At 40.3% G+C, this 576,716-nt stretch overlaps 4 protein-coding genes, 1 long non-coding RNA gene, 2 other non-coding genes and 1 pseudogene across 24 annotated transcripts; 2 read left to right on the top strand and 6 right to left on the bottom strand.

Moving 5' to 3' along the window:
- Positions 1-95,372: 95,372 nt before the first annotated feature.
- LOC136386109 (uncharacterized) lies at positions 95,373-104,130 on the bottom strand. Its single transcript, XR_010747892.1, has 3 exons — positions 102,634-104,130; positions 101,382-101,478; positions 95,373-96,877 (listed from the first exon to the last, which is right to left on the bottom strand). It is a non-coding gene; the product is annotated as an uncharacterized lncRNA (long non-coding RNA).
- A 47,659-nt stretch (positions 104,131-151,789) lies between these two features.
- ZC4H2 (zinc finger C4H2-type containing) lies at positions 151,790-186,419 on the bottom strand. 4 transcript variants are annotated; one of them, XM_066357468.1, is made up of 5 exons: positions 186,238-186,416; positions 158,213-158,384; positions 155,594-155,766; positions 154,589-154,751; positions 151,790-153,033 (listed from the first exon to the last, which is right to left on the bottom strand). In XM_066357468.1, exons 1-5 carry the CDS (start codon positions 186,288-186,290, stop codon positions 152,920-152,922), a joined length of 675 nt encoding a protein of 224 aa, XP_066213565.1. In that variant the 5' UTR covers positions 186,291-186,416; the 3' UTR covers positions 151,790-152,919. The 4 variants fall into 4 exon arrangements, with proteins under 4 accessions (XP_066213565.1, XP_066213566.1, XP_066213564.1 ...); XM_066357469.1 differs by having other exon boundaries at positions 158,213-158,394; positions 186,238-186,414; XM_066357467.1 differs by lacking the exon at positions 186,238-186,416 and adding an exon at positions 176,465-176,598.
- A 1,020-nt stretch (positions 186,420-187,439) lies between these two features.
- On the bottom strand, positions 187,440-187,515 carry TRNAS-GGA (transfer RNA serine (anticodon GGA)). Its single transcript has one exon. It is a non-coding gene; the product is annotated as a tRNA-Ser (tRNA).
- An 8,309-nt stretch (positions 187,516-195,824) lies between these two features.
- LOC136386367 (transcription factor BTF3 pseudogene) lies at positions 195,825-196,121 on the bottom strand (annotated as a pseudogene).
- Positions 196,122-198,858: 2,737 nt separating this feature from the next.
- On the top strand, positions 198,859-406,972 carry ZC3H12B (zinc finger CCCH-type containing 12B). Of its 7 annotated transcripts, XR_010747891.1 has the most exons (10): positions 198,859-199,333; positions 287,457-287,591; positions 290,077-290,240; positions 321,207-321,289; positions 381,656-382,412; positions 386,095-386,234; positions 388,490-388,724; positions 389,710-389,816; positions 391,006-392,572; positions 406,920-406,972. XR_010747891.1 is itself a non-coding variant. In XM_066357449.1 (9 exons), exons 5-9 carry the CDS (start codon positions 381,805-381,807, stop codon positions 392,424-392,426), a joined length of 2,511 nt encoding a protein of 836 aa, XP_066213546.1. In that variant the 5' UTR covers positions 198,859-199,333; positions 287,457-287,591; positions 290,077-290,240; positions 321,207-321,289; positions 381,656-381,804; the 3' UTR covers positions 392,427-392,949. The 7 variants fall into 7 exon arrangements, 6 of the variants coding, with proteins under 6 accessions (XP_066213546.1, XP_066213548.1, XP_066213551.1 ...); XM_066357449.1 differs by lacking the exon at positions 406,920-406,972 and having other exon boundaries at positions 391,006-392,949; XM_066357450.1 differs by lacking the exons at positions 198,859-199,333; positions 406,920-406,972 and adding an exon at positions 224,865-225,023 and having other exon boundaries at positions 391,006-392,949.
- Positions 300,814-300,889, bottom strand: TRNAS-GGA (transfer RNA serine (anticodon GGA)). Its single transcript has one exon. It is a non-coding gene; the product is annotated as a tRNA-Ser (tRNA).
- LAS1L (LAS1 like ribosome biogenesis factor) lies at positions 401,761-422,088 on the bottom strand. Of its 9 annotated transcripts, none has more exons than XM_066357456.1 (16): positions 421,786-422,088; positions 420,791-420,916; positions 419,617-419,686; positions 418,725-418,806; positions 416,869-417,150; positions 416,538-416,584; positions 415,585-415,694; positions 414,005-414,090; positions 413,553-413,603; positions 413,033-413,242; positions 412,531-412,678; positions 409,663-409,774; positions 408,611-408,792; positions 406,994-407,502; positions 404,189-404,339; positions 401,761-402,068 (listed from the first exon to the last, which is right to left on the bottom strand). In XM_066357456.1, exons 1-16 carry the CDS (start codon positions 421,974-421,976, stop codon positions 401,945-401,947), a joined length of 2,481 nt encoding a protein of 826 aa, XP_066213553.1. In that variant the 5' UTR covers positions 421,977-422,088; the 3' UTR covers positions 401,761-401,944. The 9 variants fall into 9 exon arrangements, with proteins under 9 accessions (XP_066213553.1, XP_066213556.1, XP_066213555.1 ...); XM_066357459.1 differs by having other exon boundaries at positions 404,189-404,336; XM_066357458.1 differs by having other exon boundaries at positions 413,033-413,239.
- Positions 422,089-513,915: 91,827 nt separating this feature from the next.
- On the top strand, positions 513,916-518,567 carry LOC136386106 (potassium voltage-gated channel subfamily C member 1-like). The gene is made up of 4 exons (XM_066357466.1): positions 513,916-514,392; positions 514,633-514,841; positions 515,456-515,989; positions 516,226-518,567. Exons 1-4 carry the CDS (start codon positions 514,257-514,259, stop codon positions 517,045-517,047), a joined length of 1,701 nt encoding a protein of 566 aa, XP_066213563.1. The 5' UTR covers positions 513,916-514,256; the 3' UTR covers positions 517,048-518,567.
- Positions 518,568-576,716: the final 58,149 nt, after the last annotated feature.

The following is a 576,716-nucleotide window of genomic DNA, read 5'->3' as shown; positions in this document are numbered from 1 at the left end:
GTATCTGTTCAGATTCTGGGTCAATTTTTTTTTTTTTTTCATTTTTCTGAAGCTGGAAACGGGAAGAGACAGTCAGACAGACTCCCGCATGCGCCTGACCGGGATCCACCCGGCACGCCCACCATGGGGCGACGCTCTGCCCACCAGGGGGCGATGCTCTGCCCATCCTGGGCATCGCCATATTGCGACCAGAGCCACTCTAGCGCCTGGGGCAGAGGCCACAGAGCCATCCCCAGCGCCCGGGCCATCTTTGCTCCAATGGAGCCTTGGCTGCGGGAGGGGAAGAGAGAGACAGAGAGGAAAGTGCGGCGGAGGGGTGGAGAAGCAAATGGGCGCTTCTCCTGTGTGCCCTGGCCGGGAATCGAACCCGGGTCCTCCGCACGCTAGGCCGACGCTCTACCGCTGAGCCAACCAGCCAGGGCCCTGGGTCAATTTTTTTTATTGCATTGATTTTTTGTTGTTGTAGTTGAGTTGTATGAGTTCCTTGTCAGGGATGTTGTTTGCAAATATTTTCTCCCATTTGGTTGGTTGCTTTTTTGTTTTGTTGGTGATTTCTCTTGTTGTGCAGAAGCTTTTTAGTTTTATATACTCCCATTAATTTATTTTTACTTTCCTTCCCTTGTATTTGATGCGAATCATCTCTAAAACTGAAGTTTTTTAGTTCAGTTTTCTTTTATGTAATTTATTTTTTCAGACCTTATATTTAGGTTTTTTGATCCATGCTGAGGTAATTTTTATATAGGGACAAACAGTAGCCTACTTTCATTTTTTTTGCTTGTTGTTTTCCAATTTTCCCAGTACCACTTATTAAAAAAGACTTTTTTTTTCCCATTGTAAGTTTTTGGCTCATTTGAAAAAAAATTGTCCATACACATGTGGGTTTATTTCTGGGCTTTCAATGCTCTTGCACTGATCTATGTGTTTGTCTGCCAATATTATGCTGTTTTGATTATTTTTGCTGTGTAGAGTAATTTGAAAGTAGGAAGTATGATACCCTTGGCTTTGTTCTTTTTTCTCAGGATTGTTTTGGCTATTCAAGGTCTTTTGTTATTCCATACCAATCTAATGATTACTTTTTTTAAAATTTTATTTTATTTATTCATTTTAGAAAGGAGGGAGGGAGGGAGGGAGAGAGAGAGAGAGAAGAGAGAGAGAGAGACAGAGAGAGAGAAGGGGGGAGGAGCAGGAAGCATCAACTCCCATATGTGCCTTGACCAGGCAAGCCCAGGGTTTTGAACCGGTGATTTCTTGTTCTATTTCTTTAAAAGGGGCCATTGGGATTTTGGTGGGGATTGAATTAAATATAGTGTATTTCTTTAAGTAATATGGCTTTTTTTTAAATTTTTTTTCTGAAGCTGGAAACGGGGAGGCAGTCAGACAGACTCCCGCATGTGCCCAACCAGGATCCACCCGGCATACCGACCAGGGGACGATGCTCTGCCCATCCGGGGCATCGCTCTGTTGCGACCAGAGCCACTCTAGTGCCTGAGGCAGAGGCCACGGAGCCATCCCCAGCGCCCAGGCCAACTTTGCTCCAGTGGAGCCTTGACTGCAGGAGGGAAAGAGAGAGACAGAGAGGAAGGAGACGGGGAGGGGTGGAGAAGCAGATGGGCGCTTCTCCTGTGTGCCCTGGCAGGGAATCGAACCTGGGACTTATGCATGCCAGGCCGACGCTCTACCACTGAGCAAACCGGCCAGGGCCAATATGGCCTTTTATTTATTTTTTGTTTTGTTTTGTTTTGTTTTGTTTTTCTTCTTCTTCTTCTTCTTTTTTTTCTGAAGCTGGAAACGGGGAGAGACAGTCAGACAGACTCCCGCATGCGCCCGACCGGATCCACCCAGCACGCCCACCAGGGGTGATGCTCTGCCCACCAGGGGGAGATGCTCTGCCCCTCTGGGGTGTCGCTCTGCCGCGACCAGAGCCACTCTAGCGCCTGGGGCAGAGGTCAAGGAGCCATCCCCAGCGCCCGGGCCATCTTTGCTCCAATGGAGCCTCGGCTGCGGGAGGGGAAGAGAGAGACAGAGAGGAAGGAGGGGGTGGGGTGGAGAAGCAAATGGGCGCTTCTCCTGTGTGCCCTGGCAGGGAATCGAACCTGGGACTTATGCATGCCAGGCCGACGCTCTACCACTGAGCAAACCGGCCAGGGCCAATATGGCCTTTTATTTATTTTTTGTTTTGTTTTGTTTTGTTTTGTTTTTCTTCTTCTTCTTCTTCTTTTTTTTCTGAAGCTGGAAACGGGGAGAGACAGTCAGACAGACTCCCGCATGCGCCCGACCGGATCCACCCAGCACGCCCACCAGGGGTGATGCTCTGCCCACCAGGGGGAGATGCTCTGCCCCTCTGGGGTGTCGCTCTGCCGCGACCAGAGCCACTCTAGCGCCTGGGGCAGAGGTCAAGGAGCCATCCCCAGCGCCCGGGCCATCTTTGCTCCAATGGAGCCTCGGCTGCGGGAGGGGAAGAGAGAGACAGAGAGGAAGGAGGGGGTGGGGTGGAGAAGCAAATGGGCGCTTCTCCTATGTGCCCTGGCCGGGAATCGAACCAGGGTCCCCTGCACTCCAGGCCGACGCTCTACCACTGGGCCAACCGGCCAGGGCAATATGGCCTTTTAAACTGGTGATTCTTCCAATCTGTGAACATGAAGTATCTTTCCATTTTTTTGTATCTTCTTCCATATCTGTTAACAATGTCTTGTAATTTTCAGTGTATAGGTCTTTCATATCCTTGTTAACTTTATTTCTAGGTATTGTAGTCTTTGTTGAAATTGACATTAAAGAACACTTTGGTTGTTTCCATATCTTGGGCACCGTGAACAATGCTGCAATGAACATAGGGGTACATGTATCTTTACAAATAAACGTTATTTTAATTATTCAGTGGCATACAATATTATACTAGTTTCAGGTGTACAACATAAAAATTAGATATTTACATAACTTACAAAGTAATAAACATAATACATGTAACTATGACATCATACATACTCACTTATTATTATTGACTATATTCCCTGTGCTATACTCTATACCTCCATGACTATTTTGTAACTAACGATCTGTACTCCTTAATCCCTTTCCCTTTTTCACCCTACCCCTCAACACCCCTCCCATTTGGCATCCATCAAAATGTTCTTTGCATCTGTGAGTTTGTTTCTGTTTTCCTTATTCATATTTTTACATTTCACATATAAGTGAAATCATATTGCATTTGTCTTTCTCTGTCTGACTTTTCTCACTCAGTACAATAGCCTCTAGGTCCATCCATGTTGTTGCTAATGGCAAGATTTCCTTCTTTTTTATGGCTGAGTCACATTCCATTGTATTTATGCACCACTTCATCCATTAATCTACTGATGGACAGAAGTCCATCAATACAATAGTTTGGCTATTGTAAATTATATAGCACCTGACCTGTGGTGGTGCAGTGGATAAAGTATTGACCTGGAATGCTGAGGTCACTGATTCAAAACCTTGGCCTTGCCCCGTCAAGGCACATATGGAAGTTGATGCTTCCTGCTCCCCAAACTTTCTCTCTCTCTCCTCTCTAAAATGAAAAAACAAAACAAAAACTAAACTAAACAATTTTATGTAAATAATATAGCAATGAACATTGGGATGTACTAGTATATGTCATTTTGAATTACTGTTTTGGGTTTCTTCAGATAAATACCCAGAAGTGGAATTGCTGAATCCTTTTTTTTCTTTTTTCTTTATCTCCTGTTATAGTCTTTGTTTTAAAGTCTGTTGTGTCTGGCATAAGGTCTGGTATAAGTATTGCTATCCCAGCTTATTTTTTGTTTTCATTTTCATGAAATATATTTTTCCATCTCATTCTTTTTCATCTGTATGTCTGAAGGAACTCTCTTGTAGTCAGCATATGTAAAGCTCTCATTTTCCTATCTTTTCAGCCACCCTGTGTCTTTTGATTGAAGCATTTATTCAGTTACATTTAAGGTAATTTTTGATAAACATGTAGTTATTGTCATTTTATTATTCATAATTTATTTATTTAGCCAGAGAGAGAGATAGGGATAGACAGGGACAGGGAGACAGGAAGGGAGAGAGATGAGAAGCATCAATTCTTTGTTGCAGCACCTTAGTTGTTCATTGATTGCTTTCTCATATGTGCCTTGACTGGAGGACTCCAGCTGAGCCAATGACCCCTTGCTCAAGCCAGCAACCTTGGGCTGAAACCAGAGACCTTGGGCTTCAAGCCAGCAACCATGGAGTCATGTCTATGATCTCATGCTATGCCAAGGTTTTGAACCTTGGTCCTCTGCGTCCCAAGCTGATGCTCTATCCACTGCGCAACCGCCTAGTCAGGCTATTATTCATAATTTTTAAAAATATTTTCTTCTTAAAGAAGCCTTTAACATTTCTTATATTACTGATTTGACGGTGATGAACTCCTGTATCTTTTTTCTTGTCTTGGAAATTCTTTTTTTTTTTTTTTTGGTATTTTTCAGAAGTGAGAAGTGGAGAGGCACAGACAGACTCCTGCATGTGCCCTACCAGGATCCACCTGGCATGCCCATCAGGGGGCGATGCTCTGCCCATCTGGGGCATTGCTCCACTGCAACCGGAGCCATTCTAGTGCCTGAGGTGGAGCCATGGAGCCTTCCTCAACGCCTGAGTCAACTTTGCTCCGATGGAGCCTTGGCTGTGGGAGGGGAAGAGAGAAATAGAGAGAAAGGAGAGGGGGAAGGGTGGAGAAGCATATGGGCGCTTCTCCTGTGTGCCCTGGCCAGGAATCAAACCTGGGACTTCCACACACTGGACCGACATTATACTGCTGAGCCAACTGGCCAGGACCTATTTTTAAACATGTATCAAAAAGCAGATCTAGATTTGGCACTTAGAAGAAAGCAACCAGGTGTGGGTGGAATCATATTTTCCTACATTATACATAGAATTATGGAAGGGAGAGGTCTGAGAGTGGGGAAAAGATTAGATATAACAGCTATTACTAAAATATATGCATTGGAAATTAAGAGAAAAATTGAGAAGAATAATCTTCCTTAAGTATACATCAATCTCAAGTATAGAATACTCCTTTTGAGAGAAATATGATATTTATTTTTTAATATTTTTTTAATTTTTTTACAGAAATAGAGAGTGAGTCAGAGAGAGGGATAGATAGGGACAGACAGACAGGAACGGAGAGAGATGAGAAGCATCAATCATCAGTTTTTCGTTGCGACACCTTAGTTGTTCACTGATTGCTTTCTCATATGTGCCATGACCACGGGCCTTCAGCAGATTGAGTAACCCCCCACTCGAGCCAGTGACCTTGGGTCCATGCTAGTGAGCTTTTTTGCTCAAACCAGATGAGCCCATGCTCAAGCTGGCTATCCTGGAGTCTCGAACCTGGGTCCTTCAGCATCCCAGTCTGACGCTCTATCCACTGCGCCACCACCTGGTCAGGCGAAGTATGATATTTCTTAAAGATAATTTATATTCCCCTATGCACTGTTTTTAAAAAGGCCATTTTATAAAATGCTATCATAGAAAGACATGGAAAAAACTGCTCAACATCACTAATCATCAGATAAATGCAAATTAAAACCACAATGAGATATCATCTCACACCTGTCAGAATGGTTATCATTAATAAATCAACAAACAACAAATTTGGTGAAGATGTTGAGAAAAGGGAACCTTAGTGTACTGGTGCTGAGAATGCAGATTGGTGCAGCCACTGAAGGAAACAGTAAGGAATTGTCTCAAAATTTAAAAATGGAACTGCCTTTTTTACCTAGCAATTCCACTTCTGAGATTATATATGAAGAATTCCAAAACACTGATTTGAAAGAATACATGCACCCCTATGTTCACTGCAGTGTTATTTACAATAGCCAAGATCTGGAAACAACCCAAGTGCCCATCAGTAAATGAGTGGATAAAAAAGCTGTGGAATATTAACACAGTGAATACTACTTGACCCTAAAAAAGAAGAAACTCTTACCTTTTGTGACAGCATAGATGGACCTGGAGAGCATTATGGTTTGAAATAAGCCAATCAGGGAAAGACAAGTACAATATGATTTTGCTTATATGTGAAATCTAATGAACAAAATGAACTAACAAACAAAACAGAAACAGCATCATAGGCACAGTGAACAGACTGACACCTGTGAGAGAGTGACAAAGGGGAAGGAAATAAGGAAAAATAAATAAATAAAAAGATTTCCCAGCGGTATATCAAAAGCTTAATAGCATCAAGAAAGGTGTCATATGTTTCATAAAAGCCAGTACTTACCAAAAATTTGACACAGTTATTAAACTTCTCTTTCTGCTAAATTCAGGCCAATCTTAAAATATTTACCAATTTGGTTTGTAAAGCATCTCTTAAAAAGATTCTATTTCTTCTGGTTGGAAGTATTCAAGGAAAGATCTTACGTTCAGTGAAGCAGTGTCCATGCATACTGACAGCCAATGACAATGGACTTGGTAGTAATTGAACTAAATTTCTAGGGTGGCTTTCCAAAGATACTCATGTCCAAAATAATGCACTGCCTTGTTAGTTCCAAATAAAGTTTGATTTTCTTTCATACAGAAAACCCTACTCCTGAATTTCTTCTTTGAAAAATTAGACTAATAGCTATTACTTAGCATTTTTATAATTACTTTATTTATTATTACCATGAGGAATCTGTCATTCTATAAAATTAATTAATTAGTAAAAAGGTGTCCATGCATAATTTCTCCCACGCTCACAGCCACAAGCACAAACACAGTGCCTGCCTCATGCTTGGAAAAGATAAGCAGTGATCTGAGGCCTGTGAAACTTGCATAAGGAACAGGGGAGGTCAGGTTAGTCGATGAGAAAGTGGCAGGTGGTTAAATACCTTCCTATGTAAGCGACACAATCAAATTAGAATGAAATTTCTGCTCAAGGAACTGTAAGGGTAGCTTACATATTATGAGTGGCAGAGGGAGTCACATTTCTTTCATATCATAGGTGCTATATGAGGGTATGAAATGAATGCCATTAATATATCATTTTTTTTCTAGCATACCCAGACACCTTCCTTCAGTAGTTTCCTCTGTTACCAGGCTCCTGACTATAGAGAGCTAATGGGTTTTTGCAAATGTGCAAATATTTGGATCCCATTAAACTTTTCTTCTCTCTTATATTTTAAAATCCAACTGTAAAACAGGGACGTGTTAATGGAACATGTTCAGAAATAAAATAAAAAATGTCTGAACAAAGTATACTTACAAATCTTTAGACCAAAATTGATTCCATGGCATTAGATTGTCAACAAAATAAGATCGTCTTTAATTATTTTTTTTCTTTTGGTAATACCAGTGTTGCTCTTTACCACTTCTTAGTTTAGAACTATATTGAATAGGCTATTTCACAACTGATGAATTTTGTTTTAGAAGTAAGAAATAAATAAGGTTTGATACTATGAACTGTCCTTTTTCAGGTCTGTAGAAATACATCTGAGACTCTTAAACTAATTTTTAATAGGGTTTGCAAAATAACTACATCTTGACATTTGCCTTTTTTTTCCCCTGAAAAAAGCTTTAACACATTGTATTTGAAATATCATGCTAGGTAATGAAGTGTAAAATTCAGATTAGGATAAAGGGCAAGGCCCTGGTATAAGCAAGACCCAGAACAAACTCATTTGTGGCAGATGCTTGGTACTGCCATCCTCTTTGACATCTTTCTTCACAAAGCCAGGTTAGGTGGAGCCTCCAGGTCATAATGATTTGCACAAATCACATTTTCCCCCAGAAGTAAGAAGTCAAATGATAACTGAAAACATATGATGGTTTAGATTATATAACTAATGACTAAATTGTGGAAAGAGAAGGACCAGAGAAGGTACAATAAAAAATAACTTTATTGCTTTAAAATGACAGGAACAAGGCAACTACCAAGAAGAGGTAAATTAAAAAAAAAAAAGGTACCTACTTATAAGTGGAAAAGACTCAAACTAGTTCTTTAAAAACACAGATTCAAGGCCCTGGCCGGTTGGCTCAGCGGTAGAGTGTCGGCCTGGAGTGCGGGGGACCTGGGTTCGATTCCCTCCCGGCCAGGGCACATAGGAGAAGCGCCCATTTGCTTCTCCACCCCCCCCCACTCCTTCCTCTCTGTCTCTCTCTTCACCTCCCGCAGCCAAGGCTCCATTGGAGCAAAGATGGCCCGGGCGCTGGGGATGGCTCCTTGGCCTCTGCCCCAGGCGCTAGAGTGGCTCTGGTCGCAGCAGAGCGACCCCCCAGAGGGGCAGAGCATCGCCCCCTGGTGGGCAGAGCTTCGCCCCTGGTGGGCGTGCCGGGTGGATCCCGGTCGGGGTCATGCGGGAGTCTGTCTGACTGTCTCTCCCCGTTTCCAGCTTCAGAAAAAAAAACAAAACACACACACACACACAGATTCAAAACAGCTACCAAGAGGAGGTAAGTAAAAGACATATTTACATAATTTTTTAAAAGATAGGCAAATATCTAATTTTCATGTTTTGGGACTATACTGGCATTTCTTTCCTGATTCTAATACTTAAATTAGAAAGCACCTCTTTTTATGTTTTACAGACAAAAGGAACTAATAAGGTGAGCATTTGGAAATGTCTGTGTTTATAATTGTATCTAGTATTAACAGAGATGGCTCTTTTACTAAGATACCTCATAATTGAGCTTAAACCAGACAAACAGTATTTGTGATAGACATCTTGGGTGAAGACCTGGATTCTGTTGGCAATGAGCGTTCTGAAAATGGTGATTATATTGCATGATCCAAACTGCTGGAGGCCTACCCTACCTCAATCACTTTAGAGTGTAGTGGATTCAAGTTTACCTACAGACTATATGTAAAGAGGCATTGGCGAAGTGAGTATTGTAAAACCTAGCTAGAGTATAGGTTGGGGAGAGCAAGTATAACTTAAGAAAACTATTCCCTCATATGGTCTAAACCACCAAGCACCCATGCACCCACGCTAAGAGTTTAAGATCATTTTGATTTATTTCTCAGGCAAATATGAGGGTTTCTATTGACAATAATGTTAGCTTACATCCTATGAGTAAACATACCTGAAAGTAAAAGTTTCTTTAAACTTTTCGGCAATTCAGGTACCTGTTGCACACTATCTCTCCATCCCTTCAAAAGGGTCTTAATTCTTCAGTGTGAGCATATTTCCACTTTGTTCTCATGCTACAGAAGTGAGGGTGAAAAAGTGGGGAAGGAAAATGGAATAATGAAGGCAGTCTAACATCTCACCCAAAAGGCAACATTTCTAAAATTAAATCCCATTCTAGAATAACATATTTTTTCTCTTACATTCCAGGCTGCTTGATATGCATATACTGGTTACTTAATTAGTAAAGACCCTAAGTCCCCTTCAAGACTCAAATGGGAGGAAGGGTGCCCTTGCCATACCCATTTAAACAAATTAGAAAAGCAGCATAACTTTCTTTGGGACAAGGATCATTGTGGGTGTTACAGGTGCACCTACATGGAAGCATAGGAGTAGCTCATTGTTACCTGGAGCAGTCTCTTTTTGGTGCCAGCCTTGGAGATGCCCATGTTCTCTGAGCTGTCCACTTCCCCAGTGATGGCCATGAACTCAGAGAAGCCCATGTCTCCATAGAAGCCTGAGGCCTCAGAGATGCTGTTGTCTCCAGAGAATCCCATAGCCTCAGAGTTTCTTGTATTGCCAAAGATGTCTGTGGTCCCAAAGATGCCCATGGCCCCAAAGACACCCCTGGCCTTAGAGATGCCTGGGTTTCCAGAGAAGCCCAAATCCCCAGTAATGTTTATGTTACAGGTGCACCTAATAACCTGTAATCCCACAACACTCATGGTAGCAGTCTGTACAGTGGCTTTTTACTTAATTCAGCTGAGCTTGGAAGCTTTCATCCCTGGACAAGGTGTCATTCTCCATCAAGGCATTCAGCTCTTCATCAATACTCATAAAGTTAGAATTTTTGTGGTAACAGGATTTCCTACATTCCCTAATTGCAAGCAGGTACAGACTTCTTCTGGTGGCTCATCATGGGCTTTCAATTTCTGTTATGAGAGCAAAAAAATGATTGAAAATAATTATAAGCAGGAGAAAAAAAACTAAGCAAATAGGACACAGACTTGTAGGGATCCTGCCTACTGTCACTTATATAGTAGCAAATGATGCTTTGTCCCCTCCCCCACCCACCTTACCCCCAAACATATTTTCTTCATCACTTGACATAGCATTTTAAAAGTCCTACCATTTAAGATCCTCAATGGTCTTGTGTCTATAGAAGTTTCTTTTCTGATAAATGCAATTTTATTTCTGGGAACAGAATGGCACGGAAGAAGCTCACTAACATTTATGAATACCTCTATGTGTTGGACACTTCACATACAGTATTTCCTTATATAGTCATAAGAATCCTATAGGAATTTTATTAGTTAAGTATTAGCTGTATTTTGCAAATGAGGAAACTGAGGCTTAGAAAATTTAAGTTAGTCACCCAAATTTACACATTTAGTAAGTGGTAAAGCTGATATCTGACCCTGCCTCTTTTTAATACCAAAGCTTATAACCTGTCTACTACTTCATGCTACCTCCAATGCATATTTTTACTTTCAGGGAACACAGTGATTCACTGTTACTTTACAACAGTGATTCCTAACTCTCTAGGATCATAGACCCTTTTGAAAATCTGAAGAAAATGAAGGACCTTCTTCTCAGAAAATGGCATGCATACATATATGTGTGCATGAGACAGCATATATGTTTTAGGTAAAATTTCAGGGGCTTCACAGCTATCCCAAAGGGCATTTATGGACACCTATGAGTTCATGGACTCTAGTTAATAGCTCCTGCCTTAGAGAATAGGCATATAATTTTTATTTTTTCAATAAACCACAAGATCACACACACATACAGAACGATAACCCCTGGAGAGAAGAAATAAATGGGTAGATATTGGGGAAGTCTTTTAAACTTTTCTTCACCTTGTTTGCTTTTGTATTCTGCATACTCTAACTTTAGACTTAAACTGCCTTTTTATAATGTCAACAGAGTTATTTAAGTGATAATAATACAGGCCGTTTTGTTTTTCTTCTCTGAATTAAAATAGAATGTTAATAATTACATACCGGTATGTGTTTTTTAAAGCCTCACTTTTTTTTTTTTACTTTATAATCAGAGAATGATCTGATCCTATCTAGAATTAATCTGATTTTCTCTCAAGAATCATCCAGGAATAAGTGAAACAGCTGAGTCTAAAATAAGCAACTTGCTCTGGGAGCCTTGTTGCTAACAGCTAAATGAAAAGGCAGAAGACCATAAGAAAGTTTTTACTTCTCAGTTTTGCCTAGGGCTTGGTCTTCCTAAGACTCCTTGCTTCCCTTGTTGGTAAATCGTGTAGCTAGGGGAAACTCAGGAGTTAAAATTTTAGCTTGAGCAATAGTAGCTTTACTTTTAATCAATAGGCTTAATGGTTAATGCAAGTAAAAGCTTTGTTCCAGGAGCTGCAATGCCTGAATAGGCCTACATGACTTCATGAGATTTGCTACCAACAGCTTTTTGCCCCAGGAAAAGTACAAGCAATTCACTCTTGTTTTCCAGGGATCTGCAAGCAAAGCCTTTGTGCTCCAGAGACTGAATTGGACACTTGCTGACTATGATCTAATTAATTTTCCTCTTGAGTTCCAAACCCCCTTCCTACCCCTTTCTTTCACTTACAAAAAGATTGGCTGAGATGAGATGTTAAGATGGCTTTGAGTAAATTACCCTTATCTTCTCAGATCACCCGTCATCTGAATACAGCACTCATTAAGATCCAATTCCTAGTCCCTGGCCGGTTAGCTCAGTGGATAGAGTGTCGGCCTGGTGAATGGACTTCTTGGGTTTGATTCCTGGTTAGGGCACACAAAAGAAGTAACTAACCATCTGCTTCTCTCTCCCTCCCTTTTCTCCTTTTCTTCCTCTTCCTTTCCCACAGCGAGTGGCTCAATTGGTTCATCAGTTGGTGCACTGAGAATAGCTCAGTTGGTCTGAACTCAGCCTCAGGCACTAAAAATAGCTCAGTTGATTCAAGCACTGGCCCTAGATGGTGTGTTGCCAGGTGGATCCTGGCCAGGGCACATGTGAGAGTCTTTCTATCTCCCTTCCTCTCACTTAAAATAGTTCTTTATGCAAGATTAAAAATTATGCTAGCTCTAAAATTAAAATAATCGCATTCTTGTTTTTAAGTACTCTGTATTGCCTTAAAATTGGAATATTTAGAGTGCTCGTTTAAATTTAAATAGAATGGAATTTTGGATCCTAAACTTCTTTCTTTGCTGTGTATTCTGAAATGTTTGGTGATGCTGACTGTTATGCTCTATGTTTGTTCTCTTCAGTGTTTGGGGCAGATTAGCTACTCTGATCTTTAGGCTTGATTAGGTTTTATTTGTGTCAAGTTTGTGTCCCTATATTGTATTTGTCTTGTTTGTATGTGAAATTGTACTCATTTCTGTGAAATAGGAGGAGTCAGTTTTGGTTTGAGAGCTCTCATCTGTCTTATAATTCTATCTGAAATTCTTGCTATTCTATGCACACTGGGACTCCTCTGCCCCTGCCATTTGGGCTTTGTGCCAACTGGACCTTATAAAGGTCATTTGTGGTATCTGTTGGTGTGTGAGAAAATTCTAGTGTCTTAGATTTGATTTGTAAATACTTGCTTGTTTGAAGTTTGTCTTTGTTTTGGATTTGTTTACATTTTAAAATAAGCAGCTTGATCTCAGTTCCACCAAAGAGTGCTTTAGGCCAGGGGTCCCCAAACTTTTTACACAGGGGGCCAGTTCACTGTCCCTCAGACCGTTGGAGGGCCGGACTATAAAAAAAAACTATGAACAAATTCCTATGCACACTGCACATATCTTATTTTAAAGTAAAAAAACAAAACGGGAACAAATACAATATTTAAAATAAAGAACAAGTAAATTTAAATCAACAAACTGACCAATATTTCAGTGGGAACTATGCTCCTCTCACTGACCACCAATGAAAGAGGTGCCCTTCCAGAAGTGCGGCAGGGGCCAGATAAATGGCCTCAGGGGGCCGCATGTGGCCCGCAGGCCGTAGTTTGGGGACCCCTGCTTTAGGCTGTACTTTAGCTGACTGGTCAACTTGCAGCTAGATATGTTTTGCCAGTCTCAGGAAATGGATGGAAGTTCCACATATTCAAGCTGTAAAGCCAGAAGGCACGGCCAGGGCCACCGTCACAGCAGCCTTCCGGCCCATGCAGGTTCGCATTGGATTCGGACAGTTGGTAAAGAAACCATGGAGCCAAAAACTGGTGGGCCATAACCTTTAATCCTACCTTGCACCCGGCGGGCAAGTAAACCCAGTCACACTCAGTGCTCACAAAGCCACTGACTTATCCGAGTTTCCTAGAATCAAAGGTTTCTAGCTCACCAACCTTATTCTCCTCAGTTCCCCATCTCCTTCCTTATCCCAGATATAAACTATACAAACTGGCATCTCACTCAGCACTCCGCCATCTTGGCTGCTTCTCCTGGCCTCCTCCACGTGGCCTCCTTTAGCTGCTGGCTCTACTCTCTCCGCTCTCTCATGCTAACCTCAGGAACCAAGCGCCAAGTCCCGTTCTGCCTCCATTTTATAGTGTAGAAATCCAAAACCTTAATCCAATATACATAATAGGGAAGTCTCTTAATACAAAGTCACTTCTCTGAGGCATGATAGGATTGTACCACCTTACACCAAAAAGGGTAGGAAAGGCTTAATTCCAAAACCAAGCCCCAGGCTACAAGGATTCTGCCTGCCTTTAGCCCACCCCAACACACATTAATATCACCTGGGCAACGGCCTCTTTAACAAAGTGAGCATAATACATTTTATCTGCCCAACACAAGCCTTTATGACTTTCAAGGACAACACTAAAAACTATGTATATCTTTCTGTAATTGCTAGAGAGCCTGAAAAGAAAATACATACCCAGATGAAAAAAATTCCCTAAATAGGTAAATGAATTTGTCAGTCTTTTGTCAACATTTTGGTGGCAACCCAATTCCTGAGATATTAGACAACTGTTTTTTTGTTTTACAAATAATGTCTTTACAGGGTCAGAGGTGTGGCTCCAGAAATAATTCAAAAGCCACCAAATTGTTTACCTTCCCCAAACCTCCCCTATTCCTCAAAAAAGGCTCATAGATCATTCATTGGCTTTGTGAAACCAAAGTCTTTCTAGGAGGAGCTTGTGTTTCTTTCCCTGAGATGGAAATACTTGGTTTCCTTCAAGAAATCTTATCTGGATCATCCTGTAAAATGTAGTAAGGTACCAAAAAGCTGAAAAATTAATATTAATATTCTAGGAGGAAAGGTCATCCTTTCTTGTCCCTTCCTTCCTTTGGGGAGGGGAGGGAGAAGAATGTAGAAGTTTCTGGATTGCAAGGACAATGAGTCATTTTGTTTTAAATCTAAATAAAATAAAGGTTAACTGAAAAACTTCTCTTTCAATAAGGACAGAATTTACATAACACCCTACATTGATTGTGATTCCTCCTCCCTCCTTGAATCCTGAGAGTAACATACCTCTAGGCAAAGGAGGAGAGATAGACATTAAAAGATTTGTAAATATCTTTGATTATTTTACCTTGAAAGTTTCAATGTCTCTATGGATCCCCTAAACAAATGTTATAAGCTTGCTAATAATTGTGTCATGATGTCATGCTTCCCCCCTAACCTGTGTGTGATCAAGGGTAATAACTGGCCTCTGAAATGTATTTGATGCACATGATTTGGGTCTGCAAATGCCCCCTGTCAGCCATATGCAGCCAGCATATTAAATAAATCTCCTCCTTTAATAAAATCCTTCAAAATTCATCTGGACTTGGTGTCTCTACATAAACCTGCAAAAGTGAGGTACAGTACTTTACAGCATCTGGGGTACAGTACTTTACAACATATAGGGGCTTGTCCAAGATCCGGTGTTTTGCGTCACTGGGTATAGACACCCTGTTGGGCAGATAAAATGTATTATGCTCACTTTGTTAAAGATTACGCTGCCCACGAGGAGGTCGTCGCCCAGGTGATATTAATGTGTGTTGGGGTGGGCTAAAGGCAGGCAGAATCCTTGTAGCCTGGTACTTGGTTTTGGGATTAAGCCTTTCCCACCTGTTTTGATATGGGGCTGTACAATCCAATCATGCCTCAGAGAAGTGAATTTGTATTAGAGACTTCCCTGTTTTGTATGTTGGATTAAGGGTTTGGATTTCTACACTGTAAAATGGGGACGGAGCGGGAGCTTGCGCTCTTGGTTCCTGGGATGATTAGAGGAGAGAGCAGAGCAGAAGGAGGCCACGTGGAGTAGGCCAGGAGAAGCAGCCAAGATGGCGGAGTGCTGAGTGAGATGCCAGTTTGTACAGAGTTTGTATCTGGGATAAGGAAGGAGATGGGGAACTGAGGAGAATAAGGCTGATGAGCTAGAAACCTTTGATTCTAGGAAACTCGGATAAGTCAGTGGCTTTGTGAGCACTGAATGTGAATGGGTTTTGGAGCCCAGTGTGTATTTTTACTTGCCCGCCGGGTGCAAGCTAGGATTAAAGACTATGGCCCATCAGTTTTTGGCTCCACTGTTTCTTTACCGACTGTCCGAATCCAATGCGAACCTGCAAGGGCTGGGCTGCTCTGATGGTGGCCCTGGCCATGACTCCTGGCTTTACACACCCCAAATTGGCTGGTCTCTCCAGGGAGCTGCCCGACCCTGCTGGAATTTCAAAGAGAGGTGCAACACCTGAGACGTTTTCAGGGCTCCTCATTTTCCTGTGAGTTCGGACAGTTCTTTGGCAGACGCTCCCAGTTCCCAAATTTGACTATTTGGACAATTCGGCAGAGAAATCAAGGAGGTAGGTAGGTAAAGCAACACTTTTGCTTTACTGAATTCTAGCTTTTCATCTGTTCTGAATTCTGGCTTTGCTGATTTGTGACTCTGGAGATATGTAGGTAATGCAGACCTTCTGCTTTACTGATTTGGGACTCCAGAGGTATATAGGTAAAGCAACTCTTTTTCCTCTGAATTCTTGCTTTTCTGTTCTGTTTAGGACTAGTACTGGTCAATCTGTTTGGGACTAGAATATAGGTAGAGCAGATCTTTGGTGTTGCTGATTTATGACTCCGAAGATATGTGGGTGAGGTAGATCTTTTTTTTTTTTTTTTTTTTGCTGATTTGTGACTCTGGAGATATGTAGGTAAAGCAAATCTTTTGCTTTACTGATTTGGGACTCCAGAGATGTGTAGGTAGAACGAATCTTCTGCTTCACTGATTTGGGACTCCAGAAGTGTGTGGGTGGGGCCAATTTTCTGCTTTACTGATTTGGGACTAGTCTGTCTGTCTGGATCTACTGTGTAGAGGACCGGATGCGGTCACACTCTCACAGTGGGCTCTCCAAGACTGAGACATTGGTGGAGAGTTTTGGGTCCTGCCTTAGGATTTCTGGGATGCATCTGGTTGTACTCTGGAAAGCAGGCTTCCAGAAATGTCTATTTTTGTTTGCACATTTGTTCATGCTCTAGGAAGACAATTAATGAAGACTGAGTTGAGAACCCGAACTTCCGGAGACATCTAGTTGTGCTCTCAGAGAAAGACTTGAGTGGGGACATTTGGTGGTGCTCTTGGGAAGAGATCTGAATAGGGACTGAGTTAATACTGAGCTGATCAGTTCCATCTCAGGACTTCCAGGGACACCTTTGTGTTTGTTGAGATCTCATTCTTTGTTTTCAATGTTTCTGTCTAAAACCCCTAAGTGAGTGTTGGTCAAATAAGTTTGTAAATAATGATATACAATATATGTTTGCTCGCTTATAGTTTGCATTGGATGTAGGGGTACAGGCTGTAAGCAGGCAGGATTCTTAAAGCCTAATGCTTAGTTTTAAGACTAAGCCTTTTCACCCTTTTTGATGTAGGGTGGTGCACTCTTATGAGGAATCCCATTATGCCTCAGTTAAGTAACTTTGTATCAGAGACTTCCTTGTTTGTATATTGGATTAAAAGGTTTTGATTTCTATACTATAAAGTGGGGCAGACTGGGAGCTTGTTCTCTCTCGGTTCCTGAGATTAGCATTAGAGAGAAGAGCAGAGAAGGCCATGTGGAGGAGGCCAGGAGAAGCATCCAAGATGGTGGAGTGCTGAGGGAGAAGCCAGTTTGTGCAGAGAGAAGGAGATGGGTAACAGAGGTGAATAAGGCTGGTGAGATAGACACCTTTGATCCTAGGAAAACTTGGATAACTCAGTACTTTGTAAGCACTGAATGAGTGGGTTTTGGAGCCCAGTGTGTGTTTTTACTTGCCCACCGGGTGCAAGCTAGGATTAAAGATAATGGCCCACCAGTTCTTGGCTCCATTGATTCATTACTAACTGTCTGAATCAAATGCAAATCTGCGTGGGCCAGGAAGCTGTGGTGGTGGCCGAGGATACTGGCTTTATAGTAAGTTAGTATGTAAGTAACATGGCCTGCGAGCATGTGAGAGGCCACTAGGCGAACCCTTCCCTTGTCTATTGTACTTTGTCTTTGTCAGGAAAAAATCTCTGGTATAATTTTAATTGGAATATATAAAGCACACTCATTTAAATTTCTTAATTGTGATCTGTGTATGTGAAGTCTTTGTTTAATGTTTAAATGTGTCTGATTTTAAAGCCTGGTTTAAGTTCTTGTGTCAAATATTGGAAGTTTCTGGCTTAAAACTAGAAGGCAATCTTAAATGGTGAATTGTTTGTACTATAAATTTTCTTTGTTCTTGGACCCCAGACCTTTGGCTTCAGGGTACTCTGATTTCTCCCCTGAAGAAATTATTCTCTTCTGCTAGCTTCTTCCCCTTGTCTTGTGTAATAATTAATACCTCTACAGTCAAACATTCTTTATTCTGAGTGTTAGTTAATTATCTGTCTTATCTTTTTGCTTTTATTAAAGTGTGCTAATCCCTGGATTTTCCCAGAGATTAAATATGGGGGGTAAAAGTTGGTAAGGTAAACACCTTTGATTCTAGGTGTTGGGCAGATAAAATATATTATGCTCACTTTGTTAAAGATGGCATTGTCCACGTGAAAGCCCATTGCTCAGGTGATATTAATGTGTGTTGGGGGCAGGCTGTAGGCAGGCAGGATCTTTGCAGCCTGAGGCTTGGTTTTAGGACTAAGTCTTTCCCACCCTTTTTGATGTGGGGTGGTGCAATCGCATTATGCCTCACATAAGTGACTTTGTATTAGAGACTTCCTATTTTGTATATTGGATTAAAGGTTTTGTTTTCTGCACTATAAAGTGGGGCAGACCAGGACCTTGCTCTCTCGGTTCCTGAGATTAGCATTAGAGGAGAGAGCAGAGAGGAGAGCAGAGAGAGGCCACATGGAGGAGAGGTGGAGCAGCTGAGATGACAGAGTGTTGAAGAAGAAGCTAGCTTGTGCAGAGTTTGTGCAGAGAGAAGGAGATGGGGAACAGAGGTGACTAAGGCTGGTGATCTAGAAACCTTTGATTCTAGAAAACTTGGATAAGTCAGTAGCTTTGTAAGCACTGAATAAGTGGGTTCTGGAGCCCAGTGTGTGTTTTTACTTGCCCGCAGAGTGCAAGCTAGGATTAAAGCTAATGGCCCACCAGTCCTTGACTCCATTGTTTCATTACTGTCTGTCCAAATCTAATGTGAACCTGCATGGGCCAGGCGGCTGTGATGGTGGCCATGGATACTGGCTTTACAGTAGGAAAATCAAATGAGTCAGTGGTTTTGGGAGCCCTGAATGAAAAGGGAAGTATTTCTCCAGCCTCTGGGTGCAAAGGGCTAGCAAGTAAGCAGTTTGAATGAGTGTAAAGCCAATGGACACGTCTACCATCACAGCTGCCTGGCCCATGCAGGTTCGTATTGGATTCGGACAGTCGTAAAGAAACAACGAAGCCAAAAACTGGTGGGCCATTATCTTTAATCCTAGCTTGCACTCAGCGGGCAAGTAAAACACACAATGGGCTGCAAAAACCACTCATTCAGTGCTCAAAAAGCTATTGACTTATCCGAGTTTCCTAGAATCAAAGGTTTCTAGCTCACCAAACTTATTCACCTCTGTTCCCCATCTCCTTCCTTCTCCCTGCACAAACTCTGCACAAACTGGCTTCTCACTCAACACTCCACCATCTTGGCTGCTTTTCCTCGCCTCTTCCACATGGCCTTTCTCTGCTCTCTGCTGTCTGCTCTAATGATAATCTCAGGAACTAAAAGAGCAAGCTCCTGTTCTGCCCCCATTTTATAGTGTAGATTCATAACCTTTAATCCAATATAGGGAAGTTTCTAATACAAAGTCACTTATCTGGGGGCATGATGGGATTGTACCACCCCACATCAAAATGGGTGGGAAAGGCTTAATCCTAAAACCAAGCCCCAGGCTACAAGGATCCTGCCTGCCCACAGCCCACAGAGACACACATTAATATCACCTGGGCAACAGCCTCCACGTGGGCAGTGACATCTTTAACAAATTGAGCATAATACATTTTATCTGCCCAACAGTGAGAGAAGTGCAGAAAGCAGGGCTGGGACATGCTGTGGACAGAGCAGCAGGAGAAGGGCGCTAGAATAAGGTGGCAGGGACAACTAAGGGTGAGGTGATGGGAAGAAGTATAGAATAGAAACTAATTTCAGGTATTCAGATATCCACCTACTGACCAGAAAAGGTTTTGCCCATTTGGAAAATACAGGGTAGGAATAGTATTAAAAATTAGAACTTTGCTTTAGAAAAATATTTTTTAAAAAAAACAGGGCCAGGTAAAAGGTTTAAAAATTAACAAACCATGGGTATTGACCTTGCTAGTTATCAGTTCCTTGAAATAAATTGCAACTCTAGATTGAATAACATGATTATAGGGGATGGGATTATCAGAGACAGGCCCTCTGGCTCCTTTTCCCCTTCCCCTCCCTAGGACATAGGGGTAGTATGGTCCCTCCATGGGTTGGAGTGATGGCTTAGTACCCTCCACTAGTGTAAAAACTTATAGAAGGGAAAATAAGTGTAAAATGTACAAAACTAGCACAGGGAGAAGGGTTTCAACTCTCTCCCTCAAGGCCGAGGTGGGTGTTGGGTCCCCTCCAGGTCTCCCAGTTCCTTCATACAGCATGATTGTTCTCTAACATGTGAGGCATGGGATTCACAGGGGAGACCCACTGCTGTAGCCATAATAATAAAAAATTGTAAAAAGGATTTTCAGGGAATTGTGGGGAAATTGGAAACCTCATGTAGGCTAAAGCACCCCACTGTTAGGAAGGTAAATTTGTAAAATTTATATTTTTTAATTTGCTGCTTTTTTTAAGAAGTAAAGCTAGACAGCTGCTGGGGGGGCAGGGGAGGTGAAAGTCGGCTTAGTTCTTGGAAATGCCATTTTGCAAGAAGGGACAGGGCTGCTGGATACCTCTGCCTCTTCCCCCTTTCCTAAGAACCCTGGTCAGCAAGCTGCTGCTCCCAAATAGCACACGGACCACATGGGACTTTTTGCTCCCTTGGGTGTAGCTCTCCAACAAAGCACCATATGTGGGCACTGCCTTGGTGAGGAGTATGCCTACCTATATAATTTAGGTTTAAAATTTGGCTCTGAAAAGAAATTTCAGTTATTGTACTGTTAATATTTGGCTATATTGACTAATAAGTTTTCTGACCACTAGGTTAAAAATATATGTGTTATTTCAAAAGTCTTCTGTTAATTCTTTTTATTTGTTATTTAATAACCCTGTGGTATTAAAATCTTGATTTAAGGCCCTGGCCAGTTGGCTCAGCAGTAGAGCATCGGCCTGGAGTGCGGAGGACCCGGGTTTGATTCCTGGCCAGGGCACATAGGAGAAGCGCCCATTTGCTTCCCCACCCCCCCTCCTTCCCCTCTGTCTCTCTCTTCCCCTCCCGCAGCCAAGGCTCCATTGGAGCAAAGATGGCCCGGGCGCTGGGGATGGCTCCTTGGCCTCTGCCCTAGGCGCTAGAGTGGCTCTGGTCGTGGCAGAGCAATGCCCCAGAGTGGCAGAGCATCGCCCCCTGGTGGGCAGAGCGTCGCCCCTGGTGGGCGTGCCGGGTGGGTCCCGGTCGGGCGCATGTGGGAGTCTGTCTGACTGTCTCTCCCCGTTTCCAGCTTCAGAAAAATACAAAAAAAAATATTGATTTAGATATTAGGGATTATGTAATAATTGTTAATAATAACTTTTAATGTAATATTTAGTTTATTATCATTTTGAAACAGTATCATTCAATGTTAGGTCACCAAAACCCAGAGTAACAGATATTACTATTAATTAGCCTAACAGTAAAATTATAGCATAAATAAAGTATGCTCAACAAATGCTTAAAGGTCAATTGTAAATAATATAAAGAGAGGGAAGGGCAAGATGGCGATGGAGTAGGCGGGCATACCAACTTCCACCTCCCAGAACCAAAGCAGATTACAACTTAATTTTAAGAACCATCATCTGGAAAAAGCAACTTTGGACTAAACTAAAGGGATTCTTCAACCAAAGATCACTTAAGAAGCCACACTGAAATCGGTAGGAAAAGTGGAAATGCAGAGAGGGCTGCCCAGCTCCCCAGAGCAAATGGCAGCCCAGAGAGACTTGCGTGGAAGGAAGCAAGTTTAGTGGATAGGGGAGAATCCTGAGCCCCAGGAACAAAGACCCAGCCTGCAGCCCCAGAGCCTAGAAGAGGCATATGGGCAGTATTTAGCTGATAACAAGTCAGGATACTGTTTATGAGAAAAGGACAGATTTCTCAGACCCAGGATTCTTCTTAAAGGGACCACACAGAAAACCTCTTTCAAAATCCCTGTCCCAGGGCTCCAGAGGAAGAGGAGAGAGAAGAGTAGCAGGAAGAGAGTGTAATCTATGAGGCACAGGGAGAAACACTTTGAGAGACAGCCACCCCAACCCCTGGGCTTAGTCACTCCCGAAATCTAAAGTGAATATTTCCCCTTGAACCAGCAATACCAGCAAAGGGAAGCAGGGGAAACCAGCCAAACAAGCTCTCCCATGGCACTCAGAGCAGAGTTGCTTAGAAAGAGGGAGCCTATAGGAAAACAGTATTGAGTACTAGGGTCTGAGGTGCAGTGCCCCCACCCACACTGCTGAAGGCTCCCTGGAGGTTGGGAAGCAGTGGGACACAGAAGCATGGCCTGTTAGCGGGGGCAAAAGCTGGGCCAACCATGCTTGAGGCCCATTGTGAGCTCAGACTTGCCCGGTGGGGGCGAGGGAACACACAAAATCTGTCCATCCTAGCTGTGGGCCTGCCTGCAATCCCACCCACAGGGGAAGGCTAAAGCCCGGAAACAGGGCAGAGAAACGTGACTGAGCACAGGCATGCAGGCACTCCCAGCCCATGAGCTGAGACATGCAGCCCAACACACAAGCTGGCTCCAACCATGGGTGTGAGATGTATGCCTGGGAACAGGTGAAGACCCATGACAGTGCACAGTTGCGCACCCCGCCCGGCCCGCGGAGCCAAGGCTTGCGGCCCAACGCACGAGACAGCTCCACCCAAGAAGGCGGGACGTAAGCTCGGGAACAGGCGGAGACCTGCAGCTGAGCAAAGGTGCTCACACCTGCCCTCTGTGATTGTGGCCCCAGTCATGGCACACAACCTCACGGTGGGACAAAGGCCGAGGTCTGCCGAGGCTTGTAGACCCAGGCACGTGCACACAGCCCCTCCTGTGGAGGAGCGGTAGAAACTGCAGCCACAACCGCAGCAATCCAGTGCCGGCAACTCCCAAAACCAACCACTGGAGGCAGCGGCAGAGTGGGTGGCAGGCTTGCAGACAGACCATACCTAGGGATCACAGAGGCAACACACAATTGACTCCAGTGGCAACACCCTTCTTATACACAGACAAAATGGGAAGACAGAGAAATGCAAGCCAAATGAATCAAGATAAATCCCCAGAAAAGAACCTGAATCAGTCAGATATAACCAAATTACTGAATGGAGAGTATAAACTGATTGTTACAATGCTTAAAAATCTTTGAACAACAATAGATGGTCATTATAAACACCTAAATAAAGACATAGCAAGTATAAAAAAGGACATTGAAATATTAAAAAATAATTAGTCAGAAATGACAAATATCAAAATGAAGACCACAATGGAAGGAATTAAAGGCAGGATGGATGAAGCTGAGGATCGAATCAGCGAATTAGAGGACAAGATAAATGAAAACATGGAAGCACAGCAGAAAAAAGAAAAGAGACTCAAAAAGTCTGAGGAAACTCTAAGAGAGTTCTGTGAAAACATGAAGAGAAATAACATCCACATCATAGGAGTTCCTGAAGAAGAAGAGAAAAAATAAGGGATAGAAACTTTATTCAATCAAATCATAGCTGAAAATTTCCCTAAATTGAGGAAGGAAAAAGTCACACACGTTCTAGAAGCACAGAGAACTCCATTAAAGAGATACCCAAAGAAACCTACACCAAGACACATCATAATTAAAATACCAAAGCTAAGTGGTAAAGAGAAAATATTAAAAGTTGCTAGAAAAAAAAAGGCTATAACCTACAAAGGAGCCCCCATAAGGATGACATCCGACTTCTCCACAGAAACAATAGAGGCCAGAAGAGAATGGCAAGAAATATTCAAAGTATTGCAGTACACAAGCCTACAACCAAGACTACTTAATCCAGCAAGGCTATCGTTTAAAATTGAAGGAGAAATAAAAAGCTTCTCAAACAAACAAACAAAAATCAAGGAATTAATTACAACCAAACCAATGTTGCAAGAAATGTTAAGGGGCCTGCTGTAAACAGATCAAAGTGGGAAAAGAATATAGCAAAAGAGGAATACAGCTTTGACGAATAAAATGGCAATAAACAACTACATATCAAATATAAATGGATTAAATGATCCAATCAAAAGACATAGGGTAGCTGCATGGATAAGGAAACAGGACCTGTACATATGTTGTCTACAAGAGACACACCTTAAAACAAAATATGCACATAGACTGAAGGTAAAAGGATGGAAAAAATATTTCATGCAAATGGTAAAAGCTGGGATAGCAACACTTAAATCAGACAAAATGGACTTTAAACAAAGGCTATAGTTTAAACAAAGAGATAAAGAAGGCCACTACATAATGATAAAGGTAGCAATCCAACAGGAAGATATAACCATTATAAATATCTACGCACCTAATATAGAAGCACCTAAATATATAAAGCAGACCTTGATGGATATAAAGGGCGAGATCAACAGTAATACTATAATAGTAGGGGATTTTAATACCCCACTAACATCACTAGATAGATCCTCAAGAAAGAAAATTAATAGCCTGACCAGGCAGTGGCATCGTGGATAGAGCAATGAACTAGGATGCAGAGGACCCAGGTTCGAGACCCCAAGGTCGCCAACTTGAGCATGGCCTCATCTGGTTTGAGCAAAGCTCATCAGCTTGGACCCAAGGTTGCTGGCTTGAGCAAGGGATTACTCATTCAGCTGTAGCTGCATGGTCAAGGCACATATGAGAAAGCAATCAATGAACAATGAAGGTGTCGCAATGAAAAACTAATGATTGATGCCTCTCATCTCTCTTTGTTCCTGTTTGTCTGTCCCTATATATCCCTCTCTCTGATTCTCTCTCTGTCTCTGTAAAAAAATTTAACAAAGAAATAGCAGACTTAAAGGACACACTAGATCAACTGGATTTAATAGATATCTTCAGAACCTTTCCCCCTAAAGCAGCAGAATATACATTCTTTTTAAGTGCTCACAGTACATTCTCAAAAATAGACCACATGTTAGGGCACAAAAGTGGTCTCAAAAAATTCAAGAAGATTAAAATCATATTGAGCATTTTCTCTGATCACAACGGCATGAAACTAGAAGTCAACCACAACAGAAAAACTGAAAAATACTCGAACACTTGGAAAATAAATAGCATGTTATTAAATAATGAATGGGTTAACAATGAGATCAAATAGAAAAAAAAATTCCTAGAAACAAGTTATAATGAGCATACAGCAACTCAAAATTTATGGTACACAGCAAAAGCTTTTTTTATTTTTCCTTCCATTTAAAATGATAGCCTTGCTGGATAAAGTAGTCTTGGTTGTAGGTTCTTGCTCTGCATTACTTTAAATATTTCTTGCCATTCCCTCTGGCCTCAAGTGTTTCTGTTGTGAAGTTGAATGTCATCCATTCACCACTCTTATTCAACATAGTCCTGGAAGTTCTAGCCAAGCGATCAGACAAAAAGAAGAAATAAAAGGCATTCAAATTGAAAAAGAGGTAAAACTATCATTATTTACAGATAATATAATATTGTACATAGAAAACCCTAAAGTCTCAGTCAAAAAACTACTGGACCTGATTAGTGAATTCAGCAAGGTGGCAGGATATAAAATTAATGTTCAGAAATCAGAGGCATTTTTATACACCAACAATGAACTGTCAGAAAGATAAATTAAGGAAAAAATCCCCTTCACTATATTGCAACCAAAAAAATAAAGTACCTAGGAGTAAATTTAACCAAGGAGATTAAAGACTTGTACTTGGAAAATTATAAAATATTGATAAAAGAAATCAAAGAAGGCCCTGGCCGGTTGGCTCAGCGGTAGAGCGTCGGCCTGGCGTGCAGGGGACCCGGGTTCGATTCCCGGCCAGGGCACATAGGAGAAGCGCCCATTTGCTTCTCCACCCCCACCCCCCTCCTTCCTCTCTGTCTCTCTCTTCCCCTCCCGCAGCCAAGGCTCCACTGGAGCAAAGATGGCCCCGGGCGCTAGGGATGGCTCCTTGGCCTCTGCCCCAGGCGCTAGAGTGGCTCTGGTCGCGGCAAAGCGACGCCCCAGAGGGGCAGAGCATCGCCCCCTGGTGGTCGCCCCCTGGTGGGCAGAGCGTTGCCCCTGGTGGGCGTGCCAGGTGGATCCCGGTCGGGCGCATGCGGGAGTCTGTCTGACTGTCTCTCCCCGTTTCCAGCTTCAGAAAAATGCAAAAAAAAAAAAAAAAAAGAAATCAAAGAAGATACAAACAAGTGGAAGTATATACCATGCTCATGGTTAGGAAAAATAAATATCATTAAATTATCTATATTACACAAAGTAATTCATAAATTCAATGCAATACCAATTAAAATACCAATGACGGCCCTGGCCGGTTGGCTCAGCGATAGAGCGTCGGCCTGGCATGTGGCGGACCCGGGTTCGATTCCTGGCCAGGGCACATAGGAGAAGCGCCCATTTGCTTCTCCACCCCCGTCCCCTACTTCCTTTCTGTCTCTCTCTTCCCCTCCCGCAGCTGAGGCTCCATTGGAGCAAAGATGGCCAGGGCGCTGGGGATGGCTCCTTGGCCTCTGCCCCAGGCGCTAGAGTGGCTCTGGTCGTGGCAGAGCGATGCCCCGGAGGGGCAGAGCATCGCCCCCTGGTGGGCAGAGCGTCGCCCCTGGTGGGCGTGCTGGGTGGATCCCGGTCGGGTGCATGCGGGAGTCTGTCTGACTGTCTCTCCCCGTTACCAGCTTCAGGAAAAAATAAAAATAAAATAAATAAATAAATAAATAAGTAAATAAAATACCAATGACATACTTTAAAGATATAGAACACATACTCCAAAAATGTATATGGAACCAAAAATGAATACGAATACCCTCAGCAATCTTGAAAAGGAAGAATAAAGCAGGAGGTATCACACTTCCCAATATCAAGTTATATATACTACAAGTCCATTGTACTCAAAACAGCCTGGTACTGGCATAAGAACAAGCATATCGATCAATGGAACAGAACAGAGAACCCAGAAATAAACCCACACCTTTACGGACAACTGATATTGGACAAAGGGAGTAAGAACATACAATGGAGTAAAGACAGCCTCTTTAACAAAAGGTGTTGGCAAAATTGGACAGCTACCTGCAAAAAAATGGAACTAGACCACTAACTTACACCATTTATCAAAAAAGCTCAAAATGGATAAAAGACTTAATTATAAGCTGTGAAACCATAAGCATCTTAGAAGAAAACATAGGCAGTAAGCTCTCTGACATCTCTCGCAGCAATGTATTTGCTGATTTATCTCCACAGGCAAGGGAAATAAAAGACAGGATAAACAAATGGGACTTTATCAAACTAAAAAGCTTTTGCACAGCTAAAGACAATAAGAACAGAATAAAAAGACAAACTACACAATGGGAGAACATATTTGACAGTACCTCTGATAAGGGGTGAATAACCAAAATTTACAATGAACTTGTATAACTCAGCAGGAAAACAATCCAATCAAAAATGGGCAAAAGAAATGAATAGACACTTCTCCAAAGAGGAAATACAGATGGCCAATAGGCATATAAAAAAATGCTCAACATCAATAATCATAAGAGAAATGCAAAGTAAAACCACAATGAGATATCACCTCACACCAGTCAGAATGGCACTCATCAACAAAATAACAAAGAATAAGTGCTGACGAGGATGTGGGAAAAGGGAACCCTCCTGCACTGCTGGTGGGAATGCAGACTGGTGTAACCACTGTGGAAAACAGTATGGAGATTCCTCAAAACATTAAAAATCGAACTTCCTTTTGACCCAGCTATATCACTTTTAGGAATTTACCCCAAGAACACCATAGCACTGTTTCAAAAGGAGAAATGCACCCCCATGTTTATGGCAACATTGTTCACAATAGCAAAGATCTGGAAACAGCCCAAGTGTCCATCAATGGATGAGTGGATTAAAAAGCAGTGGTAGATATTATATATACAATGGAATACTATGGGGCCATGAAAAAGAAGGAAATCTTACCTTTTGTGACAACATGGATGCGCCTGGAAACTATTATGTTAAGTGAAATAAGCCAGGCAGAAAAAGAAAAATATCATATGACCTCACTCATTTGAGGAATCCAATGAACAATGTGAACTGAGGAACGGAATTGAGACAGAGGAGAGATCAAAGGGACCAGAGGAAAAGAGGACAGAGGGAAAGGGGATGATAGGATGTGATAAACCTGAAGGGAAGGGGGGAGAGGGTTATGGGGTAGGGAGCAAGGGAGATGTTGAGGGGAATACAGGGGAGCGGGGTTGCATTTGGGGCAACACTAGAATCTATGTAAACATAAATTAAAATCAATATAAAAGAATATAATTAAAATAATAATAATATAAAAAAGAGAGTTATATCCTAGAACTCCTGCAAATCTATTTTTTATCATGCTCTTTACTTTAAAATTTCTTTTAAATGCTAATGTACAAAGTTATTCAGCAGGAGAGCGACTCTGGAATCCTAATTAGATGCCAGACCTGTTTCTCCTGCAAGCTTTTATCATCTTTTATTTGATCCAGCTAATAATGCTGTTTTTGTTTTTTCCCAATCATTTCCAGATATATGGAAAAAGTTTATATATGCGGATGGGGACCCTCAAGCCTCTCAGCAAGATCTTTTGGGCATGGCTTTTAAGGTCTATAATGACCAAGAGAAACAGAAAAGGCAAATAAAGCCCAAGAGATCAGGAAAAAATACCAGCTCTTGGCCTACGCCGTTAAAGTCTCCTGCACCCCGAAGGGACTTTATAGGATTCCATCAGGGCCCTGCTTCAAGAATGGAAAGAAAGGTCATTAAGCTAAAGCCTAGCAGGCTTCTTGGCCCCCACCAGGGCCATCCCTTTGCTGTGGGAAGAAGGGACACTGGAAGGTAAGCTGCCCCCTCACTCCTCTTCCAGCCCTGCTCCAGCCACCTGTGACCTAACCTTGCCTAGCCTGCTGGGACTTACCACTGAAGGCTAAAGCTGCCCATTGCCGTTGGCCCCATCTCACATCACTGTGAACGCGTCTGGGGCATTTCTTCCAAGTAGCAGGTAAACTGATCTCATTTCTTGTAAACACAAGGGCCACTTCTTATGCCTTGCCTAAATATTCGGGTTTTATTTATCCCTCAAAGATATCTATTGTGGGTATTAATAGTCTCATTTTCTGCTGCTTTGTTTAATGAATAGTGTCTCCCTTATTCTTTTTGTCTCAATGCCCCATGCCTATTTTATGCTGGGACCTGCTCCTAATTTAAACAAGTCTACCTCTGCCACCCAGCATAATGTATCCCAGGGTTCTCTTCATCATGCCACAGTTGTAGAGCCACAGGGAAAGCCCCCCGTGTTCATTTTTCCAGTTTAAAGAAAATGAAAGCTCTGTCTCCATGCATGCTGCAGACGGCTTTTCCAGTTTACCAGAATCATTGCCAGCTAGAAGCATTGGTCATTGGGACTTGGACTCTAACTGTAAAATATAGAAATATGATCACAACTCCAGTGCCTTGTGGACTTTTTCTGAATATGTGTGACTCCAGCTCCTTGGGACAGTTCTCAGACTGAAGTGGGGATTAGGTTACATTTGCAAAAAATATGAAGCAGTGATAGTGTCAACATGGACTTAGGAAAATTACATTAACATATTAAGGAAATTTAAGACTGTAAAATTTTTATTTTGAATCCTGTTATATTGGTTAGGACTTTGTTTAATAATCTAGTGGGTCACTTTATTAGGACACTTTTTATAGTATTTGTTAGCATTAGCTGTTTTAATTTTGTTATTTATTTATTTATTTATTTTGTATTTTTTCTGAAGCTGGAAACGGGGAGAGACAGTCAGACAGACTCCTGCATGTGCCCAACCGGGATCCACCCGGCACGCCCACCAGGGGCGACGCTCTGCCCACCAGGGGGCGATGCTCTGCCCCTCTGGGGCGTCGCTCTGCCGTGACCAGAGCCACTCTAGCACCTGGGGCAGAGGCCAAGGAGCCATCCCCAGCGCCCGGGCCATCTTTGCTCCAATGGAGCCTTGGCTGCGGGAGGGGAAGAGAGAGACAGAGAGGAAGGAGGGGGGGTGGATAAGCAAATGGGCGCTTCTCCTATGTGCCCTGGCCAGGAATTGAACCCGGGTCCCCCGCACGCCAGGCCGACGCTCTACCGCTGAGCCAACCGGCCAGGGCAATTTTGTTATTTATTTTATATTTTTTCAGTCTGCCTCAAAATTGAAACATGAGGATTCAAATGAGTATGAAAATGCTACCCAAAACCAGTGGGGTTTTTAGGAACTTCACTAAAACCTTTGTTACTAAAGGTTTATTCAAAACCAATTAGAAAAAGATTTTGCCAACAGGAAAGGAATAGTTAGAGAAGCCGGACTTAGAATCTATTACAGAAGGCATAATATCTGAGTATTTAGTTTGTGTCCAAGTGAACACTAAGCAAAATAAGGAAATTATTTAAAAAGCGGGGAGAAAAAAGCTTTCCCAGGTAAACATTTAGAAATAGACTTTAATAAAATAACTGACAAATAGGTAGAAGCTTTTCCTACTGGAAGTAGGGCCACAGTGACAGTTGTTAGGAAATTGCTGTGTTGAATTCTTCCCAGGTTTAGCTTGCCCATTCTATTGTTGGGCCTGCGTTTGTGTCCAAAGTCTCACAGATAGTAGGAAAGTAAACCAATATTAATTAGAAACTAATTTGCAGTTACACTGTGCCCACAGGCCCCAAAGGTTCAGGACATGTAGAGCATATGAATTGGACCTTAAAAGAAACTCTAACTAAATTGTTCTTGAAACTGGTGAAAACTGGCCAACCTTACTCCCACTAGCCCTCCTTAGGGCAAGGTGTACCCCCTATAAAGAAGGATTTATGGCTTTTGAAATAATGTTTGAAACACCCTCCTTACTACCAAATCTCAGAGAAGAAATAAAAGGTAAGTTAAGTAATCACTCCTTCCCTAAGTACTTGCAGGGTCTGCAGGTTACTCAACAGACTGTTCAAAAGACTGTCCAAAAGGCACTTCCAGCACTGCCAGGAGATCCAATACATCCTTTGCAGCCTGGGGACTCAGTTTGGGTAAAGAAGTACATCACTCAAGGACTGACTCCCACGTGGATGGGTATCCTGACCACTCCCACTGCTGCCAAGGTAGAAGGCATGCCCGCCTGGGTCCACCATAGCTGGTTGTCTGTAGTCCCAGCAGAGACACCCTTGTGGACAGCAGAGACTGACCCCACCAACCCTTGTAAGTTAACCCTGAGAAGGACAGCATGCCCTACTCCAACCACAAACCGGAAGCTGTTTGTTCTACATATGGCTAATGTATGAAGAAACTCACTAAGGACTCCCTTTTAATCAGACTTTGGGGAAAAAGGGAAACTAGGGTAAAAAGAAAGCCAGTTTAATTGTCATCGAAGGTTAAAGGTTTTAAAATTAAAAGTTCTGACTAAAAGTAAATTGTTATAAAAGCCAGTTAATTTTATATAAATTGCAAAAGGTTTGTACAGTTTATAGGAAATTAATCAGTAACATTTGTTTCTTTAATGAACTGTATTGCTATTAATGCTATCTGTTAAATATCTCCTACATGTTATAAGCTAATATTCCTACTCAACAGCCTCAGGATCTATCATTAAATTAAGTCAAAGATTTGACTTAAAATATAAAACCAGTGGGAAATGTAATAAAATACCAAAAAGCTGCAAAATTAATATTAATATTCTAAGAGGAAAGGTCAGGCTTTCCTGTCCCTTCCTTCCTTTGGGGAGGGGAGGGGAGGGAGAAGAATGTAGAAGTTTCTGGCTTGCAAGGACAATGGGTCATTTTGTTTTAAATCTAAAATAAAGGTTAACTGAGAAACTTCTTCTCTTTTAATAAGAGACAGAATTTACATACCACCCTATATTGATTGTGGTTCCTTCTCCCTTCCTAAAATCCTGACAGTAACATACCTCTAGGCAAAGAAGGAGGGATAGACACTGAAAGATGTGTAAATATCTTTGATTGTATTACCTTGAAAGTTTCAATGTCTCTATGGATCCCCTAAACAAATGTTATAAGCTTGCTAATAATTGTGTCATGATGTCATGCTCTCCCCCTCAACCTGTGTGTGATCAAGGGTATATAACCAGCCTCTGAAATGTATTTGATGCACACAATTTGTGTCTGCAAATGCCCCGTGTCAGCCATATGTGGCCGGCATATTCAATAAATCTCCTCCTTTAATAAAATCCTTCAAAATTCATCTGGACTTGGTGTCTCTATGTAAACCTGCAAAAGTGAGGTATGGTACTTTACAGCATCTGGGGTATGGTACTTTACAACAAAATGGGAGTTTCCGAGTGGTAAATCTCAGTAAAAGGGAAAACCTTAGCCATCTGAGCAGATTAAGTTAACTTGTATCTATTGTTCATTTAGAATCTGGATATTTTAAAATAACATGTAATACTTGTAAGGTATTTTTCCACACCAAGAAAGAAGGAAGGGGCCGGAGCCAAGAAGTGTGGAATAACAAAAGGCTTTATTGAGTACAGAGTGTGCATCCCACCCAGAGAGGTTCCCTGGCCCAGAGGAAAGATGGAGGCCAGGGAAGTCGCAAGTGGTGACCCATGTGGGAGATATTTAAAGGGTCCCTAGGGTGGTCAAGCTAATATGATGTGGTGAAATCTCACTGGCTGGCAGACGGTCGCTGTTTTCCAAAGGGTCCTGGGAAGTTTCTTTTGGCCCGCTTGGTTGTGGGCGGTCCTAGCCAAAGTTCCTGTGCTTGACTTTTCCCCATTATCCACCGACCTTACATTCTGACCTTTTGTGTTAAATAGAAAAGGGGTGCCGTTTATTCATCTGGCTACTTCCTGCTGGTTAGGGGCCTCGTGGGGAGGGGGAGATCAGAAGTTGGTGGCTTGGAGCGGGGTCAGGAGAAACATCTGTTTGGCTGTGACTGGAGAAACTTCATGGATGCGGTCCTGTAAGGATTAAAAAAAAAAGAGGAGTAATAGGGGAATTTGCAGGGTTCAGCCTTTTGGCAAACTGGAGATGGATGGAGTCCAGTGGTTCCAACTGCCAGTGGTCCTGTAAGGAGGCAAGCTTGGGGCAAAACTGCATGTCAGGAGTGGCATAAAAAGGAGAAAGGAAGGGGTCCCATCCACTCCCATAACAGAGACCTGTGAGGGAATTAGAGGTCCAGAGTGTGATGGCAAAACAGAGAAGGTAGCCCCCATGTCCACAAGAAATAAGATGGCCTTACCCACTACCTGTAGCATCACCCTTGGCTCAGAGAGAGTAATGGGGGTCTCCGAGTCCGGGCCACATCAGTCGTCTGCGAGGCCTAGGAATTCAAATGATGGCCCCACCTGGCTGGCTTGGCCTCCCATCTGAGCAGCCTGTCCTCCACGTAGAGACGTCGAGGATGAGCCTACTGCCAAAAGGGGACAATCGCTCCGCCAGTGAGTGGGCTGCTTGCACTTAGGGCAGGGCTTGGTGGGCAGCCTTGGGCAGGGGTCTGCCGGGACCAGTGAACCTGCTTTCCACACTTAAGCTGCTGGTGGCTCTGCTGGCCTCAGGGTTGCTACAAGAATTTGGGTTTGGAGCATTACCTTCTGCTGCATGCAGGCCTGACGAAGAGCCTTGGCCTGTTTTTACTAGTTGGGACCATTAAAAACTTTAAATGCCATGTTCACAGGTTTGGGATAAGGGTTTGGGGGTTGAGAATAAGAGGATTGGGGCTTGTGGGGAGCCCGGCACCCAGATCCCACAGGAAACGCTGGAGCCAAAGGCAGGACGGTGTCAGAACTTCCTGCAAGAAAATTCGGGTTGGACGTCCTGAAAACCGGTGTAAGAGCCAATGCCAGGCTGAGAATGGCCTGATGGAGGAGGGGTTTAAGACCATAGTGGAGAAGAGAAGAGCCCCTGGCCAGAAGGGGAGGAGAAAGAGAGATGGTAATGGTAAATAAGAAACAGGTTTTTGCGAAGGGAAGGGGCTTTTGGAGCAAAAGAGGTCCGCAGAGGGACCAGAGAGAAGTCCCAAGAGAGGGAGAGGCACCCCTGGGGGTCAGGCAGGAGGGAGAGAGAGTTGGGAGTCCTCAGAGAAGGAAAAATTGGAATGGAGGTTTTAGGTGAGGTTTCTTTGGCCAGAAAAAGGCCTGCGCAGTGGAACAGGTGGCACAGAGATTAAGGATGGGTATGCAAATAATTAGAAGCCGTTTATGTAAGAGATCTCCAATCAGTTCCCAGCTTTTTTGCCAATAGTTAAATTGGTGAGGGAGTTAACACCGAAAGTCCCTTCAGGAGGCTAATTCAGTGGGTTCTGTGGCCTGGCCACAGCGGAGAAGAAGAACAATTTCTTCTTCTTTAAGGAGGGAGATTCCTGTGCCCCCACAGCTGCCCTCAGTCCTCAGAGTGGTCAGATTTGAGTATCAGCGTCCCATAACTCAAGCTCTGGCCATGGAAGAATAAGGTAAAGTGGATGTGCTCTGGACGTCTCCACAAGCACACTCACTCAGAACGGAAAGACTTCCCTGCACTAGCTACGGTTTTGGACAGGGAGTCTCGGTGGAAAGAACTGAGGGGAAGGCTGGAGGCAGGGGACTTACTGCACCATGTGCCAAAGTGGGTGGAAGGTCGGAGATCCTGGTTCTTTCTCGGAGGGGATGGGGAAGAGGAGCAGTCCTTGTGGACTTCAACCCCTCCTGGATTTTTGGCACCAAAATGTAAGGTATTTTTCTCCGCCAAGAAAGAAGGAAGGGGTCGGAGCCACAAAGTGTGGTTTTATTGAGTACAGAGCACACATCCCACCCAGCGAGGTTCCCTGGCCCCGAGGAAAGATGGAGGCCAGGGAAGTCACAAGGATTAAACCACGTGGGAGATATTTAAAGGGTCCCTAGGGTGATCAAGCTAATATGACATGGTGAAATCTCACTGGCTGGCAGACGGTCGCTGTTTTCCAAAGGGTTCCTGGGAAGTTTCTTTTGGTGCACTTGGTTGTGGGCGGTTCTAGCCAAAGTTCCCGGGCCTGAGCTTTCCCCATTATCCACCGACCTTACAATACTGAAACATTGTTAGACAAGTCTTACATTCACCTAATTTTGGATTTTTATTACAGAGTAGTTGTAAAATAAAGCTGTTAATGAATGTCTTATACTTTAGAGATACAGTATCTCTCTTAAACAATGTGTGCTTGACAATGGAAGACCTTATGTTTCTAAAAGCTATAAAGTGTATTTATCAACCTAAATAATATCATTCACTTACTTTTAGTGGTCAGTGAAAAATATCAAGGTTTCTAAGAGTTAAGAATTATAATTAATTTGAAGAATATTGTATGGTGTTGATGATAGAAAGTATAAAGAATGGAGATACTGTTTGAGGGAAAAGTACTCCAAAGTTGGAGAACTCGAAAGTCATGCTGGAGAAAAGAAACAGCTCTGAGGATGAATGATGGGGTTCAGAAGTTTGATCATTACAACTTATTAAGTTTGTGAATGAGAAAGGGGCCACATGCAGACCATGACAAGCTCAGAGAAAGCCTGCATGGGGGCCTTGCAGACTTGGAAACCTAAAGTAACCACACAGGATGGTCCAAAATTAAAACTTTCTAACTAAAAGCAGTTCATGGTGGGTTGTCATATCCTAGGGAGGTATTTTTCTCTAACAAAGTTCAATGCTTATCTTAATCTATCCTGTCTGTTGCCTTCTGCATCTATAATAATGTACCTGATAACATGTGAGCAGGCATCCCACCAGAGCAGGAACCAACAAATCTCCTCATTGTTGTTATTATCATGATAATTAACTATTAACTATCTTGTTCTTGCCTGTGTAAAAGAAATTTCAGTATACAGTATACCATATTTCTCCAAATATAAGATGAACCTTAATTTTGGGGCTGGAAATTTGAAAAAATAAAATGTATTACATAAAGTTACTGAACTCAAGTTTTATTCATTATAAAATTTATACAACTCCTCATCACTGTCAAAACTCCCATCCATTAGTTTGTCCTCATCCATGCCTGATGACGAATCACTGTCTTCATATATTGCCTCATCCTCAGTTCCATCTATGGCATTTGAAATTCCACAACCACTGTATAAAATGCACCCAGTTTTAGGGTTGTCCACTCTCTCCACTCTTATTTAATGTGGTACTAGAAGTTCTAGCCAGAGCAATCAGACAAGACAAAGAAATAAAAGGCATCCATATCGGAAAAGAAGAAGTAAAGGTATCACTTTTTGCAGATGATATGATCCTATACATCGAAAACCCCAAAGAATCCACAAAAAGACTACTAGAAACAATAAGCCAATACAGTAAGGTCGCAGGATACAAAATTAACATACAGAAGTCAATAGCCTTTCTATATGCCAACAATGAAACAACTGAGAAGGAACTCAAAAGAATAATCCCCTTCACGATTGCAACAAAAAAAATGAAATATTTAGGAATAAACATAACAAAGAATGTAAAGGACTTATATAATGAAAACTATAAACCATTGTTAAGGGAAATTGAAAAAGATATAATGAGATGGAAGAATATACCTTGTTCTTGGTTAGGAAGAATAAATATAATCAAGATGGCTATATTACCCAAAGCAATATACAAACTTAATGCAATTCCCATCAAACTTCCAATGACGTTTTTTAAAGAAATAGAGCAAAAAATCATCAGATTTATATGGAACTATAAAAAACCCCGAATAGCCAAAGCAATCCTAAAGAAAAAGAATGAAGCTGGGGGCATTTCAATACCTGACTTCAAACTCTATTATAGGGCCACGACAATCAAAACAGCATGGTATTGGCAGAAAAATAGACAACCAGACCAATGGAACAGAATAGAAAGTCCAGAAATAAAACCACATATATATAGTCAAATAATTTTTGATAAAGGGGCCAACAACACACAATGGAGAAAAGAAAGCCTCTTCAATAAATGGTGCTGGGAAAACTGGAAAGCCACATGCAAAAGAATGAAACTGGACTACAGTCTCTCCCCCTGTACAAAAATTAACTCAAAATGGATCAAAGATCTAAACATAAGACCTGAAACAATTAAGTACATAGAAGAAGACATAGGTACTCAACTCATGGACCTGGGTTTTAAAGAGCATTTTATGAATTTGACTCCACAGGCAAGAGAAGTGAAGGCAAAAATTAATGAATGGGACTACATCAGACTAAGAAGTTTTTGCTCAGCAAGAGAAACTGATAACAAAATAAACAGAAAGCCAACTAAATGGGAAATGATATTTTCAAACAACAGCTCAGATAAGGGCCTAATATCCAAAATATACAAAGAACTCATAAAACTCAACAACAAACAAACAAACAATCCAATAAAAAAATGGGAAGAGGACATGAACAGACACTTCTCCCAGGAAGAAATACAAATGGCCAACAGATATATGAAAAGATGCTCATCTTCTTTAGCTATTAGAGAAATGCAAATCAAAACGGCAATGAGATACCACCTCACACCTGTTCGATTAGCTGTTATTAGCAAGACAGGTAATAGCAAATGTTGGAGAGGCTGTGGAGAAAAAGGAACCCTCATTCACTGTTGGTGGGAATGTAAAGTAGTACAACCATTATGGAAGAAAGTATGGTGGTTCCTCAAAAAACTGAAAATAGAACTACCTTATGACCCAGCAATCCCTCTACTGGGTATATATCCCAAAAACTCAGAAACATTGATACGTAAAGACACATGCAGCCCCATGTTTATTGCAGCATTGTTCACAGTGGCCAGGACATGGAAACAACCAAAAAGCCCATCAATAGATGACTGGATAAAGAAGATGTGGCACATATACACTATGGAATACTACTCAGCCATAAGAAATGATGACATCGGAACATTTACAGCAAAATGGTGGGATCTTGATAACATGATACGAAGCGAAATAAGTAAATCAGAAAAAACCAGGAACTGTATTATTCCATACGTAGGTGGGACATAATAGTGAAACTAAGAGACATTGATAAGAGTGTGGTGGTTACGGGGGGGAGGGGGGAATGGGAGAGGGAAAGGGGGTGGGGAGGGGCACAAAGAAAACAAGATAGAAGGTGACAGAGGACAATCTGACTTTGGGTGGTGGGTATGCAACATAATTGAACGACAAGATAACCTGGACTTGTTATCTTTGAATATATGTATCCTGATTTATTGATGTCACCCCATTAAAAAAATAAAATTATTATAAAAAAAAATGCACCCAGTTTTGAGACCCCAATTTTTTCAAAAAATGGTGTTTTTTATGGGGAACTATGGTACATTTTTACTTTTTATCCAATTCCAGAGATTTCCCCCCAGCCCTTTGCCTTTTCCCGCTTCCCTAATCTATCACAAATCAATTTCATGTAACCCCCTTACTTCTTTCCCTCTGATACTGATGTATATAGTAAGTGGTAAAATCACCATTTTCCAGACTACTTTCTCAAACCATTGAGACTGCTTCCTGGCAATTGTTGACAGTTTAGCTCAAATAAATCCATTTAAAATTCTTACAGGTTTGGAAGTTCTGTTACATTGACAAGGTCAACTCCCAGGAACGTAACAGTGGAAAAATCAATTTGTAGACTTTTTGATTGATTCTGAACTGACATACTCTGTGGTCAATAGACCTCTGAGTCCTTGAGGAAGGTAGTAACTGGAATTTCTGGGAGCCCTCAAAGCTAATTTTTATTAAAACCAATGGAATGCACTGTGGGAGATACAGTTTTAATTCACAACTTCTTATGTATTTCTGAATGTCCAATTCCTCTTCTGGGAAAGGACTTGCTGTCAAAGCTCAGAGAACAACAGCTCCATCTACAAGATCCTTTAGAGCATGCCTGGCACTTCCTTATGAACCCAGGGAAAAAAGAAGAAGAGTGACCCAGGCCAAAAGAGATTGAAAAATAGGTAAACCCGATCATGTGCTAGAATACCCAGGAGAGCCAAGTGAACCTCCACCAATAAAGCTGACCTGAAACCAGGGGTGGGGGACTCCCAATAAGTGGTAATTTTCCTCACCAAAAAAAAAAAAATGCCTTAGAAGGAATATGCCCAATAATTCAGAACTTTCAGGAATATGGACTTATTTGGCCTTGCTGTTCCCCATACAATAAAAGTATACCCAGAGACAGACTCTGGTATTTAGTATTGGATTGGAAAGATGCTTTCTTCTGCATTCTAGTTGACTTAGACCAGTGGTCGACAAACTCATTAGTCAACAGAGACAAATATCAGAGCCAAACAGTACAATGATTGAAATTTCATTTGAAAGCCAAGATTTTTTAACTTAAACTATATAGGTAGGTACATTGTTATTTAACTTAATTAGGATATTCCTAAGCTGGTCCTTGTGCCTACATGTGGTATTTTGTGGAAGAGCCACACTCAAGGGGCCAAAGAGCCACATGTGGCTCACAACCATTGATAGATTCTCAAATGTTGTTGATAGGATGGAATAAAGCTGAAGGGAAGGGGGGAGGGTGCTATGGGGAGGGAGTCAAAGCAGATGTTGAGGGGAATATGGGGGAGTGGGGATGCATTCGGGGCAACACTAGAATCTATGTAAACACAATAAATTAAAATCAATTAAAAAATGTTGTTTGCTTTTGTGTGGAAGGACCTGTAACCTTGATTCAAGATTCAGTACTGCTAGACAGTCTTACCACAAGGGTTCAAGAACTCCCCCATGATACCTGGGGAGACTCTGAGCCAGGACTTAGAAGATCTAAAACTAGAAGGAAGAACTCTGTTACAGTATGTAAATGACCTCTTAATTCGACCACACTAATGCATGCCTGTGCTGAAATGATGAAATTTATTCTAGCAAAATCAATTTACAAGACCATCGTCTGGAAGAGGCAGACTAGGCTCTACAGGAAGGTGGAAGTAGTTATGTGGGTGTGACTCTTGAAGGAATAGTAGAAGCCAAGGCCTTACTGCCAGGAACCTGTGCTCAGAAAGTTGAACTGATCGCATTGACAAGGGCACTAGAAATGTCACACAAAAAGAAGGTGAATGTGTATACCAACTCAAGATATGCTTTCCTAGTTTTGCATGCACATGGTCCAATCTGGAAGAAAAGATAACTATTAACCTCAGATAAAAAGGACATTAAGCATGCAACAGAAATTTTAAAATGACTGGAAGCTGTTCAGGTACCCTTACAGGTGGCAGTTACGTACTGCCCCGGCCATCAGAAAGAGGACCGTGAAGTAGTTAAAGGAAACAATCTTGTTGATCAAGCAGTGAAAGAAGTTGCTAAAGGAACATTTATAATGTCTTTGGTACTTGTTCCAGACTTGTCATAATTCGACCTTTAATATTTCACTGCAAACTTAGAGAAAGCTAAGAATGGGGGTTTGATGAAGAATGCCCTGATAGTAGATAAAGAATAAGAAAGAAGTTATATGGCTTTCTGAATATTAAGTGGAGCCAGTCATAAAGCATTTGAATGAGACCATTCACTATGGAAGGGATTCATTAACCACCTATATTAAACCATGGCTCACAGGTCCTGAGGTTTCCAAAGCCATACAGAAAATAATAGCTAGATGTGTTGTGTGCCAGAGGAGCAACATATTCATTTTGAAATATCCCCTAATTTTTGTGAGCAGTACAATTCCTTGTTTTGACCTACCTAGCAGCAACTAGGATAATAACTTTCTTTTGTTTTAGAAATTACACAGAAAGATAGTAAAGTTATAAGAATAAAATGAAGATCCCATATGGCATGGAGACCTTAGGCTTTCAGGAAAGGAGAGAAAATGAATCACACTTTGAAGAAAAATATAGGCAAACTCTGCCAAGAAACTCATCTCCATTGGGATCAAAACTTCCCTACTGCCCTGTTCAGGATAAGAGTGGTTCCTTGAAGTAAGATTTAATTGAATACTTACGAAATTGTGTAAGAGCGGCCATTTCAGGCTACAATTAGGGCAGAAGACATGTATGTAGACCAAGAAATAAAGGTACAGAGCTATGTACAACACTCAAGTCAGACTTTAGATGTAATTAGTGACCTTGCTTGTGTTAGAGATCTGTCCCCTACAGGTTCACTACATTCCTTTGAGCCTGGAGATAAAGTGCCACTCAGCACTTGAAAGACAGGGTCCCCAGAGAGCCAGTTAGAAGAAAAGTAGACTAGACCTTTGGAAGTACTCCTCACCACCCCAACTATGATGAAATTGGCAGGAATAAAACCTTGGAATCATCACACTGAAAAAAGAAAGCACTGGAAGAACAACAGACCACCAAACTATGAGGAGACCTGAATGTCCTCTTTTGAAAACAATGACTTAATCATTTTTGTTTGTTTGTTTAACCCCATGTTGTGGAGAACTTATTCCTTTCAAATGGGATGAAAATATTTGATCTAAATATTTCTCACTTCTGTCTTGCTGGAGGAACCTATGTTGAGCAAACTTTCACTTAATGTCTTACAGGTGTTTGTATTCTCCTGGAAGGGCTTCAAAATTATACTTTGTTTCAGCATGTCAGTTTAGATCATCACCTATGCTGATATTTACCAGTGCTAGCTCTAAAGGACAAGGAAATGTTCTCTTTAAACACACTTAGCAGCAAAATGATTACTTTCATATGAAACTAATCTCATGGAAATGAGATAGTTAAAACCAACACTGGGAAATGAGAGGGAAAACTCAAGAGTTAAAATTTTAGCTTGAATAGTAGTTTTAGTTATGATCAATAGGCTTAATGGTCAATGTAAGTAAAAATGTTGTTCCAGGAAATGGGCTATTTGAATGAGCCTATGTGATTTTATGCAATTTGAAGGTAATTCACCTTTGTGTCACAGGGGTCTGCAAGCAAAGCCTCTGTGCTCCAGAGATGGAATGTCCACTGACTATAATCCAATTAACTTTCCCTTGAGTGCCAAACCTTCTTATAAAAAGGTTGGCTGAGATGAGATGTTAAGATAAGTTTGGGTACACGACTACTATCTTCTCAGATCACCAGCCACCTGAGTAAAGCATTCATAAAGATTCAATATCTGTGTCTACTTATTTGGCTTAGTGGTGACCGGCAGCATGAATGCTGACATGTCCAGGTTAAATGCTTCAGTTTTCCTTTTTATCTTTTTTAATGAAAGAGTAACTGACTATTGCCTCTCAAGAGGACATTCAAAAGTTTGAAATCTGATGTAATCACAATACATTTATTTTCACAATAAAAGGTATTTGTTCACTTATAGGGGAAAGATAAACTATGCCTTATGCAGCCTAAAATGGTCTATATTCAGTTCCTAAATAGCACACCCTTCCTGAGAATTATTTTTAAGAAGTACCCCACTGCTCTCCTACAAATACATCTTTAAGGACCTCCAAATTCCAGAAGCAGCTCCGCATTTTTAATATTTTAAGAGAAAATACTCATTGACTTGTTTAATCTGTAATTAAAAACAAGTGTCTGACTTTGGTTTTTCTGGTATTATATAGTAAAATCAATACACATAGCATGAACACTCAGTGAACAGTTTGCAATCTAGAATGGAAAAAAATGAGAATTTTATAATGTTTTCCTAATTGAACATATAACAATTTCATTGCTTTTATTAGTAAATCCAAGATGTTATACTTACTCCTGACAGATAACAAATGCTATTGTGCCTTCTCTGTTTTTCCCTCTTGATTCTCCTAATAATTACATCCAAATCAAAAAAGGGAACCAATTCACTTGCTTAACTAGTTCAGTGTAATATTTTCTACGTTCTGTGGGAATTAAAAAAGAGTTGGCCTCAGAGCTCTGTAGACACAGGACATCTGGAAGCCAGAAAGTATAACAAGCAAACCAGGCAGTTTCTCACAAGTACCAGTTCAATTCCAACAGGGCTGGGCCTATCTAGAAGGGGAAAGATAATCTAATTTTGCGGCTTTCCTCTGTACCTTTTTTGTATACACCTGTCTCCAGCATTGTTCTCTGCTTCATAATTTCCAGGAGACTCTCTAGCATTCTCTGTTTGAGATGCAACCATTTGTCAAAACAGTTATACATCCCATACCAGAACCTTGAATAAACAAAAACAAGTGAGTTAGTTTAGTTTGAAGAATAGATTACTTACTTTTTATTATGTTAAGAAAATATACCCTGGTAAGTGGGCAGATCTCAAGGTAATTTTAATCACATTAAAATGACTGGACATGCTCATAATTGAAGAGTAAAGTTCTAAGCTGAAATATCTCTGATGAAAGAGACACTATGAATGTGAGCAAATTTGGGCTTCTTTTTAAAAATTAAGTGAAACTTTTTATTTTGAAAAAAAAATAGATTCACATCCAGTTTTAACAACAGGGAGTGACCTCAGCAAAATCACAAACTTGGAAGATTCAGGTCATTGTTCACCCATAGAAACAATAAATAAACAAAAATTAAATAGATAGACCAAAGTAACTTTGTGAAAACTCCAGAAACTATGTAAAAAGCTAGAAAACTAAGTGACTAGCTAACCAAAGCAGACTATATCCAAAATTGTAGAAAATTCATAGCTCTTTTGCTCATCCTTATCTCACCCTCTCCCCTGTGTAGCACAGTGCAATTGCAAGGATGATGCTCAATTCCCAGTTCTTCCACCAGGACAGGAGGAAAATAAGTGGACTTGATTGCAATGTTCTGTCTTATCTAAGGGCAGCCCGAAGAATTAATTTCTGTCCCACCTGCCATGAAGCAGTAATTGGAATGGTCAAAGCAGTGGCAGGTGAGAGGTGCAGACACATGGTGCCTTGGGGAAAGAGATTCCTTTGTCTATACAGGAGAATACAAGACAACTTCCAAGCCTTCTGAGAAGCAAGATAAAGCTCTTTGGGAAACTAGTACATTTAAAAACAGCTCAGTGTATAGGAAATGGGAACAAAAGCATATGCACAGACCTTTGAAGACACATATCCAGAAAAGGTTTGAATTGATCTCGAGTCTTTAAATGGGGTTATTATAGGTCTTCCACGAAATGAAGAGTAGTCCTCAAAGACTGGGAGATGTATTTAATTTTTAATTCCCAAATTTCAACAAAAGACAATGAGTCATACAGAGAAACAAAGAAACATAGTCCATTCAAAGGAACAGAATAAATATCCAGAAACTTACCCTAAACGATCACAGGCCTCTGGCTTACCTGACAGAAATTTTTAAATTGCTTTAAATATGCTCAGTTAACTCAAAGAGAATGAAGACAAATAAACAAAATAAGAAAATTGATTTAGAAACAAAACAAAAATATTGTTAAAGAAGTGAAAATGATAAAGAATCAAACAAGAATTCTGATGTAAAAAAAACAACAACCCACAAACACTACATTGAAATATTCACTAGATGGGTCCAACACAAATGTAATCAGGCAGAAGAGAGAATTAGCAAACTTGAAGATAGATCATTTAAAATTATTCTGTATGAGGAACAAAAAAGTGAACAGAGCCTGAGGCAGTGGTGTGATTCAGCAGGTTTGTGTCGGTTCATACCAGTTCGGCAGAACCAATAGCTAATTTTTTGTTGAGTTTGGTGAACCAATTGTTAAAATGACACTTGTAATCAGGGTTTTCTCTTGTGGGCACCTGGCAGCCACCCAATGTGAAAATCACAAATTTACATTCCTTACTCTTTTTTAACGTTCATCTGTGGGACAGCATATTCCAAGGGCCTGTAGTAATGTTCATTCCATCCATAGGTGAAAAAATTGCAAGTGAGGATGCCAATCAAAAAGCAATAATGGAAATATCTTAAATAACAGTTTTATTTGGTCAGGTATTATTTAAAACATTTATTAATATTTTAAAACTCTTCCTTATAACATAATCTAGTTTTGTGTACTTCTTTCATCATTCTTATTTAAGTATTAAATGCATGATATAATAAATTATCTTTTGGTATATCTTTTTTTATATACTTAAAATGGTCATTAGGGCAGAGAACCAGTTGTTAAATTACTTGAATCCCACCACTGGCCTAAGGGACTCATGGAACAATATGAACCATACCTATATACAAGCATAATGGGAGTCTCAGAAGGGGAAGTGAATGAAGAAGGGGCGGATAGGTTATTCGAAGGAATAGTGGCTGAAAACTTCAAATTTGAAGATGGAAATGAATATACAATAAAAGAAGTTCAGCAATTTTCAAGTAAGATAAATCCAAAGAGAGCCACACTGAAACACATTAAAATGAAACAATCAAAGAAAGTTTCTCAAAAACAAAGAGAAAAATCTTGACAGTAGCAAAAGAAAAGAAACACTTTATATACAAGAGAACCATTATAAGATTAACAGTGAATTTATCAGCAGTAATCTTGCATGCCAGAGGCAGTGAGATTATACATTTAAAGGGCTGAAAGAAAAATACTGTCATCTTTGAATACTTTATCTACCAAAAACTGTCCTTCTAAAAAGAAAAATTAAGACATTCCAAAGTAAACAAAAGTTAATTGCCACTGATCTGCCCTGTGAGAAATGTTAAAGTACCTTAAATTGAAAAAAAACAAAACAAAACAGGACACAAGACAGTAGTTTGAAACTACACAAAAATATAAAGTTCTCTGGCAAAGTAAACATATGGACAATTACAAAAAATTTAATTACTGCAATCTTGGTTAGTAAGTCCACTTTCAATTCTTACATGATTTCAGAGATCAATGTATAAAGAATAAATATAAATCTATGTTAATGGGTACACAATACATAAAGATATTTTTTTAATTATAATCATTTATTTTATTTCTATTGTAATTCCAATATTTATTTGGCGGACAAGCATTTTACTGTGGTGGGTGGCTTTTAAAAAATGGGTACAATGTTTCCTCACATCCCTGTATACATGCCCCCTTAAAAATTGAGCTTAGAATTACTTCCTTAAAGGTATGGCCTCATTTTCTCACTCTGGGACCTAGGCTGTTCAAATGGCTTGCTTTGTACAATGAGACTTTAGCAAACATGTTCCTAGCACAGGATTCAAAACTTTTTGAGCATTTGAACTTGTCCTTTCCTGCTGCTGCAAACCCTGAGATATCACTCTGTGAACAAATCCAGTTAGCTGTTTTAAAGTACACAATTCAGTGGTATTTATTATATTCATAATATTGTACAATCACCACCTCTATCTAGTTCCAAAACATTTTCATTATCTCTAAAGTAAACCCATACCCATTAAACAGTCACACCCTATTCCCTCTCTGGCAACAAGTCCTCAGCTTTTTTTTATTTTAAAATAATTTTTCATTTTTTAAAGATTCATTGATTTTACAGAAAGAAGAGGGGAGAGGTGAACAAGAAATATCAACTCATAGTTGCTTCATTGATTGCTTGTCATATGTGCCTTGACCGGGCAAGCCTAAGGTTTCTAAGCGGTGACTTCAGCATTCCAGGTTGATGCTTTACCCACTGCGCTACCACAGGCCAGGCAACTTTTCATTTTTTAATTACAGTTAATATACAATATTATATTGGTTTCAAGTGTGTAACCCAGTGATTAGACATTCATATAACTCATGAAGAGATCACCCTAATAAATCTAGTATCCATCTGACTCCATACATTGTTTTTAAAGTATTGATTATATTCCCTATGCTGTACTTCACCTTCCCATACCAAGTCTGTAACTACTCATTTGTATTTCTTAAACTCTTTACTCTTTTCATTCAGTCCCCTAACTTCCCTCCCATCTGGCAAATGTCAAAATGTTCTCTGTATCTATGAGTCTACTTCTGTTCTGCTTGTTTATTTTGTTTGTTTAGATTCCACATATAAGAGAAGTCATTTGGTATTTTTCTTCATCTGACTGATTTTACTCAACACAATTCCTCTAGGTGCATCCATGTTGTTGCAGATGCAAAGATTTCATACTTTTTATGATATTCTTAAGATCAATAACAGAACATTAGGGGAAGGTTCTGTAAATGACTGGAGTTTTTGTATGTGATTGTAGTTAAGATTTAAGTTTTATAGGGATACCAAACCCAAATACCACAGACTGGGTGTCTTAAACAACGTTTTTTTTTCTTACTGTCCCAGATAAATGTCAAAAGGGTTCATTTCTTCAGAGACTGTTTTCCTTGGCTTCTCCCTTTCTTCACATAGTCTTTCTTCTGTGTGTGTCTGTATCCTAATAATCTCTTCTCATAAGGACACCAGCCATAATGGATTAATAATTCTCTTTATCACCTTAGTTTATTTTAACTACTTCTTTAAAGCTCTAGATTCAGGCCCTGGCTGTGGACTCAATAGATAGAGCATTGGCCCGGCATATGGATGTCCTGAGTTGGATTCCCAGTTGTTTCAAGCATGGCCCCAGGTGCTGAGGATAAGTGCTTGGTTGATCTGAATTTGTCAGCCTCAGGCACTAAAAATAGTTCAATACTTAACCATTGGCCCCATATGGGGTTGTCAGGTGGATCCCAGTTGGGGTGAATGCGGGAGTGTTCCTCACTATATCCCCTCCTCTCACCTAAAAAAAATGCTAGGGAGGTTAAGATATCAACATATCAATGTTTGGGAGTATACATAAAGACAATAAGACATGGTATCAATTTAAAATATACTGTTATACTTTTATAATGTATCATGTAATCCCCATGGTAATCACAAAGAAAATATCTATAAATTATAGACAAAAGAAAATGAGAAGGGAATCAAAGTATGTCACGAAAAAAAAGTATGATAGAAATGAAGGACAAAAACACTAAAAGACACACAAAAAATGGACAAAATGACCAGGAGGATATAACAATTATAAAAATATATGCACCAAACATAAGAGATCTAAAATGTATAAAGTGCCTGACCAGGTGGTGGTGCAGTGGATAGAGTGACAGACTGGGATGCGGAGGACCCAGGTTCGAGACCCCAAGGTCGCCAGCTTGAGCTCAGGCTCATCTGGTTTGAGCAAAGCTCACCAGCTTGGACCCAGGGTCACTGGCTTGAGCAAGAGGTTACTAAGTCTGCTGAAGGCCCACGGTCAAGGCACATATGAGAAAGCAATCAATGAACAACTAAGGTGTCTCAACGAAAAACTCATCTCTCTCCATTCTTGTCTGTCTATCCCTATCTATCCCTCTCTCTGACTCCCTGTCTCTGTAAAAAAAAGAAAAAAAAATGTATAAAACAAACTGACAAAATTGAAAGGAGAAATAGTTCTACAATAATAGTAAGAGACTTCAAAACCCTACATTTAATAATGGATACAACAGACAGGAAATAGAGGGTGTGAACTATAGTATAATTAATTGGACCTAGCAGACATATACAAAACACTCCAATGCAAAATAGTGAATACATATTTTTCATAAATTCACAAGGAACATTTTCCAGCAAAGATCATATGTTAGTCCACAAAAAATATGTCTTAATACATTTTTTAAAAAGAAATAATAATCATACAAAAATATTTTCCAATAACAGTGAAGTAAAAATAGAAATAAATGACAACGGTAGAGCATCGGCCTAGCGTGCGGAGGACCCGGGTTCGATTCCAGCCAGGGCACATAGGAGAACCGCCCATTTGCTTCTCCACCCCTCCGCTGCGCCTTCCTCTCTGTCTCTCTCTTCCCCTCCCGCAGCCAAAGCTCCATTGGAGCAAAGATGGCCCGGGTGCTGGGGATGGCTCTGTGGCCTCTGCCCCAGGCGCTAGAGTGGCTCTGGTTGCAACATGGTGACGCCCAGGATGGGCAGAGCATTGCCCCCTGGTGGGCAGAGCGTCGCCCCATGGTGGGCGTGCCAGGTGGATCCCGGTCGGGCGCATGCGGGAGTCTGTCTGACTGTCTCTCCCTGTTTCCAGCTTCAGAAAAATGCAAAAAAAAAAAAAAAAAAAATGCAAAAAAAAAAAAGAAATAAATGACAAGAAAAATCTATAAATATATAAACACATATTTTTAAACAATCAATGGGTCAAAGAAGAAATCAAAAGGGAAATTAGAAAACATCTAGACACAAGTTAAAAGAGAGACACAATATATCAAAAAATAAAATGCAGCAAAAGTGGTGCTTAGAGGAAAATTTTTAGCTGTAAAGACCAAAAATAAAATCTCTCCCATGTAGTTGGCTGACTTTTTGTTTTGTCATCAATTTCTTTTGCTGTGCAGAAGCTTTTTAGTTTTATATACTCCAATTCATTTATTTTTTGCTTTTACTTCCCCTGCTTTTGGGGTCAAATTCATAAATTGTTCTCTACAGCCAAGGTCCATGAGTTTTGTACCTATTTTTTCTATGTAATATATTGTTCCAAATCTTATATATATATTTAGGTCTTTGATTCATTTTGAAATAATTTTTGTGTAGGGGGACAAACTGTGGTCAAGTTTTGCTCTTTTTGCATCTGGCTTTCCAATTTTCCCAGCACGGTTTATTGAAGAGGTTTTCTTTTATCCATTGTTTTTGGCTCTTTGTCAAAGATTATTTATCCACATATGTGTGGTTTTGTTTCCAGTCTCTTGATTCTGTTCCATTGATGTATGTGTCTGTTTTTCTGCCAATAACATGCTGTTTTGATCATCGTGGCTCTGAGGTACAATTTGAAGTCAGGTAGTGTGATACCTCTGGCTTCATTCTTTTCCCTCAGGATTGCCTTTGGCTATTTGGGTTTTTTGGTGGGGGGTTGCTTCCATACAAACCTGGTAGTTTTTTTTGTTGTTGTTGTTCTATTTATTTAAAAAAGGACATTGGCATTTTGATGGGGATGGCATTAAATTTGCATATTGTTTTGGGTAACATGACCATTTTAACTATGTTGATTCTTCCAATCCATGAGATGCTAAAGAGAGAAGGAGAAAGAGACTCACAAATTTTTTTAAAAAATGAGAGTGCTTTACAAGAACTGTCTGTCTCCAAGATACTCTGCTACCTCAAGAGATCTTATAATGTCAGTGCAAGTACTAACAAGTCCTGATTATTCCCTTTGCAATGAAAGTTCCAGCGTCCATAATAGCTTTAATGGGTTTCAACCACCCTAAGCTCTCCAGACCACTAAGAAATTCACTCATTGTTGAAGTTTCAATTCACAAACTAAGGTAGAAAAGGAAACAGAAATTTCAACTTATAATAACCTCACTGTATTTACCAAGAAAGGGAAAAAAGTGGATCGTAATTTTGTAAATGAGGACACTGAGACAGAGAAAGGTTAAATGATGAGTTAGAAACCACACAGTGAGTCAGCGACAGGATTAGGGCTAGAGCCTACCGTATCTTCTAGATCCAGTCTCTGCTTCCTTGAGTTGTAGAACCCACCCCCAAGCCCACAGAAATCTCCGAAGAGACGAGCCAGAAGAATGAGTCAGTATCCACAGGAAAACACTCACATCCCCTCTGATTTGAAAACACATTTAATCCTTATTCCACCCACTCATCCTAACTCTGCAGCTCCTTAACATCTGTCTATCCTCCCATACCCTCACCTACTCCCTGCAGCCCTGTGCATTCCCAGCAAATTGTGAGGGGGTGGTTAATTGTTATGAACTTTGTGCTGGTTATCCAGCAGAGGGAAATCTTTTGCATCAACAATCTGTAAAAAGTCCTGTTCTCTACACTTATAGAATATTCTGATACAAAAAAGGAGGAAGAGATCCAAAGAAGAGGAACACTAACTAATATATTAAAAAAGATGCAGACTGCTGAAACAGGATCTGATAAGGGTCATGTAAAGGAAAGGTCTTGGCCTATAACATAAGTACAAAATTGAAGAAAAGAGAGGAAGAACAGGGAGTTTATTAGAGGCAGAATTTTCACTCTCTGAGTTGACGTGTTTCATCATGGAATCCTGGGCAGTAAAACTGAGAAATGTTTGAGGCTCAAGAGTCCTATAAAGTATTAATATCATTTTACCCCAACTTTGACCCCAATTGTTTTGCAGTGAGGACAGATGACCCATTTTATCTGACATCAGCTTCATTATTTTGAAGTTGAAATTCACCCCCTTCATCAGCACAGTAATGAAATCAGACTGAGTCCTTAAAGTAGATTAAATAAGGTCATTTCTTACCTTGAGGATGATGTAATGAATCCCAAATTCATTTATTCTTTTGTTGACCTACTCACCCTTAGACACTATCCTCTGTAATTCTATATAGAGAAATGATTTCCACAGCAACTGAACCCAGATAGAGTCTACCAAGTTATGATACAGAACATCTTAGGTTCCTTTGCCAGAACAAGCCTGCTATAAATCTGTACTACATACGCTGGATTCATCCTATAGAAACAAACAATATCACTTACTGACCCTGCTCACCTGGTTGCTTGTATGGTCTACCCCAAATCAGGTAAGCTTTTTGTATATGTATTAATGCAACACTATGGCCTCTGGTCTATCCAAGGTGAAATCCTATCTTCCACAAGTTTCTGCAGATTTCTCTGCCTCCCATGAATATTCTCAATGCCCATGAACCTGAAGTGAATGTTGGCATAGTTGTCTGAATTTTCATACCCCTTCCAGCTGCTTAATTGGCTATGGCATTTCAGCTGAAATTAGTGGAGGAATAGTTAAATCAGACAGGGTACATTCTGGAATTGAGATAATTTCACTCTTGTTTAGTTCAGATTATCTCAAGTAACAGAATAGTATAAAGGAAGCTTTAGTGTTTTTTGTTTGTTTGTTTATTTTTGACAGAGGCAGAGAGAGAGTCAGAGAAAGGGACAGATAAGAACAGACAGACAGGAAGGGAAAGAGATAAGAAGCATCAGTTCTTGGTTGTGGTACCTTAGTTGTTCATTGATTGCTTTCTCATATGTGCCTTGACCGGGGGTCTACGGCAGAGTCAGTGACCCCTTGCTTAAACCAGCAACCTTTGGGGGCCCAAGCTGGTGAGCCTGTGCTCAAGCCAGATGAGCCCACGCTCAAGCTGGTGACCTTGTAATTTTGAACCTGGGTCCTCTGTGTCCCAGGCTAACACTCTATCCCCTGTGCCACCACCTGGTCAGGCGTGACTTTTTTGTTGTTACTAAAGCCTTGCTTAAGAGACTGAAGGCTATGGCAGCTATGAGGCTCTCTGGTCTGACAAACAAATAATTTTGAGCTTCCTATCAAAAACAAATGCTTTCTCAGCTAAAAAGCCTTTATACTTAAAAACATGTGAAAGTGTTCAAAAATCTTTACATCTGAGAGGTTCTAGGAAGAAGTCTAATAATTTCAGGGACAATGGATTTTAAATAGCTATTCTAGAAAAATGTCTAAAACATGCATGGTAAGTGACTTTCATTCACTGTTAAAATTGAAATGGAGATACCATATTCTGTTCTAACATTATGCTCAGTTGTGGTAATCAGAATATTTCTAGGTCATAAGAAAAATGATTGGGTAGGGTAGGGAGTAAATGAGATGTAGTCTAGAGATATTAACACAATAACTAGAAAAAAACACCCCAAATACCTTCTATGATGATAAGAATTTTACTAATCAAAGTTTTCTGTTGCCTGGGCCTGTTTTCTCACATTCCAGTATTGTGCATTTCAAAAGACAGGGAGAGCATGTATGTAGATTATGTAGTTTTTGAATTAATAGAAAAGAATGTCATTAAAACCTCAAAAGCACAAGTTATTCATGTTAACACATTTAGGAAAAATAGTCTATGTGTCAACATAGTATGTTTAGAATGCAAGATCATTTTAAAGGGAAAAATGTGATGGTAATTTTTATTACTTATGACACAGGTAATGCCACTGAGATTTCATCATATAATGGTGAATGTCAAAGGAACACTTATGGATGTACAAGCAATAGCCACCTAGTAGCAAGAAGTTTGTTATGACTGATAAATATTTTATCAAACAGAACAATAATTATGGCAGTCCTTATCCAGGTCTGGGCAACACCAAAAGGTCAGATACCGCAGGCAGCTATCTATATGCTAGCCAGCACTATAAAATCTTGGGGAATATGTTTGGCAGATTTGAGGAGTGGCTACATATTAGCAGCCTGATTTTCAAGTAGGGACAAAATACAATAGTTATTGAGCTCCTAGTATGTACTAGAAACTATGCTAGATCCTTTACCTATATTATTTCATTTAATCTTAACCCCAACCCCTCAAGATAGGTACTATTGTTATTCCCATAAGAAAACAATCTCAGACAGATTAACCAATTTCAATCAGAAACACATGGACAAGAGCTGAAGGCTTTATCTGATCCTAAGTTTGTCTGATTCCTAAAAATGTAAAGATGTACAACTACAATAATTTGTATAAGGTCTACCGGAAAGTTCTGTCCTTTCTATCACAAGTTTTGACACGTAAGCACATGTTTATTTGGCGCATGTGTGCCTCTCTATTTTTATCACTTAATGTATACATACTGACATAGCAAATTAACTAAAACAAAGTTGATTCACGTTAGTCTTATGTGTGAAGTGATAGTGTACCCATGGCTACTGATAAAGTTCATTTACACCACTGTATTTTTACAAATTTCAACAAGGAAGAAATGCTACAGAAGCATGTAGAAATTTATTGAAAGTGTTTGGTGAAGATACAGTTTCTGATAGGACATGCAGAAGATGGTTCGAAAAATTCAAAACAAGTGATTTCGACCTTTCTGATAAGCCACGTTCTGGGCGACCATCTTTGATGGATGATGATATTGTTAAGACCACGTTGGAGCAAGATCCTTTTCTGACAACACTGGAGATCACAGAAAGGCTTAATTCAACTCAGCAAACCATTTCAGACCATATTCGGAAGATAGGATTGGTGTGGAAATATTCAAGATGGGTGCCACATGAATTAAGTCAGAAGAATTTGTATTTTGTTTTATTCCAAAAACAGAACTTTCCAGTAGACCTTATACTAAAAGTACAGATATAGCCATCTAGAAGAGGAGGACCTGCTATGTATTTCTAGGCCTCCTGGCAGAGGGAAAAGGGATTTGTTAAAAAGGCTTTTTGGTCTTGGGTTTAGACAAAAGCCACCAATCCTTAGTTTTTTAAAAAGGTTGGTATGTTTCCCTTTACCATTTTAAGATTCTTTAATCTTGATGAAAGATATAAATTTGATTAAACTCTTTCTAATCTGGAATGGCAGATGAAGTTACAGTTGAAGCAAGACAGCAAACTTTGGAGAAACTCAGATAGGACCTGAGCAGAAAGGGAAATGATTTTCTTTCCTGAACCCAGTCCAAGTCTTAGGTAGCTCTGGAGAATGGCCATTGAGAGATCCCCAAACTGGAGCAGGTGCCTTCTAAGTCCATTAGCTGATTTCATGCACAGCCAATTGCTCAAATGTGATGCCACAACTACCTGGCTTAGGGTTAGATCTAAATCACGAACTTAGCAATCATTAGTTAGCAATGAAACCTCCTAGTCAGTCACACTCCATGAATCAAATTACAAGGAAAATTATTTCTTTCTGGGACTGTGTGTATAAAGGACATCCTTTAAGAAAAATGGAATCTATCTTTTACTTGCGTCATGGGGCATACGTAATTCTGCAAGAATCCCTTACAGAGTTAGACAAAATGTGGAAGGTCAAAGAATTAATGCAGAGAGTTTAGGCTGTTACTTAGGTTGATCTAAGAACCTCCTCCTTTCTGTGATATTCAAATTTGTAAAGTACAAAAACTGGGGAAAAAACATTGTAACAAATCACATAGTATTGACTCTTGGAAAGATTAAAAGATTTCACTAGACCCATGCCCACTGCCAAAATCCATGGCAAACTTATATTCTTGATCTTTTTTTCCCCTCTGAAACCAAGATTAAACTTTGCTTCATTGAACTTGGAAAAACATAATCAGTAAATAGTGTTGGGTACTAAAAATTACTGCTATATAAGCTAAAGAATTTTTGTTAATCATATAATAGTCACATTTGTGAAACTGACTTCAGGAGACATCAAAGTATTATTATTAATCCACTGTAGTTTAATACATTACTTACAAAAATATATGTTGGTATTAATGTTTCCAGTGTTAAGTTAAAGTCCTTTATCTGGTAGTAAATTTGTAACACAGAAGAGGAATAATGAAAATTCTGATTGATGAACAGATTTAATAAAAAAAAAAGATGAGGGAACATTGAAGAGTCATAGGCATTCCATTCAGAATTCAGATGTTACAAATTCAGAAGGTGGCAAAGCCATGTTGATCGAAGTACCTTTGAAAGAATCAAGGACATCTCGCAGTCTTTTCTGACAGTGAGTGATAAGCTACAAATGATTGCTCAAAAGATTTTACACAATGTCTGACAAAATAAATCCATATACACAAACTTAACTTTCCCGATAGCACTGCAAAGCTCAACATATAGGGATGGGGATTACAAAATGAGTGAGGTAGGAATATCCAAGATGTCACCGATAGATACTTTTGGTCTTGTGTTCACAACATACATAAACTAGCTCCCTGGGTTTGTTTGGCTACTAGCCTCTAGCAAGAGCTTGTCATCTACACAGCGAGTGTAAAATCCAGAGAGAGGCTGGCTACAACAGCAAATGGCAGCCTGTAAGGAAAAAATGTGGCATTTGGGGGATCATATGCACAGGTGTTCAAAAATCCTTCTTGATCCCAGGTTTGGTTAACAGACAGAAGATGAGCCAACTCAGAATAGTGAAGCAAAGAAGATGGAGCTTTGAAGCCCAGCTGTTCCACTGACATTGGACTCAGCCTCCTGCCTCCCCCAAGCATGTGGGCTGTGTTACCACAAAGTGTTGCTCAAAATAGTTTTTCCCCCTCCTATGTGGCGAGAATCCTCGAATTAGCCTCAGCAAATCCAGACTATAAGAATATCACATTCTGAGTACTTCCTTAACAAAATTCTATTCTCAATACGTATTAGGGTAGCATTTTTCTGAAATTTCCCTACTTTTTAGATTTCCAGTAATATCACCTGTATAAACCAGAGACTTGCAGTAGCAAGACAGAGCAGAGTAAGAGAGCAGGGTTCATTCATTAATGTCAAAATAGAAGGGCAGTAAAAAAAACCAACACATTTCAATATAAAAACAATATAACTATTTAGCAGGTATATTTGGTAATGATTAGTTAATGAACAAATTGCACTTCAGTGTGGTTTTTAGAGTCTGCTCACTTTTACAGTTTGACACAAAAATACCCACTTGTATCACTAAACTCTTTAGTGCATGTATATAGTTTACCTACTTGAGAAACTAATTATTGTCTAACTGTAGATCTCAGAATGACCAAAGAGGCAAGAACTATTATCCCTTCCTAGGGAAGGGGACTCAAATGGAGGAGTTCGGAGTTTTTTCCTACTACTCTAAATTATATTAAAAGTAGTGAGATTGGCTTAGCGGTAGAGCATTGGCCTGGCGTGCGAGGGACCCAGGTTCAATTCCTGGCCAGGGCACATAGGAGAAGCGCCCATTTGCTTCTCCACCCCCCTCCTTCCTCTCTGTCTCTCTCTTCCCCTCCTGCAGCCGAGGCTCCATTGGAGCAAGGATGGCCCGGGCGCTGGGGATGGCTCCTTGGCCTCTGCCCCAGGCGCTAGAGTGGCTCTGGTCACGGCAGAGCGATGCCCCAGAGGGGCAGAGCATCGCCCCCTGGTGGGCAGAGCGTCGCCCCTGGTGGGTGTGCCAGGTGGATCCCGGTCGGGCACATGCGGGAGTCTGTCTGACTGTCTCTCCCCGTTTCCAGCTTCAGAAAAAATACAAAAAAAAAAAAAAAGTAGTGAGAAAGAATAAGGGACATCTCTGTTTTAGTGGGAGGCCACAGTCGCCAAATATCCTTTCATTCAACAACTTCCCATGAAGCTGGAGCTCACAGAGGAGGAAAGAAAGGACGAACACATTCAAATGCCACTTAATATTTGCACAACACTTCAGAATTTATAAAGTATTCATATATCTTTCCCTTGTGTGTCCCACTTAAAAACCCTAGAAGTACTACAGTTCAGAGAAGTAACTTGCTTGAGGTCACAAAGCCAGTAAGAGGTAGGTAGTGGTGGCACTTAAACTCAGGTCTTCTGGAGCCAAGTTTAATTCTCATGATATAAGTATGCTCAACTCATGCTGTTCTCTTTGTAGAGGTAGGAGAGCATAGGTACCGAATCTTTACTTCTGAACTTTGAACTTCCAAGTACTGTTCCCCAAGTAATAGATTTAGGAACTACTATTTCAAGAGAGTAAGTACTGCATATCTAAAAGAAAACTCAATTTTTTGAACTCAATATATTTGTATTTACATTTTTCACTTGCTACCAACAGGTTGGAATAGCAATCACTCAAGCAGTAGCAGTCTGCTATTTATCATCTAGAATCTTCCAGTCTTCAGAAGTAAGAACAAAAATATCCTTGGAGTAATAGTTTTGCCAAGTATGCCATTATTTTGTAGAAAGGAAGAGACTGAGCCATATAAGAAGAAAATGTACCAACACTATAACTAAAAAATGTATGTTAGAGGTAGAAACACATATATAACCTTACCCTGAAATTTCTACACTTGCCTATCAAGGCAAACAATGTATATTGTAAATAAGTAAATTAAAACAAATATATTCAAATATAAAGCAGATAGATGTAAAAGGAGAAAACACAATTTACTCTTTCTTAAAATGTATACTGAACCCTGGCCGGTTGGCTCAGTGGTAGAGCGTCAGCCTGGTGTGCGGAAGTCCCGGGTTCGATTCCCGGCCAGGGCACACAGGAGAGGTGCCCATCTGCCTCTCCACCCCGCCCCCTCTCCTTCCTCTCTGTCTCTCTCTTCCCCTCCCGCGGCGAGGCTCCATTGGAGCAAAAATGGCCTGGGCGCTGGGGATGGCTCCTTGGCCTCTGCCCCAGGCGCTAGAGTGGCTCTGGTCGCAGCAGAGCGACGCCCCGGAGGGGCAGAGCCTCGCCCCCTGGTGGGCAGAGCATCGCCCCCTGGTGGGCGTGCCAGGTGGATCCCAGTCGGGCACATGCAGGAGTCTGTCTGACTGTCTCTCCCCGTTTCCAGCTTCAGAAAAATACAAAAAAAAAAAAAAAAAAAAGGTTTATTTCATTAAGTCCCCAAGCTCTCCTGAAAATGCTCAGCCTGACAATCCCCCAAATATGTAAAAATACCTGAAAATTCTTGACTTGTGGTGGTGCAGCAGATAAAGCATTGACCTGGAACACTGAGGTTGCCGGTTCAAAACCCTGGGCTTGTCTATTCAAGGCACATATGGGAGTTAATGCTTCCTGCTCCTCCCCCTTCTCTCTCTCTTGCTTTGTCTCTCTTTAAAAAAATAGTAAAAAAAAAGAAAATGTATAGTGGGTTCCTCATATACACATCTTGAGGGCCTTTAAAACAGTACTCTAGGGGTGGAAGTGTTGATATTTTAGGTGTGACATTTACTCTATAAAAAGACTGATACGGCCCTGGCCAGTTGGCTCAGTGGTAGAGCGTCAGCCTGGCGTGCAGGAGTCCTGGGTTTGATTCCCGGCCAGGGCACACAGGAGAAGCACCCATCTGCTTCTCCACACCTCCCCCTCTCCTTTCTTTCTGTCTCTCTCTTCTCCTCCTGCAGCCAAGGCTCCATTGGAGCAAAGATGGCCCCGGCGCTGAGGATGGCTCTGTGGCCTCTGTCTCAGGTGCTAGAATGGCTCTGGATGCAACAGAGCGATGCCCCAGAGGGGCAGAGCATTGCCCCCTGGTGGGCATGCCGGGTGGATCCCGGTTGGGCGCATGCGGGAGTCTGTCTGACTGCCTCCCCGTTTCCAGCTTTGGAAAAATGCAAAAAAAAAAAGACTGATACATTTCCTCAAATTCATCAGTGGTTACCAAAATTATCTTTCTAAAGAGATAGTGACAAAATATTATAATAGTATAGACCTGACATTGCCAAGTTAATTCTAATCACTTCTGTAAGTAAATAACCCCCTTAAACATTTGACATGGTTCAAACATAAAAATATGCCCTGGCTGGTAGCTCTGTGGATAGAGCATCAGCCTGGTATATGGATGTCCCAGGTTTGATTTCCGGTCAGGGCACACAGGAGAAGTGACCATCTGCTTCTCCACCCCCCTCCCACTCCTCCTTCTCTCCCTTTTCCCCTCCTTCAGGCAGTGGCTTGATTGGTTTAAGCATGGCCCCCAGGTGGTGAGGATAGCTCCATCAGAGCACAACAGCCTTGGGTGCTAAAAATAGCTAGGTACTGGAGCATTGGCCCCAGATGGAATTGCCAGGTGGATCCCAGTCAGGGCACATGTGTGAGTCTGCCTCACTATCTCCCCTCCTCTCACCTGAAAACAAAACAAAACGAACAAAAACAAAAACAAAAGACAAAAATATAAATAGACAAAAAAGTTTGATGTAGATCAGATTGAATACTCTATGTAATTAATTAAAGACAATATCCTCAGAATGCCGAACTTAGAAAGAAAAGTTCTATACCCATTCTCTTACCTGGCTTTAAAGTTTGAAGAGAGTCATAAAAAGAGAAATAAATGGAGCTTCCCTTTCAACTCCTAAGGTCACATGCATCCAAGGTGCCAACACAAATATTTCAAAGCTCATTTGGGGGACTTAGACACATATTTGAACTGGAAAAAATTCACCTCATCTCTACTCATTCCTGTCAAGTATGACCCTAACATGCCATATCACAAATGGCCTGTTAAGTCATAGCTCATCAATCTTCTTATCTAGCAAATATTCAAAACTGTTATCAGAAAACCATTACAATTGCTATATTTTTATGATAGTGAAAAGCTATAAAGATCCAACAATTTAGAGAAATGACTTAAACACCAAAGACTCCCTATGCTGGAAAGTTATCATAAGAAACTTAAATGATATCCTGTTGCAGGTCTGGCCCTTGGATGATGCCTAGGAACTTGAATTTTGGAAGGGTTCCCACCATCCCTAAACTGAAACGAGTGGCTAATTCTGCCCAAACTGTTTGTACAAACAATGTGGTTTATGCCAACACTTTTTTTCTTTTGTACCTCTGAAGCTTTAATATTGTATATATGAGGTAGAGAATGCATATGTGACCAGCTGCCAATACAAATCCTGGGCACTGATTCTCCAATTAACTTCCCTAGAGACAACACTGTCCACATGTTATCACAATTTGTTGTTTAAGGAATTACTTAAATGTCCTATGTAATTCCACTTGGAGAGAACTCTCAAGCTTGTGCCTGGCTGCTGGGCAAAGTTTGTAACATGTTTGCTCCCTTATATGTTGCCTAATTGTTGCATTGGCACAGGGAGCTCCATGTGTGTGTAGTCTGTGAAAGGCTGCAGGTGCTTGCCCTCAGAGCAGCAGGTTGCAAATTGTGGGTTGCTGGCCTCCATGGGGAGGGGCAATTGTTTTTGCTATTGTTTGCTGGAGAAGGGGCTTTCCCCCAGCCGATTTTGGCTGGTGAGTCTAGAGAGGGAAATGAAATGCTGAGGGGCTTGAGAGCCCTGTCTGCCTGGCCTGTTGGCTGGGGAGCCTTGCTGAGGCTGGTGGGGAGCCTATGAGTCCGGGTGAGTCCAGAGGGAGAAAGAAAAGAGGTGTTGCTTGTCCACCATTATGAGACTTTAATAAACAGAATGGCCCACCACTTTCTGGCTCCACTGTTCCTTTACTGTCTGACTAAATCCAATATGAACCTGCATGGCCATGGCGGGGGCCACTGGCCCTACATTGGCTTTTCTGAACTTTGTCCCTTTTCCCTTTGTTAATTTGTTTGATATCTCTTCACTTTAATCAAAGCCACAAGTAAGATTATAGGCTGAGTCCCGTGAGTTGTCCTATTGAATCACTAAACCTAAGGGATGGTCTTGGGAACCACAAACACATTCCCAGACCTCTTTCTCAAGATCCAGACTTAAATAATTGATATCTTTTGAGTCACTGTGAACTGAGGCTAATACTGAAGACACTGCCCTCATCTCTGGTTCCTTATCTTGATGAACATATCCATTACCCACTTGGTCAACTAAGCCAGAAACCAGGAAACCTAGGATACATGCTAAAATTCTCCCTCCTCCCAGACACATTAATCAGTCACCAGGTTCTTTCAGCTGTGCCACTTAAATATTTCTTAAAACCAACTTATCTTCCCCATCCATAGTCATTACCTTAGTTCAGTTCCTCTCATAGCATTTTTCTGCATTCTTAGTAAATCAATTTTCCACACCACTACCAAACTTATCTTGCTGAAATACAAATATGCTCACATTACTTCCCAGCTTAAAATACTTTAGTGACTCCTGTCTTTCAGGATAATGTTCAAATTCTTTAATTTGGCCAGGAAGCCCTTCATGAACACTGTACTTCCTGACCTCTTTTCTTTTCTCCCTATATAAATTAAGACTGATTTCCTCCTCTAGGATATTCCCCAAAGCATCAGGCTGTTTTTGGCTTCCCAGTCTTAATTCCATATCCTTCGTCTATGTTCCCACAGCACTCTCTGCTTTAGACTATGAGAACTCTTAGTGTCTTGACTGCAATAGGTACTTAATAAATTCTTGTCGCATGGCTACATGTTGAATGAAAAGGAGAGATGATAATTGATTTTTTTTTCATTTTCAAAACCATGTTTGCAAACATTCTTCTGTTTTAATTAAATAAAACTAAAGGAAAACAACAATGACAAAATTACCTCATAATTTTTGTTGGCATCTGTTATTATCCAGTACCTGTTGTGTATTCCCATACGCACAAGTTTGATATTGGGTCAGTTTCCATCCATTTTCCCTCATTTCTTTTGAGGACTTGAGAATATAAGAACAATTATACAGATCATTAGGTAATGCTGGAGAAGGGAGATAAACATGAAAACAAGAAATAATAAGTGAAACGTAAAGAACAACAAATATGCCTGGCCTGTGGTGGTGCAGTGGATAAAGCACTGACCTGGAACACTAAGGTTGCCAGTTCAAAACCCTAGGCTTGTCTGATCAAGGCCCGCATGGCAAGCAACCAATGAACAACTAAAATGAAGCAACTGTGAGTTAATAATTATCACTTCCCTCACTCCTCTCTCTGTAAAATCAATAAATTAAATCTTTAAAAATATAAAAGAACATCAAATTATACTAAAAAAGGCTAAACTTCCTTCCTCCCAAATGAAATGTTTGTCAAACAGCCCCACAAAAGGACAATGATCTGTCACAGAGATGACTCCTGGGAGACCACATGAAGTACACCAAGGCAGTGGTCCCCAACCCCCAGGCCATGGACCAGTACTGGTCCATGGGCCATTTGGTACCGGTCCACAGAGAAAGAATAAACAACTTATATTATTTTCGTTTTATTTATATTTAAGTCTGAATGATGTTTTATTTTTTTAAAATGACCAGATTCCCTCTGTTACATCCTGTGAAGCCAGTAGCCAGGGCCACCATCGCAGCCACCTGGCCCATGCAGGTTTGCATTGGATTCGGACAGTCGGTAAAGAAACAACGGAGCCAAGAACTGGTGGGCCATTAGCTTTCATCCTAGCTTGCACCCGGCGGGCAAGTAAAAACACACACTGGGCTCCAAAACCCACTCATTCAGTGCTCACAAAGCTACTGACTTATCCGAGATTCCTAGAATCAAAGGTTTCTAGCTCACCGGCCTTATTCACCTCTGTTCCCCATCTCCTTTCTTCTCCCTGCACAAACTCTGCACAAACTGGCTTTTCCTTCAGCACTCCACCATCTTGGCTGCTTTTCCTGGCCTCCTCCACATGGCCTTTCTCTGCTCTCTTCTCTGCTCTGTCCTCTAATTAATCTCCTCTATTAATCTCAGGAACCAAGAGTGCAAGCTCCCATTCTGCCCCCATTTTATAGTGTAGAAGTCAAAACCTTTAATCCAATATACAAAATAGGGAAGTCTCTAATACAAAGTCACTTATCTGGGGCATGATGGGATTGCACCACCCCACATCAAAAAGGGTGGGAAAGGCTTAGTCCTAAAACCAAGCCCCAGGCTATAAGGATCCTGCCTGTCCCCAACACACATTAATATCACCTGGGTGACAGGGTTCCATGTGGGCAGCGCCATCTTTAACAAAGTGAGCATAATATATTTTATCTGCCCAACACATCCGTCTAAGACTTACTCTTGACACTTGTCTCGGTCACGTGATACATTTATCTGTCCCATCCTAAAGGTCGGTCCATGAAAATATTTTCTGACATTAAACCAGTCCATGGTCCAAAAAAGGTTGGGGACCACTGCACCAAGTGCAGACTAGGGGAGACTGTCTCACAATCCCCATACAGGTTTCATGAGACAACCCTGACCCTCAGTCCTTAGGGGTACTTACTTATTTTTTTTGAGAAAGTGTAGGCCCAATAGTCACAGCCATCACAGTTGCCACTGTCACAGCCAGGCAGATGCAGATACACATTAGATTCAGATACTATAGACCAGTGGTAGTCAACCTGGTCTATACCGCCCACTAGTGGGTGTTCCAGTTTTCATGGTGGGTAGTAGTGGAGCAACCAAAGTATAAATAAAAAGATAGATTTAACTATAGTAAGTTGTTTCATAAAGATTTATTCTGCCAAACTTAGCGAAAATCCGACATAAAGTACTTGGTAAGTAATTATTATTATATGCTTTAACTTGCTGTAACTCTGCTTTATAAATTTTATAAAGTAAAGTTACTTCCCTACTTTATAAATTACCATTACTGTGGAACCGGTGGGCGGTTAGAAAATTTTACTACTAACGGAGATACAAAAGTGGGCGGTAGGTATAAAAAGGTTGATTACCCCTACTGTAGACGGTAGAGAAACAATGAAGCCAAGCAATGGTGGGCCATTCTTTTATTCTAGCCTCACAACTGGCTGGCGAGTAAAAGCAAACACATAGGGCACTGTTGGTCAAATAAGTTTGTAAATATGATATATATATATGTTTGCTCGCTTATAGTTTGCATTGGGTGTGGGGGACAGGCAATAAGCAGGCCAGGTCATTATAGCCTAAGGCTTAGTTTTAAGACTAAGCTTTTCCCCACACCCTTGACTGATTGCATGATGTGGGGTGGTGCACTCTCATGAGGAATCCCATGATGCCTCAGATAAGTGACTTTGTATCACAGACTTCCTTATTTGTATATTGGATTAAAGGTTTTGATTTCTACACTATAAAAATGGGGCAGACCGGGAGCTTGCTCTCTCTCAGTTCCTGAGATTAGCATTAGAGAGGAGAGCAAAGTGAGGCCACGTGGAAGAGCGGAGAAACAGCCAAGATGGTGGAGTGCTGAGGGAGAAACCAGTTTTTGCAGAGTTTGTGCAGAGAGAAGGAGACAGGGAACAGAGATGAATAAGACTGGGGAGGTTAGAAACCTTTTATTCTAGGAAACTCGGATAAGTCAGTAGCTTTGTGAGCACTGAATGAGTGGGTTTTGGAGCCCAGTGTGTGTTTTTACTTGCCCGCCGAGTACAAGCTAGGATTAAAGCTAATGGCCCACCAGTTCTTGGCTCTGTTGTTTCATTACCATCTGTCCGAATCTAATGCGAACCTGCATGGGCCAGGCGGCTGTGATGGTGGCTGCAGCTACTGGCTTTACAGGCACCCAAACCCACTCACATGTTCTATGTTCTACAACCAGGAGAATCTTTCCGGATTTTCCTAAAATCAAAGGTCCCCACCAGTTCAGCAGAGCTCTCAAAGCCCCTCACCTATGATCCCCTTCAACTCTCCACCATCTTGGCTGCTTCTCCTCAACAGCGTGGCCTCTACAAAAATGGTGTTGTAGGTCCTCCTTCTTCACAAACTTTTCTTGATGTGAAAACCCCTCCTCCAGTACACATTGGCATAACCAAGCCCCTTCCCAAGCAGAAAGGTAATTAGCCATATCACCTGGACAGTGGCCATTTTTAATAATAAAAGTGAGAAAAATCAAATAACACAAATTTTACACTTATTTACCCAACAGACAGTGACAGAGAGAGGGACAGATAGGGACAGACAGACAGAAAGGGAGAGAGATGAGAAACATCAATTCTTTGTTGCAGCACCTTAGCTGTTCATTGATTGCTTTCTCATATGTGCCTTGTCGGGGGGCTACAGCAGAGTGAGTAACCCCTTGCTCAAGCCAGTGACCTTGGGCTCAAACTAGTGAGCATGGCTCAAACCAGGTGACCCTGTGTTCAAGCTGGCAACCTCACGGTTTTGAACCTGTGTCTTCTGCGTCCCAGTCTAATGCTCCATCCACTGCACCACTGCCTCATCAGTCCTTAGGAATATTTATTGATACACATAAATAGAAGCAAGGACAAGAATGAGGAAGTCAGTCAGGAAGGAGAACTTCTTTAGAACAGACAAAAGGGCAAGGGGAGTAGCTCAAATATCCCCACCTATTGACTAATCAGAATTGCTAATTCCATCCCTATTGTGCTGCCTGCAGCACAGTACTGCATTCAGTACTTTCTGTCAGTAAAGCCACTGTGGTTTTTACCTCAAAGTACTGAATTCTGTCTTGTTCTTTGTTCCTATTCAGTGAGAAAAAGAAAAGAAAAATACTGTCTTTATGTAAGGAATAAGAATTGGAACATTGCTTCAGAGTCTTCTTTTTAAAATGATTGAATTTTTTCTGATACCAGTACAAAGCAGGAATATACTGTCTGGGTTCCTGTGACTTGCTGGATAGTGGGTTGAAATGAAGCTTTGGAGTTTTACATGTTTGGGAAGTGGTCCATAAAAAAGTTACTTGATTTCCTTTTCTTTTATTTAGAAAATTAAATTTAATGGGATGACACTGATCAATAAGAGTACATAGGTGCCAGATAAATATTTCTATAGTATTTAAATTGTTGATTGTGTCGTATACCATCACCCAAAGTCAAATCATTTTCCATCACCTTATATTTGTACATCTATACATCCTCTCCTCCTTGATATAAGCCTGTAACAACTTCAGTTTTATCTATGTCCAGGAGTCTCAATTTTATATCCCAGCTATGTGTGAAATCATATAGTTCTTAGTTTTTTTCTGATTTACTTATTTCACTTAGTATGTTCTAAGTAAATGTTCTCAAGGTCCATCCATGTTGTCGTAAATGTCACTATGTCATCATTTTTCATGGCTGATGTTGGGCAGATAAAATATATTATGCTCACTTTGTTAAAAATGGCGCTGCCCACGTGGAAGCCTGTCGCCCAAGTGATGGTATTTGTTGCTCTTCTTGCTTGGGATGGGTGTGATTATATTAATGTGTGTTGGGGGAGGGCTGTGGGTAGGCAGGATCCTTGTAGCCTGGGGGTTGGTTTTGGGACTAAGCCTTTCCCACCCTTTTTGATGTGGGGTGGTGCACTCTCATGAGGAATCCCATTATGCCTCAGATAAGTGACTTTGTATCAGAGACTTCCTTGTTTGTATATTGGATTAAAGGTTTTGGTTTCTACACTATAAAATGGGGCAGACCAGGAGCTTGCCCTCTCTTGGTTCCTGAGATTAGCATTGGAGAGCAGAGTAAGGCCACGTGAAATAGAAGAGAGGCAGCCAAGATGGAGGAATGCTGAAGAAGCCAGTTTGTGCAGAGTGTGCAGAGAGAATGAGATGGGGGAACAAAGGAGAATGGGCTGGTGAGGTAGACAACTTTGATTCTAGGAAACTCAGATAAGTCAGTAGCTTTGTGAGCACTGAATGAGTGAATTTTGGAGCCCAGTGTGTGCTTTTACTTGCCTGCCGGGTGCAAGCTAGGATTAAAATAATGGCCCAGGCCCTGGCCGGTTGGCTCAGTGGTAGAGCGTCGGCCTGGTGTGTGGAAGTCCCGGGTTTGATTCCCGGCCAGGGCACACAGGAGAAGCACCCATCTGCTTCTCCACCCCTCCCCCTCTCCTTCCTCTCTCTCTCTCTCTTCCCCTCCCGCAGCCGAGGCTCCATTGGAGCAAAAAGATGGCCCGGGCGCTGGGGATGGCTCCTTGGCCTCTGCCCCAGGTGCTAGAGTGGCTCGGGTTGCGACAGAGCGACGCCCTGGATGGGCAGAGCATCGCCCCCTGGTGGGCGTGCTGGGTGGATCCCGGTCAGGCACATGCGGGAGTCTGTCTGACTGCCTCTCTGTTTCCAGCTTCAGGAAAAAAAAAAAAAACCCTAAAGCTAATGGCCCAACAGTTCGTTGCTCTGTTGTTTCATTACCATCTGTCCGAATCCAATGCGAACCTGCATGAGCCAGGCAGCTGTGATGGTGCCCATGGCCGAACAGCTGAATACTATTTTATTGTATATGTGTACCACATCTTCCTTATCAAATCCTCTATCAAGGAACACTTTAGTTGTTTCCATGTCTTGGCCACTGTGAATAATGCTGCAGTGAACAAGGAAATGCAAGTGTCTTTACATACCAAAATTTTCGAGTTTTTTTGGTACCCAGTAGAAGAATTACTGGATCATATGGTAGTTCTATTCTTAATTTTTTGAGAAACCACCATACTTTCTTCCATAATGGTTGTACTACTTTACATTCCCACCACCAGTGAATGAGGGTTCCTTTTTCTCCACAGCCTCTCCAACACTAGTTATTACCTGTCTTGTTGATGATAGCTAAGCTAACAGGTGTGAGTTGGTATCTCATTGTAGTTTTGATTTGCATTTCTCTAATAGGTACTGAGAATGAGCATTTTTATATACCTGTTGGCCATTTGTATGTCCTCTTGGGAGAAGTGTCTGTTCAGATCCTCTCCCACATTTTAATTGAATTGTTTTCTTGTTTGTGATGAGCTTTGTGATTTCTTTATATATTTTGGATATTAACCCCTTATTGGAGCTATTGTTTGTAAATATCATCTCTCATTTGGTTGGCTGCCTTTCGCTTTGTTGTCTTTTTTTTTTCTATGCACATGCTTTTTAGTTTGATATAGTCCCATTCATTTATTTTTGCTTTTATAATACTTTCCTTGCCTTTAGGGTCAAATTCATAAAATGTTCCTATGTCCAAGGTCCGTAAGTTCAGTTTTTTTTTTCTATGTAATTTATTGTTTCAGATCTTATATTTAGCTCTTTGATCCATTTTGAATTAATTTTTTGTGCATGGGCACAAACTGTCATCAACTTTCACTCCTTTGAATGTGGCTTTCTAATTTTCCCAGCATCATTTGGTGGAATAAATAAGTAAAACAACAAATCAGTCTCTCTCTCTTTCTCTCTCTCTAAAATCAATTTTAAAATAATCATTGTTGCCCTGGCCGGTTGGCTCAGCGGTAGAGCGTCGGCCTGGCGTGCGGGGGACCCAGGTTCGATTCCTGGCCAGGGCACATAGGAGAAGCGCCCATTTGCTTCTCCACCCCCCCTCCTTCCTCTCCGTCTCTCTCTTCCCCTCCCGCAGCCAAGGCTCCATTGGAGCAAAGATGGCCCGGGCGCTGGGGATGGCTCCTTGGCCTCTGCCCCAGGCACTAGAGTGGCTCTGGTCTCGGCAGAGCGACGCCCCAGGGGGCAGAGCATCGCCCCCTGGTGGGCAGAGCGCCATCCCTGGTGGGCGTGCCGGGTGGATCCCGGTCGGGCGCGCCGGGTGGATCCCGGTCGGGCGCATGTGGGAGTCTGTCTGACTGTCTCTCTCTGTTTCCAGCTTCAGAAAAATACAAAAAAAAAAAAAGTAAAAAAAATAATAATAATCATTGTTAAACTGTAAGGTTATAATTTAAACATTCTCTATAGGTTGTGAGAGTGAAAAATTGGTAGTATGTACTCTATCTAGTATCTCATTCCTATTCTAGATAGAGACCATTTTAATCTCTAGCTATTGCTGCCTGTTTAATCCTTCCCAGAAACTTATAATAATGATAAAATAACCAAATACATAGACTTGTGGCTGCATACTACCTGTGCAAACTAACAGCCCTGCTGGCACCAAAAGTAATGGCAATTTTTTTTTAAGAATTAAGTTTTCATTTGGAGTTTCAGTTTGTACTCCAAGACTAATGATACATGCTGTACAAATGGAGTCTAGCCATGATGCCAGTTAAAATTTTCTTGAGCACTAACCCATTCTCCACATCAGTTTGAAATTGAGAACACTTATCTTTTTTAGCCAATTCACTTCACTTCCATGGACCTCAGCTTCTTTTTCTGTAACATGGGAATAATATAATAATAATACCTACATTATAGGCTGTCATAAGGATTGAGAACTATTTAATGTAAAGCATAATGCCTACCACATAGTTAAATATTCAATGTGTTAACAGCTAATATTATTTGGATAGAAGCAAGACAATGGCATCTTATGCCTTATCACATAGCTAGCCCTGTTTGTTTTTGTTTTTTTGTGGTTTGTTTTCTTTGTTTTTTGTTTTTGTTTTGTGTTTTGTGTTTCTTTTTTTTTACAAAGACAGAGAGAGGGATACATAGGGACAGACATACAGGAAGGGAGAGAGATGAGAAGCATCAATTCTTTGCTGTGGCATCTTAGTTTCTCATTGACTGCTTTCTCATATGTGCCTTGACCAGGGGGCTACAGCAGACCAAGTGAGCCCTTGCTCGAGCCAGCAACTTGGGCTCAAGCTGGTGAGCCTTGCTCAAACCAAATGAGCCCACGCTCAAGCCAGTAACCTCAGGGTTTTGAACCTGGGTCCTCCGCATCCCAGTCCAATGCTCTATCCAGTGCGCCACCACCTGATCAGGCAGCTACCCCTGTTTATAGCTTTAATCTACCAACAGGGCGGTTTTGATATTTTAATATAATAACACTCAAGCAAAAGGGGAACTTTGCCTCTCCCTTTTCCCCAGGTTGAGAGAAAAACAAAGGCAGTGGCCTGACCTGTGGTGGCACAGTGGATAAAGCGTCGACCTGGAAATGCTGAGGTCGCTGGTTCGAAACCCTGGGCTTGCCTGGTCAAGGCACATATGGGAGTTGATGCTTCCTGCTCCTCCCCCTTCTCCCTCTCTGTTTCTCTCTCTCTTTCCTCTCTAAAAATGAATAAATAAAATTTAAAAAAAACAAAGGCAGTATTCAGATGAGCTCATTTTGAACTGAATAATGTGTCCCAGGGTTAGGTGGGTGGGAGAAGAGAGTGGCTGGACAGCAGAAGCACCTTTTCTTTGATGGTGCCACTTTCCTGTGCGATTCCAGGAAAACTGGTACAAATGACATGACCTGGAAAGGAAGGGACCAAGAAAAAGCTAAGGATGGAGGCTATAAGGGATATGGTTATCTTTGACAGAGAATGAGCTTGAAGAAGGAGGAATTAGGAAAGAAGAGGTTTGAAGGTTGGATTTCCTGCTTTCCCCATTAGGCACCATCATGAAATTGAGTCGATATTCCCTTTAAAACAAAAACAAGAAAACTTTACCTATTTTTTTAGTTAGTCATCACAACCACCCTCTGAAGTGAGCAAAGCAAATTCCAGTATTTACATTTGGTAGAGGAGGAAAGGTTCAAATAGGTTAAATAGGTTAAATAATTTGTTCAAAGTCATCAGCTACTAGTGGGGGGGGGCGGACAGCATTCTAATTCAAGTGTTCTGGTTTCAAGTTTCATGCTCTTCCAATTACAACATACTAGGCCTGGGCTTTTTTTTTTTTTTTTTTTTTTTTTTTTTTTTTTAAGTCAGACTTTACATAGCCTGGGCAATGTCTTTATGATGCAGGGGAAAAATCAACCAAAGACTAGTTGTGAACTCTTCCCTTATCCTCAGCCTCAGCAAAAAGGAAAGTGAGGACAGAAGCCAGGTAGATTTGGAAAGAGGCTGATGTTGGGGAGGTGGAAAATAGAGTCTGGAAAGAAAAGAAAAGTAGAAGTAGCTCTAACTGTGAGTCGCTGTGAACAGGCACCAACTGGCCTGGCAATGCTAACTTCTGGGTTTTTCCTCCTGGGTGGGCAGGTTCAGGTCCACTCGTAATGTCACACCTCCTTTTCTTCCCAGACTTAGGCTTGGGCTGGAGAGATCCAGTCCCTGCCCCCAAACCCACACATGGAAGCCAGGGAGCTGGCCTGAGGCAGGGACCATGGTGATGGTTTGGGCAGCCCTCCAAACACATTAGGGGCAGGGGGAGCCGAGAAGAGTGTAGGGAAACTCTGGATAAGGGAAGTAACTCTCCGGGAGATGATGCCATGTAGGGTATTTGAGAAAGGCAGTTACAAGTTTGCCGAGTGCATGTAAAAGGTTGTGTATGAAGCAATGTTTGGGACTGCCAAGAGAAGGTAGGGTCGGAGGCACTGAGCAGGGAGGTAGTTACCTGGTAGGTGTGCACCAGGCGCGGGGGGCAGCATCGCATGAGGGGACGATGGGCGTAGATCACCTCTGCTTGGTGTTCCCCTTGTCCGCAGGCGGTTCTGAAAATTTGAAAGGGGATGTGAAGCAATAAGGGAAGGCGAGTAGGGGACAGGGAAGGGGGTGTGAAAGAGCACCCTGAGAAGGCTTCAGGAGGTGTACCTGGATTCCTAGCTGAGTACCAAAGGGGCGCTCTTGGCTTCCACCCTTTCCTAACTCTTCTCCTTACCGTGGGCACCGTGATATGGCCCATGACCGCGGTTTCAGTTGCCTGAAGCCCTCAGTGCTCCCATTGCTGCCACTGCCACCGGCTTGGCCTTTGTCGCCTCCCCTCCTTGCCCAACCTGGGCCTGCCACCGCCTTCCCAGTCCTGGCTGGAGCTTTGTCACCTGTTCCTCACGGAGATCCTTATCGCCACACTGCGCCATGGTCGCTCCCGCCATTTTACTTTATGCAGATGCCCTTTTCTTTGAGGTAGTTGACTGTTTTTGGTTCAAAATCCAAGTTTTGTCCCGGAGTTCTTATGTCCCAAACTATAATACTGTTGCCCTTCTCACATCCCTTGATGCCGTAAGGATTCTGAGCACCAACATCATTCTACTACTCTCTAATGTTAACAGTGGACTGTCCTTTGGTGGCAACTGGGTTTCAAAAGAGTGTCTAAGATGTAAGACCATGGACAAGTGTAATGCCGGTGGCCACCGTCATGGCCAGGCAGGACCACACTGGATTCAGCCAGACGGTAGAGAAACTGCAGAGCTGGAAAGGGTTGGGCCATTTGGTTTAATAAAGTCTCACAAGCACACAAGCAGGAGAAACCACCTCTCAGGCAAACAAACAGCAAAATGACCGCTCACACTGGCAGGCAGGCAATCCACCACCCGCAATTCCCCTCAGCTCAAGTGCCCATAGCCTTATATAGGCCATACACACGTGACACAGCCACATGCTCAAGCACTAATCAGGCAAAGTGCTTGCACCGTGTAAGCCTGCGAGCAGCCTTAACACAGCTACCCCACAGCAAGTCATCATAGAATCTTTTTTTTTCATTGTTTATCGGCATATCCTCCTCTCATTTATTTACTTTACAAGCCTACTGCCATTAACCTAGTTAAGGCTCGGACAATTGCGGCAGTAGCCTCATAAGTTTTGTCATCACAGATATTGGAAAAGAACTGAGACCCCACTGGAACACATATTAGAGGAAGTGTAGGTAGGTGCAGTCACTCAGTGGTATTCTCTAAATCAGACATGATGGAAAAAAAATAACAGGGAGCTGAAAAACCTGAGTTGTACTCCCAGGACTGCCAATAACTTGCTGTGCAACTTTACGCAAATCATGTCACCTCTCTAGGTTGTAAATTAACCAAGGTTGCTATGAAGGTATTAACCACTGTCACTAAGGTAATTTGTAGCTCTACTATTGTGGTGTTAGGGTTTGCAACCTCACCTCTCCTACAAAGTTATTTCTTTCTTCCTTGAGTGCCCATAATACTTGCTAGTTAAACGACTCATTCATCATATTCTACTGTCTTCCTAGCCTAAAATCCCTTCCTTCAGTCTATGGGTCAATTATCCCTTGAACTGGTTTTTTTTTAAAAAATTGATTTTAATTTATTGTGTTTACATAGATTCTAGTGTTGCCCCGAATGTATCACCCCTTCCCTGTATTCCCCTCAACATCTCCCTTGTCCCCTTCCCCACTGTGCCGTCCCCCATTCCCTTCAGGTTTATCCCATCTTATCATCCCCTTTCCCTCTGTCCTCTTTTCCTCTGGTCCCTTTGATCTCTCCTCTGTCTCAATTCCGTCCCTCAGTTCACATTGTTCATTGGATTCCTCAAATGACTGAGGTCATATGATATTTTTCTTTTTCTGCCTGGCTTATTTCACTTAACATAATAGTTTCCAGATCCATCCATGTTGTCGCAAAAGGTAAGATTTCCTTTTTCATGGCCCCATAGTATTCCATTGTATATATGTACCACTGCTTTTTAATCCACTCGTCCACTGACGGACACTTGGGATGTTTCCAGATCTTCACTATTGTGAACAATGCTGCCATAAACATAGGGTGCATTTCTCCTTTTGGAACAGTGCTATAGTGTTCTTAGGGTATATTCCTAAAAGTGGGATGGCTGGGTCAAAAGGCAGTTCGATTTTTAATTTTTTGAAGAATCTCCATACTGTTTTCTACAGTGGCTGCACCAGTCTGCATTCCCACCAGCAGTGCAGGAGGGTTCCCTTTTCTCCACATCCTCGCCAGCACTTATTCTGTGTTGTTTTGTTGATGATCCCAATTCTGACTGGTATGAGGTGATATCTCATTGTGGTTTTAATTTGCATTTCACTAATGATTAGTGATGTTGACCATTTTTTCATATGCCTATTGGCCATCAGTAATTCCTCTTTGGGGAAGTGTCTATTCATATCTTTTGCCCATTTTTTGTTTGGATTGTTTATCTTCCTGATGTTGAGTTTTATAAGTTCTTTATAAATTTTAGTTATTAATCCCTTATCAGACGTATTGTCAAATATGTTCTCCCATTGTGTAGTTAGTCTTTTTATTCTGTTCTTGTTGTCTTTAGCTGCGCAAAAGCTTTTTAGTTTGATATAGTCCCATGTGTTTATCCTGTCCTTTATTTCACTTGCCCATGGAGATAAATCAGCAAATATATTGCTGCAAAAGATGTCGGAGAGCTTACTGCCTCTGTTTTCTTCTAAGATGTTTATGGTTTCACAGCTTACATTTAAGTCTTTTATCCGTTTTGAGTTTATTTTTGTGAATGGTGTAAGTTGGTGGTCTAGTTTCATTTTTTTGCAGGTAGCTGTCCAATTTTCCCAACACCATTTGTTAAAGAGGCTGTCTTTCCTCCATTGTATGCTCTTACCTCCTTTGTCCAATATCAGTTGTCCGTAAAGGTGTGGGTTTATTCCTAGGTTCTCTGTTCTGTTCTATTGATCTATATGCCTGTTCTTATGCCAGTACCAAGTTGTTTTGAGTACAATTGTCTTGTAGTATAACTTGATGTCAGGAAGTGTGATACCTCCCACTTTACTCTTCCTTTTCAAGATTGCTGAGGGTATTCTTAATCTTTTTTGGTTTCATATACATTGTTGGAATATGTGTTCTATATTTTAAAGTATGTCATTGGTATTTCAATTGGTATTGCATTGAATTTATAAATTGCTTTGGGTAATATAGACATTTCAATATTTATTCTTCCTAACCGTGAGCATGGTATATGCTTCTACTTGTTTGTATCTTCCTTGATTTCTTTTATCAATGTTTTATAATTTTTTTTGTATTTTTCTGAAGCTGGAAATGGGGAGAGACAGTCAGACAGACTCCCGCATGCGCCCGACCAGGATCCACCCGGCATGCCCACCAGGGGGCAACGCTCTGCCCACCAGGGGGCGATGCTCTGCCCCTCCGGGGCGTCGCTCTGTTGCGACCAGAGCCACTCTAGCGCCTGGGGCAGAGGCCAAGGAGCCATCCCCAGCGCCCGGGCCATCTTTGCTCCAATGGAGCCTTGGCTGTGGGAGGGGAAGAGAGAGACAGAGAGGAAGGAGAGGAGGAGGGGTGGAGAAGCAAATGGGCGCTTCTCCTGTGTGCCCTGGCCAGGAATCGAACCCAGGACTTCTGCATGCCAGGCCGACGCTCTACCACTGAGCCAACTGGCCAGGGCTGTTTTATAATTTTCTAAGTAAAAGTCTTTAATCTCCTTGGATAAATTTACTCATAGGTACTTTATTTTTTTGGTTGCAATAGTGAATGGGATTGTTTCCTTTATTTCTCGTTCTGACAGTTCATTGTTGGTGTATAAAAATGCCTCTGATTTCTGAGTATTAATTTTATATCCTGCCACCTTGCTGAATTTATTTTTCAGGTCTAGTAGTGTTTTGACTGAGACTTTAGGGTTTTCTATATACAATATCATATCATCTACAAATAATGATAGTATTACTTCTTTTTCAATTTGGATGCCTTTTATTTCTTCTTGTCTGATTGCTGTGGCTAGGACTTCCAGAACTATGTTGAATAAGAGTGGTGAAAGGGGACACCCCTGCCTTGTTCCTGATCTTAAGGGGATTGCTTTTAATTTTTTCCCATTGAGTATAATGTTGGCTGTGGGTTTGTCGTAGATGGCCTTTATCATGTTGAGGTATGTTCCCTGTATTCCCACTTTGCTGAGTGTTTTGATCATGAATGGGTGCAGATTTTATCAAATGCTTTTTCTGCATCTATTGAAATTATCATGTGGTTTTTCTTTTTCCTTTGGTTATATGATGAAGAACATTAATTGGTTTGTGAATATTGTACCAGCCTTGCCTTCCAGAATAAATCCCACTATATCGTGGTGTATGATTTCTTTATATATATTGCTGGATCTGGTTTGCTAATATTTTGTTGAGGATTTTAGCCTCCAAATTGATCAGAAATATTGGCCTATAATTTTCTTTCTTTGTGTTTTCTTTACCTGGTTTTGGAGTCAGAATTGTGCTCACCTCATAAAAGGAGCTTGGAAGTCTTCCTTCCTCTTGAATTTTTTGAAATAGCTTGAGAAAGATAGGAGTTAGCTCTTCTTTGAATATTTGGTAAAATTCACTTGTGAAGCCATCAGGCCCAGGACTTTTCTTTGTTGGGAGTTTTTTGATAACTGTTTTGCCTCATTTGTTGTAATCAGTCTGTTTAGGTTTTCTGATTCTTCCAGATTGATTTTTAAAGATTATATTTTTCAAGGAATTTGTCCATTTCATCTAGGTTGTCTAATTTTTTGGCATACAATTCTTCATAGTATTTTCTTACAATCCTTTGTATTTCTGTTGTGTCAGTTGTTATTTCTCCACTCTCATTTTTAATTTTATTTATTTGAGTCCTCTCTCTTTTTTTCTTGGTGACTCTGGTTAAAGGTTCATTGATCTTGTTTACCTTTTCAAAGAACCAGCTCCTGGTTTCATTGACCCTCTGTATTGTTTCTTTAGCCTCTATATCATTTATTTCCACTCTGATCATTATTGTTTCCTTCCTTCTACTACTTTTGGGCTTTACTTGCCATTCTTTTTCTAGTTCTTTTATATGCAGGGTTAAGTTGTTTATTTGAGCTTTTTCCAGCTTCTTAAGGTATGCCTGTAATGCTATGAACTTCCCTCTCAGGACTGCTTTTGCTGTGTCCCATAAATTTTGAGTTGTTGTATGCTCATTATCATTTGTTTCTAGGAATTTTTTTATTTCTTCTTTGATCTCATTGTTAATCCATTTGTTATTTAACAACCTGCTATTTAGTTTCCAGAAGATTGATATGATTTCAATCTTCTTAAATTTGTTGAGACTGCTTTTATACCCTAACATATGGTCTATCCTAGAGAATGCACCATGACCATTTGAAAAGAATGTATATTCTGCTGCTTTAGGGAGAAAGGTTCTGAAGATATCTATTAAATCGAGTTGATCTAGTGTGTCCTTTAAGTCTGCTGTTTCTTTGTTAATTTTCTTTCTTGAGGATCTATCTAGTCATGTTAGTGGGGTATTGAAATCCCCTACTATTATAGTATTGCTGTTGATCTCGCCCTTTATATTCATCAAGGTCTGCTCTATATACTTAGGTGCTCCTATATTAGGTGTATAGATATTTATAATGGTTATATCTTCCTGTTGGAGTGCTCCCTTTATCATTATGTAGTGACCTTCTTTATCTCTTACTATTGCCTTTGCTTTAAAGTCCATTTTGTCTAATATACACTTTGCTACCCCAGCTTTTTTTTTCATTTCTATTTGCATCAAATATTTTCCCATCCTTTTATCTTCAGTCTATGTGCATCTTTTGTTTTAAGGTGTGTCTCTTGTAGACAGCATATGTATGGGTCCTGCTTTCTTATCCATGCAGCTACCCTGTCTTTTGATTGGATTATTTAATCCATTTACATTTAAGGTTATTATTATTATTTTTTTTTTTACATTTTTTTTTTGCATATTTCTGAAGCTGGAAACAGGGAGAGACAGTCAGACAGACTCCCGCATGCGCCCGACCGGGATCCATCCGGCACGCCCACCATGGGGCGACGCTCTGCCCACCAGGGGGCGATGCTCTGCCCATCCTGGGCGTCGCCATGTTGCAACCAGAGCCACTCTAGCGCCTGGGCAGAGGCCACAGAGCCATCCCCAGTGCCCGGGCCATCTTTGCTCCAATGGAGCCTTGGCTGCGGGAGGGGAAGAGAGAGACAGAGAGGAAAGCGCGGTGGAGGGGTGGAGAAGCAAATGGGCGCTGCTCTTGTGTGCCCTGGCCGGGAATCGAACCCGGGTCCTCCGCACGCTAGGCCGACGCTCTACCGCTGAGCCAACCGGCCAGGGCCAAGGTTATTATTGATATGTAGTTGTTTATTGCCATTTTATTCTTTAAAGCTGTATTCCTCTTTTGCTATATTCTTTCCTCCCTTTGATTTGTTTACAACAGGCTCCTTAACATTTCTTGCAGCACTGGTTTGGTTGTAATGAATTCCTTGTTTTTTGTTTTCTTTTATTTTTTTGTTGTTTTTTGTTTTGTTTGGGAAGCTTTTTATTTCTCCTTCAATTTTAAATGATAGCCTTGCTGGATAAAGAAGTCTTGGTTGTAGGTTCTTGTTCTGCATTACTTTGATTATTTCTTGCCATTCCCTTCTGGCCTCAATTGTTTCTGTTGAGAAATCAGATGTCATTCTTATGGGGGCGCTTTTGTAGGTGATAGCCTTTTGTTCTCTAGCAGCTTTTAATATTTTCTCTTTATCTCTTAGCTTTGGAATTTTAATTATGATGTGTCTCGGTGTAGATTTCTTTGGGTTTCTCTTTAATGGAATTCTCTGTGCTTCTTGAACTTGTGTGACTTTTCCCTGCATTAATTTAGGGAAGTTTTTAGCTAGGATTTGATTGAACAAAGTCCCTTTCCCTTGTTCATTCTCTGCTTCTTCAGGAACCCCTATGATGTAGACGTTATTTCTCTTCATGTTGTCACAGAGCTTTCTTAGAGTTTCATCAGACTTTTTGAGTCTCTTCTTTTTGCTGCTCTGCTTCTGTGCCTTTGTTTATCTTGTCCTCTACCTCGCTGATTCAATCCTCAGCTCCATCCATCCTGCTTTTAATTCCTTCCAATGTGGTCTTCATTTTTGATATTGTATTTGTCATTTCTGACTGATTCTTTTTTTATTATTTCAATGTCCTTTATTTTTTACTTGCTACCTCTTTATTTAGGTGTTTCTTATTGCCATCTAGTTGTTCAAAGATCTTTGAGAATTCTAATAATCATTATTTTAAACTCTGCATCTGGTAATTTGGTTATATCTGACTCATTCAAGTCCTTTTTTAAGGATTTCTCTTGATTCATTTGGGTTGCATTTCTCTGCCTTCCTATTTTGTCTGTGTATAAGAAAGATGTAGCCTCTGGAGTCCAATGGGTGTGGCCTCTGTTTTCCCTAGGTGTGGTCTGTCTCTAGGCACACCACCCCTCTGCTGCTGCCTCTATCACTTGAGCTGTTATTCCACAAATTTCAGTCTTTTTACTGCCAAACCTCTCAAAAGTATAGTCTAAACTTATCATTACCTCCATTTCTTTATAACAGACTCTTTTTTTTCTAACTACTCCAATCAATTATCTCTTTAATATTATCCTGAACTTTAGTTCGTCTTTTCTATACTCACTCTCCACTTGCTTTGCAGCATTTTATGCTGTTAATTCATTTTTAATACTTGGACTTTGTTACAAAGCATATTCACTGCCTGCATCCATAACTGTTCCTTCTTTGCCTCCCTCTCAGGTTTTCTTTGTCCTTCTTTAGCTATTTCCCTGGCTTCTCTCCTCATTCCTCTTGTATTTTCATTCCATTGTTAATCTTGATCTCTTCCTCAATTTCAGTTCTTACCCTCTGGTAGGTGACTCCCAAATTTACATCTCAAGTCCTGTGAACTTTCTTGTGAGTTCAAATTTGAAACTTCTAACTAATTCCCAAAAGTTCAACTTTGGTGCCCTGAAGCATATTAACAACATAATGGCCCAAAACAAACTCATATTTCACACCATCCTCCTGACCCTTGAACTCTCTCACCTCTGCCATCTGCTATTTCTCAAATTTCCCCTATCCCTATTAATGCCACCACCATATACCCAGTTTCTCTGAAGAAAATAATAATAATTTCCATGATGTTTGGGATAGTGAAAAGGGGTGTACACTCTGAGTTCAAATTTTGGCTTTGATATTTGCTAATGGTAAGTGACCTTAGGCAAGTTACACAGCCTCTCTGGGTCCAAGTTTTCTCATCTGTAAACCCATTCTAATAAGGTGATTCTGAGGATTCATACAGGTAACATATATATGGTGTCAGAAACATTACAAGAATGCAATAAATATTGATGGTTATCATTTTTTTCTCAACTCAATTATAAAACATGTCCATTTATCTATCTTTTAGATGATTGCCTTGTACTTGTTTGTTGATAAAATAGAAGCCATCAAAAAAGAACTTTCACATTCACAACCAAATCTGCTTGCTGCCCTGCATGTGGACCCATATAATCTGCCTTCAATGAATCAACTGTTCTTGAAGCTTCTTAAGGCAACTCCACTACTTGTCCCCTCAATTTCATCTTCCTTCACCTACTCAGTTTTCCCTTCTTTCCTTTATTGTGAAACATTCCCAATTACCAGATCATTTCCATCAGCACAAAACCTGCTATATATTTATCATCCTCTCATTTCTCTGTTGCATTGTATAGCAAAACTCCTCCAAAGTTTTTTTCCCTAAATTCACTCCTCCCTTTCATTTTTCTTTCTTTCCTTTTATGCTCTTTTGAAATAGCTCTAATCAGGTTTTGCACCCACCACTCCACCAAACTGCCCTTGTCAAGGTTAGAAGTAATCTCCATATTGCAGAACCTGTTTGTCAATTCTCTCCTCTTCTTGTCCTCTCAGCAGTATCAAATCACTCCTTTCTCCTTGATATAATTTTTGCACTTTATTTCAGGGGCATTACTCTCTTACTTCTCAAACTTATCTTTCCCACCATATCGTGCTGTTTATCCCACATCTTACTTATCTCTACATGCTGCAGTGCTGCCAAGGTTCAGACCTTACTTCTCTTCTCATTTACTCTTACTCCCTGAATGCTGCCATTGAGTCTCATGCTTTTAAATATTCTTATTTCTAGAAAACTTTCAAAATTTTATCTCTAGTCCTGATTTGTCCTCTGAACTCTTAAACTTATATAATATCCAACAGCTTACTGTGCATGTCTATTTGAATGTCTTAGTGGCATCTCAAGTTTACCATATCCCAAACCAAAGTTTTGATTTCTACCTACATCTTTAAGTCTGCCTTCCCATAGTATTTATCTCAGGGAATGCCAACTTATCTTTTCAGTTGCTCGGGCAAAAATTTGAGAAAGCATTCTCTTTCTTTGATATCCAAAGTCTGAGACATAATCAAATCCTAGCAGCTCATCTTTCAAAATAATCTCCAAATCCAATGTCTTCTCACCCTTGTACCCTCACCCAAGCCCTTATTTCTTTATCCCAGGTTATTGTTCCAGTCTGGTCTCCTTGTTTTGTCCCTGTTCTCTCTATAATCTATTCTCTACATAGCATCTTCTAGACTCTAGAATCTACGGTGATGTCACTGCTTTGCTTAAAACATTCCAGTGGCTCCCCATTTCAGAGTAAAAGCCAAACACTTAATCACAGACTACAATATGATCTAATCCCAGTATCCCTGTGACTTCTATTACCCTGTTCTGCCTCTGCTTATGCCATATGGATCTCCTTGCTTTTTCTTCAATATTCCAGCCATGTTCCTGCCTCAGGGTAAAATGTAATTAAGGACCAAATGACCCAGAAAGTTACTCTCAGAGTTCAAACAGGGTTAGCCCCAAATATTGAGGTAAGTAGAGAAAGATTCTTTGAGGAGGTATTTATTTGAGTTAGACCATAAAGAATATGGTGAGGTAACAAAAGTCGAGATACCCAAAGCTTGATGGGCCCTTAGAGACCTAATGTACTCCTCATTGAACATATAAAGAAATTGAGGCTCAGAGAGAGAGAGAAAGGTCTCAGAGTAAGTCAGGAAAAATGTATTAGAACCAAGATTTTCTAATTCTTTGTCCACTACTTCCACTTCTCTCTTCTCAAGGTGCTGATAAGGATAGTGTTCTAGGTACAAAAAAGGCCCAGAACCCTAAATGCCTTACCCCACCCTAACACACACACACAAATATATATATAAACACATGCACACACAAATATATATATAAACACATGCACACACATGCATGCATGCACACACATGTATGCATGTACCCTCATGCACACCTCCAAACCTGATGAGATCTCCTTTTCTTTTTTCCTCAGTACAATGTTAATATAGCAGATGAAACATAACACTGAACTCAAATTCCAGGTCAAACTCCATCAACTTTTTATTTAGTTAGAAATGGACCATGCATTGATGAATGGCCTCTCTGATGTAACCTGCCGTCTCAAAAGCATTGAGGTTGAGAGGCCCTCCTTCTGTTCCTTTTTGTCCTGTCAACACAAAGTACACAAACTCGATCTGAACTACCATCACAGCCTGGCTGACCTCTTAGATGATATCCCTTAAGCACTGCGTGATTCAGATAAGGTGTTTCTAAACAATGAATGAAATGCTTTCTATCAAGTTTATTTTTAAAAGATGTTTGTTGGCAACTGGCTCAAGGTGACTGATAAGCAGAGACTGAAATAAGCTAAAAATGCAGTTTGTTTCTGCTGACTTTGGTGGAGAAAGGTCTTTGTGACTTGAATGAAGTAATGCCCTCTACTGTGATTTATCAAGCCACCTCTAGAGAGGAGTAAGGTCACAAAGGTTCTGTGACTTTTTAAATAGTCATTATCCACCACATCATGTGTGACTTTTGGCAGTAGCTTTCTGAGGCTGTATCTCTAGCTAGTGAATAAAGAGAAATACACCTACCTACTTTTCTATGATACCATAGGAAGAACACCAACTTCGAATAGTGAAAAGGCCCTCAAAGTAGAACATTAGTGGGAAATAAATGAGTTGGAAGCTTGAATATAAAGCAGGGCAGGTGACATTTACTACAGCAACTAGTATCTCAGATGTTGGCCGAGATCTGAGCTCTAGGTACAAAGTCAAAAAGCCCACAGGCTTACTGGTTCATGATTTATTTTTGGATGACCAAAATAGCTTCCAAATTTGTTTCCCTGTCCCCAGATTCTTTCCCTCTAGTTTATCTTTTGCCTCATATCAATTGTGAATCTAGAGTCATTCATCCTCATCTGGTCACTCATCAAGTATTTATCAAGCATTCACCTTGTGGCAAAGACTTTTTATAGGCACTGGGTTACAGTAGTGAAGAGAAAAACATCTTGGAGCTGATATCATAATGGAAGGAGACAAATAATATATGGAATATAATAGTATCTCTTTCACTGAAAGTTTGTATTTTCAAATATTATTGAGCTCACACTATGTGTCAGATACTGTTCTAGACACAGCATTGGACAAAATACACAAAAATCTGTTACTCAAGAAGCTTACATTCAAATGATAGAAACAGATAACATATGTCAGGAGATGGTGTCATGAAGACAAACAATGTAGTACAGAGGGTGATAAAGAGTGATGGAAGGGACTACTGTAAATAGGGAGGTCAGGGCAGCCACTCTGGAGTGAGAGTATCTGTGCAGATGCCAAATGAGGTAAGAGAGTGAGCCATGTCAAGAATTGGAGAATGTGTTGCAGGCAGAGAGAAGAGCCATTCAAAGGTGCCAAGGCAGAAGTGTGCCTGATCTGTTGAGGAAAAATCAGGAGGCCATTGTGGTTGTAGCCTCCTAGATCAATGTCCCCTTGTCCTCCTTACCTGCAGCATCCTCAAATATGGTGGTGATGCTGCCTCACGGGGGGAAGTTGCAACGCAGAGCAACAGTTCTCATCGCCCTCCTTCTGGATCCTTTTTAATAAAATTGTCTTAACTATTTTTTTGGCAGCCACATCATATTTCTGACTCACATTGAGTTTCTGATTAACTAAAACCCCTAAGGCTTTTCTACTCTGGCTACTGTTAAGAAAAGAGTTTGAAATATGTCAGGGCAATAAGCTTGGGTAAAAATTACATGTGGATGTGGCATCAGTAGAGCCTTTCACATTGCACATAGCCTCACTGTGACATAATACTTATCCCTAAAGGAAAAGAGAGGGATATATTCATCATCACCAGATGAATGATGATGAAGGTGAATCCTGAAGATAACTGAGCCTTCTGTGTTAATTCTTTACAGCCTAGATCTTCCATGCAGAGACATGTTCAGAAAATAGGGCTATTGAAGTAAAATGGTCTTGCCAGTTAGAGTGGCACAAGCAAATTCTTTATTTGAAGTTTGGCTAAAGTACCCAGATGCCCCACTGAGCAAGAAACTCCAGTAGCCCTATGGCTTACTGCGGCGCTGGGTGATGGTAAACTGGGAAGGAGAAGGAAGCCCAAATGGTGACCATCCAGCAGAGATCCTGCCCTTTCCAGTCAGAGAGAAGTATGGGACGTGGCCATAGCCCCAAGCTGTCCTTAAGCTGGAACCTGTCCCATAAGCTGGAACTGAATGTGGAGAAAAATTCATTCAGACTGTTCTATTCCCAGAAGGCATTAAAGGGAGCTAGGTGATCATAGGAGTACTCAGAGAAGCTTGTTTGAACCTTATTAGGAAGACCCATCTCCTCTTATCCACCCTGTGTGCTCCTGGTGTTTTGGGTGCCCACGGTGTCTTTGGTTTTTTTAATTAAATTTTATTAGGGTGACACTGGTCCACCCACACAGTTGAAACAATCTCTTGACTGGTCTCTCCACTTTCAATACATCTCCCACAATGCAGTCAAAATTGTCTTTCTAAAGTGCAGGTAAAATCATGTCACTCTGCTTTTAAACTTTCCATAGTCCTTCACTGTTTAAAGGATAAAGTTCAAATCTTTCATATTTTATTTATCAATGTTTTTATACTCTTACTTTTCCAACAGATGAATGGCAGCAACTTATAACACTATCTCAAATAATATTATAGTACATGAAGCCATAGCATAAATAATAACAGAAAATGAGGACAAAGAGAAATAAAAATATAAAATAAAAATTATAGGCCTCATTGAGTTTTACATTTGGCTCTGAGCTAATAGTGAAAACACAAACAGGTTATGATCAATTATTTATATTGATCTTATTATCAGAAAGGAGGAATTAAATCTTTGATTAGATCCAGGTGATGAAATATGTTTTGTCGCAACATTTTTATAGTAAAGATGCCAATTGATTTCTTTTTTAAAATTTTATTTGTGAGGCTTATTTTTTTAATTTTTATTAATTTTAGAGAAGAGAGAGAGAAGGGGGGAGAAGCAGGAAGCATCAACTCCTATATGTGCCTTGACTGGGCAGGCCCAGGGTTTTAAATCGGCAACCTCAGCATTCCAGGTCGACGCTTTATCCACTGTGCCACCACAGGTCAGGCCTAGAAGGCTTATTGATCAATAAGCATACACGGGTTGCAGGTAAACACCTCTATAGCATTTGAACTGCTCATTTTGTTGTGTACCCATCACTTCAAGTCAAATAATTTTCCATCACCATATATTTCTCCCTCTTTACTCCCTTCCCCCAACCCCTTCCCCCTGGTAACCACTTCACTTTTATCTATGCCCATGGGTCTCAGTTTTATATCCCACCTATGTGTGAAATCATACAGTTCTTAGCTTTTTATGATTTACCTATTTCCCTTAGTGTAATGTTTTCAAGGTCCATCCATGTTGTTATAAATGGCACTATGTCATCATTTCTTATAGTTGAGTAGTATTCCATTGTATATATGTACCACATCTTCTTTATCCAATCCTGTATCGAGAGAGAATATCTTAGCTTTGAAGATTTTCCCTGAGGACCAAAGGGTACCAGCCCAATACTGGGCTCCCCAGCTCAGGTCTCCAGTGCTGGGAAGAAAAGTCTTAATAACATTTGTCTGTGAAAATCAGTGGGATTAGTGTATGAGAAAGACAATGGGCTGCTAGAGACTTAGGTGCTGTGGGTCTTAAAGGGCAGGTGCACAGACTCACTCACTCACAAACTTTCTGGCTCTTAGCTCCACCACAGAGGCAGCAGCTCCAAAAGCTCCAGAGACATATAGAGAGGAACTGTTTAACTGGCATAAGGATGAAGACTGAAGGGGCAGAGGTCAGGGCAGCTATCTCCAGGACAGAATTACTGGCAAAGCTCCATTGTTCCTTTGTTGAGCCTCCCCCCAACTCAGCCTGCAGGTAAAGCTGTACACCAAATCCAAATGTTCCATTAACATGGCAAACATAGTTAGCTCTGTAATGGGGATTCCCTGAGACCCCTCTCCACCCAATTAACACGTCCACCCAGCCCCAACCTCTTCCGGAAACTTTTCCATACAATGACATCCCTTGGCTCAAACTACAAAATTTCCTAAACTCTCTGAAAGGTCACAAACCCAAACAATCAGCAGCTGGCCTCTGCATGCCCTGTACCTCTTGTTAAATGATGTAAGCCCGGAACTAGCGGCAGCTGGCTTTGATTAGCTGCCTAGACTCTCTGATGTCTCCAAGCCCATAACAGGACACAACCAACTACAGATCACTTCATCACTCCTAACAGGTGTTCCTGGGCCAGGCTGAGTTAGCAGCTAATATTGGCCTGCACCAGAGCCCCTCTTAAGAGGACCTACAATCAATACACCCAATGTCAGGCTTCAGACCACACCAGAGCACCATCCAACTAGCTCCACAAAATAAACATCTAAGGGGCAACATTGGCAGGCATCAGAGACCCACTGATCCCCCTTCATCAGGTCAGCCCCCAAACAATAGCTTGTTCACTGTACTCACAACCATTCTTTACAGCCTGCGGATCCTGCTCACTAAAGTATCATCAGCAATTAAAGCTCACTTACAACAGGAAGGCAAAACAACCCACTCAAGGAACTCCCCTTGAGCACATGGCGTCTGTTACTAGGGAGACTATAGAATGTTAGTACAAGTGTATTACAATATGCAGGAAAGAATTGACACAGCAGGCCTTATATTGATTTATTCTTACATAACTTTTAGAGGCCTTGTTTGGTGAACTGGCCATTGATTGACATCTTGGAGCTTATCTTTTTAAATGTTCTCTACATTGTTCATGGAAAGGCTGATTTGTATATATGGAACACTGAACACTGTTGTGCCAGCCTGCCAGACTGTGTAAAAAATAAAAATGTGATATTTGGTGAACACTTGATTTCTTTCTAAGAGTAAAAGTTTTTGGAATTTGTGGCTGGTTGTGCAGGCAGAATGCCGGCCTGATGAGCCCCCAGATAAACACACACACACAGACACACACACACACACACACACACACACACCTCTGGACACTAAATCTTAAGTGGGCTACTCTTGGCAGAAAACTATAAACATGTTGCTGTGATACATTACTGGAAAAACAAGTTTGTTCTGTTCAACTCCTTGCCTTGTCCCCTTCCGTTTTTTTCCCCTCACTGATCCCAATAGCTATAATCGTTATCCTACGCATAGCCCACTGTTGTATGTTGGGCATACAAAGGCAGATAACTTGTTTCCTTAATTTTATAGGACTGCAAATTTTAAATAACTATTATTTAAGAATAATAAGTTATTATTTAAATAACTATTATTTAAGAACTCATTCAGGAGCCTTAAATACAGTATCCAGGAGCCTCATTCACCCCTGGATCTGATTTAGATGAGATTCCAGATTTTGAGCCAATTATCCCCATTACAATGGGCTGTGTAACCTTAAGGGAGCTTAGGAATGAGTGAGTGAGAATGAGTGAGTGTATTTACATGTAAGAGGGACATCAGTCAAGGGGGCCAGTGGGCAGGTTGTTCAAGGCATCCTCTCAGATACCTTGCAACAACCCCTACTTTTTGGTATTCACACTTTTTGTGATATCTTCCCTTTGAATGTGGGTTGGATTTAGTGATTCATTTCCAATGAATAAAATTGATAGTGGTTATTGATGCCATTTCCAAATTTAGGTTATAAAGACTGTGGTTTCCATGTTTGTAATTCCACTCTTTCATTCATTTATTCATTAATTAATTCATGGCTAGTGAAGAATTGAGGTACTTAGTCAATGAGCCCTCAAGAAACTGAATCTTGCATTCACATGAATGAATTCGGAAGAACTTTTTGAAGTCTTCGTATCAGATGACATTGCAGCTCTGGCCTTCAGACTGACTGCAATTTAGTGTGAGACCTTGAGTTGGATACACCTAGCTAGGCTGCACCTGGATTCTTGACCCACAACAATAACAGTAGATAAAAAATACATATGGCTTCCATTTTCTATGTGAAGTAGGGGTATATATATACCTCTCACTTTACTTTCTGTAAATTTTCATCCTTCCTTCTATTTTCTAGCCATACCAGACATCCATCAATTCTTCCAACATGTTGAGCTTTTCTTGCCTTGGGACCTTCACATCTCCAGGGTCTTCTATCTGGAATGCCTTTCTTCCTGCTCCCAAACTCATATCATTTGATAATTTGCTTGACTAGATTCAGTCCCTCATGATTTATTATAATTCCCTTTAATAATATACATTGCATTTATAACTTCTTGTTCAATATATTCCTTCTCTGAAAGACTTTAACCTCCATTAAGGTAGGCACCATATTAGTCTTGTTCACGGCTCTATCTCTGGCTTCTAACACGATGCTCAGTAGATAATAAGCTTGTAATACATATTTATTAAATGGAACTAAATTAATTCCTCTTCACATAGCTGGAAATTATTACCAGTGGAAATATAGTTATTTTCTGAAGTCACAGAAAAGGAATTTTAGAGCAGCGGTTTTCAACCTCTAGTCCACAGACTGGTGTCAGTCTGCCAGAAATTGTGTGCCTGTCTGCAAATGAATTAACCACCCTAGTATTGTATGAAGATTATAGTCTATTATCATTGGGTCTATAATCTCCCTAAAACATAAGGACCCACATTTGAAGATTAGGCTTTTACAGTCAGATTTATTCCGTATTGTAATAGGAGGCTGCCAATAGATTTTCAGAGTCTCATCTTCATCCATCCCACCCAGGAAAAAGTAGTCTAATCTTCATAGGGCCCAGGAAAAATATTTGAGTTCAGACATTCTTTACAATGGTTCAGTCCAATTAGTCCTCATCCAACCAGCATAGTCTGTGTTTCTGGCTATGCCTTGGTTGGCACTTTGTCTAGGCTTGAAGTGCACCAGCAGCTGGCCAGCCTATGTGTGTGTGTGTTTTTTTAAAGACCACATAGCTGCTTGAAAAAACTCATGAACAAATAGGGTAAGTATATGTTTCCAAGCAGGAAGAGAGTTTTGCTAGTCCTGTGTTTTTATTTGTGGACTGGGAAGGACTAGCTTTTCCTTAAGCCACCAATCATTTTTTGTTTGTTTTGTTTTTGTTTTTTTAATCACACGGGCTTACATTGGTCCCTCCCACTAACAAATTGGATCTTTCTAGTCTAGACTGAGAGGTCTTTATGGCTGCCACCTTGGTTTCCACTGCACATGCTTTAAAGTGGATGCACAAAAGGACCCCCCCATAGTCTGGGTATGAATAGGATGTACCTTGGGGAGCTGGAAAAACTGGTTCTCCCTAACCAGCTAAGGGATTAAGTCCCAAGGGCACAATGGCTTAATGAGCCTGTAAATGCTAAAGCTTTCTAGTAAATGGAATGCTAAAGCTTATTACTGAAGCAGGCTTTCCAGTTTTATAAAATATAATATCTAACCTCTTTTGCTTCCTTTTCCCATTAATATCTAGCTACCTACCTATGTTAACAAATAACTCACTTTTCCCCATTTATCCAAATTATATCCTTCAAAGCCAAGCCCCAGTACTCACATCTCCATTCAGAAAAGTCTTTTGCTTCAGCTGACAGTTTCATATACATTGATTTTCTAAATCCAGCTAAAGACTGTAATCTTCCTAAAGATTAGGGTCACATTTTAAATTTTCTGTGTGGCCTGCCTGCCACTCATACCTAGGCAGTGTTTCTTAATTACTTATGTTTCTGTTAATTGCCATCTTTCACTGTCTATTTCAGTACTTATCCAAGTGTTGCTGATTCTTTTTATAGTGTCTCTTCCAGATTTCATCCTATTTCCTATCCCCATGGCCATTATTCATGTATAGCTAAACCCTGAAGTATCTACAACAGCTTTGCAGACAGTTTAACTGTTCCCAGTCTTATTCTTTCAGTCAGTAATTTGTAAACTGGTTTGTATTTTGATTTATAATAAAAAGTGTCTTGTCTTTTGTAACTCATCCAAAAACTGCTTAAAATTATGTGTGGGTATAAATATGTGGATAAATCCTATAATTATTTATTGAAACTCTTAAACATCATTTTACCATTATGCTTTTGCTCAAGAAGGTACAGTGATTTCCTGTTGAATCAAATTTTAAAACTGTACCTAGTTCTATCACTTTCTTTGTCATTATTTTCTCGAAAGGAAACTCTTCCTTGCCCCCACTAAAAAAACCAACCCATTACTGTTTTGTATTTTACTTCCAGCAATAGTGTGTTTTTTAGAAATAATTACAGCAAGCCCTGGCTGGTTAGCTTAGTTAGTTAGGGCATTGTCCTGATATGCCAAGGTTGTGGGTTTGATCCCTGATTCGGGCACATAAAAGAATCAATCAATGAATGCATAAATAAGTAAAGCAATAAATCTCTTTCTCTCTCTATCCCTTATTCTCTCTCTAAAATCAATAAAGTTTAAAAAACAAAAACAAAAAATATATATAAAGAACTATAGCCTTTGCCTCCAAGCCACTGTGTAATGGGACATTGTAGTAGGTCATTTTATGGTTGTCCTCTAAAGTGCCTTCTCCCCATGTAACATAGTGAGCTTGATGTTGCTGCCTAGCTATACTACCAGCTTCCCTGTGGTTAGGTTGTCTACGTGTGTAAGGTTTGGGTTCAGGGTGCCTTTAAGTTTAGGCCTCTTTTTTTTTTTTTTGTATTTTCTGAAGTTGGAAATGGGGAGGCAGTCAGACAGACTCTGCATGCACCCAACCGGGATCCACCCAGCATGCCCACCAGGGGGGTGATGCTCTGCCCATCTGAGGTGTTGCTCTGTTGCAACCAGAGCCATTCTAGCGCCTGAGGCAGAGGTCATGGAGCCATCCTCAGTGCCCAGGCCAACTTTGCTCCAATGGAGCCTTGGCTGCGGGAGGGTAAGAGAGAGACAGAGAGGAAGGAGAGAGGGAGGGGTGGAGAAGCAGATGGGCACTTCTCCTATGTGCCCTGCTGGGAATCAAACCCAGGACTCCTGCATACCAGGCCGACGCTCTACCACTGAGCCAACCAGCCAGGGCTAAGTTTAGGCCTCTTTAAAACTCAAATTCACTTGATTGGCTTGCTATTCTCTTTCTTAATGGCTTCCTGTCCTCCACTCTGAAATGTAGCAAAAAGCTTATCTTTACAGAAATGTCAGGGAAAGCTTACATTGGAAAGGGACTTGACAATTAGGGGAGTTTAAATAGCAATAGTTGTTTTTAAAAGCCTGGCCATGGGCCCAGAGATGCTGTCTTCTGATAGATCAGCCACCAGGGCAAACTCATGAGAGGAGAGGGGTCTGGCTTGCTTGAAGTTTCAGCCAGCCCAGCCAGCCCTGCTGGGCCAGGACCTTTTGAACTAGCCCAGGACTCCTTTAGACAGTTCAGCCGGGACATAAACAATTTGAAGAAACTGTGGTGCCACTCCAATCCATATACAAAAAAGTATTTCTTTGTACCTATAGAGGCAGTGACATCAGCCGCTTTTTCCAAGACCCCTGACTAAACTATAAATACTCTACTCCAACCCTCCCAGTGCCCACACGGCTTTGGTCTGTCTCAGCATGCTTGCAACTAGTTGTATTAAATAAATTTTCCTTTTGGAACACACCAGCCTTGTGTTTTTGGTTTGGCTCTCCTAGTTCCCACCCATAGACTCAGGAAGGGATTTAGTCTGTCAGCTATCTCATATGGGACAAAGCACTCCGCTGGAGTTCTCTCCAGGTCTGACCTAGTCAGGGGTTTATACTGCCCTACCAGTTGCCAGCAGAGACTATCAATAGGGTTTCCCCACTCTGGACACTCCAGCTTCAACATTTCAATTTGACAAAATTCCTACCAATGGAATTTTGGCGGAAATGATATGTGCTTGCTCACAAAACCTACTGTGTGCACTCTCCTTTACTGTTTTCTACTTTTGTGTACTGAAATTGTTACCAGTGGAAATGTAGTTCTATAAAGTCATAGAAAAGAATTTTACAGTACTCACATTTGGTAAAGACTAGACTTTCACAGTAAGATTTATTTGAGGTTGAAAAAAAAAATGTTGCCCATAAATTTCCAGTGTCTCATTTCCATTTGTCCTGCTCAAGAAAAAGTACAGTCTCATCTTCATTATAAAGTATAAAGGCCCAGTATAAAGACCAAAGTCCAGATATTTCGCACCATGGATTGGCCCATGTCAAAGCTTAGTCCACTCCAGGCACTACTCAGTCCATACTTGGGAAACCACACAGCTCCCAGCCCACAGGCAGCTGCCATGCAAGCCCATGCAGCATAGGACAAATGAGGCAAGTGCGTATTTTCAACCAAAGGCAAAGAGAAGGGCCAGATTTTTCTTAGGTCTATGTTTATATTTTAAGGCTGGGAAGGGATAGCTTTTCTTTAAGCCAACCAATCAGTTTCTTTAAAATTTCACAAGTTTGCATTAGTTCCTCCCACTAATCAATCAGATCCTTTTTCTAGGGTAGACTGACACAACTCGATTGCTGCCATCTTTGTTTCCAATATGCAAGCAGATAAGCATCTCCCCCCACAATCTGGGTATGAATTGCTTTTGCCTTAAGAAGTTGGAGAAACCAGTTTTTCCTCCCTATATGGGGGAGGGAGGGAATGCTAATCCCTTTAGCAGGGCAATCTCTTGGAGTCCTAGTACATGGAATGCTGAAACTTCCCACTGAAACAGGCTTTGCAGTTTTGTAAAATTTAATGTCTAATTATCTTTGTTCCCTTTATTAATATCTAGCTTAGTTATATTAACTGAATTGCCACTGTGAAAACCATGTGTTGAAGACAGCAGTTCAATCATTAGCTTTGATCTCTGAATGTATCACAGAGCAAGCCCTCATCCTACTACCACCAGCCTGCTTGGAACTCTTGCATTGGACAGTTATATGAAAAAGAAAAAAAAAACAACCTCTTATTCTTAGACAGGCTAAACCTCTTTTAAATGGGTGGATGTGCTCTTCAATTATTTTTAAGGCTCTCCTAGATAAGTTTAAAGTTTCTCTTCAGGCACTCCCAAAGAGTTCTGCTTTGTGCATGCACTGGCTGACACCTGCCCACAAAAGCAAAGAGTTCTGGAAAGCAAAGAGCTCTGCTCTGCACTTGTCTCAGTCGACCAGCTCACTGTGGAAACCTGGAAAGCAAAGAATTTTACTCTGCACCTGCATGAAAAACCACGCCCTCTATAAACCAGACCCCAGCAGGAGTTCAGGGAGCCATATCCTTCATTTGTGTGTACTCCCTTGATGCATCAAACTCCCTCTCTTTCTCGTTTCTTGTCGCGTCCCACACTACAAGTCTATTCTAGGGTCTTGAGCGGGAAATGGTACGAAATTGAATGGAAGATAGACAGAGACTTAAAGATATATACAGGATGGGTTCAGGAGGATGCCACAGCTCCTTGCCAACAGTCACTACTGTTCGAGCTGCAAAAACATGGCCACCCCTAGAAAACATCATTCTTTATTCTTTTGGGTAAGGTGGGCCATTAGCAATTCAATGATGTTTCAAAGGCAACCCAAGAAAACCACCAGGTGCAGAAAAACACCCACTAATACTTAACATACACAATCTTAGTAACTTCCTTCCAGTCCCTTCAGGGAAACATGGGCATGCAGGAAGAGTACTGGAGCACAGCCCTTTGTTAACTTAATTAGGCAGGTGAGGTGGGGGATTGGGCCTAATACCACTGTCCTCTAAATATACGAAGAGGACAAAATACCCTGTTGGCTTATTTTTTGGTCTCCAACACTTTCCTTCTATTTAGTTTTCAGTAAACCCCTTCTTTTGAATCTGACGTCTATCTTGAAGGGTGGGCAAGAACCCTTTTGCCAGTGACATTCTAGTAAGTAAACTTTAATTCTATTTGTTACATATATGGCAAGCATGCAAAAAAACTGCTGAAGGCCTGACCTGTGGTGGCGCAGTGGATAAAGCGTCAACCTGGAAACGCTGAGGTTGCCGGTTCAAAACCCTGGGCTTGACTGGTCAAGGCACATATGGGAGTTGATGCTTTCTGCTCCTCCCCCTTCTCTCTCTCTCTCTCTCTCTCTCTCTCTCTCTCCCTCTCTATAATGAATAAATAAAATCTTTAAAAAAAAAAAAAGAAAAAAAAACTGCTGAAGGTAACATCACATAGCCTGAAGATTAGCTTAGTACGGATTTCCTATATGTTGTACTCACTCATTTTCCTCAGATCTCTACTAATTCCCAGGCTGTTTTGTCTACTTAAGCCCCCCCCTACCCCCACCCTGCCTTGGGTGGCTTATTTTGATGCCTTCTCTGGCTTACAGACCTAGGCTCTCCCTTGATCCTCAACTATACTTGCCCATCTTCAGCTTCACCTGCCATTTTGGATAAGCCAAATCCATAACAAACCCCTTATGCCCCTTAGAAGCCTCAGGAAAAGGGAGGAAGTGGAGCAAATACTTAAAACTTTGCCAATGTTATTATCCCAATAAGTGTTCTAATCCTCTTTTTTCCCCACTTTTCTTGTAATCACCTTCTCCCTTTCCTTCAAAATTCTTCTATGGTAATTCAAACCCTATAAATCCATACCACCCCTTAGATTACTCTTACTACACATACTCTTCTGCATCTTGAGCTACAATAACAGCTTGTTTTGGGGGAGGCTGGTAGGGAAGGGGGATATAGATAGTATGGCTAGTACTCCACCTTTCTTCTATTGTCCATTTGGTATTTATTGATATCAGAAGAATAGAAGAATTTACTTTGTAACCCTAGGAGGGCGATAGTTCTGAGGAGAGAAGGAAAGCCAGATTCAAGGTGTTTTTTCTTAACCTGTATCTTGGATGGGTTTGAGCAGGGGTCCCCAAACTTTTTACATAGGGGGCCAGTTCACTGTACCTCAGACCATTGGAGGGCCAGACTATAAAAAAAACTATGAACAAATCCCTATGCACACTGCACATATTTTAAAGTAAAAAACAAAACAAAACAAAACGGGAACAAATACAATATTTAAAATAAAGAACAAGTAAATTTAAACTGACAAACTGACCAGTATTTCAATGGGAACTATGCTCCTCTCACTGACCACCAATGAAAGAGGTGCCCCTTTGGGGAAGTGCGGCAAGGGCTAGATAAATGGCCTCAGGGGGCCACATGTGACTGTAGGCTGTAGTTTGGGGACCCCTGGGTTTGAGCTCAGGTGTTTTGCAGGGGGTGAACACAATCATTTTAAGATGGGGAATACAAATGCTCTTTTAGAATCTGGGTGACAAAGACTGGTATGAAATTGCGTTAATATAATTCTATATGGAACCTCCCACTACTCTGGAACCCCAAGAAATGGTGGTGGATTGTAAGAATTAAGAGATAGCATTGCCTGACCTGTGGTGGCGCAGTGGATAAAGTGTTGACCTGGAAATGCTGAGGTCGCCGGTTCAAAACCCTGGGCTTGCCTGGTCAAGGCACATATGGGAGTTGATGCTTCCAGCTCCTCCCCCCTTCTCTCTGTCTCTCTCTCTTCTCTCTCCCTCTCTCTCTCTCCTCTCTAAAAATGAATAAATAAATTTAAAAAAAGACAACAGCCAATACAAAAATATAATAATAAAATAAAATATTTAAAAAAAAGAGATAGCATCAATGGCACAGACTTAGATTCCACATGATGGACATCATGTTCAAGGGTTAACAGTGAAAGCCCCTTGGAACAGCTTTGCAGATAGCAGATATGGCTAAATGAGAAACAGGGTATGAGAGAGAAAACATGGCAATCACTATGTAGTGACTGTTGTAAAAATATTAATTGCAAACACCATTGCCCCCTTCCCTGTATCTCCCCCTCACACTTTGGAGACTTGCAGTAAAGTTGGAAGAGATATTGGAGGTCCCTGTTAGTGAGTGGGGGTGGGAATGAGAACTACAGGTTTTTTATGTTAATAGATTGTGTATCCACAGACTGGTGAAGCCTAGAGGCAATTTGATTAACTATATGAATTTGAATTCCCTTATATGTGCTTTGTAAATGTTCCTAGTTTTTTCTTATGTGTCTATTTTGAGTCTAAACTCAAGTTCATTGAGAACAGAGACAATGTATTTTATCTCTATGTTTTTGTTCTCTGAGACTTTAAAACTATGCTCTGTAGAAATACTTTTGTTTCAATTTTACTCCTTTTCTTTTCTTTCTCAGACATCCTCTGATGGGCAGAAATTTTCTACTGACCTTAACACCCAGCCCTTCTCTACCTTAAGTATTTAATAAAGATAATTTTATCCAAAGACAATAGCTTTTTTAGCATCCAAATATTAACATTTTATTTTTAATGTATATATTTATTGAGTCACAAAGTATGACTGCTTGCTTACTTGCTTTCATATCCAATAACTGGTATGCTCCACAATACATTCTATACTGAATCTGTATCACTTAGTATATTTCATTTACAACATCCAAGAAATTTTCATTTTCATTGTGAGCACTACTTAAATAACACATACTCTTTAAAATAATCTCATTCATATTATAATGACTACTTTGTCTTATCAAAACAAGTATACACACAGCAAGTATCACCAGATAATAGTTCTGTTTCAAACATAGACAACATTAATTGATATTAACTTCAGGCAAGCCATAACTTAAGCAAAACTTCAGGAGGTAGGGGTAATCGTTGTTTTGAAGTTGGTTTTTTGCTCCCCCTCTTTAAAATAATAAAAAAGCAACAACACTGCTTATAATTCAGCCCGTTTACTTATGTTCTAATAGTCAGTACTTAAAAATCTCAGCTACATGTGCCATGTCTTTCTTTTTCTCATCTTCATGACAAATATTACAAGCCAAGAAATAAGCTACCATATTATAAGTCAGATACTAAACAAAGTTCCTGTCTGTATATTCAGCTGCTCACCACTGGTAAGTAAATGAGCATTACAGAACTTCTATTTTCTCACACCTACCACTAAATCAAAGGTTAAGAGTAAATAAAATATAGATGTAAAATATGTGATAGCTTTGCTTTCACTATACAATGAACAACAACAAACAAACAAAAAGAAACCTACCACCAAGTTGCTTATAACCTATAATAAAACTGTAGGCAACTTTCAAACAATAAGTAGGTTAATCAACAGATCAGCTACAACATTAACTCTTGCTTTTATAATTAATTGTACAATTGTCTTTTTTTCCCCTCTCCTTTCACTTCATGTTGTTTTGCAGTATATCATTTTGTTGCCCAAGGTTTTACTTCATATTATTTTACTTTTTATTTTTCATGTATAATTTCTTTATCTCGTCTAATTTCATGAAGTTTTTTTTATTTTCTTGTCATATTATGTTACATTGCAAATGGTGCACTTCACATGTCAGTTTACTGCATTTTTAGGAAATAAGATCAGGAAAGCTATGAAATATATTTTTCTCCTGATCTCTTTGATATTCTTCTTGGGCTGTCTGGAGCTTGCGACCCTTCAGCCTCCACTTGTGGAAACAGTATGTCACAAAAGAAGTCATTACCAATGAGAAAATAATTACCAACACTATTATCAAGGCCACTGTGGAGGAGAGTGGAGCCTCCATTTGGGTGGCTTCTGCCTGTATGGTTGCATTCAGCTTATCAACATTCACATAGTCCTCAGAAGTCCAGAAGGTAGGCATGAATCCTAAATTGAAGGGTGATCTCATTGGAAGAAAAAGCAACAAGGAAACTGCTCCCCTCACAGCTTCCTAGTTTGAAGATAGCTGAAGAAGAGAGGACTTGGGTTCTCTGTTCAGGAAAACAGCAGCGATTTCCACTAGGTGGCCTCAGGAGCTGGTTTTGAAGAGAGTGGAGTCAATTTTCCATTATATACAGCTACTGAAGTTAAATTTTAAGAAGTTTTAAAACCCCAAGAGTGTATGCAGCATATACAAGACACGGGCAGTTCACTGATTGAGTAGAGTATATTCATGATATTTGAATAGAGATTACCAGCAGAACCTTGTCTCCTTTTTCTTTGATGTTAGTGCTTACATCCTTTGGCAACAAGCACTTTCTTTAAAATCCAGTTAATGAAGAATTAAGCATTTGCTAGAATTATTGAAAATTGGGAACCTAGAAAAATAACCTAGGCCAGAATTGCATGTATTTGGTAAGTATTTTAACTCTAGTTAAAGAACCATATTATCTGAAACCAAGGTAAAATAGTCATTTTTGGAAACACACCAACCCATGTAACCTGTGGCATACAATAGCACTGTACTGTTTTCAACCTCCAAAATAATTATATATACTAAAATTGTTATTAATTTCTTAACAGGAGTCTGTCGCATGGCCCTTCTTGCAACAGGGAACGGACTGCCTGATCACAAATTAACTGTGCTATTAAGCACTTTACAGTTAAAACACACTCCTGTTTACTATAAATTGGCATACTGTTATTATTAAAAGAAGTAAATTAGCACTTTTCCCTAATCAGAAGCACATAGGCTCCCACAATATGTTAATTCCCAGAAGAGGCTGGATTTTAGAGAAGCTTTAGGGCAGGAAATATGGTGCACTGTGCTAAAAAGAGAAGATAGCATATTTAAGGGTACAAACCTGGGAAATAAAATAATGTTTCAAAATAAAAAAAAATAAAAATGCAGCTTCTGATAGTATCTTTATGAGTATATAAGGGTTATATTTTACTCACATCCAAAGATTTGAATGACCACACCATTATGTAAATCTCTTTGAATAAAATGGCAGAAAATTGAACACACAAATGAGAAGGTAAGTTCATCTTTTGAGAGGGAAGCTGGGGTTCTATTTCATTGCATTTCAACAGCCCCTACATTGTAGCTCCTGCTTTTAAAGTGACCCATGTATTATGTTAAAACAAGCCAGACAAAATGGAAAGTTTGCATTTCTCTTCCCTTGGCTTTGCAATACTAGAGGGCAGAGACGTATTAAGGCACTCTGCATGTTCTTCCCCCCAAAAGGCCGGATTATTGCTTAGAGAACATCACCCCCCTTCCAGATCTGTTTTCTGGCTTCAATAAAGAAACCTGTACAGTTGGAGATATATTTTCAATGCCAATCAAGTCATGGATTAAAGCTTCAGGGTGAAGTACTTGTCTGAATCAGAGAGCTGCTGTTGAGCAACCAAAGAAAGTAGTGTGCTTTGACAAACTCCTTTTCAAAACCTTTGAAATCTATCCCCATTCATTAATCAGAGCAGCCTTGGCATTGATGGAAGCAGATCTATTGACTGTGCAGTCTAGATTGTGTCCAAGAGCCAGTCTCATCTTTGCTGTTCAATAGACCATGGAAATCATCTCATGGCAACGGACTTTGGCTCCATCAGGACACTACAACTCACAAAAGAATTTCTGTCATTGATTGTTCTGTGCTGAGGCCAAACTTATGGGATAGAGGTTTCTAAAACAAGGCCAACTCTTCTTCATGTATAATATCTTCACATAAAATAATAAACTTATTAAGAAGAATACATATTTTTCTCAGGAAAAAAAAACTCCCCCCATTCACCTTTGTTCTCTAAAACTGGAATATTATTAATGTAATGGGAATAGTCCACAGAAGGAAAATAAACCCAGAATGCCCCTTCTCTTCCATGCCACTTTTAAATCACATGAATGAACAATTATTTACATCAGAAGGGGCTTTCACAATTAGGTATACAAATCATTCACTAAAAGTACAGATTTGGTTTGAATAACAGGACATACAATGAAGGTTTAAATGAGGTAATTAATCATTTCATTATATCTATGCAATGTCCTGTCCCATTTCCTCTGTTTAGCTAAATTTAAGCTCTAAGGAGAAATTCCAGGGGACAAGGAATGAGGGGGTGGGGTGGAGTAATTGAAGGTCTCAGATAAAATCATTCTTATGTCAATTCTAGGCACTTATTGAGTTCAAGTAATTTCAACAAAAATTCATCAAACTAAAGTGTGTGTGAGAGAGAGAGAGAGAGAGAGAGAGAAAGAGTGTGTGTGTGTGTGTGTGTGTGTGTGTGTGTGTGTGTGTGTGTGTGTGGTGCATACAGAGGATACAGAGGGGAAAGATAAGTTACAGATACATGGAAGGCCTCCAGCCTCCTTCCTTCAGAACCCTGCCTCAAGTACCATCATGAAAATGAATCCTATAGTGTCATATTCATATGTTCAAGTCTATTAGCTTGTTCTTTTCTCATTTGTGAAATCTATCATCTGAAGTTTCCAGGAACTTTGTAAAAAACAACTCAAATTGATCACTTATCACTGACTCTAAGGATATATTGTGGTCTTCACTTTCTTCTGTCATACCCTTATTCTATTTCTTATGACCAGTCCCCAAAGAAAAATCTCTCCCATACTGTTCATGGATTTTACTTCAGTAAACATGCAAGAAAAAAAAAAGAACAGAAATCGAGACTCTATGACAGGGGTTGGGAACCTTTTTGGCTGAGATAGCCATGAACACCACATATTCTAAAATGTAATTCCATGAGAACCATACAACGACCTGTGTACGTTACACATTATCCAATAAACATTTGGTGTTGTCCCGGAGGACAGCTGTGATTGGCCCCAGCCACCTGCAACCATGAACATGAGCGGTAGGAAATAAATGGATTGTAATACATTAGAATGTTTTATATTTTTAACGTTATTATTTTTTTATTAAAGATTGGTCTGCGAGCCAGATGCAGCCATCAAAAGAGCCACATCTGGCTCGCGAGCCATAGGTTCCCAACCCCTGCTCTATGACCTCAAACTTTCACTTTGATATAAGAGTAATTAGTGGTTATTGTATGTGTATGTTTTACTTTAGTATGTGTATGTTATACTTTAGTATAAGTATACTTTAGTATAAGTATACTTTAGTATAAGTATTCTTTAGTATAAGTATACTTTAGTATAAGTGGTAATAAAAAAAGTCTTGCATCGAACCTGAATCTAAAAAATTTTCAAATGGCAACAGTATGTAAACAAAACATAAAATACAGCTACTCTTAAAGCAGCTTAGCAATAAAGCAGTAAGTCCCAGTCAAATATTCTAGGACCACAGTTCCCAAAACAGTGTTGCTAAGGAGGGGTTGGCACCAGCACACTACTTACTTTGGTAGTCTGATGCTGAGCTATTCTCCACTTAAAACCACTAGAAAGGAAGATGAGGCAGCCATGGTTGCATTGCAGATGTAGACATGCATAGGGACCATCTTTGAAAGCCGCACATTGAAAATTACTGTCGGCCCTGGCCGGTTGGCTCAGTGGTAGAGCGTCGGCCTGGCGTGCGGGAGTCCTGAGTTCGATTCCCAGCCGGGGCACACAGGAGAAGCGCCCATCTGCTTCTCCACCCCTCCCCCTTTCCTTCCCTTCTGTCTCTCTCTTCCCCTCCCGCAGCCGGGGCTCCATTGGAGCAAAGATGGCCCGGGCTCTGGGGATGGCTCTGTGGCCTCTGCCTCAGGCGCTGGAATGGCTCTGGATGCAACAGAGCGAGGCCCCAGAGGGGCAGAGCATCGCCCCCTCGTGGGCATGCCGGGTGGATCCCGGTCGGGCGCATGCGGGAGTCTGTCTGACTGCCTCCCCGTTTCCAGCTTCGGAAAAATGAAAAAAAAAAAATTACTGTCATCTCTTTATTTTCCCACAACAATCTGTACATCTATTTCCTTGGCTGAGCCTAGATATATGGCTTTAACAGATTAATTCCCTCCCACCACCCACAATTAGGGTTGCTGGCTGGTATACATTGACTTTCATTTTAATCTGTCTGGTGGAAGGAATCAAATGAAAAATTAATCTATTAAGTGACATAGACAATATGAAGTCATGGCTGACACCTTAAGCTCTACCACACAATTTAGCTTCTGGTTGAATCGTGTGTATGTGTGTGGTGTGTGTGTGTGTGTGTGTGTGTCTTATGAACACAGAGCCTTGCATCTCTGACTAACATAAACCTTACTTTATACAGTAGAAACTGAGGTGGGATAGTGAGTCTATCATCATAATGGTTCTCTATCTGCCCCATCAGACCATGTTGCTGAATTGTCATTTCCTGTTTGAATCCCATCTTAGGTCCTGCTAATGGTTGGGGTCTTAATATTTACTTGTTGATGGAAATGGAGGTGGTGGTACTGTGAGAGGGAAATTATTACCACTCCCAAATCAGGGCAGTTGACAGTGCATTGCTAGCAGGGATAGAATAAGATATTTGCTTTCAAGATAGAAGCACTACCTAGCCCTAGCCCAGTGAAGGTAATGGGGAGGGGGAAACAGTCTAGGTAGGACTCAAAAGGAGCGAAGAGCTGGGGGCTTATACTCTTCCCAGGATCCACCCTTCCCCAGGATACCTGAGATCCAATGCAGAAGGCCCAGCCTCAGGGCGTTATTCTCCCCTTCAGGCTTCCATCTTCCAGGCCATTCAGCTGGTTGGTGCAGCTGTTACTGCTGTCAGAGGGAGATGTCAGATAAACAACTGGAATGAATAGGGGCTATCCTCTGCCTAGGCCAGTACTAGGGCCTGCTCTACCCCACCTACTCTTTCCTTCCCTCCCCAACTCCTCCCTCAATGTGGTATGAAACCTTTGTGTTTCAAAAGCATTTTCAGCTTTGGGCTGAGGGATCATTGCCCCTAGGCTCCTGGAGGGTAAGCTTCCAGCTTGCTTTCCTTTCCAGACAGGGGTTGGTCTTTCAGCTGTTGCCTTAAAGACTGTGTTGAGGTAGAGGGCCCTCGTGAATTGAGATTGGAGGCTTGGCACCAGCGTCCTTGGCACCGGTTTGATGACTGAGAATTCCAGGCGGTATCCCCGCCCACCACCACACACACAGCCACTCCTTCCCTCCCAATTCGTTCCCACTCTCTCGTCCCTTCTCCCTCCCTCTCCCTTTCTCCCAGTGATCCCAGAGCAGATACTTCTTGGGGAGGGGTGGCCAGGGAGGGCCCAGGAATCCGATTGGACGTCTTCCCAATTAGAAGGAGCCAGCAGCACCAGGGTAGGGCCCTTGGACCCCAGCTCTGTCCACAGCTGCTGCTGGAAACGCACACGGATGCCAAGGGGTGAGTGCCCAGGGGTGAGCGCCCCATCCCGCCCCTATAGGTCCGTCCCATCCCCGTTCTCCAGGAGGCCTCTGCCCCACAGAGTGGGCTCCGTCACGGTGCCTCAAGTCTGTAGCTCTCCGCACAGGTGCGCCACGCTTTCTGCCATTGTCTCTTCCACGACTCCAGCTGCATTACTAGATGCAATCGGCGGGAGCCTGAGCCTGGTTCTTACAAATGGGGAAACTGAAGTTAAGCGAGGTTAAGAAAGCCTCCCTGCTCAAGGTTATGCTTCAAGGTTAAAGCTGGGCTGGAGAGAAACCCTCGGTTTTTGGACCCCCGTACACCGCACTTTTCCCATCTGGAGTCCAACGCTGCCTTCCCAAAGCCTCGCGCTCAGCAGTACCCACACGTACAAACCTCGTCAGTCCTTACAAGTGTTTCTTCACGCATAGCGCTTGCTCTTTACCTCCGGAGCCCCTCCCCCCAGCCCAGCTCTGTTTGTCAGTGCCAGAGCTCCACCACCCACCCACCTTTTCAGCTAATGGAGGAGCGGACCTTCCTACCTGTGTGGTTGGAGTATTAGGCACGAAACTGGTCCCTTGATGATGACTCTAATCCAATGGTGTGGGGGAGGGGAGGGTGCTAGCGGGGGACTGCTGCAGCTAGAAGAGAAGCTCACTGTTGGTGCTGTCGCCCTCAGCAACTGAGCGCAGCCTAGAACTGTTCAACTTTATTTAGGAGAAGGTGGTCACGTGAGCGCACCCAAGAAAAGAGAAACGTGGCGAATGAAATGAGGTCACGGCGTCCCAGCCTCCGCCCTGCCCCTCCCTTCTCACCACTGTTAGCCTGGAAGCCGCGCAACGACTTAAAGTGGGACAGAGGCTACAGATTCATTACAGGTTTTAGCCCATTAGTTGGTGGAGAGACCAGTGGAGATTCGGACAACAACCGACTGACCACCTCTAAGCTCTGGAGAGATGTGCTCCATCGGGGTGGCCTTAACAACGGGAACCCTGATGTAATTCATTGCTTTATTCCTGTGTCTAAAACGGTGCCTGACAGGGAGGGGACGCTGGATAACCGCTGCTTGGATTGGAGAGCATTTACAGTATAGGTGCCCACTGGCTGGGAGCTCTAGACAATATCCTTTGTGGTTCTTTAAGTCAACTACCTACATCTTTATTATCCTGTACTTCTCAGAACTTAACCAAGCCTCACCTAGTAGCTACTTTTTCTCTTCCTATTCCTCTCAACAGTGTACAATTCCTAGGGATTCTGTGCTAGAATGCTGAGATAAACATGATTGGTTAAATAAGGCACCAGGTAATTTCTTAATGGTCCTAAACACTCTGTGTCCTCCTTTTTGTCCATCAGGCTAAGGGCTGAGACAGAGGCAGACCATCAAAATCAGAGCAGAGCTAGTATTCAAGGTCTTCAACATTTTCATCTTACAAGGGCACATCCACAACCCAAACCTCGTTTCTTACCCACCCAGCAGGTTTCACTAATGCTTATGTTGTAAGGAGGCTCCTAATTCATTTATCTAGATAGTCTCAAACTATTGTTCCTACAAAAGTGTAAGAAGAAGCCTCTAATTTAAGGAAAGAGATAGCTTTAGCAGATGAGCTTCCTCAATATAAAGGGTGAAAGATCTCCTTGTCAAAGAGTAGGAGATCCTCGGCTCTTTGATTGAGTGGTAATGAGGAGAATCTTAGCTCTTCTGTGTGAAATTGAGAAAATGCAGATTTGAGAGAGTAAAGAATTCCAAACTTAATTTTAATATCTATTACTGCCAAGGTCTAGCTCAGTGGTCCCCAACCTTTTTTTGGGCCACGGACCAGTTTCATGTCAGAATATATTTTCACAGACTGGCCTTTAGGGTGGGATGGATAAATGCACAAAATAAAATTATGCGACTGGCATAAAAACTGGTATTTTTAAATATAATTGTCAAACTTACAATATTCATTGGGCTAAGTTAAAGGAGGAACGAGCATGTCCTCATTATTCAGGCTGTATTTAAACTTGTTGTTCTGACAATGTTTCATGTCTGACATCAATATGTAATATGATAGGTTCAGGCTCACTACCAATCATGAACCTACGACAATAAAAATAAACATGAATCCACTGTGTACTCGTATGCAACTTTATTAGACGCGTCCTCTTAACATCGCACCAACAACATAACATGAGTAACATTCTCTCTGCCTCCAAACACTTTCCAGTCGCTATGGTAACGATTAAACATGCCTTAAAAATAAGATACAACACAAAAACAAATATAAAGTGCATGAAAAATACAACTCACCATTGTTAGGAATATTGTAAGTTAAGGGTTATTTATTATAATGTTTATATAGAATGAGAGATAGTAGCCTATCTCTCAACAACCATAACACTAAATCAGTGGGAGCCCTGAGCTTGTTTCTCTGCAATGAGACGGTCCCATCTAGGGGTATTGGGAGACAATGACACCCAAAGTGTGTTGCTTATGTCCAGTCTATTCCATAATTTTGTTTTGGTTGCTGTCACTGCAGAAAATCCTGCTTCACACAAATAGGACGTCGGAAATGGCAACAGGGTTTTTACTGCTTTTCTGGCGATCTCGGGGTATTCTGCTATGACTTTAATCCAGAACACCAGCAGAGTTGTAGTCTCAAACATTTTTAAGGCCGCTGTCATTTGCGATCTCCAGTAGTTGATCCTCTTCTTGCATAGTCACTCTGGATTCACCTGGTTTGTTGACAAATGGATCGCAGATCCATTCCTTGGCAATTCATGGGTCTTCTGTGGTTGTGAAGTAGCGTTCAAACCCTTTTAAAAGCAAATACAGGTGGTCATGCACCAGCTGGGACAATGAAGGCTTGGGCACAGTCTCTTCCAAAATTCCCGCGAATGTTTGAAACATGTCAAATATACCCCTGTTCACGCGTCGTCCCCACAAATCCAGTTTGGCTTTAAATGCAGCTACTTTATCTGCCAACTTGAAGACAGTTGTCATTTTCCCCTGAAGTGACCAATTGAGTTCATTGAGGAGGTTAAATATGTCACACAAGTAAGCGAGTTTTGCGACCCATTCCTCATCACTGAAATATGCTACTAGCGGTGACATTTTTTCTAAGAAAAATCTCTGCAGTGGCTCTCGTAATTTAAACACTCTGGCCAGGAACCTCCCTCGGGATAACCATCTTATTTCTGTGTATAAGAGAAGGTGTCTGTGCTCTGCGTTCATTTCCTCACAAAGCTGCTCGAACAGGTGCGAGTGAAGGGCGTGTGCTTTGATGTGGTTAATAACTTTAACAACATCATTCAATATGCTGGTAAATTCCAGTGGTATATTTCGGCTAGCCAGCATTTCCCTGTGAATGACACAATGCGTAGGCTCGCATTCAGGTGCAACCTCCTTAATCCGAGTAGTTAAACCAGACATCCTTCTGGTCATGGCAGCAGCTCCATCTGTGCATATGCCGACACAAAAAGACCATTTCAGTTTTCCTGATATACAGTCATCCAGCGATTTAAATAGTTCTGCGGCTGTGGTTTTGGTTGGCAATGATAGTGCACATAACATATTCTCATGCACATCCTCTTGATAAAGATAACGCACGTAAACAAGTAGCATTGCTTTGTTGTCAATATCTGTAGATTCATCAACCTGGAGAGCATACCATGGTGATTTATTAATCCTTTCCAATAATTGTGATTCAATGTCCTCTGCTATTTCCTCAATGTGCCGTGTGATGGTGGTAGCCGAAAGAGGCATCTGTGCTATCTTTTTAACCGCAGCCTCTCCTAGAAGTTCACGACAAATGTCTTTAGTGGCTGGAAGAATCAATTCTTCACCGATGGTGAATGGCTTCTTAGCCTTAGCAATACGATTAGCCACCAAGTATGATGCTCTCGGTGCACTCACATTCATTGATGTAGTGGCCACCAGTAATTGTTTCTGTCCTTGTTCATGCTTTTTTTCTTTCGAAATACTCAGAAGGCTTGTCTTTTAAAGTAGGGTGCTTGGTCTCCAAGTGGCGAAGCAGTTTTAAAGGCTTCATTGCCTCATTACTTAGCCGGTCGCCACATATTATGCAGAGCGGCCTTGGTGCATGAGAATCACCAGTTGCGGTAAATCCATACTTCAAGTAGGACTCCTGGTACTGCCTGTTAAATGAAGCCTTCTTTTTCTTCAAGGTCGTAGGTTCTTCTTCTGTCTCCTCACTGGCCCTCTTCCACTTCACAAAAAAACTTTCGATGGAATTTTGTTTTTCACTCATTTTGCTAGTTTATGGGTTTAATTTTAGCAGCAATGTATCAAGTGACCGAGACAAGCATCAGGAGTGAGTCTTAGACGGATGTAACAGAGGGAATCTGGTCATTTTTAAAAAATAAAACATCATTCAGAGTTAAATATAAATAAAATGGAAATGATGTAAGTTATTTATTCTTTCTCTGTGGACCAGTACCAAATGGCCCACGGACCAGTACTAGTCCATGGCCCGGGGGTTGGGGACCACTGGTCTAGCTGATGAGAATGCAGATATCCATAGCATTCCAAAGGTCATTTGATTTCACATATTTATAGCTTTTTGTCTGAAAGCCACCGTGGGTTCCTGACACTTATTCTTCAAACAAACATAAGTTTTCTGAGACTGCTGGAGGACCTCAGGTTTCACAAGACATCCTATAAGAGACCCTAAAGTCCCTGGAGACATTGATGCAGTACTTAATGAACTTCACTTATGGAAAATTATTCTTGTTTCTTTGTTTCTATGAATCTGACGAAAGTGGATTGCATAGCTTCTGCAATAGCCACTGGTAATGAACAGTAATGTTAAGAGAGGCAGAGGCCAGAGACCTTGTCTTAAATAAATTTCATGCTTCCAATAAAAGGTATGACTATGACCTTTAGAAATTGACTTTAGAAGTAATTATACATGAAAAAATAACATGAATTAAAATCATGAGCCACAAAATGATATTCTGCAAAACAACTTGAAGTGAAAAAAGAGAAGAATGACTATTGTGCAATTAATTCTAAAATCAAGAGTTAATGTTGAAGCTGATTTGTTAATCAACCTGTTCATTGTTTGAAAGTTGCCTATAGTTTTATTATAGGTTATAAGCAACTTGGTGGTAGGTTTCTTTCTATCTTTTTTTTTTTTTTTTGGTTGTTGTACAGCAGCAGTTCTTAACCTGTGGGTTGCGACCCCAGCGGGGTCGCCTAAAGCCATCGGAAAATACATAATGCATATCAGGTATTTACATTCCGAATCATAACTGCAGCAAAATTACAGTTATGAAGTAGCCACCAAAATTATTTTTTGGTTTGGAGTCACCACAACATGAGGAACTGTATTGTGGGGTCACGGCATTAGAAAGGTTGAGAACCACTGGTGTACAGTGAAAGCAAAGCTATAACATATTTTACATCTACATTTTGTTTACTATGTTTTTATTCTTATAGAATTTATTGAAGTGACATTGATTAATAAAATTTTATAGGTTTCTGGTGTATAATTCTATTATATAGTGAGTCCACCTGTGGGAATATATTTGAAGAAACTTGAAACACTGATTCAAAAAAATATATGCACCCATATGTTTATTGCAACATTATTTACATTAGTCAAAATTTCAAGCAGCCCAAGTGTCCATCAGTAGATGAGTGTATAAAAAAGATGTGGTGCATTTACAGAATAGAAAACTACACAGCTATAAAAAATATCTTGTTTTATAAAACAGCATGGATGGGTGGACCTGAAGAGTATTATGCTAAGTGAAATAAGCCAGTTAGAAAATGAAATATATATTTTATTTACTCTTAACCTTTGATTTGGTGGTGGGTGTGAGTAAATAGAAATTCTGCACTGCTTGTTTACTTACTAATGGTGGGCAGCTAACTACACAGACAGGAATTTTGTTTGGTATCAGACTTATAATGTGGTAGCTTATTTCTTGGCTTGTAATATTTGTCATGAAGATGAGAAAAAGAAAGACTGTAATCTTGGCACATGTAGCTGATATTTTAAGTACTGACTACAACAAAATAAGTAAATGTTTTGACTTGTAAGCAATGTGTTTTTTATTTGAAAGTGAGCGAAAAGAAGAAAACCAACTCTCAAACAACCAATTACCCCATCCCCCTAAATATTTGCTTAAGTTATGCTTGTCTGAAGTTAATATTAATTAATATTGTCTATATTTGAAACAGAATTACCATATGGTAGTAGTGCTGTATATATTCATATTTTGATAAGACAAAGTTATTGTTATAATATGAATGAGATTTATTTATTTATATATTTTTTTAAGCTTATTTTTTTTAACTTTTTTTTTATTTATTCGTTTTTTCAGAGAGGAGAGGGAGAGACAGAGAGAGAGAAAGGAGAGACAGAGAGAGAAGGGGAGGAGGAGCTAGAAGCATCAACTCCCATATGTGCCTTGACCAGGCAAGTCCAGGGTTTCAAACTGGCAACCTCAGCATTTCCAGGTCGACGCTTTATCCACTGCGCCACCACAGGTCAGGCAGATTTATTTATTTTTTAATTTAAAAATTAAATTTAAGGGAATGACATTCGTCAGTAATAATACATAAGTTTCAGTTAAACATTTTTTTTCTTTCTTTCTTTTTTTTTATAGAGACAGAGGGAGAGTCAGAGAGAGGGATAGATAGGGACACACAGACAGGAAGGGAGAGAGATGAGAAGCATCAAACATCAGTTTTTCATTATGACACCTTAGTTGTTCTTTGATTGCTTTCTCGTATGTGCCTTGACCGTGGGCCTTCAGCAGACTGAGTAACCCCTTGCTCGAGCCAGTGACCTTGGGTCCAAGCTGGTGAGCTTTTGCTCAACCAAATGAGCCCGTGCTCAAGCTGGCGACCTCGGGGTCTCGAACCTGGGTCCTCCACATCCCAGTCTGACACTCTACCCACTGCGTTACCGCCTAGTCAGGCTCAGGTAAACATTTCTATAGCATTTGAACTGTTGTTTGCATTATTTGCCCATCACCCAAAGTCAAATCATTTTCCATCTCCATATATTTGTCCCTCTTTACTCCCCTTCCCCCAATCCTCTCCTTCTGGTAACCACTGCACTATGATCTATTTCCATGAGTCTCAGTTTTATATTCCACCTATGTGTGTAGCTTTTCCTGATTTACTTATTTCACTTAGCATAATGTTTTCAAGGTCTATCCATGTTGTTATAAATGGCAATATATCCTCATTTCTATTTATTTTATTTTATTATATATATATATATATATATATTTTTATTATTATTATTTTTTTTAGTGAGAGGAAAGGAGGCAGAGAGCAACTCCTGCATGTGATCTGATGGGGATTCACCTGGCAAGCTCACTAGGGGACGATGCTCTGCCCATCTGGAGCCCTTGCTCTGTTGCAACAAGAGCCATTTTTTAGTGCCTAAGGCAAAGGCCACGAAGCCATCCTCAGCGCCCAGGGCCAACTTGATCTATTCTAGCCTTGGCTGCAGGAGAGGAGGAGAAAAGAGAGAGGGAGAGAGAGAAGTGAGAGAGGAAGGGGTGGAGAAACAGGTGGGCACTTCCCTTGTGTGCTCTGACTGAGAATCAAACCCAGGACATCCACATGCCAGGCCAACGCTCTACCACAGAGCCAATCAGCCAGGGTCTGTCATCATTTCTTATGGCTGAGTAGTATTCCATTATATATATATATATATATATATATATATATATATATATATATATATATATATATATACACACACACACACACACACACACACACACACACACCACATCTTCTTTATATAATCCTCTATAAAGGGACACTTTGGTTGTTTCCATGTCTTGGCCACCATGAATAATGCTGTGATGAACATGTGGGTACATGTGTCTTTGAGTACCAATGTTTTTAACTTTCTTGGATAGATACCTAGTAGAGGGATTTCTGGGTCATATGGTAGCTCTATTTTTAATATGTTGATGAACTGTCATACTATCTTCCATAAGGCTGTACCAGTTTACACATTTTAAAGAGTATGTGCTATTTAAGTAGGGTTTTAAACTTTAAGAGGGCTTACAGCTTCTGTCTTGGTCTATATAAGCCCTGAAGAATATAGCCAGGTAAAATGAGAATATCCAGTTAAAAATGAATTTCAGAAAAACAGCATATAAATATTAGCATAAAGAGTTACAAAACTTGTCTGGACCTTCTAATACTAAAAAATATTTGTTGGCTTTTGCTGATCAGCTCAGTAGTAGAGCATCAACCTAGTGTGTGGATATCCTGGGTTCAATTCCCAGTCAGAGCACACAGGAGAAGCAACCATCTGCTTCTCTGCTCCTCCCCCTCCCCTTCTCTCTCCCTCTCTCTTCCTCTCCTGCAGCTGTGGCTCAATTGGTTCAAGTGTATTGGCCCCAGTGCTAAGGATGGCTCCATGGAGCTTCCACGTCAGGTGGTAAAAATAGTTCAGTTCTGAGCATAGCCCAAAATGGGCAGAGCATTGGCCCCAGACAGGGTCACTCTGTGGATCCCTGGCAGGGCACAAGTGGGAATCTGTCTCTCTATCTCCCCTCTTCTCACTTAGAAAAGAAGAAAAAAAAATACAGTGTGTCCATAAAGTCATGGTGCACTTTTGACTGGTCACAGGAAAGCAACAAAAGACAGTAGAAATGTGAAATCTGCACCAAATAAAAGGAAAACCCTCCCAGTTTCTGTAGGATGATGTGGCAGCATGTGCACATATGCAGATGATGACGTAACACCGTGTATATAGTGGAGCAACCCACGGCCATGCCAGTTGAGATGTGGACGGTACAGAGGAAAGTTCAGTGTGTTCTGTGGCTCGCTAAATTTGAATCCATGACCAAAGTGCAACGTGAATATCGGCGCGTTTATAATGAAGCGCCACCACATAGGAATAACATTACTCAGTGGGATAAGCAGTTGAAGGAAACCGGCAATTTGGTGGAGAAACCCATTTCTGGTAGGCCATCAGTCAGTGACGAGTCTATAGAGGCTATACGGGATAGCTACCTAAGGAGCCCTAAAAAATCTGTGTGTGAGCCCACATTGAACTGCACTGAATAAGTATAAAACTGGGAGAGTTTTTCTTTTATTTGGTGCAGATTTCACATTTCTATCATCTTTTCTTGCTTTCCTGTGACCGGTCAAAAGTGCACCATAACTTTACGGACACACTGTATTTGTTGTTTATGTGAAAAGCAATTATTTTTCTGGAAATACCCCATTTTTATTTGCTATATCTGTCAACTCTTACCCTGAGCCACCAAGTAACAAATATGAATATCTTCTGGATAGACCCGTGAGTTGGTCCTGAGACTGCATGGATAGAGATAGGGACTCAGTTGATTTCAGCCTTCCACAGGTCTTTCTCAAGGTAACAGACATATGATTGAAGCTATCTTGGACCTTCCATTGCAGCCTTGCTCTTAAAAGAATATCACTGACTGACCCAGTGACAACTCAGTTGGCCACTTGAGCCCTCCCTAAATGACTCACACACTAGGTAATTAGATATAATAAAATCTGTGTTTTAAGCCACTACGTTTTGGGGTGCTTATTCTACAGCAAGAGATCATCCTCATAAAGAAGAAGATCAGCCTGACCAGGTGGTGGCGCAGTGGATAGAGCATTGGACTGGGATGCCGAGGACCCAGGTTCAAGACCCCGAGGTCGCCAGCTTGAGCGCAGGCTCATCTGGTTTGAGCAAAAGCTCACCAGCTTGGACCCAAGGTCACTGGCTCGAGCAAGGGGTTATTCAGTCTGCTGAAGGCCTGTGGTCAAGGCACATATGAGAAAGCAATCAATGAACAACTAAGGTGTTGCAATGCACAACGAAAAACTAATGATTGCTGCTTCTCATCTCTCTCTGTTCCTGTCTGTCTGTCCCTGTCTATCTCTCTCTCTGACTCTGTCTCTGAAAAAAAAAAGATCAAAGTTGGAGGACTTGTATCAGCATTCTAGTTTAAACATATAATAACTAAGGCAGTGGAATGTTGGTGTAGGAGTAGACAGAAAGAATTTTGGATCAGAATATAGATCCCAGAAACAAAACAGTGCATATGTGGGCTATTAATATATGACATAAGTGGCATTTCATATCAATGGAGAAGTAATAGTCCCCAATAAATGATGTTAAGATGCCTGACCTGTGATGGTGCAGTGGATAGAGCATCAACCTGGAAATGCTGAGGTCGCTGGTTTGAAACCCTGGGCTTGCCTGGTCAAGGCACATATGGGAGTTGATGCTTGCAGCTCCTCCCCCCTTCTCGCTGTCTCTCTCTCCTCCCTCTCTCCCTCCCTCTCTCTCTCTCTCTCTCTCTCTCTCTCTCTCTCTCTCTCTCCTCTCTAGAAATGAATAAATAAAAAAAATAAAAATAAAAAAAGATTAAAAAAAATGATGTTAAGACTATTTCCATTTGAAGTGTGTGTGTGTGGTGCACACACACCAAGTACAAATCTAAAAGAGAAAGATAAACTTTAGCTATTTTAGAAAAATATATAGGTAACTACTTTTCTGATCTTTAAGAAATGGAAGAATTACTTAAAACCCCAAAATTACAAGGCATATAAAAGAGTAGTGATAAATTCAACAACTTTAAAATTAAACCCTTCTGTGCTGACAGACAAGCAAAGTACAATGGAAATTGATGAACTGAAAGAAGATATTTTCAACACATATAGTCAACAAAAGATTAGTATACAGAATAGTAAATATTCATACTAATCAATAAAAATACAATGCAGTAGATAAATGAACAATGACATAGATAGATGCCATGGACCAGCACGACTAGTAATTGTCCAGATCCTGAGTGAGCACACTGCAGAATGAAAAAATAAACTCAGAGAGAAAAAGGGTGGGATTGGGAGGTTTCTGTACAGTCGATAGCTTGCAAGAGCATGTCTCCACCCCAAAACTGTTTTATTTATAGAGAAGAGCAAAGTCATTTGCAAATCAAAAAGATCTCTGATACAAAGTCACATTTCCAAAGCAACCCAAGAATTCTCCCAAGTGCAGAAAACCCTCCATACTGCATAGCATCTTAACTTCACAAAACAAAGGAGAAAAAGAAAACTGCCTCCAGTCTCTTGGAAGGACATGGGGGATGGGACGAGTGGAAACTCAGCTAACATGGAGGTGTGGAGAAGATACTTAGCCTTTAGCAACTTAATCAAGTAAGTGAGGTGAGGGGATGGGCAGCAAGGATCCTGTCAGCTTACTACCAGTCCCCCACACCTCTGTCCCCCAAAAACCTAAACCACAAGGACCCTGTCAGCTTGCAATCTCCAACAGATAAGGAGTTAAAAGAGAAAAAAAATGAATGTCCAATAAATATAAGAAATGATAACCAAATTCAGTAGTAATCAGGGAAAGGGAAGTTAAAACCACAGTGCATTAACCTTGCACCCCATTGAATTGACAAGCATTAAAAAGTTCTGGAGTATTGAATATGATGAGGCTGTTTGGAAGATGAGTATTTGCAGATACAGCTGGTTGGGGTACATTATTGTAAGCCAATTTGGAGAGAATCCTGGAATCATCTGTTAAAGCTGTTAATGCCCTAGAAAACCTCTTGCACACATATACAAGAAAATATGTGCAAGGATGTTCAGAAGAACATTGTTTGAAATAGTGAAATAATTGTAAACACTGTACATATTTATCAACAGAGAAACTAAATTAAAAATATAAATTGCTGTATATTGATTTGATGGGTTATAATACAACAATAAAAATGAACGAATTAGAGCTATTTTAAAAACAGACAGCCCTGGCTCAGATAGCTTATAGTAGACATTTGGTTAAAGCATCATAGAGTATCATCTGGATATGTAGAGGGGACCACTCAATTGATTTCAGGTCAGGGTACATACAGAAAGAGATTTTAGTTTCTGTCCCTCTCTATCTCCCTTCTCTAAAATCAATAATTTTTTATAATTTAAAAAAAAACAGAGAAAGATATCACAGCATAATATTGAGTAAAGAAAGCAAGTCCTAATATTATTTTAAATTGTACAATTTATATAAAAATTTAAACATGCAACAAGCCCTGGCTGTGTAGCTCAGTTGGTTAGAGCGACATCCTGATATGCTCAGGTTGCAGGTTTGATCCATGGTAGGGCACATGCAAGAATCAATCAATGAAGGCACAAATAAGTGGAACAACAAACTGATGTTTCTCTCTCTCTCTCTCTCTCTCTCTCTCTCTCTCCTTCTCTCCCTCCTTCTCTTCTTCTCTCTGTAAAATTAATTTTGAAAAGTAAAATAAACAATTTAAAAATTAATTAAATATGCAGGCACTGAATAATATTTTAAATTAAGTAATTTTTAAATTAAAAATAAATACATAAACATGCACTGAAAAAATGAACAAGATAGAGACACATACAATATAAATATCAATAAATGTTACAAAGTGTTGAATGAAAGAAAAAATACAGAAGAATATAGATCATATAACTTCATTTACAATATGTATAATAACAGGCATAACTATGTTACTTAGGGATTATTTAGGGTTTCAGAAGAGTGATTGAAACCTCAAATAAGATGTGGTGATGAGAAAAGGACACATAGAAGGCCTGTGGGAATGGAAGAAGGCAGCTGATAATGTTCTATTTCCTGACCTTGATAGTTGTTACATTTTGTACTCAGCCATAAAAAATGATGACATATTGCCATTTTCAAGAACATGGATGGACCTTGAGAACATTATACTGAGTGAAATAAGTAAATTAGAAGAAGCTAAGAACTGTATGATTTCACACATATGTGGGATATAAAACTGAGACTTATGGATACAGATAAAAGTGAAGTACTGTAGTTACCAGGGGAAGGGTGTGAGAAGGGGAGTAATAAAGGACAAATGCACAGTGATGTGACAGAAAATGATCTGACTTTGGGTGATGGGTACACAACATAATCAACAGTTCAAAAGCTATAGAAATGTTTACCTGAAACTTATATACTCTTATTAATCAATGTCACCCCATTAAATATAATTTTCTAAATAAAATTTAAAAAATAATTGTTCAGTAAACTGTAAACTTGTGTTGCATGGACCTTTTTGTGTGTATATTTATTTCACAATGTAAAATGCTATACAAACTAAATGTGCAAAACGAGTTGGTGAGGATATTTGAAAAAAAGTATTATTGCCCTGGTTGGGGAGCTCAGTTGATTAGAGTATTGTCCCTATATGCCAGGGTTGTGGGTTTGATCCCCGGACAGGGCACATATGAGATTTTATAAATAGCCTGACCAGGTGGTGGCGCAGTGGATAGAGCATCGGACTGGGATGTGGAGGACCCAGGTTCAAGACCCTGAGGTCGCCAGCTTGAGCACGGGCTCATCTGGTTTGAGCAAAGCTCACCAGCTTGAGCCCAAGGTCACTGGCTCGAGCAAGGGGTTACTCGGTCTGCTGAAAGCCCACAGTCAAGGCACATATGAGAAAGCAATCAATGAAAAACTAAGGTGTTGCAAAGAAAAACTGATGATTGATATTTCTCATCTGTCCCCATTCCTGTCTGTGTGTCCCTATCTATCTCTCTCTCTCTCTGACTCTCTCTCTGTCTCTGTAAAAAACAAAAAAAAAGATCTCATAAATAAGTGCAACAACAAATCGATGTTTCTTTCTCTTCAATCAATCAATAAATATTTTCTTCACAAAAACATATTGTTACATTTCTATCTATATGTATATAACTATATGTTACTTAAGGATATGTGCATACACACTGAAAGTATAAAAACATGCGTAGGAATGACAAAAATCAAATTCAGGATAGCAGTTATTTCTGGGAAAGATAGTAGGGTAATCTCTTAAAGAAAAGGCCTTTGACTCTATGTGTAATGCAGGAATAAGTACCTGGAAGTTTGTAATACTTTTCAGTATTTCTTTTGCCTTCCTGAAATTTTGCTTAAAGTATGAAAGGCTCTTCTTATAGTAGACATCCAAACTATTATAAAGCTATAGTAATTTTAAAAATGTGATCTCAGTGTATGAGTAGAGACTTGAAACAATAAAAAGAAGCAATCTATCAGAGGAACAGAACAGAAAGTCCAGCATCAGACCCATGTGTGTAAGGATTTAATATGTGATAAATTATATTTCAATTCAATAGAATAAAGAGAACATTTAGTATCAGGACTCTCAGTCAAGTTTCCCTGAACTCTCTTGGCTTAGGTACAGGCAAAAGATTCAAACTACAGCTATCAGTCTCTTCACCTAAGAATTTGAAAATTGAGCAGTGTGACAAAGGTGGGGGAAAGGTTGGCACTGATTAAACCCAATGGTCTTGTCCTGAATAGTTTGCACATTAGCTTCTGCAGCTTAGTTTACCTGTCCTCCCTGACGCTTGATGGATATTCAGCCTTTTCCGGGAAACTAGTAGCTCAAAGTACAGAAATGGTGAAATAGTTAATTATGCCATTGCTTCTGGTCATTTGTATCCTTGTGCCTACAGAAGGAGAGGTTCTGGGTAGTTGTTACATTGCAACAATGTTAAGGATATGAGAAATTTCGGAACTGAAGGGGAGCATGTTTGACAAATAGATCATTATAAATAAGTAAGTAAGTAAATAAATAAATAAATAAATAAATACCAAAAATTTTCCTACAAGGTATGAATTTTAACTTGGGCTTTCTCTGAGTATATAGAAAGATCTCATATCTATAGTATAGCTTTGAGATTGTTGGAAACAAACTCAGGGACTAATTCTGTGGGTTGCTGAGTTACAATGTTAATAACTGTCTTCACAGTTCCAACAAGACTGGCATTTTATGTAGGGAAGTTAAGTGAATTAATTGGGAAACACTGGGATTCCAATAAATAAAATGGGGGAGGGCATTCAGAGAACTGATAGTATCCTGAATTAACAAAGACTACCAACACACTGAGCAGGAAATCGAGTTTTATGATGAGATCTCTTGCCTAAGTAAATTACTGGACTTTCCCTGTGAATGGAATCAACAAAAAATTCAATACCTTATTTTGTTTATTTAACAACAAAAACAGTAACAACAAAGAAAACAACAGTCATTTTTGATGTGGTTAAATGGAATCTAGATTAAGTCACTATGTTTGAAATGCATGGGTTACTGCATTTTCAGAGCACTGTTACTGAAGGAGTTGATACTTTTGAATAAATACTGTGCTGAAACATCACAAGCACATCCTGATCATTTTGCTTCTGTTTTTTTTCTCTGAAGAAAGATGGAGTCATTGACACAGGTAACTGAACTCCGGCAAAAGAAAAATACCCAAACGTGTGGACATAAAATACCATGTGGCCAGAAAGGAGACTCAAGAGGAGCAGGTGATAAATGGAGTTTTAATTGCAGTCTTCCTTATGGCAGTCCCTTGAGACTGCAAACTCAACCCATGTTTTTGAGTATTTTTTTTCAGAAATAGGTATGCTTCCTTAGTTCTTTGACATATTGAATGATGTGGCAGGAAAAGAAAATGGAACTTGCAACACATACCTGAGGAATTGGTGACCATAGTTCTATCATCAAAGGCTTAAAAGTTGTAGGAGAGCTGTGTGTCCATCATGGAACAGATGCTCCGTGATCTACTTAGGCATAAAGTTGAGAAGCCTTGCACCACACTACCCCACAAAACAAATGAGCACTGCTTAGATGAAATAAAAATATATATTACTTGTGCCCCAGAATTCCCACTCCTGAGATACATCTCCCTAAATTTATTCAGAAAGGTGAAAGAGTAATCACTGAAGTGTTGTTTGTGGAAGGTGCAGATCGAAGCAAAGTGAGAGTATGTCCTTGGAAGAATGGATCTTAACATCAGAGTGCCATGTGAAAAGTACACATTAAATGAAATACATACCCAATACAAAAAATAAAATGCATGTTTTTATAAATGTATTGAACACAAAAGATAAATTACATTTCACAAGAACACATACAACAGAATGATAAACATTAAATGTTTAGGATGTTTCCCTATAATGAACATATAAATGAAGAAGAGAATGGGGATAAAAGGGAAGAAAGGAAGTAGGGATGGAAGGAAGGAAGGAAGGAAGGAAGGAAGGAAGGAAGGAAGGAAGGAAAGAAAGAAGCAACAGAAGGGCCTTGTCTGAAAAAATGGTGTGCCATAAATTGTCAAGAATGACTACTTCAACCCTTTGTAATTAAGATAAAAGACAAAAACAAAGCCAGAAACAAATAACTAAACATACTGAAGAATGTGTATAATGTTTTATCTTAGATATTTTCCTCCAAAACACCACCACTTTATTGACCAATAATATAAATAGGAAGGGTCTGACCTGTGGTGGCGCAGTGGATAAAGCATGGACCCAGAACGCTGGCCAGTTCAAAACCCTGGGCTTATCTGGTCAAGGCGCATCTGGAAGTTGATGCTTCCTGTTCTTCTTCTTCTTCTTCTTCTTCTTCTTCTTCTTCTTCTTCTTCTTCTTCTTCTTCTTATTTCTCTCTCTCTCTCTCTCTCTCTCTCTCTCTCTCTCTCTCTCCTCTCTAAAATGAATAAATAAAATCTTTAAAAAACAAACAAAAAAACTTTTAAAAATATTATATAAATAGAAAGAAGTCGTGTTAGGAGAAAGTGAGCACTTCATCACCGAAAGTTTGCAGACAGAGGTCAGAAGCCTTCCTGTCATGTATTTATAAAGCAAATTTGAGAATGTAGTGGTAGTGGAGATTGGACATGATCAGACTGTGAATCTGAGACACTGCAACTCTAGGATGCTCCTGTAACCATCTGCCTGTGGTCTGTGTCAGTTTTCCATTATGAGCATTTTCCAATATGCATAATTTGCTTTAAATGTCATTTTCCCCTCATCTTCCATTATTGAAATCTGCCTTTTCTTTTCAAATACCATTAGAGTCTATTCTTTTTATTTTTTTAATTAAACACATTGGGGTGATATTGGTCAATATCATAGGACATAGGTTTCAGGTGTACCATCACACAATACATCATCTATACCCTGTACCATTAATTCACCACCCCAAGTCAAGTCTCCTTCCATCACCGTTTACCCCCCCTTTAACCTCTTTTACTTCCTCCACTCCACCTTCCCTCCCATAATCACCATACTGTTGTCTGTGTTGATGAGCTTTTTTTTTTAACTTGCAAATCCCTTCACCTTTTCACCAGGCCCCCAAACCCTTTTCCCCTCTGACAGCTGTCAGTCTGTTCTCTGTATCTATGATTCTGTTTCTATCTTTGTTACTTTATTGTGTTCATCAGATTCTACATACAAGTAAGATCATATGGTATTTGTCTTTCTCTGATAGCCTTATTTCAAATAGCATATGAATCTCCATGTTTATCCATGGTATCGCAATAGGAAAGATTCCCTTCTTTTTAAAGCTAAGTAATATTACATTGTATAAATGTACCAAAGATTTTTGTTTGTTTTTTGTTTTTATTCACTCATCTACTAATGGGCACTTGGGCTGCTTCCAAAGCTCCCAACCAGCTTCAGAACCTGGTCTACTAAGAAGGGTTTAAGCTGGAAATGCAAGTCTGGAGACTTGCTTCCCACTGCAGAAATGTTACTGAGATATCAGCAAAAGCCACCAGAGAGTAAATGCTCTCTTCCTTCCAACCAGCTTTCATTCTTTCCTCCATTCTTCTTCACCACTCAATTCTTACACAGAACTTGTCTCCTGTTCTCAGCCTAGCCCTTCTATTAATTCCCTCTTTGCTTTAGTAATTTTATTTATATTGGTAAATATAAAGATTACCAATGTTATATTGGCTTTGAAGAGAACAAAGACTATTTATACATTCAAACTGTAAATTTCACATTTAAAAAAATCTCTTTAATGCTCAAGAAAGCTTTCTGAAACAAGACAATGGTCATTATTGCTTCTCTGTCCTTTCCTGAGACTCTGTGAGTGTGAAAGCATTTTTCTATGAGGTGATGGAAGAAGAAAGAGAGAGGGAGGGAGGGAGGGAGGGATGGAAGAAATATGAGAGGAAGAGAATGAGAGAGAAAGAGTGAAAGAAAGAAAATTTTTGTTTATGCTTTACTCGCTGAATTTTATGCAGGTCACAGTAACAATCAAGCTCTGTTGCTTTGCAAACACCTTACAGCTTTTCTAAGGATTTGGGGTTTACTTGCTTTTATGTTATCCACTCACATTTATCTTTATTGTTTTTATCATTCTTTGTTAATTATGCCATATAATATATATGAAACAGCTTTTCTTCTATACCCCATGTTACTCTCATTATTTTGTAATCTTCCAACTCCTGATCACCCACAGGTTTTTTGTGTCAAACTATGTAATTGTAACCATATCTGTGGTTCCCATTAAAAATCATCATTTTATTAAAATCAAAACAGAACTAACTATCCTAAACCAAGTGCTGTAAAGAAAAGTAGAGCTGGATGAGGTGATAGAGTGACTGAGAGAGTATTTTAGACAGGAAATTCTGAAAAGGCCTCTATGAAGAGGTGACATTTGAGTAGAGACTTGAATTAATTCAGTGAGGAAGAGAGTCATGCAGAGTTTATAGAAAAACATCCCTGGCAGAGTGCAAAAGCACTAGGAGGGGAATGTGCCCATTTTGCTCAGGAAACTACAAATAGGCCAGTTTAGTTGGAGTGCAGTAAGTGAGGAGCAAAGTAGTAAGAGATGTCAGAGAAGAAACAAGAGATCTTTTCAAGCCACTGAAATTTTTTTTTTGCTTTTGTTTATTTTCACCGTAAAATGAGAGTCATTGTAAGTTTTTGAGCAAGGGTGTAGCATGATATGACAACATTTAAATAGAATAAATCAAATTGTTATTCTGAGAACAGACTGTAAGGACCAACAACAGAAGCAAGAAGGAAGTTGCTGCAGAAATTAGAACTAGTGGAATTATTTTCTCCCACTACATTCATAGATAGAGTTGTTTCGGCAATCCACAAATATGGGCATATTGCATGTGTAATTACACTCAGACAGTCATAATATACACAAAGCCCCCAAAAAGGCATATTCAAGCAAGCACATGTACATGTAGGTATAAAATATGCCAACATAAGTACCAAGATCCATATATACATATATACAAATACCCAACACATAGCATTATACATCCAGACACAAACACATGTATACAGAAGTACACACAAATTCACATATATATTCACAGACACAAAAGAACACAAATTTACTTACATACATACATACATACATGCATATATATATATATATATATATATATATATATATATAGGCTGTTATCTGTCTGGTTTATGCTGGTACTACCAGACAAATTGCTGTCTAGTTCTTAAATATTGTAAGTATCACCCCATCACGGACATACACACATTCAGATCCTCCTCATGCCCTGACACTAGAAAAAAAGTATTAAAATTGTCACATCCCACTTGCAGAAGATTTTTTACCATTATGTCCCAGAAGTCAGTGGTCTTGTGAAGGAGGATTCCCATCACCTTTGTTGCCAAGAGAGCTGCATAATCAAATAACCTCTAGTGATTCTACAATATATCTGAAGACTCTGCAAGGAAACAGGGAAAATGGAATCCTCTGAAGTCATTAAAAGCCCTGGGGAAGCTTCATACCTCCTGATACTGGAGTGATCTGCAAGATGTATTGCTAATGGAAAAGAAAAAAGTGTATAATAGTATTATGGTATGCTCTCATTTGGGTAAAAATATTATACACACACATACATACATACATGTGTGTATGTTCCAGAAAATAAGCTTTTTTTATTATAATATAAGTGCCTAAAATTAAGCTTTTGATTGGCAAGGTATTCATTTCAAAGACATCTATTTCAAATATACATATTGCCAGTGGCATGACACAGTTACTAGCTGTACCAGTAGTTAAGGAGCCAAGCCCTCCAACTGCCATTCATGAAATTTCCCTTTTAGAAAACCCCGAGTAACCTATATGATTCAATGACCCCACTTTTTTCTTTCCATATCTTAATTCCCACTCTTATGTTTAAATTTTCCAGTAAAGAACAAACTCATGAAATGTTAGCCATTCTAGGCCCTGGCTCAGTGGTAGAGCATCGGCATGGAGTATGGATGTTCGGTTCAATTCTGGTAAAGGCACACAGGAGAAGGAACCATGTGCTTCTCCATCCATCCCCCTCTCTCCATCTCTCTCTCTCTCTCTCTCTCTCTCTCTCTCTCTCTCTCTTTCCCTTCTGCAGCTATGGCTTGAATGATTTGAGTAAAGTTGGCCCCGGGTGCTGAGGATACCTCCATGGCCTCACCTCAGGTGCTAAAATAGCTCAGTTGCTTAGCAACTGAGTAGCGGCTTAGATGGTCAGAGCATTGCCTGGTAAGGGGCTTGCAGCATGGATTCCTGTTGGGACACATGTGGGAGACTGTCTCTGCCTCCCTGCCTCTCACTTAATAAATGAAAGAAAGAAAGAAAGAAAGAAAGAAAGAAAGAAAGAAAGAAAGAAAGAAAGAAAGAAAGAAAGAAAGAAAGAAGGAAGGAAGGAAGGAAGGAAGGAAGGAAGGAAAGAAAGAAAGAAAGAAAGAAAGAAAGAAAGAAAGAAAGAAAGAAAGAAAGAAAGAAAGAAAGAAAGAAAGAAAGAAAGAAAGAGAAAGGAATTTTAGCCACTCTGTCCTTGGACTTCGATAAAGGTAGAGCCAACCACAATGCACAGAGTCTATACTTGCAACCTCTCTGTGTGACCCTGGGCATACAGTATATTCTCTGTGACCTGTGAGTAATAAACTTTATTTTTCAAAGTTCTCTGATGGTTGTTGCTAAGTTGTATCTTGTAATCATAGGAACCATGAGGGCTGGTCCAGCCACAACATTGGCTCCTGTGGAGGAAATATCTGTGGGTCCGGCCACAAGGTATATGGCTCAGTTGTGTCCCAGGCATTCCTAGCTGATAGGAACTATCAATGGCCTCAGACCTACATGAAACAACACACATTGGTAAACTTTATGTTTAAGAAACATGAAATTTTTTTTTATAAATTTTTATTAATGTTAATGGGATGACATTAATAATTCAGGGTACATATATTCAAAGAAAACATGTCTAGGTTATCTTGTCATTAAATTATGTTGCATACCCCTCACTCAGAGTCAGATTGTCATCCGTCACCCTCTATCTAGTTTTCTCTGTGCCCCTCCCCCTCCCCCTAACTCTCTCCCTCCTTCCCTCCTGCGTCCTCCCTCCCCCCACCCCTGGTAACCACCGCTCTCTTGTCCATGTCTCTTAGTCTCGTTTTTATGTTCCACCAATGTATGAAATCATGTAGTTCTTGTTTTTTTCTGATTTACTTATTTCACTCCATATAATGTTATCAAGATCCCACCATTTTGCTGTAAATGATCTGATGTCATCATTTCTTATGGCTGAGTAGTATTCCATAGTGTATATGTGCCACATCTTCTTTATCCAGTCTTCTATTGAAGGGCTTTTTGGTTGTTTCCATGTCTTGGCCACTGTGAACAGTGCTGCAATGAACATGGGGCTACATGTGTCTTTACGTATCAATGATTCTGAGGTTTTGGGGTATATACCCAGTAGAGGGATTGCTGGGTCATAAGGTAGTTCTATTTGGAGTTTTTTGAGGAACCACCATACTTTCCTCCATAATGGTTGTACTACTTTACATTCCCACCAACAGTGTATGAGGGTTCCTTTTTCTCCACAGCCTCTCCAACATTTGCTATTACCCGTCTTGTTGATAATAGCTAATCTAACAGGGGTGAGGTGGTATCTCATTGTAGTTTTGATTTGCATTTCTCTAATAACTAATGAAGCTGAGCATCTTTTCATATATCTGTTGGCCATTTGTATTTCTTCCTGGGAGAAGTATCTGTTGACCTGTGGTGGCGCAGTGGATAAAGCGTTGACCTGGAAATGCTGAGGTCGCCAGTTCAAAACCCTGGGCCTGCCTGGTCAAGGCACATATGGGAGTTGATGCTTCCAGCTCCTCCCCCCTTCTCTCTCTCTGTCTCTCTCTCCTCTGTCTCTCTCCTCTCTAAAAATGAATAAATAAAATTAAAAAAAATTAAAAAAAACCATGAAATTTAAAAAAAGATGAATAATTCTTGCAATATTTGCCCTTATAACTTCATTCCTCTTGATTGTTTCAATGACTGATTCATTCACCTCTGAAAACTACCATCACAATGTTGCAGTCTCCTCAGATGTAAATATAATCAACATGTTAATATACTCTTCCACTGCCATAATTTTCCTCACTCTTTTTATATATTCCTTGTAGCATTATAAAAATATTTAGATGCCATTATAAAGGCTTCAAATCATACATTTATAATGGGACAATTAACAAAGATTTATAAAAACAACAAGGATAAATATAAGTCTACAAAGCAACAGAGCTTGATTGTTAGTTACTATGGCCTGCATAAAATTCAGAAAGTTAAGCATAAACTGTAATTCTCTCTCTCTTTCACTCTTTTTCTCTCTCATTCTCTCCCTCTCATATTCCTTTTCTCCTTCCCTCTCTCTCTCTTTCTCTTTCTCTCTCCACCACCTCCTAGAACAATGCCCATGCATTCACACTCACGCAGTCTCAGGAAGGGATGGAGAAGCAATAATTGCCATTGTCTTCTTACAGAAAGCTTTCTTGAGCACTAAAGGGATTTTTAAATGTCAAATTGACAGTCTGAATGTGTAAATAGTCTTTGTTCTCTCTAAAGCAAAAATAGCATCAGTAATATTTATATTTCCCAATGTAAATAAAATTACCAAGCAAAGAGGGAAGTAATAGAAGGGCTAGGCTGAGAACAGGAGACAAATTCTGTGGAAGAACTTAGTGGTAAGGAAGAATGGATAAAAGAATGAAAGTTGGGGCCCTGGCTGGTTGGCTCAGTGGTAGAGCATCGGCCTGGTGTGCAGAAGTCCTGGGTTCGATTACCAGCCAAGGCATGCAGGAGAAGCGCCCATCTGCTTCTCCACCCCTCCCCCTCTCCTTCCTCTCTGACTCTCTCTTCCCCTCCTGCAGCCGAGGCTCCATTGGAGCAAAGATGGCCCGGGTGCTGGGGATGGCTTTATGGCCTCTGCCTCAGGCGCTAGAGTGGCTCTGGTCGCAACAGAGCGACGCCCCAGATGGGCAGAGCATCGCCCCCTGGTGGGCAGAGCGTCGCCCCCTGGTGGGCGTGCCAGGTGGATCCCGGTCGGGTGCATGCGGGAGTCTGTCTGACTGTCTCCCCGTTTCCAGCTTCGGAAAAATACAAAAAAAAAAAAAAAAAAATAGAATGAAAGTTGGGTTGGAAAGAAGAGAGTATTTACTCTCTGGTGGCTTTTTCTGACATCTCAGTAACATTTCTGCAGTAGGAAGCAGGTCTCCAGACTTGCATTTCCAGCCTAAACCCTTCCTAGTGGATCAGGTTCTGAATTTGGCTGGGAGGTGATATCACTGAATATCTACCAGCTGTTAAATTCATTCATTTTCCCTATCATGGGTCAGCTGAAGTGACACTTGCCACATGGTACCTCTGTGAATATTAGAAAGATTGTAAAGATTAAAAGATTGCTCTTTGGGAAAGATAAAGCTCTAAGTAAGAGCATATAGGTTGGCCCTGGCCAGTTGGCTCCATGGTAGAGTGTTGGCCTGGTGTGTGGAAGTTCCAAGTTCGATTACCAGCCAGGGGACACAGGAGAAGCACCCATTTGCTTCTCTACTCTTTCCCCCTCTCCCTTCTCTTTCTCTATCTCTCTCTCTTCCCCTCCCACAACCAAATCTTTATTTGAGCAAAGTTGGCCTGGGCGCTGAGGATGGCTCCATGGCCTCCGCCTCACGCACCAGAATGGCTCCGGTTGCAACCGAGCAATGTCCCAGATGGGCAGAACATTACTCCCTGGTGGGCATGCTGGGTGGATCCCAGTTGGACACATGCAGGAATCTGTCTCTCTGCCTCCCCACTTCTCACTTCAGAAAAATACCAAAAAAAAAAAAAAAAAAGCATATAGCTTGGCCAATAAAGTGTGAATATCTGTGTGTGTGTTTTGAATTTCCTCCTACCTCTTTCTTATAAGTACACTTGTTTGATGGCATATAAGGCCCATCAGGATACTCTTTTTATGTCCAAGACTTTTAACTTAATCACATTTGCAAAGACCCATTATCCAGATAAAGTAAGAGTTATAGGTTCCAATTACTAGAATATGGGCATATCTTTGGACTCCATTATTTGCCATATGCATCTATCTATAAGTTCACTGATTCTTTTTTCTTCCAGTTCAAGTCTGTTATTAAAAACCTTTATTGAATTTTTAATTTTAGTTATTGTACCTTTCAGCTCCAGAATATTTATTCAGTGCTTTTAAAGAACTGTCCTTTTTTTATTAAATGTATTGGGGTAAAATTGGTTAATAACATTATATAAGTTACAAGTGTAAATTCTGTAGTCTGTTATCTGTATATTGCATTCTATGCTCACCACTGAATGAGTCTAATCTCCTTCCATCACCATATATTTAACAACATTTACCCTTCTCATGCTTCCACTACATGCTTCCCCTCTGGTAATCATCTTATTCTTACCTGTGTCTATGAGATTTTTTGTTTGTTTTTATTATTAATTTGTTGCTTTCTGTTTTATATCCCACATATGAATTAAATCATATGGTACTTGTTCTTTTCCATCTGATTTATTTCACTTACATAATACTCCCAAGGTTCATCCATGTTGTTGCAAATAACAATATTCATTTCTTATATCTTTTCATTTCTTTTATTACATCCTTTCTTATATCTAGCAGTGGTTCATTGTATGTGTGCCACATCTTCTTTATTCGATTATCTTAGGTTGTCTCCACATCTTGGTTGCTGTGAATAATGCTGCATTGAAACTAAGGGTACATATATCTTTACAAATAAAATGGGTATAGAAGGAAAGTACCTCAACATAAAAAGGTTCTATATGACAAACCCTCGGGTGTCATCGTACTCAATGCTAAAAAAAACTGGGAGATTTTTCAAAATGAGAACAAGACAAAGTTACCCAGTCTCAATACTGTTGTTCAACATACTGTTGAAAGTCCCAGCCAAATCAGGAAAGAGAAAAAAATAAAAGATATCCAAATTAGGAAAGAAGAAGTATAATTGTCGCTTTTTGCAGATGACATGTTTCTTTATATGGAAACCCATAAAGACCCCATCAAAAACTATTAAAAATAATAAACAAATACAATAAAATTGAAGAATACAAAATCAATGTACAAAATTCCATGTGTTACTAAGTACAAACAATGAAATATTTTTTAAAAATGGATAAAAGTCAATTTGCAATGGCAGAAAAACAATAAAATACCTAGGGATAAACTTAACAAAGGAAATTAAGGACATATACACTAAAAACTACAAGATATTGTTGAAAAAAATTGAAATAGACACAAAGAAATGGGAAAACATTCCAGGTTCATGAATTGTAAGAATCAACATAATTTAAATGACTATATTACCTAAAGAATAAACACAAGTAATTCAATTCCCATCAAAATTCCAAAGATATTTTTCAAAGAAAAAAACAAAAAAAATCTTCAAATTGGTACGAAATCAAAAAATGCCCTGAAAACTAAAGTAATCTTAAGAAAAAAGAACAAAGCCATAGGTGTCATATTACCTAATTAAAAATTATACTTACAAAGCTAAAATAATTAGAACAGAATTGACAGAAAATAGACACAACGACACATGAAACAGAATTGAGACTCCAACAAAAAATGTATACATATATGGAAACTATTTTTTAATAAATGAGCCAAAAACAAACACAAGTCCCCTGCCTCAGTTTCCAGCCAAAGAATAAGAAAGAAACACAATGATAGCCCAGAGGACCATAGCTAAAACACCAAAGAAACAGTATTTTTTATTATTATTATTACAAAGACTAGAGAATTCTAAGGATTTCATGATTCTTCTATATGTCCTAATTCTAATTGAATTTGTACCAATTGATGTAAAGCTGCAAGTTTTTCTCCCTTGTCTCCAACTCCAGTGATTTGCATCTAGGCTTTAAGACAAGCAGATCTAATCTGAGCTATAACAGCATCAGTATAACCTTGTTTGTTGTCCCACAGCTGCATAAGCGCCCATGCCTATGAGCACTTCAAAAGTAGATCACGAGGGATTGTTTCTGGCATTTATGCGAGATATTGGAAGAGTCTCCTCTTGCCACCAAGATTTGAATTGTAAATATTGTCCTGGTTCCAAAACTGTACTAGCAAGTAAATGCCAATCCAAAGGAATCATTAAATGATCATTACAATAGGAAGAGATAAGATCTTGAACATATGGGGACTGAGGTCCATATGTAGCAACAGATTGTTTGACTAGCTTTAAGAAAGTAAATTTAATTCAGTCGAATTGGACATTATGCCCTCCCCCAGGATATTGAGCATTAGAAGGGAAAGGCTGTCAAATAATTGGAAAAATAGATGCAGAAAAATTACTAGAATTAGATTCTAAATCATCATGATGCATAAGCACCTGTTGCATTTCAGAGATTTCAGGGAATTGAAAAATCCTTCCCCTGCCAGTACCAATTAATAGACCTTGAATTGGAGGAGCTGTAGGCTGACATATACTTTGCTTTTGAATAGGATAAGCAGTATACTGATTTCCAATCTCCTGTTGTTCAGTGTAAGTTGTAATTTATTTAATAAATGTTTTAGACAGGCAACATCATCTATAGGGGCTCCCTCATTTTTTAGGAAAGAGGGATGAAAGCCTGTGGATGACTGAATTTCATTAAAATTATCAGTAACTTCAGAAGCAGAGACAGTATTGTACAAATCATCATTCTGTTTATTCTGTGCTGAATCAAGTCCTTCAGACTCACTATAACCTCACTCAAGTCTTTGATAGAATTTCCATCCAATTGCAAAGGGCCAAAGGCTGTAGCAATAAGATTATAAGCAGTCCACATTTCAGCTTCAAGCGGATCTCTGTGCTGATGAGCACAGTGTAAAGATTTTCCTACTTGTTGCCAAACATTCAAATTCAATTGATTACGATATTCAGAAGTATACCAATAACAATGCTTCTGAATAGTATTTAGAAGATGTAACAAAACCTTGTCTTTTATCTGAATTCCAGATCCCTTTAAAAGAGATTTTAAAACTTGTACATAGTCATCTAATAATAAGTGGGAATTCCCCATGACTTTGCTACTTATTCTCGAAAGTTTTGCGTACACAGCACGTCCAACTTACCCTTTCGGTTTCACCCATTACTAACCTTCCCTTAAGGCCCCATGGTAGGCCTCAAATGTTGCTGTGAGTTGGGGGTGCAGAGAGAGGGAGATCAGCAGACAAAATCTTCGTGAACTAGCAAAGGACCACCGCTCGCTCAGGCAAATGGCGTTGAGTTCGCTCTGTGTCCTATTTTTATTCACAAGATTTTAAAAAGCTTGTTTACTTAGAAATTGGCATAGCATCAAGCATAACCTTTACTTAAAGATACACGGAATATATCTGCATGATAGCTTAATAACAATACAATATCAAAAGGCATTAACTGCTATTGCTTCTATGGTTCTCACCAACACTTGACCTCAAAGGCAAATGAATTAAAAATATACATAAATGAATGGTGCTGCATCAAATTAAATTTTGCACACAAAATAAGCCATCAACAAAACAAAAAGGCAACACACTGAAAGGCAGAAGTTATTTGCAAATAATACCTCTGGTAAGGTGCTAATATCCAAAATATATAAAGAACTCATACAACTCAAAATAAAAAATTGACAAAGAATCTGAACATTTTTACAAGAAGAGATACAAATGACCAACAGATATATGAAAGGATGTTAAACTTGACTAGCTGTAATAGAAATACAAATCAAAGCCACAATGAGGTAACACCTCATACTTGTTATAATGGCCCTTATCAGTAAAACAACAAATAGCAAGTTTGGAGAGAATGTAAAAAAAAAAACCTCATATACAATGCTGTGGGAATGCAAACTGATATGGTCACTATGTTAAACAGTATGGAGGCGCCTCACAAAATTGGAAAACAGAGCCACCATATAATGCTACAAACCCTCTTATAGGAATCTACCTGAAAAATGTTAATTTGTCTCTTTATTGGTATTCTTTATTTGGTGAGACATTGATTTCATAATTTCCTTTAATTATTTAGAACTGGTCTCCTGTAGTATCTAAACATTTAAAACAGCCAAATTAAAGTCTTTTTCCATTACCTCCAATACCTGAACTTCTTCAAGAACAATATATATATATTTTGCTCTATAAGATGCACCTGATTATAAGACACACCTAGGGTTTTAAGGAGGAAAATAAGAAAAAAATATTCTGAACCAAGTGGTGTGTTAAAATATTTAATAAAATACCATATTTTTTGCTCCATAAGACACATGGGCATTTTCCCCTCCACTTTTTTTTTGGGGGGGTGCATCTTATGGGGCAAAAAATACAGTAAGTTGATTAAATTTTTTTCATTTTATTTTTAATTAGAATTTACATTCAATACTGTTTTGTATCAGTTTCAGGTATAGAGCATAATGCTTAGATAATCATAAACTTACAAAATATTTCCCTCAATATATTCAGTGCTTACCTGTCACCATACAGAGTTGTAAAAATGTTATTTATTCCTTATGATGTATTTTATTTACATCCTCATCACTATTTTGTAACTACCAAATCATTCTTCTTAACTGCTTAGCCTTTTTCACCTAGCCCCCCGAAAGTTCTGACATCTGTCAGTCTGTTCTCTGTATCTATGAATCTGTTTCTATTTTGTTTATTAGATTCCACATATAAGTGACATCACGTGATACTTTTCATTCTTTGACTAACCTATTTCATTGAGCAAACTAACCTCTAGATCAGGGGTAATCAACCATTTTATACCTACCACCCACTTTTGTATCTCTATTAGTAGTAAAATTTTCTAACCGCCCACCGGTTCCACAGTAATGATGATTTATAAAATAGGGAAGTAACTTTACTTTATAAAGCAGAGTTACAGAAAGTTAAAGCATATAATAATAATTACTTACCAAGTACTTCATGTCAGATTTTCGCTAAGTTTGGCAGAATAAATCTTTATAAAACAATTTACTATAGTTAAATCTATCTTTTTATTTATACTTTGATTGCTCTACTACCACCCACCATGAAAGCTGAAATGCCCACTAGTAGGCAGTAGGGACCAGGCGTCCCCAAACTACGGCCCGCGGGCCGCAATGCGGCCCCCTGAGGCCATTTATCCAGCCCCCACTGCACTTCTGGAAGGGGCACCTCTTTCATTGGTGGTCAGTGAGAGGACCACTGTATTTGGCAGCCCTCCAATGGTCTGAGGGACAGTGAACTGGCCCCCTGTGTAAAAAGTTTGGAGACCCCTGATACTTTTACAAATGGTAAGATTTCATTTTGTTTTATGGCTGAGTAATACTCTATTGTATATATGTACCAACATTTTTTTTTATCTACTGGTCTATTGATGGGCATTTGGTTTGTTTATATATCTTGAGTATTGCAAATAATGCTCTAATAAAATAAGGGTGTATTTACTTATTTGAATTAGAGTTTTAGGTTTCTTTGGATATATACCCAGAAGTTAAACCATTGGGTCATAAGACAATTCAATTTTTAATTTTCTGATAATTTGCCATACTGTTTTTCTTAGTAGCTCCAACAGTCAACATTTCGACCAACAGAGCAAGATCATTCTTCTTTCTTCACATATTTGCTACTGTTTAGTTTTTGCTGATTTATTGATAATAGCCATTCTGACAGGCGTGAGGTGATATCTCATTGTGATTTTAATTTAAATTTCCTTGATAATAATGTTGAGCGTCTTTTCATTTGTCTATAGGCTATTTGTAGGTCCTCTTTGGAGAAATGTCTATTCAGGTCTTCTGCATTTGTGTGTGTGTAAGAGAGAGATACAGAGAGAGACTGACAGAAAGACAGGAAGGAAGAGAGATGAGAAGCCTCAACTCTTAGTTGCAGCACTTTAGTTTTCATTGATTGCTTCTCATATGTGCCTTGATAGAGAGGCTCCAACTGAGCCAGTGACCCCTTGCTCAAGTCAGCGACCTTGGACTCAAGCCAGCAACTGTCGGACTCACACTGGTGAGCCCACACTCAAGCCAGCAACCTCAGGATTTCAAACCTGGGACCTCCCCTCCACATCCCAGGCTGATGCTCAATCCACTGCATCCCACCAGCCAGGTAAGTCCTTTGCATTTTTTTTTACAGAGACAGAGTCAGAGAGAGGAATAGATAAGGACAGACTGACAGGAACGGAGAGAGATGAGAAGCATCAATCATTAGTTTTTTGTTGTGACACCTTAATTGTTCATTGATTGCTTTCTTATTTGTGCCTTGACTGTGGGGCTACAGCAGACCAAGTAACCCCTTGCTCAAGCCAGCAACCTTGGGTCCAAGCTGGTGAGCTTTGCTCAAACCAGATGAGCCTGCACTTAAGCTAGCGACATCAGGGTCTTGAACCTGGGTCCTCGGCATCCCAGTCCAACACTCTATCCACTGCGCCACTGCCTGGTCAGGCAGTCCTTTGCATTTTTAAATTGGATTGTTTAATATTTTGCTGTTGAGTTGTCTTGAGTTCTTTATAAATTTTGAATGTTAACCCTTTATCAGATGTATCATCTGTGAATATGTTCTCTCATCCAGTAAGTAGACTTATCATTTGTTGGTGATTTCATCTGCTGTGCAAAAGCTTTTAGTTTAATGTATTCCCTTTGCTTATTTACATTTTGTTTTCATTGCCCAAGGAAATGTATTGGAAAAAAATATTCCTAAGAAAATTGACTGAGCCTTTACTGCCTATATTTCTTTTCCATATATTTATGATTTGGAGTTTTACATTGTCTTTAAAATTTTTTATTGAACTTATTTGGTTGACCTTGGTTTTGAAAGATTATAGATTTCAGGTGTACCATTCTACCATACAACAGCTTTATATTATGTTGTGTGTTCAACACCACAAGTAAAGTCTCCTTCCATTCATGAATATCCCCTCTTTTACTGTTTTCTACCTCTTGCCACAATGCGTTCTCTCTGGCAGACATTATATGGTTGCCTGTATCTATGAATTTTTTCCTAGCTAATCCCTTCATTTTTTTTCACCCAGGCCTCCAAACTCCTTTCCCTCTGAAAGCTATCAGTCTGGTCTCTGTATCTATGAGTCTGTTTCTATTTTGTTTGTTAGTTTATTAGTTTCCACATATAAGAGAAATCATATGGTACTTGTCTTTCTCTGACTTGCTTATTTCACTTAGCATGATACTCTCAAGATCCATCCATGCTGTCACAAAAGGTACAATTTTCTTCTATGGTGAAGTAGTATTTCATTGTGTGAATGTACTGCATTTTCCCCCATATACTCATCTACTGGTGGACACATAGGCTGTTTCCAAATCTAGGCTATTGTAAGTAACGCTGCAATGAATATAAGGGTCCATATATTCTTTCAATTTAGTGTTTAGAAAATCTTCAGAAATATTCCCCAAAGTGGAATCATTGGGTTGTAAGACAGTTCCATTTTTAATTTTTGGAAGTAACTCCATATTGCTTTTCACAGTGGCTGCATCAATGTGCATTCCCACCAACAGAGCACTAGGGACTCTTTTTCTCCACATCCTGACCAACATTTTTTTTCTTTGTTGATTTATTGATTATAGCCATTCTGACAGATTGAGGTTGTAATTTGTGATTTTAATTTACGTTTTTCTGATGAATAGTGACTTTGGGCATCTTTTCATGTGGCTATTGACCATATGTACATCTTCTTTGGAAAACGTGTCTATTCAGGTCCTTTCCTTATTTACTTTTAATTGGATTGGGGGTTTTTTAGTTTGTTTTGTTGAGTTCAATAAGTTCTTTATAAATTATGAATATTAATCCCTTGTAAGATGCATCATTAGCAAATATATATATTTCCCTATGAAGTAGATTACTTTTTATTTTGTTGATGGTTTCCTTTGCTTTGAAAAAAACCTTTTTAGTTTGATGTTGTCCTATTTGTTTATTTTTAGTTTGTTTCCCTGCTTGAGGAAATATATCTGACAAAATATTGCTAAGAGAAATGTCTGATATTTTAATATCTATGTTTTCATCTAGGATTTTTATGGTTTTAATTCTAACATTTTAGTATATGAACTATTTTGAGTTTATTCCAGTGTATGGTGTAAGAAGATGGTATAGTTTTATATTTTTTACATATATTTGTCCAATTTTCTTTTTTTTTCTTTTTTTCTTTATTCATTTTTAGAGAGGAGAGAGAGAGGGAGAGAGAGAGACAGAGAGAGAGAAGGGGGAGGAGCTGGAAGCATCAACTCCCATATGTGCCTTGACTAGGCAAGCCCAGGGTTTTGAACCGGCGACCTCAGCATTTCCAGGTCGACGCGTTATCCACTGCGCCACTACAGGTCAGGCGTATTTGTCCAATTTTCTCAGAACCATTTATTGAATAGACTATCTTTATCTCATTTTGTGTTTTTACATCTTTTGTCAAATAACAATTGACCATAAAGGCAAGAGTTTAGTTCTAGGTTTTCTATTGTGTGCCATAAATCTATATATCTGTCTCAATTTCAGTACCATGTTGCTTTGATAACAATGGCCTTGCAGTATAGTTTGGTATCAGGTAGTGTGATTCCTCTCAATTTGTTCTTCTTTCTCGAGATTGCAGTGGTTATTCAGGGTCTTTTTTGGTTCCATATAAAGTTTTGGAATATTTGTTTTATATCAGTGAAATACACCATTGCTATCTCGATAAGAATTACATGGAAACTAGATTGCTTTAGGCAGTATGAACATTTTATTACATTTTTTTTACCATTTTATTTCTTATATTTTAATTTGTATTGGGGTAAATTGGTTAAGATAAATTATGAGTTTCAGTTGTACATTTCTATAACATCATCTTTATATTTCAGTGTGTGTTTACCACCCTAAATCAAGTCTCCTTCTATCACCATTTATCCTCCCTTTAACCTCTTCTACATCCCCCAACCCCCTTTTCCTCTGTTAATCATCATATTGTTGTCTATGTCTATGAGGTTTTTTCTAAATCCCTTCATTATTTTTTTCCCAAGGCCCCCAACCCCTCCCCTCTGACAGCTGTCAGTCTGTTCTCTATTTTTATGAGTCTTTCTATTTTGTCTGTTAGATTATTTTGGTCATTAGATTCCACATACAGTATAAGTAAAATCATATTGTACTTTTCTTTCACTAACTGGCTAATTTCACTTAGCATAATACTCTCCAGTACCATCTATCTGTCGCAAAGGGTAAGATTTCCTTCTTTTTACAGCTGAGTAGTATTCCACTGTGTAAATGTACCATAGCTTTGTTAATCCACTTGTCTATTGATGGGCACTTGGGTTGCTTCAAAATATTGGCTATTGTAAATAACACCACAATGAATATAGGGGTATATATATTCTTTTGAATTAGTGCTTTGGGTTTTTTCAGATATATTCCCAGCAGTGGAATTGCTAGGTCATAAAGCAGTTCCGTTCTTAATTTTTGAGGAAACTCCATACTGCTTTCTACAGTGGCTGTACCAATCTGCATACTCAGCAACAATATAAAAGGTTTTTGTTTGTTTGTTTTTGTCTGCATCCTCACCAACATTTGTTGTTTGTTCTCTTTAGTGGTTTCATATAAATTTTTGGATATTCTGATAATAATTGTGTTGAATCTATAGATTGCTTTTGGTAGTATTAAAATTTTAATGATGTTAATTCTTCCTATTCATGAACATGGTATATGATTCCATTTATTTGTATTTTATTCAATTTATTATTTTTTTTTTGGTGTCTTATAATTTTGAGTATAAGTCTTTTACATCCTTGGTTAAATTTATTCCTAGGTATTTTATTCATTTTGAGATTGTTTTTCTAATTTCCCTTTTTGGCAGTTCATTATTGGTATATAAAAATTAAACTGATTTCTGGATATTTATATTGTTTCTTGCTGCTTTACTGAATTCATCAATTTTACTACTTTTTTGGTGGATTCTTTAGGGTTCTCTATGTATGGTATCATGTCATCTGCAAAAAATTACCATTTTACTTCTTCTATTCTAATTTGGATGTCTTTCATTCCTTTTTCTTGTCTGATTGTTGTGGCTAGGACTTCTACTATTACATTAAATAAAAGTAGTGAAAGCAGACATCCCTGCCATTGCCCAATATGAAAGTAATCACTTTTAGTTTTTGCCCATTGAGTATGATATTTGATGTGGATTTATTATATATCATTTTAATTACACTGAGATATGTTCCCTTTATTCGTGCTTTGCTGAGAGATTTTATTATAAATAGGTGCTGGATTTTATCAAATTATTTTTCTGCACCTATTGACATGGTAATGTTTTTATCCTTTATTTTATTTGTGTGGTGTATCACATTTATTGATTTGTGGATGTTGTACCAACTTTGTATCCCTGGAATAAATCCCACTTGATTGTGGTGTATAATTTTTTAATGTTTTGCTAAATCTGGTTTGTTAATATTTTGTTGAGGATTTTAGCACCTGTATTTACCAAGGATTTTGTCCTGTAATTTTCTTATTCTGTAGTGTCCTTACTTGGTTTTGAAATTAAGATAATTCTGGCCTCATAATATTAGCATGGGAGTCTTTCTTCATCTTGAACTTTTTGGACTAGTTTGAGAAGGATAGGTGTTAGCTCTTCTTGAATGTAAGGAAAAATTTATTGTTAAGCCATCCAGTTCAAGTGTTTTCTTTGTAGGGATTGTGTTAATTATTGCTTCAATTTCATTAGTTATAATCAGTCTATTCATGTTTTCTGATTTTTCCTGATTCATTTTTGGAAGATTGTACATTTCTAAGAATTTATCCATTTCATCCAGATTGTCCTTTTTGTTGGCATATAGTTGTTTATAATATTTTCTTACAGTCCTTTTCATTTTTTTTTTTTTTTTTTTTTTTTACAGAGGAGAGGGAGAGACAGAGAGAGAGAAGGGGGGAGGAGCTGGAAGCATCAACTCCCATATGTGCCCTGACCAGGCAAGCCCAGGGTTTTGAACCGGCGACCTCAGCATTTCCAGGTCGACGCTTTATCCACTGCGCCACCACAGGTTAGGCCCTTTTCATTTCTTTAGTGTCAATTATGTCTCCTCTTTCATTTCCCATTTTATTTATTTAGGTCTTCTTTTTTTCTTTATGAGTCTCATTAAAGGTTTGTCAATCTTGGTTACCTTTCAAAAACACCAATTCTTTGTTTAATTGATATTTGTATTGATTTTTTAGACTCTATTTTATTTATTTCTGCTCAGATATTTATTATTTCCTTTCTTCTATTCACCTTTGGCTTTGTTTGTTTTTTCTTTTCAAGTTCTTTTAAGTATGAAATTAGGTTGTTTATTTGATATTTTTATTATTTGTTAGATAGGCTTCTAGTGCTACAAGTTTATTTTTTAGGACTGCTTTCACTGTGTCCCATGGATTCAGGGTGGTTGTGTTCTCATTTTCATTTGTTTCAAGGTATCTTGATTTGTTCCTTGATCTCATTGTTAACCCATTCATTGTTTAGTAACATGTTATTTTGCCTCCGCATCTTTGTGTGTTTTTCAGTTTTGTTCTTGTGATTGATTTCTAGTTTCATACCATTATGATCAGAGAAGATGCTTGGAATAATCTCAATCTTCTTAAATTTATTGAGACTTGTTTTGTGTCCTAATATGTCATCTATTGTATACAATGTACCATGTACACTTAAAAAGAATGTATATTCTGGAGTTTTTTTGGACACATATCTATCTCATCTAATGTGTCATTTAAGGCCTCTGTTTTCTTACAGATTTTCTGTCTAAAACATTTAACCATTGATATGAATGGTGTATTAAAATCCCCTATTATTAATGTATTACTGTCAAATTCTTCCATTATGTCCATCAAGATTTGCTTAATATGTTTAGGAGCTCCTATGCTGGGTACATAAATGTATACATGGCTTATATCTTCTTATTGGATTGTTCCCTTGATTATTCTGTACTCTCCTTGTCTCATACTATAGCCTTTGTTTTAAAGTCTATTTTGTCAGCTATAAGTATTACTTCCACATCATTTTTTATTTCCATTTGCTTGACATACATTTTTCACCCCTTTATTTCATTCTTCTTGTACTTTTTTTTCTGTTGTGGGTCTCTAGTAGACAGCATATATACAGGTCATTTTTTCTTATTCATTCTGCTACCTTATGCCTCTTGATTGGAGCATAAATGTTATGTACATTTTAAATGATTATTGATAGGTCCATATTTATTGCCATTTCATTTTTTTATCTATGTTCCTCTGTTTTTTCTCTTTGTTTTCTCCTTCACATTTTTCTCTCTTCCTCATCTTAATTTTTCTTCACAAAGGCTTCTTAACATTTTTTTAATTTAGCAATTAAATTTTATGGGGTGACATTGGTTCACAAGAACACATAAATTTCAGGTAAATTACTTTGCAGGAGTCCCCAAACTTTTTACACAGGGGGCCAGTTCACTGCCCCTCAGACCGTTGGAGGGCCGCCACATACAGTGCTCCTCTCACTGACCACCAATGAAAGAGGTGCCCTTTCCGGAATTGTGGTGGGGGTTGGGTAAATGGCCTCAGGGTGCCACATGCAGCCTGCGGGGCGTAATTTGGGGACACCTGCAGTTTATAGCATTGTTGGTTGCATTGTATGCTCATCACCCAAAGTCAAAGCATTTTCCATCACCATATATTTGTCCCTTTTTACTCCCCTTTCCCCACCTCTTCTCTCTGGTAACCATTTCACTTTTGTCTATGTCCAGGAGTCTCAGTTTTATATCTCACTTATGTGTGAAATCATATAGTTCTTAGCTTTTTCTGATTTACTTATTTCACTTAGTATAATGTTCTCAAGGTCCATCCATGTTGTAATAAATGTCACTATGTCATCATTTCTTATGGTATATATATATACCACAGATTTTTTATTGAACCCTCTTGAGGACTACTTTGGTTGTTTCCATGTTTTGGCCACTGTGAGTAATGCTTACGATGAACATGGGGGTACATATGTCTTTGTGTACAAATGTTTTTGAATTTTTTTGGTAGCTACCCAATAAAGGCATTGCTGGGTCATATGGTAATTCTATCCTTAATTTTATGAGGAACTACCATACTGTCTTCCATAATGGCTGTACCAGTTTACATTCCCACCAGTAGTGAATGAGGGTTCCTTTTTCTCCACAACCTCTCCAAAACTTACCATTACCTATCTTGTTGATAATAGCCCATCTAACAGGTGTGAGGCGGCATCTCATTGTAGTTTTGATTTGCATTTCTCTAATAGCTAGCAAGAATGAGCATCTTTTCATATATCTATTTGTTGTTTGTATGTCTTCATGAAAGAAGTGTCTGTTCAGGTCTTCCCATTTTTTAATTGGATTGTTTGCTTGCTTGTTGTTGAGCTTTATGAGTTCTTTATATATTTTAGATATTAAACCACCATCAGACAGTTGTTGGTGACTGTCAACTCCCATTTGATTGGTGGTCATTTTGTTTCCTTCTCAGTTTCTTTTTCTGTGCAAAGCCTTTTTAGTTTAATAAAGTCCCATTCATTTATTTTTGCCTTTACTTCCCTTGTCTTTGGGTTCAAATTCATAAATTATTCTCTATGCCCAAGGTCCATGAGTTTAATACCTATGTTTTCTTCTATTTAATTTATTGTTTCAGATCCTATATTTAGCTCTTTGATCCACTTTGAATAATTTTTGTGCATGGAGGCAAATTATAGTCAAGTTTCATTCTTTTACATGTAGCTTTCCAATTTTCCCAGCATCATTTATTGAAGAGACTTTCTTTTCTCCATTGTGGGTTTTTTACTTCTTTTTCAAGGATTATTTGCCCATATATATATAGTGTGATTTCTGGGCTTTGATGTTAATTGTTACTTCTCCTCTTTCATGTTTGATTTTATTTATTTGAGTCTTTTTTTCTTTTTTCTTGATGAGTCTGGTTAAAGTTTTGTCAATCTTGTTTATCTTTTCAAAGAACCATCTCTTGGTTTCACTGATCATTTGTATAGTTTTTCTAGACTTTATTTTCTTTATTTCTTCTTTGATCTTTATTATTTTCTTTTTTCTACTCAGGGCTTTTTTTGCTGTTTTATTTTTGAGTTCTTTTTAATTGTAAAGTTAGATTATTTTGTTTGTTTGTTTCTTGAGATTTTTATTTGTCTTCTATGTATTAGAGAGATCTGCTGTGGCTCTGTCTTTGTGTGGTGACCTTATTTTGTAGGTGTCCTGTGGGGCACAGTTACACTTTCTTCTTGGTTTCCTGAACTGAGCACTCCAGGAATACCCCTTGTGTGTGTTATGTGGTTTCTTCTGTTGTAATTGGGTCTTGATTGCTATTTGCCTGGTTGTGCTTGGGATCAACCCTCAGGCTAGCTGACTGTAAAGTTCAACCCTCACCATAGTGTGTGAACTGCTGTGCAAGTGCTGACCTCACAAAGAAAATTCACCTCAGCAGATTTTGCTGCCTGTTGATATTACCCTTTGGATATACTGCTTGTGAAGCTTATTGGATCCTTCTCTGATGTTGGCTATGTTTATTCTGGATTTCTTGGAAGGGACTCTGGTGCAGGCCAATGTCAGATGCTGTTTCTGTTTTACTCTTGGGACCCTATTTGGAGCTACAAGTGATCCACAGTTTGTTTCTATCTTTGTTGGGCTTGGGTGCATGGGAGAAGGCCAAGATGTGCATCAGAGCTGGGTTTTATCAGCACTGAGTACCGGCGTAGGTCAACAAAATTCCCAAAGCACCACTGGATCCCCCTTCCACTGCCTCTCCCTGACAACTTCCCATTAGGCTCAGTCACTGAAAGAGCCTCTGACAGAGTTGGAAGGATGTGGCTAGTAGATTTCCCATGAAGGAGAGGTGTGGGTTAAGCTTCAGGGAAGGTGGTGGATGTGGCCCCCAGCCCAGAGCCACATGACTTACTTTGACCCAGATTTTGACCTGACCTCAGCAGAATGGAGCCATTAGGAGTCAGGCAGTTGGGGGCTCCAGAGCCAGGAATATGGGTCGGCCAAAAGCTGGGAGAGTGGTTCTGTCAGATATCCTGTGAAGGGAAAAGTGACAGTCACGTTTACAAGAAAGTAAAAGAATGGCTTCCACCCCAAAGTTAGACAACTGTGTCTCTGCCACCTCCTGAGTCTTTCTAGACCTCTACACACTGGCCTAGGTTGCTGACTTCTCAGTAGGGCCTAACTTTTCACAATAAGGTGATAGAAAGCTCCAAGGGTGGGCACTTGCTTTCCCCCAGACTGATGTCAAAGGCAGTTGAGTGCCCTACCTAAGAAAGATGGTGTCTGCATTACTGGAGAATGACTCAGCACTGCGATCCTAGCAGCTGTTCATTCATATCTCTCCTCACACAGCACTAGTCCACTCTGTTCTCCTTCTGACTAAGCCCAGGATAAGTGACTGCAAATTAATTTTGTGTTTTGGCCCTTTATGGGAGTAGTTGTATCTCTAGTCATCTCTCTCTGGCAGACAGAAACCCTGCTACTTTTCACAGCTGAATGTTATGTGGGTACCTCTTCCAGGCTCTGGTGCTCTGAGCTTGAGATTCCTGCTTGGAGTGTAGGCCCTACACTTCTCAGGGTGAACCACCTCACAGCTGAGATATCTCTTGGGAACCTCAGCAGCTGCCCATAGGAGCAGGTCCAGCCCTTCTTTTGTCTCAACACTTCTTACTAGTCCCAATGTGTCTTCTCCTGTGAATCCTGGTTATATGACTTCTTATCAGCTGATCTTCACTTGGATATTCAAGATGATTGATTTTTGATTTAGTTGTAATTCCAGTTTGGTTCTGGGAAGACGTGAGTGTAGCTTTCACCTATTCTGCTGCCATCTTGATTCCTTAGATGAAGTTGAAATAACTACCCTGTCTTTTGATTGGAACATTAACATTTAAAGTGATTATTGCTAACTATGTACCTATTGTATTTTTGTTATTCATTTTTATTTTCTTCTTTTCTTTTTCTTAAAGAAGTTCTTTTAATGCTTCTTATTATATTAGTTTGGTGGTAATTAAATTCTTTAGCTTTTTCTTCTCTAGGAAGCCTTTCATTTCTGTTTCAATTTTAAATGATAGTCTTGCTGGGTAGAGTCTTTTGGTTGTAGGTCCTTGTTTTTTTATCACTTCGAATATATTGTGCCAATTCGTTCTCACCTGAACAGTTTCTGTTTAAAAATCAATTGCAAGTCTTATGGAAGCTCCCTTGTAGGGAACTCTTTCTTTTTCAGCTTTTATTATTCTCTCTTTGTCTTTAACCTTTGGCATTTTAATTATGATATGTATTGGTGTAGGCCTCTTGGGTTTCATTTTGTTCGGGATTCTCTGTGCTTCCTGGACTTGTGTGTCTTTTTCCTTCACCAGGTTCAGGAAGTTTTCAGTCATTTTTTCTTCAAATAGGTTCTTAATTCTTTTTTTTCTCCCTTATTCTTCTGGTAGTTCAGTAATGACAACGTTGTTATACTTGATGTTGTCCCAGAGGTTGTTTAAACCATCCTCTTTCTAAAAACCTTTTCATTTTGCTTCTCTTCTTGGATGTTTTCTGCTACCTTGTCTTCCAAATTGCTGATTGGATTTTCTACTTTATCTAAGCTACACTTTATTCATTCTACTGTATTCTCTATTTCAAATATTGCATTTTCCATTTCTGATTGATTCTTTTCATGGTTTCTATGTCCTTTTTAAGCTTACTATGCCTTTGTTGACGTTTTCTCTGTGTTCATCCATTCTTTCCCTAAGTCCTCGAGCATCCTTGTGACTATTGGTTTTTGTTTTCTGGTTATCAGTTTATCGTTTTTAAAAATTAATTTTAATGGGATGATATTGATCAATCAGGGTACATAAGTTCAGAAAAAACATCTACAGGTTATTTTGACATTTGATTATTTGCATACCCATCACCCAAAGTCAAATTGTCTTCTGTCACCTTCTATCTGGTTTTCTTTGTGCCCCTCCCCTCCCCCCCACCCTTTCTCTTTTCCATCTCCCTCCATCCCCCCCGTAACCACTACACTCTTCTCCATGTCCCTGAGTCTTGTTTTTATGTCCCACCTATGTATGAAATCATATAATTCTTAGTTTTTTCTGATTTACTTATTTCACTCAGTATAATGTTATCAACGTCCATCCATGTTGTAAATGATCCAATGTCATCATTTCTTTTTTTCTTTTCTTTTTTTTTTTTTTTTTTTTTTTTGTATTTTTCTGAAGTTGGAAACCGGAGGCAGTCAGACAGACTCCTGCATGTGCCGGACTGGGATCCACCCAGCATGCCCACCAGGGGGTGATGCTCTGCCCATCTGGGGCGTCGCTCTGCTGCAACCAGAGCCATTCTAGTGCCTCAGCACCTGGGCCAACTTTGCTCCAATGGAGCCTTGGATGCGGGAGGGGAAGAGAGAGGCAGAGAGGAAGGAGAGGGGGAGGGGTGGAGAAGCAGATAGGCGCTTCTCCTGTGTGCCCTGGCTGGGAATCGAACCCGGGACTCCTGCACGCCAGGCTGACGCTCTACCACTGAGCCAACCGGCCAGGGCCCATACCAGTGTTTTTGAGTTATGGGGGTATATTCCCAGTAGAGGGATGGCTGGGTCATATGGTAGTTCTATTTTTAATTTTTTGAGAAACCACCATACTTTCTTCCATAAAGGTTGTACTAGCTTACATTCCCACCAACAGTGGATGAGGGTTCCTTTTACTCCACAGCCTCTCCAACACTTGTTATTACCTGTCTTGTTGATGATAGCTAATCTAACAGGTGTGAGGTGGTATCTCATTGTAGTTTTGATTTGCATTTCTATAATAGCTAATGAAGATGAACATCTTTTCATGTATCTGTTGGCCATTTGTTTTTCTTCCTGGGAGAAGTGTGTGTTCATGTCCTCTTCTCATTTTTTTTATTAGATTGTTTGCTTGTTTGTTGTTGAGTATTATGAGTTCTTGTATATTTTGGATATTATGCCCTTATCTGTGCTGTTGTTTGAAAATATCATCTCCCATTTAGTTGGCTGTCTGTTTGTTTTGTTGTCAGTTTCTCTTGATGTGCAAGTGCTTCTTAGTCTAATGTAGTCCCATTCATTTATCTTTGCCTTCACTTCCCTTGCCTTTGGAGTCAAATTCATAAAGTGCTCTTTATAACCAAGGTCCATAAGTTTAGTACCTATGTTTTCTTCTATGTACTTTATTACTTTAGGTCTTATATTTAGGTCTTTGATCTATTTTGAATTAATTTTAATACAAGGGGACAAACTGTAATCGAGTTTCATTCTTTAGCATGTGGTTTTCCAGTTTTCCCAGCAACATTTGTTGAAGAGGCTTTCTTTTCTCCATTGTGTATTGTTGGCCCCTTTATCAAAAATTATTTGATCATATACATGTGGTTTTATTTCTGGGCTTTCTATTCTGTTCCATTGGTCTAAGTGTCTATTTTTCTGACAATACCATGCTGTTTTGATTATCGTGGCTCTATAATATAATTTGAAGACAGGTATTGTAATGCCCCCAGCTTTGTTCTTTTTCCTTAGGATTGCTTTGGCTATTCAGGATATTTTTGGGGTTCCATATAAACCTGGTGATTTTTTGTTCTATTTCTTTAAAAAAAGACATTGGAATTTTGTTGGGAATTGCATTAAATTTGTATATCACTTTGGGTAATATAGTCATTTTGACTATATTTATTCTTTCTATCCAAGAACAAGGAATATTTTTCCATTTAACTATATCCTTTTTTTTTAAAAAGATGGTTCTAATTTCTTTTTTTATTTATTCATTTTAGAGAGGAGAGGGAGAGACAGAGAGAGAGAGAGGAGAGACAGAGAGAGAGACAGGGGGGAGGAGCTGGAAGCATCAACTCCCATATGTGCCTTGACCAGGTAAGCCCAGGGTTTTGAACCGGCGACCTCAGCATTTCCAGGTTGACGCTTTATCCACTGCGCCACCACAGGTCAGGCCTAACTATATCCTTTTTGATTTCCCTTAACAATGCTTTGTAGTTTTCATTATATAGGTCCTTTACATTTTTTGTTATGTTTATTCCTAGGTATTTTATTTTTCTTATCGCAACCATGAAGGGGATTATTCTTTTGAGCTCATTTTCTGATGTTTCATTGTTGGCCTATAGGAAGGTAATAGACTTTTGTATATTAATTTTGTACCCTGTGACCTTACTGTATTGGTTTATTGTTTCTTGAAGTCTTTTTATTGTTTCTAGAAGTGATTTCTGTGAAGTCTTTGGAATTTTTGATGTATATAGGATTGTATCATCTGCAAAATGTGAAACCTTTACTTCTTCTTTCCCAATGTGAATGCCTTTTATTTCTTTCTCTTGTCTGATTGCTCTGGCTAATACTTCCAGCACTATATTGAATAAGAGTGGAGCGAGTGTACAACCTTTTCTTTTTCCTCTTTTTAGGGGAAAAGTCCTCAGTTTTATGCCATTTAATATGATGTTAGCTGATGATTTATCATAGATGGCCTTTATTATGTTGAGATTTGTTTTCTATTCCCATTTTAAGAGTTTTAAACATAAAATGATGTTGTATTTTATTAAATGCCTTTTCTGCATTTATTGATTAGATTATATGGTTTTTGTTCTTTGTTTTGTTGATATGGTGTATTATGCTAATACACCATTTTATGTATGTTGACCCATCTTTTTGATTCTGGGATGAATCCCACTTGATCGTGATGAATTATTTTTTTAATGTGTTGTTGTATTTGATTTGCTAGTATTTTGTTTAGTATTTAGCATCTATATTCAGTAGAGATATTGTTCTGTACTTTTTTGTGTGTGTGTTGTCCTTGCCAGGTTTTGGTATGAGGGTTATGTTGGCCTCATAAAATGTGTTTGGCAGTATTGCTTCTTCTTCAATTTTTTGGAAGACTTTTAGTAGAATAGGAACCAAGTCTTCTTTGAATGTTTGATAGAATTTACTAGTATAGCCATCTGGCTCTGGACTTTTATTTTTGGGGAGGTTTTTGATAGTTGTTTTTATTTCCTACCTGCTTATGGGTGTGTTTAGGTTTTCTGCTTCTTCATGACACAGTCTAGGAAGATTGTATTGTTCTAGGAATTTGTCCATTTCTTCTAGATTGTTACATTTGGTGGCATATAGTTTTTCATAGTATTCTACAATAATTCTTTGTATATCTATGGTATCTGTGGTGATTTCTCCTCTTTCATTTTGGATTTTGTTTATATGAGTCCTTTCTCTTTTTTCCTTGCTGAGTCTTTCCAAGGGTTTGTCAATTTTGTTGATCTTTTCAAAGAACCAATGCCTTGTTTTATTAACTTTTTCTACAGTTTTTCTGTTCTCTATTTTGTTTATTTCTACTCTGATTTTTATTATTTCCTTTTTTCTGCTGGTTTTGGGTTGTCTTTGTTCTTCTTTTTCTAGTTCCTTAAGATGTGAAGTTAAGTGGTTTACTTGGGCTCTCTCTTGTTTGTTCATATAGGCCTGTAGTGATATGAACTTCTCTCTTATCACTGCTTTTGCTGCATCCCAGAGATTCTGATATGTTGTATTGTCATTTCTTTTGTCTGTATGTATCTTTTGATCTCTGCTTTTATTTCTTCTTTGACCCAGTCATTTTTTTAAAGTATGTTGTTTAGTTTCCACATTTTTGTGGGTTTTACCTATTTTTTGCAGTTGAATTCTGGTTTCAAGGCTTTATGATCAGAAAATATGTTTGGTATAATTTCAATCTTTCTGAATTTGTTGATGTTATTTTTGTGGCCCAACATATGGTCAGTTCTTAAGAATGTTTCATGTACACTATAGAAAAATGTATACACTGTCACTTTGGGTGAAATGTCCTATAGATGTCTAGCATATCCAATTGTTCTTGTGTTTCATTTAAGGCCAATATTTCTTAATTGATTTTCTGTTTGGATGAATGATCTAGAGCCATCAGTGGTATATTGAGGTCTCCAAGTAGGATTGTATTTTTGTTGGTTTTTGTTTTTAGGTTAGTCAGTAGCTGTCTTATATATTTTGGTGCTCCTTGGTTTGGTGCATATATATTAAGAAGTGTTATATCTTCTTGATTCAATGTCCCCTTTATCATTATAAAATGACAATTTTTGTCTTTGATTACCTTTGCTATCTTGTATTCAGCATTGTTGTAATCACTGTTTTGAACTCTGTATCTGGGTTGATTGCTTGACTTTATTTCATTTTATTCTTTTTCTGGGGATTTTTTTCTCCTCTTTTATTTGGTGCATGTTTGTTTTCCGTTTTGGCTGACTCTGAATTTTTTTTCTGTGTATTAGGTGGATCTGCTATGTCTCCTAGTCTTGGCAGGATGGCCTTGTGTAATAGGTGTCATGTGGGGCTCAATAACACAGTCTCCCTTATCACTCAAGGAAGGTCCTGCAGGAATGTCTCTTGTGAGGGTTATGTGAGCCTTCCTATTGTAATTGAGTCTTTTTTTTAATTTTTTAACAGAGACAGAGAGAGAGTCAGAGAGAGGATAGACAGAGACAGACAGACAGAAATGGAGAGATGAGAAGCATCAATCATTAGTTTTTCGTTGCGCATTGTGACACATAGTTGTTCATTGATTGCTTTCTCGTATGTGCCTTGACCATGGGCCTTCAGCAGACCGAGTAACCCCTTGCTTGAGCCAGCAACCTTGGGTCCAAGTTGGTGAGCTTTTACTTAAACCAGATGAGCCCATGTTCAAGCTGGCACCTCGGGGTCTTGAACCTGGGTCCTCGGCATCCCAGTTTGACGCTCTATCCACTGCGCCTCCGCCTGGTCAGGCTGTAATTGAGTCTAGATTGTTGCTGACACATCCGTGGATGGGTTTGACCTTGAGTCTGTACCAGCCTCAATTTTATTATCTCTAAGTTTATATCAACAGTGTGGCTAGGAGGATTTGATTTGTTTACTTTGTTTATCAAACACTCAAAAAATGCTTTCTATGTACACTTTGTAAATGTTATGTCATTTAGTCCTCATAGAAATACAATGTGGTAAATTATTTTATAACTGTCATTGAGCAGATGAGGTTCAAGAAGTTACTGAGTTCACCAAAGTTTACAATTAGCACATGGTATTGCTGAGAGATAAACTGAGACTCTCTGATTTTAGTATCTATGCTCTTAGCCACTACTCTATGTTGTCTCCTATATGTGATAAAGTATGTGAAAGCACTGAACACAGTGTCCTCTAAATTATGGGCATCCATTAAATGATGATATTTCATCATTTTAAAATTTTCTACTAAAACACCACACAGCAGGTATTCTTTCCAATTCTCAGATGAGTAACACTGAAGGCAAAGAAGTTTGATAACTTTCCCAAGAATGCACTGCTTATAAATAAAGGATTTGAAATTTGAACCCAGGAAGAGCTGGCTCATTGTCATTTTCCTGTGTTCTGCAGTACTAAAACCACTGAAGTTCACACCTTATGGGGAATTCTTGTTTGAGGATGCTCTTTATTTCCCAGCCACACACAAAAAAAGGAAAAAAATGTATAAAAGGGGGTTTCTGTCTGGTTTCCAGGAGCAGCTTATGTCATTTCCAAACATTAAAACAGACTCAATTTCAGGTGGAAGCAGAGCCTGAGAGTCTTGCCAAGCTCTTGAAAAGAAAATATATCAGCTATTAGTTTCCCCTCTTTGGGAGGCCCTATATGGGGGGGCAATTACTTTCCTATTGTACCCTTCTCCTCCCTGCTTTCCCTCTCCCCTCTCTCTCTGTCCTCTTTTCTCCTCCTCCTTCTCTTCCTCACCCCTCCTTTTCCTTATCATTATCATCATATTTGACATCCCAGGAAGCCAGACATAATCATTATTGGGTTTTTTCTCTTAATTTCCATTACTGAATGCTTTTAAGTTGCTGTTCTAAGAACTTCCATGTATTGGTTTAGTTAATCTTCACAACAGTGATACGAAGAGAGAGCTACAACAATTTCTGCCTCACATATGAGGAAATAGAAACCCAGAGAGGCACCTGGTTAATAGCCTTCTCAGAGGTGACCTTGGAAGATGTGAAGACGTTGATCATTGTAAAAATGCTGGAAGTTGCTATGGGAAAGCTGAGGGTATAATAGTAATTAGGAACTGGACTTTAAAAGCATAACTGCTAAAATTACCTGGCCTTCCCTTGTGGAGTGAGCCATCCTCAATATTAAAGCAACTTTTGGAACAAAATATGTATACAAAATTCATTGCCATTGTGTCAAATATGTAAATAGCACCCCAGATTGAGTTGTTCTGATTGGAAGGCCTGGGTTTTAGTTGTACCTTTGCTCTTAACTTGCCAGTTAGCTCTCTCTCTGGTTCTCATCTGTAAAATGTCGGTAATAATAATGCTTGCTCTACTAACAGTACGGGGTTATTAATGCGAACATCAAACAAAAATATTGAAGAAGGTGCTTTAAGTGTAAAGCACTTTACCAATCTAACAACTTCACTTACTATCCATCTTCTCTCTCTCTCTTTCATCCTATTTATCTTCTTTCACTCTATTTTTGTTATTTCTTTTCTCTTCTTTATTCTCCCTAAACCAGGTCTGAGACTTAATTAACTGCAGCACTGTACTTAGGTAGAAGAGACAGAGGTTACAGGGGCAAACTTGGGTCTAACTCCTGGCTTTGCCCCTTTCTAGTTATTGTTGGGCAATTACTATACCCTTTTTAAGCCCTAATTTTACCATCTGTAAAAATGGACACACATAACACTTTCCTTACAAAGATGTTGGAAGATGTGGTAGATTGTCTGCACATATGGCCAACAATTCTTTCCATCTTTAACATGCAGATAGCTCCTTCCATCAAGAGATGGAGTCTATCTGCCTCACACCTTTAATCGGGGCTGTCTCTGTGACTTGCTTTGACCAAAAGAGTAGAGCAACAGTGTTGCTGTATAATTTCTGATCTTACATCACAAAAAGCCTTGCAGCTTTGATTTTCACCCTCTTGCAGGCCTGCTACCAGGTTTTAAAAAATGTCTGATTACTGTACTTGGAAAGAGAGGACAAATGGAGAAAAAAAGCACAATGTACTATAAAGTGAGGCTGAGGTTTCAGCCACCACTGCTAAGTTGCCACATATTTGCATGCATAAATCCTGGATCTTTGGGCCCCAGCCAAGCTGTCTGAAGAAAAAACCTCATGGGGTAATAAGCCATTCCCAGCAAGCCCTGCTTAAATTGCAGTGTCATGAACAAATAGTGATGGTATGAAGTCACTAAGTTTTGGGGTGCTTTGTTTCACAATAGATAAATGAACTGAAAGAAACTGAATGAGATAGTATACCTTACCCAGTGCCTGTCAGTTATAGGTGCTTAAGACATGACTGTTCCCTTGCCAGTCACAAGTGCTGCTGGGAAATGACTGACCTGGCTAGTGCTGCTGCAACCAAATTGCCATATCTGACCTCCATTGTGCCACAGGTACACAGCAATGACTGCTTCATACTTTACAGGGACTTACACCTTTCCAGGGTAAGGTGCCCTCCCAAGTCGAATATCCTCCCTTTGCCCAGAGTGAGTCTGAGCCATCTCCAAAGCAGGCTTGGAACTAAACAAAACCTGAGATGATAGAGTAATATAAGATAACACAAATAGAATTTTTTTTTTACTTGTCATCCAATCTAAATTTTTCCAGAGGCAGAAAGGGAATAAGAAAACTCACACTTATGAGTGCTTACTATGTGCCTGGTATTGCTCATAGTAACCCCAGAAGCAGGTATTATTATTTTCTCCATTTTCCAGATGAGGACATGAAGGCAATGAAATTTTTATCAGCTGTTGGGTTTCTGGGGAGCACTAGGACAGTCTGATGCTTGGGATATTAATTAGAGTCAGCACTTATGGAAGAGAAGGGAAGAGGATAAGGCAAGATGGGACAGAGGGAGATACTGAATTGCAGCACAGTCTTATTGGAAACCTATCTTCCCTATGGGGATCTCTGAAGCTGGGCAGGCCCTTCAGAGTTTTCCCCTATTGTATTCCATGCCTTTATGTTCTTGCATCAGTCACTAGATTTCTAGTCCCTGGTTTCTAGTTCCGTTATTTCAACAACTTCTATCATCATGGCATTCCAAAGGGGAGAAGAAATGACCATGAAGAAAAAGTAGGAAAAAAATGGTCTCTGAAACCAGACAAATCTTGGTATAAATCCTAAAACTTCTCTTACTAGCTGTTTGTTCACTATGGACAAGTTATTCAATTTCTCTCAACTTCAGTTTACCTTTTTGAGAAATGGTCATAAGAATACTTAGCTTGAAAGGCTGTTCTGAATATCGAATGCAGTCATTTGTATAAAGCATATTGTATAGAGATATGGCATAGATTAAGTACTAAATAAATGAAAATTATTACAAATGCAAGATAAATTATTGTGCACTGGTGTATGCAGTTTCCTCATTTGTATGATGAAGTAAATAAGAATGGAGAAGAACTACCCAGAAGGGGAAAGGGCATTACATCTTTTTATTACCTGGTACTTACAAGCACTCAGTCAACATTTACTCCAATGAACAAATGTTTATTTAAAAGGATTTGTATAGACGTAACACTCTTCCTTTCAAAGAGCAGAAGAATCTCTTATATTTTGAACACACAGACAGTGTGAAAACTTAAAACTGCAGTTAAAGGAGTAAGGAAAAATATCTTTCCTTCTCCAGATAGGGACTGAGACCTGGAACTAAAGCTTTTTTCAGTCAGCCAGCCCCCATCCCTGTCCCTTAAGTCTGAGAGTGACTTTATTAGAGATCTGGCTTTGGTGGAATGAAGAACTGTAGGGCTTGGGGACCCTGCTGCCTTTTTTGAGAGGGGGAGGAAAGGCCACCTACACAATCCACAGGAAAGGGGGTGGCCAGCAGCTGACCTGAGCTGAGGCTTCCTTACAGAATAGGGAAGACTCAAGAGAAGGCAGGATGAATGGAGAAGTCACACCCACTCACATGGGTAAAGTAATTGCCACTCACTTGAATTTCAGCCCACTCCTGTGACCCCTAAGATATACAACTGATTAAGTGCCAGATTAATGGTTTTGAACAAAAGGCAACACAATTGTCAGCCCTAGACCAATAGCTTAAACAGGCGAGTTAGGAAGGGCTTAAGAAGTTGGTTTAGCTCCAGCTCTCTGATTTCATAGTGGGGAACTTCTACTTCTAATTTTCAAAAACTAGGACTATGGAGGAAAGTCCCATGAATCTCAAAATCCCCAGACACACAGCCTGGTAACTGAGAACTTTTGTTTATCTGGGAAACTGGGGTTGGATGGGATGGTGAATTCTGTAATAACAGCCAAACCTCCAAAATGAATAGAAAAAGGAGGGCTTGTCCAATTTACCTCTGGCCTTGAAGATGAGATGAGTGTAGGGAAGACATATGTACCAAGCCTATTGGAAAATCTGGAAAGAAGACTGTTGTCCCTTCCAAGTCTCAGGAGAAAGGGACAGGGAAAGGGCACACTGGAACCTTGACAAAAAGCAAGACATGGGCCTCCCTCAACCCTCAGACCTTAGGTCTCAGTCCTTAGTCATAAGGGACAGAGAATCACATGGGTGCCTTCTGCCTTGTCCTTAGGTCCAAACAAGGGTGGAAATTGAAATGTGAGTGAGAGAGAAGGTATTATTGGACATACTGTCATTAGCACCTGAACCACATCTCTTCCTAAACCAGAAACTCCAAGAACAGAAAGAAATACGAGCAAAATGAGAGAGGGGTTGTGCTTCCATCACATTAAATAGGAGACTTGGTAGAGGTGGGGAAGGGATGTTTCACATCAGGACATCAATCACTGGCCAAAGGGAGTGGTTATGAGCAGCAGAGCTCTATGTCTTCTCTCTGTCTTCATTCATCCTGCTTCCGTTTTGGCTTTTTGGGGTTCCGAGACCGACTCTTGGCTTTGCACAGAGGGCATATAGGTGCGTTCCGGTGAATTTGCTGATGACATGACAAGCAGGCCTGGTGGGGTATACAGGACAAAGAAAGTCAGTGGTCAGATTCTTCTAGCCTGTGGTTCAGCCTTCTGATCCCCAGAGGTCCAGAAAACAATTGTGATTTTATCCCAACAGGAAGGAGCAGTAATTAGTGAGTAAACCCAAGAAGACAGATCAGTGCTCGATGTAAGGGATGCAAAGTATATCAGGGAGTGAGGATCAAAAATGGGTATTGAGGAAAAACATCCAAAACTTGGAAATAAAGCAATGCGAGCATCCATTCAGCATTACACTGGAGCTGGGTTTCACAGGCCCCCTCAAAAATCAGTTCTCTAAGACAGGTATCAGTAAACATTTTCTGTACAGGCCAAAATAATAAATATTTTAGATTTTTCAGATCAAATGGTCTTCATTGTAATTTCTCAATACTATCTGTTTTGCATGAAAGAATCCATAGACAATAGATACATCAGCAGGCATGCATGTGGAACAACAAGACTTTACTTACAAAAAACAAGCAGTTCAGACTTGGCTTGTGGGCTCTAGTTTGCTACCACCTGCTCTAGGATGATGACCCTTGTTTTGACTATTTACTTTTTAAAAAAATATTTACTATTGATCAGGGTCTGGACTCCATGACATATGCTGATAAACTACAAATGATTTTTGCCGAGTAAAGATGCAGAGTATTTCTGTTCCGAAGACAAGATAATCACAAATGTTATAGTGTTATTGTCCTTTATGACATTAACCAGTTCTGTATTTCACTTTGCAAATTTATTTCAGTATTTCTTTCTTGACTATACAATTATCTGTTCCTCAAATGCTCTTGGGACTAGCTTTGTAATCCTGTAGACTCTGTCATTAAAGATACATACTTACTCTATATTTCTACCAGTCATTTTTCTAACTTTTTTTTTTTTTTTTTTTTAGTGAGAGAGACACACAGAGAGAGGGATGGATAGGGACAGACAGGAAGGGAGAGAGATGAGAAGCATCAGTTCTTTGTTGTGGCACCTTAGTTGTTCATTGATTGCTTTCTCATATGTGCCTTGAGGGCTAAAGCAGACCGAGTGACCCCTTGCTCAAGCCAGCGACCTTGGGTTCAAGCTGGCAACCTTGGGCTTCAAGCCAGAGACGTTTGGGCTCAATGTCTATGATCCCATGCTCAAGCCAGCAACCCTGTGCTCAAGCTGGTAAACTGTCACTCAAGCTGGTGAGCCCATGATCATACTGGATGAGCCTGCTCTCAACCTGAGACCTCGGGATTTTGAACCTGGATCCTCAGCATCCCAAGTCAAAGCTCTATGCCACCACCTGGTCAAGCTCTAACTTTTTGAAAATTATACTTTAGCAGAGCCTTCCAAACTTCCTGCATTCTAACACTTCTGGGTATGTGAGGTAACAAAACAAGTGGGTCTACTCCAGCACACACATCACACACCCTTTCCTCTGTGTTTCAAACAAAGAATGTTTAAGAAAGGACTCAAATAAGTAAAGCCAATATCCCCAAACCAGACTTCCACAGGGCTGCTTAAGGATAACTAGTTTCTTCCACGGCCTCTCCCCTGCACACTCACCTTCATAGGTGGGGGCTGCTGCCTGAAGGTGGCTGTCTGCCTGGTGTCCTGCTTCCTAGCCACTTGAAGTTGTTGGGCGGCAGCAGCTGCAGCAGCCAGGGACTCAGGGATGGGGGGCTCCTGAGGCTCCGTCTGCCACTCTGCTTTCTGCTTCTCAAAGTAACTTTGAAGATGAGAGACATTAGCTGGATCATTCTGAAAACAAGGAGAACCTTACCTCTCTTAAAGACTTCTGGCACAGAACTCAGGGGGTTGGGCTGTGGTTCACTATAGAAAGTTCCTCACCCTCCCCGGCAAAAGGTTGTTCTCCCTGGATACCAGACCCACTGTCTGCTGGTAAGAATAATACTTTTGCTCCTTGCTCTGACAGATTCAGCATAAAAAGAAATCCCAGGCTTAGCAAAGTCTTCAAAGGGCATTCACCTATCCTCCGTCTCATGTTATTTTGCAGTATTTCTGTTGTATCCTCAGGTCTCTAGTGGCATATCTCTAGGAATAAGAAACTGACCACTTCCACAGAAAACCTGCTCTATCTTATGAAAGTGTTTCCTTCTACTGAACTGAATTCTATCTCCCTGTAAGTTTAACCTCTGTGTCTTAAAATAAAGTTTCAGGCTAGCCTCTGGAGACCACAAAAGCTCAGCCTTCTATATTTTCAAAGGTTTCTGTGTACCCATTCTTGACCTTGACGTGGGCAGTAACTTCTTAAGAGTCATACACACACATACACACATGCATATGCACACACACACCCACGAGTCACAGACACACACGTCTAGTATTGTTAAAATTGCACAAAGAATTTTAAAAGTCATCTAGTAATTTTAGTGTAGTCATCCTTCATTTGGTGTAACAGCTGACACATGGGCATGCCCAACGTCATGCAATGAATGAGTCAGCTATTGACAGGCCTGGTGCCGGGACTGATTTTCAGACCAAGTTCTTCTATATGTATCTGTGTGTGTGTGTGTGTGTGTGTTTTGTGGAAAGGGGGAAGCTACTTACTCCAAGGAGAGTTTCTCCTCCTCTTCACATAGGTCAGGCAGCCTCTGCAGGCCCAGAGTCATGCGCAAGGCATCTACATGCTCCTTCAATGGCTTATACTCATCATGTAGCCGGCGGGTAGACTCTAGAAGCTTATTTAGGTCACTTTCAGACTGTTTTATGGTATTTTCCATCTAGAACACAAAGTGAAGTAGGCACAGAGAAAAGACCCCAACATTTCTGTATGAGGCTGTACAGGTGAATGGATAATAGCACAGGCTCCATTGCCACACCAATATACGGTCAAATCCTTAATCTACTGTTTTTTCTATGTGACTCTTGTCAAGCCTCAGTTTCTTCATCTGTATAATAGTGATAATAATAGACCACTTCATATCACCTTGGTAAGGACTCAATGACTGAATTTTTATAAAGCTTTCAGTACAGGGGCTAACATAAAGTAAAGACTCAAAAAATGGTATTATTACTCAAATACAGCATCTTAAAGCTGGAATGGCTTTTAGAACTCATTTTGTGTACGTTCCCACCATTTTACAGATCAGGGAATTGACTCAGAGAGAAGAAACTTCCTCAGAGAAATAGTTAGGGGGAAATCCTAGATAAAAATTCAGGGCTGCCTGACCAGGCGGTGGCGCAGTGGATGGAGCGTCAGACTAGGATGCAGAGGACCCAGGTTTGAGACTCTGAGGTCACCAGCTTGAGTGCAGGCTGATCTGGTTTGAGCAAAAGCTCACCAGCTTGGACCCAAGGTCACTGGCTCAAGCAAGGGGTTACTCCATCTGCTGAGGGCCCGCGGTCAGGGCACATACGAGAGAGCAATCAATGAACAACTAAAGTCTTGCAACGAAAAACTGATGATTGATGCTTCTCATCTCTCTCCATTCCTGTCTGTCTGTCCCTGTCTATCCCTCTCTCTGACTCTCTCTCTGTCCTTGTAAAAAAAAATTCAGGGCTTCTGCCTCCCAGGCCAAGGACTTTTCTCCTGAATGGTTCTCAAAATGTAGTTACTGGATTTGTAGCATTAGCATCAGCTGGGAACTCATTAGGAATGCAAATTTTCAGGCACCACCCCAGACATACAGAATCAGAAATTCTAGGGTAGAGCCCAACAATCTGTTTTAATAGGCCCACCAGGTGACTGATGAGCATTTGAGGTTGAGATCCATCATTTAGAGCAGGGGTAGTTAACCTTTTTATACCTACTGCCCACTTTTGTATCTCTGTTAGTAAAATTTTCTAACCACCCACCGGTTCCACAGTATGGTGATTTATAAAGTAGAGAAGTAACTTTACTTTATAAAATTTATAAAGCAGAGTTACAGCAAGTTAAAGCATATAATAATAATTAGTTAACAAGTACTTTATGTCAGATTTTTGCTAAGTTTAGCAGAATAAATCTTTATGAAACAACTTATTATAGTTAAATCTATCTTTTTATTTATAGTTTGGTTGCTCTGCTACCACCCACCATGAAAGCTGGAATGCCCACTAGTGGGCGGTAGGGACCAGGTTGACTACCACTGATCTAAAGTATCAGCCCTTTTGTGGCTAATATCTTATTCATTCATTGGCTCTTTATCCTGGAGTTAGCTGGCAGCAGAACTGCCAACTCCTCATGAGACCCTGGAACCCTGTGATCTTGTCACACAGAAAATCCCAAATACCTACTGTTCAAATTGCATTCATATTTACTTTAAAATCCTATGTTTATAAAAATCAGGAGTAAGCATTGCCACAGAAATTAGTTCTCAAGAATAGACAGTCTTTTTTTATTTATTTATTTTTTATTTATTCATTTTTTAGAGAGGAGAAGGAGAGACAGAGAGAGAGAAGTGGGGAGGAGCTGGAAGCATCAACTCCCATATGTGCCTTGACCAGGCAAGCCCAGGGCTTCGAACCGGTGACCTCAGCATCTCCAGGTCGACGCTTTATCCACTGCACCACCACAGGTCAGGCAAGAATAGACAGTCTTTTAAATGTAATTTTTAAAAAATTTTCTTTTTGCCATAGGCTTTAAGACTTGGAAAGAACCTTATAGATCAATATCTCCAATATCTCTCCTGGAGAAGGGATCATCAATACTGCAGCCCAGACAGGTGGTTACTCAGACTCTGCTTGAGTAACTTCAAAAAGTTGGGAACTTATTAGCACAGTTCATTTGCATGCTCCAAGAATCTCCAAAAGAGAGACTCTAATGAGGGGCCCCACTTTGGCAGGCCAGCAGAGATTTTTTTTAAATTAGTTACAGATGCTTTGGCGCCATTTAGGCTGGACCTCAGAGTCAACTGCTTGTTCTGCTTTTTATCAAGTCTAGCTCCTAACTTTCAGACTCCAATCATAAGCACATCAGAGCTGAAAGAGGCCTTAGATGTGACTGAATCCCTCTCCGTACAGAGAGGAAAAATAAGGCCCACAGAGAAAAAGGAACTTGTCCAGTGACATACAGTCGATCGGTGACAGCCAGGCTGAATCTCAGAACTCTTGCATTCTTTCACTCCACCACAGCCTGATGCCTACTCCAAGTTGGTCACACCCATATCTTAAGGAGAGGCTATAGTACTCACTATTACCTAGTCCTCAAAGGGCCCAGAAGTAGGCTTTAGGCAGCCAGTCACATACCACATTGATGTCTGCATGGATCAGTCGGAGTTCTTCCACATGGGCCATTTTCTCTTGCAGCAGGAGGTCCATCTCCTGCTTGTATTCCTTCAGATGTCTTTCCTCTGATTCAAGAGCCTCAAATTCAGCCTTCAAACGGGCCTTGATTTTCTCCATCTGTAGGGTTTTATTCCTGCAATTCCCTCAAACCAGAAAGCAGACCAGAAGAGGGAGGAAATGGGAATGGAGTACAGAGTTAGGCTCTGAGACAGGTCTCTTTTTCTAAGCTTCCCCTCTTCAAGCAGAGACAACTTGAAGCCACCCAAAATAGTTAGGAAATTCTTTCTTCTATGATAAAAGCTTAGTGGGTCTCAAGTGGATATAATTTTGTTACATTATGAAGCATTTGCAAACATGGGAGAGGTATTAGCTCCCACCCAAGATGCAACCACAACTTCTTGAAAAATTTGGAGTACCACTGTCCAATAAATTTTCTACAATGATGGAAATGTTCTGTATCTATATTTTTCAATACAGTAGCCATTAGATATGTAGTTAGTTTTTCAGCACTAGAAATGTAGCTAGTGCAACTGAGGAACTAAAGTTTGAATTTTATTTAATTTTAATTAATCAATCTTTAAATTTAAACAGCCACATGTCATTAATGGCTCTTATATTGGACAGCATAGCTCAATAAGTCCACTCATTGGTTCCAGAATAGGAAGAAAAAAAGAACTGTTGCTCATTTCTTTCCTTAGAAAAAGAAAACCTGTTTCTGATTATTATATTCCAATTGCATACCTTCTGACTATTCTAAGAAAATAACTAAAAGAAGAAAAAAAGGTAATACACAAGAACGTGCTTTCTAGCTTACGGGTAAAATTGGAATATTTAGCAGCCATTAAAAGAAATAATTATGAAAACTTGTGATTTGAAAAATATTGAAGATATGCTACTCAGTGAAAAAGTATTTACAGTAAGATTGCAATTTCAAAATATACATGCATGTGACTAAACAAAAATGGGACTGGCAGAGGCACAGTTTTGGCTGACAGCTGTAGGGGGGTAGGGGATGGGTGAGTGGAGGTGGTAGAATTCAGGATATTTAAAATAATTTGAAGCATGCCTAAGTAAAAGGGCCACAAAACTTTGAAAGGAGGCCATATCTAGGGCACATTGTTGTCCTCTTACTGGCTCTGTACTCTCTGCTTGTCAGGTCTTAATTAGCCATTATCCATGAATCAAATTTGGCATCTCCTCTTTTTTGTCCCCGTAGCTAGCTTTCTCCTCTTCTCCAACCCATCCCATGGGGGTTCTTGCTCCAAACCCTAGACTATGGTCTTTGACCTAAGCCTACTTCTGTCTTCAGTCTTTCTCTCCTTTCTCAATATTGACTATGGCTCCTGCCTCAAGAGGTAGCCCTCAATGGCACAAAATCACAGAAACAATTGTGTGGGTAGGATCACAGAAGAATTTTTCTATATTCAAAAATTTCTCTTCATGTTATTATATTGTTTTTACCTTAGGAAAGGGTAAATCCACAAATGTTATTGTCCCATTTGTAAAGAAGAAAATGAGGCTCAGGTACAGGCAGTTCTTGGGTTACAAACAACATAGGTTATAGGTTTATTCTTTTTTTCCTCCAAAGATTTTATTTATTGATTTTAGAGAGAAGGGGAGAAAGACAGGGAGAGAGAGAGAGAGAAGAGGGGATGAGCAGGAAGCATTAATTCATAGTACCTGCTTCTCAAATGGCCCAGGGCTTTGAACCAGCGACCTCAGCATACCAGGTCAAAGCTCTATCCACTGTGCCACCATAGGTCAGGCTGTAGGCTTGTTCCTAAGTTAAATTTGTATGTATGTTGGAACAGGTACATTTACCTATTAAATGCAGGTTAGACAGATGCTTGTCTTAACACAGTATTTATTTTTACCTTTTTGTGAGCATAAATAAATACCGGTACTTAAACATTTTCAAACCTACAGAAACTATCTCATTTGTAACTCAGGGACTGCTTGTATTAACTTGCCCCAGACCATGGAGGTAGTACTAAAGTGGAGCTCTCTAACACCACCTGTTACTCCACACTGCCTGAGTGGTGTTAACTAGGCTAAAGAGCATAAACATATTGAGAGTTCTTGGTATACCTGTTTAACTGTCTCGCAGAGGGATGATAATGATTTTGTAATGGTCAATTAATTGTTTATACTCTGTCCTATATAGACTTCTATTCTCTTCTAGATTACATGAAGAGCAATCCGAACTTTGCCTATCCCTACCCCAGCTTACAGATGAGAAAACTGAGATTCACAGTGATGTAATGTTTCATTCGAAATCATACAGCCAGGTTGTGTCAGTGCTTATAACTCATATCTGCAGGCATAGCTACATTGTGAAAGAAACATGGGCTTTAATTTCAGATTTAGGTATAAATCCTGGATCTGTCCCTGACTAGATATTTGTTCTTGGACAATATTAATAACAACTATATTTATAGTTTAACTAGATTTACTGAGTACTTATTATGTACCAATTATAGAGAATTTAAGTATACATTAATTCAGCAAATATTCTGGACATCAATCACATGTCAAGCACCGTAATAGGTGCTCAGGAAAGAGCAGGAAACAGGATAGTCTGTAAACAGAAAGTTTTATCCAATTAGTAAAATAGATACTGAATACACTGTTACATGTAAAAACTATGTGATGAATAGTAGAAAGGAAATGCAGAATGCAACAGGACACAACAAAGGGATCTAACGCAGCCATAGAGAAAAGGGGGCAGTCTGTGTAAGTTTTCCTGAGAACCTGAGAATCTGACATTATGCTAAGACCTGGAGAATGAGTCATAGGAAGCTGGTGAATGCAAGTAGACACAGAGAAGAGTGGTACAGGCAGAGAGAATAACATAAACAATGACCCTAGAATAGAAAAAATATGACAAATTAGAGGAACTAAACAGAGGTCAGTGTAGCTGGAGCATATACTGCAAGAGGGATGGGGCCTGAAATCAATCTAGGGAGATTTCCAGAACCACAACTGGATATTGGACTGAGTAATTAGATTTTTTTATCTTCTGGATAAAGGGTAACTTTGTAGAATTTTAAGCAGCAGAAGCATGACATAATCCAATTATCTCCACTTCTGCAAGCATTCTCGCTTCACTAACTCATCAGTAACAAAAGAATAATAATAGTACATGCTTTACAGGTTATGTGGTGAGGGTTAAAATTATCCAAGACATGTAATGTCACCAAGCAGAGTATGTGGCAGATGGTGGGCAGTCAAGAAATGATAGTAACCTTCCCTCCACACTGTGCCCAACTCTTCTGTTGTGGTTACCTCCTTTACCACAGTGGTTTGAACTTTATTATAAAGAGCCTACAGACAGTCCAGCATGTAGGTGTGCATGCACACGTATATATGTATATATACTAGCATGAGTGGCAAGGTACATTGGCAGTTACTAAGATTATAATAAAATTATTATCATTAACCTCATAATAAGGTCAATATAAATTATGACAATGTGTAAGGCTGGGCCAATCGTTCCTAATTTGTAACTAATAAATTAAGATGTCAGCAAGTAGTATTACTAAATGAAATCTGGGGTGAGAAATCTCTCTCATTGACACTTCATAGAGATCAGCATAGTCTTAGTATATCTTTCCCTGCTTAGATGAGGGCTCTTTATTAAATCTTCCCTCCATGTCCATGAAGTTAGGAGACAATGAAATCCCAGATTTAGTCAAAATAAACCAAAGGCGTTTCACCTGGTGGTGTCATGTCACTTGCTACCTGGAATGAAAAATCAAAGGCACAAAGCCTTTCTCAAAGCACTACTGGTATTTTCTTTTCCTGGATAGGATGGCTATGACCAAGTCAGGCTACAGCCTATGTGTTTTGCATCCTTTTCCAACTGTGTCCACTGTGGCAAGAAATAACAAGGAAGAAGGGCCAAGACTCCTATTTAGGGAAGGGAAAGACAGTTATGAAGATGGGTTTCAGAAATAGCATCTATTTGCTATTTCTAAAGTCAGCTTTGCTGGGTAAATCCTGGCCCATGCTTTACCAGGACAGCAGTATCAGTGAAGGCTTTGATAGGACTACTGTTATCTCTCAGCAGTATTGTGCCAAGTGCAGGGAAGTGAGAAAAGCCCTTCCTGAGTGAAGACAATAAGGAGGTTCATTGTGTGTGGAAATTTTTAAAAAATAAATAAAAATAATAATAGAACTGTAGGAAAATGGCTGAGAGATTAAACTGCAGTCCTGAGACAAGTCTTGGGTGTGGACTTTGGAACTTCAAGTCCTGCGGGGGCAGAGTGCTGCCCTGGCAAGCACTACTACAATTGTTTATAGGAAGCAGCTGATCCCTGTAGCCATTTCCCTACATGGGGGGGGGCATTGGTTGGTCATCTTTCTCTGCACCTGAATCCATTGTAAGCTAATTGACCCACGCTCTGCTAATTTTCTTGATGAGCAAAGATACCAATAAATACGATGAGGCTGCAGAAATCTGGGCTCTCAGTCCCAGAGGCTGGGAGTCCCCTGTACCCATCTTTTCTCCATGTTGTGTCTTGTATGTGTTTTTTCTTAAGTCCTGCTGTGCCTTCCTTTTGTGCACACCCATTGCTGAGGTAGTTGTGGCAAGAACCGACTAAAATAGGTCTTATTTTCATTATGATGATACAGTAATTCTAATCAATGTCCACTGAAGGACATCTGATTGCAGTTTTTGACATTTCTAAATAAAACCGTTGTGAATATCCATGTACATTTTAGTTTGACCATGAGTTTTCATTTCTCTAAGATAAATGATGAAGACTGCAGTTGCTGGGTCGTATGGGAATTGTATGTTTAGTTTTTCAGGGAACTGCCAAACTGTCTTCCCCGAGTGGCTGTATCATACCACATGCTCACCAAAGATGTATGAGAGGTCCAGTTCCTCTACCTGGACAGATATTTTACTTGAAATGTTTTAATAGGTGTGTTGTAATACCTCAAAATGATCTTGAATTGCACTTCCTTATTGGCTAGTGATATTGAATAATATCTTCATGTACTTATTAGCCACCTTGTATATCATTTTCCACAAAATACCTGTGCATGTCTTTGGCCCGCTTTCTAATTAGAATGTTTGCTCATAGTTGAGTTTTGAGAGTTCTTTATATATCCTAGATATGAGTCCTTTGTCAGATATGTAGTTTACAAATATTTTCTCCCAGTCATTAGCTTGCTTTTTCATCCTTTTAACCAAGCCTTTAGCAGAATATTTACATTTTATTAAGTCTAATTTATCAAATTTTTCGTTTAAGAATCATGCTTTGTTGTCATGTCTAAGACCCTTTACCAAACTCTAGGTTCAGCAGATTTTCTCCTGTTATCTTATAAAAATTTGATAGTTACATTTACAACCTATTTTGCATTAATTTTTGTGTCAAGTGTGAGGTTTAGGCTGAGATTCAGCTTTTTGCTTATGGATATCGAATTGTTCCCTCACTATTTGTTGTAAAGCTATCCTTCCCTCACTGTATTACTTTCGCTCCTCTGTCAAAAATCAGGTGGCCATACTTGTGTGGGTCAGTTTCTGGGTTCTCAGTGTTCCACTTATCTTTGTGTCTATTCCTTTGCCAATACAACACAATATTGATTACTGTAGCTATAGAAGTTTTGAAATCAGGAAGACTGATTCCTCCCACTTATTTTTTCCACTTATTTTTTATATTTCAAAATTTTTTTAGCTATTCTAGTTCTTTTGCTTTATTAAATTTTACAATAATTCTATCTATCAAAAATATTTTGATGGGAATTTCATTAAATATGCCTATCAATTTGGGAGGATTGGCATCTTTACCATTTTGAGTCCCCCAAACCATGAATATAGTACATCTATTTATTTAGATCTCCTTTGATTTCTTTTATTAGCATTTTGTAGTTTTCAGCACAAAAGTCCTGTACATGTTTTGTTACATCTTTGTTACACTTAGGTATTTCAGGGTTTTGTGGGATTGTAAATGCTTTTGTATTTTAATTGTAGTTTCCACATGCTTACTACTATTTTTAAAAAGATTCATATTTATTTCAAGCACAGCTGGCTGAATCTCTTTGATCTAGATATTGACACACTGACACTATGTTTGTTGCAGATTTACTGCTTTGGCCATAAGGCTAATGACAAGTGTATTTGTACTCATATCCAGATGGCCTTTCAAATAGAAAAAAAAAAGAACAATTTTTTTCTTTCTCATTTTAGGAAGAAAAATCATCTCTCCCAGCAACTTTATTGCTATTTTTTAAATGTGCATGAATGTGTATATGTATATGTGTATGTGTTGATCTTATATCCTGCAACCTTACTGTCTCACTTATTAGATCTAGGAGTTTTTTTAGTTTAGTTTTGTTTGGAATTTATTGAAATTTTCTACATGGAGTATCACGTTATCTGCACTGACAGTTTTATTTCTTCCCTTTCATCTGTATCTCTTCTATTTACTTTCTTACCTAACTGTCCTGTCTAGAATATTTAGTTCTATATGAGCTAGAAGTCCTGAGAGTAAGTACCCTTGCTTTGTTCCTGATCTTACATGAATAACATTCATTTTTTCACAATTAAGTGTAATATTAGCTACTGGAGGGTTTTTTGTAGGTGTACTTCATCAAGCTGAGAAAGATCCCCCCATTTTTAGTTTTAGATTTTCTTTTTATTGATCTTTAGAGATAAGAGAGAGGGAGAAAGGGGAGGAGGAGCAAGAAGCATCAACTCCCATATGTGCTTTGACCAGACAAAACCCAGGGCTTTGAACCGGTGACCTCAGCGTTCCAGCTCGTTTTATTCAGTGTGCCACCCCCCCCCATTTCTAGTTTTAAAAGAGATTTTATCATAAACAGATGTTGAACTTTGTCAAATACTCTATCTATATAAATTGACACGATAATATAACTTTTGTGTATAGCCTGACAATATGTTATGTAATATCAATGTATTTTTGAAATATAAACCAGGCCTGCATGTGTGGAATAAATCCTACTTGGTCATGATGTATAATTTTATATATATATTGCTGAATTCAATTTGCTAATATTATGATAAAGAATTTTATGCTTATATTCAGGAGGGATGTTAGTTGTAGTTTTCTTGTACTGTCCTTGCCAGCAATTGGTATCAAGGTATTAAGGCTTCATAAATGAACTTGGGAGTATTCTATCCCCTTCTACTTTCTGGAGAGATTGCTAAGAATTAAAGCTAATTCTTTTTTTAACCACTTGGTAGAATTTTCCAGTAAAGATTCTGGTTTTGGGAGTTGTTAAATTTTAAATTTAATTTTCTAAACAGTTACAGGATTATTCAATTACCAATTTTGTGCTGGGTGAGTTGTGGTAGTTTAAGTTTTTTGAGAATCAGTCTATTTCATAAAACTTGTCCAATTTACATGAATAAAGTTGTTCATAGAACTCCCTTGCTATCCTTTGGAACTATGTGAGGTCTATAGTGATTATCTGCTGTATCACTCCTGATGTCAGTAATCTCTATCTTTTTTAAATTTATTTTTTGTTAATGTTACCAGAGGTTTGCAAATTTAAATAATTTTCAAATAGTCAGCTTTTTATTTTATTATTTCCCTATTGTTTTCCTGTTTTTAATTTCATGGATTTCTGCTCTTATCTGTAGTATTTCCTGTTTTCTACTTGTTTTGGGTCTTTTTTGTTTATTGAGATATGAGCTTAGATTATGAATCTGAGGCACTTCCTGTGTTCTAACATAAGCATTTAGCACTAAAAAATACCCTTCTTACTACTGTTTTTATGGTATCCCACAAATTTTGAATATATTGTATTTTTACTCTCACTCATTTTCAGGTATTTTTATTCCCTTTGAGACTTTATCTCTGAAACATACATTGTTTTAGAAATATGTTGTCCAAATGTTTGTAGATTTGTCCTGGTATTTTTTTTTCTGATTTCCTAATTTCAAGTTTGATTTTATTAATGTCAGAGAAGACACCCTTGTATTTCCATTATTTTAAATATGTTGAGGATTATTTTGTATCTCAGAATATGGTCTATCTGTTTTGGTATATGTTACTTGAAAAGAATATGAATCCTGCTATTGGGTGGAGTGTTCTATAAATGTTAATGAGATCTGGTCATTGATGATAATATGAAAATCTTTACCCTTACTGATTTTCTGTCTAGTTCTATCAAATAATAGAAATATGTTTATGGCTCCAACTATAATTGTGAATTTGCATACTTCTTCCTTCAGTTCTAGCAGATTGTCTTCACACTTTGCATTTCTATTGTTTGGTGTATCTACCTTTAGGATTACTAGGTCTTTGTGGATTGATGCTCTTGTCATAATGAAATGTGCCTCTCCATACCTAGTAATTTTCTTTGTTCTAAAGTCTACTTTCTCTGGTATTAATTTATCTATTCCTGGTTTCCTTTGATTAATGTTTCCATGGTACCACCTTTTCTATTCTTGTACTTACTCTTTTTTTCCTTTTTATTGAATTTATTGGGGTGACACTGATTAACAAAATTATACAGGTTTCAGTTGCACAATTCCACAACACATTAGCTGTATAATGTATTGTGTTTACCATCCCAACTCAAGTCTCCTTCCATCACTATTTATCCCCTCTATTCCCTCCTTCATCTAACCCCTCTGCTCTCTCTCTCCCTGGCAGTCACCACACTGTTGTCTGTGTCTGTGAGTTTTTTCTCTTTTTTTTTCCTTTTTAAACCTTCCCTGACAACTCTAAGCCTGCTGAGTCTGCCTCCATTTTTCTTGTTAGTTCCTTTTGTTCCTAATGTCCACATGAGTGAAATTGTATTGTACTTGTCTTTCTCTGATGGGCTTATTTCACTTAAAATAATGCTCTCCAGGTCCACCTATTGCTGTCATAAAGGGTAAGATTTTCTTCATTTTTTACAGCCAAGTAGTATTCTACAGTATTGTGTAAAGGTAGCACAGCTGGCCTGACCAGGTGGTGGTGCAGTGGATAGGGCGTTGGACTGGGATGCAGAGGACCCAGGTTCGAAACCCCGAGGTCACCAGCCTGAGTGTGGACTCATCTGGTTTGGGCAAAGCTCACCAGTTTGGACCCAAGGTCGCTGACTTGAGCAAGGGGTTACTCGGTCTGCTGAAGGTCCACAGTCAAGGCACATATGAGAAGGCAATCAATGAACAACTAAGGTGTCGCAACGAAAAACTGATGATTGATGCTTCTCATCTCTCTCTGTTCCTGTCTGTCCCTATCTATCTCTGTCTCTGTAAAAATAAATAAAATAAATAATAATTAAAAAGGTAGCACAGCTGTTTATCCATTCATCTACTGATAGGCCCTTGGGCTGCTTTCAAATCTTAGTTATTGGAAATGATGCTGCAATGAACATAAGGTAGCAAATATTCTTTTGAATTAGTGCTTTGGTTTTCTTTGGCTAAATTCCCATAAGTTGAATCACTGGGTAATAAGACAGTTCCATTTTGAATTTTTTGAGGTAACTTCACACTGCTTTTCACAGTGACTGCATCAATCTGCATTCCCAACATATCTTTATATTTGAAGAGAGTTTCTTGTTGAAAGTACATAGATGGGTCATGTTTCTTTAATCCTCTTGGGTAGTCAATATTTGCATGTCAGTATTTAGACCATTTATATTTAGTGTATGTGTTAGTATGTTAGAGAGAGCTTAAGTGTTATTTTATTTGTTTACTATTTAATCTATTTAATTCCATTTTTCGGTTGTGCTGACTTCCTATGATTTACTCAATTTTTTTTCCAGAATTACATTCTATCTACAATGTTTTAATTGTATCTCTATACATTTTAGTGGTTGCTCTAGGTATTACCTTTCACAATTTATCCATCTACTATGTCATCATTAATATTTACTAGTTTGAGTAAAGAGTAGAAACATTACTGTGCACCCTTACCCTCCACCATTAATATCTATTTAAAATATTTCTTCTGCATTCTTTGAAAACTAAGCTGAACAGTGCTATATTGTTGCTACCATCAGAAATGTTTTAGAAAACTAAACAGAAAGAAATATATTTTAATATTTTTACTTTTTCTGTTGGTTTTCTTCCTGCCTTATATCCGAGGCTTTCTTCTTTTATTGCTTCCTTTCTTTTGAGAGAAATTCCCTTAGCTATTATTATAGAGCAAATCTGCTTGTGACAAATTATCTTAGTTTTCCTGCATCTAAAAATGTCTTTTTTTAATTTGTAAAAAATTTTCCATTGATCAGAGAGAGGTGGGGGGTTGGGAAAGGGAAATGGAGACAGAGAGAAGCATCAACTAATTGTTTCATTTAGTTGTTCCATTCAGTTGTGAACTCTTTGATTGCTTCCAATAAGAGCCCTGACTGGGGGTTGAACATGTGACCTCTGGGACACTGAGTTTATACTTTACCCACTGAACCACCGGCCCAGGGTGAGAATGTCTTAATTTCTGCCTCATTTTTCATGGATACTTTTGTTACACCTAGTTCTTTTCTTTCAGGACTTGAAAAATCATGTCACTTCTATTGGTTACGTTTTCTGATGAGAAAAGTACTTTTATTTAAGTTGTTTTCACCTATATATAGTGTTATTTTTCTTTGACTGGTTTAAGAAAGTTGTCAGAGGGGAGAGAGGAAAGAGGACTGGATAAAATAAAGGGATTAGTGGAAAAATCATATCTACGTAATACATAGACATAGAGAACAGTGTGGTGCTAGCCAGAGGGAAAGGGGGTTGGGCTAAGTGGAGGAAGGCAAAGGAGGGAGGAAATGGAGATGAAAGGAGACTTTGCTTTGGGCTAAAGGTGCACAATGCAGTGCACAAATGATGTTTTGCTGAGTTGTACACTTGAAACCTCTATGATTTTGTGAATCAATGTCACCCTGATCAATTCAATAAAAAATTTTTTAAAGGAATTATTTGTCTCTAGTTTTCAGACAGTAGGTTTAATGTGTTATGGTATGGATTTCTATAGGTTTACCCTATTTACATTTCATAAAAATACTTGAATCAGTGGGTGCATATCTTTTGGCAGATTTGGGGAGTTTTCATTATTGGTTTTTTTTTTCAATTAAATTTTACATTCAATATTATTTTGTAGTAGATTTAGATGTACAACATAGTGGTTAGACAATCATGTACTTCACAAAGTGATCCTTGATATTTCTTTTTTATATAAATTTTTAATAATTTTAATGGGGTGACATCAATAAATCAGGGTACATATGTTCAAAGAAAACATCTCCAGGTTGTCATTCAATTATGTTGCATACCCATCACCCAAAGTCAGATTGCCCTCCGTTACCTTCTATCTGGTTTTCTTTGTGCCACTCTCTCTCCCCCTTCCCCCTCTTTCCCTCTCCCCCCCATAACCACCACACTCTTGTCCATTACATTGATGCATAAAGGCACATGTAGCCCCATGTTCATTGCAGCATTGTTCACAGTAGCCAAGACATGGAAACAACCAAAAAACCCTTCAATAGATGACTGGATAAAGAAGATGTGGCATATATACACTATGGAATACTACTCAGCCATAAGAAATGATGACATCGGATCATTTACAACAAAATGGTTGGATCTTGATAACATTATACGGAGTGAAATAAGTAAATCAGAAAAAACTAAGAACTGCATGATTCCATACATAGGTGGGACATAAAAACGAGACTAAGAGATCATTGATATTTCAAGTGCCCAACTGGCACCATGCATAGTTATTATAATATACTTCTCACAAAAATTAGGGGATATTTCAAAATAAATATGAAGCAATAAAAAAAGAAGCATTTGATTTATTAAACAAGAAAAGCAAACAAGTCAAAGAAAGTTGTTCAATTATGCAAATGAGGTACAAAACCAACTTTTATTTCATTGGCAAAAATGCACTATACAAAAGGCTGAAAGTACTGGAGTATCAGCCCATTCCCTGATCCCTTAAGTTTTTATGAGCAGTGTTCTATTGACTTGATTCCCTATGTTGTACTTTACAACCCTGTGACTATTTTTTTTTTCCAAGGTGAGAAGCAGGGGAGGCAGACAGACAGACTCTTGCATGTGCCTGACCAGGATCCACCTGGAATGCCCACCAGGAGGTGATGCTCAGCCCATCTAGGGCGTTGCTCCCCTGTAACTGGAGCCATTCTAGTGCCTGAGGCAGAGGCCATGGAGCCGTACTCAGCGCCTGGGCCAACTTTGCTCCACTGGAGCCTTGGCTGCAGGAGGGGAACAGAGAGTTAGAAAGTAGAGGGAGAAGGGTGGAGAAACAGATGGGCACTCCTCCTGTGTGCCCTGGCCGGGAATTGAACCTGGGATTTCCACACAGCAGGCCGAAGCTCTAACACTGAGCCAACCAGCCAGGGACCCCGTGACTATTTTGTAACTACCAATTTGTACTTCTTAATCCCTTCACCCTTTTTAACCCAGCTCCCCAACCCATTTCCCATCTGTCAACTATCAATTTGTTTTCTGTATCTATAAGTTTGTTTCTTTTGTTTGTTCATTTATTTTGTTTTCAAATTACATATACTATATGTGAAATTATATCATATTTGTCTTTCTCTATCTGACTTATTTTATTTAGCATAATGCTCTCTAGGAACATCCATATTGTCCCAAATATAAGGTTTCATTCACTTTTATTAGTGAGTAATATTAATTATAATAATGTACCAAATATTCTTTATCCATTGGTCTATCAATGGGCTTTTAGGTTGTTTCCATATTTGGCTACTGTAAATAATGCTGCAATAAATATAGGGGTATATATGTCTTTGTGAACTAGTGTTTTCGATTTCTTCAAATAAATACCCAGCAGTAGAATTGCTGGGTCATATGATAGTTCTCTTTTTAACTGTTTTGAGGAATCTCCATGCTGTTTTCCATAGTGGCTGCACACCAATTTACAATCCCACCAACAACAGTGCATGAAGGTCCCCTTCTTTACACATCCTCACCAACACTTGTTTGTTAGTTTATTAATGATAGCCATTTTGACAGGTGTGAAGTAGTTTTACTTAATGATTACAATTTGCAGTTTCCTGATTATTAGTGATGGTGAACATCTTTTCATATGTCCATTGGCCATCAATATGTCCTCTCTGGAGAAATGTCTATTCAGTTCCTATGCATTTTTAACCTGACTTTTTGGGGGTCTTAAGTTGTAAGATTTCCTTATACATTTTGGATATTAACCCCTTATCAGATGGATCATTGGTGAGCATCTTCTCCCACTAAGTAGGCTATCTTTTTGTTCTGATGGTTTCCTTCAGTCTGCAAAAACTTTTTAGTTTGATGTAGTCACATTTTTTCACTTTTTCTTTTGTTTCCCTTGCCGAGGAGAAGTATACAAAGGAATACTGCTAGAAGCAATGTCAAAGAGCTTTTAATGCCTATGTTTTCTTGTAGAAATTTTATGGTTTTAGGTCTTACATTTAAGTTTTATTACATTTGAGGGGGGTTTTTTTATATGTTGTAAGAAAGTTTTCTAGTTTCATTTTTTTTTTTCCATGTACCTCTTAAGTTTTCCCTTGGCTATTCATTCAAGAGACTGTATACCATTACCTCCTTTGTCTCACATTAATTGACCATGTGGATGTGGGTTGATTTCTGGGCTATTTATTCTGTTCTATTAATCTGTGCATGTCTTTCTGATTATATGCTGTTTTGTTTACTGTACCCTTGTAGGATTGTTTGATATAAGTTATTGTGATACCTTCTACTTTGTTCTTCTTTCTCAAGATTGTTTTTTCTATTTGAGGACTTTTTTTATTCTATATATTTTTTAATTTTTTATTTTAATTTTATTTAAAAATTAAAATTTTATTTAAAAATGGGGTAACATTGATCAATAAGAGTACATAAGTTTCAGGTAAATATTTCTATAGCATTTGAACTGTTGATTGTGTTGTGTTTTACAATTTCCTTTCTTGTGCTACTTTGAGTTGCCTTTGTTCTTTCTTTCTTTTTTTTTGTATTTTTCTGAAGTGAGAAGCAGGGAGGCAGAGAGACAGTCTCCTGCCTGTGCCTGACCTGGATCCACTCAGCAAGCCCACTAGGGGGTTATGCTTCGCCCATCTGGGGCATTGCTCTGTTGCAACCAGAGCCATTCTAGCACCTGAGGTGGAGGCCATGGAGCCATCCTCAGCACCCAGGCCAATTTTGCTCCAATGTAGCCTTGGCTGCTGGAGGGGAAGAGAGAGATAGAGAGAAAGAAGAGGAGGAAGGGTGGAGAAGCAGATGGGCACTTCTCCTGTGTGCCCTGGCCAGGAATCAAGCCCAGGACTTCCACATGCTGGACTGACAATCTACCACTAAGCCAACCAGCCAGGATCTGTTCTTTTTTTTCTAGTTCTTTAATATGTAATGTTAGGTTGTTTCCTTGCGATCTTGTTTCTTGATATAAGCCTGTAATGATATAAACTTCTCTCTTATTACTGCTTTCTTTGCACCCCAGAAGTTTTGATATGTCGTGTTGTCATATATTTTAAGATTATTTGTCCTAGTTATGTGAAAAATGTCATTGGCATTTTGATAGGCATTGCATTGAATCTGTAGATTGTTTTTGTGTTGTATGGACATTTTAATAATGTTAATACTTCCTATTCATGAGCACAGTATATTCTTCCATTTATTTGTGTTTTCAGTTTATTCTGGGACCTGTCATCCTTGTCTTCTTTCTGATTTCATTTTAAAAATGGAATGTCTATCCTATGCCTGTTGTACCATTATACTTAGGAAGCATGTAATTTTTCTGGTTTCACAATTGGAAAGAAATTTTGCCTGTGAATGAGTCATTCCTCAAATCTCACCCCAATCTAATTAGATGATACTAAGATGAGACTTTGAACTGAACACATGATGAAATGGTTAAGATTTTGGGGGCTTTTGAGTGGTGAATGAATTTTGTATGTGAAGACATGCATGGGTGGGGAATAGGGTGGAATGTTATGGAATGCACTGTGTTCCCTTAAAATATATATGTCCAAACCCTAATCTTCAACATGACTATATTTAAAATGAGGACATTTAGAAAGGTATAAAGATAAAATGAGTTATCTTAGTTGGATCCTGTATGATAATATTGGTATACTTATAAGAAAGGGAGAGATGTGGTATACTTAGAATTCACATCTCTCCCTTTCTTATATCTCCACATTAGAAAAGAAGAAAAGCCATGCGAGGACAAAGGATAAAGGGAGCCTCTACAAGATAGGAATATCCTTTTCCAGAAAACAAAATTACTTGCACCAATAACATGGACTTCTAGTCTCCAAGATTATGAGAAAATAAATGTCTGTTGTTAAAGCCACATGAGGTATTTCATTTGGCACCCTAATTTTACACACATACACAAACACAGTATAAAGCAGCATTATGTTAACATTCAGGATTCCTTACCTCTAAGTATGGCTATCCACCATATTTTATTTGTTCACTCTTCCAAGTATAGACTCTCACTTCGTTTTAATTTCTCCCCTTCACAAACAACACTTCAAAGTATATCCTTGTCTCTTTCTGAGTAAATTTAGGGAGATGTATCCCAAGAATGGAAATTCTGGGACACAGATAATGTATATTTTTATTTCATTTAAGTAGTGCCAATTTGCTCTGCAGGATGGCTACACTCCTACCAATAGTGCATGTGGGCTCCTGTATCTGTGTTTGTACTGAGAAAAGCAGAAGCAATGGAGAAGCTTGGGGGATCCACCCAATTGGACACCTGTGACAGAATGCACCCTGAGCTCATCTCATTTGTATCTAAGAAAACCTCTGCCCAATTCACTTAGTAGCTCTACCCCACCACCATCAAGCTCTGATTAAGAGCTTTACCTCATGACTGCAACTCCAGCCCCAGTGCCCTATCTTTGATCTCTGGGGGTTAAATAAGAATTTTATCTAAAGATTTGTATTTTTGTGAGTATTTGCAGTAAAGTCAAACATGGAACAATGCTAGGCACTGACAGCAGTCAAGTGATTATATGCAGTAAGTTGTTCCAAGGACTCCCAGATGAATGTAGGTAGGACCTGAGCACATGCAAATCTCTAGGCTGGGAAGACCTTCAAAGGCATCTACTGTACCTTCCACAACTTATGTGTAAGTGCCTTCTACAACATCACTGCCAAGTGTTCAGTTAGGCCTTCTTGGAACAATTTAGTCATGGACCTCTCACTAGTTTCTTAGACAATTTATTCCATCTATAGGTAGCTCAGCAATTTGAAAATCCTAGGGTCACATAGAACACAAATGCCTCCTGTTTCCCAAATTAATTCATCCCTCTTCAACAGTAATAGGAACACAGCTTTTCATCTGGGCCTGGAATAAGAACTATATTTCTCTATCAACTTTGCAGCTATTTGTAGCCATGTGACAATGTTTTGGCCAATGGAATGAAAACACATGTGGTATGTGCAACTGGTAGGCTGTGACTCTAAAGGGAAGAAGAATGCCATTTATTCCCCTTTGCCTTCTTCCTACCGCTTAATATGTTGTTACATAACATTGTGCCATTTTGAACCATGTAGTTGCAGGCTGTACATGGTGAAGTGACAAGATAAAAAGAGCCTGAGTCTCTAGCACTGAGTAACCACACAAATCATGAGAAGCTTTTTCCAGACTGATAATGTGAGAAAAAATTATCTTCTTTGTGTTTTAAACATTGTGATTTTAGCATCTAGTTGAATTAGCTTTACTAGTAACCTGGCTAATTGGTTATTGTATCAAATTGAATTTAAGATGCCACTAAACATAAGATACACATTATTTTATGCACTACTAGGAAAATATGCTACCAATTATATTATGACAAAATGTTTTCTTATTTAACTGTCAACTTAATACTTGTTAAAAGAGCTCTTGTGGACTTGAGACACTATTTTTACTTTATTTGTAGTCTGATTAATTCCTCTTCCAAAATAACTTTTCATTTCAAGGGAGAAAATCATGATGACATCTTTTTGAATATATTTGAAATGACAATTAAACTAAACACATACAGTAACAATCATGCACCTAAGTCAGTTAAAAGGATGGTGATATAAATAGCCCTGGCCAAGTTTGCATGTGTTTATGCATTGACAAAAATACAATTACCCCTAGGCCAACAGTGGTAGAAATGTAGCATTGTATTTAAGATACATCATTACTTTATAATTATAAAATATAAGATATGTGTGTCTTAAATGTTGAAATCTGATAGTTTAAAACCAAATTATGGGTATAATCTTGACTCCCACTTCTGGTCAAGACAAAGTAACAGGGAGGAGACATACCCTCTCAAACCAATAACTGAAACAAAACAAATACAAAAAACACCAGATAAAATATATGAAACAGTAATACTTGAGTCATTGGACATTTGGCCAGTAAAGTCAGTGATTTCTGAAAGATGAAAAAACTTAAATCAACCCAACAATAACCCTATCTTTCTGCCTAGAGAAACTTTTATTTGCAGGGCAGGGACAGGAAACTCAGATCCTGGTAGCCTACCTCAACTGAGGAAATGGAGCTATGAGACTGGGGAAGCCAAGGCATCTGGAGTTTGCTGGAACAAGTCTCAGAGAGGGAGAGCTGTGGAGAAAGATGCTAAAAGCTTCAGAGGATCCTGCACAAATAGTTAAGTATTGATCAACATATGTGTATAAGGAAATGACCTAAGCCAAGGAAAGAACCATCTAAAAGGATTAGAGGGAACAGTGCTCAGAGCCTATGCAGGGCTAACAGTGACTGTTCTAAACAGCCAAGGTGGAAACACTTCACCATTCACAAATCAATAAAGTACAAAGAAAAAGTTTTGTATTACAACTAAAGAAAATGAGTCCTACACTAAATGCTGCTATGATCCCATTAGGTTGAAAAGCAAGACTCAGAAGGATAGAATGAATTCCAAGTGTTTTAATGACATGCCAGAAGAAAGCTCAAGATACTTAAAAGAATTAAAAAATATGAAGAATCAATAAAGTGAAATTCAGTGTTTGACATCCAATCAAACCAGGTCAGGTATGCAATTAAGCAGGAAAAATGCAACTCACAACCTGAAAAATAATGCAAGTGGTCAAGAGATGACATGATTAATAGAATTAAAAGCCAAGGACACTATTAGTAATTATGAATTCATTTCATATGTTCACAAAGCTTGAGGAAATACTGGCCACATCAAGTAGAGACATGGGAAAGATGAAAAAGACCCATACAGCCTCTGTCAAAAGAGCAGGTTTCTTAAGCAGTTCACCTTGAAGACTTTTTTTATATAGCTCATTACCAAATGCCAACACCTCTCCATTCCTCTTCTGTGGTCATCACTGTTTGCCTTGAACTGCCCATCCCTAGGTCCCAGAGGTCTCAGTTATCCTTTGATTTGCTGTTGAGTGAGCACTCAGGCCAGATGACAGAGGAGCCTGCTGAAGCTGCTACAGCAATGACAGGAGGAAGGGAGGGAGGAAGGAAGGAAGGAAGGAAGGAAGGAAGGAAGGGAGGAAGGAAGGAAGGAAGAGGGAAGGAGGAAAGGAAAGGAAAGGAAAGGAAAGGAAAGGAAAGGAAAGGAAAGGAAAGGAAAGGAAAGGAAAGGAAAGGAAAGGAAAGGAAAGGAAAGGAAAGGAAAGGAAAGGAAGGGGAGGGGAGGGGAGGGGAGAGGAGGGGAGGGGACAAGAGGGAAAGGGAGGGGAGGGAAGGGAAAGGAAGGGAAGGGAAGGGAAGGGAAGGGAAGGGAAGGGAAGGGAAGGGAAGGGAAGGGAAGGAGGAAAAAAGGAAGTAAACACATGTCAATATAAAACTTTATCATAAGGTAAAATAACTTGAGTGTTATAGTAAATCTCCCTGTAGGGCTCCAAAGAGGTAATGATTCATTTGGACTGTTGAATTTGAGGTCTTAAACAAGAAGTGGTGTTTGTTCTGGGTCTTTCTTGAAGAACGAGTAGGATTTCACAGCAGTGGAATGATGGAAGGGTGTTAAAGAATGAAGAATCAGCATTGGCAAAGGCCTGAAAGAATGGAAATTTGTGAAACAGAAAATTCCATGTGGACAAAGGATAGGGTATGTAGAGGTCCTGAATAGAAACGTAATGGTTCAGGAACATAGAATAAGACAGAATTCAGTGCCCTGAGGCAAAAGCCACAGTGGCATCACTGACAGAAAGTACTGAATGCAATATGGTGCTGAATGCAGCAAAGAAGGGATAGAATTAGCAATTCTGATTAATCAATAGGTGGGGATATTTGAGCTACTTTACCTGCTCTAAGGAAGTTCCCCTTCCTGACTTTCTCATTCTCTTCTCTGTTTCCTGGCCTCCTCATTCTTGTCCATGCTTCTATTTGTGTGGTATCAATATATACCCTTAAGGACTGGGGTCAGGGCTGTCTCATAAAACTTGTATAGAGAATTGTAAGGTGGTCTCCCCTAGGTCCCTCAGAGCACTCCATGTGGTCTCTGAATAGTCAGAGTGTCCACGACATGGGTAACTGAAAATTAGTAGCAGCAGATAAGATTGGAAAGGTTCATCTGGAATAGACTTATGGGGGAGATAGGTATGAATACCATGGCAACAATTATAGGCAAATGGCTGTTCAACAGACATATAGCAAGAAATGATCTACAGTGAGAAATGAATTTTACATTGTGACCCAATACACACATACACAGATAAAAAACAGAAACAAGTGTCCACTAAGAATACCTACCATTTCCTATGCAATGTTTGCTGATATTTTCTATCCTGTTCTTTTATTTTTATATTAAATTTATTTGGATGTTGTTGCTTAATAAAACCATATAGGTTTCAAGTGTACATTTCTATATCTGTATATTGTTTTGTGTGTCCATCAACCAAAGTCAAATCATCTTCTGTCACCATATATTTGGCCCTCTTTACCCTTTACTAACCCCACCTCCATTCCCTCTGGTAATCACCATACTGTTGTCTGTGTCTATGAATTTCAGTTTTATATCCCACATGTTAGTGATGGTTCTTAGCTTTTTCTGAGTGATTATTTCACTTAGCATAATAATCTCAAGGTCTATCCATGTTGTTGCAAATGGCAGTATTTCATCTTTTTTTATGGCTAAGTATAGTAATATTTCATTGTATCTACCACATATTCTTTATCCAGTCTTCTACTGAAGGACACTTGGGTTGTGTCCACATCTTGGTCACCATAAATAATGCTGCAATGAACATAAGGGTGCATATATCTTTGCAAATAAATGTTTTTTGAGTTTTTCAGGTAGATACCCAGAAGAAGAATTGCTGAATCATATCATAACTCTATTCTTTTTTGTTTGTTTGTTTTTTGAGGAATCACAAAATACCCTTTTCACAAATGCTACTAGCAATTAATTCATAGTAATGGTTCATGACCTGTGTTTTGAAAAGTACTGTTATATACAATGGGAAGTCAGTGAATGTGTTTGGGGAATAATATAACAGCAATGTTTTAGGAAAGTTGCTCTCACAACAGTGTGGATGGCATGGAATATGGTGAGAGGGAGAATGGAAAACAAAAAAATAATTCTATTGGTGGAAATGTATACATTACAAATATCCAGGACAGTTATGATGAAGTCCTAAAATGGGGCAGTGGGTATGAAGGTGGAGAGTGGAGAAGGAATTTGAGTCATATGTTGAAGGTAGAAACAGTAGGACTTGCTAAGCGACCAAGAGGTGAGTTATAAAAAATAAAGGGTAATCAACATTGATATCCAGGTTTCAATCTGAAGGAACTGTGCAGAGAATGATAGCATTAAATCAGAGGTTGAGGTAGAGGAGATGGATTGGGGCAAGGAGAGAGAAACTCTGAAGGGTTAGCCAATTTGAGCTGTGTCTGTGGAACAAGGTAGACAAACCCAAAAGGCTGTGAGATGCGTTTTCTGAAGCTTGGAAGGAAGGGAGTAGAGATTAGGGACCTGGGGCATAATATCTGAAGCCATGAGAGTAGAAGAGGTCACCCAAGAGAATGTGTAGAGAGAAAAAGAGAGCATTCAGGACAGAAATTTATAGTTAAGAGGATCTACTTAAGTCCTGGCTGGGTAGCTCAGTTGGTGAGAGCATTGTCCTGCTACATCAAGGTTGTGGGTTCAATCCCTGGTCACGGAACATATAAGAACCAATCAGCTTGACCAGGCGGTGGCGCAGTGGATAAAGCATTGGACTGGGATGCCGAGGACCCAGGTTCGAGACCCCGAGGCTGCCAGTTTGAGCACGGGCTCATCTGGCTTGAGCAAAATAAAAAAATGCTCACCAGCTTAGACCCAAGGTCGCTGGCTCAAGCAAAAAAAAAAAAGTTACTTGGTCTGCTGAAGGCCCACAGTCAAGGCACATATGAGAAAGCAAACAATGAACTAAGCTGTCGCAATGAAAAACTGATGATTGATGCTTCTCCTCTCTCTCCGTTCCTGTCTGTCTGTCCCTCTCTATCCCTCTCTCTGGCTCTCTCTCTCTATCCCTGTAAAGAAAAAAAAATTAAATAAATAAAAATTAAAATTAAAAAAAAAGAATCAATCAATGCATGCATAAAAAAGTGGAACAACAAATCAATGTTTCTCTCTCTCAAATCAATCAGTTAATAAAACTTTAAAAATGCTATAAAGAAGAGAATCTACTTAACACCACAGTATTAATTTCCAAAATGAGTTTTTCCTCTCTTAAGTGAGGGGAGCTTGGCCTGACCTGTGGTGGTGCAGTGGATAAAGCGTCGACCTGGAAATGCTGAGGTCACCGGTTCGAAACCCTGGGCTTGCCTGGTCAAGGCACATATGGGAGTTGATGCTTCCAGCTCCTCCCCCCTTCTCTCTCTCTCTATCTCTCTCTCCTCTCTATCACTCTCTGTCTCTCTCTCTCTCTCCTCTCTAAAAATGAATAAATAAAAAAAATAATTAAAAAAAAGTGAGGGGAGCTTGTTGTGTATGGATGTATGTGCATAGGGACATGGGTGTGTACAGTGTGTGTGTATGGACGGCACGTGCATGTTAAAGATATATTAGTATGAATTTGGGGAGCTAGTGAAGGGCTCTGGTCTATCTAGTGGTAGCTACACTTACATTCTCTGATTCATGGCTTCTTCTTTCTTTTCATTTCCCCCTTTTTTGTTCCATTCTTCTTTTCCCCTTTCCATATCCATATGCTCCTTTATTACCACTTGAAATCTTAAGGAATGGATAGGCAAAATATACCACTGTGGAATTTTAGGGATAAGGTCTGGAGCATAGTGTTGGAATGTGGTTGGGATTGGGAGAAAAGACAGGGCAAAGCATGTGGTCAGTCAGGAGTAGGGAATGGTCTGTGGTAGGAGAATCCATTCCTGAGACATTTCCCACTTCAAATTCTACCATTGGTGGATGTGAGAATTGTATATGAATGTGTATATTTCAGGGACTGTGCTTGGGGGTGTGTTTGGCTCGAGGTTTGACTTAGATACTTAGGTGATACTGTCATCATCCCAGCTACTAATGCCCCAAAACAATATTACTATTATTTTTTAGCAGAAATAGGTGGCTCTGTTTATACCTTTAAGGGATTTAGCAGTAGAGCAGTTGAAAAACTGTGAATAATGGTTAATCAGATTATCAGCACTTCTTGCCTGACCTGTGGTGGTGCAGTGGATAAAGCGTCGACCTGGAAATGCTGAGGTCGCTGGTTCGAAACCCTGGGCTTGCCTGGTCAAGGCACATATGGGAGTTGATGCTTCCTGCTCCTCCCCCCTTCTCTCTCTATCTCTCTCCTTTCTCTCTCTCTCTCCTTTCTAAAATGAATAAATAAAAATTTAAAAAAAAAGATTATCAGCACTTCTTGAAAAGCATATGCCATGTGAATAGGATATATTCTTTCTTTCTTTTATGTGTTTCTATAGATAAGTTACTTGACTTTTCTGAGCCTCAGTATATTTATCTATAAAATGAGAATTCCTACCACAGATTTCCATAAGAAAAATTAAGTAGAGCTTTGAAGTTAGTAAGTGGCCAACAAGTATTAGTTCCTTTCTCCAGTTCCTTCTACCTTTCCTTTGCTTTCTTTCCACCTCCTATGAATGTTTACCTGTCCATATGTGGACATCAAATTCCTATATGTAGTACTTTCCTCATTTCAAATTCTTAAATCAAGTGATATTTACCTTTGTATTACTGTAAAATTGTCAAAATCAGGATAATGTAAATCACTTTCAGTGCATACACATCTAGAATTTTTATGTCTTCTTGGTGGATTGACCCTTTCTCATTATGTAATGTCTGATTTTGTCTCTGAGTATTTTCTACGCCCTGAAATCAGCTTTGCTGCTCCTGCTTTCTTTTAATTAATGTTCACATGACATCTTTTTCTATCCTTATTTACTCTCAACTTACTTGATTATTATATTTGAAGTAAATTAATTATAGATAGCATATAGGTGAATCATGTATTTTTAAAACTCCACTGTCTTATAATTGGTGTATTTAGACCATTTATAGCCAATATAATTATCAATATGTTAAATATAATTCTTTTTTGTTGTTGTTACCTGCTTGTTCTGTTTTTAATTTTTCTTTCTTCTTTGTTCTGCTTTCCTGTGGATGACTTAAACATTTTTTTAATCAAATCCCACTTTGGTTTCTCTATGCTTTTTAGTGCATCTCTCTGTATAGCTTTTTTAGTATTTTCTGTCAGTATTACATTATATATACAAAATTTATTATAGTCTTCCGACATCATTATTTTAGCAGTTTAAGTGAAATATAAAAAGCTTATCTCCCTTTTACATCCCTTTACACTCCCATTTATAATATAAATGTCCTAAGTATCTCCTCCACACACATTGAGAACATGAAACTGATATATTTTGATATAATCATCAAACATAATTCAAACAACTTGGAGGAAAAGACATTCCATTGCATTTACTCATGTTTTCACCTACTGTGTTCTTTCATCCAAGGTTCCTTCTCTTATTGTTTCTTTTCTGTTTTAAGAATTTACTTTAGTCATTGTTATTGGGTAAACCTCTTACTGATAAAGCCTTTGTTTCCTTTCCTCTAAGAATGTTTTAATTATCTCCATTTTTGAAAGATATTATCACTGGACATAAGTTTCTAGGTTGATGATTGATTCTTTTTCTTCAGCACATGAAAAATGTCATGTCACTTCTGGCTGGGCTTCATCAGTTTCTGATGAAAAACCTGCCAATATATATATTATAATATATATCTACTGGAAAGTTCTGTCCATTTCTATCACAACAAGTTTTGACACGTAAGCACATGTTTATTTGGCGCATGTGTGACTCTCTATTTTTATAACTTAATGTATACATACTGATGTAGGAAATTAACTAAAACAAAGTTTAGAAAAGAGGCCGGCGATGTTCAATAGGAAGAACATCATACTGCATCATGATAATGCCAGGCCACATGCTGCTTTGGGGACTCGTCAAAAAATTGCAGAACTAGGCTGGGAAATTCTGTCACATCCACCATTTTCCCCAAACTTAGCACCCTCCGACTATCACTTGTTTTTGTCCTTACAAAATTTTTTGAAGGGCAAAATATTCAAAAATGAAGAAGATATCAAACAAGCACTGGTTCAATTTTTCCCATCAAAAGATAAAACATTTTTCAAAAATGGGATATACAAATTGCCTCACACTGGTAAGAAATCATTAATAATAATGGCAATTATATTATTTAATAAAGTTTATTGACGACAAGAAAAATTTGTATTTTGTTTTATTCCAAAAACAGACAGAACTTTCCGGTAGACCATATATATATAAATTTTTTTTTTCTTTCCACTGAAGGTATAGGTAAGGTGCTGATTCTCTTTGGCTACTTTCTAGATATTTTCTCTCCTTTTGTTTTGTTGACTATGATGTGTCTTGGTGTGAATTTCTTTGGCTTAATCCTGATAGTGTTTGCTTAGCTTCTTGAATCTGGAGGTTTATGTCGTTTGCTCAATTTGGGGAGTTTTTAATCCACTATTTGTTCAAGTACTTTTCCAGTCCTGTCCTCTTTCTTCTCTCTTTCTGAGATTCTTTTGACATAAATGTAACTATTAGCATGAATGTAAACAGATCCACAGGTCTGGAGGCTCCATTTTCTTCTTCCTTCTTTCTCTTCCTCGTCCTCCTTTTTATTCTTTTTAAATCTAATTTCCATCTTGTTTGGTTTGGATGTTTTTTTGTTGTTGTTGTTGTTTTCTATTTAGGTTGTCTGATTCTTTTCTCTGTCTCACCCATCTTTCTGTTGAGCAAGATTTTAGACAATGGAATACTACTCAGCCATAAGAAAAGATAAAATAATGCCATGTGTTGTCACATGAATGGACTTTTAGAATATCATGCTAAGTGAAATAGTTAGATGGGAAAAGAACCATAAGATTTAACTGATATGTAGGATATAAAACTGAAAGCAATAAATGAACAAACAAGAAAAACAAACAAAACAAACAGATAACAGTATGGTAGTTACCAGAGGGAAGAGAGGTAGGGGAGAGTAAAGGATAAAGGGGGTCAAATATATAGTGGTAGAAGAAGATTTGACTTTGGGTGATAGGTGCACAATGAAATATACAGATCATATATCATAGAAATGTACACTTGAAATGTAGATAATCTTATTCACAAATATCACCTCAATAAATGTAATAGAAAAAAAGATTTTTAGAGGTTTTTTTAATTCATTTTTAGAGAGGAGAAAGAGACAGAGAGGGAGAGAGAGGAGAGAGAGACAGAGAGAGAGAAGGGGGGAGGAGCTGGAAGCATCAACTCCCATATGTGCCTTGACCAGGCAAGCCCAGGGTTCGAACCGGCGACCTCAGCATTTCCAGGTTGACACTTTATCCACTGCGCCACCACAGGACAGGCAGATTTTTAGAGTTTTTAAAGGCTTTTTGGCTATTGTATATCTTCAGTTCTCAAAATGCCATATGATTCTTATGTTTTATAGTTCTTTATTGAGGCTTTGTACTTATATCATGAGATATTTCTCTTTTTTCATTTGTTTCAACTGTATTACAATTTCTCACGGGAGCTTTATTAATGATGGCTGCTTTAAAATCCTTGCCAAATAATTCTAACATCTGTGTCATCTCAATGCTGGCATGTTTATTTTCTCTTATCATTTAAGTTGATAACTTTGGTATGGCAAGTGATCTTTTTTTATTACATTTGAACACTCTATGTCTCTTTTAAATATTCTGTTTTTGTAGTCCTCCTCTTACTTTGCCCTTTTGCAGGGAAGGGAGTCAGTACAAGTCTAGGATCTCCACTGGGTCTCTGGTTGACATCCAGGTTGGAAAGGGGTTTCTTGTTCCTGCTTGTTGTGGATGGGAATCCAGCCCTTTCTCTAGGCCTCTAACAATCCCATCACACGTAGTAGTGGTAGGGATGCCTGGTTTCAAACTGCTGAGGGTAGAAGTCACATACCCTATTTGATCTTCACTGGGAGAGATCACATTTCCTTGCTCCCAACTGTTCTTCCTCTTGGCGTTGGCCGGGGGCTTCTTTCAAGTCCAGTAAAAGTTTAGGCTCTCCACTTTACTTGCATACCTAAACATCTTATTGGCTACATTGTTATGACTGCTGGCCTTCCCCTCTGCCACCACCAAGTTATTTTACTCCTTATCTCCTGATGCTTTTTCTGAAAAAATTGAAACATGTACCTTCTTTCCACCTTTTTAAGGGATAAAGTGGGAATGCCAGAGCCTTTGCATGCAGGTCGTCTGGGTTCCTGTAAAAATCTGGTATTTCCAAGCTGTTTGGCTCTGGCAAAGTTACTTAAATTTTCTGAGCCTCTATTTCCCCAGCTGTAAAGGAGGTGTAGTGAGCTCTCAGGTCTCTTGCTAAAATGAGCTATATATAGTAGGTCAAAGGGCTTGGCACACCAGGGGTTCAATAAATAATAGTTCCCTTCTTTTTACTCCCTTGAAGAAATGAAGATACAACCCTCCAAAAGACAAAAACAAAACAAAACACAAAACATCAGGGTGCATCCCCACTTACCACCATAAAGTGTGAGTCTTACACCTGACATTCTCTCCTCTTTTCTCTTTCTCTCTAGGTTCCTGGACAACACTACGTGGAGACAGCTGGACACACGCCAACCTCAAAATGAGGGCGGAAACTGGGGCAGGGGGTGGGAGGTGCTCTGGCAAAGGAGAGCAGGTGAAGGAAGCTTGGTGCCGGCCCAGGAGGTTCACAAGCCAGCCACTGTTGTGTTCTGAGCAAAGCCAACATCATCTCCTCGCCAAAGTCACTCTCAGAGGGAAGGAGGGGTCAGGGACCCAGGCAATTCCCACTTGGCCTGCCTGCACTTCACCTCTGGTGCCTCAGAACAGTTGTGATCTTACCAACTGATGCGGGACCTCCTACCCAGTCTCCATCGCTCCCATCCCCCTTCCAGAGCACGGGATAGGAGGGAAAGAAAGTGGTGAATGAGTGAAAGCAAATAACACACGCACGAGCTCCCGCCATCCTCCGGATCCCACCCTGCTGGGATTCCTCAGCAACCCCACTCAGCAGTCTCTGGCAGCCGCCAGCAGCCCCAGTGCACTACACTGTGCTCTCAAGACGGGTACTTGAGCTCCAGGTCCTAAAGTTGAAAGGGAGGCTGAAAAAATTCTGTATATCTAAAGAACAAGGAGCCAAATACACCTTGGAGCCAACAAACACTGAAATAAAAATGGATCCAATAATGTTATCCCCCAACTACCACTCCAAGAAAAATAAAACTGTTGGGATCAACACCCCCACCTCTCCCTGCCGTGGCTTTTCAGCCACATCTGGCGAGGTGTCTCCTGTTTCTCTCTCTCTCTCTCTCTCTCTCTCTCTCTCTCTCTCTCTCTCTCTCTATATATATATATATATATATATATATATATATATATATATATATATATATTCTCTCTAGCCTCCTTTCCATCCTTGAAATTCGTGGTGTATGAACTCCTTTCCCACTCCCCTCAGCAAGTAGCCCAACAATAGATACTTTACAAGGTAACTCAGCCTTCTCTCTCAGCAAGGGATTGGAGGGGGGTGGCTTCGAGGGGGCCTGGGGCGCTGCAACGTTTCACTTACCTGATCTCTTTAATGCTTTCCAATTTGCACATTATTTCTTGTTCATCTGCCATGCTTTTCACTTTCAATTTCACGTCCCGAGAAATGTACAAACACACAAATCCAGGGATACAATAGACACAATGTAACCACCTCCTCCCGGCATAGGGCTATGAGTCTGTGCGGTAGGGACTCGAAGAAGGCCTGGGAGCTGTAGTCGCAGCTCCAGGACCAGCCAGGCAGCCCGGGAGGCTGCAGGACTACAAATCCCAGAAGCCAAGCAAGACACGCCTGTTTCTCTTCCTGCAGCTGCACTTTAAGTCAATTTGTCACAGATAATTATGTCAAAGGTTATGAAGAGTGCAAAGGAATGGTGCTATTTGTCTGTCCGGTGCGCGGTGGGTTGGGGTGGGGGGAATACCCCAGAAGACAGCTGGAAAGATGAGAGAAAAAAACTCCTCCCGGGGCCCTCACGCCTACTCACCCAGGAAAGGTTACCAGGAGTTGCTAATTAGTGAACCCTCCAGGGGAATTCGCGTTGAGTTGTGTTCAGGCTGCTGCCTAGGAATAAGCAGCTTTGGCATTCAGATGGAGATAAGGTGGGGTGGAGTAAAGGCCAGAGAGAATAGGGAGTGGCAACTAAAGCTGGGTGTTGGAGGGGTGACTTTGTTTCTTCTGGCCCTACCTCCATTTGACAGTTACTAAGCTCAGACTTCCACACACCTGGTGGACACACTACCGCTGAGCTAACTGGCCAGGGCCCCATTCTTTCATTTTATTCTTAAAGAAGTTATTATTTCAACTCCCATTTTACAGATAAAGAATCTCAGGTGCAGATAGGTAAAATAAATGTACACAAAGCCACTTAATAAATGGCAAAGCCAGAATCCTACCCATATTTAATTTTATGTTTCTAAGGTTTTTTTTTTTTGGGGGGGGGGTATTTTTCTGAAGTTGGAAACGGGGAGGCAGTCAGACAGACTCCAGCATGCACGCAACCGGGATCCACCCGGCACGCCCACCAGGGGGCGATGCTCTGCCCATCTGGGGGTCGCTCTGTTGCAACCAGAGCCATTTTAGCACCTGAGGCAGAGGCCACAGAGCCATCCTCAGCGCCCAGGCCAACCTTGTTCCAATGGAGTCTTGGCTGCGGGAGGGGAAGAGAGAGACAGAGAGGAAGGAGAGGGGGAGGGGTGGAGAAGCAGATGGGCGCTTCTCCTGTGTGCCCTGGCTGGGAATCGAACCCAGGACTCCTGCACTCCAGGCCGACGCTCTACCACTGAGCCAACTGGCCAGGGCCGGTATTTTTTTTACTAAAAAGGGGATCTCTACCCTGTCCGGTTAGCTCAGTGGATGGAGTGTCGGCCCAGCGTGCAGACATCCGAGGTTCAATCCCTGGCCAGGACACATATGAGAAGCAACCATCTAATTCTCTTTCTCTCCCTCTCCCTCTTCTCTCTCTCATCCCCTCTAGCAGCCAGGGCTTGATTGGTTTGAGTGTTGGCCCAGGGCACTGAGGATAGCTCGCTTGATCTGAGCATGGCCCCAGATGGAGGTTGCCAGGTGGAATCCAGTTGGGGTGCATGTGGGAGTCTGTCTCTTGACCTCCCCTCCTCTCACTTAAAAAAGGGGGGGGGTTTGTATCAGGGTTTTAAAATATTAGTGTTTCCATTTTAAAAAATTAACTGAAATTTTTATGTTGTCAGTTATAGAAACACAATTTCAATTTTTTGCATAATTCACCATTAAATAACAAATATTTATTGAGTATTTACTATATCCTAGACACTATATTAACCCATTATGTGAATTAATTAGTTTGATTCTCATGAGAGCTTTATGAATTAGGCATTACTGCTATTCTCATTTTTAGCTGCAGAAACAGAGTCAGGGAGAGTTGATATAACTAGCCCAAGATCACCTACTTAATAAAGTAGCATTGCTAGGATAAAACCTGGACAACCTGGCTGGAGAGCTCTGCAATACTCTATAGCAGTGGTAGTCAACCTGGTCCCTACCGCCCACTAATGGGCATTCCAGCTTTCATGGTGGGCGGTAGCAGAGCAACCAAAGTATAAATAAAAAAATAGATTTAACTACAGTAAGTTGTTTCATAAAGATTTATTCTGCCAAACTTAGCGAAAATCTGACGTAAAGTACTTGGTAAGTAATTATTATTATATGCTTTAACTTGCTGTAACTCTGCTTTATAAATTTTATAAAGTAAAGTTACTTCCCTACTTTATAAATCACCATTACTGTGGAACTGGTGGGCGGTTAGAAAATTTTAATACTAACAGAGATACAAAAGTGGGTGGTAGGTATAAAAAGGTTGACTACCCCTGCTCTATATAAATAAGTTAAATGTAACTGTAGTTTTTTAGAACTGTGTTGTTCAAATCAGCATATTCTTCAGTAGCAAAACAAATTTCCCTTTATATTAGTCAACTTGAAGAAAATTTGCACTCTGTACTGCAGAGTTTTTACATCTACCTTGATCTTTTCTCAGCTAAGCCAAAGTGCTTTTTACAAACATTGCTAATTTTAATTCTCACTGTTATTCCATGGCAGATATTATTATCCTTCTATTTTGGTTGAGGAATAGGAAGCTCCAAGTTGCTGAGCCTGGATTTAAGTCTAACTCTAATGCCCATTGTGTTACAGTTTGCTCCTCTTTGCTCAATCTTTTCTTAGCTCAGTTTTTCTGATCTGATTCCTGGCACAGTGGTCTGTGAAACATTCAGCTGAATTTAGTGAGGCCCTGGGACAGGGAGAGATCTGAGACCTAGCCCTGTTATTTATATGGGGTGTGAAGCAATGAAGGTATTCTCCCAGAATTCAGCTTATGGTCTTTGTCTGATGTTCAGACTAGGGGTAGTACAAAAATGTGGCAATCCTACAGATCAGGGACACAAATTGAGATCTACATATGGACATCAAGGATCTGGGGGTTTTGTGGAGGCTGAAGAATTTCCTGTTACAGGGCATAAAATATGCCATTTTGAGAGGCTTGTAGTGATATTATGGGTCTTTGGTGGAGTCCAGTCACAGGTGGCCCTAGAGCTGTAAAAAGCCATTGATAAATTAAGTACATTAGATTAATTGCAATCTTTCAGTATCCTGCTTTTAAAAATTTACTCAAGTGTTCATGCAAGGTATACTTCATTGGCAGTTACAGAAATTAACTCAAGTAAAACAGAGGTTATTGTAAAGAGGTAGTAAAGAATCTTGTGGAACCCAATTAGAGGAACTCGGTCATGCTTCAGGGAATTGGAAACCTTTTCTATCTTTGGCCCTTACTCTTTCTTGGACTGTATAATCTTTTACCATTTCTCTCTAAATATGTTCAACAATCCTACTTTTTGAAGACCTGCTTCCTCTTTTTATTTATCATGGTCAATCATCAATTAATCATAGCCAATTATGGCTATAAAAAATGGAAGTTTCAGTCCTCCAATCTATATTACTGTATCAGGAGTAAATAGAAAATACAATTACAGCTCCTTAAAACAAATAAGGTTTGTTTTTTTTCTCCTTTAACAACTCTAGATGTAGGAGGTAATGGTGTTCATAGAATAATTCAATGGTGGCAGAGCCAATATTTCAGTGACCTTCCTCACATGGTTGCAAGATGATTGATTGAACTCCATCCATCATAGCCATGATCATAACAGAATAAAAAGAAGAATGAGATATAGGGAAGTATTAACTGTTTTGTCCCATTTTCCAAGAAAGCAAAACATTCCAGAAATTCTTACCAAAATCTCCCTTACATTTCATTAGCCAAAACTAAGTGTTATAGCTACCTCTAGCTACAAAGTGGGCAGGCAAAGTGAGCTAGGCACATTGTTGTCCTAAATGAATATCAGTTCTGTTAGCAAGAAAGAATATGAAAATGGATACTATATTGGTATCTAACGGTCTCTAAGAATTTGCTAGCTCAGCTCCCTGCAGCAAACAACCCAGCCTCTGTTTAGCCTAATAAATCATTACCCAATCCAGGGAAAAGAGGGAACATAATGTGAAATGCTACCTTATTGGGACTGTGGCTAGGATAGCTTCTCTAAGAAGGAATGTAGAAGGGTCTTTACAGAAGGTAGACTTCTGAGAGGATGCCACTGATCCCTGCTTCTCTTCTTCTCTTCTCTTCTCTCCTTCCCTCTCACACTGCTCCCATAGTTTCACTTACCTCCTCATAAAAGATATATGGACAAATAAAGAACCTCCTTTTTATTTTTTTTCCATTGACGAGAGGGAGGAAGGGAGAGAGAAAGAGAGGGGAAAGGGAGAAAAGGGAAGGGAGAGAGAGAGAAGCATCATCTTGTTTCACTTAATTGCTCCATCTAGTTGTGTACTCATTGATTGTTTCTCACATGTGCCCTGATGGGGGTTAGGGGTGTCAAACCCATGAACCCTGGCACAATGCTTTATCTACTGAGCCACCTGGTCAAGGTCATGAACCCCCTTTTATTTTATTTTTTTTTCTTTCCTGCATTTTTCTGAAGTTGGAAACGGGGAGGCAGTCAGACAGACTCCAGCATGAGCCCAACCTGGATCCACCCAGCATGCCCACCAGGGGGCTATGCCCTGCCCATCTGGGGTGTTGCTCTATTGCAACCAGAGCCATTCTAGCGCCTGAGGAAGAGGCCACAGAGCCATCCTCAGCGCCCGGACCAACCCTGCTCCAATGGAGCCTTGGCTGCGGGAGGGGAGAAGAGAGACAGAGAGGAAGGAGAGGGGGAGGGGTGGAGAAGCAGATGGGCGCCTCTCCTGTGTGCCCTGGCCGGGAATCGAATCTGGGACCTTCTGCACGGCAGGCCAATGCTCTACCACTGAGCCAACCGGCCAGGGCATGAACCCCTTTTAAACGGATCATTTTTCTTGCAAAGAACTTAAGTTAATACTTAGTAAATTTGTGTTTTTAATATATATATTTATAAATAAATGAATTAGTGTTCCTTGTTAACTGCTTTCCCAATACTTATTCCCCCTTGTTTTCTTGCTAACAGAACCCTAAATTTGTTTTGGGAAGCAATGTTACTAAACTCACGCAAGATACTCACTTTCCAGCTTCCTTAAAATCAAGGTGGCCATGCACAGTTTTGACCAATAACAGTAAAGGAGAAATGGTTTCAGGGAGCTCTCAGGAAAGCTTTTGCTTTCCTAACAAAGGGATCAGATGTAGCTGGTGCTGCTTTCTTGCCCCAGAGAAAAGGTCCATCTGAAATAATGAGCTCCCCCCTCGTCCAACCAGCTATACTTAAGGGTTATGACTAAGTTGTAATAATATGACACCTCTTGTTGCAACCTTATAGATGGTGGGGTGGAGGAACAGGATAAGGGGAACAGAGTTCTTAGAGATTTTCTGGGTATATAATCCCATGGGTACTTGATATAATAAAGTTAAAAGATAAATAGTACTGGAGGTACGAAGAAATTTTGTTGCTAGAATATCCAAGAATACCCAATTCTGCATTACTTTTCTTCTCAACTGTTCCCTGAGAGAAGAACAATAAAAATGGTAAACAGAGCACTATATTTTTATTAGTTATACCTGGGCTCAATATATCCAAGATGGAATTCTGGAAAACCTCATTTGAAGTACATGGCATATACTTGATGCCTAAGAGAAGCTGCTACCTCCCCAACTCAGCGTTAATAAATATATTACCAACATTTTATCACCTGCAGGGCACAGGAATCTTAGGTGAAGAGAAAGGACTTTGGTAATCTGAGCAGAATAAAAGGAGGAACAGCCAAGAACAAGGCCATACCCTGCTGCCTGGTCTTTAGTCTGGTAAACCCATTTGTCTGCTCACCAGTAAATGTGATCCAGACAATGTCTTTCCATCTGATCTATGAGTTTGGTGTTCCATCCTGTTTAGGAAGAGGGAAGAAAAGAACAGGAAAAGGTGCAGGAACCATCTGTTAGAGATTTTTCTCATGTGAGTAAAGGAACTGGGAACACTTCTCTCTTACCTCTTTGGTCTCAGCTGCACAGCAAACCAAAAATGTACCCACTATTTTATTTTTTATCTCTGATTATGTTTATCTACAATTGTTAAACTTTGTTTAATAAGTACAATGTGGTAGCATAGTCTAGGTAGTGCAATATTAGATCAGCAATAGATCTTCCAGTTGAACAATATGAAAACCCTTTTAGATTTTTATGCAAAGATAAAGATCCCATACAGAAACCAGCTTCTTTTGTAGAAGTTAAAGGCAAACAGGATCTTCTCTCCAATATCTTAAGTTTCTTTATCTTGATCAGAGGAGGTATTGCCCAGATGCCTAGGTGAAGTATGGTTTCCTTCAGAAGCTACAGATTTGGCTCTACTGCAGTGGGATTGTAACACTTTTAAAAGTTTTGTGGTTGGATTCACATAACTTCAAGTCTCCCCTGGGTCTTACATTTCTCAAGTTTCAGTCTCACACTCAAAGTGCAGGACTAAGTGCTTATGACAATCCCAAGCAAATATAATGTTCCCATATCACTGTTAGCAGCCCTATTGTTTGGGGAACAAGGTTAGAGGGTGAACAGAAAAAAAGAGCCAAAATCTGGTTTTCAACTTTATATGCATGCCTGTCAATTTGGATTAATAGTGCACTGTCTATAATTTATTAAATAAAAATCAACTGAAAAATTGTCAAGAGATCAAGTGAGCTTCCATATTTATTTTCTAAAAGCCTGTAGAATCTCAAATATTTATTAGATCTGTGCTGCTACTATCAGCACTTACCAAACATAGATTCATGGCAGTATTGATTTCCATTGGCTTTTGAATTTCCCAGGCTTTGGTTATAAATTGCAACACATATTTTTTTCTACTATCTAATTTTTTTCCTGTCACAGCAAGATGTAACCTGTCTTGGAGAACTATACCATTATTCAGGTCCAAGTGAGAAACAAAGTAGCTTGGTGGGTGTGAGAGAGCAGGATACTCTCCTGCCAATCAATGCTTAAAAGTATGTGCACTTGGGCCTGACCTGTGGTGGCGCAGTGGATAAAGCGTCAACCTGGAAACGCTGAGGTTACTGGTTCAAAACACTGGGCTTGCCTGGTCAAGGCACATATGGGAGTTGATGCTTCCTGCTCCTCCACCCTTCTCTCTCTCTCTCTCTCTCCCCTCTCTATAATGAATAAATAAAATCTTAAAAAAGTATGTGCACTACATTTTTTTTTTCTATCTACAGGGTCCTTTCCTTGCTGGCCATAAAGGAGAAATTTCCTTTCTCCATGTGGGACTCTGCCTTCTAATCTAGCTTCACTAGAAGTGCAGCTATCTTTTCAGTTTACCTTTACCACAGTATCTCCTATTTCAGGACAGACTCTTTTCCTCTTATAAGTAGCTGTAACTGTGATTACTAAATATATGAGGATATATAAACTATTTCTTCATGTAGAGTCATGGGAAAACGTGGTCGTGCTGTGGGTTACTTAAAACCTAAGTGAAGTTCCCTAATGGCACTTTTTTTTCCAAGTTCAAATCCAAATACCGTTCTCTGGCTAGCCACAAGGCACAGGAATCTGAATTAATGCCAGTATTTATAGGGAAATAGGGAGAGGAAAGGAGGGAGGGTGAGAAGGGAGAAAAGGAAGGAAGAGTGGGGAAGGGAGAGAAGAGTTGAGAAATATTGTAGATAGAGAGAGAGATAAATACATGGAAAGAGAGAGTGAAAGAGAGAAGCATAGCACTCCCAGAATTGTTGTAAGATAGGCTCTGGCTCTCTTACAATATCCACAACAGAGATGGGAGGAATAGGATAGGAAAGGTCATGCATGGGCATGGGACTCTTTTGTAGACAATGATTTCACCTGCTATTAAATTTGACCCAAACACAGTCATATCTTCTGACCTATGTCAACTGATGATCATTGGAACCAATTCAATGCCAACAGGAATCCCTAATTTGGGGAGTGGTGAAGAAGAAAACGTTTTTCACTGAATATATACCATGAACTTTCATATTTTCTAAACTTTTGAATATACATTTACTTTGCATGAAATATTATTATCCCTTTCTGGAAAACTCTTACTCATCTGTCAATTCCCAGAGTAATGCCAAAGTCTTCTACGTCTTTTTTTTAAAAAATTTATTTAAGAAAGACATCTTCATGACCCACAAGGTGCCATCCTCTGTGCCTCCACAGAGCACTGTTTTTTTTTTTTTTTTTTTTTTTTGTTGTTGTTGTTTTGAATTTTTCTGAAGCTAGAAACGGGGAGAGACAGTCAGACAGACTCCCGTATGAGCCCGACCGGGATTCACCCGGCACGCCCACCAGGGGGCGACGCTCTGCCCACCAGGGGGTTGCTCTGCCGCAACCAGAGCCACTCTAGCGCCTGGGGGGCAGAGGCCAAGGAGCCATCCCCAGCGCCCGGGCCATCTTTGCTCCAATGGAACCTCGGCTGTGGGAGGGGAAGAGAGAGACAAAGAGGAAGGAGAAGGGGAGGGGTGGAGAAGCAAATGGGCGCTTCTCCTGTGTGCCCTGGCCGGGAATCGAACCCGGGACTTCTACACACCAGGCCAACGCTCTGCCACTGAGCCAACCAGCCAGGGCCACAGAGCACTGTTTTTTTTTGTTTGTTTGTTTTGTTTTTTGTATTTTTCTGAAGCTGGAAATGGGGAGAGACAGTCAGACAGACTCCCGCATGCGCCCGATCAGGATCCACCCCGCACGCCCACCAGGGGCAACGCTCTGCCCACCAGGGGGCGATGCTCTGCCCCTCCAGGGCATTGCTCTGCCGTGACCAGAGCCACTCTAGCGCCTGGGGCAGAGGCCAAGGAGCCATCCCCAGCGCCCGGGCCATCTTTGCTCCAATGGAGCCTTGGCTGCGGGAGGGGAAGAGAGAGACAGAGAGGAAGGAGGGGGGGTGCAGAAGCAAATGGGCGCTTCTCCTATGTGCCCTGGCCGGGAATCGAACCCGGCTCCCCTGCACGCCAGGCCGATGCTCTACCGCTGAGCCAACCGGCCAGGGCCCAGAGCACTGTTTTTGAAGAACTTAACTGAGCTATGAAAGTAAAGGTGAATAAGAAGAAACTATTTTCCTCTCTTACACTTCTTAGAGTGTCTTTTTGGGGGACATAGTAGGCCCTCATCTTTCATTAAATTTTTAAATGTAGATAAATCTCTCCAGAGACTAGAAGAGTTCAGTATCCAGTTTTATAATGTTGTCATGTTTCCAATGTTACGAGCCATATTTCCCTTTGAAATGTAAAGATACATCTCCAGAGTTAATGTGGGAGCCCATCTCCAGGTGTAACTATTTGTCTTTCAGGAAGATTCAAGGTGTTTTTTTGCAGAGAAACAGAAGAATTTCATTATTTATTTATTAATTAATTTATTTATTTTCAGTAGGCAAATAACTTTACTAATCTTTGTTTCAACATTCATTCCCAGGCTTCTTCAGCTTAATTAGCTGCAAAGAATGATTTGTGTATAAGCAAAAACTAAAAAGAGCTGCAGTGTCCAAGGGGCTCAAGTTTAAAAATATTAGAGATCTAGATTTTATCAGATCCATAAACAAAATTTGAAAAAGCAGTCATAATATAAAATAGCAGCTCCCAGTAACTTTTTCAAGTTTATCTTCTTTAGAAGTTGACTCCATTCAGTTTGCTTCTTTCTTGGAAGACTCATCAAAATTCTCCATAAGATCTGGAACTTCATCATCATCCTCTTCCTCTCCATTAGCAAGTGGTGCTCTTCCATCCACAGATGGTTTGGGCAGAGCTTCAGCTTGTTTCCTTAAACTGGTTAGACTGTCTGCACCAAGCTGGTTTGAGATGCTGGGTAGCGTTTCTGTCAGCTGCTCTGTCTCAGCGTGGCGGTGATGGGGAAAGTGCTGCCAGAGATGCCTGAACGTCAGGGTGTTAAAGTGGATCACTGTTCCTTGGGCTGTGAACATATTTACTTCTTCAATACCAGAGAAATTGTTTACCCCCAACTTCTTTTAGGACTGCAGGTTTGTTTTGTTTTTTTTTTTTTAATCACCTGCTGTGTTTGAAGTGTGGCAAGTTTCTCTTGATTCATGATAGTTTCTTTACTCTTGTTGGAGAGGAAATAGGGCCTTATAGGGGACCACGGTTGGCAATCAGGGGGTCTTGGGCAGACCAGCGGAGAATAAGTACACACACACACACACATGCATGCATGCGCGTGCGCGCACACAGGGATGCAAGATAGCAACTAGACAGGGTTTTAGCCTTTTGGAAGAAGTTAATTAACTAAAAAAAATAGCCACCTCAATTCCCAAGTGAACGTTGAATTTGCTTTACTGTGTAAGTTGTGTGGAATTTGATCCTGACTTTGCAGTCTCTTGAGGATTCCTTATATGCATGTACTGCATTGTGCTTACTCCATAATAAATGTTTTATTTCGTTCCATATTGATGTGAATAAGACTCTCTTTGCTGACTGGAGTATTTATTTCACCAACATAGAAGCAGATAGGCTGATGTGTGCAAAGGAGCTCATAGTTTATACTGAAACCCCAGGAAAAATGTTGAAAGAGTTTAAATGCAGCAGTGACACAATTCTGCATCTAGATAGATATATAGAAGAATTAAAGGTGACTAGCAATATTTAAATACTTATTTCTTTGTTTCACTGTAGACATAATACAAATCTGCTATAGAATATAATGAATTCAATCAATGTAGAGTATAGATTTTATATAACTACATGCAGACTTATAAGACCTAAGCAAATTCTGTTAGAAGTTTGTCCTTGTGAGACCTTGATGGTCCTTGAAAAGGATCAACACCAAGGAATTGTCTTCCTTTGAACCTGAAAGGTATGTCTGTATCATATGGAAGAAAAAGTATAACCTGTGTGAGAACTCTATTGAAGCTCACTGCCTTATTCATAGTTGTAATACATATTCCCTAGGTTCTGATCCTCCCTGTTGATTACAGTTTGTTGATTATTTCCATCTGGTATTTCTTTCTTTTTAAATTTATTCATTTTAGAGAGGTGGGAGGGAGAGAGAGTGTGAGAGAAAGTGAGAGAAGGGGTGGGAGGGGAGAAGTAACAGGAAGCATCAACTCCCATATGTGCCTTGACCTGGCAAATCGAGGCTTTAGAACTGGTGACCTCAGCATTCCAGGTTGAGGCTTTATCCACTGCACCACCACAGGTCAGACTCCATATGGCATTTCTATTTAATTAGTCTTAGATTATTTTTTATCCTTTCAATTGTTCTTCTCTTTCTTCAATATTTTCTGACTGTCTAGTCTTTATAGAATTTTATTTTTGTCTTATATTCCATTTGAGCTCTCCTTTAATGTTTCATTAGCAATTCTTGGGCCTCTCAGACATCTAACACAGAGTATAGGTATTTTTACACTCCCTAAACTGTTTAAACCTTTTTTTATTTAATGAACATCTAGCAGGGCATGTGATGTTTGTAAATATGTTTATGCACTGTATTAAGTTCAAAATTTGTTGCCATATTTTTATCATTATACATTAAAGTAACTCTAAGCCTAATTTCAAAAAAAAAAAAGATCAAGTAAAGAAGTCCTCAAAAAGCCACAAAATTTGTGTAAATAGTCACTACCCACATGTCATTTCTCAGTGTCAATATTTTGAAAATGAACCTGTGTAGTTTGGAAAGGATCATTGGATACTTACATGTTCATTAACTGGAGAGTTTACATAGATTTCTTCCTCGGATGAAGTTTGAGGAAATATATCTAAGTACTTTATAGATATAGCTATATTTGAAAAACTGCAAGGACTGGTCTGTGGCTGCGTGCCCAAGGGGGAGTGGAAAGGAGCTGGGGCTAGATATATAGAGGAAAGATCTTGAGGACCTCTAACGCTAAGCTAAGGACTTCATACTTTATCCTTTATTATAAGCAATAAGATCTACTGAAAAATAGCTCTAATTTTTACTAAATTATGTACGTTAAGTGCATTCTCTCATTTGATCCTCATAACTATTCTATAGGTACTATAATTATTCCCATTTTACAGATGAAACAGAATTATAGAGGTTAGCATCTTAGCTTAAGGAAACATAGCTACCAGGTGGGGGAGGCAGAAATTCATATTGGCTCTAACTCAGAAGTCCATACTCTAAACTAGAGGGGAAGTGAGAGTAAGAGATTTATGTTTCACAAAGATCATTCCGGTAAGTGCAAGAACAGATTGCACAGACAAGTCTAAAGGTAGGGAGACCATTGAGGATGCAACTGTAGTAGTCAAGAACTGTTAGTTCCTTTACCATAGGAGTTATGCAGTTGAGTAACATGATCAGATAAGTTATTTAGAACATTCCTCTGGAAGTCCTTGTGAAGGATGGATTGAAGTGTAGGAGGAGAGACTAAACAATATTTTGAGATTGTTGGGACTGTCACTCCCTACCACTGAGAAGCCTGTCGAGGGACCAGGAGAGGGTCCTATCTAAGTCCCACAGTTTCTTTTGATCTACAATACATCCTGTACCTCTCCCCATTTCACCCACACCTTGACTACATTCCATCCAGACTCTAAGAAGGAAGGCGGCTTTTGCTCATGTTCATAAGGTGAAGGATTGAGCTCCAACAGCAGCACGGGTGGCCGCGACGGTCGCCGGCGGGGGTGGGGCGCATGCGCGCGGTTGCTAGGCGACCGCAGTCAGGGCGCCGCGGCTGTAAAGGCGCCGGGGCTGTGTGTGTAGGCAGCGGCGCCAGAGGAGGAGGAGCACGAGGTTGCAGCTGCGACCACGGCCCGAGAGGGATCCGCCGGTGCTCTGTGGCGGCGGGGGCTGAGGGACTGGAATCAGCCCTGGGGGTCGCTTCGCTGTGGGGATCGGGGGCGGCGCTCCCGCCCGCGGTCAGGCCTAGTACTCCGGGAGGGTCCGAGCCGCTGGGCGAGGGCCTCCTCTCCTTTGCCGCCTCTCGCCCTTCCACGTCGATGGTGGTGAAGTTGGAGGCGCCAGGGAGAGCTAGGCACCAGACTGCATCCCTTGCACCCAGCTTCTGTAGGGGCGCTTCTCTGGCCCGCGCTCACGGACACCTGCGCCGCCACCTCCGCTCGCCCGCTGAGACCACCCCTGGCGGCGGGCGGGGGGGTGGTCTCCCCCTGCAGGAGCTGAGCCGCAGAGGGCCACGACGGGGACCGTAGGAGAGTAGGGGTGAGTAGTGGCACCGCACTCACCCGGTGCTGGAGCGCGTTTCTGACCTCCGGGGCCCTGGGAGGCAACCCAAGCGCAGCTCTGTCTTGCAGATGCCTCTACTACATCTGTTCACGGCTCCCTATTTCCTTTGAGGTACCTTTCCTTCTCAGAACCATCGCGATCTGGTCTCAACCCCTGCGCCCAGGAATGCGGGGTCGGTGCTGAAGGCCTGTTTCTTAAATGCCATAGATGCTGATAATTCTACGTACAGTCCTATAGCCTGGTCCCTGATTCGGGGAGACTTTCCCAGTGCCGAGCTCGCCCCTTTTCCCTCGCTCTTGCTCTGAGGAGGCTTAGTTTGACCACAGGCTTCTCAAATGTGGATTTTCAGGCTGCTGTTGCTCCAAGCCTCAAGGCTTGAACCGGCAACTAGCATGGCCCCTTACTTTCAGTTTTCTTGCTCTTATTTTCCGAGAGGTTCTGCAAGTCGTGTGCCTGGCTTCTGACTCCTGACATATAACAGTTAGGAAGACAGTACTTATATTAATAACAATAAAACAAACTAGGAAACACTCCACTTTACTTCCAAAGTGGCATCAAACTTGAAGTAGACAAAGAATGTCTGATTGGTAACAGGGCAAACAGATTTTACAAATTAACCACTCTTCCTCCAGAATGACACCTCTTTTTAAATAAATATGGTGAAACCTAAAATGTTCTTAATAAAAGCGAGAATGTGTTATGATCTATCTGTTCTTCCTGGGGTAGTCGGAAGGTGAGAATAGTTGCTTCCAAAAGTCATTGGTTTAGGGGACCTGAAGTGATGTTTTGGACAGGGTGATTAGATGAGGATCTAAAGTTGTAAGGTGCTTTTTGAAAATTAGCAACATTATCTTGGAGGAGTGAAGTGTTACTGAAAGCAAATGGTTGAAAAACTTAATATTCACAGTTGACTCCTTTCAAAAGTAGATAATTTTAGATTAGTGATTTTGAAAGATGGGTTCCTTTTATTGGACTTTAATACCTTCATACTGGTTTTAAAACCATTTCAGTTTCATTTTATTCAGAAGAAAAAAAGTAAAAGGAAAGAAGTGGAAAAGAAGTGAAATAATGGAAAAGCTAAATTTAGTTTTGGATAAATGCTTTTAAGCTAAAGATTTTTAAAAAGGATATAGCTGACACTTGTGATTAGATAACTTGACAGAATAAGTCAAGACTGACAAGTCCCTGATTGTTTTGGGTAAAATGCTTTGCTTTGGCAGTTTTCATGATGTTTGAGCTTCTCTTGGGTATGATTTAAATCACAATGTAATTCTGGTATTACTGCAAAATAATCTTGTTTTAAGTGGCCAACTGACATGCTTCTAGTTGCTAGAGTTTCAAATTTAAAGATTTTTGTTTTGTTTCATTTTGGAAAAGTTCTTGGTGAGTTAAGTCTGAATTATTTGAAATAATAATGTACCAATTAGGTACTTGCTGTTCATCTTTACATACTTGTAGAATGAGGAAGTAACTGGGGTCCAATTTAGAATTCTGTTGTAATGAATATGGCTATGAAGGTGTTACATCAGGGGTCCCCAAACTTTTTACACAGGGGGCCAGTTCACTGTCCCTCAGACCGTTGGAGGGCCGGACTATAAAAAAAAACTATGAACAAATCCCTATGCACACTGCACATATCTTTTTTTTTTTTTTTCACATATCTTATTTTAAAGTAAAAAAACAAAACGGGAACAAATACAATATTTAAAATAAAAAACAAGTAAATTTAAATCAAGAAACTGACCAATATTTCAATGGGAACTATGGGCCTGCTTTTGGCTAATGAGATGGTCAGTGTGCTCCTTTCATTGACCACCAATGAAAGAGGTGCCCCTTCTGGAAGTGCAGCGGGGGCTGGATAAATGGCCTCAGGTGGCTGCATGTGGCCCGCGGGCCGTAGTTTGGGGACCCCTGTGTTACATACTTGAGAGCAGCATTTGCCTGACCTGTGGTGGTGCAGTGGATAAAGCGTTGACCTGGAATGCTGAGGTCGCTGGTTCGAAACCCTGGGCTTACCTGGTCAAGGCACATATGGGAGTTGATGCTTCCTGCTCCTCCCCTCTTCTCTCTCTCTCTCTCTCTCTCTCTCTCTCTCTCTCCTCCTCCTCCTCTTCCTCTCCTCTCTAAAATGAATAAATAAAGTCTTTAAAAAAAAATAAAACAGCGGTTCTCAACCTGTGAGTCGCGACCCCGGCGGCGGGGGGGTGGGGGTGTCAAACAACCAAAACACAGGGGTCGCCTAAAGCCATCGGAAATGAGAACCGCTGTTAAAAAAAAAAAAAAAAAAGAGCAGCATTTACATAGTGTCATAACCACATTATAAGATAATATTAATAGTTAATTTTGCAAGCAAGTGCAATCAAGGCACTTCATCAGTAAACTCTGGGATGAGTTATTTTTTTACTTGAATTCAGTATACTTTTTTTTTATATATACAGAGTCAGAGAGAGGGACAGATAGGGACAGACCAAACCGGAAGGAAGAGAGATGAGAAGCATCAATTCTTTGTTGCATCACCTTAGGTTGTCCACTGATTACTCTCTCATATGTGCCTTGATGGGGGGAGCTGCAGCAGAGTGAATGACCCCTTGCTTGAGCCAGTGACCTTAGGCTCAAGGCATTGACCATGGCATCATGTATTTGATCCCACACTCAATCCAGCGACCCTGTGCTCAAGCTGGTGAGCCTGTGCTCAACCAGGATGAGCCCATGCTCAAGCTATTGACCATGGGGTTTCTTTTTCTTTCTTTCTTTCTTTTTTTTTTTTTTTTTTTTGTATTTTTCTGAAGCTGGAAACGGGGAGGCAGTCAGACAGACTCCAGCATGCACCCGACTGGGATCCACCCGGCATGCCCACCAGGGGGTGATGCTCTGCCCATATGGGGCGTCACTCTGTTGCTACCAGAGCCACTCTAGCGTGTGAGGCAGAGGCCATCTTTGCTCCAATGGAGCCTTGGCTGCGGGAGGGGAAGAGAGAGACAGAGAGGAAGTAGAGGGGGATGGAGAAGCAGATGGGCGCTTCTCCTGTGTGCCATGGCCGGGAATCAAACCCGCGACTTCCGCACACCAGGCTGATGCTCTACCACTGAGCCAATCAGCCAGGGCTAGACCATGGGGTTTCAAACCTCAGTCCTCCGCATCCTAGTTTGATGCTCTATCCACTGTGCCACCGCCTGATCAGGTGAATTCAACATACTTTTATATTCTCTATTCTCCAAGTGCCCATTAGTATACTAGGTACTGTGGAGAAAAGAACAGAGACAGGCCCCAGGAGTTAAATTGATTATCCATTAGAGAAAAAAAAATGCATACATGAGACATCATGGCCAACGATAGAAACATACAGTAGTACAGAATTAGAGATAAAATAATTAAGAGTAAAAAAGCTTTGAAGGTTGGTGTTCATCTGATATGTCTTTATAAAGTCAGACTTGAGGCCTTGGCTAGTTGGCTCAGTGGTAGAGTGTCGGCCTGGCGTGAGGAAGTCCCGGGTTTGATTCCTGGCCAGGGCACACAGGAGAGGTGCCCATCTGCTTCTCCACCCCTTCCCCTCTCCTTCCTCTCTGTCTCTTCCTCTCCTGCAGCCGAGGCTCCATTGGAGCAAAAGATGGCCCGGGCGCTGGGGATGGCTCCTTGGCCTCTGCCTCAGGTGCTAGAGTGGCTCTGGTTGCGACAGAGCAACGCCCCAGATGGGCAGAGCATCGCCCCCTGGTGGGCGTGCCGGGTGGATCCTGGTTGGGCGCATGCTGGAGTCTGTCTGACTGCCTCCCCGTTTCCAGCTTCAGAAAAATACAAAAATAAAATAAAATAAAATAAAGTCAGACTTGATTCAGTTTTTGATAGAACTATAAAATTTGCTAGAAGAGGGGAGGTCAGTATGACATAAACAAAGGCACTTTCTAATCTCTGTAAATATTACACTCTTGGATAAACCTAAGAGGAGATGCTTCTGTCAGTGGCAATGAACTTCTTTGTAATGAATATACTTTCTTATGACAAATTACATATTAAATTAAATATTAGATAAATGGAAATCAAAACTTCGATGAGATGCCACCTCACACCTGTTAGATTGGCTGTTATCAACAAGACAGGTAAAAAGAAGTGTTGGAGAGGCTGTGGAGGAAAAGGAACCCTCATTCACTCCTGGTGGGAATGTAAACTGGTACAATCATTTTGGAAGACGGTATGGTGGTTCCTCAAAAAATTAAGAATAGAACTACCATATGACCCAGCAATCCCTCTACTGGGTATCTATCCTCCAAAACTCACAAACATTGGTACACAAAGACACTTGCACCTCCATGTTCATCACAGCATTATTCACATGGCCAAGGGATGGAAACAACCAAAGTGTCCCTTGATAGAAGATTGGATAAGAAAGTGGTAGTACATATATACAATGGAATACTACTCAGCCATGAGAAATGACATAATGACATGTACGACAATATGAATGGACTTGAGAACATTTACTTAGAATATACTAAGTGAAATAAGTAAATCAGAAAAAGCTAAGAATTAGGGGATTCCATACATATATGGGATATGAAACTGAGACTCATGGACAGAGATAAAAGTGAAGTGGTTACCAGGGGGAGGGGAATAAGGACAGATAAACATATAGTGATGGAACATTTGACTTTGAGTGATGGGTACACAACACAATCAACAGTTCAAATGCTATAAAGATATTACCTGAAACATAAGTATTCTTATTGATCAATGTCACCCCATTAAATTTAATTTATAAAAATAATTAAATATGTTTTAAAATGTACATATTTAAAAGTCATATTTAAAATAATCACCCTATTTTTTGAAGCAAGTGAGAATATTTTCTAGGCAGATATAAAATATTAAATACACATATTTTTATAACCTGTTCATTTTCCACTGTCTCCTGAGATAATTATGTGTTTTGTATGAGACCAATCTCATTGGTACAACTTTAGATTATTAATATGCTTCAAAGACTATTTCTTGATAAAGAAAAGTAAGGAAATTCTTTAAACAACATGAATTTTGGTCCATAAAAGTTTATTACGTAGTTTTAGTACTGCTATATTTTTAGTTTTTTGACAGGGACAGAGAGACAGAGAGAGGGACAGATAGGGACAGACAGGAAGGGAGAGAGATGAGAAGCATCAGTTCTTCTTTGTGGCACCTTAGTTGTTCATTGATTGCTTTCTGATATGTGCCTTGTCCAGGGTGGGGGCTATAGCAGAGCAAGTGACTCCTGGCTCAAACCAGCAACCTTGGGCTTCAAGCCAGTGACCTTTGGGCTCAATCCAGCAACGATGGGGTCATGTCTGGGATCCCATGCTCAAGCCAGTGACCCCGTGCTCAAGCCCAATTAGCCCTTGCTGAAGCTGGTGACCTCGGATTTTCAAACCTGGGTCCTCTGCGTCCCAGTCCAGCGCTCTATCCACTGTGCCACTGCTTGGTCAGGCAGTACTACTATTTCTATTATTTTCTAAAAACAAAGGGGGGTATGTCAAATTCCTGCAAATTGATGTCTGTCAAAGTTTTAGTAATGTTATGAGTAATGCATGTGTTAATAGTTGGCATCTGCCCTGGCCGGTTGGCTCAGCGGTAGAGCGTCGGCCTGGCGTGCGGGGGACCCGGGTTCGATTCCCGGCCAGGGCACATAGGAGAAGCACCCATTTGCTTCTCCAACCCCACCCCCTCCTTCCTCTCTGTCTCTATCTTCCCCTCCCGCAGCCAAGGCTCCATTGGAGCAAAGATGGCCCGGGCGCTGGGGATGGCTCCTTGGCCTCTGCCCCAGGCACTAGAGTGGCTCTGGTCGTGGCAGAGCGATGCCCCGGAGGGGCAGAGCATCGCCCCCTGGTGGGCAGAGCTTCGCCCCTGGTGGGCGTGCCGGGTGGATCCCGGTAGGGCACATGCGGGAGTCTGTCTGACTGTCTCTCCCCGTTTCCAGCTTCAGAAAAATACAAAAAAAAAAAAAAATAATTGGCATCTAACATTAGAGTTGAATCTATAATTACAAACCTCTACAAAAGTAATTTTACTGCTTTTCTAATAACTTTGCTGTGTTGAGAATTAGTTATATGACCAATAGTCTCCTGGGGTTTAGTCAACCATTATAAATTGATGTTTATATGTAGGAAAAGAACAATAAGAAAATATACTATAATTATTACATCAATAGAGGGGTGTGTCTTCCAACATAAATTTACATATCAGATTTTTTTTTTATTTAGTGAGAGGAGGGGAGGCAGAGAGACAGACTCCTGCATGTGCCCGACTGGGATCCACCCAGCAAGCCCACTAGGGGCGATACTCTGCCTATCTGGAGCTTTGCTAAGTTGCTCAGCAACTGAGCTCTTCTTATCACTTGAGGTGGAGGCCCTGGAGCCATCCTCAGTGCACAGGGCCAACTTGTTCCAACTGAGCCATGGCTGCTGCGGGGAGGGGAGAACGAGAGAGAGAAGCAAGCTGAGGAGGGGTGGAGAAGCAGATGGGCACTTCTCTTGTGTATCCAGACTGGGAATCAAACCCAGGACATCCATATTCCAGGCCAACATTCTACCACTGAGTCAGCCAGGCAGGGCCCACATATTAAAATGTAAAAGGGAAAAAAAAATCTTGATTTAATACACAGATTTACTCTAAGGAGCAATATGCCAAAATTTGACATTTTTTGAGGGTTCTATATGCCATCTTATACCTTTCATTTAGTATCATTTGATGCCAGTCATATTCTTCTCTGAGTATAGTTATTATTAATAAACATGAATTCACAGTAGCTAATAGTTTCAACAAATATAATTGTTTTGAGCATTCTCTACCTAAAGCATAAGTTATGAGTTAAATAAAGAAGTTACTAGTTAGAGAACCAAATGGTCCACACAGATACTGTCAATGAATATTTGATCATTGTTAGGCATTAACCAGCTAACGGAAAGCAAAATATATTCAAAAGGCATTGGGATCAGTCTCCTTAACTAAGCAAGTATTACACATTTCTGTTCTTACTTAGCTGCTTATGCTAGTATCAAAAGGGAAGATTGTTGGGAAGAGCATTGGTGAATTAAAATAATGGTCAAGGCCTGACCAGGCGGTGGCGCAGTGGATAGAGCGTCGGACTGGGATGCGGAAGACCTAGGTTTGAGACCCCGAGGTCGTCAGCTTGAGTGCAGGCTCATCTGGTTTGAGCAAAAAAGCTCACCAGCTTGGACCCAAGGTCGCTGGCTTGAGCAAGGGGTTACTCAGTCTGCTGAGGCCACCGGTCAAGGCACATATGAGAAAGCAATCAATGAACAACAAAGGTGTCACAAGGAAAAACTAATGATTGATGCTTCTCATCTCTCTCCATTCCTGTCTGTCTGTCCCTATCTATCCCTCTCTCTGACTCTCTCTCTGTCTCTGTAAAGAAAAATAAAAAAAAATAAAAAAAAGAAAGAAAAATAAAATAATGGGCAAACTGCTGAGAAAATTAAAATTACCTTATATCAACTTCTAAGTACTGTGGTGGTTTAAGGCAGGTACACATCTTAGGTAAATTGATAAATTTTAGTGGTGACAGCATGTGAAATAAGGTAAGGGATTGTCAGTTTCTATTACTGTATAATAGCTATTTTTACAGTATTACTGAATGTGTTGGTAGAGCAGCATACACTGAGTATCACTGATGTATCCATAAGTTATAAGTTTTTTTTTTTTAATGTGAGAGGAGGGGAGGTAGTGAGACAGACTCCCACATACGCCCTGACTGGGATCCACGTGGCAACCCTGTCTGGGGCCAATGCTCATGCACTGAGCTATTGTTAGTGCCTGACGTTGTCACAGTCAGACCAACCGAACTATCCCCAGGCCATGCTCAAACTATCAATAATTGAGTCACTGCCTGAAGGAGGGGAAGAGAGAGTGAAGGGGAAGAGGGTGGGGAGAGAAGCAGATGGTTACTTCTCCTGTGTGCCCTGACTGGGATTCCAACCCTAGACTTCCGTACCCAGGGCTAACAGTCTATCCATTGAGCCACCAGCCAGGGCCATAATTTTCTTTAAATATGTAGTTTTAAATATGTTGTCATATTCTTAATTATTATCTTTATTATGTCAATGTATTGAAAACTTTCCCAGCTGAGTACAACTCTAAATTTTATTATGGAAGTTTATGGGGATAATGGCTTTGATCACACAGTTCTTTTTGGGCTGTAGTTTTGGGAACATAACCTTTTTTTTTTTTTTTTTTTTTTTTTTATTTTTCTTAAGTTGGAAATGGGGAGGCAGTCCGACCGGGATCCACCCGGCATGCCCACCAGGGTGCAATGCTCTGCCCATCTGGGGCATTGCTCTGCCGCAATCAGAGCCATTTTAGCACCTGAGGGTGTGGAGAAGCAGATGGGCACTTCTCCTGTGTGCCCTGGCCGGGAATCGAACCCGGGACTCCCACACGCCAGGCTGACACTCTACCACTGAGCCAACCAGCCAGGGCCATAGTCTTTTTTATTAAGTGAAAAATACCCACAACCAATTCAATGCAGGAATAAAAGTGGAGAGGATAATTCCTTAATGTTTAGTACCTACAAACAAAACAAAACATTCATATATAAGTTATAAACTAATATTCATAAGAACAGTCTCATACACAATTATCATTCTTTTAATATCATATTATGAATTGTTAACTCTCATTGGACTGTTGGCACCCAAAAGTTTCCCTGCAATCTCATTCATTCCTCTTTTCTTAATAAGAAATGCACTTCAGAGATTTGATGGTGAGATTTTATTCCTGAAATAGAAGCTTTTGGTAGCAATTTTTAAAATGCAGTAAATATTGAATGAAAACTTGAAATTGAATTTTGACAGCATTAATAATGAGGAAAAATTTCTGACAACTATCATAAAATCACTTATATGTGGAATCTAATGAACAAAATAACCTTATGAACAATATAGAAAGGCATGGATACATGGAACAGACTGCTGTCAGAGGGGAGGGGTTGGGGGACTGAATGGAAGCATGTGACAGGATTAGCTAAAAAATATAACTACATAGCAAGTAGTCACAGACAACATTGTGGCGATAGCCAGAGGGTGGGAGATTGGTTGGAGGATGTAAAGGGGGGGGAGTGGGGACAGAAAATGACTTTGCTTGGGGTAATGGATGCAGAATGCAGTGTGCAGATGACATTATGTTGAGTTATACACTTGAAACCTGTGTGGTTTTGTAAACCAATGTCACCCCAATAAATTCTATTACAAAACATTGTACATTACGTCTCCATGATCATTCACAGCCCTAAATCACATAGCTCCCTGTTATGGTCACTTTCTGCACCTCATTTCTACTTTCGTTAAACACTGTGGCTATTGGTTTGTTCTTACTGTCACTTCTGAGCTACGTTTTGGGGCCCTGAATGAGTTTTACAAATAGACTTATATTTTTAAAAAGTTACTCAGGAAAGGTTTTCTGTCATAGTCTGAAAAGCTGGATTCATATAAGATGAACTGCATTTGAAACTGGGTGTTTTAACAGGAAGGAGCAATAAGAAGACTAATCCAAGTTCTGTGTCTAACTCAGTCAGTTTTTTTGTGTGTGACAGACAGAAAGACAGATAGAGGGACAGATAGGGACAGACAGGCAGGGGGAGAGATGAGAAGCATCAATTCTTCATTGCAGCTCCTTAGTTGTTCATTGATTGCTTTCTCATATGTGCCTTGACCGGGGGGCTACAACAGAGCAAGTAACCCCTTGCTCAAGCCAGAGACCATGGGCTCAAGCCAGCGACTTTTGGACTCAAGCCAGCCACCATGGGGTCATGTCTATGATCCCACACTCAAGCCAGTGACTCCACACTCAAGCTGGTGAGCCCACACTCAAGCTGGTGACCTTGGGGTTTCAAACCTTTGGGGTCCTTTGTTTCCCGGTCTGATGCTCTATCCACTGCAACTCAGGCAATTTCTGAATTGCTAGATTTTTAATTTAAAAACAATTATTTATTGTAGGTAATATAACATCAGGAGTTATAGGTACTTTTAAAATAAAAGTAGTGATTTTTTCAGAGTGATTTAGAGCAGTGGTCCGCAACCATTTTTGGGCCATGGACCGGTTTAATGTCAGAAAATATTTTAACTGACCGGCCTTTAGGGTGGGACGGATAAATGTATCACGTGACCGAGACAAGTGTCAAGAGTGAGTCTTAGATGGATGTAACAGAGGGAATCTGGTCATTTTTTAAAAATAAAACATCGTTCAGACTTAAATATAAATAAAACGGAAATAATGTAAGTTATTTATTCTTTCTCTGCGGACCGGTACCAAATGGCCCATGGACCGGTACTGGTCTGTGGCCTGGGGGTTGGGGACCACTGAGTTAGAGTCCTTCATTACTTTTTACCATATAATTTTATATAGTTGCACTTAATTTTTTTTCATTTTCGAATAAAAGTTTATATCTTTTCCATTTTGCTATATTGCTGTACTACTTTATGTTTATGCAACATCTTTCAACTGAGGAATTTAAAGCATTCTTTTTTACCTTTTGTGACTTTACTTATCATCCACCTAGGACTACATTTATTTATCTTTCAAATTGAAAACTAGTTGACATATGAGGTGTGATGTATGTAATAAATTTGATTCTACAGGTCATACATAAGCCCGTCTTATTCATTACTGTTTCTTGCCCTTTGCAGGTCCAGGCATATATCATATACTAATTCATTTTATTGTTCTTACTGAGTTTTTTTTTTTGTTTTTTTTTTACAGAGACAGAGAGTGAGTCAGAGAGAGGGATAGACAGGGACAGACAGACAGGAACGGAGAGAGATGAGAAGCATCAATCATTAGTTTTTCATTGCGCGTTGTGACACATTAATTGTTCATTGATTGCTTTCTCATATGTGCCTTGACCGCGGGCCTTCAGCAGACTGAGTAGCCCCTTGTTGGAGCCAGCGACCTTGGGTTGAAGCTGGTGAGCTTTTGCTCAAACCAGATGAGCCTGTGCTCAAGCTGGCGACCTCGGGGTCTCGAACCTGGGTCCTCCACATCCCAGTCCGATGCTCTATCCACTGCGCCACCGCCTGGTCAGGTTTTTGCTGAGTTTTAATTTAATCTCTAGATGTTCACACGGATGCTTATCTTGTTTCTCTTCCTGTGTATTTTTGAGGCTATCATTAACTGGGTTGTTCTTACTCATCATCAATAGATTTACTGGATTGTATTATTACCAGATTGATTAAAAATACCTGTGATTCCATAGAAGAGAAAAGAGTATGTGTTAGATCAGGGGTCCCCAAACTACGGCCCGCGGGCCAATGCGGCTCCCTGAGGCCATTTATCCGGCCCCCGCTGCACTTCCGGAAGGGGTACCTCTTTCATTGGTGGTCAGTGACAGGAGCATAGTTCCCATTGAAATACTGGTCAGCTTGTTGATTTAAATTTACTTGTTCTTTATTTTAAATATTGTATTTGTTCCCATTTTGTTTTCTTACTTTAAAATAAGGTATGTGCAGTGTGCATAAGGATTTGTTCATGAGCCCTGGCCGGGTGGCTCAGCGGTAGAGCGTCGGCCTAGCGTGCGGAGGACCCGAGTTCGATTCCCGGCCAGGGCACACAGGAGAAGCGCCCATTTGCTTCTCCACCCCTCCGCCGCGCTTTCCTCTCTGTCTCTCTCTTCCCCTCCCGCAGCCAAGGCTCCATTGGAGCAAAGATGGCCCGGGCGCTGGGGATGGCTCTGTGGCCTCTGCCTCAGGCGCTAGAGTGGCTCTGGTCGCAATATGGCGACGCCCAGGATGGGCAGAGCATCGCCCCCTGGTGGGCAGAGCGTCGCCCCTGGTGGGCGTGCCGGGTGGATCCCGGTCGGGCGCATGCGGGAGTCTGTCTGACTGTCTCTCCCCGTTTCCAGCTTGAGAAAAATGAAGAAAAAAAAAAAAAAAAAAAAAAGGATTTGTTCATAGTTTTTTTATAGTCTGGCCCTCCAATGGTCTGAGGGACAGTGAACTGGCCCCCTGTGTAAAAGGTTTGGGGACCCCTGTGTTAGATTTTGTTTCAGTTTTTCTTAATTTACAATGACTTTGGTAGAATAATTCTAAAATGGTTGAAGTTTTCAATTTTAGAATATTTTTTATGAACTGTAGTTTTTATGGCTTCCTTGTACACACAGTAACCAGAACTAGGATAACAAAGTGTTACCCCTAGGGCTCTTGGTTTAATAAATACATCAGAATGATTTGTAATTAGTATGTAAATGAGTTATATGTAAAAAGTTATTTCTAAAGTATTTAAAGGTGCTTGAAAGCATTTTTTCTTTTAAGTATTTTTAATATCTTCTCTAGTATCTTGCTTACACTATTAATTTGCTTAGCAAACTGTTTGTTCTTAAATAATACTAAAGTCAATTTAATTTCAACCCTTATCTGAATTATCATCAATTCTGAATCAGTGGTGTCCAAATTACAACACAATAAAATTTCTTTAATTCAAACCGTGCTAATAAAAAATTTGTTGTAGTCTGGATATAGTATTTATGCTAAAAATCCCTTCAGGAGGTTGTCTACCCCATGCTGCTGATGGATTACACTCCATGAAAGGAGTGCTAGGGTATATGAAGATAGGAACTATCTAGGTTTTAAAAGTGTCTTCTAAGTGCTCTTTCGAATATATGAGAATTAGAATATTAATTGCATTGGGCTGTTTACAAGAAAAGATATTTGAACATCAATTAATAGTTTAAGCAAAATTGAGGTAAATAGTTATGGTCTGCAGCTTACAGATGTTTTAAAAACTGCAGTAGCAATATTATTTGTAAGTTAATTCTGTGCAATTACAAATTCATATTATCAATTAAGTAGAGAGAGAAGGTAAAATGTGCATTAAAAGTTGTATATAATGTTCTTTTTTAAGTCATTTTTAAAATTTTTCAATTATAGTTTACATACAATATTACATTAGTCTTAGGTGTACACCGTGTGAACAGGCATTATATGACTTACTAAGTGATAATCCTTGTAAGTCTCATACCCATCTGTAACCATACATAGGTATTAGAATCTGTATTGTTGACTATATTCTCTATGGTGTAATTTTCATCCCATGACTATTCTGTAACTGCCAATCTGTACTTTTGAATCCTTTCACCCTTTCACACATTCCCCCTACCCCCCTTCCCATCTGGCAACCGTTAAAATATTCTCTGTATCTATGAGTCTGTTTCTGTTGTGCTTGTTCATTTATTTTGTCTTTTTAGATGTAATTGTCGATAAATATGTGTTTATTACCATTCTATTGTTCTTATTTTTATCTTTTTTTTCTCTTTCTTTTTAAAAATACCCTTTAGTATTTCATGTAGTACTGGTTTGATGGTGATGAACTCCTTTAGCTTTTTCTTGTCTGGGAAGCTCTTTATATGTCCTTCAATTCTAAATGACAGCTTTGCTGGGTAGAGTAATCTTCTTTGAAGGTCCTTGCTTTTCATCACTTTGAATATTTCTTGCCACTCCATTCTGGCCTGCAAGGTTTCTGTTAAGAAATCAGCTGACAGTCTATGAGAGTTCTCCTCTAGATAACAGATTTTCTCTTGCTGCTTTTAAGATTCTCTCCTTGTCTTTAACCTTTTTTTGTTTTAATTATGATGTGTTTTGGTGTGGGCCTCTTTGGGTTCATCTTGCTGGGACTCTCTGCACTTCCTAGACATGTCTGTCTATTCCTTCAACAGGTTGGAGAAGTTTTCTGTCATTAGTTTTTTCAAATAAGTTTTCAATTTCATGATCTCTTTCTTCTCCTTCGGGGACCACCTTAATGCGAATGTTGGTATGCTTGTAGTTGTCGCAGAGGCTCTTTACACTATCGTCATTTTTTAAGATTCTTTTTACTTTCTGATATTCTGATTGGATGTTTTTTGCTTCTTTATATTCCAAGTCACTATCTGATTCTCAGCATCATCTACTATACTGTTGATGCTCTGTAAAGTATTCTTTATTTCAGTTACGGTAGCCTTCATTTCTCACTCATTCTTTTTTATGGTTTCTATGTACTCACTAAGTTTTTTGAGCATCCTTATAACCATTGTTTTGAACCCTGTATCTGTTAGTTTGCTTACCTCCATTTTATTTAATTATTTTTCCTGGAAATTTCTTCTGTTCTTCATTTGGGACATGTTTCTTTGTATTCATACTTTGCCTGCTTCTCTACGTTTGTTTCTATGTATTAGGTAGAGATGCTATGATTCCCAGGCTTGGTAGAGTGACCTTGTATGTTAATGATGTTGCAACAGTTCTGAAACCAGTAAAAGTTCAGGATGTCCCTCTTCTCCAGTTCTGAATTAATAATTGTATAATGAATTCATACATATTGATACAGATTTATTCTATATATGATTCAATAAGCTCTTAAAACCAACAATTCTGGCACTGTGGAATGAAATTCTTCAGACAAGAAACTGGAATGAATGTCAAAGTAGACCAGTGTAGCAGACTACACCTAATTATAGGGTTGCTAGAAGCTTGTTATTTTCTATTGATGCTCCTTTGAGAGGGGAGAAAAGGTAGTTATTTGCTTCCTGTCTTTTACAGTAATGATAAAATGTTTCTACTGTGTAACTCATTGCTCTTTACTTATAGAACTTAAATCTTAGGAGTAAGAGCATAGGTCATTGAATTAACTAGTATAAAATTTTAGCCTGCTGAATTTTTTTAACTAATTAGAATTCTCCACCTCCCACCTTTACCTTTATGGATGAGAGGAATAGAGACTGAATATTGTGTAACAATTTTCTCACAGCTAAACATCCAATGCAGAATAAGAATTAGTGAAATCTACCATATTTCCCCAAGTATAAGACATACCTTAATTTTGGGTTTCGAAATTTGAAAAAAAATGTATTACATAAAGTTATTGACCTCAAATTTTATTCATCATAAAATTCATACAACTCCTAATCACTATCAAAACTCCCATCCATTAGCTTGTCCTCATCTGTGTCTGATGACAAATCACTATTTTCATATATTGCCTCATCCTCAGTTCCATCTATGGCATTTGAATGTGGGAGACAGGCTGTAAATTGAAAAAACCTTTATAGCCTAGGGCTTAGTTTAAGACTAAGATCTTCCCCACATCCTTTTTAAGGCTAAGCTCTTCCTCACATCTTTAGCTGTTGCATGGTGGGGGTTTTCTGCACTTGTGAGAATTCTTTGTTTTCCTCAGAAATGTGACTTTGTATCTAAGCTTTCTTTGTTTTGCTAATGACTTTGTTCTGCCCTATAAATAAAGAGGTTTGAGGGTGGAGACTTGCTCTTGCAAGCCATCAGCTGTGCAATGGGTCCTCCCAATTCCATTCTTTTTTTTTTTTCTGTGTTTATTTTCTAATCCTCCACCATTTCCACCTGAGACCTGCTAAATTATTTGTTGTGCTGGCTCGCGACATTTGAAATACCACACTTCTTAAATAACTTGACAATGATCTCAATCTTGATATTATCCCAGGATCTTTTCACCCAGGTACATACTTCTCCTATGGTTGGTTTCTTCACTCTTCCTGCTGGTGTCAAATTGTCTCCAGAAGACTTCATCCATTGGTTCCATTCATCTCTCATGGCAGTGTTGAAGGGTTTGTTAATGCTGACATCAAGTGGTTGGAGCTGGGATGTCAAGCCTCCAAGTATGATGGCAACTTTTGTTTTTTGCTTTGCAACCATCTTCTTTGTGTTTTTTGTTATGTGTGCCCTGAACTGATCAAGCACCAATTGGGCAGGTTTGCATAAGAGCCCACCTGGTCTCCTTCTCCAGATTTTCTCAAACCAGATCTTCATCCTATCCTGACCCATCCAACCCTTGTCATGAACATGGACAATCACTCCTCGAAGAATATCTTCTTTTGGCATTGTTTTGTGTTTGAAAATCAGCATAGGAGGCAGTTTGGTTCTGTCAGCATAGCAAGCTGGAACAACTGTATATGGCTCTTTTCATGTCCACTTGTCTTCATAGTTACAGTTTTCACCCCATTCTTATCAACAGTTTTGTTACTTGGGCCATCAAATTGAAGGGGGACTTCGTTCGTATTTGTGATCTGTCCCAACTCAAACTGCTGTGTCTTCTGACATTGAATGACAAAACAATGAAATTCAAGGACCTTCTGCTCATAGCTTTCAGGCATCTTTTGGGCAAGTCTGGTGCATGTGTGCATGCTTAGTCCATTCCACTTCATGAACCTGAAGCAATAATTGTGTCCTCCTTTGAAACCAGTAACTTCTTTTTAGTTAGCAATTCTTCTTGCCTCATGCTGAACCATCTTTGTGGACACAGGAATTCCAACTGCCCTTTGCTCTTCAATCCATATCTTCAATTCTCTCTCTAAATCAGGCCATTTTGCTGACTTGCCTCTCATGGCCTTCTTCTGCCAAGGCATTTTCAGTAGGGTTTCTTCTTCCCGTAGCCAGTCTTGGATTGATTTCTCAGTTGGAGGAGGACCAAACTTACGTTCAACAGCACGATTTCCATTCACTTTTGCCAACTGGATCATTTCTAATTTGGATTCAGCACTGTATGAAAATCTTTTCTGAGCCATTTCTGGGCAAAATGTGGCAAAACATAACCTACTGTAATATACTGGTAACAAATTCGAAATAATGAGCGCAAAGATAACAAGCGTAAAAAAGCAAGAAATCCAAGTAAAAAAATCTACAACCACTGTATATGGTGTACCAAGTTATTAGACCCCAAAGTTTTTGAAAAAGGGTGCATCTTATACATGGGGGAATACGGTATTTCATTCTTAGCATTCTACTCTTAACAGAAAGGGGCAGAAGCATAGGAAAGAAGTTTTAACCATTTGATTTTGGAAGGAAATTGTTATATTTACATTTGAAAATGAATGTTTCTAATTTAGGTAGTCTCAGAGACTCTGTTAACTAAAGGCTATTGAATAAAATATCTTAGTTAATGTATTTTCTAATTAACTATATATTTGTGTGAGTAGCTTTATGTAGTCACCACATCAATATACCCTAACTCCATCAATCACAAGCCTCTTTCATTCTGTTTATTATGCCATACTCATCTTCTTTGTCTCCTTCCCCAACCCCTGACCTCTAATCTGTTCTCTATCTTTATAATTATATGATTTCATAAATGTTGTATAATGTTTCTCTTTATCCTTAGTCATTTTCTTTTCTCTGAAGTCTACTTTACGTGAAAGTGCTTTTTTTTAAACATTTATGTTTCAATGTTGTATATTTTTTCCATACATTTACTTTCAATCTACAATGTTTTTATCTTTGAAGTGAATTTCTTGTAGACCACATATACCAGACTACGTTTCTTAAGTGATAATGGCAAGGTTTATTAGAGTGAAAAAGAGATAGTATGCCCTCAGAAAAGCAGAGAAAAGTCAGGCTATAGTAGCAACTGCATGGATTCAAGAAAGGAAGTTACAGACTCAAAAAAAGAGACTCCTTTGCTGCTAGTCCCAGCTCCTCTGGTTGCAAGTTTGGTGAGGACCCTTAGACTTTAGGAGAAAAGAAGGTGGAAATTACTTGCCCTGGGGAAGGGCACAGGTGTGCTCCAATTAGGAAGACCTAGACCATGTTTTTTAAATCACTTTGCCAACCTGTCTTTTATTTGGTGCATTTAGATTATTTATTTATTTATTTTTAAAGATTTTGTTTATTGATTTTAGAGAGAGAAGAGAAAGAGAGAGAGAGAGAGAGAGAAAGAATGAGGGAGAGGAGGAGTAGGAAGCATCAACTTATAGTTGCTTCCCATATATGCCTTGACAAGGGAAGCCTGGGCTTTTGAATTGGTGACCTCAGCATTCAGGTTGATGCTTTGTCCACTGTGCCACCACAGGTCAGGCATATTTATATATTAAAACAATTATTGATATGTTAAGGCTATGTCTACCATTTTTATTGTGATAACAAAAACATACTACATGAGATCTATTCCTTTAACAAAATTTTAAGTGCTCAGTAAAATATTGTACAGCGGATCTCTAGAACATTTTCATCTTGCATGACTGAAACTGACCATTGAACGGTAACTCCTCGTCCCTCCTCCCCCCAGGCCTTGGCAACCACCATTCTATTATACTTTCTGCTTCTATGATTCTGACTACATTTAGATGCCACATATAAGTGAATCACACAGTAGCTGTCATTCTGTGACTGGCTTATTTTACTTGGAATAATGTCTTCAAGATTTATCTATGTTGTAGCATGTAACAGAATTTCCTTCTTTTTTAAGGCTCAATAATAGTCTATTGTATGTATTTACCACATTTTCTTTATCTAGTCATCTGTTGATGGGCATTTAGGTTGTTTCTACCTCTTGGCTATTGTAAATAATACTGCAATATACAGTTAAGTGTAAATATCTCTTAGAGATTCTATTTTCAATACTTTTGGATAAATACCCAGAAGTGTAATTGTTGGTATGTTTTTTCTTAATGATAGTTAAAATTGTTTTTAGAGGAACCTCCATTCTGTTTTCCATGGCAGTTTTACATTCACCAAACATGGCACAAGATTTCTAGTTTCTGAGTATTCTCACTGATACTTATTTTGTTCCTTCTCCTCCTCCTCCTTTTTTCTTTTTTTGTAAAGGCCATCCTAACAGGTGTGAAGTAATATCTCCTTGTGGTTTTGGTTTATATTTCCTTGATAAATTAGCTATGTTGAACATCCTTTTGTGTTTATATTTATTTTATTATTTTTTTAAAATTAATTTTAATGGGGTGACTAATCAATCAGGTTACAAGGGTTCAGAGAAAACATCTCGAAGTTATTTTGACATTTGATTATGTTGCATACCTATCACCCAAAGTCACATAGTCTTCTGTCACCTTCTATCTGGTTTTCTTTGTGCCCCTCCTCTCCTTCCACCCCCTCCTTTCCCTTCCCCACCCCCGGTAACCACCACACTCTTGTCCATGTCCCTGAGTCTCATTTTTATGTCCCACCTATGTATGGAATCATATAGTTCTTGGTTTTTTCTGATTTACTTATTTCACTCAATATAATATCATCAAGGCCCATCCATGTTGTTGTAAATGATCCAATGTCATCATTTCTTATGGCTGAGTAGTATTCCATAGTATGTATGTGCCACATCTTCTTTATCTAGTCATCTATTGAAGGACTTTTTGGTTGTTTCCATGTCTTGGCCACTGTGAACAATGCTGCAATGAACATAGGGCTGTATGTGTCTTCATGTACCAGTGTTTTTGAGTTATGGGGGTATATTCCCAGTAGAGGGATTGCTGGGTCATATGGTAGTTCTATTTTTAATTTTTTGAGAAACCACCATACTTTCTTCCATAATGGTTGTACTACTTTACATTCCCACCAACAGTGAATGAGGGTTCCTTTTTCTCCACAGCCTCTCCAGCATTTGCTATTACCTGTCTTGTTGATAATAGCTAATCTAACAGGTGTGTGGTGTTATTTCATTGTAGTTTTGATTTGCATTTCTCTAATAGCTAATGAAGATGAGCATCTTTTCATAATATATCTGTTGGCCATTTGTATTTCTTCCTGGGAGAAGTGTCTGTTCATGTCCTCTTCCCATTTTTTTATTGGATTGTTTGCTTGTTTGTTGTTGAGTTTTATGAGTTCTTTGTATATTTTGGATATTAGGCCCTTATCTGAGCTGTTGTTTGAAAATATCATCTCCCATTTAGTTGGCTGTCTGTTTGTTTTGTTGTCAGTTTCTCTTGCTGAGCAAAAGCTTCTTAGTCTGATGTAGTCCCATTCATTTATCTTTGCCTTCACTTCCCTTGCCTTTGGAGTCAAATTCATAAAGTGCTCTGTGTAACCAAGGTCCATGAGTTTAGTACCTATGTTTTCTTCTATGTAATTTATTGTTTCAGGTCTTATATTAAGGTCTTTGATCCATTTTGAATTAATTTTAGTACAAGGGGCCAAACTGTAGTTGAGTTTCATTCTTTTGCATGTGGTTTTCCAATTTTCCCAGCACCATTTGTTGAAGAGGCTTTCTTTTCTCCATTGTGTGTTGTTGGCCCCTTTATTGAAAATATACATGTGGTTTTATGTCTGGGCTTTCTATTCTGTTCCATTGGTCTGACGGTCTACTTTTCTGCCAATACCATGCTGTTTTGATTATCGTGCCTCTATAATATAATTTGAAGTCAGGTATTATAATGCCCCCAGCTTTATTCTTTTTCCTTAGAATTGCTTTGGCTATTCGGGGTTTTTTATAGTTCCATATAAACCTGATAATTTTTTGTTCCATTTCTTTAAAAAATGACATTGGAATTTTGGTGGGAATTGCATTAAATTTATATATCGCTTTGGGTAATACAGTCATTTTAACTATATTTATTCTTCCTATCCAAGAACAAGGAATATTTTTCCATTTCATTGTATCTTTTTTGATTTCCTTTAACAATGCTTTGTAGTTTTCATTATACAGGTCCTTTACATTTTTGTTATGTTTATTTCCAGGTATTTTTTATTGCAACCATGAAGGGGATTGTTTTCTTGAGCTTGTTTTCTAGTGTTTCATTGTTGGCATATAGGAAGGCAATGGACTTTTGTATATTAATTTTGTATCCTGTGACCTTACTGTATTGGTTTATTGTTTCTAGTAGTCTTTTTGTGGAGTCTTTGGAGTTTTCGATGTACAGGATCATATCACCGGCAAAAAGTGAAACCTTTACTTCTTCTTTCCCAATATGAATGCCTTTTATTTCTTTCTCTTGTCTGATTGCGCTGGCTAGAACTTCTAGGACTACGTTGAATAAGATTGGAGAAAGTATACAACCTTGTCTTGTTCCTGATTTTAGGGGATAAGGCCTCAGTTTTATGCCATTTAATATGATGTTAGCTGATGGTTAATCATAGATGTCCTTTATTATGTTGAGATTTTTTTTTTCTATACCCATTTTGTTAAGTATTTTAAACATAAAATGATGTTGTATTTTATCGAATGCCTTTTCTGCATCTACTGATAAGATCATGTGGTTTTTGTTCTTTGTTGATATGGTGTATTATGTTAACCATTTTACATATGTTGAACCATCCTTGTGATTCTAGGATGAATCCCACTGGGTCATGATGAATTATTTTTTTAATGTGTTGTTGTATTCGATTTGCTAATATTTTGTTTAGTATTTTAGCATCTGTATTCATTAGAGATATTGGTCTGTAGTTTTCTTTTTTTGTGTTGTCTAAACATCTTTTCATATACTTGTTAGCCATTTGTATATCTTCTTTGGAAAACTTTAAATTATTTTCTTGTTTTTTAAAATCAGGCTATTATTTATTTATGTATCTATTTATGCATCAATTTATTTCTGTGACAGAGAGAGGGACAGATAGGGACAGACAGATAGAAAGGGAGAGAGATGAGAAGCATCAATTCTTTGTTGTGGCTCTTTTGTTTCCTTAGTTGTTCATTGATTGCTTTCTCATTTGTGCCTTGACCGGGGCAGGCAGGGGCTACAGCAGAACAAGTGACCCCTTGCTCATGCCAGCAACCTTGAGCTCAAGCCAGCAACCTTGGACTTCAAGACAGTGACTTTTGGGCTCAAGGCAGCAACCACGCACTCAAGCTGGTGAGCCTGTGCTCAAACCAGCAACCTCAGGGCTTTGAACATAGGTCTTCTGCATCCCAGTCCAATGCTCTATCTACTGCACCACCACCTAGTCAGGCAAATTGGCTATTATTATTATTTATCAGTGTTGAGTTGTAAGAATTCCTTAGATCTTTTGGAAATCAATTAGTTTCTAATAACCCAAAGACAGTTTTTAGTGTTTCTATGTAAAGTCAAGTGTTTGAGGGCAACTATTTTTAGTACCATTTAGAAACCTTTAAATATGACATTTAATTCCTTGGTATGAATTGTTAATGTCATAAGTATGAAAGGTGTGGAATTACAAATTTTTCACAATTTTAATCTTAAATGTAACTGAAAAAGGGTTATTGAGGTGTTGGTTAAGTTTTAAATGCATTTTATTATCTTTTCAGATTGTTCTGATGTTTTTAAGTTTTTAAAAATATATTTTATCTGTGATCTCCCACTCTAAAACTGTTCAAACAAATATACCTAGTATTTATTATTAATTCATTTTTTCTTAAAATGGTTCCCCCAAATTATAAAAATGTCAGTTCCCCCAAATTTTGAATCCATTCCTGCCAAAAACCTGATAATAAAATGTTAAAGCTGATGATATTTTGAAAAAAAAATACTATTTATTTATTTATTTATTTATTTATTTATTTATTTATCTTGACCCTTTGTACATGTCACTTAGTGTTTTTTCTTTGTGACCAAATTAAGAAGTACATGTAAAACATTTCTGCTGCTTAGAAGACTATGGTGATTGCCTTGAAGAAAAGCACTTGTATGGTTGAATTGTAAGCCAAACTATCAGTTTTTCTTACGAAATACCATTTTCACCTTAAAGAACAACAGACAAAAACAACCTATAATTATTCAGACTTAGATATTTTGCAAAAATTTTCTCAAAAATGAAAGAAGTCAGCCTGTTATTTTAAGGCAAAAAACAGAATATTTGTTACAAATGATAAAATATGAACTTTCAGGTAGAAATTAGAACTTTGAAAAAAAATGTGTTCATGGCCCTGGCCAGTTGGCTCAGTGGATAGAACATCAGCTCAGTGTATGGACGTCCTGGGTTTGATTTCCAATCAGGGCACATAGTACAGGTGACCATCTTCTTTTCTCTCCCCCTCTATCCCCCTTTTCTCCCTCTTCACTTCCCTCAGCCAGAGGCTAGATTGGTTTGAGTGTTGGCCCAGGCACTGAGGATAGTTCACTTGGTCTGAGCATCTCAGCCTCAGGCACAAAGGAACAAAGGATAGCTCTGTTAATTCAAGCATTGGCCCTAGACAGGGATAGCCAGGTGGATCCTGGTCAGGGTGTGTGTGTGATTCTGTCTCACTATCTCCCTTCCTCATAAAGAGAAAAATAAAGTGTTCATAACCATTGATGTGATGACAGATTTGCAATATTTAAAGATTTTTCTGATGAAATCATTGGTGATATTAAATGAAGTTTTTTTAATGTTTTGTAATGAAATGAATCAGCATTTGGAAGATTTTCATAACTCATAGAATCAACACAAGTGACTAAAACTTGATGTTACAAAATCATGGATAGGTAGAAAAAAATGCATTCTCAGTTTAAGACAGGGACTTCTAGTTTCTAGTCTGGTATCCAAAGAGTATGGGAGTTGTCATTCCATCCTAACAACAAGTAAAAACTTGAACTGAAAATCCACAAACTTTCTTAGCTTCATCATAGAATTGAGATTACAGGGCATATTGCTACCCCACCCCCTAATTGGAGAGACTAACAAGGCTGATACTGATATTACATGACACCAGAGTGGAAATTCTCAAGTTTAAATCTCTATAATTAGGAAAATGTGAACTGCAATTGACAGATAGCTGAGAGCATAGTTTGGACAAGTATAGAAGTTAAAAATTCCAAGGGGACCCAGTTTTAGGAGGCTCACCAACATTTTTATGAGCTTTACTTCCAGGAGTTCTTATAGGTTCTCACAGTGAAAGTTGGAGAAAAATTCTGTTTCCAGTAGTGGGAGGTGAAAAGAAGCCATTTTGAAATATGCTGAAGCATTTTGTTTTTCTGTTGTTGTTCTTTTTTTATGCACATGCCATTTTATTTATTTTTTAATTGAATATATTAAGAGAAATTATTTTAATAGAGCCTATTCTGCTGCAATTTTATTAGATCCTAACTGACCTGAAGGAAAGGAAATACCCAACTCGACTGTTCTTGCTATCATGTCCCAGTTAAGGAGAGGATAAAACTGAAAAGCATTTGTGAAGTTTATAGTCCAGGTACACAAGCTCACTAAAAGCCTGAGACTGAATCATAGTACTATAAAACATTTCCATTTTCATCCCCCACATTTTCATTATATTACTAAAGACATACTTACCACTGTTCCTTTTACCAAGTACATTATGCCCAGCTCTCAACAAAAAATGATGAGACATACTAAAAGGCAAAAAACACAAGTTGAAAGTCAGAGCAAGCATCAAAATTAGAGTTGGACATGACAGATTGCTAGAATTATTAGACCAGCAATTTAAAATCACTATGATTAATATGCTGAGGTTTCCAATGGAAAAAGTAGACAGCAACAAGAATAGATGGGTAATATAAGCAGAGAGAATAAAAATCTAAAAAGAATAAAGAAATGCTAAAGATTAAAAAAAAAACCCACTGTAACAGAAACTGAAATGCCTTTAACAGGTTCATGAGAAGAATGGACACAACTGAAGAAAGAATCTTGGAATTTGAAGATATATCAATAGAAACTTCCAAACCTGAACAGCAAATAATAAAACAAACAAAAACACCAGAACAGAATATCTAAGAAATATAAGACAGTTACAAGAAGCATAACAGAAGGAGATCCAAGAAGGTGGCAGACTAGGTTGATGTTACACTCACCTCCTCCCAAGACCAAAATGCAATTACAACTGAAACACAGAGCCAGCAACATGAATAACCAACTGAAGACTAACTGAAGAGAAGTCTTATAACCAAGGATTTACAGAAGTAGCCACATTGATCCTGGTAAGAAGGGCGGAGACCTTAAGATGGGCTACCCAACTCAGAGCACCAAAGACAGGAAGAAATGCCCACATAATATCTGGCTGTGAAAATCAGTGGAGATTCTGTTCACCAAGGAGAAATGGGAGTCTGATGCAGACAAAGGGCTAGTGCACAAAATCTTGTTTGCAGTCACTTAACCTGAGCTCTATTGGAGCAAGGGTGGAGCAGACTAGAATCTCATCAGGAGAGAATGGGGTTTATGGCCCTAGTGAAAGAGCTGAAAGGACAGCCATGAAGATTCCTGAGCTGCGTTCTTTATCTACAAGGCAGATTTCACCTTCTTTGGGGGGAGCATTCCCTCCATATGATATCAGCCTAGGGGAATTCATTAGCCCTAACCTCTTGACTCCCTGTTGTACCACCTTGCAGAGCTTGTGCCCTGATGAAGAGTCAGTTATTGAGCCAAGATCTAGAAGTCTGGGAAGATTCAGGAGTTATGAGTAAGGCATTGGGATGGGGATTATTTCCCCCTTTTTCACATGAAACTGACTAGTGCCTCCCTCTTATGGGCATTCCACTAGCCACAATCTCCAGGTTCCCAGCAACTCTACCCTCTTGACTTCTGGTGGCTTCACCCTGCCAAGGTCTGGCAAAATCAGATACAGACTGAGTTGTTTGGCTCTGGTGCAAGGGCTATTCATACCTTCCCCAAAGCCTGATGGGCAACTCTCCATCATAGTAGATTCACTATCTGCAACTTCCTGAGTCCCAGTGGCTCTGCTCTGCTGAGAGCAAGCTCCTAGCAAAATCTGGGACAGACTAAATTGTGTGGCTCCATAGGAAGGGATTATTTCCCAGTGCAGAAAACTCCCTTCATGTAGCCAAACGTTGGTATGTTTGGGCCTGAGATACTCTGCTGACCATACCCAGATGACTTCTAGACTCTGCCCCACCACAAAAGTGTGACACAAAAACTTGTACCCTGGGACATTTTTATATCAATCTGGGGAACATCACTTTCCCCTACTTGTTGACTCACTGAGAACCTACCTTATGTAACTCGAATACCACCAGAGGTGCTTTCAGTGACTGGATCAAACAGGCAGCTGGCAAGAAGAGGAGGTGAAGGTAAAGAAAGTGGGGAAATTAAGAACAGAAAGACACTCTTCTTGAGGTGATGTAAGCATGATGCAGTGTGCAGAGGATGTTTTATAGAGTTGTACAGTTGAAGCCTGTACTGTAATCAATTCAACTTAATTTTTTAAAGATTGTTTTAACTATTTTAGTTACTTTGCTTTTCCATACAAATTTTAGAATAGTCTTGTGTATATTTACTAAACATCTTGCTAGGCTTTTTATTAGGAATTATGCCATATATATATAAATTTTGGGGAAATTGAAATATTTACTATGTTAAATATCCCAGTCTTTGAACTTACGTCTTATAAATTCAGACAGACAACTGTCAGAAGGGAGGGGGTTTAGTGGGCTGGGTCAAAAAATTTAAGGTTTTAAATAAATTTTTAAAAATCTCGTATCTCATAGACAAAGGCAACAGTATGGTGATTACCAGGGAAAAGAATGTAGGAGGAGGTAAATGAAGGTAAAAGGGGGATAATGAGTGTTGGAAAGAGACTTGACTTGGGGTGATGAACACACAATACAATATACAGATGATATATAGAATTGTACATGTTAAACCTATACAATTTTATTGACTAATGTCACCCCACTAAATGCAATTAAAAAATAAGGAAAACATGAAAAATGGAGACAAATTAGCCTTAAAGAAAAGAAAACCAGAGGAAATTACTATATACTTTTAGTATTAGTGATAATAATGATCATCTGTTATTGAGCAGCTACTATATACCAGGAGCTGCACTAAGTATATTATACACATTTTCTAGAATCTTTATAACTGCCTTGTAAGTCAGGTTTTATAATCACCATTTCACAGAATAGGAGACCTCAAGTCAGAAATAGGACCTATCTGCCCACAAATCTTACTCTACCCACAGCCTGCCTTCTGAGAGATAAATGGGTGTCATAGAACGAAAATGAGGCCTGATTCTTTCTGGGTCTGAGACCTATAATGAGAAACAATAGAAATTACAGGAGGACAGATTTAAGTTTGATAGCAGGGAGAATTCTGTAACACTGGGGCTGTCTGTAGATGGAAGGCTCCGCCTTTAGAGACTAAATTTCTCATCTCTGGGGATATTTGAGCACTGTTTGAAAGGGGGATTAAAATATAAAAAGTATGATTTGATAAGTTTTAACACACACACACACAAACACACACATATATATACTGGTGAAACCATCATCACTATTAAGTGTCATTTACTGCAGTGGAGCAGTAAGCCTCCCATCCTCTTATGTTCCAGGAAAATCATAAGATGCTTTTTAAAAACAAAGGATAGCTAGTTCAAGCCTTTATTTGCATGACTTGTGTAGGTATAGGGTGGGGCAAAAGTACGTTTACAATTGTTCATATGTAAAGTAATACAATAATAAATAGTAATAGAAGAATAAACTCTGTGTTTTACATACTCACAACTATAAACCTACTTATGCCCCAGTCAGTATATGGGACCTTTGAGAGCTGAGGTGATTAGATCATGAGACTGGATGCTATTAGTGCTTCTATAAGAAAAGATACCAGAAAGTTCTCTCTCTCTCTCTCTCTCTCTCTCCCCCTCCCTCCCCCTCCCTCCCCCCTTCTCCCCCTCCCTCCCCCCTTCTCCCCCTCCCTCCCCCCTTCTCCCCCTCCCTCCCCCCTTCTCCCCCTCCCTCCCCCCTTCTCCCCCCACCCCCCATCTTTCCCCACTTCCCCTCTCTCCTTCATGAGAGGATACAGTGAGAAAGCAGCCGCTTACAAGCTAGGAAGCAGACCTTCACTGCACACAAGGTCTTCTGACACAAGCTTCCAGAACTGTGCGAAATAAATTTGTCTCTTAAGTCACTCAGTCTGTGGTATTTTTGTATTAGTAGCCCAACCTGACTAAGACGGAAATTGGTACTGAAAAGTGGGGTGCTGATGTAAAAAAAAAATATCTAAAACTCTGAAAGCAGCTTTGAAACTAAATAATTGACTGGGGCTGGAAAAATTTTGAAGTACATGCTAGAAAAAGCCAATATTGCCATGAAGGGAATGCTAAAAGCAATTCTGGTGAGCGCTCAGAAAGAAAAAAGAGAGAAAGCTTCCATCTCCTTAAGAATATATAAATAATCATTTACAGAATGTTGGTACAAATATGGAGAGTGAAGGACATTTTGTTGAGGCCTCAGATAGAAATGAGGAATATGTTCCTGGACAAAGGAGAAAAGGTCATTTTTTTATAAAGTGTCAAATAACGTGGATGAACTTTGTTCATGTTTATAGGGTTTTGTGGAAAGCAAACTTTGTGAGCAGTGAATTAGATATTTAACTGAAATTTCTAAGCAGAATTTTGAAGGAACAGTTCAGTTTTCCCTGACTTCTTATAGTTGAATATAAGAAGAGAAACTAATTGAAGAAGATATTACTAAACAATCATGAACCAGAATTTAAAGATTAGGAAAATTCTCAGCCTGTCCACATTACAAAAAATAAAAATAAAAATAAATAAATAAAATAACAAGGGTGTGGCTGACATAACATTTGAGAAAGAGATTAATATGGCTATGAATCAGGAACCTTATCAGCCACACCAGCAGAAACACTGGCATTTTGAACTGAAAGAGACAGACAGGATAAAATGAAGGAAAACTGTTGAATTTTTTAGACTTCACAGTACTGGACCATAAAGCTATTCAGCTGGGAACAGGCACTGTTCTTCAAGATAAGAGCAGAATGACTCTGAAGGTGATTCAGAGATCATCACTTCCATCCATAACCTTAATTTCAGTAGGCCGGCCAGCCCCCAAATAAAACCATGAAAGTGAGACTCCCTTTTAGCAGAGTCCTGTGGGCATTACTTCTGCCTGGAAGAGTTATGGCAATGGCAGGACCACTGCAGAGAGTCATGGTGTGGGTGGTGCCTATGAGGGTCATAGTGGAACCCAAGTTTATATGCCCAATGCACAGTAAGACCAATCACTAAAGCAACAAGTATGCAACAAGTTTATTCTTGAGAGGCAGCCACATTAGAACATGGGAAAAAAAGCCCAAATTTTTCTCCCCAAGAGGGGAAAGATGAGGGCTTTTAAAGGGTTTGGAAAGGGACTTTATGTGCAAGGGAGAGGAACTAAGTGATTCTAAATCTGTTAAAAGAAGTTAATGGTTTGGGGAAGAGAGCAGTTTTGCAGGACTCTTATTTCAATTCTTTTGTGTTGTTGTGGTATCTAAGGAGTCTTCTCTTGTTATTGTAGACTTGGTGTAGCCCTAGGTGTTTACCTCACACTAAATCTAGACTTAGTGAGTCTCCCTATTTCCTGAAAAACAACGAGGTCACCATGTTTAGCCTCTAGTGTTATTAAAGTCACTATCTTTAAATCACTCTAGTATAGCATTATTATCTATCTTTACATTTTTGGGAACTGGCTGTTGTTCAAAAAAAAAAAAAAGCAGATTGTTGACTGAAGCTTCATTTCAAAAAACCATAAAACTTTCTTTAATTTAGTTTTTTTCTTTTTAAAAAAATTATTTAGGAAATTAAATTTAACGGTGACATTGATCAATGAGAGTACATAAGTTTCAGGTAAAGGTTTTTTTTGTTTGTTTTTTGTTTTTGTTTTTTTTATAAAGGTTTATTCTGCCAAAATTAGCAAAAATCTGACATAAAGTACTTGGTAAGTAATTATTATTATTTTTTAAAATTAATTTTAATGGGGTGACATTGATAAATCAGGGTACACATGTTCAGAGAAAACATCTCCAGGTTATTTTGACATTTGATTATGCTGCATTCCCATCACCCAAAGTCCAATTGTCTTTCGTCACCGTCTAACTGGTTTTCTTTGTGCCCTTCCCCTCCCCAACACGCTCCCTCTCCTCCCCCCCACCCTGTAGCCCCCACACTCTTGTCCATGTCTCTGAGTCTTATTTTTATGTCCCACCTATGTATGGAATCATATAGTTCTTAGTTTTTTATGATTTACTTATTTCACGCAGTATAATGTTATCAAGGTCCATCCATGTTGTTGTAAATGATCCGATGTCATCATTTCTTATGGCTGAGTAGTATTCCATAGTATATATGTACCAAAGCTTTTTAATCCACTCATGCACTGACGGACACTTGGGCTGTTTCCAAATCTTTGCTATTGTGAACAATGCTGCCATAATCATGAGGGTGCATTTCTTTAGTAAAGGTTTTTTATAGCATTTAAATTGTTGATTATGTTGTGTATCCATCACCCAAAGTCAAATCATTTTCTATCACCATGTATTTGTCCAAAATATATAAAGACTTTACAAAGCTCAGTAACAAACAAGCAAGCAATCCAATTAAAAAAATGGGGAGAACTGAACAGACACTTCTCCCAAGAAGACATGCAAATGGCCAACAGATATATGAAAAGATGCTCTTTACTCCCTTCCCCTACCCCCTACTTTATATCCCCCTCCCCCTGGTAACCACTGCACTATGATCTATGTCCATGAGTCTCAGTTTTATATCCCATCTATGTGTGAAATCATACCGTTCTTAGCTCTTTTTGATTTGCTTATTTCACTCAGTATAATATTCTCAAGGTCCATTCATATTGTTGTAAATGACACTATGTCATCATTTCTTATGGCTGAGTAGTATCCATTGTATATATGTACCACATCTTCTTTATCCACTCCTCTATAGAGGGACACTTTGGTTGTTTTAATGTCTTGGCCACTGAATAATGCTGCAATGAACATAGGGATGCATGTGCACCAATGTTTTTAAGTTTTGGGGGGAGATACCCAGTAGAGGGATTGCTGGGTCATGTGGTAGTTTTATTCTTAACTTTTTGTGAAACCACCATACATTCTTTCATAGTTGTTGTACTACTTTACATTCCCACCAATAGTGAATGAAGATTCCTTTTTCTCCGCAGCCTCTCCAACACTTGTTATTATCTGTCTTGTTGATAACAGCCTACCTAACAGGCTGAGGTGTTATCTCATTGTAGTTTTGATTTGCATTTCTCAAATAACTAGTGAAGATGAGCATCTTTTCATATATCTGTTGGCCATTTGTATGTGTTCTTGGGGAAGTGTCTGTCCAGGTCCTCTCCCCATTTTTCAATTGGATTGCTTGCTTGTTTGTTACTGAGCTATGTGAAGTCTTTATATATTTTGGATATTAAACTACAATTAATACTCATGTTCCTACATTTATATCTATAACTTTAAATATTATTCTTTACTTAAGCTGTGGTTTTAATCTCTACTGTCTTGTTTATCCATTTTTCTTGAAGGATAATGGTTGATGATCATTCTAGCTAAAATTCTGCTTTAAAGGGTGAAGATCATGATTAGAGGAATGAAACTGCTTAGCTTTTATTTGAAAATATTTCTTGGTTCTTGGTTTAATGTGGCGATTCTACATTACCACATGGTTATTCATTCCTTGACAGTCCTGTTTTTATTCCCAGAGATGAAATATACAGCCTTTAAATATTAGGAGACAGAATATAATAAAGACTATTATTAAGTTGCCTTCTTGTATTAAACAAAAAAAATTCACCTATTCCAGATGGTAACCAGGAAGAGATCATGTAATGAGTCGTCTTTGTCTTACATCTTATAACCACTTAGCCTTCTGGATAAGTCTGTCTAATTTGAGTTTCAACTTCTCTAGAAGTATTAATGTAAGTGCAGTGTGTTCTATTAGCCTCTGCACATACTCCTTTTTGTTTTGCCAGTTAGTAAGTAATCAAGGTTTATTCTATTTTCAAGAACCACTTGCCTTGGCCGGATGGGTTGGTTGTTTAGAGTGTTGCCCTGAAGCACAGAAGTTGCCAGTTCAATCCCTGGTCAGGTCACATACAGGAACAGATCAATGTTCCTATCACTCTCTCTCTCTTTCCCTTACTCTTTCTCTAAAACCAATAAATAAAAATCTCAAAAACAAAAACAAAAACAAAAACCACCCAGGCTAGCGAGTTCAAGGAAGTTTGTTGGCCAGCAAGACTCTCAGCAGTATCCACAGCAATTAACTTAACAGTGGCAGAAAGGTTACAAATCATGTCTATATTGACATAGACTCCTGTATTTGGTATGAGTATGCCAGAGATACATTTCTCTATGCTGTACTCACATCCAGCTAACATTTCTTTTTTAAATGGAATGGGAGGGAGATGATGCCTTCTGTCCTGTGCAGGGAAAGAAGTATTATAAAGTGTCCTAGTAAATATGACCTTTAATTTGCCAGCTATCCAAACAATGATGTACCCAACCCATATCTGGGGTCATTCCCTATACCATAAATGAAGATATAACCTGGGGGAGCATCAGTCATTTCCCTAAAGTAGTTTCATTGATTTTTTTAGGGAGCTTAGAAATAACAGTGTCAAACCGAAGATGAAAATCATTGCAAGACTAAGGAAAGAAGGAAGGAAGGAAGGAAGGGAGGGAGGGAGGGAGGGAGGGAAGGAAGGAAGGAAGGAAGGAAGGAAGGAAGGAAGGAAGGAAGGAAAGAAGGAAGGAAGGAGCGAGGGAGGATATTAGAAAATTGAAAGCAAAAGAAGGTATAAAAACCCATAACAATCATACATTGGGCTCTGTTGAACTCTGAATTCCTTTAGTTTAGTCTTCTGAAAGAGTAGTTTTAAGTTTGTTAGAGGCTCACTGGTTCAGTTGGAGTCTTTCTGGTGTTTATTTTCTATTGGAGAGTCTGATGATATTCACTTAGGTGTGGTGGACCCACAACTTGACTTTCACTGGACTCAAGTTGTATAAAATCAGGTCTGTTGGGTACAGTAACCTGCTGGAAACAAGTTTATGAATAGTAGTTAAAGTGTTTCCTAATGATTGAACTTATCTAATAATATCCAACTCTTTAATGTGTACAGCTTTAGTGTCTCTGAGGAATATGGGAAGGGCCTCCCACACAACATTTCATATAGGAGTAAACTAAGCCTACTTCCAGGGGCACACTTATTCTCAGAAGGTAACAGATGATGCTGTATCCCAAGCTAAATTTTCCTCTTGGCAAATTTTAGCTAAGTATATTTTTAATTTATTTTTATTAAAATTTTTTTTATTTATTCATTTTTAGAGGAGAGAGAGAGAGGGGAGAGAGAGAGAGAGAGAGAGAGAGAGAGAGAGGAGAGAGAGACAAAGAGAGAGAAGGGGGGAGGAGCTGGAAGCATCAACTCCCATATGTGCCTTGACCAGGCAAGCCCAGGGTTTCGAACCGGCGACCTCAGCATTTCCAGGTCGACATTTTATCCACTGCGCCACCACAGGTCAGGCTTTAGCTAAGTATTTTTTAAAATATGATTCATGGCCCTGGCCGGTTGGCTCAGCGGTAGAGCGTCGGCATGGCGTGCGGGGGACCCAGGTTCGATTCCTGGCCAGGGCACATAGGAGAAGCGCCCATTTGCTTCTCCACCCCCCCCTCCTTCCTCTCTTCCTTCCTCTCTGTCTCTCTCTTCCCCTCCCGCAGCCAAGGCTCTATTGGAGCAAAGATGGCCCGGGCACTGGGGATGGCTCCTTGGCCTCTGCCCCAGGCGCTGGAGTGGCTCTGGTCACGGCAGAGCATCGCCCCCTGGTGGGCAGAGCGTCGCCCCTGGTGGGCGTGCCGGGTGGATCCCGGTCGGGCGCATGCGGGAGTCTGTCTGATGACTGTCTCTCCCCGTTTCCAGCTTCGGAAAAAAGAGAAAAAATATATATATATATGATTCATGTTTTTCAGTTTTTCCATTTGATGCCATTTCCATGAAACATGTACTTTCTAGTAGATATTTAAACTTTTAGATATATTCTGAGCTACTTCTGCTATGAAAGCTGCTCCATTATCACTTAGAATGAACATTAAAGGCAATCCAAATTGAAGTGTAATTTTCTTGAAAAGGGCTTTAGTTACATTGGAGACTTTCTTTTTTTTTTTTTGTATTTTTCTGCAGCTAGAAACGGGGAGAGACAGTCAGACAGACTCCCGCATGCACCCGACCGGGATCCACCCGGCATTCCCACCAGGGGCGACGCTCTGCCCACCAGGGGGCGATGGTCTGCCCCTCCGGGGCGTCGCTCTGCCGCGACCAGAGCCACTCCAGTGCCTGGGGCAGAGGCCAAGGAGCCATCCCCAGCGCCGGGGCCATCTTTGCTCCAATGGAGCCTCGGCTGTGGGAGAGGAAGAGAGAGACAGAGAGGAAGGAGGGGGGGGTGGAGAAACAAATGGGCGCCTCTCCTATGTGCCCTGGCCGGGAATCGAACCCGGGTCCCCCGCAGGCCAGGCTGATGCTCTACCGCTGAGCCAACTGGCCAGGGCCCATTGGAGACTTTCTTGATCAATAAGGGAAAGCTTCAACCCAGCCTGTGAAGGTATTTAAAAATACAAGCAAGTATCCAAAATTACCTGTTGCTTTAGGCATTATGGTAAAATCAATCTGCCAATCTTCTCCTGGTTCTATTCCTCTTAGTTGAAATCTTGTTGGAGGTGATTTCAAACACAAATAGTACAACACAATTATTTTCTGTATGGTTCTTTGCATATTTGTCATTATTATGAACTCTTGGATTCATTCAAGTGTGGTACCTCTTCCATAATATGTACTTTGATGGGTGTGACTAATAATATCTTCCATGAAGTGTTCAAGGATGAAAACTATTTTCAGCTCATTCGATATACACCCAGTTTCAGTATCAGGCTTTTGGTTAAATCTTTGTTCTTTGGCTCTCTTTAAATCCTAAAGGAAATACTGTGGTTGATATTTTGTTGAGTGTACTTTTGGGATTAGAGTCCTTCTTTGAGACTTCGAGGTTTTAGTCCTAGCTGCTAATTTGGCAGCCTGATGAACCAGATTGATATTCTAGGAGTTTGTACATTCTGACATCTGATACTCTGGGCAGTGAATTATTGCCAGTTTAATTTTTTTTTGGTTTAATTACAACTTCTAATACATTTAATATTCCTTGGGCATGTTTAACCTATTTATTACCTGCAATTATAAGTCCTCTTTCTTTCCAAATGGCTCCATGGGCATGGACCAGAGAAAAAGCATATTTAGAATCAGTATATATGCTTATTTTTTATCCTTCTCTAAGTGAAGGACTCTACTAAGAACAATAAATTCAACCTGACTAGGCAGTGGCACAGTGGATAGAGCATCAGACTGGGATGCAGAGGACCCAGGTTTGAACCCCAAGGTCGCCGGCTTGAGCACAAGCTCATCTGGCTTGAACATGGGCTCACCAGCTTGAGCATGGAGTCGCTGGTTTGAGCGTGGGATCATAGATATGACTTCGTGGTTGCTGGCTTGAGCCCAAAGGTCACTGGCTTGAAGCCGAAGGTTGCTGGCTTGAGCCTAAGGTTGCTGGCTTGAGCAAGAGGTCACTGGCTCTGCTGTAACCCCTGGTCAAGGCACATATGAGAAAGCAATCAATGAACAATGAAGGTGCCACAACGAAAAATAGATGCTTCTCATCTCTATCCCCTCCTGTTTGTCCCTCTCTCTGTCTCTGTCACAAAAAACGAACAAACGAAAAAAACAATAACCCTCACCCCTTTGATCTGTATCAGATAACAGGTTTTTCAGAATTCCCTGTCTCTTGAAGTAAAATTTTACATCTTTTCTGAGCTGACTCATTTTAGTATAGCAACATAAAAGATTGTACATAAAGTATTTCATCCTACTTTCATTTTTATAAAATAAATCCAAGTGTAAAATGGTGTCATAATTTATAGATCCATTAGTAGACCATTGTTTCCCAAAACCCAAATAATATTGTGGCCCTATAGAATTATATCATCCTTTTCATGGGCTTATTACTAAATAATGCCTAATTTTGAAGTATACAGCTCAAAGGCCTGCACACTGGAATTGAATCAGAATTTTCCATTATTGCCAATCCATAAGTCAGCCAACTTCAAGTAACCAGAAGCAACGGCAAAATCCTAAACAAATGAAGCTTAAGAGTGCCTTTGTGAACAAAAAATCCCAATTTCTCCCTTCCAAATTGTGGCTTCATCTATTGGAACAAATGGCCTTTAGAGGCTGTTACCCTCAAAAGCAGAGAAGACAGAGCATATAAGGGCTAACCAAATGCTGTTTTTTGAGAGACAACCAAGTGAGAGAAAGTAATTTGAATTTGATCACTTGTACTGAGGCAGTCACCTAGAAGGATGTTTATTCAAACTAAATGTCAAAAGCATAAGAAAGCATTTCTTTGTTAAAAATAAAAACAATTACTGAAGATAGGCTATCCCTCACCAGGGGACAGTCCTGGAAAAGGTCTCTAGGATGAGAAATCTAGGCAGCTGATTGGACACAATCTCAAACTTCCAAGGACAGCCAGGGGCTGACAAGCAACAGATGAAGACCTAGGCTGACTTGCCAAATTTTGTAGTCAAACCCAAATTTGCATGTCTGATGTGCATTAAGACCAATCATTAAAGCATCGAATATGCCGCAAAAGTTTATTTTGTAGAGGTAGCATGATGGAAAGATGAAGCCAAAGCCCAATCCATCTCCTTAAGAGGGAAAATAGGAGATATTTTAAGGGGATTTAAAAGGGCTTTATATATAAAGAGAGAGGAACTTTTGGTGGCAAAATAGTACCAGGTGTTAGACTGTTGGACTCAGACCATACCTTGGTTTAGCAACCTTGGTACTTGAGTTGTAGGTAAGAAATAATTCAGAGGCAAGGGTCAAACTAATAAGATAAAGTTTATTTAGAAAGTTACAGAGGTACCTTCCCTGGCCAGATAGCTCAGTTGATAGAATGTCAGCCTGAGTACAAAGATTACCAGTTTGATCCCTGGTCAGGGCACATACAGGAACAGACCAATGTTCCTGCTTCTCTCTCTCTCTCTCTCTCTCTCTCTCTCTCTCTTCCCTTCCTCTCTTTAAAATCAATAAATTTAAACAAATTTTAAAAATAGTCACAGAGGTAGAAGAAGTGAGCCATGGAAGAAATGGACTCAGAAAACAAGTTATAAAGGCAAAAAAAGAGCCCTTGTAGCTTAAGAGAAAGAGAGAGACAAGAAAAATACACCTAGTGGGAGAGAATGGGAAAAGGTACCAGAGTCCTCCATAGAGAGAACCCCACTGGGCCAACCATCTTCAGGATATTTATCTGGAAGTCTCACAGGAGGATTCCAATAGAATATTCATCAGATTTTCAGAGTTGTAGTCTCTACTGATTGATTGGTGCCAAGGCAGAGAGCCTTTAGTCAATGCAGTAGGTTCTGATGTCAACTGTGGCATTGCTTGTCTGATTTTGCTTCTTTTCCCGGCCTGGAACTGAAACACAACTGAGGCCTAGGGGCTTAATGCTTAAGAGGTCTTCTCCAGTCCCCTTGTTTGTTCCCTCTCTAAGTAAGTCTAACCCACATGACTAGCAACATGCCAGGGGAGGAAAGATCAGAGGACAGTTTGAACTCATGACCAGTAGTATGAAATGTCAAGGTATCTAAACTGCATGACCAGCAGTATGCTAGGATAGGAAGGATTACCCTGGGGGTGAGGTCTTCATCTCCCAGTTCTGCCCATTGCTAAGCATCTGGAGCTTTTCACTCTGGTGACATTCTATAGTTGGCCCATCATTCTTGCTCTACTCATGTTTGTCTAACTTCCTCTACATAAGTGATTCTAAATCTGATAAATGAAATTAATGATTTGGGTTGGAGGGCAGTCTTGCAATGCTCTTGCCTCAGTTCTTCTGTATTGCCATTTTATCTAAGGAGCCTTCTCCTGTTATTGTAGACTTCCAGTAGCCTGAGGTCTTTTTCTCATGCTATTTCTATGTCAATGTAAGAAATGCTTAAAACTGTAGGGAATTTTTATTCGTTTATTTCAGCCAAACTGGTCATAATTGCCAAGAGGGAAAAATCTCAACAGATTGAAAAAATACTCCAGAGAATGGTAGTTTTGCACCTTATTTTATACATTACAGTCAAAGAAGAGGTGTAAGGGTTTACATGAAATGCATTGGTGATAGATTAGGGAGGCAGGAGAGAGCAAAGTGGAGAAATCTCTGGGATTAGATGAAAAGTAAAAAGAAAACATACTTCTTTTACATTTATGGGTATAGAATAATTAGCAGTTGACAACACAATAATAATAACAATGAAATGTTTTGTGGTTTCTGCTCTGGTCCAGTGAGGGGTCTTGAAAAAAAAAAAGAAATTACCCTAATATTCCAAAAGTATGTTATCATAGATGCGAAAAGAAAATAGACAGGTTCAGTTTAGATAAAAATTGACCTTTGTCAGGGAAGATATTGGCTCAGGATATGACTACTGTCATGACTCACTTTTAATTAGAAAGTTTTAGTTTCTGGCTATCCTACATGGTTATTTTAGGTCTCTGAGTTTGTAAGGCCTGCCATGCTCACCTCCCCTGAGTTTGTCAGGTTAAGTATGCGGCCTCTTTTTTAGCCACATGTAACCAAACAAGTTGGTTCAACTGCCTGCCACAACAACAACAGAAAAACTAACTAGTGAAAGAGGTACTGGTGCAAAAGGAAAGAGGTTTATTTAGGTGTTGCAACATGGGAGAATGATGGACTCCCATTTCAAAGACCATCTCCCTTTCCTGCTCAAGCCTGCAGTTCTTATAGGGATAGGAAGAGGAGGGGTTCTCCTTCTATCCAATTATCTTGCTAGCTTTTTCTGTGCCCAGGCCCTATCTATTGATCCCACTAGCCTTTGTTGAGCTCAATGTAAGAATATACCCCTGTGTCATCTTGGCCAACGAGGGAGACTCCCCAGCACTCCCTGAGTAACACCCATCTAGATTCAGTCAGTCTCAATGTAACTAGTGGAAGTTGAGTCACTTCATGGGGTTTCAAGAAAAGTATATTGGAATACCCATGCATGGGAGTTGTGGTGTAGCAATAAGGTATATTAGGATAAAAAGATAAGGCTGCCCCCAGGTTCTCAGTATCTCATCTCCATCTCACTATAGAAAAAGTCCAGCCTTGTTTTTATTAAGCCCAAATGAAAGACCAAGGTGATATTCCTAGGCCCCTGGCTGGAGGAACCTCTGTGGTCTTCCGTGGGACCCAGGCTATTGTTAGGGCCATGTGGCTGCTTTGGAGACAGGACATGCAAGCACATGGGGCATGTATGTGTTGCCAGGTGAAATAAAGAATAGGGGTCCTTGCCTTTTTAAGATCTGATTACATTATCTTGGGCTTGGGAAGGAACAAATGCTTCTTCATGCTAACCAATCAATTTTTCACAGGCTTGCACTGGATTCTCCCCCTAACTGATCCGTTTTTTAGATTTTCTAAGATTCTGTAACCCTTAACCAATCTGATTCTTTTTTCAGGCTAGATTGGTCTTTCTGGTCACCATATTGGCTTCTACTATGTATACCTCAAGAAGAAGCACCTCCTTCTGTACCATCTTGACTTCTACTGCACATAGGCTTACCTCTCCCTGCACTGTGTCGAGTTGTACTCAGCATGCTCCCAGAAGAGGAATTTTTCCTACTGTTTTTATTCCTCCCACAATAATGAGCTGTAAGGATTTTTCCTGCCCCCTTTCTGCCTGCTTGGAGGATCAGGTCACAATGCAGCAGTCACCTGGGGATTTTATGTATGCTGTAGTTTCCTAGTGAAACAATTCTGCTCCTTAGTTGGTTATACTTAATGTTTGATTCTCTTTACTCCCTTCCTTTATTAACATCTAGCTACCTATGCTAACATTCTGATTCCTGCAAAACAACTAAATTAAAAGCTCCAGGCTCTAATGTTAGAACAATTACTATCTTTAAATCACTCTATCACAGCGTTGTTATCTATTCTTACCGTTTGGGGGAACTGGCTCTTGTTCTGGAAAGTAGATTGTTAACTGAGATTTTATTTCTAAAAACCATAAAACTTAACTGCAGTTAATACTCAATCTTCTATATTTCTATTCTTAACTTTAAATTTTATCCCTTTAGGTAAGCTGTGACTACAGGGTGACATTATCACCTCAATTGGCCTGGAAGACAGAACATTGAACAAAAGAAATATTCTTATGCCTTAAGATTTAAAAATCGTTTCCATGTTTTGTCCACTGTGAACAATGATGCAATGAACATGGGGCTGCATGTGTCTTTATGTACCAGTTTTTTGAGTTTTGGGGGTATATACACAGTAGAAGGATTGCTGGGTTAGATGGTAGTTCTATTTTTAGTTCTTTGAGGTACCACCATACTTTCTTCCATAATGGTTGTACTACTTTACATTCCTACCAACAGTGGATGAGGGTTCCTTTTTCTCCACAGCCTCTCCAACACTTGCTATTACCTGCCTTGTTGATAATAGCTAATCTAACAGGTGTGAGGTGATATCTCATTGTAGTTTTGATTTGCATTTCTCTAATAGCTAATGAAGATGAGTATCTTTTCATAATATATCTGTTGGCCATTTGTATTTCTTCCTGGGAGAAGTGTCTGTTTATGTCCTCTTCCCATATTTTTATTGGATTGTTTGTTTGTTGTTGAGTTTTATGAGTTCTTTGTATATTTTGGATATTAGGCCCTTATCTGAGCTGTTGTTTGAAAATATCATCTCCCATTTAGTTGGCTGTCTGTTTTGGTGTCAGTTTCTCTTGCTGTGCAAAAGCTTCTTAGTCTGATGTAGTCCCATTCATTTATCTTTGCCTCACTTCCCTTTGGATAAAGATGTGGTACATATATACTATGGAATACTACTCAGCCATAAGAAATGATGACATCGGATCATTTACAACAACATGAATGGACCTTGATAAAATTATACTGAGTGAAATAAGTAAATCAGAAAAAACTAAGAACTATATGATTCCATACATAGGTGGGACATAAAAAGGAGACTCATAAACATGGACAAGAGTGTGGTGGTTATGGGGTGGGGGCGAGGAGAGGGAGAGGGTGGGGGAGGGGAGGGGCACAGATTAAAGCAGATAGAAGATGACGGAGGACAATTTCACTTTGGGTGATGGGTATGCAACATAACCGAATGTCAAAATAACCTGGAGATGTTTTCTCTGAACATATGTACCCTGATTTATCAATGTCACCCCATTGAAATTAATTAAAAAAGATTTAAAGATCTAAAATGATTTGACTTGCTAAGTTTTAGACTTGCTTTGAATTTATCACCTCTTTTTTCTCTTTACTGTGTCTTAGAGTAGAAATGTCTATCCTATGCCTGTTCTACAACTGTATTTTAGGAGCACATAATTTGTTGGGTTTCACATTATCATGGCTTGGGAGGAGTTTTGCCTCAGGGTGCATTCATGTCTAGTTTATATGAGAATTTGGAATTTAAACTTTTGAGTAGATGCTGGAGTGAGTTACAACATTGAGGAATGCTGAGATGGAATGAATGCTTTTTTTCACATGAGAAGGTGTGAGAAGGAGCCAGGAATGAAATATTCTGGACTCTATGATTGTGTTCTCTAAAAATTCATATGTTGAAGCTACATTTCTTAATGTGATGGGTGTTGGGCCTCCAAAAGGTTCACAAAAGTGAAACCTTCATGAATATGACTGGTGTCCTTACTAAAAGAGACATGAAGACCTGAAGATGGGAGCGGAGTAGGCAGACGCACAGACTCCTAGCTCACACCACCGAACTGGATTACAAATTAATTTACAAACAATCAGCATGAAAAACCAACTCTGGACTACAAGAACAGCTCTCAAAAACCAAGGAGCAAAGAAGAAGCCACAAAAAACCTGGCAGGGAGTGCCTGAATCTCCCCTGCTTACAGGAACGGGGAGGGGGTGAGGCTGAGAGTCTAGAAGGGCTCTCACTCCAAGGAAAAGAGGAGAAAATACTGCTCACAGCCTCTTACCTGGCAACCAGGGAATGAGGTATGTTTAAAGGGCCAGCTTGTCTTTCAAAAAGAAAGGGGAGTGAGAGAGACAGATGGTGAGGGGCAGAGGAATGCAGGGGACGACCTGAGAAGCTGACTCATCCAGTGCTGGAGGCCCAAAAGTGGAATACAAATAATAGCTGATGCCAACCCAAGAAGACCTAGAAATAACACAATTGAAAACTGGAGGTAGACAATACCAAGCATAGATTCAACCAGCTTTACTAACAAAACACCCAAACACACAGATATAATGAGAAGACAGAGAAGTGCAATCTAAATGAAACCATAAGAGAAACCTCCACGAAATGAACTGAGTGATATGGAAATAAACAAACTTTCAAATGTGGAGATCAAAATAATGATTATACAGATGCTTAGGGATCTTAGAAAAACAATGGATGGTCATTATGAACACCTAAATAAAGAAATAGCAAGTATAAAAAAGGATATTGAAATATTAAAAAAGAATCAGTCGGAGATGACAAATACAATGTCAGAAATGAAGACCACAATGGAAGAAATTAAAAACAGGATGGATGGAGCTGAGGATTGAATCAGTGAGTTGGAGGACAAGTTGATTGAAGGCATCAAAGCAGATAAAAAAAAAGAGACTCAAAAAGTCCGAGGAAACTCTAAGAGAGCTCTCTGACAACATGAAGAAACTAACATCCTCATCATAGGGGTTCCTGAAGAAGAAGAGAAAGAACAAGGGATAGAGACTTTGTTCAATCATATCATAGCTGAAAACTTCCCTAAATTAATGTAGGAGAAACTCTCACAATTCAAGAAGCACAGATAACTCCATTTAAGAGAGACCCAAAGAAACCTACACCAAGACACATCATAATTAAAATACCAAAGCTAAGTGATAAAGAGAAAATATTAAAAGCTGCTAGAGAAAAAATGGCTATCACCTACAAAGGAGCCCCCATAAGGATGACATCAGACCTCCCAACAGAAAAACTTGAGGCCAGAAGGGAATGGCAAGAAATATTCAAAGCAATGAAGAACAAGAACCTACAACCAAGACTACTTTATCCAGCATGGCTATCATTTAAAATTGAAGGAGAAATAAAAAGCTTCCCAGACAAAAACAAACAAACAAAAAAAAACTGGAGGAATTCATTACAACCAATCCAATGGCGCAGGAAATGTTAAGGGGCATATTGTAAACAGATAAAAGTGGGAAAAGAATATAGCAAAAGAGGAATATAGTTTTAAAGAACAAAATGGCAATAAACAACTACATATCAATAATAACCTTAAATGTAAGTGGATTAAATGATCCAATCAAAATACATAGGGTAGCTGCTTGGATAAGAGAACAGGACCTGTACATATGTTGTCTAAAAGAGACACACCTTAAAACAAAAGATGCACATAGACTGAAGATAAAAGGATGGGAAAAAAAATTTCATGCAAATGGAGATGAAAAAAAAGCTGGGGTAGCAATACTTATATCAGACAAAATGGACTTTAAAACAAAGGCTATAGTAAGAAATAAAGAAGGCCATTACATAATGATATAGAGAGCAATCCAACAGGAAGATATAAATATTATAAATATCTATGCACCTAATATAGGAGCACCTAAGTATATAAAGCAGACTTTGATGGATATAAAGGGCGAGATCAACAGCAATACTATAATAGTAGGGGATTTCAATACCCCACTAACATCATTAGGTAGATCCTCAAGAAAGAAAATTAAAAAAAGAAACAGCACATTTAGAGGACACACTAGATCAGGGGTCTCAAACTTGCGGCCCGCCCACCAATTTTGTGTGGCCTGCAGACTAATCAAACTTCATGGATTAGTCTGCGGCCCAGTCTGCGGGCTGCAAAAAATTGGTGGGCGGGTCGCATGCGGCCCGCGGGCCCGAGTTTGAGACCCCTGCACTAGATCAACTCGATTTAATAGACATCTTCAGAACCTTTAACCCTAAAGCAGGAGAATATACATTCTTATCAAGTATTCATGGTACATTCTCTAGGATAGACCACATGTTAGGGCACAAAAGTGGTCTCAACAAATTTAAGAAGATTGAAATCATATCAAGCACTTTCTCTGATCACAATGGCATGAAACGAGAAATCAACCAAAACAGAAAAACTCAAAAATTCCCAAACACATGGAAACTAAGTAGCAGGTTGTTAAATAATGAATGGATTAAAAATGAGATAAAAAAAGAAATAAAGAAATTCCTAGAAATGAATAATAATGAGCATACAACAACTCAAAATTGATGGGACACAACAAAAGCAGTACTGAGAAGGAAGTTCATAGCACTACCGGCACACTTTAACAAGCTAGAAAAAGCTCAAATAAATCACTTAACCCTGCATGTAAAACAACTAGAAAAAGAACAGCAAGTAAAGCCCAAATGTAATAGAAGGAAAGAAATAATAAAGATCAGAGCAGAAATAAATGACATGGAGGCTAAAGAAACAATACAGAGGATCAATAAAACTAGGAGCTGGTTCTTTGAAAAGGTAAACAAGATCGATGAACCTTTAACTAGACTCACCAAGAAAAAAACAGAGAGGACTCAAATAAATAAAATTAGAAATGAGAGTGGAGAAATAACAACTGACAGAACAGAAATACAAAATATTGTAAGAAAATACTATGAAGAACTGTATGCCAAAAAAAACTAGACAACCTAGATGAAACGGACAAATTCCTTGAAACATACAATCTTCCAAAAATCAATCTGGAAGAATCAGAAAACCTAAACAGACCAGTTACACCAAATGAGATCAAAAGAGTTATCAAAAAACTCTCAACATTGAAAAGTCCTGGTGAATTCTACCAAATATTCAAAGAAGAACTAACTCCTATCCTTCTCAAGCTATTTCAAAAAATTGAAGAGAATGGAAGACTTCCAAGCTCCTTTTTTGAGGCGAGCATAATTCTGATTCCAAAACCAGGCAAAGACAACACAAAGAAAGAAAATTATAGGCCAATATCCCTGATGAATATAGATGCTAAAATCCTCAACAAAATATTAGCAAACAGGATGCAACATTATATGGAAAAAATCATACACCAAGATCAAGTGGGATTTATTCTGGGGAGGCAAGGCTGGTACAATATTCACAAATCAATCAATGTGATTCGTCACATAAACAAAAGGAAGGAGAAAAACCACATGATAATTTCAATAGATGCAGAAAAAGCATTGGATAAAATCCAGCACTCATTCATGATCAAAACTCTTAGCAAAGTGGGTATACAGGGAACATACCTCAACATGATAAAAACCATCTATGACATACCCACAGCCAACATCATACTCAATGGGCAAAAATTAAAAGCAATCCCCTTAAGATCAGGAACAAGGCAGGGGAACCCCCTTATACCACTCTTATTCAACATAGTCCTGGAAGTCCTAGTCACAGTAATCAGACAAGAAGAAGAAATAAAAGGCATTCAAGTTGGAAAAGAAGAAGTAAACCTATCATTATTTGCAAATGATATGATATTATATATTAAAAACCCTAAAGTCTCCGTCAAAAAGTACTGGACCTGATAAATGAATTCAGCAAAGTGGCAGGATATAAAAATAATTCTCAGAAATCAGAGGCATTTTTATACACAAGCAATGAACAGTCAGAAAGAGAAATTAAGGAAACAATCCCTTTCACTATTACAACCAAAAAAAATAAAGTGCCTAGGAGTACATTTAACCAAGGAGACTAAACACTTGTACTCGGAAAATTATAAAACATTGATAAAAGAAATCAAGGAAGATACAAACAAGTAGAAACATATACCGTGCTCAAGATTAGGAAGAAAAACATCATTAAAATGTCTGTATTACCCAAAGCGATTTATAAATTCAATGCAATACCAATTAAAGTACCAATGGCATACTTTAAAGATATAGATCACATATTCCAAAAATTTATATGGAACCAAAAGAGAACATGAATAGCCTCAGCAATCTTTTTTTTTTTTTTTTTTTTCGGAAGTTGGAAACGGGGAGGCAGTCAGACAGATCCGCATGGATCCACCTGGCATGCCCACCAGGGGGCAATGCTCTGCCCATTTGGGGCATCGCTCTGTTGCAACCAGAGCCATTCTAGTGCCTGAGGCAGAGGCCATAGAGCCATCCCCAGTGCCCAGGCCAACTTTGCTCCAATGGAGCCCTGGCTGCAGGAGGGGAAGAGAGAGACAGAGAGGAAGGAGAGGGGGTGGGGTGGAGAAGCAGATGGGCACTTGTCCTGTGTGCCCTGGTTGGGAATCGAACCCAGGACTCCTGAACGCCAGGCCGATGCTCTACACCTCAGCAGTCTTAATTCTTTTTTTTTTCTTTTTTGTATTTTTCTGAAGCTGGAAACGGGGAGAGACAGTCAGACAGACTCCTGCATGCACCCGACCGGGATCCACCTGGCACGCCCACCAGGGGCGGATGCTCTGCCCACCAGGGGGCAATGCTCTGCCCCTCCGGGGCGTCGCTCTGCTGCGACCAGAGCCACTCTAGCGCCTGGGGCAGAGGCCAAGGAGCCATCCCCAGCGCCCGGGCCATCTTTGCTCCAATGGAGCCTTGGCTGTGGGAGGGGAAGAGAGAGACAGAGAGGAAGGAGGGGGGGTGGAGAAGCAAATGGGTGCTTCTCCTATGTGCCCTGGCCGGGAATCGAACCTGGGTCCCCCGCACGCCAGGCCGACGCTCTACCGCTGAGCCAACCGGCCAGGGCCTACACCTCAGCAGTCTTAAAAAGGAAGAATAAAGAGGGAGGTATCACACTTCCTGATATCAAGTTAAACTATAAGGCCATTGTACTCAAAAGAACCTGGTACTGGCATAAGAACAGGCATACAGAAAACCCAGAAATAAACCCACAGCTCTATGGACAACTGATATTTGACCAATTCTTTCTTTGTTTTGTTGTGTGGGGGTTTTTTGTTTTGTTTTTTGTTTTTTGTTGTTTTTTTTTTTTTACAGAGACAGAGGCAGAGAGAGGTATAGATAGGGATAGACAGACAGGAATGGAGAGTGATGAGAAGTAAAAATCATTAGTTTTTTGTTACGACACCTTAGTTGTTCATTGATTGCTTTCTCATATGTGCCTTGACCATGGGCCTTCAGCAGATTGAGCGACCCCTTACTCAAGACAGCAACCTTGGATCCAAGCTGGTGAGCTTTGCTCAAACCAGATGAGCCCGTGCTTAAGCTGGTGACCTTGGGGTCTCGAACCTGGGTCCTCCACATCCCAGTCTGGCGCTCTATCCACTGCGCCACCGCCTGGTCAGGCATGGACAACTGATAATTTGACAAAGGAATAAGGGCATACAATGGAGTAAAGACAGCCTCTTTAATAAATGGTGTTGGGAAAATTGGACAACTATTTGCAAAAAAATAAAACTAGACCACCAACTTACACCATTCACAAAAATAAACTCAAGACGGATAAAAGAATTAAATGTAAAGCGTGAAATCTTAAGCATCTTAGAAGAAAACATAGGCAGTAAGCTCTCCGATATCTCTCGCAGCGATATATTTGCTAATTTATCTCCACGAGCAAGTGAAATAAACGACAGGATAAACAAATGGGACTATATCAAACTAAAAAGCTTTTGCACAGCCAAAGACAATAAGAACACAATAAAAAGACAAACTACACAATGGGAGAACATATTTGACGTACATCTGATAAGGGGATAATAACCAAAATTTATAAAGAACTTGTAAGTCTCAACACCAGAAAGACAAGCAATCCAATCAAAAAATGAGCAAAAGAAATGAATAGACACTTCTCCAAAGACGACATACAGATGGCCAATAGGCATATAAAAAGATGCTCAACATCACTAATCATTAGACAAATGCAAATTAAAACCACAATGAGATATCACCTCACACCAGTCAGAATGGCGCTTATCAACAAAACAACACAGAATAAGAGCTGGTGAGGATGTGGAGAAAAGGGAACCCTCCTGCACTCCTGGTAGGAATGCAGACTGGTGCAACCTCTGTGGAAAACAGTATGGAGATTCCTCAAAAAATTGAAAATAGAATGGCCTTTTGACCCAGCTATTCCACTTTTAGGAATATATCCAAGAACACCATAGAACTGTTCCAGAAGGAGAAATGCACTCCCATGTTTATGGGAGCATTGTTCACAACAGCAAAGATCTGGAAACAGCCCACATGTCTGTCAGAGGACGAGTGGATTAAAAAACTTTGGTACATATATACTACAGAATACTACTCAACCATAAGAAATGATGACATCGGATCATTTACAATAACATGGATGGACCTTGATAACATTATACAGAGTGAAATAAGTAAATCAGAAAAAACTTAAGAACTATATGAACCCGTACATAAATGGGACATAAAAATGAGACTCAGACATGTATAAGAATGTGATGGTAACAGGAGGTGGGGTGAGTGGTGGGGCGAGGGAGGAGAGAGAGGGGGTGGGGGGAAAGGGAGGGGCACAAAGAAAACCAGATAGAAGGTGACAGAAGACAATTTGACTTTGGGTGAGGGGTATGCAACATAATCAAATGTCAAAATAATCTGGAGATGTTTTCTCGGAACATATGTACCCTGATTTATCAATGTCTCTGCGTTAAAATTAGTAAAAATAAGAAAAAAAAAACCTCCCGTTATCTTCTCTTGGCCTGAGTTCCCATGAAGGAGCTCCCACTCCAAGGAAAGGCTTTGTCCCCACCGCCCGTCTGCCACTCTGCCTAGTTAGAGATGGGAAGAGTCAGGGGTCAGGAGTTAAGGAGCTGCTGGGGCTGTGACCTTCAGTCAAGTGACAAGAAGCAGCCTGCTCTGGCTTCCCTGCCCGAAGATGATTCATTTCTGGTCTCTGAGAAAGAAAGGAAAGTGGGACAGAACAGACCCCAGGATCAGAAGAGGGAGAAGGATGACTCCTATAACTTAACAGTTACTGTCCTAATTCCTTCTGGCTTCCTGGAAAAGGCTTTTACAATTGGATGATCCAACCTCTTGTATGACAGAGAGAAGAGTGAGGCCCAAGAAGGGGAAGGATTGGTGAGGAAGTAGCTAAGCCCAGACTGAAATCTTACCCTTTGGTTTCTGTACCCTGTTGTTCAGAGGTGGATTTAACAGTGGGCACACTGGGCATGCACTCTGGGCCCCGATTTCTGAAGGGCCCCACAAAACCCCAACTTGACACTTTTTCTAATGTAAGGGGCCCAGTATCTTTTTCTGTGCCTGGGGCCTCAACCAACCTTATTCTACCTCTGCTGTTGGTATAGAAATAAAATACTCCTTCCAGGGCATATAGATGGGTGTCTTCCTCAGGGTCCCCAGAGAACATGCAACAAATAGCCATCAGGTACCTTGTCTTGGTGAATTCCATGTTATAATTAAGAGAAAAACTTTTCAGCCTTAGAGTGGCAGGGTTTTTAAGACGATACAAAGTTCAGAGAGGTGTAATAACCTGGCCAAGGTCACACACTAGTGTTATGGGCTGAATTGTGTACCCCAAAAAACTCATGTTGAAATTTATTTTTTATGCAAGTTTTTAAAAAAATTTTTAAAGACTATTCATTTTAGAGAGAAGTGAGAAAGAGAAGAGGTAAGGAGAAGAAGCATCCACTCTCATATATTTCTTGACCAGGGAAAACCAGGGTTTTGAACTGTTGACCTCATCATTCCCAGTCAATGCTTTATCCACTGTGCCACCACAGGCCAGGCTCATGTTGAAATTTAAATCCCCAGGATCCCAGAATATGAGAGCATTTTGAGAGATGATTAAGTTAAAATGAGACAATTAGGGTTGGCCATAATCCAATCTAATTGATGTCTGTATAAGAGGAAATTTGAACACACAGATACCAGGGATATACTGTTGGAATCCATGGGAGTCCAAAAAGACCAGAGTAACAGGCTTTATTGAAAGGAAGAAAGGAACCTTGCTGTGCACTTCTCCTGGGAGATGGGCACTGGTTACAGACTATAAGGTAAATTTTATAGAGTTTAGGAGAGCCTGAGGAGATACTGAGTCAGAAGTTCTGGTATGTTTCCTTTTACGGTTTTATGGTTTTGGCTTCCTGGAATGCTCCTCCTTGGGGCAGATTGACCAGCTTCCTGGTACTCTTCTGCCTCAGGGGCGATTGTCCAGTAAGTAACAGTAAAGTCAGGCAGGCAGGCGGAACAACCAAAGGGCGGTTGGAAGTTATGGTAAATTTATATATTTATTTATCAACTCTTGGTATGATAAAAAAGGAAAAGAGGTGGGGGAAGAAAAGGGTATGGGTTCAGGAGGGAGGCTTTTCTCAGACCGGCTTTCTTCTGGAGCTACTTCCTGCTGTTATCCCTATTAGGGGCCTCCTTCGTGAACCCCTCCCTGGGGCAGTTGGAGTAGGGGTTGTAAAAGCATTTGATTGTAGGTAATCCTGGAGATTTCTCTCATTTGAGCCTGCAGGAACTTGATAAAGAAAGGAGAAAGCATTAAAATTAGGCAAAAAATTAGGATTGGTCCTATAATTGGTGCTAGGATCGAGAACAAGGGATTTTCCCACCATTGTTCAGAGTAGGGGTGTATTTATAGGGTTCCAGACTTTTCTGTTTTGTGAGGGCAGGTTTCAGGATTGGTGTGTAGGGTTAGGTAGATTTTTCCAATTTTCTGATTGGTGAAGGTCTGCATGTGGTTCTGTAAGGAACTAGTGAACAAATGTAAGAGGTGGGGTCCAAAAGTTAGAAAAATAAATAGGAGAGTGAGTTGACCAATGAAAGGCAATAGTCAAGACACCCAGTTTGTGTGAAACCACTGATTCCATGTTTATGAATTTGCTGGGCTGAGAGAGAGAGAGAGAGAGAGAGAGAGAGAGAGAGAGAGAGAGAGAGAGAAAGAGAAAGAGAAAGAGAAAGACAGGGCAGTGGCCAGTCCCCCTGCCCCTAGATCTATTTTTATAGAAATTCTTAAAACAACAAGGAGAGGAATTACCTGTATAGCTCGTTTGGTCCTTAGATAGATGGGTAGTGTACTAGGAACTGAAAGAGGCTAATGGGATGGGATTAGGTTAATATCTGGGTTGAGATAGATTAGGATACAGATTTCTGTTCAATTAGTAGGGAGACACATATAGGTGTTGGTACCACACAAGTAGAAAGCCTTTGATTGTGTGAGGTAGGTTGAGAGGTGGATAGAGAATAGAAGGACAAGGGGTTGGTTTTGTTTCTCTGTTTTTGAGCTCCAGATGGTCAGGGTGGAGGAAAGAGTTGCCCTAAGTAGTGGGGAGAGTAGAGAATTGTTAGCTAGGGTGACTAATTTAACATTCTTTGAAAACCAGTTTTCTGACTGTTCAAATAATTTTTTCTCTGTACAAATCTCCTACAACCTGCACAAACCCTCTACAACTTACATAAACCTTCAACTTTCATGCACTATCTTATCCAGAAATAACTGGCCTTCATAACAACTTGCTTTTTCCTTTTTCTTTCAAAAGTATTTTCATACCTTATACCTTCTATTATCAAAACCATACAATTCCTTTCTAGTCAGAACTCTTGATTTAAAAATCTTTAACCTTTAGTGACAATTAAGTTGACTTTCTTTTTACCCCAGTTTCCCTTTTCCCAAAGTTTGATTAAAAGAGTCCTTAGTTTCTTCATATATTTGCCATATGTAGACCAGCCAGCTTCTGGTTTGTGGTTGGAGTAAGGCATGCTGTTTTTCTACTTTAGCAGCAGTGGGAGTTGTCAGGATCACGGTGTGTGGACCTGTCCACGTGAAAGTCAGTCCTTGGGTGATATAATGCTGGAAGCGCCTCTTGGACAGTCTTTGAACAGTTTGCAGAGTAACCTTTAAATCCTGCAAGTACTTAGGGAAAGGGTGGTTACATTTCTACACTTTGCAGTTAGAGTTTAAGTCCTAGTGACCACTTATTCTAGTTGGAATTAGCAGCAGGTCCCAGCTTACAATAGGCATGATGCATTGAGACAAGAGGAATAATGGAGACACTATACATTAAATAAAGCAACAAAATCAGACTGTCAATACCCACAGTAGAGATCTTTGAGGGATCCCAAACAGGTGTGGGCTGTTTTTGATCCCCTTGGGTAAGACAGTCCATGTAAGTTGCTGGACTGCATTAGTGTCCAGGTAGAGGCAAACAGAAAGAGTCAGGGTGTAGAGGAATGATAAAGAAGGCATTCTTGAGGTCTAGGACCGTGAAGTGAGTGGTGTTTGAGGAAATGTGTAGTAATCTGTAGAGATTAGGGATTACTGGATGGAGGGGAATTACCTTCTCATTGATTAGGCATAAATCTTGTACGAGGTGATAAGCCCCAGAAGGTTTTTGAATAGGAAGGATGGGAGTATTGCATGAGATTCCGTGGGGATGAGTAAGCCTGATTTAAGAGGCGGGCAATTATTGGTTTAATGCCTTAGAAACAGACACAGTTAAACATTAAACAAAGACTTCACATACAAATTATAAATTAAAAAATTTAAATGAGCATGCTTTACTTGTTTCAATTAAAATTATACTAGAGATATTTTCTGACAAACAGAGACAAAACAGATTACTTACTCACACAGCTCAATAGACAACTCTGTTTTTTTAAGCTTTTTGAGATGGCAGGGAGTTGTTAGCATAGAGGGGAGGAAGCAGATGGATGGATAGTGTGATGGAAAAGAAGGAGGGTCAGAATCCACAGGAGAAGGAGGAGGAGGAGATTAAAGTGCTGGTGGTGGTGCCACGTGGTCAGAGGAGTCAAAATATTTAGAGCTTTGAGGAGAGGGGAGAAGACGAGGGGTAGTGGAAGGCACAGTCAGTCTCTGAGGAGGGGGAAGGATGTGTCAAAGAAGAAAAAGAGACAGCTGAAGCTGGTGGGGTGGGGGGATGGGTCAAAGAAGAAAAAGAGACAGAGCCGCCCATCTGTAAGGAGGGAGGAGGGGTTTAAGAACACAGTGGAGAAGGAAGGGGCCCCTGGCCAGCAGGGGAGGAGAAAGAGAGACTGGTATTTGCAGGTGAATGAGAAACAGGATTCTGCGAAGGGAGGGAAGGAGGCTCTTGGAAGGAAGAGACTCAAGTGGAAGAGGTCCTCAAAGGGACCAGAGAGGGGTCCCGAGAGATGGGTGCCCTCGAAGTTCAGGCAGGAAGGGGAAGAGAGTAGGCAGTTCGAGCAGAGAAGGAAAGATTAGGAGTGAAGGTTTTAGGTGAGGTTTCCTTGGCCAAAAATGGCCTGCGTGTAGAACAAGCAGTACAGAAATTAAGTACAGGAGCAAAAGTAAAAGGAAGCCTGCATGTAAGGAATTTCTGAAGCCTTTCCCGTCCAGTGGCAAAGATTATCTAGATCTCTCAGTATGTTGAAATCAAAGGTCCTGTTTTCAGGCCAATGGGAGTCATTGTCGGGACTATATTGAGGCCAGGCTGTGTTGCAAAGGAAAATGAGTTTCTTTGGCTTGAGGTCAGAGAGACCTAATTTAGTAAGATTTTTTAGAAGACAGCCCAACGGGGTTTGGTCAGACAGCTTTGACTCTGAAGAGCCCATTTTGGAAATTAGTGATATAGAGAGGGCTTCCGCACCTCCAATCACAATCTTAAAGGAGAAAGCTCTCCTGGGAATGTGGAGTCGTCCTACTTAGGGGTTATCACTGCCCAAGAAGAAGCTCAAAGAGAATGTGGAGGGATTTGGCTAAGCGCTTAGACTTTTGGAATGTGCTGTCTCCTGAGACAGAAAAATGGCAAACCCCTCAAAATGTGAGGCTGACCGGAGAAACCCGTCCGACGATGGATTAGGGACTTATGGGTCGAATTAAAGCCAACTGGGAGAGGGAAGGGAGAAACTCCTTACCTTTCTGGTCCAGCAGGGGTTCAGGATGGACAGATTGCCGGCCAATCAACCTACAATTACACGTCCAAACAGAATCAGGGAGTAAGCCTGGATGAGCTGCTGCTGCCCATTGCTTCCCTGGTTGTAAGTTTGGATGGCAAAGAGGGATCGTCCAGGCAGTTAGCACTCTGTCCTGGGTTTTGGCACCAAATGTTGGATTCCATGGGAGTCTGAAAAGACCAGAGTAACAGGCTTTATTGAAAGGAAGAAAGGAACCCTGCCGCCACTTCTCCGGGGAGAAGGGCACCAATTACAGACTGAGGTGAATTTTATAGGGTTTGGGAGAGCCTAAGAAGATACTGAGTCAGAAGTTCTGGTATGTTTTCTTTTTTGGTTTTATGGTTTTGGCTGCCTGGAATGCTCCTCCTTGGGGCAGGTTGACCATCTTCCTAGAACTCTTCTGCATCAGGGGCGATTGTCCAGTAAGTAAGGGTGAGGTCAGGAAGCCAGGCAGAACAACCAAAGGGCAGTTGGAAGTTCTGGTAAATTCATATATCTATCATATACATGCACAGAGAAAAGGCCATGTGAGCACCCATAGAGAAGGTGGTTATCTGCAAGTCAAGGAGAGGGGCTTCAGAAGAAACCAAACCTGAGGACACCTCGATCTTAGACTTCTTGCCCTCAGAACTGTGAAAAAATAAATGTCTTGTGCGAACCAGTAAGCCTGAATATTTTGTTATGGAAGCACTACCAAGCTAATATAACCAGGAAATAGCAGAGACAGGAATTTACCTCCAGGCTATTTGCCTCCATGGCCCATGCTCATTTAACATATCAGTTGCTTAAAGGTGAAGGACAAAAAGAATCTGGCAGAGATTAAAGCCCTGAGCCTTCCAGTGTTTTAGACCCTGGTCAGGCCTAGGTAAACACATCAGGCCTGCTTGCTATCCCTACAGTACCTGGAGCCAAGAGGTAGCTAGCAAAGGGGTAAAGGGACATTTAACCCAATGTTGGTCAAATAAGTTTTTAAATATGATATCTGTTTGCTTGCTTATAGTTTGCATTGGGTGTAGGGGACAGGCTGTAAACGGGCAGGGTGGTTATAGCCTAAGGCTTAGTTTTAAGACTAAGCTTTTCCCCACACCCTTCACTGATTGCATGATGTGGGGTGGTGCTCTCTCATGAGGAATCCCATTATGCCTCAGATAAGAGACTTTGTATCAGAGACTTCCTTGTTTGTATATTAGATTAAAGGTTTGGATTTCTACACTATAAAGTGGGGCAGACCGGGAGCTTGCTCTCTCTTGTTTCCTGAGATTAGCATTAGAGGAGAGAGCAGAGAAAGGAGAGCAGACAAAGGCCATGTGGACAAGAGGAGAAGCAGCCAAGATTGCAGAATGCTAAAGGAAAAGCCAGTTAGTGCAGAGTTTGTGCAGGGAGAAGGAAGGAGATGGGGAACAGAGGTGAATAAGTCTGGTGACATAGAAACCTTTGATTCTAGGAAACTCGGATAAGGCAGTAGCTTTGTGAGCACTGAATTAGTGGGTTTTGGAGTCCAGTGTGTGTTTTTACTTCCGCGCCAGGTGCAAGCTAGAATTAAAGGTGATGGCTTACCAGGTTTTGGCTCTGTTGTTTCATTACCGACTGTCCAAATCTAATGCGAAGCTGCACTGGCCAGGTGGCTGTGATGGAGGACATGGCTACTGGCTTTACACGCAAATAATGAAAGTCTTGAAACAGTGTTGTGCACATAAAATATATTATGGTCACTTTGTTAAAGATGGCGCTGCCCACGTGGAAGTCCTTCACCCAAGTGATGGTATTGGTTGCTCTACTTGCTTGGGATGGGCGTGATTATATTAATGTGTTTTGAGGGCGGGCTGTGGGCAGGCAGGATCCTTGTAGCGTGGGGATTGGTTTTGGGACTAAGCCTTTCCCACCTTTTTTTGATGTGGGGTAGTGCACTCTCATGAGGAATCCCATTATGCCTCAAGTAAGTGACTTTGTTTCAGCGACTTCCTTGTTTGTATATTGGATTAAAGGCTTTAGTGTCTACACTATAAAGTGGGGCAGACCAGGAGCTTGCTCTCTCTCAGTTCCTGAGATTAGCATTAGAGAGGAGAGCAGAGAAAGGCCATGTGGAGGAGGCCAGGAGCAGAAGCCAAGATTGTGGAGTGCTGAAAAAGAAGCCAGTCTGTGCAGAGTTTGTGCAGGGAGAAGGAAGGAGATGGGGAACAGAGGTGAATAAGTCTGATGAGCTAGAAACCTGTGATTCTAGCAAACTCGGATAAGTCATTAGCTTTGTGAGCACTGAATGAGTGGGTTTTGGAGCTCAGTGTGTGTTTTTACTTGCCTGCCGGGTGCAAGCTAGTATTAAAGGTGATGGCCCACCAGTTCTTGGCTCTGTTGTTTCATTACCGACTGTCCAAATCCAATGTAAAACTAAATGGGCCAGACGGCTGTGATAATGGCTGTAGCTGCTGGCCATACAAAAAGGCTAAGAGGACATGGTCAACTCTCAATTATTCATGTATTAATAACTAGATGATAAGTCATAATGTATTTTATTTGTTTTTAATGAAAACTTATTTGAACCTCTTGTACACACCAGCTCCTTCCTCCTTCTACCACCTCTTGTAGGCAGCATATATCCTATTGTCGTGAAACAAACAACAAAAAAAATACTCACATTGTAGCTGCCGGTCACAAGTCAGCCAAATAAGTAGAGGCAAGGATTGAATCTTTATGGGTGCTTGTTAGTCAGATAAGTTTGTAAATATGATATATATATATATATATATATATATATATATATATATATATATATGTTTGCTCACTTATACTTTGTATTGGGTGTGGGAGACAGGCTGTAAGCAGGCAAGTCTTTATAGCCTAAGGCTTAGTTTTAAGACTGTGTTTTTTTCTCTACACCCTTGACTGTTGCATGATAGGGGGTTGTATGGCCAGGAGACGCCATTATGGCCATTCACATGCAGGTCCCCATTGGATTCAGGCAGACTGTAAAGAAATGGCAGAGTCGGAGGATGGTGGGCCATTCTTTTTATTGGTGTCTCATCAAGACAGGTATAAATCCAGTATCCACACCCACTATCCCAGCTACCTGGCCCATGCAGGTTCGCATTAGATTCAGACAGACAGTAATGAAACAGTGGAGCCAAGAATTGGTGGGCCATTACCTTTAATCCTAGCTTGCACTCTGTGGGCAAGTAAAAACACACACTGGGCTCCAAAACCCACTCATAAAGTACTCACAAAGCTAATGACTTATCGAAATTTCCTAAAATCAAAGGTTTCTAGCTCACCAGACTTACTCATCTCTGTTCCCCATCTCCTTCCTTCTCCCTGCACAAACTGCACAAACTGGCTTCTCACTCAGCACTCCACCATCTTGTCTGCTTCTCCTGGCCTCCTCCATGTGGCCTTTCCCTGCTCTCCTTTCTAATGCTAATCTCAGAAACTGAGAGAACAACCTCCCAGTCTGCCCCATTTTATAGTATAGAAATCAAAACTTTTTATCCAATATAAAAAATAGGGAAGTATCTATACAAAGTCACTTATCTGGGGCATGATGGGATTACACCACCCCACATCAAAAAGGATGAGAAAGGCTTAGTCCTAAAACCAAGCTTCAGGCTACAAGGATTCTGCCTGCCCACAGCCTGCCCCCAACACATTAATATTACCTGAGCAATGGGCATCCATGTGGGCAGCACCATCTTTAACAAAGTGAGCATGATATATTTTATCTGTCCAACAACAGGCAAGCCACAGGAGAAGCCAAAGGAAAATCAGAAAGCCTGCTTTTTCCATGAAGGGCAAGGGATCAGGGAGGCCCCTGCAATGGTGATAGCAGGAACCAAGAGAGCGAGCCCCCGGTCTGTCCCCATTTTATAGTGTAGAAATCAAAACCTTTAATCCAATATACAAATAAGGAAGTCTCTGATACAAAGTCACTTATCTGAGGCATAAACGGGATTCCTCATAAGAATGCACCACCCCCTATCATGCAACAGGCAGAGGTTTGGGCAAAAACTTAGTCTTAAAACTAAGCCTTAGGCTAAAATAACCCTGCCAGCCCACAGCCTGTCTCCCACACCCAAAGCAAGGAAACATATATGTCATATTTAAAAACCCACTTGACCAACATTCCACTCCTTCTGCTAGCTTTACAATCTAAACCAGAGGTATCTTCCAGGATGGTCACTGTGCAAGGAGTAGGGTACATTGCATAAACAGAAATAGTACCAACTACAGCAATAGGATTAACAAATCAAAAGGTATGGGTGAAATGAGAGAGCTGTCAATGGCACCAAGAGAGGCAAATCTTTTCTCTCTGACAGAATACAGACCAGAGTTTTGTCTGCAGACAGCACCGTAGCAGGTACCAGAGGCCACCCCGAGCAGGCATACCAAACATTATTGGCCAATGCAACAGCATCTGCTGGTTCTATGTGTAGTAAAATAAGAGAACTCATTATTGACCATAAAGAAATTACAAAGGTGCCCTTCATAATTCTGTCCCCCTGAGCACTCAAGGGATAATACACTTCTACCTTAGGTAGCCAGGTGCTGGTTGCCCAAGGAGTTATCTGGAGGTCCACCTCTAACTCTCTTCCCCATGGTGCCAACAAGGCCACCCATCTCAGATGGGGGACCTTTATGGTCCAGGTCCAAATCCATTGAAGCTGTTGGCTTTAAGAAGAGTAGTTGGGGCAGGCAAGATCAGGTTGCCCTGCTGTCCAAAACCTGGCTTGAGTAAAATGTCCTTGGTGTATATCTGCAACTGAAGGGGAACAGCTGCCCAGTGCAGGAGGACCTCTACTGGAGCTGGGCTCCCCCGTCAAGGTCTCTCATTCAAAATCCGGAGTACTGTCCATAAGCTGCGTGTCCATCCAGTAAAGGAGCTGGTGCCCTCCTCCTGTCGCAGTCCCTGCTTTAAGAGTCCATTATACCACTCAATGATACCAGCAGCCTGGGGTGGTAGGGAACATAGTACTTCCAGTCCACCCCCAGCTCTTGAGCCCACTGTCTCACCATTGAACCAGTGAAGTGGGTACCATTTACACTTTCAAGGACTAGCAGTCGCCCATATGCAGCACTCAGGTGGTCCAGAGCCTGTATGACTGCCCTCTGGTCAGGGATATGGGTGGAGTAAGCAGCAAGCAGACCAGTGGCAGTATCTACACAAGTGACTGCATACTGATACCCTTCTGACTTTAGTAAGGGTCCAATGATGTCTATCTGCCATCGTGTCAGTGGAACATGACCCCTCTGGATCTGTCTAGGTGACACCAGTGGTCTCCGAGGGTGCTCCTTGGAACACACTGCACATTGCTCACAGGCTATAAGTACCTCTGCATAGGACACAAGCAAGTACCAAGCCTTAACCATAGCCCACATAGTTTTCTGTCCCGCATGGAGCAGGCGCCGGTGGAGCCACTGCACCATATTACCTGCAGGTGCAGTCTCCAACCATCGCACCCTTGCCAACATATCTGCCTCATCATTCCCAGGATGGGCATGCCCCGTGACATGATATACTGTCACCTGCTGCTGGTGTCCTATTTCCTATAAGTCCTGCCACATGGCCTGACCCCATAGTGGGTAGTGCATTACCATCCACGGGTTAATGTGCCAAGTAGCAATCCAAAGGGTCAATCCACGATAGACAGCCCAGCTATCACTACAAATCACCAGAGGTAAAGGTTCATTATGGGCAACTAGCCAAACAGCTCTTAATTCTGCCCATTGGCTGCTTTGGCCTGTACCCATCCAAATAGTCTCAGTGGTGAGATGGAAGGCTATAGCTGTCCATTTGGCAGGTTGGCCCCTACTGGAACCATCAGTATACCAGACATCCTTGGGGGATGGGCACCTGCCCCTCCTGGTAGTGACTGACTTCAGATTTTGCCTCCTGAGCCCCAGCTGCACCCGACTCTAAGGTCACATAGGTGACTGGACCCAAGTCTTCCTGCAGTTCTGCCCTCAATGAGCTGGTGCTAAGAGCACAGCATTGTTGCAGGTAGGCACCTCACTTGGCCAGGGTGGACATTTGGGCCATACCACTATGTGGTTTGGTTGCCCAATCTCTCACCCACCCTGCAATAGGGTATGTTGTCTTGACTGTACTGGTGTTGTGGTTGTAATACTCTCAGTGTCCAGAAGGGCAGCATACACAGCTGTCAGCTGCTTCTCCACTAATGAGTAATGGACTTCAGCACCTTTCCACAATTGAGACCAAAACCCAATAGGTTGCCATAAGCACTCTGTCCATTGCCACAAGCCTCATCCAAACCCCTCCGAGGTTACACGAACATCCAGCTCACAGTGCCTGGCAGGATCAAACACATTCAAGGCCTGGGCCACCTTGACAGCCCTCTTAGCTGCTGCAAATGAACCTTGTGCCTGCTCAGTCTAATCCCAAAGAACCACCTTCCATATAAGGTTGTACAAGGGTCGTAGTAACTGAGCCAAATGGGGTATAAATGCTTGCCAATACCCCAACAAACCTAAGAATTTCTGTTACTGTTTTTCTGTAGTGGGCACGGGGTATGCTTGAATCTTATCTATAACTGCACCAGGGATAACTTTGGTCTTACCCGACCAGACAACTCCCAAGAATTTAACAGATAACCCAGGTCCTTGTAATTTGTTCTCGTTGACTGCCTAGCCACATGCTTTCCAATGGGATAGAAGGGTAGGGACTGCTTGCTCCAATTCTGGAAGAGAATCACTAGTTAGCATAATATCATCAATGTAATGGTACATGCGAACTGCCTCTGGCTGTTTCCATTTAGCCAGGTCAGCAGCAACCAGACCATGGCACAAGGTGGGGCTATGCAAATAGCCCTGGGGTAATACTGTAAAGGTCCGTTGTCTCCCTTCCCAACTGAAGGCAAATTGGTCTTGACTCTCTGAAGCTATATCAGTAGAGAAAAAAGCATTGGCCAAGTCTGCCACAAAGTGGTATGTCCCCAACTCATGGCTTAGCCGATCCATCATGTTAGCTATCGAGGGAACAGCAGCGTGCAAAGGAGGAACAACTTTATCAAGTTCTCTGTAATCTACTGTCATTCTCCAGGTCTGTCTGGTTTGCTCACAGGCCATACTGGGGAGTTGTAAGGTCTGTGTGCTGGCCGGATGATCCCTACCTTTTCTAGTTTGAGGATTGTCCTGTGACTTCTTCATAACCACCTGGCAAGTGATACTGCTTGGTGTTAGTCACATGCCGAGGGATGGGTAATTACAAAGGGAAATGTGATGCGTGTCCCCACAACACTGCCTTCACAACAACCCTGATCCGCAGCTGGAACTCCCCGGCTGTAGTTTCCAACCACAGTCTTTGCAAGAATTCTACCCCCAAAATATATTCAGGAATAGGAGATACATACAGTTTATATGGCTTAAGAGGCAGTCTTCCTTTCCCCAGTGGAATAGTTATTGGCTTCTGTAAAGCCAGCAGGCAAGGCCAGGGCCACCATCACAGCCGCCCGGCCCATGCAGGTTCGCATTGGATTCGGACAGTCGGTAAAGAAACAGCGGAGCCAAAAACTGATGGGCCATAGCCTTTAATCCTACCTTGCACCCGGCGGGCAAGTAAAAACACACACTGGGCTCCAAAACCCAGTCACATTCAGTGCTCATAAAGCCACTGACTTATCCGAGTTTCCTAGAATCAAAGGTTTCTAGCTCACCAGCCTTCTTCTCCTCAGTTCCCCATCTGCTTCCTTATCCCAGATACAAACTCTACACAAACTGGCATCTCACTCAGCACTCCACCATCTTGGCTGCTTTTCCTGGCCTCCTCCACGTGGCCGCCTTCCGCTGCTGGCTCTACTTTCTCAGGAACCAAGAGCCGAGTCCTGTTCTGCCTCCCTTTTATAGTGTAGAAATCCAAACCCTTAATCCAATATGCATAATAGGGAAGTCTCTAATACAAAGTCACTTCTCTGAGGCATGATAGGATTGTACCACCTCACACCAAAAAGGGTGGGACAGGCTTAATCCCAAAACCAAGCCTCAGGCTACAACAATTCTCAACACACATTAATATCACCTGGGCAACGGCCTCACGTGGGCAGCGCCTATTTTTAACAAAGTGAGCATAATACATTTTATCTGCCCAACAGCTTCCCTTGAACAGTTTGACCCCTATAACCGTCAATGGCCACTGGTGTCCCAGTAAACCACTCTGGGTTCCCATAGAGGAGGGAACATTCTGCACCTGTATCCACCAAGGCCAACACCTGTTGTACATTGGAAGGGGAACAGTGGATACCCAGTTCCACATGTGGCCTCCAGTCCCTACCCATTCTCATTGGAGAGGTCCCTCAGCCCTTTTCCTATTCAAACTGGTACAATGGGTCTTGGGAGTTCTCCTCTATCTCGGTTTTTCTCCATCATATAATCTTGTAACTGAGCTGTCTGTGCACCAAACGTTTTATTGGTAGCTCCTGGGGCCTTTTGTCTTAGTGTCTGGAACTTCTGTTCTGGTTTAAGCTGCCGCCAAAGCTCCAAAATAATTTTATTAGACTGGCCATCCAATTTTTTCTTATCTGCTCCAGCTGCAATCAAATCTACCCACATCTGTGTTCCGGTAACCTTTATAGGCTCGTTTCCCTTGTTAGTTGGGGGGGGGGCAACATAGGCAGCAGCCCTCACTGCTTTATGATTCTGAGCAGCCTCCAGCTCTCCCAAATCTGCTACCATCTGTGTAACTGCATTGATGGGCTGCCCCACATAGGGGCCCAAAATAGACACAAGTGATCCAAAAAGGGCTGATGGGGTGCTAGCAAGGACAAATTCCCTCATTTTTGCCATAAACACTTCCTAGTCTGGCCCACGGGACCCAGGGTTGAAAACAGCATTCTTCATACCTAGTTCCTGAAGGACCTTTACTAATTCACTGTAGCACTGCCACCGATTCACTGCCCCTGGCAGTTCTCCAGCATTCTGCCAGACCGTACGAATGGCGGCCATCACCCCTTCTAATAGGGTATGGTCTCCTGGGTTGCCATGACAGTTCTGAAGATGGTGCCTCAAAGAGGAGTGTTTGGTAATGTTGACCAATTTCTCCATCTCTGTTCTGGAGAGCATGATGCCATCCACCCCTATGTCCCATAATTTTGGTAACCAGGTTACCAGGGATTCAGTAGGCTTCTGCTTAAATTGTGCCCCCAACTCCATCAGCTCTGCCTGGGGATAGGGCTGGACCACAGAGTGTTCCATAACCTGGGCAGGAGGCTTTGGCTGCCCCTGAGGGACTCTTCGCTGCTGGGTTTTTACCTTCCTGGTGGCCACTGGTCGGGCTCTCAGTGTGCATATGGCAGCTTCAGCCTGAGCCTTCTCATCCTCGGAAGAGGAGTTGTAAGCGCCTGCTCCCGCTGACTCAGAGCCAATACACTGGCACAGATGCTGATGCTCCTTTGGTGACTGTTGAGGCTCCTCTGGCTGCTGGCTTTTGGCCAGAGGCTGAGACTCGAGCTCTTGAATCTGCAGTTGTTTCTCCAACAACTACTGGTGCAAACGTTCAGCTTCCAGGGCAAACTGCAATTCACAAACCTGTAATTCTTTCTTCAGTGCTCGCTTCAATTCCAGCCTTTTCTGCTGTTTGATTTGCAATTCATACTGAAGTTTCCGACCTTGGGCAGCTTCTCAAACAGAACTCCTGGTTTCCTCTTGAGTAAAAATCATGCAGCCCATGGCCCCTAGAAGGACAGTGATGGGATGGCCAGAACAGCAACCAGTCCTCTACCCCACCCCTCAAGGTTGTCGGCCCTATACCAATCTCCAAATCAGCCAACTATGCCAGTTGTATGGCCAGAGGCCGCCATCATGGCCATTCACATGCAGGTTCCCATTGGATTCGGACAGACGGTAAAGAAATGCTGAAGTCAAAGGATGGTGGACCATTCTGTTTATTGGTGTCTCACCAAGATAGGCAAGCCACAAGGGAAGCCAAGGGAAAAGCAGAAAACCTGTTGCTTTTCCCATGAAGGGCAAGGGGTCAGGGAGGCCCCTGCAATGTTGATAGCAGGAACTGAGAGAGCGAGCCCCCGGTCCTTCCCCATTTTATAGTGTTGAAATCAAAACCTTTAATCCATTATACAAATAAGAAAGTCTCCGATACAAAGTCACTTATCTGAGGCATAAATGGGATTCCTCATAAGAGTGCACCACCCCCTATCATGCAACAGTCAAGAGTGTGGGCAATAGCTTAGTTTTAAAACTAAGCCTTAGGTTATAATAACCGTGCAGGCCCACAACCTGTCTCCCACACCAAAAGTGAGCAAACATATATGTCATATTTAAAAACCCACTTGACTAACAAGGGTGGTGCACTCTTATGAGGAACCCCATTATGCCTCAGATAAGTGTCTTTGTATCAGAGACTTCCTTGTTTGTATCATATATTGGATTAAAGGTTTTGATTTCTACACTATAAAATGGGGCAGAGGAGCCCATGCTGGAAAGCAAGCCAGAAAAAAGCCACGTGGAGGAGAGGAGAGGCGAGGCAGCCAAAATGGCAGAGTGCTGAGAAAGAAGCCACTTTGTGCAGAGTTTATGGAGAGAGAAGGAGATGGGGAACAGAGGTGAATAAGGCTGGTGAGGTAGAAATCTTTGATTCTAGGAAACTCGAATAAGTCAGTGGCTTTGGCAGCCCTGAATGGAAAGGGAAGTGTTTTCCCACTGTGTGTATTTCTTGCCCGCCAGGTGCGAGCTAGAATTAGAGCTAATGGCCCACCAGTTCTTGGCTCTGTTGTTTCATTACCGTCTGTCCAAATCTAATGCAAACCTGCATGGCCAGGTGGCTGTGGCAACTGTCTTTACACTGATGAAGCCTATATTTAAGTATAAGACTGAGTGTGAAACGATTTCACTATAAAATGGAACTGAAAATGGAGAATCTCTCACATGTGCCCTCAGAAGACTAGAATTTAGCTGAGAGACTGATTTCCTGTATTTGTTGGAATTACAGACAAGTGAAAGTGAAACTTATCCCCTGACCAGTAAACATCCACCAAGAATCTATTCTCATCAAACCAATGAACTTACTACCTGGTCTCAGGTTGGACTTCTCCCTGTCTGTACTCCTTGCCCATAAATACAAACCACCCCAAATCGTGAAAGGACTTACTACAACATGCATTTTTCAAATTACAATTCCTCTTCTATTCCCAAATAAACTCAATTTGAAGAAACTGGAGCTTGCTTTGGTTCACTTATTTATTTTGGTTGATGGAAGCATCCCCTAAGATCTTATCCATTTCTTTGACAAGGAGAAAATTCTGATATGTCCTATATTAAATTACAGCAGGCAGAGTGTACAAGAAGAGACAAAAAGGGGTTCAACAGTTAACAACTGCAATGCAAAACCAACAGAAGACTCCTCACAGTCTTTAGTGTATGTTGGAATTAAATTAACTTCTAGGTGACTATTTCCAATATATTTTTTTTTATTTTTATTTTTTTCTGTATTTTTCTGAAGCCGGAAACGGGGAGAGACAGTCAGACAGACTCCGGCATGCGCCTGACCGGGATCCACCCGGCACGCCCACCAGGGGGCGACGCTCTGCCCACCAGGGGGTGATGCTCCTCCCCTCCGGGGCATCGCTCTGTTGAGACCAGAGCCACTCTAGCGCCTGGGGCAGAGGCTGAGGAGCCATCCCCAGCGCCCGGGCCATCTTTGCTTCAGTGGAGCCTCGGCTGCGGGAGGGGAAGAGAGAGACAGAGAGGAAGGAGAGGGGGAGGGGTGGAGAAGCAGATGGGCGCTTCTCCTGTGTGCCCTGGCCGGGAATCGAACCCCGGACTTCTGCACGCCAGGCCGACGCTCTACCACTGAGCCAACCGGCCAGGGCCATTTCCAATATTATTTAAAAAGACGGAATAACCAAATGCCATGGAAGTCCATGAGGCTCCACTTCTTGTTTACACAGCAGCTTTAAGAAAGCTGCTGTGGAATTCTGCTGATTCTATCCCACAACTAGTCTTACTTCAGCTTCTCCCACTCCCATTGTCTGTAGCTAATGTAAATCCTTCCAGAATGGCTTGCATCTTTCTCCTCCCTACTTGATGTATAGAAATGCTTGCCAAGACTCTGAGATGATGGACATGTTGTCTTTCCAACCTAGCCATGCTGCTGGTGGTTAAGACTCCGTGCCTCCAAGACTGGTCTTTTTCTTTCTGATTTATTTATTTATTTTTTTGTTTGTTTTTTTATTTATTTTTGTGCTAGCAATGACTAATAAACACTTTCTTTGGAAAATATTTTTGGCCATAAACTTTTTTTTTTCTTTTTCTTTTTTTTTTTTTTTTAAATTATAATTTTATTTTTTTAATGGAGCGACATCAATAAATCAGGTTACATATATTCAAAGATCAACAAGTCCAGGTTATCTTTTCTTTCAATTATGTTGCATACCCATCACCCAAAGTCAGATTGTCCTCTGTCACCTTCTATCTAGTTTTCTTTGTGCCCCTCCCCCTCCCCCTTTCCCTCTCCCCCCCCCCCCCGTAACCACCACATTCTTATCAATGTCTCTTAGTTTCACTTTTATGTCCCACCTACGTATGGAATAATGCAGTTCCTGGTTTTTTAGAAGATGTGGCACATATACACTATGGAATAAACTTTTTTTGTTGTTGTCAAACATTCTCTTCTACCTCACTCTCACCCCACAGGAAAGACCTTAGAATATCCTAAAGTCACATTCTATGAAATTTGGCCTTGCAGAGCCTCAGACATGTAGGATGGGAGAAAAATATGTCTAGTGTTTTTTTTTTTTGTTTTGTTTATTTTAGTTTATTCCACAGACAGCCAGGGCAAGGCTCTAAACTCCAGACAGTCTGAGTCTGAAAAAGAGCTGGCTAGCCATTTACCCAGTCAACCTTCCACCACTTTGTCTCCTTTAGTTATGCAGTAGTTTTAATAAGTCTTTTCTACCCTTGGTCAGGTCAGTCCACTAATTAAAGAGTTGTTTTATTTGAAGAAGTCGTTAGATCATTAGTCAAGCTAGCTCATATCAGTTGCTCAGTTTATCAGTGAATTAGGCCCAATGAATCAGGCTTTAGTAAGTGGGCATAGCCAGTTAACTGAACAATACATTCCAACTCATAGCAAATGAGAAAGGTAGCAGAATGTCCCCCTAAAATGCCTCTTTAGCATAAAAATTCTTTTGAAAAACTGAAGACATAGGAGAAGCTTTAAAAACAGAGTAGAAATTTCCATTTTGAAAGAAATGTATTTATTGATTTTACAGAGAGAGGAAGGGAAAGAGAGAAAGACAGAAACATTGATCTGTTTCTGTATGTGCCCTGACCAGGGATTAAACTGACAACCTTTGCACATTGGGACAATATTCTAACTAACTAAACTATCTGGCCAAGGCTGAAGTTTTCCTGTTATAAGGAAAATTTACATTAGAAAGGGAGACTGGCCCTGGTCAAATGGCTCCCTTGGTTACAGCATTATTCTTCAGTAAAGAGTTTGCTGGTTCAGACCCCAGTCAGGACACATACAGGAATAGATGGATGTTCCTCTCTCTCTTCCTTTCTCTCTCTCTCAAAAATTAATAATAAAAAGTGTTAAAAAAAAGAAAGGAGGACTCTACCAAGATGAGAGCTATTATTATTACTGTTACCATGGAAAGACTGTGACAAAGGCCAGTCTGCCCCAGCAGTCTGGAAATAAGATTCTTCTACACTGTTGCAAGAAAGTAATTTCAGAGACTTTTTCATAGGAGGATTTTAAATGATAGTGGTGAGAATTATTAGAGTGGAAAGAGATAGTACATTCTTTTTTATTTTTTTATTTTTTTTATAGAGACAGAGAGTCAGAGAGAGGGATAGATAGGGACAGACAGACAGGAACAGAGAGAGATGAGAAGCATCAATCATCAGTTTTTAGTTGCACGTTGCAACACCTTAGTTGTTCATTGATTGCTTTCTCATATGTGCCTTGACCGTGGGCCTTCAGCAGACCGAATAACTCCTTGCTCGAGCCAGTTACCTTGGGTCCAAGCTGGTGAGCTTTGCTCAAACCAGATGAGCCCGCACTCAAGCTGGCGACCTCGGGGTCTCAAACCTGGGTCTTCTGCATCCCAGTCCGACGCTCTATCCACAGCGCCACCGCCTGGTCAGGCAAGATAGTACGTTCTTGAAGAGACAGAGAACCAGTAGGCTATAGTAGCAGCTGCTTCTTGGTGCTTGCTAATCCTCCATACATTTTCTTGGGTTTGGAGAAGAGTAGGCTTTCTTTCAAACTATCCAATCTCTTTTCTTGCTCTTCCTGGGGCTATGCTTGTGCTCTCCCCCTAACCAGTCCCTTTACCTATCTGATATTTCCCCCAGATTTTCCCAGGATAGTCTCTTCTCCCTTCATGGTCACCATTTTGGCTTCTACTACACATGCACTTAATAAAAGGAATCCCTCTTTGCCATTTTCCCCCCTATTAATCTTGCTGGACAGTGCTGATTAACAAACCCTGGGGTGGCTTTAAAACTATCTTTCCTGCCCAATGAACAGGATGTTGAGAACAATGCCAGTTACTCTCTGAAGTGACTGAAACTGCTGTTTTCTGATTTAATCAGGCTTAACCAGATGTTTGGATCCCTTCTCTTTTGTTAATAACTAACTAACTAACTAACTAACTAACTGACTACTGTAACAATACCAAGATAACATTTTCATCTGAGACACTTAGCTGCGTGGCATGGCACCCTAGGTGTATCACATATTTACTCCTTTCATCTTCCTGTGAATTACCTATTCTCTTTGAAGTCCAGGTCCCATATCCTTTTTCTTAGCACAGGATGGTAAATAAACCTAAATTGCCTTGCTGCTTTTTTTTATAAAATCAAGTCATAGAGTAAATGGCTCAAGAAAAAAGTTACAGAGGCAAAAGAAGGACCCTTGCAGCTTAATAGAAAGAGAGAGGCAAGAAAAACCCACCTCAGGGAATGGGGTTGTGGACTGTCAAGCCAGTAGCCATGGCAACATCACAGCTGCCTGGCCCATGCATGTTCCCATTAGATTTGGACAGATGGTAATGAAACAACAGAGCCAAGAACTTGTGGGCCATCCCCTTTACTCCTAGCTTGCACCTGGCGGGCAAGTAAAAACAGACACTGTGCTCCAAAACCCACTCATTCAGTGCTCACAAAGCTACTGACTTATCCGAGTTTCCTAGAATCAAAGGTTTCTACCTCACCAGCCTTATTCACCTCTGTTCCCCATCTCCTTCCTTCTCCCTGCACAAACTCTGCACAAACTGGCTTCTCACTCAGCACTCTACCATCTTGTCTGCTTCTCCTCTCCTCCACATGGCCTAAAGTCTCAGTCAAGAACTACTGGGCCTGATAAATGAATTCAGCAAGGTGGCAGGATATAAAATTAATACTCAGAAATCAGAAGCATTTTTATACACTAACAATGAACTTTCAGAAGGAGAAATTAAGGAAGCAGTCCCCTTCACCATTGCAACCAAAAAAATTAAGTACCTAGGAATAAATTTAACCAGGGAGATTAAACACTTGTACTCGGAAAATTATAAAACATTAATATAAGAAATCAGGGAAGATACTAACAAGTGCAAGCATATACCATGCTCATGGTTAGGAAGAATAAACATCATTAAAATGTCTGTATTACCCAAAGCAATTTATAAATTCAATGCAATACTGATTAAAATACGAATGACTTACTTCAAAGATATAGAACACATATTCCAAAAATTTATATGGAGCCAAAAAAGAACACGAATAGCCTCAGCAATCTTGAAAAGGAAGAATAAAGTGGGTGGTATCACACTTCTTGATATCAAGTTATACTACAAGGCCATTGTACTCAAAACAGCCTGGTAATGGCATAAGAACAGGCATATAGATCAATGGAACAGAACCGAGAACCCAGAAATAAACCTACACCTTTATGAACAACTGATATTTGACAAAGGAGGTAAGAGCATACAATGAAGTAAAGACAGCCACTTCGATAAATGGTGTTGGGAAAATTTGACAGCTACCTGCAAAAAAATGAAACTAGACCACCAACTTACACCATTCACAAAAATAAACTCAAAATGGATAAAAGACTTTAATGTAAGCCATGAAACCATAAACATCTTAGAAGAAAACATAAGCAGTAAGCTCTCTGACATCTCTCGCAGCAATATAGTTGCCAATTTATCTCCACAGGCAAGTGAAATAAAAGACAGGATAAACAAATGGGACTATATCAAACTAAAAAGCTTTTGCTCAGCTAAAGACAATAAGAACAGAATAAAAAGACAAAGTACGTAATGGGAGAATATATTTGACAATATGTCTGAAAAGGGGTTAATAAGCAAAATATATAAAGAACTTGTAAAACTCAACACCAGAAAGACAAACAATCCAATCAACAAATGGGCGAAAGAGATGAATAGACACTTGTCCAAAGAGGACATACTGATGACCAATAGGCATATGAAAAAATGCCCAACATCACTAATCATTAGAGAAATGCAAATTAAAACCACAATGAGATATCACCTCACACCAGTCAGAATGGCACTCATCAACAAAACAACACAGAATAAGCGCTGGTGAGGATGTGGAGAAAAAGGAACCCTCCTGCATTGCTGGTGGGAATGCAGACTGGTGCAGCCACTGTGTTAAACAGTATGGAGATTCCTCAAAATATTAAAAATTGAACTGCCTGTTGACCCAGCTATCCCACTTTTAGGAATATACCCCAAGAGCACCATAGCACTGTTTCAAAAGGAGAAATGCACTTTCATGTTTACATCAGCATTGTTCACAATAGCGAAGATGTGGAAACAGCCCAAGTGTCCGTCAGTGGACAAATGGATTAAGAAGCTTTGGTACATATATACTATGGAATACTACTCAGCCATAGGAAATGATGACATCAGATCATTTATAACAACATGGATGTACCTTGATAACATTATACAGAGCGAAATAAGTAAATCAGAAAAAACTAAGAACTATATTATTCCATACATAGGTGGGACACCAAAATGAGACTTGGAGACATGGACAAGAGTGTGGTGGTTACGGGGAGAGGGTGGAGTAGAGGGAGGGGGTTTGGGGGACACAACGAAAACCAGTTAGAAGGTGACGGAAGACAATTGGACTTTGGGTGATGGGAATGCAGCATAATCAAATGTCAGAATAACCTAGAGATGTTTTCTCTGAACATATGTACCCTGATTTATCAATGTCACCCCATTAAAATTAATAAGGAAAATAAAATAAAAACATTAAAAAAGAAATTGAAATGTAAGAAGTAGGAATTAGCAAAGCAGTCAGAGCCATTTATTTCCAGCAGACCATGAAACTCATTTCACTACATTACCTACAAAGTCCAAGTGAAGAAACGGAGGCCCAAAGGCATTCTAAGACAGGGAGCCCTTGGCAAAGCAGGTTGAGTTGGACACCCTATTTTTTCAATATGGCACTGTACTCTATGAATGCAAAAAAGAAGATATTTTCCAAAGAATATTAAACCCCCCAAAATGCACTTGAACTGTGATGCTATATGACAAATACAGAACCACATTTTCATAGAACATTCCTCTGCAGAGATTGGCAAATTCCAAATGTCCAACCGGTTTCCCCTACACATGAGGCTTATTAGAGGCCCCGTGGTTTCCTTGGCAAGGGAGAAAAGTTGCTTTAAATACTGACTGGAGCTGCTTTCCATAATGTACGCAGAGTGGGCTTCGACCATGTGTTGGAATGACATCAGCAACCCTCAGACCAGCTACAGACGTTCAGAATCATTGCATGCCAGAAAAATGGAAAGAGTGGGAGTGTTGTGTGTCAGGGAAACTGACAAACCCATTCACTCCAGTGAACAGGACTCCCAAATGTGTTGCAAAGGGAGTGGGATCTTGAAGAACTTCTGATCTTAGCTGGAGTATTTATCTATATACATTATTCAATAGACAAGAAGATGAAGTGCTGGGAAACATGTCCTTCATTTCCATTATTAAACAAGGTCCACAGCAAAGCCATCTGAAAGCCCCGATACCTGGCGGATCTACTCTGGGACCCCAAAATATGCACCACATGGGAAACAGACTAGAATGAGACATCATCCTCCAGGCTGTTCCCAGACATAATACCTTCTTCCCACAACTCAAATCTTCTAGCTAATAAGTAGAGACCTGTTTTTATTTAAAAGAACGGACTAACACTGTATCATCTTAACACTTAAAAAAACCACAACTGATTGTTCAAGTTTTCACAAAATAAAACGCTTCACAGTTAAAAAATTAAATAAAATGACAAACTAATAGAAAAAAAGTAATAAAAATCAAAAGCTTCTGTGTAGCCAAAAAACCGTCAAGAAAACAAACACAACCAACAAAATGGGAGAAGATATTTGCAAACAACTACTCCAACAAGGGGTTAATATCCAAAATGTATAAAGGACTTATAACTCTCAAACCAGTCAACCAACAATCCCATTGAAAAATAGGCAGAGAACCTGAACATCTATTTCTCTCATGAAAACATACAAACGAAAAACAGGTATAAAAAATACTTTACTTTATTAACTATTAGGGAAAGGCAAATCAAAACTACAATGAGATACCACCTCCCATGTTAGAATGGCTATTATCAACAAGACATTACAAAGTGTTGAAGAGATTGTGGAGAAAAAGAAACCTTCATTCACTGTTAATGGAAATATAAACTGGTACAACCATTGTGAAAAAGTAGTATGGATGCTTTTCAAAAAATTAAGAATAGGCCCTGGCAGGTTGGCTCAGCGGTAGAGCATCGGCCTGGCGTGCGGGGGACCCGGGTTCGATTCCCGGCCAGGGCACATAGGAGAAGCGCCCATTTGCTTCTCCACCCCTGCCCCCTCCTTCCTCTCTGTCTCTCTCTTCCCCTCCCGCAGCCAAGGCTCCATTGGAGCAAAGATGGCCCGGGTGCTGGGGATGGCTCCTTGGCCTCTGCCCCAGGCGCTAGAGTGGCTCTGGTCTCGGCAGAGCGACGCCCCGAGGGGCAGAGCATCGCCCCCTGGTGGGCAGAGTGTCACCCCTGGTGGGCGTGCCGGGTGGATCCCAGTCGGGCACATGCGGGAGTCTGTCTGACTGTCTCTCCCCGTTTCCAGCTTCAGAAAAAAAAAATTAAGAATAGAGTTATCATAGGACCCTAAAACCCCTCTTCTAGGTATTTACCTTAAGATTTTGAAAGCATATATTTGCGAAGGTATATGCCCTTCTGTGTTCATTGCAACATTATTCATGTTGGCCATGACATAGAAACAATTGAAGTGTCCTTTGATAGGTGATTAGATAAAGAAGTTGCTCATATATACAATGGAAACTAGTCAGCCATAAAAGATCAAATAGTGTCATTTGTGACAACATAGATGGATCTTGAGAATATTTTGGTAAGTAAAATATGTCAGACTGAAAATGTTAAGAACCATATGATTTTACTCATCTGTAGGTTATAAAAATGAAAGCAATAAGTGAATAAACAAGAAAAACAAAATAACAAATACAAATAGACCAACAACAACAGTATGGTGGTTACCAGAGGGAGGCAGATGGTGGGTAGTAAAGGGTGAAGGGGGTCAAATATACGGTTGACAGAAGAAGATACGACTTTAGGTGGTGTGCACACAATGAAAAATGCAGATGATAAAATCTTTGCAATTTCATTAACCAATGTCACCCCAATAAATGTAATTTAAAAACTTTTTAAATAAAGCAGGAAAATAGTGCAACAAATCGGTTTGAGTTTAATGGAGTTATTTAGTGATTTCTAGTGAAATAATTGGTAGTTTAATATATGTTGCAGATCCTATGGATTGCTTCCTTAGCTGCCTTCTTATTCCTATAAAATATGTGAGATAGTTTAATGCCCATGCATTAAAATGGCAAAAATGCAATAATCCTCAAAACATCTGTATTATAATGCAGGAGACTGGTCTATATCTATATTATCTTGGGCAAATTTTGTTTTCTCTTAACCTCACTTTTTTCCATTGCAACATGAAGTGGTTATACTACACCAATAGTTTCAACCTTGGCTGCTTATTACACATTAGAATCACTTCGGGTAACATTAAAAAATTCCAAGCACACCCCACTACAGTTAAGTCATAATCTTTGAGGATAAGGTCCAGATACCTGATATTTTCTTAAATGTTCCTCTGGCGCTTCTAATGTGCAGCCAAGATAGATAAAACCGCTGTGGTTCAAGATCTCTAAGTTCCTCTGATTTGTGTGTGCATATGTGTAGGTGTGGGGTGTGTGTGTGTGTGTGTGTGTGATGAAGCCAAAGTCTTTTGTGTGAAGTCCTTCTAGAAGTCAATTGACAATAAGACTCTATTCAAATACTGTTTTATATGCCATGCTCCAAGAACATGACTAAGAAACAAAGTATGATAAAGTGATACAGAGTTTGTATTATGTTATTATGTACTTGGTTCCACATGTTTTTATAATTATTTTTGTTATAATAAATATATATGTTTCTCCTTCAGCTAAATTATAAACTATATGAAAGCAAGCTTGTTTTTTGGGGGGAAGGGGAATTCTTCATAGCAATTACATTAGTTCTCTAAATAAAATAAGTTTTCCATAGCCAGTTGTTGAATGAATAAATTGAATAATGCAGTATTTAATGATTGACCCTATAATCTTGACTTCCTTACTGAGTATTATGCTCTAAATAGTTAAGTTAAATTAACCATATTTATCATAACTACATTTAATTCTTTAATTTTTATAGGAACCTGTGGTTTTGGTAGCCTAAAGAAACATCATCTACTGTGTAAAACTGAGATTTTGTACATGTCTTTGGTAGAGCTTATCCTACTTTCCTCTCTGCCAGAACAGTGTATATTGGATGCACATATTTAATTAGAGTACTCCATTCCTCTGGTCAAAGTGATTGGTTTAATATTGATCTTATAATGTTATGTGGGCCAAGCATGGGGTGGGGATAGAAAATATGAAGTAAGAGCAAACAACCTGGGGGTTAATTAAACACCATTTAAACTTACTGATTAACCTAAAATGTCATTTAATGTTGAGAAATATCTTGTGGCAAACAGAGTAAAATGGAAAATCATGTTATATTGAGGGCCAAGTAGAGTATGCTGTAAAATAAAGATTTGCCTTGGATTAACTTTTCTCATTGTACAGCTTGTGAAGAAGTTAAATAAGATTGTTACAAACAGCAGCAAAATACTTGATGCTAATTGTTACTTTTAAAAATAGAATTTTTTCACAGCCATTTCACTGGGAAATTTTGAGCTCACAGATGATCCAAGTAGAGCTTTATTTTTAGGTTTGGGATAAACATTAGATACTTTCCTAGTTTTACATATTTATTTTAAATGTAAAGCTGTGTGTAGGTCTTTTTTTTTTTTTTTTTTTTTTTTTTTTTTTTTTTTTTTTAATTTTTCTGAAGCTGGAAACAGGGAGAGACAGTCTGACAGACTCCCGCATGCGCCCGACCGGGATCCACCCGGCACGCCCACCATGGGCGACGCTCTGCCCACCAGGGGGCGATGCTCTGCCCATCCTGGGCGTCACCATGTTGCGACCAGAGCCACTCTAGCGCCTGAGGCAGAGGCCACAGAGCCATCCCCAGCGCCCGGGCCATCTTTGCTCCAATGGAGCTTTGGCTGCGGGAGGGAAGAGAGAGACAGAGAGGAAAGCGCGGCGGAGGGGTGGAGAAGCAAATGGGCGCTTCTCCTGTGTGCCCTGGCCGGGAATCGAACCCGGGTCCTCCGCACGCTAGGCCGACGCTCTACCGCTGAGCCAACCGGCCAGGGCCTGTGTGTAGGTCTTTTATCAATCCATTTGATATTGTTTGAAGAAAATTGTCTGAGTTAAAGAATTTAGGATTTCAAAAAGAAAATAACCTCAGAGAAGAAAAAAAATTTAATTGAATTCACTGGTGTAACAAAGGAAGTTTTAGTCACAAATTATTCTTTATAAAACTCTAATATCTACAAAATAATGCTTAAGTTCCCTTTTTTAAGTATTAGATTTCTTATACAATCTGCCCCAAACATCCTTTCTAATCTGTCTCATTATTGCTTTGATCTATAAGAACCCTTCAGTCCCCAGAATGCACATTGTACACTTTTGTTTACTATTCTCCTTGTCTTGAATGCCAACTTCACTTTACTTGGCTTATTTTCTTTTGTTCCAGAAAGTGCTTCTATTTCCTATCCTACTTGCCCACAGCATTCTTATTCTTATATATTGCATTAGTGTAGTGCATTAGTTACATTTGATGAATCAACAATATGTTATTTTTAACTCAACTTCATAGAATACATTACGGTTCACTTTTGTGTTGTACATTCTATGGGTTTTGAGACATGTATAACTATAAATATCCACCATTAAAGTACCATTTAGATGAAATAGGTTCACTGCCCTAAAAATTCTGTGCTTCACCTATTCATCCTTCTTTCCCTCTTCCCATTGAATTTCTGGCAACCACTGATATTTTTACTGTCTCCATAATTATTTTTCTTTTTTCAGAATATAATACATATAATTGGAATCATATGGTATATAGCCTTCTCAAGTCAGCTTCTTTTATTTAGCAATATGCATTTAAGTTGCCTCCATGTATTTTTATGGTTTGATAGCTCATTTATTTTAATTTTTAGCTTATTTATTTTTAGTGAGAAAAAATAATTCACTGTACATATGTACCACAATTTCTTCTCTATTCAACCCATTAAAAAACATCTCAGTTGCTTACAAATTTGGCAATTATGAATAAAGCTACTAGAAATATGTGCAGGTTTTTGTGTTGAAGTAAGTTTTCAGCTATTTTGGTTAAATGCAAGGAAGTGTGGTTGCTAGATCATTTGTAAGACTATTTTTAATTTTTAAAAGAAACTGTCTTCTAAAGTGGTTGTACCATTTTGCATCCCTACCAGCAATAAATGTGAGAGCCTTTGCTTCACATTCTCACCAGGATTTGGTGTTTGAAATTATACTAGTCTTTTAGATGTGTAGAAGGATCTCATTGTTTAAATTTACAATTCCTTAATGATATATAGTGTTGAACTTTGTTTTTCATATATATATTTGTCATCTGTATAGCTTCATTGATGAGGGGTCTATGCAAATATTACAGCCATTTTGTAATTGTTTTTCTTTATTGTTGAGTTTTAGAGTTATTAGTATGATTAGTTACCAGTCCTTTTATTGGACATGTGTTTTGCAAAGATTTCTATCAGTCTGGTACCTGTGCTTTTATTCTGTTAACAGAGGCTTTCACACAGCAAAAATTTTAATTTTAATGAAGTTCAATTTATCAATTTTGTTTCACAGATTATGCTTTGGGTATTTTGCATCTAAAAGATTACCACTAGACCAAAGGTCACCTATGTTATTGCCTGTTAGGAATTTTCTAGTTTGCATTTCAAATCCAGGATTTACAATATATTTTGAGTTTAATTTGTAAAATGTATAAGGTCTGTGTCTAGATTGTCTTTCCTTTTTCCTGCATGTGGATGTCCAGTTTTTCTAGCACCGTTTAATGAAGACTATAGTCCCTCCATTGAAATACCTTTATTTTTAAAATTTATTTTGTTGACATGGTTTCAAGCGTTCCATTCACTATAACACCTCCTACATACTGCATTGTGCCCCTTATTCCCCATGCAAAGTCTCTTTCCAATGCTATTTCACCCCCCTATCCCCACTTCTCCTAACTCTGTATTCCCCCTTTCCCTTTTGCTATTGCTACCCTTTTATTTGTATATACATGTATGTATATGTGGTTTTGGCTAATCCCTTCACCTTCTTTGATCCCATCCCTTCTTCCCCTTTCCCTCTAACAACTGTGCATCTGTTCCCTATGACCCTGCCACTGTTTCTGTTTTGTTCCTCAGATTATTGTGTTCACTAGATTCCACATATAAGTGATAACATATGGCATTTGTCTTTCTCTGCCTGGCTTATTTCTTTTAGCATAATAAACTCCAAGTCCATCCAAGCTGTTACAAAAGGTAAGATTTCCATCTTTTTCTATAGCCTCATAGTATTCCATTGTGTAAATGTACCATAGCTTTTTTATCCACTCGTCCACTAATGTACACTTGAGCTGTTTCCAGATTTTGACTATTGTAAACAATGCTGCAATGAACATGGAGGTGCATATCTTCTTTTAAATGAGTGTTTTGGGATTTTAGCATAGATTCTTAGAAGTGGGATAGCTGGATAATAAAGCAGTTCCATTTTTAATTTTTTGAGTAATCTCCATACTGTTCTCCACTGTGGTTGCACAAGTCTGCATTCCCACCAGCAGTGCAGGAGGGTTCCCTCTTCTCCACACCCTTGCCAGTACTTGTTTGTTGATTTGTTAATTAGCGCCATTCTGGAAGCCATGAGCTGATATCTCATTGTAGTTTTAATTTGCATTTCTCTGATGATTAGTGACATTGAGCATTTTTTACATGCTTTTTGGCCATCTGTATGTCCTCTTTGAAGAAGAGTCTATTCAGGTCCTTTGTCTATTTTTTTTTAATTAGATTGTTGTCTTGGTGTTGAGTTTTACAAATTCTTTATAAATTTTGGTTATCAACCCCTTATCAGATATACCATGTGTCCGTAATGTCATGGTGCACTTTTGACTGGTCACAGGAAAGGAACAAAAGATGATAGAAATGTGAAATCACCAAATAAAAGGAAAACTCTTTGTTTCATACCTATTCAGTGCAGTTCAATGTGGGCTCCATTTGTTGCCCTACACACATCCAAATGATAGTGAAGTTCTTGCCACACACGGGTAAGGACTCCTGGTGTAACAGAATGAATAATGTCTGTGATTCTCTGTTTTAAGTGATTAATGTCATTGATACATTCAATGTACACATGTTGCTTCACATAACCCCAAAAGTAAAAGTCTAAGGGCGTCAGATCCGGGGATCGTGGTGGCCATGGCTTGACAGAACCTCTGACTATCCACTGCTGGGGGAATGTTCTATCCAGAAACTCATGAACAATGGTGGCGTAGTGTGGAGGGGCACCGTCCTGTTGAAAGATGACACCTCTGGAAATTGTGGCACTGCACACAATTCCAACATGTCAAGATAGGACTTTGCTGTCACAGACTGCTCTGTGAAAAAAAATGGGCCTATCACTTTACCATGCATCAGGTCACACCACACATTCACTTTAGGGGTGTTATGTTCATAATCAACGTAGGCATGAGGATGTTCAGCAGCCCATATTCAGATGTTATGGCAATGAACATGTCCACAGATATGGAAGGTCGCCTCATCGCTAAACACAATCTTCTGCAAAAACCTTGCATCATTGTTGATCTCATGAAGCATATCTGTAGCAAACGCGCATCGTGTGGGTCTATCTGCTGGTTTGATAGCGTGCAACAGCCGCAATTTATACCTCATAAAACAGAGACATTTCTTTAACACCTTATGAACTGTAGTGTTGCTTAGGTGTAATTGTCCAGCACACGCACACATAGACTTTTTAGGGCTCCTTAGGTAGCTATCCCATATAGCCTCTACAGACTCGTCACTGACTGATGGCCTACCAGAACAGGGTTTCTCCACCAAACTGCTGGTTTCCTTCAATTGCTTATCCCACCGAGTAATGTTATTCCTATTTGGTGGCGCTTCGTTATAAACGCGCCGATATTCACGTTGCACTTTGGTCACGGATTCGAATTTAGCGAGCCACAGAACACACTGAACTTTCCTCTGTACCATCCACATCTCCACTGGCATGGCCATGGGCTGCTCCACTGTATACACGGTGTTACATCATCATCTGTGTACGCACACATGCTGCCATGTCATCCTACAAAAACTGGGAGGGTTTTCCTTTTATTTGGTGCAGATTTCACATTTCTATCATCTTTTGTTGCTTTCCTGTGACCAGTCAAAAGTGCACCATGACTTTACGGATGCACTTTATTGGCAAATATGTTCTCCCATGGAGTGGATTGTTTTTTATTTTGTTAATGGTGTTGTTTGCTGTGCAAAAACTTTATAGTTTTATAAAGTCCTATTTGTTTACTTTATCCTTTATTTCACTTGCATGAGAAGATATATTGGCAAAAATATTGCTACAGGAGATGTCTGAGAGTCTACTGCTTATGTTTTCTTCTAGGATTTTTATGATTTTGTGACTTACACTTAAGTCTTTTAAACATTTTGAGTTTATTTCTGTGGATGGTGTAAGTTGGTAGTCTAGTTTCATTTTTTTTTTTTTTTTGCATATACCTGTTCAGTTTTCCCAACTTTATTGTGTACTCTTACCTACTTTGTCAAATACTAACTGACCATAAAGGTGTGGATTTATTTCTAGGTTCTCTGTTCTGTTCTATTGATCTATATGTCTGTTCTTATGCCAGTACCAGACTGTTTTGATTACAGCAGCCTTGTAGTATAGCTTGATATCAGGAATTGTGATACCTCCCACTTTGTTTTTCTTTTTCAAGATTGCTGAGGCTATTCGGGTTCTTTTTGGGTTCCATATAAATTTTTGGAATATTTGTTCTAGATCTGTGAAATATGCCATTGGTATTTTAATAGGAATTTCATTGAATCTATAGATTGCTTTGGGGAGTATGGACATTTTAATGATGTTAATTCTTCCTATCCATAAACATGGTATATGCTTCCACTTATTTGTATCTTCCATGATTTTTTTTCCAAAATTTTATAAGTTTTGAGTACAAGTCTTTTACCTTCTTAAATATATTCCTACATACTTAAATTTTGTTGCAATAGTAAATGGTATTGTTTCCTTAATTTCCCTTTTTTATAGTTCTTTATTGGCATATAAAAATGCCACTGATTTCTGAATATTAATTTTATATCCTGCCACTTTGCCAAATTTATTTATCATGTCTAGTACCTTTTTTTGTGAAGATGTTAGGGTTTCCAACGTACAGTATTATGTCATCAGAAAATAATGACAGTTTTATTTCTTCCTTTCCAATTTGGATGCCTTTTATTTCTTCTTGTCTGATTGCTGTGACTAGGACTTCCATAACTATGTTGAATAAGTGTAATGAAAGGGGATATGCCTTTCTTTTTCCTGATCTTAAGAGGATTGCTTTTAGTTTTTTCCCATTGAGTATGATGTTGGCTGTCATTTTACCATATATGGCCTTTTTATGTTGATGTATGTTTCCTCTATTCCCAGTTTGCTGAGAGTTTTTATTATAAATCCATGCTGGATTTTATCAAATGCTTTTTCTCCATCTATTAATTTGATCATGTAATTTTTATTTTTCATTTTGTTTATGTGATGAATCATGTTTATTGATTTGCAAATATTATATCATCCTCGCCTCCCTGGAATAAATCCCACTTGATCATGCTATATGATCATTTTAATGTATAACTGGATCTAGTTTGCTAATATTTTGTTAAGAATTTTAACATCTGTGCTCATCAAGAATATAGGCTTAGGCCCTGGCGGTTGGCTCAGCGGTAGAGTGTCGGCCTGGCGTGCAGGGGACCCGGGTTCGGTTCCTGGCCAGGGCACATAGGAGAAGCGCCCATTTGCTTCTCCACCCCCCTCCCCTCCTTCCTCTCTGTCTCTCTCTTCTCCTCCATTGGAGCAGGGATGGCCCGGGTGCTGGGGATGGCTCCTTGGCCTCTGCCCCAGGCGCTAGAGTGGCTCTGGTTGAGGCAGAGCGATGCCCCGGAGAGGCAGAGCATCGCCCCCTGGTGGGCAGAGCATCGCCCCTGGTGGGCGTGCCGGGTGGATCCTGGTCGGGCGCATGCGGAGTCTGTCTGACTGTCTCTCCCCATTTCCAGCTTCAGAAAAATACAAAAAAAAAAAAAAAAAAAAAAAAAAGAATATAGGCTTATAGTTTTTGTTTTTATTGTAGTGTCTTTACCTAATTTTAGAATTAGGATAATGCATGGCTTGTAAAATGATCTTGGAAGTCTTCCCTCCTCTAGAATTTTTTAGGCTAGATTGGAAAGGATAGGTGTTAGTTCTTTGAATGTTTGGTAAAATTTGCCTGTGAAGCCATCCAGTCCAGGTCTTTGTTTCCTGGAATTTTTTGATAACTGTTTCAATTTCATTTGTTGTAATCAGTCTGCTTAAGTTTTATGATTTTTCCAGATTAAGTTTTTGGAAGAATGTATGTTTCCAGCAATTTATCCATTTTGCCACAGTTGTCCAAATTTTTTGGCATATAGTTCTTCATAGTATTTCCTTACTATCTTTTGTATGTCTGTGATGTCAGTTGTTACTTCTCTTTTATTTCTAACTTTATTTGAGTCATCTCTCTTTTTTTCTTGATGAATCTGGTTAAAGCTTTGTCTATCTTGTTTAACTTTTCAAAGACAGCTCTTGGCTCTATTGATCTTTTGCATTGTTTTTTGTTTTTGTTTTTGTTTTTTGCCTCTACGTCATTTATTTCTGCACTGATTTTCATTATTTCCCTCCTTGTACTTCCTCTGTGCTTTGTTTATTTTTCTCGTTCTCTTTTGGGGGGAGATAATGAGACCGACTCCTGCATGCACCCTGACCAGGATCAACCTGGAAACGCCATCTGGAGCCAATGTTCAAATCAACCAAGCTATTTTTAGCACTGAGGCTGATGTGTTGGGACCAACCAAATTATTCTCAACATCTGGGATCTATCCTTGAACTAATTGAGCCACTGCTGTAGAAAGGGAAGAGGGAGAGGAGGGGAAGAGGGAGGGAGAGAGAATCAGATGCTCCCTTTTCCTGTATGCCTTGACTGGGAATTAAAAAGTTGGGATGTCCATATGCCAGGCCAACACTCCATCTACTGAGCCACCAACCAGGGCCTCTAGTTCTTTTAAATGCAGGGTTAGATTGTTTATTTCAGATTTTTCTTGTTTCTTGATGTATGCCTATAATGCTAAGAACTTTCCTCTCAAGATTGCTTTTGCTCAGTCCCATAGATTATTGACTGTTGTATGTTCATTTGTTTCAAAAAAAATATTTACTTCTTGCTTGATCTCATCATTAAGCCATTCATTATTTAATACATGCTATTTACTCTCCAAGTATTTGAATGTTTTTCAGTTTTTCTATTGTAGTTGATTTCTAGTTTCATGCCATTGTGGTCACAGAAAATGCTGATATGATTTCAGTCTTTTTAAATTTATTGAAACATTTTTTGTTTCCTAATGTGGTCTTAGAAAATGTACCATATGAACTTGAAAAGAATGTATATTTTCTTGCTTTCGAATGAAATGTTTTGAGGAGATAAATTAAATCCAGTTGATCTAGTGTGTCATTCAAGGCTGCTATTTTTTTGTTAATTTTCTGTCTGGAGGATCTATTCATTGTTGTCAGTGGGGTGTTACAATCCTTTGTTATTGCTGTTGATATCTCCTATATCCATCAAAATCTTCTTTATGCTCCTATATTAGGTGCATAAGTATTTACAATGGTTATATCCTCTTGTTGGATTGCTTCCTTTATCATCCTATAGTGAACTTCTTTGTCCCTTACTATAGCCTTTTTTTTATAGACTATTTTGTCAGATATAAGTATTGCTACCCCAGCTTTTTTTAAAATTTTCATTTGCATAGAATATTTTTTTCTATCCCTTCACTTTCATTCCATGAGTATCTTTTGTTTTGAGGTGGGTCTCTTGTTGACAGCATATACATGGGTCTTGTTTTCTTATCCATTTAGCTACCCTATGTGTTGTTATTGGAGCATTTAATCCATTTACATTTAATGTTATTATTGATATATACTTGTTTATTACCATTTTATACTTTAAACTTATAATCCTCTTTCTCTCGATTTCTTTTTTCCTTTCCTCTTCTGGTAGCAGGCCCTTTAAACATTTCTTGTAATACTGGTTTGGTGGTAATAAACTATTTGAACCTTTTTTTTTTTTTGGTCTGGGAAGCTCTTTATTTTTCTTTAAATTTTAAATGATAGCTTTGCGGATAGAGTTGTCTTGGTTGTAGGTTCATATTTTGCGTTATTTTTTATATTTCTTGCCAATCCCTTCTGGCCTGAAGAGTTTCTGTTTAGAAGTCAGATGTCAGCCTTATGGGGGCTCCGCTGTAGGTAATTAACTGCTTTTCTCTTGCAGCTTTCAGTATTCTTTCTTTATCTCTTATTTTTGGCATTTTAACTTAATTATGATTTGTCTTGGTGTGGGCCTTTTTGGGTTCATCTTTAATGAGATTCTCTGTGCTTCTTGAATCTGTGTGATTTTTTTCCCTTTATCAAATTAAGGAAGTTTTCAGCTATTATTTCCTCAAACAGGTTCTCTATCCCTTGTTCCTTCTCTTCTCCTTCAGGAATCTCTATGATGTGGATGTTATTTCACTTTATGCTGTCACAGAGGTCTCACAGAGTTTCCCCCACCTTCTTGAGCCCCTTTTATATTTGTTCTTCTGCTTCCGTGGTTACATTTATCTTATTCTTAAGTCACTGTTCGGACCCTTCACTTCATTTAACCTGCTGTTGATTTCCTTCTAATGAAGTCTTCCTTTCAGATACCTGTATTGTATTCTCCATTTTTGATTGGTTCTTTTGTATGATTTCAATGTCATTTTTAATGCTTACTTTCTCTTTGTTTAAGTTCTCACTGAGATCTTTCATTCTTACTCTAAGATCTTTGAGCATCTTAATAACCATTATTTTAAACTCTGTGTCTGGTAGTTTGGTTGCTTCCATTTTATTTAATTATTTTTCTGGGGATTTCTCTTGTTGATTCACCTGGCATACATTTCATTGTTGGCCTATTTTGTCTGTGTATTAGGTAGCTCTGCTCTGACTTCTAACTTTGTTGTGATGTCTTCATGAGATAGGTGGGTTCAGTGGTACTAACCTCCAGGCCACCTGAACTCTTTTGCTTTAGGAATGTGTTTTTAAACGTTGTATTTATCATCCTGTTGTATGTGAATCTTGAGTGCTGTTGGCCCTTTCATAGGTGGAGTTAACCCTTCAGGCTGGCTGGCTGTAATGGTCAGCTTTGATCATGTGTATTACACACTGTGCAGTTCCTTTCCTCTGGGGAGTAGTTATTCTCAGCAGGGTCTGGTGTTTGCTGGACTGCCCCTCTGGGCATGCTGTTTGTGTGGCTACTGGAGTCTAGCATGGTGTAGTCTGCAACTCACTACTGGTTGTGTTGGTTCTGGGTCCTCTTGGGAAGTGTTCAGGTATGAGTTGATGTCAGATGTTGTTTGTAACCAACCGTGGGTTCCCTGTCTGGTGTTACTGTTCTGTTTGCTGTTTGTGTCTGCATTTTTTGTACCTGGTTGTGGGAGGGGCTGACCTGTGTATAAGGACTGAGTGTCTCCTGCTTAGAGCTGACAGCAACTATGTAAAAGGGTCCAGGCCCTTTAATATTTGCCTCTACTCTTCACCTCCTCTTGCAACTCTCTGGTCTTCCCACAGAGTCTTTTGTCGAAACACTATAGAGTGGGCTCAGACTGGCTTCACCACACCAACCCCTCCACAGATGCAAGCGTGGTGGGTTAGGTTAACTGATATCAGGAGGACCCCCCCCCCTACTTGAGGGATCTCTTGGTAAGAAGCTTGGTATGAGGAAAGTGGCCCCTACTCCAGAGCCTAATTGCTCAGCCACTGCTGGATACTCCAATTCTATTTCTCACCAGAGAGGTGAGCAGCAAGTTCAGGTTCAGGGGGGGCAACAGTCACCTCTTCAGAAGTTCTTTCAGCTGAGGAGCTCCTGACCTCAGGGAAGAAGACTGAGAGAGTCTTCCACTGGCGTTCATTGGGACCATTCCCAAACAATTCCAGCAATAGGCTCTAAGGGACTCACACTTTAATTGTTTGATCTCTAAGCCTCTCTGATTTCCCTGTGAAACTTAGCCCAATAGGCAGGGTATCCAGGAGTTGGGCTGGCTGACTATGAGGCTCTACCTCATCCAATGTATGTGAGCTGTTGTGCAGGTGTTGACCACAGAAATCAGAATTTGTCTCAGCTGGGTTTGGTGCCTGATGAGCTGTCACTTTGGATATGCTGCTAGTAATGCTAGTTTGTTCCTTCTCTGATGTCATCTGTAGTTGGCCACTGGATGTGTTGGTTCTAGGCCTATTAGGAGGGAACCTGATGCAGACCAGTGTAAGACACTGCCCATTACTGGCCCTCAGCAACCTTTTTGGAGCTATAAGCGATCCAGAATTTGCGGCTGCCTCTGCTGGGGTTAGGTGCACTTGGAAGGACCATGCTGCACATCTAGGCTGGCTTTTACTAGCACCAGGCCTGGGGCAAGTCAGCAAAAAACTCAAGGTTCCCCGTGGGCTTACTTCTGCTGCCTCTGTCTGCTGGCTGCTTTTTTTGGCCCCTGAAACAACCTCTGGTAGAGTACAGAAGCTGGGGCTGATCAGGCATCAGAAAAGGTGGTGGATGCGGCTCCAAGCCCAGGCCTCCAAGTGTTGCTTTGTCTTGAAATTTTTACAGATCTCAGTAGGATGTGACCACTTGGAATCTAGTGGTTGTGGCTTCTGAAACCTAGAAAGTGGTCTGCTCACAGTACAGACAGTTTCTACTGAATCTCCTGTGAAGGGAAGCACCAGTAATGTCATATTCTCAGGAAAGCGGAGTAGGGGGACTCATCCTCAACACCGAACAACTGAGTCAGTGTTACCACTTCAGCCTTTTAAGCCCTCTGCTTTCTGGCAAAGTCTGCCTACTTCTCAGCAGGGCCCAATCTCCATAGAGTGGGGCAAGAGACATTCCTGAGGGTGGCACAATTGCTTTCCCCCAGGCTAATACCACATGGCGGGGATTTCTCCACCCAAGAAAGGTGGCAACTGCAGTATGGAAAATGATTCAGCCCAAAGATTCCAGTCACTGTCCCCCACTGGGCATCTCTCGAGGGCCACCAATCTCTCACTCTACTCATGTGATTCTAGTCTTCTCAGCCCTCCCTCTGCTGTAGCCCAGAGTAAGTAGCTGTGAATGAAATTTTCTACATTGGCCCTTTGAGAGGTTCCTGCATCATTCAGATCTCCTATCTCTTTCTCACAGACAGAAGCCTCAGCTCTTTTCACCACCAGATGCTATGTGAACACCTCTTCTAGGGTCTGGTACTCTAGGCTGGGGTGCCCAGCCTGGGGCTTTGAACCAACACCTCTCAGGACTAACCTCCCCTGCAACTGAGATGTCCCTTAGGGCTCTCAGCTGGCCTCTTGCTTCTGAGAGTGGGGTAGCACTTTTAGGGTCTCTGCCCTTCCTACTAGTCTCAATGTAGTTTTTTCTGTGAACCTTTGGTTATAGACTCCTCTTCATTTACTCCTGAGTTGGTTTTGCGGAATGATTGTTCTTAAATTTAGTTATAACTCCAGTTTAGTCCTGGAGTGAGTGTAACATCCATCTTCCTATTTTATCATCATGCCCCTCCACAAATTTTTTATAAAGACAAAATATTTGTATATTTGCTTCCACCATAGAACAGATAGTAATTGCAAATAAGCACAGGAAAAGATGTTCAAAATCATTAATTATTGGAGAGATGCAAATTAAAAGCACAATGGCTTACTATTGTATACCTATTAGAATGACTAAAATTTAAAAAGAACCAAGTCCTACTGATAAATTAATTCTTTAATTTCTAAAATAATTTTATTTTTCTGCCTGAATTGTGGTGGCTCTGGATAGAGCATCGACCTGGAACACTAAGGTCATGGGCTTAAAACCCCAGGCTTGCCTGGTCAAGGTACATATGGGAATTGATGCTTCCTGCTCCTCCCCCCCTTCCTCTCTCACGCCCTCTCTAAAATGAATAAAAAAACATAAAAAATTCTTATTTTTCCAATTGAATCTATAAAAATATATTTTCTGAAATTTGAGTATTTTTTGTTTTAATGTTTTCTCATATTAAAGAAGGCTATAGCCTCAGAGTTCCTTTAAGTCCTAATAATTTTTTATTTAGAAATTAAATTTAATGGGGTGACATTTATCAATAAGAGTACATAAGTTTCAGGTAAACCTTTCTATATCGTTTGAACTGTTTATTTTGTTGTGTGCCTATCAGTCAAAGTTAAGTCATTATTCATCACTGTATATTTGTCCCTTTTTATTCCCCTCCATCCCACCTCTTGCCCCTGATAACCACTTCACTTTTATCAATGTCCATGAATTCCATTTTTATATCCCACTTATGTATGAAATCATATAGTTCTTAGTTTTTTCTGATTTACTTATTGCACTTAGTATAATTTTGTCAAGGTCCACCCATGTTGTCATAAATGGCAATATATCATCATTTGTTATGGCTGAGTAATATTCCATTGTATATATGTACCACACCTTCTTTATCCAGTTCTCTATCGAGGGATACTTTGATTGTTTCCAAATCTTAGCCACTGTGAATAATGCTGTAATGAATATGGGGGATGCACATGTCTTTGCATACCAATGTTTTTTTGGGGGTAGATACCCAGTAAAAGGTTTACTGGGTCATATGGTAATGCTATTCTTAATTTTTTGAGGAAAAAGTAACCCTCATTTACTCCTGGTGGGAATGTAAACTGGGTTTGTTTTCTTGTAATAGACTTGTTTCTTTCTTGTGATGGTCATCTGTCCTGGTAGGTCACCCTTTAACATGCTCATGAAATTTAGAAAATTCTTGGGATCCTGTTGTGTATATATTTGTTCTTTGCTATTGCTAGGTCATGTTTATTTTAATTTACATTTTCTCTCTCTTTTCTTTCCCATAAGACCATTGTGAAGATTAGATGTCTGAAAAGTTAAAGAAGACTAATACACTTTCATAACCCTCTTCACAATCTTCTGTATTCCAGTGAGATTTCACTCTGGGGGGTACATACAGTAAACAGTCACCAATTGTGCTTCTCTTATCCATTAAGAATGAAGTAGACTAAATAGCCAACTTGCAAGATACTACTGCTTCTTTGAGGATCATGAATTTCATAATTGACACTTGGAAAGAGAGATAATAACCACGTATCTTCTTAATCTTGGGCATACAAGGAAGTACATAGGTGAGTAACACCTCTTTCAAGCCATATGTTCATATTTACACCATTGTTTAAATAATTTTATCTGCTTCTTCAAAACATTGTTTCCTACCTTGCTTGCCTATAAGATGACACTCAAACCAAAGACATAGCTGTTACTCACTGATAAAGACAAGAAGAACAATTTGGAAAGCCAGGAAAATTCTCCCTTCCCTGAGGATCTTATAAGCTATTTAACATATATTAGTGGAGAATCTACTATATGTGGCACTTAGCATAGGGAACTTAGGAATGAATAAGACTCACTTTGTCTTCAAAAAGCTTAGTTTATTGGAATAAAAGTTATTGAGAACATTCTCCTTAGTCTCCTTCTAGACTTCAGAGACACGTTGTGAGCCTTTTCTTGGCTGCCCACAAATGTTGTATTATTACATCTATAAATCAGTAAAATGGTAGAATCAGAATGTGATATGGGTAAACAAGTTTGACCTTTCATCATGATACCTATGGCAACAAGGAGTTACAGTTAACAATATATTTGTTGTTATGACCACCTCAGATCACTGCCTCATGGGAATATATTTTCTCACAGATGACAGCTTGAGGAATAACCTTAATATTCTGATAATATATACATGAGATATCAACTCCAGAATAGCAATCTCACTCTTGAACTTGTTTCACATCTAATAGAAGGTCTTAGGTGTATTTGTATAAAGCTATATGCCATTTTCTTAAAATTTATATATACTTAAATGAACTATAAATTATAGTGTCTAATGATTTCAAGTTAAATACTATTTCCAGTTTTTCCTGCTTTGACTTTTTAAAAATTTAATTAGAAAATTAAGTGTATTGGGGTGACATTGATCAATAAGAGTCATAGCTTTCATCCTTGACTTCTAATGGATTTTGTTCACCTGTACAGTATCATTGACTCACTGCCCTACTCATACAGCAACCAAATCTTAAAGACATTCTTCATTTCAAACATTCTTTTCTATTGTCCTTCCAAAGCATCAGTGTTCCAGAAGTTTCATTTTGTTTTTGTTTGTTTGTTTCAATAGCCAGGGTACATGTCCTGAATTGTGTCTGGCTTCAAAAAGCATCACAAGAGTCTAATTTATCAGAACTTATTTCCTAATTTTGATTTTGAAAAGTATAGTCAACACACTACTAAAAGTAATATTCAGGGAATGGGAAAATACCCAAAGCTAGGTAGTGAGGATAATGATAAAGACCTCCACAAAATTTTGTTAGGCCATACTTTGTTCCTAGACCATGATTTAAAGCTCTGACTTCTAAGTGGGAAACATGTTTTGAAACACTTCAAAATTCAAAATGGTAATTGTTTATTAGTTAATGGTTTAGCATTTTAAATTTTCCTGAAAGATCATTCCTTCATTTATTTTGGAGTGATGTAGAAGGGAATGGGTAAAATGTCAAATGTAATCTAAGTTTTTTTTTTTCTTGTTTCTGTCAACTTTGTAAACCGCATGTGTGACTTTTTAGTTAATTAGACCATGAAGGAACTGAAGCATAGAAAAGACTCCTCAAGGTGAATTTAATACATTTGAAGTCATTAGGAAATTAATATTTATTCTGAATTGTGGTCCTTTAAGTAAGATTATGATCTTATTTTGTTTTGCATAGAAGATCAACAAGAAGAAATAGCCATAAATATTCTGAAAATTTTACATAAGATCTATCTGTACATCTTTTGTTACTTAATGAAAAGACTAATATAGAGTAGTTCTTAAATTCACTGTTATCTGTTTTTCTTTTCTTTTCTTTTTTTTTTTTTGTATTTTTCTGAAGCTGGAAACGGGGAGAGACAGTCAGAAAGACTCCCGCATGCGGCCGACTGGGATCCACCTGGCACGCCCACCAGGGGGCAACGCTCTGTCCACTAGGGGGTGATGCTCTGCCCCTCCGGGGAGTCGCTCTGCCACGACCAGAGCCACTCTAGTGCCTGGGGCAGAGGCCAAGGAGCCATCCCCAGCGCCCGGGCCATCTTTGCTCCAATGGAGCCGCGCTGCGGGAGGGGAAGAGAGAGATAGAGAGGAAGGAGAGGGGGAGGGGTGGAGAGGCAGATGGGCGCCTCTCCTGTGTGCCCTGGCCGGGAATCGAACCCGGGATCTCTGCACGCCAGGCCGATGCTCTACCACTGAGCCAACCGGCCAGGGCCTTTTCTTTTTTTTTTAATGTATTATGAGTGCACACACATAGACACATACATAATTCAATTACTCTTCTTTTAGACTGTTTTTTCATAGTTACAACATAAGTTCCTTGGGTCTGTGGAAGATTCTGATTGTCAGTATACATAGAAAATTAGAAAGGTGCTACACCTCAGATTAGCAGAATTATTGAAAGGAAGTATCAAACTTGGAAATCTAAATCTCTTGCTATCCTGACTTTAGTACAGAACATTAAAAGGGTAAAATGTGTTTGAGAGGAAGGTTGGCCTTCTGCTCACATAACTGTATTGGAATTTCCCTTTCCAAAGGCTTAAGATTCTTGGATATTCTTCAACAACAGAAGATAAAAGTCATGATATGATGGATAAGCTACACATATAAGAAGTACAGATGTTGACTATAGGTCTCCAAAAAATAATTGAGCTTGTTGAGAATCTGTTCCAGAAGTTGCAAATCTCTGAGATGTTAAGATGTGAGTACTTTGGTGTTTTGTTTTTATTAATGGGTATGTGTGTTCCTGAAAGAGAGAGAGAGAGAGAAACAGAGACAGAGAGAATATTTCAGTGAGAAATTATTATAATACATATAATATAAAAAGTTGAGGTTACATTTATAAGAAAAGCTTTCAGAAAAGTTGAGTTATCAAAGCAATTGTAAAAATCTTAAGTATGCAGCTAGTAAGAATTTCTTTTTAGTTGAAAAATATGTAGACTTTTGTAGTTGTAGTACATTTACACAATGGAATACTACGTGGCTGTAAAAAGGAAGGAATCTTACCTGTTGCAACAGAATGGATGGACTTGTAGATTATTATGCAAACTGAAATAAGCCAGGCAGAGAAAGATAAGTACCATATGATCCCACTTATATGTGTAATCTAATGAACAAAATTAACAAGCAAAATAGAAACAGACTCATAGATACAGAAAACAGACTGACAGCTGTCAGAGAGAAGGGGATTGGGTGGCTGAGTGAAAAACATGAAGGGATTAATAAAAATAAACTCATAGATACAGACAACAATATGATGACCACCTGAGGAAAAAGGGGAGTGGGGGTAGTAGAAACTATTAAGGGAGGATAAATGGTGATGGAAGAATACTTGACTTCATGTGGTGACCACGCAGTACAGTGTACTGATTGTGTATTATAGAATAGTACACTTGAAACCTATATAATTTTATTAAGCAATGTCACCCTAACAAACTCAATTACAATTTTTAAAAGTACATGTAGGCTTTTGTAACAGGAAATTATTTTAGGAAGGAGTGAGAGAAAAGGAAATATTATTTACTAAGCTTTATTAATCAAGTTCCAAGTGCTTAACATGCTATTGTGTTTAATCCTCATAAGAATCCTATGAAGTATGTTCTATTATCATCTCCATTTTGCACAGTGAAAATAGTTTTGAAAAACTTTCTTTACTTGCCTAAGGTTATGTAATTATTAAGGTCAGGGTTGCGTTTTAAACCCAGGTCTCTCATACATGTAACACTGTACTTAGCACTAAATATCTAAGAGAAAACTATGAAAAAAATATATATATGGTCATAGAGAAAGAGAGACAGAAACTTTGAAAGGCAGACAGGAAGAGAGAGAGATGAGAACATAGTTGCAGCACCTTAGTTGTTCATTGATTGCTTTCTCATATGTGCCTTGACCTGGGGGCTCCAACTGAGCCAGTGACCACTTGCTCAAACCAGCAACCTTGGGCTTCAAGCCAGTGACCTTTGGGCTCAAGTCAGTGACCATGGGGTCATGTCTATGATCCTACACTCAAGCCAGCGACCCTGCACTCAAGCTGGTGAGCCTGCCCTCAAGCCGGAGGAGCCTGCGCTCAAACCAGCAACCTCAGGGTTTTGAACCTGGGTCTTCAGTATCCTAGGCCTGTGCTATATCCACTGCGCCACTGCCTAGTCAGACATATTTTTACATATTCTATCCAGAAAATGCTCTGAGAACCCAATATGTACAACTTAAGAAAAGTCATCACTAGAGAAAGAAGCAACCATTCTCAAGCAGTTAAATAGCTGTGGTTATGGCTTTTTTCTTTTTTATTCTTTATTTTTCCATATACTACGTAAATGAAAATCAAATTTTCCTGAATAAGTTATACTTTTGAAAGTGTAGAAACAAAGTCTTACATTTTGATTATATTTAATTAATTTAGCTAAAGCAGAATGCAAAGTTCATTCTGACTGATTCTAGACTCATGTCACATACTTTGGGATGCTTGATCAGCCTAAGGAATTTTGGCCCCTTTTATTTTTAGAAGTTAGAAATGTTTAGGTAGTTTTAAAGGTGGAAATATGTCTATTTTTATTAAGTTACAGCCTTAAAACTTATTCTGTATAATAGTTAATATGCAGAATATTAGTTATTCTGCAAGTTATTATGCATAATAGTTAATAACTTTTAATTACGTATTCACTAATATTTTTCAGAATTCATTAAGTATATCAAAATTATAGGCAACTGTGGGGGCTGGGTGAAAAAGGTGAATGGATTTAGTAAATTAAAAAACTTACAAACAACTGTGTCATGTTTTGCAGGAAGGAAGAGATTGGGGGAAGTGGAGGGATGTAAAAGTGTAAAAGGGGGATAGATGGTGATGGAAGGAGACGTGACTTAGGGTGGAGAACACACAATACAATATACAGATGATGTATTGTGTACCTGAAACCTGTATAATTTTATTAACCAATGTTATCTCAATAAATTCAATTATTATTTTTTTCTTTTTTGTATTTTTCTGAAGCTAGAAACTGGGAGAGACAGTCAGACAGACTCCCGCATGCACCCGACGGGGATCCACCCGGCATGCCCACCAGGGGACGACGCTCTGCCCACCAGGGGGCGATGCTCTGCCCCTCCGGGGCGTCGCTCTGCCGCAACCAGAGCCACTCTAGCGCTTGGGGCAGAGGCCAAGGAGCCATCCCCAGCGCCCAGGGCCATCTTTGCTCCAATGGAGCCTCGACTGCGGGAGGGGAAGAGAGAGATAGAGAGGAAGGAGAGGGGGAGGGGTGGAGAAGCAAATGGGCGCTTCTCTTGTGTGCCCTGTCCGGGAATAGAACCTGGGACTTCTACACGCCAGGCCGACACTCCACCACTGAGCCAACCGGCCAGGGCCTCAATTAATTTTTTTAATTATAGGGAACTCTGGTATAGTAGCAAGATCTTTTGATTTGAACTTAGAGGATTTGAATTGAAATTCAACTCTGCCTCTTATTTACTATGTAAATTTGGATAATTAATCTCTGATCCTCAGTTTTCTCATCTGTAATATAAGAATAATTATCCCTGCTTCATATAGTTTCTATAAGAATAAGTTTATATAATAAATATGAATTTACTTTGTAGACAGTAAAATTTTATCACAATATATGAGAACAGAACAACCCAAAATCTATGAGACACAGCGGGAGCAATTCTAAGGGGGAAATTCATGGCATTACAGACCTACTTCAAGAAACAAGAAAACCCTCAAATAAACAATCTATCCTTACACTTAAAGGAACTTGAAAAGGAATAACAAAGCCCAAAGTGAATAGAAGAAAGAAAATTATAAAGAGCAGAACAGAAATAAATAAAATAGAGTCTGATAAAAAAATATAGAAGATCAATAAAAGCAAGAGTTGGTTCTCTGAAAAAATAAACAAGATAAAAAAAATACTTTTTACTAGACTCATCAAGGAAAAAAGAGAGTGGACCCAAATAAATAAAATCAGAAATGAAAGATGAGAAGTAAAAATTGACACCAAAGAAATACAAAGGATTACAAGCAAATATCATGAACAACTATATGCCAACAAATTGGACAAGCTAGATGAAATAGATAAATTACTAGATATATACAACTCCCAAAACTGGATCTAGAAGAATCAGAGAATCTAAATAGACAGATCACAACTATAAAATTGTGGTAGTAATCAAAAAACTTCCAAGAAACAAAAGTTCTGGACCAGATGGTCCACAGTTGAATTCTACCAAACATTCAAAAAAACACATAACATTCCAAAACCACATAAATAAACCATGAAAACAGAAAATTACAAGCTAATATTCCTCATGAACATAGAAACTAAAATCCTCAACAAAGTATTAGCAAACATTAAAAAGATTATGCACCAGGATCAAATGGAATTTATTCCAGGGATGCAAGATTGATACAATATCTGCAAATCAATTAACATGATACAACACATACAGATAAAATACAGCACCCATTTATGATTAAAAAGAACACCTCTCACCAAAGTGGGAATAGAGAGAACATCCATCAATATAATAAAGGCCATATGTGACAAACCCACAGCTAACATTATACTCAGTGGGCCAAAACTATAAGTGTTTCCTTTAAGATTGGGAACAAGACAGGATGTCCACTCTCATAAGTCTTATTTAATATACCTCTGGAAGTCCCGGCCACAGCAATAAGACAAGAAGAAATAAAAGGCATCCACATTGGAAAGGAAGATGTAAAGCTGTCATTATTTGTAGACTATATGATACTATATGTAGAGAACCCTATAGATTCCACCAAAAAATTACTAGAACTAATAAATGCATTGTTAAGTAAAAGGATATAAAATAAACTATCACAAAGTAAGAGGAAAGGGAATCAAAAGAACACTGTGAAAATTGGTAACTTATTTTCTCTTTGTTATTCCCAGCAAGACAGAAGCTAAATATTTATAAAAATGAGTAACATGACCCCCCACTGAGTTACTTTTTCTGAGTCTCCTACCTGTTGCCCCAGGAGTCATGCAGTTGACAAGATACTGGCAGAAAGGTAAAAATGTATGGAAGAACTACCTGCTAGGTTATTCTCTGTGTGTATAGTGTTCTTTCCTCAAGGAGAAAGCTGCTTACCAAGGCATATCAACATCTTAGTACAGGGAAATTCGAGGAAAGTTGGGGATAGATAGTAGTTTCATAACAAAACCAAAAAGGACCATTGAGATGAGATATTGTGGTAAAGTAAGAAACACACTGGACTGGAAGAAAAGGGACCAAAGCACCAGTCCTGATGTCATGATTGATTGCATAATCTAGCACAAGTACTTTTTTCCTCTTGGCCTCATGGTTCTCCTCCATACAGTTGTGTGGTATAGACTATAATTTTCAAGGTCCATTTCAGTATTGATAATCTCTGATTCTAGTTTAATTATAATAAAAATATTCAAATTGGATAGATTTTAGGATGCCATTTACACACACCTAAAAGGATATATATACAAATAATTTTTTCATTGTGTCATAATAAGCATTCACTTGCATTAATAGTTTTATTGGGTTCTAATTAACATAATTATTTACCTTTTCAAAGTATTTTAAGACATAGCATCTCATTTCATTTGCAACATAGTGGCATTTCATCATTTATTCTTACATAATAAATTAAGAAACTGAAGTTGAAAGTTTTACACAGTCCTATAGTATGTGGTAGAGCCAGAAATCCAACTCTGGTCTGTTTCTAAGCCCAGTGTTTTTTCCCTATACCAGGCTTCTTTGGTGATATTATCCAGGCTTAGAATAAGTAGAATTCATCTTGAAAATGAATTTAAAATAAAAGTTACTATTTTTTCTTATGTTAAAAGTAAAGAATAAGGACAATTTTTATATTCCTTAAAAATATTCACATTTCAAACTCAAGTTGCCAAACACATTCAAGCAAATGCACTGATAAAATATAAATTCATCTTTCAGAGTGCTATGGATTATGAAAGATTTAAAAAATAGTATTTGTAACAGCTTTAGTATCAGTGAAACAAGTGGCTATTTAAATGTAATATTTAGAAGAAGCATACTGCCTGACCAGGCGGTGGCGCAGTGGATAGAGCATCAGACTGGGATGCGGAAGACCCAGGTTCGAGACCCCGAGGTCGCCAGCTTGAGCGAGGGCTCATTTGGTTTGAACAAAGCTCACCAGTTTGGACCCAAGGTCACTGGCTTGAGCAAGGGGTTACTCGGTCTGCTGAAGGCCCACGATCAAGGCACATATGAGAAAGCAATCAATGAACAACTAAGGTGTTGCAACGTGCAACTAAAAACTGATGATTGATGCTTCTCATCTCTCCGTTCCTGTCTGTCTCTGTCTATCCCTCACTCTGACTCTCTCTCTCTGTCTCTGTAAAAAAATAAAATTAAATTAAAATTAAAAAAAGAATTTAAAAAAAAAGAATCATACTCAGGCATGAAACAGAAAGGGAAAGATTATAAGGTGCTATATAAAAAGATATCCAGGCCCTGGCCGGTTGGCTCAGTGGTAGAGCGTCGGCCTGACGTGTGGGGAACCCGGGTTCGATTCCCGGCCAGGGCACATAAGAGAAGCGCCCATTTGCTTCTCCACCCCCGTCCCCTCCTCCCTCTCTGTCTCTCTCTTCCCCTCCCGCAGCCAAGGCTCCATTGGAGCAAAGATGGCCCGGGCGCTGGGGATGGCTCCTTGGCCTCTGCCTCAGGCGCTAGAGTGGCTCTGGTCGTGGCAGAGCTACGCCCCCTGGTGGGCAGAGCGTCGCCCCTGGTGGGCGTGCCGGGTGGATCCCGGTCGGGCGCATGCGGGAGTCTGTCTGACTGTCTCTCCCCATTTCCAGCTTCAGAAAAATGAAAAAAAAAAAAAAAGAATAAAGATATCCAATTATTTAGGAATAATTTATAACACTCACTGTGTTAATATAAACTTTTATAATTTCTGTTCTTCCTACTTTTCCTTTCCCATGTTTCTTTATTATTATTACTATTTTATTTTTTTAGCAAGAGAGAGAAAGAGGAAGGGAGAGATGAAAAGCATCAACTCATAGTTGTATCGCTTTAGTTCATTGATTGCTTTTCATACATACCTTGACAGAGGGGGTACTCCAGCTGAGCCAGTGACCCCTTGTTCAAGCCAATGACCTTTGGGTTCAAGCCACCGACTATGGGATCATGTTCATAATTCTACACTCAAGCCAGTGACCCCGTGCTCAACCTGTTGAGTCTATGATCAAGCCTGATGAGCCCACACTCAACCTGGTGACCTTGGGGTTTCAAACCTGAGACTTCAGCATACCAAGTTGATGCTCTATGCACTGTGCCTCCACCATCAGGCACTTTTCCCATGCTTCATGCACCACCCACCCCACGATAAATGTAATTCCAGTCTTTAATAAGTTTAAAGTGAGCTATCTGTGGGGAGTTTACACAATTAAAATGAAAGAAACTCAATTTCTCTGATGAGTGAATGATTTGTGAATGTGGAAGCCATTAACTTTTTTTAGCATGTTAAAGTAGTAATCAGATCTAGCAAAAGGTATTTAGGTATATTAGAGTCAAAGGCTCTTGTATAAGCATTATTAAGAACTCTATTTTTTTCCAAAAACATGCATTCTAAGCCTTTCTAGTCCATGGAAAAGTAGGTATCAAATATATACTATAACCCAAGTTTGTTGGAAAGGCAACAGAAGTTTAAGGTATGGTCATTGCCCTCCTAGGGCTTACATCCTGATGGGGAACATGTAAAGATGTCTTACATCCATTATCTTATTTGATAAGCAAAACTAGCTTGTGAGGTAAGAAACACAGGTTCAGAGAACTTAGGTAACTAGTCCAAAGTCACTCGCTAGAATGTGGCAAGGTCAGGATTCAAACCCATTGATTGCAAAATCTGTAAATTTCTTTGTACAACACATGGGACAAAATAGATAAAGAAAAATAACAGTTAATAATAAAAATATAAAACATACTGTAAGTGCAAGAAGAATTCAGAGACAGATGATCTGAATCCAAGTTGGTTCTTAATCAGAGGGCTGTAATACCTTAGCTGTGTCTTATAGGTTGTCTAATTAAGGAAAAGGGGGGAGATAATAAACTTCTTTCTGTGTCTTTCTTAATTTGTAAAACTGGAATGATGCCATCCATGCCACAGTACCATTGTTAGGGCTGAATAAGATAGCATATATAAAAGCATTTAGAAAATTTAAAAGCATTTAACAATTTAAACTATTATTACTTGATAAAGTATAAAAATGTGAATGCATGTCATATGTGTACATAGGCCTGACAGTAAGAATACTGTCAGCTAGGATGGACAGCTCTCCCATTACCAACTCAAAGGATTATAAAAATCTCTGAATCGGGAGGAAGTCTCAAAGGTCATCTGATCTAACTTCCATCTGTTGTTTGTTGGAAAGGAACCTGGAGTAGGAAAAGGCCTGATGTCTCTTAAGGAAATTTGTCTGGTCCTTAGTGTAGTAATTTTCCTCCCAAATTCTATTAATTTTAGATGATAGTGCTTCAGATTTTGTCATCAATTTTATAAATTAAATTAACTTGAATTTACCTTTTATTTAAAAGATTTAATAATTTTGATTGAATTAAAAGTGTTGCAGTTATTTCGATGCAGACTCTTTGCTGTTCTTCTAATTACCATCTTCCAAAAATACAGAAACTAGAAGGTAGGAAGACAGTCTGATTAGTTATACTTGATGTTTCTGAATTGTGCTCCTAAAAGCTAATCTTAAAAAAAAACAACAACCAAAAAACCTGATTTATTGGGGATGATTTGCTAACCCAAAGCATAGAAAAGGGTTGGAAGAACCTACGATTTTATCTTTCAGTTCACTTAATATGAATGTGAATTTCTATCTAAATTCTAATTCATTTCAGGGAAGACCTTGCCACTAATTTTAATCAGGTTGGACCGTTAGAGTAGGTAATCATTTCAAAGCAGTCTTCAGTACATTTGAGTTAATTCCAAAGGTAATATTCGTCATTTTCTGTAACTCTAAACATACTTTCTAATGAAACAACAATACTGTAATGGTAATTAACCAAAACATTAAAAGTTATTACCTTTAGATAGGGAAAACAGGTGACATTTATTATCTTTTTTCCAACGTTTCTACAGTAAACATAATTCATTTTGAAATTCATCCACGTTGTAGCATGTATTAGTACTTCATTCCTTTTTGTGGCTGAACAATGTCCATTTGTTTATCCATTCATCCTTTGAGGACCACTTTGTCTGTTTCCACCTTTTGGGTTATTGTGAATAATGTTGCAACAAAGATTTTTTACATGCACTTGTTTGATTATGTGTTTTAAGTTCTTTTTGGATTATATACCTAGGACTGGAACTGAAAAGTCATAAATTGTTTTCCACATTGAGCTATTTCATTTTATGTTCCCACCAGCAAAGCATGAGGATTCCAGTTTTTTCACATCCTCTTCAACAGATGTTATTTTCATTTTTTAAAATGGGTTATTTGCCTTCTTGTTGTCAAGTTGTAAAAGGTCTTCATAAATTCTAGATGCTATACCCTTATCAGATATATGCTTTATAAACATTTTCTTTCATTTTGTAGGTCATCTTTCACTTTTTGATTCTGTCCATTCATGCACAAAATGATTTTTGTTGTTGTTTGTGCTCTTGGGGTCACACCTAAGCATCTGTTGCCAAATCCAAGATCGTGAAGATTAACCTTATGTTTTATTTGAAGAATTTTCTGGGGCTTACTCTTATATTTAGGATATTGAACCAGTTTGGTTAATTTTTATATATGGTATGAATTATAGGTCAATCTTCATTCTCTTCTATGTTGATATCCAGTTGTCCCAGCAGCATTTATTGAAGATACTATTTTTCCCCATTGAATAGTCTTGGCTCCTTTGTCAAAAATCAATTGACCACAGATGTGTGGGCTTACTTCTGGATTCTCATTTCCATTCTGCGATCAAGATGTTTAAACTGAAGCCATTACCACATTGTTTTTATAACTTTATATTAAAGTTTGAAATCAGGAAGTGTTTTTCTGTGTTTGTCTTCTTTTTCTAGCTTAACTATGGTATATTTGATATACAAAAAATTGAACACATTTAATATTTGCATCTTGATGAATTTAGATAGAAACATATTACTACATACTAAGGTACTAAACATATCCATTACCTCCCAAAATTTCCTTGTGTTGTTCTTTTTTATAAGAACACTTAAAATGAGATTTATGTTCTTAACATATTTTAAAGGGGATAGTATTGTTAATTATAGGTCTATGTTATACAGTAGATTTCTAGAACTTATTTTTCTTGCATATCAGAAAGTTTATCCCATTGAAAAACAATGCCCTACTTCCCCTCTTCCTTTAGCCATTAGCAACTAGTATTATATTTTCTGTTTGTGAGTTTAAATATTTTAGATACCTCATATAAATATCATGCAGTATTTTGCTTAGCATAATGTCTTCTATGTTCATTCTTGTTGTTGTAAATGGCAGACTTTTCTTCTTTTTCTAATTTTTTATTTTATTTATTCATTTTTTAGAGAGGAGAGAGAGAGGGAGAGAAAGAGAGAGAGAGGGAGAGAGAGAGAGAGAGAGAGAGAGAGGAGAGAGACAGGGGGGAGGAGCTGGAAGCATCAACTCCCATATGTGCCTTGACCAGGCAAGCCCAGGGTTTCAAACCAGCGACCTCAGCATTTCCAGGTCAACGCTTTATCCACTGCGCCACCACAGGTCGGGCCTTTTCTTCTTTTTGAAGGCTGAATAATATTGCATTGTATTTATATACACCTCATTTTCTTTACCCATTCATCTATTGGTGGAAAGTTGTTTTTTCAGAATGTTGGGGCTCTTTGGATCCTTTTGAATTTCCATATAAATTTGATAATCAGCTTTTTCACATCTTTAAAAATAACCTTTGGAATTTTGATACACATTTTATTAAATCTGTAGATCACTTTGAGTAGTTTTGCTATCTTTTTTTTTTTTTTTCCGAAGCTGGAAACGGGGAGAGACAGTCAGACAGACTCCCGCATGCGCCCGACCGGGATCCACCCGGCACGCCCACCAGGGGGGCGACACTCTGCCCACCAGGGGGCGATGCTCTGCCCCTCCGGGGCGTCGCTCTGCCATGACCAGAGCCACTCCAGCGCCTGGGGCAGAGGCCAAGGAGCCATCCCCAGCGCCCAGGCCATCTTTGCTCCAATGGAGCCTTGCTGCGGGAGGGGAAGAGAGAGATAAAGAGGAAGGAAAGGGGGAGGGGTGGAGAAGCAGATGGGCGCCTCTCCTGTGTGCCCTGTCCGGGAATCGAACCCGGGACTTCCGCACTCCAGGCCGACGCTCTACCACTGAGCCAACCAGCCAGGGCAGTTTTGCTATCTTAACAATATTGTTTTCGATTCCATGAATACCATATGTTGTTCTCTTTATTTAGATCTTTTTAAATTACTTTCAGCTATGTTGTGTAGTTTTCAGCGTACAAGTATTCCACCTTCTTCGTTAAATTTATTCCTAGGTATATTTGGCTACTATTGTAAATGCAAGTGTGTTATTAATTTCTTTTTTTTCAGACTGTTCATTGTTGCTATATAATTCCTTTATTATGCTATTGGATTTGATGTATTAGAATTTTATTAAGGGTCTTTGCATGTATATCAGTAAAGGATATTGGTGTGTAATTTTCTCTGTTTTGATACATTTTATCATACTTGGGTAGCAGGGTAATATGGTCTCATAAGATACATTAGGAGGTGTTCCCTCCTGTCCTATTTTTGGAAGATTGACAAAAATTAGTGTTATTTCTTTGAGTATTTGGTACATTTTACCAGTAAATCCATCTGGTTGTAAATTTTTCTTCACTGTGAGTGATATACATTAGCTCTAGTTGGCTAATAGTGTTGTTCAAGTCACCTATTTCCTTATTGATTTTCTGTCAAGTTGTTCTATCCATTATTAAAGGGTTAAGTATTGAAATCTTAACTATTATTATATAACTATTTCTCCCTTCAATTCTGTCAATTTGTGATTTATATATTATATGTTTCTGTTACTTTGTGCATGTTTAAAATTATTATATCTTCTTGAATAATTTACTTTTTTATTATTATTTAATATCTTTCTTTATCTCTTATAATAGGTTTTGACTTAAACTCTATTTTGTTTGATATTAGAATAGCCAACCCAGCTATATTTTAGTTACTATTTGCATTACATATCTTCTTCCATCCCTTCACTTTCAATGTATAACATATAGCTAGCTGGATTATGTTTTTTATTCAACATGCAGTCTCTGACTTTTAATTAGATAGTTTATCCATTTATTTTTAAAAGTAATTATTGATAAGGTATGACTTACTTTTGCCATTTTACTTTTATTTCTTTCTGTGAATCTTATAACTTTTTGTCCTACAATTACTCCACTACTGCTTTCTTTAGTTAAGTTTTTGTATTGCATTATTAATGATTCCTTTCTCATTTCTTTTCTCTCTCTCTCTCTCTTTTAGATATTTTCTTAATAGTGGCCATGGAGATTGCAATTAATTTTCTAAATTTATAATAATTAATGTTAATTTAGCTTTAATAGCATACAAAATTTCTGTTCCTATACAGCTCTGTCCCCTTTTTATATGGTTGTTGACAAAATTAGATCTTTATACACTGTGTGCCAAATAATTTAGTCTTATAAATATTTTTATGCATTTGTCTTTTTTATTAATAATTTATTGGGATGATATTGGTTCGCAAAATCACACAGATTTTAAGTGTACAGCAAAACGCCAAATGCACACCGCATTATGCCCCCTCTGCTCCAAGCAAAGTTATTTTTCATTCCCATTTTCCCCCCTTGCTAACCCCCATCTACCCCCCAACTCTCTATTTCCTCTGGCTATCACCATACTGTTTTCTTTGTCTGTGAGTTATATATATATGATTTTGAGCTAATACCTTCACCTTTTTTCATCCAGTCCCCTCAACCCCTCTATGCATGTGTCTTTCAAATTTGTAAGAAATAGTAGCATTACAGTCTAAAATTAATATAATTCTAGATTTTATGTTTAACTATGTGGTTACCTTTACTGGGTTTCATTGTTTCTTCATATGTATTCAACTTTCTATCTACTGTACTTTTATTTCAGGATGCAGAACTATCTGTATTATTTCTTGTACATCACTCCACTAATAATAAACTTTTTCAGAGTTTCTTTATAAATAATGTCTTAATTTTGCCTTCATTTTTGAAAGATAGTGTTGCCAGATATAGAATTTTTTCTTGAAAGGTTTTTTTCTCTCAGCACTTTATTTTTATTTTATTTATTTATTTGTTTGGATTTTTTTGAAGCTGGAATCGGGGAGGCAGTCAGACAGATTCCCGCATGCACCCGTCTGGGATCCACCCGGCACTCCCACCAGGGGGCGATGCTCTGCCCATCCGGAGCGTCACTCTGTCATGACCAGAGAAACTCTAGCACCTGGGGCAGAGGCCAAGAGCCATCCCCAGCGCCCGGGCCATCTTTTGCTCCAATGGAGCCTCGGCTGCAGGAGGGGAAGAGAGAGACAGAGAGGAAGGAGAGGGAGAGGGGTGGAGAAGCAGATGGGCGCCTCTCCTGTGTTTCCTGTCCGGGAATCGAACCTGGGACTTCCGCACGCCAGGCCGACGCTCTACCACTGAGCCAACCGACCAGGGCCTTCTCTCAGCGCTTTAAATAAGTATGTCATCTCACTATCTTCTACTTATATGATTTATGATGAGAATTTGGCTGTAAATCTTACTATGAAACTTGTATATGACAAGTTACATCTCACTGTTTCCAAGATTCTCATTAACTGTGTTTTTCACAGTGTGATTATAATGTGTTTCAGTGTGGGTCTCTTTGAGTTCATCCTCTTAGAGTTTGTTGAGCTTTTGGGACATGTAGATTCATGTATTTTAAACAATTTGAAAAAAAAAAAAACTTTGGCCAGTATTTGTGCACACATTCTTTCTTTCTTTGTCCACTTCTTTTCTCATTTTGGGATTCCCATATTTTGTATGTTAGCATGGTTTAAGGTGTCACACAGGTACCTTAGGTTCTGTTCAGATTTTTTTTTTTTAATTTTTATTCCAGGTCTTCATAATCTATAACTTTAATTTCCTACTGCAAGTTCACTATTGTTTTTTATGCTTGTTCAAATGTGCTGATGAACAACTCCTCCAGTGAATTTCTTTTTCTTTCAGCTGTAATTTTTAGCTCCAGAACTTGTACTTTGTTGCTTTTTATAATTTCTTTCTCTTTATGGTTATTCTTTTTTTTTTTTTTTTTTTTTTTTTTAGAAATTAAATTTAATGGGGTGATGTTGATCAATAGGAGTACATAGGTTTCTGGTGAACACCTCTTATAGCATTTGAACTGCTCATTGCATTGTGTGTCCATCATCCAAAATCCAGTGATTTTTTATCACCATATATTTGTCCTTCTCTACTGATTATTTTCATATCTAATTTTTTTTGTATTTTTCTGAAGCTGGAAACGGGGAGAGACAGTCAGACAGACTCTCGCATGTGCCCATCCGGGATCCACCCGGCACGCCCACCAGGGGCAATACAATGCCCACCAGGGGGCGATGCTCTGCCCCTCCGTGGTGTCGCTCTGCCGCGACCAGAGCCACTCTAGCGCCTGGGGCAGAGGCCAAGGAGCCATCCCCAGCGCCCGGGCCATCTTTGCTCCAATGGAACCTTGGCTGTGGGAGGGGAAGAGAGAGACAGAGAGGAAGGAGGGGGGGTGGAAAAGCAAATGGGCGCTTCTCCTATGTGCCCTGGCCGGGAATCAAACCCGGGTCCCCCGCACGCCAGGCCGATGCTCTACCGCTGAGCCGACCGGCCAGGGCCTTTCATATCTAATTTTATGGCACCCTTTAGTTATTTGTTCATAGTTTCCCTTTATCATTTTCAGTATACTTAAAAGAGTTAAGTCCTATCTCTAGGAATCCTTAAAGATAATTTTTACTTTTTTTTCTCAGTGAATACATTATAATTTTCTGTTATAATATGCTTACTTCGGAAATCAGATTTCCCCGCTTACCCATGGTTTACTGATTTTAATTATTGAATGCAATTGTCTATTTATTGAATTTTTGAAACTGTTTTTTTTTTGTAAAGACTGTATTCCTTGTCATTTGTGGTTACCGAAGTCTCTGCTACATTAGTTTATGTTCAGCTTGAATTTTGTCAGAGAATTCACTAAATTTGAGAAGCTAAAAACAAAAAAAATAAAATATCTCTTTCATTGTTTGTAAGTTGAACTCCTTCAGCAATTAGCCAGAATATATATTGTAGAACTCTGCTTTATACTTTTTTTTCTCCTGACACTGAGTACAGAGACCAACAAAGGTAAAGATTTTGGACCTTCTAGAGTCTTATGATAATTTATCATGCCCTAGGAAGCCATGAGGATTTCAAACTTTCACAGAGTATGCAGACACTTTTAGTAGCTTGAATTTTCCAAAGAAACTTTTTCCTATCTTTTTTCCCTAGCTTTATACAGTCAATTTTATGTCTCAATGGAAATCCTATTTTCATCACGATATAATTAACTTACATTATTGTATTAGTTTCAGATATATAATATAATGATTCAATATTCGTATAGAGTGCAAAATGGAAACCACAGTAAATCTAGTTAACATCCATCACCATACATAGTTGCAGAATTTTTATTCTTGTGGGGAGAATATTTATAATTTACTCTTAGCAAGTTTCAAATATGCAAAACAGTATTGTTAACTATAATCACCATGTTGAACATTACATTTCATAACTTACTTATTTTATAACTAGAAGTTTATACATTTTGACCTCTTTCACTCATTTCTCTAATGGCCCACACTCAATCTTTGGCAAGTACTATTCTGTTCGCTATGACTATGAGCTTTGGTTTTGTTTTGTGATTTCACATATGGTGTATGTTTTTCTCTTTCTTAATTATTTCACTTAGGATAATGCCTTCAAGATCCAATCATATTGTTGCAAATGGCAAGATTTTCCTTTTTATATAACAAAATTGTGCATATATATAATATTTTTATATTTATTCATCCATGGACATTTAGTTTTTCTTTTCTATATCTTGGCTACTATAAATAATTCTGAAATGAACATGGAGTGCACATATGTTTTTGAGATACAGTTTTCATTTTTATTGAATAAATACAAATCCCACATAGGTGGGATACAAAACTGAGACTCATGGACATCAGTAAAAGTAAAATGGTTACCAGGGTGTTGGGGAAAAAAGAGGGACAAATATATGGTGATAGAAAATGATTTGACTTTGGGTGATGGGCACACAATGCAATCAACAGTTCAAATGCTATGAAGATGTTTACCTGAAACCTATGTACTCTTATTGATCAAGGTCACCCCATTATATTTAATTTCAAAATAAAAAGAAGGAACTCAGAAGTGAAAAACTAGGTGATATGGTAGCTCTGTTTTTAATTTTTTGAGGAAACTCCATAATGTTTTCAATAGTGGCCATGCCAATTCACATTTCCACCAACTGTGCAAAGGGTTCCCTTTTTTCCACATCGTTGCCAACATTTGTTATTTATTGTCTCTTTGATAATAGCCCTCATTACAGGTGTAAACTGATATCTCATTGTGGTTTTGATTTGTATTTCTCTAATGAGTTGTGTTGAATATCTTTTATATAATTTTATTTAGAAAATTAAATGTAATGGGGTGACATTGACCAATAAGAGTACATAGGTTTCAAATAAACATTACTCTAGTATTTGAACTATTGATTATGTTGTGTGTTCTTCACCCAAAGTCAAATCATTTTTCATTACAACATATTTGTCTCTCTTTACTCCCTCCACGTACCTCCTGCACCCCCTCATAATGACTTCACTTGTATCTATGTCCATCAGTCTCAGTTTTATATCCCATGTGTGGAATCATCTAGTTTTCAGCATTTTCTGATTTACTTATTTCACTTAGTATGTTCTAATTGAATGTTCTCAATGTCCATTCATGTTGTCATAAATGGCAATATGTTATCACCTCTTATGGCTGAGTAGTATTCCATTGTATATATATACCACTTCTTTTTTAAATATAATTTTATTAGCCTGGCCTGTGGTGGCGCAGTGGATAAAGCATCGACCTGGAACGCTGAGGTCGCCGGTTCAAAACCCTGGGCTTGCCTGGTCAAGGCACATATGGGAGTTGATGCTTCCTACTCCTCCCTCCCCCTTCTCTCTCTCCCACTCTCTCCTCTCTAAAATATATATATTTTATATTTTAATATAAATATATATTAAATTATATATATATATAATTTTATTAATTTCATTGGGGTGACATTAATAAATCAGGGTACATATGTTCAAAGAAAACATCTCCAGGTTATCTTGTCATTCAATTATGTTGCATACCCATCACCCAAAGTCAAATTGTCCTCCATCACCTTTTATCTGGTTTTCTTTGTGCTCCCCCCTCTCCCTCCCTCTCATCGCCCCCCCCCCCCGTAACCACCACACTCTTGTCCATGTCTCTTAGTCTCATTTTTATGTCCCACCTGTGTATGGAATAATGCAGTTCTTAGTTTGTTCTGATTTACTTATTTCACTCCGTATTATGTTATCAAGATCCATCCATGTTGTTAAAAATGATCCTATGTCATCATTTCTTATGGCTGAGTAGTATTGTATTCCATACTATATATGTACCACATCTTCTTTATCCAGTCATCTATTGAAGGGCTTTTTGGTTGTTTCCATGTTTTGGCCACTGTGAACAATTCTGCAGTGAACATGGGGCTGCATGTGTCTTTACGTACCAATGTTTTTGAGTTTTGGGGGTATATTCCCAGTAGAGGGATTGCTGGGTCATATGGTAGTTCTAGTTTTAGTTTTTTGAGAAACCACCATACTTTCTTCCATAATGGTTGTACTTACTATTTTACATTCCCACCAACAGTGTATGAGGGTTCCTTTTTCTCCACAGCTTCTCCAACACTTGCTATTACCTGTCTTATTGATAATAGCTAATCTAACAGGTAAGAGGTGGTATCTTATTATAGTTTTGATTTGTATTTCTCTAATAACTAATGAAGATGAGCATCTTTTCATATATCTGTTGGCCATTTGTATTTCTTCCTGGGAGAAGTGTCTGTTCATGTCCTCTTCCCATTTTTTTATTGGATTGTTTGTTTGTTGTTGAGTCTTATGAGTTCTTTGTATATTTTGGATATTAGGCCATTATCTGTGCTGTTATTTGAAAATATCATCTCCCATTTAGTTGACTGTCTGTTTATTTTGTTGTCAGTTTCTCTTGCTGTGCAAAAACTTCTTAGTCTGATGTGGTCCCATTCATTTATCTTTGCCTTTGGAGTCAAATTTATAAAATGCTCTTTAAAACCAAGGTCCATGAGTTTAGTACCTATGTTATTTTCTATGTACTTTATTGTTTCACGTCTTATATTAAGGTCTTTGATACATTTTGAATTAATTTTAGTACAAGGAGACAAACTGTAGTGGAGTTTCATTCTTTTGCATGTGGCCTTCCAGTTTTCCCAGCACCATTTGTTGAAGAAGCTTTCTTTTCTCCATTGTGTGTTGTTGGCCCCTTTATCGAAAATTCTTTGACCATATATATGTGGTTTTATGTCTGGGCTTTCTATTCTGTTCCATTGGTCTGAGTGTCTATTTTTCTGCCAATGCCATGCTGTTTTGATTGATGTGGCTCTATAATAAAATTTGAAGTCAGGTATTGTAATGCCCCCAGCTTCATTCTTTTTCTTTAGGATTGCTTTGGCTATTCAGGTTTTTTTATAGTTCCATATAAATCTGATGATTTTTTATTTCATTTCTTTAAAAAATGTCATTGGAATTTTGATGGGAATTGCATTAAATTTGTATATTGCTTTGGGTAATATGGTCGTTTTGATTATATTTATTCTTCCTATCCAAGAACAAGGAATATTTTTCCATTTCATTGTATCTTTTTTTATTTCCTTTAACAATGCTTTGTAGTTTTCATTATATAGGTCCTTTACATTCTTTGTTATGTTTATTTCTAGGTATTTTGTTGTTGCTGTTGCAACCGTGAAGGGGATTATTTTTTTGAGTTTGTTTTCTAATATTTCGTTGTTGTCATATAGAAAGGCTATGGACTTTTGTATATTAATTTTGTATCCTGTGACCTTACTGTATTGGTTTATTGTTTCTAGTAATCTTTTTGTGGAGTCTTTGGGGTTTTCGATGTATAGGATCATATCATCTACAAAAACTGAAACCTTTACTTCTTCTTTTCTCATATGAATGCCTTTTATTTCTTTCTCTTGTCTGATTGCTCTGGCTAGAACTCCTAGCACCACATTAAATAAGAGTGGAGAGAGTGGATAACCCTGTCTTGTTCCTGATTTAAGGGTAAAGTCCTCAGTTTATGCCATTTCATATGATGTTAGCTGATGGTTTATCATAAATGGCTTTTATCATGTTGAGATATTTTCCTTCTATACCCATTTTGTTGAGTGTTTTAAACATAAAATTGTGTTGTATTTTATCAAATGCCTTTTCTGCATCTATTGATAAGACCATGTGGTTTTGTTCTTTGTTTTGTTGATATGGTGTATTATGTTAACTGTTTTTCGTATGTTGAACCATCCTTAAAATTCTGGAATTAATCCCGCTTGATCATGATGTATTATTTTTTTAATATGTTGTTGTATTCGAGTTGCTAGTATTTTCTTTAGTATTTTAGCTTCTGTATTCATTAGAGATATTGGTCTGTAGTTTTTATGTGTGTGTGTGTGTGCCATCCTTACTAGGTTTTGGTTTGAGGGTTATGTTAGCCTCATAAAATGTGTTTGGAAGTATTGCTCCTTCTTCAGTTTTTTGGAAGACTTTGAGTAGAATAGGAATCAAATCTTCTTTGAATGTTTGATAGAATTCACTACTATAGCCATCTGGGCCTGGACTCTTATTTTTGGGAAGGTTTTTAATGGTTTTTTCTATTTTCTCCCTGCTTATGGGTCTGTTTAGGCTTTCTGCTTCTTCATGACTCAGTCTAGGAAGATTGTATTGTTTTAGGAATTTATCCATTTCTTCTAGATTGTTAAATTTGGTGGCATATAGTTTTTCATAGTATTCTACAATAATTCTTTGTATATCTATGATATCTGTGGTGATTTCTCCTCTTTCATTTTGGATTTTGTTTATATGAGTACTTTCTCTTTTTCCCTTGCTGAGTCTTGCCAAGGGTTTGTCAATTTTGTTGATCTTTTCAAAGAACCAGCTCCTTGTCTTATTAATTTTTTCTATAGTTTTTCTGTTCTCTCTTTCATTTATTTCTGCTCTGATTTTTATTATTTCCTTTCTTCGGCTGGTTTTGGGTTGTCTTTGTTCTTCTTTTTCTAGTTCCTTAAGATGTGAAGTTAAGTGGTTAACTTGGGCTCTCTCTTGTTTGTTCATATATGCCTGAAGTGATATGAACTTCCCTCTTATTACTGCTTTTGCTCCATCCCAGAGGTTCTGTTATGTCATATTGTTATTTTTATTTGTCTGTATGTATCTTTTGATCTCTGCGCTTATTTCTTCTTTGACCCACTCATTTTTAAAAAGTATGTTGTTTAGTTTCCACATTTTTATGGGCTTTCTTTTACCGCTTTTTTGCAGTTGAATTCTAGTTTCAAGGCTTTATGATCAGAAAATATGCTTGGTACAATTTTAGTTTTTCTGAATTTGCTGATGTTATTTTTGTGCCCCAACATATGGTCAGTTCTTGAGAATGTTCCGTGTACACTGGAGAAAAATGTGTACTCTGTCACTTTGGGATGAAATGTCCTGTAGATATCTATCATGTCCAATTGCTCTAGTGTTTCGTTTAAGGCCAATATTTCTTTATTGATTTTCTGTCTGGATGAACGATCTAGAGCTGTCAGCGGTATATTGAGGTCTCCAAGTATGATTATATTTTAGTCGGTTTTTTTTTTTAGGTCAGTCAGTAGCTGTCTTATATATATTGGTGCTCCTTGGTTTGGTGCATATATATTAAGAACTGTTATATCTTCTTGGTTTAATGTCCCCTTTGTTATTATAAAATGACCATTTTTGTCTCTAATTATCTATACTATCTTGTAGTCAGCATTGTTAGATATGAGTATTGCTACACCTGCTTTTTCTTGGATGTTATTTGCTTGGAGTATTGTTTTCCAGCCTTTCACTTTGAATTGTTTTTTTGTTTTTGTTTTTGTTTTTTTTTTCTTTTTGCATTTTTCTGAAGCTGGAAACAGGGAGAGACAGTCAGACAGACTCCCGCATGCGCCCGACCGGGATCCACCCGGCACACCCACCATGGGGCGACGCTCTGCCCACCAGGGGCGATGCTCTGCCCATCCTGGGCGTCGCCATGTTGTGACCAGAGCCACTCTAGTGCCTGGGGCAGAGGCCACAGAGCCATCCCCAGCGCCCGGGCCATCTTTGCTCCAATGGAGCCTTGGCTGCGGGAGGGGAAGAGAGAGACAGAGAGGAAGGCGCAGCGGAGGGGTGGAGAAGCAAATGGGCGCTTCTCCTGTGTGCCCTGGTCGGGAATGAAACCCGGGTCCTCCGCACACTAGGCCGACGCTCTACCGCTGAGCCAACCGGCTAGGGCCTGAATTTTTTTTTATCCTTGTTGCTTAGATGTGTTTCTTTTAGGCAGCATACAGTTCGATTTTCTTTCTTTTTTTTATTTTTATTTAATTTTATTTTTTTAATGGGGTGACATCAATAAATCAGGATACATATATTCAAAGATAACAAGTCCAGGTTATCTTGTCGTTCAATTATGTTGCATACCCATCACCCAAAGTCAGATTGTCCTCTGTCACCTTCTATCTTGTTTTCTTTGTGCCCCTCCCCCTCCCCCTTTCCCTCTCCCATTCCCCCCTTCCCCCCGTAACCACCACAATCTTATCAGTGTCTCTTAGTTTCACTTTTATGTCCCACCTACGTATGGAATAATGCAGTTCCTGGTTTTTTCTGATTTACTTATTTCGCTTCGTATCATGTTATCAAGATCCCACCATTTTGCTGTAAATGTTCCGATGTCATCATTTCTTATGGCTGAGTAGTATTCCATAGTGTATATGTGCCACATCTTCTTTATCCAGTCATCTATTGACGGGCTTTTTGGTTGTTTCCATGTCCTGGCCACTGTGAACAATTCTGCAATAAACATGGGGCTGCATGTGTCTTTACGTATCAATGTTTCTGAGTTTTTGGGTTATATACCCAGTAGAGGGATTGCTGGGTCATAAGGTAGTTCTATTTTCAGTTTTTTGAGGAACCACCATACTTTCTTCCATAATGGTTGTACTACTTTATATTCCCACCAACAGTGTAGGAGGGTTCCTTTTTCTCCACAGCCTCTCCAACATTTGCTATTACCTGTCTTGCTAATAATAGCTAATCTAACAGGTGTGAGGTGGTATCTCATTGCAGTTTTGATTTGCATTTCTCTAATAGCTAAAGAAGATGAGCATCTTTTCATATATCTGTTGGCCATTTGTATTTCTTCCTGGGAGAAGTGTCTGTTCATATCCTCTTCCCATTTTTTTATTGGATTGTTTGTTTGTTTGTTGTTGAGTTTTATGAGTTCTTTGAACATTTTGGATAGTAGGCCCTTATCTGAGCTGTTGTTTGAAAATATCATTTCCCATTTAGTTGGCTTTCTGTTTATTTTTTTATCTGTTTCTCTTGCTGAGCAAAAACTTCTTAGTCTGATGTAGTCCCATTCATTAATTTTTGCCTTCACTTCTCTTGCCTGTGGAGTCAAATTTATAAAATGCTCTTTAAAACCCAGGTCCATGAGTTGAGTACCTATGTCTTCTTCTATGTACTTAATTGTTTCAGGTCTTATGTTTAGATCTTTGATCCATTTTGAGTTAATTTTTGTACAGGGGGAGAGACTGTAGTCCAGTTTCATTCTTTTGCATGTGGCTTTCCAGTTTTCCCAGCACCATTTATTGAAGAGGCTTTCTTTTCTCCATTGTGTATTGTTGGCCCCTTTATCAAAAATTATTTGACTATATATATGTGGTTTTATTTCTGGGTTTTCTATTCAGTTACATTGGTCTGAGTGTCTATTTTTCTGCCAATACCATGCTGTTTTGATTGTCGTGGCCCTATTATATAGTTTGAAGTCAGGTATTGAAATGCCCCCAGCTTCATTCTTTTTCTTTAGGATTGCTTTGGCTATTCGGGGTTTTTTATAGTTCCATATAAATCTGATGATTTTTGCACTATTTCTTTAAAAAACGTCATTGGAAGTTTGATGGGAATTGCATTAAATTTGTATATTGCTTTGGGTAATATAGCCATCTTGATTATATTTATTCTTCCTAGCCAAGAACAAGGTATATTCTTCCATCTCATTATATCTTTTTCGATTTCCCTTAACAATGGTTTATAGTTTTCATTATATAAGTCCTTTACATTCTTTGTTATGTTTATTCCTAAGTATTTTATTTTTTTTGTTGCAATCGTGAAAGGGATTATTCTTTTGAGTTCGTTCTCAATTGTTTCATTGTTGGCATATAGAAAGGCTATTGACTTCTGTATGTTAATTTTGTATCCTGTGACCTTACTGTATTGGCTTATTGTTTCTAGTAGTCTTTTAGTGGATTCTTTGGGGTTTTCGATGTATAGGATCATATCATCTACAAAAAGTGATACCTTTACTTCTTTTTTTCCGATATGGATGCCTTTTATTTCTTTGTCTTGTCTGATTGCTCTGGCTAGAACCTCTAGTACCACATTAAATAAGAGTGGAGAGAGTTGACAACCCTGTCTTGTTCCTGATTTAAGGGGGAAAGCCTTCAGTTTAGTGCCATTTAATATGATGTTAGCTGATGGTTTATCATATATGGCCTTTATCATGTTGAGATATTTTCCTTCTATACCCATTTTGTTGAGAGTCTTAAACATAAAATTGTGTTGTATTTTATCGAAAGCCTTTTCTGCGTCTATTGATAAGATCATGTGGTTTTTGTTCTTTGTTTTGTTGATATGGTGTATTACGTTAACCATTTTACGTATGTTGAACCATCCTTGAGATTCTGGGATGAATCCCACTTGATCATGATGTATTATTTTTTTAATATGTTGTTGTATTCGATTTGCTAGTATTTTTTTTAGTATTTTAGCATCTGTATTCATTAGAGATATTGGTCTGTAGTTTTCTTTTTTTGTGCCATCCTTGCCTGGTTTTGGTATGAGGGTTATGTTGGTCTCATAAAATGTGTTCGGAAGTATTGCTTCTTCTTCAATTTTTTGGAAGACTTTGAGTAGAATAGGAACCAAGTCTTCTTTGAGTGTTTGATAAAAGTCGCTGGTATAGCTGTCAGGGCCTGGACTTTTATTTTTGGGAAGGTTTTTAATGTTTTTTTCTATTTCTTCTCTACTGATAGGTCTGTTTAGGCTTTCTGCTTCTTCTTGACTCAGTCTAGGAAGGTTGTATTGTTCTAGGAATTTATCCATTTCTTCTAGGTTGTTGAATTTAGTGGCATAAAGTTTTTCATAGTATTCTACAATAATTCTTTGTATATCTACGGTGTCCGTGGTGATTTCTCCTCTTTCATTTTGGATTTTGTTTATATGAGTCCTTTCTCTTTTTTCCTTGGTAAGTCTTGCCAAGGGTTTGTCAATTTTGTTGATCTTTTCAAAGAACCAGCTCCTTGTTCTATTAATTTTTTCTATATTTTTTCTGTTCTCTAATTCATTTATTTCTGCTCTGATTTTTATTATCTCCTTTCTTCTGCTGGTTTTGGGTTGTCTTTGTTCTTCTTTTTCTAGTTCCTTAAGGAGTGAAGTTAAGTGGTTCACTTGGGCTCTCTCTTGTTTGTTCATATATGCCTGAAGTGATATGAACTTCCCTCTTATCACTGCTTTTGCTGCATCCCATAGATTCTGATATGTTGTATTGTCATTTTCATTAGTCTGTATATATCTTTTGATTTCTGCACTTATTTCTTCTTTGACCCATTCATTTTTTAAAAGTATATTGTTTAGTTTCCACATTTTTGTGGGATATTTTCCTCTTTTTTGCAGTTGAATTCTAGTTTCAAGGCTTTATGATCAGAAAATATGCTTGGTACAACTTCAATTTTTCTGAATTTGCTGATGTTGTTTTAGTGACCCAACATATGGTCAATTCTTGAGAATGATCCATGTACACTGGAGAAAAATGTATACTCAGTCACTTTGGGATGAAATGTCCTGTAGATGTCTATCATTTCCAGGTGCTCTAGTGTTTTTTTTAAGGCCACTATGTCTTTGTTGATTCTCTGTTTGGATGACCGATCTAGAGCCGACAGCGGTGTATTGAGGTCTCCAAGTATGATTGTATTTTTGTCAGTTTTTGTTTTAAGATCAATAAGTAGCTGTCATATATTTTGGTGCTCCTTGGTTTGGTGCATATATATTAAGAATTGTTATGTCTTCTTGATTCATTGTCTCCTTAGCCATTATGAAATGGCCATTTTTGTCTCTGAGTACTTTTGCTGTCTTGTAGTCAGCATTATCAGATATGAGTATTGCTACGCCTGTTTTTTTTTTTTTTGGATGTTATTTGCTTGGAGTATTGTTTTCCAGCCTTTCACTTTGAATTTGTTTTTATCCTTGTTATTTAGATGAGTTTCCTGTAGGCAGCATACAGTTGGATTTTCTTTTTTAATCCATTCCGCTACTCTGTGTCTTTTTATTGATGAGTTCAGTCCATTTACATTTAGTGTAATTATTGACACTTGAGGGTTTCCTATTGCCATTTTATATATTGCTTTCTGTTAGTTTTGTATCTTGTTTGATTCTTCTCTTTTGTTTTTCTGTAATTTGTTTTTGTTTGGTTGTAATCCATACTTCTTTCCTCTGTTAGTTCCTTTTTCAAGTCATGTGCTTCTGTGGTGGTTTTTTTGGGTGGTTACCATTAAATAATAAAAAGGAGTACCACATCTTCTTTATCCAATCCTCTACCAAAGGACACTTTGGTTGTTTCTATGTCTTGGCCACTGTGAATAATGCTGTGATGAACACAGTGGTATATATGTCTTTGTGTACCCATGGTTTTGAGTTTTTTTGGTAGATACTCAGTAAAGGGATAACTAGGTCATATGATAGTTCTATTCTTAATTTTTTGAACAGTGAATGACAGTTTCTTTTTCTCCTTAGTCTCTCCAACACTTGTTATTACTTATCTTGTTGACAGCAGCCAATCTTAACAGGTGTGAAGTGATATCTCATTTTGCTTTGATTTGCATTTCTCTAAGAGCTATGAAAGATGAGCATATTTTCATATATCTGTTAGCTATTTTCTATGTCTTCTTAGGAGAAATATCTGTTAGGTCCTGTCCTCATTTTTTAATTGTACTGTTTGCTATTTTGTTGCTGAGCTTTGAGACTTTTTATATATTTTGCATAATAACCCCTTGTTAGGACTACTGTTTGTGAATATCATCTCACATTTGGTTGGCTGTCTTTTTGTTTTCTTATTGGATTCTTTTGCTGTGTAAAAGCTTTTAAGTTTGATTTGGTCTCATTCCTTTATTTTTGCCTTTACTTTCCTTGACTTTGTGGTCAAATTTATAAAATATTCTCTATGGTCAAGGTCCATAAATTTATTACCTATCTTTTCTTCTATGTAATTTATTGTTTCAGATCTTATATTTAGGTCTTTGATTAATTTTGAATCATTTATTGTGCTGTGGTACAAGGTGTTGTTTCAGTCTTCTACAAGTGGCTATCCAATTTTCCCAGAACCATTTCTTAAAGAGGCTTTCTTTTCTCCATTTTGTGTTGTTGGCAACTTTGTCAAAGTTATTTGTTTATATGGATGTATTTTTAATTCTGGGCTCTGAATTTTGTTTCGTTGGTCTGTATGTCTGTTTTTCTGCCAATATCATGCTGTTTTGATTAATGTAGCTCTGTAATATAATTTGAAATCAGTACTGTGATTACTCTGGCTTAATTTTTTTCCCTCAGAATTGCATGGCTATTCGGGGATTTTAATGGTTCCTTACAAGCCAGGTAATTTTTTGTTATATTTCTTTTTAAAATAACGTTGAGATTCTTGTGGCAATTGCATTAAATTTGTATATTGCTTTGGGTAATGTGGCCATTTCAACTATATTAATTCTTCCATTTCATGAACATGGAATATTGTTCTATTTTATTGTGTGTTTCTCAATTTCTTTCAATAATGCTTTGTAGTGTTCAGTGTATAGGTCCTTCGCATGCTTTGTTAAGTTTATTAGTAGGCATTTTTTGTTGTTGTTGCAATTCTAAATAGAATTGTTATTTGAGTTCATTTTCTGAAATTTCATTGTTGGCATATAAGGAAGCTGTCAACTTTTGTATATTGATTTTATATCCTGCGACTTTACTCTATTGGTTTATTTTTTCTGGTAATTTTTCAGTGGGATTTTTGTGTATTTTATGTACAGGATCATGTCATCTGCAAAAAGTGATACCTTTGCTTCTTTTTTTCCCGTATTGCTTTTACTTCTTCCTCTTGCCTGATTGCTCTGGCTAAGATTTTCATTACTATGTTGATTAAGAGTAGAGAGAGTCGGCAACCTTGTCTTCTTCCTGATGTTAGAGGAAAAGCCTTCAGTTTTTCAACATTTAGTATATATATATTGACTGATGGTTAGTTGCATATGGCCTTTATTACGTTAAGGTACTTTTCATCTATAACTATTTTATAGAATGTTTTAAAAATAAATGGATGTACCTTATTGAAAGCTTTTTCTGCATCTATTGAATCATGTGATTTTTGTCCTTTGTTTTGTTGATGTGGTGTATTGTTGATCAATTTATGCATATTGAATCATCCTTGTACTCCTGGAATGAATCTCAATTGATTGTGTTGTATTATTTTTTTAATGTGGTGTTGTATTCAATTTGCTGGTATTTTGTTTTGGAATTTTGCATCTGTATTCATTAGAGATAATGGTCTAAAGTTTTCTTTTTTTGTATTGTCTTCGCCTGGTTTTGGTATCAGGTTATGTTGGCATCATAAAATGTGTTAGGGAGTATTGCTTCTTCTATTTTTTGGAAGACTTTGAGAAGGATTGGTACCAAATCTTTGAATGTTTGGTAGAACTCCCTATTGTAGCCATCTATTCCTGGACTTTTATTTTGGTGGATTTTTTTGTTTGGTTTTTTTTTTTTTTTTCATTTTTCTGAAGCTGGAAACGGGGAGGCAGTCAGACAGACTCCCGCATGCGCCCAACTGGGATCCACCCGGCATGCTCACCAGGGGGCGATGCTCTGCCCCTCTGGGGCGTTGCTCTGCTGCGTCCAGAGCTGTTGTAGCACCTGAGGCAGAGGCCACAGAGCCATCCCCAGCGCCTGGGCCATCTTTGCTCCAATGGAGCCTCGCTGCGGGAGGGGAAGAGAGAGATAGAGAGGAAGGAGAGGGGGAGGGGTGGAGAAGCAAATTGGTGCCTCTCCTGTGTGCCCTGGCCGGGAATCAAACCTGGAACTCCTGCACGCCAGGCCGACGCTGTACAGCTGAGCCAACCGGCCAGGGCCTTTGGTGGATGTTTTTGATAGTTATTTTTATTTCCTCCCTGCTTGTGTGTCTATTTAGGTTTTCCTCTTTTTCATGACTCAGTCTAGGAAGATTGTATAGCTCTAGGAACTTATCTATTTCTTCGAGGTTGTTGAATTTGGTGGCATATAATCTTTCATAGTATTCTAGCCTGATCTTTTATATATCTATGATATCTGTGGTAATTTCTCCTATTTTATTTTGCATTTTGTTTATATGAGTCATTTTTCTTTTTGTCTTTGTCTAGACAGAGGCTTTTCAATTTTATTTATCTTTTCAAAGAACTGGCTCTTTGTTGTATTAATTTTTTCTATAGTTTCTTTTTCTGTATTTCATTTAGTTCTGTTCTAGTTTTTACTATTTCCACTTGACCTGTGGCAGCGCAGTGGATGGGGTGTCGACCTGGAATGCTGAGGTCACCAGTTTGGGGCCTTAGGCTTGCCTGGTCAAGGCACATATGGGAGTTGATGCTTTCTGTTCCTCCCTCCTTCTCTCTTTCTCTGTTTCTCTAAAATGAATACATAAAAAAATCTTATTTTTACTATTTCTTTTTTTCTACTGATTTTGGGTTGCCTTTTTTCTTCTTTTTTTAGTTAATATGTGATGTTAGGTTGTTTACTTGGGATCTCTCTTGTTTCTCGATATAAACCTGTAATGATATAAACTTATCTCTTATTACTGCTTTTGCTGCATCACAGTTTTGGAATGTTATGTTGTCATGCTCATTTGTTTATATATATCTTTTGATCTCTGCTTTTATTTCTTCTTTGACCTAGTCATTTTTTACAATTCTTAGTTTAATTTCCACATTTTTGAGGGTTTCTTTACTTTTTTTGCAGTTGAATTCTGATTTCAAAGTCTCATGTCTAGAGAATATGATTATTATAATTTCAATCTTTATAAAATTGTTAAGGTTAGTTTTGTGGGTGAGCATATGGTCTCTCTTTGAGAATGTTTCATGCACACTGGAAAAAAATGTTTAATCTTATATTTTGGAATGAAAAGTTTGTATGTGTCTACTATGTGTATTTGATCTAGGATGTCATTTAAGGCCAATATTTTTTAAATTGATTTTCTGTTTGGATAGTCTATCTAAAGTCATCAATGGTGTGTTAAAACTCCAAGTATGATTGTGTCTTTAGCTGTTTTTATTTTTAGATCAGTTAATAGATGTCTTATATATTTTGTTGCTTCTTGATTCAGTGCATATAGATTAAGAAGTGTCATGTCTTTCTGATATAATGTCCCCTTTATCATTATGAAATGTCTATTTTTGTCTCTTGTTATCTTTGATGTCTTGAATTTAGCATTTTCAGATATCAGTATGGCTACATATGCTTTTCTTTGGGTATTATTTGCTTGGACAATCATTTTTCAACCTTTCACTTTTAGTCTACTCTTGTCCTTGCAGCTTAGGTGTAACACTTGGAAGCAGCATATGTTTGAGTCTTGCTTTTTGATCCAATCTGCTACTCTGTGCCTCTTTATTAGTAAATTCAGTCCATTTACATTTAGCATAATTATTGACACTTGAGGAATTTCTATAGCCATTTTATGTTTTGTTTTCTGATAGCTCTGTGTCTCCCTTGGTTCTCCTCTTTTATGTTTCTATCAATTGTTTTTGTTTGGTTGTATTACATACTTCTTTACCCCATTTCTTCTTTTTTTAGCTATGTGTTTCAGTATTGGCTTTTTTGTGGGTGGTTACTATTAGATTGTTAAGAGAAAAATTTTCATACATACAAAAGTACTTTGTCTTATGAGTGCTTCTGCATTCCATCTTCCTTTGCTACTGCAAATCCTTATCCTCTCCCCTTTTCTGTTATTGTTGTCATAGATTATTCTAATTTTTATTGTCTCTTTGTTAGAGCTTTTACTTGTAGTTTTGATTTGTTGTTTTTTTTTTTTAATCTGATCAAATAACACCCTTGATTTTTTCCTGCAGTGGAGATATTCTGATGATCAATTCCCTCAGCTTCTATATGTCTTCAAAAGATTTATTTCTCCTTCATATCTGAAAGATAACTTTGATGGATATAGTATTCTTAGCTGGTAAGTCCTCTCTTTCAGTACTTTGAATCTTTGAGTCCACTCTCTTCTGGCTTTGTAGAGTTTCTACTGAGAAGTCTGATGATAACCCAATGGGCCTTCCTTTATATGTTATGTTCTTCTTTTCTCTAGCTGCCTTAAGGATTCTTTCCTTATCATTGACTTATGACAGCGTTATTACAGTGTGCTTTGGAGAAGGCCTATTTGGGTTGAGGTATCTTGGTGTTCTGTTTACTTCTTAGATTAGAGGCTCTGACTCTTTCCATAGTTTTGGGAATTTCTCATCAATTATTTGTTTGAATAGGCTCTCCATTCTCTTCTTCCTCTTCTTTTTATGAAATACTCATTATTCTTATATTGCTCTTTCTGATGGAGTCAGACAATTCTCTATCTTTTTTTTTTTTTACTTTATGAGTCTCTCTCTTGTTTTCTCTGTATCATGTCTATTTGTCTGTCTTCAATGTCACTGATCCTTTCCTCTAACTGGCCTTTTCTGTTACCTAACTTTCTACATCATTTTTCAATTCATGTATTAAGTTCATCTCTGGTTCTTTTTTAAAGTTTCAGTCTCCATGGTATAATATTCATCTTGTTCATGAATCTGTTTTTTGAGCTCATTAAATTGCCTGTCAATGTTTTCTCACATCTAGCTGAGTATTTTTAGAATTTCAATTTTGAATTTTTTATCATTTAACTCCAAGGTTTCCATGGGATTGGGATTGTTTTCTGGAGATTTTTCATATTTTATTTCTGAGCTATGCTCTTGGGTAGCCATGGTATTTGTTTTCTTCTTCCTTGATGGCATTTGAGAGTGGCATTGTTAAGAAATCTAATTAAAAAAACTAAAAAATGAAAAAAATTAATATTATTTTTAAAATACAATAAAAATAGATTTTTTAAATAATGAAAAGTAAAAGAGAGCCACCAAAAAACAAAGATCCAAAACCAAAAGAAATCAAAACAAACTAAACACCCACAAAAAAATTTAAAAATATATGAAAATTTAAAAAATTCAAAAGAAAAAGAAGAAATTTCAGTTTTAAGAGGTTTTTCTGTTTTCTTCCAGTTGGTTGCACTGGATAACAAGTCTTAGCTCTGTGAAATTTCTGGGCTGATCTCTGCTGATGTGTTGCTGACGCAATGATGGAGGTAGGGCTGCAGTTTTGATTGTTCGGGGGGCCATGTTGTGAGGGCTTTATGGCTTTAGCAGTGGTGATCTCAAGTCTTTGGGTGCTCCTTCTCATGTCCCAATAGACAAAGGGGCCAGACAAAGAGCACTTCTATTCTTCAGGGGTGAGAATGTCTCTGGAGAATTAAGTGTGGTGTATATCTCTGCCACTCTCCATACCCACAAGTAGAGAGAGGTGGGATCTGAGAGGTTGGGGTCTGTATCTTGTTATTCTCTGTCCCTGTGTGGAGTGTGGGCTGCCAGCAGATCATAGGAACACTGTCCATGACCCCTTGTTCTGTTGCTGCTTTGGTTTAGTATCTCCTCCACTGCTACTTAATTTCACCACTCCACTCGATTGAAAAAGACCTAGTCACTCCAGGTTTCTCCCCTCCCCAGAGCCCTGGAAGACAAAAACCCAGATGGTCCAGGACCCTCTCCTTTACAGAGCTGACCATATCGAGTGCATCTTATCTTCTGCCCCCCTTCTCAACTCTCCCCACCTTTAGCCAATTCCATGCATGAATCTTTTCAGGAAAGCCTGCAAGTCCAGCTGGATTTCTTTCACTGTTATAACTATTTAATTTGTTGAAATTTTGAGGGGAGAGAACAAGGGTATCTCTCACTCCACTATTACTCTGACCTCATCATTGCATATCTTTTAATGTCCCTGTTAAACATTTGTATGTCTTCTTTGGAGAAATATCTAGTCATATTCTTTGCTAATTTTTATGAGGTGTTGATTTTTGTTCTTCAATTTTATGATTTCTTTTCTATGTATTTTTATATTAACTCCTAATTTTATGTATTACTTGAAAATATTTTCTCCTATTCAGTAGGATGACTTTTTATTTTGATGTTTTACTTCAAATTACAGAAGTCTTTTAATATGATATGGTCTCACATATTTATTTTTTCTTTTATTTCTCTTGCCTTTGCAGTGATGTCCACAAAAATATTGATATCAGAGAACTTGCTGCTTAAGTTTTCTTCTATAATTTTTTGAAAAAAAATTAGTTCTTACATTCAAGTCTTTAGTCCATTTTAAGGTAAATTTTATGCATAGCTTAAGATAGTAGTCTATTTTCAATATTTTGGATGTGATTTTTCAGTTTTCCACACACAATTTATTGTAGAGACTGTCGTTTCTCCATTATACGTTTGACTCCTTTGTCATACATTAATTGTGCCCATACAGGGTTAGGCAAAAGTAGGTTTATAGTTATTTATATAAAAAATAATACAAATCCATAATCAAGACTACAAGAATAGCCTGACCTGTGGTGGCGCAGTAGATAAAGCGTCAACCTGGAAATGCTGAGGTCGCCAGTTCGAAACCCTGGGCTTGCCTGGTCAAGGCACATATGGGAGTTGATGCTTCCAGCTCCTCCCCACCTTCTCTCTCTGTCTCTCTCTCCTCTCTCTCTCCCTCTCTGTCTCTCTCTCTCCCTTTCTCCTCTCTAAATGAATAAAATTAAAAAAAATAAGAATACAAGAATAAACTTTGTGTTTCACATACCCACAATTGTAAATCTACTTTTACCATCACTTTATACGTGTGGGTTTATTTGTACGTCCTCAGTTTTGTTCCACTGATCTGTGTGTCTCTTTGTGTGCCAAGACCATACTGTTCTTATTACTATAACTTTGATTAAAATCAAAGAACACTATACTTCCAGCTTTGTTACTCTTTCTCAAGTTTGCTTGGAACTTGGGATCATTTGTCATTTCGTACATACTTTAGAATTATTTATTTTAGTTTTGTGAAATATGCCATTAGATTTTTCATGTTGATTGCATTGAATTTGTAGATTGTTTTGGTTAGTAGGGACATCTTAACAAAATTAATTATCCCAGTGCATGAGCATGGAACATCATTCCATTAATATGTGTCTTCTTCAATTTATCTCATCAATTTTTTATTGCTTTTGTTGTAGAGGTCTCTGGTTACAGTGTTACTATTTATTTTATTCTTTTGAGTGCAATTATAAATAAGATTGGTTTCTTAATTTTTCTTTTTAATAGTTTATTATTAGTATATAAAAACACCACAGATTTCTGTGTATTTTTGTGACTTTTGTGTTTTATAACATTATTGGATTCATTTATTAGTTCTAACAGGTTTTTAGTGGAGTCCTCTGGGATTTTCTATATATAGTATTATGTCATCTTTATATAATGACAGTTTTACCTCTTTTCATTTTTTATGTCTTTTGTTTTGTTTTCTTGCCAAAATGTTCTTGTTAGGGCTCCCAATACTATGTTGAATAAAGGTGACAAGAGTGGGTATCATTGCCTTGTTTTTGATCTTAGAGGAAAGGCTTTCATTTTTCCACTATTGAGTATGATGTTAGCTGGATTTGTCAAACATGGCCTTTAATATGTTGTGGTATGTTCCCTCTAGAACCACTTTGTTAAAAGTTTTTATCATAAATGGATGTTTAATTTTATCAAATGCTTTTTCTGCATATACTGCAATGAACATATGATTTTTATACTTTATCAATATGGTTTATCATGTTGGTTGATTTGCAAATGTTGAATCATCTGTCCATCACTGGAATAAATCTCAATTGATCATGGTATATAATCCTTTTCACATATTACTGAAATTTTTCTAAAATTTCATTGAGTATATATGCATCCATGTTCATCAAAGATATTGACCTGTTATTCTTTCTTTCTTTCTTTCTTTCTTTCTTTCTTTCTTTCTTTCTTTCTTTCTTTCTTTCTTTCTTTCTTTCTTTCTTTCTTTCTTTTCTTTCTTCCTTTCTTTTCTTCTCTTTTTTTATTTTTGTGCTGTACTTGTCTGGTTTGGGTATCAGGGTAAGTCTGGACTTCTAAAATGTGTTTGGTAGCATTCCTTACTCTACAATTTTTGGAAGTTTTTGAGAAGTATAGGTATTAAATTTATTTTGAATAAAATAAATCACCAGTGAAGCTGTCTGGTCCCAGATTTTTGTTTGTTAGGAGGTTTTTTAGTACTAATTTAGTAGCCTTATTAGTGATCAGTCAATTCAGGTATTCTTTTTCTTCATGATTCAGTTTTAGATTATATGTGTCTGAGAGTTTACCTATTTCTTTTAGATTATCCAGTTCCTTGATGTATAGTTATTTGTAGTATTCACTAATGATTCTTTGTATTTTTAAAAATACTTACTGTATTAATTTTAGAGAGAGAAAGAGAGACAGGAACATTGATCTGCTTCTGTATGTGCTCTGACTGGGGATCAAACCAGCAACCTCTGAGCTTCAGGACAACTCTAACCAACCAAGCTATCCAGCCAGGGCAATCTTTGTATTTCTGTGGTATGAGTTGTAACATTGTTTTTCATTTCTAATTTTGTTGTTTGATCCCTCTCTCTTTTAACTTTGATAGTCAAACTAAAGGTTTGCCTATTTTTTTAAATCTTTTTAAAGAACCATTTCTTAGTTTCATTGTTCTTTCATTTATATCATCTTATTAAACTTTATTTATTTCCTATGTGATTATTATTATATCATTCTTTTTATTGCCTTTGGGGTTTGTTTATTCTTCTTTTTCCAGTTATTTTAGGTATGAAGGTAAATTGTTCAATTGAAAATTGTTTCTTGATGTAGGCCTATATTGACATGAATGTCTCTGTTAGAACTGTTTTTGCTACATACCATAGATTTTATATGTCTTATTTCTGGTTTCATTTGTCTCTGAGTATTTTTTGATACCTCATTTGATTTCTTTGAGGTTCCTTTGCTTGTTGAGTAGAATTTTGTTTAATCTTCACTTTTTTGAGATTTTTTAAAAAAGTTTTCCCCTTGTAATTTATTTCTAGTTTCATACCACTGTTTTGGAAAAAATGCATCATTTGTATATTGCATTGTGTGCTCACCACCCAAAGTGTAGTCTTTTTTTGTCACCGTATTTTTTTATTCCATTTACCCTCGTCAACCTCCCCTCGACTTTTTCTTTTCTGTAACCCCTACACTGTTATCTGTGTTTTTTTGTTGTTGGTTCTTTTGCTCGTTTCTTTGTTTGTTCTTTATTTTACATCTCACATATGAGTGAATCCATATGGTATTTTTATTTTTCGATCAGAATTATTTCACCTAGTATAATGTTCTCAAAGTCGATCCATGTTGTCAAAAAAGGCAATACTTCATTCTTATGGTTGAGTATTCCATTGCATATATAGACCCCATCTTCTTTATCCAATCATTCATCAAATGCCACTCAAGTTGTTTCCATGTCTTAGCCACCATGAATAATGCTGCAATGATCATCAGAGTACATATACCTTAATAAACAATTTTTTTTTCAATTTTTTCAGATAGTTAGCCAGAAATGTGATTTCTGAGTTATATGGTAGCTCTACTCATACATTTTTGTGGAAATTCTATACTTTATCCTTAGTGGTTATACCAATTTACATTCTCACTAGCCGTATATGAAGTTTCCCTTTTCTCCACATGCTCTTTAAAACTTATTTCTTGTCTTACTGATAATAGCCATTGTAATAGATGTGAGTTGGTATCTCATTATGGTGTTGGTTTGTATTTTCCTAATAGCCAGTAAAACTTAACATCTGTTCATATATCTGTTGGCCATTGTATTTCTCCTTGTAAAACATTTCTTTCAAAACTAGATAGAAGGTGACAGAGGACAATCTGACTTTGGGTGATGGGTAAGCAACATAATTGATTGACAAGACAACCTGGACATGTTTTCTTTGAACATATGTACCCTGATTTATTGATGTCACCCTAGTAAAATTAATAAAAAAAAATTAAAATTTCTTTCTCAGTTCTCTGACCATTTTTAATGAAATATTTTTTCTTGTTGAGTTGTATGACTTCTTTATATATTTTGGGCATTAGCCTCTTATCATAAGTATTATTTGTAAATATCTTCTCCCATTTGGTTGGGTGCCCTTTCATTTTGTTAATAGTTTATTTTGTTGTAAAGAAGCTTTTTAGTTTGCTATAGTCTCATTCATTTATTTTTGTTTTTACTACCCTCACATTTGGAGTCAAATTCATAAAATTCTCTCTGAGACTAAGATCTTAAAATTTAGTACCTATGTTTTCTTCTATGTACTTAATTGTTTTATGCTTATATTTAAGTTTTTATCAATTTTGAGTTATTTTGTGTATGGTGTCAAATAACAGTCTAGTGTTATTGTTTTGCATGTAGCTTTTCAATTTTTTTCAACACTATTTATTGAAAAATTTTTCTTTTTCTCCATTGTGTGTTTATGGCTCCTTTGTCAAAAATTTGTTGCCCATGTACATGTGAGTTTCTTTCCAGTCTTTCAGTTCTGTTCCATTACCCTGTATGTCTATTTTTAATCTAATACCATACTGTCTTGATCATTGTAGCTTTTTTATATAATTTCAAGTTAGTGAGTGTGATACTTCCAGCTTAATTTTTGTTGTCCTTTTTTTTTTCAGTATTGCTTTGGTTATTTGGGGTTTTTTTGTGGTTCCATATGGATTTGATGATTGCTTGTGTTGTATTTTTGAAAAATGCCATTGGGATATTCATAGGATTGCATTAGATATACATATTGCCTTGGGTAATATGGCCATTTTAACTATGTTGATTGCTCTAATCCATGAACAGAGAATATCTTTTTATTGCTTTGTGTTTTCTTCTGTTTTTTTTTTTTTTTTTTCAACAATGTCTTGCAGTTTTCATTGTATAGGTCCTTCACTTCTTTTGTTAAGTTTATTTTTAGGTATTTTATCCTTTTTGTTGCAATTATAAATGGGATTGCTTTTTTCATTTTTCTGATATTTCATTGTTAGTAGGTAAGAGTGTAATGGATTTTTGTACATTAATTTTGTATTCTACAACTTCACTATACTTGTTTATAGTTTCTCGTAGATTCTTTAAAATTTTCTATATAAAGAATCATCTCATCTGTGAAAAGTGACACTATTACTTCTTCATTCTTACTTTACATGCCTTTTATTTCTTTCTATCACCTGATTTCTCTGGTTAAGACTTACAATACTATGCTGAATAACAGTGGAAAAAGTGACTATTCCTATTTTCTTTCTGACCTTAGAGGAAAAGCTTTCAGTATTTTTGGCATAGAGTATATCAGCCAGAGGTTTGTCATATTTGGCCTTTATTATGTGAAAGTACTATTATACCAATTTTGTTTTAGTTAGTGTTTTAATCATAAATGGATGCTGTATCTTGTCAAATGTTTTTTACTGCATCTATTGATATGATCATATAATTTTTTCTTTTGTTTATATGATGTACTACATTGATTAATTTGTATATATTGAATAATCCTTGTACCGCTAGAATGAACCCCATTGATCACAATTAATTATATTTTTAAATATTGTTGTATTCAATTTGCTAGTACATATTTTTAGGATTTTTACATCTGTAATCAACAGAGATATTTGGTCTGTAATTTCATTCTGTGTGTGTGCTGTTCTTGCCAGGTTTTGGTATCAGGTTAATGTGACCTCATAAAATAAGAAATATTGCCTCTTCTTCTATTTTAAGTAAGAATTTAAGAAAGATAGGGAATAAGTCTTTTTTTTGAATGTTTGGTAGAATTTACTAGTGAACTCATCTGGTCCTGAACTTTTACTTTTTTGATAACTGCTTCAATTTCCTTATTGTTGATCAGTTTCTTTAAAATTTCAAATTCTTCATGATTCAGTTTAGAAAGGTTATGTATTTTTAAGAACTTATCTATGTCTTCTACGTCATCAAATTTGGTGGAGTGTAGCCTTTCTCACTATTTTTTATATGTTCCTTTGTATTTTTGTGATGTTTCCTGTAACTTCTCTTCTTTCATTTCTGATTTTGTTTATTTATATTTTTTCTACTTTTTTCTTAGTCCAGCCAGAGGTTTGTTGATTTAATTAACATTTCTAAAGAACAGCTCTTTCTTTAAGTTCATATACATTTATATCAGTTCTCAAATTGAAAATAGAAAAGTTACATTCCAGCTTTGGTTTGATTACTTTTAAATCTATTCATAGAATTTAAGTGAAATTTAAAAGTTCATTATATTCAAAGTGAGACATCTGACATTATTTTGAACATGTGTTAATTCATTTGTAAAAGCAAACACTAAAGATGCATGTGTTTTTATGGTGACAATATGACTACAAATTTTGCTTTAGTATATAATGTATGGTAAAACATGGTTTCCTCATAATTAAGAAACTCATGAAGCTGACATGTATAAGATATTTGATATGGTACATGCATAATTTATAATCTAAACTAGCTATTTTTTAAAGATATATTTTATTTTTTTAAATGTTATTCAGTTTTTTTAGAGAAAAAAAAAAGAGAGAGAGAGACAGAGACAGAGACAGAGAGAGGCAGAGAAGGGGAGGAGCAGAAAGCATCAACTCCCATATATGGCTTGACCAGGCAAGCCCAGGATTTTGAACCAGTGACCTCAGCGTTCTGAGGTCAATGCTTTATCTACTGTGCTACCACAGGTCAGGCCATCTATTTTTTTTAATATAAGCTATAATTATCCAAATTTACAGATATCCTCAACATACATGGGAACTAAACTAAGAACCAGCTCTTTTTGCATTCATTTTTGTTGTCTTTTCTCTTTTTTGTTTAATTCTCCTCTAATTTTTATTATTTTATTCTGTCTACTGACGTTAGCCTTAGTTTGTTCTAGTTCTTTAAGACAAAATATTAGGATGCTTATTTAACATTTTTCTTGTTTCTTGAGGTAAGACTTTAATGCTATTAACTTTTTTCTTATTACCGCTTTTGCTGCATCCCCCCAATTTTTTTTTTTTTTTGTATTTTTCTGAAGCTGGAAACGGGGAGAGACAGTCAGACAAACTCCCGCATGCACCCGACCGGGATCCACCCGGCACGCCCACCAGAGGTGACGCTCTGCCCACCAGGGGGCGATGCTCTGCCCCTCCGGGGCGTCGCTCTGTTGCGACCAGAGCCACTCTAGTGCCTGGGGCAGAGGCCAAGGAGCCATCCCCAGCGCCCGGGCCATCTTTGCTCCAATAGAGCCTTGGCTGCGGGAGGGGAAAAGAGAGACAGAGGAAGGAGAGGGGGAGGGATGGAGAAGCAGATGGGTGCTGCTCCTGTGTGCCCTGGCCGGGAATCGAACCTGGGACTTCTGCACGCCAGGCCGACGCTCTACCACTGAGCCAACCGGCCAGGGCCTTCATCCCCCAAATTTTAATGTTTTTTATTGTCATTCTTGTTTGTACGTGTCTGCTGTGACTCTTTATACCGATGCTCTGCTTCTGACCCTAGTCTCAGACTCAGTGTATGCCAGTCAACCAGGCCTAATTGCTATCTCTGCCTCTTTGGTTTGCCCTGTAGAATTGCACCCTTATCCTTCACTGCTGTCACATCTTGGGCCATGCTGAATGCTGGACTGTGCATGGTTTCTGTCCTTGTACTTTACCCTCCTGACCCATCTCCAGTATTTGATCAAATACACCCACCTTCAGATATATTGATATGTGGATATCTCAGACATATTTGTGTGTTGACTAGGGAATCCTTTGTTGAATTATAGCTGTCCAACTTGTAACTTCAAAAGGAGAGACCTGGAGGACCTTTCACACTACCATGCTGCTAACATCACCAACTCACATCTTTTAACCTTCATATTTGCTTTATAAATGATTGTTTCACTGCCTTTATTATATATTACCTTAACCAGTGTGATTTATTATCTTTATATATTTTCTTATTATTAATAGTGCTGTTTCTTTTCAGCTTAAAAGGGCTCTTAAAACATTATTTTAAGGCTCTATGAGTGGTGATGCACTCTTTTAATTTTTGCTTATCTGGAAAACTCTTAATATCTCTTATTTTGAATGATACCTTGCCGCGTAGAAAATTCTTTGTTATAATTTTTTTTCATCACTTTGAATATGTCATGCCATCGCCTTCTGGCCAACAAACTTTCTCTTAAAAATCTGCTTATAAATTTATGGGGTTTCCCTTGAACATGACAAATTATTTATCTCTTGCTGCTTTAAGATTCCCTCTTTATCTTCAACTTTTACCATTTTAATCATGATGTATCTCAACAAAGATCTTTTTTAGTTTATCTATTTGGAACACTCTGGGCTTCCTGGATGTGGATTACCATAACTTTCTCCATGTTAAAAAAGTTTTCAGCCATTATTTCTTCAAATAAATTTCTGTTTTTTTCTTTCACCTGGGACCTTTAAAATGTGATTATTATTCCACTTGATGTTGTCCCAGGAGTTATTTAATGTATTTTCACTTAAATTTTCTTTCGTTTTGCTTTGCTGCTCTGTGTGGGTGAGCTTCATTGCTTTGTCTTACAGTGTGGTAATTTGTTCTTTTATTTCCTCTATTGTGCTTTTGGACGCCATTAGTGTATTTTTCAGCTCAATTCTAACTTCTGTTTGGTACTTTCTTATGTTTCCTGGTTTGTTTGTTTTTTTTTTGAAGTTCTCACTGTATTCATTCATTTTCCCCCCAAGTTTGTGGAACATCTTTATGACCATTACTTTGGATTCTTTATCAATTAGATTATTTATTTCTGTATCCTTATTCTTTTCCTGGAGTTTTGTTTTGATCTGTTCTCTTGTTTGAAACATATTCTTCTTTCTCCTCATTGTGCTTTGAACCTCTGTTTTTGTTTCTACATATTAGGCAAAATAGTTACCTTTTTTAGTCTTGAGGAATAGCCTTATGCAAGTGATGGTTTTTCTCATTTGCTCTTGCTCTAGTTCATAAGTTTTCTCTTGAACCTTTGTGATTGTCTAGTGAGTTGACCTGAGTTATTCTTTTTATTTATTTATTTATTTTTAAATGTTTATTTTATTATTACTTTTTAAAATAATTTTATTTTCTTAATGGGGTGACATCAATAAATCAGGATACATATATTCAAAGATAACAAGTCCAGGTTATCTTGTCGTTCAATTATGTTGCATACCCATCACCCAAAGTCAGATTGTCCTCTGTCACCTTCTATCTAGTTTTCTTTGTGCCCCTCCCCCTCCCCCTTTCCCTCTCCCTTTCGACCCTCCCCCTGTAACAACCACACCCTTATCAATGTCTCTTAGTTTCACTTTTATGTCCCACCTACGTATGGAATAATGCAGTTCCTGTTTTTTTCTGATTTACTTATTTCATTTCGTATAATGTTATCAAGATCCCACCATTTTGCTGTAAATGTTCCGATGTCATCATTTCTTATGGCTGAGTAGTATTCCATAGTGTATATGTGCCACATCTTCTTTATCCAGTCATCTATTGACGGGCTTTTTGGTTGTTTCCATGTCCTGGCCACTGTGAACAATGCTGCAATGAACATGGGGCTGCATGTGTGTTTACGTATCAATGTTTCTGAGTTTGGGGGTTATATACCCAGTAGAGGGATTGCTGGGTCATAAGATAGTTCTATTTTCAGTTTTTTGAGGAACCACCATACTTTCTTCCATAATGATTGTACTACTTTACATTCCCACCAACAGTGTAGGAGGGTTCCTTTTTCTCCACAGCCTCTCCAACATTTGCTATTACCTGTCTTGTTAATAATAGCTAATCTAACAGGTATGAGATGGTATCTCATTGCAGTTTTGATTTGCATTTCTCTAATAACTAAAGAAGATGAGCATCTTTTCATATATCTGTTGGCCATTTGTATTTCTTCCTGGGAGAAGTGTCTGTTCATGTCCTCTTCCCATTTTTTTTATTGGATTGTTTGTTTGTTTGTTTTTGAGTTTTATGAGTTCTTTGTACATTTTGGATAGTAGGCCCTTATCTGAGCTGTTGTTTGAAAATATCATTTCCCATTTAGTTGGCTTTCTGTTTATTTTGTTATCAGTTTCTCTTGCTGAGCAAAAACTTCTTAGTCTGATGTAGTCCCATTCATTAATTTTTGCCTTCACTTCTCTTTCCTTTGGAGTCAAATTCATAAAATGCTCTTTAAAACCAAGGTCCATGAGTTGAGTACCTATGTCTTCTTCTATGTACTTGTTTCAGGTCTTATGTTTAGATCTTGGATCCATTTTGAGTTAATTTTAGTACAGGGGGACAAACTGTAATCCCGTTTCATTCTTTTGCATGTGGCTTTCCAGTTTTCCCAGCACCATTTATTGAAGAGGCTTTCTTTTCTCCATTGTGTGTTGTTGGCCCCTTTATCAAAAATTATTTGACTATATATATGTGGTTTTATTTCTGGACTTTCTATTCTGTTCCATTGGTCTGAGTGTCTGTTTTTCTGCCAATACCATCCTGTTTTGATTGTCGTGGCCCTATAATAGAGTTTGAAGTCAGGTATTGAAATGCCCCCAGCTTCATTCTTTTTCTTTAGGATTGCTTTGGCTATTTGGGGTTTTTTATAGTTCCATATAAATCCGATGATTTTTTTCTCTATTTCTTTAAAAAACGTCATTGGAAGTTTGATGGGAATTGCATTAAATTTGTATATTGCTTTGGGTAATATGACCATCTTGATTATATTTATTCTTCCTAACCAAGAACAAGGAATATTCTTCCATCTCATTATATCTTTTTCGATTTCCCTTAACAATGGTTTATAGTTTTCATTATATAAGTCCTTCACATTCTTTGTTATGTTTATTCCTAAGTATTTTATTTTTTTTTGTTGCAATCGTGAAGGGGATTATTCTTTTGAGTTCGTTCTCAATTATTTCATTGATGGCATATAGAAAGGCTATTGACTTCTGTATGTTAATTTTGTATCCTGCGACCTTACTGTATTGGTTTATTGTTTCTAGTAGTCTTTTAGTGGATTCTTTGGGGTTTTCGATGTATAGGATCATATCATCTGCAAAAAGTGATACCTTTACTTCTTCTTTTCCGATATGAATGCCTTTTATTTCTTTGTCTTGTCTGATTGCTCTGGCTAGAACCTCTAGTACCACATTAAATAAGAGTGGAGAGAGTGGACAACCCTGTCTTGTTCCTGATTTAAGGGGGAAAGCCTTCAGTTTAGTGCCATTTAATATGACGTTAGCTGATGGTTTATCATATATGGACTTTATCATGTTGAGATATTTTCCTTCTATACCCATTTTGTTGAGAGTCTTAAACATAAAATTGTGTTGTATTTTATCGAAAGCCTTTTCTGCATCTATTGATTAGATCATGTGGTTTTTGTTCTTTGTTTTGTTGATATGGTGTATTTCATTAACTGTTTTATGTATGTTGAACCATCCTTGAGATTCTGGGATGAATCCCACTTGATCATGATGTATTATTTTTTTAATATGTTGTTGTATTCGATTTGCTTGTATTTTGTTTAGTATTTTAGCATCTGTATTCATTAGAGATATTGGTCTGTAGTTTTCTTTTTTTGTGCCATCCTTGCCTGGTTTTGGTATGAGGGTTATGTTGGCCTCATAAAATGTGTTTGGAAGTATTGCTTCTTCTTCAATTTTTTGGAAGACTTTGAGTAGAATAGGAACCAAGTCTTCTTTGAATGTTTGATAAAAGTCGCTGGTATAGCTGTCAGGGCCTGGACTTTTATTTTTGGGGAGGTTTTTAATGGTTTTTTCTATTTCTTCTCTACTGATAGGTCTGTTTAGGCTTTCTGCTTCTTCTTGACTCAGTCTAGGGAGGTTGTATTGTTCTAGGAATTTATCCATTTCTTCTAGGTTATTGAATTTAGTGGCATAAAGGTTTTCATAGTATTCTACAATAATTCTTTGTATATCTACGGTGTCCGTGGTGATTTCTCCTCTTTCATTTTGGATTTTGTTTATATGAGTCCTTTCTCTTTTTTCCTTGGTAAGTCTTGCCAAGGGTTTGTCAATTTTGTTGATCTTTTCAAAGAACCAGCTCCTTGTTCTATTAATTTTTTCTATAGTTTTTCTGTTCTCTATTTCATTTATTTCTGCTCTGATTTTTATTATCTCCTTTCTTTGGCTGGTTTTGGGTTGTCTTTGTTCTTTTCTAGTTCCTTAAGGTGTGAAGTTAAGTGGTTCACTTGGGCTCTCTCTTGTTTGTTCATATATGCCTGAAGTGATATGAACTTCCCTCTTATCACTGCTTTTGCTGCATCCCATAGATTCTGATATGCCGTATTGTCATTTTCATTAGTCTGTATATATCTTTTGATCTCTGCACTTATTTCTTCTTTGACCCATTCATTTTTTAAAAGTATGTTGTTTAGTTTCCACAGTTTTGTGGGATTTTATTCCTCTTTTTTGCAGTTGAATTCTAGTTTCAAGGCTTTATGATCAGAAAATATGCTTGGTACAACTTCGATTTTTCTGAATTTGCTGATTTTGTTTTTGTGGCCCAACATATGGTCAATTCTTGAGAATGATCCATGTACACTGGAGAAAAAAGTATACTCAGTCACTTTGGGATGAAATGTCCTGTAGATGTCTATCATATCCAGGTGTCTAGTGTTTTGTTTAAGGTCACTATATCTTTGTTGATTCTCTGTTTGGATGACCGATCTTGAGCTATCAGCGGTGTATTGAGATCTCCAAGTATGATTGTATTTTTGTCAGTTTTTGTTTTAAGGTCAATAAGTAGCTGTCTTATATATTTTGGTGCTCCTTGGTTTGGTGCATATATATTAAGAATTGTTATTTCTTCTTGATTCAGTGTCCCCTTAGCCATTATTAAATAGCCATTTTTGTCTCTGAGTACTTTTGCTGTCTTCTAGTCAGCATAATCAGTTATGAGTATTGCTACGCCTGTTTTTTTTTTTTTTTTGGATGTTATTTGCTTGGAGTATGGTTTTCCAGCCTTTCACTTTGAATTTGTTTTTATCCTTGTTACTTAGATGAGTTTCCTGTAGGCAGCATGCAGTTGAATTTTCTTTTTTAATCCATTCTGCTACTCTGTGACTTTTTATTGGTGAGTTTAATCCATTTACATTTAGTGTAATTATTGAAACTTGAGGGTTTCCTATTGCCATTTTATATATTGCTTTCTGTTAGTTTTGTGTCTTGTTTGATTCTTCTCTTTCGTTTTTCTATCTTTTGTTTTTATTTGGTTGTATTCCATACATCTTTCCTCTGTTGCTATCTTTTTTATCTCATGTGCTTCTGTGGTGGTTTGTTCAATGGTGGTTACCTTTAAGTAATGAAAAGCGTTTTTACCCTGTTCATTGTAGGGCACTATTTTGTGAGTACTTTTGCACTCCATCGTCCTTTGCTACTGTTAATTTCCATCCTCTCCCCCCCTTTCTTTTTGTTGTTGTCACAGTTTAAATTTGGTTTTATTGTGTTCTTCTTGGAGCTTTTACTTGTGGCTTTTTTTTTGTTGTTGTTCTTTGTATCTGACTGGAGAACCCCTTTAGTAATTCCTGGAGTGGGGGTTTTCTGATGATAAATTCCCTCATCTTTTCTGTATCTGTGAATGTTTTTATTTCTCCTTTATACTTGAAGGATAGCTTTGATGGGTGGCTGAAAGTTCCTCTCTTTCAGGACTTTAAATATTGGGGTCCACTCTCTTCTAGCTTGTAGAGTTTCTGCTGAAAAATCTGATGATAATCTAATAGGCCTTCCTTTATATGTTGTATTCTTCTTTTCCCTGGCTGCCTTGAGAATTTTTTCTTTGCTGTTGGTTTGTGCCAATTTCATTATGATGTGCCTTGGATTAGGTTTGTTGCGGTTAAGAAAACTCGGAGTTCTGTTTGCTTCATGAATTTGAGGCTTTAGTTCTTTCCACTGGCTTGGGAAGTTCTCATCTGTTTTTGTTTGAGTATGTTCTCCATTCCATTTTCTCTCCTCCCTCTGATTTACCTATTATTCTTATGTTATTCTTTTTGATGGAGTCAGATAATTCTTGTAAAGCTATCTCATTTTTTTAAATTTTTGAGTCTCTTTCTTCTTCTCTCTGTTGTGCCTCAAGTTGCTTATCTTATATTTCACTAATCCTCTCTTCTATCTGGCCTGTTGTATTAGCTAAGCTTGTTACCTCGTTTTTCAGCCGTGAATTAAGTTTTTCATCTCTGTTTGATTTGTTTTTATAGTTTCAATTTTCTTGGAAATATATACTTTGTGTTCATTGAGTTGTTTTCTGAGCTCCCTAAATTGCTTTTCTGTGTTTTCTTGTATATCTCGGAGGGTTTTTAGGATTTCTATCTTGAATTCTCTGTCATTTAGCTCCAAGGTTTCCAATATATTAAATTTTTTCTCCATAGATTTTTCCTCATCTAGCTGTGTTACCTCTCTTTCTTTTGTATCCATGATATTCAATTTTCTCTTCCTTAATGGCATCTGAGGGTGGTTTTTGATAGTATTAATGAGATTTAATAAAGAATAAAAAGTTTAAAAAATAAAAAATTGAAGAGTTGTTTTTTTTAAAAAAAATTAATAATGAAATAAAGAAAAATAAAATAAAATAAAAATTAAAAAAAGGAAATTATTCCCCTCCCTCCTTTTTTCCTCTCCTCTCCTCTCCCCTCTTTCTTGAGAAAATCTTGTGGTGAACTGTGAATTATATTGTATTAAATAGAACAAAGAATGCCTGTAATGGAGGGCCTGAATTGGGAAAAGTAATAAAGGGGCAAAAAAAAAAAAAAAAAAGAAGGGGGTACGGACCCACAAAGAGCAAATAAGGAAAATATTTGGGTCAAGAATAAAATGATTTGCTTTTAGGTATTGGTTAACTAAGAGTTATGATGAGAGGAATAAGAGGGAAACAGGAAAATGGGGGGACAAATTAAAAAATTACTATTGTGTTTAGTTGAACAAGAACTAGATAAAATGGAGAGCCAGAGATGGGAGCACTGGTAGTGAGTTAAAAAGGTGAAGTAAACCCCCCTCCAAATGCCACAAATATAAGTTTGAGTCCCAGATAAGATAATTTGTTCGTTATTGAGGTTTGAATGAGAGACAACGTAAAGGAGAAAGGAAGAAACTAATATAGAGGGAGAGAAGAAAGAGAGAGAGAGAGAAAAAAAGAGGGAACCACTAAAAGAAGAAAAAAGAAAAAAGAGGAGAGAGAGAGAGAGAGTTAAGGGTTTTGGAGTGCAACCCTCATAGAGAGAAAGGAAGAAGAAAGAAAAGATAATGGGAGATGTAACACTTATGGGTAGTGTAGTTCAAGGAGAGGAGAGAGTAAGACCACAGAGAGTTAATCAACCAAATTGGAGGAGGAAAAAAAATATCAAGAATGAAGATAAGAGAAACAAACAAACAAATATAATAAAATGGGATAGGTTATAAAGTCTGCGGATTATTCTTGATTTTGAGAGGTTATCTTCTTGCTTTTTCTTTTCTCTCCCTCTTCCTGGCCGGTGACTCTGTACCCCGGGTTCTGCCCCTTTGGCACGCTCAGGTAGGGGTTTGCAGTTGATAAGTCTCTATGGTGATGTCATGTATTGTGCTTTAGTCTCGTTGGCAGTCGAGGCTCATTAGCATTTATAGGCTCCACCAGTGAGAGAGTCCGTGTTCCTGGAGCCTTTCTCCTAGTCTTTCCTTCCTCAATTAATAGCCTGATAATCCAGCTATGGGGTTGCTGCTGCCTTTGCCTGGATAGTAAGAGGCTTAAAGAGCTGGCAACTCCCCACTCTATTTCCACTCAGCACAGGGCTCTGGGTAAGGCTCAGTCATTCAGAGCTGCTAGCATAATCAGGCAGGGCTTCTGCCCACTCAAAGACCTCTTGCTCTGCCACTCTGTCCGGTATCACGGGTGGGCGCCCACTCCCGGGGCGCTTGGAGGAAACTCTCGCTCACTATCTGCGCGCGCAGACCAGGATATCAGGCCGGCAGTCTCACACTCTGAGTGAAACCCCCACCCACATGGAAAAGTTCCAGCGTTGGAATTGGCTCTTGCTCCATCCTCGTGCGTGGCTTTTGCAAGGCGCTGGGGCGGCTCGAGATTCTGCTTTTGGCCCACAGAAAGGCCCCTTACTCTGCTCCTCTGTGGGATAACACGGGCACACACTGCCAAGGCACTTGGAGGAATCTCTTGCTCACTATCTGCGCACGTAGACCAGGATATCAGGCCGGAAGTCTCACCCTATGAGTGAAACCCCCACCCGCACGAAAAAGTTCCAGCGTTGGAATTAGTTCTCGCTCCATCCCCGTGCGCTGCTTTTTCAGGGTGCTGAGGCAGTCCAGAGATTCCACTTTCGGCCACACAAAGGCCTCTGACTCTGCCTCTCTGTGGGATAGCACGAGCGCCCACTCCCGGGGCTTTGGAAGGAATCTCTCGCCCACTATCTGCGCGCGCCAACCAGGGGATCTGGGAAAATGGCTGCCCCACTTGTCTTTCTTTGTCTGGGTTTGGCGCAAGTGTTAGCTTGTATTGCCCAGGTTGCCACAGGAACAGTTTTTCCTCGGCTTGGATCTCCGTGCCAAAGCCTGGTTCGGCCGTTTGTGCCGTGGCCTGGATCTATTCACCCCCTTTGCTCGCCTTAGTTTCTATATTCTCAGTTCCCAGTGAAAGCCACCCTGTTTAGGATAGTGAGGAAGGTGGAGCATTTCTTACTCCCTATTTCCTTCGGGGTTTGGTTATATATTTAGCCAATTTTTCGCTCGACCATACCTTCGGGTGTATTGCGAAACATCTGGAGGCTCCAAGGATAGGTTTTTCTGTTTCTGGTTGAAGATCTTGTTGAGTTTTGGGGGAGATTTATTGGTATCACTTCCTACCCCGCCATTACTCTGACATCGAGTTATTTTTGATATGCCCCATTTCTGAGAATGCACCAAGACTGGTCAGTATTCCAAGGAGGAAAATATAATATAACATCTACTGTTAGGCTCCTTGGAAACCCAACCCTCAAGCATCAGTTTCTTTAGTATGTAAATTTATACAGTGTTATGGGGTCCAGGGTTGTTATTCCTGCTGGCTTCCATACCAGGAGCTCTGGAAGCCTTTCCTGGACAAGAGTTGCCAAAATTGGGACTCTAAATGAGTGTTTAGGTTCCTTTCTAGGAAATATTGTTGAGCTGTAGTGAGACTGAGGGTGTGCATAAAGATAGTGTTTCCTTGTTTTTGTTCCCTGGGAGTGTCTAATTAGCCTCTAGGTATGTGGGAAACCCAAAGCCTGTCCCTCAGGCTGTAGCTCCAGGATAAGCAAATAAGCCCTTTTCACAGGAAAATCTGAATTGTATTTCAGTCTATTGTTTGTGCCTTGGGTTTGGCAGCCTTCCCAGAACTGTTTTTGAATTGTCACATTCCCATGGAGTACAGTTATAAATGAAGATAAATATAAATAAACCCTTGGGTGGGTTGTGTGCACCCACTACCTTTAGCAAAGAAGCTGTAAACTACAGAGGATAGGGATTACTTTCTTAAAAAATGCTACAGAATGTCTTGATTGCAAGTGCCCATGGGCATCAGCAGTACAAGAGAGTGTCTTTGTGTTCATGCTCTAGCTTGAGGCTGACAGAAAAATGGCACGAATCCTCTTGCTCTCTAGCCAAGGAGTTTCACAAAAACTTTCACTTACAGACTTTATCTAGGGAGCAGGAGAATGCCACAACCCATTCACACTCATCTGCTCATCTAGGAAATAGGAGAGTGTTGGGCAGATAAAATATATATATTATGCTCACTTTGTTAAAGATGGCGCTGCCCACGTGGAAGCCTTCACCCAGGTGATATTAATGTGTGTTGGAGGCGGGCTGTGGGCAAGCAGGATCCTTGTAGCCTGGGGCTTGGTTTTAGGACTAAGTCTTTTCCATCCTTTTTGATGTAGAGTGGTGCAATCCAATTATGCCTCAGATAAGTGACTTTGTATTAGAGACTTCCCTATTTTGTATATTGGATTAAAGGTTTGGATTTCTACACTATAAAATGGGAGCAAAACGGGAGCTTGCTCTCCCTGTTCCTGAGATTAGCATTAGAGAGCAGAGAGCAGAGAAAGGCCACGTGGAGGAGGCCAAGAGAAGCAGCCAAGATGATGGAGTGTTGAGTGAGAAGCCAGTTTGTGCAGAGTTTGTGCAGGGAGAAGGAAGGAAATGGAGAACAGAGGTGAATAAGTCTGGTGAGCTAGAAACCTTTGATTCTAGGAAACTCGGATTAAGTCAGTAGCTTTGTGAGCACTGAATGAGTGTGTTTTGGAGCCCAGTGTGTGTTTTTACTTTCCCGCCTGGTGCAAGCTAGAATTATAGATGATGGCCCACCAGCTTTTGGCTCTGTTGTTTCTTTGCCGACTGTCTGAATCCAATGCGAACCTGCATGGGCCAGGCTGCTGTGGTGGTGGCCTTGGCTGTTGGCTTTACAGAGAGTGTTACAGCTGCCCACATCTTTGGTTTCAGCAAAGCAGTGGGATACTGCCATTACTGTTATCACCTCCTTGCATTAGCTGGTTAGATAGAAACTGCAATAATGGTGTCTCCACGGAGAATTTCAACTGTCTCCTACTCCTCCAGCTGGTGGTTTTAGGTTTTAGTTTAGCAAATTAATCTCTTTCCCATTTATTTTGGGCATTTTTAGAACTGGGCCTCCAGGCAAATGAGACCACATGCAAGCCTTTTAAGAGAGGAGTTTCAGTTTCCTATAGCACATTGTGTCCCTTAAATGTCAGTTCCATTGGGGTTTCTTTCTTCTTTTTTCTTTTAGAGAGAGGAGGGGAGGCAGGGAAAGACTCCCACATGCGCCCTGACCAGGATCCACCTGGTAAGCTCACTAGGGGGCAATGCTCTGCCCATCTGGGGCTGTTCCTCCATTGTTCAGAAGCAGAGACATTTCTTTTTAGCATCTGAAGCAGAGGCCATGGAGCCATCCTCATTGCCCAAGGCCAAATGAGAGATGGCTGCGGGATAAGAAGGAGAGGAGGAGGAAGGGTAGAGAAGCAGATGGTCACTTCTCCTGTGTGCCCTGACTGGGAATCAAATCCAGGACATCCACATGCCAGGCTGATGCTCTACCACTGAGCCAACCAGCCAGGGCCTAGGGAAGGGATTTTTTACAAGGCTGTGTCTCTACCTTTTTTACTCATCTCAAATTAGTCACTATATCTTTCATTGTGGAGAATAGTTTATCTAGTTTTCAGATCATTTTCAAAGAGGAATAATCCATATGTAGCTGTTAATTTGGTGTGCTTATGGGAAGAGGTGAATTCAGAATCATTTACCACTGCCATCTTGGACTCTACCCTCTCCCAAACAGCCTATTTTATTTATAACAGTCTCAGTAGTTGAGGGTGCACCAAGACCTGTCATTTTCCCAAAGGGGATGATAACAACCAGCATCTATATATAGGCTGATTGGAACCAAGACCCTCAGGCATTTTCTTTTTACAAATGCAAATATATATAGTCCCATAAGACTGAAAATGTAAGCCTTACTGGCCGCCAGAGCCAGGTAATATGGAGATGTTCCCTAGGCAGCAGTCACAAAAATCAGGGCTCCAGATGAGTGTATAAGCTCCTTTGTGGGATAAATCAATGAACCGTAGTGATGGAAAGCGTGAGTGCAAAGATGGCATTCCCGGCCTACATTTTTTGAAAGTACCACTGTGACCTATAGATGTATACCAATCTCAAAGCTTTCCCCTAAGACTGGTGCTATGAAGTGCAGCAGAAATAGTGCCTCAAGATAATGCCTTTCCTCCAAGGTCTCAAGAAAGGTTTACAATCAGCCCTTTACATGTGTGTTTAATTAAAAACTTGCCCCTTAGCCTATAGCTATGATACAAGCTAATAAGCCTTTTTCACAGGGAGATTGAGCTCCTGCATCTGTTGCCTCTTGATATGCCCTGGGAATGGTGGCTGTTTAAGAACTTTTTCTCTGGCCCTGGCCAGTTGGCTCAGTGGTAGAGTGTCGGCCTGGTGTGCAGGAGTCCTGGGTTCGATTCCTGGCCAGGGCACACAGGAGAAGCGCCCATCTGCTTCTCCACCCCTCTCCCTCTCCTTCCTCTCTGTCTCTCTCTTCCCCTCCCGCAGCCAGGGCTCCATTGGAGCAAACGTGGCCCAGGCACTGGGGATGGCTCTGTGGCCTCTGCCTCAGGCACTAGAATGGCTCTGGTTGCAACAGAGCAACGCCCCAGATGGGCAGAGCATCGCCCCCTGGTGGGCATGCCAAGTGGATCCCGGTTGGGCTCATGTAGGACTGCCTCTCCGTTTCCAACTTCAGAAAAATACAAAAAAAAAAAAAAAAAAGAACTTTTTCTCCATTGGTTATAGTCCTGTGGGACCCACAATTATAAGTGCTGCCAACAACCAGACCCAGGTGATATAGAGGTTTCCCCATAAGGCAAGCATAAGTGTCAGGACACCAGACAGAAGTGTATGCCCTCTTTTCTGAAATATACCAGCAAGTTGGAATGAGACAGAGGTAAAGCAAAAGGGTTGTATCTACTGGCTTCTGTTCCCTGAAAGCACCTTCACAAGACCCTGTAAGTATGTCACACCAGAAACCTGCCCCTAAGGCCCTAAAGCCAAAGCTTCTGGATAAGCAAGTAAGTTTATTTCAAAGAAAGGTCAGGTGGGGGTGTTTAAGTCTGTTGTGTGTATGTAGTGCACTGGGAGTGTTAACCAGCCAAGAACTGTCTCTCTGTTTGTTACTTCCCATGGAACCCACGAATGGAAGCCTCCTTAGTCTCCAGAGCCAGGTGATCAAGGGATGTTCCTTGGATGGCAACCATAAAACCTTGGTTACCAGACATGTGTAGAAGCTTTTCTTTGATTCTGGTACTTTGGAGCACAGCAGAGGGAGTATGAAGATGGTATCCATTGGTTGGAGTAAGGCAAAGGGGAGTGCAAAGTTAGCAACTTCTAAAAGAGAATAAAGAAAGAAGAAAAAACAATAAAACAAAATGAAAAGACCCTGGCTGGTTGGCTCAGCAGTAGAGCATTGGCCCAGCGTGTGGAAGTCTCGGGTTCGATTCACGGCCAGGCCACACAGGAGAAGCGACCACCTGCTTCTCCACCCTACCCTTTTTCCTTTCTCTCTATCTCTTTCTCTTCCCCTCTGCAACCAAGGCTCCACTGAAGCAAAGTTGGACCAGGGAATGAGGATGGCTCCATGGCCTTTGCCTCAGGCACTAGAATGGCTCCAGTTGCCACAAAGCAATGACCCAGATAGGCAGAGAATCACCCCCTGGTGGACGTACTGGCTGCATCCCAGTCGGGCGCATGCAGGAGTCTGTCTCTCTGCCTCCCCGCTTCTCATTTTAGAAAAATACAAAAAAATAAAATGAAAAGAAAAAAGATACTACCTGGTGGTTTTTAGCAAGGCAGAGGGAGAACAGTAAGATGGTATCCACTAACCACTATCCCCAGAGAGTATCTCAGCATGCTTGTGCTCCTTAGAATAATGCTTTTAAAATTAGCAAATAAGTCTCTTTCATATAAAGTCTGCACACTTTTCAAAAGGCAGTTTGTGTACTAGACCTTGGAGCATGTGAGACTGAATGGGAGCCATTTAAGTGCTGTTTCTCAGTATGCCACAGCCCTGCAGGTCTTGTGAGCATGAATGCAATTAAGTTTCAAAGTTAAATGTTCTGGGGACTGTTCTTTCAGGTGCCAGTGTTAAAAGTTTGGGTGTTCTAGGTAGATATGAACCCTTTACTCAAGAGATGCTCCAAGTTTCAAATTTCCTCCTGATTATAGATTGCTCTGCTAGGGGTTGATTTTTATGGAGAGATTGTGCTGCCTTTCCTCTCCATTTTGATGTGTATTATTTCTCATTATCTCAATATGAGCGAGTTGCTGCACTAATTTTTATGTGTTTCTTCAGAGGAAATTTTTCCACAAAAAGCTATAGATTCAGCATATCCATGCGAAGTGGTGAGTTCAGGATCTTTTTATGTCTTCATCCTGAACTGGATATTTCAGCTATAATCTTTTGACCCTGGAGATTTTTCATTCACCCTTACAATTTTTTCAAACTATGTCTTCCACTTTTCCTCTCTGAGTTCCAAGTTAGGTGAAACATAGGAGTAACATGCATCAGCCTTTCATGTAGCCCTCAGACAAGTTAGAACAGACTGAGAGATCCAATATGTAGGTGGAAGCTGCATTCACCTTCTCCCAGAACCAACTTGAAATTATAATTAAAATATAGAATAATTATCTTGAAAAATCAACTAAAGACTAGCTGATGAGAAGTCTTATAACCAAGGATTTATTGAAGAAGCCACATTGACAGTGTTAGGAAGGGTGGAGATTCAAAAAAGGTTGGCCTCATTCCAAAGAGCAGTGACTGAAGTTCCAGAGGAATAACTCATCTGCAAAGGTCCCCCTAACAAGTGTGGGATCTCAACCCCAAGCTGGGCTCCAGATGCCAGAGCACCACAAGCAAGAAGAAGCATTCACATAACAAATGCCTGTGAAAATCAATGGAAATTCTTTCCTCCAGAGAGAGATGGGAATCTGCTACAGAAACAGGTGCCCTCTTAAAGGGCCAATGCCCTGGCCTCCAGTGAAGAGAATGGTGAGCAGACTACATTCATGTGAGGAGAATCTGAGGTTTTAGGATTTGGGGAAAGAGCAAAAAGTATAGTTACCAGGCTCCCTGTGCTAAGTCATTCTTCCACATCACAGATGCCATCTTTCTTGGGTGGATCTCTCCCCTCCTTGCACCATCAGCCTGGGAAAAATACAACAGCCCTACCCTTTGCAATCCCTGATACCCCACCTTACAGAGCTCATGCCCTGCTGAGGAGTTACTGCTTAGACAGGTCAAAGCAACCTCAGGGAGTATCAGTGACTGAGTTGTGTATCTTTAGGATGAGTGCCATTTTACTCACTTTCTTGTGAACCTGACTGGTACTTCTACCTCACAGAAGATTCACTGGTACTTCTCCCTCACAAGAGATTCACTAACCCCACCCTCTGGGCTTCTAACCATCCCACTCTCTTAACTCTGGGTAACTCTGCCCTGCCAAGGTCTGGGCAGAATCCAGGACAGACTTGAGTGGTTCTGAAGCAGTGTCCACACTACCTGCCTTTTCCAGCCCTATCAGCACCTCCCCCTCTCCTGATTCCCAGAAGACCTACCTTGCTGAGATCAGCCGCCTGAAAGACTTCAGGACAAACTGAATTGTGTGACACTAAGAATGAACAAAATTTTCCCTTGCATGCTCAGACTAGTGGCATATTTTGATCTATTAAGCCAAATTCATATAGCCAAATTTTGATCTATTAAGGCCTGATGAACTCTGTTGGCTTCACCCCAATGACCCCCTGAGACCCACTTCACCACAAAGGTATGCAGGCACCCAGCAGGTAGCAGCTAGACTTGACATACCCAGGGATATTTGCTAATTCATCATAGACTCATCACTGCACTGAGATTGAACTTGTATCAATATGGTGAATAACACTCCCCCTTTCCTTGTGACTCACTGGAAACTTATCTCATGCAACTTGAATACTGTCAGTGGCTCTTTCAATGATGGAACCTAATAGGTAGCTGGCAGGGGAAGGCAGGCAGAGACAGACCTTGGGATTTTGGGGGATGTTTGCTGACTTGCCCCCAGGCCGAGTGCTGATAAAAGCTAACCTTCCTGAACAGCTTGATCATTCTGGAACACACTCAGGCCCAGCAGAGACAGCCACAAATTGTGGGTCAATTTCTAGCTACATAAAGGTTATCCAGGGCCATTCCCAGGTAGCATCTGACATTGGCCTGCAACATAGTTCCTCCCCAAAGGCCCAGAACGAACACACACAGTTGCCAACTTCAGACAACATCAGAGCAGGATCCAATTAACTTCATAAACAGTATATACAAAGGGAGGTCTCAGCAGGCATCAAGCCTCACTAAGGCAAATTCCCCTCTGTGATCAGCACCTACACAGCAGCTCAGACACTAATCAGGGTTGATTCTCGTAGACAGCCATCCTGAGGGTCGACCTCGCACACAAATGGGCCAAAAGAAACCAAGACTCAATTAGAAAAATAGGGCCTAAATAATTCACACAAGGGTCATTCCAAGAGTATCCAGCACAAGTGATCAAGAAAAATATGCCCTGGGTTCCCACAGGACACCTACTCTATAATGTCACCTTGCTAAGACTAGCAGTAATAGAAAATCTATCTATTACATAGAAACAAAAAAAAAAAGAGGTGGCCAAAATGGGGAGACAATGAAACATGTCCCAAATGAATGAACAGGAGAAATCTCCAGAAAAAGAGGTAAATAAAATGGAGGCAAGCAATTTACCAGACATAGAGTTCAAAAATAATCATTATAAAGATGCTCAAGGAATTTAGAACTATAAGAAACATAGTGACAACTATAAGGAACTTAGTGAGACCTACAACAACATGAAGGAGGACATAGAAACCATAAAAAAGGAACCAATCAAAAATGAAGAATACATAATCTCAAACCCTGGCCAGTTGGCTCAGCAGTAGATCATTGGCCCGGCATGTGGAAGTCCCAGGTTCGATCCCCAGTCAGGGCACACAGGAGAAACACCCATCTGCTTCTCCACCCTTACCCTCTCCTTCCTCTCTACCTCTCTTTTCCCCTCCTGCAGCCATGGCTCTATTGGAGCAAAGTTGGCCTGGGTGCTGAGGATGGCTCCATGGCCTCTGCCTCAGGCGCTAGAATGGCTCCAGTTGCAGGGGAGCAATGCCCCAGATGGGCAGAGCATCGCCCCCTAGTGGGCATGCAGGGTGGATTCCAGTTGGGTGCATGCATGAGTCTGTCTGACTGCCTCCCTACTTCTAACTTCGGAAAAATACAAAAAAAAAATAAAGGAATACATAATCTGAAATAGAAAATATACCTGAAAGTATAAACAGAAGGATGGATGAAGCAGAGGACTGAATCAATGATTTGGAAGACAAAGTAGCAGAACATACCCAATCAGACCAACAAAAAGAAATAAAAAAGAATTAAAAAACTCTTAAATTGTGAGGATAGTTTAAAGGATCTTTTGGCACAATATCAAGTGGAACAACACCCACTTCATAGTGGTACCAGAGGAGAAAACTTGAGCAAGGGATTGAGGATTGATTTTGAAGAAATGATAACTGAAAACTTCTCCAACCTGGTTAATGAAAAAGACACACAGATCCAGAAAGCACAGAGTCCCAAACCAGATGGAACCAAAGAAGCTCACACCAAGACACATTATAATTAAATGACCAACCTTAAAGACAAAGAGAGAATCTTAAATGCAGAAAAAGAAACACAGTTATTTACAAAGGAGCTCCCATAAAATTGTCAGGTGATTTCTCAACAGAAACATTTCAGGCCATAAGGGATTGGCATGAAATAATCAAAGTGATAAAAGTTAAGTACAGTGGTACCTTGACACAGCGTTTAATTCGTTTCATGGCCATGCTCTTGACTCAATTTGCTCATGTGTCAAATTGAATTTCCTTATTTAAATCAATGGGAATGCAATTAATTCGTTCCGACCCAAAAAAACCACAGGGATTTTTTTTTAATTTTATATGCTTTTAAATAAGATAATGTACTTTATAAATAACAAATACATACATATATATGTATAATAAGAGAGAATGTAAAGAAATAAACTGGTTTATGAAGTGTATTTACCTTCAAGGTCAGGCGAAGATGCTGGTGGAGGGAGAGGAGACTGGCAGAGGATAAGTTTTCATTTTGTGCGCTATTGCTTAATATAACTTACTCTCTACACTCATAACATACATTTAATTGCAAATTTTGACTTATACACTAGGTATGATATGTAACTTTACGCTAAACTTAATTGCTATTTTTTTACTTTGCTTAATCATCATCATTTTCTTCACTGACTTTTGGCTTTTTTCCACACTTCCCTTGCTTTCACTTGGAGGCCATTTCAACAAAAACCTTTCCATGGAAATTTGTTTCTTCCTCCCTTTCAGAATGTTCGGCAGGCCATCTAGTGGAGGGTGGCAGAAGCTCGTTGATTCAAATATCCACTCATGACTTAAAGCAAAAAATCTCACGAGTGACTGCTCGTCTCTCAAATTGCTCATGATTTAAAGTGCTTGTGTGTCAAGGTATCTCTGTACCTACAATCAAGACTAATTTACCCAGTAAGGCTATCATTTAAAATTGAAGTTGAGCCTGACCTGTGGTGGTGCAGTGGATAAAGCATTGACCTAGAACACTGAAGTTGCCAATTCAAAACCCCAGGCTTGCCTGGTCAAGGCACATATGGGAGTTGATGCTTCCTGCTCCTCCTCCCTTCTCTCTCTCCTTCTATCTCTCCTCTCTCTATAAAAATGAATAAATAAAATCTAAAAAAATAAAATCAAGTTGAAGTTGAAATAAAGATCTTCTAAGACAAGTAAAAGATAAACTAGTTTGTTATTATGAAATCAGTATTTAAAAAAATGTTAAAAGGCCCTCTGAAAGAAAAACAAGAAGAGGAGAATAGTTAAAAGAAGAAAATAGCAATAAATATGTACCTGTCAATAGCTACTTTAAAAGTAAGGTGAAGAGATTAGCCAAATTATATATATACACAATACACAGATACAGACAACAGGGTAGCAAGTCATAGAGGTAAAGTGGGTGAAATGAAAATGGAAAGAGACTTTACATGGGACATGGGAGGTATGATGCAGGTTCTAGAGGATGTTATATTGAGTGGGACACTTAAAAGTATGTCCACACAATAATTTTTTATAAAAAAAGTAAATGGCTTAAATGATATTGTAAACAGAAAACCCTAAAAACTCCACAAAAAAACTATTAGATCTAATAAATGAATTCAGCAAAGTTGCAATATACAAAATTAATATTCAGAAATTGGTGGCATTTTTATATATCAATAATGAATTCTATCAGAAATAGAATTTTAAAAAAAAATCTCATTTACTATGGCAACAACAATGACCAAAAAAATAAGGTCCCTAGGAATAAATAAAACCAGAGGTAAAGGACCTGTACTCAGGAAATAAAGAAAGAAATTGAAGATACAAATAAGTGGAAGCATATATTGTTTTTATGAATAGAAAGAATTAACATCATTAAAATGGCCATACTACCTAAACCAATTTATAGATTTAATGCATTTCCTATTAAAATAGCAATAGCATATTTCGCAGATTTAGAACAAGTATTCCAAAAATTTATATGGAACTGAAAAAGACCCCAAATACTTTCAGCAATCTGGAGAAAGAATAACAAAGTTGGAAGTTGAACATTACCTGATATCAAACTACACTACAAGGCCATGGTAATCAAAACAACCTGGTACTGGTATAAAAACAGACATACAGATCAATGGAACAGAATAAAGAGCCCAGAAATAAACCCACACCTTTATTGTCAATTAAGATTTGACAAAGGAGGAAAAACACAGTGAAATAAAGAGTGTGTATTCAATAAAGGGACTTGGGAAAATTGGGTAGGTACATGCAAAAAGAAAAGAAAGAAAAGAAAAAGAAACTAGATCACCAACTTACACCATACACAAGAATAAACTCAAAATGGATAAAAAATTTAAATGTAAGTGATTTCATAAAAGTCCTAGAAGAAAACATAGGCAGTAAAGTCTAAGACATCTCTCATAGTTATATTTTTGCCAATATATCTCCTTGGTCACAGTAAAAAAAGGAAAATATAAAGAAATAGGATTAAAACAAAAGCTTTTGAACAGCAAAAGAAACCATCCATAAAAAGAAAAGAGAACCCACTGAATGGGAAAACATATTTGTCATTGATATACATCTGATAAGGGATTAATTTCCAAAATATATAAAGAACTTATGCCCTGGCTGGTTGGCTCAGTGGTAGAGTGCCAGCCCAGTGTGTGGATGTTCCAGGTTAGAGTCCCTGTCAGGGCACACAGGAGAAGCCACCATCTGCTTTTCCATCCCTCCCTCTCCCCTTTCTCTCTTTCAAACCCCCAGCAACCGTGGCTAATTAATTCGAGTGTATCGGCCCCAGGTGCTGACGATGACTTCATGGAGCTTCTGCCTTAGGTGCTAAAAATAGCTCCGTTGTGAGCATGGCTCCAGATGGGCAGAGCATTGGCCTCAGACAGGGGTTGCCAGGTGCATACTGGTTGGGGCACATGTGCGATTCTGTGTTTCTATCTCCCCTCCTCACTTGGAAAAGAAGAAAAAAAGAACTTATACAAGTCAACAGCAGGAAGACAAAACAGTCCAATTAACACATGGGCAAAGGTCCTGAATAGACACTTCTTCAAAGAGGACATAAAGGTGGCCAATAGATGTATGTAAGATGCTCAACGTCACTAATCATCAGAGAGATGCATATTAAAACCACAATGAGATGTCACCTCAAACCTGCCAGAATGACTGTCATCAACAAATAAACAAACAGCAAGTGCTGGTGAGGATGAGGGGAAGAGGGAACCCTCCTGCACTGCTGGTGGGAATGCAGACTCATGCAGTCACTGTGGAAAACACTATGGTGTTACCTCAAAAAATTAAAAATTGAATTGCCATTTGACCCAGTGATCCCACTTCTAGGAATATATTCTAGAATCTTAGAACACTAATTCAAAAGAATATTTGCACCCCTATGTTCATTGCGATGTTATTTACCATAGCCAAATTCTGGAAACAGCTCAAGTGCCCATCAGTGGACTAGTGGATTAAAAAAAAAACTGTGGTACATATACACAATGGAATCCTATGTGCCTTTAAAAAAGAAGGAAAATTTTGCTTCTGCAACAGCATGGGTGAACCTGAAGATTATTATCCTAGGTAAAATAAGCCAGAGAAAGACAAATATCATATGGTCTCACATGTGGAATCTAATGAATAAAATAAACGGATGAACATCATAGAAACAGAAACGTGGATCCACAGAACAGATTGACAGTTTTTAGAGCATAGGAGGTGGAAGGACTTGATGACAAAAGGTGAAAAAATTATTTTAAAAACATATAATATATACATAACATATGGACACAGACAACAGTGACACCAGTGTGGAAATAGCCAGAAGTAAAGGGGAGTTGGAGGCTAGTTGGAGGTCTTCAAAGCAGTAGGGTGGGAGGAAAAGGGAACAGAAAGAGAGTTTATTGGGGTAATAAGCACCTGATACAGTGTGAAGATGATGTGTTACTGAGTTTACACTTTAAACCTGTATGGTTTTGTGAACCAATGTCACCTCTAAAAGTTTAATTTTAAAAAAGAACAGTTTAACACAATAATATGCAAATGAGGTTTTGTCTGCTCCCTCTGCACCCAGAAACCAGAGTCACACACTGGGAGTAGGGGCTGCCATCTTCAAGGTTGCACCTCAATTGGGAGGGGTGGGCCAAGGGTCAATAAAATTATCATAAAGCTTTCTTGAAACTTTTAAATTGACTTTCTCTTTGTTCCATGGTTGCTTGGTTTCTATAGATACTACACCATTTTTCCAGAGTTCTGACAAAGTAGGCTTTGACAGTTTCTGCTTGTCTTTCAATTTGTCTGTAAGGGGATAAGAATTTGGAGCTGCACACTCCAACATTTTACTGATATGACTCCATACATATACAGCACAACAAAGTTAATTTTAATTAAATATAGTTGTGTGACACTGGTCAACAAATTATACAGGTTTCAATTGCATAACTCAACAACACATCCTCTGTATACCACATTGTGTATTTACACCTCCAAGTTAAGTCCCTATCCATCACCATTTAGGAGAGAAGGTGTACAAGGGTATAGAGGGAAAAAAGTTAATTTCTAAATTACTGATATAAAAGTACTAGTTCAATTCCCAAGCCAGCCACCAGTTGGATTTCTCTCCCTGAACCACTATAACCTAGTTAATTTATAAATCTACCTGAATTGACTCATTCACCAAGAAATATAATTGTGTCTGGTATATTTCTGTACTCCCAAATCCTAGTATAGTGCCTATAATAAAGCAAGTGCTCAATAAATGTATCTTCAATAAATAAATAGTACTATAAAATCTAACCATGATTACATAGAAAGATGTATATTAGCAATCAAAATTTATATCCATACATTTATACTTTTCAGAGCACGTTCATATTTATTGTCCCATCAGAGCTTCATAACCATTCTGTGAGGTACGAATGATAGGGATTATGAGCCTATAATAATTCATATAAATCAGGTAGATTAAATGATGTTCCAAGTCACCTAACTATAGGTGACAATGGTAGGAATTTTACGAGATCTGCTGTACACAAAACCTCTGCTCTTTTCATTTTTTCCAGTTTCTTTCTTTTGAGATCCACTATAGAATAAAAAAAACAACACTCCTACTTAATTGCCCATCCTGAATGAAGCAAGCATTTTGCTCTTTTGGAGGTTTTGAGGAATACCAACTAGCTGCCAACAACTACAAAAAAAGCGATAGGGAGAATGAGTTTCTCCCCCAAAGCATCCTATTTACTTAACCCTCCCAAAACAACCTAATGTGTGCATATGTGTGAATGGTGGGGCTGGATTCTTGGAAGGATAAGTGAGCTTTATCTTTATTCCAGAGAATCAACCAACTTTAGTGTTTGAAGAACTTATCATAGGAACAGAATGAGACTGTGAGAGGGATGTGGAGATCAGCCCAGGCACTGGGGAAGTATCTTTATCTGCTTATCTCTCTATTTCTGATTGCTTCTTATATCCCCACTAGACTTCTGTACTGTCACCAGACTATTGGAATGTAGGGTGAGAGGGACTGGTGGAGTAAGAGATAGGAGTAGTTCCATACAACAGTGAAATCTACAAGTGAAGAAGGAAAGAAGAAGCATATTGTAAGCTAGGGCACACAGAAGAATTAAGGCAGTTCTTGTGGTTGCTGTAAGACAGGGGTTGGTAAACCTATGGCTCACGAGCCAGATGTGGCTCTTTTGATGGCTGCATCTGGCTCACAGACAAATCTTTAATAAAAAAATAATAACGTTAAAAATATAAAACATTCTCATGTATTACAATCCATTCATTTCCTACTGCTCATGTTCATGGTTGTGGATGGCTGGAGCCAATCACAGCTGTCCTCTGGGACAACACCAAACTTTTATTGGACAATGCATCATGTACACGGGTCGTTGTATGGCTCTCATGGAATTACATTTTAGAATATGTGGCGTTCATGGCTCTCTCAGCCAAAAAGGTTCCCAACCCCTGCTGTAAGAGAAAGAAACTGCTAGTGCTAACGAAGTTTGGATGCCCATCTTACAGAAAGCTCTACAAGAAGTATGGCCTGCAGAACCCCAGGAGAACTGTCTACCTATCCAGCTTCTTAGCCTGAGCTTTTTTACTTCCTGAAAAGAAAGCAGAAAGATATAGAAAAATGGAGTCAGACAGACCTAAGCTAAAATCTAGCTCCACTACCAGTTAACTAATTTAATTCAACTCTCTAAACCTTAGTTTTAGATAGTCATCCTTTAAGAAATTATGTTACAGCTAGTGCTCGATTTGTGACCACGATTGGTTCCGACAGACCGGTCATAACATGATTTGGTCATAAGTTGAGTAGGCTATATGTACAAGTACTGTGAAATGATGTTATAAAAATCTTTAAGTCATATTTTATCATAATTTTCTTTCATTATTTTTATATATCATAATATTTTGTTCATTTTGTGCCATTTCTATCATCTCTACACCATTTTGTTTCTTATTTTTACATTCGTCAGGTTTAAGTAAAACACTGCATTACCAGTACAACTGGTTTAATATTTGCAAAGACAATTTCGTCTTGGTAGACATCTTTGGAGGGATTTGATGAAAAATATCCAAGACACAAAACACAAATTGCTGTACCGTGTCTGGGATAACAGTTGAAATGGTGCACATGGAGATGGCAGTGCTGCTGGAAGCTGGTCCGCACTGTTGTATGCCCAGCTGGGCAATGCTTGCGCTGCCAGATGTGGAGCCGCCGTCGTGGTTAGCAATTGTGGTCATAAAGTCAAATGGTGGTTGTAAGTTGCATAGGTCGTAAGCTGATCAATATTTGTATATATGTCTCAAAGAATTATTGTGAGCATTCCATGAAAAAATAAACTTGCTTTTTAAATGTTAGATATCATAACCATCTTTAGATAATTTTCATTTATTCTGAATTATTTGGAATAAATAGAGTGGTTTTCAAAGGTGAATTTGTCAGAAAATTTAAGCACCAGTGTTATTTATTTAGTTAGTTTTTGAGAGAGACAGTAAGGGAGAGCAATAGGGAAGAGAGAGATGAGAATCATCAACTCATAGTTGCATCACTTTAGTTGTTCATTGATTGCTTCTCATGCATGCCTTGACCAGGAGGCTTAAGCCGAGCCAGTGACCCCTTGCTCAAGCAAGCGACATTGAGTTCAAGCCAGCAATTTTGGCTTAAGCCAGCAGCTTTGGGATCATGTCTATGATCCTATGCTCAAACCAGCAACTGCACAGTCAAGCTAACAACCCTGCACTTAAGCTGGAGATCCCGCATTCAAGCTAATGAGCCTGTGTTTAAGCTGGCAACCTTGGGGTTCTGAACCAGGAACCTCAGCCTTCTGGGTCGATGCTCTATCACTGCTCCACCACTGGTCAGGTTTAAACATTACTGCTTAAAAGTTGACCCTCAATGGAAATATTTCTAAAATATATTTTATAATTCTATGCTGCTTAAACAGTAAACTAAAGAGAATTAAACCTCTTCTTGATTACTGGGTGTTATTATTAATGAGCATCCGTTATCTTACATACCTAACATATAAGTCACAATGATTATTACCCTTAAAGACTAGGAGACTGGTAGTCATGGGAGAGGGGCAGGAGTGAGACACGTAAGGTTCTAGTCATATATACACAATAGTTTCAAAAAATGTATATATATATATTAATTCAGTTTATTGCAGTGACATTGGTAAATAAGATTATACAGGTTTCAAATATATATTTCTATGACACAGGATCTGTGTATTGCATTGTGTGCCCACAAACCAAAGTAAAGACATCACCATATACTTGATCCCCTTTACCCTTTGCTACTCACCACCACCTTCTTTCTGATAACCATCATTCTGATGTTCATGTCTATGAGTTTTTATTTATTTGTCTTGTTTGTTCATTTGTTGCTTTCAGTTTTATATCCCACATACGAGTGAAATCATATGGTTCTTATATTTTTTTCTGATTTATTTCACTTAGCATAATATTCTCAGTGTCCATCCCTGCTGTCATGGATGGCAGTATTTCATCTTATGGCTGAGTAGAATTCCATTGTATATATATACCACATCTTTATCTGATCATCTAGTGAAAGACACTTTGTTTACATTTCTTGGTCACCATAAATAATGCTGCAAGGAATAAGGGTTCATATATCTTTGCAAATAATTCATTTCAAATTTTGGGGGGTAGATACCCAGAATAGGAACTGCTAGGTTATATGGTAACTCTATTCTTATTTTTTTCCAGTCAACTTTCATTTATATTTAATACACAAAATGACAGATGGATAAATAGATGAAATAAAATTTTTAAGTGCTCTCAAAATCAGCATAAAAAAGATATTATGTAAATACAAATAGCAAACTTAATCTTATTTGTATTTAACAGAAGAAAAATAAGTGAAGTGAAATTGAAGGAATATTAGTATTTCCTTTAGGAGCTTGCATACTGTTTTCCATAGTGCCTGTACCACCTCACATTCCCACTGGCAGTGAATAAGGGTTCTTTTTTCTCCACAGCCTCTCCAACACTTGCTATTACCTATCTTGTTGATAATAGCTAATCTAACAGGTGTGAGGTGGTATCTCATTGTGGTTTTGATTTGCATTTCCCTAGAGTGAAATTGAACATCTTTTCATATACCTTTTGGCAATTTGTATGCACTTAGTTCTTATGTCTCTTTTTTAATAGAATTAATTAGGGTGACTTTCATTAATAAAACCATACAAGTTTTGAGTGTACAATTCAATAAAACATCATCTGCACACTGCTTCCTGCACTCATCTCCCAAAATAAAATCTTTTTCCTTTCCCATCTGTCCTCCCTTTGCCTACTTTCACCTTCTCCCACCTTTCCTTTTCCTTCTGTCTATTACCATATTGTTGTTCTTGTCTGTGTTATATATATATGATATTTTTTCTTTAATTCCTTCACCTTTTTTCACCTAATCCCTCAGTCCCTTTCCCCTGTGATAGTGGTCAGTCTGTTATATGTATCTATGGTTCTGTTTTATATTTTGTTCATATATTATTCTGTTTGTTAGATTCCACATATAAGTGATTTTCTTTTTTTAATGCTGGCTAATATTTCATTGTGTACCTGTACCACAGATTTTTTATCCATTCATCTACTGTTGGGCACTTGGGCTACTTCCAAATCTTGACTATTGTAAATAATGCTGCAATGAACTTTGGAGTGCATATATTCTCCTGAGTTAGTGTTTTGGAATTCTTCAAATATATTCCAAAAAGTGGTATCACTGGGTTAAAAGATAGTTCCATTTTTAACTTTTTGAGGAAACCCCATGCTGCTTTCCACAGTGGCTGCACAAATCTGCATTCTCACCAACAGGAAAGGATGCTTTCTTTTTCTATACATCCTTACCAGCACTTGTTATTTGTTGATTCATTCTGACAAGCATGATACCATCTGTTTTCCCTCCATTCCCAGCCTATCAGATGTTGCTTCTTGCTGCTTTTGGTGTGCCTGTTTCTGATTATACCCTTTCTAATCATTACCTGATAATCTAGACTTGAAAACCATGTAACTTTAAAATTATGTCTGTGCATTTTTCCTATTGTGGTCCTTGGACCAATAGCATCAGCACCACCAAGAAATGTGTTAGAAATGCAAATCAAGCTGCTGGAGCACTGGTGAATCCCAGGGTGAATGGTAGGCATTTAAAAAGCAGGAATTCTTCCTTTTTGCAACAGCATGATAAACCTGGAGATTATTGTGCTAAGTGAAATAAGTCACGCAGAGAAAGACAAGTGCCATATGATCTCACTTATATCTGGAATCTAATGAATGCAGTAAAATGAGGAACAAAACAGAAACAGAGGCATGGATATGTGGAACAGACTGACAGCTATCAGAGGAGGGGGGAGGAGGGGGCTGGATCTAAGAAAGTGAAAGGCTTTACAGGAAAACATGTACATAACACTATTCACAGACAACAGGATGGCAATAGCCAGAAGGGAAGGTGGGGTGGAGGTAGGAAAAAGAGAGCAAAGGTGGGAGGATTTGGGGATAGAAAGAGACTGTACATGGGCAGGGGGCATGATGTGGTATGTAGATGGTGTTATATTGAGTTGCACACTTGAAACCTGTATAGTTTAGTGAACCATGTCAACCCAATAAATTTTTTAAAATTAATTTATTAAAAATAATACTTAGAAGTAAACTTTTTAAAATAGGTCTTGGCAATGGTTTTGGGGTTATTTTTTGGATTTGATAACAAAAACAATGCAATATAAATAAAAATAAACAATTAGGATTATAACAAACTAAGAAGATTTTGCACAGCAAAAGATATAATTAACAAAATGAAAAGGTAACCTACAGAATGGGAGAAAATATTTTCAAATCTCATATCTGATAAAGAGTTAATATCAAAATATATAAAGAATACATACAATTCAATTGAAAACAAAATCTGATCAAGAAGTGTGTAGAAGATCTGAAAACATTTTTCTGTGAAAACAAAAAATAGACAAGAGGCATATAAAAAGATTCTCAACATCATTAATCATCAGGAAAATACAGATCAAAACCATGAGATATCACCTCATAATTGTTAGAATGGCTATTATTATTATTATTTTAAATAATATGAGTTGGTGAGGATATGGAAAAAAGGAATACTTGTTCACTGAGTGAATGTAAATTGCTGTAGCCACTGTAAAAAATGTTATGGAAGTTCCTCAAAATATTAAAAAATAAAACTCTGCCATATGATCCAGGAATTGTACTTCTGGGTATTCTTCTAAAGGAAACAGAGACAATTGCTTAAATATATATCTGAACTTTCATGTACATTGCAGCATTATTACAATAACCAAGACATGAAAACAAACTAACTGTTCATCAATGAACAAATGAATAAAGAAAATGTGTTGTGAGTATACAAACAAATAACTAAAGGATCACAAGAGTAAATTGTAATAGTAGAAGAAAGGATTAGCAAACTTGTAATTGGATCAATAGAAGTTAAGCAAGCAATAAACAAAGACACAAAAAAATTAATAAAAATGAACATATCATCCAAAAATATGTATGATACCATTAAAGACACCATTATAAGTATAATGGTGATATCATAAAGAGAAATAACAGAAAGGAGAAGAAAAGTATCCAAAGAAATGGCTGAAAACTCACCTAAATTATTGAAAGACAGTAAGCTTCAAACCCAAGAAACTCAATAAGGACCAAGAAGAATAAACACAAAGATACCCACAAACTAAAAATCTTACTAAAATTGTTGAATGTCAAAGACAGGGAGAAAATGTTGAAAACAACAAAAGAAAAATGACATGCCGTCCTGGCCAGTTGGCTCAGTGAATAGAAAATCAGCCCAGCATGTGGCCGTCTGGGATTTAATCCCCAGTCAGGGCAAACATGAAAAGTGACCATCTGCTGCTTCTCTTACCCTTCCCTCTCCCCCTTCTCCTGCAGCCAGTGGCGTGGTTGGTCTGAGTGTCGGCCCCAGATGGGGGTTGCTGGGTGGATCCTGTTTGGGGTGCATGTGAGATTCTGTCTATCTCTCCTCCTCTCGCTTAAAAAAATGACATGTCATGAAAAAGAATCCCAACAAGATTTATGATAGACTTCTTAGCATAAACACTGAAGACTAGAAGGCAATATTATTACATTTTTGAAATTGGATAAAGAAAATACTATCTGACCTGTGGTGGCGCAGTAGATAAAGCGTCGACCTGGAAATGCTGAGGTCGCCTGTTCAAAACCCTGGGCTTGCCTGGTCAAGGCACATATGGGAGTTGATGCTTCCAGCTCCTCCCCCCTTCTCTCTATCTCTCCTCTCTCTCTCTCTGTCTCTCCCTCTCCTCTCTAAAATGAATAAATAAATTAAAAAATACAATAAAAATACTAAGTTAAAACATCTAGTTTTAGAAAAAAAAAAAAAAAAAAAAAAAAAAAAAAAATACTATCAACCAAGAATCTTATATCTAACAAAGCTATCATTTAAAAATGGAGGCAAAATAAAAACTTTCTCAGATAAAGATTTAGAGAAATTTTTTTTAGAAAACAAACCTTACAAAAAATACTAAAGAAAATTCTTCAGGATGAAAACAAGTGATTCCAAAAGGTAATTGGAATTCATATAAACAAAGAGCACAAGTAAAACTAATACTATACTACAAACTGTTCTCCTTTATTTAGCAAATTTAAAATATAAAATATAAATAATATGCATAGACTGTATTGTTTGGCCTGTAACAAGTACAAATGTAGTATATTTGCCAATAATAGTACAAAGGAGATGAAGAGTAAAAGGAAATAAATATAGCTGGTAAAATAATAATTATAGTAATGTATTGTTGAGTTTGTAACATTTGTAAATATAATATATATAAGACAATACCAAAAATGGAGGAAAAGAGAATAGAATTATACAGAAGTAAAGTTTTTATATATCACAGGAATTAAGGTAGTTTAAATCTGAAGCTTATCCTGATAAAATATATATTTTAAGTCCTAATACAAAGATTAAATATTTAAAATTAACAATGGTGAAAGTTATTAATTGTATTTATTTTTATTAATTATATTAAAATCCTACATTTTAAAATATTCTAGAAAGCAGTAAAGGAGAAACAAAAAAAATTAAAAAGCCATGAGATGTACAGGAAACAAAAAGTAAAATGGCAGATGTAAATACAACTATATTAATAATAACATTAAATATGTATGAATTAAACAATTCCATAAAAAACCAGAGATGGTCAGACTAGATTTAAAAAAATAATAGTCCACCTATATGTTGACAATAGGAAACACATTAAGTTCAATTCACAAATACTTTGGAGGTAAAAGGTTAGAAAATAGTATTTTATGTAAACATTACCACAGAAAAATTAGAGTGGCCATAATAATATCAGACAAAATAAACTTTTGAAAAGAAGTTATCAGACATAAAGAGAGACATTTTATAATGACTAAAGGGTAAATATATTAGGAATGTATAACAACTATAAGCATGTATGCATCTAACAACATAGCACGTGAAGCAGTAACAGAGAAAAAGGAAAAATAGAAAAGTCTATATTGCTTTCAGTAAGGATAAGACAACTAGATAAAGATCAATAAGGCAATAGAAGAAAAACAATCCAATAAATGAACTAGATCTAACAGACATTTATAAAAACTTTGACCCACCAACAACATAATGTACATTCTTTTCATGTGCACATGGTACACTCTTTAGGACAGGATATATGTAAGTACATAAGCCAATAATACAAAGTATGTTCTCTGACCACAATGGAATAAAATTAGAAACTAATATCAAGTAATGTACAAGTATGAAGAAATTAAGCAACACTTTCTTAAACAACCAACTGATAAAAGAAGAAATCAAAAGGGAAATCATAAAATACTTTGAAATGAATGAAAATAAAGGAATACTATGACAATTTTATTTCAAAAAATTAGATAACTTAGATGAAATGGACAAATGCTTACAAAAACACCAACTACCAAAACTGGCTCAAGAAGAAATATATCATTTAAATAGACCTGTAAGTGAAGAGAATTAGTCAGTAATACTAATAATGCTATTAATACTACTTTAGAAGTATAACCCAAACCCAGATGGCTTCATGACTAAATTTCATCAAACATTTAAAGAAAAATTAATGTCAATTCTCACATACTCTTCCAAAAAGTAGAAGATGATGGAAAACTTTCCAACTCATTTTATAAGGCCAATATTATCCTGATAACAAAATTGAACAACTACATCACAGGAAATAAAAACTACAGACCAATATATCTCACAAATATGGGCACAAAAAGTACTCAACAAAATACTAGCAAACAAAATCCAGAACATTTGAAAATAATTATATATAATGATGAATTAGGGTTGATCCCCCCAAAACAAGGTTGGTTTGACATCCCAAATCGATTAATGTTATACATTATACAATAAAATAAAAAGTAAAAGCCCATGATTATCTTAACAGACAAATAAAAAGCATTTGATAAAGTAAAATATTCTTTCTTTCTTTAAAATTTTATTCATTTTGAGAGAGAGAGAGAAAGAGAAGGGGAGAGTAGCAAGAAGCATCAACTCCTATATATTTCTTGACCAGACAATCCCGGGTGACCTCAGTGTTCCAGGTTGATGCTTTATCCACTGCACCATCACAGGTCAGGCCAAAATATTCTTTTTTGATAAAAAAAATCAACAAATTTTGAACATAAAACTTTCTCAATCTGGTACAGATCATCAAAAAAACAAGACAAAACTAGCTAACATTGTACTTAATGGTGAAATATTGGATGTTTTTCCTCTAAAGTTTGGAACAGATTCAATGCAATCTCTATCAGTATTCCAACTAGCTCCTTTTTAGAAACAGAATAATTAATTCCATAGTTCATAATGGACTGCAAGAGACTTAGAATAGCTAAAACAATCTTTAAAATGACTAAACTAGGAGAGTTCACTCTTCCTGTTTTCAGAACTTAAAATACTCCAATTGTAACAATAATCAAGACAATATGTTAGTGCCAAAAGGTTAGACATATAGATAACTATAATAGAATTGAGTGTCCAAAAATAAGCCCATATGTTTTATGGCCAACTGATTTGTGATAAGGGTGCCAAGACAATTTAGTGAAGAAAATTATAGTCTTTAAAAAAACTAGTAGTGATACAGCTTGATAATCATGTACAAGAGAATTAAATTGGACCCTTGCCTCACAGTATATACAAATATTTACTCAAAATGGATTAAAAATAAAGTAAGTATAAAATATTAGAAAACCTTGGAAGAAAACATAAATTTTCTGACAAATTATTTTGACAATGGTAACTAAGATATAACACAAAAGCACAAGGAACAAAAGACAATAGCTTAATTAGACTGCATCAACATTAAAAAATTTTTACTTCAAAATATTCCATCAATAAAATGAAAAGGTAACCAATCCATGTAATGGGAGAAAATAATTTGAAAATTGTGTATCTGACAAAGAACTTTTATGTAAAATATATAAGAACTCTTATAGCTCAATAATAAAAAATATGTAAAAATGGACAATGGATCTGAATAGACATTTCTCAAAAAAAAAAAGACATACAAATGGCCCCAAACACATGAAAAAATGCTCAGCAACATTAGTCATCAGGGAAATGAAACTCAGAAGCACAATAGATATCACTTTACTCCCACAAAGATTGTCTAATTTTTTAAGAAATCAGATCATAAGCAAATGTTAGTGAAGATGTGGAGTAATAAGAATAACCCTCATACACTGATGGTGTGCAGCCACTTTGTAAGACAGTAAGGCTGTTTCTAATGTGATTAAACATAGATTTACCACAAAACTATGCAATTCCGCATTTATACCCAAAAGAAATGAAAACATGTTCACACTGGAACTTAGAGATGAATATTTATAGAAATATTATTTTTAATAACCAATAGGTAGTAACAACCCATGTACATCAGCAGATAAATGCATAAGCAAAAAGGGTTATGCCTGACCAGACGTTGGTGCAGCGGATAGAGCATCGGACTGGGATGCAGAAGACCCAGGTTGGAGACTCTGAGGTCGCCAGCTTGAGCACGAGCTCATCTGGCTTGAGCAAAAAAAAAAAAAAAAAAAATCTCACCAACTTGGACCCAAGGCCCCTGGCTCGAGCAAGGAGTCACTCGGTCTGCTGAAGGCACATATGAGAAAGCAATCAATGAACAACAAAGGTGTCGCAACAAGAAACTGATGCTTGATGCTTCTCATCTCTCTCCGTTCCTGTCTGTCTGTCCCTGTCTATCCCTCTCTCTGACTCTCTCTCTGTCCCTGTAAAAAAAAAAAAAAGAATTGATGCTTCTCATCTCTCTTCCTTCCTGCCTGTCTGTCCCTATCTGTCCATCTCTCTGTCTCTGTCACAAAAAAAGGGTTACATTCATAAAATGAAATATGATTTCACCATAAAAGGAATGAAGCATTGATACATGCTACAGCATGGATGAATCTTGAAAACATTATATGAAGTAAAAGAAGTCAGTCATTACCTGACCAGGCAGTGGTGCAGTAGATAAGATTGTCGACCTGGGATGCAGAGGACCCAGGTTTGAAACCCCGAGAAGTCGCTGGCTTGAGTGCAACTCATCTGGCTTAAGCATGGACTCATGCTACTTGAGCATGGGCTCACCTGCTTGAGCCTGGGAATCATAGATATGACCCTATGGTCACTGCTTTGAGCCCAAGGGTCGCTGGCTTGAAGCCCAAGGTCACTGGCTTGAGCAAGGGGTCACTGGCTTGGCTGTAACCCATACAGTCATGGCACATATGAGAAAGTAATCAATGAACAACTAAGGTGCCACAACAAAGAATTGATCCTTCATATCTCTCTCTGTTCCTGTCTGTTTGTCCATACCTGTCTCTCTTCCTAACTGTCTCTCTCACAAAAAAAAAAAAAAGAGGAAGAAGAAGTCAGTCACAAATTACCACATACTGCAATTCCATTTATTTGAAAATCCAGACTAGGAGACAGAAAGTAAATTAGTGATTGCTTAGGGTCTAGGTTAGGAATGTGATGATAGGTATGTGAATCATTTAAAAAATGTTTAAGGGTAGGGACCCTTTTCATTACTCAAAGGTAACCACCATTGAAAAAACCACCACAGAAGCACATGAGATAAAAAAGATAGCAACAGTGGAAAGATGTATGGAATACAACCAAAAAAAACAAAAGATAGAAAAACAAAAGAGAAGGATCAAACAAGACACAAAACTAACAGAAAGCAAGATATAAAATGGCAATAGGGAACCCACAAGTATCAATAATTACACTAAATGTAAACGGATTAAACTCACCAATAAAAAGGCACAGAGTAGCAGAATGGATTAAAAAAGAAAATCCAACTGTATGCTGCCTACAGGAAACTCATCTAAGTAACAAGGATAAAAACAAATTCAAAGTGAAAGGCTGGAAAACAATACTCCAAGCAAATAACATCCAAAAAAAAGCAGGTGTAGCAATACTCATATCGGATAATGCTGACTACAAGACAGGAAAAGTACTCAGAGACAAAAATGGCCATTTCATAATGGCTAAGGGGACACTGAATCAAGAAGACATAACAATTCTTAATATACATGCACCAAACCAAGGAGCACCAAAATATATAAGACAGCTACTTATTGATCTTAAAACAAAAACTGACAAAAACACAATCATACTTGGAGACCTCAATACACCGCTGATGGCTCTAGATCGGTCATCCAAACAGAGAATCAACAAAGACATAGTGGCCTTAAACAAAACACTAGAGCACCTGGATATGATAGACATCCACAGGACATTTCATCCCAAAGTGACTGAGTATACATTTTTCTCCAGTGTACATGGATCATTCTCAAAAATTGACCATATGTTGGGCCACAAAAACAACATCAGCAAATTCAGAAAAATTGAAGTTGTACCAAGCATATTTTCTGATCATAAAGCCTTGAAACTAGAATTCAACTGCAAAAAAGAGGAAAAAAATCCCACAAAAATGTGGAAACTAAACAACATACTTTTAAAAAATGAATGGGTCAAAGAAGAAATAAGTGCAGAGATCAAAAGATATATACAGACTAATGAAAATGACAATACGACATATCAGAATCTATGGGATGCAGCAAAAGCAGTGATAAGAGGGAAGTTCATATCACTTCAGGCATATATGAACAAACAAGAGAGAGCCCAAGTGAACCACTTAACTTCCCACCTTAAAGAACTAGAAAAAGAAGAACAAAGACAACCCAAAACAAGCCAAAGAAAGGAGATAATAAAAATCAGAGCAGAAATAAATGAATTAGAGAACAGAAAAAATATAGAAAAAATTAATAGAACAAGGAGCTGGTTCTTTGAAAAGATCAACAAAATTGACAAACCCTTGGCAAGACTTACCAAGGAAAAAAGAGAAAGAACTCATATAAACAAAATCCAAAATGAAAGAGGAGAAATCACCACGGACACCGTAGATATACAAAGAATTATTGTAGAATACTATGAAAAACTTTATGCCACTAAATTCAACAACCTAGAAGAAATGGATAAATTCCTAGAAAAATACAACCTTCCTAGACTGAGTCAAGAAGAAGCAGAAAGCCTAAACAGACCTATCAGTAGAGAAGAAATAGAAAAAACCATTAAAAACCTCCCCAAAAATAAAAGTCCAGGCCCTGACGGCTATACCAGCGAATTTTATCAAACATTCAAAGAAGACTTGGTTCCTATTCTACTCAAAGTCTTCCAAAAAATTGAAGAAGAAGCAATACTTCCAAACACATTTTACGAAGCCAACATAATCCTCATACCAAAACCAGGCAAGGATGGCACAAAAAAAGAAAACTACAGACCAATATCTCTAATGAATACAGATGCTAAAATACTAAACAAAATACTAGCAAATCGAATACAACAACATATTAAAAAAATAATACATCATGATCAAGTGGGATTCATCCCAGAATCTCAAGGATGGTTCAACATACGTAAAACGGTTAACGTAATACACCATATCAACAAAACAAAGAACAAAAACCACATGATCTTATCAATAGACGCAGAAAAGGCTTTCGATAAAATACAACACAATTTTATGTTTAAGACTCTCAACAAAATGGGTATAGAAGGAAAATATCTCAACATGATAAAGGCCATATATGATAAACCATCAGCTAACATCATATTAAATGGCACTAAACTGAAGGCTTTCCCCCTTAAATCAGGAACAAGACAGGGTTGTCCACTCTCTCCACTCTTATTTAATGTGGTACTAGAGGTTCTAGCCAGAGCAATCAGACAAGACAAAGAAATAAAAGGCATCCATATCGGAAAAGAAGAAGTAAAGGTATCACTTTTTGCAGATGATATGATACTATACATCGAAAACCCCAAAGAATCCACAAAAAGACTACTAGAAACAATAAGCCAATACAGTAAGGTCGCAGGATACAAAATTAACATACAGAAGTCAATAGCCTTTCTATATGCCAACAATGAAACAACTGAGAAGGAACTCAAAAGAACAATCCCCTTCACGATTGCAACAAAAAAAATAAAATACTTAGGAATAAACATAACAAAGAATGTAAAGGACTTATATAATGAAAACTATAAACCATTGTTAAGGGAAATCGAAAAAGATATAATGAGATGGAAGAATATACCTTGTTCTTGGCTAGGAAGAATAAATATAATCAAGATGGCTATATTACCCAAAGCAATATACAAATTTAATGCAATTCCCATCAAACTTCCAATGACATTTTTTAAAGAAATAGAACAAAAAATCATCAGATTTATATGGAACTATAAAAAACCCCGAATAGCCAAAGCAATCCTAAGAAAAAGAATGAAGCTGGGGGCATTTCAATACCTGACTTCAAACTCTATTATAGGGCCACAACAATCAAAACAGCATGGTATTGGCAGAAAAATAGACACTCAGACCAATGGAACAGAATAGAAAGTCCAGAAATAAAACCACATATATATAGTCAAATAATTTTTGATAAAGGGGCCAACAACACACAATGGAGAAAAGAAAGCCTCTTCAATAAATGGTGCTGGGAAAACTGGAAAGCCACATGCAAAAGAATGAAACTGGACTACAGTCTCTCCCCCTGTACAAAAATTAACTCAAAATGGATCAAAGATCTAAACATAAGACCTGAAACAATTAAGTACATAGAAGAAGACATAGGTACTCAACTCAGGGACCTGGGTTTTAAAGAGCATTTTATGAATTTGACTCCAATGGCAAGAGAAGTGAAGGCAAAAATTAATGAATGGGACTACATCAGACTAAGAAGTTTTTGCTCAGCAAGAGAAACTGATAACAAAATAAACAGAAAGCCAACTAAATGGGAAATGATTTTTTCAAACGACAGCTCAGATAAGGGCCTAATATCCAAAATATACAAAGAACTCATAAAACTCAACAACAAACAAACAAACAATCCAATAAAAAATGGGAAGAGGATATGAATAGACACTTCTCCCAGGAAGAAATACAAATGGCCAACAGATATATGAAAAGATGCTCATCTTCTTTAGCTATTAGAGAAATGCAAATCAAAACGGCAATGAGATACCACCTCACACCTGTTCGATTAGCTGTTATTAGCAAGTCAGGTAACAGCAAATGTTGGAGAGGCTGTGGAGAAAAAGGAACCCTCATACACTGTTGGTGGGAATGTAAAGTAGTACAACCATTATGGAAGAAAGTATGGTGGTTCCTCAAAAAACTGAAAATAGAACTACCTTATGACCCAGCAATCCCTCTACTGGGTATATATCCCAAAAACTCAGAAACATTGATACGTAAAGACACATGCAGCCCCATGTTTATTGCAGCATTGTTCACAGTGGCCAGGACATGGAAACAACCAAAAAGCCCATCAATAGATGACTGGATAAAGAAGATGTGGCACATATACACTATGGAATACTACTCAGCCATAAGAAATGATGACATCGGAACATTTACAGCAAAATGGTGGGATCTTGATAACATGATACGAAGCGAAATAAGTAAATCAGAAAAAAACAGGAACTGTATTATTCCATACGTAGGTGGGACATAATAGTGAAACTAAGAGACATTTATAAGTGTGGTGGTTACGGGGGGGGAGGGGGGAATGGGAGAGGGATAGGGGGTGGGGAGGGGCACAAAGAAAACAAGATAGAAGGTGACAGAGGACAATCTGACTTTGGGTGGTGGATATGCAACATAATTGAACGACAAGATAACCTGGACTTGTTATCTTTGAATATATGTATCCTGATTTATTGATGTCACCCCATTAAAAAAATAAAATTATATAAAAAAAAAAAAAAAAAGTTTAATTGTGGTTAAATTCAGATAACATAAAATTTACCATCTTAATAATTCCTTAATTTGAACAGACTATTTCCTCATTCTGTCCTAATAAGCCATATGCATTGGAAATTTTTATTTATTTGGTTATTTATAAAACATATAACATAAAGTTTGTCATCCTACCTAATTTAGATATACAGTACAGCATGGTTACCTATATGCACATTGTTGTTCAATAGCTCTCCAGAAGGTTTGTATCTTGTAAACCTGAAACTCTATACCAGGTGTGGCCAACAGTTTTTGCCCCCAGGCCATATTAGAAAGAAAACTTTTTTCATGGGCCAGACAAAATATTAAAATTAAAAAATGTTAAATACAAAAATAATTCGTTTAAGTAAACAAAATTTTATTATGTAATTTGTTTATGAATAAATGTAAGTAAGTAAAAACATTTTTAATATACAATATTATTTTAAAAATATATTTTAATAAAAATATAATTATATGCTGTATAAATATTCAAACTGTATCACAATCAATTGAAACAATATTTAATTAATAGAATGAGTTTGAAGGGGTTATAGCGCAAATAAAACAATTGTTTTGTTTTACAAACAGCCTGGACATGTTTTCAGCTATCAACTGCAGCTATTGTCTGTGCTACAATGCCACTTGATTCAGCACACTTGACCACAAAAACAACGAATTCTTTGACCTTGGGTGCACACTGGCAAACTCCGCATAAAAGATTGTGGGTTTCACATTGCCACTAAACGACAAACAGTTCATGTCGAGTAGAGACAAGTACAAAAGTTGTAAATCTTTATAATAGAATTTTTTTAAAAAAATAAAGAAGCATCGTGGATCCATTTGACCAATTATTGGAAGTTAACCCTAGATTAGTCACATGTGGAATTCTTTTCTGCGTATCACTATCTTCTTAAATATCTCGATTTCCAATAATCAAAGACACTTCCACTTCTGAGTAGCTGAGATTTTAAAGTAGTGGAGAATATTAAAAATTTAATCACAGGCCGCATAAACTCATTACGTGGGCCGGATTTGGCCTGCGGGCCGTATGTTGGTCATGCCTGCTCTATACCCATGGGACAATACTTACCCCTTTCACCCTTCCCCCAGTTTCTGGTAACCACCATTCTACTTTTTGATTCTTGAGTTTGTTTCTGTTAGAAAGTTTATGTAAGTGGAATTAGTATATTTTGTGTGTGACTGGCTTATTTAACTTAGCATGATGTCCTTAATATCATCCATGTTGTAGAAAATGTCAGAATTTTCTTCCTTGTTAAGGCTGAATATTCCATCATATATATATTAGTGATTGCTTAGGCTCTAGTTTTGGGATGTGAAGATAGGTGTGTGAATGCCATAGATACAATTGTTTTATTTATTTATCCACTGATGGACACTTGGGTTGCTTCCACCTCTTGGCTATTGTGGGTATGCTGTAATAAACATAGATGTACAAATAAGTGTTTGAGACCCTGCTTTTAATTCTTTTGAGTAAATACCCAGAAGTGAAATTGATGGAACATATAGTAATTCTATTTTTTTTATTTTTAGGAGACTTTTGTACTGTTTTCCATGGTGGCTACACCATTTTATAGTCCAAGAAACAGTGCACAAGGGTTCTAATTTTTCCACATCCCTGCCAATGCTTATATTCTTGTTTTAAATAAGATCAATAAACATTTTAATCTATAAGAAATACATTTTATTGCAAACTCAACAGAGCTATCTCAATGATGGTAAATGAATATCAAAGTACAAAGCAAATAATTATCCATGTCATTTCCCTAAATTTTTGTAGTTTCCTGTGCTTTAATAATAAGCATATATATTTAACATAACATAATATGCATATTAGAAATTAATGGAATCACTGAAAACAAATTTGAAATCAGATAAAAATCCTAAGGTAGTCAAAGAAAATAAAGAATGATATAAACTAACAGAAGTTATTTTCTTTGAATGTATAATTTAAAAATGTTATCTGCATACTTTTTATTTTAATAAAATAGATTACATGTATTTTTGAAGTAGTATTTCATTTAAATGTGGTTTGTTGTTGTTGTTTTAGATTTTTAGTAGCTGTCTTAATGAGTTTGAGGTGATATGTCATTAAGGATTTAACTTGTGTTTCCTTAATGATTAGTGATGTTGAGCAGTGGTCCCCAACCTTTTTGGGGCCATGGTTTGATGTCAGAAAATATTTTCACAGACCAGCCTTTAGGGTGGGACGGATAAATGTATCACGTGACCAAGACAAGCGTCAAGAATGAGTCTTAGACAGATGTAACAGAGGGAATCTGGTCATTTTTTAAAAATAAAACATCGTTCAGACTTAAATATAAATAAAACAGAAATAATGTAAGTTATTTATTCTTTCTCTGTGGACCGGTACCAAATGGCCCACGGACCGGTACCGGTCCGCAGTCCAGGGGTTGGAGACCACTGATGTTGAGCATCTTTTCATGTGCTTATGATCACCTATGTAACTTTTACAGAAAATGTTTATTCACATCCTTTGTCCATTTTTAACTCCTGTGTGTGTGTGTGTATGTGTGAAGTTTCAAGAATTCTTTACATATTCTGGCTATTAAAACATTTTCAGATAAATGTTTTGCAAATATTTTCTGATTCCATAGGTTGCCTTTTCACTCTGTTGATTTTGTCCTCTAATGCTCAGAAGTTTTAAAGTTTGATGTAATTTATTTTTCACTTTTGTTGTCTGTTATTTTGGTGTCTTGTCCAAGAAATTACCACAATTCTAATGTCATGAAGCTTTCCCCCAATGTTTTCTTCTAAGAATTTATATTATAGTGTTAGCTCTTACATCTAAGTCCATTTTGACTCATATTTGTATATGGTATAAAGTGTACAAATTCATTGGTTTCTGGGTCGATATCCAGTTTTATCAATACCACTTAATGAAAAGACTGTCTTTCCCCATTGAATGGTCTTGGCAACCTTGTAGAAAATAATTTGATTATATATGTGAGAGTTCATTTATGGGTTTTCTATTGCTTTCTATTGGTCTATATGTCTGTCTTTATGCCAGTACTACATTGTTTTCATTGCTGTAACTTTGAAATAAGTTTTGAAATCTACAAGTGTGAGACCTCTGACTTTGCTTTTTGTCAAGATTGTTTTGGCTATTCTGAGTACCTTGAGATTCCACATGAATTTTAATGTGTATTTTTGTTTTGCAAAATTGCCATTAGGGTTTTAATTGGGATTTAATTAAATCTGTAGATCATTCCAAACAGTAGTGACATCTTCACAATATTAAGTCTTTCCAACTGCGCATATATGGGGTTTCCTTTTGAAGTGATAAAATGTTCTAAAATTGACTGATGATGGTTGCACATATCTGTAAATATAGCAAAAACCATTGGATTGAACACTTTAAATGGAGTAATTGTATGATGTGTTAATTATGTCTCAATACATCTTTTTGTAAAAAATAAATAAAATATACAGTATCCATACCAATCTGTACTCACTGCTTTTATGTATGTAAATACATAGTGACACCTATTAGATTGGCTATTATTAACAAGATAGGTAATAAGTGTTGGAGAGGCTGTGGAGGAAAAGGAACCCTCATTCGCTGCTGGTAGGAATGTAAACTGGTAGAGCCACTATGGAATAAAGTATAATGGTTCCTCAAAAATTTAAGAATAAAACCACCATATGACCCAGCAATTCCTTTACTGGGTATCTATCCCAAAAAACTTGAAAACGTTGGTGCACAAAGACACATGCACCCTCGTGTTCATCACAGCATTATTCACAGTGGCCAAGACATGGAAACAACCAAAGTGTCCTTCAATAGAGAATTGAATAAAGAAGATGTGGTACATATATACAATGGAATACTACTTAGCCATAAGAAATGATGACATAGTGACATTTACAACAACATGGATAGACCTTGAGAACATTATACTGCGTGAAATAAGTAAATCAGAAAAAGCTAAGAACTGTATGATTTCACACATAGGTGGGCTATAAAACAGACTCATGGACATAGATAAAAGTGAAGGGGAATGAAGAGAGACAATTATACAGTGACAGAAAATTATTTGACTTTGGGTGAAGGGCACACAATACAATCAACAGTTCAAATGCTGTGGAGATGTTCACCTGAAACCTATGCACTCTCTTATTGATCAATGGCACCCTAATAAATTTAATTTTATAAATAATAAAAAATATGACATAGTGACAGATTGTTGTGCTATAGATGACCTCAGAATATCCCATATGCTGCCTAACTTTCATAGTAAAGATGGTTTTATTATTATAGTTTATATAGCCTATCCTCACAGAAAGCATTTTGTAATATAAAGCAATTATCATTATTCCCACCTGACATCAGGAAAATAAAATGCAAAAAAATGTGAGATTTTTAAAAATAAATGTCTTTGAGAAATAACAGAGCTAAGACTTGAACAGAAGTATTTGACTACAGTGTCTGTGCTCTTTCTACTCTGTTATACCCCATAGAATGACTTGTTAATTTTATAAACTCTTTGAGGTCAGGTACTATTTATATATCACTGTATCACAATTAATGCCTGGCCTAAAGCAAATATTTCATAAATATTTATTGGACTTTTGAACTGATCTGTAACTTATAAAAGACATTACATTTACTGTCTTATTTAATCTTTATCATGAACAGAAAGTGTTATCCCCACTTTACAGATGTTAAAATTGAAGCTCAGAATGATGTCACCAAGGTGGCAACCTAGGTCATTCCTGACTTCTCTCCCCCTCACAAGAACAACTAACATCTATTCAAGAATAAAACTCCACTGAGAAAACCCTAGCATGGGGTTGATGCTGAAGCACTCAGTTGCACCTCAGAGACCAAGACAGACTGCATCAAAAGGTTAAGAAGCATCTACAATTTCACTTCATTGCTCCTCTCCCAGAACAGAGTAGCACCAAACAGAGAAGTCTGAGTTATGAGCCTCTGGTTGCTCCAGTGGGATGGGGGGGAGATGGGTATGGGGGAGCAAGCAGCTTCCCCCAGCATTGTGGTTTGCTGTGTGGGAACTTCCACTTTAACCTTGTCTCAGCCGAGATTAGGGATTGCAGGGGCTCAGCCACTGAGAACCTTAATGAGAAAGAGTTTGCAACAACTTAGTACACGGATCTTGGCAAACCTTAAATAACAATTCCACCAGCAGCTCTGCTCATCTACACAACCAAGACGGGAGCATACTCTAACCACAGAATTTGGTAGGGTGCAGATATGTCTGAATTTCCATCTTTAGAGACTGATCTGGTCATGCACAGGCTATGAAAAGTACCTTTTAGGCTCATTTGACAAGAAGGCTCCTAGAAGCTGTTGGGCCTACTTGCATTGAAGCCAAAAGGTATGTGGACAGAACTGATTACATAGAACAAAGCCATTATCAGGCATGGGAGTTTCCTAGCAATGTAAAAAAGGGGGATTAATTCATAGCCAAGGCTGAGGGTAGCTCTTAGCCCCTTGCAACTGGAAAGTATATTTGGGAAAATGAAAGTTATGTGGAGTGCCCCTTCTCCCCTTCCAGACAAAGGGACTGAGCTGTAGCCTTACCTGCTATGGAAAGAGTCTTCTAGCCCCATATGATAAGTGCTGGAGAGAACTCTTATGCAGCTCAGTGGCACTTAAGCCAAGAGAAAGGCAGATAGAGCTGATAGTTTGCAGAGCAAAACCAAAAGTCCTGTTCTGTTTTGCCAAGGGCCAAGGAACTTGGTGTGCGAGTCAACTTGATTTAAAATAACGGAAAAAGAGCTTTACTGGTTTTAGAGCTTCTCCTGCTATGCCCACACAGGAATCTAAATTGCTCATGGCTAAATACAGTCTTTAGCCTGTCCTATCCGAAAACCTATTTAGAGCACATGGTAAGCTGTGAAGCCCACTCAACAGTCAGATGAACAGTGGCACTTGAACTGAAAGCAGAGCCAAATGTTGCCCCCAACTGGAGAGTTAAATCAGTGGTCTCATCTTACCAGGGAATTCAATGCACACTTAGGCCTGACGCAGGCCCACAAACAACAAGCTATCCCAGTCTCTGGGCCCTGGCCTGCTGCCCTGCTAGGGCAGGAAAATTAATAAATAGCTCCATCCATGACTAAATATAATGCCCAGTTTTGACCATCTAGCATGCCTGACCAGAGAATTCAGGCAACCTCAGAACCCATCTTCTAGCCTCTGTTGGTCAGGTAACCAAGCTGGCAGCTCTATCCAACTATTTTCATGCAGTGGTACACCCCCATTGTTGTTCTCAGAGCTCAGAAAGTTGCCTCACTCAAATATAGATCATAATAACAGGTTCCACCTGCCCAAAGACATTATTAGTAGGCACATCCAGAAACCCAGGCTGAGCTGACTGGTGAAGATCCAGCTGTAACAAAAGCAACCTGTAGGGTATGGAAAAGGAAACCCCTTACTGAAATGTGCAGATGCCAACCTAAGGAATCAAGGATCAAAAAATCAGGTATATATTATACCACCAAAGGAAACTAATACAGCTTCAATAACTTACCCTAAAGAAATGGAGATCTCTGAACTTTCAAGACAAATAATTTAGAATAATCCTCTTCAGAAAGTTTATTGAACTATAAGAAAACACATATTAACAACTAAACAAAATTAGGAAAACAGTGCATGAACAAAATGAGAAGTCTGATTACAAAATAGCAACCATAAAAAAACAACAACCAAAAATCCTAGAGTGGAAAAATACAATACTAAACTAAAGAATTAAATAGAGAGTTTCAAAAGAATATTCAATCCTGCAGAAGAAATAATCAGCACCCTGGAGAAGAGGACATTGGAAATTACCCAAAGGAGCAATAAATAAATAAATAAATAAATAATAAAAAAAATTTAAAAAGGAGTGAAGAAAACCTGTGGGAATTATGAATCACAATGATAAGAACCAATATTTGCATTTTAAGAATTTCAGAAAGGCAAGAAAAAGACAAAGGAACAGAAAGCATATTTAAGGCGATAATGGCTGAAAAAAAAATCCTGAACCTGGAGAAAAAAATGGACATTCAGATCCATCATACCCAAAGGACTCCAAATTGATTGAGTCCAAATAAGGTTACACCAAGACACACTGTAATTAAATTTTCAAAAGTCAAAGCAGAGAAAGAATTTTAAAAGCAGCAAGACAAATGAGAAAAGTCACTTAAAAGAGAACCGACACAAGACTAAGACATAAAACAAACCTGTAAGACATAAAGCAGATCTCTCAATTCGGAACTTTCAGGCCAGGAAAGAATGAGGTGAGACATTCAAACTATCAAAGAAAAGAACTGTCAACCAGAAATACTATATACCACAAAGCTGTCCTTCAGAGACAAAGGAAGATTAAAGACTTGCTGGAATGAACAAAAGCTGAGGCTGTTCATTACAACCAGATCTGCCTTACAAGAAATGCTAAGGGGAGTTCATTGAGGGGAGGAAAGGAATGCTAATTAGCATTATAAACACACATAAAGGTAGCAGAAATATCACTGATGATATCACTGGAGAAGACCCAAGCCCAAAGGGGGCGGGGGTGTGTGTGTGTTCTCCCTCCTAGTTTCTTGTCACAGAAAAATGAATTCAAGTGAGAGACAGGTTGTGAGATTCAAGCAAAGCAAGCAATTTATTAAGCAAAGCTATACGGTACTGCACAAAAGGCACAAGTTGGCAAACTCAGCTAGTCTGAGTGCCCCGCCTGTTGGGCTATATACTTTTTAGCTGTAAATTTCAAGGCTCACCCTGGCAAGGTGGCTCAGTGGATAAAACATTGTCCCAGCACACCAAGGTCGCTGATTCAATCCCCAGTCAGAGAATGTACAAGAGGAAATCAATGGATGCACAACTAAAAATGGAACTATTAAGTGGAGCTAAAAGTTGATGTTCTCTCTTTCTCTCTCATCATCATCATCAATGGAAAAATTAATTTAAAAAAAATTTAGCCTGGCCTGTGGTGGCGCAGTGGTTAAAGCTCAACCTAGAATGCTGAGGTCACCGGTTAAAAACCATGCACTTGCCTGGTCAAGGCACATGTGGGAGTTGATGCTTCCTACTGCTTCTCTCTCTCTCTCTCTCTCTCTCTCTCTCTCTCTCTCTCTCTCTCTCTCTCTCCCTCCCTCCCTCCCTCCCTCCCTCTTTCTCTCCTCACTAAAATATATATGTTTTTAGTTTCAAAGCTCCCCTTTCCTGATATCTGGACTAACATATAGGGTTTCAAGACTCCCCTTCCCTGACATTGAGATTAACATTCAGGATTTTAAGGCCATTTGAAGATCTGGTGGTTTTGTTTCAGCAGATCTTAAGACTGCTGACTATCTCCTTCAATAGGTGAGATAAACCCCCTTTGTTTCCCCCTCCCCTTTTCTATCTGATAACTGTCTATCTTGCCTAACAATAATTGTAAATATATAGTCATTTTTTTGCAATATGGTAATAGAAGTGCAAAACTCACAACTCTAGTTTAAATGTTTAAAAAAATGAGCATAGAAAAAACCCCCATAAAATTAAATCTCAGAGAAGTAAATTTTTCAGTTTCATAGCTAGTTCATATAAGAGTATAGCTTTGGACTGACCAGGCAGTGGTGCAGTGGATAGAGCATTGGACTGGGATGTGGAGGACCCAGGTTTGAAACCCCGAGGTCGCCAACATGTGCACGGGCTCATCTGGTATGAGCAAGGCTCACCAGCTTGGACCCAAGGTCGCTGGCTTGAGCAAGGGGTTACTCGGTCTGCTGTAGCTTCCTGGTCAAGGCACATATGAGAAAGCAATCAATGAACAACTAAGGAGCCACAACAAAGAATTGATGTTTCTCATCTCCCTTCCTGTCTGTCTGTCCCTATCTGTCCCTCTCTCTGACTCTGTCTCTGCCACAAAAAAAAAAAAAAAAAAGACTATAGCTTTGTAGTAATCATTCTCCAATTTTGTTCTTTTTAAGATTATTTTGGCTGTTCAGGCTTGCATTTCTATGTAAATTTTAAGATCAGCTGGTCAGTTTCTGCAAAATAATACTCTCTGAGATTTTGATAGGAATTGCATTGAATTTATAGATCATTTGAGGGTAGTATTGTCTAACAATATCAAGTCTTCCAATCCATGAACTTTAGGGTATCTTTTTATTTATTTAGGTCTTTAATTTTTTTTCTATGAGGTTCCATTGCTTTTAGTGCTCAAGACACACTTGTTAAATTTATTTCTGAAAAATTTTAAATTTTTATTTAGAAAATTAAATTTAAAGGGTGACATTGATCAATAAGAGTACACAGGTTTCAGGTAAGTATTTCTATAGCATTTGAACTGTTGATTATGTTGTGTACCCATCGCCCGAAGTTAAATAATTTTTTATCACTGTATATTTGTCTCTATACCTTTTCCCTTACCCTCTCCCCCCACAACCCCCTCCCCCTGGTAACCACTTCACTTTTGTCTATGTCCATGAGTCTCAGTTTTATATTCCACCTATGTGTGAAATCATATAGTTCTTAGCTTTTTCTGATTTACTAATTTCACTCAGTGTAATGTTCTCAAGTTTCATCCATATTGTCATAAATGTCACTATGTCATCATTTCTTACGGCTGAGTAGTATTCCATTGTATATATGTACCACATCTTCTTTATCCAGTTCTCTATCGAGGGACACTTTGGTTGTTTCCATGTCTTGACCACTGTGAATAATGCTGCAATGAACATGGGGGTGCATATGTCTTTATTTATCAATGTTTGTGAGTTTTGGGGGTAAATACCCAGTAGAGGGATTGCTGGGTCATATGGTAGTTCTAGTCTTAATTTTTTGAGGAACAACCATACTCTTTTCCATAATGGCTGTACCAGTATACATTCCCATCAACAGTGAATGAGGGTTACTTTTTCTCCACAGCCTCTCCAGCACTTGTTACAACCTGTCTTGTTGATAATAGCTGATCTAACAGGCGTGAGCTGGTATATCATTGTAGTTTTGATTTGCATTTCTCTAATAGCTAGTGAAGATGAACATCTTTTTATATATCTGTTGGCCATTTGTATGTCTTCTTGGGAGAGGTGTCTGTTCAAGTTCTCTCCCTATTTTTTAATTGGATTGTTTGCTTGTTTGTTGCTGAGATTTGTGAGTTCTTTATATATTTTGAATATTAACATCCAGGCTGTTGTTTGTAAATACCATCTTCCATTTTGTTGGCTGCCTTTTTGTTTTGTTGTTGGTTTCTTTTGCTGTGAAGAAGCTTTTTAGTTTAATATAGTCTCATTCATTTATTGTTGCCTTTGCTTCCCTTACCTTTGGAGTCCAATTCATAAATTGTTCTCTAAAGCCATGGTCCATGGGTTTAGGACCTATGTTTTCTTTTATGTAATTTATTGTTTCAGACATTATGTGTAGGACTTTGATCCATTTTGAATTAATTTTTGTGCAGGGGGACAAACTGTAGTCATGTTTCATTCTTTTACATGAGGTTTTGCAATTTTTTCAGCACCATTTATTTAAGAGGCTTTCTTAGCCTCCATATTTTTGTGTGTTTTTGTTTTGTTGTGTTTGTTTGCTTGTTTTTGTGTTTGTTTTGTGATTGATTTTTATCTTCACACCATTATGGTCAGAGAAGATGCTTGATATGATTTCAATATTCTTAGATTTATTGAGATTTCTTTTGTGTCTTAACATGTGGTCTTAGAAAATGTTCCATGTGCACTTGAAAAGAGTGTATATTCTGTTGCTTCCTGGTAAAACATTCTGAAGTTATGAATTAAATCCAGCTAATCTAGTGTTTCTTTCAAGACTGCCATTCTTTGTTGATTTTCTGTGTGAAAGGTATATCCATTCATGTCAAAGGGGTGTTAAAATCCCCTACTATGACTATTTTGCTGTTGCTCTTTCACTTTATATCCATCAAGATTTGCTTTACATATTTAGGTTTCCTGTGTTGGGTGCATAAATGTTGACAAGTGTTATATCCTCTTATTGGATTGTTCCCTTTAACATTATGTACAAACCTCTCTTGATGCCTGTGTTGTGGGATTATCTCTGAGTTGTTGTATGTCTCTGTGAAAATGGTAAAAGTACTAATACCAATGTCAATTTGGACAGGGAGTAGAGAAGAACTGAAACATCTTATGCTCCACTAGTTAAGAGCAGTCAAACATGTCTTTTACAGGTACCCCTCATTTGCCAAGAATATATACTTTAGTTTTATAAACAGCTGGTTTTAAGTCACTTTGGAGCTTTGAATAATGCAGGGGCAGAAATCTCAGTGTCCTAGAAATTATTATGAAGAGAATAAAATGTAAATCAGATAGTAAGTATGGAACTTATAAAAGGAATAGTCTTTAAAATTTGAATAACAAAGGTTAGTGAAGAAGTAAAAGTGAAATCCATGTCTATGTGTTGGCTAATTTATTAAGGAAAAATATTGAAGTCACAAATGGTAGTATAATCATTAGAGGATTATTATATGCTGTCTGAATTCCAGCACACAGATGTCAGGTCTGTGTGTGTATGATGTTTACAAGTGTGACTCTTCTATGTAAACATTAAGTTTTCCATATTATTCTTAGAGCTATTGGGAGTTTTTCATCTTATTCATATAAATAGGATTGAACTATAATTGCAAAACCCTAGTACAATGATTACATAGATAGTCTGGTTTTAGATTATTTAGCAGAGCTGCTAAAGAGCTTGTCAGTGCTCACAGGTGTACACAACCTGCCCTCATGGTCTTTTTCTTTTCTTTTCTCTTTTCTTTTTTCTTTTCTTTTCTTTTCTTTTCTTTTCTTTTCTTTTCTTTTCTTTTCTTTTCTTTTCTTTTCTTTTCTTTTCTTTTCTTTTCTTTTCTTTTCTTTCTTTCTTTCTTTCTTTCTTTCTTTCTTTCTTTCTTTCTTTCTTTTTCTTTCTTTCTACCTCTCTGTCTCTCGCTCTCTTCCTTTCCTTTTTTCTATTTTCCTTCTCCCTCCCTCTCTCCCTCCCTTCCTCCCTTCCTCTCTTCCTCCCTCCCTCCTTCCCCTCCCTCCTTCCCTCCCTCCCACTCTTCCTTCTTTCTTTCTTTCTTTTCTTTCTTTCTTTCAACTGAACCTCTACTGGTGTCTTATCTACCCTTTGCACATATTGAAAACTTACATGTTCTGTTCACTTTCCTAAGTACTTTTCTTTTTTCATTGAATGTGGTACTTACCGTGCAAGGTAACTATAAATATCCTCATTTTACATATGAGGAAACTGAGGCTCGAATTAAAGGAAACACTTTGGCCAGGTTAGAACTCAAATATGCCAGGACAGATGAGGTAGATGAGAGAGTTTAGAAATAAAATTGTCTCTGATTCTCTTCTGTAATTTATATATTTTTAAATGTTCTGGTTTTACCTGCAATTCAAGTCGGTTTTCGATCTTTCACAATACAATAAGTATTATTATAATAAATAAAAGAGGCTAAAGATACAGTTCATGAGTGTGCACAAACCTTCCTTATCTGGAGCACACCTCTCTATTTGTTACCCTTCTAGCCTGCTGCAGTTGCTTGAAAGCAATTTTGATGGTTTCCCAATTTCCCCAGTAGATGGATTGAGCTCTTCAGCAGTGATGGTCAGCTCTAGCAAGGAAGATCTTGTGTGGGATCTGGGCAACTTACCTGGCATAGAGAGACAGTTCTCTCAAGAATGTCTATATTTTTATACCTTCTTCAAATGCCATGTTTCTCTTTCTCAAAGTTGTGATAAGCATTTAACTTTAGCTCTGATTTTTATGAATGGGAATTACAACATTATTGTAATTCAACCTATGTATAGAATTATTAGAGAATTAAAAACTCTCTATTTTTTATTTTATTTACAGAGACAGAGGGAGAGTCAGAGAGAGGGATAGATAGGGACAGACAGACAGGAACAGAGAGAGATGAGAAGCATCAATCATCAGTTTTTCATTGCGACACCTTAGTTGTTCATTGATTGCTTTCTCATATGTGCCTTGACCATGGGCCTTCAGCAGACTGAGTAACTCCTTGCTTGAGCCAGCAACCTTGGGTCCAAGCTGGTGAGCTCTGCTTGAACCAGGTGAGCCCTCGCTCAAGATGGCGACCTTGGAGTCTCGAACCTGGATCCTCCTCATACCAGTGTGATGCTTTATCCACTGTGCCACCGCCTGGTCAGGCAAAAAAAATCTCTATATTTTGAATGTCAGGTGAATCCAATTATTTTAAACAGAAAAATAAAATGTCAGAGAAACTGTAGCTTCTATTTTTTTGAAGATTTTATTTATTGATTTTAGAAAGAGGAGAGTGAGAGAAGAGGGGAAGGAGAAAGGAGAAGCAGGAAGCATCAACTCATTGTAGTTGCTTCATACATGTGCCTTGACTGGGCAAACCTGGCATTTCAAACCGGTGACCTCAGCATTCCAAGTCGATGCTTTCTCCTCTGTGCCACCACGGGTCAAAGCAGACAACCTGTTGTTTCTTAGGAAGAAACCACTATATTCTAAAATGCTTTTCCAGAAATATTGCTAAATATGATTGTGGTATGTGTGTTCATTTGTAGGGACTGGTAACATCTGAACATACCAAAGCAAACAAACTCTTGCACCATCACTATCACAGCATTGTACCACAAAGAAATGCCACTGTACATGGATTCCAAGCAGGCTAAAAAGAAAAAGAGTTGATTAGATTTCAGATCCACTGAACGGGATGACGGCCACAGCTGCAGTGGAGACACCAAAGATGAAGAAGAGTGCCTCCAAGGAAAAGAAGCAGCAGCCTAAGCAAGACCACACGGAGCAAGGTAATGCAGATTCTGAAGAGTGGATGAGCTCCGAGAATGACCTTGAACAGATGAGCCTTAAGAATGGCAACAATGACAATAGCTGCCAACCTGGCATTGTTCAGTTGAAGAAAAAAGAGATTCCCTCCAAACCATACCGTCAGCTTTGTAGATCACCCTGCTTAGATCATCCAAGCTTTTCCCAGAGCAGCATTCTACAGGAGGGGAAGCTTGATTTGGAAAAGGAATACCAAGCCAAGATGGATTTTGCACTAAAGCTGGGCTATGCAGAGGAACAGATTCAATCAGTGCTGAACAAGCTGGGCCCAGAATCACTTATTAATGATGTATTGGCAGAGCTTGTCAGACTTGGGAACAAAGGTGATTCAGAAGGGCAGGTCAACTTAAGTCTGTTAGTGCCTCAGGGGCCCAGCTCCAAAGAGATTGCAAACCCTGAACTATCTCTTGAAGATGAGCTAGACTGCAGTGACAATTTGAGGCCAGTTGTCATTGACGGAAGTAATGTGGCAATGAGGTAAGATTGGTAGATTTTCTCTTTCTTTTTTTTCTTTTTCTTACAGAGACAGGGAGGGGCAGATAGGGATAGGCAGATAGGAAGGGAGACAGATGAGAAGCATCAATTCTTTGTTGTGGCGCCTTAGTTGTTCATTGGTTGCTTGTTCATATGTGCCTTGACTGAAGGGCTACAATAAAGTGAGTAACCCATTGCTCAAGCCAGTGACCTTGGGCTTCAAGCCAGCAACCTTTGGGCTCAAGCCTGCAACTCTTCACTCAGGCCGGATGATCCCATACTCAAGCCAGCAACCCTGCACTCAAGCCAGATGAGCTCATGCTTATGCTTAAGCCAGCTGGGGGTTTCAAACCTGGGTCCTCTGCATCCCAGTCTGACACTCTATTCACTGCACCAACATCTGGTCATGCTCTTTCTCTTTCTTTAAAAGTGCCCTGAAGTCATAGAAATTGTTTTCTTTGTCAAGCACTATGAGAGGCCCTTGGCTGTTGTCTGTATCTTGTGTTCCTCTAGGTGCACAGAGTCTAAATTGATTCTGTCTTGGCTTTTTCTGTCCTTTGAAAATGTTGTTTTCAGGTGTTCTTTCTTTAAAATTTTATTTAGAAAATTTAATTTAACAGGTTGACATTGATCAGTAAGAGTACATAGGTTTCAGGTAAACATTTCTATAGCATTTGAACTGTTGATTATGTTGTATACCCATCACCCAAAGTCAAATAATTTTCTGTCGCTGTATATTTGTCCTGCTTTACACCTTTCTTCCACCCCTCCCCCATACCCTCTCCCCCTGGTAACCACTTCATTTTTATCTATGTCCATGAGTCTCAGTTTTATATCCCAGCTATGTGTGAAATCATACAGTACTTAGCTTTTTCTGATTTACTTATTTCACTCAGTATAATGTTCTCAAGGTCCATCCATTTTGTCATAAATGGCAATAGGTCATCATTTCTTATGGCTGAGAAGTGTCCCATTGTATTTTCAAAAGAATGCTATAAGTATTTTACATTTTTTAGCATCTTAATCTCAGGATCATAAAAAGTTGATATTAGAATACAGATACATCAAAATATTGAGAAGTGCTTGCCCAACTTACCCATAGTTCAACTTTTTTTTTTTGTATTTTTCCAAAGCTGGAAACGGGGAGAGACAGTCAGACAGACTCCCGCATGCGCCCGACCGGGATCCACCCGGCACGCCCACCAGGGGCGATGCTCTGCCCACCAGGGCAATGCTCTGCCCACCAGGGGGCAATGCTCTGCCCCTCCGGGGCGTCGCTCTGCCACGACCAGAGCCACTCCAGCGCCTGGGGCAGAGGCCGAGGAGCCATCCCCAGCGCCTGGGCCATCTTTGCTCCAATGGAGCCTTGGCTGCGGGAGGGGAAGAGAGAGACAGAGAGGAAGGAGGGGAAGGAGGGGGGGTGGAGAAGCAAATGGGCGCTTCTCCTATGTGCCCTGGCCGGGAATCGAACCCGGGTCCCCTGCACGCCAGGCCCATAGTTCAACTTTTTAGAAGCAATCAGTGGTAGGTGTCTCTAAAACTACCTTGGACTATATTGGCAGTTAAATACATTCTCCTTTCTTTTTTCTTAAGTGTTTCAACTTTTAGTAGAGCAGTATAATTGTTTCCTAGTACTCACTGGAGACTTTTAAACATGACTAACATGTTTGGATATTTTAGCAAGGGTATTTAATAAAATTTTGTCATGTGCCTCAGGTATGATAGGACTGTGAGAAGTCTTGCAGTGCATGTCTTAATGGGGTCCCTAGGATTATGTATAAATTCACCCAAAGGGAACAACATAATTGAATCTAATATCTCTTAGAGTTGAGTGATTGTCAGTGAGAAAGTGAGGAATCTAAAGAGAGAGCCCCCCATCACGTCATCTTAATTAGCCTTGTTCTTTTCTTCTGATCAGTCTTGTTTGACAATATCCAGTTATTGCAATAGAGTGCTACATGTAAGCGAATTTGTTTCACCATCCAAGCTGTTTAAATTTATTGTAATTCAGTGTGGTTTATGTATATATCAGAGCACCAAATTCAATTATAAGAGATCAGAATTTTCAGTCAAACTAGTATACCATTAGTGAGTTTTTTAAGATAACAATAAATCTTTTAAATTCCAATCAAATAAATTAATTTTAACACTGTTTTTTCTTACAAGTAATTGTGATGGAATGTGTTCTCTTTTTATATAATGTCTTAATTATAAAAGAAATATTGATTTTTGAAGGAATTTTGGAATTAGAGAAAGAAAATAAATCACTTATAACCCTTTCACACAGAATAACAATATTATTATTATTATTATTATTATTATTATTATTGTATTTTTCTGAAGTTAGAAGCAGGTAGGCAGTCAGATTCCTGCATGCGTCCAACCGGGATTCACCTTGCATGCCCACCAGAGGGCGATGTTCTGCCCATCTGGGGTGTTGCTCCCCTGCAATGGGAGCCATTCTAGTGCCTGAGGCAGAGGCCATGGAGCCATCCTCAACCCCCGGAGCCAACTTTGCTCCAATGGAACCTTGGCTGTGGGAGGGAAAGAGATACAGAGAGAAAGGAGAGGGGGAAGGGTAGAAAAGCAGATGAGCGCTTCTCCTGTGTGCCCTGTCCGGGAATCAAACCTGGGACTTCCACATGCCAGGCTGACATTCTACCACTGAGCCAACCAGCCAGGGCCATTATTAATATTTTGATGTATCTATTTTCTTGTATTTTATAGGCTTATATATAGATTGCTTTCTACAAAATTGAGATTTTATTATATATACTAGTCTGTATCCTTTCTTTTTTCTTTTAATATTACATTGTAAGCATTTCTCATATATCAAAATTGTCAATAATGTGATTTTTGTTGGTGTATTATATTTAATTAAATGAATTTATGGCTCTGGCCAGTTGGCTTAGTGGATAGAGCATTGACCCAGCATATGGATGTCTTGGGCTCGATTCCTGGTCAGGGCACACAGGAGAAGAGACTATCTGCTGCTCTCCTCCTCCCTCTCCCCTTTCTCTTTCTCTTCCCTTCTCACAGCCAGTGGCTTGACTGGTTCAACCATCAGCCCCAGGCGCTGAGGATAACTCTGGATAGCTCCACTGGTCTAAGAGATGGCCTCAGGCACTGCAGATAGCTCTGTTGATTCAAACATCAGCCCTAGACAGGGGTTGCCAGGTGGATCCCAGTTGGGGCACAAGCGGGAGTCTGTCTCACTATGTCCCTGCCTCTCACTTAAAAAATAAATGCATTTATTTGTTTGTGTGTGTGTGTTTCTGTCAATGTTCTTTTTTAAGCTTATGTACTTAAGACTCATCTCCAACTAATCCTCCATATAAACTCTGTCTAAACCTCTGGTGACACCTCTTTTTTTCATCTGTTGAGAATATTTGAGTCTCTGAAAAGAAAAGGGTAGTAGAGACAAAAAGGGAAGAGAGAAAATAGAAGTAGTTATAGGATATAACCTAGGATTTTTTTTAACCATTTATGACCTTGAATAGAGGTACAATAATGGCAATATTTGTAATGATTGGATTTAGACATTTGATTTGCTTTTTTCAAAAATACATCTTTGGCATTATCAAGAAAGAAAATGCGTTTTAATGTCTTGCTACTAATACCTGTTTAGAGTATTTCTTTGCCACCTGCTATCAGCCCTCTCCTTTCACTCTCTGTCTTTCTAAAGCCATGGGAATAAAGAAGAGTTTTCCTGCAGAGGAATACAACTTGCTGTGGATTGGTTTCTTGATAAAGGCCATAAAGATATTACTGTATTTGTGCCTGCATGGAGAAAGGAACAATCCAGACCTGACGCACTAATCACAGGTATGATTTTAAATATGATTTTTTTCTCATCTAGAGGCAAAGCTAGAAAGATAGTTTGGGGAGAGGTTGATAGCCCCAATTTAGATAATTATATTTCTAAGTTTATGAAGTATACTTAAAATGTATTTTAAAAAGTACATTCAAAGCATTTTTTCCAAATAAAATCATCATGCTTTTGTGGCATATGACACTTAAATAGAGACAACTTCAATTCAGCAAAGAATCAAGCACACAGTTTAAAAAGAGGTGTGCTTTTCTATTTTGTCATCTAGACTTAAGACTAAAGGGGGATGAACCTGGTTATAAACATGACTCTTTTCCAAAAGACTAAAGAAGCTATGGTAGATAATAAATGTCATTCTGTACCAGAAAAGTTATTGTAGGATTTGAAATTAGGGGACAGAATATATATATATAGAGAGAAGCCCCATGGCAGTCAGAGCCAACTTATCCATGAGACATAGTAGTCCCAGGGCCCAGGGCCCAGAATACTTTTAAGGTCCTACAGAAGTGTTTTAATTTAATTTTTTGTGTGTGACAGAGACAGAGAGAGACACACACAGGGACAGATAAGGACAGACAGACAGGAAGGGAGAAAGAAGAGAAGCATCAATTCTTCATTGTAGCTCCTCAGCTGTTCATTGATTGCTTTCTCATATGTGCCTTGACTGAGGGGCTATAGCAGACTGAGTGACCCCTTGCTCAAGCCAGCGACTTTGGGCTCAAGGTGGTGAGCCTTGCTCAAACTGGATGAGCCCGCTCTCAAGTGGGTGACCTCGGGGTTTCAAACCTGGGTCCTCCACGTCCCAGTCCGATGATTTGCACCACTGCCTGGTCAGGCAATTTAATTTAATTTCTTAACAGGAGGAGGAAAAATGAAATATAATGAATATATAATAATGTGCCTAACTATATTATTTGTCTCTATACCAATGCAGTTGCATAATTTTTAATATTTCTTTATGGAAGAAGGTGTCCATGAAGGCAAAAATGTGTAAGGTCCACAAAAATCATATATGACCCTAATAGTAGCAGGATCATTACATTCAATAACAATAAATGTGAAGCCAGTATTTTACGTTTGAGAACAATAGACCCAGTCCTCTGAGTATCAGCTGTTGCTTGATGTGGCAAATGAGAAAGTCCAGTGAATGGCTGTTGGATCTGTGCCATGGAGCCGTCTGTCAGGGGCTGAACAGGCTCCCAGCCTCAGTCTGAGAGTTGATTTCGGCCCTGCTTGATCCCAGCCTTTCTTTCCTAGGCAATTAAGAGGCCAAAAGGAAAGTGGGTCAGGTCAGTATTGACATGCTATAGTTTGATGTTTTTCCTTAGCTGTGGCCTTCCTTCAGGCGGAAGGCAAAACTATAAGTCCTGCCCTGGCTGGTTGTGCAGTGGATAGAGCATCATCCTGGAGCACCAAGGTCACCAGTTCGATTCTGGGGTTACCAGATTGATCCCAAATGAGCCCGTTCGAGCCCTGGTCAGGGCACGTATGAGGAGCAATCAGTGGAAGCACAACTAAGTGGAACAACAAGTTGATGCTTCTTTCTCTCTCAAAAATCAATGGAAATAGCCTGACCTATGGTGGCGCAGTGGATCAGGCTTCGACCTGGAACTCTGAGGTCGCTGGTTTGAAACCCTGGGCTTGCCTGGTTAAGGCACATATGGGAGTTGATGCTTCCTGCTCCTCCCCCCTTTTCTCTCTCTGTCTCTCTCTCTCTTCTCTAAAATGAATAAATAAATAAAAATAATTTAAAAAAATCAATGGAAATATATATATGTATATATATTGTGTATATATGTGTGTGTGTGTGTGTGTGTGTGTGTGTGTGTGTATATATATATATATATATGTCCCTAGGAGTGACATTAGACTCTCCTAGTGTCAGACACATCCTCGGCATACTGCCCTAGTTTCTTCAGCAGTCAAAGCTGGTGCTTCCACTGAAGAGGAAAATAAGCATGAAGAATTCTAGAATATCAGTGTTATTTCTAAGTCTTCATGGTAGATTTACAACTTAGTTGTCATTGAATCCAGTTCCCTCATTTTATCAAAAAGAAAACTGAAGTCCAAAAGGGAAGATGACTTGTCTAAGGTCACAATTCAAATTGGTGCCATTGCCAGGAATAAAGGCCACTTTCTAAGTGCAAATAAAATATTTATCTAGTACCAACTTATTTATCGTAGTGTGGGGATAATGTTGTTAATCCAAACATAATTTCTACTTTGTGTCATATAATCCATACTTTCGCAGATCAAGATATCCTACGAAAACTGGAGAAGGAAAAGATTCTTGTGTTCACACCATCCCGAAGGGTCCAAGGCAGGCGAGTTGTGTGCTATGATGACCGATTCATAGTCAAACTGGCTTTTGACTCCGATGGCATCATTGTATCCAACGATAACTATCGAGACCTTCAAGTCGAAAAACCAGAATGGAAGAAGTTTATAGAAGAGAGATTGCTGATGTATTCTTTTGTGAATAACAAGTATGTTTCTTTCCAATAGACTCTGAAGAGTTTATTTCTAAGTTACCACTAAGAACAGATTTCATTTTGTGTCAATAAACATTTACTGAACACTTTCTGTGTGCTGTGCATTAGGCTGGCTGCCATATGGATAACACGCTGCATGAGAAGCAAGACTTAACTTTAAGAAGAGACAACCACAATGTGTTGTGATATGTGCTATGGTTACAATTTTTAAAATTGCTTTATCTATGTGAAACAATAAAAAATGTCCTCACAGAGGAGGTGATATTTGAAATGAAGTTTACAGGTAGAGGAAAGGGAACTGCTGGGCACTACAGGTAAAGGGGACGTCATGAATAAAGTTATAAAGGTGGGAAAGTGTGTTGTGGCTCTGGCCAGTTGGCTCAGTAGTAGACCATGGACCTGGAGTGTGTATGTCCTGGGTTCAATTCCCAATCAGGGCACATAGGAGGGGTGCCCATCTGCTTCTCCACCTCTCCCTCTCTTGCTTCTCTCTCTCTCTCCCACTCCCACTCCTGCAGCCATGGCTCAATTGGAGCCAGTTGGGCTTGGGCACTGAAGATGGCTCCATGGCATCTGCCTCAGGCACTAGGAAGAGCTTGGTTGCTGAGCAATGGTCCAAATGAGCAGAGCATCACCTCTAGTGGGCTTGCATGGGAGTCTGTCTCTCTGCCTCCCCTCCTCTCACTGAATAATAATAAAAAAAAGTAATGTGTTCCATGTTGGGGAAACCAGTAGGCATGCCAGTATGGCTGGAACATATACTCCATGGAAGAATTATGCACAGGAAAAAAATCATCCTTTTTTGTGATCAAGTGGAAATAGAAAAATTGTTGGCTTAGTAAAAGATAAACTTGAGACAGGAGGGCTATTACAAGGCTTTGACAACAGTATAGGTGAGAGTCAATGATGGTCTGAACCCCTGGTAAGAGGTAGTGGGAACAGAAGGGAAGACATTTACCTTTTGTTTGCTTGCTTTCAGATTTATGCCTCCAGATGATCCTTTAGGACGTCATGGCCCAAGCCTTGAAAATTTCTTAAGAAAGAGACCTGTTGTTCCTGAGCACAAAAAGCAACCATGCCCTTACGGTGAGTACCTATGTGCAAAATTGAGTTATGTACTATGGGAAACATAAAGACTGTGTAAATAGTTTTCTCTTCAAGATTTTTTTTACAAATGGAAAATTGTGGCTTGTCCACTTTCTGTGAGTTTAAGTCGGTGTCTTCCTGTATTCTCATTTAAGCATTTAAAGAAACATCCTAGAAACTGCATGAGAAAAAAGGTAACTAGAATTGATTAGTAGTCACTTGTTAAGCACGTATTTTAGCTGCCTCTGTCCTGAGCAATGTCTCTGGGGGTGGGAAGTGCAGAACCCCACAGGGCCTACAGAAGCAATAAAGAACAATGACAGATTGCGTTTGGCCCCAAGAAAGACATGTCTTTTAGGCAGGTGATTATACCCTCTGTCAACTAACAAACACCTTTTTCTTCAGAACTGTACTTTCTAGTTTGCTTCTAAAGTTCTATTTCATTTACTTTTTTAAAAAAAAGAAAATACAGTTTTATAGAGTACTGCTGTGATCCTACTCAAGTCCCTCTTTTACGAAGTTTGTGAACATGACAGTGCAAGATGGATTATCAGATCTGAGGTTACTTTGGAAAGAGTGTTCATATTTTGGGGGTAACCATTTGTTTCTGGGACGTGTTGGTTTTCTCAATTAACATTTATTTAAATCATAGAGTATTTCATGTTTATTACCTTCAATTAGTCTTCACAGTGACCCTATAATATAGGTATAATTGCACACCTTGTTTACAGAAGAGGAAAATGAGGCTCAAGAAGTAAAGTCACTTCCCAAGGTCACACGGCTAGTAAATGGCCTAGATGGAATTGAAACTTAGGTCTGACTGGCCTCCCAAGCCTGTGCTCTTTGCATGGCACCATGTTGCCTGCTGCTGCTCTACACCACCTCAGCATGCAGGTTATGCCCAGACACAGTGAATTATAGGAAAATGAAGGCTATTCAACTGCTTAGCTTGTAGCTTTCACACAGCAGTTTCCTCCCCAGCTTCTTTTTTCTTCTCTTTTCACTCACAATGTATGATGCCTCTTTGGTGTTGTCTGTACCCCATCTTTATGGAAAGTTACTTTTTTTTTTTTGCCTTAACCCCAAACAGTAAAATTGTAATCAGAGTGACCAGATTGTTACGACAGTTTCTGGCATAGAGAGTTGTGCCACTATGAGAGAGGTCTTACCCGAAGGCATTATTTTTCAGGCAAAAAATGCACCTACGGCCACAAGTGCAAATACTACCATCCGGAGCGGGCCAACCAACCCCAGCGTTCGGTGGCTGATGAGCTCCGCATCAGTGCCAAACTGTCCACAGTGAAAACCATGAGCGAAGGTACCCTGGCTAAGTGTGGCACAGGGTTGTCTAATGCCAAAGGTGAAATAACCTCAGAAGTCAAGCGTGTGGCCCCCAAGCGCCAATCAGATCCCAGTATCCGGTCCGTGGCTGTGGAGCCTGAGGAATGGCTATCTATTTCTCGTAAGCCTGAGGCCAGCTCTGTCCCCTCACTTGTGACTGCGCTAAGTGTCCCCACAATACCACCTCCCAAAAGCCATGCAGTGGGTGCACTCAACACCCGTTCGGCTAGCAGCCCAGTGCCAGGATCCTCTCATTTCCCTCACCAGAAGTCCTCTTTGGAGCATATGGCCAGCATGCAGTACCCCCCCATCCTGGTTACCAACAGCCATGGGACCCCTATTAGTTATGCTGAGCAATATCCAAAGTTTGAGTCCTTGGGGGACCATGGCTACTATTCAGTGTTAAGCGACTTCTCCAAAATGAACATCAACAACTTGCATAATCGAGAGTACTATATGGCTGAAGCAGACCTGGGAGTGTATACCAGGAATCCCAACCTCTGTCCTGATAGCCGTATGAGCCATACCAGGAACGACAACTATTCCTCTTACAACAACCTGTACTTGGCTGTAGCTGATGCCCACCCTGAAGGCAGTTTGAAGCTACATCGCTCAGCATCTCAAAACCGTCTTCAGCCTTTTCCTCATGGTTACCATGAAGCCTTAACGCGAGTGCAGAGCTATGGCCCAGATGATTCTAAGCAAGCCTCCCACAAGCAGTCAGTCCCCCACTTTGTTCTGCATGCCCAGCACCCAGCAACTGGGACACACTCCAGCTGTTCTGGAGATTACCCCATACCTGCTAATATCCATTCTGGGGCAACCACCCAGCCAGGACGTGCCCTGGTGATGACTCGGATGGACAGCATTTCTGACTCCCGCCTCTATGAAAGCAACCCTATGAGGCAAAGACGACCTCCTCTGTGCCGGGAACAACATGCCAGCTGGGACCCACTGCCTTGTGCAACCGACTCCTATGGCTACCACTCCTATCCCTTGAATAACAACCTCATGCAACCATGCTATGAGACAGTCATGGTGAGGAGCGTGCCTGAAAAGATGGAGCAGCTTTGGAGGAATCCTTGGGTTGGAATGTGCAAGGATTCCAGGGAGTATATCATCCCAGAGCACCAGTATCAGATCTACAAGAACCTCTGCAATATTTTCCCTTCCAATATTGTCCTTGCAGTGATGGAGAAAAATCCCCACACAGCAGATGCCCAGCAGCTGGCAGCCTTGATTGTTTCTAAGCTTAGGGCTGCACGTTGACATGACATAGGACCTATTCCTTTATACAAATATGAATATTAATATGAATAATGCACTGATACTATGACAACAGTAACTATTAATTGTGCGCTGTGCTTACAAGTACAGAGTGTTTATGCTATTGAAGCACATAACAATCCTGTGAGGTAAGTTTTTCTAATGTCTTGTTTTCTAGACAAGGAAACTGAAGCTCAGTGAGATTAAGTGATTTGCCAAGGTCACATTGCTAGCAAATGACCAAGTCAAGACTCACACCCAAGTCCTCTGACTCCAAGTCTCATGCCCTTTTGCACTGCACCATGCAGGTAATGAAGGACAAAACCCAGGAGAAGCCTAAATGCAAGAAACTCAAGGGATTCCATTATGAACACTGTCATAGTCACACATTTTATATTACAAGGTATTGATGATATATTTAATTCGGAGAATATCAGGATCAGATCATATGTTGAATCAACCTTTTAGATTTTTAATGGGAATATTTAAAGCTATTTAAAAATAAATGCATACCTTATTGCATGTATATCTGACCATTTAATATCTTTATTAACCAAGCTATAGGGTCACATTGAAGTATCTAGAGTTATATTTCAAACCTATTGCCAAGAATTATTATCCTGCATGTATGGCTGTATGTATTTAATTTGAGATGTGTGCGTTATTTCTTTGTAACTTTTTATAGCAATGATGACGAGAGGCTCTCCACAGTCCTCAGTCTACAGCTAAATAGACCACAAATCTGACTTGATTTTATGTCAGATTCCATAGTTTCATCTAGTTTTGAAAGTGACATTATCAGCTAATATTTGAACTTCGCTTTATTAGGCATGAGAGCAAACTAGCTCTATTTCTTTTGCACTTTGTCAACATTTATTGATAGTTCTTAGCTTTTAAGTCTCTTCACCTCAGCAAATTAGGGATCAGATTGCTGCTTTCTTCTGCAGAGTAGCTGATGGATAAACTCAAGTTCCAAGCATAGTAGGTGCATGTTAGACAAAGGAGTTTACTACCAGAGAGATGGCCAAACTCATGTGGCATTAAACGATGAACACGAAAGCTGCACTCAAAGAGGGTCTAATGCATGAGCTTTAGACTTCTGATATATGCAGTATTCAACATCACAGGATAAAATGTAATGGAGGACAGTGCATAGCCATGTAATTCACCTTCCCCTGTTGTCTACTCTTTGGGCAATGAAGTGGATCATTGGTGGAGCAGAATTTCTTCAGGAAAAAAAACCAGGGGATTTTCTAATAGCTGGCTCAGTTATGCACTCCAAATACATGCCAAGAGAGCGAACTTACCCTTAGATAATTCTTAAATGCATTACTAAAGAAGACAGGACTTTAGGTTGAGTGACATCATTTGCACAACTTGTATCTTGCTCAGGGTGGGAACCTTTGTAGCTAAATGCCTCTAGAAGAGGCACTTTTTAAAGCTAAACTAAATGAACCCCCTTTTTGAATCCACTGTATAGTTTAGCATTTTAAACCATGACCAGCTCACTATTTCTTGAGCTGGAACTTGCTAATTTTCTATGGTCGTTTTTTTGTTTGTTTGTTTGTTTTTCCATGACAGTTGAGAAGGCCTGGCTTTGGCCTTTTGTTTCTTCACGAGAAGGTGTGACACTGACTATAAATGTTTCTTACCCTGAAACACTCTGAATGTGAAGCTGTAGTCAGGGTTGTACCTGGTGGTTTGATAATGGCTTACATGCTACTTTCTGTCTCTGTCCTAGTTGGTCAAAACTACATCTCAATCAGTGTTTCTCTTCCATTAACCACAGCTTCACGTTCACGTCTTGCCCTTTGATCTTCCCATTCCCCAGCATATTGAGGTGTCAAAGTATTTTCTGTCATGTAGGTCCAGAGAGAGTAACAGTTGCCACTGAAGTGCTTGCTATTTCACACAAACACCATTTCATACTTTCAATTTCTTGGCTCTTCTAAATCTATCCTGTGTCTCAATCAGAGTATTTGACAATCTTTGAGGACTCTGCTGCCTCTGTGCCAGTCAGTTCATCTTTCTACCAAAGTCATCAGTGGCACCACAGTATCCACTGCCTGCACAATTTAACAGGAAGCACAGATTAATCTTGTCATTTGCAATTCATCTTGAACATATTCATGTTTAGTACTCAAAAAATTGTTAGCTCCTCCCAATGCAGGGAATATTTTTAAAGGCAGAATATGTATTTATTTCCTAAAAACAACTGCCATTTTTCTCTTCTCATAAAATGTGTATGAACCAAAACTGCTAGGAGCAATGCCTCAAATAACTAGAAATGACCTTTTGTTGATAGAAATTATATCTTTTTTTTTCCTGATTGTATAGTAACAAGTGTACAAAACACATCTTAAACTAGGTTTGGTACTGACTCTCACCATGATGTCTGTGGCATTGTGTGTTACAGGGAAATAGCCCAGGGGTCATGAGAGAGTTTTTACTTCCAAAAGGCACTAGTAGTTGACTCTATTATTATGTGCACAGCTATTGTATGTACAGTTTCAAGCATTACATTGCAATAAGTTCTTCTTAGCCTAGTAAATTTCATATGTCCCTGCAAAAGGGATTTTTTATCAAAAGTGTGTTAGTGAACCATCTGCAAGAATCTATAAACGGAGCTGTACAATTATAAATGCATAAATCTAGCTTGGTTCTTAGTGATTAGTGAAACATCTTCTTTATATTGAGGTCTGCACACCTCTTGACTTTTCTATTTTGTCTGAAGTTATAAAACAGAAGTATTGGGACCCCCTCGACTTCTTTAATAATGAAATCAAGTTTCCTTCCTGGGGTTAAGCTGTCCAGGACATTTACCTTCAAGCATTAAGCAGGGGTCACTGCACAGTGTTTTGTGTGCTTTTCAAGCACAGTACATTTTGTAAGAGGTGCTTTGCAGTTATAATTCTTTCGCTGAGTTCCTGAACTCATGAAAAGTCTATTCTTGTTCAGACCTTAGATTTTGTTGACTTTGTTGTTGTTGTTGTATTGTTTTATTTCGACCTGAGGAAGTGTGAGTCTGGAGCGAGCAGCAAGTTCAATCCAGGGAACCTTTTCAAAAGTAACATATCGGCATTGCACTTTCTCTTAAGGTGCTAGGCATGTAAGGGAGAATCACAGATGTCTTAGGAAATGGTCTCCAAAAATTTTCTTATAATTATGTCTCTCTCCTAGTTTCCAGGAGCATACTTCTAAATCCCATTTTTTTCTATTTTAGAATAAATTATCTTTATACAATATTCAAACATTGATATCCATTCACCTTTGGCACTGAGTTTTCTCCTAATATAAAATAATTCATTTGTAGAGGCACTGAGTTACCATTCTATCTATGCTATACAAATGCCCTTTTTGAGGGCCAATAATTTCAGTACACTTTGTTTTACTCTGTGAGTCAGGTCTGAAACTGCACAAGGAGAGTGATGCCAAGCTGTCCAAAGAGTCCTGCTCAGGTCTCTTCCTAATCCTTCTCTGCCTTTCCCGAGTGTGCTTCTCCTCAGGTCTGATCCTGATGAGTGCTTAGTCTTCAAATGAAATGGCAATACAGTTAGTTCTCATTAGAAACCAAACCAGTATATTTTGAGAACCTGCTTGTCTAAAGTAGTCAATGCCTTTGTAAAGACTTAGCATATTTAATATTTATCATATTGTAGCTAGCTATATACACAGGCAGATGGACTATTTTTAATCCTCATTTGTGAATCATTGAGCTGTAGTAGTTTGCTTTATCTATTTGTGGGATTAAACAATACTGTTTAATGGTTGTAAACTTTTATAAAACCTCTGGGTTTTTTCTTTGACCCAAACATAATGTAAGTCTCAATGACAAAATATAAAAAGCAGAGATGAATGAAAACATATTTCATCCCTAGTTTTGTCTGCCTCTATAATGCACGTGCAATGCTTTGCAATATGTTCTTACTAGCATGAATGTACTATGACTACTTCATGAGGTTTTAATTTGTTTTACCTATAATAGCGTTTGAAAATGATGTGTCATTGACAACAATGAACTGTAACCACATTTACTTACTGCATAAACTATTTGTCTACTAACCGCTATGGCTCTGTTTCTTTAAAAACAACACCAAAAGCCACACCACACCTACATATACATACACTCCAGGTTGCACCTAAAAAACTAAATTTCTGTCCCTGGGATTTACATCTTGAGATAAGCTTTAAGGAGCTCCACAAGTGAGTTCACCTAAATTTTATCACAGTAAGCATATGGAATCCACTTTTTATATGCTAACACAGCTCTAAGTGCTCATCAACTGGTGTTTTCCACAAGGTGGGATGAGGTCAGGCCTAACCAGGTGGAGAGCTCATATCTGAGGCTCATTTCTCTAAACAACCTATAGCTTATCTCCTGAGTAACCTCAGTGTCACGGAGGCATCATCTGCTGGGCCTTAGCCAGACTATCAGAGCTAGAAGTGGCCTAGTACCATACACTTCACAGAAAAGCCTCTTGAGGAGTACTCACCTGAACCAACTCCATCAGGTTATAGGTGAGACTCCAAAAACTGAAGAGATTGACTCATTGAAGCTGAAAACCAGTCAGTGGCAAACCCAGGGATGAACCCCTGGCCTCAGTGCTCCAGGCTAGTGAACCCTTCATCACAGTGCTGTCTGTTCTTCCCTCAGGCCTCCCTGAAGCCTCCTGCTCACCCAACACCTGCCACTCTAGGCCGGTCTCATTGTAAAGGCAGAGGTGGCCACAGTGGCTTCAGGGCAGCCCAGCTTAAGAGTCTTTTGGAGGGGCTACTTGTGAATCAGAGAATCTTTTTTATCATCTTTCTTGAGACTAAGAGTGCTCATCTCTCTCCATCCTCTTCATCTCTGTCTTTTCCCTTGCTGCCTTCCCCATTTTTCAAGCATACTTGTGTCAAGTTCTCACTGAGTATTACATAGGGGCCTGGCCTATATTAGACTAGAAAGAGACCAAAGAGGGAGAAACGGTTCCTGTCTTCTGGAACTTGCTCTCTAGTGAGGAAATGAACTACACTTAGAGAATGAATGAATAAATGAAGACTTTCCAGCCTGACTGGTGGTGGCACAATGGATAGAGTGTTGACTCAGAATGCTGAGGTACCCCAGTTCAAAACCCGGAGTTTGCTGGCTTGAATTTGGGCTTGCCAGCTTGAGCATGGAGTCACTGGTTTGACTAGGATCATATGACATGGTCCCACAGTCACTGGCTAGAAGCCCTAAGTCATTGGCTTGAGCAAGGGGTCACTGGTTTGGCTGGAGCCCCTCCACCGCCCCCCCATAAACACACATATGAGAAACAATCAGTGAACAACTAAAGTGCCATAACTGGAGTTGATGCTTCTTTCTCTCCCTTCCTCTCTCACCAAAAAACAAAAACAAAAACAAAACAAAAAACAAACAAAGAAAAAAAAAAAAAAAAAAAAAAACCACTTAAAAAAACTTTACCAAAAAGAACACCTGAAACATATAATGTGATCAACAAATTTACCCTAATAGATTTAATTTAAAAAAAGTCCTTAGAAGGCATTCGTAGCATGAGGTGAAGTGAGAAAGAGTTAGAATTCTAAGAAGGGACAATTCAATGTTCAATGCCTCTCCCTAATCATAGGAGGGAAACCCACTAGTCTGACCATATCCTTCTCTAGCTTTCCTCTGTGGCTTCAGGACCAACATTTTCTTCACAGAACCCATGTTTCAATCATCCTGGACCCTTCTCAGGTGCCCCAACATGCCATGATCCTTCTTATCCCCGCCAGACTTTTACCTGCCTTCCAATCCTTGTTCTGACTAGTAAACTACTGACTCTAAAGACAAACTGGTAATGTCACCTCCTCGATTAAGCTATCCCACTTCCCTGTCCAGACATTATTAGTCCTTTATACCCCCCCACTTCCCTGTCCAGACATTATTAGTCCTCTGCACCTCCCCACCTGCAGCGGGTCTGGCAGGGATCTTGAACAATACTTCTATTTTAGCAATTGTCACTCTACTCATGTTGGCATAGCGCCCCCCACCCCACCACAAGACAGCGAGTTTCTTTGGGGAAGTAATCATGAAAGAATGACTCTTTCATGATTAATTACTATTGTTGAATAATGATATTATCTCTAGTCAGAAGGATAAGGTCCAAAGGCATTGGGCTAAGGCCGATCCTGGTCAGTCCTTCCCTACACCCCTCCCTCATCTCAACTCCCACCCCCATCTCTGCCATGTAAAGCAGCCCTCCCAGGAAAGAGGGGCCACAAACCACAGGCTTCAGGAGGATTCCAGCCAACAATGACCTTGACTCTTACCGTCCCTTGACCTGGACTAGAAATGAGCTCAGAGAGCCTGCTCATCTTTTGGTCAGTCTTTGAGGGCCGGGAGAAAGCACTTTGTCTAAGGTTATATGGAGACCTGACTGCAGAGACCAAGGTCCACCGATTCTGGCAGGAATCCACGTGACTCGTACATACAAGGCATGCTAAGCACTTTCACATTGGCTATCTTTTTTGATCCTTGCAAGCCTTTGAGGCAAATATTCTCCTACTACAAATGAAGTAACTGGCACTATTTGCCAAAGGTTGCTCTTGTTAAGCAATGGAGCTGGACTGGAATGTAGGTCTTTGGGTAGCTTTGTCTTCTATACCAGTGCACCTCAGACTTTACCATGCGTCAGTCACCTGAAGGGCTTGTTAAACCCGAGTGCCGCCCACCCTCACCAATTCTGATTCAGATCAGGAGTGGGATTAAATATTTGCATTTCCAACAAGTACTCACGTGGTGCTAATTTTTCAAGAAATGTGGGTCTACACTAAACTATTAATTTGTTCTGTGCCCTTGGGCTAACCTCTTCTCTTTCTGTCTTCCTTAATTTCTCCATGCCTAAAACAAGGAGGCTAGATTAAAACGATGATTTCCAAACATTTTAACAGCAAAACCCATCTTGCAAAAAAATTTTAACTCCTATGTAGGATGCCATTATAGACAATAGATTGAGACTTCTCTAGGGAAGTAGTGGAGGGAAAGCAAGAGACTGCAGCACCCACCTCTTCAGGGAGCAGGTGCTGAGCTGTCTCCCAGAGTACCAGATTTTTCGCTCCTTAAGATGCACTTTCCCGCCTGACCAGATGGTGGTGCAGTGGATAGAGCGCCGGACTGGGATCCGGAAGACCCAGGTTTGAGATCCCGAGGTCGCCAGCTTGAGCGCGGGCTCATCTGGTTTGAGCAAAAGCTCACCAGCTTGAGCCCAAGGTCATTGGCTCAAGCAAGGGGTTACTCGGTCTGCTGAAGGCCCACGGTCAAGGCACATATGAGAAAACAATCAATGAACAACTAAGGTGTCACAATGCACAACGAAAAACTAATGATTGATGCCTCTCATCTCTCCGTTCCTGTCTGTCTGTCCCTGTCTATCCCTCTCTCTGTCTCTGTAAAATAATAATAAAAAATAAATAAAATTAAAAAAAAAAAAAGATGCACTTTCCCACCCCCCAAAAAAGTGGAGGGGAAAATGCCTGTGTGTTGTATGGAGCAAAAAATATGGTATTTTATTAAATATTTTAATACACCATTTTGTTCAGAATATTTTTTTTTCTTATTTTCTTCCTTAAAACCATAGGTGTGTCTTATGGTCAGGTGCGTCTTATGGAGCAAAAAATATAGCACTTTTGTAAATCTCTTGACTATTTGTAGTCTAGATGCTCAATCTTTGAAGGCTCATTCAGCTCTTGACATTTCAGGATGTAAAAAGACAGCAATTGTCACTGTGGCAGGAGAAGGAACAGTTAGAAAAAACCTGATTTTAATTGGGGCAGGAGACTGCTCGGCCTATACCTAATGCTTGGATCCACACAGGACAGGGATTCTTAACCCTGTCAGGCTGCTGGGTTCATGGACCCTTTAGTAGTTGGGTTTCATCTATAATCAACTCTAGAAAAATTATTATATACACACAGCCACAGAGATATTCAGGATACCCTTTAAAAGGTTGCAGACCACCCTAGAGGTCCTAACTCAAGGTAAAACCCTCGACTGAGAGCTCTGGCATAACATGTCCACTAAATTCCTCCTTGGCATTTTCATAGCATGAGCCTTCTCCATCATTCCTTGGCTCAGCCACTTCGTGGGCCAGCTCTTTGCCTGAAGTATTGCCTGGTTCTGTCCCTTGCCACCCTCCTCAGGGCCCAGACTTGGCCCCGTGAAGATGCCCACCGTGTTGCCCAGGTGAGCACTCTCCCTGGATCAGGGGCTGGGGATCTGTAGCTGGAGTTGACATCAGTCAACCACGAGGCTGGAAATATGGCCTTGAGAAAAACAGAGACCTTGTGGAGGCACACTAGACATCCCTTAAGATACTTGTGACTTCCTCCTTTTTCACTGGGCAGAGGGCTCTGAGGGGTGAGAACATGATTTATTCATCTCTATCTCCTGGCAGCTCAGGGCTGACACAGGGAAGGGAGTCAGTGTCTGAGGGAATTGGGTAACCACAAAGGAGCTCTGGGTCAGTCCCTAAGGCAGCTCTAGCTACAGTGCCCACCACAAAGAAGTCCCCTCTATCTTTTCTAGGCCAGAAGGAGTGGGAAAGTAATGAGGAATGGTTTCTTTCGCTTTCAACTGCTATTTGGTGCCCGGTGAGGGTGGGCGGGGAAATGAATCAGAAAGCTGCTGGGTAATATCAAGAAGGTCGGTATTCCTGCTGCCAGGGAGGTTCTGAACAGATCCCCCAGATCAGGGGTCCCCAAACTATGGCCCGTGGCCGCATGTGGCTCCCTGAGGCCATTTATCCAGCCCCCGCCGCACTTCCAGAAGGGGCACCTCTTTCATTGGTGGTCAGAGAGAGGAGCATAGTTCCCATTGAAATACTGGTCAGTTTGTTGATTTAAATTTACTTGTTCTTTATTTTAAATATTGTATTGGTTCCCATTTTTTTACTTTAAAATAAGATATGTGCAGTGTGCATAGGGATTTGTTCATAGTTGTTTTTTGTTTTTTTTTTTATAATCCGCCCCTCCAATGGTCTGAGGGACAGTGAACTGGCCCCCTGTGTAAAAAGCTTGGGGACCTCTGCCCCATATGGTGGCAGGGCTCTGTTTCCAGCAATGCTTCTCTTCTGGGGCCTGATGCTTCCCGGCAAGCTGGGCCAAAGCTACAGCTGAGGGGCACAAAGATGGTTTTGAGTCAGGAAGAAGGTATGAACGGGCCCTGCTGGTGGAAACAATCAGGGGCAGTGGGCCCAGGACCCAGCTCCCACTCCAAGCCCCATTCTGAGCCTGCCTTCTCTGGAGCCCCCAGAGTGAAGGGAGGCCTACATTGGTCTGCCCCAGCATACAACCCCTCATCTCATAAACACCAAAACAACAGTTGGCTGTTTATTATTTTTCAAATAGAAACAAACAAACAAACAAAATCATCCAAATGACATTGTGGTGAACGCTGAGTGACGTGGCTGATAAGGGCTGTCTCCCTGGTTCATTCATGGACCATCAGGTGCAGTGGGGGGTGGACTCCTGGTCCAGCAGAGGCGGTACTAGGGTGGACATCAGAAGAGCTGCAGACCAGTTTTGAGTCCATGCAGCTGGCCCTGGCTCCAGAGGAGGCCCTCCAAGCTGGTGCTGCTGTTGCTACAGTTGCCACTGCCGATGGCACAGTTCAGGCCCACGGTGCTATGGAGATGGGGGGATGGTGGTCATGGGGGAGGGCAGCTCGAGGCTCTGGAAGGGCCATGGGAGCTTGCTTGTGTGTCTATGGGAAGGGCCCACTGTCCTGCCTTACTTTACAAAGAAGAGAGGAGAGCAAATCTAAGAAACCACTTCAAAGAGGGCCCCCCGCCCCGGGCTGGCTCTGCCATCCCCTCAGTTGAGGGAGGAAAGGGAGGCGTAGAAATTTTTGTATGAAATTTTCCGCAGAGCTCCAGTACATAAAGACAGCTTTTGTCATTGTGGCAGAGAGAGGGAAGAGTTAGAGAAAAATTAAAGCACAGAAATCCAGGTTGAGGTAGGAGGGGGACCCGCAGGAAGATACTGAAAGTGGCTGCCTTAACAGGCTTTCTTCCAAGGCCCCAGAGAACCTAGGCTGGACCCTTCCCAACCCCCGCAGCTAGCTAAGGGACCCAAGGCCATGCTTGGGCTGCAAGACTAGGCCCAGCTCCCAACCCAGGACTTCAACATTGCTCTAGGGAGACACTGCACAGTCCCCTTCCCGGCCCTGCTCAGAATACTCTGGCTTCCCCTGCTTCCTTCAGGTCGAAGGACCCTCCAGGTACATGAGGGTGACAGCTGAGAGCAAAGGCATCATCCCTCCCCTCGGGCACATCCATGGTTACACTACAGCATCTGAAAAAAATGTTACAGATGATCTAGTCCCATCCCATCCCATTACCACTGATTTACAGACAAGGGAACTGAGGTCCAGACATGAAGGGGCCTGCCCAAGGCACAAAGTCAAGCCAAGGGTGGGGATGCCTGCTGCAGCAGAGGAAAGCTCCCGACTACAGAGGGTATGGGAGCTGGGCCAAGTTAGCCTCCTTCTGGAACTAGCTCCACCTGCCTACACGTCACCCTTGACACCCTGGTGTTGATCAAGCCAGTCTTACCCCAGAGGAGAGGAGGTCTCTCTCTCTCTCTCTCTGATGTGTGGGCTCTACTCAACAAAGCAGCACCTGGCTTCCCCAGCCTCCTCCCTTCTCTTCTCCAACAGGCCTGCTGTCCCCAAGTCTCAGACAGTGAGTTCAAGGCACTGCCTTGGGCCTGGCCACGGCTTGCCTCTCAGTTCTACAGGGCTCTCCCCGGATGTCCAGAGGAAGAAAGACTCACCACCCAGGGCCTGGGCAGGCAGCATCAGGACAGATTCTCAGTGTCAGGGGCCCACAGAGCTCTGTCTCTCTGGTACCCATAAGACTCTCCTGGTCACCATGGCCTTGCAATCTGGAATATACAGGCTCCCGGGACAAGCTCCTATGTGTTACTGCCAGCAGAACCCCTCAGCAAGGGCTGCTTGGTCCCTGCCTCCCTGATGACTCAAGAGCTCCAATGCCTGCAATACAGAGGCAAGCTTCCAGGGAGAGCATCTAGTTCTATGCAGGTCTTGCTACCAAGGTACCTGGACAGTGTGGGGAGGCCTACTGACTACTCTGCGCACCTTTGGACAAACCCCTTCCCCTTTCTGGACCTCACGTTTCTCCTCCAGAACATGAAGAGGCTGAATTAGAGCATCTGTTCTTGACCTTTTGGGGGTGGTAGACCCTTTAGAGCAGTGGTTTGCAACTGGTCTGCCAGAAATTTCACATTGGTCCATCAAAGTGTTAACCACCCTGATGTTGTATGAAGATTACAGAGTCTAGAATCACTGGATCTATAATCTTCATACAACAACAGACTGGTTAACTCTTTCACAGACCAGCACAAAATTTCTGGTGGACTGGTCCATTAATACTGGTGGTTGAAAAACACTGCTTTAGAGAATCTGTTGAAAATTAAGAAACTCTCTCCTCCCAAAATGCACACACACCCAAACACACAGCCGAACACTTGATGCAGTCTGAAAGAGGTGCCAAACCCGCTCTATGTGGTTGCCTCGCTGCCTCCCCCATCTAGAGGCTGGGAGCCCCTGCAAGGACCCAGCCAGGAATTGGAGCTTGTTCCCTCAGTCAGACCCTGACCAAGGTCAGCTACCTCCCCTGCCCACCCCACTTTGTGTTCTCTCCCTTCGTCTTCCTTTTCCTCCCTCCCTACCTCCTGGAGGAGGCAGAGAAAGGGGTGAGAAATCCTGCTGCTTGGACACTCACCCCATTTTGCCTGTTGGGGGTTCCAGCCGCTGCTCTAGCACAGGCTGGTCCAAAAGATACATGGTGTCATAATTCTCCAGCATAAGCTCTGCGGGGTCCTCGGTCTGGCCTGGCATTAGGCCTAGGGGAAAGGTATCCCACCGCACATCTTCTGTGGAGCAAAGGGGGAAGGCAAGAGTGGGTTGACTGCTAGTGCTCCAGCACACCACCTCCTTAGTCTGAGCACTGCGCTCGGCCTTTGTGTATCCACAGCCGTTTCTCTCCATGTCACTTCTCCGGAACTACTCTCAACCTTAGCGCCCCTCCCCCTTCCCCAGTCCCCCATACACACTTTATGACCCTCCTTCCTCTGTGTTCATACACACTGCTACCACCGCCACCCACACTATGTGTACAGAACTATGAACGCTTTTGTTCCTCTCTCATCTTTTCTCACATCCTCAGAAATGTCCCCACACACTGACAACATCTTCAAACCTGGCTGTACCACTAATGTAAACCTCTGACCCTCACCACTATTTCCAAAGACACACGTCCTGGAAAATCTACATGCCTCAGACTTCCCATCGTACTGCTTTCCCAAACCCCCCAACACCTCAGAGCATCTGAATGATCTAGTTTTCCTACTTACACACACATAAACTCCCTGACATTCTTGAAGGCCACACCACTTCTTAGTGGCCTTGCCCTGAGAGATCTACACACCAGCTCAGGATGGACATGCCCCCGGAGATATGTCCCCCAGTGCAAAGTCTTACTGTCCAGCTGCACAGAGCACATCCCTTCTCTGGGGCAGGGCTGTCTCACTGCACATCGCAGCCCTCACCACCTAAGTGCACAGGCCAACTCCTCTGTTCTGTGAGGTTCCACTTCACTCTGTCTCCTACTCTGCTCAGTCTCAGGCACACAACCCACAAATCTCAATGGCACTGCATCCCCACATGCGCATGCAGAGGAAGCAATGGCAAAGGAGACACCTTTAATATCCTAGCCTTTCAGTATTCCCAAACGACTCTTTATCTCCTCCACTCCACACATACTCCACCTGAGAATGGACTGTGTCAGGCCTTCTCCACCCCTTCCACTCTGACTTAAACATTTTCCACAGTTTTATGCTAAATCCCCATCACGAACTTTACACCAGTACACCCAGTATTTTAAAGCAAAGATTTCAATGGTGAGGTCCTCCAAGTAAATCCAGTTTCTGGCCTTCTGTATTTCCCCAGTAGTGAAAGAATTCTCCCTCTCATAATGCCCCTAGCAATCTGGAAAGTACCAACCCTGGACTAGCCTTTTAAGTTACCACGAGAAGCCTCTCTGGAAGGGTTGTTCCCGTTTCCCCACTCGTGGCTCTTTCACAGGAAGGAAGTTGTGCCAGTCTTGATACCCTGCACTGCCCTGTGCACACAGAGATACTTTTGTACACAGGGCCCCTCCCCCCATGTCACCAACCTGATCCACCTGTCTCCCCGTCACCGACATCCTAACCCTGCAGACATCGCTGCTCCTGCCTCTACAGCCTGATGCCCTTATACATGTTCCTTCAGTGACAGCACAGACCCATACAGGTGACTTGATAACTGTCTCCCTGCCTGTTCTCAGGCCTTCCCATATACCCCCATCATATTGCTATCTCTCTGCCTCATACAGATACCTCCTGGCAACCTTGCCTCCCCTTCCAAAAACATGTGACTATGTGTGCAAGTATATACAGATGGGTGTAGTGACTTCACAATAATCTCTTTTCCATAGCCCCTTCTCTTACACACACACACATACACACACACACACTCTGCCCATGTCAATGCCCCTCACTTCTGATATTTACAAAGACCTGCAGCCACAGACCTCCTCCCCCTATATTTCTGTTACTGTGTTTAGGTTTGTCCAGCACACGCACACACAGACATGTTCCTTCACCCCTAACACTCAGAGCCTTTATGTCCCTGCCCTTCCACACATTTACACACAAGGACAAAGGCTCCACATTTCCCTCTACGTTCCTTCACTGTTCCCCCTTTCTCCCTTGTTCCCTGCCATGTCCGCCCGACGCCAGACCAAGTCCCAGCCGCTTTCCTTCCCTCCCTCTGGCCGCATCACACAGGCTGCACCTATGTCTGTGAATACATACACACGCATCCACCAGACTTTCCATTCATTTGAGGTCTCCCTGCTTTAAGGTACCTGCTCCCTACCCTAAATGAGGATACTTATGAAAGACCACACTCAGGACAGATTCCCATTCCCGCACATTATCAAGCAGGCCTCCCTGGCCGCTCCCAGCTTCATCTAACTTGTATGCTCACCTGAAAATCATGTCACTCCTTATTCTCACTATTCTGATCTCACTTCCACTTGATCTACTTTAATGCCCCCAGAATCCTGACTCATCAATGCTCAGCTTCCACATGTGTGTGCAGTCACATATACATAGGAAGATCTCTGTCTGTCTGTGCATTCCTGCATGTGAAAAACACATGCAGAATCAGACACACATACCCTGCACCTCTCACTTTCTCCTTTACATCTTGCTGCACAGGGCCAACACCTGCACCATGCCCTCTGAGTGTGCTCTCCATACAAGGAGGCCAGCAGGATGACAATGTTTTGGTCCCTGGCATTTACATGCTGTCCTAAGGGGGAGGGAACGCAGCTATTATATATATACCAGGCTGTCTCCAAGGCTTGTCTCACACTTGTGACCCTCTGCTCCTTTTTGTTTCTTCTCTAGGATGGAGAAAAGCCTCAAGAGGCATCCTAAGAGAGCAAACAGGTGGGGGAGAAAGTAGATTCCAGGCTTCTTACCTGAGCTGACTTGCCACACAGACCCCTGCAGCGCTACTCTTTTGTGAGCCAGGAGCCTGACATTCTTGGCAGTGGGGGACTCTTCCTCCAAAGAGAAAGGCCCCACCTCCATTCTGTCTTCCTCCTCCTCATCTTCATCTTCATCTTCATCATCATCATCATCTTCATCATCACCGTCATCGTCTTCATCCTCCTCCTCCTCCCACTTCTCTTGGTCATCATTTTCCTCTTCCTCCTCTTCCACCTTGTCTTCCAAGACCTCCTTCTTGACATCATTGAGGATGTTCTTCTTCTGCTGCGGGGCTTCCGCTTCAGGCCCCGAGCTCAAGCCAGCCGGATGGAGGCTCCAATACAGGCTGTCCACTGTGTATGCAGACCTCCCGGCAGGGGCGCTCACAGAGTCCGCCTGCACCAGGCTGGGTTTTCCATTCTGGGTATAAATGGAACAGATGCGCAGCAGCTTCTCCTGCTCCTCGTCTGGCAGGACCTGCCCCATGGCTTTGAAGATGCTGAATAAAATGAGGGGTGGGGTGAAAAGGACTCAACATCTCAAGTCACTACAGACCCATCACTACACAACTGGAACTTGGTCTCTGAGGTTCCAGACCTGCCCCTGAAAGGCAGTGTAGCAGAGCAGACAGAACACAACAACAAGACTATGGACCTTGAACAAGCTCTGTGATTCCTTTCTGTGGCTCACTCACCTCCATTCTCAGGAAAGTATGGAAAATTGACAGGATGCCTGGCACAGTGCCTGGCACATAGTGGCCATTATCATGACCAGCTAGCTGGACTACAATGCTATGTAAATGCACAAACTAGCCAATAGGCCCAGAGGGCCGGACATGAGAATGGCAGATCCTCTGTGCTAGCTGAGCAACGTGTCCTGAGGTCCAAAGATATGCCTGGAAGTGTGCTGGGCTCCTTATGAATGGAACATAAGTATGATCCCTTTCTGGAAACAACTACAAACTAGCCTGGAATGGATAAAAAGGAAAAAAATGCAGCAGTTGACAAGACAAAGCAGGATGTGGCAGGGATGTCAAATGAGCACTGAGGACCTCGGGCACTACTGGAGCTCAGGGGCAGAAGAGAGCACAAGGAGGGCAGGAGAGATCAAGGGAAGACTCCGTGCAGAGACGAGCGTGAGCAACAGTGCTTGTGCGTCTGGTGGGACAAGCCTGGCTTGTGGGGAGGGGCTGTGCTGAGGAGCTGTGGGGGAAGAACAGGCTGCAAAGGTGAAGTGTGTGTTGGGCGGAGGGGTCACCTGATGACTGAGTCCAGGGGAAGGCTGCCTTTCTGAAGATCACCACGGTGCCGTGTCCGTGAGGCAGACGGCCCAGACGTGGCCGCCCAGAGGGAGGGAGAGCAGGGAGAGGCGGTGAGGGCTGACCTGGGGCTCGGGCAGTGGAGATGGGAGGGAGAGAAGCTGGGAAGGACGACGGACAGGAGCAGGGCTTGATGACCAGATGGCAGGACTCAGGCAAAGAAGAGTTAAAGATGACGACACAGTACACACAGAGGACGGCACCCACAGCACAACCACCAACAGATACAGAGCCGCTGGGGAGGAAGAGGGCGGGCAGCCCTGGCAGCAGCTCACATAGGACCAGGCACCTGCTTGCTGATGGAGGCATGGCTGCTTGGACAGGACAGCAGCCTCTTCTCAGTCTACCGAGTCTGAACTGTGGGCTGTTCTTGGACACGCCACGCATGCTGTGGTGGCTGTTTTCTCTCTGAGCCCCGACGGCAGACTCGTCACACGAGTGGTCTCCGGTCACTGCTCGCCGGGTGCAGGGCTGGGGGTAGTGACTCATGGGAGACTGGGGACTTTCTCCGCAGGGCTCATTTCCTATTCTGAGAGCACGCTGGGTCAACCTGAATGGCTGCGGCTGGCTGGCCGGGGGGAAGCTTGTGAAAAGCTTCCAGCCTGATTAGAGGAAAAGCCAGAGAGACATTCTCTTCCCTCTCACTGCGGTCAATTGCTATGATTAATAATCAATATTCCCGGGCACTTGAAGCCGGAAAGGTGCCATGTCACGCTGTTTGTTATTACCCACCCGCTCTCTCCACCTATCTAGTCTGACCACGGAGGCACAGGGCTGACATGGATCTTAGAATGTATCTCTGTCCTTGGGTTTTCTGATCACAGGTCAGGTGGTTGGAAACAAGGTGGCCTCTGGCCTCACAAGGCCTATGCTCACATCCTTGCCCCGCCATCAACAAACCGTGTGATTCTGGGTTAAGTCCCTTCGCTCCTTGGAGCCACAATGTCTTTCTTACCTGTCTAATAAGGACATTATTCCTCTACCTTCAATGACTACTATGTCAAGTGAAATATCTTCTACAGAAAACACAGCACCATGCCTGACATTAATCACCAGTGCTGTCTTTTATTTTTTGTCTAGAGAAAACAAAAGCCAAGTTTTTTATATGCCTAACAATGCAAGCTTGCTGCATTAGTGTCATCTAATGGAACACTGTAGAAAGAACACAGGAGTACGGGTAGGATATTTGTATTTCGGCCTCAGCTCTGACTTGCAGACTTGCTACTGACATAGAGCAGAATACTTAGGCAAATCCTATTTCTCAATCTGTGGAATGGGGAGATCTGAACTACATTCACTGATTATCCGGGAGAAGCGGGATTTGTGCACAAGAAATCGTACCCACTGAGCTGCTGTCACTGCTGGCATATGTCGCATCCCTCTAGAATTCTTGAGTTGGGAGATCTCTGTGGTCCAGACTTCTCCAAGACCAGCAGCTTCCACTCTGCAGGCACTTAGGATTGGAAAGTACCTTGAAGGTCACCTATCCAAATCTCTCCACGCTCTCTGTTCACTCCCTCCCCCCCACGACACACATGCTGTGTTCTTTCTGGTTTTGAAACTTCCTTTATTCTTTTCTTGTGCTTAATCTGCTCCAATGCCTCATCTGTGATCCTTTCCTGATCCCTCCGATTTTCGGTTTTCCTCAGTTTCCCACCCATTCACATCTCTTCCATTCTAGAGCACAAGGACCTGGAGATCTGGGTGCTTGGTTCAGTCCCATCTCCCGCGGGTCTTGCCCTGGCTAGCTTTGTCTACAAGGCTACCTTTCTTCTCTTATAAGCTACTACTTATAGCGATAATAACATAAGCTACTTCTTATAAGCTATGATTGTGCCCCAAAAGGCATAAGGGCTTGAGAAAGATTTTCTGACTCTATGGGGGGCATCAGCAGAATAAGAGGGTCTCAGAACCCAGACTCCCACTCCATTCATTCCCAAGGCATGGAGTGAGCTCCCATCTAAGACGGCACTGCTGGCAATGAGACAGCAGAGTATAGTCTAGCTTAACAGTGTTTACTAAGACCTGTTGGGGCCTGGACTTACGTAGTGTGCTGGGGCACAGACGGCTAATGCAGAGCCCTTGCACTTGAAAAGTGTTGTCTGAGAGAGGGAAAGATACAGTAGGGGAAGTAGACACAGCAACACAAAATTGCAGATTGCGGAAGTACCTGAGAGAGTCAACATGGCGGGATAGATGGTACCAGCACCAAGTGAGACAGGGAGCAGAACAGGAAGAACACCTTGGGGTTGCAGAGGTCGGGGTAAGAAGATCAGTTCTCTTTTGGTCACAGTAAGGTGTCTGTGGGGACCTTACACCATTCAACGGGAGATATCTAACATGCTGTCGAATACAGGAGGTTGGATCTTCGGGGAAAGGCCTGGACTACCCAAAGATTTGGGTCTTGGTATTTTGTCAGAACTGGTAAAAAAAAAACACGGACATTTCAAGGTGGGAGTGTAAACAGCATTGATGCAGCAGACACAGCGACAGACAAGGGCCCACTGGATTTGGTAATTAGAGGGTCAAAGCAGCTCTGAAGGTGAATGCCAAATTGTGGCTGGTTGGAGAATAAGAGAGTAGTGAGGAAACTGAGATTGCTGAGGGTAGATTCTTCTTCTGAGATGTTCTGATGGGAGGAGTGACAAGCTGGGGATAACCTGACAGAGGAATGAATGCTGGGTCCGAGGTTTTGCTTGTGTTGTTCTTGTTAATTTTCTTTGGAGATAAGAAACACTCAAGAGAAACATTCATAGGTTAAAGAAGAAGTGGCAGAAGAGCAAGGCAGGGGCTGGGAATGGGCCCCAGCAGTGGCGACAGAAGTAGCCCCAGAGCACAAATGGAGGAGCAGGCTGGGAGGTGGGGGAAGGCAGCCTCATCCCGAAAACGGTTAGCACCTTGAGAACAGCCACAGACCGGGTCACGAGCACTGGATGTTGGGTTGAGGGGGCCCTGCTCCATGCCTCCATGTGCTCAAGGAAGCTAGGGTTAAAGGTCAGAGGGAGAGGGACTTGAGCTGAGTGGTAAGCATGCAGAACAGTCAAGAAAGAGTAAAATGGGCAGAAAAAACATAACTGAGGTCTGGCCCAACGTTAAAAATCACAGCTATGCAGCGGCAGTAATCCACAGGCCTGTGTGGTTTTCTCCAGCAGGGCTCAGCTCCCCGGGCTGAGCAGTGGGAGAATCGGAGTGGGGATCCAGCCTCTCTCGGGAGTTTGCCACTCAGATACGCCACTGGATGGGCAGAGCCAGGGGTGCTGATGAGCAGCTGAAGTAATCAAGCACAGAATTGAGGGCAAGCAAGACTGAGGGGGGCTGGAAATGGAGGGATGGAGGTCTGGATGCCGGCAAAGAGCAGACGCCCCGGGATACAAGGTGAGGACTGGAAGGACAAAAGGTTGTGGTCACGGAGTGGGACATGGGGACATCAGCTTTCGGGGACGGAACAGCTCTGAGTGATGGAAATGGGTTGCTGTGTGTCAGGGAGAAAGAAGATTGCTGGAGTGGAGAAGCTGCAGGGTGTCAGACGGCTCATTCCAATGAAATAGATTTTGCTCCAGGAAGCAGGAAGAGAATTGGGTGGCAAAGCCTTCTACGGCTATGGCAGAAGTAACTCAGGGAGAGGAAAGGAGACAACCGCAGATATTTACAGGGACCAGAGCAATATTCAGTGTGGCCATGGTGCCCTGGGTAGATCAGGTCAAGGAGGACCACATGAGGTGGGCTTAGCATGACAGATTGGGGTGGAATCAGAAAGATCTTTGAGTGTCAGGCTAAAATGCCTAGATGTCATCAGGAAGGCAATGCAGAGCCACAAAGGACTCAGAGCACCTGTCAGAGATAGATTTTGGGAAGACAATAGAGACAGCACTGGGCTTAAGAGGCAGAAGACCGGGCTCAATGGATAAACAGCAGCTACTATTTATTGTGCACTTACTCTATATAGGCCACTGCGCTAAGCGTTCTAAGGGAGCTGAATCATCCATTCTCTTACTGGACTCGGTTCAGCTAGGTCTTAAACTGTGTCACCTTAGGCAAGAATACCCTACTCCTCCCCAACCTGAGACTCAGTTCTCCAATCACTCAGTAGAAAGGAGACGGGACTAGGTATCCTTGCAAGGGCCCGTCTAACTCTGCCATTCTAGAGTTGTGTGGCCTTGAGGCCTGCAGGGCCTCCTCCTCTTAACGGATGGAATTCAAGAGACTTACAGCTGAAGGAGACGGGGGCTGGCCCAGCAAGGTGAGCCCAAGCAGGACTCAACCAGCTGAGGCCAATCAAGGGAGGCAGAGCAGTTGAAGAGCCTCCAGCTCTTTCTTGCTTCCCACTGGACTGCAGAAAACCGGCGGGCATTCCGTCCTGAGAGAGAAGAGAGGGCCTGAGGGGAAGGCACTGGCAAGCCCCCCCGGCCAACCGCACCTTGAAAATCTTGACTCCGTACTTCCCCACATCACCCACAGACTCCCCGCTCTATACCTCCCAACTGCTCAAAGCATTCTGGAGGCTCTTTGCCTTCAGCTCAGTTTAGTTGACTCTGAGAAGAAAGAGGAGGGAGATTTGTCCACTGCTGCTGCAGGGCCCTCTTAGGCAAATCTAAACCTTTAACAAGTGATATATCCACCTCTTGCTATTCAGCTGAGCTGAGAACTGTGGCAGATGCTCTTTTCTGGGCTGCATTAGGCCCTGGGACTAGGGCTAGTCTCCTTCCCTCACCAGTCTTCGTGTTAGCCACGATCAGTTCAACGGTCCATCTGAGGATGTAGGTGGGCCGGATCCCACTGCTCCCCAAGGCCGACAGCTCAGAGAACATCCTCTCTAGCAGAGCCTGAGTGAAGGTCTGGCAGTGCAGGCCCCTGAGCAGGGGCTGCCAGAATTGAGAGAACGGCTTTGGTACCAGGATATCGTTGAAGTCCGAGTTTTCTGCTTGTAAGGGCCAGATGTTGAAAGAGAATGGGAAGGTGTGTGGGGGCATGCCAAGGGAGACAGGGATGGGGAGGGAGAGAGCGGAAGGAGGGATTCAGGGAAAGTAGGGGGAAGCAAGGGGAGAAAAGAGAGGGAAAAAGAAGGGACCCCACCACCAACAAACAAGAGTTGCCATCGCAGAACAGAAGGAAAGTGGAGAACAGAATAGCAGGGGAAAAACTAATTAGTATCTAGCAACAAATAAGTTGACTCAAAACAGTATAAAAGAATAAAAGCTCCGTTTCTAGCTTCAACTTTGTCAATAACTCACTGTGTGACTTTGGGTCAGTACCTTCCCCTCTCTGGACCTCAGTCTGCCCATCTGTAACATGAGGATGGTGGGCTAGATGACCTCACAAGGCCCCTTCAGTTCTGCTGTTCTAGCTCTCTAGCAAGTGGCTAAATCACAATTAACGCAGCACAGTAATGGCATTAAGACTCCCCCCAGCCCACCCTACCCCATCCCATCCCATCCCACCCCACCCCACCCCACCCTACTCCACCCCACCCCACCCCACCCCAACCCACCTACCCCACACAATTCCAGGCCACAGCAGAAAAGCCCAGTAAGGGCTTATCAGTATGGCTACCTGTTCTTCTCAGCCCCGTGGGGCCTCCAGACGCAACAGAATGGCAGGAAACAGCCTTTTCACCCAGCTCAACCCTGTTGTTCTTGCCCAAAAAACACAGTAACCTAGGCGCAGTGGGCCCCCAAAACCCTACCTTCATATTCTATCTTCAAAGCTGCCAACTGCTCAAATGTGGGGATGAGAAAGCCATCGTCCAGAAAAGCGTCCAGCACAGCTTCCCTGGAGAAAGATGACACTCAAACAAACGGAAGCAGGCACAAGACCCTCTCACGCTCCCCTAACCTTAACTCCTAGGGCAGCTAATGCCTCTGCTTCCAGTGGCCAAAGCAGCACGGTGTGGGCAAAAAGACAACTGACAGTTGGATCTCAGGCCACAGCCTCCTGGGGCAGGGCCTGGACCAGAGACTGGCATCAGTGGGTTCTGAATAAGCGCTACCAAGCACATACGGACCTAAGGCCCAGAATGAGGGCCGGACAAGCCTGGAAGCACAGATGGAGAAGTCTCAGGTCCACAGAGGAGTTCAGCATCTGCAGTCAAAGTGTCAAGGGGTTTTAGACTTAAGTTCCTGCTCAGACTATTTCTCCAGAGTCTCTGGTCTCCTACCCCTTCCCTTCTTCCCAGTTGTTCTCTTTTAGACTCTAGAAAAAGAAACTTTGGGGATCCAATTGCCGGACTGAATATGATCCTTATTCCTAGGGACCCCAAGAACCCAGAACTAAGTTACAGAGTTTGAAATTGTAGGCCACAGGAGTTCATTCCTCACCCCCACCTAGCTCAGATGAAAACGGCAACAGCCAACTGTCTCTTCCAGAGCTGGCAATTCCCCCAGAGGGGCTCCCCTAGCTGAGCAGGACTAGAGGGGGAACAAGAGTTCCACAGGTATCTCAATGCGTGAAGAGGTGCCGTGCTCAGATCCCACTCTCCATCAGGCTAGAGGAAGAAAGAGCTGCCTATCCTTCTATCAGTCTCCCTTCCCCTCAGATCCCCCTCCAAGAAGAGCACTTAGGGCAGCCAGCCAGCTGCTTTCTCAGCACAAGCAGGCAGACACTACCGTCTAGAGGCAAAGGACACTTTTCCCAGGTATTCGGGGGGGGGGGCACAACCCGCCCTTTGGCAACCAAGATGCCTAAGCTAGGCAGACGTTGATCAAAACAGCTTTGGACCTAGTAGTATCCTGGAAATGACGGCTCACGGCCATACTAAGTTGAGAAGGACTTAGTCTTTTGAGAAGCCAGGCCCTGGGAAGGCTGCTGTTCCCCGAACTGCAACTATCCAGCGGGTGCTGCTGCTCCCCAGTAGAATTTCAAAAGAAAAGACCTGCAGCGCCCACCATGTGTCTTCTACCTGAAACTTGGACAAGAGCTAGGCAGCAAAGCGGTATGGACTAAGGGTTTTCCTAGTTGCCAAGCACTCCACGTACCACTCAGCAGAGAGGAGCAAACCCAGCTAAGGAGACTAGGGGACGGATGACGGTAGACACCCTGCCTCTGGCCATTTTGCTGTTTTTCCAAGTAGGCAACCCCGCCCTGGTAGCAGCAGGGGCAAAGGAAAAGGGTCACACAGAAAGCAGGGTCACCCCATGGGGTGTCAGAACTATCCCCGAAATTTCCTACAGCAGAGGTTAGAAAGCTGGGACAGGGAAACTGATTTCAGTGACATTCTACATTCTACCCTAGAGATGAGGCAGCCCCCCTGGTTACTTAGTTACATACCTATTCTCCCACGTGATGCCCTTGAGCTCTGCCAGGATGCAGTCTGCATGTGGGGACAGGTGATTCCAGGCCTTAATGGCCTGAGGTAAATGCCTAAGTTTCTCCAGCACCTGCCAGCAAAGAGGCTCTCATCACAAGGCTGATTTAGTCAGGAAACCCGCCCCTACCCCACCAGGTTCCCCTCCGGTAGGATCTCTCAGTACCTTCCCTAAGGGGAAAGGGCAGGGCATGCAGACGTGGGCCCACCACTCCCCTATGGGACCTGAACCTGAAAATATCCTGACTGTCAAATGCCAGATTTTCTCCTTTTGCTCTTCCTCCCCACACCCAAGTTCCCCGAGCCTCCCAATCACCAGATACCCTCACAACGAGTTATCCATGAAGGGCATTTGGTTGGAGTTGTTGGGCATACTCTTGGGCCAAGGGGTGAGGGAAAGCAATGGGTTATGGAAGAAAGAAAATTCTGAGACACAAGCACTAATCCCAGTTCCATCATTAACTGCATATGTGACCTAGGGCTAGTCTACTTATCCATGGCTCCAATTTCTTCATCTGTGAAAAGGAAGGTCTGAGCTGGTTTCTAAGCTACCTCCCTTCCTGCTAAAAACAGCACCACTGAAGCGCGCCCAATCTAGGAAAGCTCTCGGGCGCCATCTGCTGATCAACTGCAGTACTGATCAGCACCTCTGCCCAGCTGTTCCCTACTAGCCCGTGGGACAGATTGTCCACAAATTTCCAGCATCTGCTCCCCTCCATCGGTGTGGAGGATAAGCCACCTGGACTCTGCGCCCTTTGCCTCATTCCTAGTGCCCCTTCTCTCTTACCAAGAAGATCCCTCAAGCTTTGCCACTTTTCTTTCAAATTCCTTCTCAGGACTTCTCTCAGGTAGCTGGCAAAAGGGAGGAAATGGCTGTGGAAGGTGAGAATATGCAAAGTCAAGGGCACTTTCTTACCTTAAATTGCTCCTCTTCATATGATACCAGTAGTTCTCGGGCTCTTTCTGAAAACAAAATAGGGAAACAGATAGGCCACCAGCCCAACCCCTTCCGCTGATGGGATTCTGAGCCCCACTGACCTCATTTCTTGAGTAACTAGAATTCTTTCCTTTCCTAATGCAGAGAGCTGAAGGAAGACACTTTGTGACAGGAATTCTCTTAAGCTAAGACTCACCACAGCCCCAGAAAAAGTGCTGAGTAAGGAAAATAACCAGTGTCAACCCTAAACCTGAGTCATCCAGGCTCACAGGCCCTTCTGTCTCCCCACCCCACCCCCAAGGACACCTACCATATAGCTCTTTATGTCTCCGAGCCTTTTCCAACTGCGCATCAACCTCTTTGTCACCTTTGGTGTCTCCGTCGTCCCTGACATCCAGCTCTTCACCTTTCCCCTCATCCTCAAGCTTTGGTTGCTGCTCTGTGATGTCATCAACAATGTTCTTTGATTCCTCTTGGTTGTCCTCTTCTGCCTCGTCCTTGTCCTCCTCCAACTCCCAGGTCTCTCTCAGGCTGTTCTCCAGCTGGCGGCACCAGTAGGTCTTCTGGAGCCAACTCAAAACAAAATAGCAACCTAGAGGAGGGGAGGAAGGAAGGCCATGCAGTAGGGGCCGTCACGGGCAAGTGCTGCCTAGCAGGCCCCTAGCCTCATCTCGCAAGCACTGTGTGAAGGCCAAAAGAAGAGGCTGGATGCCTGACCAGGCGGTGGCACAGTGGATAGAGCGTCAGACTGAGACGTGGAGGACCCAGGTTCAAAACTCTGAGGTCGCCGACTTGAGCACGGGCTCATCTGGTTTGAGCAAGGCTCACCAGCTTGGACCCAAGGTCGCTGGCTTGAGCAAGGGGTCTCTCTCTCTCTTGTAACTCCCTGGTCAAGGCACACATGAGAAAGCAACCAATGGACAACTAAGGTGCCACAAGAGAGAACTGATGCTTCTCATCTCTCTCCCTTCCTGTCTGTCTGTCTCTAACTGTCCCTCTCTCTGTGTCTGTCACTAAATAAATAAATAAATACCACAGAAACCAAAATAGCAAACAGATTAAAAAAAAAAAAAAAGAGGCCTGACTTGACGCACAAGTCTCAAATATCCAGAAGGGAGCCCTCTTGCCCTCTTGCTCTGGGTTATCCCTCTGTTCTTTGCTTTCTCCTGCTTAGCACCTTTCTGAGAAAATAAACTGATACCAGGCTTGCAGATGGGATGCCAAAAATGGCATGGGACTGCTAAGTGGGAGAACAGGGACAACCCCACAAGCCAGTTACATGGCCTCAGCCAAGTCTCTTCCCTTTTCCAGATCTGTTTCCCCAACCTGAAGGGGCAGGGCTGAGTCAGGGTTTCTTAGTTGGAATGGAATGTCCACAGAACCCCTGGGTTCATAACACTTGTTGTTTCAAACCTGTCAGCCCACTCCCACTCACTTCCTCCTCGGGCACAAAACTTAAGGGGACACCAAAAAAATCTCCATAACTGAGATCAGATCAGTGCCCTGCCTGGAGTCTAAAGCAAAGGGAGAATTCAATAATGCTAATCCTGTCTTCATTTAAAATTGCTGACGTTTTGTCCATAGTGTATTTTTCTACATTAAGACGTTATCACCCTGGCCGGTTGGCTCAGTGGTAGAGCGTCGGCCTGGCGTGCAGGAGTCCCGGGTTCGATTCCGGGCCAGGGCACACAGGAGAAGCACCCATCTGCTTCTCCACCCCTCCCCCTCTCCTTCCTCTCTGTCTCTCTCTTTCCTTCCTGCAGCCAAGGCTCCATTGGAGCCAAGTTGGCCCGAGCACTGAGGACGGCTCCATGGCCTCCGCCTCAGGTGCTAGAATGGCTCTAGTTGCAATGGAGCAACTCCCCAGAGGGGCCTAGCATTGCCCTCTGGTGGGTGTGCCGGGTGGATCCAGGTCGGGTGCATGTGGGAGTCTGTCTGCCTGCCTCCCCTCTTCTCGCCTCAGAAAAAAAAAATAGAGAGGTTATCTATCATGATTACTGAGCTTTTGACACACCCTTCAAGTTTGTGCCCAAGACAAGTGTCTCACTTTCCTCCCAGTAGTCCTGGCTCTGATGCTAGAGAGAGACACTCCTGCCTGTCCCTACAGTACCACCCAGACAAGGCCCTTGGGCTACACTGTGATAGACATATTCCCTGGAGACTCACCTCTGCGGCAGTCATTGATATGAGGCATTTTCTTGTGGGTCAACTGATGGCGAAGTTCAACAATCCAATCTGGAATATTCACCTGATTGTGGGGGAGAATATGAGGGAAGAAATTAGAAAATATTAAAGCTGGGACTACAGAGATGACCTAGTCTGGCCTCCCCCCATTTTACAGATAGAGAAATTGAGGTCCTAAGAAGAGCTTCCAGTCTTTTGGGCAGAGCCATGATGAGAAACCAGGTCTCCTGATTCTTTTTACTGCTCTGAGGAGGTACCCCTGAAAATCAGAAAAGACGCTTGCCTACCCCAACCACCAACTGTGTTCCTCCAACAAAGACATTCCTATAAACGAGCCTTAACAGTCACTTTCTCTCAGCTTCCACTATCTTGTATGTACCTGTCCCTCTCCCTGAGCACCTTTGACGTCTCCTTCTTCCCTCCCTTCCACACTTCCTCCAGGAAGCTTCACTTGGTGATGGAGAACCCTCCTGCCCTCGACACTGCTCACACACTGACAGCAGGAATGCTGGGCATTCTCATGTCACTTGGCTGGGCTTGTCCCCTCCCTCAAACTGTCAGCTCACAGAAGGCAGGCACTGGGACTGCCACCTCTTTCCTGTCCCCACCCAGTAATGCATTCCATTTGGGCACGTTAGCTTCACTGGGCCACTCTCAGCAAGCTGGCAGGCCAAGTGCAGTAAAGAAGGAAGCCGAAAACAAGAGAGGAAGTCTCTTCTTTCAAACTGGAGACTGCGGCTCCAGGACTCTTGCTGAGCTTGGCTGGCAGTGATGAGATGAGGTAACCTCCCTGTGTGCCCACAGCACCCCATACCCCATTTAGTGAGCCCTGCTGATGAGAGAGAACTGAGTAAGACCACTTTCCCATACGCACCTCCTGAGCGAGGAACTTGAGAGGGACCCTGACAGACTTGGTCTTCCTCTCCGAGATGAGATTCACGAACCTGGGGTTGTGAGAGAAACGAATGGCACAGCCCAAGTAATGTTTTGTCTGTTTGTTTTTTCAATTAGCTATAACAGTGTCTCAGGTAAACCTCCCTGGCTATGATGCTGCCACTGCACAAAGCTCCAAATAAATGTTTTACTCAAACCAGTGGGGCTTCAGAACACCTGGAGAATTGACACCCTGCATTTCCACAGCCTTTCCACTGACTCTTCTGTCCTGTTCTTACAGTTAATGCCAGCCAAAGCAGAGACAGTTCCGTACAGTCCAACATATACTGAGTGCCTGCCCTGTGCTGAAGTCACACAGGTGAAAAAGATTGCTTTGGCCTTGAAGAGTTCAGCCTATGATAAACAGTCATGACATAATACAGCATGTTATATCAGAACACACTACAGTATAAATGCTAAAACAAAGGACTATGTCAAATGACATCGGGAGCACAGCTAAATAATGGAGAAGATAAAAAGAGCTATAGGAAAGACCTCAAGGCAGACAAGGGGAATAGGGTGAGATGAACAAAGTCTGTGACATGAAAAAACTTGGTAGCAGCCTTTTTCCTGATGTGCAGGAGACAACTGCTAGCACAACTCTGAGTCCCCTTGTAAGTCAGAAACTCCCAGTCCCTATCTCCACTTCTGCAATTCAGCAGCCTTTCAGAGGTGAAAAGGACAGTAACAGGTAGAGATGGTGTAGGGCTGGGAAATAATCCACATTAAATCACGGCCAGGGCCATTGAAACATTCACAAAAATTCCTATGGGTGAAAGAGTTAGAGGGAAAAGAGAGAAATCAACCCATCAAAGCTGGAAAAGACCCACAGAAATCACTTGGTATGAACTACCCTCACCCCATATTCTAAGAGAGAGAAGGAATGAAAAATGGAAGAGAGAAAGCTCTCTGGAGAAGAAAAAGAGAAATGTCTGTTAACAAGGGATAATAAAAGCTGTCAAGTCAAGCAATCACAGGGTGACCCATACATAGGACACACTGGGCTTTTTCCTTCAGGTAGCTCCTAAAGCCAAGATTTGCGTATCACATGCTACCCCCACCACACCCGTGCCCCCAAACCACCCTCCACCCTGACCCATGTATGTAGGTCTTACCTGACCAACGCCATGCCATAGAGAAGTCTAAGTTCATCAGTGCCCAAGCCACCAGTTACATCCAAGAGCTTACAGCGCACCAGGTCAGCAGTAGAAGCCACTGCCAGGGGGAGTTCGTTGCCTAACCTAAAGGGCCACAGTCCAGCACCATCATAAAGGTCCCTGACACTGGTCCACCCTCCACCTCAGAACCTAGATTGCGGTAGCCTATGTCAAAGATGAGAGTTGGGCAAAAGTAGGTTTACAGTTGTATGTGAAACATAGTTTATCCTTGCATCACTTATTAATTATGGTATTGTTAGTGTATCACAACTGTAAACCTACTTTTGCCCACTCCTGCATACGCTGGCTCAAGTGTACATGAACAGACACAAATTAAGAGGGTGGGAAGAGGAAGGTTATCCAAAAGTACACATGATATGAGGTTGGCTGGGTTACACAGAAGACATCTAACTGCTATGCAATCAACCAACAATTCAGCGTGGATACACCCCTTTCTTTCCTGTTAAATCCTCAACTCATTTGGCTAAAGAACCTTATTCCTTGAAACTTTTATCCCTTGTCTACTCCCAAGTCAATCTTACCAACGGAACTGAGGCGCCTCATTCAAATATAATTTTGAAGGCAAGTTCCTTCACCCCCGGAACCTCCGTAATTCAAATCAGAAACCAATCCTAGGATGCTATCCCACTCATTAAAGCCTGGCTCAGGCACACCGCTCCTTCCGGCATCCCCCTCCCCCCCCCAAGACGGGGAAAAGGTCGCAGATCTAACAGGAGCCTTGCTAAGGCACACCCCCTATCTTTCCGCAAACAGGGTTAGTGCAAGGGCTTGGCTGCGACTTGCCCCCAGGTACTTGAGAGAAGAAACATCCCAACCACTCATAGGGACACCGGGGGCCACTGGTGTTAAGTGTGAAGAATAAACCCTTATGGGAATTCCACAAAGGCAGGCGCCACCAGCACGCAGGCAGGAGGGCTGACTTGTCGTCTTACCTGCTCCTCCACGCTGTGATGCGGTTCAGGGCATACCGCTGCAATTTAGGGTCGTCACAAAACAGATACACCGTCACCTGATCCCACTCAGCCTTACTGAGCCAGGCGACTACGATGCGCTGCGCCCAGAGGGGCGACAACCTCTTCTCTTTGATGCACTTGCCGCACCACGCACTCCACACGCGATCCATCCCCTGAGGACCAGACCCGCCCCGGATCCCCACCGCACACCTGGCCAGACGCCTAGCCTGGGGCCGCAGCACACCGCACAGCCTTCAACTCAATGTGCTAGCCTAAGTTCAAACCGCCACCGCCCCAGCAGCCAATGGGAGAGTGTGACCCCGACGCAAGCCCTCCTCCCAGCGCTAGCGTGTCAAATCGGAACGGGAGAGCTAGAGGCTAACCGTATCACAAGTTGAGTATAAGCGTGCTTAAACCGGAAGTGTTCTTTTTTCAAAGCAACTGTACCAGCTACAAGCGGTGAGCCTCAAGGTTCCGCTAATTTCCTGGTTGCTAATAGATCTCAGCCCCAGATCTGGAGAGATGTATCTGAGTACTGGAGGAATTTTAGTTTGCGCCCCCTGGCGGGCATGGGAAGAATTGTGGTTGTCCTACTACTGGAACTGCGCTGTTTCCCTGAATCAGCGCCTGACCCAATAAAACACTGTGGACACTGAACTAAGACTACCAGCAGTGTTTATTCAGGTCCTTTGCCAATTTCTTTTCTTTCTTTTTTCTTTCTCTCTCTCTCTCTCTCTCTCTCTCTCTCTCTCTTTCTTCCTTTTTGACAGAGACAGAAAGTCTGAGAAAGTGACAGACAAGGACAGACAGGAAGGGAGAGAGATGAGAAGCATCAATTCTTTGTTGTGGGTCCTTAGTTGTTCATTGATTGCTTTCTGATTAGAGCCTTGACCAGGGGGCTCCAGCAGAGTGACTGACTCCTTGCTCAAGCCAGTGACCTTAGGCTCAAACCAGCAGCCTTGGGCTTCAAGCTAGTGACCTTTGGGCTCAAGCCAGAGACCATGCGGTCATCTCTATGACCCCACGTTCAAGCCAGCAACCCCGCAGTCAAGGTGGTGAACCCACGCTCAAGCCAGTAACCTCGGTGTTTCAAACCTGGTTCCTCCACATCCCAGTCTGATGCTCTATCCACTGTGCCACTGCCTAGTCAGGTCTTTTCCAATTTCTTAATTGAATTGTTTGCGATTTTTTGGTGTTGAGATTTATAAGTTTTTAAAATAAATTTTGGATATTAAGCCCTTATCAGATGTTTCTGCAAATATGTTCTTCCATTCAGTGTATTGTCTTTTCATTTTGATGATAGTTTCCTTTGCTGTGCAAAAGCTCTTTTTTTCCTTTGTTTCCCTTGCCCAAGATGATGGCCAAGAGATATACGAAACTATATAATCAACATCACGAATCACCAGAGAAATGCAAGTTAAAACCACAATGAGATATCACCTCACACCTGTCAAAATGACGTTCATCAACAACAACGAAAAAATCAGCAAATAAGTATTGATGAGAATGTGGAGAAAATGAAACCCTCGTGTACTGTTGATGGGAATGCAGATTGGTACATCCACTGTGAAAAGCTGTACGAAGTTACCTCAAAAATTTAAAAATGAGACTGCCTTATGACCTAGCAATTCCTCTTTTAGGTATATATCCAAAAACCCAAAACATCAATTTGAATATATATATATATATATATATATATATATATATATATGCATTCTTATGTTCATTACAGCATTATTTACAATAACCAGGATCTGAAAACACCCCAAGTGTCCATCAGTAGATGAGTGGATAAAAAAAAGCTGTGGTACATTTACATAGTGGAATAATACTCGGCAGTTAAAATAAAAGAGAAAATATTACTTTCTGTGATAGCACAGATGTACCTGGAGATTATTATGCTAAGTGAAATAAGCTAGTCAGAGAAAGACAGGTACCATATGATTTCACTTATATGTGCAAGCTAATGAACAAAATAAGCTAACAAAACAGAAACAGGCTCATAGATGCAGAGAAAAGATTGACAGCTGTCAGAAGGGAAGGGGGTTAGGGTTTGGGTGAAAAAGATGAAAGGATTAAGCAAAGAAAAAGGGGTTATCAACACAGACAACAGTGTAGTGATTATAGGATGGATAGAATGTGAGGAGGTAGTGGAAGAGGGGAAAGGGGGATAAGTGGTGATGGAAAGAGACTTGTCTTGGGGTGGTGAATGAATAGTACAATGTTCAGATGATGTCTTATAGAATGGTATACCTGAAACCTATGAAATTTTATTAACTAACTTCACTCCAATAAATTCAATTAAAAAAAAAAAGACTACAGCCTGACCAGGCGGTGGTGCAGTGGATAGAGCACCGGACTGGGATGCAGAGGACCCAGGTTCGCGACCCCGAGGTCGCCAGCTTGAGCGCGGGCTCATCTGGTTTGAGCAAAGGCCCACCAGCTTGAACCCAAGGTCGCTGGCTCCAGCAAGGGGTTACTCGGTCTGCTGAAGGCCCGCGGTCAAGGCACATATGAGAAAACAATCAATGAACAACTAAGGTGTTGCAACGTGCAATGAAAAACTAATGATTGACGCTTCTCATCTCTCTCCGTTCCTGTCTGTCTGTCCCTGTCTAGCCCTCTCTCTGACTCACTCTCTCTGTAAAAAAAAAAAAAGACTACAGAACAAATATCTAATATCTAAATACATAAAGTTGGGTTGAGGCCCTGGCCGGTTGGCTCAGCAGTAGAGCCCGGTGTGTGGAAGTCCCGGGTTCAATTCCCAGTCAGGGCACACAGGAGAAGCATCCATCTGCCTCTCCACCCTTCCCTCTTCTTTCTTTCTGTCTCTCTCTTCCCCTCCTGCAGTTAAGGCTCCATTGGAGCAAAGTTGGTTCAGGTGCTGAGGACAGCTCCATGGCCTTCGCCTCAGGTGCTAGAATGGCCCCGGTGGAAACGAAGCAATGCTCCAGATGGGCAGAATATCGCCAGCTGGTGGGCATGCTGGGTGGATTCTGGTTGGGTGCATTCAGGAGTCTGTCTAACTGCTTCCCTGCTTCTAACTTTGGAAAAATAAAATAAAATAAATAAATAAATAAATAAATAAATAAAAAGTTGGCTTGAAAAATCTGCTTGGTTTTCACATCTGTACAATGAAGGACTTAGAATAGGTGATCTCTAGGCTCTCTTCCATAGCTGAAAATTGTAGGATGTTTATTCTGCCAGCATCCACTGCTATGATGGTTTCACCATCCACAAAGATCAGGGGTCCCCAAACTTTTTACACAGAGGGCCAGTTCACTGTCCCTCAGACCGTTGGAGGGCCACCACATACAGTGCTCCTCTCACTGACCACCAATGAAAAAGGTGGCCCTTCCAGAAGTGTGGTGGGGGGCCGGATAAATGGCCTCAGGGGGCTGCATGCTGCCCGCGGGCCATAGTTTGGGGACGCCTGCAAAGTTGTACTTAGTTTTTCTGAATAATTCCTTGGAATTCTGCAGTTCTGAGAGGAAGCAATTTTATGAACCTTTTATGATTTAACAAGTTGACTAAAATATGTTCAGGACTCTGTTCTAGTGCTCACAGAAGTTATTTTCCAATCTAATACTGGAGAGAGAAATGTTGGTAGTAATCTGAACATCAATACTGTGAGTGGGCTCTTTCTTTTATCCCTTTGCAGCTATTAACTGCAATTCATTCTCTATATGTAGCCTGCCCATTCTTCTTAGTACCACCACATGTCACATTGTAAGCACTTGAAATATCAGCTTATATTGCTATTAACATTATCATCCTTCTGTATTTCACCTCCTGCTGAGTACCTCTTGCTTCCCTTCTCCACAATTACATAATCTTTATAGTAAATTATTATTATTATTATTATTTTCATTTTTTCTGAAGCTGGAAACAGGGAGAGACAGTCAGACAGACTCCCGCATGCGCCCGACCGGGATCCACCCGGCATGCCCACCATGGGGCGACGCTCTGCCCACCAGGGGGCGATGCTCTGCCCATCCTGGGCGTCGCCATATTGCGACCAGAGCCACTCTAGCGCTTGAGGCAGAGGCCACAGAGCCATCCCCAGCGCCTGGGCCATCTTTGCTCCAATGGAGCCTTGGCTGCGGGAGGGGAAGAGAGAGACAGAGAGGAAGGTGCGGCGGAGGGGTGGAGAAGCAAATGGGCGTTTCTCCTGTGTGCCCTGGCCGGGAATCGAACCCAGGTCCTCCGCACGCTAGGCCAACACTCTACCGCTGAGCCAACCGGCCAGGGCAATTATTTTTTTAATTAAAAAAATATTGCTTGATTTCAGCAAGAGAGAAAGGAAAGAGAGCAAGCGAGAGAGAGAGAGACAGGAACATAGAGCTGTGCCTGTATGTGCCCTGACTGGGAATCAAACTGGCAACCTCTGTGCTTCAGGATGGCACTCCAACCAACTGACCTATCTGGCCAGGGCAGTAGATTCTGCACTAGTTCAGGCCTTGGTCCTCTCTAGATCATGTACTACTTTCCTTACTGGTCTTCCTGCCTTGATCCTTTACACAGCAGAGAAATGGTTTCAAAAACTCTAACATAAACTGATCAGAATCATAAATTCTTGGACTATTTTTCTGAAAAGTATTATGGCTTTTCAAGGGATTTTGCAATTTGGCTCATGTCTAGTTACTACTGGTATTACATTGAAGTTACAGCCCATCTCTGAATATGCAATCCTCTTATAAGCCTCTATGCCTTCATCTACTATGTTAGCACTATTTACAATGCTCTCCTTTCCTCACCCTTTCTGGCAAACCACTATTTACTTTTAAGATTCAGGATCCTTTATAAAATATAGTTCTCCCAGATCGAGAAATCTGTGAGGTTTTTCTCTGAACCCCAATATCACTTTTTACATTCTTCTATTGGAAGAAAGAAAATTAAAAAAAAAAAACAACACTTGCTGAATGACTACCAAAAAAGGCAGCCACAGTTGAGAAACTTCCCTCATCCTTTTGTGCTCCCCCCAAAAAAAAACCCCCCCAGCTCATTGTAAAGGACCACATACGGGAGTCCCCAAACTTTTTACACAGGGGGCCAGTTCACTGTCCCTCAGACCATTGGAGGGCTCCCACATACAGTGCTCCTCTCACTGACCACCAATGAGAGAGTTGCCCCTTCTGGAAGTGCGGCGGGAGCTGGATAAATGGCCTTAGGGGGCCAAATTGCGGCCCGCGGGCCGTAGTTTGGGGACGCCTGGTTCTTGTTTGTGTTTTGTTTTTGTATTTTTCTGAGGTGAGAAGCAGGGAGGCAGAGAGACAGACTCCCACATGTGCCTGACTGGGATCCACCCAGCATTTCCACTAAGGGACGATGCTCTGCCCATCTGGGGCATTGCTCCTCTGCAACCAGAGCCATTCTAGTGCCTGAGGCAGAGGCCATGGAGCCATCCTCAGCGCCTGGGCTAACTTTACTCCAATGAAGCCTTGGCTGAAGGAGGGGAAGAGAGAGATAGAGAGAAAGGAGAGGGAGAAGGGTGGAGAAGCAGATTGGTGCCTCTCCTGTGTGCCCTGGCTGGGAATCAAATCCAGGACTTCCAGACACCAGGCTGATGCTCTACTGCTGAGCCAACACGGCCAGGGTCTACCCTGGAATATTCTGAGATAAGGCATTATTCATACTTCCTCATGGCTCCCATAGAAGTTCTTGATGCCTCCTTTGTTTACTCGCCTCTATAAAACTCCAAGTTTCTTTCTTTTTTTTCACTTTGAGCATTTTCCCTATGGCTATAACCTTAATAAAATCATCTCCTTAATTGTGCAAAGCATTTTGTCTTTCACATGGTTTTCGCAATTCTATGAAGTTGGTTTTGTTCGGATCAGTTTACAGATGAAAAAATGGAACTCAGCTGCATGGCCTAAGATGGCACCATTAAGAAAGGAGGAAAATGTAGGGGGGTGGCTGGGTGAACACACAATACGGTGCACAGAGATGTGTTGTAGAATTGGGCAACTGAAAATGTATAATTATGTTAACCAGTGTTATCCCAATAAATTCAATTAAAGAATAAAATAAAATAATTAAAAAAGAGAAACAAGCTTGATCTGTGATGGGGCAGTGGATAAAGCATTGACCTGGAACACTGAGGTTGTTGGTTTGAAACCCCAATCAAGGCACATATGAGAAACAAATACGAGTTGATACTTCCCTCTCCTTTCCTCTTTCTCTTTCTCTCTTTCTCCTATCTCTCTAAAAATGAGTAAATAAAATCTTTTAAAAAATGGAAGAGGGGGCCCTGGCCAGTTGGCTCAGTGGTAGAGCGTCGGCCTGGTGTGCAGGAGTCCCGGGTTTGATTCCTGGCCAGGGCACACAGGAGAGGCACCCATCTGCTTCTGCACCCCTCCCCCTCTCCTTCCTCTCCGTCTCTCCCTTCCCCTCCCGCAGCCAAGGCTCCACTGGAGCAAAGTTAGCCCGGGCACTGAGGATGGCTCTGTGGCCTCTGCCTCAGGCACTGGAATGGCTCTGGTTGCAACAGAGCAACGCCCCAGATGGGCAGAGCATCGCCCCCTGGTGGGCATGCCGGGTGGATCCCAGTCGGGCGCATGCGGGAGTCTGTCTGACTGCCTGCCTCCCCGTTTCCAACTTCTAATAAAAAAAAAAAAAAAAAAAAAAAAAAAAGGAAGAGCGGAATGCAAATCCCTTTTAGGTCTGTGGCTCTGAGACTTAGGCTCTTTCTACACCATTCAGACAGATCTGCTTCAGACCATGAGAACTTCAAAAGCAGGATCATCCAGGGCTCCAATTCACCTTAATCCTTGTTTGCTGAATTAATTCCTGAATAAATCACATCAATTCCTGCTATGATAGTATTGCAGTTTTTCTTCTAACTTTCTTTTTAATTCAAGCCTGTTTTTGAGAAGTAGGAAAAACAAATGTGAACTGCTGAAATTGAGTCAAAGAAGAATTTACATTTTAAGCCTGACCTGTGGTGGCACAGTGGGTAAATTGTAAACCTGAAATGCTGAGGTCACTGGTTTGAAACCCCAGGCTTGCCTGGTCAAGGCACATATGGGAATGGATGCTTCCTGCTCCTCCCCCTTTCTCCCTCTCTTTCTATCTCTTTCTCGCTCTCTCCTTTCTAAAATGAATAAATAAAATTTTTAAAAAAGAAAGAAATTTACATTTTAAAATGGAGAATATAGTGCCTTATATAATAATAGGACCCTCTGAAGAAAATTCAGGCCTGATGGTTGGGGGAAGGGGCTAATGTCCCTTCCAATCTCTCCAGCCTTCTAAAGGCCTAAAGTGGCAGAATTTCTCAGAGAAGTAAATGACTTACTTGGGACAGGGAGCTCTTCATGGGCCACTATATCACATTTATCATTTTATCCAACAATACCATGGAATCATGTACTGTGAGGTAATAACCAGATAAACAAAACTCAGGTTAACTGCCTGCTTCTATTGTAGGATTCTCTCTGGAATTATAGCATTATTGCAATGGAGGGAGCCCCAAAAGTCATCTTATCAAGTTCTCTTACTGAATAGTTGTATTTCTGTCAAATGGGAACCTATATCTTCTTAAGGATTTGTTTTAGATGTTCACAGTAAGAGTCATTATTTGTGTCTAGCCTCCATCTTTTGTGCTGCAGTAGCAATGTGGCTTGCTTTCTGCTTTCTGCCAAAATGGCGGACAGCCTTCTAAATTCAAAATTTCCACTCAACTATTAATCTACCTGAATAAGGCCTCTGTTCCAATTCTCAGATTATGTATTCTTTCCTAACACAGTCAGATATTCCTTTACTACTAGTATGGGAAGTTCAATTGGAGCAGTACAAACTGGCTGTGAGGGGAGGTCATCCCTCTTAGGGGCCTACTAGCATTTCTCTAATGCAATAGATTTCAAACATTTCTTGATCCGGACCCACAGTAAAGAATACATTTTATTTCAGGACTCATTTCACACGTGCATATATCTAACAAAAATTTTTCTACAAAACAGTATGTACTATTACTACATGTAATTCATCTCTATTTAGTTTTATTTATTAATTTACTTTTTAATGCTTATAATTACTATCATGTAAAGAAGTCAGAGATACACACCGCTAGCACTTGAGAACCAAAGCCTTCTATCGTCATACTTAGCCTGGACATTGAGAACTGAAATCATGCTCTACTGACTACCGGGTAGACAGTATTTGGCTCTGTTGACTAATGAGTTTGCTAACTACCTGAATACAATTTTGCTCTTTTACTGTCTTCATCAGTATGAATTTACTTTTCCAGGAACTCCTGCCCAGGTAAATGGTTCATTACCAGAATATCCTGAAAAAAAAACAACAACAAAAAACAAAAAACCCAAAACCCCACAACTAACTCTTCAATGGGAAGCATCAACAGAGATTTTGAAATTCTCTAAGATTCTTTAAATTCTTTACCTCAAAATCCTTCTCTTACTGTTTTCACCAATGCTGGACTGTTGTATTATGACCCTTACCTAATTCTAATTAAGTTGCTGCATTGAAAGACCTACCTCTGCCTGGCCAGTGGTGGTGCAGTGGATTAAGCATAGACCTGAATGCTGAGGCTTACCTGGTCAAGGTACATACTATAAGCAATCAATGAATAACTAAAATGAAACAACTATGTGTTGATACGTCTAGCTTCCCCACCCATAAAATCAATAAATAAAATCTTATATAAAAAAGGAAGACCTACATCAAACCAAACTTTCAATTCTCAAGTTCTACCTTGCCTTCCCTCCCTCTAAGATACCTCTGCCTTTGCAGAGGAGGTGTTCTTCTTTACCGAGTAAGCAAGAAACTCAGCGTGTTCTAATCAACAGGCTATGTCGGTAATACCTGGGGAGCCAGATTTTTACATGCAGCAGGGTGCCGTTACAACGTGGGGTTCATTGAGAAAAAAAACTTACAAGCAAGCGGAGAAGTGGCAGAGCATTCACAGCCTCCCGAACTGTCCTTATTCCAAGGTGTAAGCCAGTCACAGATGTTAGGTATGCACTAAGGCCAAATTCCCAGCAAAGAGGAGCTGCTTGGGCAGCAGGTAGATGTTTCACTGCTAATAGTCAAAGAGAACAGGAGCCCCTCCTACAAACTGGGAAAATATGCTGAGGCGATACCTAGTTTCTCTAAGTAACAAGAAATGTATCAACAATTTCTCAGATCAGGAACAATGCTAGGGAGTGTGCATGATCAAGGCCAAGTTCTGCATACCCAAGACCTACGAACAATAGTGCTTGTCAGAAATGCTGATATCAGCCAAAAGCCTTGTCTTTCCACAGATGGCTCAGTTGAGCACAGCCAGCTCTGAGCAATGCTACAGAAAAATGGAATGAAATGAGGCTCCAGGGATATTCAAATGTGTTTCTCATCAATCACCCCAAAAGTGATTCCACAAATGACTATTGGATTGTAACCTGAACTTCAACTGTTCTAACTTTTGGAATGATTAATATGTTCATTATATTGATTGTAGCCATGGTTTCAAGAGTGCATACAGATATCAAACTCATCAAATTTTACACTTTAAATACATGCAGTGTATTGTATAAAATTACCGGTATATCCCATTAAAGCTGTAAAAATTAATAAAAAACATAAGTAAGAATAGAGGCTATAGATGCAACAAGGTTGGTTAAATGTTGATAATTTTTAAAGCTACTTTTGCCTATGTTTGGAAATCCAAAGTTCATGCAGAAACAAATTCCTTGAGAGTCTTCTGTTACCCTAGTGAAAGAATTTCTAATATTTTAAGGATGAATAAGAAATACAGGGACTAAATTATATTTATGCATTCACTAATTCATTGAAGAAATATTAATTGAAGGCTCATATGCTCCACTTACTGTTTTAGGTACTGAGGATGCAACAGTGAACAGAACAAATCCTGGCTCTCATGGAGCCTACTACATTCCATTGGAAGGAGAGAGAGAACCTACAATAAAACAAATACTAAGTGATATAATTTCAGGTAATTATAAGAGCTGTGTTTTTTTTTTTAAAAAATAGTAATAAGCATAGGGATAAGAGAGTAACAAGGAGTTTAGGAAGACCTCTAAAAAATGGCCTCAATCTGGAGTTTGGAGTAAGACATTGGAAATGGAGACAGGGGAAGGAATAGAAAAAGGGGATTAAATATTAGAAATGAATGTACTCACTGGACATTGGTAGAATAACGCTAAAGATAATGGACATATTGCTCAGGTGAAATGTGTCGAAGTCCTTGCCCTTACCCCTACTAATAGAAGGGAATAAACACAGGGTTTGGGGAAACAGTCTTACAGAATTGGGGCTCAGGAATCTAGTCCTGGCACAAGCCTAGGACCCTTAGAAAGCACCCAGCTTTCTTCTGTCAAGACTGGGTCTGTTAGAGTTGAAACAGTACAGGTGGTTTCTGGTTGGCTACCTTTCTGTATTTCATTTATCCAGAAGCTAGAAGGCTTCACATCTAATGTTCTGTAGTCATTCAAAGCATGCTTTAGAGAATTTCGTGAGTGTACTTGTCTTTTTTTTTTTTTTTTTTGTATTTTTCCGAAGCTGGAAACGGGGAGAGATAGGCAGACAAACTCCCGCATGTGCCCGACCGGATCCACCCAGCACGCCCACCAGGGGGCGACGCTCTGCTCCTCCGGGGCGTTGCTCTGTTGCGACCAGAGCCACACTAGCGCCTGGGGCAGAGGCCAAGGAGCCATCCCCAGCGCCCGGGCCATCTTTGCTCCAGTGGAGCCTCGCTGCAGGAGGGGAAGAGAGAGACAGAGAGGAAGGAAAGGGGGAGGGGTGGAGAAGCAGATGGGCGCTTCTCCTGTGTGCCCTGGCCGGGAATCAAACCCGGGACCCCTTGCATGCCAGGCCGACGCTCTACCACTGAGCCAACCGGCCAGGGCGCATACTTGTCTTTTTAAGTTCATCACCCATCCACATGAGTATACAGTGGACAGCACCGACCTGAGTTACATCCCTGGTGTATCTGTCAGAGATTTTGAGCTACAAGCTGCTGACCTGAAGGCCTCAGACATGTAGGTGAATAAGTTCACGTCACTGAATGAAGTTTTGGAAAGACTTGCATGACAGCAAGCAGAGTTGGCGAGCAAACACAAGTGGGGATAAATGAAAAAACTTCAACCCGCAGACCAGCTGATAGTCAAAACTTGGAAAGCACTTCCCGTCACATACCGCACACTGCAGCATGTGAGTATTGCTGTACTGACAATGTTTGGCTCTACGTATGCATGTGAGCAGTCTTTCTCACATCTAAAAAACATTAAGACCAACCTACGATCATGTTTAATGGATGGAAGTCTCAACACCTGCTTGAAGCTTAACCTCACCACATATCAACCAGACTACAAAGCCATCAGCAAAACCATGCAACACCAGAAGTCGCATTAATGGTAAGAAATACTTTATTCATCATTGGTTAGCAACAGCATAACAATGTTATTAAAAAGAATTCAGAGACTTATTGTACTTTAAAAGTGTTGGTCTTACATAAAATGCACACATTTACTTGTATTTAGCATTAAACATATTGTATGGCTCTCATGGAACTACATTTTGAAATATGTGGCGTTCATGGCTCTCTCAGCCAAAAAGGTTCCCGACCCCTGCCATAGACTATGTTGATATGTCCTTCATTGCATATAAATAAGTATTCCTATGCATAGATATACATATTGTTTTCTGAAGTGGGATCACATCATAAAGCCCCTTCAAATCATCTGGTACAGCTGCAATTATTTCTTTTTTGATGGCTGCATAATATTCCCTGGTGGGAGCATAGTATAATTTTTTCAACCACTCCTTATTGTTGGGTATTCACTTTGTTATCAACGTTTTGACACTAAAAACTATGTTGCAAGACTATTCTTTTTTTTTTTCTGAAGTGAGAAGCAGGGAGAGACAGATTCCTGCATGAACCCAAACAGGATCCACCTGGCAAGGCCACCAGGGCCAATGCTCTGCCCATCTGGGTCACTGCTCCCTTGCGACCTGAGCCATTCTAGTGCCTGAGGTGGAGGCCATGGAGCCATCCTCAGTGCCCAGGCCAACTTTGCTCCAGTGGAGCCTTGGCTGCAGGAGGGGAAGAGAGAGACAGATAGAAAGGAGAGAGGGAAGGGTGGAGAAGCAGATGAGTGCTTAACCTGTGTTCCCTGGCCAGGAATCGAACCAGGACTTTAACACACTGGGCTGATGCTCTACTACTAAGCCAGCCAGCCAGGGCTAGCAAGAACATTCTTGTACAGATGTGCTGAGGAGGTAGTATTGCAGTAAATAATGCACACAGCTATAGCTGAGAGCCCTGCTACAAAAGGTAAACAGACTCTTTCTTTAACTGATTTTAGGGAGAGAAGAAGGGAAAGAGAAAGAGACACAGAGAGAGAAAAACATCGATTTGTTGTTTCACTTATTTAGGCATTTATTGGTTGATTTTTTTACATATTTTTTAAGGTTTTATTTATTAATTTTAGAGAAAGGAGGGAAAGAGACAGGGAGAGAGAGAAGGGAGGAGGAACAGGAAGCATGAACTCCATATATGCCTTGACCAGGCAAGCCCAGGGTTTTGAACCAGCAACCTCAGTGTTCCAGGTTGACGCTTTTATCCACTGCACCACCACAGGTTAGGCTATTGGTTGATTCTTGTATGTGCCCTGATGGGGGATTGCACCCACTGCCTTGGCATATCAAGATGATGCTCTACCAACTGAACAACCCAGCCAGGGTAACAGTCTCTTAATTTTTAAAAAAACAGTTTTGTACTGTTTGCTTATTTCCAAGTTTTAAACACCTTCGTCATAGCTGATCTCAGGTTACCAATATGAAATTACTGAATGCAGAGTTGGGAAGAGATGCACTCAATTGGTTCCAACCTGTATGAAACAGTTCCAAAACATAACTATGGACTAACGATAAATGTGGAGTTCTTTACCTAGTTTTTATTTCTTAACTTCTTTTCATGGCAGGAAAAAGAACAGCACCCTTACTAGAAGGTCTGCACTACACAAATCCATTTGGCACCATTCACATCTACATAAAGTTGTACAAAGTGCAACTGCTCCCAGGTGGCCCTGAGGCAAATTAATAAGAAACTATGAAAATTCCCTGGCAAATGGAATGAGGAATCTGAAACAAATGGTTGAACAAACAGCCAGAACAGCTGAGCAATTAAAAGCCAGCTAATAAATCACAAGACCCTGTCCTCCCTAACTGAAGAGGCCTAAGAGCAGATGGTTTAAGTCACCACAGTCAAGATGGTAGACAACAAACATCAATTAAAGCCTGACTAATCCAAGATAGAGGTGAAACTAACCAGAGAAGGGCCCTAAACCCCATTATACCATCATTATAAAAACTGGCACCACAAGTAGAAGGGAGGCTTAAGGGGATCCCATGGCAGTGACACTTCTGGAACAGAACATATTAAAAGCAAGACTCCCTCCTCACCAGAACGTGGAGTCAAAATTTGGCAGCAAAAAGCATGGAGACAACCCCTCTTTGAACCACATAAAATCCCAACAATGAACTGACCATGTGTGCAACTCACTTGTAAATTGGCAGGTATCCACTTGAACGTATACTTTTTGTTTATTTTACTGTGGTGCTTGTGCCCTAAGCTTTTTATTTTTATCTACCTGTATAAAACTTGCTTTGTTCTCGCTAGACTCATTCATATCTTAAAATCTTTCCTGGGTGAGTCAAGAACCTGGAGGTTGACTGACACGAAAAGTTCCCAGATCCTGCTGGGTCAGGGCCAGCCCCTAGAGTGGAAGTGGTCTGATAACAGCCCTACTTCTTAGTACCCCTAAAAATGATAAAATTTTGTTTCTTTCTAAGCTAATTTAAGATTACAGGGCAGAGTGTCTCCAAGTTTAGGTTGTAGTGGAATCACCTGGGGTGCCACTTAAAACCTAGATTATTGGATTTCACCTCCAGGGTTTGTGACACTGTAGGTCTTGGGTGGAAATGATAGTTTGCATTTCTAACAAGTTCCCAGATTATGGTGACATTGTTGATTTAGGGACCACCTTTCAAGAACCACTATATATAGTCAACTAAGTATCTTGAGCAGGATACATGTAGCTGGAATACTCATTTAGAATGCCTGCTTCAAGGAAGAGGGCTCAGGGTTGAGTAGGGTCCCAAACTCAGCTGTATATTAGGCTTGGCAGGTAACAGAAGTATATGTAGGGGTGTAGAAAATGTTGCACTTGGGATTAATGCATTTGCTTTGAAGTTCTATTGTGTTAAAGACAGAATTCCATTGAGTAAATTTGAAGATCTAATTGGCTTTATTAAATGATTCACGAATCAAATAACATCCCATCTAGCAATTAGAAGGGCACTCTAAGGTGTTGTGCTAAATGGAAGGTTTTTATAGGAAGGATCATGTAACAGAGGAGTTATTGGCAAAATAAAAGAAAGGATTTTGTAGTTTTTAGACCAGAACATCATCTTTGGAGGGAAGGAGCAGCCATAGTTTTATAATGTAAATTGACTCTTCTTTCTACGGAGTAGGGCATGGAGAGGGCCCATATGACAAATTATTTGTTTGAGGTTAATCAGCAAATTATTGGTTGAGTAAGATTTTATATTTCTGGCCCTGGCCAGATGGTTTAATTGGTTAAAGCATCATCCTGAAGCACAAAGGTTGCTGGTTTGATTCCCGGTCAGGGCACATACAAGAGCAGATTGATGTTCTTCTCTCTCTTTCCCTTATTCCTTTTCTAAAATCAATAATATTTTATTTTAAAAAATAAGATTTTAATTTCTGGTTTATGTTAAAACTACAATTAGGACAGATACTAAGTCTAAGTTTGGTATCATGGGCTTTAGCACAAGTGATGCCATTCTGGATCTGTGATTTTCTGTTTAAAGAGCCTTAGAAAGGACAAACTGACCAAGGTCAAGGGCATTGGGGGAATGAGAGCCAGACAGTGAGGCTGGAAGATGAGATTGAGATGAGAGAGTCAATAGCCCAGGATTACATTGTAAAAGAGATGTCAGAGGGAGAGAGGGAAAGTCTATAGCTTCCTTCTTTTCTAATACTTCTCCACCTCCATACCCCAACATTTGCCTCAGTACCCTCAAATTCTAGAGTATTAAAGGAGCCTATTGGACCTGGCCGGTTGTCTCAGTGGTAGAGCGTTGGCCTGGCGTGCAGGAGTCCCAGGTTTGATTCCTGGCCAGGGCACACAGGAGAAGCACCCATCTGCTTCTCCACACCTCCCCCTCTCCTTCCTCTCTGTCTCTCTCTTCCCCTCCCGCAGCCAAGTCTCCATTGGAGCAAAAAGTTGTCCCGGGCGCTGAGGATGGCTCTCTGGCCTCTGCCTCAGGCGCTAGAATGGCTCTGGTTGCAACAGAGCAAAGCCCCAGATGGGCAGAGCATTGCCCCCTGGTGGGCATGCCGGGTGGATCCCAGTCGGGCGCATGCGAGAGTCTGTCTGACTGTCTCCCCGATTCCAACTTCAGAAAAATACAAAAAAAAAAAAAAAAAAAAAAAAAAAAAAGAAAGAAAGAAAGAAAGAAAGAAAAAAGAGCCTACTGATGCCTGACTTGTGGTGGTGCAGTGGATAAAGCATGAACCTGGAATGCTAAGGTCACTGGTTCAAAACCCAGGGCTTACCTGCTCAAGGCACATATAAGAAGCAACTACTATGAGTTGATGCTTCTGTTCTTATTCCTCTCTCTCTCTCTCTCTCTCTCTCTCTCTTCTCTCTAAAATAAAGTTTAAAGACAGGAAGAGAGAGAGAGGGAAACTGCTAGGGGAGGAGGTATACTGGCATGCACCCAGCACTAAAGTGTAAGGTTCTGCTTTGATAGGGGGAACTCAAGAGTTAAAATTTTAGTTTGAGTAATGGTGGCTTTGGTTATGATCAGTGGGCTTAATGCTTAATGTAGGCAGAGGCTTTGTTCCAGGAGCTGGGATGCCTAAGCAGGTCTTCTGACTTAAGATCTGTAAGTAGTCTACTTTTGTGTCAGAGGGGTTTGCAAGCAAAGCCGTTGTAGTCTAAGGACAGTCCCACCTGCTGACTATGATCCAGCTAACTTGGACTGTAATCTTAACTCTCCCATGAAATTCCAAAACCCTTATTTACCTTTTTCTTCCCCTTATAAATTGGTTGGCCGGAGCCTTGGCCAGATAGCTTGGTTGGTAGAGCATCACCTCAATATGCAAAAGTTGAGGATTTGATCCCTTGTCAGGGCATGTACAGGAACATCTCTCTCTCTCTCTCTCTCTCTCTCTCTCTCTCTCTCTCTCTCTCTCTCTCTCCCTCTTTAAAACCATTCAATAAATTTTGAAAAAGAAGAAAAAGGATAAATAGGTTGGCTGGGGGTAGGGGTTTGAGATGGATTTGGGTATATGACCCCCATCTCCTCAGATCGCTGGCCACCTGAATAAAGCACCCATAAAAGATTCAAGCCCTGTCGCTACTTATTTGTCTGAAATGATGACAAGCAGCACAAATTCTAGTACAGTTATTTCCGGTTTCAGCTTGACCTGCAAGCCTGATTCCAGAACATGCAGTAGCATGAGATCGGCACTAGGTGGCAGCACACCCTAGTGTTTCTGTCTTCCTCTTCAAGACAGTGAGCCAGACCCTTATTCTGTATTTCTATATTTGTAAAATGAGACCTTTGGGGTAGATTGAAATAACAATTCATTTATATGAACTCCACAGTGCAAGCTGTGATACTTCGCAAGAGCTGCTTTTGCAATCAGGGGCTGGAGACATTCTTGTGGATTCCAAGAAGCTAGAGGGATGGGCTTGCTGCTTCCCCATAACTGACTACTATCTTTCTTCATCTTACCTCTCCACCACCACCCTGGTTTCCAGCTGCTACTCACCTCCAGGCTTCTCAGGGTTTTCCCAAATAGTGACCAAACCCTCATTTCCATCATACTGTGTGCCCTTTGTGTGTGTTTGTGTGTGTGTGGAGGGGGAAGTGTAGACTGCAGGGTATAATAAGGATAAAATGAATAGAGAAACTAACAACTTCAGTTTTGGAGAAAAAATATATAATATATACATATATATTTTTTTTAAGTGAGAGGAGGGGAAATAGAGAGATAGACTCCCGAATGTGCCTCAACTGGGCTCCACCCAGGAGCCTCTGTCTGGGGCCTACATTCAAACCAATGGAGCCATTGGCTGTGGGCAGGGAAGAGAGAGAGAAGAATGTCAGGGAGGGGTAGATAAGCAGGCGGTCATTTCTCATGTGTGCCCTTACTGGGGAATCAAACCCTAGAGTTCTGCACACTGGGCCAATGCTATATCCACTGAGAAAACTGGCCAGGGCAAGAGACTCCATATTTTCATCTCTAACATAGGTTGTCTCTTATCATGCCAAGGATGTGATACATCCTGATGAGGTGACAAACAAAACAAATGTCAAAGGAAAAGAGGTTAAGGAGTTACATGAAATTGATTGGTGATAGATTAAGGAGGTGGGAGAAAGCAAAGCAGGGAAATCTCTGGGATTCGATAAAAAGTAAAAATGTATATACTGAAACTTCTTTTACATAGGCAGGGATAAGATAGTTCATGGTTAATTAACATGATAATAACAATAACGGGGAGGTTTGTTTCCTGCTCTGGTGAGATGCCTACTTTTAGGGGACAGGAAAAGCATATTACAAAGCATATTATCAGGTACATTATCGTAGATACAAAAGATGACAAGCTAGATTAAAGTAAGCATTGACCTTTATTAGAGAAAAATACTTCCCTAAAACATGACTACCCACCATGAACTGCTTTTAGTTAAAAAGTCTCAATTTCAGACCATCCTGTGTGATCACTTTAGGTCCCTGAGTTTGCAAGGCAACCATACAGGCGTCCCCTGAGCTTGTCAGGTTCAGGATGTGGCCTCTTTTCTGTCAACACCAGAAATCCTCAACACGCCACCCCAGCCCCTACCAAAAAAAAAAAAAGAAAAAAAAAAAAAAAAGAAAAACCCCCAAAAAACAACAACAAAAGTTTTAGCTCTGGAAAGCTTTGCCCAATGGTCTGGCATCACAAGTCTTTGCCTAGCCTTTTGGGAGGAAGCTGTCTTTTCCAAGATAAGAAATTTTCCTTAGGAAAGTGTGGGGCTTTCTCTGCTAATTGCTTGAAAATATACTGTCTGTCTCATATGCTTTCCTTCCTGCCTGTATTTTGATACTCTATAAACAGCTACCCAGACTCTACCCTTAGTAATGTGAACACAAACTTGCATTTGTTTCTAGTACCCACAGTATAATCTGTGAGCTGCTCACTTCTTTCCCATGAATATCTTTTGAATAATTAAATCCAGGATTTATTAGTGCTGCTGTTTGCCTAACAGGAACTGTTCACTCTTATCACAATTTTATATGTTCTTCTCTGAAGTGGAATGTTGCCAGAGAAGAATGTTCTTTGGTGTATCCCCCTCCCACTTCCTGGATGTAATCTCCTGGTCTCCAGGCCAGCCAGTGATACTTCAGAAGGGATGGTAAAAAGTCAGGCTCACACGTATTCACTCTTACATTTAAAATGTCTGAGGCAAGCTCTCCCAGAAGCATGGACTACTGGAGCTGAAAACACCTTTAGAAGATCAGCTAGTTTAAGTTCCTAAGCTTAGAGAAAAGGAAGCAGTGATCACTGGAAAGGCCAATGGCCTAGCCCAAGATCACTTAGTGGGTTGGGGACTGAACCTGGCACTAGAATACACAACTGTTGGAGTTTAAATTATAATTCAAAAGATGTCTTACTGTCTGAACATCGTCCAAGCCTTGGTACAGATAAAGAAATTGGAAGTTCTAGCCAAGAGTCTGGCTACATGATACCTTGAGCTGAAGAGCAACTTGCTGACTCCTTGTTCCTTGGAAAAGTCAGTGTCCACACACACAAGTTCCCAGCCCTTGCAGGACAGCCTTGAAGTGAAAAGGGAGGAAACCAGATTATCAGAAGTATTGGTGCCCTGGCCAGTTAGTTCAGTGGTAGAAAGTCGGCCTGGTATGTGAATATCCCAGGTTTGATTCTTGGTCAGGGAACACAGGAGAAGCACCCATCTGCTTCTCCACCCCTCCTTCTCTCCCTTCTCTTTCTCTCTGTCTTCCTCTCCAGCAGCAATGGCTTGATTGATTAGCATGTTGGCCCCAGGAGCTGTGGATGGCTCCATAGCCTTGCCTCAGGTGCTAAAAATAGCTTTGTCACCTAACAACAGAACAACTACCCCAGATGGGCAAAGCATCACCTGATAGGGAGTTTTTCCATGGATCCCAGTTGGGGCACATGTGGGAGTCTGTTTCTCTACCTTCTCACCAATCACCTAATTAAAAAAAAATAGAAGTATTGGTGAGATGACCAATGTGATCTTGAGTGTAACATAACACATTTGCCTAGCCCATAATTAAGTTAAATAATTGACTTTTCTCTATTTATTTATTTACTTTTTTTTACTTCTATAAATCTTTGTTAAACTACCACCACAAGCCAGCAGTACATGTTAAGATAAAGGGTCTGAGCATCTTCACTATCATTTTTTCTTTTTTGTGGATTTGTATGCTATGGGTCATGATTTTAGACATGTGTATGATTTGTTGTCCATTGAGAATTTTTTTTCATGGTTTTCATGAAAGAATTAAATAAAGAGCAGAAACATTAGGCTTGACCTTTGGTGTCACAGTGGATTAAATGTTAATCTGGAATGCTGAGGTCACCAGTTCAAAACCCTGGGCTTGCCCAGTCAGGGCACATACAAGAAACAAGTATGAGTGAATGCTTCCTGTCCTCCCCCTATCCCACCTTTTTCTTTCTCCTCTCTATAAAATCAATTAATAAAATATTTTTTAAAAAAGAACAGGAACATTGGAGACTAGCAGATGAGTTAGTTCCAGCCCCAATTTGAACTAACTGCATAAATTTAGGTGACTTCTTTAATTTTTCTGAGCCTACACTTCTCTAGCTTCAAAATAGGGGATATCATACTCACTTCAGTGGGTGTGATGCCAGTGGAAGTGTAGTTGTGCATTGTTGCATAAAAAGTATTTTATAGGACCCGCATTTTGAGAAGCTTGGGCTTTTGCAGAGAGATTTATTCAGAGTTGAAATAGAAGGTTGCTTACAGGCTTTCAGGGTCTTATTTCCCTTTGTCCCATCAAGGAAAAAGTCCAGTCTTGTCTTCAGTAAGCCCAGTATAAAGATAAAAATTCAGATATTCTGTGCATGGTTTAACGCATATCAAAGCTTAGTCCAGTTCAGGCACTGCTCAAAGCTTATGTTTGTGAGACTGTCTGGCTGGCTGCCAACCCACAGAGCTTGAGAGCAAGTGGGACTAGCATGTATCTCCCAGCAGGAAGTCAGAGAGGAGGGAGAAAAAAGGGCTGAATCTCTATCATGTTTATATTTTGGGGCTGTGAAAGGCTAGCTTTCTTTTAAGCTAACCAATCAGCTTTTTAAAAATTTCATGGGCTTGTGTTGGTTCCTCCCACTAAACAATCAGATTATTCTTCTAGGTTAGACTGACAAACAACTAAGGCAAATAGTCTGGTTTCCACTGCACAGACCTTAAAGTGGAAGCTCAGAAGCACCTCTTCCCATAGCTTGGGTTTGAATTGGCTGTGCCTTGGGGAGTTGGAAAAACCGATTCTTTCTCCCTACACCAGGGAGGAAGGGAGTGTTAATCTCTTTAGCTGGGCAATCCCCTGTGGTGTTGAAATTGTAAACAGAATGCTGAAGCTTCTTACTGAAACAGGGTTTCCAGTTTTATAAAATTCAGTCCAGCCCTGTCCAGATAGCTTAGTTAATTGGTAAACATTGCCCTGATATGACAAGGTTGTGGGTTCAATCCTTGGTTAGGGCACATATAGAAACTGTTTTAAGGGACCAAAAGCTACAAAATTAATATTAATATTTTAGGAAGCTTGAAGAACATTTTATTAATTTGGGTTAGGCCTGCAGAGATTTTGTAAATGATCTTTGTACTTGTGAGATTAGCATGAAATCAAGATGGCCGATGGCATTGTGTTGTAAATGCAAAGGGGAAGGAGACTTGGATTCTCTGACCTTCCACCACTCCTGTGGGGAAATAAGGTGAATAGCTAGCCAGGTGCAGGCAGAGAAAGATTAAATTAAACCTTTTCTTATATTAATGAACCATTTACAGGCATGGAAACTACCCATGGAAACTACCTCTCCCTTCCTGAAAGCATGTAGTTAATGTATGTATTTCTGGACAAAGGAATAGCAAATGAACAGTAGAAAATATAGGAATGTCTTTTAATATGTAAAGTGACATTTTTACCATTGTGTTACCTTGTAAGTTTTAATGTGAAGAACTGTCTTTTAATGAATCCTATAGACAGATGTTATAAACTTGCTAATGAATTGTGTCCCATCCCCTCTTCATTCTTTTCCCAAACCTGTATAGGTGAAGACAAAAGTTATAAGCTTATGCCATGATTTCAGGCTTTTCCCTTGCCCATGTATAATTAAGAGTATATAACCAGCCCCTAGAATATTATAGATCAGCGGTTCTCAACCTGTGGGTCGCGACCTTGGCGGAGGTCGAACAACCAAAACACAGGGGTCGCCTAAAGCCATCGGAAAATACATATTTATATATTTACATTTCCAATGGCTTTAGGCGACCCTTGTGTTTTGGTTGTTCGACCCCTGCCGGGGTCGCGGCCCACAGGTTGAGAACCGCTGTTATAGATACACAAATTTGGGATTGCCCGTGTAAACTATATGCAGCCGGCATATTTAATACATTTCCTCCTTTAATAAAACTCTTCAAAAACTCATTTGGACTTGGTGTCTCTACAAAAACCCGCGGAATTGTGGATTGGGTACTTTACAACGTTTGGTGCCCAACATGGGGCCTAGGGTGTGTCACATCACCAGGTAGAGGCACCCCAAATCGGCTGGTCTCTCTGGGAGGCTGCCCGGTCCCACTTGAGTCCTGAGAAGAGGTGTGCCACCTGAAATGTTTTCAGGACTCCCAGTCTTCCTGTGGGTCTAGAATAATTCCCTGATAGACACCTCCAGTTCCCAAATTTGACAATTTGGACTAGTTGGCAGAGAACTCAAGGAGATAGGTAAAGCAACTCTTTTTGCTTTACTGAATTTTCTGGCTTTTCTCTAAACTCTTGCTTTTGTTTTTCTGTCTGAGACTGGTACTGGTCAAATTTGTTTGGGACTAGAATGTAGGTAATTTGGGGGGCTTTGCTGAGTTGTGACTCTGGAAATGTGGAACTCCAGTGATGTAGGTAGAGCCTTCAAAACTGATTTGCTGAGCTGAAACTCCAAAAAATTGTAGGTGAGGTAAATCTTTTGTTTTGCTGAGTTGCAGCTCTGGAATTTTTTAGGTAAAACAAAGCTGTTGCTTTTACTGAGTTGTAACTCCAGAAGTGTGTAGTTAAAACAGATCGTCTGCATCACTGAGTTGAAACTTCGGAGGTATGTAGGTAAAGCCAGCTTTCCAGCATTACTGAGTTGAAACTAGTCCAGCTGTGGACTCTTCAAAGACCGAGACATTGGTAGGAGGTCCTTTGGTCCTGATTAGGATTCTCGGGGATTCATTTAGTTGTACTCTGGAAAGACAGTTAGTAGGAGCTGAAGTGACCAGGTCCATCAGCTTCTATCGTGGTTTTGTGTTTGCACATTTAGTCATACTCTAAAAAGACAATTGGGAGGAGCTGAAATGACCAGGTCCATCAGTTTTGTCTCAGGCTTTAAGAGACGTCTGTTTGTGTTTGCACATCTGTGCATTTCTCTAGAAAGATAACTACGGGGGACTGAGTAAAGACCCTGAACTTCCAGAGGCAGCTAGTTGTGTTATGCTCTCAAAAAAAAACCTGAGTAAAGACACTTTTGTGTTTATCGAGATCTCATTCTTCTTTGTTCTCCTTCCCTTTGTCTAAAAAAAAATTCCTGGGTTTAAGTCTAAAGTCCCTGCAGGGACGCAGCCTGCATTATACCTGAGAGGCCACGAGGGAGAGCCCTTCCCTCATCTGTGAAAGTGCACTCATGTGTATTTGTGTATAAGTCTTTGTTCAATGTCTAAATATGTCTGTTTGAGTCTTTTGTATCAAAATTGAAAGCTTCTGACTAACAAGCAATCTTAAGTGGAGAATCGTTGTTCTCTTTTTGTTCTCAAATTAGCTTCAGGTGTCCTGTTAGGTTTCTTCTCTGAAAGAAATTATTCTCTTCTGTTGGCTTCTTCCCTTGGTCTTGTGTAACAATTAATATCTCTGTAGTCAAATACCCTCTCATTCCAGATGCTAGTTAATTATCTGTCTTATCTTTCTTGTTAGTGCACTAATTCGTAGATTCTCTTGAAATAAATTTTAGTTTTGTAATATGTAGTAGCAACCAGGATTTCTAATCCCTGGGTAATAAGGACAGTCTGGAATATAATAATTGGGAACCCAGGCTGTCCCAATCAGTTTCCCACGTATTGATCGGTTGCTAAATTTAACAATGAATCCACCACTTTGGGGCAAATAAAATATATTATGCTCACTTTGTTAAAGATGGCACTGCCCACGTGGAAGCCCATCGCATAGGTGATATTAATGTGTGTTGGGGGCGGGCTGTGGGCAGGCAGAATCCTTGTAGCCTGGGGCTTGGTTTTAGGATTAAGCCTTTCCCACCCTTTTTGATGTGGGTTGGTGCAATCTCATCATGCCTCAGAGAAGTGACTTTGTATCGCAGACATCCCTATTTTGTATATTGGATTAAAGGTTATGAATCTACACTATAAAATGGGGGCAGAACAGGAGCTTGCTCTCCTGGTTCTTGAGATTAGCATTAGAGAAGAGAGAAGAGAGAAGAGAGAGCAGAGAGCAGAGAAAGGCCATGTGGAGGAGGCCAGGAGAAGCAGCCAAGATGGCGGAGTGTTGAGTGAGAAGCCAGTTTGTGCAGAGTTTGTGCAGGAGAAGGAAGGAGATGGGGAACAGAGGTGAATAAGTCTGGTGAGCTAGGAACCTTTGATTCTAGGAAACTCGGATAAATCAGTAGCTTTGTGAGCACTGAATGAGTGTGTTTTGGAGCCCAGTGTGTGTTTTTACTTGCCCCCTGGGTGCAAGCTAGGATTAAAGATGATGGCCCACCAGTTTTTGGCTACATTGTTTCTTTACCGACTGTCCGAATACAATGTGAACCTGCATGGGTCAGGCTGCTGTGATGGTGGCCCTGTCTACTGGCTTTACAACCACAGTGGCTTAAAACATGCTTCATACAAATAGGGTGCCATGTCTTCTTGGTCATGCAAAATTTGACTCAAAAACAGAAAAAAAAGAATAACTAATGCAATGGTAGCAGCACTCCAAGAGACGAACTCTTCTAAGGATAAGGGACCTTTGAAGGAGGAAGGAGACTTCTCTGAGGCATTTGAGGACATATCAATCCCTTGAGAAGGATTATGAGGAAGTTAGTGTAGATTCTGTTAAAGGAGAGGGGGAGGAAGAAAAAGAGAAAGAAAACAATTTGAAAAATAATAGAACTAAGTAGGAAAGAATCAATGTGCTTATTGTAAGGAAAAGGAACATTGGGAAATTAAATGTCCCATATTACAAGCAGCCACGGAGAAGAAAGAAAAGTGGAGCCTACAAATTCAAAGTGTTAGTCCAGACTCTAGAGTCAAAAGACTAGCAAATAGGCAGTTTGAGTAAAAGAAAAGCCAAGCGGGGATGCACAGTGTGCGGAACGATGGAGTGGGGCCACGGCCGAGGAGAGGCAAATGTACGCATGCCCCCTTCCTTCCCACCATTTCTCCAGTCTCAGCCGTCGTGCTGCACCTGAATGGAAGGCAAACAGTAAACAGCAAACCAAGCACTAAGAGACAAGCCCCGCCAACTCCAGGCGCATGGTTAGGTTAGGATTCAGCCTGCTGTGTGTGGGGTGACCGGGAAAGGCAATAAAGTAAGGGTGAGGTAACTAAAAATATAGAATAGAAACTAGTTTCAAATGACCAGCTACTGACCAAAAGAGGTTTTGCCCATTTGGAAAATAGAGGGTAGAAATAGTATTAAAAATTAGAACTTTGCTTAAGAAAAATCTTAGAGAAAAAAAAGGATTTAGAAATTAACAAACTGTAGGTGTGGACCTTGCTAGTTAATTGGCAGTTTCTTAAATTAAATTGCAGCTCCTGAAGGAGTAATAGAATCATGAGTAATAGAATTATAGGGAATAGAATTAAAATTATTAGAAATAAAGCTAAACAGATGCTGGGGGAGGGAATGAAAGTCGGCTTGATTTTTGGAAGTGCTGGATCCAAACGCCTGCCCATCCATGCCACCTCTCCCATGGAAACTGTGTTCCTAATCCAGTGGCAAAGGAGAAGGGAACGGGAGCCCTGAGAAAGTGTCACTTTGCGACTGAGCCTGAACCCTCGCCGCTGCTGCCATCCTGCGCTTGGCCAGGCTAGGGTTCAGTCAACCCTCAAGTTGTGCAAAGAGGGACAGACACGTTGAATGCCTCTTCCTTTTCCCCTTCTTCTAAGAACTCTGGTCGGCAAACTGCCATTTGCAAGCAGCTCACGGGCCTTTTGCCTTCTTATGTATAGCTCTCTAACAGAGTACCAAGTGTGGGTGGTGCCTCAATAGGAAAGGTCTTTGGCTCCTAAAAGAAAATTTAGTTATTGTACTGTTAGTAATTGGTTCTATTAACTAATAGGTTTTCTGACCACTGGGTTCAGAGTGGTGACTTATTATTCCCCCACTATTGTATAAAAAAGTATTTTCAATGTTAAAATGTATATATTATTTCAAAGGCCTTTTGTTAATTCTTTATTTGCTGTTTTATAGCCTTGTGATATTGGAATCCTAGTTTAAATATTAGAATCCTATAGACAGATGTTATAAACTTGCTTATGAATTGTGTCCCATCCTCCCTTCATCCTTTTTCCAAACCCGTGTAGGTGAAAACAAAGGTTATAATCTTATGCCATGATGTCAGGCATTTCCCCTGCCCATGTATAATTAAGATTATATAACCAGCCCCTAGAATATTATAGATACACATGATTTGGGGCTGCTCTGTGTAAACTATATGCAGCTGACATATTTAAAAAATTTCCTCCTTTAATAAAACTCTTCAAAAACTCATTTGGACTTGGTGTCTCTACAAAACCCCGCGGAATTGTGGATTGAGTACTTTACAACAAAACAGATCATCGTTTCTGTCTCTCTCTCTCTCCCTTCCTCTTTCTCTCTCTCTCTCTCTCAAGTCAATAAATAAATTTTTAAAAATTCAATGTTCACCTGACCTGTGGTGGGTGCTGTGGATATGGCATTGACCTGTAATGCTGAGGTTGCCAAAACCCTGGGCTTGCCTGGTCAAAGCACATATGGGAGTTGATGCTTCCTGCTCCTCCCCCTCTCTAGAGTCCTGCTCCTCTCTCTCCTTTCTAGAATGAACAAATAAAATATTTAAAAACAATTCAATGTCCAACTCCCTTTGCTTTCTTTCCCCATCAATTTAGCTACCTGCCTTGTTGCAGTAATATAATGTTATAGTAATTAAATATATAGAAATAGAGAAAAATATGGAAGATATATAGAAATAAGATATAATATTAAAAGCAATTAAGAAAATTAAATAAACTTATGCCATCTGGATGGGAATTAATATAGTGTGTACAGATATGATAAAGAGACTCTGCCTTTCACGCAGAGCCCACTTAGTGTGTGTGTGAAGTTATATATAGATAAGAAGTGATGTCATACCTTTATAGGTTAACATAAACAAGAAGCTTCCCTAGGAACACCTTAAAAGTGACTTGATGTAACATTTCAGTTGATTAACATAAAAAGGTTGTCTTGTGGAACACCCAAAAAGGTGGGTTGAGATGATAATCCTGTAGATTGAGACCTGTTAGAAGGTGTAGGCCAGAAAAGGTACTAAAGCTAAGGGGCCCCCCTGCTGCGGTAGTCGCCCAGACTCCAACGATAAACATGGACTCTCTCCACACTGCTCTGACCAAAGACAGCTAAGAGGAGCATGCCAACGGGGCCCCCTTAAGCTGTACTCAGGCACACCATAAGGATTTAAGTAATAAACTGATTGTGTGATTCTTGCAACAAACTTCTGTGTCGGTCCTGTCTTTTCTCTGGTGGCAGTTGGTCTCAGCACCAATAAATAGAATCCTCATAGCCATCTCAAGAGTAGTCTCGAAGAAGCTGCCAGCCCTGCTGTTAAGCAGGAGAGTTCCACTGTGTGGGGAAGATGAATCGGGACACTTGATCAATGTAGAGCTTGGGCTCTACTGAGACATGCTTACATTAACAGGCAGTTGTGAAGATTACGTGAGGTGATGTCAGTAGAGTGCTTACTTTGGTACCTGGCACATGCACTGAATGTGTGTTCAGACAATTGGATCTATTAACATTATTGCTATGGTCCTTGGCGTTTTGCAAAAAGCATTGGGATCCCTAGGTATGTTGCAGACATTTACCTGAGAAGCAGCACACTAGCTGCATAATACCTGTCTGTTGTTGTGTGTCGGGGGTGCAGAGAGAGAGAGAGAGAGATCAGCAGACAAAATCATCAAAGACTAGCAAAGGACCACCGCTCGCTCAGGCAAATGGCCACGAAAACTCCTTGACTCTCTCTCTGTCAAAAAAAAGTAAATCTTGTTTAATCATTGTGACAATACAATTGGAAGTATAGAATTGTCACAAGGATTAATTAAAATAATGTGTGCAAATTGCCCCACATAGTGCTTGGCACATAGTAGATATTTAACCAATAATAGCTTATCTTTTGTTTATGAAAAATAACAATGACATTACAGGAAAAAAAGCATAGAAAATTGAAAAAAATTACTCTTAGTTCCACTACCTTAACATAACAACGTTTGGGTTTTTCTTCAAGGATCTTGTCTTACTCACATTTGTAGTCCTCACAGTGCCTGGCATATAGTGAACACTTAATCAATGTGTTCTATTCAATTGACTTAGGAAGAAGAATAAATAAATGCCAAACATATACAGGTATAGACACCTTGACAATTTGCAAAATCCATATCTACTACACACATGTTGCCCACACCAACACTTGGAAGCTAAAAGATTGTCATTTCTTTCATTTCACTGAGGAAAAAATTGAGGGTCAAGGAGTGTTGGTCAAATAAGTTTGTAAATAATATATATATATGTTTGCTAGCTTATAGTTTGCATTGGGTGTGGGAGACAGGCTGTAAGCCAGCAAAGTCATTATAGCCTAAGGCTTAGTTTTAAGACTAAGCCTTTCCTGCCCTTTTAATACTAAGATCTTTTCAAAACTAAGCTTTTCCCCACACTCTTTACTGTTGCATGATGTGGGGTGGTGCACTCTTATGAGGAATCCCATTTATGCCTCAGATAAGTGACTTTGTATCAGAGACTTCCTTATTTGTATATTGGCTTAAAGGTTTTGTTTTCCACACTATAAAATGGGGTAGACTGGGGGCTTGCTCTCTCTCAGTTCCTGAAATTAGCATTGCATAGGAGAGGCAGTCAAGATGGCAGAGTGCTGAAGGAGAAGCCAGTTTGTGCAGAGTTTGTGCAGAGAGAAGGAGATGGGGAACAGAGGTGAATAAGGCTGGTGAGGTAGAAACCTTTGTTCTAAGAATACTCGGATGAGTCAGTGGCTTTGGGAAGCCATGAATGGAAAGGGAAAGTGTTTTCCCACCATGTGTATTTCTTGCCCACCAAGTGTGAACTAGGATTAAATGTAATGGCCCATTGTTTCATTACCGTCTGTCCAAATCAAATTTGAACCTGCACAGGCCAGGCAGCTGTGATGGTGGCCGTAGATACTGGCTTTACAAGGAGGTACAAGTGATTTTTCAGAGTCCATACAGCTAACAAATAAATGGCAGTGTTAACAGTGAAATGGCACCATGGTAGACCTTGGGCCTTGAGTTTGGCTAAGAAATTAATTCAGAGCCTAGGAACTCAAATACAAGTAAAAGTTCATTTAAAAGTCATGAAGTAGAGGAAGTGAGCATGGAGTAAGTGAGCTAGCTGGACAGCATGGACACGGGAACAGAGGCTAAAAAAGCTGGGAGCTTAGAAGAAAAAAAAAGGCAAAGATAATATGCCTGGGAGAAGGATAGGGAGAAAGATGTGAGCTTGCTCCAGAGAAAGAGCCACATTGAGGTCTTCACCTCAGGGGTTTAGATTAGAAAACAGAAAATGTTTTCTAATCTAAAAGCAGGAATTTTAGAGGAAGTCTCAGGGGAAGATATCAACAGAATATTCATTGGCTTTTCAGGTGTGTGCCCCCAGGGTTGTGGTTTCCACTGATTGGTTGGCAGCAGAGCAGGGGGCCATTAGTCATTCCAGCTGGTCCTAATGTCAGACATGGCATCATCCTGCATGGCCTTGCTGCATTTCAGGTTCTGAAGCTGAAATGCTACTGAGGCCTAGATGTTATTTCTAGGACTTAAAGTTTAAAGGAGAAGTCATGCAAGGGCTTGTATCAGGGTCATATGAGGATGTTCTTTGTGTCCACCTTGTTTGTTCCACCTCTAATGGGGTTTAACATGCATGACTAATGACATGCTAGGGAAGGAAGGGTCAGGGATGGTCTGAATGACATGACCAGTAATATGCTACAGAAAGGTAAGGTTTCACCCCAGTTTTGCTCTTTCCAAGTACCCAATATTTTCTGTCCTGGTGACCTCTAGGACCTGACATATTGTCTCTACACTGTTCATGCCTGACTCCCGCATATGCCCCAACCAGATCCACCCAGCAAGCCCACTGGGGGGTAATGTTCTGCCCATCTGGGGCTGCTGCTCAGTTGCTGTAAAAGAAGCCATTTCAGCACCTGAGATGAGGCCATGGAACCATCCTGAGTGCCCAGGGTCAAATTGATCAAACTATTCGAACCTTGGCTGTGGGAGGGGAGGGGAGAGAGAGAGAGAAAGGAAAGGTGGAAGGGTAGAGAAGGGGTAGAGAAGCAGTGTTGGGCGGATAAAATGTATTATGCTCACTTTGTTAAAGTTAACGCTGCCCACGTGGAGGCCGTTGCCCAGGTGATATTAATGTGTGTTGGGGGCAGGCAGGATCGTTGTAGCCTGGGGCTTGGTTTTGGGATTAAGCCTTTCCCACCCTTTTTTGATGTGGGGCGGTACAATCCAATCATGCCTCAAAGAAGTGACTTTGTAGTAGAGACTTCCCTATTTTGTATATTGGATTAAGGGTTTGGATTTCTACACTATAAAATGGGGACGGAGCGGGAGCTTGCGCTCTTGGTTCCTGAGATTATCATTAGAGGAGAGAGCAGAGCAGAGAGCAGAAGGATGCCACGTAGAGTAGGCCAGGAGAAGCAGCCAAGATGGCGGAGTTTTGAGTGAGAGGCCAGTTTGTGCAGAGTTTGTATCTGGGATAAGGAAGGAGATGGGGAACTGAGGAGAATAAGGCTGGTGAGCTAGAAACCTTTGATTCTAGGAAACTCGGATAAATCAGTAGCTTTGTGAGCACTGAATGTGATTGGGTTTTGGAGCCCAGTGTGTATTTTTACTTGCCCGCCGGGTGCAAGCTAGAATTAAAGACTAGGGCCCACCAGTTTGTGGCTCCGTTGTTTCTTTGCGGACTGTCCGAATCCAATGCGAACCTGCATTTGCTGGGCTGCTCTGATGGTGGCCCTGGCTGTGGCTTCTGGCTTTACAAGCAGATGGGTGCTTCTCCTGTGTGACCTAACCGGAAATTGAACCTGTGACTTCCACACGCCCAGCTGACGCTCTACCACTGAACCAACCGGCCAAGGCAAGACAGTCTATTGTTATGTTCAAGCAAACAGTTGTGGGGGTCCATGCTTTCTCAGATGAGTGGTGGTGTTTATGCCTCAGAAGCTGCGCACAACCTGGGCTCCGGGGGAACTCTCCCTTGCACCTGATTATCCTCCTGGTTGACTAGTGTTCCTGGCCTCAGAGAGGCATTTGTTGTTTTCATTCTTTTTATCTTTTTCATTATCATAGCTTGTTTTTACATACAATGTGCCCCTATGTATAACTATTGTGAAATGTATTTGTAGCCTGGACTGTGGTGGTGCAGTGAATATAGCGTCTTACCTGGAAAGCTGAGGTCACTGGTCTGAAACCCTGGACCTGCCTGATCAAGGCACATTCAACAAGCAAAAATGAACAACTAAAGTGAAGCAACTATGAGTTGATACTGCTCAGTCCCCCCTCCTCTCTCTGTAAAATCAATAAATAAAACCTAAAAAATAAAAAAGAAGAAATGTATTCCTAAACTCCCTTCAAGACTTTCTGAAGCTAAGACAAATGTTTAACAGCAAAGTGATTACTTTCATATGAAACTAATCTCATAGATATAAGATAGTTAAAACTAACAGTGTAGAATGATAGGCAAACTTTTAAGTTCAAGTTGTAGCTTTAATCCGAATTAACAGGATAGTGATTAATGCATGCAAGAAGCTGTCATTTCAGTAGCCTCAAGCAGTTATTTAGTCTATTCCTGACTCAGCAATCTATCAAAAGTGGTATCTGTGAAATAAGTGACTAGACTCAGACCAATAAGCAAAGCAAATAACCTTTTCCTTGATCCTGGCTCCAAAAGAAATGGAGAACAGTTGACTTTTTCCCTTGAATTCTAATCACCTCACCCCTCCCTTTACTCTTTCACATAAAAACGCCAGATTGAAAGGATGAGTTAAAGCCTTTATTGTAAGGAAAGAAACCCAGCTGCCTTCTCAGATTTCAGGTCATCTGAATAAAGCACTTTTAAAAATTCAATTCCTGTCTCTGCATATTGGATTTGTAGTGACAGGCAGCATGAGCCAAATATTCCGGTTTCACTTATTCCCCATTTTATAGCTGGGGAAACAGATGCTCATAGTCTGTGACTTGCCAAGGTGAAACCATTGGGCAGATACGGTTCCCAAATACAGGCAGGTTGCCTCTTGTCCCACCATGAGAAGCCAGGAGGAAGAGGAGATGCAGGAAGCAATACCCTACAGAGGATAAGACACTCAAACAACTTGATTAATAGAAGAAGGAGAATTTATTAGTAGCTGGTGGCACACATTAGGCTAGTAGCACCAAAGCACGAGCTCCCCAAATTAGGTTTTCTTACAGGTTATATACCTTTATAGTATCCCAGCAATGGGCATGTGATTCCTTTGTTTAAGGTTTTCCAGGACTCAAGGAGAGGGGAGAGGGGGGTTGGTGGTGTCAGCAAGGGGGAAGGGGTCTCCAGATCACTGGTTGTAGCTATATACAAATCCTGCTTTTCCTGCTTTATGTTGCAAGCAGCTCTAGAAGACCATTTAGAGAACTATGGGATGTAGTTAATTTATAACTGGCTGATTCAGTTATTCCTGCTGGCTCCTTTCCTGTGTGTTCTTCTGGTTTCTCCCTTCTCAAGGGAGAAGGGAGGCTTGCTCCCTCCTCAGAGGAACCAAAATTTAACTAGTTTTGCTTTTCTAATACTTAAAGATAAATGTAATGTAAATATTTTATAGGTCTCTTGTGAAGATTTAAAATTCCTGTAAACTTTTCAGGTATAGACAAATAAGTAGGACAGATCAATTTATTCAGTTATTCATTATTTATTCACAGCTATTTCTCAGGTGCCCTCCAAGTGACAAACACTATGTTTGGATCTGGGGGCATACAGTACAAAATAAGGGAGAGTTTGAGGAACTCCTCAGTGGCAAGTCCCAGGTTTCTTTAAAACATCTTGTTCTGGCTTAAGAATTCATGAAGAATTTCTACTTCAAAATATTCTATTTAATATTAAAATAAAAAAATAAGATACTGTTTTCTAATTATTTACCATAATAATTAGGCCCTATTTGGACAAAAATAGGGCCACACACTAAACATGACAAGCTCAGGGAAGGCCTGCATACAAGGCTTTACAAACTCAGACACCTAAAATAACCACATAAGATGGCCTGAAATTAAAACTTCTTGCCTGACCAGTGGTGGCATAATGGATAGAACATTGACCTGAGAGGCTGAAGTCTCAGGTTCGAAATCCTGAGGCTGCCTTGAGCGTGGGATAATTCACATGATCCCAAAGGTCACTGGCTTGAGCAAGGGGTCAATGGCCAGGTTGGAGAACTCCCCCTCCCCCATCAAGGCACATATGAGAAAGCAATCAATGAACAACTAAAGTGCTAAAGAAAGTCATCTAGTTTCATTAAAGAAAAAATACTTCTTAACTAAAAGTGAGTTATGCCGGGTAGTCATGTCCTTTGCTGGTATTTTCCTTGACAATGGTCAATCTTTACCTTAAGTGAGCTTGTCTATTTTGTTTTGCATCTACTATAACATAGGTATGTCAGGTAATTTATGTTTTCAGACCCCTCAGTGCACAATCTCCTACCAGAGCAGAGACCACAAAATCCCTCATTGCTATCGTTATTGTGTTAATGTTAACTGTTAACTCTTATTCCCACAAGTGTAAAAGAAATATGTGTCTGTTTGTTCTACTTTTTATCCAGTCTGAGAGGTTTTCCTACTTTGCTTTCTTCCAGCTACCTAATCTGTCACCAATGGATTTTAAGTAATCTCTTTATGCCTCCTCCTATGATTATAATGTATAAAATAAAAACTGCCATTTTCTGGAGAATGTTTTCAATCCTTTAAGAGTTTTCTTCCTGGCAATTGGCTATTTGGCTCAATAAAATCATAACATTTTTACCAGTTTGGATGTTTCTCCTCCTCCTCCTCCTCCTCCTCCTCCAGTTCCTCCATTTTTAAAATTTATTCATTGATTTTAGAGAGAGAGAAAGGGAGAGGGACAGGAATATTAATCTGTTCCTGTATGTGCCCTGACCAGGGATCAAACCAGTAACCTTTGTTGTATCAGGACGATGCTTTAACCAACTGAGCTATGTGGCCAGGGCCCTTCTCTTTTTTTTTAGGTGAGAAAAGGGGAGATAGTGAGGCAGACGCTTGCATGTGACCAGGATCCATCTGGCAACACCATTTAGGGCCAATGCTCGAGTAGCAAGCTATCTGTAGTGCCTGACGCAGAGTACTCTGGGACCAATGGTGCTATCCTCAGCACCTGAGGTGATGTGTGAAGCAATTGAGCTACTGGCTGCGGGAAGGGAGAGGGAGAGAAGGGGGTGTGGGAGGGGTGGAGAAACAGACGGTTGCTTCTTCTGTGTGCTCTGACCAGAAATGAAACCTGGGATGTCCACATGCTGGGCTGATGCTCTACTGCTCAGCCAACCAGCCAGGACACAGAACAAAAATTAATTTAAGAGTATGACAGAAAAAAAATGTGACAGAAGAATTTAGTAAAGAACAATACATTTCTTAAAGCAACAGTATGCATTAAAGAAATAAGAATGGGCAGGCAACCTTGGAAAATGAGATGTGCCAATGAGGTCTAGGTAGAAGGTTTTTATTAAACATGGGCATGGGGGAATAGGGTGGTCCTCAGCTTCTGACATAGGTGGGGTGACTGCTGAATGCCTGCGTGGTTCATCCTTGTTTTTCTTCTCCAGATAGCAATTTCTTTTTGGTCCTCTCAATTGCAGGAAATTGCAGAGTAGGAAGTGAGGGAACAGGTGGTCAGTGAAGGGTGTATTTAGCCAAGACTAAAAAGGGGAGGGATGGAGCTTGAGGCCTTTGTTCCCTACTCTAACTTTTCTGCCTCAATAGTATGAGCTCATTAAATATGTATTTCCTCTTCCTCCTTCCTCTTGAGTCTAATCTTGTCTCTTATGCTACATCAACAGCTGCTAATGGCTATAAGTAAGGTGCCCAACATTTTTACAATGAAAAGGAGGACAAAAATAAATCGAAGAAAACAATATTGTAAATAAAAGAAACATTTTATTCATTTCAACAATAATACACTATAATATATAAATGCATAATAAAAACATTTGTAATATTTTATATTGTAATTATGCTTACATGCCTATTAATTTTTAATAATAATTATAAGAAAAAAGTACTCATTTAGATACAAATATGTCATATCACATGCAATGGATCGACTCTGTATCAATTGAATACAGACATTTACAGATTAGCCTTCTGATATCAAAAAGGATAACATGTAGGAGAACACTTTTTAAGGAAGGACAGAACTTAACAAAAGAAGAATTGTCCTCCCTAAAGGAGGACAATTGGTCACCTTACTATAAGGCAATTTGCTATTAGGGAAGATATCAGTGAAGACATAAGAATTGGGGAGCCTATAAAATCTTTTGCCTGGAGGGTCTTTGACACAGAGATTACTCTTTCCTTAGTCTGGATTTTTCTTCCCTATCTGTTCTCATAGATGGTAGAACAGAAGATTCAGATATCTTAAGCCCCTCAAATCTTTAGGAGGCTTTCGTTGTTGTTGTTGCTTTCAGATAGTCCCCTACCATATAGTTCTTAGAGCAAGAGGTCTCTACCCTGTTTCTTTCCTGCTCTGAGGGCTTTTGTCTACTGTTTTGAGCTTTAGCACCTGAAAGGGTACTTGGGGGCAGAGGCAAAAAAGGAGATGTTCCCCCTTTGAGTGGTCAGCTTCCATCTCTAAGCCAACAATCCTCAAATTGCTATGAGAAGTACTTCTCGGACACCTGCTTAGTGTGGAACAGACACCTTTCCCCTAGCTGGCTGTGTCCATTTTTCATAGATCAGGGCAAAGAGTTTAGGCTTAAGTCTCAGTCTCTGCCTGTTTTTCCTTACCTTGGTCCTCTTAGCAGGCCTTCTTTCCTCTGTACACCCCTTCACTTCCCCTATATCCTGCCTTGTGCTACCTTCAACCCATTCTTTTCAATTCTTTCTTTTTACTAGATATGGGGGTCCTTGTCCAGCAAACTCAAACCCTCTCTGAAAGATCAAGGGATAACCTGATGTGTGGTGGCACAGTGGATAAAGTGTTGACCTGGTACACTGAGGTTATCGGTTTGAAACTCTGGGCTTGCCTGGTCAAGGCACATATAGGAGTTGATGCTTCTTGTTCCCCCCCTGTTGGGCAGATAAAATATATTATGCTCACTTTGTTAAAGATGGCACTGCCCACATGGAAGCCCGTTGCCCAGGTGATTGCTTGGGATGGGCATGATTATGTTAATATGTGTTGGGGGAGGGCTTTCACACCAAAAAGTTTTAAAAGGAAGAGAGATCACGCTGTTCCGAGGGAAGAGTGATTACATTCTAGGAGGAGCCCATGCTAGAGTAGAGCAGATAAAGGACACATGGAGGAGAGGAGAAGCAGCCAAGATTGTGGAGAAATGAAGGAGAAGCCAGTGTGCAGAGTTTGTACGGAGAGAAGGAGATGGGGAACAGAGGTGAATAAGGCTAGTGAGCTAGAAACCTTTGATTCTAGGAAACTTGGATAAGTCAGTAGCTTTGTGAGCACTGAATGAGTGGGTTTTGGAGCCCAGTGTGTGTTTTTACTTGCCTGCCAAGTGCAAGCTAGGATTAAAGCTAATGGCCCACCAGTTCTTGGCTCCGTTGTTTCATTACTGTCTGTTTGAAGCAAATACAAACCTGCATGGGCCAGGCTGCTGTGATGGTGGCTGTGGCTACTGGCTTTCCAACAAGAAACCTCTAGAAGCAGGAGGCCAGCAATTTTCTTCTCTTGATCTTTCTTTTTTTAAAAGGATTTTATTTTTATTCATTTTTAGAGTGGGGGGTGTAAAGCCAGTAGCCACGGCCACCATCACAGCCGCCTGGCTCATAACAGGTTTGAATTTGATTCAGACCGACGGTAATGAAAGAACGAAGCCAAAAACTGCTGAGCCTTTATATTTAATCCTAGCTTGCACCCGGTGGGCGAGTGTTGTACAGTATCGTTTCACTGGGTTTATATAGAGACACCAAGTCCAAATGTATTTTTGAGGGATTTTATTAGGAGGAGATTTATTAATAAGCCAGCTGCATATGACAAACACGAGGTATAGCTGACCCAAATCGTGCAGTGACAAATATAGTTCTGAGGCTGGTTATATACACTTGATCACATACAGGTTGGTGGGAAAAGGAGGGGGGGCATGACACAATCATTAGCAAGCTTATAACATTTGTCTATAGGATTTATAAAAAACATTCCTACATATTAAAACTTATAAGGTAACACAATAGCAAAGGATATTGTTTTACATATCAAAAGACATCCCTAAGTCTTTTAGTGTCCATCTGCCATCCCTTTGTCTAGAGGTACATACATCAATGGTATGTTTTCAGGATGGGAGGGGGCTTACATGGTGTCAGAGGATAAGTATTGTAAATCACCCATTAAGGAGAAAGAAAGGGGAAAGGAAAGGCCATTCAAAAACTTTCTTCCCTCTCTCGCACCTGACTAGCTGTTTACCTTCTTCCTCACAGGTGTGGGGAAGAGAGGGGTGTCCAAGTCTCCTTCCTCTTTTCATTCAAAACCCAGTACAAAAACCTCTCTATTTACAATATAATAGCCCTTCCTAAGCATAAATAAGATGGCCATCTTGAGCTGGTGTAAATTATACACAAGTATAAAAATCGTATTTACAAAATCTCTCTGAATGCTTGGCCTAAATTATAAAATGCCTTTTAAGCTTCTTAGCAAAAGGGGGGAGGTTCTTATCTCAGTATGTCCCTGTAAGCCAGGAAACTCCCATATTCCTCTCCCTTTTCTCCACAGAAAGGACGGGATAAGAAACCTGACTCTTCCTTCTAAAATATTAATATTAATTTTTTAATTCTTTGATACCTTACCACACAAGAAATACACACAGTGGGAAAACACTTCCCTTTCCATTCAGGGCTCCCAAAGCCACTGGCTCATCGAGTTTCCTAGAATCAAAGGTTTCTACCTCACCAGCCTTATTCACCTCTGTTCCCCATCTCTTTCTCTCTACACAAACTCTGTACAAACTGGCTTCTCCTTCAGCACTGAGCCATCTTGGCTGCTTCTCTCTAATGCTAATTTCAGGAACTGAGCGAGAAAGCTCCTGATCTGCTCCATTTTATAGTATAGAAATCAAAACCTTTAAGCCAATATACACATAAGGAAGTCTCTGATACAAAGTCATTTATCTGAGGCATAAATGGAATTCCTCATAACAGTGCACCACTCCACATCATGCAACAGTCAAGGGTGTGTGGAGAAGCTTAGTTTTGAAAAGATCTTAGTATTAAAAGGATGAGAAAAACTTAGTCTTAAAACTAAGCCTTAGGCTATAAGGACCTTGCCTGTTTACAGCCTGTCCCCCACACCCAATGCAAACTATAAGCGAGCAAACATATACATAATATTTGCAAACTTATTTGGCCCATGTTGGGCAGATAAAATATATTGTCCTTACTTTGTTAAAGATGGCGCTGCCCACATGGAAGCCTGTCACCCAGGTGATTGTATTGGTTGCCCTTCTTGCTTGGGATGGGTGTGATTATATTAATGCGTGTTGGGGGTAGGCTGTGGGCAAGCAGGATCCTAGTTGCCTGGGGCTTAGTTTTAGGACTAAACCTTTCCCACCCTTTTTGATGTAGGGTGCTGCACTTTCATGAGGAATCTCATTATGCCTCCAATAAGTGACTTTGTATCAGAGACTTCCTTGTTTGTATATTAGATTAAAGGTTTTGAATCTACACTATAAAATGGGGACAGACTGGGAGCTTGCTCTCTCTCAGTTCCTGAGATTAGCATTAGAGAGGAGAGCAGAGAAAGGCCACATGGAGGAGAGGAGAAGCAGACAAGATGGTGGAGTGCTGAGTGATAAACCAGTTTGTGCAGGGGGAAGGAAGGAGATGGGGAACAGAGGTGAATAAGTCTGGTGAGCTAGAAACCTTTGATTCTAGGAAACTCGGAAAAGTCAGTAGCTTTGTGAGCACTGAATGAGTGGGTTTTGGAGCCCAGTGTCTGTTTTTACTTGACTGCTGGTTGCAAGCTAGAAGTAAATGTGATGGCCCACAAGTTCTTGGCTCCATTGTTTCATTACCATTTGTCCAAATCTAATGGGAACCTGCATGGGCCAGGCGGCTATGATGTTACCGCGGCTACTGGCTTGACAGTCCACAAGCCCATTCCCTAAGGAATTCCTTGCCTCTCTCTTTCTACTAAGCTACAAGGGTCCTTCTTTTGCCTCTGTAACTTTTTCTTGAGCCATTTATTCTATGACTTGATTTTATAAAAAAAAAGGCAGCAAGGCAATTTAGGTTTCTGTGTTAAGAAAAAGGATATGGGACCTGGACTTCAAAGGGAACAAGCAATTCATAGGAAGATGAAAAAATGAAATATATGATAAACCTAGGGTGCCCTGCCATGTAGCTAAGTTCTCAGATGAAAAAGTTATCTCGGTATTGTTACAGTAGTCAGTTAGTTAGTTATTAACAAAAGAGAGGGGATCCAGACATCTGGTTAAGCCTGATTAAGTCAGAAAACAGCAGTTTCACAGTCACTTCAGAGAGTAACTGGCATTGCTCTCAACAACATCCTGTTTATTAGGCAGGAAAGATCGTTTTACAGCCACCCCAGGGTTAGTTAACCAGCACTGACAAGCAAGATTAATAGGGGGGAAAATGGCATAGAGGGATTCCTTTTAATTAAGTGCATGTGGGCCCTGGGTAGTTGGCTCAGTGGTAGAGCGTCGGCCTGGCATGTGGAAGTCCCGGGTTCAATTCCTGGCCAGGACACACAGGAGAAGCGCCCATCTGCTTCTTCACCCCTCCCCCTCTCCTTCCTCTCTGCCTCTCTCTTCCCCTCCTACAGCCAAGGCTCCATTGGAGCAAAGAGGGCCCGGGCACTGGGGATGGCTCCATGGCCTCTGCCTCAGGCACTAGAGATGCAACAGAGTGATGCTGGGGCAGACTGGCCTTTGTCACAGTCTTTCCATGGTAACAGTAATAATAATAGCTCTCATCTTGGTAGAGTCCTCCTTTCTTTTTTTTTTTTTAACACTTTTTATTATTAATTTTTGAGAGACAGAGAGAGAGGGAGGGAGGGAGAGAGAGAGAGAGAAAAGGAGAGAGAGAGGAACATCCATCTATTCCTGTATGTGTCCTGACTGGGGTCTGAACCAGCAAACTCTTTACTGAAGAATGATGCTGTAACCAAGGGAGCCATTCAGCCAGGGCCAGTCTCCCTTTCTAATGTAAATTTTCCTTACAACAGGAAAACTTCAGCCTTGGCCAGATAGTTTAGTTAGTTAGAATATTGTCCCAATATGCAAAGGTTGCCAGTTTAATCCCTGGTCAGGGCACACACAGAAACAGATCAATGTTTCTATCTTTCTCTCTTTTTCCCTTCCTCTCTCTCTAAAATCAATAAATACCTTTCTTTCAAAATGGAAATTTCTACTCTGTTTTTAGAGCTTCTCCTGTGTCTTCATTTTTCAAAAGAATTTTTATGCTAAAGAGGCATTTTTAGGGGGACATTCTGCTACCTTTCTCATTGCTATATGAGTTGGATGTATTGTTCAGTTAACTGGCTATGACCACTTACTAAAGCCTGACTCATTGGGCCTAATTCACTGATAAACTGAGCAACTGACATGAGCTAGCTTGACTAATCATCTAACAACTTCTTCAAATAAAACAACTCTTTAATTAGTGGACTAATCTGACCAAGGGTAGAAAAGACTTATTAAAACTGCTGCATAACTAAAGGAGACAGAGTGGTGGGAGGTTGACTGGATAAATGGCTAGCCAGCTGTTTTTAAGACTCAGACTGTCTGGAGTTTGGAGCCTTGCCTGGCTGTCTGTGGAATAAACTAAACAAACAAACAAAAAAAAAACTAGACATATTTTCTTCCAACCTCCATGTCTGAGGCACTGCAAGGCCAAATTTCATAGAATGTGACTTTAGGATATTCTAAGGTCTTTCCTGTGGGGTGAGGGTGAGGTAGAAGAGAATGTTTGACAACAACAACAACAAAAATTATGGCCAAAAATCTTTTCCAGAGAAAGTGTTTATTAGTCATTGCTAGCACAAAAATAAATAAACAAACAAGAAAGAAAGAAAGAAAGAAAGAAAGAAAGAAAGAAAGAAAGAAAGAAAGAAAGAAAGAAAGAAAAAGAAAGAAAGAAAGAAAGAAAGAAAGAAAGAAAGAAAGAAAGAAAGAAAGAAAGAAAGAAAGAAAGAAAGAAAGAAAGAGACCGGTCTTGGGGGCATGGAGTCTTAACCACCAGCAGCATGGCTAGGTTGGAAAGACAACATGTCCATCATCTCAGAGTCTTGGCAAGCATTTCTATACATCAAGTAGGGAGGAGAAAGATGTAAGCCATTCTGAAAGGATTTACATTAGCTACAGACAATGGGGGTGGGAGAAGCTGAAGTAAGACTAGTTGTGGGATAGAATCAGCAGAATTCCACAGCAGCTTTCTTAAAGCTCATGTGTAAACAAGAAGTGGAGCCTCATGGACTTCCATGGCATTTGGTTATTCCGTCTTTTTAAATAATATTGGAAATAGTCACCCAGAAGTTAATTTAATTCCAACATACACTAAAGACTGCGAGGAGTCTTCTGTTGGTTTTGCATTGCAGTTGTTAACTGTTGAACCCCTTTTTGTCTCTTCTTGCACACTCTACCTGCTGTAATTTAATATAGGACATATCAGAATTTTCTCCTTGTCAAAGAAATGGATAAGATCGTAGGGAATGCTTCTGTCAACCAAAATAAATAAGTGAACCAAAGCAAGCTCCAATTTCTTGAAATTGAGTTTATTTGGGAATAGAAGAGGAATTGTAATTTGAAAAATGCATGTTGTAGTAAGTCCTTTCAGGATTTGGGGTGGTTTGTATTTATGGGCAAGGAGTACAAAAAGGGAGCAGTCCAACCTGAGACCAGGTAGTAAGTTCATTGGTTTGATGAGAATAGATTCTTGGTGGATGTTTACAGGTCAAGGGATAAGTTTCACTTTTCTGTAATTCCAACATATACAGAAAATCAGTCTCTCAGCTAAATTCTAGTCTTCTGAGGGCACATGTGAGAGATTCTCCATTTTCAGTTCCATTTTATAGTGAAATCGTTTCACACTTCAGTATTATACTTAAATATAGGCTTCATTAGTCTAAAGCCAGTTTCAAAACCCACCATCACAGCCACCTGGCCCATGCAGGTTCGCATTAGATTCGGACAGATGGTAATGAAACAACAGAGCCAAGAACTGGTGGGCCATTAGCTTTAATTCTAGCTCAGAACTGGTGGGCAAGAAATACACACAATGGGAAAATACTTCCCTTTCCATTCAGGGCTCCCAAAGCCACTGACTTATCTGAGTTTCCTAGAATCAAAGATTTCTACCTCACCAGCCTTATTCACCTCTGTTCCCCATCTCCTTCTCTCTCCATAAACTCTGCACAAAGTGGCTTCTCCCTCAGCACTCTGCCATCTTGGCTGCCTCTCCTCTCCTCCACGTGGCTTTTTTCTGGCTTGCTTTCCAGCATGGGCTCCTCTGCCCCATTTTATAGTGTAGAAATCAAAACCTTTAATCCAATATATGATACAAACAAGGAAGTCTCTGATACAAAGTCACTTATCTGAGGCATAATGGGGTTCCTCATAAGAGTGCACCACCCCTGTTGGTCAAGTGGGTTTTTAAATATGACATATATGTTTGCTCCTTTTTGGTGTGGGAGACAGGTTGTGGGCTTGCAGGGTTATTATAGCCTAAGGCTTAGTTTTAAATGTAAGATTTTGCCCACACCCTTGACTGTTGCATGATAGGGGGTTGTGCACTGTTATGAGGAATCCCATTTATGCCTCAGATAAGTGACTTTGTATCAGAGACTTTCTTATTTGTATAATGGATTAAACGTTTTGATTTCTACATTAAAAAATGGGGACAGACTCAGGGCTCACTCTCTCAGTTCCTGCTATCACATTGCAGGGGCCTCCCTGATCCCTTGCCCTTCATGGGAAAAGCAACAGGTTTTCTGCTTTTCCCTTGGCTTCCCTTGTGGCTTGCCTGTCTTGGTGAGACACCAATAAACAGAATGGTCCACCATCCTTTGACTTCGGCATTTCTTTACCGTCTGTCCGAATCCAATGGGAACCTGCATGTGAATGGCCATGATGGCGGCCTCTGGCCATACAACTGGCGTAGTTGGCTGATTTGGAGATTGGTATGGGGTTGCCAACCTTGAGGGGTGGAGTAGAGGACTGGTTGCTGTTCTGGCATCCCATCACTGTCCTTCTAGGGGCCATGGGCTGCGTGTTTTTTACTCAAGAGGAAACCAGGAGCTATGTGTGAGAAGCTGCCCAAGGTCAGAAGTTTCAGTATGAATTGCCAATCAAATGGCAGAAAAAGCTGGAATTGGAGCAAACACTGGAGAAGGAATTTCGGGTTTGCGAGTTACAGTTTGCCCTGGAAGCTGAACATTTGCACCAGTAGTTGTTGGAGAAACAACTGCAGATTCAAGAGCTCGAGTCTCAGCTTCTGGCCTAAAGCCAGAAGCCACAGGAGCCTAAATGGTCACCAAAAAAGCACCAGCATCCATGCCGGTGAATTGGCTTTGAGTCAGCGGAAGCAGGCGCTTGCAACTCCTCTTTTGAGAATGAGAAGGCTCAGGCTTCCCTGCCATATGCACACAGAATGCCTGACCAGTGGCCGCTAGGAAGGTAAAAACCCAGCACAAAGAGTCCCTCAGGGGCAGCCACAGCCTCCTGCCCAGGTTATGGAACACTCTGTGGTCCGGCCCTATACCCAGGCAGAGCTGATGGAGTTGGGGGCACAATTTAGGCAGAAGCCTACTGAATCCCTGGTAACCTGGTTACTACAATTATGGGACATAGGAGAGAATGGCATCATGCTCTTCAGAACAGAGATGGAGAAATTGGCCGCCATTGCCACACACTCCTCTTTGAGGCAGCATCTTCAGAACTGCCATGGCAACCCAGGAGACCATACCCTATTAGAAGGGGTGATGGCCGCCATTCGTACGGTCTGGCAGAATGCTGGAGAATTGCCAGGGGCAGTGAATCGGTGGCAGTGCTACAGTGAGTTAGTAAAGGTCCTTCAGGAACTAGGTATGAAGAATGCTGTTTTTAACCCTGGGTCCCGTAGGCCAGACTGGGAAGTGTTTATGGCAAAAATGAGGGAATTTGTCCTTGCTAGCACCCCGTAAGCCCTTTTTGGGTCACTTGTGTCTATCTTGGGCCCCTATGTGGGACAGCCCATCAGTGCAGTTACACAGATGGTAGCAGATTTGGGAGAGCTGGAGGCCGCTTGGGATCATAAAGCAGTGAGGGCTGCTGCCTATATTGCCCCCCCAACTAACAGGGTACTGAAACCAAAGGGTAAGATTTCAGTCTGGGCTTAGCTACTTCCTCACCAATCCTCCCCCTTGTTGGGCCTCACTCTTCTCTCTGTCATACAAGAGGTTGGACCGTCCAATTGTAAAAGCCTTTTCTGGGAAGCCAGAAGGAATTAGGACAGTAACTGTTAAGTTATAGGAGTCATCCTTCTCCCTCTTCTGATCCTGGGGTCTGTTCTGTCCCACTTTCCTTTCTTTCTCAGAGACCAGAAATGAATCATCTTCGGGCAGGGAAGCCAGAGCAGGCTGCTTCTTGTCACTTGACTGAAGGTCACAGCCCCAGCAGCTCCTTAACTCCTGACCCCTGCCTCTTCCCATCTCTGACTAGGCAGCCTGGCAGACGGGCGGTGGGGACAAAGCCTTTCCTTGGAGTGGGAGCTCCTTCATGGGAACTCAGGCCAAGAGAAGATAACGGGAGGTTTTTTTTTTTCTTATTTTTACTAATTTTAATGCAGAGACATTGATAAAACAGGGTACATATGTTCCGAGAAAACATCTCCAGATTATTTTGACATTTGATTATGTTGCATACCCCTCACCCAAAGTCAAATTGTCTTCTGTCACCTTCTATCTGGTTTTCTTTGTGCCTCCCTTTCCCCCCACCCCCTCTCTCCTTCCTCACCCCACCTACCACCCCACCCCCCGTTACCATCACATTCTTGTCCATGTCTCTGAGTCTCATTTTTATGTCCCATCTATGTATGGAATTATATAGTTCTTAGTTTTTTCTGATTTACTTATTTCACTGTGTATAATGTTATCAAGGTCCATCCATGTTTTTTTTTCTTTCTTTCTTTTTTTTCTTACAGAGAGTCAGAGAAAGGGATAGATAGGGACAGACAGACAGGAACAGAGAGAGATGAGAAGCATCAATCATCAATTTTTCATTGTGACACCTTAGTTGTTCATTGATTGATTTCTCATATGTGCCTTGACCATGGGCCTTCAGCAGACTGAGTAACCCCTTGCTTGAGCCAGCGACCTTGGGTCCAAGCTGGTGAGCTTTGCTTAAACCAGATGATCCCATGCTCAAGCTGGCAACCTCAGGGTCTCGAACCTGGGTCCTCTGCATCCCAGTTCAATGCTCCATCCACTGCGCCACCGCCAGGTCAGGCCATCCATGTTATTGTAAATGATCCAATGTCATCATTTCTTATGGCTGAGTAGTATTCCATAGTATATATGTATCAAAGCTTTTTAATCCACTCATCCTCTGATGGACACTTGGGCTGTTTCCAGATCTTCACTATTGTGAACAATGCTGTCATGAACATGGGGGTGCATTCCTCCTTCTGGAACAGTTCTATGGTGTTCTTTGGGTATATTCCTAAAATTGGGATAGCTAGGTCAAAAGACAGTTCGATTTTTAGTTTTTTGAGGAATCTCCATACTGTTTTCCACAGAGGCTTCACCAGTCTTCATTCCCACCAGCAGTGCAGGAGGGTTCCCTTTTCTCCACATCCTCACCAGCACTTATTCTGTGTTGTTTTGTTGATGAGTACCATTCTGACTGGTGTGAGGTGATATCTCATTGTGGTTTTAATTTGCATTTCTCTAATGATGAGTGATGTTGAGCATTTTTTCATATGCCTATTGGCCATCTGTATGTCCTTTTTTTTTCTCTCTGTGTTGTCATATGACCTTCCTATAAGGACACTACTCATAGGACTTATGGCCACCTTAATCCAGTATGAGCTCATCTGAATGACATTTTCAAAGCCCCTGTTTCTAAATAAGGTCATTCTATTGCTTTGCTAGGGATGCCCTAACAAAGTAACACAAACCACATGGCTTAAACAGCAGAAAATGTCTGTCTTATAGTTGTGGATGCAGGAAGTCTGAGATGAAGGTGTCATCTGGGTTGGTTCCCACTGAGGGCTATTTGGAAGAATCAGTTCTAGGTCTTTCCTCGGCTTCTCTCTGTGGTTTTTCACACGGCACTGTCCTTGTGGGCCTGTCTCTATTCAAATTACCCCTCTTTACGTGGACACTGATCATATTGGGTTAGGGCCCAGTGTAATGACCTCATTTCAAATAATTATATCTGTAAAAACCCCATTTCTAAATAAGGTTATGTTCTGAGGTACTCAGGGTTAGGACATAAACATGAATTTGGAGTTAACACAGTTTAGTCACGTTCTGAGGTTCCAGTTGGACATGAATTCTCAGGGACACCAAGCACACTTTCACTTTTTCAAACCGAATCCCAGAAAAGATTTCAAAATGGTGCTATCATAATACCCATTTTCTAACTTGAAAATTAATTGCTTATTGAGTTTAAATACTTGGTTGCCTGCTGCTAGTTAGGAGTGTCAAATCAAAAGTCAAATTTTATGTCATATTCAGTCTTTCAAACAGATGTAGATTCTCTCTGTTCTCCTGAGAAGTTTCTTTACTTTGTTTTTAAGTATTTTTCTGTCAAGATAGAATACTATGCATTCTTTTAAATATTCAAGTATTTAACTCTTATTCAAGTATTTAACTCTGTGTAGACAAAACAATTTAGATTTCTTTTTTATCTTTCCCTCAATTTTAAGTGTTTTATCCAGCTGGTTACTTACATGCAAGCATAGTTTTAGTTAAAATTAAGATTCTACTGATTTAAAACTGTAGTAGCACTAATTTTCATTGCAGTTTCATTTGTCATATTTAAGCAATTAGACAAAGTTCTTTTTAAAATAATTTTTAATTGAAGATCAATTTCTTTGTTTACTGTAACCCCATTAATGTGGTATCTATGTAATAATAGCACTAGAGCAATTTAATTATAGCCCATTATTTTCATGAAAGCATGCAAAATACAGCTTCAAACAATGACAAAAAATCATAATAACAGAAGCTGGGATCATTGAAACTATAATTATAGTTTTCAAAAGCAGAAAATCTTATTAGTCAACAACAGCCTTGATTTTTTTCTTCTCTTTCAGGTGTGAAGGGAGAAAACTTCATTTTCCCCTTTATCCCTTTTCATAGAGGCAGGAACTTTGAAGCAGTTATGCCAAAAAGAAATGATACATTGTCTCCTACTCTTAGGAGGATAATACAAAAACTCCTTAGTTCTCTTTTTTTTCCTCTTACAAAAGAGTTCCTGTTCTGTTTTCCCAGAAAGCTCCGTGTAAAGCCAGTAGCCACGGCCACGATCACAGCCACCTGGCCCATGCAGGTTCGCATTTGATTCAGACAGACAGTAATGAAACAATGGAGCCAAGAACTGGTGAGCCATTAGCTTTAATCCTAGCTTGCACCGGGTGGGCAAGAAATACACAGTGGGAAAACACTTCCCTTTCCATTCAAGACTCTCAAAGCCATTGACTTATCTGAGGTTCCTAGAATCAAAGGTTTCTAACATGACGAGCCTTATTCATCTCTGTTTCCCATCTCCTTCTCTCTGCGCAAACTGCACAAACTGGCTTCTCCCTCAGCACTCCACCATCTTGGCTGCTTCTCCTGGCCTCCTCCATGTGGCCTTTCTCTGCTCTCCTTTCTCTGCTCTCTCCTCTAATGCTAATCTCAGGAACCAAGAGAGCTATATGTCCTCTTTGTGTTTTTTTTTTTGTTTGTTTGGTTTTTTTTGTATTTTTCTGAAGCTGGAAACGGAGAGAGACAGTCAGACAGACTCCCGCATGCGCCCGACCGGGATCCACCCAGCACACCGACCAGGGGCGACGCTGTGCCCACCAGGGGGCGATGCTCTGCCCCTCCAGGGCGTCGCTCTGCTGTGACCAGAGCCACTCTAGCGCCTGGGGCAGAGGCCAAGTAGCCATCTTCAGCGCCCGGGCCATCTTTGCTCCAATGGAGCCTTGGCTGTGGGAGGGGAAGAGAGAGACAGAGAGGAAGGACGGGGTGGGGATGTAGAAGCAAATGGGCACTTCTCCTATGTGCCCTGGCCGGGAATCGAACCCGGGTCCCCCGCATGCCAGGCCGACGCTCTACTGCTGAGCCAACCGGCCAGGGCCTATGTCCTCTTTGGAGAAGTGTCTATTCATTTCTTTTGCCCATTTTTTGATTGGATTGTTTGTCTTTCTGGTGTTGAGATTTACAAGTTCTTTATAAATTTTGGTTATTAACCCCATATCAGACGTATTGTCAAATATGTTCTCCCATTGTGTAGTTTGTCTTTTTGTTCTGTTCTTATTGTCTTTGGCTGTGCAAAACTTTTTATTTATTTATTTATTTATTTATTTATTTATTTATTTATTTATTTTTGTGGCAGAGACAATCAGAGAGAGGGACAGACAGACAGGAAGGGAGAGAGATGAGAGAGAAACATCAATTCTTCGCTGCAGTTCCTTAGTTGTCCATTGACTGATTTCTCATATGTGCCTTGACCGGGGGGCTACAGCAGACCGAGTGATCCCTTGCTCGAGCCAGCAACCTTGGGCTCAAGCTGGTGAGCCTTGCTCAAACCCAATGAGCCCATGCTCAAGCTGGCGACCTTGGGGTCTCGAACCCTGGTCCTCCACATTCCAGTCTGACGCTCTATCCACTACGCCACCGCCTGGTCAGACTGTGCAAACCTTTTTAGTTTGATATAGTCCCATTTGTTTATCCTGTCTTTTATTTCACTTGCCCGTGGAGATAAATCAGCAAATATATCGCTGCAAGAGATATCGGAGAGCTTGCTGCCTATGTTTTCTTCTAAGATGCTTATGGTTTCAAGGCTTACATTTAAGTCTTTGATCCATTTTGAGTTTACTTTTGTGAATGGTGTAAGTTGGTGGTCTAGTTTCACTTTTCAGGTAGCTGTCTAACTTTCCCAACACCATTTATTAAAGAGGCTGTCTTTACTCCATTGTATGCCCTTAACTCCTTTGTTAGATATCAGTTGTCCATAGAGCTGTGGGTTTATTTCTGGGTTCTCCCTTTTGTTCCATTGATCTATACACCTGTTCTTATGCCAGTACCAGGCTGTTTTGAGTACAATGACCTTGTAGTATAACTTGATATCAGGAAGTGTGATACCTCCCCCTTTATTCTTCTTTTTTAAGATTGCTGAGGCTATTCGTGTTCTCTTTTAATTCCACATAAATTTTTGGAATATGTGATCTATATCTTTAAAGTATGTCATTGGTAATTTAATTGGTATTGTATTGAATTTATAAATTGCTTTGGGTAATATAGACATTTTAATGATGTTTTTCTTCCTAACCATGAGCACAGTATATGCTTCCATTTGTTTGTATCTTTCTTGATTTCTTTTTTCAATGTTTTATAAATTTTTGAGTTCAAGTTTTTAGTCTCCTTGGTTAAATGTACTCCTAGGTACTTTATTTTTTTGGTTGTAATAGTGAAGGGGATTGTTTCCTTAATTTCTCTTTCTGATTGTTCATTGCTTGTGTATAAAAATGCCTCTGATTTCTGAGTATTAATTTTATATCCTACCACTTTGTTGAACTCATTTATTAGGTCCAATAGTTTTTTGACTGAGACTTTAGGGTTTTCTATATACAATATCATATCATCTGCAAATAATGATAATTTTACTTCTTCTTTTCCAACTTGAATGCCTTTTATTTCCTCTTCTTGTCTGATTGCTGTGGCTAGGACTTCCAGGACTATGTTCAATAAAAGTAGTGAAAGGGGGGTACCCCTGCCTCGTTCCTGATCTTAAGGGGATTGCTTTTAATTTTTGCCCATTGAGTATGATGTTGGCTGTGGGTTTGTCATAGATGGCTTTTATCATGTTGAGGTATGTTCCCTGTATTCCCACTTTGTTGACAGTTTTGATCATGAATGGGTGCTGGATTTTATCAAATGCTTTTTCTGCATCTATTGAAATTATCATGTAGTTTTTCTCCTTCCTTTTGTTTATGTGATGAATCACATTGAGTGATTTGCAAATATTGTATCAGCCTTGCCTCCCCAGAATAAATCCCACTTGGTCATGATGTATGATTTTTTCCATATATTGTTAGATCCAGTTTACTAATATTTTGTTGAGGATTTTAGCATCTATATTCATCAGGGATATTGGCCTATAATTTCTTTGTGTGTGTGTGTTGTCTTTGCCTGGTTTTGGAATCAGAATTATGCTTGCCTCATAAAAGGAGCTTGAAATTCTTCCTTCCTCTTGAATTTTTTGAAATAGCTTGAGAAAGATAGGAGTTAGTTCTTCTTTGAATATTTGGTAGAATTCACTTGTGAAGCCATCAGGCCCAGGACTTTTTTTGGGGGGGAGTTTTTTAATAACTGTTTCGATCTCATTTGGTGTAATCGGTCTGTTTAGGTTTTCTGACTGTTCCAGATTGATTTTTGGAAGATTGTATGTTTCAAGGCATTTGTCCATTTCATCTAGGTTGTCTAGTTTTTTGGCATACAGTTCTTCATAGTATTTTCTTACAATATTTTGTATTTCTGTTGTGTCAGTTGTTATTTCTCCACTCTCATTTCTAATTTTATTTATTTGAGTTCTTTCTCTTTTTTTCTTGGTGAGTCTAGTTAAAGGTTCATCGATCTTGTTTACCTTTTCAAAGAACCAGCTCCTAGTTTCTTTGATCCTCTGTATTGTTTCTTTATCATCTATGTCATTTATTTCTGCTCTGATCTTTATTATTTTCTTCCTTCTACTATATTTGGGCTTTACTTGCTGTTTTTTTTCTAGTTCTTTTAGATGCAGGGTTAAGTTGTTTATTTGAGCTTTTTCTAGCTTCTAAAAGTGTGTCTGTAGTGCTATAAGCTTCCCTCAGTACTGCTTTTGCTGTGTCCTATAAATTTTGAGTTGTTGTATGCTCATTATCATTCGTTTCTAGGAATTTTTAAATTTCTTCTTTGATCTAATTCTTAATCTATTCATTATTTAACAACCTGCTATTTAGTTTCCATGTGTTTGAGAATTTTTGAGCTTTTCTGTTGTGGTTGATTTTTAGTTTCATGCCATTGTGATCAGAGAAAGTGCTTGATATGATTTCAATCTTCTTAAATTTGTTGAGACCACTTTTGTGTCCTCACATGTGGTCTATCCTAGAGAATGTACCATGAGCACTTGAAAAGAATGTATATTCTGCTGCTTTAGGTCAAAAGGTTCTGAAGATATCTATTAAATTGAGTTGATCTAGTGCAGGGGTCCCCAAACTTTTTACACAGGGGGCCAGTTCACTGTCCCTCAGACCATTGGAGGGCCAGACTATAAAAAAAACTATGAACAAATCCCCATGCACACTGCACATATCTTATTTTAAAGTAAAAAAACAAAACGGGAACAAATACAATATTTAAAATAAAGAACAAGTAAATTTAAATCAACAAACTGACCAGTATTTCAATGGGAACTATGCTCCTCTCACTGACCACCAATGAAAGAGGTGCCTCTTCTGGAAGTGCGGTGGGGGCCGGATAAATGGCCTCAGGGGGCCGCATGCGGCCTGCGGGCCGTAGTTTGGGGACCCCTGATCTAGTGTGTCCTTTAAGTCTGCTGTTTCTTTGTTAATTTTATTTCTTGAGGATCTATCTAGTGATGTTAGTGGGGTATTGAAATCCCCTACTATTATAGTATTGCAGTTGATCTTGCCCTTTATATCCATTAAAGTCTGCTTTATATATTTATGTGCTCCTATATTAGGTGTGTAGATATTTATAATAGTTATATCTTCCTGTTGGATTGCTCCTTTTTTCATTATGTGGTGGCCTTCTTTATTTCTTACTATATTCTTTGTTTTAAAGTCCATTTTGTCTGATATAAGTATTGCTACCCCAGCTTTTTTTTCATTTCCATTTGCATGAAATGTTTTTTTCCATACTTTTACCTTCAGTCTATGTGCATCTTTTGTTTTAAGGTGTGTCTCTTATAGACAGCATATGTACGGGTCTTGTTTCCTTATCCATGCAGCTACCCTATGTCTTTTGATTGGATCATTTAATCCATTTACATTTAAGGTTATTATTGATATGTAGCTGTTTATTGCCATTTTATTATTTAAACCTGTATTCCTCTTTTGCTATATTCTTTTCCCACTTTGATCTGTTTACAGCACGCCCCATAACATTTCCTGCACCATTGGTTTGGTTGTAATGAATTCCTTGAGTTTTGTCTGGGAAGCTTTTCATTTCTCCTTCAATTTTAAATGATAGCCTTGCTGGATAAAGTAGTCTTGGTTGTAGGTTCTTGTTCTGCATTACTTTCAATATTTCTTGCCATTCCCTTCTGGCCTCAAGTGTTTCTGTTGAGAAGTCTGATGTCATCCTTATGGGGGCTGCTTAGTAGGTGATAGTCTTTTTTCCTCTTTCAGCTTTTAATATTTTCTCTTTATCACTTAGCTTTGGTATTTTAATTATGATGTGTCTTGGTTTAGGTTTCTTTGGGTTTCTCTTTAATGGAGTTCTCTGTGCTTTTTGAACTTGTGAGAGTTTCTCCTGCATTAATTTAGGGAAGTTTTCAGCTATGATATGATTGAACGAAGTCTCTATTCTTCTTCAGGAACCCCTATGATGTGGATGTTACTTTTCTTTATGTTGTCACAGAGCTCTTTAAGAGTTTCCTCAGACTTTTTGAGTCTCTTTTCTTTTTTCTTCTCTGCTTTCATGCCTTCATTCCAGTTGTCCTCCAAACTCACTGATTCGATCCTCAGCTCTATCCATCCTGTTTTTAATTCCTTCCATTGTGTTCTTGATTTCTGATATTGTATTTTTCATCTCTGACTGATTCTTTTTTAATATTTTAATATCCTTTTTTATACTTGCTATTTCTTTATTTAAGTGTTCATAATGACCATGCATTGTTGTTCTAAGATCCCTAAGCATCCTTACAATCATTATTTCGAACTCCGCATCCGGAAGTTTATTTCCATATCACTCAGTTCATTTCCTGGATGTTTCTCTTGTGGTTTCATTTGGATTGCACTTCTCTGTCTTCTTATTATATCTGTGTGTTTGGGTGTTTTGTTTTTAGAGCTGGTTGAGTCTAGGCTTGGTGTTGTCTGCCTCCAGTTTTCAATTGTGTTATTTCTTGGTCTTCTTGGGTTGACATCAGCTATTATTTGTAATCCACTTTCAGATTTGGGCCACTTTGAAGTCTTAATTTGTTTGTTTTCTTAACAGGTGATTGTCTTGTTTGATTATCTCAACAGGGGGCTCATTTGAAACTGTATCCAGAAATGCGGTGGGTGTAACCTGAGACTCTGAAGTCCTCTTCTGCCAGTTAATCTCTCTGGGGGCGGGTTGCTTTCTCAGCTTCAGTATGAGGAAGTGTAGGAAGTGTATCTCAGATCTCCATGGAGTCCTTAGTTACTGCTCCTCCTCCCCACTTCTTGTTTTCAGCTGTGTCTTGTTGTGCTGATTGGAGCTGGAGAGATGTCTGGAGATCTGTGACCTGGAAGCACTTTGACTTTTGTTTTGTGGAAGGATCAGCCCCTCCCCCAGCTATGGCCACCTCCAGCACTGGATGAGTCAGCTTTTCAGGTCATCCCCTGCATTCCTCTGCCCCTCACCATCTGTCTCTCTCTCTCCCCTTTCTTTCTGGAAGACAAGCTGGCCCTTTCAACACACCTTGTTTCCTAGTCACCAGGCAAGTGGCTGCGAGCACTATTTACTGCTCTTTTCTTTGGAGTGAGATCCCTTCTGGGCTCTCAGCCTCACCCCCCTCTGTTCCTGTAAGCAGGGGAGATTCAGGCGCTCTCTACCAGGTTTGTTTTGGCTTCTTCTTTGCTCCTTGGTTTTGAGAGCTGTTCTTGTAGTCCAGATTTGGTTTTTCATGCTGATTGTTCATAAATTAATTTCTAATCCGGTTAGTGTTGTGAGCTGGGAGTCTTTGTGTCTGGCTACTCCACTGCCATCTTCAGGTCCCTATTGGGAGGTTTTCTTAATGGCAAACAACACCAGATGTTAGACCTAAGTCCTTGAATTCAGCTAAGAAAAGAATTCAGAGCCAAGGAACTCAAATACTAGCAAAAGTTTATTTAGAAAGTCATAGGAGGAGAAGTGAGCTGTGAAAAAATTGAGCCAGCTGGGTTGTGTGGACTCAGAAAGCAAGTTATAGAGACAAAAGAAAGGCCCTTGGAACTTAGAAGAAAGAAAGCAAAGGTCTGTGCCTTGAGGGGAAGAAAAGGGAAGGAAAGGCAAGGGAGAGAGAATGAGAGAGATGGTAAAGCAGCAGGTGGTAAAAAGGTGTGACCATGCTGGAGAGAGTACAATGGGTCCTGTCTTGAGTTTTATCTGTTTTTCAAAGGTGGGGATTTTAGAGGAAATGACAGGGGAGGATCTCAATAGAATATTCATCAGATTTCCAGGTGTGTCCCTTCAGGGTTGTGGTCTCTACTGACTGACTGACTGGTTGGTGCTAGGGGAGGGAGTCATTAGTTATTCCAGCTGATTGTGATGTCGGAGGTGACATCACTTCATCTGGTGGGGTTTTTTTTGTTTGTTTGTTTTTGTTTGTTTGTTTTTTTTGTTTTTGTTTTTGTTTTTTTTTTTTTGCTTTTCTGGGCCTGGAGCTGAAACACAACTGAAACTTAGATATTATCTATAGTTTGACCAAAATTCTGTCTCTTTGCTCAACAGACCCAAGGCTTTGTTCCTGAGATTATTATTTGATGTGAGTCAGAGTCTCATTGTTCTGAGTGCTTAATACTTAATGGAGTGGTTATGCAAGGACTTGTATGGCAGTTTATGAGGCTTTTTTCTGGCTCCCTTGTTTCTCCTCAAGGGGGGCCTACCACACTAGTGACATTCTAGGGGAGGAAAGGTCAGGAGAGGGTCTGAACTGCATGACCAGCAATATGCTAGGAGAAGAAAGGTCACCTTGGGGTTGAAGTGTCACCCTACAATATTTGTTTTCCAACTTCTGCCCATTGCTAGGCACCCAGGGCTTTCCATTCTGATGACTTTTTGAACCTGGCTGATTGTTCTACTCGGCTCAAGTCTGTCTTACTGCTTAGTATATTAGTTTCATGGCAGGTTGTTAATCCAAAGCCTCAGGGTTTAGCATAGACTGGAGAGAGAGTGAAGTCAGCTTTAGTGACTCAGTACTCCTCAAGTTGTTTAGCAGCACTGTTCTGGAAAACTGAGAGTGAGAAAGACAGAGAGAGAGGAGAGAGAGAGAGAGAGAGAGAGAAAAGCTGCATTACAGTGGTAGCCAGTCAGAGACAGAGCAGGAGATCCCAGAACATTTTAGAAAATTATTTACATATAGCTCCCAGATTGAGAAGATTGCGATTATGAGCAAGATTTACTGGGATGAAGGTTTGGGAGACAGGAGTTGTGGTGAAAACAGCTGTGTTAGGCTTGCTCATGGGTTTACCAGCTGCAAGCACTTTGCATGATGGGTGTGTGGGTGCGTGGCAGCGCCACATGTGTGTTCTATGTAAGGCCACAGGCACTTCTCCTGGGTGGTGCTTCTCCCAGATTATTCTTCTGCCACCATGGGGCACAGTTTTCCCTGCGCCTTCGCCCTTAGTGCAAAAAGCAGGTTTTCCTTTCTTTATTAGCTTTTTCCCTTTCTTTATGAGCTCTTTTCCTGTTATTGTTTATTCTCTCACCTGACTTAGTGATCCTCCAATAAACAGATACGGCCCTATGCTTTTTGGCTTTGCAGTTCCTCCGCCATCTGCCTGAATTTGGTGAGAACCTGCCTGTCCTCAACCACCATCATCACAGCAGTGACCCAGTCTCATCTTTTTGGTGGAACCATGACATCAAAGCCAGACTCCCTTGAGTTGCTAGGACAGTCTGATATAATGAAAAGAGGACTGGACTTGGAGCAGAAAGTTTTGCCACTGACTTGCTGTAGGACATGGGCACGTTTCTTCCCTTCTATGACCTCTATAATTTGAGAGGGTAAAGCTCCATGATCCCTGAGGTGCCCTCTGCCACACTAACATTCTGAGTCTTTGAATCAGGGCTAAGGTAGGGAAGGGAAACAGAAAAACTCTGCCTCTGGCCTTTATCCTGCAACCTTCCATCTTAGGGTGGGAGCTAGTAAGCCTGAGAGAGGTTATCATTCCCTTCATCTGTTCCTCTCAACAAATGATTCACTAAACCCCATTGTCCCCAGACTTCAGCGACTTTTGCTTCCTCACACACAACCAATGTTCCTAGCTTTTTTAGGTTTTTGAGGAGCACTTCAACTGGCTCTAACCAAGGGGCTTCATGATAGCCTTGCTTGAAAATCAGAACAGCTTGCTCTGCTGTGTCTACATGACTGAGGAAATGCCAGACAACATCTTTAAGATTTTTGGGGAACACCTGGATAAGGTGACATATTCCCTTCAGAGACCACCCTTCGCTATAAAGGGTGGAGTTACATAGGAAAAGGAGTTCAGCAGCACCTATGTGCATTTCTGCCACCATAGGTAGAGGCCAGAAAAACAACCTTTTAAAAATACATCTGTAGCTTGACCAGGCAGTGGCGCAGTAAACAGAGCATTGGACTGGGATGCAGAGGACCCAGCTTCAAGACCCCGAAGTCGCCAGCTTGAGCGCCAGCTCATTTGGTTTGAGCAAGGCTCACCAGCTTGAGCCCAAGGTTGCTGGCTTGAACAAGGGATAACTCGGTCTGCTGTAGCCCCCCAGTCAAGGTACATATGAGAAAGCAATCAATGAACAACTAAGGAGCCACAATGAAGAATTGATGCTTCTTATCTCTCTCTGATCTCTCAGTCTCTGATCTCTCTGATCCCTCTCTTTGATCTCTCAGTCTCTGTCATACTAAAAAAATACATTCGTAAAATATTTGAGATACAGTGATCTGCCTCCAGTTCCTGCTAAATTGTACTCATAGCAAGAAAATGTCCTATTTTGGGATTTGACCAACATACATTTACCCTTAGACTTAAGCCCTGTCTAATGGAACTGGCAAGAACAATCACTGAATCACTTTGGCATGACTAGACTCATTTTCTCAAATTTTTACAGTGGATAAAAGTAATTTTAAAATTAAATTAAAAAAAATTTAAAGCAGCATGTGCACATAGTAAATAATTAAAAAACCAACAACACACAAACAGCCAGATTGCCAGATTAACTCCATAGGAGGTACCCACTTGTAACAGTTTCTTGTGTGTTTCTTCCAGAAAATGTTAACAGTCTATACAGAACAACATATTTATTTTTGCACAAAATAATTCATGCTAAACACACTGTTCTGTGCCTTGTTTTGTTTACTTAACTACATTTGGTTGACTTCCTATATCTGTACAAACATATTTACCTCATTCTTTTTAATGAATGTAATTCATTAAAAGTAAATTAGAAGTAAAATTTACACTTTAATTTAAATGACCAGTTCCTAAGTGAGGAATATTTAGGGATTTCCCCCTTAATCTTTTGCTAGTAGAAAAAACACTGCACATAGTGACTATCCTTGGACACATGTTCATGAACAGGTGTGATACATTTGCAGGATAAATTCTTAGGAGTAAAATTGTTGAGTCATAGAGTATACACACTAAGCATTTTTTTAAAACTGAGACAGAGAGGGACAGATAGGGACAAACAGACAGGAAGGGAGAGAGATGAGAAGCATCAATTCTTTGTTGTGGCACCTTAGTTTTCCATTAATTGCTTTCTCATATATGCCTTGACTGGGGGGTGTCCAGTCAAGCCAGTGACCCCTTGCTCAAACCAGTGACCTTGGGCTCACATCAGTGACTTTGGGTTTCAAGCCTGTGACCCTTGGGCTCAAGCCAGCGACTATGGGGTCATGTCTATGATCCCATGCTCAAGCCAGCAACCTCACACTCAAGCTGGTGAGCCCGTGCTCAAGCTGGATGAGCCTGTGCTCAAGTCAGTGACCTTTGGGTTTTAAACCTGGGTCCTCTGCATCCCAGTCCAATGTTCTGTCTACTGAGCCACTGCCTGGTCAGGCATTAAGCATTTTTGTTAGATATTGATGAATTGTTCCCAAAGAAGTTACCCAATTTATGATCCTACTAACTATGTATAAGAGAGACTATTTCTCTACATTTTCTCCACTGGATATTATTAAGCTTCTTAATATTTGCCAGTCTGATAGGTAAAAAATGGTATTTCACTTTGATGTTTTTCATTATGATTAAAGGTAAGGAATTTTATTAGCCATTGGTATTTCTTTGTACACTCCCTATTTGTGCCCATTCCCCATTTTGTATTGTTCATTATTTACCTTATTTTTTTTTTAAGTGAGAAGAGGGGAGATAGAGAGACAGATTCATGCATGCACCTTGACTGGGATTCACCTGGTAACCCTTGTCTATGGCTGATGCTTGAATCACCCAAGCTATACTCAGTGCCTGAGGATGACACTGGGACTAGCCAAGCTATACTCAGTACCCAGGGCCAATAGTCAAACCAATCAAGTCACTGGCTGAGGGAGGAGAAGAGAGAGAAAAGGGGGAGAGGGTGGGGAAAAGAAGCACATGGTCACTTCTCCTGTGTGCTGTGACCAGGAATTGAACCCAAGATGTCCATACTCTGGGCCGATGCTCTATCCACTGAGTCAACCGGCCAGAGTCATCTTGTTCTTAATGATTTATATGATCTCTTTTTTAATGTAATATGCTTCTAGTTTATTTTTGTATCTTTATTTTATGTTGTGTGTATTTTTATGATGCAGAAGATTTTTTAAAGTGTTATGTAGTGAAGTGTAGTAATCAATCTTCTTTTATGGTTTTGAATTGTGTATGCTGTTTAGAAAGGTTTTCTTCACTTAGAAGTTATATAAGTTTTGCCTGTTTTTATTTTTGCATTTTAAAGTTTCCTTTTCTTAATATTTAAATCTTAGATCCATCTGGAAATGTCCTCACTTTATACTTAAATTTCCAAATTTTGCACTTCTAACTGTTTATTTTTCTCAAGCTAGCACTTTTCAAATGTTTCCACAAAAGGACATCTCCACATGTCCTGGAGATCTGAAGTGGAAATTTGGCATAAGTTGTGAGGTCAACATATTTTTTTAAGATTTTATTTATTGATTTGAGAGAGAGAGAGAAAGGGGTGAGGGGAAGAAGTGGAAAACATCAACTCATAGTAGTTGCTTCTTTTATGTACATTGACCAAGCAAGCCCAGGGTTTCAAACCAGCAACCTCAGCATTCCAGGTCACACTTTACCCACTGTGCCACCACAGATCAGGAAACATTTTTTTTTAAGCCTCATGTTTTATTTTAAACAGTCATGGCAGTTTTTTACTATATTCCATGTTACATCCTTGATTCATTTAGTATAAAATTTAAGATTTGAATTACCGATTGACTGCAATTAATTCCCCCAAAAGATGGGATACAACATGTTTGGCCTGTGATTTTTATTGTCCTGCTCTAGCCTCCTATGCACATACTATGTTTAGTGGAAGGTTTGCTGCCCATTCTTTGGAGAAGCAAAGCCTCAGGTACTTGGTCTGAAGTCAGGATATGCAGCTAATAGGGTAGCATATACAATTAATGGTGCCTGTATTAGGTTCCTATGGATGCTATAATAAAGTACCACAAACCAGGTGGCTTAAAAGAAATTTGTTCTGTCACTATTCTGGATGCTGGAAATCTAAAATCAAGGTGTTGGTTCCTTCTTGGGGCTCAGAGGGAAGATCTGTCCCATGCTTTTCTTCTAGTTTCTGGTCATTGCTGAGAATCCTTGTCATTCCTTAGTTTGTTGTGGCATAAAGCCCATCTCTGTCTCCCAAGTTCATATGACATTCTCCCTCTGTATCTGTTTGTTTTCTTCTCTGCTTAAGGACACTAGTCATATCACATTAAGGGTTTAACTTACTTCATTGTTACATTTCTTTACTTCTATCTGAAATTACCTATTTCCAAATAGAGTCACATTCTGAGGTTCTGGGAAATGTAGGATTTTAGGAGGACACTATAGAACTTAATATAGGAAGTTTGTTAGAAGGGACTGATTCAAAGAACAAGGTGGCCCTATTATGCCTCCCAGGCATGTATTTCTGCCCATTCACTATATTTTCCTATTAAAAATCTCCTTTTCGCCTGACCAGGTAGTGGTGCAATGGATAGAGCATCAGTCTGGGATGTAGAGGATCCAGGTTCAAAACCCGGAGGTCCCCGGCTTGAGTGTGGGCTCGCCAGCTTGAGAGTGGGGTTGTCGACTTGAGCACAGGATCATAGACATGAACCCCTGGTCTCTGGCTTGAGCCCAATGTCACTGGCTTTAGGAAGGGGTCACTGGCTTGGCTGTAGCCCCCCAGTCAAGGTACATATGAAAAGAAATCAATGAACAACTAAGGTGCCGCAATGAAGAATTGATGCTTCTCATCTCTCTCCCTCCCTGTCTGTTTGTCCCTGCTTGTCCCTCCATCTCACTCTCTCTCTAAAAAAATAAAAAATAAACATCTCCTTTTAAAATTTTATTTAAAACTTTTTTAAAAAATATTTTTCTGCCTGACCAGGTGGTGGTGCAGTGGATAGAGCGTCGGACTGGGATGCGGAGGACCCAGGTTTGAGACCCCGAGGCCACCAGTTTGAGTGTGGGCTCATCTGGTTTGAGCAAAAGCACACCAGGTTGGCCCCAAGGTCGCTGGCTTGAGCAAGGGGTTACTTGGTCTGCTGAAAGCCCATGGTCAAAGCACATATGAGAAAGCAATCAATGAACAACTAAGGTGTTGCAACAAAAAACTGATGATTGATGCTTCTCATCTCTCTCCGTTCCTGTCTGTCTGTCCCTATCTATCCCTCTCTCTGACTCTGTAATAAATAAATAAATAAATAAATAAATAAATAAATAAATAAATAAAATCTTAAAAAAATATATTTTTCTGAAATGAGAAGCAAGGAGGTAGAGAGAGAGAGGGAGAGAGAGACTCCCGCATGCACCCAATTGAGATCCACTGGGCATGCTGACCAGATGCTCTGCCCATCTGGGGCCTTGTTCTGTTGCAACTGGAGCCATTCTAGTGCTAGAGGTGGAGGCCATGGAACCATCCTCAGTGCCCAGGCTACTTTGCTCCAATGGAGCCTTGGCTGCGAGAGGGGAAGAGAAAGATAGAGAAGTAGAGGATGAGGGGTGGAGAAGCAGATGGGTGCTTCTCCTCTGTGCCCTGGCCGGGAATTGAACCCAGGACTTCCACATACTGGGCTGACGCTCTACCACTGAACCACCCAGCCAGGGCCTAAAACTCTTTTATTGTGGAAAAATTTTAATGTATAAAAAGTAAAGATAATAATTTAATGAACTTTGTGTACCCACCACCCAGACTCAATAATTATCAACTATAGATTTCATTTATAAAATACCCTGTCCAGGCCCTGGCTGGTTGGCTCAGCGGTAGAGCGTCGGCATGGCATGCGGGGGACCCGGGTTCGATTCCCGGCCAGGACACATAGGAGAAGTGCCCATTTGCTTCTCCACCCCCCCTCCTTCCTCTCTGTCTCTCTCTTCCCCTCCCTCAGCCAAGGCTCCATTGGAGCAAAGATGGCCTTGGCGCTGGGGATGGCTCCTTGGCCTCTGCCCCAGGTGCTAGAGTGGCTCTGGTCGCGGCAGAGCGATGCCTCAGAGGGGCAGAGCATCGCCCCCTGGTGGGCAGAGCGTCGCCCCTGGTGGGCGTGCCGGGTGGATCCCGGTCGGGCGCATGAGGGAGTCTGTCTGACTGTCTCTCCCCGTTTCCAGCTTCAGAGGAAAAAAAAATACCTTCTCCACTGAATTATCTGAGCCATCATTTATCTCATCTATAAACACTTTAGTATGTATTTCTAAAAGATAAGGACTGTTCTATACATACAATGCCATTGTCACATATTAAATAAGTTTTTTTTCTTTTTTCAGTGACAGAAAGAGGGACAGACAGACTGGAAGGGAGAGAGAGATGAGAAGCATCAATTCTTTATTGTGGCACCTTAGTTGTTTATTGATTGCTTTCTCATATGTGCCTTGACTGGGGGGCTACAGCAGACCGAGTAGCCCCTTGCTCAAGCCAGCGACCTTGGGCTCGAGCTGATGAGCCTTGCTCAAACCAGATGAACCTGCGCTCAAGCTGGCAAGCTCCAAGTCTCAAACCTGGGTCCTCTGTGTCCCAGTCTGATGCTCTATCCACTGCATCACCACCTGGTCAGGCTAAATAAGTTCTTAATAGCATAAAATACCGTATCAGTGTTTACAGTTCCCAAATGTAAAACATTGATTTATTAAGACAAGTTTAATGGGCATGCACTCCCTCCCTCTCTTGAGCATGCCCACACCTTTCCACACTCCCTTCTTTCCTTAAGCAGCTCTCTCTACCTACGGCACACCCATGCCTTTCTTCCCACTTTCTTTCCTTAAGGCAGTGGTCCCCAACCTTTTTTTGGTCACGGACCGGTTTAATGTCAGAAAATATTTTCATGGACCGGCCTTTAGGTTGGGACAGATAAATGTATCACGTGACCAAGACAAGCGTCAAGAGTGAGTCTTAGACAATGTAACAGAGGAAATCTGGTCTTTTTTAAAAAATAAAACATCGTTCAGACTTAAATATAAATAAAATGGAAATAATGTAAGTTATTTTTTCTTTCTCTGTGGACCGGTACCAAGTGGCCCATGGACTGTTACCGGTCCGCGGCCCCGGGGTTGGGGACCACTGCCTTAAGATGCTTACCATTGCTTTCTTTCTCCTAAGGCTCCCAGGGCCCTTCTTTTGCTTCTGTGACTTGTTTCCTGAGCCCATGCAGCCTAGCTGGCTCATTTCTTCTACATCTCACTTCTTCTACCTCTGTGACTTTATAAATAAACTTGTTAGTATTTGAAAGAAAAAAAAAGTCAGTTTAATGAACTGATGTTTGATTAACATCAGTAACTTTCGAAGAATATACAAGGTCTTTGTATGCAAGGTACCAAGCCCTAGTATATACCTTCCTCACACATCCTTACCTATTAATACTTAAGACTAAGATTCTTTCAACCTCTCCTGGCAACATTATCTTTGAGTTGGACTGCTCTCTTAGTTAACCCTTTTACTTCCTTTGTAAATAAATTAATTCTCTTTAGAACTAGCCACTTTCAAAATGTTGCTTCTGAAAATAAGCATAGAATCCTACCAATTTCAGTTATACTAAAACCTCTCCTAAAAGAATTTATCTTCTAGGAGGAAAAAAAACACCACCTTTTCATATAAAGCACTTTTAAAAGACTTTATTATTTAGAGCAGTTTCAGGTTCACAGCAAAATTGAAAGAAAGGTACAGAGAGTTGCCCTATACCCCTGCTTTCATACATGAATAACCTACCTCATAGTAACATCTGTTACAAGAATGGGACATTTATTTTTTATTTTATTTTTTTTAACTAAGGATGATCTGACATTGGCACATCATAATCATTCAAAGTCCATAGGTTACCTTTGGGTTCACTCTTGGTATTTTACAGTCTATGAGTTTCAACACATATCCACCATTATAGTGTCATATACAGTATTTAGTGTCCTATAAGTCCTCTGTGCTCTGCTTATTCAACCCCTTTTTTTCACAAAGTACTTTAAAAATAACTAATTCATGTTTTCCTCAGAGGACACTCAGGATAGGTGGTGATGAGCATCTCCCTCAAGCCCAGCCAATGCCTCCATTTCAGGTGACTGGCACTGGCAAGCAGGTTTACCAATAGTTCTCCCTCATACATATCACCAAAGTGAAGGAGACTGTGTTACAGGCCTTCTCTCATTTGGCTTGGTACCATGTGCAGGAATTTATCTCTATCTTCTTGGATTTTTCTGCTACCATAACGAGTACTGAGCTTGAGGCTTGCCTAGTCGCCACTACAGGGGCAGGCTTCCTAGAAAGAGTTAGGTCAAAGATGTCTGGGAATGACAGACAAGGGGCTAAAGTCCTTCGTTATCTCAGCACCTAGGCTTCTAGAATTATGGTTTTCAAACTTTTTGACAGAGACTCACAAATAGAAATACATTTTACCTACCCTTTCTCATGAGTATGAGCATATACACATCTCTTAAACACCTACCCTCACCATGTGATATACTCTGAAAATATCTATTATTTCCTATTTTATTAAAAAAGCTGGCCTTTTAAAAGTCTACTTATTTATTAATAAGGTACTTATTAAGGTGACACTAGTTAATATAATCATACAAGTTTCAGGTTTCCAACACCACAACACATCTCTATAAACTGCACAACTCACTATAGTTTGAAAAGCATAGATCTAATGAGGGTTTAAGAATTCAGTCTTGATTATAGATGCTGGAATCTGCTTAAGAATTCTTTACAAAGGAAAAAGAAAAAGCTCATAGACATAAACAACAGTATAGTGATTACAAGAGAGAAAGGAGGTAAGGGCAAAGGCGGATTTAACGGGGGGGCGGGGGTGCATCAGACGTGCGCCCTGGGCCCTGACTTCTGAAGGGACCCACAAAACCCCAACTTTACACTCCTTTTTAATGACACCAAGTTTGTTTTCATATGTGAAATTTTAACATGAATAGTACATAATATATATATATATATATATATATATATATATATATATATATATATACATATTTTATGGAGATAGAGAGTCAGAGAGAGTGATAGATAGGGACAGACAGACAGAAACGGAGAGAGATGAGAAGCATCAATCATTAGTTTTCCATTGCGTGTTGCAACACCTTAGTTGTTCATTGATTGCTTTCTCATATGTGCCTTGACCGTGGGCCTTCAGCAGACCGAGTAACCCCTTGCTCGAGCCGGCAACCTTGGGTCCAAGCTGGAGAGCTTTTGCTCAAAGCAGACGAGCCCATGCTCAAGCTGGTAACCTCGGGGTCTCAAACCTGGGTCCTCCACATCCCAGTACGACGCTGTATCCACTGCGCCACCACCTGGTCAGGCCATAATTTTTTTATTTATTAAAAAATATGGTTAACATGGATTTTTATTTTCCCTCTCTCTCTTTTTAAGGCACCCAATATTTTCTTCTGCATCTGGGGCCTCAAGTGACCTTAATCCGCCTCTGGGTGGGGGAGGTAGCAGAAGGTAAAGGAGAGATAAATGGTGATAGGAGACTTGACTTGGGGTGGTGAACCCACAATACAATATACAGATGATGTATTATAGAATTTTAGACCTGATGCCTTACCGATGGTGGCACAGTGGATAAAGTGTTGGTGTTGACCTGGAACAGTGAGGTTGCCAGTTTGAATCCCTGAGCTTGCCCAGTGAAGGCACACACAGAAAGCAACTACTATGATTGGTGCTTCCTGCTTCTACCCTCTCCCTTCTCTCTTTCCCTCCTCTCTCTAAAAATCAATAAACAAAATCTAAAAAAATTGTATACCTGAAACCTATATAATTTTATTAATCAATGTCACCCAATAAATTCAATAAAAAAGAATTATTTGCTTTAAAAACATAACTAAATAATTTTATTTCTGTTGGTTTCTCACCATCATCACACACAAAAAATCCGAATTTAGCACAGCATTCAAGCTAGCATATGCTAGCTTTTTCAAACTTAGCTCCTACTTCCTACCTCTCCACTCCTTCTCATTTTTTAGCTCCATAAAACTTTTCACTATTCTGGAATTCACCATGCCCTTTCACATTTCTGTGCCTGCTTTTGCACATGGCATTTCCTCCACTTGTATTCCTTTCAATGCCTTTGCCTAAGAAACTACTCATCATTCAAGATGCAGTTCAAATGACCCCTTGTCTCTGAGAACTGGTCTACTTCCCGTTTTAAACTCCACTGTGCATTCCTCTAACACAGGGGTCCCCAAACTATGGTCCACGGGCTGCATGTGTCCCCCTGAGGCCATTTATCTGCCCCTGCCACACTTCCGGAGGGGCACCTCTTTCATTGGTGGTCAGTGAGAGGAGCATAGTTCCCATTGAAATACTGGTCAGTTTGTTGATTTAAATTTACTTGTTCTTTATTTTAAATATTGTATTTGTTCCCGTTTTGTTTTTCTACTTTAAAATAAGATATGTGCAGTGTGCATAGGGATTTGTTCATAGTTTTTTTTTTTAATAGTCTGGCCCTCCAACGGTCTAAGGGACAGTGAACTGGCCCCCTGTGTAAAAAGTTTGGAGACCCCTGCTCTAAAACAGCATGTTTACATATAGATATTCCATATAGTATATATTACAAACTGCCACAGTCTTCAAAGGACAAGTGACAATGATATAGAGGGTGCTATGATTCTATGATTTTTTGCTTACGTGTTATAACATTTTTATGGTGGGAACTGGGTCTTAGTCCCCACTGTGTTCTGATGCTGGGCACAGTGTCTGGCTCAGAGTAGGAGCTCCGAAGATGTTTTTGAAATGGGTGACTAAAAAAGTGAATTAATGTCTTATAATGTGTGTGGGTTCCTGGGTGCTCTCTGGACTTGACCTAAGCTCAATGGAGGGTGCTTCTAGGTGACTTTAGGTAGAACTGGGAAAGACAGTGGGTGCCAAATCCAGAGCCTGCTCCAAGGTTCTCTAGCTACTGCTGGAGAAATTGGAGAAAAGACTCTTTGCCGCGGATCTAGGTGGTGAACACTCCCTACCTGGAGTTTCTGGTTGTCAGTTGCTGCCACTGTTCCCTTCCCCAAGCTAACAAGGGGCTTGGACAAAAAGAATTAACTGCTGGGGGGGGTAAAAGTTTATGGAGAAGAAAGATATAAGAGCTTTGACAGAAGCCAGGGAGTCCGTCCCTGGGTGAAAAAAAGACCCTGCATCTGGGCCAACACCTCTTTTGTTCTAAGATTTTATTTATTGATTTTAGAGTGAAGTGAGAAAGAGAACCGGACCGGGGAATAAGAAGCATCAACTCATAGTAGTTGCTTCCTGTATGTGCCTTGATCGGGCAAGCCCAGGAATTCAAACTAGCACCCTCAGTGTTCCAGGTCGACACTTTATCCATTGCGCCACCACAGGCCAGGCTGGGCCAACACCTCTCATACCAGACTTCCCCTTATCTGGATCCCAAGTTCTTCACAATTGTCATTTCCCCACTCTGCGTAAGAATCTGGAGAGCTAGGACAGGTTAGGACCTAACCGTTATGCAGTGTTAGGTTGAAGCTGCGGGTGGCCGGTTCACTGGGGAAGAAGAAAGCGTCCTTTCAGCTTCTCTTGGCAACTAGCTGGTTGATATAAATCCCCAACTAGGTCTGACCTGGAGAGAACTCCGGAGGACTGTCTTGTCACATATGAGATAGCTGACAGGCTAAATCCCTTCCTGGGTCTATGGGTGGGCACCAGGGAGACCCGAACCGAAAACACAAGGCTGGTGTGTTCCAAAAGGAAAATTTATTTAATACAACTAGTTGCAAGCATGCAGAGACAGACCAAAGCCATGTCGGCATTGGGGAGGTGTGAAGCCAATATCCACGGTCACCACTACAGCAACCTGGCCCATGCAGGTTCGCATTAGATTCGGACAGATGGTAATGAAACAACGGAGCCAAGAACTGGTGGGCCATTAGCTTTAATCCTAGCTTGCACTCGGCAGGCAAGTAAAAACACACACTGGACTCCAAAACCCACTCATTCAGTGCTCACAAAGCTACTGACTTATCCAAATTTTCTAGAATCAAAGGTTTCTAGCTCACCAGACTTATTCACCTCTGTTCTCCATCTCCTGCTCTCTGCACAAACTGGCTTCTTCTTCAACACTCCACCATCTTGGCTGCTTCCTCTGGCCTCCTCCATGTGGCCTCTCTCTGCTCTCCTCTCTGCTTTCTCCTCTAATGCTAATCTCAGGAACCAAGAGAGCAAGCTCCTGCTCTGCTCCACTTTATAGTGCAGAAATCAAAACCTTTTAATCCAATATACAAAATAGGAAAGGCTCTAATACAAAGTCACTTATCTGAGGCATGATGGGATTGCACCACCCCACATCAAAAAGGGTGGGAAAGGCTTAGTTCCAAAACCAAGCCCCAGGCTACAACGATCCTGCCTGCCCACAGCCCATCCCCAACACACATATCGGCTTCCATGTGGGCAGCGCCATCTTTAACAAAGTGAACATAATATATTTTATCTGCCCAACAATCCACCCCTATGCTCAGTTTACTACCCACAATCTATACCACTGGCATCCCTGTGCAAGGAAATTATACACATTACACAAATTACAACAATATGACAAATTATACAATTTCAACAATTACAGAGGAACACTTCACCAGTCTCTGAGCAGTTTGCCAAAAACGCAAAATGTCCTCGGCCTTCTTTCTAGCCATGGGAAAAGCTTACCGGGGCAGGGGAGTGCTTCCAGCAAAGTCGCCCTCCACCCCCATTAGGGTATTTCACATCGCCCAAAATCCGTAAGTCCATCCAACAAAGGAGCCAGTGCCCACTCAGGTCATAGTCCAGGAAATCAGTCCACTCATATGGGGCGTCAGCCACCCCCCTCATTCCTGCCATCCTGGCAGGTCTTACACTGTCCCAAGGAGGAGCATATGGCAATGACAGTCAGCATTTCTATCTCTGCTCCAGAGAGCATGATGGCATTCACCACTATGTCCCGAAATCACAGGCCTACCAGGGCTGTCAGAGGTGCTCCTTCCAGCTGGGCTCTCATCTTCTGGAGACTGCGGATTGCAATTCCAGCCGATTCTCCTTATCCTCCAAAGAAGAGCTGAAAACATCAGCTCCTGCTGCCAGTCTTGAGCTCTGGCCTCCCACCGCTGCTGGCTCTCCACAACGTCCAGGACAATCTGCAACTCACGAACCTGTGATTCGTCCTCCAGAAGTTGCTGTATTTCCAAGTGGATCTCACGAACCTGGTTGATTTCCTCCGGTGCTTGCTCCAGCTCCAAGGTTGGCATCTCTTTCTCCCATGTTTGCTCCAGCTCCTTCCATTGCTTGGTTTGCAGGTCCAGGCAGCCTCTTCCACAGAGCTCTCAGTTTCCTCACACATGGCTGTAAAAGTCAGCCAGCCTATGGTCCCCAAAAAGACAGCCATGGGGAACCATAACAGCAGCCAATCCTCTGCTCCACCGCTCAAGGGTGGTGGTGGCTCCTTGCCAATCTGTATCGAATCCTGCCACAGACTACGCCAAATGTAAAGCCAGTAGCCACAGCCACCATCACAGCTGCCAGGCCCATGCAGGTTTGCATTAAATTCAGACAGACGGTAATGAAACAACGGAGACACGAACTGGTGGGCCATTAGCTTTAATCCTAGCTTGCATCTGCTGGGCAAGTAAAAACACACACTGGGCTCCAAAACCCACTCATTCAGTGCTCACAAAGCTACTGACTTATCTGAGTTTCCTAGAATCAAAGGTTTCTAGCTCGCTAGCCTCATTCTCCTTTGTTCCTCATCTTCTTCTCTCTAAACAAACTCTGCACTAACTGGCTTCTCCTTTAGCACTCCACCATCTTGGCTGCTTCTCCTGGCCTCCTCCACGTGGCCTTTCTCTGCTCTCTGCTCTAATGCTAATCTCAGGAACCGAGAGCAAGCAAGCTCCCGGTCTGCCCCACTTTATAGTGCAGAAATCAAAACCTTTAGTCCAATATACAAAATAGGGAAGTCTCTAATACAAAGTCACTTATCTGAGGCATGATGGGATTGCACCACCCCACATCAAAAGGGGTGGGAAAGGCTTAGTTCCAAAACCAAGCCCCAGGCTACAAGGATCCTGCCTGCCCACAACCCACCCCCAATACACATATGGGCTTCTATGTTGGCAGCGCCATCTTTAACAAAATGAGCATAATATATTTTATCTGCCCAACAGGAGGGTTGGAGTAGGGTATTTATAGTTTAGTCAGGGGTCTTGGAAAAAGCGGCTGACATCACTGCCTCTATAGGTACAAAGTAGTACTTTTTTGTGTGTGGCTTGGAGTGGCATCACATTTTCTCCAAATTGTTTATGTCCTGGCTCAACTGTCTAAAGGAGGCCTGCGCTAGTTCAAAAGGTCCTGGGGTCTCAGGGCCAGCTGAGTCTTCAAGGAATCCAGGCCCTCTCTCCTCCCATTGGTTTGTACTGCCCTTGGAATAAGGAAGCTGATCTATTAGAAGACTGCTATCGGAAGATAGTGCCTCTGAGCCTGTAGCTAGGCTTTTATTTTGATTTAAACTCCTCTAATTGTCAAGTCCCTTCCCAGGGTAAGTTTTCCCTGGCTTTTGTAATGATAAACCTTTTGCTAGAAAGTGAAGGCCAGGAAGCAATTAAGTGAAAATGGCAAGCCAATTAACTACAACCTCACAATGGAGGAGGAAAATGTTCTGTGTTGAGCTTGGCTAAGAAATTGGATGAGGGAAATTTTAGTTTTAAAGGGGCTCTGCAGAGGCAAATTGAGGTTGGTTGAGGAAGTTGCAGGCATAGGAGAAAATATTGGGCCCCTTACATTAGAAAAAAGTGTAGCCTGACCTGAGTTGGTGCAGTGGATAAAGCGTCAACCTGGAAATGCTGAGGTCACTGGTTCGAAACCCTGGGCTTACCTGGTCAAGGCACATATGGAGTTGATGCTTCCTGCTCCTCCCCCCTTTCTCTGTCTCTGTGTGTCTCTCTCTCCTTTCTAAAATTAATAAATAAAATTAGAAAAACAAAAATTAAAAAAAAGAAACAAGTGTAAAGTTAGAGTTTTGTAGGTGTTGGTCAAATAAGTTTTTAAATATGATATATGCTTGCTCACTTATAGTTTGCATTGGGTGTGGGGGACAGGCTGTAAGCAGGCAGGGTGGTTATAGCCTAAGGTTTAGTTTTAAGACTAAGCTTTTCCCCACATCCTTGACTGTTATATGATGTGGGGTGGTGCACTCTCATGAGGAATCCCATTATGTCTCAGATAAGTGACTTTGTGTCAGAGACTTCCTTGTTTGTATATTGGATTAAAGGTTTTGATTTCTACACTATAATGTGTGGCAGACCGGGAACTTGCTTTCTTGGTTCCTGAGATTAGCATTAGAGAGAAGAGTGATTATGTTCTAGGTGAAGCCCATGCTGTAGAAGAGCAGAGTGAGGCCACGTGAAGGAGAGGAGAGGCAGCCAAGATGGCGGAGTGCTGAAGGAGAAGCCAGTTTGTGCAGAGTTTGTGCAGAGAGAAGGAGATGGGGAACAGAGCTGAATGGGGCTGGTGAGCTAGAAACTTTGATTCTAGGAAACTAGGATAAGTCAATGGCTTTGAGAGCCCGGAATGGAAAGGGAAGTGTTTTCTCACTGTGTATATTTCTTGCCCGCCCAGTGCAAGCTGGAATTAAAGCTAATGGCCCACCAGGTCTTGGCTCTATTGTTTCATTACCGACTGTCCGAATCTAATGCAAACCTGCATGGGCCAGGAGGCTGTGATGGTGGCTATGACTACTGGATTTACAGCAGGGTTTTAGAAGTTGGGGCCCAGGATGCATGCCCAGTGTGCCTGCTGTTAAATCTACCTCTGGGGCTCTGGTTTTAAAGCCACCCTGAACCCAAACCTTACAAGCAACAACTATTCTTCCTAGGTACAGAGGTGACCAGATAGAACAGGTGTCTTGCCCAAACTTACGTAGCCCACAGAAATACCACCTACCCTTCTGCTTTCCAGTCCAGAAAGCCCTCCCTCCCTCCAGTCAGGGCAACGGCCTTATCTTTTTTGATCATCTATCTTTTGCAGGTCCTGGACATTGTGTTTAAGATGCTCATTTTATTTTTATTTATTTATTTATTTAATTTTATTTTTTTGTGACAGAGACAGAGAGAGGGCCAGGTAGAGAAAAACAGGAAGGGAGAGATGAGAAGCATCAATTCTTCATTGCGGCACCTTAGTTGTTCATTGGTTGCTTTCTCATATGTGCCTTGACTAGAATTGGAAGGCTACAGCACAGCGAATAACCCCTTGCTCAAGCCAGTGACCTTGGGCTCAAGCTGGTGAGCCTTGCTCCAACTAGATAAGTCCATGCTTAAGCCGGTGTTCAAGCCAGCGCTCAAGCTGGTGACCTTGAGGTTTCGAACCTGGGTACTCTGCATCTCAGTCCGATGCTCTATATGCACTGTGCCATCTCCTGGGAATGTACCACACACTTGTACATTCCCATACTGTGCTATTTGATTTTTCTAATCTAAGTTGTGGTCTATGTCTCTTGGACAAAAATTAAAAAACAAAAACAAAAAAACAGAAAAAAGTATTACTAAGAAAAATGTTGGATATTTTACTGCTTGTTTTCTTCTAGGAGTTTTATGATTCCAAGTCTTACATTTAAATCTTTAATCCAGTTTGAGTTTATTCTTGGATGTGGTGTAAGAAGGTGATGCCATTTTATTTTTTGCATATACAATCGTCCCTCACCATATCACAGTTCACTTTTTGTGGTCTCACTGTATCACAGATTTTTAAATTGTATTTATTTAATTTTGTGGTATTTTTGTGGAATGCAGGTATTTTTATATATTTATTATTTTAATTATTTTTGCAGTAAAATAAGCATTTTCTAACCTAAAAAATTGAAAACAATATAAAAATATAAAATATATTAATTAAAACATCATCATTCAAGTTGTAGTACATTCACTGGTGAGTATCCATATAGAATTTTATATGTTGTTAAAATTACATAGGTTACGCCCTGGCCGGTTGGCTCAGTGGTAGACCGTCAGCCTAGCGTGCGGAGGACCCGGGTTCGATTCCCAGCCAGGGCACATAGGAGAAGTGCCCATTTGCTTCTCCACCCCTCTTCCTCTCCCGCAGCCAAGGCTCCATTGGAGCAAAGATGGCCCGGGCACTGGGGATGGCTCTGTGGCCTCTGCCTCAGGCACTGGAGTGGCTCTGGTTGCAACATGGCGACGCCCAGGATGGGCAGAGCATCGGCCCCTGGTGGGCAGAGCGTCACCCCTGGTGGGCGTGCCGGGTGGATCCCAGTCAGGCGCATGCGGGAGTCTGTCTGACTGTCTCTCCCTGTTTTCCAGCTTCAGAAAAATGAAAAAAAAATTACATAGGTTTAAGAGCATAGAAAGTGTTTATAAGAGTGTGGGAAATGTTAATAACAGTGTGAGAAAGATTTATAAGAGTATGAGGAGGGTTTATAAAGCCTTAAAAATATATAAATAATAAAACAAATATAAGGTTGCTACTTCACGGATTTTTGCCTATCACGGGGAGTTCTGGAACCTAACCCTCACAATAGATGAGGGACCACTCTGTTATATTTTCACAATTCCATTAATTGATTAGACTATCTTTACCCCATTGAGTGTTCTTGCCTCCTTTGTCAAATATTAACTGATTATATAGGTGTGGCTTTATTTCTGGGCTCTCTATTCTGTTTCATTGATCTATATGCCTGTTCTTGTGCTAATACCATTCAGTTTTGATTACTATGCTCTTATAGTATATAGTCTAATATTAAGTAGCATGATTCCCCCAACTTTGTTCTTCTTTATCAAGATTGCTGTGGCTATTCAAAATATTTCATTGTTTCATGTAAATTTTGGTATTATGTGTACTAGTTCTGTGAAAGATACCATTGGTATTTTTATAGAAATTGCAATAAATCTATAGATTGCTTTGAGTAGTATAAACATTTTAACAATGTTAATTCTTCCTAACCATGAGCATGGTATACGCTTCCATATATTTTTATCCTCTTCAATTTCTTTCTTCAGAGTCTTCTAATTTTTTGAGTACATGTCTTTTACCTCCCTGGTTAACTTTATTCCCATTTTTGTCTTTTTTTTTTTGATGCAATTGCTTTTTTGTTTGCTTGTGTATTTGTTGTTGTTGTTTTTTTACAGAGGCAGAGATAGACAGGGACAGACAGACAGGAACGGCGTTGCGACTTCTTAGTTGTTCATTGATTGCTTTCTCACATGTGCCTTGACCGCGGGCCTTCAGCAGACCGAGTAACCCCCTGCTGGAGCCAGCGACCTTGGGTCTAAGCTGATGAGCTCTTTGCTCAAGCCAGATGAGCCCGCGCTCAAGCTGGCAACCTCGGGGTCTCGAACCTGGGTCATTCCGCATCCCAGTCCGACGCTCTATCCACTGCGCCACCACCTGGTCAGGCTGTGTACTTGTTTTTGATGAGAAGACGGGAGATAATGAGGCAGACTCCTGCATGCACTCCAACTTGGATCCACCTGGCAACCCCACCTGGGGTCAAAGATCGAGTACCGACCTATTTTTAGTGCCTGCGGCTGTCATGCTCCAATGGCCCAGTGCTCTGGCCCTCAGTGCCCAGAGAAACAATTGAACCAATCAAAGCACTGGCTGCAAGAAGGGAAGAGAAAGAGAAGGGTGGGGGGGAAGCAGATGGTGACTTATCCTATGTGTCCTGACTAAGAATTGGACCCAGGATGTCCATACACCAGGCTGATGCTCTATCCACTAAGCCACTGGCCAGAGCCTTTTTGATGCAAGTGTAAATGAGATTGTTTAATTAGCTTTTCTTTCTGATAGTTCATTTTGTATATAAAAATGCAGCAGATTTCTAGATATTCACTTTGTATTCTGCTACATTACTGAAGTTATTTATTAGTTTTAGTAGTTTTTTTAAAATTGGATTTATTAAGGTGACTTAATTATAACATACAGGTTTTAGGTGCCCAATTCCACAACACATCTGTGTATACCATATTATATATTCACTCCACCCCAAGCCAAGTCTTCATCCTCTAGTAGTTTTTTTTTTTTTTTTTTTTTTTTTTGGTAGAATTCAAGTGTCCATCAATAGATGAGTGTATTAAAAAGTTGTGGCATATGTGTGTGTGTGTGTGTGTGTTATGGAAAAAGTGTGTATGTATATACACAATGGAATATTATTCAGCCATAAAAAGGATAAAATCTCACCATTTAGAACAGCATAAATGGACTTAAAGGGTATTATGCTAAGTGAAATGAATCAGTCAAAGAATACAAATACCATATGATTTCACTTCTTTTGTGGATTTAAAAAACAATGTAAGTGAACAAACAAAACAGAAACAGATTCATAGATGCAGAGAACAAACCAATGGTGCCAGAGGGGAGGAGAGTTAGACTACTAAATGAAAAAGGTGAAGGGATTGAGAAGTACATATTGGCAGTTACAAAATAGTCATGGGGATGTAAAGTATAGCACAAGAAACATAGTTAATAATATTGTGATAACTATGTATGGTATGGTGCCAGCTGGATACTGGAAATATCAGGGGGAACAGTTTGTATACGATTGTCTAACTGCTATACCATACCCCTGAAACTAATACAAAATAATATTGAATATAAACTGTAATTAAAAGGTTTAAAAGTTTTAAAAAGTATTACAATATTACACACACAGAACCTAAAAAAACAAACAAAAACAAGGTCAGAACACTGGAAAGGAAACTGCTAGGGGTGACAGTGGGGCCAAAGACCTCAGGGACTGACTTTTCTAGCTTTTTTTTTAATTTTTAATTTTTATTTTATTTATTCATTTTCAGAGAGGAGAGAGACAGAGAGGGAGAGAGAGGAGAGAGAGACAGAGAGAGAGAGAAGGGGGGAGGAGCTGGAAGCATCAACTCCCATATGTGCCTTGACCAGGCAAGCCCAGGGTTTTGAACCAGCGACCTCAGCATTCCAGGTCGACGCTTTATCCACTGTTCCACCACAGGTCAGGCCTTTTATAGCTTTTTTGAAGTTCTCTGGTGTCCAAGCTGTTGCCTTGAGGCTTGGAGTTGAGCTACTTGTGTAAAGGCATCACTGAAAGAAGAATGTTGATGAGGGTGATGAGCCTACTTGGTTTAAGAGGGCAACATCTTCTTCACCCTGGATAAGGTGTGCACAGAAGGCCCAGATGTAGAGTGGAGAGCAAAGTGGAAGAAGGAAAGGAGAAATGCTATGATACCACTACTCTAGACCCCTCTTGTTATAGGCTGTCATTGGGTATAAGAAGAGAGGGGGAAAGGCATGTTTCTTATCAGTCCTCTCCACTTGCTGGGGAGGTACTCAAATGGTTCCTAACAGGCAGTCTGGCTTAATGGAAAGACCCCTGGCCTTCCCATTAGGACCTGAAGCATCTTAGATAGGCCTCTCTCTGGGAAGTAAGATTAGATGCTTAACACTGTTTTGAAAGAACCCTGGTCTGGGATCCAGCCATACTGCATTCATGTCCCAGATCTGTCCTCAACATATAGTGGTACTCTGTGCAGTATCTTTACCTTCTTGAAACTTAAATTTTCTATTTGTATAGTGTTTGCACTACGTGCCTAATACTTTTCTTCAAGACTCAGGACACCTAGAACCTGGTCCCAATTCAGCCACTGATTCATCATGCAACCTTGGGAAATTCTCAACCTCTTTTTCAGCTTTAGTTTTCTCATATGTAAATGGAGAAGGATACATTTTTGATTAAGGGATCCCTGAGGAGCCTTTCTCGTCTAATGTGTCTGTGCTTGGTGATCCAGAGTTATCTGTTTTGGTCTAGATGCCAGCCCTCCTAAATGTGTTCTTTGAGACCAATGAGAAGGTTATTTGGGATAAATGCCTTGTCAGATATGCTCTACCATTTGAGAGAATATGGCATGAACATCTGGTACTTAACATTTCTATCTGCATAAAGTCTTTCTTTGATGTGGGAAAGGAATGACTGAATGTATATTTAAGGGTACAAGGGGGGGGTCTGTGAATGTGTTCAGTAGGAGAACCAGCACCTGTCCAAAAGCCCAAGTATGTAGATCATGATCACAGGGAAGAGATGGAGACTCACATTCTGCCTCTGAGACTCAGGTCATCATGCTACTATGTGTAGTTTTATCTGACACTTTCTATTACCACCTCCCCTCCAAAGTATAATCAAGTTAGCTCCTAGAGTCTCAGCTCTCTGGTGAAAGGGTTGTCAAACATTTTATGAAAAATACCAGATAGTAAATATTTTAGTTTTTGTGGGCTATATGGTCTCTACTGCAACTGCTCAACTCTGCAGTTGCAGTGCAAAATCAGCCACAGACAATATGTAAATGAATGTGCATAGCTGTGTGCCAATAAAGCTTTATTTCTAAAAACAGGTGACCAACTGGACTTGTCCTCCACCCCTGGTTTGTGGCATGTTAACTTCTATTCCAGTATAACATTGAGTTATGCTTGTCTTTTCTACCAGCTCAAGGTAGGGACAGTGATTTACTCATTATTTCTTTAACCCCAAATGCCAGCTTAAGGCCTGGAAAATTTCAATTCAACAAGTATTTTTTAAACACATATTATATCCGAACTCCTACTATATCCCAACAGCATATACATGCAGAGTACTGGCACATAGTAAATATCTGTTGAATTGTTGAACTTAAAACATGTGTAAATAATTGTTGAAACTGGGTGATAAGTTCATAAAGTTCATTTTACTAATTTCACTACTTTAATATACTTTTTTGAAAATTTCCATATAGACAAGTTTAATATAAAGAGAAGAAGAAATGTAGAAGCAGGAATAAGGATGTCACACAAAAGACCTAGGAGTATTTACAAAGCAATATAAAGCTTTAGTACCTGTAAAGCAATATGCTGGCTATATGTGAAGGTGGTACTGGGGGTGTGTACATAAGTATAGAGGGTGAGAGTGTGTGTGAATAAATGTGGTTGTGGGTCTTTGCATCTGTATATTTTCCGGTGGGTGTGTAGAGCAATATGGTTGTATGAAGATGCAAAAAAAAAAAAAAAAACAACACAAAAAAACAAAAACAACAACAACAAAAAAACTATGGGTATGACAGATTGTGGTCATGCTTATACTTTAAGGGGATTACTGTAAATATTGTGAGTATGGCTGATGTGTGTATGCAGGTTTAGTTGAGTGTATACAGAGGTAGTTGTATGAGAGTTTGTATGTCCAAGGATGTATAATTATGACTATTTTATAATTGTGTGTATGCATAAATTGTGCACGCATACACATGCATACTCATACACACCACATCTGGGGGGTACATGTGTCTGATCAAGGTTGAATATGAGTACGTAATGGTTTGAGTATGCAATGGTAAATTTGGATGACTCAATGTATGTGTGTGCCAAGAGAGTGGTGAGTCACTCAGGGCCATGAGTTTAAGGGAACTGTGTCCTGTTCCTCTGGACTATTGGGCAGAGGTTAAGTACTATGAAATGGGCTAGGATGACTGTGCTGGGGTTGATGTGCACAAGGTTCTGTTTACATAGCACTCACCTTCCACAGGTGGGAGATTGTGTCTGTTTGGAAACTTGGGTAGTCGGGAAGACAAGAGAAACATTATCTTTCCTCACAATCAGTTTTGCTGTAGCCTCATTCTCTTGCTCTTCCTCCTCATAGACAAGCAAAAGGAGGTGGTGAAAGTGAGCTAACAGGCCTCAGCTGAATTCTCCTACGCTCCTCTCTTGTTGTTTCCTTCTCCTAGCAGCACCCCCAGTGTCTATTAGCAAGAAGATTCAAACCGGCCTTTAGAATCACAGAATGCTTGATTCCACAGAATGCTTGAGGTCTGTTTCTTTAAGCAGACGAGGCTGGTGGAAGCTGGGGAGAAGGCTGAGAAAGAACGCACCCATCCTCCTGGGGCTCCACCTATTTGATAAATTCCTCAGTGAAAATCTAAATCATCTAAAGCCCTCTTAAGTGCCTCATCATTCCTCACCTTCTGGACACAAAGGCCTCCTGTCTCATCCTGTCTCTCTCTGTTCTTCCCTTCTCACTCCTTCTGCTTAAGTTTGAGCTCCCCCAACTCTTTCCTTCTAGAGAATAAAGGAGGAAGTCATTGAGTGTCTAGGGAGGAGAGGTTCTTGGAGGAGTTCTCATAATCTAAAGCCAGAGCAGCTGTCCAGTTCCCTCATTTTGGCCTCCTTTTCTTGCTACAGAATGCCAAGGACAAGGTTTTATCTAAGAATCTGTGCTTTGGGTTTTTTTTTTTACATTTTTGGCTCACTGGGGCCCATGCCTGGGATCCATGACATGACAACTGGCATCCTGGCTTGGTCCAAAGGTAGTGAGCTTTAGCACTGAGTCCAAGATTATCTTGTCTGTTTTCTATAGATGGAGAAGATGTTCTGTAAATTGAATGTCTTGTTTTTCCAGGCCATCAAATATATCCATTGTTAGAAACTACATTTACACAGAGCTGCAGCCCTGTGTATCAGTACACAGGCCCAAGGGCTCCTTCCTTGATATCACCTCCACCTTTCAGGCCCTGACACCCGCACCTCTTTTTCTCATAGTCTTTGCTTTGAGTCCAAGTTCTGGACAGTCTCATATTACTTAGCCTCTACAATAGAAGATAAAATGTAGGGGATAAAACACTGGCATGGGAGTTTGGAAAATTTAGGTATGGTTCTTTTCAATTCTTAGATAAATCTCTTTGCTGCTCTTACCTCAGTTTCTTCAAGCTATAAAATTGATTTATTACATTATTTATAATAATATATTATGTTGTATGTTATTATACTATCCATTATTATATTGTAACTTGCTCTGCCCTCTTCCCAGGAAGTTGAAAGAAAAGGTTCTTTGAAACTAAGGTGCTGCAATAAAGAATTGATGCTTCTCATCTCTCCCTTCCTGCCTCTGTCCCTAGCTGTCCCTCTCTCTGACTCTCTCTCTGTCTCTGTCAAAAAAAAAAAAAAAAAAAAGGAAAGCAAAGAAAGGTTCTCTGAAGGTTGCATAAAGGCATGTCTGTATGCAGAGGCAGATTAAGGTCGGTTGAGGCCCCAGGCACAGAAGAAAATATTGGGCCCCTTACATTAGAAAAGTGTCAAGTTGGGGTTTTGCGGGGCCCTTCAGAAGTTGGGGCCCAGGGCGCGCTGCCCGTTGCACCCGCCATTAAATCTGCCTCCATCACCTGACCAGGTGGTGGTGCAGTGGATAGAGCAACAGACTGGGATGCGGAGGACCCAGGTTTGAGACCCCGAGGTCGCCAGCTTGAGCGCGAGCTCATCTGGTTTGAGCAAGGCTCACCAGCTTGAGCCCAAGGTCTCTGGCTCAAGCAAGGGGTTTCTCAGTCTGCTGTAGCCACTCGGTTAAGACACATATGAGAAATCAATCAATAAACAACTAAGGAACCGCAACGAAGAATTGATGTTTCTCATCTCTCTCCCTTCCTGTCTGTCTGTCCCTATCTGTCCCTCTCTCTGACTTTCTCTGTCTCTCTCACAAAAAAAAAATAAAATAAAAATCTGCCTCTTTCTATATGACATGTCTAGATGACATACAGGCCTGATTTCCTGGAAAAATTAGATTGTGGAAATCGAGCCCTAAACAATGTATTTGGATGGTGGATATAGTTGCAGAACAATATGCAAATAACTACTTTGGTTTTGAGCTGACAGTACAATTAATTTTTGAAATATTCCATATAGCTCTGCTCACAGCACATTACCTCTTTAGGGAAATCCCTAGTTCTATCCCTAAGCCTCTTCTGTAATTATTACAACATTCTTTTGGGCTTCTGAGGCCAGTTCTGGTTGCTCAAACAACATCTGGGAACCTCTGGGCTGGAGGAAAATAACTAGCCAAGATCCTCCCTAAACTCTTTCCTTAACTTCTTTTTTCTTTTCAAAACATACTGTCAACTTGCTGTCCAATGCTGTTTCCAAGGTTCTGGTTAAAAAGGATGTGGCCCTCCTGTTTGGAATTAAGGCCTGAGAAGTGTGTGATCTGGATTGCTGGAATGGGGACAATAGGGTTTACTTTTTAGGGTCCCCTAAAAATTGATACCCTAAAAACTTTCTACTTCAACATCATATGATGTGGCTATAAGGATATTGGAGGAGACTTTTATCTCTAATGCATTCCTCCGTAGCTTACCAGTGTGCCTGAAAATCCAACCTCAGGAACTGTTTTTTTGTGTTAAAGATTCATGGTTGCTGACAGAACTTGGTAACCTTTTTCTCTCTTCCCTCAGGTAAGGAGAATATAGCTGTGGCTAACTTGCTGGTATATACCTTCCCTTCAAATACCTTCAGCTCCAAAGTGTTGGCAGTAGAGAGGAGAGAGGGACAGTGGCTTAGATGGGCCCTGAGATCCTTCTTCCAGCTACAGAAGTCTACCTAATTCATACTTTAGCAGGGCCATATTCATTAGGTACCCCTTTAGTGTACTATTTTTATGGAAATTAGAAAGGAGTCTTTAACATTGTGGCCTCTTATTCACAGAGGCAGGCCTTATATTTCTACTTTTCTAAGTGCCATCCTCTGGTTAGAATAGATGACAGACCCACAAAGGCTGAGGGTGCCCTGTTGTGAGTTTAGCCCATTCTTGCCTTTGTTTTAGTTTCCTCTGCACAACCTACTCTCCTTTTTTCCCCCCTTAACTTCCTTTTCCCCTCTACCCTTACTCACTCCTGTTCTTACCAAACAGCCCTCCCTACTATTTGTTCATTGTTTAGCTTCCTGCCTATTACTCCCTGGCCACAAGCATCCAAAATGAGTGCTCACAAATGCATTCAGTTATATCAACTGTACAAAAGATGGCTCTCTAACTCCTAGGGGAAAACCAAGCAAGGATGAGAGGATGCAGATGTTGTAGAGCAATTGACTGTTCCCAGGGCCTCCAGAACTCGGCTAACGTCTCAGTGAGAATCTAGAGAGCAAGCCAGCCAACTTCAGGTGAGAAAGATCCTCCCCTTCTCCCTTTCTCTCCCTTCCTTTTTCTTTATGTTTTTAAAAAAACTTTATTTATTCATTTTAGAGAAGGGAGAAAGAGAAAGAGAGAGAAGGGGGGAGCAGCTGGAAACATCAACTCCCATATGTGCCTTGACCAGGCAAGTCCAGGGTTTCAAACCAGTGACCTCAGTGTTCCAGGTCGACGGTTTATCCCTTGTGCCACCACAGGTCAGGCCATTTTCTTTCTTTTTTAAAAATATTTATGATTGATTTTAGTAAGATAAGAATGGAGAAAGAGAAATAAACAGGAACATCAATCTGTTCCTGTATGTGCACTGACAGGGGATTAAACCAGCAACCTTATGCTTCAGGACAATGCTCTAACCAACTGAGCTATCCGGCAAGGGCTTCTTTCCCTTTTCTTTCTTTCTTTCATTTTTCCATCCTGCTCCTTAGAAAATCCCTTGCTTCCTTTCAATTCAACAAATGTCACCCCACAGAAGATGCTTTTCAAGAGGGGTCAGAGTAAGAAACTAGAGAACTGCTTTCTTCAGCATGGAAATGGCCCTTCCCTTATCCAATGTTTCCCTAAATAAAGAGAGAGAAAGAAAAATCATGTCCCTTCCCATTGCTTCCTTGGATCTCCTGCCAAAACCAGTGAATGGGTGGGCTAGATAAGATAATGATCTTGGTAGTAGAAGGGTAGCAGTGTATCAAGGGCTGGGCCTTGGGTTAAGAGTCCAGAGTCCTTAATAAACCAGTGGAAGAGACATAAAGAGGTAAGAAGGGAGGAAGAGAGAGGTAAGTAAAGAGATAGGTATGAGGAGAGAGAGAGAGAGAGAGCTTTTTCCCACAAGCTCCTGTTCTTGCATGGAAGTGGAGCTCAGACCCGGCAAAAGTAGGGTGGGCAGATAAAACAGTTGTGGGCATGGGATAAGCACAAGAGTGCCCACGTCCTTTGTGCTCTGACTATCCTGGTGATAGTCAGCACAGTTTTTTGGTGAAGAGAGAACACCAAAAAAACAAGTCAGAACCAAACACAGTGTTTCCGAATCAAAAATAAAGGGTGGGAAAACAAAAACTTCAGTGGGAGAAACTGTATTTGGTCATCTTTATGCCAAGAAGCTCTACTCACTAATTATTTTCTATTGAATCAATCAGGTGCATTAATTTGACCAAAACTGAACAAATGATTTGCTTAATTTTAATGTCATGTAGATAAAATTTTTCCCTAGGCCCCAGTTTTCCTATTACTAGTATTTCTATGTATTCTGATTGTTACTTATATAATCACAACACTAAAAATTTATTTTAGGGCTAACTTCTCTGGTTCTGTATGCCTTCCATCCCCATCCCCATGTCTAAAACCAGTTCAGAGCTAGAGGGAGCTGAATCTTGTTTTTTTATTTCAGTCTTTGACATTCTGGCAGAGGGTGAGGATATGTTCATATGCAATGTGGCAGATGCTACCCAACATGGTCTTTACAAAGTAGCCTAACTAGTGCAGCACTCCAATTTGATATCATATCCCATGCTGCCACCTCTAACCAGGACCCAAACTCCTATCCCAGGCTGGCTGGGTATCTTTCAAGTCTCCTGGGTTCCATGGAGTTGGCTAGACTTCCTCTTTATTTTCCATTCTAGCCTCACCCCAGACTTCCCATTCTCATTCTGGCCCAGATGCTTTTCTAAAATAAAGGCTTATTTTCAGCACTCCATGGTTTGTTATTTCCTTCCTTTGCTCATGTGGTTTTGCCTCCTCCTTCCTTGAGTCTTGATTTTGCTACAACATAAGAGAATGTCTGATGCAAACTAGCTAAAACAACAAAAGAGCTCCCAACTTTGGAAACAGCAGGCATCTCAACATTAGATGCCAGCACCTCTTTAAACTCAGCCTAAACCTCAGGTTATTAGTTCAGCCTCCACACCTAACAGGCTGTGGGCTTTAGACAAAATAGTGATTTTTAAGTAGCTGGAATTGTTCAAGTACTACTTGTACTCAGTTATTGGACATGAGCATTAGGGAGTGAAAGGGGATTGGGAAATGATCATCTAAAGGTGATTTTGTTTCTTTTTAAAATTTCTGTAACTTAGTTGGGTGTGCTTAAGAAAAGGTAAAGGGCCCTGGTAGGTTGGCTCAGTGGTAGAGCGTCGGCCTGGTGTGCGGGAGTCCTGGGTTTGATTCCCGGCCAGGGCACACAGGAGAAGCGCCCATCTGCTTCTCCACCCCTCCCCTTCTCCTTCCTCTCTGTCTCTCTCTTCCCCTCCCGCAGCCAAGGCTCCATTGGAGCAAAGATGGCCCGGGTGCTGAGGATGGCTCTGTGGCCTCTGTCTCAGGTGCTAGAATGGCTCTGGATGCAACAGAGCTATGCTCCAGATGGGCAGAGCATCGCATCCTGGTGGGTATGGTGGGTGGATCCCAGTCGGGCGCATGCAGGAGTCTGACTGCCTCCCCGTTTCCAGCTTCAGAAAAATGAAAAAAAAAAAAAAAAAAAAAGAAAAGAAAGAAAAAAAAAAGAAAAGAACAGGTAAAGTAGCCCCAGTATCTACAGGGGCCTTAGTGATATTTCCTGTTTTCAATTTCTCCTAAACTATTAGAAAGGAGAAGAGGAAATGCCCTCTCATAGTCCTCTGAGCAACCCTATGCTTAAATTCTGTTTTTTTTTTGTTTTGTTGTTGTTGTTGTTGTTCTGGAAAATAGTAAGAATATTAATTCGAATAGGTCTGAATAGCTAAGATAACATGTTCTAACAGTTCTATTAAGTTTCTTTGTAAGGTCATTGGGGTTCTGGAGAAAGTTGGGGTAATCTTTAAGTAGATTCCTTAATTCTGTTTTAGTTCAAGGAACATATATAATTGTTGGTTCCTCTCTGCTTGAGACCAGCTTTTCTCCAAAGGAAGCTACCAGAATAGTTTTTTTTATTGATTTTAATTTATTGTGTTTACATAGATTCTAGTGTCGCTCCGAATGCATCATTCCTCCCTCATATTCCTCTCAACATCTCCCTTGCCCCCCTCCCCATAGCGCCCTCCCTCCTTCCTTTGAGATTTATCCTATCCTATCATCATTCCCTTTCCCTCTGGTCCCTTTGATCCCTCTTCTGTCTCATTTCCATTCCTCAGTTCATATTGTTCATTGGATTCCTCAAATGGGTGAGGTCATACGATATTTTTCTTTTTCTGCCTGGCTTATTTCACTCAACATAATAGTTTCCAGGTCCAAAAGGTAAGATTTCCTTTTTTTCCATGGCCCCATAGTATTCCACTGTATATATGTACCACTGCTTTTTAATCCACTCACCTGCTGACGGATACTTGGGCTGTTTCCAGATCTTGGCTATTGTGAACAATGCTGCCATAAACATGGGGGTGCATTTCTTCTTTTGAATCAGTAATATGGTGTTCATCCCCTAAAAGTGGGATGGCTGGGTCAAAAGGCAGTTTGATTCTTAATTTTTTGAGGAATCTCCATACTGTTTTCCACAGAGGCTGCACCAGTCTGCATTCCCACCAGCAGTACAGGAGGGTTCCCTTTTCTCCACATCTTCCATTATGAATGTCCTTTAGGTCAGTAGTAAGCTGTGGTAAAAGAGGTGAGAAAACAAAGAGAGGAGAGAGGAGAATAAGTCCCTAAAATGAAGTAAAGGGTACATAAGGAGAGTTTAGGAAGAAGGAAAAGTGGGGTGTTGGCATTGAGCACATTCAGAAGCCTTCCTTAGGTTAGAGACAGGTTCTGAAAGACCTTACTGACTTCTTGTAGGAAAGAGAATTTATCTGTGCTCCTCCATGAAGCTTCTAATTTCCAATCAAGACAAGCTCCCCATTCATTCAGTTTAATTTTAAAGCCGGTTCCCATTTTGGCCATCTTAAATTGATACCACTTCTAGTTAAATCTTCCCATTTCTGTAGGTGCTTGCAAATAAAAGCTTTCTATTAATTGTATATCTGCAGAAATGTTCATCTGGGTTGGGGGTTGGAAGTTTCGGCAAAAGATGAGTTTGACTACAGTGATTTTGATATCTCCAGCACTGGGATTCTGAGTGCTTCATCTCTCTGAGTTTCAGTATCCTGAGCTGTAAAATGGAGATAACTCTCCCTGTCCTGCCAACTTCACAGAGCTATGGGGTGCTAATTAGATGGCAATCTAGTGACAACCTGTCATCACCAGATAGTCCCTGTGTTCTAATTGAGTATTAGGTGTTGAAAGGTAGTTAAAGTATATAGAATACTCCATGGACTCAAAGAGCTTATAAAATAAGCATTAGAATCGCCGTAACTCCAAAATCAGCACCCCTCTGGTGTAAAGGGACAATTCCAGGGGCATGTGCTCTGGGCCTGAGGAGAGGGGTAGATAGAAATGGAAACTGTGTTCTAAGACCTTGGCTTGTGGTAGGGTAGGGTGTCTGGCAATGTTCATAAGAGTTCCAAACCAACGAGGAAATAAATTCTTAAGATCATTTCATTTAAGCATCATTTGGCTGCCTAAGTTCCACCCCAGTCCACAAAATACTGTAGATTTAGCTCTGTGTTTAAGCTCCTCCCACACCTCAGTGCTCAGAGCTCTCCATTTTTCACCCCATTATCATCCTTCCACTCCTCAGCAAGCTGCTTTTTTTTTTTAAGTGGGAGGAGGGGAGATAGTACGGCAGACTCTCGCATGTACCCTGACCAGGATCCACTGGGCAAACCCCCATCTGGAGCAGATGCTTGAATCAATTAAGCTATCCTCAGCACCTGAGGCTGACTCTCAAACTAACTGAGCCACTGGCTGTGGGAGGGGGGAGAGAGAGAATGGGGAGATTGAGAGGAAGAGAAACAGATGGTTGCTTCTCCTGTGTGCCCTGACCAGGGATCAAACCTGGGATATCTGCATGCTGGGCCAATGCTCTATCTACTTAGTCAACTGGTCAGCACCCTCACCAGAGTTTCTAAGCACTCCTTTCTTCCTCAGCCTGCCAGTAACCAGTTTATTCAGGCCTTCAACCTTTGGACAGATTCCTAAAACTCTAAACCCAGATGGGAGAGGAAATGAAGAAAGATGACTCCTGCCTTATTTGTCATTGGGCTTCTGCCTGATGTATAGTCATCTGCCCCCCCAATTTCATTCTGGAACCGGGCTATGGCCAAGCTCTATTTTCCTGGCAGCCCAACTCCTCTCCATCTTTTCTTTCTACCCAGGCATCCAACCATAGGTCAGCTGGGGGTCAAAAATGATGGCTAATTGGAGGAGCCAAGCAGATGGCCTTGGCCTAAATGAAGTCCTAGGGAGCTTCTTGTTTCCTAAATTTCCAAGAATCTCCATTCCCAGATGAGGCATGCTGTTATTTCTTGGCAGATGACATAAATCTGCCTCCTTTTCCCTCTTCTGCCTGAAATTAAACTTTCCTTTCCTCTAACCTACAATGGAGAAGATTCCCAATAGAAACTTAAACAAGAAGGCTTTGGGGAGATCAACTAGGGTGCAGTCTGTATACAGAGGGGAAAGGCACAGCTTTTCCATCTCCAAACTAGATTGTTAACACCCCTATTGAAAGAGTCTGGGAATGTTATCTCCAGTCCTGTACTCTGGGTCCTCAAATCTGCATATTCTGGATAGCAAAATCTGTGTCAGGATGTGAAGCCAATTCTTAGCAGGCCAGTTGTGGTAAAAACAAACAAACAAACAAAAAAACCCCATTTTGTAAACAGCCATCTTAGTAGCACAGGTCCAGTTTCAGAGCTGGATCAGAATCTTCTCTTTCACATCTCTTCGGGGAGCTGGACTCTCTGGCTCCTAAGCTATCTGCTGTCTCCATCTGCCCATCTTTCCTGGTGAAGATGTGGGATAACACAGTTGGGTCCTGATTTCTGCCTGCAGAAGGCATGACTATATGGATATCCTGTGGATTATTCCTGGAAGGTGGCCTCCCTGTCCCCTCATCCTTCCAGAGAGAAAAGGAGAGCAGGGTGTGCCTAGGAGTTCCACTTTCGAGGAACAGGCCACTAGGTGAAGCTAAGTCTCTTAGCCACTGTGTGGCACCATTTACCCACTTCTCTGTACAAGGCTCATGGGTGGTAGCTGTGTGCAATGCAAACTCAAAACTCTAGAAACTTATCAAGGATTTAACTCTGATTTGGTTACTAATATGATGAAGGTCTGGGCAAATATCATGCCTACTGTGAGTTTCAATTGCTCATTTTGTGACCTCAGAAGAAAATGGGAATTCTTAGTCTCTTTCAGCTTCATTATTCTGCACGTATGTGAGTGTACCCCTATAGTCATCTAAGTAGTACAATTTTGGGCTTTTGGGGAACATAGAGGATGAGTATAGAAAAAAACTACATGGCCCAAAGTTTGTGTGTAGAGTTAAGGGTGAGGAGAATGTGAGTCATGGAAGTAGAGGGAGTTTGCAAAACAATAGACCAAGATTTCTCCTGAGCCATCCATTATACCAGATAAAAGATGAGCAAACAATTAATTTTCTGGGTAATCAGTGACTGACCACAAATTTGGTACCAGCACTATGTGATGGAGGTAAGACTGTGTTGGGGGGTGGGAGCGGAATGGATGCTGGGTAGGACACCAAGGTGAGTGAATACACCCCACAGGTAAAAAAGTTGATGAGTAAACAAAAACCCAGCACATATGGGAGAATGGAGTCTTGCTAAATAGAGTTATAAACTGCTGGGGAGATGGAGAGGGAGGAGAAATAAATTCTGACACAATGGTAAGAAAGGTCTCACAGAAGGGAAACAATTTTAGCTGGGCTTTGAAAGATGAACAGGTAAGTGTGTGTGTGTGTGTGTGTGTGTGTGTGTGTGTGTGTGTGTGTGTGTTTTGGAGAAAGCAAGGGTGGGGAGGGAGAAAAGGCTAGCATTTTGTGTGTGTGTGTGTGTGGCAGAGACAGAGAGAGTCAGATACAGACAGACAGACAGGAAGGGAGAGAGATGAGAAACATGAATTCTTTTTTGCGGCTCCTTAGTTGTTCATTGATTGATTTCTCATATGTGATTAGACTGGGGGGCTACAAGAGACCAAGTGACCCCTTGCTCGAGCCAGCAAGCTTGGGCTCAAGCTGGTGAGCCTTGCTCAAACCAGATGAGCCCGCGCTCAAGCTGGCGACCTTGGGATCCTCCACATCCCAATCCGATGCTCTATCCACTGTGCCACCGCCTGGTCAAGCCAAAGACTAGCATTCTTGACAGAAGGAATGACCTAAGAAAAGATAAAGGAATGGGTTCATTTATGCTATTTGGGGAGAATAGTGAGTAGTCTCAAGTGACAGGATGAATGGAGTTGGAGAGGAGTTTACAAAAATGGTTTTGGGGCGCATTATGGGTTTACAGGGATCTTTTAACATGCCCAGCTTTGTACAGGGTGTAGGAAACAAACTCCCAAGATGTGGATAGAGTTCAAGTTTTCTAGGTTGGGAAAGGCAGCAGCCACTCCCCTACACATGCAGAAGGCTACTAAAAAACAGTTAAGGTGAGCGAATGAGGCAGGCAGGCCTGACTAGCTCAGAAGAACGGCCTAGCAGGGGGGTGTTACTACAAAAGATTCCCTCTCCTACTTTCCCCTGCAGCCCAGGTGGTAGAGGCTTTAAAGATCTGACCTACAAGGAACAGGAAGAAGCCCTGCATCAAGAATGAGACAAGCATTGTATCAGACCTGGCTAACTGTTCCTACAATGGCTGCATTGTCAGGGGTAGTTATCAGTTGTTTCTAGTTAGACCTCACTAGCCAAGAGCAAATCACAAAAGGATTGAGGCATGACAAGACCTGGCATTAGTCCAATTAGGATAAAAAAGCAGATTATATTTAGGTTAAACTTATAGGAGGAAGAACTGTTTTGTGAGAAGTGAGAGATTTGGTAACTATAAGAGGTTATAATGTGTTTGTTCAATTACGGATGAATGCCCACTCTGTGTGAGACAATTGGCTGGAGAGAAGAATGCAAGCTAAGAAGTTGTAAAGATAAGTCAGATATGACTCAACCCTTGAGGAATTCACCGTTGAGATGAGTGCAGAATAATGCCCCTTGAAAAAATTTTCATGTCTTAATCATTGGAATCTATGAATATGTGTTATTACATGGCAAAGAGAAACTAAGGTTGCATTTGGAATTAAAGTTGCTAATCAAGCCCTGGCCGGTTGGCTCAGCAGTAGAGCATCGGCCTGGCGTGCGGGGGACCCGGGTTCGATTCCCGGCCAGGGCACATAGGAGAAGCACCCATTTGCTTCTCCACCCCCCCCTCCTTCCTCTCTGTCTCTCTCTTCCCCTCCCGCAGCCAAGGCTCCATTGGAGCAAAGATGGCCTGGGCGCTGGGGATGGCTCCTTGGCCTCTGCCCCAGACGCTAGAGTGGCTCTGGTCGCGGCAGAGCGACGCCCCAGAGGGGCAGAGCATCGCCCCCTGGTGGGCAGAGCGTCGCCCCTGGTGGGCGTGCCAGGTGGATCCTGGTCAGGCGCATGCGGGAGTCTGTCTGACTGTCTCTCCCCGTTTCCAGCTTCAGAAAAATACAAAAAAAAAAAAAAAAAAAAAAAAAAAGATAAAGTTGCTAATCAGATAATGTTTGAATCAGAAACTTTTCATGGATTATTGAGGTGAGTTAATGTCATCACAAGAGTCTTAATAAGCGGAAGAGGAAGGAGGCAAAAGAAGAGGTCAGAGTGAGGAGGTGTGAGGACTCAACCCATTGTTCCAAGCTTTAAAGATGGAGGAAGGAGGCTAAGAGCAAAAGAATGTAAGTGGTCTCTAGAAGCTGGAAAAATCAAGGAACCAGATTCCCCCTTAGAACCTCCAGAAAGGAATGGAATCTTTCCAGTACTTTGATTTTGGTCCAGTGATACCTTTGTTAGACTTCTGACTTTCAGAACTGAAAGGTAATAAATAATATATTTCTGTTGTTTTAAGCCACTGAATGTGTAGAAATTTGTCACAGCAACAATTAGAAAACTAATACACTGGAGAAGTGAACACATGCATAATGTTTTAGTAAGAAAAGTGCTATAGAATAAAAACCCCAAAGCAAGTTGTGAGAATTTGGAGGACAGGACCTTGTCTTAGGGAGAAGGATTCAGAGAAGATTCCCCTAAAGAGGTGACAATGGAGATAGATGTGGAAGAATATGTAGTCAATAGAGAGCTGAAAGGGATACGATAGTTATGAAAGAGACTGGTTAGTTTAGGGACACAAGAAGCACTCATGTGACCCTGGCATGATAGCTCAGCTGGTTAGAGCATTGTCCTGAAGCACAGAGGTTGCCCGTTTGATCGCAGGTCAGGGCACATACAGGAGCAGATCAATGTTCTAGTGAAGATGAGGGGCAAGATTTTGGATGGAAAGGGGTGGTGGGAGTGAGAGAGAAAATTGCTGCCTCTACCTTTCTCACTTGGGAAAGTGCTGAAGTACACAAGTTATTGCCCACCTTCCTTGGCTGATGTAATATTAAGTTTTGTGGAGCTAAGGTTTGCCACAGTTGTATTTGTCACCACCATCCACTCTTCCCCCTATTCTCACCATGAAGTCCAATGAGGGGACCTTCTCTTTCATGACCAGCCCCAGAGAAAAGCAATGATTAAGAGGGAAGAGAGCCTGACCAGGCGGTTGTGCAGTGGACCCAAGTTCAAAACCCCCAAAGTATCTGGCTTGAGCACAGGCTTATCCATGTTGAGCACGGGCGTGGGCTCATCAGCTTGAGCGTGGGTTCACTGACTTGAGCGTGAAATCATAGACATGACCCCATGGTTTCTGGCTTGAGCCCAAGGTCACTGGTAGGTTGAAGGCCCTTGGTCAAGACAAATACGAGAAAGCAATCAATAAACAACTAAAGTACTGCAACTATAAGTTGATGCTTCTTATCTCTCTCCCTTCCTGTCTGTGTGTCCCTATCTGTCCTTCTCTCTGTCTCTCTTGCTAGGAAAAAAAAAAGGAAGAGAAAAGCCAGGAGTCTGCCTGCTGCTTTCAGGTCTTGAAACTCTCAGTCAAACTCAGCCTTGGTAATGAGAGAGGGGCTGAAAAAGAAGATATGGTCAGAGTGTTACATTGTGGTAGGAATTTTGATTTCTCCTAGAAATTTCTGTTCTGGTGATGAGAGAGGCAGGGGCGCTGGGCCAAGAGGTGGAGGTGGGGGCTATCTTGGAATTTAGAATCTTTTGGGTCCTTGATTGGCAAACTCTCATCAGCAGTAAAATAGGAGACTGGCCCAATTCCCAGAAACGGGTCATGGAGGTGAAGGTTAAGAAAGAGAGGGAGGAGGTGATGTGGCTTATCTCAAGAGGCTGTGGACTGCCAGTCCCGATATAGAGCACAGGCAAGCAGGCTTTTCTCTGAGGCTGCTTGTTCCCCTGCCTTCCCCTTCTCTGATTCTTACTCCCATCCTTGGCACCAGGGCCTTTGGAGAAAAGGAAGAAAAATGAGTGGGGGAAAAAAAAGAAAGAAAGAAAGAAAAGAAAAGAAAAAGAAAAATTTGTGGGCAGAAAAAGCTGGATACAGCCAAAAGCACATCTGGCCTTCCAGGCTGTCTTCCTTACTTCCTCCTCCCCCCTCCCCCTACAGCCCTTCTTCCTTTTCAGGCTTCTGATAGGAGGGCTGTAGTGGAGCTGAGGGGAAGGTGGGGAATTAGAGTGGGGCTTGGCGGGGCTGGGGTGGGGGGGAGAAAGTTGTTCGAAATATTAACTGGTCGTGTGAGGTGGCCTCTTGGCTGGAGCCTGACCACCTAACTTCCTGTTTTTCTTCCAGCTGCCTCCTCCCCTCCCTCTGCTCTGGGCTGGAACTAAGCTGGGGGAGGAAGGAGGAGCAGCAAAGTTGGCCAGGGTCTCTTGTCTGATTCCCTGCAGGCTGAGAGCCAGGAAGGCCTCCCTAAACAAGCAGGCGGGAACACATATAGCCTTGAGTCGGATTGTTGCCTCTCAGCACTTGCTCCTCTGGCCACAGCAGGAACGGGAGGCTCCCGGAAAACCCCAGCTTCTCACCACCTCTTGCACGAGCACAGCCTTGTCCTGGGACCTGAGATCTATCCATGCAGGAGCAGTCAAGAACTCCGGAGGTGGCAGCAATGCCAGCTACACCGCCTACCCCCCTGCCTCTGGCCCCACCACCCAGCCAGCTGCTGGGCCCTTCACTGCCAGTGTTCGTGGATCACGCAAAACAACCAAGTGAGTGAGGAAGGACTGGTTGAGAGGTAGGGGAAATGGGAGGTGAGGGTGTGAGGTGTGATTTCCCCAGACTGGGGAACAAACATGGGATGCCCCAGCAGGTTGCCTATCAGGGGTGTGGGACACTGAAATGTTGATCTGGGTAGGTGTTTTGACACCCCTGATTTGCCTTTCTGTGCTCCTACCATCTTCTCTCTCTTCTCTGCCCCCTACTCTCTTCTTACCCTTCTCTGTTTCCAGGCAAGGAACTCATTAAGCCCAAAGCAATTTTAGGGCGCCCAGTAGAGACACCCATGGACGCTGCTGCTGCTGCTGCTGCTACTGCTGTTGCTGGTGGTGGTGCTGTTGGTGCTTTTGGTGCTGTTGGTGCTGTTGGTGCAGCTGATGCTGCTGACGATTGCCCAGGACCAGGTGCCAGGGGAGTTGGAGTCAAAAACCATCGTTGTCAGGTCTGCCGACCCCCCAGCCAGTTTCTCAAGTCAGGCACTTCCTATTCCTTGTGGAGGCCCAGGGATCTGTAAGGCCCTCCAGCTTCCTCTGTCGCTCCCGAATTCATTCTACACTTCCTGCACTGAGCCTCCCTTGGCAGTTTCTCTTTGTATCCCTTCCTTCGCCCCACCCCAAGTTTTCAAAGTTTTGGACAGAGGATTAAGAAATGTCCCTGCCCCCATCTTGTACATTTAGTCTGAAGTTTCCTGTCTCTGACTCCTCTGCTGTATACCATGGTACAATTTTTCTCTCAGAGTCACCAGGCATCTCTTAACAGCCCCTAAGAGACATGTTTCCAGGCTAGGCTGTTTTTTTCTCCTGGAATTCCTGGGCCCAGGAGATACTTTGGCTAGTCACTGTGACTCTACCTGAGATGTGGCTGTCCTCCTGATTCTCGAAGACCCAGGAGAAAGAGACACCTCCAACTCCCAGCCTGGGGTAGCCTCCCTTGGGTGCTTAGACTGCCACATCATTTCTGTGGCCCTCAGCCCTCTCCCTGCCCTGGCCAAGCCTGGGAGGGGAGAGGAGAGCAGGAGGACCTCGTCCTAACCCCTGTCATCCCTCCTCTTGCCAGCGGATCCGAGCCAGCCGAGAAGCAGGCTCACAGTTTGCCATGGAGGGCTTGGATGATAAACTGATCCTGAACGTGGGGGGCATGCGCCATGAGACCTACATCAGCACTGTGCGGGCCTTTCCAGGAACCCGTCTCTACAAGCTGACTGAGCCACCTATGCCAGGCACCCCCGCTGCTCAGGGTCCACCGGTTCGAGAGTTTTTCTTTGACCGAAATCCTGAACTCTTTGGCTATGTGCTGGGCTACTACCGTACTCGGCAGCTACACTGCCCTGCCAACGTTTGTCGGGATGTCCTAGAGGAGGAGTTGGCTTATTGGGGCCTGGCAGAAGCACCACTGGCACCTTGCTGCTGGCTCAAGCTGAGTGGCAAGGAGACCAGAACCCAGGACTTTCTGTCTTGGGAGGCCTGTGAGAATGCCAACATGGATGAACGCCTTCTGCTGAACCCCATCGACGGCCAGGGACTATGGAATGCTTGGAAGCCGTGGCTCTGGGTGCTTCTTGACCAACCCCAGTCTTCCCTAGGGGCCAAGGTAACTTATTAACAGTGTTGTAGCACCATAATATACACTTTTACTTCCAAAGGGCCCTGCCAAGTTGCCACAATAGCTACACAACTTGGTGTGGTGCTTGGGCCCTGAATCTACAAACACCTAGGACAATTTGAGGGGATCCTCTAAAAAGGGAGGCAAAGAAGGGTGGGGTCCAGTTAGAGAAGTGGGGATGGCTGGTAAATGGGGGTACTTCTGACATGCCTCTTTTCCTTCAGTGCCTTTCCCTGATCTCCACACTCTTTGCCGTGTGTGCTCTGGTCATCTTCTTCCAGGAAACGGAGGTCCAGCTGGATTACTTCTCTGCCAACTTCACTCCCATGGGACATGGGGTAGGGGTGGGGGGAAACCATCATCAGCAACAGAACAATGGTCTTGTTTACCAACGTGCCCCCCACCTGCTCTACCTGGAACTGCTCTGTGCCCTTTGGTTTGGAACTGAGCTCTTTGCCCGGGCCATTTCCTGCCCTGATAAGGTGCGCTTCCTCTGTAGCCCTCTCAATCTAGCTGACATTTTCTGCCTGTTTCCTGTGCTGGTAGAATTGGTGGTGGGTGACAAGGCTGAACAGCAACCTCGTCTCAGCTTAACACTTGGGGCCATTCGTTCTCTCTATGTCCTCAAACTGGTTCGTCTCCTGGGCTTCCTTGAAAAGTCCCTGGCCATGAGAGTCCTGGTTCATACCCTTCATTCTTCTTGGAAGGAGGTGTGTGCCTTTCTCCTGATTTGGGTGGCTGAGATCTTATTCTTTGGCTTACTCTTCCTCTATGGGGAGCTTTTGGGCATGTCTACCCCAGGTCAGGGTGAGCCCCACTTTGAAGACATCTTTTCATGTCTCTGGTGGACTGTCATAACTCTTACCACTGTTGGCTATGGAGACATCTACCCACTGTCTGCTCTGGGCCAGCTTACTGCTGCTGTCACAGCCACCGTGGGTATGTGCACTGGTGTCTTACTGGTGCCTGTGCTCCTGGTCCGTTTCCAACGCTATTATGCTGTAGCCCTGGCCCGCCAGAAACTGAGGCCCAGTGGTATCCTGTAATGGGCCCATTGATTGGTCAAGGGGGTGGACTCCAACTTCTTCTTGCCAGTTTTTGGTTACAAATAAGGATTTCTGGCTTTGGATTTGGCAAAGAGTTATTCAAGAGTAATCCCAGGTCATGGCAATCTCAGCTAGTCAGTATTAACTAGCCATGGTTTGAAGAGAAGATTCTTCCCCGTTATCAGGGTGCATCGTGAAGGAAGGAGTTTAGAGGTAAAGTCAGCTAGGCCTCTGTTACCCCTGCTCCACCCTAGGCCTTTCTATAAATCTTGAAATGACCAGGAATGATGAGTATAGTTCTTGGATTGGTGCTATATCCCCCTCTCAACCAGTTCTCCCCTCCCATCCTCTCATCCTTGTCCCACATCCCCTTAACCAGACCAAAGTTTAGATGGTGGACTTTTGAGTGATGGTAGCAATAAAATATTAACATCAGTCACCTATGAATATCAATGGTGATTGGTTGTGGGTATTGATAACAACTGTCTATGGATATCTGACAGCAACTGGCTATGAATATTGTTGGCAATCAGTACCAGCAGTGCCCCAGCATAGCCAGGTTGTAGCATCAATCCCCATACTTGTCCTGGGACAAATGCTCCATCGAGCCATAAGGAAGCCTTTGGATATTCTCAGAAACTTCAAACAAATGCGGGTCAGCCAGGTCTGAACGCAGAAAAGCACTCTAACTCTATGACCTCTTCTTCATCTCAATGTATTTTTCCCCACTCTTTCCCTCTTTTCCCATCTTTGTGATTTCTTCATAATATTTTAGATATAGTATTAACCATCATTAACCACAATATATTAGTCAATATTAACCTCACAATCTCAGCTAAAATAACAATATGTAGTCACTAATAGACATGAAATGTTATTGCCACACATTGCATGAACGGGATCGAGGAAATTGGATTTGTTTGCAAAAATAGGCATGTAATTTCCTCTTCCAGATTTTTTTTTACATATTTTTGAATATACTTATTTACAATTCTTTTTAATTTTTTCCAAACACTTTTCAGTACCCACAACGGGTCTACCTCTGATCCTTGCTGCTATTGAATAGTCCCACCTTTTCACCTGTTCTTCTGATCCCTCCACATCTTCTTCTACTGCCTGCATGCTCTTCCCTCCTGGATTTTTTTGTGGTGCCAACAGCCATGCATGTCTCCTGGAACTGGCTTCCAGGAAGGAGAGAACGGACCTACTCAGATCTGACTTCAGGTGAAGCCACTGGGGTGTCTGAGGAAGTGATCCAGGCAACTGGGTTGAGCAGGGAGGTTGAAATAAACTCTCACTGTTGCTGAAGCTGTGAACATAACTCTGTTTACAAAACACTTAAATAAAATATCCTTTGAACTCTCCATTCCAGGGTGTATCTGTTTGGGTGGAAGAGGCTTATGGGCATCAACAGGTATAGGGGTGGTGTGAAAACTAATGACAAGATGTGTGGGCAAATTATTTGATAGGGTAAAAACAATTTTCTATCTTTATTGCATTTGTTCCACAGAATAAACTATTATGACACACTGTGACGAGGAAAGAACTTTTTATTTTTGGTGGGAACAGGGTAGGGGTGGGGAAGGAGGTAGGCCCGGTAGTTGAGGAATTGAAATAGAAGGCTGGATGTCCTGTTCAGGGCATGGTGGTTGAAACCTTGCACACTTATCAGAGGTGGTAGCTTGTGTGAGGAGAGGTTTCCATTTAAGAGATATTGAAAGAAGATCAAGATTATGGCAAAACATCAAAGGCAGTTTCTACCTTTTCATTGCCTAGAAGTGGAAGATGGAACGACTTGCTGTTTTCAGAAACCATTCTAGTCCACCACCCTTGAGTTAAAAATGGTAACAATGAGGTACGGTGAAGGGAGAGGATTTTCCCAAGGGAAAACAGAAGTAGTGGCAGAGTTGGGAGTTTTGTCATTTCAGAAGACTGCTGTATCAATCTTTGTTAACTCACCAACATCAGAACTGCCTAATTAGAATTTCCAACCCAAATCAGCAGCTGTGGCAGTGCGATGAAGGCATGCAGATGGAGCTAGCTTGTTATGGAGAATTTTGGAAGCTTGAAAGAGTAGGGTGGGACCTTAGGGTTGAAAGGACCTTAAGGAATGGCTGGGTCTTATTTGAGTAGAGGGTGAATGTCACAGAACATTATAAAAAGAGCCAAGTCAAATGAAGTGTCAGAGCTAAAAGAAGCCAGAAAGCTCATCAAGTCCAACTCCCTCCTGTTTTGGAGTGGGGGGGGGGAACTGAGGCCCAGATAGAGGCAGCAACTTCACCTGGGTTATATTGTAAGTCAAGAGCAAAACTAGAGCTGCAATCACCTCCACCACACACTAAGGAACACTATTTTCTTTTGTTTACCCATTTGCATCTGGGTTGGATGGTCAGACATTTTTACCAAGAAGGAGAGAATGGGCCGGGGGTAGTATAGAGTTTTATGACCTGCCCAGTACTTCTATAATGAGTCACTATGGAATGACAGTGATGAGCCTCACCTGTGGTGGCACAGTGGATAAAATGTCCACCTGGAATGCTGAAGTTGCTGGTTCAAAACCGCAGGCTTGCCTGGTCAAGGCACTTATGAGAAGCAACTACTACAAGTTGATGCTTCCCACTCCTCACCCTCTTCTCTCTCTCTCTCTCTCTCTCTCTCTCTCTCTCTCTCTCTCTCCTCCCTAAAATCAATAAATAAACTCTTTTCAAAAAAAGAATGACAGTAATGAAAGCTTCAGTATATGCTTATTTCTGTAATAGAACCATATATCTGCATCTCTCCTAAAACTCTAGCACATAATGCCCTGTAAATATGAATCCACAGAATGCCCCAAATTTAGTTATACTCAAAGATTGAGCCAACAAATCCCCTAGACTTTAGATTTTTATTTATTTATTCATTTTTATTAGAAAGAGAGAGGAGAGAGGTAGAGAGAAGAAAGAGATAGAGAGAACAGGGGGAGGAGCAGGAAGCATCTACTCCCATATGTGCCTTGACCAGGCAAGCCCAGGGTTTCAAACCGGTGACCTCAGCATTCCAGGTCGACGCTTTATTCACTGTGCCACCACAGGCCAGGCTCCTCTAGACTTTAGAACTTTTTTCTTTTTACCTACTTTACATATGGCAGAGACTCCACTGACCATGTGCTCTGTATAGCCCTGAAAAGTCTCTTTTTACTGATGACTGGTAAGGAAACTGAAATATCTCAGCACATACTTCTATCTGGATCCTTCTCATTAGGACAGGGCTGCGAAGTCTGTGGGCCAATCCTAGTCTGTATGTCTGACCCTATCTGGTGAAGCGTCCAGTTGTCCCCATGTTCCACCCTTGCCTCGGCTTTTCAGCAGTTGCAGCTGCCATCTAGCTGAGCCTGCACTTCTATGTCAGACCTACAGAGGGCAACCACTACTAATTTATGAGAAGTTATACTGGGTGTGGCCTCCCTTTTCCCTCACTTCCTTTTTAAGTTCCTGTAAAATTCTAGAACCACAAGCTGTTAGAATCAGAGGGTGTGTTTAGGAAACTTATATTTGGATTCCCTCATTATATAGATAGGAAAAATGAGGCCCAGAAAAGGGATGAGACCAATCTAAAATCAGACAATGATTCAATTTGTGGCAGTTAGAGCTAGAACTCAGATTTCTTGAATCTCAGTCCAAAACTCTTTAAACACAGTGCTAAACGTCTGATAAAATACCTCATTTTATAATAGCAGAAACTGAGGCCGAGGAAAAACTTGTCTAAGGTCATACCATTGCTGCAACAGAGCTGGGACTCAAACCCAGGTACTGTATTCTAAATCTAGCACTCTTGCCCTGGTCAGGTAGCTCAGTAAGCTAGAGCATTGTCCTGATACACTAAGGTTGTGGGTTTGATCTCTGGTCAGGGCACATACAAGAATCAACTAATGAGTGCATAAATATGTGGAGCAACAAGTCGATATTTCTCTCTCTCTCTAAAATCAATACAAATTTTAAAAAAATTTAAGACTCTTAGATGCCTTAATGTTAGGCATATAAATCATTCTGTGTATTACAGATTTAAAGAGCTTCAGAGAGGAAACGCAATTTGCCTGAAGTCACCGAGTGAATTAGTTACAATCAGAAATATAGCCCAAGGCTAGATGTAGATCTGGGACTGAATAAAATTTGGGGATTGTAACTTCTCATCTCTCAGAAACCCCAATGGCTTGTGGATTTGGTATCTCAGAATTAAATAGCAAAAGAGGGAGTTCAGTTATTGCTTAAGCTAGCTGTTTAACCCCTAGGAGGCTGGAATTTGGAGCATAGTGTTTATGTGTTTTTAAAGGGTAGCTTTGTGCACTAACATTTTGGCCCTCCTTTACAGGGGGTAATAAAAAATTTCTTAATGAAAGGCTCACCTAATTTCTCTCTGTTCAAATTCTCTGGCTTTGGGAGTGAGAGGATGACTCACTTGGCACCCACAGTAACTGAGAACATAATTGCTAGCTGGGACATCACCATAGCACCCAGCCATTACATTTGCATAGAGTGCTGTTTTGTTTTTGTCAAAGCTTTTTTCTATCTTTTTTTTTTTTTCATTGCAATTACTCAAAGCTTTAGAGAGCCAGATGAGGCAGATATCATTAATCCTTTTATAAAGAAAAAATGGATTTATGGGGGTTGGTAATGAGGGAACTCTTGACTGAGCAAGTTAAGAACACATTAAGACTAAATCCTTTTATTATTTGATTTCCAAGCTTCTGGAGTGCTTCATATAAATACCCAGAGCCCGAGAAGAAGAATCAGTGTCCCCCAAGTGCCCTGATAGTAGCTCACGCCCTCATTTTCTTTCTTTTCCTCCCTCCCTCCCTCCCTCCTTCCCTTCCCCCTCCCTCCCTGTCTTCCTTCCTTCCTTCCTTCCTTCCTTCCTTCCTTCCTTCCTTCCTTCCTTCCTTCCTCCCTCCCTTCCTTCCTTCCTTCCTTCCTTCCTTCCTTCCTTCCTTCCTTCCTTTTATCCATCTTTCCTTCTTTCCTTCTTTCCTTTGTTTCTTTTTTTGCAAGAGACAGACATACATGAACAAACAGACTGGAAGAGAGAGATGAGAAGCATCAACTCATAGTTGTGGCACCTTAGTTGTTCATTGATGGCTTTCTCATCTGTGCCTTGACCAGGGGACTCCAGCTGAGCCAGTAACCCCTTGATTAAGCCAGTGACCTTGGGCACAAGCCAGTGAGCTTGGGCTCAAGCCAGTGACTATGGGATCATGTTTATGATCCCACGCTCAAGCCAATGACCCTGTGCTCAAGCTGGTTGAGCCCAGGCTCAAGCCAGATGAGCCTGCACTCAACACAGTGACCTCAGGGTTTCAAACCTGGGTCCTCAGCATCGCAGCTTGACCCTCTATCCACTGTGTCACGCTTAGTCAAGCACTCTTTCATTTTTTAATCACTGAGTTGGAGACAGACATTATATTGCGATTTCATTGGAGACAAATGAGATCTGGATCCTGTCCTTGAGTGTTCACATTCTGGACATTTATGGAGTCTTCACCTCACCAAAAATAGTACTCAGTCTTCTCTTCTCCTAGAAAAATGCTCTTGAGAAGTGCCTTTCAACTGATGGTGTTGAATCAATCTTATGATCATTTCACAGCACTTTATTATGAATCAGGAGACCAATATTTTAGTTCTAGTTTTTCTATCATTTGGCTTTGGAATGGTAGGTTATTCCTTTCCTGTCTGTGAGCCTCAGTTTTCACATATATAAAAGGATGGAGTAAAAATCCTGGCCAGGTAGCTTAGTCAGTTAGAACGTCATCCCACACACCAAGGTTTAAGGTTCCATCGTTGGCCAGGGCACAAAAAAGAACCAATCAATCAAAGAATGTATAAATAAGTGGATCAACAAATCTATGTCCCTCTATCTCCCCCCTTCCACTCTTTCTTTAAAAAATCCATAAAAAACAGATTCTCCTGGAAGAATTTGAAAATAAATAAGTGAAAGGATGGGGTGGAGGAGTGGGAAAAATGAGTGTATGATTGTTAAAAACTCTGGTTCTTACCATCTAGATTCTAGAAGATAGAAAACCTTTGTGACCTGTGAGCAATGTCTTCTCTTTGGCTGAAAGGCTAGAATGTAGGAGCCAGTTAACTCTGCTGAGACCCTTTATCCTGTTGCCTTCCATTTTATCTCTGTGAGCCCTTCCTGAGGGGGGAGAGGTGTTGATTTCCTGAGACCCTCAGAAAAACATCATTTCTACCTCTATTCACTGGTAGCACTCAGGAAGTACTAGAGCTATTTTGGGTTCAAAGCTATTCAGCCAGATTCACACTCTAGGATTGAGGGTGGACCAGAAAGAATGAGATAGAATCAGAGACACAAAGTTGTAGAAGAGAGAGAAGTTGAAAGGAAGAGAGAGATAGACTAAGAACAAGGAAAGAAAAGATAGAGGGAGAATGGGAGAGGAAGAGGAAGGAAGAAAGTGAGATGGGGAGGAAAGAAGAGGAAGAGAGAGAAAGAAATAGAAAGACAGGAAGAGAGACAAAGACAGATAGAGAAAGGGAGAGACAGAAGAGAAAGGGAAACAGACAAAGAGAGATTAGAGAGAAAGACAACAGAGAGGAGAATGAAAGAATGATAACAGTACTGGATGTACTCATGTGAGGAGTTACATAAAATCCTGCATCTTATAATAATAGAATCCAGAACTGAAAGGATCCTTGAGAAAAAATCAAGGCCAGAGAAGGGTTGAGACTTGCTCGTAGTCACACAGAAAGATAGCATTGCCAGGACTCAAATCCATGACTAGCATAAGATAGATCAAAGATGCTGATTTGAAACTCCAGAGGCATAGGCTTTATAAGGCTGTCTTTGCAGGACTGTGGGCAATGAAGTACACAATAAAAGTGCTTGCACATTGTCTACCCTGGAGGAGACACTAGCACCAGGGAGTCCCCCCCCCCAATCAGCCCTCCTCTGTGGGCCAAGACACACATACCTATGAAGGTTGAATGGGGTAAGTTCAGTTCCCTAACATGATACTTTTAATGGATTAGAAGCAGACTTCATGGAGAAGATAACTTCAGGGTTGGGCCTTAGAAGGATGAGAACATCAAAATATTTTAATGTCAAAGATGTAGTCATCTTTCTAAAACATTCAAACAACCCAGAAAAAAAAATCTACAGAGGGTAGGATTTTGATAGGTGTAGAAAAGAGTGGTTCTAACTCAAGGGAATATAGCACAGTGGGAGGTGCAGGAATGTGTGGGTGGGCATGGGTAGGGAGATGAATGATGTACCATCTGCCTTCTAGATGGCGGAGGGCATAAACAGGGACAAGGAGTCTCAGATATTGTTTACCCCATGAATACTGGATGTCCGGGTGGGCTTCTGCTGACAGTGGAAAGGAAAGAAAAGATTTTGAGTAGCAATGAAACAAGAACAGGGCTGAGCTCTACATGATACCCAGGCAGCCTAATGAAAGATGGATTACTGAAAAGATACTGACATCAGGGAATCCTGATCAATGATCTTTGCTGTAGTTCACACAACAAATAGATAACATGAGCCTGATGTGATGAAGTGAAGGGCAGGTGTGGATGTAGTGGGGTGCAGGGTGGCTACCTAAAGCTTCTATAGAAAAAAATACTCTATAGTATTTGAATTAGGACAATTGTGGGGGAGAAAGATGATCAGGGGGGTCAGAAAGTAACTCCAGAACTCACAGATAGCTATTTAGTTCTAGCTTCTGGTTGGAGTTTGTGCATGTGTGCGAACATGTCTTTCACTGTGTGTCAGTGACTTTGAGTGTGTGTATGTGTGTTACTTTGTATTTCTCAAAGTGCATGTGCAGCCTCCTGCATCTGCATATGGATGTGTGTCTCCAAGAGTTTAGATGTATCGATACTGCTCACAAAAATTAGGGGGTATTTTATAGCTTTATATTCATTTTGAAATATCCCCTAATTTTTGTGAGCAGTGTATGTTCTCTATGTGTGTTTCATCTAACCCATGCTGTGGTTAAATTAGTTGGCTAACAGAATGATTTTACATTGCCTGTGTGTCTTTGGGTGCAGGAATAGGCATCCTTTTCTCTAAAGGTGTTTCTGACTTCTACTTGGTGATCTAGGTTGTGATGACCTTGTTTGGTTAAAAGAGCTATTTCAAATTGCTTGTTCTCCATGGCACAGCTATGGTTTGAAATTCAATTACTGCTGGCTGCGGAATTACCATAATGTGTTTGACTTGATTTTCCAGACAGTAATTTAGGAACTTGCCACCTCTCCATGCAAATCTACCCAGCTAAATGAAACCAGAATTTAGAAACTTTTGCAAACAAAACTGTGGCCCAATGAGAGCTCTCTGCCACCTTGTAAAGGAAGTGGGGAGAAAGCTGCAAGCCCAAAGCACCCAGATCCTTGATTATGGTTTAATTCTCCCTAGAGACAGAGGCACAGACTCCACACTGTTTTTGCTTCTGCTACAGAATTCAGACCATCTCTTTTATTTTCTTTCCATTCCAACCTGTGAAATGGGGAATGTTTTCTTATTCCCAGGAGTCACTAGCTCTACCAAGCACAGTAGGCTCCCAATAAACATTTATTGCCTTTAATTGAATTATGATGTAAGCCAAGGCCCAAAGAATAGGAGAAATTTATCCAAGCTCTCAAAAAGAATTATTGCTTGAAGCGTCATTTCTGAATTTCTTGTGAAGAGCTCCTGAAAGTATATCATTCTGCTTCAATATACCTCAGGTTCAGATCTCTAGCAGTGGATGGCTTAGCACTGACTAGCTGTGTAACTGAGACCAGTCCCTTTATCCTCTCTGAGCCTCACTGCTCTTATCTATACCATGGAAAGATTAGACCACAAGATCTTGAAAGTGCCCTTACAGTTCCTTTTTTAGGAATTTGTGATCACACCAAGAACACAAACCTTTATGCTCTTGAGTAGGGAGGAAGCAGTTAGGGTCTTTCTCAGAGGCTATGTCATATACTCCTCCTCCTTTTCTGACTTAAAATCTCTATTAAAAGAAGTAAAATAACTTTTCCGGTTTGGGAAGTCATGCTCAGACCCATAAGGCACTGGGCCTCTGGGAAGTGGGACAGCATGTCTGGCCTGCAGCCTCCAATGCCTTATAGGGCAAGAAAGGCTGAAGTGACTGCCTGGGCAGGTAGGGAATGATTGGCTGAGAGAAATTCTCTAGTTCCGGAGGATCTAACCCTGAAGGCAACTGCCACTCAGTCCTGGGCAGGTTGGCAGGCTGGACCAAGCCAGTGTGTTCTGGAAAGGCCAGGAATGATGTCATGGGACGCTTTGGGCTGCAACAACAGGAAACCACTGAGTGTTTACATTGGCCAACAGAGCCCAGGCGGCCTGTTTTTTTTTTTTTTTTCACTTCCTCAGTCTATCTGTTTCCTCTGATTCAAATACTATGAAGAGCGACTCACTGCTCAGGCCAAGGAAAGAGGAAGGGAGGCCCCAAGGAGTAACAGCCTCCTTTCAAGCCCAGAGAGCTAGATGATTGTGGAGGGGAAAGGCCAGCTTTACTCTAGCTGGAGCCTTGCCAAAGATAGACCTTAGGGTAAGAGAAGCAAGGTAGTTAGGACATGCTTTGAGCATTGCAGCTCCATGGAAAGCAACTTCAGAATTCTCATTAAGACTGGAATTCTCAACCTGAAAACCACCTTGGTATTCTCCTTAAATCAAATCAGTCACCAAGTCTTGTGAATTCAATTTAACTGAATCTATTTAATCAACAATATATTTATGTGCGAAGTGTTGTGCTGTGCTGTGTTTGTGTCTCTATGGGTAGATAATACAGACAATGGTGGGATACAAAGATTAAAAAGGCAGTTTTTACCCTCAAAGAATTGACAATAGAGGGTAGAGTGGCAGTGGGATGTCCTCCATCTGTTCTGTTGTCTTTATCTTCAAGGTTTTTAACCTCAGTTCATGTGTTCCTTTACTTGCCACCTGTATGCAGCAGTCTCTTAATGGGTCTCTATGTTTCCAGTCTTTCGCTCTCCTATACCTCCTCCATAATTATACTTGAGTGACTGGTCTACATCTCCAGCCCCACTATCTCTCATCAAGATTCCCAGGCAGTATGAAAGGGTGGCTCAGAGTGTAGTCTTGATGCCAAGCAGAACTGGGTTTGAATGTCTACCTTACCATTTATTATTGGCTGTCTGAAAGTGAACAGTGGCTTTTCTTTTCCCAATTCCTCCTTCTCTAAGCTCATTTTTTCATCCCATTGGCAAAATGAGTATAATTACTACCTCATAGAAATGTTGTGAGAATTAAATGAAATAACATATGTATGGTGCCCAGTGCAGAGTTAGCATCTGATAAATGGCAGCTCTAATAACTATCCCTCAGACATGCCCTGTTCTTTTCTATTTTCGCCCCATTTTCCTATCTGAAATAGGAGCTTTTCCCTTAAAGAGTGCTGCAAATTTTTCTTAAAGAGTAGGGAAGAGATAAAATCTAGAGCAGTGCAATCACCCCACTGAGGCCAGTGATGGGAAACAATGTGCCCAAGGTTACACAAAAATGAATTCTAGAGTCATGGCTAGAACCACTACTATAACTAGAGGAGGGTTCTCCAGAATCCTGGCCAAGTGATAGGTCCAGTGCACTATGCTGAAATCACATAGCACCAATTGTTAGACCAAAACCTGAACCCTTAAGATTCATAAACTGATCATTTTATTTTTCTCTGACTCTATGTGTGTATGTGTGTGTGTGTGGGGGGGGTGCACACATGTACCTTCAAATATTAATTTATTTTATACTTAACACAACTTTTTAAGGTAAGTACTACTATTAGGCTCAGTTAATACCTAAAATATAATTTGCCTAAGGTCACACAGCTGAAAATGATAGGTTCAGGATATAAATCTAAGTAGTCTGACTGCAAGGTGATGAACATTTGAAATGAGGTTTCCTGCAACTAAGGAACTTAATTTTATTATAATTTTATTTATAAAAAATTATTTATTTATTTACTTATTTTAGTGAAGGGGGAGAGAGAGAGAGAGAGAGAAAAGAAGGGGGGAGGAGCAGGAAGCATCAACTCCCATATGTGCCTTGACCAGGCAAGCCCAGGGTTTTGAACTGGCGACCTCAGCATTCCAGGTCAACGCTTTATCCAATACATCACCACAGGTCAGGCTAATATAATTTTATTTAATAAATCTGAAGTTAAAGTTTAATAGCCATTAGAAGCTAGTGGCTACCATGTTAGAAAGAGAAACTAGATTATTTTGCTTCTCTAGTCTTTTTTTAAATTTTTATTTATTTATTTATTTATTTATTTATTTATTTATTTATTTATTTATTTATTTATTTTATGACAGACAGACAGGAAGGGGGAGAGAAAGCATCAATTCTTCGTTGCAGCACCTTAGTTGTTCGTTGATTGCTTTATTATATGTGCCTTGACCAGGGGGCTACAGCAGACTGAGTGACACTTTGCTCGAGCCAGCGACCTTGGGCTCAAGCTGGTGAGCCTTGCTCAAACCAGATGAGCCTGCGCTCAAGCTGGCTACCTTGGGGTCTTGAACCTGGGTCCTCCGCATCCAGTCTGATGCTCTATCCACTGCGCTACCACCTGGTCAGGCTGCTTCTCTAGTCTTTAAGAAGATAGAAATCATATCTAATAAACTTTTGTGTCATGACAGTGTCCCACACAATTCATGACACATCTGTTATGTTCAAATTTAGCTAAGTTATAAAGCCCTTGAGATTCATGCAAGATAGGAGAGGTAAAAGAAGGGTAAAGGGGGATAAATGGTGATACAAGGAGACTTAACTTGGGGTGGTCAACACACAGTACAATTTACAGATGATATGTTATATAATTGTACAGCTAAAACCTATGTATATTTTCAAAGATTTTCTTTTTTAATTTTTAGAAAAGAGAGATAGAAAGTGAGGGAGGAGCAGGAAGCATCAACTCATAGTTGCTTCTCATATGTGCCTTGACCGGGCAAGCCTAGGGTTTTGAACCTGTGATCTCATTGCTCCAGGTCGACACTTGGTCCACTGTGCCACCACAGGTCATGCTTATATAATTTTATTAACCAATATCACTCCAATAAATTAATTAAATTATTTTTTTAAAACATGTAAAGCCCATCCACCTTCCCCAAAAAGGGTGAGTCTACACTATAGCAGTCACAATCAGTAAGGAAAGAAAGAAACATTTGAGAGATCATCATCATTATCATCACCACTTTCAGATAGCTAACAGTTAATAAGTACTTACTATGTGCTCAGCATAGGTACTATTATCATCATTCCCATTTTGCAACTGAGGTTCCCTGAGGCACAGAAAGTGAGTAGTAAGTTACAGAGCCAGAATGTAAGCTAGGGAAAGCTGGTTTTAGAATCCAATCTCTTAGCCATTGTTCTATACTGTGCATTATTCTATTTTGTGTTGGTTAGATGTGGGGACTAAGAACAATCAAGGATGAGTATGTGTTTCCTGGTTAGGGAACTCTGGATGTACAGTAGGACATTTATGCAACAAGGGAACTCTGGAGCAGCAGAACAGATACACAGGAAGTGATATGAAAACTTTGGTTTGATTCATGGTAGCATTGTGGCGGAGATATCCAGCAGATGGTTGGTCATGTGGGTTTAGAGCTCAGAGAAGAGTGCAGGGCTAGACATAGAACATTGGAAGTCATCAGAATAATAATGGTAATTGAAGTCATAGAAATAAATGGGCTCTCCTAGGGGGTTTGTGTGTTGTCAACAGAGGTCAGAAAACACTATGTACCTGGGCGAGAGGGTAGGGGGGAGGGGAGAAAAGAGGGATGAATATATAGGCCAGAAAATGATTTGACTTTGTGTGGTGGGAACACAATGCAATCAACAGTTCAAATGCTATAGAGATGTTCACTGAAACCATATGCACTATTGTTGATCAATGTCATCACATTAAACTTAATTTCAAAATAAAAAAGGTAACACTATGCATTAACATGAAGGAGAGATTCTTTGATATTGGAATTTAATGCAGATGTTTGGGTTCCTTTGGAATATTGATGTAGATCAACAATAAGTAAAAGGATCAAGGACTGAACCTTTCCTGGTTTCCCCCAGGGGGAATGTCTTTCTCCCAAACCTGGTCTTCCCCAGTGGTCTCTAGCTCAGACTATGCCTCCACCATCAACACAATTGGAAAAACATCAAACTTGGGGGTCACCTCTGACCTTTTCATCTTCTTCACCTCTTATATACAATCTATTATCAAGGTCTGACTTTTTTTCTCCATCTCTGCCACCACTGTCCTGATCCAAGTTACCACACTTTTTTTGCCTGTATGACTGAAGTAGCCTTCTTCCTTGTCTTTTTGCTTTCATCCTTTCCTTCCTAGAGTCAATTCTCAACTCAGCATCCAGAATAATCATGTTAAAACAAAAGTACAGGGCCTGACCTGTGGTGGTACAGTGGATAAAGCATAGACCTAGAATGCTGAGGTTGCCGGTTCGAAATCCTGGGCTTGCCTGGTCAAGGCACATATGGGGCGTTGATGCTTCCTGCTCATCCTCCTTCTCTCTCTCTCTCTCTCTCTCTCTCTCTCTCTCTCTCTCTCTCCCTGTCTCTGTATCTTTCTCTCTCTCCTCTCTAAAATGAATAAATAAAACAAAACAAAACAAACAAAAACAACAACAATAACAAAAGTTCATGTCGCTCTTCTGCTCACAATTGGCCCATAGCTCCTCCACTCAGGACTTACGATTCTATTAAAGATGCCCTAACTTCCTTTCTGAGCTACAGACTCATGTTTGACACTGCCATTTGAAGGACTCACTGGTAAACCAAAGATAATTAAAACAGAACTTTTGTTTCCCTCTCCCCCAAAACTTGTTCCTTCACAATCTTCCTTATTAAAGAAAGATGACATCACTATATATCCAGGTGGCAAGTCATAAACCTAAGAGTTATCTTTGTCTCTTCTTTTCCTATCATCTCTTAACCATCCAGTCTATTAGCAAGTATTTTTTTTTCTTTAGCTAGAGAGAGAGAGACAGACAGACATACAGGGATGGACAGGCTGGAAGGGAGAGAGATGAGAAGCATCAATTTTTTTATTTTTATTTATTTTATTTTTTTATTTTTTTTGAAATTGTAACGGTTTATTTATTTATTTTTAATATTTTTATTTATTTATTCATTTTAGAGAGAAGAGAGAGAGAGAGAAAGAAGGGGGGAGGAGCAGGAAGCATCAACTCCCATATGTGCCTTGACCAGGCAGCCCAGGGTTTCGAACTGGCGACCTCAGCATTTCCAGGTCGACGCTTGATCCACTGCGCCACCAGAGGCCAGGCATCAATTTTTCATTGTAGCTCCTTACTTGTTCATTGATTGCTTTCTTATATGTGCCTTCACTGGTCAAGGCCACAGCAGAGTCAGTGACCCCTTGATCAAGCCAGTGACCTTGGGTTCAAGCCAGTGACCTTGAGCTTCTAGCTAGTGACCTTTGAGCTCAAGTTAGCGATCATGGGGTCATATCTATGATCCCATGCTCAAGCCAGTGATCTTGGGGTTTTGAACCTGCATCCTCAGCATTCTAGTCTGATGCTCTATCCACTGTGCCACCACCTGATCAGGCTATTAGCAAGTCTTGCTACACTAAGGATATATCTCTAATACATCCATGTCACTCTTTACTCATGTCTCATCAATCAGGTCTAGTCCCCATCATCTTCCATCTGTACAACTGCCTTAGCATCCTAACAGGTCTCCCTGCTTCCACCCTTTACCTTACAACCCATTCTCCACAAAGAAGCCAGAAGAATCTTTGTAAAATATAGATCATGCCATTAGCCTTCTCAAAATCTTCTAGTGGCTTCTTATTACATGAGCATCACAAACCAAATTCTTTACCATAGCCCAAAAGACTGAATATGAACTGGTCCCTGTCAGTTTCTCCAATCCCAAGTGCTACTACTTATTCCTTTTCTCCCCACAATGCAGCAATGCTGATTGTTTTCTCATTTCTGAACTGTCTAAAGTTCATTGCTACCTTTTCTCTGTGCTTGTCACATAATTTACTCCTTTTTCAGGCTCAGATCATCTCTGGATCTCAGAGACTCCCTCTCAAATCCCAGACTAAGAAATTTCTCTTGTGTGTCACTCTGATAGCACCCTCCCCTCTTTTGTCACAGCATGAAATGAAAATAATTTTATTGCAATGATTTTCAATTCAATGTCTATATAGTAAGCTCCATGAGAGCAGATATTGTTTGTTTTACAACTTTTCCTACCATGCCTAACACAGTGCCTGAAATATAGTATTCACTTATTTGCTTATTCATTCATAACAGTGACATGGATGTATTAGAGATATATCCTTAGTGTAGCAAGACTTACTAATAGCCTGACCAGGTGGTGGCACAGTGGATAGAGCATCAGACTGGGATGCAGAGGAACCAGGTCGCTGGCTTGAGCACGGGGTCACTGGCTTGAGCATGGGATCATAGATATGACCCCATGATCACTGACTTGAGCTCAAAGGTCACTAGCTAGAAGCTCAAGGTCACTGGCTTGAACCCAAGGTCACTGGCTTGATATAAAACCCTTGATCTCATGGAGATTAGATTTCAGTGGGACACATAGTGCATGGTAAGTATTATATCTGATATTTATTGGATCTGTGTTCTTGAGCTTGAGTAGAACTGTATTCCTTAGTTTATTCATTTATTCAACAAACATCTATTGAGTATTATCAATGAAGCAGGCAGTTTTGCATCTCTCATTTAATCCTTGAAATGGCCTTGTTAAAGAGATACCATCATTAACCCCATTTCTAGGGCAGTGTAACTGAGTTCAGAGAGATTTAGCAGTTTGCCTTAGGTCACACTAGTAAGGAGTCAAGTGCAGACAGTTTAACCACAAAGACTGCCAGCTTACTCATCATACTGCAATACAATGCTTTTGACACATAAGTTCTGGGCCTAAGTTCTGGGCCTAAAATTATGCACAGAAATTTCTGCAGGTCCTTGACCTTGAGAGAGACCTTGAGAAAATGCAAACATGCAAAATTTTCTCAGCCTAGACTAGGTCTGGTTTCACTCACCTTTTATTTTTCATCTCTCATAGTGATAGCATAGACATCATAATTTGTTTCCATTTGACAGGTGAGGAAAAGAGAGATATAGTGTCAGAGAGGGAGTCACCTAAAGACACATTGGCGATGAAGAAGGACCTTGGGGGGGTGACGTCACGGAAATGGCGCCGTGAGCAGCGCGTCCGACAGATCTCCCCAAAATCACAACAAATTTATCAACTAGAAACAGGAAAATTTATCTTCGGAGCAAACTGAAAGCAAAAGGACTGTTATCACTCGAATCTGAGAGACGAGGGTGTGGAGGAAGCTACCGCAGGGACGTTCATTCAAGCCGCGAGAAAGTGCGCCGGTGTGCTATCAACAAGACCACCCGCAGATGCCAATAAGAAAGAGGAAATCGAATATTATGGATACAAAAGAAAGAGAGGTAACACAAATAGATGTGGAAAAATCTATGGAGAAAAGACTTAACATATTGGAAGCCTTGGAGCTAAATGACAGAGAATTTAAAATAGAAATCTTAAAAATACTCAGAGATATACAAGAAAACACGGAAAGGCAATATAGGGAGATCAGAAAACAACTCAATGAACACAAAGAATATATTACCAAGGAAATTGAAACTATAAAAACAAATCAAACAGAAATGAAAAACTCAATTCACGAGCTGAAAAACGAGGTAACAAGCTTAGCTAGCAGAACAACCCAGATTGAAGATAGGATTAGTGAAATAGAAGACAAACAACTTGAGGCACAACAGAGAGAAGAAGAAAGAGACTCAAAAATAATAAAAAACGAGAAAGCCCTACAGGAATTATCTGACTCCATCAGAAAGAATAACATAAGAATAATAGGAATATCAGAGGGAGAAGAGAAAGAAAATGGAATGGAGAATATACTCAAACAAATAATAGACGAGAACTTCCCAAGGCTGTGGAAAGAACTAAAGCCTCAAATTCAAGAAGCAAACAGAACACCGAGTTTTCTTAACCCCAACAAACCCACTCCAAGGCACATCATAATAAAGATGACACAAACCAATGACAAAGAAAAAATTCTCAAGGCAGCCAGGGAAAAGAAGAGTACAACATATAAAGGAAGGCCTATTAGATTATCATCAGATTTCTCAGCAGAAACTCTACAAGCTAGAAGAGAGTGGACCCCAATATTTAAGGCCCTGAAAGAGAGGAACTTTCAGCCAAGAATACTATACCCATCAAAGCTATCCTTCAAGTATGAAGGAGATATAAAAACATTCACAAATACAGAAAAGATGAGAGAATTTATCACCAGAAAGCCCCCACTCCAGGAAATACTAAAGGGGGTTTTCCAACCAGATTCAAAGAACAAAAGAAAACAACACCACAAGTAACAGCTCCACCAAGAACACAATAAAACCAAACTTAAACTGTGACAACAAAGGAAAAAAAAAAGGGGGGGAGAGAATGGAGATTAACAGTAGCAAAGGACGATGAAGTGCAGAAATACTTATAAGATAGGGTACTACAATGAATATGGTAGGTACCCTTTTCATTACTTAATGGTAACCACCCTTGAAAAAACCACCACAAAAACACATGACTTAAAAAAGGTAGCAACAGAGGAAAGAAGTATGGAACACAAACAAACAGAAACAAATGATAGAAAAACAAAAGAGAAGAATCAAACTAGATACAAAACTAACAGAAAGCAATTTATAAAATGGTAGTAGGGAACCCACAAGTGTCAATAATTACACTAAATGTAAATGGATTAAACTTACCAATAAAAAGACACAGAGTAGCAGAATGGATTAAAAAAGAAAATCCAACTATATGCTGCCTACAAGAAACACATCTAAGCAACAAGGATAAAAACAAATTCAAAGTGAAAGGCTGGAAAACAATACTCCAAGCAAACAACACCCAAAAAAAAGCAGGTGTAGCAATACTCATATCTGATAATGCTGACTACAAGACAGAAAAAGTACTCAGAGACAAAAATGGTCACTTCATAATGATTAAGGGGACACTGAATCAAGAAGACATAACAATCCTTAATATATATGCACCAAACCAAGGAGCACCAAAATATATAAGACAGCTACTTATTGACCTTAAAACAAAAACTAACAAAAATACAATCATACTTGGAGACCTCAATACTCCGCTGACGGCTCTAGATCGGTCATCCAAACAGAGAATCAATAAAGATATAGTGGCCTTGAACGAAATACTAGAACACCTGGATATGATAGACATCTACAGGACACTTCATCCCAAAGCGACAGAGTATACATTTTTCTCTAGTGTACATGGAACATTCTCAAGAATTGACCATATGTTGGGCCACAAAGACAATATCAGCAAATTTAGAAAAATTGAAATTGTACCAAGCATATTTTCTGATCATAAAGCCTTGAAACTAGAATTCAACTGCAAAAAAGAGGGGGAAAAAACCACAAAAATGTGGAAACTAAACAACATACTTCTAAAAAATGAATGGGTCAAAGAAGAAATAAGCGCAGAGATCAAAAGATACATACAGACAAATGAAAATGAAAATACGACATATCAGAATCTCTGGGATGCAGCAAAAGCAGTAATAAGAGGAAAGTTCATATCACTTCAGGCCTATATGAACAAACAAGAGAGAGCCGAAGTAAACCACTTAACTTCACACCTTAAGGAACTAGAAAAAGAAGAACAAAGACAACCCAAAACCAGCCGAAGAAAGGAGATAATAAAAATCAGAGCAGAAATAAATGAAATAGAGAACAGAAAAACTATAGAAAAAATCAATAAAACAAGGAGCTGGTTCTTTGAAAAGGTCAACAAAATTGACAAACCCTTGGCAAGACTCACCAAGGAAAAAAGGCACAGGACTCAAATAAATAAAATCCAAAATGAAAGAGGAGAGATCACCACAGACATCATAGATATACAAAGAATTATTGTAGAATACTATGAAAAATTATATGCCACCAAATACAACAATCTAGAAGAAATGGATAAATTCCTAGAACAATACAACCTTCCTAGACTGAGTCATGAAGAAGCAGAAAGCCTAAACAGACCAATCAGCAGGGAGGAAATAGAAAAAACTATTAAAAACCTCCCCAAAAATAAAAGTCCAGGCCCAGACGGTTATACTAGTGAATTCTATCAAACATTCAAAGAAGACTTGGTTCCTATTCTACTCAAAGTCTTCCAAAAAATTGAAGAAGAAGCAATACTTCCGAACACATTTTATGAGGCCAACATAACCCTCATACCAAAACCTGGCAAGGATGGCACAAAGAAAGAAAACTACAGACCAATATCTCTAATGAATACAGATGCTAAAATTCTAAACAAAATACTGGCAAACCGAATACAACAACATATTAAAAAAATAATACATCATGATCAAGTGGGATTCATCCCAGAATCTCAAGGATGGTTCAACATACGCAAAACGGTTAACGTAATACACCATATCAACAAAACAAAGAACAAAAACCACATGATCTTATCAATAGATGCAGAAAAGGCTTTTGATAAAATACAACACAATTTTATGTTTAAGACTCTCAACAAAATGGGTATAGAAGGAAAATATCTCAACATGATAAAGGCCATATATGATAAACCATCAGCTAACATCATATTAAATGGCACTAAACTGAAGGCTTTCCCCCTTAAATCAGGAACAAGACAGGGTTGTCCACTCTCTCCACTCTTATTTAACGTGGTGCTAGAAGTTCTGGCCAGAGCAATCAGACAAGACAAAGAAATAAAAGGCATCCATATTGGAAAAGAAGAAGTAAAGGTATCACTTTTTGCTGATGATATGATCCTATACATCGAAAACCCGAAGGACTCCACAAAAAGATTATTAGAAACAATAAACCAATACAGTAAGGTCGCAGGATACAAAATTAACATACAGAAGTCCATAGCCTTTCTCTATGCCAACAATGAAATATTAGAAAACGAACTCAAAAAAATAATCCCCTTCACGATTGCAACAAAAAAAATAAAATACCTAGGAATAAACATAACAAAGAATGTAAAGGACCTATATAATGAAAATTACAAAGCATTGTTAAGGGAAATCGAAAAAGATACAATGAGATGGAAAAATATTCCTTGCTCTTGGATAGGAAGAATAAATATAATCAAAATGGCCATATTACCCAAAGCAATATACAAATTTAATGCAATTCCCATCAAAATTCCTATGAGATTTTTTAAAGAAATGGAACAAAAAATCATCAGATTTATATGGAACTATAAAAAACCCCGAATAGCCAAAACAATCCTAAGGAAAAAGAATGAAGCTGGGGGCATTACAATACCTGACTTTAAACTATATTATAGGGCCACAATAATCAAAACAGCATGGTATTGGCAGAAAAATAGACACTCAGACCAATGGAACAGAATAGAAAGCCCAGAAATAAAACCACATATATATGGTCAAATAATCTTTGATAAAGGGGCCAACAACACACAATGGAGAAAAGAAAGCCTCTTCAACAAATGGTGTTGGGAAAACTGGAAAGCCACATGCAAAAGAATGAAACTCGACTACAGCCTGTCCCCGTGTACTAAAATTAATTCAAAATGGATCAAAGACCTAAATATAAGACCTGAAACAATAAAGTACATAGAAGAAGACATAGGTACTAAACTCATGGACCTAGGTTTTAAAGAACATTTTATGAACTTGACTCCAATGGCAAGAGAAGTGAAGGCAAAGATAAATGAATGGGACTACATCAGAATAAAAAGTTTTTGCTCAGCAAGAGAAACTGATATCAAAATAAACAGACAGCCAACTAAATGGGAAATGATATTTTCAAACAACAGCTCAGATAAGGGCCTAATTTCCAAAATTTACAAAGAACTCATAAAACTCAACAACAAACAAACAAACAATCCAATAAAAAAATGGGAAGAAGACATGAATAGACACTTCTCCCAGGAAGAGATACAAATGGCCAACAGATATATGAAAAAATGCTCAGCTTCATTAGTTATTAGGGAAATGCAAATCAAAACTACAATGAGATACCACCTCACACCTGTTAGATTAGCTATGATCAACAAGATGGGTAATAGCAAATGTTGGAGAGGCTGTGGAGAAAAAGGAACCCTCATTCACTGTTGGTGGGACTGTAAGGTAGTACAACCATTATGGAGGAAAGTATGGTGGTTCCTCAAAAAACTGCAAATAGAACTACCTTATGACCCAGCAATCCCTCTACTGGGTATATACCCCCAAAACTCAGAAACATTGATACGTGAAGACACATGTAGCCCCATGTTCATTGCAGCACTGTTCACAGTGGCCAAGACATGGAAACAACCAAAAAGCCCTTCAATAGAAGACTGGATAAAGAAGATGTGGCACATATACACTATGGAATACTACTCAGCCATAAGAAACGATGACATCAGATCATTTACAGCAAAATGGTGGGATCTTGATAACATTATAAGGAGTGAAATAAGTAAATCAGAAAAAAACAAGAACTACATGATTCCATACATTGGTGGAACATAAAAATGAGACTAAGAGACATGGACAAGAGTGTGGTGGTTACCAGGGGTGGGGGGAGGGAGGACAGGGGGAGAGTTAGGGGGAGGGGGAGGGGCACAGAGAACTAGATAGAGGGTGGCGAAGGACAATCTGACTTTGGGCGAGGGGTATGCAACATAATTTAATGACAAAATAACCTAGACATGTTTTCTTTGAATATATATACCCTGATTTATTAATGTCATCCCATTACCACTAATAAAAATTTATTTAAAAAAAAAAAAAAAAAAAAAAAGAAGGACCTTGGCACCATGGTATTTAAGGGACCATAAAATCAGGCATTGTGAGTTAATTCCAAGAAGGGGAAGGGCAGTGGTAACTATAGAACAAGTACTCGATTGTCACTCGAAAGCTTCAACTCCAGAGGAAGATCCTGCCTCCATTCTTTTATATGAACCCTCTTCTCCCATTCCTCCCTACCTTGAGAAGAGTATCTGGAAAATAGGGGGCAGAGGAGATTGTTCTGTGGTTCACCCTCTCCACCCATAAAGGCAGATATAGGGAAAACACTGCAACACTGAAATGGGAACAAAGTGCAAAGACAGGTGGAAACGGGCATAGCTCTACTGAACTGGTTATCCTCGAGGTCCAGGACAAAGCTCCTTTTATATAGCCACCTTCTGCTAGGGGACTCCAAATGCTACAGGGTGGAAAGGACAGACAAGGGAAAATGGGACTAATTGATAATTCTTGGGTATGGCCTGGGCTGAGCCTGTCAGTAATAATAAAACTGTGTGTGGTGTTTGTATGTGGGTGAAATGACAGCAGTATGGCATAAAGACAGGGCATGTCTGGGAGGGGAGGAGATACAAAGCGGGGTGCATTAGAATGAGTGAAGAATCTCTGCTTAGTTTTGTTGCCAGAACACAGCATGACTGTGTTTCTGAGACGCATGTCCATACAAGGATGGGTGGGTGTGTTGATGTGTAGGAGATATAAATTATCATATGCCTGGTCTGTGCAGGCAGATGTGTATGTATGTGAAGTGTCAGGGGAAGAAAAATTGTGTCAGTGCCTTTGTAAAGTCTGTCTCTCTAGATACACACGTCAGTTTCTGTGTGGTATTCAAGGAACACTATGTATAGACAGTATGTCTGAGGCAGATGTTATATGTAAGGTGTGCAAGAGAAATATGGGATAAAGTGCAAGTGTGTGGATTATCTTTTTTATTAAATTTATTGGGGTGACAGTGGTTAATAAGATTATATAGGTTTAAAGTGTACATTTTTATGATACACGATTTGTATGTTGCCTTGTGCACCCACTACCCAAAGTCAAACTTTTTCCATCACCATATATGATATTTGACCCCCTTTACCCTTGATGATCTTCCATCCTCCTTACTTCTGGTAACCACCATACTGTTGTCTGTATATGAGTTTTTCATTTGCTGGCTTTCCTTTTTGATCATTTGTTGATTTCAGTTTTATATCTCACAGATGAGTGAAATCATTTGGTTCTCAGGTTTCTCTGATTCACTTATTTCACTTTGCATGATATTCTCAAAGACAATCCATGTTGTCACAAATGGCAGTATTTTATCTTTTCTTATGGCTGGATAGTATTCCATTGTATATATGAGCATCTTGTTTATCCAATCTTTTATTGAAGAACACTGGTTGTTTTCATGTCTTGACCACCATGAATCATTATACATGCTATGAACATAAGAGTGCATATGTCTTTGCAAATAAATGCTTTCAAATTTTTTGGGTATCTTTTGAAAACAACTTAAAACTCAGCATAATTCTTTTGAGGTCTATTTAAATTGTTGTATTAATAGTTTATTTCCTTTTTATTGCTGAATACTATTTTATCTTATGATGCACCACAGTTTAGCCATTCACTTATCAAAGAACGTTTGAGTTGTTTCTGGTTTTCGGTTACTACAAATAAAACTATTATTAACATTCATGTACAGAATTTTGTGTAGGAATAAATTTTTATTTGTCTGGGATAAATACCCAAGAGTTTAATTGCTGGGTTATTATGGCAGTTGCATTTGCAGTTTAACAAAAAACTGCCTAACTTTCTGAAAGCTATGCCATTTCACATTGCCACGAGCAATGTATATGTGAGTGATTCAGTTTCTTCATATCACTTTCAGCATTTGGTGTTGTTATTGTTTTTTTTTATTGTAGACATTCTGGGGTTAATAGTTATATCTCATTGTATGACCTGAACTGCTTTATATTGTCTACCTCAATGGAGTTCATGTGAGAGTTCATGTTTGTAAAATGTTTGGCACAACTAGATAAATGTTAGCTATAATCATTAGCACAAAGACAGAAATAATATGGTCTTCATTCTCATAATATTCGATACCTAATGGAGGACAAAAAGATAGAAACAAATAATGTCAATCTAGATTGCTAAATGGAGGAAGCATGAACCAGAAATTATGGAATCCTAGACTGGGGGTGGAAGATGGTCAAGGAAAATTTCTCAGGAAAGGTGATTTTTAGCTAAACATACAGGAATAAGTTGCTTTAGCTAAACAAAATAAAGGGTGCCATGGATATATTTCAAGACAGAGTGCACATGTAGCGTATGGTGGTCAAAGTCTAATATGACTGCAGTTCAGAGAAATAGGGATGGAAAAAAGCCAGAGCTGAGGCTGGGAAGATGGTGAAGGATACAGCCAGGATTTACACACTACAAAAAGTAGTTCACAATCAACCTCATAGGCACTGGGGAGCCATGGAATCCCCAAGAGTGATACTTGGCCAAGTTGGATACTTTCATGGTGCCTCTCATCTCCTAAGGCTTCCTGCCTAGACTGTTGCCGACACAAGCGTAGCTACTTCTTGGGTTTCTGGTGGGCTGACCATGCTCCCCTTTCAAGAGTTTCTGTTTTAAAAATCATATATATATATATTGGACATATTTACAATTCCTTTCTAATCCTTCAACAATCAAAGACCAAATATGGCCATCAACAATTAATTACATTTCATTTTTTTTTCTTTTTTAAAATTTTATTTAGAAAATTAACCAGAGTAACATTGTTAACAAGAGTACATAGGTTTCAGGTAAATGTTTCTATAGCATTTGAATTGTTGTTGATTATGTTGTGTATGCATCATCCAAAGTCAAATCATTTTCTGTCACCATATTTTTGTCCCTCTTTACTCCCTTCTTCCCTCCCCCTTCCCCATGTTCTCTTTCGCCTGGTAACCACTTCATTTTTATCTATGTCCACAAGTCTGAGTTTTATAACCCACCTATATCTGAAATCATACAGTTCTTAGCTTTTTCTGATTTACTTACTTCACTCAGTATAATGTTCTCAAGGTCCATCCATGTTATAAATGGCACTATGTCATCATTTCTTATGGCTGAGTAGTGTTTCATTATATATATGTACCACATCTTCTTTATCCAATCATCTATTGAAGGACACTTTGCTTGTTATCATGTCCTGGCCACTGTGAATATGCTGCGATGAACATGGGGGGTGCATGTGTCTTTACATACAAGTGTTCTTGAGTCTTGGGGGTATAGATACCCAGTAGAGGGATTGCTGGGTCACAAGGTTTTTATTAAGACAAAAAAACTCAGATTTCCATTCTTTAACTCCTGGCTCTCTTATCTTGTTTTTCCCCAGGCCTCTCTCTGGCTTTCTTGCTCTGTCCTCCTCTTACTTCCCTAGTGAAGTTCAGAGGGCCTTGGTTGCCTCATCATACTTGCAAGTGTGTTATCCTTAGTGGTCTGACATTCCTTGAAGCTATTTCTAATAATAAGAACTCTCTTTACCCTTGCCATTTCTAATAGCTTATTCTTATGATAATGTCAGGAGAACTCCAGCACAGTGAGTATGAGTTTCATTTTATAAAGAAAGAGGCTGCATTTCATAAGGGTGAAGTCACTACCCAAGGTCACACATTTCAGGGGCAGTGTTAGGCCTTATATCTATGTGGTCCTAGCCTTACCACTTATTTACCTTCTTAGCTAAACCTCTTTACTTTCTCCCACACTGTCCTTACAACCCCTAAACAACAGGATTTACTAAAATGTTTCTAGTTGTTATACAGAAACCCTGGTAAAGATGACTGAGATGGTGCAGTCAGAGAGGTATCCAAACATGTCTGGAAGGGGAGCATGTCCTTCCTGTGACCCTATACTGATTAATACCCAGGACCATGGTGGCAGGTGAGGGAACTTTAAAGCCCTTAAATCAGGGGTAGTCAACCTTTTTATATCTACCGCCCAGTTTTGTATCTCTGTTAGTAGTAAAATTTTCTAACTGCCCACCAGTTCCACAGTAATGGTGATATATAAAGTAGGGAAGTAACTTTACTTTATAAAATTTATAAAGCAGTTACAGCAAGTTAAAGCATATAATAATAATTACTTACCAAGTACTTTATGTCAGATTTTCGCTATGTTTGGCAGAATAAATCTTTATAAAACAACTTACTATAGTTAAAGCTATCTTTTTATTTATACTTTGGTTGCTCTACTACCGCCCACCATGAAAGCTGGAATGCCCACTAGGGGGCGGTAGGGACCAGGTTGACTACCACTGCCTTAAATGATAAATAGATGTGATTTCCTTACCTATATGCAACTGAAAATAAAAACAATAATAACCTATTGGAATCAGTATTGAAAAGTTCATTAATATTCTGATATCTCTTATAATGACTGATTTGAAATATTTTTAAATATCAAATAGAAAACAGGACACAATTAAGGGCTATTTCTGTGCCCTTGTTTTGAGGGTGACTATTTATTGGCCTATCTGCAGTACATGGTGGGTGTGAGTGTCTGATGACAGCACTGTGCAAATATGGGGGCTGCTTGATCTCACTGCCACGTTTACCTTGATCTGTCTGTTACGGCCTCTGGGGACCCTGTCAACTCTCACCCCTGAGGGATTGGGTTCCATAAGGATTACCTCTAGGGTTCAGTTCAAAAGACCTCTAGCCACAGGCTGTTGGTGGATGCAGGGTTTTAGGACAGGGCAAGGAAGTTAGGTTCATCCTTTTTTCTCTGACACTCTCTCTTCCTGTCTCTGATTGTACAAATATATTTCACTCTTTCACTTTGCTTTTTTCTCGCCTTCTCTATTTGTTTCTATCTCAGTTTTTCTCCATTGCCCCAGTCTCTCAGGTTGTTTCTCATTTAATCTAATTCTTTCTGTTTTCTCTTTTCGTCATTCTGTCTTTTCTTCTCCATTTTCCTCTAACTTCCTGACTCTGAAGTTGTGTGTCTTGGTCTCAACCTCTCCTTGTCTTTGTCTTATTTTCTTTCCCATAACAGAGTCCACAAAGACTGTTAGAGAGGATAAGCTGGTATATCCTGGGCTCTTTCTTCAGAGGAGTTAAGGATAAAGATTTAGGGCTAAAGTTAAACTTTCCAGACTTGGGTGGGGCCCTCCAAGGAGACAGCTAAGGAGAAGGAAAACTGGCTTATTAAGTAAGAGGATGGAGCCCAGGGTGGGAACTTGGCAAAGACTGTGAGTTCTAACGTTCAGTCAGTGTCCTGGCCCTAAGCTCTCTGACTGAGGCCTTGAGGCTATTTTTAAAAGCTTTCAAAATATCCCAGAAGGTTTCTACCCACTTCATTCAGTCTGGGATACCAGAGGATACATTAAAGTTAGAAGAACTAGGCTTGCCTCAGCTTTCACCAGCCCTGAGAAAACAGCATTAACACTGCCCCAGACTGGGACATTATAGAAAGAGAAGACAGTAGTGGGGGCAGATTATGAGCCAACCAGAGAGAAAGAAAGAGGTGAATAAAGCACCTCAAATTTCAACAACCGAAGTGTCTTAGCTGGAAGTGATCCTAGAGGTCAGCTGTTTGTGATCCCTCAATATTTATATGCAGGGAAGACTGGAGGGGTTGCTATTGATATCTCTCAAAAAGAGGAAGGGAGAAAAAAACCTCTTAGATCCATTCCCTTCACCTCTGCCCTAGTTTACAATCTCTGGCATGGATTATTGCAATATTATTGTTAATCTGCTTCCAAACTCTCTCTGGCCAAAGAAACCTAGCATGTTTTGGGGTGGAGATGGGAGAAAAGAGCCAACTCTGACTGTGTCACTCTTGCTTAAAACCTTCAAGAACTTCCTGTAACTATTAGATAAAATTCAAAACCCGTTAACCTGACACACAAGCTTAAGCCTGTTTGTTATTTAGTCCTTGCTTAACTTTCTATATTCTCTTGTAGTATTTCCCTTCCAAAACTTCTTTTCTTCCTCTTCTTTTTTTCTTCCCCTTCTCCTTCTTTTTTAAGTGAGAGGAGGGGAGATAGAGAAGCAGACTCTCTCATGTTCCCCTACTGGGATCCACCTGGCAACCCCATATGGGGCCAATGCTAGAATAAACAGAGCTATGCTCAGTGCCTGAGGCCAATACTCGGACCAACCCAGCTGTCTTCAGCGCCTGACACCGACGCTTTAACCAATTGAGCCACTGGCTGTAAGTGGAGAAGAGAAAGAGAAGGGAGAGAGGGAGGGGAAGAGAAGTAGATGGTCGCTTTTCATGTATGCCCTGACTGGGATAGAACCCGGAATGTCTGCACGCCAGGCCAATGCTCTATCCAGAGCCAACCAGCCAGGACCTCTCTGCCATCTCTTCCCACATTCTCTAACTCTCTCTCTCAAAAGTTAATGTAAGTTTACAGGTAAAAATTCAAAAAGCATAGTTACGCCTGGCCTGTGGTGGCACAGTGGATCAAGAGTCAACCTGGAATGCTGAGGTCGCCGGTTCAAAACCCTGGGCTTGCCTGGTCAAAGCACACATGGGAGTTGATGCTTCCTTCTCCTCCCTCCTTTTCTCTTTCTCTCTCTCTCTCTTTCTGTCTCTCTTCTCTAAAATGAATAAATAAAAATAATTTTTAAAAAAGCATAGTTACCTACTCCTTAGATCCAAAGATAATCACCTCTTACCTCTGTGACCTAATCCCCTGTTATTCTCAATATTTCACTCTGATTGAGCCATAGGGGACTACTTGTTCCCAGGATCTATGAGCTCCCTCAGGATCTTTGTCTTTGCTAATGTGGAATGTTCTTTTCCCAGATATCTTGCTTGTTCCCTCAGTTTCTTCATGTTGCTACTTAATTGTTGTTTTCTTAGTGAGATTTTCTCAACCTCCCTTATCTAAACCTAAATTTTCAGCTGCTCCCACATCAACTATGTACTTGCCTGCTTTACCATTTAGCACTTATCACAATCCAATTACTACATATTAGACTGATTCACTTGTTTATTGTCTGTCTCTCTTACTATAATGTTAGCTCCATCAGGGCAGTGATTATTTTTTCAGTGCAGCTGTACCCCAGTACCCAATAAAGCACCTGTCACATCATAAATCTTCAATCAAAGAAAAAAATTCATTGAATGAAATTTAATAGGTGATAGCCATAAATTCATTTATATATTGAAGATTATGGCTATATTCCATTCTGAGCAATTGATTTGTTTGTTCTTTCTTTGGTATCAAATGGCTTTAATTGCGGCCCTGGCCGGTTGGCTCAGCAGTAGAGCGTTGGCCTGGCGTGCGGGGGACCCAGTTTTGATTCCCGGCCAGGGCACATAGGAGAAGCGCCCATTTGCTTCTCCACCCCCCCCCTTCCTCTCTGTCTCTCTCTTCCCCTCCCGCAGCCAAGGCTCCATTGGAGCAAGGATGGCCCGGGCCGGGCGCTGGGGATGGCTCCTTGGCCTCTGCCCCAGGCGCTAGAGTGGCTCTGGTCGCGGCAGAGCGACGCCCTGGAGGGGCAGAGCATCGCCCCCTGGTGGGCAGAGCGTCGCCCCTGGTGGGCGTGCCAGGTGGATCCCGGTCGGGCGCATGCGGGAGTCTGTCTGACTGTCTCTCCCCGTTTCCAGCTTCAGAAAGAAAAAAGAAAAAAAAATGGCTTTAATTGCTGCAGTTTTTTGTTTGTTTAAAGTTGAGTTAAATTCTCACACTTCTGGCTTCTGTTACATGCTGTTTCCTCTGCCTGTCATGAGTTTCTCCTCCCTGGACTATGTGGAGAATTGCTGCTTACTCTTCGGGTCTCAGTTCCAGCTTCATCTTTCTGTGAAATCTTTTCTGCTTCTGCAAGGTTGGATTAGATACACCTCTTCCATTCTTCCGTAGACTCTCTGCCATTATATTTTATCACATTATGCATTATTTTTGGTGACAGAGACAGAGAGACAGATAGAAGGACAGACAGACAAGAAGGGAGAGAGATGAGAAGCATCAATTCTTCATTGCAGCACCTCAGTTGTTCATTCATTGCTTTCTCATATGTGCCTTGACCAGGTGAGGGGGCTGCAACAGAGCAGAGCGAGTGATCCCTTGCTCAAGCCAGCGCCCTTGGGTTCAAGCTGGTGAACTTGTGCTCAAAGCAGATGAACTCACACTCAAGCCAGAGACCTTGGAGTTTCAAACCTGGGTCCTCCACGTCCCAGTCCAACACTCTATCCACTGTGCCACTGTGTGGTCAGGCACATTATGCCTTGATCATCTGTTTACACGTCTGCCTCCTCTACTCAACTGTTAATACCCTGACAAAACAAGACTTATTGATGATGATATCTCTAGTGCCTAGCAGAGTGCTTGGCATTCAGTACTAGCAGCTGTAATTGGACAGGCTTGAATTTGAATTTAATTCTACCACTTCTTCGCTGTGTGATCTTGGGCAAGTTACCTAACCGTTCTGCATTTTAGTTTCATATCATGTAACACAGGCATAATGAAACTCACCACATGGAGTTGTGGTAAAGATGCAATGAAATAACTGTCCGCATAATGTGCTGTAAAAAAATATGTGAGACTCAAGTTATCTCACTTGCTCCTCATGAGGGAAATAGAGCAAATATTATGAGCTCCATTTTTCATAGAGCCAGAGAAGTGAAAATGAATTGTCCAAGGTTATAGGATAATTAAGTGTCAGAACCAGGTTCTGAACCTTAATCTCCTAGATGAAAAGGTCGCTCTTTGTCTGGAAAGTAGGAAGGTTTGGACTCTAGGGCTCCTGGTTCCTAAACCAGCATATGGGTGTGATGCACTACCCTCGGAGAAGACTGGTACCTCCTTGCCCCACTGAAAGAAATGGAGAGCAGTCTCCTTTTGTTCCCAGCTCTTCCTTAGCCCAGAGGGTTTTAGCTACCTCAGCTTCTTAATCAGGGACAGGGCGGCAGTCCCCTACTATCTGAGTTTTGAGAGAGGAGAAATATAAGAGGTTTCTTCCATAAGGCACAGCTAAAGGTGGGCCTTCTATGGGGGTAGTCTGAGAAGGAAGGACAGCACAGGAACCATTGTACATAGTGCTTACTGTTTGCCAGCCACTTCCTTATGTGTATATTCATTCAGGTGATAAACATTTACTGAGTGTTTAACTATTCACCAGGTGCTGTGCTAGATGCTGGCAGTGCAGTGGTGAATAAAACCAGAGGGGCAAGACACAGGTGGCAAAAAGGTGATAATCATACAGAACACATGGTATGTTATGCAGTGTCACCCCAGTGAATTCAGTTAAAAAGAAGAAGGTAGTCTTTTTGTTTTATGGATGACAAAACTAGGTCTCAGAGAGGGGATGTAAAATGATCACAACACACAGCTAGTGCTGGGATCCAAAATGCAGGTTTTATAACTTTAAACTTGCTACCGTTTCCACTATACCATTTACCTCCCTGAACTGCTGTCTCCAAATAATTTCCTCCACCTATGTATCTTAGAACTCAAAATGATACCCTTACAGAGGTATTTCTGTGAAGTAACACTTGAAAAATTCCCTATCAACATGTCATGACAGCATACCTGCGAGCCTGAGAACACATAAGCAACTATTGGCATATTTCAGTTTATGAGTTTTAATCTAGCAGTCACCTAGCAGGAAGCAGAAGAGAGTGTGTACCAGATTGTGAGTTCTGGTGAACGGCTGAGATGGAGGAGGAAAAGTATGATAGTTGAAAGGAGAGACTAAATGTATAGAAGTAAAATTGCATTAATATTTTTAAAACTCTGGCAGGATAAGGCAGAAATAACAAAATGAATGTTGGTTAAATTGACCAAAATAAAAAAAAAATCTTTTCTGTTGTAAAAATTAAAGTCAAAAGACAAAGGACAAACTGGTAACACATTTGTAAACTATTTGACATTTGAGGGACTGATATCTTTAAAATATAAGTAAGTTTTATATGTCAATAATAAAAATGAGAAAACACCTCAGGAAAAATTAAACAAAGGATATGAACCAAAAATTTAAAAAGAAGAAATATAAATGACTAGCTTAGCATGAAAAGATGCTCAACTTCACGAATATTTAAATAAATGAAAATAAAGACAAAGAGGATTTGTGTGTGTGTGTGTGTGTGTATGTGTGTGTGGGGGGGGGTCTAGCACATTGGCAAAGATGAAAATGAATGATACCTAGTATTTGTAAGATAAAAGTATTTGCAGGCACTGCTTATGAAATAGAATTTAGGACAGTATCTCTGAAGATTATTTGGCAATAGGTATCCAAATTTAAAATTTGCTTACCCTCTGACCCACTGAATAATAAATGTGGACCACTGTAGGTAGAGCGCAGAGTGCATTCTTAGCAGCTGTGGCTGATGCAATGCTGTAAGAATACTCCAGCACCTGAAACCCTCCTAGGCACACCCAGGAGGAAGCTTGCCCGCTGTGGGGAGGTGACTCAGCGCCAACCAGGCAGCTCCCTGACCTTTTCAGCCATTGGCTTTGAAGAACACGCTGTAACACCCTATAGGCTGAACCTGTGTATATAAGCTAGCTTACTTCCTGAATAAATCACTGAACCTGCATCACTGAACCTGATCCCCAGAGTCGGGTCTCTGCATCTCCGTTGTCCTCACCCCTGGTGGGCCTTGTCCACAGACCACTGTGTAAAGATATATACATAAGATTGTTCATTACAATGTTGTTTGTTAGTACAAAATTGAAAACAACCCAAGTGTCCCTAGATAGCAGAATGGTTAATTAAACTGTAGTACATCCATGCAATGAAACATTATGCAGCCACTTAAGTGGTAACATGGACTTATATTAGTTGACATACAAAGATGTCTCTAAGAAATACTGTTGAGTAAAAAAAGCAGTTTATAAATCAGCATGTAGAGAGTGTAAATTATGGTTGGTGTGGTATATATGTGTGATATTCTGGACTATATTAATATAAATATCATTTCTAGAACAACTCCATCTCTATATTGGGCAGAGTTATGCAGGGTCTGTGTTTAGCATGGCTTGCAAACAGGCACAAAGACAAATGACAAATTGAATTCTGTTCAAAAGGAAGTAAGCAGGCCAGGAGGGAATGGGCCCAAACTCAGGGAAAAATTGAAGGATCCAAAACTAGAAATGATAAAAATTACAGGGAAGCCTGACCAGGCAGTGGTGCAGTGGATCGAGCATCGGACTGGGACGTGGAGGACCCAGGTTCGAGACCTCGAGGTCGCCAGTTTGAGTGCAGGCTCATCTGGCTTGAGCAAAAAGCTCACCAGCTTGGACCCAAGGTCACTGGCTTGAGCAAGGGGTTACTCGGTCTGCTGAAGACCCACAGTCAAGACACATATGAGAAAGCAATCAATGAACAACTAAGGTCTCGCAACGAAAAACTGATGATGCTTCACATCTCTCTCCATTGCTGTCTGTCTATCCTTCTCTCTGACTCTCCCTCTGTCCCTGTAAAAAAAAAATTACAGGGAAGTTGATTTGGCCTTAAAATAAAAGAAGCCCTTTAAATGCCCAAGCTCTCTTGTGATTGAGTAGACTGTCTAACCAGGTATGGAAAGTGAGGTTCTCACCATAAGAGGTATGTAAGGAGGGGGTCAGGCCATCAGTCATATTGCCTCCAAGTCAGTTTCCTTCTAGTTTTTGAGAATCTCACACGACAAAAGTTGTGGATCAGCACTGTCTGTATGGGGCTTATGGGAAAGGCTAGAGCAGGGGCCCCTGGGACTAAAGCCCAGTGGAACCTGCAGTGAGTTCAAGTAAAGACCACACTTAGCCAGTTGTCCCAACCCCAGGCCCTCAGAGATATTTCCCCTTCCCTGACTGGCCTCCCTACTCCAGCAGCAACTCCATTCTCCCACAATATCTGACCTGTGGAAACTGTAGGACTTCCAGCAAGGAGATTGAAATTTATATAACTCTTTCTTCCTTTTGGGTTAGAGTTTAAACTGGCTCCATTATTAGGTTGAATAGGTAGGCGATTACCTAGGTTGTGTTTTGTACCATAAGGATGGTAGACCATCGCATCTCCCTTTTTTAAGATACCTCCCCGATGTTTCTCTCTTACAGAGACAGAGAAAGTCAGAGAGAAGGATAGATAGGGACAGACAGACAGGAATAGAGAGAGATGAGAAGCATCAATCATTAGTTTTTCATTGCGACACCTTAGTTGTTCATTGATTGCTTTCTTTCTTTCTTTTTTTTTTTTTTTTGATTGCTTTCTCATATGTGCCTTGACCGTGGAGCTACAGCAGACCAAGTAACCCCTTACTCAAGCCAGTGACCTTGGGTCCAAGCTGGTGAACTTTGCTCAAACCAGATGAGCTCATGCTCAAACTGGCGACCTCAGGGTCTTGAACCTGGATCTTCCACATCCCAGTCTGATGCTTCATCCACTGCGCCACCACCTGGCCAGGCTCGCTCCTTCTTTCTTTCTTTCTTTCTTTCTTTCTTTCTTTCTTTCTTTCTTTCTTTCTTTCTTTCTTTCTTTCTCTCTCTCTCTCTTTCTTTCTTTCTTTCTTTCTTATTTCTCTCTCTCTCTCTCTCTCTCTCTCCTTCCTTCCTTCCTTCCTTCCTTCCTTCCTTCCTTCCTTCCTTCCTTCCTTCCTTCCTTCCTTCCTTCCTTCCCCCTTCCTTCCTTCCTTTCTTTCTTTCTTTCTTTCTTTCTTTCTTTCTTTCTTTCTTTCTTTCTTTCTTTCTCTCTTTCTCTTTCACTATTAGTGCGTTGTCCTTTGAATCTTGAATGCTTTCCAAAATTCCTTTGCAAAAATGCCAATAATTCCGGGAAAGGGGTCACCTTAACGTGCCAGGAAAAAGGGAGGGGTGGGGAAGGGTTTCTACATTCTGCAGAGGGCCTTTTCTGAGTGTCTAGAGGAAGTTTTGTATGCTGGGAGGCTGAGAAAACCAGAAGAAGGGAGGAGGCTTTTGGGGAGGAATTTTTTTATCCACAGGCCCAACCTACTCTGTGGTTAAAATTTAGAACAGCTAGACTCAGTGGTTCCTAGGCTTGGCTGCACATTAGAATCACCCAGAGAGCTTTTAAAAATACTGATGCCCAGACTTAAGCCAGAACATTCTGATTTAATTGGCTTAGGGTGGGGTCCAGACATAGTTATTTTTGCAAATCCTCCCCAGTCATTCTAATGTGCAGCTAAGGCTGTGAAACATTAAGCCAACAGAGACCCAGTTAGATGTAATCCTGCTTGGGAGAAAATTAGCTAGATTAGCCTCCTGGTTCCCAGTAGGGCAGGACCATAAGGAAAAAATGGTGTTACCACACTGCTTCCCAGTTACAGCCTCTAGTCTCAAGGGTATTTAGAAGCAGGAGGGCTAGTTCTTTGTGTGGATAATCAAAATTACACGTGTGCCTGTAACTTTTCTGGTTTTAAAACTGAAAGTCCTACAACCCTGGCAAACCAAAAAGATTGATCCACCTTACAGGATGACTGAAGATATTTAAACCTGAAGTCGTTCAAGCACTGATTGGGACAACTACTTCTTTTTTTCTCAGTTTTCTCTTCTGTAAAAAACAGGGATAACCTTTAAATGCTCGTCCTGCTTCTATTTCTAGCTGTTGTAAAATGGGATAACATTAGTGAAAGGGCACATTGATCTGCAGATCACTGCATACCCTACGGGAGGAAATGTTATAAAGAATAAGCAGTACCTGCCAGGACGAAAAGATCCCAGAACTCTTGCCAGTTAAATCTGTAGTTTATTGTGTTGGTGGACTGGCTCTCATTTATCGTTTTCTTCTCTTCCATGGGTTCCTTTACCTCTTTCTCTAACATTTAAAAAAATCCTAGGATATTAGAGCTGGAAGAGACCACTGACACCTTTCAGTCTTATCCTACCATCAAACAGATGGAGGTCTACAAAGTTAAAATAATCAACCCAAGATTATTAGGATCATAAGTGGCAGAGCTGTGACTAAAATTCAGCACACTTTGATGCTCAATCCCTTCATTTCCGAGTTAACTAACGTTGCCCAATCATCTCCCTGACTCCCATAAACCCATATATCTTTTTGGACAAGCATTATATTATTTGTTTATCTTAAAAATTTATTTATTTTTTTTGTTTGTTTCTTGGGGTTATTTTTAGAGAAAAAGTAAAAAAGGTATGTGTGTGTGTGTGTGTATATATATATATATATATATATATATATATATATATATATATAGAGAGAGAGAGAGAGAGAGAGAGAGAAAGAGAGAGAGAGAGAGAAACATTGATATATATCTGTAAGCCCTGACCAGTGATCAAGTCCACAACCTCTGCATACCAGGACAACACTCTAACCAACTGAGCTGTCTGGCCAAGGCAACACTGTATTTTTTAAAAATTATTTCCAATTACAGTTGACATAGAATATTATATTAGTTTCAGGTGTACAACATGACTAGACTTTATATAACTTATAATGTGATCACCCCCAAGAAGTCTAGTTATTACAATATTATTGACTATATTGCTTATGTTGTACCTTACATCCCGACAGCTGTTTTTATAACTGGCTATTTGCACATCCTAATCCCTTTCTCTATTTCACTCAGTGGGGGACATTGCTTTTAATTTCTCCCACAAACCCTGGGTACTAAGAAAAATAAAGCTCAAGGGACTGTGGGAGCTCAGGGAAGGGAAACCAAATTCAACTGGGAAAGAGATGATGGTTAAGAAGGACCTCTTAGGTGAGGTAATTTGATACTAACAGAAAAGTAGTAGTTTTTCAGGTTAACAGAGGAAGAAGTCAGCAGGGGAATGAAATTTTAGGCAGTGAAACTAGCATGTCCAATGTTCCAGAAGAGTCAGAAAACATGGCTTTTCAGTTCAGTCTAGCGTTTAGTATGACTAGAGAGCAGGGTGATGAATGGCTGGACAGATGGGGGTGGTCATGTATGCCCTGCTAAGGAGCCTGGCCTTCAGCCTGTTAGTATCAGAACACCACTGAAGGGTTTTAAGCTTGGGTCAGAAAATTAACTCTCTTTAATAAGTTATAACTCTAGGGAAAATAGAGAGGGATTGACAAAAAATACAAGAGTTAGAGTTATCTTCAATCTCAAAACAAAACTAATATACACTTTTTTTGGCTCAAGCTGCCAAATAATAGAACAGACACCTAGCTCTGACTCCTCACTAAGAAGTCCAGATCCATGTGGAAGTTCAGATCCATCCTTCCCTGTCTTGGAGGAGTCTAGGTTGAGACAAGTAGTCTCTGGACTCAGGTTGGCAGGCCTTTAGGTCATGCCTCCCATAGTGTGTGCTTCCCAAGTTGCTCTGGGCCCAGGTACCTAGAGATCCTTCTAACCCTAGAGGAAACCCCCTGGCACTGCGTCCCCCCAAATTTCTTCTTTGTCTCATGTTCCCATCTGCATGAGAGAAGTTTTCCCCATTTATCTTCTGGGTTTCATGTAATTACCCCTCCTATCCTCAGGTCTCCACAGCACAAGTTTCCCTTCCTTTCTCCTTCATGGAGTTCACTTGTTGCGTGGTCATTAGCTGGAAGTCTAATAGGGAAGGCAGACAAAATTAATTATATAACAGTGGGAGAGTTGGGTGTCAAATGCATAGTGGGAGAACAGAGAGGAAAGAAATTTCTGTGGGAGTGGGGCAGCTTCCCAGAGGAAATGATATTTGGCTTGGATTGCGAAGAATAAATAAGAGTTGGTCAGGTAGAGAAGGCTTACAAAACTGATGAAGCAATAAGCTCAAAAAAAACAGAACTTAGGACCTACCTAGGTATGTTAGGTGTAATTTCGACATAGAAGAAATATATGGTAGGATGAGGGATGGCTGAGAATGTGAGTGGGAATGTTGCAATGAGACTGACTGCTCAACTGCCTCCTGGGCCTCTCTACTTGAATAGTTGATGAGTACCTCAGATTCACCATTTCCCAAAACATCATAATCTTCTTGCCTTATAAATTGGTCCTATTCCAGGGCTTCTATCTAATTGCTAAGTCCTAAAAATTCTACCTTTAATTTATCTCTAATTTATCCTCTTTTTTCTATTCTTAATATTACTACTGCACTTCAGAAATGAAGAATGAATATGCTGTTTCCTTTGCTACAATAAAAACTACGTGACTGATCACTTCTCCCTTTTCACACGGACTCCAGGATGATCAGAGCCAAATTCACAGCTCAACTATGTGAGGCCTAATAGCTTTCATATCTGCCCTCAATTCCTACTGCTGTCTCCCTCTCTCACTGTTTTCAAAAGGGTTCATCAGTTTTCACTTCCTGATGCTGAAGTCTGTCATCCTGATTTCAAAATTGTATTTATTTATTTTGATAGTTTTATTGCATTTCTGTGGCGAGTTACCTGAGATCATTTGTGGAATGAGTTGAAAATGGATGGAATTGAGAGATGTTTGGCCACAGGAGATTAAGTAATTCAGATCCTCATTATTTTTGCCTAAGTGATTGCAACAGTTCCAAACTGAGTTCTATACCCCACACTTTATCTAATTCCTTTCAATCTGTATTCTTCTAGCCTACAACACCATTCTTTCTAAAAGCAAAACCCAATCAAGTCACTTTCTGAAGAACTGGCAGCAGTTCTTAATTGCCCTGAGGGTAACATTAAAGATTCCTAGTGTGACATGAAGAGCCTTTTGTGAATTTACCACCTCTCACTTATTCATACTTATTGAGTACCAACTATACTATGACACAAAACTGTTTTCAATACTGGCATTCAATAGTAACAGTAAATAGATACTGTTCCTGCCATTATGAAACTTTTGGTCTACTTGAGAAGACATATATTAATTAACTCAAGACTCAAATAAATAGGATGCTTACAAACTATAGTTAGTTCTCTAAAAGGTTGACTAGTTCCCTGAGGACATATGTTAGGGAGCTTAAGTTTTAGAAAATTCTGTAAGAATTGACATTTGATCTAAGGGAAATATTAGGTTTGTGTTAACTAGGAAAGTTGTATGGGTGGGGAGGTGTGTGTCCCCTGCAAAATAAGTAGTATGCAACAATCTTTGTGAGGGCTGGATTGGAGAAGCATGATGCATTTTAGAAACATAAAGCAGGTCAATGTGGCTGGGAGAAAAAGCAACAGCAAGAGTTGGTTTAAGAGGTTGAGGAGGGAAGCAGGAGCCAGACCATATAGGGGGCTTTTAAAGGTCCTGACAAAGATTCTGTTCTGTATCACAAGAAGAAAGGGAAGAAGCCAACGAAGACTTTTAAGCTGAGGAGTGACACAATTTCCATATTGAAAAGATTTTTTTGGCTGCTCTGTGGAGAATAGGTTGAAGAACAACCAGAAAGAATGTGAGGAGCTCAGTTAGAAACGTATTGCAGTTGTCCATTCTACTTGGCTGGGACCAGGATAGCAACAGTAGAGATGAAGAGAAATGAGCAGATTTGAGAGCTGTTTAGGAAAACCATTGTTAGGATTTGGCAATGAACTGAAATGAGGAGAGTGATGAAGTAGATGAGAGGATGGGTTTGAGAGAGAAAATCATAAGTGTTTAAAAGATGTTGAGGTGGAGACATTTGTGAGGTGGAGCCTCCTTGCCCCATGACCTTGTGCTCTAGTCTTATCACAAGTCTTTAAATTTCTGTTATATTTCTTGTTTCCTCGACTTTGTAGATCCCACTCTTTCTGTCTGATGCACCATTATTCCTCCTGCCCACCCTTACTTTCCAGGAGGAAATATTAGCAAGAGAAAGTCTCTAAGGTGTAAATATGAAGGGTGCATGTGTGTGTAAATGCAGAATACCTGAGTGAATGCAGTAGTTAAAGTGTGGGTCCTGCATCAGAACATCTGCACTCACACCCAGTCTTCTTCAGGTGCCAATGACTTTGAGCAAGTTACTTAATCTCTCTCAACTTCAGCTTATTCATCAACAATGTGGAGATAATAATACCTGTGACTTGAAGCTGTGAGCATTGAGACATTAATGCACATCAAGTACTTAGAATGGTGCTTGACACATAATAAGCACTCAATAAATATTGACTGTTGACTATAGTTAATGTTGTTGAATATGTTTGGGGGGCTAGACATGGGCAATAAAGATACCAACCTGACTTAAAAAATTTAACTGCATGTAAAAGGAGAGTTGGGGCTGGCTCTGTGGACTGGGAGAGACTATCAAAGATAAGACTGCCCATAGTTTCCAAGTGAGCACTCAACCCTAGACTAGGATGCCCCACATCCTGTGATCTTTCTACTCAACTTACGATATTTCCCCATGTATAAGACACTCCCATGTATAAGCTGCATCTTAATTTTGGGGCTCAAAATTTGAAAAAATGTGTTACATAAAGTATTGACTTAAGTTTTTTATAGACTCAAGTCATCATAAAATTCATACAACACCTCATTACTGTCAAAACTCCCATCCATTAGCTTGTCTTCATCTGTGTCTGATGACAAATCACTGTTTTCAACAATGGGCACAAAAAGAAGTGCAAAAAAGTGAGAAATGAAAGTTAGAATATCTATAACCACTGTATAAGACGCACCCAGTTTTTAGACCCCCAATTTTTTGGAACAGGGTGTGTCTTATACATGGGGAATACAGTACTGCTTCTTTTCACTAAGAGGAAAAATGGAGAAAAATGGCTGCTAACAGGTAGGATATATCACTTCAGCAAGAAAAAGGTGGGATGCTTAAGAAGTTGTCTAAAGAAAGAGTTAAGATAGATCCACTGTCACTATTTTGTACATCTGAAACTAATACAATGTATGTCAATTGCAATTGAAAAAAAAAAGTTAGTGATGGCAGAGTAATGGCGCCCTGAGGAGCGTGACTGACAAATCTCCCCAAAATTTCAACAAGTTCATCAACCAGAAACAGAAAAATCTATCATTGGAGCATCTAGGAGTTCCACACACTAAAAATGAAGTGCTATCAAAAAGACTACCCTCAGATGCCATTAAGAAAAAGGAAATCGAATATCATGGATACAAAAGAAAGAGAAGTAGCACAGATAGATGTGGAAAAATCTATGGAGAAAAAGTTTAATATATTGGAAACCTTGGAGCTAAATGACAGAAAATTTAAAATAGAAATCCTAAAAATACTCAGAGATATACAAGAAAACACAGAAAGGCAATTTAGGGAGCTCAGAAAACAACTCAGCGAACACAAAGAATATATTACCAAGGAAATTGAAACTATAAAAACAAATCAAACAGAGATGAAAAATTCAATTCATGAACTGAAAAACTAGGTAACAAGCTTACCTAATAGAATAGGCCAGATAGAAGGTAGGATTAGTGACATAGAAGACAAGCAACTTCAGGCACAACAGAGAGAAGAAGAAAGAGACTCAAAAATTTATTAAAAAACGAGAAAGCCCTACAGGAATTGTCTGACTCCATCAAAAAGAATAACATAAGAATAATAGGTATCAGAGGGAGAAGAAAGAGAAAATGGAATGGAGAATATATTTAAACAAATAATAGACGAGAACTTCCCAAGCCTGTGGAAAGAACTAAAGCCTCAAATTCAGGAAGCAAACAGAACACCGAGTTTTCTTAACCACAACAAACCTACTCCAAGGCACATCATAATGAAATTGGCACAAACCAACGACAAAGAAAAAATTCTCAAGGCAGCCAGAGAAAAGAAGAATACAATATATAAAGGAAGGCCTATTAGGTTATCATCAGATTTCTCAGCAGAAACTCTATAAGCTAGAAGAGAGTGGACCCCAATATTTAAAGACCTGAAAGAGAGGAATTTTCAGCCAAGAATACTATACCCACCAAAGCTATCCTTCAAATACAGAGGAGAAATAAAAACATTCAAGAATACAGAAAAGATGAGGAAATTTATCATCAGAAAACCCCCACTTCAGGAAATATTAAAGGGGGTTTTCCAACCAGATTCAAAGAACAAAACAAAACCAAACCACAAGGCCCTGGCCGGTTGGCTCAGCAGTAGAGCGTCGGCCTGGCGTGCAGGAGTCCCAGGTTCGATTCCTGGCCAGAGCACACAGGAGAGGTGCCCATCTGCTTCTCCACCCCTCCCCCTCTCCTTCCTCTCTGTCTCTCACTTCCCCTCCCGCAGCAAGGCTCCATTGGAGCAAAGATAGCCCGGGCATTGGGGATGGCTCTGTGGCCTCTGCCTCAGGCACTAGAATGGCTCTGGACACAACAGAGTGACGCCCAGAGGGGCAAAGCATCGCCCCCTGGTGGGCATGCCGGGTGGAACCCGGTCGGGTGCGTGCAGGAGTCTGTCTGACTGCCTCCCCGTTTCCAGCTTCGGAAAAATGAAAAAAAAAAAAAAAACACAAGTAAAAGCTCCACTAAGAACACAATAAAACCAAATTTAAACTGTGACAACAAAAGCAAAAAAGGGGAGAGGACGGAGATTAACAGTAGCAAAGGACGATGCAGTGCAGAAACACTCATAAGATAGGGTACTAAAATAACTATGGTAGGTACCCTTTTCATTACTTAATGGTAACCACCCTTGAAAAAACCACCACAGAAGCACATGACTTAAAAAAGGTAGCAACAGAAGAAAGAAGTATGGAATACAAACAAACAAAAACAAATGATAGAAAAACAAAAGAGAAGAATCAAACAATACAAAACTACAGAAAGCAATTTATAAAATGGCAATAGGGAACCAACAAGTGTCAATAATTACACTAAATGTAAATGGTTTAAACTCACCAATAAAAAGACACAGAGTAGCAGAATGGATTAAAAAAAGAAAATCCAACTGTATGTTGCCTACAAGAAACACATCTAAGCAACAAGTATAAAAACAAATTCAAAGTGAAAGGCTGAAAAACAATACTCCAAGCAAATAATATACAAAAAAAAAGCAGGTGTAGCAATACACATATCTAATAATGCTGACTACAAGACAGAAAAAGTACTCAGAGACAAAAATGGTCATTTCATAATGATTAAGGGGACACTGAATCAAGAAGACATAACAATCCTTAATATATATGCACCAAACCAAGGAGCACCAAAATATATAAGACAGCTACTTATTGACCTTAAAACAAAAACTGACAAAAATACAATCATACTTGGAGACCTCAATACACCACTGATGGCTCTAGATCGGTCATCCAAACAGAAAATCAATAAAGATATATTGGCCTTAAATGAAACACTAGAGCACCTGGATATGATAGACATCTACAGGACACTTCATCCCAAAGCAACAGAGTATACATTTTTCTCTAATATATATGGAACATTCTCAAGAATTGACCATATGTTGGGCCACAAAAATAACATCAGCAAATTCAGAAAAATTGAAATTGTACCAAGCATATTTTCTTATCATAAAGCCTTGAAACTAGAATTCAACTGCAAAAAAGAGGGGAAAAGCCCACAAAAATGTGGAAGCTAAACAACATACTTTTAAAAAATGAATGGGTCAAAGAAGAAATAAACGCAGAGATCAAAATATATATACAGACAAATGAAAATGACAATATGACATAGCAGAATCTCTGGGATGCAGCAAAAGCAGCCATAAGAGGAAAGTTCATATCATTTCAGGCCTATATGAACAAACAAGAAAGAGCCAAAGTGAACCACTTAACTTCAAACCTTAAGGAACTAGAAAAAGAAGAATAGAGACAGCCCATAACCAGCCAAAGAAAGGAAATAATAAAAATCAGAGCAGAAATAAATGAAATATAGAACAGAAAAACTATAGAAAAAATTAATAAAACAAGGAGCTGGTTCTTTGAAAAGATCAACAAAATTAACAAACCCTTGGCAAGACTCACCAAGGAAAAAAGAGAAAGGACTCATATAAACAAAATCTAAAATGAAAGAGGAGAAATCACCACAGACATCATAGATATACAAAGAATTATTGTAGAATACTATGAAAAACTATATGCCATGAAATTCAACAATCTAGAAGAAATGGATAAATTCCTAGAACAATTCAACCTTCCTAGACTGAGTCATGAAGAAGCAAAAAGCCAAAACAGACCAATTAGCAGGGAGGAAATCAAAAAAACTATTAAAAACCTCCCCCAAAATAAAAGTCCTGGCCCAGACGGTTATACTAGTGAATTCTATCAAACATTCAAAGAAGACTTTGTTCCTATTCTACTCAAAGTCTTCCAAAAAATTGAAGAAGAAGCAATACTTCTAAACACATTTTATGAGGCCAACATAACCTTCATACCGAAACCTGGCAAGGACGGCACAAAAAAAGAAAACTACAGACCAATATCTCTAATGAATACAGATGCTAAAATACTAAACAAAATACTGGCAAATTGAATACAACAACATATTAAAAAAATAATACATCATGATCAAGTGGGATTTATCCCAGAATCTCAAGGATGGTTCAACATACATAAAACGGTTAACGTAATACACCATATCAACAAAACAAAGAATAAAAACCACAAGATCTTATCAATAGATGCAGAAAAGGCATTCGATAAAATACAACACAACTTTATGTTTAAGACACTCAACAAAATGGGTATAGAAGGAAAATATCTCAACATGATAAAGGCCATATATGATAAACTATCAGCCAACATCATATTAAATGGCATAAAACTGAGTTCTTTCCCCCTTAAATCAGGAACAAGACAAGGTTGTCCACTCTCTTCACTCTTATTTAACGTGGTGCTAGAAGTTCTGGCCAGAGCAATCATACAAGAGAAAGAAATAAAAGGCATCCACATTGGAAAAGAAGAAATAAAGGTATCACTTTTTGCAGATTATATGATCCTATACATCAAAAACCCCAAAGCCTCCACAAAAAGATTACTAGAAACAATAAACCAATATAGTAAGGTCGCAGGACACAAGATTAATATACAAAAATCCATAGCCTTTCTATATGCCAACAATGAAATATTATAAAATGAATTCAAAAAAATAATCCCCTTCATGATTGCATAAAAAAAAATAAAATACAATACCTAGGAATAAACATAACAAAGAACATAAAGGACCTATATAATGAAAACTACAAAGCATTGTTAAGGGAAATCGAAAAAGATACAATGAGATGGGAAAATGTTCCTTGTTCTTGGATAGGAAGAATAAATATAATCAAAATAGCCATATTTCCCAAAGCAATTTATAAATTTAATGCAATTCCCATCAAAATTCCTATGACATTTTTTAAAGAAATGGAACAAAAAATCTTCAGATTTATATGGAACTATAAAAAACCCTGAATAGCCAAAGCAATCCTAAGGAAAAAGAATGAAGCTGGGGGCATTACAATACCTGACTTCACACTATATTATAGTACCTCGACAATCAAAACAGCATGGTATTTGCAGAAAAATAGACAGAGCAATGGAACAGAAGTGAAAGTGCAGAATTAAAACCACATATATATGATCAAATAATTTTTGATAAACGGGCCAACAACACACAATGGAGAAAAGAAAGCCTCTTCAACAAATGGTGCTGGGAAAACTGGAAAGCCACATGCAAAAGAATGGCACTCGACTACAGCTTGTCCCCTTGTACTAAAATTAATTCAAAATGGATCAAAGAGCCCTGGGAGGTTAGCTCAGTGGTAGAGCATCATCCTGGCATGCGGGAGTCCCGGGTTTGATTCCCAGCAAGGGCACACAGGAGAAGCGTCCATCTGCTTCTCCACCCCTCCCCCTCTCCTTCCTCTCTGTCTCTTTCTTCCCCTCCTGCAGCCAAGGTTCCATTGGAGCAAAGTTTGCCCGGGTGCTGAGGATGGCTCTGTGGCCTCTACCTCAGGTGCTAGAATGGCTCTGGTTGCAGCAGAGTGATGCCCCAGATGGGCAGAGCATCGCCCCCTGGTGGGCATGCCGGGTGGATCCCGGTCGGGCGCATGCGGGAGTCTGACTGCCTCCCCGTTTCCAACTTCAGAAAAATACAAAAAAAAAAAATGGATCAAAGACCTAAATATAAGACCTGAAACAATAAAGTACATAGAAGAAGACATAGGTACTAAACTCATGGACCTTGGTTTTAAAGAGCATTTTATGAATTTGACTCCAAAGGCAAGAGAAGTGAAGGCAAAGATAAATAAATGGGACTAAATCAGATTAAAAAGTTTTTGCTCAGCAAGAGAAACTGACAACAAAATAAACAGACAGCCAACTAAATGGGAAATGATATTTTCAAACAACAGCTCAGATAAGGGCCGAATATCCAAAATATACAAAGAACTCATAAAACTCAACAACAAACAAACCGTTCAGTAAAAAACATGGGAAGAGGACATGAACAGACACTTCTCCCAGGAAGAAATACAAATGGCCAACAGATATATGAAAAGATACTCATCTTCATTAGTTATTAGAGAAATGCAAATCAAAACTATAATGAGATACCACCTCACACCTGTTAGATTAGCTATTATCAACAAGGCAGGTAATAGCAAATGTTGAAGAGGCTGTGGAGAAAAAGGAACCCTCATTCACTGTTGGTGGGAATGTAAAGTAGTATAACCATTATGGAAGAAATTATGGTGGTTCCTCAAAATACTGAAAATAAAACTACCTTATGACCCAGCAATCTGTCTACTGGGTATATACCCCCAAAACTCAGAAACATTGTTATGTAAAGACAGATGTAGCCCCATGTTCATAGCAGCATTGTTCATAGTGGCCAAGACATGGAAACAACCAAAAAACCCTTCAGTAGAAGACTGGATAAAGAAGATGTGGCACATGTACACTATGGAATACTAATCAGCCATAAGAAATGATGACATCGGATCATTTATAACAAAGTGGATGGATCTTGATAACTTTATAGGGAGTGAAATAAGTAAATCAGAAATAACAAAGAACTATATGATTCCATACATTGGTGGGACATAAAAAGGATACTAAGAGACATGGACAAGAGTGTGGTGGTTACTGGGTGTCGGGGGGAGGGGGGGTGCGGGAAGGAAGGAGGGAGAGGCACAAAGAAAATTAGATAGAGGGTGACGGAGGACAATCTGACTTTGGGTGATGGGTATGCAACATAATTGAATGACAAGATAACCTGGACATGTTTTCTTTGAATATATGTACCCTGATTTATTGATGTCACCCCAGTAACATTAATAAAAATTTATTTTATAAAAAAAAGAAAAGAAAAGTTAGATCTACTGTATGAAAGATTGTGGATAAGAGGTGGCAGTAGGTGGTAGTTATCAATAAAAAAGATAAGGTTACCCTCGTTGGATACCTTAAGTTCGTTAGAGTGTCATCCTAATACACAGAGGTTGCTGGTTCAATCCTGGTCGGGGCACATACAGAAACAGATCAATGTTTCTATCTCTCTCTTTCTCCCTCCCTCTCTCTCTAAAATAGATAAAATAAAAATTTAAAAATAAGATTATTGGTGGGTGTGGTTTCTGGAGAGCTGGATTGTCGTTACAACTCTTAGAATCACTGGCTGTGTGGCCTTGAGCAGGACTCACACCTTCTCTGAACCTTTTAATATCTGGGCTAGGAATATTCACCTTGCCAAAGCAAGAAGTAAATGAAATAAGAAGACATAACATGTTGGAAAACTGGCCATCACACCACCATCCACAAATAGCATATGAGCAAGCTTATAACATTGCACATGGCACGTGACAGCTGCTTCCGGAAAAGTTCTAAGATTAAAATCAACATCTGTATTCTTAAAACATGAAGTAAAATTTGTATATTCCTGTGTGGACTGGCAGGTGGCTGATATAGAGTCATAGACTTCCTTTCCTGAGGAAAAAAAATGTAGGTGTTCCCAGGCTTCCAAGCTGTTCTCTACTAACAATTACTAACTGGGAAAGTATTGGTTACCTTTGGGCTCAGTCACTTGGATAGAAGATCACTTCATAATGAGAGGCACTATGGAGGGATGATGTTTAAGACATCTCCATTTCATTTATTTCTCTAAACCAATATTAATTGAGATCCTATCTTGTGTCAGGCACTGTACAGCACCCTGAGGTTGTAATGATGAGCCAAACATAGTTTCTGTGTTTATCAAAATCATAATCTAATGGAGAGTGTAACAGTTTTCAATGACTATTGTAGGAAATTACTACAAGTTTAGTGGCTTAAATCAACACTAATTTATTCTACAGTTTTGGATATTGCAGTCTGAAATGGGCTGCAAATAAATTCTCTATTTTATGGATAATTTATTTCCTGCCCTCTTTTAGTTTCTTAAGACTATTTTCATTCCTTAGTTTGTGGTCCCTTCCTTTATATTCAAATTATGTGAATCCTCATCACATAATTCTGGCCTCCTCTCATGCCCTCCTATTTCACTTATGAGGACTCTTGTGATGACATTGAGGCCATATGGATAATCCAAGATAATTTCTTCATTTTAAGGTCAGCTGACTAGCAACTTTAATTCCATCTACAACCTTAGTTCTTTTTGAATATATAACATAGTCATAGGTTCTGGGGATTCTGATGTAGATATCTTTGGGGGGCATTATTCTGTTATTCTGCCTAACATAGGGAGGTAGACATTGAATAGGTACACAGATAAAATATCACTGGGGAATACTTTTTTTTTTTTCATTTTCTGTTGCAAGAGTTTTAGAACTTTTGATATATTTCTGCATCGCTGATTCCAAATCTGAAATCCATTTTTTTTTGGTGCATATTCCAGTTTTTATGCGATTTTAATTTCTTTTTGTTACAGTTAATGTCATGCATTGGTTTTTAAATTGGAGTTAAAGGGCAACGACTCTTGGATTGAACATAACCACAAGGCAATTAATGTTTTACAAACATCACATCACTTTTACATAATTGTAATTGTTTTTAAATGTAAAAAAATATTATCTGATAAAAACACCCTCTTTTTTTGTTTTAAGATTGAATCATGGCTTCTTCGAGTGGGCATAAATGTAAGAATAGTCCTGACACCTACTGTTATATATGTGGCTGTTACACACTTGAACGTCAAAGGAGCAATATTTCATCATTTGTGACACGTGCATATATTGCCTATTTTCAAGTTCCCCTTGGCAATCAAGACAAGAATTGGGCTCCTCATATTGTGTGTCATAATTGTGAGTAAATGCTTCATGACTGGACAAAAGGAAAATGCAAAGGAATACCTTTTGGTATTCCCATGGTTCTGTGAACCTAAGGACCACAGCAGTGACTGTTTTTTCTGTCTGATCCATACAAAGGGCATCGGCAAGAAAAAATGGCATATGATCGCATATCCTAATATTCCTTCAGCAATGACCTATCCCGCACTCTGAGTTTTCAATGGTTTTACTTCTTCTAAGGACGAAGAAAGTGAACATGGTGATCAAGTGTATTTTGATAAGATGCATGAGGAAATAAATGGCTGTAGAATCTGAAGGGTCTTCTTCTGATGCCAAGCAGTCATTAACCCCTCAGCAGTTTTCTCAACCTGAATTGAATGATTTAGTAAGAGATTTGGGCCTATCAAAGAAAACAGCCAAATTACTAGCCTCCAGGCTTCAAGAAAAGAATGTACTTCACCAGTCAGCTAAAGTATCCCATTTCAGGAAGCGTGAACAAATTTTTGTGGACTTTTTTTCCAAAGAAAAACACTTTGTTTACTGTCATGATATCAGTAGTCTTCTCACCAGCTAGGTTTTAACACTTACAGTCCAACAGAATGGCGGCTATTTCTCGACCACTCTATATGGAGTCTGAAATGTGTTCCCCTACACAACAAAAATGTTTATGCAGCGGTTCCAATTAGAGTTTCAAGTCATCTGTGAGAAAATTATAATGACATAAAAATTGTCCTCGACTTTCTGAACTATGAGGAGCATAATTGGATCATTTGTGTGGATCTTAAAATGGTAAGTTTCCTGATAGGACAACAGAGAGGTTTCACGAAGTAACCTTGCTTTTTGTGTTTGTAGGACAACCGAGCTTGGGAGAAACACTGGACACAGAAGGAGTGGCTGAAACATGAAGCTCTGGAAGTAGGGATGCAAAATATTGTGAATGAACCAGTAGTTAATCAAGACAGGATCATTTTTCCCCCACTTCACATCAAACTTGGCTTAATGAAGCAGTTTGTTCAGGCTTTGAATAGAGAAAGTGAATGCTTTCAACATATTATTTCTGCTTTTCCTGCCTTGTCTTTCAAAAAGATAAAAGCAGGTGTATTCGATGGACCTCCAATTCTAACCCTCATATGTGATGAAGAATTTGCCAGGAAGATGAGTAAGGAGGAGAAAGCAGCATGGCAGTCTTTTGTGGTAGTTACAAAGAGCTTCCTTGGCAATAAAAAAGCAGAAAACTACGAACTTCTGGTTCAAAGGATGCTGTTGGCTTTCCGCGACATTGGATGTAACATGAGCATTTTCTGAACAGTCACCTTGATAAGTTTCCCAAAAATCTTGGAGCTGTTAGTGATGAGCAGACTACTGCTGGGGCATCAAACGAGATTGTCCTCAATAAGTACACAAATGCAAGAGCTACAAGTGCAAATTTTTGCCTGAATAGAATTTAAATAAGTTTTGTGCAAATTTTATGATTAAAATAAGTGTTTTAATATGTTCTATTTCAAAATTGTAGACAAATTCTGATGCAATAATATCTTTTAGTGTACTAGTGTATTTACTGCATTATACAAATTATTATATTTTCACAAAGATGATGCCCAAGAAGACATTTTATTTCATTATGTTAAACTAAATGTTGAAAATTTTACTATAAGATTAAAACCTAAAATCTTGAATTGAAGAAAAACTTTAGCTTACAGTGAAAAAACTAATGTCAGATTTGAGATCAGCACACTTGAATTAGGTAAGAACAAGTGTTTTTGAGGATGAAACAAAAATTTTGTTCCCCAGTGTTATTGAATGCATTATTGCAAACTATAGTTAAGTGCTGCAGAGGGAAAAATCTCTGAGACTGAGAATAAATGATATTTTAAGAAGGAAGGAGAAAGAGAATCCTCTTTTAGAAAGAATGGACAAGGAAGAGTTATTTAAGCTGAAACTCAAGGAAGGGAAGGAGCCAGCTATGCAAATAATCAAAGAAAGAGTGTGCCAGGAAGAGTGTACCAGGTGAAGGAACAGCATCTGCAAAGAGCTTAAAGTGAGAAAAAGTATGCTGTGGCCAGATAACTCAGTTCATTATAATGTCATCTCAGATGCCAAAGTTGTGGGCTCAATCCCTGGTCAGAGCACATACAACAGTCAACCAATGAATACATAAATAAACAGAATAACAAATTGATGTTTCTAATTCTCCCTTTCACTTCTCTTTCTCTCTCCCTCCCTCTCTAAAATCAATAATAAAAAATGTTTAGAAAAAGTATGGCACAGAATAGGAAGTAGAAATAGCCCAAGTCAAGCCTTGCCTAGGGAATAGAAGAGCTCAGGTAGAAGCAGAACACTTTGAAAAGGTAAATGAGACAATAAATGAGCAAATGCGATAAGGGGAAGAGGTTTCATTTTCTCCACCTCCATTCCCCATATGATCTATGAAGTCAGAGCTTTAGGGAATGAGAAGTAGTACCTTACCCAAACAGCAGGAACCCCCCTCCCATGACCCCTGGGGTATACAACTCTGATCCAGCTCCCTAGAGATGGAAACAACCAGAATGTGGAGCACCAGAAGGTTGTTGTACTTGTAACTCAGGGACACAGCCAGCCAGTGGGTGGATACAGACAAAAGCCTTTGCCCAGGAAACCAGGATGATGTCATCCTTATGGCAAGGATCATCAATCAGGAGGTCTGAAGCTGGGAAAGTTTCTGGGAAATGAAGGGAGAATGTAAGTTACAGCCCTTACAAAAGCTCCTTAACTCTAGGAGCTTTTGTTGAAGATCTGGAACTCATGTGATAAGAGAAACAAGACATCCCTGGTGTCCAGATAAGCCACTGGACAAGCGAAGTCAGTATTTTACCTTGGTCTCAGATCCTGCCCTGAGCAATCATAGGTACTCTGTCCAGGTCTACTCTTGACAGAGAGACTCACAAGCCAGGCTCTCGACCTTTATTCTCCTCCTTCAGAACCATTGGCTTCTATTTTTGGGATATGTCTTCAAAGCAACATTTCTATAGGATCATTCTTAGGCAGTGATGAAGAAATAGCTCTAAGACTGGGTGTTTCTATGAGTTAAACATGGGGCTCTCTTTCTTCTCCAAAACATTCTGATACTCAGAATAATTGGCTGGATGACTTTGGACCCAGTCATTTGGCAGTACATTCGATGCTTTGTTTATCTGAAGAAAGGAGAACCATCCCTCTTGGTCCTTCATTCCAAAGCCTTGGAGAAATGGAGGCTGAGGTGTTTGGGAGTAAAGTGTGTGAGGGAAAGTGAAGAATGGTTCCTCTTCCCTCAAGGCATTACACCACCCATCAGCATATCCTCTGGAGCCACTGGAGAGGTCCAGGAACACATGATGTGGTTAGTACTGCGGGGCATATAAAATCCAGTGAATGGCCCTGAATTTTCCCCACTGAGACAAATCTGCACATGGCTTCTCATCTGTAAATTCACGTATGGCTGGGCTGAATGTAAGAAAAGTGTCTTTGAGGAGTGGGAAGAAGGGAAAAAACTCATAATATATTTTGGAATATTCCAGTGCTGAATGTGTTAGATAAAATAATTTTCTAATATTTTCTGGTCAGAGATTAGGTGTTAAGAAGTGTGAAAAAGTATTTCAGGTAGAGGAATCTACATATCAGTGTCTTAATAAATATTAGGCCCATGCACACACATATATGGAAATGGACTCATAAACAGGCAAGCATGGAAGCCTACAGAAAATATACCTATTGTCAAGGGTAGGCACATCTGGCCCTAGAGGACCCTGGGGGGAGAAGAAATAATGAGATATGAATAAGAGACTCTGTTCCATTTGTTGCTTTTGTCCTCTAACAGGAAAATTGAGGCAGTATAAATGGGAACATGGGCCCTTAAGAATCTGGATAAAATGCAAGTTGATAGACCTGCAGGTTGGGCATGAGAATGGCAGATCCTCTGGGCTAACTGAGCAACGTGTCCTGAGGTCCAAAGATATGCCTGGAAGTGTGCTGGGCTCCTTATGAATGGAACATAAGTATGATCCCTTTCTGGGAACAACTACAAACTAGCCTGGAATGGATAAAAAGGAAAAAAATGTAGCAGTTGACAAGACAAAGCAGGATGTGGCAGGGATGTCAAATGAGCACTGAGGACCTCGGGCACTACTGGAGCTCAGGGGCAGAAGAGAGCACAAGGAGGGCAGGAGAGATCAAGGGAAGACTCCGTGCAGAGACGAGCGTGAGCAACAGTGCTTGTGCGTCTGGTGGGACAAGCCTGGCTTGTGGGGAGGGGCTGTGCTGAGGAGCTGTGGGGGAAGAACAGGCTGCAAAGGTGAAGTGTGTGTTGGGCGGAGGGGTCACCTGATGACTGAGTCCAGGGGAAGGCTGCCTTTCTGAAGATCACCACGGTGCCGTGTCCGTGAGGCAGACGGCCCAGACGTGGCCGCCCAGAGGGAGGGAGAGCAGGGAGAGGCGGTGAGGGCTGACCTGGGGCTCAGGCAGTGGAGATGGGAGGGAGAGAAGCTGGGAAGGACGACGGACAGGAGCAGGGCTTGATGACCAGATGGCAGGACTCAGGCAAAGAAGAGTTAAAGATGACGACACAGTACACACAGAGGATGGCACGCACAGCACAACCACCAACAGATACAGAGCCGCTGGGGAGGAAGAGGGCGGGCAGCCCTGGCAGCAGCTCACATAGGACCAGGCACCTGCTTGCTGATGGAGGCACGGCTGCTTGGACAGGACAGCAGCCTCTTCTCAGTCTACCGAGTCTGAACTGTGGGCTGTTCTTGGACACGCCACGCGTGCTGTGGTGGCTGTTTTCTCTCTGAGCCCCGACGGCAGACTCGTCACACGAGTGGTCTCCGGTCACTGCTCGCCGGGTGCAGGGCTGGGGGTAGTGACTCATGGGAGACTGGGGACTTTCTCCGCAGGGCTCATTTCCTATTCTGAGAGCCTGCTGGGTCAACCTGAATGGCTGCGGCTGGCTGGCCGGGGGGAAGCTTGTGAAAAGCTTCTAGCCTGATTAGAGGAAAAGCCAGAGAGACATTCTCTTCCCTCTCACTGCGGTCAATTGCTATGATTAATAATCAATATTCCCAGGCACTTGAAGCCGGCAAGGTGACGTGTCACGCTGTTTATTATTACCCACCCGCTCTCTCCACCTGTCTAGTCTGACCACGGAGGCACAGGGCTGACATGGATCTTAGAATGTATCTCTGTCCTTGGGTTTTCCAGTCACAGGTCAGGTGGTTGGAAACAAGGTGGCCTCTGGCCTCACAAGGCCTGTGCTCACATCCTTGCCCCGCCATCAACAAACCGTGTGATTCTGGGTTAAGTCCCTTCGCTCCTCAGAGCAATTTCATTTCTACCTCTAAAAGTTCTTGTTAAATTTTGAAAGGACATCACCACTGCTCAGCACATGATAGGTGCTGATGTTATCTTCTGCCCTTTCCTTAAAACTAGCTTTTGTTTCCAAGAAGTGGGTGTATTGATGATGGTTAAAGGCAAGATTTCCCCACTGCTGCCTTTTGCATTCTCAGCCATATTGTACCAAGACCAACTCTTCTCCTGTGAAAGACAGTAGTTTATTCTTCTGCCTATTCTCTTGTTTGTGTAAAGGGCACAGCTAGCCTACTACTTGGGCTACTGGCCCAGGGAAAAAAGAAAGAGAAAAGGTCTCAACGTCTGTAGCCTAATGTCTCTGCCATATTTCTTTTATAAGAATGGCGGAGAAGAGTAACATCAGAGGCCTAGTTAATTCCTTCCTCAATCATCAGTGAAGAGCAGTTGTATTGAGTGAAGCAGAAGAGGTCTAATTTAGAAGTAAAGAAGGATTTTCCAACACTGATGAAAATGAAAAACAGCCTTCAGGAAGTTCTGAGTGATGAAAACTTTCAACTGTTACCATTCATGAGGTCTTTCCTAAGAAGCAAAGGGACCCAGGTCCACACCAGGCCCCCCAGCCCATGATTCCAGTGCTAGGAAGAGAAGTCTCCATAAGTTCTGGCTGTGAAAACCAGTGGGAGACTGGCTGAGTGAGATGGGCAGCTGCTGGAGTCCCAGGCAGTTCCTCTTAAAGGGCCTGCACACAGACTTATTCAGACTCACTCCCTCTCAGCTCCAGTTCTGGGGAAGCAGGTTGAAAGGCACCGGGGCCATAAGGGGAGGAACTGAAGTGTCTGGCATCAGAGCTAGGGCTGGAAGGGGCAGTTTTAACCCAGAGAGAAGTGCTAGAAGAGGCCGTTGTTCCTTTTCTGATCATTTCTCCCACAGAACCAGCAGGAAAGTACTGTGTCTGAATCACCATCAACCTGGCTATCACTGTTCAACCCACCTTGGTGATTCCCTGAGACCCCAGCTCACCAACTTGTGGGCTCACTCAAGCTGTTTTCAGTGGCCTTTCTATACTAATGGCCTGTGTTGGCTCATGCTTCAGACTTTCCTAAAATTTCTCAAACAGGCAGCAGCTGGCCTTGGTGTGCCCGTACCTCTCATTATGTGGACCCATGGAAACTATAAAAAAGAATGAGTCAGAAATGAAGGCCACCCTTAATGAAATGAAGAATAATTTACAGGGAATTAACAGCAGAGTAGATGAATCCAAAAAATAAAACAGCAATTTGGAATATCAGAATTCAAAATCCCCCCAATCAGTCCAACAACAACAACAGATTACAAAAAATGTGAGCATAATGTAAAAAGTGTCTGAGACAACTTCAAAGGTACCAACATTCACATCATCAGGGGCCTGGAAGGAGAAGAGAGAAAGAGAGCAATAAATTGAAAACCTATTTTAAAATATGATGATGAAAAATTTCCCTAACCTGGTGAGGGAAATAAACATACAAGTCCAGGATTTTGATGGTTGCCAGAGAGGAGAGGTATCGGGGAGTTCCGTGAAAGGGGTGAAGGAATTAAAAAGTAAAAATTGGTGGTTGTTACAGAATAGTCATGGGGATGTAAAGTATAGCATAGGGAGTGTAATCAATAATACTATAATAACTATATATTTTGTCAGATGGATATGAAATTTATAGGGATGATCACTTAGTAAGTTACATAATGTCTGATCACTGGGGTGCACACCTGAAATTAATATAATATTGTATGTCAACTATAATTGAAAAATAAAAAAATATGTTTTTATAAGAAAAATTTTGGTTATTGGTGGTGAGAAAACACAATAACAATCTGACTTGAAGCAAGTGTGCTATTCTTAAGATAATAAAAAAATATTCTGTCCTATTAGATCTTTAAAGAAAAGAGTGGTTTAACTTCTAATTTACATTTGTTATAGAAAGTTTAAAATCAAATGATTATATATTAAGCTTATTTGTGCAGCAATTAATTAATCTTTGAAACCACAATTTGCTGTTAACTTTAATCCAAATTGTCTGTTAGCATTTTACTATAATCTTAAGAATGCTCTGTGTGGCCTGACTTGGCAGTAGCACAGTAGATAGAGCATCGGACTGGGACATAGTGGACCCAAATTTGAAGCCCTGAGATTGCTGACTTGAGAATGGGCTCATCTGGTTTGAGCACAGCTCACCAGCTTGAACCCAAGGTCACTGGCTTGAGAAAGGGGTCAGTTGGTCTACTGTAGCCCCCCCACCCCGTCAAGGCACATATGAGAAAGCAATCAATGAACAAATAAGGTGCTGCAATGAAGACTTGGTGCTTCTCATCTCTCTCCCTTCTTGTCTGCCTATCTGTCTGTTCCTGTCTCTTCTTCTCTCTGTCTCTCTCTCTCTCTGTAACCAAAAAAAAAAAAGAAAGAAAAAAAGAAAAATAAAGAACATGTTTTAACAAAACTGTTACTACCCAAGGGATTGGGGGCTGGTGCTTCCTTATCCATAGTATCTCTGGGATTCAGGACTGTTTCCTACCCATTATATCTCAGGCACTGCCAACTATTGTGTCCTCTGAAGGAGAAATGCCATTTAGAATGCAGAAGTTTCTTTGTGTGTGTGTGTGTGTGTGTGTGTGTGTGACAGAGACAGAGAGAGAGACAGATAGGGACAGACAGACAGTAAGGGAGAGAGATGTTCTCATCAAATCTTTGTTGCATCACCATAGTTGTTCACTGATTGCTTTCTCATAAGTGCCTTGATGGGGAGGGGCTACAGCAGAGTGAGTGACCCCTTGCTCAAGCCAGCAACTTTGGGCTCAAGCTAGTGACCTTTGGGCTCAAGCCAGTGACTATGGGGTCATGTCTATGATCCCACGCTCAAGCCAGCGACCCTGTGCTCAAGCTGGATAAGCCTGTGCTCAAGCCGAAGACCTTGGGGTTTTGAACCTGGGTCCTCCATGTCCCAGTCTGATACTCTATCCACTGCGCCACCACATGGTCAGGCAGAAGCTTCCTCTTTTTAAAAATTTTTATTTATGCCTGACCTGTGGTGGTGCAGTGGATAAAGTGTTGACCTGGAACTCTGAGGTCGCTGGTTCAAAACCCTAGGCTTGCTTGGTCAAGGCACACATGTGAGTTGATGCTTCCTGCTCCTCTCTGCTTCTTTCTTGCTCTCTTCTAAAAAGTAAAAAAAATAAGAATTTTATTTATTCATCTTTTTGAGAGAGAAAGGGAAGGAGAGAGGGAGGGGGAGAGAGAGAGAGAGAGAGAGAGAGAGACATCAATCTGGTTCTGTATGTGCCCCAACTGGGCACTGAACTGGTAACCTTTGCAGTTTGGGATGATGCTCTAACCCATCAAGCTATCTGGCCAGGACTACAGAAGCTTCTTTATTGCAGTGAGGTTAGATCTTGGGTAGGAGGTGATTACAAATTCAATCTCATCTCTCTCTTGAGCTTGGCGTAGGTTTTCACATAAATCTGCCTTATGCTATTCCTGTTTGCTATTCCATTGACTTTGACACTCAGACTGGCTGTAGCTCCAGAGCAGTTCCAGCTTCCTAGGAATTTTGAGCTTTCTTCTTCGACCCTAAAGCTCATGTCAAATCTTCTTTTGCATCTTCTAGGCCCTTATTCAGATGTCTCCAGCTTCCTTGTAATCCAGCTCCAGCATGTCTCTGTGCCACTCTCTGCTCATACTGGCCCTTATCCAGCTTTACTGCTTGAAAACTATTTTCCTGTTGCTCCTTGAACTTTCTGAATTTAGCTCTTCTAAAAACCCAGGTGTCCTCGTACCTCTTATATCCCTCACTAACATATTTGGAGATGTTTAGCTCTTATTCCCATGTCTTGTCTTTACAAACTCTGTCATAAATCTCATCATATCTAAATCTTAATTGTAGGACTTACTCTGGTCCTAGGAAGATTTAACAAACTCTCAGTTCACATCGAATCATGGTAAGGAGTGAGGTGGGGAGAGATCAGAAGTTCTGGCCATATAAGCATGAGGTGTTTTACAAAGAGGCAGGAAACAAAGATGTGTTTCCCTGGCCATCTTCTTTTTATTTATTTATTTATTTCTTGCAGGTACATTTATTTATACTAGCAAGAAAATGGTATACAGCATGTCGCATCCTCCTATCTAAGAGAGCTCAGATCTACAGCCAGACGAACGCTCCCCCCACTGTGTACTCCAGGTTCAACTGGTTAGTGATGACCGTGAGCAGGTGTGCGACTCAAAGCTTTCAAAACCTTACTTCTTTTATCAGCACTCCTGATTTTGTAAATAATGAAGCCCTTCAGTCCCATTCCTACCCAATTATTTTGGTAAACCTGGGTGTAGTAGGGCTTCATTGGGATCCAAACTTTTTTAATGAAGCGCGAGAGAGCAAGTACCTCAGCTGCCTCTGCTCTGAGATGATCTCCTAGCCAGAGATTTTCAAGTGTAAACTTCAAGCCATATCCAGCTACTTGACTATAATTACCATAACCAGCTTCTGTCTGGTGACATGAGAAGAGAAACACTATTCTCTGGTTCTAGCCTTCAGATTTTCTTGCTTGTATTATTGCACCAGGTTAACTGAACTTTTTATCTTCTCTGTTACCCCCTGAATCCATTCTGTACATTGGTAGGTCAATCTTGGGTAAGTCCTTTCCTCTTTCTGATCCTCAGTTCCCTTAATCTCAGTGGAGGCTGGACTAAACAGTCTCTTGATAGTGTATGATTTCCTTCCATTTCCCATCCTTCTCTTCCTCAGAGGGCTAATCCCATCCTTCTCTCTCAGGCCCTCTTTACATCACTTTTCTTCACTTCCCCACCTTCTGACCTCTCTTTCCCCACTTGGACTCCACTGTCCCCTCTCCCTTTTAGTAGTGTGTTCAGCTGTTTGACTCTCTCTCTCTCTCTTTCGCGTGTGCGCGCGTGTGTGTATGAAGGTGTTGTTGGCAATGGTCATGGGGAATGACATGCAGGGGATTTCCACTTTTGGAATGGATAATGAAAGTTGGAGTCTCCAATCAACTTTCCCAGCCCCTTTAAGTGCTTAGCCGTGTTCCAGGCCCTTGTGTGCTCTAGGAGAATATAAATGAGGGAATGAGTGAGTTCTCTGAACTTCTGGGAGAAAAGGGTCATGACAATGCCAAGGAATGTGATTGGCTGCCATTGCTACCCTTGCTGCTGAGTCTTTCTGGAGAATGCTACTCTTCCTCAGGTCAGCCGATCAGCTCAAAAAAATGGTTTGGGCAGGGAACTTCGTTTACTCTAGCACACATCAATGCATCTTGGCAGTCATGAGAGAAACTGAGGCATGTTGACTCATGGACATTGTTAAACTGGGAATCAGAGAAGCTGGGACAAGACTACTGATTTGAGAATTCAAATGAAAGGCCAATCTTTATGCAACCCCACTAGACCCAACTATTTTCCTAGGGAGTCTACTCCTTTTCTCATCATTTTATGATGTCAGAGTGGGGGAAAGGACCTTGGAAGCCCAGCAGTCTAGCTGTTTCCTGTTATAGAAGAGAAAACTCAAGACTAGAGAAGGGAAGGAACTTACCCAAGGCCACACA

This window comes from Saccopteryx leptura, chromosome X (assembly GCF_036850995.1).
Source record: "Saccopteryx leptura isolate mSacLep1 chromosome X, mSacLep1_pri_phased_curated, whole genome shotgun sequence".
Taxonomy (NCBI): domain Eukaryota; kingdom Metazoa; phylum Chordata; class Mammalia; order Chiroptera; family Emballonuridae; genus Saccopteryx; species Saccopteryx leptura.
Note: the sequence above shows the minus strand (reverse complement) of the source record. Positions and strands in the feature narration are given on the sequence as shown.

What these genes read in the sequence shown, in the direction of transcription:
- ZC3H12B (XM_066357454.1), top strand. Translation starts at nt 381,805, where the DNA reads ATGACGGCCACAGCTGCAGTGGAGACACCAAAGATGAAGAAGAGTGCC. An exon ending in ACCTGACGCACTAATCACAG is followed by an intron (nt 386,235 to 388,489) that starts GTATGATTTTAA and finishes ATACTTTCGCAG; the next exon opens with ATCAAGATATCCTACGAAAA. An exon ending in TATTCTTTTGTGAATAACAA is followed by an intron (nt 388,725 to 389,709) that starts GTATGTTTCTTT and finishes GCTTGCTTTCAG; the next exon opens with ATTTATGCCTCCAGATGATC.
- LAS1L (XM_066357456.1), bottom strand. Translation starts at nt 421,976, where the DNA reads ATGGATCGCGTGTGGAGTGCGTGGTGCGGCAAGTGCATCAAAGAGAAG. An exon ending in GAGACATAAAGAGCTATATG is followed by an intron (nt 416,585 to 416,868) that starts GTAGGTGTCCTT and finishes TTTTGTTTTCAG; the next exon opens with AAAGAGCCCGAGAACTACTG. An exon ending in ATGAAGAGGAGCAATTTAAG is followed by an intron (nt 415,695 to 416,537) that starts GTAAGAAAGTGC and finishes CTTTGCTGGCAG; the next exon opens with GTGCTGGAGAAACTTAGGCA.
- ZC4H2 (XM_066357467.1), bottom strand. Translation starts at nt 176,526, where the DNA reads ATGGGCAGTTCAAGGCAAACAGTGATGACCACAGAAGAGGAATGGAGA. An exon ending in GAGGAGAAACTCTCCTTGGA is followed by an intron (nt 154,752 to 155,593) that starts GTAAGTAGCTTC and finishes TCATCTTCAAAG; the next exon opens with TTACTTTGAGAAGCAGAAAG. An exon ending in AGCAGCCCCCACCTATGAAG is followed by an intron (nt 153,034 to 154,588) that starts GTGAGTGTGCAG and finishes ATACCCCACCAG; the next exon opens with GCCTGCTTGTCATGTCATCA.
- LOC136386106 (XM_066357466.1), top strand. Translation starts at nt 514,257, where the DNA reads ATGCAGGAGCAGTCAAGAACTCCGGAGGTGGCAGCAATGCCAGCTACA. An exon ending in TCAAAAACCATCGTTGTCAG is followed by an intron (nt 514,842 to 515,455) that starts GTCTGCCGACCC and finishes TCCTCTTGCCAG; the next exon opens with CGGATCCGAGCCAGCCGAGA. An exon ending in AGTCTTCCCTAGGGGCCAAG is followed by an intron (nt 515,990 to 516,225) that starts GTAACTTATTAA and finishes CTTTTCCTTCAG; the next exon opens with TGCCTTTCCCTGATCTCCAC.